Source organism: Pongo pygmaeus, chromosome 8, assembly GCF_028885625.2.
Source record: "Pongo pygmaeus isolate AG05252 chromosome 8, NHGRI_mPonPyg2-v2.0_pri, whole genome shotgun sequence".
Classification (NCBI taxonomy): domain Eukaryota; kingdom Metazoa; phylum Chordata; class Mammalia; order Primates; family Hominidae; genus Pongo; species Pongo pygmaeus.
Window position 1 is genome coordinate 54,676,202 of NC_072381.2, and position 576,716 is coordinate 55,252,917.

The 576,716-nt window shown below is 41.5% G+C and overlaps 7 protein-coding genes, 1 long non-coding RNA gene, 1 other non-coding gene and 4 pseudogenes across 22 annotated transcripts; 6 read left to right on the forward strand and 7 right to left on the reverse strand.

Moving 5' to 3' along the window:
• Positions 1-17,251: 17,251 nt before the first annotated feature.
• On the reverse strand, positions 17,252-139,640 carry PARG (poly(ADP-ribose) glycohydrolase). 7 transcript variants are annotated; one of them, XM_054502996.2, is made up of 18 exons: positions 139,564-139,640; positions 132,709-132,775; positions 130,805-131,791; positions 129,725-129,912; positions 120,248-120,366; positions 120,036-120,119; positions 113,826-113,900; positions 82,714-82,806; positions 77,225-77,409; positions 67,048-67,127; positions 62,890-62,950; positions 59,087-59,162; positions 54,750-54,897; positions 42,596-42,674; positions 41,000-41,108; positions 31,915-32,020; positions 19,133-19,261; positions 17,252-18,463 (listed from the first exon to the last, which is right to left on the reverse strand). In XM_054502996.2, the coding sequence occupies exons 2-18, from the start codon at positions 132,744-132,746 to the stop codon at positions 18,309-18,311; spliced, it is 2,712 nt and encodes a 903-aa protein (XP_054358971.1). In that variant the 5' UTR covers positions 132,747-132,775; positions 139,564-139,640; the 3' UTR covers positions 17,252-18,308. The 7 variants fall into 7 exon arrangements, with proteins under 7 accessions (XP_054358971.1, XP_054358972.1, XP_054358973.1 ...); XM_054502997.2 differs by having other exon boundaries at positions 139,568-139,639; XM_054502998.2 differs by having other exon boundaries at positions 77,225-77,382; positions 139,564-139,639.
• On the forward strand, positions 107,506-107,839 carry LOC129044877 (large ribosomal subunit protein eL33-like; annotated as a pseudogene).
• Positions 139,641-139,663: 23 nt separating the features above from the next.
• On the forward strand, positions 139,664-173,732 carry LOC129044875 (mitochondrial import inner membrane translocase subunit Tim23). 3 transcript variants are annotated; one of them, XM_054503007.2, is made up of 8 exons: positions 139,791-139,931; positions 142,711-142,769; positions 149,899-149,992; positions 150,229-150,313; positions 152,741-152,799; positions 156,068-156,178; positions 170,034-170,149; positions 173,191-173,301. In XM_054503007.2, the coding sequence occupies exons 1-7, from the start codon at positions 139,826-139,828 to the stop codon at positions 170,108-170,110; spliced, it is 591 nt and encodes a 196-aa protein (XP_054358982.1). In that variant the 5' UTR covers positions 139,791-139,825; the 3' UTR covers positions 170,111-170,149; positions 173,191-173,301. The 3 variants fall into 3 exon arrangements, 2 of the variants coding, with proteins under 2 accessions (XP_054358981.1, XP_054358982.1); XM_054503006.1 differs by lacking the exon at positions 170,034-170,149 and having other exon boundaries at positions 139,664-139,931; positions 173,191-173,732; XR_010127419.1 differs by lacking the exons at positions 170,034-170,149; positions 173,191-173,301 and adding an exon at positions 161,669-162,059 and having other exon boundaries at positions 156,068-157,496.
• Positions 151,990-152,190, forward strand: LOC129006995 (small nucleolar RNA SNORA74). The gene has a single exon (XR_008492178.1). It is a non-coding gene; the product is annotated as a small nucleolar RNA SNORA74 (small nucleolar RNA).
• Positions 173,733-175,377: 1,645 nt separating the features above from the next.
• On the reverse strand, positions 175,378-200,807 carry NCOA4 (nuclear receptor coactivator 4). Of its 3 annotated transcripts, none has more exons than XM_054503003.2 (10): positions 200,671-200,807; positions 186,711-186,865; positions 185,313-185,453; positions 185,041-185,129; positions 184,637-184,745; positions 183,742-183,831; positions 183,078-183,221; positions 180,428-181,411; positions 179,621-179,761; positions 175,378-176,893 (listed from the first exon to the last, which is right to left on the reverse strand). In XM_054503003.2, exons 2-10 carry the CDS (start codon positions 186,849-186,851, stop codon positions 176,888-176,890), a joined length of 1,845 nt encoding a protein of 614 aa, XP_054358978.1. In that variant the 5' UTR covers positions 186,852-186,865; positions 200,671-200,807; the 3' UTR covers positions 175,378-176,887. The 3 variants fall into 3 exon arrangements, with proteins under 3 accessions (XP_054358978.1, XP_054358979.1, XP_054358975.1); XM_054503004.2 differs by lacking the exon at positions 200,671-200,807 and adding an exon at positions 193,479-193,596; XM_054503000.2 differs by lacking the exon at positions 200,671-200,807 and adding an exon at positions 189,482-190,208.
• A 1-nt stretch (position 200,808) lies between these two features.
• Positions 200,809-205,944, forward strand: LOC129044878 (uncharacterized). The gene is made up of 3 exons (XR_008504842.1): positions 200,809-201,014; positions 202,705-202,901; positions 205,485-205,944. It is a non-coding gene; the product is annotated as an uncharacterized LOC129044878 (long non-coding RNA).
• On the reverse strand, positions 203,415-267,139 carry MSMB (microseminoprotein beta). 2 transcript variants are annotated; one of them, XM_054503009.2, is made up of 4 exons: positions 216,254-216,361; positions 210,036-210,141; positions 209,030-209,135; positions 203,415-203,653 (listed from the first exon to the last, which is right to left on the reverse strand). In XM_054503009.2, the coding sequence occupies exons 1-4, from the start codon at positions 216,254-216,256 to the stop codon at positions 203,524-203,526; spliced, it is 345 nt and encodes a 114-aa protein (XP_054358984.1). In that variant the 5' UTR covers positions 216,257-216,361; the 3' UTR covers positions 203,415-203,523. The 2 variants fall into 2 exon arrangements, with proteins under 2 accessions (XP_054358984.1, XP_054358983.1); XM_054503008.1 differs by lacking the exon at positions 216,254-216,361 and adding an exon at positions 267,074-267,139 and having other exon boundaries at positions 203,420-203,653.
• Positions 267,140-268,887: 1,748 nt separating this feature from the next.
• Positions 268,888-287,384, forward strand: LOC129006144 (anthrax toxin receptor-like). 2 transcript variants are annotated; one of them, XM_054435511.1, is made up of 11 exons: positions 268,907-268,956; positions 269,357-270,357; positions 270,613-270,835; positions 275,849-275,917; positions 277,334-277,405; positions 279,265-279,346; positions 279,459-279,492; positions 280,493-280,569; positions 280,647-280,715; positions 281,248-281,309; positions 287,164-287,384. In XM_054435511.1, the coding sequence occupies exons 4-11, from the start codon at positions 275,883-275,885 to the stop codon at positions 287,294-287,296; spliced, it is 564 nt and encodes a 187-aa protein (XP_054291486.1). In that variant the 5' UTR covers positions 268,907-268,956; positions 269,357-270,357; positions 270,613-270,835; positions 275,849-275,882; the 3' UTR covers positions 287,297-287,384. The 2 variants fall into 2 exon arrangements, with proteins under 2 accessions (XP_054291487.1, XP_054291486.1); XM_054435512.1 differs by lacking the exon at positions 277,334-277,405 and having other exon boundaries at positions 268,888-268,956; positions 269,357-270,835.
• A 5,100-nt stretch (positions 287,385-292,484) lies between these two features.
• LOC129045032 (adenosylhomocysteinase-like) lies at positions 292,485-293,540 on the reverse strand (annotated as a pseudogene).
• A 22,599-nt stretch (positions 293,541-316,139) lies between these two features.
• LOC129006145 (NUT family member 2D-like) lies at positions 316,140-325,303 on the forward strand. 2 transcript variants are annotated; one of them, XM_054435514.1, is made up of 8 exons: positions 316,383-316,524; positions 318,581-319,280; positions 321,238-321,366; positions 322,338-322,477; positions 322,920-323,044; positions 323,090-323,320; positions 323,803-323,919; positions 324,252-325,297. In XM_054435514.1, the coding sequence occupies exons 1-8, from the start codon at positions 316,509-316,511 to the stop codon at positions 325,035-325,037; spliced, it is 2,244 nt and encodes a 747-aa protein (XP_054291489.1). In that variant the 5' UTR covers positions 316,383-316,508; the 3' UTR covers positions 325,038-325,297. The 2 variants fall into 2 exon arrangements, with proteins under 2 accessions (XP_054291488.1, XP_054291489.1); XM_054435513.1 differs by having other exon boundaries at positions 316,140-316,524; positions 322,920-323,320; positions 324,252-325,303.
• Positions 325,304-369,133: 43,830 nt separating this feature from the next.
• On the reverse strand, positions 369,134-372,222 carry LOC129045033 (ATP-binding cassette sub-family B member 10, mitochondrial-like; annotated as a pseudogene).
• A 157,233-nt stretch (positions 372,223-529,455) lies between these two features.
• On the reverse strand, positions 529,456-538,595 carry LOC129044949 (NUT family member 2D-like). Its single transcript, XM_054503231.1, has 7 exons — positions 538,217-538,595; positions 535,461-536,160; positions 533,375-533,503; positions 532,263-532,402; positions 531,438-531,820; positions 530,840-530,956; positions 529,456-530,506 (listed from the first exon to the last, which is right to left on the reverse strand). The coding sequence occupies exons 1-7, from the start codon at positions 538,593-538,595 to the stop codon at positions 529,721-529,723; spliced, it is 2,634 nt and encodes an 877-aa protein (XP_054359206.1). The 3' UTR covers positions 529,456-529,720.
• Positions 538,596-557,958: 19,363 nt separating this feature from the next.
• On the reverse strand, positions 557,959-561,133 carry LOC129045034 (BEN domain-containing protein 3-like; annotated as a pseudogene).
• Positions 561,134-576,716: the final 15,583 nt, after the last annotated feature.

Below are 576,716 nucleotides of genomic sequence, written 5' to 3' on the forward strand. Positions count from 1 at the left end.
ATTTCATTTTTTGTGCTGATGTAAATTTTATGGTTTTTAATTTCAAATTCTAACTGTTCATTGCTAGCATACAGCAAGGCAATTAACTTTTTATTCTAAACTTGTAACCTGAAACCTTACCATAATAGTTTGTTTTCTTTGTCTTTTCTTTAGGATTTTCTAGATAAGCATGCCACTGGGAATAAAAGCTGTTTTATTTCTTCCTTCCTAGTCTGTAGACTTTTTAAAATTTTCTTTTATTGTTCTATTGCATTGGCTAGGATTTCTAGTAGAATGTGGGAAAGTAGTGGTGAGAAGAGAGAGCCTTGCCTTGTTCTTGATCTTAAATGTGAGAAATCTAACTTTTCAACATTGAGTATGATGTTAGCTATAGATTTTTATAGCTCCTTTTAAAAAAATCAAGCTGAGGAAGTTCCTCCTCATTCCTAGGTTGTTGAGAGTCTATTAACCTGAATGAATCTTGAATTTTGTTGGACGCTTTTTTCTACATCTATTGATTGATCATATGACTTTTCTTCTTTGGCTTCTTGATGTGATAGATTACGTTTTCAAATATTGAACCAGCTGGGCACAGTGGCTCATACCTGTAACCCAGCACTTTGGGAGGCTGAGGTGGGAGGATCACTTGAGCCTGGGAGTTCATGACCAGCCCTGGCAACATAGCAAGATCCTGTCTCTACAAAAATTAAAAAAAAAAAAAAAATAGCTAGGCATGGCAGCACATGCCTGTGGTCCCAGCTACTTGGGAGGCTGAGGTGAAAGGATCAGTGACTTGTGGTGGCAACATTTCACTCCAGCCTGAATGACAGGGTAAGACCCTGTCTGAAAACAATCCCAAAAAACCAAAAATATTGAATTAACCTTGCATATCTGGGATAAATCCCACTCTATTGCTCAATTCTATTTGCTATTTGCTAAGATATTTTTAGGCAGTTTTGCATCTATATTTCTACAGGATATTGGTCTGTAGTTTTGTTTATTTACTTTGTCTGGTTTTGGTATTAAAAGGAATTGGGAAGTTTTTTCTCCTCTTCTATTTTCTGAGAGAGATTGTATAGACATGGTATTAATTATTCCTTAAACATTTGCTAGAATTCTCCAGTGAAACAGACTGGGCCTGAAGTTTGCTTATTGTGAGTTGTAAAATTAGAAATTCAATTTCCTTAGTAGCTATATGGCTATTCAAATGATAAATTTACAAAATTAAACATACTCTTAACCATATGACCTAGCATTCACACTCCTTAATATTTATCCAAATGAATTGAAAACTTTATTCACATAAAAACCTGCATGTAGATGTTTATAGCAGCTTTATTAATCATTGCCAAAATTTGGAAGCAACCAAGATGTTCTTCAGTAGGTGAATGGATGAAGAAACTGTGTCACATCAAACAATGGAATATTATTCAGTACTAAAAAGAAGTGAGCTATCAAGCCATGAAAAGACATGGAGGAAATTTAAATGAATTTAACTATGTGAAAGAAGCCAGTCTGGACTGGGGGCGGTGAGTCATGCCTGTAATCCCAGCAATTTGGGAGACTGAGGTGAGCAGATCACTTGAGATCAGGAGTTCAAGACCAGCCTGGCCAACATGGTGAAACCCCATCCCTACTTAAAATACAAAAATTAGCTGGGCGTGGTGGCGTGTGCCTGTAGTCCCAGCTACTCAGGAGGCTGAGGCAGGAGAATCATTTGAACCTGGGAGGCAGATGTTGCAGTGAGCCAAGATGGCACCACTGCACTCCAGACTGGGTGACAGAGCGAAATTCAGTCTCAATTAAAAAAAAAAAAAAAGCCGCCAATCTGAAAAGGCTACACACTAACACACTATGTAATTCCAACTATATGACATTGTGGAAGAGACAAAATTATGAAGATAGTAAAATATCAGTGGTTGCCAGTGCTTGCGGGGAGGGAGGAATGAACAGATGGAGCACAGAGGATTTTTAGGGCAAATGTATTCAATCAGTTGTAGTAATTTGTAAAACTTTTGGAATTTTTGGTCCATTTCATCTAAGTTGTAAAAAATATGTGTAGAGTTGTTTGAGCATTCCTTTATTATCCCTTTTGAGATTTGGAAGGTCTATAATAATATCCCTTGTTTTATTCCTGATACTAGTAATTTGGGTCTTATTTTTTTCTTTCAGTCTTGTGAGAGGTTTGTTTTATATTTTGTTGATTATTTCAAAGAACTAGCTTTTTGTTTAATTGAGCCTCTCTTGATGTTTGTTTTTCATTTTCATTGATTTCTGCTCTTTATTTTGTTGAGTTATGCTCACTTTGGGCTTCTTTTACTCTTTTTACCAGTTTCTTGAGGTGGGAGCTTAGGTTACCGATTTGTGAGTTTTCCTCTTTGTGTATGCACTTACTACTATAACTTTCCCATTCAGCACTGCTTTAACTGCATCCCACACATTTTGATATGTTTTCATTTTCACTCAGTTCAACATATATTTCAGAATTTTCCCTTGAGACTTCCTCTTTGATGAATTTATTATTTTAAAGTGTGCTGTTTACTTTCCAAGTCTTTAGAGATTTTTCTTTTATTTTTCTGTTATTGATTTCTAGTTGATCCACTGTGCCAGAGAACACATTTATATGATTTCAACTTTTAAAAATCTGTTTCATGGCCCAGGATATAGTCTATCTTGGCATATGTTCCACGGGCACTTGAAAAGGATGTGCATTCTGCTGTTTTGGGATAGAGTGTTCCATAATCGCCATTTAGACCCTGTTGATTTATGGTGGTGTTGCGTTCCTCTGTATTTTTGCTGATTTTCTGTCAAGTTGTTCTGTCAATTATTAAGGGAGGGGTGTTAAAATCACCAACTATAATTGTAGATGAGTCTGTTTCATCTTTTATTTCTATTGGCTTTTGCTTCACATATTTTACAACCCTGTTATTTTGTGCATAAACATTTAGAATTGTTGTCTTCTCAGTGGCTTGACCCTTTAATCATGTAATATATCTCATTCCCTGACAACTTTTTTGCTCTATGGTCTGCTTTACTTCATATTATACAGCCACTGCTGTTTTCTTTTGATTAATGTTTGCAAGGTATACATTTTATTCCACTCATTCACTTTGAATCTACCCATATTACTATACTGGAAGTAAGTTTGTTACAGGCACCATATAGTTCATATAATTGCATTCGTTTTTATAAGCTCTACCAATCTGTCTTTTATATTTAATGTCCTTAGAGTTCATGTAACTACTAATATATTAGGGCTTACAGTCTGCCACTTTTTAAATTAATAAACTTCACATTTTATAGTTTTAGGTTTACAGCAAAAGTGAGCATAAATTACAGTTTCCATACATCTCGTTTCTGCACATACACAACCTGTCAATATCCTGTACTGCATTGGTACTTTTTTTTTTTAGAATCAATGAACCTACATTTACATGTCATCACCTGAAGTTCATAGTTTACATTAGAGTCCACTTTTGGTGTTGTACATTCTATGGGTTTTTATAAATATAATGACATGTATCCCCACCATTGTAGTATCATACAGGACAGCTTCATTGCCCTAAAAATCTTCTGTGCTCCACCTATTCATCTCTCCCTCCCCACAAGCACTGGCAACCACTGATATTTTACTATCTTCATAATTTTGTCTCTTCCACTCTGTCATATAGTTGAACTATACAGTATGTAACCTTTTCAGATTGGCTTCTATCACTATTTAAATTTCCTTCGTGTCTTTTCATGGCTTGATAGCTTGCTTCTTTTTAGTACTAAATAATATTCCATTGTTTGGATGTACCATAGCTTTTTGTTTGTTTGTTTGTTTTTGAGATGGAGTTTTGCTCGTTGCCCAGGCTGGAGTGCAGTGGCGCGATCTCAGCTCACCACAACCTCCGCCTCCTGGGCTCAAGTGATTCTCCTGCCTCAGCCTCCTGAGTAGCTGGGATTATGGGAATGTGCCACCACGCCCAGCTGATTTTGTATTTTTAGTAGAGATGGGGTTTCTCCATGTTGGTCAGGCTGGTCTTGAACTCCTGACCTCAGGTGATCTGCCCACCTCAGCCTTCCAAAGTGCTGGGATTATAGGCATGAGCCACTGTGTCCAGCCAGGATATACCATAGTTTCTTTATCCATTCATCTACTGAAGAACATGTTGGTTGCTTCCAAATTTTGGAAATGATTAATAAAGCTGCTATAAACATCTATGTATAGGTTTTTGTGTGAAGTTTTCAATTCATTTGGATAAATACTAAAGAGTATGAGTGCTGCATCATATGGTAAGATTATGTTTAGTTTTGTAAGAAAGTGTCGGGGAGGAGCCAAGATGGCCGAATAGGAACAGCTCTGGTCTACAGCTCCCAGCGTGAGCGACGCAGAAGATGGGTGATTTCTGCATTTCCATCTGAGGTACCGTGTTCATCTCACTAGGGAGTGCCAGACAGTGGGCGCAGGTCAGTGGGTGAGTGCACCGTGTGCCAGCTGAAGCAGGGGTGAGGCATTGCCTCACTTGGGAAGCGCAAGGGGTCAGGGAGTTCCCTTTCCAGGGGTGACAGACGGCACCTGGAAAATCGGGCCACTCCCACCCAAATACTGTGCTTTTCCGACGGGCTTAGGAAATGGTGCCGCAGGAGATTATAGCCCGCACCTGGCTCAGAGGGTCCTACGCCCACAGAGTCTCGCTGATTGCTAGCACAGCAGTCTGAGATCAAACAGCAAGTCGGCAGCGAGGCTGGGGGAGGGGCGCCCGCCATTGCCCAGGCTCACTTAGGTAAACAAAGCAGCCGGGAAGCTTGAACTGGGTGGAGCCCACCACAGCTCAAGGAGGCCTGCCTGCCTCTGTAGGCTCCACCTCTGGGGGCAGGGCACAGACAAACAAAAAGACAGCAGTAACCTCTGCAGACTTAAACGTCCCTGTCTGACAGCTTTGAGGAGAGCAGTGGTTCTCCCAGCACGCAGCTGGAGATCTGAGAACGGGCAGACTGCCTCCTCAAGTGGGTCCCTGACCCCTGACCCCCGAGCAGCCTAACTGGGAGGCACCCCCCAGCAGGGGCAGACTGACACCTCACACGGCCGGCCAGGTACTCCAACAGACCTGCAGCTGAGGGTCCTGTCTGTTAGAAGGAAAACTAACAGAAAGGACATCCACACCAAAAACCCATCTGTACATCACCATCATCAAAGACCAAAAGCAGATAAAACCACAAAGGTGGGGAAAAAACAGAGCAGAAAAACTGGAAAGTCTAAAAAGCAGAGTACCTCTCCTCCTCCAAAGGAACGCAGTTCCTCACCAGCAATGGAACAAAGCTGGACGGAGAATGACTTTGACGAGCTGAGAGAAGAAGGCTTCAGACGATCAAATTACTCCGAGCTACGGGAGGATATTCAAACCAAAGGCAAAGAAGTTGAAAACTTTGAAAAAAATTTAGAAGAATGTATAACTAGAATAACCAATACAGAGAAGTGCTTAAAGGAGCTGATGGAGCTGAAAACCAAGGCTCGAGAACTACGTGAAGAATGTAGAAGCCTCAGGAGCCGATGCGATCAAATGGAAGAAAGGGTATCAGCCCTGGAAGATGAAATGAATGAAATGAAGCGAGAAGGGAAGTTTAGAGAAAAAAGAATAAAAAGAAACGAGCAAAGCCTCCAAGAAACGTGGGACTATGTGAAAAGACCAAATCTACGTCTGATTGGTGTACCTGAAAGTGACGGGGAGAATGGAAACAAGTTGGAAAACACTCTGCAGGATATTATCCAGGAGAACTTCCCCAATCTAGCAAGGCAGGCCAACATTCAGATTCAGGAAATACAGAGAACGCCACAAAGATACTCCTCGAGAAGAGCAACTCCAAGACACATAATTGTCAGATTCACCAAAGTTGAAATGAAGGAAAAAATGTTAAGGCAGCCAGAGAGAAAGGTCGGGTTACCATCAAAGGGAAGCCCATCAAACTAACAGCGGATCTCTCGGCAGAAACCCTACAAGCCAGAAGAGAGTGGGGGCCAATATTCAACATTCTTAAAGAAAAGAATTTTCAACCCAGAATTTCATATCCAGCCAAACTAAGCTTCATAAGTGAAGGAGAAATAAAATACTCTCAGACAAGCAAATGCTGAGAGATTTTGTCACCACCAGGCCTGCCCTAAAAGAGCTCCTGAAGGAAGCACTAAACATGGAAAGGCACAACCGGTACCAGCCACTGCAAAATCATGCCAAAATGTAAAGACCATCGAGACTAGGAAGAGACTGCATCAACTAACGAGCAAAATATCCAGCTAACATCATAATGACAGGATCAAATTCACACATAACAATATTAACTTTAAATGTAAATGGACTAAATGCTCCAATTAAAAGACACAGACTGGCAAATTGGATAAAGACTCAAGACCCATCAGTGTGCTGTATTCAGGAAACCTATCTCACGTGCAGAGACACACATAAGCTCAAAATAAAAGGATGGAGGAAGATCTACCAAGCAAATGGAAAACAAAAAAAGGCAGGGGTTGCAATCCTAGTCTCTGATAAAACAGACTTTAAACCAACAAAGATCAAAAGAGACAAAGAAGGCCATTACATAATGGTAAAGGGATTAATTCAACAAGAAGAGCTAAATATCCTAAATATATGCACCCAATACAGGAGCACCCAGATTCATAAAGCAAGTCCTGAGTGACCTACAAAGAGACTTAGACTCCCACACATTAATAATGGGAGACTTTAACACCCCACTGTCAACAAAAGACAGATCAACGAGACAGAAAGTCAACAAGGATACCCAGGAATTGAACTCAGCTCTGCACCAAGCGGACCTAATAGACATCTACAGAACTCTCCACCCCAAATCAACAGAATATACATTTTTTTCAGCACCACACCACACCTATTCCAAAATTGACCACATACTTGGAAGTAAAGCTCTCCTCAATAAATGTAAAAGAACAGAAATTATAACAAACTATCTCTCAGATCACAGTGCAATCAAGCTAGAACTCAGGATTAAGAATCTCACTCAAAACTGCTCAACTACATGGAAACTGAACAACCTGCTCCTGAATGACTACTGGGTACATAACTAAATGAAGGCAGAAATAAAGATGTTCTTTGAAACCAATGAGAACCAAGACACAACATACCAGAATCTCTGGGATGCATTCAAAGCAGTGTGTAGAGGGAAATTTATAGCACTAAATGCCCACAAGAGAAAGCAGGAAAGATCCAAAATTGACACCCTAACATCACAATTAAAAGAACTAGAAAAGCAAAAGCAAACACATTCAAAAGCTAGCAGAAGGCAAGAAATAACTAAAATCAGAGCAGAACTGAAGGAAATAGAAACACAAAAAACCTTCAAAAAATTAATGAATCCAGGAGCTGGTTTTTTGAAAGGATCAACAAAATTGATAGACCGCTAGCAAGATTAATAAAGAAAAAAAGAGAGAAGAATCAAATAGATGCAATAAAAAATGATAAAGGGGATATCACCACCGATCCCACAGAAATACAAACTACCATCAGAGAATACTACAAACACCTCTACGCAAATAAACTAGAAAATCTAGAAGAAATGGATAAATTCCTCAACACATACACCCTCCCAAGACTAAACCAGGAAGAAGTTGAATCTCTGAATAGACCAATAACAGGAGCTGAAATTGTGGCAATAATCAATAGCTTACCAACCAAAAAAAGTCCAGGACCAGATGGGTTCACAGCTGAATTCTACCAGAGGTACAAGGAGGAACTGGTACCGTTCCTTCTGAAACTATTCCAATCAATAGAAAAAGAGGGAATCCTCCCTAACTCATTTTATGAGGCCAGCATCATCCTGATACCAAAGCCTGGCAGAGACACAACAAAAAAAGAGAATTTTAGACCAATATCCTTGATGAACATTGATGCAAAAATCCTCAATAAAATACTGGCAAACAGAATCCAGCAGCACATCAAAAAGCTTATCCACCATGATCAAGTGGGCTTCATCCCTGGGATGCAAGGCTGGTTCAATATACGCAAATCAATAAACGTAATCCAGCATATAAACAGAACCAAAGACAAAACCACATGATTATCTCAATAGATGCAGAAAAGGCCTTTGACAAAATTCAACAACGCTTCATGCTAAAAACTCTCAATAAATTAGGTATTGATGGGACATATCTCAAAATAATAAGAGCTATCTATGACAGACCCGCAGCCAATATCATACTGAATGGGCAAAAACTGGAAGCATTCCCTTTGAAAACTGGCACAAGACAGGGATGCCCTCTCTCACCACTTCTATTCAACATAGTGTTGGAAGTTCTGGCCAGGGCAATTAGGCAGGAGAAGGAAATTAAGGGTATTCAATTAGGAAAAGAGGAAGTCAAATTGTCCCTGTTTGCAGACGACATGATTGTACATCTAGAAAACCCCATTGTCTCAGCCCAAAATCTCCTTAAGCTGATAAGCAACTTCAGCAAAGTCTCAGGATACAAAATCAATGTACAAAAATCATAAGCATTCTTATACACCAATAACAGACAAACAGAGAGCCAAATCATGAGTGAACTCCCATTCACAATTGCTTCAAAGAGAATAAAATACCTAGGAATCCAACTTACAAGGGATGTGAAGGACCTCTTCAAGGAGAACTACAAACCACTGCTCAAGGAAATAAAAGAGGATACAAACAAATGGAAGAACATTCCATGCTCATGGGTAGGAAGAATCAATATCATGAAAATGGCCATCCTTCCCAAGGTAATTTACAGATTCAATGCCATCCCCATCAAGCTACCAATGACTTTCTTCACAGAATTGGAAAAAACTACTTTAAAGTTCATATGGAACCAATATGCATCACCAAGTCAATCTTAAGCCAAAAGAACAAAGCTGGAGGCATCACACTACCTGACTTCAAACTATACTACAAGGCTACAGTAACCAAAACAGCATGGTACTGGTACCAAAACAGAGATATAGATCAATGGAACAGAACAGAGCCGTCAGAAATAATGCCACATATCTACAACTATCTGATCTTTGACAAACCTGACAAAAACAAGAAATGGGGAAAGGATTCCCTATTTAATAAATGGTGCTGGGAAAACTGGCTAGCCATATGTAGAAAGCTGAAACTGGATCCCTTCCTTACACCTTATACAAAAATCAATTCAAGATGGATTAAAGACTTAAATGTTAGACCTAAAACCATAAAAACCCTAGAAGAAAACCTAGGCATTACCATTCAGGACATAGGCATGGGCAAGGACTTCATGTCTAAAACACCAAAAGCAAAGGCAACAAAAGCCAAAATTGACAAATGGGATCTAATTAAACTCAAGAGCTTCTGCACAGCAAAAGAAACTACCATCGGAGTGAACAGGCAACCTACAAAATGGGAGAAAATTTTTGCAACCTACTCATCTGACAAAGGGCTAATATCCAGAATCTACAATGAACTCCAACAAATTTACAAGAAAAAAACAAACAACCCCATCAAAAAGTGGGCAAAGGACATGAACAGAACAGACACTTCTCAAAAGAAGACATTTATGCAGCCAAAAAACACATGAAAAAATGCTCACCATCACTGGCCATCAGAGAAATTGCAAATCAAAACCACAATGAGATACCATCTCACACCAGTTAGAATGGCAATCATTAAAAAGTCAGGAAACAACAGGTGCTGGAGAGGATGTGGAGAAATAGGAACACTTTTACACTGTTGGTGGGACTGTAAACTAGTTCAACCCTTGTGGAAGTCAGTGTGGCGATTCCTCAGGGATCTAGAACTAGCAATTCCATTCGACCCAGCCATCCCATTACTGGGTATATACCCAAAGGACTATAAATCATGCTGCCATAAAGACACATGCACACGTATGTTTATTGCCGCATTATTCACAATAGCAAAGACTTGGAACCAACCCAAATGTCCAACAATGATAGACTGGATTAAGAAAATGTGGCACATATACACCATGGAATACTATGCAGCCATAAAAAATGATGAGTTCATGTCCTTTGTAGGGACATGGATGAAATTGGAAATCATCATTCTCAGTAAACTATCGCAAGAACAAAAAACCAAACACCGCATATTCTCACTCATAGGTGGGAATTGAACAATGAGAACACATGGACACAGGAAGGGGAACATCACACTTCGGGGACTGTTGTGGGGTGGGGGGAGGGGGGAGGGATAGCATTGGGAGATATAGCTAATGCTAGATGACGAGTTAGTGGGTGCAGCGCACCAGCATGGCACATGTATACATATGTAACTTACTTGCACATTGTGCACATGTACCATAAAACCTAAAGTATAATAATAATAATAATAATAATAAAGGGAAAAAAAAAAAGAAAGTGTCAAACTGTTTTCCAAAACGGCTATAAAATTTTGCACTCTTACCAGCAATAAATGAGAGTTCTTGTTACTCCACACCCTTGCCAGCATTTAGTGTTGTCAGTGCTTTTGATTTCGGCCATTCTAATAGGTATGTAGTGGCATCTCATTGTTTTAATTTGCAGTTTCCTAATAACACATTATTGTTGAGTATCTTTTCATATGTTTACTTGTGATTTGTGTATCATTTTTGGTGAGATGGCTGTTCGGTATTTTGTTCTTTTTTTTTTTTTGGAGATGGAGTCTCACTCTGTCGCCTAAGCTGGAGTGCAGTGGTGCGATCATGGCTCACTGCAAGCTCTGCCTCCTGGGTTCACGCCATTCTCCTGCCTCAGCCTCCTGAGTAGCTGGGACTACAGGCGCCTGCCACCATGCCCGGCTAATTTTTTGTATTTTTAGTAGAGACGGGGTTTCACCATGTTAGCCAGGATGGTCTCAATCTCCTGACTTCATGATCCACCTGCCTCGGCCTCCCAAAGTGCTGGGATTACAGGCGTGAGCCACTGTGCCCGGCCGTTTTGTTCATTTTTAATTAGGTGTTTTCTCTTATTGTTAAGCTTTGAGTCCTTTGTGTATATTTTGGAGAACGGTTCATTATTAGATCTGTCTTTTGCAAATATTTCCTCCCAGCCTATGACTTGCCTTTTCATTCCCTTAACTGTGTCTTTTGGAGAGCAGAAGTTTTGAATTTTAATGAAGTCCAGTTTATCAATTATTTCCTTTATGTAGTGTGCCTTTGGTGTTGTATCTAAAAAGTCAACCGGGTTTTCTCCTATGTTGTCTTCTAGGAGTTTATAGTTTTGCATTGTACATCTAGGTCTATGATCAATTTTCAGTGAATTTTTGTGATGAGTGTAAGGTCTATATCTACATTTATTTTTTAACATGAGATATCCAGTTGTTCCAGCATCATTTGTTGAAAAGACTGTCTTTGCTTCATTGTATGACATTTCCTCCTTTGTCAAAAAATGAGTTCACTGTATTCATATGGGTCTATTTCTGGGCCTCTATTCTATTCCATTGGTCTATTTATTTTTGCCAGTATGAATTACTGTAGCTTTATTTATCATCATTTTAGACCCAGTTGTTTAGTAAGTTTTGACGTCATGTCAAAGTCTTCCAACTTTGTTCTCCTTCAATATTGAGTTGGCTATTCTGGGTCTTTTGTCTCTCCATATAAAGTTTAGACTTAGTTCATCAATATCCATGAAATAATTTGCTGAGATTTTAATTGGGAATGTGTTGAATCTATAGATTAAGTAGGAGAAAACTGACATCTTCACAATATTGAGTCTTCTTATCCATGAACATGGTTTAGTTCTTTGATATCTTTCATTAGAGTTAAGTAGTTTTCTTCATATACATCTTATACATATTTTGTTAGATTTACACCTAAGTATTTCATTTTGGCAGGGGGTAATGTAAATGGTAATGTGTTTTGAATTTCAAATTCCACTTGTTAATTGCTGGTGTATAGAAAAGCAATAGACTTTTGCACATTATATTATATCCTGGGCAGGCGTGGTGGCTCACACCTGTAATCCCCGCACTTTGGGAGGCCAAGGCAGGTGGATCACTTGAGTCCAGGAGTCGACACCATCCTGGCCAACACGGCAAAACCCTGTCTCTACTAAGAACACAAAAAAAATTAACCGGGTGTGGTGGTGTATGCCTGTAGTCCCAGCTACCTGGCAGGCTGAGGTGGGAAGATCCCTTGAGCCCCTAAGGTGGAGGTTGCAATGAACTGAGATTGTGCCACTGCACTCCAGCCTGTGTGACAGAGTGGAACTCCATCTCAAACAAAACAAAACAAAACAAAACCAAAAACCATTGTATTCTGCAACCCTGCTGCAATTGTTTATCAGTTTCTTATTTGTCAATGCTATATGTCATCTATGAACAAAGTATTTCCTTTTATTGTTGTATTGCATTAGCTAGGATTTCCAGTATGATGTTAAAAAACAGTGGTGATATGGGATATCCTTGCCTCATTCCTGATCTTAGCAGGAAAGCTTCATGTTTCTCACCATTAAGTATGATGTTAGCTGTAGGCCTTTTCTAAATATTCGTGATCAAGTTTAGGAAGTTTTCTTTCTTTTTTCCCCCCAAAGATGTCTTCATAACATTCAGTTTTCTTTCTATTCCTAGTTTGCCAAAGTTTTTTTTTTTTAAATCATGAATGTGTGTTGGATTTTGTCAAATGCTTTTTCTGCATCTATTAATATGATCATGTTATTTTTCTTCTTTAGCCTGTTGATGTAATGGATTACATTAATTGACTTTTGAATGTTGAACCAGCCTTACATACCTAGGATAAATCCCACTTGGTTGTGTGTATAATTATCTTAATAGACTTCTGGATTCAATTTGTTAATATTCTGTATGGGATTTTTACATCTATGCTCGTAAGAAATATTAGCCTGTAGTTTCCTTTTCTTGTAATGTCTTTGTCTGGTTTTAGTATTAGGGTAATGCTGACCTCAGAGATTAAGTTAAGAAGGATTCTCTCTGCTTCTATCTTCTGAATGACATAGAAAATTGATATAAATTCTTTCTTAAATGTTTGGTAGGATTCACCAGAAATCTGGGTCAAATGCTTTCTGTCTCAAGGTCATTAGTTATTGATTCATTATCTTTAAAAATCATAGGTCTAGTCATACTGTAGTCATAAAATAGATTCTCTATTTCTTCTTATGTGATTTAAAGCAGATGTGTTTTTCAAGGAATTGGTCCATTTCTTCTAGCTTATTAAATTTGTGAACATAGTTGTTCATGATATTCCTTTATTATACTTTTAATGTCTTGGGATATGTAGTGATGCCCTCTCTTTCATTTATTATTATTTTTTTTGAGAAGAAGTCTCACTCTGTCACCAGGCTGGGGTGCAGTGGTGCAATCTTGGCTCTCTGCAACCCCCACCTCCCGGGTTCAAGTGATTCTCCTGCCTCAGCCTTCCAAGTAGCTGGGACTATAGGCACGTGCCACTATGCCCAGCTAATTTTTGTATTTTCAGTAGAGACTTGGTTTCACCACGTTGGCCACGATGGTCTCGATCTCCTGACCTCATGATCCGCCCGCCTCAGCCTCCTGAAGTGCTGGGATTACAGGCATGAGCCACTGTGACTGGCCATTTTTTATATTAATAATTTTGTATCTTTACTTTTTTTTTTAGTCTGGTTACAGACTTACTGATTTTATTGATCTTCCCAAAGAACCAGCTTTTGGTTTTTCTGACATTTTTTTTTCCCGGTTGTTCTCTCTTTTTTTCTTCCTGTGGGTTAATTGAACATTTTTTTTTTTTTTTTGAATTCCATTTTGGCTTATCTGTAGGGTTTTTGAGTATATCTCTTTTCATAGCCTTTCTAGTGGTTGCTCTAGCTACTACATTGTATTATGTATAGCTTTTCATAGTCTACTGGCATCAACATTTTACCTGTTTGTGTGAGCCGAAACCTAACCTCTATGCCCCTTTTCTTTCCCACATTTATAACAATTATTTTCTCTGCATACAGTGAAAACTCCGATAGACAGAATTATATTTTGCTTCAAAAAATGTAATTTAGAAACCCACAGAGGTGTATTGTATTTACCCATACTTTTACTGTTTCTACTCTTCCTCCCTGATCTTCCAAGATTCCTTCATTGATGGTTTCCTTTCTGTTTCAAGAACTTCTTTAGCATTTCAGCCAGAACCACAATTTTCTAATAATTCATCAAAATGACAAACACAAAAAGGAGGAGGAGAGGCACCTGATATATGTTCTCTGGACCTTTTATAACATGCAGTTGTTCCTTTGGCCACATACACACGAATCTAACAAGAAAAGTCATACTGTAGACATCAGTATGGGAACTGTTTGAAAAGGAATACCCCACAAATGTTCCCATGGCAAAACTGGGAGTCCACAATGTTACCTACCATGCTGTTGTCGTTGTAAACAAATTAAGGGAAATACTCTTGTCAAGAGATTAATGTGCATACCGAGTGTAGTAAGGACTCTAAAGGTTGAGATAGCGTCCTGAGAAGTGTGAAGGAAAATGACCAGAAAAAAAGGAAGCCAAAGAGAAAGGTACCTGGGTTTAACTGAGGCGCCAGCCTGTTCTTCTCAGAGAAGCACACTTTCTGAGAACCAATGGGAAGGAGCCTGAGCTGCCAGAATCTATTTTCTACTAATTCATGCCATAATAGGTGTGTAACAACAACAACAACAAAAGACCTTTGGACTGTTTAAAAAAAACAAAAAGAAAAACAAAAAAAACTTCCTTTAGCCATTTTATTAGGGCAGGTCTGCTGGCAACTAATTCTGTTAGTTTTCCTTTTTTGTGTTTGTCTTGTAGACAATGTGTCATTGCTTTTGGTTGCACTTTCCTGGTCCTTTAGCTACAGAGAATGGGCTCTTCTTGAGCCTCTGTCTGCATACAGCCATTCCAGGTTGTTGGGTTCTCCAGTAACTGGTAATAAGTATGGGATATACAAGGCAGTAAGAAAATCCAGGGAACTCACCACTGTTTTATTCCTTGATTCCCAAGGTCTCCAGCAATTCTGCCTTCTTTTTTCCAACTTTCAAAGTGTTCTTGTTTGTTTTATATATAATGTTCAGGGCTTTTTAAATGAGTTTAGAAGAAAGAATAGAGAAAAGTACGTTTATTCCATCTTTTGGAATCAGAAGTCCTTTCCTGATTATTTTGATGTGTGTGTGTGATGATGCTGTGGTCATCTTTTTAAGACATACTGATTTACAGATAAAATATAATGCCTGGGATGAACTTTGTAATAATTTGGCGTGGGTAAATGGGTAGGAATATAGGTGGAAGTGAGATTAGCCATGAACAGATAAATATTGAAGATGAGTGATGGGTATATTACCCTATTTTATTTTTGTATATGTCCGAAATGCTCCTTTAAAAAAAAATTTCCTGACTACCCCACTCTAATATTACAGAATATTACAATAATCATGATATATCTATAGCTATTGTCTATGATCCCTGGTAGCGTATAAACTCATTAACAGGGATTCAGTCTATCTTGGTCACAATTATAAGCTCCAAAGCTTTAAAGTGACTGGCATATAGTTGTTACTCAAATTACCATGTTTTGTCAAATACAAGATACCATAGATTGTAAAACGTGTCTTAATTTTATGTGCCAGTAGGAAAAATTTCTGCAAATTGTGACACATACTACCAGTTTTCTTTTTTTTTTGAGATGGAGTTTTGCTCTTGTCACCCAGGCTGGAATGCACGGGCATGATCTCGGCTCACTGCAAACTCCACCTCCTGGGTTCAAGCGACTCTCCTGCCTCAGCCTCCCAAGTAGCTGGGATTACAGATGCCTGCCACTATGCCCAGCTAATTTTTTATTTTTAGTAGAGACGGGGTTTCACCATGTTAGCCAGGCTAGTCTCGAACTCCTGGCCTCAGGTGATCCACCCACCTTGGCCTCCCAAAGTGCTGGGATTACAGGCGTGAGCCACTGCGCCCGGCCGACATACTACCAATTTTTATAAGTATTTTGATTTGGGAGATGCTACAATGTGAAAACATGTATATTGGTATCTGTGGAATAAATAAGCTGAAATAATGTGAGGTTTACATAATGGTGAATATGTGTTCAAGGACAGATCATGTATTAATTGATAACAGCTATATTTTTCAGTCTATTATCAATTCTTCAGTGAATGTTCCCTCCCAAATATTAAAAATTTATGTTCAAGTTTGTAGGACTATTACAAACCTTAATAGAAAATGCAAGATTCCACAATGATGGTCTCCACCTTTTACCACCAAGAACCTCCTGTATTAATTTATCCCCAAGGTCTCCATATTTTAAAATACTTTGATAACCAAGTAAAGTTCATTTGTTAAGCTAATTTTGTCTTTTATGGATGAAATTATACTGTTTGGATTGAGGTAATATAATTCCAGCTACAAGAAAAGAAACTTCACCTTTTGCCCTACTTGTATGGATTCACTACAGGGAAATGTAACATTTCCATTAGAATATAACTTTGTAACCTCTAGTGCTACTTTCCTAGAGTCTAGGCCCCACTGGAATGGGGATGGCAGTCACTGACTGGCTCTTAGCTCCTACATTAAGTCAACAAAGGGCATTTAGCTGGCCCATCTTACATTTATGTTAGGAGTTAGGCCATCTGTTTACACAGCTCTCCACAAGAGTCTTACTTTCTGTGTTCTGGAATACCCAGCTGGGTGACTTCTTACTTGGATTAATGATTTCTCTACCATAAGAACCAACCCACCCTGTTCATGAAACATTTTAAAGAATGGGTCACTTAGTCTTGGGCTGCACAGGAGGAGACGAGTGTGGGGCTAGAAAAAGTGAGGACATGAAACAACCATGAATCTGCAACCAAAGCAAAGAATGGGAAAGATTTTAGTATCAACAGAACTAAAGACAGATTCTTCCAAATTTGAGAGATGACTAAAAATCTTAGTTATTGCGGTAAAAAACTTCAGTGGCAAGTGGCTGCCTTCAGGTGCCAAATCTCACTATCCTCTCAATCTCTACATAAACAAAAAGTGCGATAGCCACCAGCCAAGGCCCTGTCTTTTTCCTGCGAGTAGCAGGAGGTCAGGCCATCCCCTGAAATGCTTTATGAATAGGATTTGACCGCCACTAGCGTTTCCTGACAGCTGATGGTAAACCAGAACATCAACAGGGTGGTTTAGGATTGTTTTGGAAATCTGAGTAGTAAGTGCTTCTGTGATGAAATTCTACTTTCGGTTAACACAGGATAGGCTTTGGCTTTCACTTTAACCTCTGAAAGACATTATTATTTATGTTTGTCGCCAGATTTAAAAATGCATAATTGTGATAAAGGACATTAAACAGAACCCAGATAATGCCTAAACCTAATTGTTTCCCACCAGTCCAATTTTATTTAGATTTTATGTGCTCACATATAGACACACTTAAAGAGCATGTTTATATATACATATATAAAATATAGATGATATGGGAGTTTCTGACAAAGTGATTTATTAATGAAAATTCATTCACTATATAACCTTTGAATACCAGAGAAACTTCAATATGTACAAATCAGCATGAAGTTCCCAGTTCTCAAACTTTGGTTATATGAATATGCCTCAAGCACCACAAAAGAAACATTAGTCCTAATTTAAAAAGAAAAAGTATCAAGAAACAAAAAAAATCTTCAATTCTCTTGAATCTGTTTTCTTTACACCACATCAGGAAAACCTCCTTTTATTCCACATTTCCTTTCATCTCAGCCAGTCTCCAAAACTGGTATAAAAAAAAACTGATCAGAGGAAAAAAGACAGACAAACCATTATAGATAAAAGTGATACCTCAAAAGGTCAATTTCTAGAAATTATTCTATCTTAAATAAAGAAACTATTTTAACCTAGGAGGTTTGCATTATGCAACATATATGAAAAAAACCCTAATTATTAATTTTCAGAATTTAAAAACTTAAACAATGCAAGCATATTAAGAGTTGAGTGGAAGGCTCACAGGGAGATTTTTAGCAAAATCAGTTAAAGAGATTCCTGGATTTCAACTTGTTTCCTGGCATCACTGGCATCTGCGGGCTGCAGAAGCAACTGGTATAATATATGGGCAGGAAGAAAAAGACCCGACAGGCTGAGCACAACCTTCCATGGGATTTCACAAGAGATCTGATGGACAAAAGAAATAAACATCAAAGAATGAAAACTGAAATAGAAGAAAATAGAAACAAAACATATCTAAGTCCACGTGAGTCAGGATGGAGGGAGTTTAGATGTACCAACTGACAACTGCATATGTGTGGAAGAGATTGCGTCCTTGACTACAAATGTGGATTATATACACATTTATATTAACTTAAGTCAATTCATATATTACACCTGACAGCTCAAACAGGACGTCTCTGGTGGGAGGTGGGAGGAGATGCTATTTGCTTGGATCCTCAGGTCCCTGTCCTTTGCCCTGAATGGTCAGCGGTCTCTGCACAGGACTCGACAGCATGGTATATGAATGGATAAAGCTTGATGTCTGGTCCAGGGGTGGAACAGTTTCTGCATTCTTCATTGTAATACTGTAGCAACAGCTTATACACATCTCCTGGAGAGCAAAAGGTCAGACCAGAGGCACATTAAAGTATGTAATTGAAAAAAACTTAGAAAGAACACTCCAGTTTTATCTTAACCTAAATGGCATATGCTCAGACTTGGCTTTTGAAAATACAGCATGAATTTCATATGCCTGAAAGGATTTCCCAACATAAATTAAAACAAAATTTTTAAAACTCTTTAAAGAAACAACTTCTTTGCTCATGATAACAACAGGCTATACATGGTACACTGTCCATGCACCCTCCTGGGAGTTCATGGCAGCCCTCGTTATACACTTAGCTCCTGAGGTAGCAAGCGCACTGGATGAGCGCTGGCAGGTCTGAGAAATAGGACAGTGGGGCTTCTCAGATCTGAACTTACCCTCATTCATCTTTCCCATTTTAGATTTTTATAGACACAAAAGTAAAAATGAACACTAACTCCAGCTTCTTGACCTTACTTTAGTAAGCTGATATACCCTATCAAGACTGTGGATGAAACTCTGCCAGAACAAAAAGACTCTGCAAATGCTGCCCCTCCGAGAGCTTTGTCCTTCCTGCTTAGAGCCATGCTTTTGTTTCTTCATACCCACTGTGATTCATCCAGATTTAGCAAGTGTTGCCACTGAATGGTGTACAATCCATCTAGATACCAAGTGTCAAGAGTATCTCCTACTTACCAACAGTGAGTTTCCTTTCAGTAAGGAAAATGTGCATGCTGTAAATGTCTCTCATCAATTCTGAGTCCCCAAAGGTGAAATAAACCACATCTCGCTCAGCTGCAGCAGCTGCCAGTATCTGTATTAAGGCTGAGGTGAAGAGAAAAGACACAGCTATATCATGACATTTTCCACCTAGATACCTTTAGCTCTTTACCAGCTGGTGTGCCACAGCTTCATCCTAGATTAAAGATTTATAAACCTAGTATACATGGCATTAGAAATGGGGAACACAAGGCTGGGCACGGTGCCTCACACCTGTAATCCCAGCACTTTGGGAGGCTGAGGCGGGCAGATCACCTGAGGTCAGGAGTTCGAGACCAGCCTGGCCAACATGGTGAAACCCTACTAAAAATACACACACACACAAAAATTAGCCAGATGTGGTGGCAGGCGCCTGTAATCCCAGCTACTCGGGAGGCTGAAGCAGAATTGCTTGAACCTGGGAGGTGGAGATGGCAGGTGAGCCGAGATCACACCACTGCACTCCAGCCTGGGCAACAGGGCAAGACTCCATCTCAAAAAAAAAAAAAAAAGAAATGGGGAACACAGGATGGACATAAATCATCTAGTTGTGTGGCTTTTCAGACATGCTGCCAAGAATATCGTCAAACTATAGAATTCCAACACAGGCACCTTTGCTGAACCACAAATAAAGGAAGCTGCAAACCATGGGACTAAGGTGGTATTTATATTCGCTTCTATTAATCTGGAACTAAAATTTTTTGTGTTTGCTTACTTGATATAATTGCTGTGTCTTATCACACAGCCACTGGTCTTTTGTATAGGCACATTTGGGAGGTTCTAATGTTCTCCTTAATCCCACAGCAGGAGTTCTCAAAATGGGCTGGGGAGCACACCTGCGTCCCTCCTGCACTCCCACCTCCACTGGCCACTGCAGAACAGGAGGCAGAGTTCCTGAAAACACTGGAGAGTTACTCTCTGGTGTGTTATAAGAATGAAAAAACAATCGAGATCTACTATCTCCAGGAATCAAAGTTACAAATCACTGAGCCTGAAGTATGTTTCCGAAAATTTAGTTACGTTACAATCTCAATAGACAGGATTTATTTTAAATAACCACAAAATTGAATACAGTTACAATAAATGCCCTTTTGCTAGTTATAGATCTCTTACTTCATAAAAGGGAAAATGGGAATCAAATTAAAACATTAAAGAGGGTATATATATTTTTTGAGATGGAGTCTTGCTCTGTCACCCAGGCTGGAATGTAGTGGTGTGATCTCAGCTCACTGCAACCTCTGCCTCCCGGGTTCAAGCGATTCTCCTGCCTCAGACTCCCAAGTAGCTGGGATTACAGGAGCCTGCCACCATACCCGGCTAATTTCTGTATTTTTAGTAAAGACACGGTTTCACCACGTTGGCCAGGCTGGTCTTGAACTCCTGACCTCAAGCGATCTGCCCGTCTCGGCCTCCCAAAGTGTGGGGATTACAGGCATGTGCCAATGTGCCTGGCCAAAGAGGGTATCTTTTTATAGTTTTGATTTTTGACAGCATGTTAATATTCTACATATTTACAAATTAAAATTAAAATACTAAGAATGGGAATGGGGCGAAACCTACAATTGAAGGTAAACTAAAACAAATGAGCGTAATTTTAGTTCAAATAAATAACATAACTACACTGAAGGGAAAGGAAGAAGAAAAGGAAGAAAGAACCAAGTAACTTACAAAGACAATATATGACTTATATAAGTCCATAAGACCATAATATATGGTCTTAGGCCAGGAGAGAACTGCAAACAAACTCCCAACTCTTTTTACAAGGTTTGCTTACCATAGTAGTAGAGGTGAAGCAACTCTGAAACTATTTGGAACTGTATTAGAGGAATGAGCAAATGAATAAATGTGTTGATGCTGCTGGGAACTGGTGTCTCACTATGGAAGGAGGGACACACAAAAATGGAATGGAGGAAGACAAAAAAGAACTGTGTGAGGATGGACTGAAATGGAAGGCATTGGTGTATACTCATGATGTCGAAAATATGTGTATCTGTGTGTGTGTGTGTGTATGTGTGTGTATGTACATATATATTTCCTAGCTCTGTCTGCTAAAAGGGCCAAAAGGGAGACACCACAGTAGCAATGAGCACACTCAGCACCCAAATCTTGGTCTCTACCATCATTCCCCCTAAATGGAACTAGATTCCTCAAGAAGTGCTTAATGCTATAGTTTGGACAAGAAAGGTACAAGATGACCTCAAAATATTTTGTTATACCAGAAGGTAAAGTAGTGCTCAAATGGATAAAACAAAACGAAACAAAAAACAGAAGGGCTAGCTCTTCCCCACAAGAGAAAGCCAAAGACTAACTGGTAAGTGTGGTTGGGGTGTTAGAATAGGAACATCCTTTCTTTGCAACCATTGTGGTAAAGGTCAGGCAAGAATCATTAACAGATGCTAAATCTAGGGAAAATTTTGCCTTTGTTTTCCTATAGATTGCTTATTAGTTACAAGGGAGGAAAAAAACCCTCAACTCTGCAGTGGGGAAACTGGGCAACAGCCTGACATGGTGATCAAAATTAAGATCACCAGTAGTGTCAGATGGCCATCAAGTGCCTCTTGACAGTGTCACTGACGCAGCATTCTGACAGAGAATGCATAACCTCAACCTCATCACAAGGAAACAGCAGACAAACTCAAAGAACGTTGTATTCTTTAAACACATCAATGTCATAAGAGACAAAAAAAAGGCTGTGGAAATATTCTCGATTCAAAAGGAGGCTAACAAACATGACAACTAAATGCAGTAGCTGACCCTGGACCCTGTGCTAGAGGGGAAAAAGGCTAGAAAGGGCTTTATTAGGTCATCTGACAAAATGAGAATATAGATGAAAGAGTAAATATCAGTGTACATTTATGAATTTAATAACTATGTATTTATATTTTATTCTTAGGAAATACACATTGAAGTATTTAGGAAAGAGGGCATAGTATATGTAAGTTAAGCTCAAATAATTCAGAAAAAGATTATGTGCATGTGTATACATATATATGCATACATAAAGTGTGTATTTTTATTTTTATAAATTTGAAATTATTTTTAAATAGAAAGTTATAAAAATTACATAGGAAGAAAAAATTTTAAGTTGAACCAGTAAAATTTGATATCGTTGAGTATTTCCCAGATTTGGGAAAGAATCTATGACATAATATATGTAAGATCCTAAAATACCATCAAAGTATGTCCTTATTTCCAAACTAATATTTATTGAGTACCCACAACATGGGAGGTGCCATGACTATGCCTCATTAATCTCAGAGTATTGAAAGTAATTAACTTCAAAATAGAGATAAGTTTTAATTAAAACTGCTCAACCAACTTACGCATACATTAAAGCTTCAATACACCCTATTTCAAAAGGTTCCTAATTAACCTAAACTACACATAAAAATGGGAACTAATGAATCATCATCTTTCTCGACCAAGAAGTACCATCTCTTACCTTTTACTGAAAATTAAAATTTAGCTTTAAGTATTTACTATTAAAAAAGACAGAGACCCAAAGAAGAGTCTTTTTCATCCTATTTCCTACTAGATCTCTATTCATTTGCCATTTGTGAAAATGAAGTATTAATGAAAAACATTTAAAATTTATCTTTTTATAGAATTTATTTTATATTAAGAGAAAATCAAAAAGTAAAACCAATTCACATTACATTCTTGATTTCACACCCATTTCTATTTGAGTACATATTGTACCATAAGCACGTGTTAGACTAGTTAGGACTGGGAGGCAGGAGATCTAAGTTCTATCTTCAGCCTTCTGCCAGCTATCTAGCTCTGTGACTTTAGCCAGTTACTCTCTGGGCCTCATTTTTCTCAACTACACCATGGAGTTAAATCAGATGCTCCCTGAAGATTCTGTCAGAGTTTAGAAATCCATAATCACTGTTATAATTGTTTTCCCTCCATTGAATGCTAGACTATACATACATAAATGAAATTTCCAGAAAGATAATCTCGATCCTAGATACATCAGTAAACACTGACAAAAGTTTATTTTAAAACATCACTATCTTCAGGCCTCCTTGTCTACAACACCCCCAAGATCTTTGCAAATCTACACAATTATGCTTCATGATTTAAGTGAACTCTCGCATCAAAAGTTAGATGAGAATAAATCACAAGTCTATTAGAGTATGTGGACTGATTCCAAGTATGATATAAAAACATCAAATTCTAACTTCAAGCACAACTATGTGCCAAAATAATCACTTAAATTAACCTGCAGGGAGCTTGGTTTTAATTTTCTTTTTGGCATCAATGTTAAGCTATGAAAAAATACAAATAAATATGAATAACATAAAAAGCAATTCATAGTGTCCTGTTGCAACAAATGGACCAAGCACAAAATGGGTAAGATGATTGATACTCATACCACAAGTGTGGTGTGAGGCCACCAGCATGTAATATTGGTAACAACTGCTAACACTGGGCTCTTATAGCACGCTGAACACTGTTCTAGGAGCTTTACAAACACTACCTCAGGATTCCTTACAAAAACTCAACAAGGGAATTATTATTTCCATATTGAAAATAAAGAAATTTAGGCATCAAAAGGTTACGTAATTTGTCTCAGGTCACACAGCCAGAAAGTGGTGGAGCTGACTGGGACACCAACTCAAGAACGCATGCCCTCGCCCACTGCTTCTGGGCTGCTGTGGCAATCCACTCTGGTCAACTCCAAGCAGACGTTACCACATGCCAGCCAGAGAAATGTCTTTACATTGTTTATTCAAACGATTTAAATGCATGCTGTCAAGTAGGCCAAAATAGTACAGATTTGAAAGTACTACGCAAGTCCTTCTACTGAGCTCACTTTGTGAGCTCTCACATTTTGGTACCCTGAGAGCTCAGCTTTGCTCACCAGTCACAAAAGCATTTCACTTCTTGTTTTTACCACAGAGCACTCTTCGAGGCCAACTCTTATTCTCCAACTGGTCTTGTCCTCTGGCTACTGTTTTAAATCTTGACACTCCCTCCTTTTCCACTATGGATGTTACTAATGGCTCAATCTTTGGTCCTCTCACCTGCTTTAAATACACTCTCTCTTCAAGAATGCAGCCACCATCTCTAGAATGGTAACTCCCAAATCTAGATCCAGATCCAGAGCTTGCAGCTAATACGGATTAAATAACAAAAGCACACAAGGGCTTCAATCCTGGTTTGAATCCTGGCACTACCACTTGCTATCTGTATGACTCTAGGCTAATTTACCTCTCGATGCCTCAGTTGTTGCCCCTATACAGACAAAAAAGAAAACTTACCTAAATAGGTTGTTGTGTGCTAATACAGGTAAAGAATATATTTAGTACAATTCCTAGAACATAGTATGCACTCAATATGTTCTCAACTAATAATAACAACAATAGTAATGAACATACATTGGTTTTTAAGAAGATGGGGCCAAGTTTGAATGTTGGTTCTGACACTTGCTAGCTGCTCCCTTGGGACAGGTTTATTAGCTGTCTATAAACCTTGGTTTCTCATTCTTAAAAGAGGGGCAATAAATGGAAGGGTAACTGTGCAAACCATAAGAGAAAATGCAGTGACTGTTAAACCTGGCTGATCCCAGCTCACAGATAGTTAAAAAAATTCCTAAAGCCATTTTCCAAGTCCACTAACTCAGCAGTATTTCTGAGGTGCTGACACAGGTTGAGTATCCCTCATCTGAAATGTTTGGGACCAGATTGGTTTTGGATTTCATTGTTTTTTTGGTAATATTTGCAATACCAGTTGAGCATCTCAAATCTGAAAATCTGAAATTGAAATGCTCCAAAGAGCATTACCTTTGAGCATCATGCACTCAAAAACTTTTGGTAAATTTTGGAGCATTTTGAATTTTGGATTTTCAGATTTGCGATACTCAACCTGTAAGAAATACATACTTGCTCCAGACACCTTTGAATGCACATTATCATGCAAGACCCCATTCTCAGCACTGGGGCCACAAAAAAGGATAATACAGAAATGTTAAGAAAGTAATCTTCCTGAGCAAGGCTGGGAGAGACCCAGAGAGTGTGATCTGTTCTGGCAGAAGAAAGCAAAGTGATGGGGAGCCTGTGGTAGACAAATGAGGTGACCTGATCCAATGCTCTACACTCCTACCTTCCATTTTTGGTTGGAAGTCACCCTTTCCCCAACTCCATAACCACACTTCCTATAAAACTCTCAAAGGGCTAGTCTAGGCCAATCACGGCATGGTAGAAAATGACATATCAGCACTGTCTAAATTCTTTTTCTAGAGAAATGGTCTTTCTGGAGTTTAACTATCTTGATTCCAAAATTACAAAATAACTAGTAAAGACATTATTTAAGTTTGATATAAATGGACATAAGGTCTGAAAGAAATTTATAAAAAGTTTCTATATCTCAGAAACGTTTCACTTAATATACATATGTCATGGAAATAAATTAGAAATCCTTTAAATCTCATTAGGGGATGTGTCTTGTGTTTCTTGATTCCCTCGCTATGACAATTTGGTCCAAGGGATGAGAAGTAATCCCAGTTGGTCAAATTAGAGTATTTTTGTGGCATTTTAAAACTAAGGAGTCCTCCTTTCTTCTTGGGTCACTCAGTTGCAAGGGTCAACCTTGCAACTGCAGGGTTGCAAGACTGGAACTATTTGGTCCTGGTTCCTGTCAGGCAGAGATAATCTGATGGAGACAGATGAAAATGAGGCCATTATATTGAAAGAAGCAGGCAGGAGAGGAACCAACACAAACAGAGGGAGAGCCTGATTCTAGGATCAACTCATACCTGAGGCCAACTCTATCCTGCTTTTCTCAGCCACGTCAAGCAACAGTCCCCTTTTAGGTGGAAGGCATAAGCTACATTAGTGTCTCTTTCAACCAAAAGAATCCTAATACAGAACTTTTCTGGTGGAAGGGAATGAGGTCTTTCTGGAGTAGTTACCACTGGAGTAGAATCTTACAAGGGACCGAAGTAATTGGCCAGGTACAGACAGACCGTTACAGAAAAATGTGCAAAGCCCAAGATTAATTAAAGGCACACAGAAGCTACTGAATACATTTGTTAAATAGAAATTCATTGAGCATATTTTATTTGCAAGTCACTTTTAGGTACTGAAGGTAGGGAATGGGGATAGAACAGAAAAATGTGCAAAGCCCAAGATTAATTAAAGGCACACAGAAGCTACTGAATAAATTTGTTAAATAGAAATTCATCGAGCATATTTTATTTGCAAGTCACTTTTAGGTACTGAAGGTAGGGAATGGGGATAGAAAAGAAAATGCAAAAAATGCAACAAGACACCTTTTAATGATAGTAAACTGGCAATGGCATACTTGTTTACAGGTCAGGTAACATATACGGGGAAGTCCAAGGGAGAGAATACAGTCATTGGTTCTTAGTTTCTGTTCCTGATTGGGCCAGTAAAGCCCTTTCCTCATCCCTCTTTTCTGCTTACCACTAGAGAGAGAAACTAAAAACCACAGCTTCAGGCTGCTAAGCACCTAAAACAAAACAAAACAGAACAAAAACAACAACAAAATAAGGCAAGTTGGACAAACTTGTAAGTAGACAGCAAAGGAAATGCTAGGAGAAATTTACAAAAGCACAACAGAAGAAGGAATGTTAAAGTAGTACTCAATTCCTTCACAAAATAAGCAAGTGAAGTCACAAGGACAGAGTCTGACCTAAAAGGTATAGAATCTTACAGCAAAAGAGTAAATCTTACAGCAAAAGAGTAAATCTTATACTTTTCAGAGACACCTTTTCAAGTGCCAACATGTCTGCAATAATTGACTATGTTAGGTTATGAAGAGAAGTTCAAGAAACACCAAAAAGTAGAAATAGTATTATCTACATTCTTTGATTACAATGTAATAAAATTAGACATGAGATAAAAGCAAAATTTTTAACAAACTAACCACTGAGATAATTTTAAGTTATCTCCTAAAATTCTCATGGATGCCTAGGGTCTGGTGGTACATTTGAGGCAGAAGCCCCCCACGGAAAAATCTTTGCTGAGACGAGATGTAGAAAGCTTAAAAAAAAAAAAAGCTGCTTCTACCCCAACCATGAGAAAAGGCCAAATGTTGTAATCTACAAAATTATGACTTTTTCTGAGTTTATAGGAGAGCTGAGTTTTCGAGGCAACCAAAGGGTGACAAACCCCTCTGAGAAGATAAAACACATGAACTGTTTTATGTTTGAAAGTAACAGGAGAAAGAGGTGGTCACCACACAAATGGGTAGGAATAAATCAGCTAAAACTTCAATGAAATGTTAAAAGCCAAGTATGAAAGAGGGGGTCACTTTGGAACAGTTAGGAACACCAGAAATAAGTAGAGCTTGCACTGGCTCAAAAGCTTTCACATGAGCTTCCACAAGGTGCTCAGAAAAATGCAGGTCAGGTAGGAGACCACAGGGAGCCCCTTTGGTATCACAGGCATGCAGGAGGCCACTGGCTGCTGCTGGAGCCAGGCCCAAAGCCCCTCCATCTCCCCCTAGTCCCTTCTCTCCTAGCCTGTGGCTCCTAGGGCCACTGGCTCCCTGAGGAAGAATGTTGTTAGTAAACTGTCTATTGAATGAACTAATATATTAAAAATGTTCTCTTAATAGTTGTCAAAGTAATGTACAATTAAAGCAGTTCAGAACTAATTGTGAGGCTGGGCATGGTAGCGCATGCCTGCAGTCCCAGCTACTTGGGAGGCTGAAACAGGAGGATCCCTTGAGCCCAGGAGGTCGAGGCTGCAGTGAGCTATGATCACGCCATTGCACTCTAGCCTGGGTGACACAATAAGACCCTGTATCTTACACAAACAAACAACTAATTGTGGTAAAACACAAAACTCATGTACAATTAAGTAACAAGCATGTTAAAAATATTTTCCCAGCCGGGCGCGGTGGCTCATGTCTGTAATCCCAGCACTTTGGAAGCTGAGGCAGGTGAATCACTAGGTCAGGAGTTCGAGACCAGCTTGGCTAGCATGGTGAAACCCTGTCTCTGCTAAAAATACAAAAAATTAGCTGGGTGTGGTGGCAGGCACCTGTAATCCCAGCCACTCGGGAGGCTGAGGCAGGAGAATTGCTTGAACCCAGGAGGTGGAGGCTGCAGTGAGTCGAGATAGTGCCACTGCATTCCAACCCAGGCAACAGTGCAAGACTCCGTCTCAAAATAAAATTAAAAAAAAAATTTGCCTTCTTTCTTTTCTAATTTTCTTTTTTTGTAAGAGATGTGGTCTTACTATGTTGCCCAGGCTGACCTTGAACTTCAGGGCTCAAACATTCCTCCCACCTCAGCCTCCCAAGTAGCTGGGACTATAGGTGCATACCATCATGCTCAGCTTAGCCTTATTTCTATTAATAATTAAAGAAATACAAGTTTAAGGATTTATACCTGCCCATGTTACCCACCATGAACATTTTTTATAAGATTTTTTTGTTACAAAAACAATATATGCTCAAAATAAAAAAGATGCAGATTAAAAATAAAGTATAAAACATCACTGACCAAGTGTGGTGGCTCACAAGTGTAATCACAACACCAGCCTGGGCAACATAGTGAAACCCCATCTCTATTACAATAAAAAATGAAAAAACCCCAACAAAACAAAACAAAACAAAAAGTGTATCACCCACTAGAGAACAACCACAGTTAATCTTGGCACATAAACAGATGAACATAGAGAACTTCAAATTTGTGTGTGATATTTTATATTCACAATTTAATTTTAAAATGGTTTATATGGCATACATTGGGTATTTCTCCCATTTGTCAATATTCCAAAACCATCTTTCCCTGTCAGCAGACACATTTCTATAATGGTTTTTAAAGGAAGGATAATATTTTATTGCATAAATGTACTATAATTTCTTTTCTTTTTTTAGCATCATAGTTTAGTAAACAATTCCCCATTATGACTCGTTCTAAATTTTTAATGAATATTTAGGCTAATGAAGGGGAGGGAAATGTCACAGTTACTCCAAAATTTAAATCTCAATAGTTGAGCAAATGAATTATATAATGGAAATCTTAGACTACTATGCTTGATAGTCACCAGAGCAAGCACAGCTGCAGTCTGAAAGGCTTTTAAGCCAGAAAAAAAGAAAAAAGGAAAAGAAGTGAACACATTTATAAAGCTTTCCAAACTGTCCATCACAAATGACCATGGCTTACAGCAGACCTAGCTTCTGGATTGATGACTTGAATCTAGTCATTCATTTTACTTAAGAGAAAGACAGGAAAAAAGTATCTGTAGTAAGATCAATAAGCCCAGAGTGAAAAACAGGTTTCCTCAAACACTGAAAATAGCACCAAGCAGTTTTTGTCTTTGAATTTGAAGAAAATGTAGGTGAAAGTCTTTAGCATAAAGAGACAGGAAAGATCTTTATAAGCACACCACAAAAATGTGAAGACATATAAGCTAACTCAGTAACTTCAGCCTGATCGGTTGAAATAAATGAAGAAGCAGAAAAATGTTTGTAATATGTAGCAGTTAAACAATTAATATTTTTTAATATATAAAGAGTTATTACTAGCCAGTGATAAAATCAAACTACTTCCAAAGAGATGAATGGGCAGAAGGCATGAAAAAGCAATTCACAAAACAAACAAATAGTCAATAAACATGAAAACTGTTGAACCTCAGAGAAATGAAAAAGAGTAACAAAGTCCTGTCTTGGTGATGCTGTTCATGTGAGGAAGACAATGTGAATTGATATCACCTTTCAGAGTGAAATCTACAAGGATCAAAATGAAGTATACGTATTCTTTGAGTCATTAATCTCACCTCTAGGAATTTACCTTAAGAAGATAATTACACATAATATATATAATTGTACTACACACTGTAGTACTGCTTATAATATAAGGAAAACAAACTGTGAATGGAGAATCTGTGAAATAAATTATGGTACATATGTGCATACAACAGAATACTGTGTAGCCACTAACAAATGCTGAGTACTCAGTAGATCTACATTTGTTAGATGGATAGTTGAAAACTATCCATGAGACTGCAGACTTTCTAAAAGGAGGAGGCTGGAGAATAGAATAGAGGGTGTCACTTCATCAACAGTTACATAGATTGCTACTGAGATGACCTGAAGGATGGCCACCAAATGCTGACAGTGAATTCTAGTGATTTTTATATACTTCATGGTATTTTTCTAGATTAAAAAAATAGTAATAAATGTGTCATTTTTATAAAAATATTAAGAAGCATTTTACTGATGAGGGGAAAAGCAGTTACATTATGACAGACTCAAGTATTCTCAAAGAGATGAATTTTATCTAAATATAGTTCGGCTATTAAGGCCAGCTGGCTGTTTTATGTCTGCTTTATTGCTTGCTACTTTGTAACTGTGGTATAAAAAAGAATTTTTCTGGCATGCCATCTTGGGTTCCTGGTAGAAGCTTCAAACACCCTTGGAATTTCCTGAGTGCTGGTGCCTTTGTTCTGCTAATGAGGCGATTCAGATTGCACACCCGGGAGTCAGGGGAGGGCAGAGACCGAGCTCAATCATGTGGCCAATGATTTAATCAATCATGCCTAGAGAATGAGACTTCAATGAAATCTTTGGTCACCAAAGGTCAGTGCAGCCTCCTGACTGGCGTACACACTGATGTATCAGGAGAGTGGGGTGCCCTGACACTAAGGGGAAGGGTTGTAGAAGCTCTGCTTTCCCTTCTAGGCTTCGCTTTATGTGTCTCCTTTATAATAAAACTGCAGTGGTAAGGAAAGGACTTTTTTCTGAGTTCTGTGAGTCATTCTAGTGAATTATGGAACCTGAGGTGGGGACATGGGAACCTCCTAGAATAGTAACCAGCTGGACAGAAATGTGAGTGGCCTGGGGATCCCCCTGAAACTTGTGGATGGAGTCTGAAGTGGGGGCAGTCTTGTGGACTCTGTCCTTAATAGGCGAGATCTGCAATTACTCCAGGTAGTCAGTGTCAGATTTGCAATGCAGTACACCCAGGTGGTGTCAGACCAGTTGGGATGAAATGGAAAAATAATCATCCTAAGTAATGATATAGTATTATTTTCTATAACTGATACTTTGAAAAAATGTCAATGTAGTAAATGGCCAATAGCTTTGTTGATCGGGTTTTGTGAATTTCCTACCACAAACAATAACACGTAAGAAATGTTTCTGCTTCTTGGACATCCAGATGCCTCCTATCTGTGCCATTCATGCAGCTCTCCCAGGCTGTGCTCCCACAGCCCCGTGGGCCTCCACTACAGCACTCATTCCCATGTACTGCATCAGTCTCATACTGCCTCTCTCTCATATGCTGGACTGTGAATTCCAAAGCAGGAATCACATCTTCTCCATCTTTGTATCTCAGAGCCTACCACTGTGCCTAGAAAGTGGCAGAGGTGCTATTAAATTTGGTGGATGAATGAGTCAGTGAAATAACTGTCCATAAAAATCACTCCAGTGGAGGAAAGTGCAAGCTCAGGTTTGAAACTTCACAGTCATTATATGCTCTTCTCCTCCTGCCAACCTTTCAATATTCAACAAAATACTGTGTCTGGGGGATCAAAGTGATAAGCAACCACTGAAGGAAAATGGTAAATGAAATAAGAATTCCTTCAAGCATAATAGGAAAAAAGAAAATAGTGTTAAATATTCCTTTTCCTTTTCTCTTAGATTTTTGTGGTCTCATGACAGGACATGAGAAATCTGGCTTGAAGGACTAACTTTTTTCTGTGGGCAGAATGCTTTTATCCTTCTCTACAACAACTTACCTTTTAACCTGGCATCACCCCCAAAGGCACCACAGCCCCAGTTTCCTGTGGCCACTGCAGAAAGATTCTCTGAAGAAACTCCAGGACGGAGAAATCCACAGTAAGCCTGCAGGATAAAAGAATTATCGAAGCCTGTGAGTGCCTAGACACTAACAGTGTTTCTGACTGATGTACTAGGATCAGTGTCCATTATCAAGCTTATGTTCAATTTCTCATTTTTTTTTTCCATAGGGGCCAAAATAGAGGGAAAAACAAAAAGGGAGGAAGGGAGAAAAAAACCCGGGATTATGCAAGGAAGAGACTAAGAAATGATAAATTCTAATATTTATTTGTTTGAATGCTAAGCAAATAAAATCCCTTAAACTAATATAGGTCCCAATTTACTTTTCCACTTCAAACAAACAGAAATGAAAATAGCAGAGATATTTCAAGAACTAATAGGATCCCAATTATAAACTACTAGGAAAAATCACCAGGAAAGGGACTTGTTAGAGCAGTTTTCTTTTTCTTTGAAGGCTTTAATCACTATTTTTTTCATCAGGCAAAGGGTCACTATTATGCCTCCTCAGCATTCTGTCTCTGAGTTATGGAGATTAGATTAATAAATGTGCTTCCTGCTAATGAAATACTTAACAAAGAGCAAGCAACTATCTATAGAAGGGATTCCTATACCTGTTTATGAAATAACCTTTAAGGTGCCTTTTGGCTCTAAGATTCTCTAGTTTCACAGCTCTGTTTTAAGCTAGAATATTTAAAAATTTGCCAGTAATCTGAGAAAAGTACAATATATTCTGAGGATGCTGGCTAAGTATTAATTAAATGAACAGCTCATTTTCTATATGAGAAGACCATTGTGTAAGATCCCAGAGTTCCTGATTTCCACCTCTTTCCTGTCAGCTAGTTGGTCTTTGTGCCTTCTTTCTAAATTCTTATTTTCTGAAGTGATCAGACTGTAACAGGTTTAATACAGCAGCAAAGCAAAACTCCCCTGGGTTCTCAAGTTCCAAACGAAGCCTAAAATATAGCTCACATATAATAGCAAATACAATTAAAAGAATGATCTTGACAAATGTTCCCAGAGAAAAACCAAGGATAAAGAAAGATGCTTCTATGAAACCCACACATAGAAATATATTAAATTGTTCTTTGAAGTTTCCACAAAGGTATAAAAATTTATTTTAGAGACTGTCTCGATGGATTAACAAGGCTATTCCTTCCATACCCTCCTAGACTGTAAATCCTGACAGATATTAATTATAAGTTGGTACCAGATCATTATTCAACACTGTGGTATAGAGCTTACACAAGCGCTCACAAATTACCTGCATAGTCAGATGCATGGAGCTTCTGAAAATCTCTTTCAGGTAAAAAAAAATCTAAGAACTCCATTTGTTTTGAATAGGCTCTTGAAAGATAGTCTGTGTCATTAACAAACAAGGGAAAAAACAAACCCTCTGGAAGAATAAACATAACTTTGCTGCTTTGTTTCATGTCAGAATTTTCTAACATGCCTAGAGAGAAGAAGGCTTCCTCAGATTCCTAGTTCATTTCTCTGTTTTATACTATCAGGATGGTTTTAGTTTCTTTCTTACTGCTGTCTCTAAATAACTGGGTTAACTTTACTTCAATGTCCAAAAATAGCTTAGTGAAACTAAGGCCTAATGATTGAGAATTTGAAACATTTAAATTATTAGAAGCAAAATCTAGTATAAAATATTATCCAATTTTCCTGGAAAATTATCTATCTTGAAAAATGGCCATAAAAACAAACCATGAAACTGAAAATAAACCTCATTCAGTGTTTAGATCAAATCTTTAAAAGCTCATGGCTGTAACCCCAGCACTTTGGGAGGCTGAAGTGGGAGGATCACTTGAGCTCTGGAGTTTGAGACCAGCCTGGGCAATATGGTGTCATCTACTTGGGAGGCTGAGGTGGGAGGACTGCTTGAGCCTGGGAGGTCTAGGCTGCAGTGAGCCATGATGGCGCCACTGCACTCCAGCCTGGGTGACAGTGAACTCTATCCCCCACCCCCGCCACCAAAAAATATTAATCAGATAAAAATTAAATGATAAAATTACATAGAAATTATAATAACTGGTTATAATGATTAAATACAAAATTACTTTATTCTGTTAAGAAGCAAGCATTTGTAAGGTCAGAAATAAGACAGCAGTAGTATGCTGCCCTGAGCCCTCTTTGGAAGGTCAGCCCAGGCTTCTCCCTTCTCTAGGAAGAAGGATGCCTTAAGTGCTGGAGACCAGGGCAGAGCCTTGAATCAGGGGACCCTTCCTTTTATGAGTAGGAATTGAACTCCTCTGGTAAAGAAACAAAGATGAGATAAGGATAGAGACCTTAAAAGAGTTGCCAAGTTCTCACTCCATAGAGAAAGGCACTAGGAGTTCTCAAAAGCTCTATATTGGCAAATGCGTTTGTTTTTCCCCCACCCAGAGCAAGAGTACTTGCGAAGACTGATCAGAAAGCTGCAAGAATAAAAGAAAGCCAGCTTGAACTCTAGCCATACCCTGCCCTGACAATCTGCAATGACAGAGCAATTTATTTTTACTAATAAACAACTCAGAAGGGGGAAAAGAAAAAGGAAGCACTGAGACCTCAGGATAGTAAGCAGAAGATACCAATGAACAACACTCTCTTGGAATGAGTTTTGATGGGAAGGGAAGAAGACAGCGAACATAAAGGTAATTTGGGAGTCCTGAAGGTTGCAAAGGGGCGTATTGAGAAGAAAGATGAAAATATTAGTACCTAGAATTAAAAACTAGAGACCAACCAGGAAATGGTAATGATAAAGATGTAGGAAAGAAGGAAAGAAAACGGAAAAGAGACCAAACAAAACTGGTATAAAAGTCTACAGGCCCAAAATGAGGCCCAGGAAAGAAATGGTATCCAGGGAAATAGTCTGGCACAAACTGATGTATAAGATTTTACACTTAAGTAAGATCTTTGGCTTCAATATCAATTTTAGAAGGCCCAAGCAGATAGACAGTTACATGCTGCATAGTGATGTTGCAGTCAACAACGAAGCACAAACATGACAATGGTCCCATAAGATTATAATACCATATTTTCATAGTACCTGCCCTATGTTTAAGACACAAATACTACCGTTGTGTCACAGCTGCCTATAGTATTCAGTACAGTAACATACTCGACTGGTTTGCAGTCTAGGAGCAACAGGCCATACCATCTAGCCTAGGTGAGTAGCAGGCTATACCACCTAGGTTGTGTAAAGTGACATGTGCACAGTGACTACTTCACAGAACATATCTCCATCTTTAAGTGATGCATGATTTTACTTAAAAGATGTCTTTCATTATCATGTAAATACATTATTCTATTTCCTAGAATAATTTAATAATTATTGTTCCTAAAGAGTTACTCATTTATATGAAATCAATGTACTATACTTCTTTAACTTAATACACAGTGGATATTGATACTGATTTTCTGAGGTTTTTAATATTCTGTGATTTCTTACGACTTTTATTTTTTTTAGCCCAGGCTGGGTGCAGTGGTGTGATCCCAGTTCACTGCAAACTCCACCTCCCAGGTTCAAGCGATTCTCCTGCCTCAGCCTCCCGAGTAGCTGAGATTAGACTTTATCCCTAAAATAATTATAACATTAATACATTGTTTTTGCTATTCTAAAATGCAATATATAAAATGAAAGAAGTATGCAGATCTTAGTTTCCTGATGTATAAAATCCAAGATTGGGTTATGTATTTAATTGTTATTCTGATTCTATATATTGGGAAACTTAAGGGAAAACCCACTACAAATGATACATTTTGAACATTCTTGAAAAGTAAAGTGACACATATTTTATGAAAAGACTGTAAGTGCTCAGAGGCTGAACTTCTTAGGAATATCAGCAGCAAATACTGACTGATTTTGTTTTCAGGCTTTGGTTTAATAACAGTCCTATTCCAAATATGGTGGTGAATAATAACAAAAACATCAATAAACAGATCAATTTTTAAAAAGGTAAATAGGGATGATTTCTATCTCTCCACCTTGTTCAATTTCAGATTCAGAAAGCTCCACAAAACATATTCATTACTTAATCCTACCTAAAATCCTACCTAACATGGCAAATACAACTTTTCACAAGTGATTTCTTTCTTCTCTTGCAGCGCTATTTGCCACTTTTACAAGCTGAAGTCATAAATCTTTCTAACCCTAAAATAATACTCCTTTAGAATGACACCCAGCTGATCTCTCACAGGATTAAACATTGCTTCACAGTATCAGTTAGATAAAAGGAGACTGGTTCCCTCCTTTAAAAACCAACTCTACTTGCAGGTCACGATGTGGGTCCAATAAGACCGGTGGAGCCTGGATGGAGCAGACCTTTTCCAGAGGCCTGGAAAGCACTTTGTAGGATTGGCTTTTCAATTATTAACTGGTGAGTAATGCTTAAAAGTAGCAAACAGGTCCCCAGAGTTCACAGATCCATACTGAATTCTGACGGTGAAAACTGGTCTTACTGCTTTTTTGCTTAGAAAAATGTGGTTTTTTTTTTCTTTTCCTCCTTTCTCTCTGGCATGCATACACACACACACACACACACACACACACACACAAGCAGAATTGTGCAAGTCATCTCTAAAGTGATTTAACACAGACTTCTGCTCTAAAAGTTTGTAAAACATGAGATATAAAATATTAAACATTGTCTCCAAGTTGTACTGTCAGTTTATGTGAGATTCCTGCTGCTCATAACCAAAATTCTTAAGTCAATTTTAATAGGTAAATGTAACTAGTAAGGGACAAATGCTTTAATTTAGAAGGCCTAAAGTTGTTTGGATTAGTTTCTGATTAAGTTGCCAATGACATTTAACAAAATCATTTACTGCTTTTTCCTTTTTCAGTGAAAGAATTAAAAAACTAATTCCTTGTTAAAATAACACATTTTTTGGAATATATCAGTGAATAAAAGAACACACATTTATCAGATGCCTTCCCATGTGCCAGGCCCTGAACTAGGTGCTTTCTCAAAGTTAGTCCATGTGTTGATAGGCTCTATTACACTTGAGGTATTTCCTTGTCTCACTGGTGGGGAACCCTCAAATTTCCTTGAAAAACTATATCAAACAGAAAAACATATTGAGAAAAGCATTTAACAGGTACCTTGCTCACAGCAGAAGTTTATGATCACAAAACAAGAGTGATTCAGGCATAAGTATGTAGGAGACTATTCCAAAAGCAGAAATATTCTCAATGATTTAAGTTTGAACCATAAAAAGTCTAGAATGTCAGACCTAGTTATAGTAGTCTCTATGTGGAGGATTTACATTTTTAAAAAATGATTTGGCTGGGCGCAGTGCCTCACGCCTGTAATTCCAGCACTTTGGGAGGCCGAAGCGTGCGGATCACCTGAGGTTGGGAGTTCGAGATAAGCCTGACCAACATGGAGAAACCTCGTCTCTATTAAAAATACAAAAATAGCCGGGAGTAGTGGTGCATGCCTGTAATCCCAGCTACTCGGGAGGCTGAGGCAGGAGAATCGCTTGAACCCGGGAGGTGGAGGTTGCAATGAGCCGAGATCATGCCATTGCACTCCAGCCTGGGCAACAAGAGTGAAACTCTGTCTCAAAAAAAAAAAAAAAGATTTGAAGTCAGGGGAGCCTGGATTTGAGCCCTGGTTTGGTCAGTGGCCAGCTATGTGACCTGGCTTGCGACAAATTACTCAACTTCCTAAGAAGTGAACTCACTGTCTCTAAATGAGAGAGAAGAAAAATAGTTATGACTCCCTGAGTGGTTAGGACTAAATTAGACACTGCATTTAAAGCACTAAGTAGAATGCCTCATAGAGAGTAAGCAATCATTTAATGGCAATAATTACTTTTACTATTGTTATCTGTATAATTTGAAAAAAAAATTCCACCTGCATTTGACTGAAAAGAATCTTTTATGAATTATAAATTAGACTTTATTGCATATTGACATGAATAACTGCAGGTTGAAAATGAATGTAGAACTGCATCACTATACATTAAAAATTAACCCATCTGCTTCATATGGCTTCATCTGTCCCAAACTTGATTTGACACTCAATTTACTAGGCTTTATTGAGCACTTGAAGAACATTTAGGAAATATATAACATTTTGTGACATATTGAGTGACTTAAGATAATGTACTTATGTAACTTCTAAAATATTTACCTCAAAAACCTAAATTAACATTGTCTAAGAAGTTATTTAGGCCAGGCGTGGTGGCTCACGCCTGTAATCCCAGCATTTTGGGAGGCCAAGATGGGCAGATCACCTGAGGTCAGGAGTTTGAGACAAACTGGCCAACATGATGAAACTCCATCTCCATTAAAAATACAAAAATTAGCCTAGTGTGGTGGTGCATGCCTCTGGTCCCAGCTACTTGGGGAGGCTGAGGCAGGAGAATCACTTGTACCCAGGAGGCGGAGGTTGCAGTGAACTGAGACCACGCCATTGCACTCCAGCCAGGGCAACGAGTGAAATTCTGTCTCAAAAAAAAAAAAAAAAAAAGTTATTTAATTATCAGTCAAGTCATTTAACAAAATATTTTTGAGACACTTCCATAAGGCAGTGTGACTGACTGCTGCCAACTCCTAATGAAATAAAACTCCTGTTGCCAGGTTACTTAAAGACTTATTCTTTGTATAAAATGCCCCTCATTAAGACTCTATATTCTATAAATAAATGTTCTTCCATGTTGCCAATATTTACAACTAACAACCTATTCACACATATCTTTTAAATTTCTGGTGTCTTTGAGGATGGGCAAACTGAAGGTTGGTGATACACAAGTAAGTGCAGAGAGAATCAACTGGACCTGGCAATTTTAAAAAAGACTTATGCCCAAAGTTACCTTCTTAAAAGATCATAGTTGAGGATAACTTCTAAAAGTGAATGATCCAGTTCTCATAGAAAAGTATATGTGGGAGTATAGAGTTCATTCATAAAATAGGGAAGCTTTCAGTTTGTATTAATGTATTAACTGTGGCTAAACACATTTTGGTTCTACTTTCCTTTTCCATATTTCTCTCCAACAACCTACTGCTTATATAAATGTCCTCTTGACCATGTGACAAATTCACATATACATGTTTAGGTAAGTAGCACCTCATGAAAATTTAAAGATAAATCTTATTCTACTCGATATGCTCTATCCTAAAAACATCATGGTACTGGGGACAACTGCTTTAAGGCAAGAGTTTGGAACATTGAAAATAGGCTTACATTTAAAATGTATCCAATTACTAGTAAAAGATACTTTTCAGGCAGGGCGTTGTGGCTCATGCCTATAATCCCAGCACTTTGGGAGGCCGACGGGGAGGAGATCGCTTGAGCCCAGGAGTTTGAAATTGGCCTGGGCAATATGGTGAAACCCAGTGTATCTAAAAAAGAAAAATTAGCCGGGTGTGATGGTGCACACCTGTACTCCTAGCTACTCAGGAGGCTGAGCCCAGAGAGGTTGAGAGTCTGCAGTGAGCTGTGATCGCGCATGCCACTGCACTCCAGCCTAGGCAACAAAGACCCTGCTTCAAAAAAAAAAAAACAAAAAAAATCTTCAGTACAGGCAAATCTCTGACTTTCAGAGTCAGGTAGGAGAGAACTTTAGAACTGTTGATACACTAAAGGCCAGTCTTTCTGGATAGCTTTTCTGAAGGATTACTTTTTATTTTCATTTTTAAATAAATGATATCTGTTATGTAAGTTCAACTTTAAAAAATAGTGCATTATTCTTCAAACATTTTATAAAATTTGAGAACTCTAAACATTAAAATAATTTTAAAAATTATACATACAAGAACATGTTCAACAATAAATTAGATTCTCCCAAATAGATCAGGATATAAGATACTTAATTATGTTCAAAATATCTACTAAGTTGTAAGTGTAGTAAAAGTCTGTCTAGATCACTGTTATTATTCTCAGAAGTCTGTATAGGAACTGGCACACCATGTATAGCCATGTAAAACCACAAGCCTCATTATCCTAATAATCTCATAACCAAATCCTACTCATGGCAGTGAAAGAATGATTTTCAGAATTGGGTCAGTCTTCTTGGCTGTGTGAATAATTTGTGGAACTAAAGAAAATCTCTAGGCTGGGCACAGTGGCTCACGCCTGTAATCCCAACACTTTGGGAGACTGTAGCGGGCAGGATCGCCTGAGGTCAGGAGTTCGAGACCAGCCTGGCCAACATGGTGAAACACCATCTCTACTAAAAATATAAAAATTAGCTGGGCGTGGTGGCAGGCACTTGTAATCTCAGTTACTTGGAAGGCTGAGGCAGGAGAATCGCTTGAACCTGGGAGGCGGAGGTTGCAGTGAGCCAAGATCATGCCATTGCACTCCAACCTGGGCCACAAAAGCAAAACTCCATCTCAAAAAAAAAAAGAAAAAGAAAAAAAAGAAAATCTCTGCTGAGTGAATAATTTGAGGAACTAAAGAAAATCTCTGCTGTTTTGGGAAGGCCCAAAATCCAGAGAACAGAATCAGCTCTCTACTGTGTAACAGAGTTTATTTATTATGGTTGCCAATACTGAAAATTTGAACAACAGGTATGGCTCATTTTTATACTTTTGTAATAAAAAAGAAAAAAAATGAATATAGTAGGCAGCACTAAGTATTACAGAAAATAATAGATACCATCATAAATCTTACCTAAAATAGAACAACATTTGATTTGGCTTTTTCAGTTTTTCTGTTTTAACCCTGATAGCATACTTTGTAGAGAAAATGTCATTACGCAGGTCTGAGAAAAAAATTTTCAGAGCTCATTTGTTTCTACAATGGTTTTACAATGATAATGTTCCATAGCAGCTAAGGTACTTGATGAGATAAATGCATGTGTGGGGTTTAAAACTAAGCAACAGCCTATCTGGCAACCTTAGCTTTGAATCAAACAATTACAAAATGGAAAGTACATCTTGTACAAGCTGACAGAGCCATTAAATCAGGAGAGCTGTGGGCAGACATACTGACACTGCAAGAATTACCAGAAAGCATTAATTTCAGCATTAATAAAATGAAAGTAAATAGATGACAGCTGCCAGATGAACTAAGAAATAAGGTTACTGGCCTTGTTCAGCTCGCGTCTCATTTTCTCAGGCACAAACTGATCGAGGTAGCGTCTGAAGTGAAGAGCATCGATGGCAACGATCTCAGTGCAGCGCCGCTGCCAGTCGTCCCTGGGACAGGATGGAAAGGGGAGAAAAGATAAGGAACAGGTAGTCGCTCAAATAAAATCCTCTCAGGGGTCAGGTTGCCAAGACTTTAGCTGTGTTAAAATATTAAAAACAAACCAGTGTCTGCAGGTCTGAGCAAAAGGAAAGGAAAGGAAACACCCTTTATTTTTAGATTGAGGCACATACAGTGTGCACTGTCAAGCATTAAAAAGTAAAATGAAAAATTACCCAGAGACAACATAATGACATAGTGTAAACAAGTAAATCATTTATAGTAAGTCTCAGAGGTTAAAGGATTTGGGGGCAAACAAAAGGAATCTAGTTCTTTGTTTTCCTCTAATACTAAGGACATGGCACTTGCATCCTGACAAAAGCTCATTCCTCCTTTGCTTTGAGACATCTGCTTTAAATCACTGGGGTTGTAACATCACTATATACTGTCCAGAAAAAAAAATCCTAAGAAGTATTACAAAAATGTGAAATAATTCAGTGCAGCATTCTACCTACTGTGCTCAATTGCTGACTGTGAGAAACTATTTTTAAAATAACAAAGACATCAAAGCAGACAATACCATGTTGCCTGTGGAAATAGAAAGGACTGGTTGAGATGATAATTTTGGAAACATGTAAAATCCCAAATATTTAATCTCTTTATAAACTTGCATATATTGCTGTGCCAAGCAACTTTTCAAACTGAAAACCAACAATAGAAATCTTCATGCTGGTTTGTAAATAATTATCAGGAATAAACATCTACATAGATGTTTGTTGCAACCATATATTTTAAACAAAATAGAAAGAAAGCAGAGGATGGACTTGAGACATTATGAGGAATAAATTTGCGGCACGTGGGCAAGAGCTGATTCTTTCTGCCACAATGGTTTTCTCATCAAATAACAAACAAAACAAAACAAAAAACCCCACAAGCTTTCAGGTAGCATTTCTGCAAAATTTTTTCTCTGGTTAACTAGAAGTAAGAATGTCAAAGTAGAAGACTATATTTCAAGAAGACACAGGAGACAGGAGCAGCAAAGCACACCGCAGGTTCTGCCATCAACTGGTTTGTGGCATTAGGTCAACTGTCGCAACATAGGTTTCCTCCACCTAATTTCACAGAAAAATTAAAGATAACTTAATAAGTTGGTCAAAGGCTTTAAGCTCTAATTAGAACCTATTCTACTCAGATTTAAACATGGAATTTAACCTCCACGGTTTCTGATTGTAGCTCAGAGGTAAAGAACTGTAGAGAATTCTGTCCCTCTTTGTCTTTGCTTTAGACTTTTGGTTTTATCTTCTCTGTTCTTCCCTTTGGTACAAGAAGATGGTAATAGTGTTTTCAATGCCAATGAACCTGTAATGCTGACTTCTTTTCTTTTTTCTTTTTAAGTTCACTTGCTGAAATACAAGTAGACGGAATGAGAGTGTGTGAGGGTCAGGCCCAAATTCCTTTGCTTTTAGCCATGAAATACTGAAGACAGAAACAGACTCACCTTTCACTCCCATCTTCGTGGCTCCGGGACCAACGATATGTCTCAGCATAGCCTGTGTATTCACTGTACTGCTCAGTACCTGAAACAAACAATCTGTCACTATTAACTTCACACTTAATGGCAAAAACATTCCACCTATCATAACATGGCAAGAATCACTTCTGTTTAGCACTGTACTGAAGGTCTCTCCAGCCAGTGCAGTAAGGCAAGAAAATAAACAAAAAGGCATACAGAATGTAAAAACATAAGTCAAACTGTCCCTATTTGTAGATATCATGATTGTTTACATAGCAAATCCTAAGGAATCACTGAACTAAAGAGAGAGGCCAGGCGCAGTGGCTCATGCCTGTAATCCCAGAGGCGGGTGGATTACCTAAATTCAGAAGTTCAAGACCAGCCTGGCCAACATGGTGAAACCCCACCTCTGCTAAAAATGTAAAAATTAGCCAGGCGTGGTGGTATGTGCCTTTAATCCCAGCTACTGGGGGGCTGAGGCAGGAGAACTGCTTGAACCTGGGAGGCAGAGGTTGCAGTGAACCGAGAGCGTGCCACTGCACTCCAGCGTGGGAGACAGAGCAAGATTCAGTCTCAAAAGAAATAAAAGAAAAGAAAAGAAAGCAGAAATTAAAATAAAGAAAGAGCACATAAGTAAACTTAGATCAGGGGTATGTCTGTATACTAGCAACAAACAATGGGAAAATAAACATTTTTTAAAAATCCATTACCCATAATGTCAAAAAACATAAAATACCTAGGAGTAAATATAACAACAAAGAAGACACTACTGGCCAGGCGCAGTGGCTCACGCCTATAATCCTAGCGCTTTCGGAGTCCGAGGCTGGTGGATCACCTGAGGTCAGAAGTTCGAGACCAGCCTGGCCAACACGGTGAAGCTCTGTCTCTAATAAAAATACAAAAATTAGCTGGGCATTGTGGCGTGTGCCTGTAATCCCAGCTACTCAGGAGCCTGAGGCAGGAGAATCGCTTGAACCCGGGAGGCACAGGTTGCAGTGAGCGGAGATTGTGTCACTTCACTCCAGCCTGGGCCACAGAGCAAGACTCCATCTCAAAAAAAAAAAAAAGACACTAGAAAAAAAAGAAAACTTAAATAGAGACCTGGGAGGCGGAGGTTGCATTGAACTGAGATCACGCCACTGCTCTCCAGCCTGGGTGACAGAGCAAGACTCCATCTCAAAAAAAAAAAACAAAAAAAACCAAAAAACAAAAAACGAACAAACAGTGAAAAAACACCTTCAGGAAAATGTTTAGACAAGACTGGAGAAAAAATATTTGCAAATCAAATATCTGACAAAGGACTTGTGTTCAGATACGTGACGAACTCCTACATGTCTATAGTAAAAACACAACCCAATTTAGAAAAATGGACAGAAGACCTGAATATAAACTTCACACAGGAAGATATACAACTGGCTAACAACCACATAAAATACTGCTCAACATTATTAGTCATCAGAGAAATGCAAATAAAAAAAATCACAGTCAGAAACCACCATACACTCAAAAGAAAGGCTAAAATACAAAAGAATAAAAAAGAATGACAACACTAAATGTTGACAAGGATGGAAAACAAGTGGAAATCTCATTATATATTGCTGGTAGAACATAAATTGGTGTAATAATTTTGGAAAAGAGTTTGGCAATCCCTTGTAAAATTAAACATACACATATCTTTTGACCTACAACTTCCATTCCTAGATATCTACTAAACAAATACTGAAAATGTGTGCTCACAAAAACTGCAAAGAACAATGTTCATAGCAGGTTTCCTTACAATAGATTTGTATCAGTCATTGCTCAACTGGAGAAATGGAACCAGGAGGACATATATATGAAGAGATTTATTGCCAAAAATTGGCCTACACAATTGTGGAGCTGACTAGTCAGGTCCAAAGGGTGCACTGGAACTCTCAGGCATGGGTGAAGTGGCAGTGCACAGAATGAATTTCTTCTTCAGAGAAGCCTCAGCTCTGCTCTTAAGGCCTTCCACCCAACTGAATCAGGCCCACCCAGATTATCGCTTATTTAATGCAAATTGTATTGAATATGGCTAAGCATAGTGGTTCATGCCTGTAATCCCAGCACTCTGGGAGGCCGAGGTGGGGAGATCACTTGAGGTCAGTAGTTTGAGACCAGCCTAGCCAACATGGTGAAACCCTGTCCCTACTAAAAATACAAAAATTAGCTGAACATGGTGGTAGGCACCTGTAATCCCAGCTACTTGGGAGGCAGAGGCAGGGGCATCACTTGAACCCAGGAGGCAGAGGTTGCAGTGAGCCAAGGTCACATCACTGCACTCCAGCCTGGGCAACAGAGTGAGACTTTGTCTCAAAGGAAAAAAAAATGCTTATTGAATGCAATGAGATTAACTCCTTTACTTGTAGACTTTGATCACATCCATAAAATACTTTCACAGCAATACCCGAATTAGTGTTTGACAGAATAACTGGGGGCTGTAGCCTAGCTAAGTAGACATTAAAAAAAAAGACTATCACAAAACTAAAGGTGGAAACAATCCAACTATTGATAAAAAATTAACAAAACATTGGCCACAATCACACAAAGGAATACTCCTTAGTAATAAAAGGGACAGAACCACTGACGCATTAAAAAACATAGATAGATCTCACATTATGCTAAGCAAAAGAAGCAAGATACAGAAGTGTGTATGACATATATTTACATGACATTCTAAAAAAAAGAAAAAAGTAATTTATAATGAAAAGAATAAAAATTACGGTTGTTTCTGGGGTTGGGGACTGACCAGAAAAGGGCTCAAGGGAATTTTCTGAGGTGATAGACGTGTTTTTTTTTTATGTCTTGATAGGGGTGTGGGATATAAAAGCATATCTATTTGCCAAAACTCACCACATTATCCACTTAACATTGTATACTTCAATGTGTGTAAATTTTACTTCAAAAATAAAAGAATGTAAACAAATAATGAACTCTATTTAACAGGTTTACTTTTTGCAGTGGCATGGTTCAGAAGTTCTGAAATCACCTTTTGTATATATTAGGCTTAAACAAATGAGAAAAATTGAAGATATTGGGAGCCACATTCTTCATTGTTGGGGAAGAGAGTCCCAATTATGGAAAGGGGGAAAGACTACAATATAGGCTGTGATGCTGGTTAAGAATGGGAGGTATCAATATAAATTCACAGTTGTGTGTGTGTGTGTGTGTGTGTGTGTGTGTGTGTGTGTAACATATATGTTCTAGTTCAAATCTTGGCTTCCAAAAACTAACTAAAATCCAGGACCACCTGCAGAAATGGCTGATTCCAGAGCTGGTACAGGGAATATACAAGATGAGCCTACAACATCTTTTTGTGCTAAAAAGATGGAGATGCTCAAAGAAGAAAGTGCATTAAAGAATGATGGGCACATGTCAAAGGCACACAACAGTTAACTTGAAGGCATTCCCACTGATGGAATATGGGACAATTTAGCACCAAACAGATAACAGCAATGGATCATAATCCACTGAATACAGTAAGAATGCAAGTGTCTATACTTGCATATATATTAATAAATAATAAATATTAATAAGTATACACAAATAAGGAAAAAATGAAAATCCTTACTTATAGTAGAATGCCAACTACTAAATGTAAAAAGAATGGGAGTTTGAAAAATTAGCAATGACTGCTAAAATTAGTAGGTGAAGGTTTGATAAGGACAAGATGTTTACAGTTTCAAAGTATATAAAATATATAGCGATACATTAATTACAGAATAAAAAAGAATAACCTGACAGTGGAGGAACCTGGTCGACCCAACTTGACCAAGTCATTACACTGGTGTCACAAATATTGGGACAAACTGCTATCACATGTCTCCTCAAAAGATATACTAAATAGAACACAGTATCACTTCAGTGGGATTCCTACCAAAATGAATAACCTGAACCTAATTAGGAAGAAGCAGTGGGCAAACACAAGAAGGACAATCTACAAAATAACTAGCCTATCCACTTTAGAAATACCAAAGTGAACAAACACAAGGAAAGGCTGAGAAATGGTTCCAGTTTAAAGAATACCAAGGTATGAGCCTGGACTAACTGAAGACTGGAAAGAAAGCTACAAAGGTCATAACTGGAATAACAAAATTATATTATAATGTAGATTAACTAACAGTACTGTATCAAATTAAATTTCCTGATTTTGATAACTAACTGTGCTGTGCTGATGTAAGACAGTGTCCTAGTTGTTAGGAAATATACAACAAAGTATTTAGGGATAAAAGGGCACAGTATCTCCAATATATTCCTAAACAATTCAAGAAAAGAAAATAGAGAAAATGATGAAGTAGATGGGACAAAAATGTAAACTGGTGAATCTGAGTAAAGAGTATATGGAAATTCCATGTATTATTCTTAAAACTTTTCTGTGAATCTGAGTAAAGACTATATGGAAATTCCATGTATTATACTTGCAACTATTCTGTAAGTCTGAAATTTCATATATATACACATAAAAACACGTAATATAAGGCCGGGCGGGGTGGCTCATGCCTGTAATCCCAGCACTTTGGGAGGTCGAGGTGGACGGATCACAAGGTCAAGAGATCGAGACCATCATGGCCAACGTGGTGAAACCCCATCTCTACTAAAAATACAAAAATTAGCTGGGCGTGGTGGCATGTACCTGTAGTCCCAGCTATTCAGGAGGCTGAGGCAGGAGACTCACTTGAACCTGGAGGGTGGAGGTTGCAGTAAGCCGAGATTGCGCCACTGCACTCCAGCCTGGTGACAGAGCGAGACTCCGTCTCAAAACAAACAAACAGAAAAACACACAATAAAAACCACGTAATATAAATAAAGCTATGAAAATACTCTATTTTCATATATGATTAAAAATTTCCAGAATCAAAAGTTCCAAGATTTAAACTCAATACTACAGTTTCCAGTCTATTATTTAATATACTGCTTCTAAAAATAATTTGTATTTTAATTATTAGACATTTATCTAGAATTTTGGACAAGATATTCATGCTAAAAATCAAGAAAATAACTAGAAAATTTATGTTATTTCTTTTATGAAGCATTCCTTGACACCATAAGTAGGGTTGATTGTTCTTCCTCCATGCTCCCAAGGTACTTTGCACATAACATTGGTAGAGCACTTAACATATTGAATTGTAATCTGAAAATCAATTGCATTTCCACATAGTAGCAATGAATAATTAAAAACAGAAATTTAAAAAACTTACAACAGCAACAAAATTATGAAATACTTATGGATAAATCTGACAAAACGGGGAAGAATTATACAGTGAAAACTATAAAATACTAATATAAAATACTAATGAGTAAAACTGACATGAATAAACAGAGACATATATCCTAGACGTGTCAAAGACAAAACATTGTTAAGATGTCAATTCCGAGGTGGGCGGATCACCTGAGGTCGGGAGTTTAAGAGCAGCCTGACCAACATGGAGAAACCCCATCTCTACTAAAAATACAAAATTAGCCGGGCATGGTGGCACATGCCTGTAATCCCAGCTACTAGGGAGGCTAAGGCAGGAGAATCGCTTGAACCCGGGAGGCAGAGGTTGCAGTAAGCTGAGATCGCGCCATTGCACTCCATCCTGGGCAACAAGAGTGAAACTCCGTCTCAAAAAAAAAGTCAATTCTCCCCAAACAGATCTACAGATAACCAAACCTCACTGGACATCATTTCATCATCTGAAATTCAGGGTTCTTAATAATTCTTATTTTGTTTACATCATAGAATTCCTTGGGAAACTAAATAAGACAAGTAAAAAATTCATTCAAACCCACAAAGCCATCAGTATTGGTGTCATTAGAAATACATTTTTTAAGGGGGTAGAGAAACCACAGATATGTGATTCTATTTACTCGGGGGTGAAAAGCAACCTGGTCTACTTGCCTGATAGGAACCAAGAGAGCAAGGACCACTCCTTCTTTTCTGTTTTCTGCCTAGCGGTAGACTAGCCTCGTTTTTCCTGTTCATAAAAAGACAAACTGCCTATTCTGATCTGTTAACTCGGAAAACAAATACTTGTTCTGTCTTTTTAAAAGAAAGTGGCTGAAAAATATAAAATATCAATTATCATGTCTCTACTTCATGTTAATATAGTTTCAGTGTTCTTCTCTGAGAGGAACAACTTCATGGGAAATAAAAAATACACATACAAACACTTTTGTACTAAACAAGTTAAACCCTGGGTTTTCTAAGTAGACACCTTTTAACATGCCAACTGTCTCCTTCGAAAAAACTGAATGCCTTTAACTTGTTTAAAATTTAAATTAATGAACTATGATGAAAATATAAAGGTAAACTGGTAACAGCTACTGAGACAGAAGACTGAATGACCTTTGTGATAGTTCTCACTAGGGATGGGCCTTTAAGACTTCATAGTCAAAGACCTTCACTTCAGGAAAAAACTAGAAGGAATCCATTAAAATCTTATGAAGAGTTCATGACCTCTTTATGATTTTTTAGATTTAGTAGTAAGAAACATGGTTATTTTCCCTTATTAGGAATAAGAGTTTGTAATGATCATGGGAAAAAACATTCGGAGATTAAAAAAAATTCTACTTACCAATGGACTGTTCCCTTGGAAAGCAGGTTTATATAAACACCATTTTACCCAAATTTTATTAGCATCATTCAAACAGTAGTGATTATGCAGTAAATAGAAAATTCTTGCTTTTAATTCTAATGATTATTAAAAACTTAGAAAAGACAAGCATAAAAATGTTTAATTTCCAAACATTTTTGGAAAACTCCAACTGAATTTGGACCTTTCCCAATGAGCTGGTGTCTTTGACAGGCACCTCTAGTACTGTAACTCTAGAAGACGTCACCAGTACTATAAGCAATGGTGTCTACTTGTTATCATATCTATCAGCTCTGCTGACATTCGGAAAAGATGTAAAGATTTGTGATGTCTGGGATAATCTGATTCACTAGAGGCAGGTTTTACGTTAAATACAGGAATACTCTGCCCAGTAGGTTTCATGTCTAGGCACCTGGTTTATGTGATCACCAAACAGAAGCAGAAAAACAACTCTCAGAAAACTTAACACCCTTTAGTATTGAAACTATTTTCTGGATGTTGTACAGAAACAAATAAGAGAAGACAAAAAAAAAAGAAAAAATGGGAAGATTGGAATTTTAACTCTTTCCCTCTATCTATACTTACTGAAAGGTTTTTAACTCATGGCTGCCCCAGGCAGGATCGCAACAAACAGAGGGATAACACTGTCTGTATAAAAGTATTTGCCTGTTTGCATGACCTGTTTCATATTCTTTTAAAATAATGATATCAACCAGATGTCCCACAATGATGATAAATTTAATTTATTTCCAATTTCTCAAACTCTTCTACAGATTCAGGCAGCACAGTCACAGCCATTAGCTCACTGAGCTGGATGCATCATTGAAGGAACGGAATTGATCAGGCAGATAGATTGCAGTGCATGGCTAAGAGTCTCCTAAGGAGGGAGATGGCAGAAATCCAGACATCAAATAGATGATGAAATGGCCATTTCCATTAAGGTAACATCACATCACAGATATTAATTAGGAGGCACTATAATAAAGTTAAGTGGATGTGGGGGAAAATGCTGAGTTAAAAGTCACCCAATATGTCCTTAGCCTGAGGTAATTACAGATCTGAAGGTGAGTCATGGATCTGCAATTTTCCATTCATTTTACAATAGCTGCAGGAACGTTTAGAGATTACATAAAAGGAGATTTAGAATCCTTTTTTAGACTGGGGACAAATTATCTTTAAAAAAGAAAATATTGTTATGTTTTCCTTTTAACATTCCTGTTTTATTCCCAAGGAAAATGACATCCTTTATTTACATTAACATTAATGGAGGATGACAACGTACTGACTACTTTCTTCTTCTTTTTTTTTGTTTCTTTTTTTTAAGACGGAGTCTCGCTCTGTCACTCAGGCTGGAGTGCAGTGGCGCAATCCCAGCTCACTGCAAGCTCCGCCTCCTGGGTTCACGCCATTCTCCTGCCTCAGCCTCCCAAGTAGCTGGGACTACAGGCGCCTACCACCAGGCCCAGCTAATTTTTTTTGTATTTTCAGTAGAGACGGGGTTTCACCACGTTAGCCAGGATGGTCTCAATCTCCTGAGCTCATGATCCATCTGCCTCAGCCTCCCAAAGTGCTGAGATTACAGGCGTGAGCCACTGCACCCAGCTAGAATAACAATCTTTTAAAGTATTATTTGATGTACGTAAACGATGAAGACAGTCATATTCCAAACCTGCAGAACTTCCCTACAATAGTATGAGACCAATAGCCAAAGTGCTGGTTACTCAACAATAGGTTTATGCAAGTTTTTTTGTTCTGTAATTCCTTGCAATCTTATCTCCCCTAGTACCTTGCCCAATTATATACTTCCCACGTGCATCCATGATAACTAACAAATGCAGACAGATGGCCAAAATGTGAGTTGAGGAAGTGTTGAGTACAAAAGGAGTTTATCTTTCCATTTCAGTATAATTTGGATCATAATCTCAGAATTCTGGATGCAATACTCCAAGTCACTAACTTCAAATGGCTGACTGAGGTTCTGTCCAGGAAAAAAATTCCTTTGCAGAAGTTCCAATCTTAATTTCCTACATAAACTCAGACAATTTACAATTTTTTATTTTTTGCCTTCACCAAAACAGCAGAATCACAGGGATAAAAATTTACATAGGATGTCTAAATGATATAGAATAACTCATTGAAAGCTCCTTTATCCACGGGTGCTTACAAAAGATAAAAAGATATCAGTAAAAAATGGTGCAGTAAAAACCTCTGAAAACTCTCTCCTCCATGAAAGCAATGGGAACACTGTGATGAGCACTGTGAGAGTCAACTGAAAAGTAGCCAAAGGCTTGCAGCAATCCAGGGAGTGCTTATTCAAGAAAAACCAGCTGAATCTTGGTAAAAACAATAAACTTTGCAGTGTTTTATATGCCTTATTCCCATCCCACTCTCCTAAGCTCCATCTCGGCCTTAAAACCTTCCTGAAACACAGTGAAAATCAGAAGCCATTAGAGGGGGCAAAAGAAAGCTGAAGCTCCTTCAAAGCCCAATTCTCAGAGAACTGTCATTATTTGACCTGTCTGGTGGTCCCCTGGAGGGCCCCGCTCAGAAGGCTGTCTTGACTTTACAGGACTTGGAGCTTGGCCAGTAGGAAAAGCATAATTCTTTTGAGGGTTTGATGAAAACAATTACAGGGATTGTTTAACACTGAGACTTCTTGAGGTGGTGGCAAACAGCTGGGGCAAACAATAGGCTAACCAAAAGCTTCAAAGGAAAAGTTGCAGAATGAGAATGTCCACAAAGGGCTTTGAAAAGTTCTAATATATTAAAACAAGAAGGAATCTAGAGGGCTCATGCGTGCCCATGGCCATACGAATGCTCAGGAAAAACTAGAGAAAGCCCTCAGCTCTCTCCTCTGCCTGACCTTGACAGGAAGTGAAGGCTAAGGCAGAGGCATCAACTGCTTAGTGCAGTGTTGAAGGTAGGCTGCACCTGCACATACAGCCCTTCAACAAAGACTATTAGACTTTGTTGAGACTTATTAGTTTCAGGCATCTAAGGAAATCTGTTCAAGCATTAGCTGACTACTAATCTAACGAGCAGGGACTTCACTGGCCACACACAGAAAGAACACAGACATCACAAAATTAGTTTAGAAAAGTCATTGAAAAAACAGCAAGAAGGATGAACTGTGATGAAAAGAGAAAATCTGATTTCCAGGGTCACATTACATTATTTTAAATGTCCAGTTTTAAATGAAAATTAGAAGACATGGAAAGAAATGAGAAAGTATGGCCCATACTCAAAAAAAAAGCAGTCAGTAGTAACTGCCCCTGAGGAGCCCAGATGTTGGACTTAGTAAACAAAGAATTTACATCAGCTATTTAAAATATACCGAAACAACTAAAGAAAACTATGTCTAGAAAACTAAAGTATAAGAATGATACCTCTCAAATAGAGAATATTAATAAAGGGATAGAAATTATAAAAAATAAACAGAAATTTGTAATTGAAAAGTACAATAACTGAAATAAAAAATTCACCAGTGAGATTGAAAGCAGTTTAGAGCAAGCAGAAAAAACAATCAGTGAACTTGAAGACAGGTCGATTGAGATTGAGCCTGAGGAACAAGAACAAAGAATGAAGAAAAATAAACAGCTTCTGAGACCCGTGGAACATCAAGTGAATCAACAAACACATAATTTGGGAGTCCCAGAAGACGAGGAAAGGGGAAGAACAAACCTTTGAAGAAAAAATGGCCCAACATTTACCAAATATAACAAACATTAGAGAGGTTCAAAAAACTTCAAGTAGGATAAAGTCAAAGAGATCTGCAAGTAGACACACCATATTCAAACCGTTGAAAGTGAAAGAGAATCTTAAAAGCAAAACGTAAGAAAATATACTCTTCTGAAGGTTGTCTGCAAATCTATCTGAGGCACAGTGTGGCTTCAAGATTAGACTTTGGAGTTAGTTTTGTCATGTATGTCTTTGGAGGTAATGCGGTTGGGTACACATTTTATATAACTCATGGGGATGGTTTTTCTCCTATTATAATTTTTGGGAATAACAATAAATGAAATTCTACAACCCAGGTGAGTGTTTAGACCCCTAAACTCATCTCCAAGCAGTAACAGATTCTAAGTGGAAATAAAAAATCCACTTTTGCAGAAAAAAAAAATAGTACCAGCAACTCATGGTGTGTTAACGGCACTTATGTGGGAATATTCTTTTACGTACTTGGATAAAAGACTCAACTTACATATGGTGCCTGATTAAGAGTTTCTTAAGAGATATGAGGTAATCATCATTTTTCTTGATAGCTTATTCACAAGAAAATACTGTTACATAGTGATCTCAGTCTGAAGAAACAAAAAAAATTAAATCTCTGTAACAGACCTAAAGCATACACGTGACTAAATTTCCCCCCTCCTTCTCCCATATTAGCGTAAAGAAATCAAGAACAAGAAGAAACACCAAGATAATCAGACTTTTTTTTTTTTGAGATGGAGTCTTGCTCCGTCGCGCAGGCTGCAGTACAGTGGTGTGATCTCAGCTCACTGCAACCTCTGCCTCCCGGGTTCAAGTGATTATCCTGCCTCAGCCTCCTGAGTAGCTGGGATTACAGGCACCCGCCACCATGCCTGGCTAATTTTTGTATTTTTAGTAGAGACGGGGTTTCATCATGTTGGCCAGGCTGGTCTTGAACTCCTGACCTCAGGTGATCCGTCTGCCTTGGCCTCCCAAAGCGCTAGGATTACAGGCATGAACCATTGCACCTGGCCATGCTAACTGAACTTTTTCTTTTAGGATTCAAAATAGGGTAAACAAAAGGTTACTGATTTCTCTAAATACTGTTCCTGTGCTTCTTATATTTAGACAACGTCTTCATACTAAAGTACAAGAAACCACTTGAAAATTATTTTTAATAGAAACAAATCACTCTCAAATGGAAGAATTACAATAGAATACATACTAGAGGCATATCACTATGTTCTTCTTAAGAGCATTATTATGTCACAAAATTTCAAACTGCCAGACGTGGTGGCTCACGCCTGTAATCCCAGCACTTTGGGAGGCCGAGGCGGGCAGATCACCTGAGGTCAGGAGTTTGAGACCAGCCTGACAATATGGAGAAACCCTGTCTCTACTAAAAACACAAAATTAGCCGGGTGTGGTGACGCATGCCTGTAATCCCAGCTACTCGGGAGGCTGAGGCAGGAGAATCGCTTGAACCTGGGAGGCGGAGGTTGCAGTGAGCCGAGATTGCACCATTGCACTCCAGCCTGGGCAACAACAGCAAAACTCTGTCTCAAAAAAAAAAAAAAAAAAAAAATTCAAACTGTGGGTTAACTGAATAGTTTTTAATACCTGTTCCTTAGATAAAGATGCCACAAAAGAAAGAAAAGGTAAAGATAAGATGTCTTACTTAAGATGAGGAAAATAAGGCTTTAATAATTTCAAAAACTAAGTAAAAATTAATGGATAAAAATATTGGGACTAATGCCCATGGAAGAGAAAAGCTATACTGGGTAGTCTCTAGTCTTCATGACAGATATTCACAGATGGGGAAGACTACCCCATTTTCCAGGCTTCCCAAAACTAACCTGTGATAATTAGACATTCATTGTGATCCAGCACCTCAGTGAAGAGCCGCGAAATAATCAACTCAGGATTGATTAAAAAGCGGATTTCTTCTTGCACAAGTCCTGCACTGGTTACACCACCTCCAACAAAACGATTTGCAAAATCCACCTGTTGGGGAAATGTGGCATATTAAATAATGGTCAAAAATACCTACATATATGATCAAGAAGCACACAGTCTCTAAGCTCTCATCTTTTCCTCTCCCATGAAAATCAACCCCCAAATAAGTAATCTTCCCAGGAAGGGCAGATTATGGTTGCTTAAACTCTTTCCATCTCACTGCAGTTAACATCTCTGCACATTTTCCTGGATCCCAGAACCAGAGAAGCAATCTGGAAAATGCAGCTTTTAGGCAAAATATTATGTATCATACAGACCCTTGTTTATAAACCTATTTGTGTCTCATGGGCCACAAATCAAGGGAGGTCTTTATCTGAGAAGGTTTCAAAGTCATTCTCCCCCATTCACTACTCAATTTCCCTTTATGTATTTCACGTGACTTTAATATAATTAAACTTTTCTTATGTAATATGGTAACCAAACACTTGCCCTAAAGAACTGAAAAGTTTAGTAATCAACTTTTTGGGTAACCTTTTCCAACCTTATTGTAAGAATAAAGAGATCGAATTTTTGTCCTTCTAAATTCAACCCCAAACCCCAAACTACATGAACATTACAAACTATTTTTTTAAAAATATAACTAAGGAAAAAAAGGAAGAAAGAAAACCCAGTATAGCAACAAAGATTCAATCAAAGTAATATTTCCAATTAAGTTGGAAACTCTTAAGCTTTATGTGGAGTAGTATGATGGGATCCCCAAACACCTACTAATAAAGAAGAGTTACACAATCCTCCAGAGAAAGCAAACTAAACTTGCTGGCATTATTTCCGTTTGTCCAGTGTGTCCAGCACTATGCCAGCCTCATGAAGCAGTATGTAAGAAATAGCAACCATCTTTTCCTAAGTGAGACTATCTGAGTTAGATCACACACACACACACACACACACACACACACACACACACACACCTTGTGTATACACAGTCATACACACAAGTAAAATAGAATTTACTAAATACCATGAGGCTTATATTCTTTCAAACTATTTTAAAATATACGATTTCTTAAAACTTCAGTGTTCTCTAAAGCAACTGATACTAAATGACAGTCTGAAGCCTATTTTACAAAATAGTAAAACAATAGTATGAATCGTTTGATATGTAAAAATATATGTCAAAAGACAGAAATTAATAGAAGGCGAAGCAGTCTTCTTTTACCACAGAAGAACTTAGAAAATACTAAAACATACCACTGAGGAGTTCTTCAATTGAGTTACCAGAGAGAATCACATATTTGGATTTGTGTTCTGGAGTACTAAAACCAATGCTAAAAAACCAGAGTAACTTTTTAGCTTATACAGGAAAATAATTTTGGTGAAACCAGTCTGTTGATTAGAATTAGTTACCTACTACATATGAGGTCTATGGGCACTGGGTGATTCGTGGCTTAAACTGTCCAGTTCAACAAATTATTTACTGAATTGTGCTGGGAATCACTGGATACAAAGATGAATAAGATATGTATGGTTCCTGGTCTCACAGCATTTGCAATTTAGATGGTAGTCAGAATGAGCATAAGCAGAATGAGAAGATGATTATTGAAGAGCTTGTTACTATGTATTTGACACTTTCTAATAATACAATTAACTAAAATTAGAGCATGGGAGGAAGATAGGAAAGCTTTACAAGAGGATGTGGCAGCTGACATGCAGGCTGAGGGCATAGCTGCACAAGGACACAGGGCCAAAAAAAACCAAATGTAAATCACTGTATGAGGGGAATGGTAAACAGATTCATTGTGCTTGCCTGCAGTGTAGAGTAGGTGGAGGCTTACAGTTGGTGATGAGGTGGTCTGAGGTCTAGGGAATTTTTACTCAATTTCCCTCTGAAGGTTCTGGGAAAGATTCAAGTAGCACCTGGACCTATGTTTTAGGAAGATAATTCAGGCTAGAGTTTAAAGAATAAATGGAAAACTGTAAAACTAAAAGTAATAAGGCTGGTTAGGTGAGTACTGAATAGTTTATAGAAGCACTACTAGGGCCTCAAACAGGAAAGTGGTAAAGTAAAGGAAAGAGAAGAAACTCAGTAAAGAAATAAAATGGACTGTACTTGAGAACGAAGAGACTGGCTGAGTGCCTAAAAGTATAATGATATTGTGACTACAAATGAGAAACAGACGAGGTTTAAGATTGGCCTAACTTAATTTTTACTGGAATAAGGTATATAACAAAAATAAAAAGATAAGCTCTATCCAACTTATGTACTACTTGATAATGATCATGAAATACATTCAATGTGTATGCTATTGTTTACTCTTTGAATAAAAGGCCCACATTTTTAACTTGAAAGGTGCGCACAGAAATAAAGACACTAAACTCAGTATGCCTCTAAATGCCAGTCTTTTAGAAAACCAAAGTTTTACTACTTAAAAAAGTTCTTAACAATAAAGACCCTCTACAACAGTTGAGAAACCTGTTCCAGCACATGAAAACAAGAATGTGAGTGCATCCTTATTTTTAGCCAGTTATTTTCCAAGTCATTTTAAAGCTACTCATTCAGATTACTCAGCTTCTGAATTATAACTTGATGAAAAGACAGGAATGATAACGCTCCTCAGAGAGGTTTTGTTGTTGTTGCCATTCAGCATAATGTAATTTATATGCTACACAAGGAGCTCTGTAGCATTGCAATTATTCCCCGATCTCCTGCGGAGACATGGCATGGGTAGGGAGAACAATTAATAGCAAGAAGCCCTTACGGTATTCTCTAATCTACCGAGGTCTCACATTTCATCTATAATATATTCCAAGGAAGTGGGGAGGATCTCAACCTTAACTGTTGTTAAATAATTCCTTGTTGAATTGTATTGTAATGAAAGGTCAGCATTCCTGTGGCGCTAACTAGCAGTAACTTTGTTTAGTTTATGTGTATTAAGAATCTCTCAGTTTATCCAAGACTTTAAAGATGGAAAGAACTTCATCAAGAGGGGAATGTGGGGGAAAAAGTGATATTAATTTGAACCAATATTTAAGCATATTTTAAGATTATTTTTTAAACAGAAAAAAGGTATAGGAGTAAATGCAAATTTAAATATGTTTTGTTTTTGTTTTGCTGAAGTTAAGCACAGGAAAAATATTAATTCAGCTATCCTAAGTACTTTTGTTTATAAGCCCAAATAACCACTGGGAGAAGGTGATTTAGAATAAAACATAGTTTGTCTCTCTGAAGATTTTAATTACAAATATGTCCAAATAAAAGGCCATTTAAAAAAGAATCTCAGTTTCATTTAAATAATAACTAGATGTAAATTTTATAGTAAGCATTAAGTTATTCAAACAAATCAGTCCATTTTCAGGCAACTGCTTTCTTTAGATTCTGAACCAACATAAGCATCAAATAAGAATCTAAGAAGAAAAATAAACTATTATCAGTATAAATGAGATGGTATACAAGCTTCTTTCAAAGAAAACTCAGTTTACAATGCTCTTATAAATGGGATAAGAACACAAAACACTAACATTATTAGTGAATTTTAAAGAAGCATTATAAATCAAAAGATTAGGTGAGACATTACTATATTTTAAACATGGGGTTTTTGTTAACCCCCTTCTCCAAAAATACTTTTTAAAGGTAAAGGCAGTAACAGATTATTAACAAAGATTGAGGGGTGGACCAGAATTACCTGCTTTTAACAGGGAAAAGACATAGCAAACAGCTAACAGCTAGCTCACGTGCGTGAAACTGTTACATATGAGAGACAGGCCCTTCTTATTAATCAGTTTTAGATGTCTGCCCCCTCAACCTAAACAAAGCTGTTGGTGGCAGAAAAACATCTCAATCTGGTTATCAACTGGGGCAGAGCAAGAAGAGCCTTTAAGGAAAATGAATAAAAATGCCTGGTGACAGTCTGTCAAGACTATACCCTGGGAACTTCCTCCACTGTCAACCTACTATCAATGTCTGAACCAAGAGGCTGATGCTGTCCAGATCTTGGGATTTTCTGTCAAAGGCTTTTTAGAGAAGCACATATAAGAAACAGAGAGTATACACTGGCAAATAACAACATTACCAAGGCTGTCAAAGTGATCTGTTTGGTGTTTTTCTTCATTCTGCTATCATGCTTCTTTGCATTAAATCAGTTTAGGAGACAAATAAACAGCTTTTCAAATTTCTTTTGCTGTCAGAAGCTTGACAAGAAAAAGTCCTAACCATACACAGACACTACTAAGATTCACCTACCTGTAGCATGCCTCGGCCATTTTCTTCTATGGTCCCTTCGTAAGTGACATGCAATCGTGTCAAGGGTTTTTCACATCTACAATGTAAAAAAACATTCCCTTACTTATTATTTTAATGACAAGTTGTTCACTGTGGACAAATGTGAAAATATAGGTAACTATTCAAAAACTGAAACCACCCCAAATCTCAAAAGTCAGAAACAGATGCCTACTGTTAACATTCTTGCTATTGATCCTCCTTTATTCAAACATGTAAATATACATATTTAAATTAAAATTGGATAACATATTGTTTGAAACCTGCTTTTCCTCTAAATAATATGAAAGTTTTTCTTCTTTAAAACAGTTGAAAAACATTGCAAAATATTAAAAAAATTAAGATCTGTGAAATTTTGTTATGGCTAGAGTTGGCAATCTGAGGAAAAATGTAGAAAAAACTTGGCAATAAATCATATATGATTCTCTTCTGGCTTCCATTTTCTATTTTCACTGTTTGATAACCGTGTGTGTGTGTGTGTGTGTGTGTGTGTGTGTGTGTGTGTGTGTGTGTGTGTGTGTGTGTGTGTGTGTGTGTGTGTGTGTGTCTTGACGAAAATACATGCCACAGAAATTCTGAACAATGGTATTTTTCTACTAATAAGGTTAACAGATAAACCTAGTACCTGTAATTTAGAAGGCATAATTATTTTCTTTCCCTTTCAACCATGGTCACTGAGGTATTTACTTGACTTATGTTATATTAACAACAAATTCCATTGTATTAATAGTATTTGTTAACATTATTTTCCTTATTAGATATTTTTCCCCTGATCACTTACTGAATAAAAAATATAAATGAATGAAACGGAGGAGATCCAAAGTTCTAACTCACATAAGAGTGCCAATAATCTTTTTTGGGAGGGAGGAGATGATTATATTTTTAGAAAATAGTCTAGGAGGTTAGCTGGAAAAGTACTGAGAATTGTTTGATTCCTTCCTGGTTTCAATGAGTTTAAATACATTTCTGGCAAAACTCCAGCCCAACAGGCTGATAGCTTTAACTCAGAAGGTAATTCTGCACAGGTTCTGTCTAAGAGCCTTATTTGTATTAACTCATTTAATCCTCTCAACAACCCTATTACTATCTCCTTTCATAGATGGGGAAACAAAGCACAGAACATCTAAGTAAGCTAACCAAGACTGTGAAATAAAGCAGCAGAGATGTGAAACTAGGTAGACTCACTCAATGGTCCAGGCTCTGAATCAGTATGCTACACTTTTAGAAAAATTACTTTCCTGGTCTCTTGTAGAAAACAGTATCGTAAGTTTGATATATTTTTTTTAACTTCCTTTTTTTGGTCCTACTTTCCTAGCCATTTTATTCAGAGGAAGACCCCTGTAAGCATACTACTAAAAAGATAAAGAAGCATAATCTAAAAATCTCTGGGCTGTCAGTCAGGACTTCAGAATGGGAATTCCATCTGTTGTCAACTATTCTCCATGACTGAAGCTAGAAACTTTATAGTATAGCTCTTAATAAAATTACGAAATTGCTAGAAACTTTTTCTTGGTTTTGTTTTGTTTTGAAGCATTTTCTAACTTCCCAATAGGTCATCCTCTACACCCCTGCCCCAGGAGTCAGAGACGTAGATGATTCTGGCTCTCTGTGATTAAGTCTGGCTAAAGTATTTGCTGATAATCAAAGGGTTAACTATAACATGCCAGAAACATGGAATTCAGGAAAGCCTCTAAGTTCCTGGACCCATTTAGCCCCTTACGCTTGGGAACACCAACAATCCTTATCTTTTCTTCATTCTCCCTCTTTAAGTGAATGCATGTTTCTGGTTCTGTGGAGTCTGGGAGACTGATTTTAATTATATTCTCCAACTCACTTATGAAGCAACTAAAACAAAAAAGAGATCAATGAAATAAAAATAAATCAAATTCTGCCTATCAAAATTAAGGGGACAATCTTCGTCTCACTTAGAGGCAAAGTTACTGTGTCTCATTGACACAGCAGCCTTGCCAGTCTCTGCATTTTGACCTGTCCCTTCTCTCCCACATGGTGGTATACAAATGGGTGTTCTTTCACATTAGTGCCAAATGAATATCAGATGCAAAGTAGAGATCCTGGATGACTTAAAAAGAAGCCCTCAGATTGATCTATAAAATCTATACCAAAGTAACAGGAACAAAACATCTGCATTCCTATTAGAGATTAATAGAAGAGTGAAGAAAAACAATCCTCTGCACCATAGAGATGACACAGCAGAATGGTACGTTTAATTCCAGGCACCATATTTTAAGAGGGCCCAATGAATGGGAGTATGTTAAGAGCAGTGATAAAGGGTTTAGAATCCATATGACATGTGAAATAGAAGAAACAAATCAGTTTACTAGGAACTTGTATGCACTGTTAGAGAGGGAAGTAGGTTAAGAAGCCATTAAGATACATGAAGGAGGGTCAAATGTTAAAGAAAACTAGAAATTCAGATTTATTTATGTAGCTCCAGAAGGAAGAACCAGGAATGGTGGAGAATGAATGTAGAAAACATTTTTAGTGAATGAAAGCATGAGATGATAACACAAGCAGCCACCAATGGAACAAACTGATGTGAAACAGCGGATTTGCCATCACTGAAGCTATCCAGTCTTCTGTCTGTTGCAGGTATTACAGAGCTGATCAAGAGTTTTAGTAGGCAGCTGGGGTTCCTTTCAGATCTAACATGCCATGATGCCAAAATGCTGTACATGTTCTCATCTTTTTCTGGCTCATTTTTTTTTCTCTCTTCAGGTTGCTTAACCTTTTATCTACTTCCCTCTATTAATAATCATCTAAACCATGCACTCAGTCTTCTGAAGTAAATTTCTTTATCTTTCACTTCACAAATAAACATCTTTGATGGATGAAAACACCACAGGAAAGCCACCTAAGCAGATATGACTTCTCAAATTAACTTTTTTTTAAGTGATTTCCATTCATCACTAATTCCAAACAAAACAATTACAAACTATCATAAAATTATTAGAAAGTGAAAATGGGAGGCATTGGTTAAATATGTGTTTAGTATGCTTCATCATGTCCTCAAACATATTTAAAAAGTTAATCCACACTTCTTTAAGTGTACTGGGGGACTTGCTTTAGATTAAGAAATATGTTAACTATTTCAGGACCCTTCTTTAAGTGTATTGGGAGACTTGCTTTAGATTAAGAAATATGTTAACTATTTCAGGACACTAAGGACTTTACAAATCTGAATTAGCTCATATTGGCTGCTATCTCCTCAATATTTTCTGATAAATAACAAACAAACAGTAAATAGCAACTTCCACAAAATCTACCAGTAGTACACAAGGACAGCCAAACTTCAAAATTCTTGCCACTCAACAAACTCTAGATGGTTACCGTTTACTAACATGTAAATAATAAAAAGACTTTTCTCAATCTTGTCCTCCAGAAAGAAAAGCCATAAAGTTCAAACACTAACCAAAAAAAAGGGTAAGGAGAAACATTTAAATATTGGTGTTCCTTTTATTAGTGTCTTCACATACAACACTCCTCAATTTAAAACAGGACTTTCTTTCAGAAGACAAAACCAAGACAAAACAGTAGAAATCAAAGGGTTATAGACTTTGATTTAAAAGGCATAACCTTTTCAAACATGAGAGCTATCAATGGATCATTTATGAGAAGAAATTCCCTGGCACTAGGATAAATAGGGGTTGGAAAACCATCTTTCTAGGTGCTATAAAATAGAATCCTTCATGGTGCAAGAGTCCTTCTAATTCTAGGGGGTCTAGGATTATTTTTATTATTATTGTTACCTTTCCCATTCTGGAAAATCTTCAAGACTCTGTCTTGTAAATGTCACCAACCCAGTAGGTTCTACAGAAGCAAGAAAAGAAAAACATACCCAAAATAAGTTTCAATTTTGAAAAGATTATACACACACACACACACACACACACTCGGTAAAAGAATAGGTCTAACATTGGCTATAAAACTAACCAGGAAATACAAAGCCTAGCATTGGAAAATAACAGAATATTGATTGAAAATAATATCCTTACAGTAGAAACTCCTTCTATAAAATAATAAGACTTCACTAAACGAAACTATACAAATAACAGCACAACAGTAGGATTTGAGTGCTGGTACTTTTTGGTAAAGTTTTTGAAGCTGAATACACTTTTTTTTTTTTTTTTTTAAAAAGCATTGAAAAAAAGGATGTATAACTGGTACAGCTAATGCAATAAAGACAAAATTGAATTCAAATTTGTAGACTCCTTTACAAAGAAAGGACTTAACCCTACATTCAGAGACTGGAGAATAAATACACATTTATGTACTATATGGTAAAGTGAAATGTCACAGATTTAAAAAGGAAATCATTTGCACATCCTCTGGAGTTAGTACAGCTAAGTCTCGGGCTTAAATAGTGGGCAATCACTCTACTTGTTAGTAGCAGTCGTAGCCAGAGGAGAAATTACTGGTTCTAAGAGTTTACAGAACAAAGATGACATATTTTTCAAGGAGCACTAAATTTGGGAGGATCTAAATGAAGCACTATTAATGTAGTCAATAATTTTAGAGGACGAGATCCTTTTCCAGTCAGATTTATTTATTTATTTTTTAAAGCTAGTAGCAAAAGAAACAAACAAATAAATCAGCTGGCCAGAAGTAATTTGTCTGATTCAAATCAAAGAACAAACTAAAAATGCCATGCCATTTCTGTTTTCTTGAATAGAAAAAAGCTCTTAAGGAAAGAGAGAGATGTCAGGAACTATTAGTGATGACAGTGTATAACCCAGTGAAAGCCTGGCCATCATTTCATTCCTGTGCACAATTCCACATTTCCTTGTTCTCAGTCAAAAGCAGGAACCACTCAAAAACCATATGGAGCAGTTGTAATAGAAAACAAATTTTTTTGTTAACATGGGTCTTATGTCCTTTAGATATCTAACTTTAAGATAAATGGATAACATATTTAAAACTCACAAGTAAGTGGTCAAACAACTCAAACACTAGCGAAGCAATTCCATGAATATAATAGAAAACATCTCTCTTGTCATTCGGTAACTTAGCAGAGAAGTAAGAATATCAAATGTCCTTAATATATACTAAGAGATGCTAAAAGAAATTCATAAACACTGCTGGCAAAGCAAGAAAAGGCAGAAGAACATGGTTTCTTAGATTAACAAAAATGCCTTGAGAGCATGTCTGTTAGCGTTTTTTCATAACAAGGCAACTTTCATCTCAGAATAGGACACTTTGATTAATCAAATACTTCCCATAATAAAATCACAATATATACTACACACAGGTCATAAATTTTCAAAAACCTGATCTATAAGACACTTTATCTAAAACTATATAGAAAGTAATTTAATTTGGAAGGCTTTTTAAAATACTTCAGTCTCAAGATCTTCATCAGATATAAAATACACATGTTTAACAACACTGAAAAGTTGGTCCTGATGGAATTCTAGTTTATCAATTCTAAAAGGCATGTTTTTTCACATATTACATTTCCAAAACTGGAATACATCTTTTATAATGGAGGTATCTTACCATAGGTCTAGACTAGAGGTGAATTTTCCCAGAGAAGATGTGCATCTGCTTCTGCTGTCGTCTGGGAACACTATCAGCCCGATACCATCTGAATTAATCCTTTGTGGCAGGCCTTTGTGGACCACACTGGTGGTAAGGCTGCACACCCAAAGCTTAGGGCTTGTGGTTCAAATTCTCAGAGAAATGTTTTTTTCCTTTCTCTATTTAGTGTCAAGGTTGAGACTTGCACGTTTCTTTATGGTCCCTTTTCTGGATGGTCAAGTTAATTTCTCATTTATCCTTAGGTGTACCAGCCTTGTGGGTCATGTCTCCTACTAAACTCCCTGTCCTGAGTGTTTTTTCCTTCTTAGAGGTATATAATATAATAGCATTTTTAAAAAATAATCTATGACATCTCAGATTTGATGAAATATGGTACCTTAAATAAGCTTCTGAAGTCTATTGAGTAGGCTCCAGAACTTCTACACAACCACTCATTATACTGCAACCTCTTTTATTCTCTTTAGTATTTCCCTTTAAACCGTTAGCTTTACATACTGAAGACCAAGAGCAATGTTGTACTGTATTTCTACAAAGAACTTAATTAACATGTACAGTGAAAAAGTCAGAAAATAAAATGTCTAGTTATAATTTATTTCTTCAAATTCCCAATATTTATAATGGCATATACATTTCCAGTTGAAAAAACAAACTTTAAGCTTTTTCCTCAAAGTATCTGAAATCCTAAAATTTAGAAAGCCAAGTTAGTTTTTAGAGAAGACATACATGATTTGACTCCCAGGACAAAAAAGTAAACTCTGTACTACTTAGTTATAATAATTCTACTTAAAACGGCAACTCAAAGTACTGTAAAAACAAAACAAAATAACCCAATAGTAATAATTCTAATTAGACCTAGAATAGCCAAAAAAAGCAGTCATTTATTTATTTTTTTAGACAGAGTCTTGCTCTGTTGCCCAGGCTAGAGTGCAGTGGCACAATCTCAGCTCACTGCAACCTCCACTTCCCGGGTTCAAGTGATTCTTGTGCCTCAACCTCCCCAGTAGCTGGGATTACAGTCTCCCGCCACCGCGCCTGGCTTATTTTTGTATTTTTTAAGTAGAAACAGGGTTTCACTATCTTGGCCAGGCTAGTCTGCAACTCCTGACCTCGTGATCCACCCACCTTGGCCTCCCAAAGTGCTGGGATTACAGGCGTGAGCCACCGTGCCTGGCCTTACGTAGTCATCTTTTTAACAAGTCATTACAAATTCTAATTTGATTTTGTGTCTCATAGGTCCAAATGATTCTGCATTTTAATATTGCATTCAGTACAAGGCACAAAACTGAAATTCAATAAGCTATGAGATAAATAATTCCATATCAGAGAAGCATGTAATTTTCTCTTAAATATCAAAATCCTGATAATTGATTTCATTCTAAAAATTTAACAATGTCCAATAGCAATACATTCAAGGGGGAAGATGCCAAGTACACTGTAATGCAAGAGTAAAAGAAGGATATGAGAAAAATGACCTTAAAATGATTCAAAGACATATTTTAAGACAATCCTATGACCCAGAACTGAAAAAAAGCCATTTCACTTGACCAGGTTGACCTTACCTACTTAGCACAAAGAAACTTTTGAGGTTTTCTGATTTACATCCACTTGTAGGAAAGGCTACCCATTGATAATAGCTTACATTTATTAAGCATGTATCTTCTTGTTTAATATTTATAACTACCCTATAAGGTAATGGCCTTTATTATATTATTTCATAGGTGATAAAACTGAAGCTTAGAGGTGTCAAGAAACTTGACCGTGGTCATTCAGCTTCTGAGATAAGAGTGGCAATACCAATCTATTATCAGCTGGTCATTACCAGTATTTGTTGGACATTTACTACTACTGTCTTAGCTTCTATCAGGTTTTGGGGAAGCAAGAATGTTAAGGTTCAACAGAGGAAGATGGAGATATAAAACTCAGTACAAAACAGTTTTATAAGAACTCCACAAAGGGCTTAGGGGGGCACAAAAGAGAGGAATGGGTAGAAAAGCAATGCGTTAGTTGACTTATGCAAATAAACTAGTGAATACTTCTTTAAATAAAGAGCATCCAAAATTTATTTCCTGGTCAATATACTTTCTCTGGTTTTTATTCATGAAAATCTTTTGATGTATATTACAGATTTCAGAGAATATGGGTCCGATTTCAGAGTATGTAAACCCCGCCCCCCTACATTTATAGCACACGTTTATGCTTATACACAACATAAGCATAAAATCTAGGTTATATTGTCGCGTCATTACTAGTGTTTCAATGTGGTTGGGACAGGAAGGTTTACTTTAAACATAAAATGTTCCTCACATGTCACTTGACTTGAACTGTTCCCATCAGCAAGAAAAATTACAGTAAGAATGAAAGGAATTTACTTTTCTCTGTGACTCTTCTAAAGTAGCAGAAGAGCGTTTTAAGTTTCTCCGGTTTCCTTGATGAACGTCCCTCAAACAATCTAAAAGAGATAAAAAATAAAAGAGAGTGGAAGATGAGTTAAAATGCCTTAACGATTCACAAAACTACATCCATATTGCTACCAAGTAATAAAAAGAAATAATTCTTCCAGAAGACAATTCTGTAATGATAAGAACTGGAAAATTGGTTTAGATTCAAATGGCAGCTGGAGAGAACTGAAACCAACTAGAACCAGACTTCTTCAAAGCTGCTCAAATCAGACATCATTTGCTACCAACCACATTTCTCCAACCTATCTTCCACCACAGAGAAGGCACCATCTAGCCCTCCCAGTCAATTGGGGTCAGTCAGTGCACAGCTACTTTCTCAATGGCTAATAACATTTATAATTCATAATGTTACTACGTAGTTTGATAAGTAACAAAAACGGTATCGAAAAAAATCCTTATCTGAGTGTTTGTGAGGAAATGAGAGTGGAGGGGAATGGGGGAAGGGACACAGGCAGGTATAACAAGGTATCAGGGCTCAACAATCCTTGTTAATTAAACAACTAGATTCTTTTATGGACTGAATGTTTGTGCCCTCTCAAAATTTATATGTTGAATCCTTAATCCCTAATATAGCTAAATTTGGAGATAGGGCCTGTGAGGAGGTAGTAACAGTTAAATGAGGTCATAGGGGTGGGACTCTAATCTGATAGAACTGGTGTCATTTTAAGAAGACAAGGTGAGACTACATTACTCTCCCTCTGCCATGTGAGGACAAGATGCCAGCCAACCTATAAGCCAGGAAGAAAGCCCTCATCAGGAACTGAAGCAGCAGCACCCTGATCTGCAGCTTCTAGCCTCCAGAACCATGAGAAAATAAATTTCTGTTGTTTAAGCCACCCAGTTCTATGGTATTTTATTATGGCAGCCCAAGCTGACTAATAGAGATCCTTTGCATGGTAACCACAACAGTGCCTACCCTGTGTCATCTAGTTTTCAGCAACCCGGACTTGGATTACTTAATTCAGTTTTCTTTGAAATGATGTGGCATTGTTATTGGTAACATATAATTCAGTTTATTCTGAGGAAAGAAAAGCAGGGCTTTAAAAGCATTATGACCTGAGTAAGTAGTTCACTAAAAGATTTCTAACACAAAAGCATGCTTTTGAGCATAAGATCTAGCTTTCCAAAGGCATTTAAAAATTATAGAGACTCAGTGGCTATGAATGATGAGGTACTCTTCATCTGCCTCTAGTCATGTGCTCTGACTTTAAAACCAGAGACCCTTCAAGTAAAGTCCATGTTAATAAGTGCTGAAATGGGTAATTATTTTTCATGATTACAACAGCAAGCTTATGTAACTACGCTGAGAGGGAAAAGTTAATTCCATGAGAAAATCCTATTGAGCGACTGAAATAAATTAGGACAAGGAAAGGAAATGGACATTTCAAATGGTTCCGTTTTCAATGATCTGAAATCTGTATTCAGGGTCAATTTCTGAAAAAACAATTTATATGAATATTTATTTCCTAAAAAGAATACTAATGTACGCTAGTATTTTAACCAAATCTAAAATCAGATCTCTTTTTAAAAATAGTTTAAGACAGCCTGTGTGATAATTTTTATTTAAAGAACGTATCTTTCTAAAATATTTAATACACATACTCTTATAATCCAGTTGCCAGCTGAAAGAAAGCCTCTTTGAGGGTGCACGTTTCAGCATGGCTTCTTCTAGAATAGAGTTTATTTAAGTCATAATGAAGAAGCCACATGGCAGTTTAATTAAACATCCTATATCAATAAATACGAGTTACTAAATGAATACCTAAGGCTCCACTGCAAAATCTCTTTCTAGGCTCACTATGTACTAGAGGAAAGCCATATGAATACAAAAGTAGCCACCACCTTTTCCTAGAGATGAATTGACGTACTATACAATTCAATTAAAGGATAAAAGTTCTTCTTCAACAGAACTATTGCATAGTGAGGAGAAAATGGCTGTTGCTCTTAAGAAATAATTCTCTAAAACATAGGAAAAGTGTCCCTAGCTTCCATATGTGGTCATCTGTGTATAAAATCACATAAAAGGTCACACACTTCACAACCATGATGACAAATTATTAACTTTAGGAGCCTCGTGAGACTGCAGATTTATTATCCTGGTGAGACAGACTTTCCTGGAAGATTTTATGGCTGTTATTACCACCCACTACAAATGAACACCAGTTTATTTTGCAGGTACAAATCTTAAAGGTACAAATCAAGCAGAATCTCAATGTACTCTGTTTATTCATTGCTCCAATCCTAACTTCAAATCACTGTGTAACCAAATACGCTTTCCCATCTTCCTGATAGAGCAGGGGGAAGTGGGGGAAGTGTCGTGGTGGGTGTGGGGGGTAAGAAGTGGAGATAAAGTCAGAGGAGATGAAGCAGGTTTAAAATCCTTGTGACAATTCTGAGACTTGGCTGTTGTGAAATTTTAAAGTTGTAGCACAGCCACTCAAATAAAATGAATTATCCTGATATGGAAGCAAGTAAAAATAACATAAATAGACAGGCAAACAGCATGAACGAAAAGTCATCCCAGGAGTGATATACAATCTGAGGGACAGCTTTTGGGAATGAGGAGGAAAACAAAAGGACTGAGGCTGGAGCCCAAGAAAGGGGTGAAGGGGGAGAAGAAAGATGGGGCAGGGAAGATAGAGAGAAGAGAAAGGCTGATAGAAATGGGGTTAGAGAAAGAGAGCACGAGAGACAGACACACAGAGAAAAAGACATACACAAACAGGCTCAGAGAAAGTGAGACCTTCTCATAATCATTAAGCATCATTCCCCCCCCCCTTTTTTTGTAAATTTCCCAACACCTCTCTTTTTTAATTTAGATTTTTCAAGTCCTGGGTATGTATATTTGAAGGCATATTTTAAGTTAGAAGTGTGCACACAAACCAGGCCACAATAACTCCTCTGCATGCAGGGAGGACATTTGGGCATTTAATTGAAAGATAATTACAGATTATTAAAGAAATCAAACAGAAAAAGCCAGTCAGGAAACCTTACTTTGTTCTAAACAAAACTGTTTGTATTTTCAAAGACAGACATCAGTCAAAGGTCAGACACTTATTAGCTGGTGTTTTTCTTTGCATACTTATAAGGAGAAACAGAGTTGAATAAAATCTTTCCCTGAATGGAATACTGATAACATTACTGGAATTTTATTCTAGGTATATCCATCCCCACCCCCACCATGACCCACTATGCCATTTCAAGTTAAGTAATAATCCCATTAGTATACAGTAAATCAAACCCAAAGCACTACAACCTCCATTTTAAAATACGAGCAAGTGATAATCCGGAACCCAGCCAGAAAGTCATTCCTGGCTCTTCTGTGAGGCACTCTGCCATATGGCCCCAGCAGCATTTTCAATCCAGGGAAGAGGCAGATGTAAAAACCTCCTGGGCTGACCACTGCTGAGACCCACAATTCATCTCTGACCATCTAGTTTCCATGCAAACTCAGAAGCATCAATGCTAATCACATTGGAAGCCTTTATATGAATGTTTAGGACCTAAATGGCAAGCAGGGAAAAAGGTCAGGTGTATTTACCATAACTAAGCAGGGCTGAAAGAACACAGCAATAAATAAAAAAGGGAAGACTTATTCAATTTATTGACGTCAGCCTCCCACCACATACTCTTACCATTTTTCTTATTCAACTAGCTAGCCATACCTCTCTTTTGAGATTATATACACTCTCACACACACAACTCCCCACTGCTAGAAACTATAATCATAAGTAGAAACTATGCATAAAAGGAAATAACACAATAAAATGCTACATAATCAGCTTAACAAATGGCTCATCAGATTAAGTACTGGATCTTTCAGAAGCCACATAAAAGTGGGGGGACTTTCAGTTGTTTGGCATTTCTGGAGCACTCAGAGCATTTTGCTCATGACAGGCTTTGAGATATAATAAAAGAACACTGAGTTTGAGTGGAAGACAGTGATCAAGTTCCAGTTGTGCTAACAATTTATTTACTCTCCCTGAACCTTATCTGTAGAGAGGCTTTCTTACCTAGAAAATTCCACAGACAGAATCAAAGCAAGCCATCAAAAGACAGTATCAGTGGTGATGTATAGTCATTGTTCCTATTATTTGCTAGCTTAGGCTCATTAAAACACACACCATCTCACAGTGAAAGGCAAGTGCAGACATTCTGGCTGCTTAGGATTCTCTACAACATTGTGGAGACTAACACTGGGTTACCTGCCTTAATTCATTTTTCATGTTCTGGTATCCAAAAGAATATCCATCACCTAGGAAGACAAGAATATGCCTGATTTCAAATCTTCAATGGAACTACTTAAACTCTTATTTGTGAGAATGCTATTTGCTGCAAGCTTAAATCTGTCATGGTCACTCTGGACTTACAAATGGCTTTAATTCATTTAATAGATCAATAATTATTTCTAAAAATAGTTCTAATTTTTGACTAGTCATGAGGTAAGAATTATTAATTCAGTTCATTCAAAGGGAGACTGTGTAGCAGAATGGTTAAGGGACACAGCTTCTCAAAGGAGACTACATCCTGCGTTTGAATCTCAAGTCTACTAGTTACTGTGTTAACTTGGTGAAGTAACCTCCCCTCTCTAAACTTCCATCTCATTTTAAAATGAGTGTAACAACAATTCCTAATCAATATTCTAATTCATATGGTTAATGTGACAAGTAAATGAATTTCAGATAATGCTGAGTAAGCTAAGGTACTTGCGCTAAAATAAGGCATTACATAATGCCCAGGCAAAAAAAATCAACATTCATTTACATAAAGCAGTTGCATTGTTCTAATTAATATTCCCTTCATTTAAAAAAATGGCCCAGCCTTGATCCCCCTTCAAGCCCAACATGCTGACTTTCAGTGCTAACCAGCTCAGTCTTCAGGATAAACGACCATGTACAATGAAAAAGATAAACCTGCCATCGCCAAGAAGCCCCAGACTTCCCCACTCAGAAGTTTGGCTGAAAAACAAAGGTCTTTTAAAATTAAAATATATATTAAAATTGGCCGGGTGCGGTGGCTGATGCCTGTAATCCCAGCACTTTGGGAGGCCAAGGCTGGTGGATCACGAGTTCAGGAGACTGAGGCCATCCTGACTAACACGGTGAAATCCTGTCTCTACTAAAAACACAAAAAATTAGCCGGGTGTGGTGGTGGGTGCCTGTAGTCCCAGCTACTCCGGAGGCTGAGGCAGGAGAATGGTGTGAACCCGGGAGGTGGAGCTTGCAGTGAGCCAAGATGGCGCCACTGCACTCCAGCCTGGGCGACAGAGCGAGACTCTGTCTCAAAAAAAAAAAAAAAGATGTATATACGAATGTAAATTCTGGTAATTGGTTACAGGAAATTGGAAGTCACCAAAGCCAAGCTTTCCCAAGACATCCTGACCTCTGCCTGTCAGCCATCCAGCAACGGTGGGTCTTTGCTCTCCACAAAACTCTGTGGATTCTATTTCTTCCATAAGAAATAAAATGCTATATGCTGAATAAGTAAAATAGGGTGAAGTAGACACAATGACAATGCATCTGTGGAGGAGTAATTGGAAAGAAGCTATCCACACTAGCTTTTTTGGAAAAGCCTCAAAAAATCTGTGAAATTCCACCCTCAAAATCAAATTACAAAAATTGTCCACTCTTATTAACTTTGTGTTCAGCTTGATTTCTGACAACTGACTTGTTCTTCCCTTAACTATTTTTTCTTCTGCACATAAAAGTAATATATGGGCTGGGCGCAGTGGCTCACGCCTGTGAAACAGGTTTTTTATATAACTGCAATTGCAGATTCCAATGCTCTGCGTTTTCTCTCAATTCTACCCCAATTACTAACGAAATCAGAAGTAAGAGCTATGTTTGATTATATGTGGCTTAAAAATAAAACATCTCGTAATTCCTAAGACTGAGACATAATATGAAAAGTAAAAGACAAGAGACTGAGAACAAAGGGTCTAAATTATAGTCTTAGCACTCTGCCACTAACGAGCTCCATTACTCAAAACAAGTACTTAATTCTCAAATATTTCATCTGTAAAATTTCTTTTCATTCATTCAAGAAGCATTTATTGAAAGCCTACAATGCATGAGACTGTGAAAATAACAAAGAAGACAGTTAAGATCCCTGTCCCACTGAAATGATTAAATAAGCAATTATGAAGTAGTCTAGGTAGTACAGTAGGAAAAGCAGGGGACAGTAAAGGCACACATCTGGTTGTACAAACCTAAGAAGTACCCCGGATGCCTCTCTCCGCCCATCTACCAATCCTGTCCATCACCATCACTCTGGCTACCCCTTCAAATGTCTCCACACCTCTGTCCCCTCCCCTACACTATCCCAGCTACCATCCTCTTTCCTGGTGCATTGCAGTAGCCTCTCCAATTGGGTAAACTCATGTACTCTGGCCCCTCTCTGCTTGATTCCCACATTACAGCCAAAATAAACTTTTGAAAATGTAAATCTGAACACATGTGCTAGTCTCCCTCTACCCACATATCTAATCCTCCAATGACTTCCTGTTGTTTTCAGATGGCCTAGTGAGGCAGAGCATGGTCCAGCCTCCAGCTACTTCTGTAGCCTCTCCCATCTCCATGCTCCTTCTCACTCTCTGTGCTGCAACCACACTGTCTTCTCTCAGTCTCTGGACATGTCAGGTCCTTCTTGCAACAGTGACTTTACACATACTCTTCCCCCTGCAATGCACCACCTCTCCTTCTCCTTGGCAAAACTTTTATTCACGCTTTTGTACTTAATTCAAAAGTTGCGCTGGGCATGGTGACATGTACCTGTAGTCCTAGTTACTTTGGAGACTGAGGTGGGAGGATCTCTTGAGCCCAGGAATTTGAGACCAGCCTGGGCAACATAATGAGATCCAGTCTCAAAACAACAACAGCAAGAAAAGTTATTTCCTTGAGGAAAGTTTCCTTTATTAAATTATATCTTTCTTTAATAAAACGTCATGGTGCTGTGTACCTCTCCAGAGGTACACACAGGCTAGCATAGGAACCTAGAGTAGCAAACCTATCCTAGCAGAATCTAAGACACCAGAAAAACTGATACGTGAACTGGGTATTGGAGGAGGAATAAAAGCCATGTGGAAAAGAGAAGGGCATCCGTGATGTGAGGTTTGAAAATGAGACAATACTACATAACAGTAAGAACTCAGAAATTGGCTTCTCCTTTCTCTGTAACCTCATGGCACTTAATACACTGTGGGGAATATTGCAGTTGCTCATTGTACGTTTGAACTAAACATTGACTAAATGCCAGTATCTAAAAACAAACTTAGCTACTGTACAAACTTGAAAAATAGATTAAAAATATGCCCCTTGCAACTAATATTTATGTAACCAAGGAGCATATTATATAAAAAAAATACTATCCTGTTTGCTAACACTAGGATTTTAAAGAAATTTTCTTAGATAACATTATTTTTCATTCTTTGCTGCCCCTTCCTTAGTGTTGATAGTAGAGAGTAATCATATATAATAACAAATTATCATCAATATTTTAATGTTTGAAGGTCATAAAAATATAACCCAAGAATTGACAGTCTAAGAGCAGCTTATATGCAAGTCATCTGCTATACTTTCATCTGCTAAACACACAATAAATGCACTGAAATGTCTAGTTTTTAAATTTTTTAATTAAAAATTTACATTAGGAACTAACCAGCTGAATTCTAGAATTCTTCTCATCTTAAGAGAATAAAACATTCTCCAATTTTAAAAGGCTAAAAATATGGTCTTTGGGGCTGACACTCTGATATTGGAGAGAATTGTGAATTCATTTCTCTGCTGCCATGTGGAGTTATAAGAAATGCTGCCCACATAAAGTAAGTTGCATTAGAAACAATGACACTCTAGCAGCAATGAGCACACCTATCACCCAGATGTTGGTCTCTAAATACTGTTGTACAATAAAAGAGACCAGGAATCCTTGAGAAAATGGTTGATTCCAGGATTGAGGCATGGAAAATGTAAGATGAACCTGGAACAATGTATGATTCCAGAAAGAAAGTTAATGCTCAAAAAAAGGATGGGGCTTATCAAAAGAACATAGGAGTCAACCTAAAGGAGCCCTAATGGCCAAAGCTAGAATAATTAAAGCAGTAAAATAAATAATACTATTTAATTTAAACTGACACAACAAAATAAATATCCATGAGTCCATTCTGATATTTTAAAAACGGGGGAAAAGGGATAGCTCTTCCTTACAATGGAATTTCAATTAGCAAATGTAGAAGAGGGAAGCAGAAAATTCACAACAGGCAAACACTATGGTAATAATCATTGCAGACAAGATGCACCAATGGATGCCAAAATTAGTAGGGATAAATGTGAGGCAAAACAACATTTGCATAGTGTTTATCTCTTGGGAAATATTTATTAATCACAAAAGGAAATATGGTAACTTTACAGTGGAAAAAGCCAGCAGACACTACCTTCGCCAACTGATCACCAGTAATAAGAAGTATCATGATCCCACTGATATGGTGCACTGAGAAGGACACAGGATCATTTCTGTGGTATTCTCTCAAAAATGCATGACCTCATTCCAATCCTGAAAAAACATCAGCCAAACCCAGACTGAGAATATTCTCCAAAATAACTGTGATGAGTACTCTTCAAAACTGTCAAGATCACGAAAGAAAAGAAAAAACAAGAAACATGTTGGAGGAGACTAGGTAATTAAATGTAACTGGGATGCTGGGTAGGATCCTGGAACAGAAAAAGGATACTAGAAAAACTGGTAGAATCAGACTGGGTGCAATGGCTCACACCTGTAATCCCAGCACTTTGGGAGATAGAAGCAGGCGGATCACCTGGGGTCAGGAGTTCGACACCAGCCTGGCCAACATGGTAAAACCCCGTCTCTACTAAAAATACAAAAATTAGCCGGGCGTGGTGGCACGCACCTGTAAGCCCAGCTACTCAGGAGGCTGAGAAAGGAGAATCGCTCGAACCCGGGAGGTGGAGGTTGCAGTTGGCCAAGATTGCGCCACTGCACTCCAGCCTGGGCAACAGAGCGAAGCTCTGTCTTAAAATTAAAAAAAAAAAAAAAAAAAAAGTGGTGTTACTGATCATTCTACTTTGGAGACAAAAGCAGTATGGCAAACAAAAGTGGGTTTTGTTTGTGTATCCGCTCTATGACTTTATCTCCTACTCTGCACACTGCCCCACCCTCAGAGGCAGGCTCTGGGTGACCAGAGGCAGTGAAGGGCATTACACACAGCCTGCTGGGAAAGGGGCACAGATTATAGCAATTTTCTCAAGTCTCACACTGAAATCAGGGAAGAAAACTCATATATTCTATTCATGGGTCCTATAAAGATAATTCTCAAGTGAAGAAAGAAACAGAGGTGGGGATATGGGAGTAGTGAGTAGGAGGGAAGAAAAAACATTAATTTGCCAAGAAGATTCTTTAAAATATTTTTGTTTGTGTAGAAGACAGAGAAAGTAGTCACCTGGGAAAATGGCTGGAATCTAAAACTTTATCAATACCTTCACACTGTATTAATTTAGTAGAGCAGTTTGAACATTCTTTTGTTTTTCTTTTAAAAATATTACACTGATAAATTAACCACGTCTATAAAGGGTCAAAATCACCTTTCACTTTTCATCAAAACAATTACATTTTTCAAGTCTCATAAGACAGCTCATGACTTTATACTCTCATTTTATAAGACCTTTGTAGAAAGGAGGACTTTTCCTCTACCTTTCACAGTATTTCAGCGTTAATGAATATAAGCACAACAAAAGTTCTCGTGAATAATCAAACTGAAGAGGCATGTGGAGTCCAGAGAACTGGGGAATCATCTGAGAGGACAGAAGGAACATGGGCCCTGGAGAAAGACAGGCCTGAAATAAAATCTCAGTTCTGTGACTTACTAGCTCCTGGATCCTAATCAAGTTCTTTTAACCTCAATGAACTTTAATCACCTTGCCTGCAAAATGGTGAAAATGTCACTTAAGTACTGTAAAAATTAAATAAGACAACTGCATATAAAATGCTTGGCCTATGGAATTTATTCAAAAAATATCATTAGTTCCTTCTACCTTTGTCTTTTTCATTGTTAAAGAGGTGTTTTCTGAAAACATACCGATTGAAGTTAATGTCTGGGTAACTAGAATACTCCGATTTCATCTTAGCATTTCGTCGTGGAAATGTGCAGAAGAAAGCATTAGCTAAAAGACTGGCAATCTGTTCCTGCGACATTGTGATGGAATGATTCATCTTCTGTTTCAGGAGTGGTATTGGCTGATAAAAGAAACAAAAAAATACAGACTAGAAGAGCAATAATTAGTTTAGCAATTTCAAAAGCAGAGGCACCAAATTGCATTTGCTAAATTAAGGCAGAAATAATTTCAGGCCATTCTTGAATCCTTAAATCAACAATATTGTTAAAGTCAAGGGCTGTTTATCAGGGATGATCCAGAAAATGTACTTATTTGACAAACTGCAGATTTCCAAACAATAATAATGACAGTGAAGAGAATACAAAACATTACTTGTTAGTGAAAAACAAGACTGCTTCAGCAAGTAAATAAAAACACATTGCCCATGTAATGAAAAATTAAAACAAAAGATGAAACAAAAATATATAACATTGTTTAAGCTAAATTTTGTTCTTATTTACGTTAAAAATTATTGGCCAGAATAATCTTTCTTAGTCCTCAATAAAATGATCTAAGATAATTCAACAAATAAGTCTTAACCCTCTTATTCCAAATTACACTTCATACTGACAATTTCTTTATAAGAATCAAATCTAACTTCATTAAAGGTATTAATAGAACATGTAAAAACCACCATACAGACATGTATAAGTTGTAAAAAGACAGACATTTCTTACATAACCAAACATTCCAAGTCAAGGAAGATGTAAGACACTTTTCCTTCAAATCTTTTGTCTAAAATGTCTTCTAGTTATACCACCAAATTCACTTACCTTTTATTGTCAGTATAATCCACACGAACTGAGTATTGCGTTCAGTGGGTTTTATTCTGTTTGTAAACCAAAAATAAAGTTCCAGGCCCCCCAACCAACTGAATGAACCCCTCCTCTAGACTAAGGGGATTCCAAAGTTAACCTGAAACACTAGTCCACACCATGATAGGAAGTGTGGGTCTGACATGCCTCATTATATGCTCCTCACTTTAGAATTCAGCACAAGTGACCAGCATTAACAAGAAAACAGAGACCTTAAAACTGATGAAACAAATTTTTTATAATAATAAGACTCAATTCCAGCCTGACTTGAGTATAGCATCACATGACAGATAGCAGACCTTGAAAGAATTGAAGTATTTTACCCCAAAATATATTTCTTTGACATATTTTGAAATAGCCCTGCAAAGCTGTCTGTTGGGAAAATCTACGTTCTGTAAAGAATCCCTATTCCTTTCCAGGTGAGAATTAAGAAAGGGTGTGGTACCTTTTTAGATTTGATAAAAGCACTGAAGCCTGCTACAAGGTTTCATCCACATGATAAAACCTTGGTCTCCACAAACCCTTATCTTAACCCAGATATTCCTTTCTATTGATTCCAGGTCTTTGGATAATAACTCTTCCAACCAATTGCCAATCAGAAAATCTTTGAATCTACCTAAGACCTGTAAGCCCCCCTTACATGTATTGATTGATGTCTTATGTCTCCCTAAAACATATAAAGCCAAGCCTGACCATCTTGGGCACATGTTCTCAGATCTCCTGGGGCTGTGTTACAGGCCACTGGTTACTCCCATTTGGCTCAAAATAAATCTCTTCAAATATTTTACAGAGTTTGACTGTTTTTGTCAACATATATTAAATGTTAAACTGTTTTTAAAGACATGCTGATAAAATCAAAGACCAACTACCAGTTTATCCTTCAGCTGTTAAGTTTCAAAATGCTCCCACAGAATATTTAGAGATGCATTTCATTCTCCCCTTCAGTAAGACCCAGAACTAAGAATTTCAGGTAACTGCACTCATCTCAAAATGGCACGCCTAGAGCAAACTGTCCTGATCATACCTCAGGAGTCGACACCCAGAATGAACCTGAGGAAAGGGCAGGCAAGACAAACCAAAACTGCAGTGCTGAATAATGAATGCTTTTCTAAGTACAGAAGTACACACCACTGCTAGAATAAGAGTTTGCCAGAAAAAAGAACAGATTAAACTTGCAATTCAACTATTTCTCTTGGAAAAATTCAAAGGTAAACAAATAAGCAAAAGGTAAAGAATCTATTTTCCCTATGTTATACAAAATTCTCTCCCCTTCAGGTCTTAGCAATCACCATTTCTGAGAAAAATAGAGAGCTCATATTGATCTCCATTTTCTATCCTGTGCATTTATTCACAACCAAGCAACGAGTTTAGAAAAGGTGACAGTGCATCGATGGCTTCAAGCAAAGTGCTGCTTGGTTTTAGGAAGAAATGAGTTTTTAACTACCATTTACCAAGTTATTCAGAAAAATGATTTTAAAAATTAATGGTAAATATTTCAGGCTTAATGGACTTCAAATACAAACACTTCTTGTCTCTCAAATAAACAAATAGTATAGTTTTAAATAGAGTTAATGATTTCTCCTCTCTTGGTGAGGAGAAATGCCTAAAAACTCATTATTTGGAGAAATCAGGAGATGTAAATCTTACTGTCAAGCACTTGGCTCAACAAAATAAGAGGCTAGTTACTGTGAACCAAGATATTTCAAAAAGTTCCTGACCACATTTGTTTCCTTTAATTTTATTTTGATAAATCTAAAATTTACCCTTTAGATTTGGCCTAGAGTACTTCAATGTGATAAATTATTAAACAATTTAACTTGCCACAAGACGTATTTTGATCTCAAATAAAAATCTTAACTTTCACAGCAGAGACTGACTTTTCAATAGGGGGCAAAGCACGGAATTTCCATGCTCTCCCCGTTGATATGCTAATGGAGAAGAAAGTCACTGGGAGAAGCCAGGACAAAAAGCTGAGGACCCAGGGGTCTGATTTTGGTTCCAAGGGACTTGTTATAGCTTACAAAGTTAGATACTTCTGAACAAAAATTTCTCATTAAATAAAATATGGAAACTCTCATATGCACAAGGGGAAGAGAAGAGGATTAAATGGCCACACCCAAAGGCTACCTACTACCTATTATTGATTATGAACTACATATTGAATTCAAAAAGCATATAATTAAGCACCATGTAAACCAGGGACACAAAGAGGATCTCCCTTTAAGGAGACTATAATCCAGTGGTAAGAGATACATAATGACAAGAATTACAAAACAATGATTTGAGTGCTTCAAGAGGGATGAACCTTGCCTGGGAGGCAGGGAAGGCTTCACAGGGGAAGTAACAGACAGGCATACCTAGGAGGTAGGGAGAGATTCTACTAAGTAAGGAGAGAAAGGAAAAAGAACAAACATGGAATATGATCAAGCAAATAACTTCCAACAGAAACAACAAGAAGATATGTTTTAAAATATATTTCCCTGCCCAGTAGTAAAACTTATTTCAGGCACAATGCATTACTGAGGTGAAATTAAAGTTACATAAAATTGAAAACATCACACTGGAAAACATTTCATGGGTCTCAACTGAAGGTGGCATAGTCCAAGAAGGCATTTGGACATGTATGGGTTGTTTTCTGGTTGCCCCAGTGACCCTATTTGTGGTTTTTGGGGTGTCCTAATGACATACTGCAATGCATGGGACGATCATACACATTCAGAAATTGTTCCACCCAAATGTCCATAGGGCCCCTGTGGAGTAAAATGCTAGCAGAACCCTGGCTAGCAGCCATACAGCAAGAGGCATTGGCCCTAGAAATAAAAGACAAAGGCAAATTCAAGCACGGTTGTGAGAAACACAGGAATAAAATTATGAACAAAACAAACCCTGCGGAGGTTTGAAAATACGTTCACAAATTCTTTGATGCTCCTCTCTTTAAGAGGTGGAGTCTTGGGCAAGGTGGCTCATGCCTGTAATTTCAGCACCATGGGAGGCAAAGGCGGGCGGATCACATGAGGTCAGGAGTTCGAGACCAGCCTGGCCAAAACGGTGAAACTCTATCTCTGCTAAAAATACAAAAAAATTAGCCGAGTGTAGTGGCACACGCCTGTAGTCCCGGCTACTCAGGAGGCTGAGGCAGGAAAATCACTTGAACCCAGGAGGCAAAGGTTGCAGTGAGCCAAGATCATGCCACTGCATTCCAGCCTGGGGGACAAGGGTGAAATTCAGTCTCAAAAAAAAAAGAGAGGTGGAGTCTAATACCCCTCCCCTTGGGTATCGGCTAGCTTCTAATGAACAGAAAAACAGCAGAAGTGATGCTAGGTACCTTGAGAAAAATAGGTCATAGAAGACACTGCAGCTTCCTTGCTCTCTCCCTTGGATTGCTTGCTCTGGGGAAGTTAGCTATTATGTCATAAGGACAATCAATCAGCCTATAGAGAGGCCCATGTTAGGGCATTCTGCCAACAGCTCTGTAAGTAAGCTAACTTAGAGGTATGTCCTTCAGCCCCAGGCAAGTCTTCAGATGACTGAAACCCTGGCTGACATCCTCGCTGCAACCACAAGAGAAATCCTGATCCACAACCACTCAGTCAGCTAATTTGCTCCCAAAGTCAACAGAAGCTGTGAGATAATACATGTTTATTGTTTTAAGCCATTAATTTTGACATAATTTGTTATGTAGCAATATACAATTAACGTACTCCAAACAAAATAAAATACAGGATTCTTTATTTTTAAAAGTTAAGGCTGGCACAGTGGCTCACACCTGTAATCCCAGAACTTTGGGAGGCCAAGGCATCATCTGAGGTCAGGAGTTTGAGACGAGCCTGGCAAACATGCTGAATCCCCATCTCTACTAAAAGTACAAAAAGTAGTAGCCAGGTGTGGTGGCGCATGCCTGTAATCCCAGCTACTTGCGAAGTTGAGGCACAAGAATTGCTTGAACCCAGGAGGCAGAGGTTGCAGGGAGCTGGGATTTGTGCCATTGCACTCCAAAAAAAGAAACTTAGCCGGGTATGGTGGCGCATGCCTATAATCCCAGCTACTTGGGTGGCTGAGGCAGAAGAATTGCTTGAATCCAGGAGGTGGAGGATGCAGTGAGCCAAGATTATGCCACTGCACTCCAGCCTGGGTGACAGAGCAAGACTCTGTCTCAAAAAAAGTTAAGAAAGTATCATTAACTCATTTGTTATAGAATTTGGGGGAGGGTGAGGAAGGAGTGGGTAGTATTAAGCCATTTTGAAAATACGCTATTCCAAATCCATTAGTATGTTTTGAAATAATGCATACTTTTTTAAGTTAGAGGTTATTTATACAAAGAGAGAAAAAGTCAAAGTAAACAAACTTCAACAATGTTAACAGAAGCTAAGGAATGGAATGCTGCATTTTTAATGTCCTTTTGTAGTAGTCTCTACCCTCTAACCTTTTCCTTAATACAGCAAAATTACTACACTCTTTGGCAAAAACTGTTTCCCATCTCTTCTCTTCTCTTCCTCTCTCTCTCTCTCTCTCTCTCTCTGTGACTTTGGCCATTCAAGTTTAAGGGAAATTCAATTGTCAGTCTCAGGTAAGCTACTGAGGAAGCTACATCCACTAACCTGGGTGCAAATATTTGGCAGACAGAGTGCAATTTTCACCATATCAGGCAAGATGGACTGATATAAATGTTGAGCTTCTGCTTCTTCAAGTATCTGAAAACCAGTAAAATAAGTTATGTGAATAACAATAACCAGTAAATATAATAACCAATGAATACATTTGTTATGAAATTAAATTACATATCTGCTTTTCATGGAACCCCATAAAGTGGCACACTATCAGCATCACCAAACACATGTAAAAATGCATCAACAGGTGTATACAAATAAACTTACAAATTCATTTCCAAATGCATATTTGGCATTAAGGCAATTCACCTTAATGCCCTCTGAAAAAAGTTTAAGTATCCCAAATATCAAATATCCCTCACACAACATTCACAATAAAGTAAAAACACTTGCAAATGGAAAACAGTACATTCTGCCCTTGGTTATATCAACTAGAACTGCTAGACACCAAGGACTTTCTTAGAAGCCCCCAAGGACCCATCTAGTTTCAATGGTCTACAATTGAAGAAATCTCCATAAAAGCCACATTAATTACTTCAGAGCATACTCTATGGGTCAAATCTAATCTGTTGGGTAATAAACAATGAGGTTTCTGATGGTCTTAGAATTTCTCTTTTCTAGACACCCTTGGAAAGTGAAAACCACAATTCCCATATCATAATTTGAAGCACAACAAAGATGCCATGCATGGTCCATTTTTGTCTTTTATAAAATTTCCCCTCTCTATAACACCTTTTAATCTAATTTCTTTCTAAACATCAGGGTATTTCTTTAAAAGTACTGGAAATGACAACACTCTTAATTTAGAGATACTACATATACAGTCAGGACTGAAGTAAATACTTTATCTACTTGAAATCACATTTTAACTAGAAGAGGCCTCAGTTATAATCTAGTCTGATCTTGTCACTATTACAGAGAAAACTGAGGCCAAGGAGGTTACCTGATCATCCTACATTGAGGTCAATTAAAACCAAATCAGAACAAGAACCTAAGTGTTCTGGTCTCTATGCCACAGCTCTTCCTACTTCCCTATGTGACCAATGTTTGGAATCGATGAAGAAACAGACTCTTGACAAAAATCAGGAACTAAGCTGAAATAAAGGTAAAATCATTTGTTTATCTGCAGCTGGACAGGGTATGTGTGTAAATAGAAAAAGTAACAAAGAATATTTGCCCTGATTTTGCCAGTAAATTCTAACACTAAGAATTTTCTTTACACCAAAATTCTAAAACCCAACCTATGTTTACTTCTTTTTTAAAATTAAGATAATGAGTAAACATATTCAGAATGAACAGAAGGATATTTGTAATTCAGAGAGTTTGAAATTCAATTAATCATAAGCATACAGAAAATTAAGTAAACAAAAGACAATTATTAATTCTGGAGAAAACAAAAAGTTGTTTAAGAGAGGAAAAGCAATCACAGCCCATATATGAATACTGTTTATACTATCCAACTGAAAAAACAGACTACTGATGTAATTGAAATGAATATGAAAACTATAGTGAGAAAATGGGGAGGTAGAAATGAGGTTTGCATTTATGGTAGTGGAGAAAGTGAGAATAAGAGCTAAATCCTAATCTTCTAAAGTGGGACTTGTTTTAAAAAGACTTTAGAGTAGTCAAATGACTGCCTCTTTATAATCTGCCTCTTTAACTCTGTTAAAAATAAAAAAACTGAATTTTTAAAAAATCACGCATTCATAGATGACATTCTACTATTTTAGAGGTATGCACTAAAGATACTGGCTTCTCTATACCTGAAAATGTATAAAATATATTAATGCATTTGTTGAAAATATTCAAACTCTTCCTGTTAATAATTTGTCTTTTTTTTTTTTTTTTTTTTTTTTAATAGAAACAAGGTCTTCCTCTGTTGCCCAGGCTGGAGTGCTGTGGCATGATCATAGCTCACTGTAACCTTGAACTCCTGGGCTCAAAAAATCTCTTCCTGCCTCAGCCTCCTGAGCAGCTAGGACTGCTTTTTAAAACTATTTATTCTGAAATAATTATAGATTCACAGGATGTTACAAAAATACTACAGAGGTACAGTATACCTCTCACCCAGTTTCTCTCAATGGTTACATTTTACATTACTATAACATACTAAAAACCAGGAATACTAGTACAATGTATATCATTCTATGCCATTTTATCACACGTACATTTCTGTAATCGCCACCAAAATCAAGATGCAGAACCATTCCACTACAATAAAGATCTTATGCTACCCATTTATAGTCCCCAGCTTCCTTCCTCTCGCTCTTCCTAACACCTAACACCCACTAATTTGTTTTTCAGCTGAAAAATTTTGCCATGTTACCTAAATGGAAACATACAAGTCTTTTGAAATTGACTTTTTTAACATCGCTTAATGCCCTTAAAAGGCATTCAAGTTATTCCAAGTATCAATAGTTCACTCCTCCTCATTACTAAGTAGAATTCCATGGTATGAATATAATATTATATAATATTCCATGGTTTGTTTAGCAATTTCACCTACTGAGAGGCACTTTGGTTGTTTTCAGTTTTGTACTATTATAAATAAAGCTATCTTTACTCTCAACCTACCTATATTGTTGTCTGAAATCACTTCCTGTAAACAGCACCATGTGTCATTTTTAAAATTCACTCTGCAAATCTGTCTTTTAATAGATGAATTTAGGTCATTTATGTTTAATGTAGTCTTTGATATGTTGAAACTTATATCTGTTATTTCATTTTATTTCTTTTATCTGTTTTCTTTTCCCTTCCTCCTTATGGGTTACTTGAACATAGTTTAAAATTCCATTTTTGTTTATCTAAAATGTTTCTGACTGCATCTCTTTGAATAGATGTTTTTTTAAAGTAGCTGCTGAAGGACTGCATTACATATAACTTACCAACATTTACTGGTGTCAACATTTCACCAGTTCCAGTAAAGTGTAGATTTTACCTTCCTTTAAATTCCTTTACCCTTCTCCATTTATAATGTAAATATCTTCAATATTTCCTCTACGTACATTGATAACTATACTATTTTACAATATTTGAAAACAGTGAAAAAAGTCAAACATAATTTACAACATTCAAAAAAGTTTTTAAAAAGTCTATTATATTTACTATATTTTTACTCTTTGTTGTTCTTTCTTCTTTCCTGATGTTCCATGATTCCTTTCTTTTATAATTTATTTTCTGCTTCAGGAAATTTCTTTAGACATTACTTTATGTTAGGTCCACTGATGTCAAGTTCTCTTTTCCTTCACCTGAGAACGTCGTGGTTTCCTCTTTCTTTCTGAAGAATATCTTAATTGGATATGGAATTCTGGGTTGACAATTCTTTCCTTAGTCCTCAAAATTTTGTGTCACTTCTTTCTGGTCTCCATGTTTGCTGCTGAGAGATCCATTGTCATTCAAACTGTTTCTGTATAGGCACTGTGTTTCAAGATTTTTTCTTTGCCTTTGGTTTTAAGAAATGTAATTATAGTATGTCTTGGTATGAATTTCTTTGGGTTTATCCTATTTAAGTTTCGGTCAGCTTCTTGAATCTGTAGATTTATGACTTTTGTCAAATTTTGGAAGTTTTCAGCCATTATTTCTTTGAATATTTTTTCAGTCCCACCCTCTTTCCCCTCCCTTTCTGTCCACACAAAGACACAAATGTTATATCTAAACTCTGGGTTTTGTTTTTTCATCTATTTTCTCACTGCTGTTCAGACTGAGTAATTTCTCTTAATTTCTTCCAAGTTCACTGATTCTTTCCTTTATCATCCCCATTCTCCATTAAACCTCTCTATTCCATTTTAAAAATTCAGTTACTATATTTTTCAGTTCTAAAATTTCCATTTGGTTTCTCTGGATAGTTTTTTTTTTTTTTTTTCTTTGCTGGGACTTTCTATTTTTTCATTTGTTTCAAGTATGTTTATAATTGCTCAGCCTTCTTGTGATGGCTACTTTAAAATAATCGTCACACAATTCACATCTGTATTCTCCTGGTGTCTATTGATGTTCATTTTTCATTTCAGTTGAGATTTTCCTGATTCTTTTCTGGTCATGAGGGACTTTTTACTGAAATTTGGATATTTGGGTATTATAAATCTTTGGATCTTCTTTAAATCTTCAGCCAGAGCAGGCCTTCTATGATACTGTGCCAGCAGGGGAATGGGATAGCTACTTCATTACTAGCAATTGAGGGTAAAAATTCATGTTCCCCAGTCATCCTTTAGTACCCAAAGTGGAAAGTGAGAGAGGTACCTTGATAGTGCTGGGTTGGGGTGAGAGTTCAAGCTCCCCACTAGGTCTTTACTGATACCACTTTGGTGCCATGTACTCTCCTAGGGTCCCATAGTCCCTGCTGGTTAGTGGTCTTCTACCTTTCAGAGTCTTATGTTTGTTTTACATACAAGGTCCCCTGTTTTTTGCTGTAATTAGTGGGAAGGACAGAGAGAAGTGCCTATTCAACCATGTTAAACCTAAAGATATTAAACCTTAAGTGTCTTAACAGGCTGACACGTCTTCTTTGGGTATCCATCTTTGTCTTTTAAAACTGACATGAGTGGCTGCTGCAGTGCTCTGCTGACAAGCTTTACAATATTGCTTATTTATCTGATGAAGCATTATTGCACTGTACTTCTTCACAACTGTCAACACGCCAGAACTATGTCTAATGCTGCTTTGGAAACACAAAAAGGGAACCTAAAAATGTCATTTAAGAACATAAGCGACTAAACTACTGTTTGAGATGGAATGCATAATCTAAAATATCACCATGACCTTATAACCTGTACAATGCAAACTGGGATGCAAGTAGGGAAAAGTTATTTAAGATGTACATCATTTCTTAACTTCAAGAAAAGCAAGAGCCATTGGTCAAATCTTCTATAACAATTAAAGAAAAATAAACATATATTACTTATTATGATGATAATGATGATTATAAGGGAGGTAAGCATTTACATGATGGTAAAAAAAGAAAGTTGTATTAAATTCTCCCACAAGTAAAACCCTGCCCTCTACTGGATAGTCTGCATAGATAATTACATACAGCGAGTGTTTTGATCTGTGCGTGTGCGCGTGTGTGTAGCAACTTTTTATTCTAGTCCCACAAATTGGCTGTATATGTATGTAATATATATTATACATATATTTCAGTCAGAATTGATACAACAAATTTCAAAATTATACTATTTTGCCTATCTCCTTTCCTTAGATTATAGATCTGTTCATTCATGTGATTGGCTGATAAACAAATACCTGAAGAACTATTATGTGTCAGGAATTGTGCCAGAAGATGACAGAAGAGTAAACAGTAACAGACGTGGTCACTGACCTCATGAATCTCATGGCACAAAGCCCTATCCTCTCCCTGTGACCCCCAATACATCAGCCCTAACCTAGGAGGGCAGTAACAACTGCAACCACATCATAGTGACTGTGGACAGGCTATTTTTTTTTCTTCTCTCCACAAATAGAAACAAGCTACTAAAATAAAGGAACTAAATCTGCCAAACATCAAAATATTAAAAATTATTTAAATATCTACAAACATACAAATAGAAAAGAGATATTTACTTATTTCTTCTTTCTTTGAGTATCTGATTAACTACATACATCTGTTAAATGTGCTCTAAAATTTATGAAAGACATATTTATACATGACTAAGTACCATACCTGACATATGGAAAGTATTAAATATTGACTACTGAACTTTGAACTAATAAGTGAAATCTGTAGCTCACAAAATGAGAAGACCAGTGTTATTTCAATAAAAGAAAATATTTCCATAGATCTTTTTCAAACAGTTCAGGGCAAACAGCTTTAAAAAAGTAATCAGGCCAGGCATGGTGGCTCATGCCTGTAATCCCAGCACTTTGGGAGGCCAAGGCAGGCAAATCACCAGGTCATGAGATCGAGACCATCCTGGCTAACATGGTGAAACCCTATCTTTACTAAAAATATAAAAAATTAGCCAGGCGTGGTGGCACATGCCTGTGGTCCCAGTTACTCGGGAGGCTGAAGCAGGAGAATCGCCTGAACCTGGGAGGCAGAGGTTGCAGTGAACCGAGATCGTGCCACTGCACTTCAGCCTGGGCGACAGAGTGAGACTTTGTCTCAAAAATAAATAAATAAAAAATAAAAAAATTTAAAAAAAAACACAAATCAATGAATATAAGAAATAGCACAAGCTGCTCCATTTTCTCTATTGGTCTAAACCTAGTTAGATCCTAATAAAATTGTGAAAAGTTACTAACAATCCTCTTTAATAAAAAAAATCAAAATTCATATGAAAAGTCTAGGATGTGAAATTTTAGACAATTTTTCAATAAGAAGTACACCACTCCAAAACCTAAATAGCAAAGAGGAAATATCCTCATAATCCTATGGTCCATATATATATATATATATATATATATATATATATATATATATATTTTTTTTTTTTTTTTTTTTTTTTTTTTGAGATAGAGTCTCACTCTGTCACCCAGGCTGGAGTGCAGTGGCATGATCTCAGCTCACTGCAACCTCCACCTCCCAGATTCAAGCGATTCTCCTGCCTCAGCCTCCTGAGTAGCTGAGACTACAGGCACACACCACCACACCTAGCTAATTTTTGTATTTTTAGAGATGGGGTTTTGCCATGTTGGCCAGGCTGGTCTCAAACTACTAACCTCAGGTGATCCACCTACCTCAGCCTCCCAAAGTGCTGGGATGACAGGCATGAGCCTGTAATACTGAAGATGGGTGATGGAAACTGGGAGGTTCGTTACCCTATTTTATTTTCGTATATGTCTGAAATGCTTCTTTAAAAAAAAATTTCCTGGCCAGGCGTGTTGGCTCACACCTGTAATCCCAGCACTTTGGGAGGCTGAGGTGGGTGGATCAACTATGTTCCTAATATTAACATAACCAATATTTATACCTAAGTTTCTTTTTCCTCTTACATGGATGCATTTATCAGTTGAAATTATGTTGCTCAATTCAGTATTTTTTCTCACCAAATATGACAAAAAAGGCATTTTTTACATCACTAAAGGCAAAATGTTTTTTAAAATGTCATGTATTTTCACTGAAGAAAATCAATGTAAACAAAAAGAAAAGAAATATTACCCATAAGCCCACTGCCAAGATATCCTCTTCTCAGATATAAACAGATGCATATTTCCTCCCCAAACTTCTTCTGAGAACTTAGGTGTGTGTGCATATAAACACACAGTTTTGTGTTACGTTAATTTTTTAAATATATTTTTCTACAACTTGTTTTTGCCTTAAGAGAAAGCCTAAAAAGTCTTTCCATATTATGCAATGACAAATGCTACACAGTATTCCAAAGTAGAGTATAATAATTTTTGTAATCATTCACCTTTGAGAACCATTTTTCCCAACATTTTAAAAAATTTCAAAAATACAGCGAAGTTAAAATAACTATACACTGAATACCCAAATACTATTTGGTTTCTATGATTAACATTTTATATTTGCTTTTGTCATGTTGTCATCTGTCCATTCTTCTGACCATATATCAAAATGTATTTTTTAATGCGTTCTGAGGTAAGTTGCAAGCATTCCACCCCATCACTTCCGTTTGCATATCAGCAACTAGAGTTCACGCCAGGCACGGTGGCTCACCCCTGTGATCCCAGCACTTTAGGAGGCCAAGGCAAGTGGATCACTTGAGGCCAGGAGTTCAAGACCAGCCTGGGCAAGATGGTGAAACCCTATCTCTACTAAAAATACAAAAATTATTTCACTGTATGAATACACCCACAATTTGTTTATTCATTCTCTTGTTGATAGATACCTGGGCTGTCCCCAGGTTTTGGCTATTATAAGTAAAACTGCTATAAACATTCTTCTACAAATCTTTTTGTGTGCATATATTTTCGTATCTCATAGGTAGGTATAGAAAGAAATGAAATTAATGGGTAATAGGGTAAGTATATGTTCAGTTTTCTAAAAAACAGCCAGACCTTTTTCCAACATTGTAGTACATTTTAAACTCCCAACAACAAAGTATGAGAGTTGCAACTGTGCCATATCGCTACCTACATTTGATCTTTTAGCCTTTCTAGCTCCTGCAGGCTAATATCTTATTCTAGTTATAACTGGCATTTCTCCAGTGACAAATAATATCAAGCATTTTTTAATGTGCTTATTGGCAATTTGTATACCTTCCTTTGTGAAATGCCTTTCAAACTCTTGCTCATTTTCTAGTGAGGCTGGCTGTCTTTTTATTTTTCAATTGTAGTTCTTTATATATTCTGGATACATGTCCCTTGTCAGATAAACATTTTGCAAATATTTCTCCCTGTCTTTTAAAATTTATTTATTTCTATTTATTTATGTGAGACAGGGTCTCACTGTGTCACCAAAGCTGGAGTGTAGTGATGCAATCACATCTCACTGCAGTCTTGACCTCCCAGGCATCAATCCTGTCACCCTCAGCCTCCCAAGTAGCTGGGACTACAGGTGTGTGCCACCATGCCTGGCTAATTTTTGACTTTTTTTTTTCCTTTTTTTTTTTGAGATGGAGTCTCCCTGTGTCACCCAGGCTGGGGTGCAGTGGCGCGATCTTGGCTAACTGCAAGCTCTGCCTCCCAGGTTCACGCCATTCTCCTGCCTCAGGCTCCCGAGTAGCTGGGACTACAGGCACCTGCCACCACGCCCAGCTAATTTTTTTTGTATTTTCAGTAGAGACGGGGTTTCACAGTGTTAGCCAGGTTGGTCTTGATCTCCTGACCTCGTGATCCACCCGCCTTGGCCTCCCAAAGTGCTAGGATTATAGGCGTGAGCCACCATGCCCGGCCTAATTTTTGGATTTTTAATAGAGACCACTGCCATGTTGTCCAGACTGGTATTGAACTCCTGGGCTCAAGCAATGCATCTACCTCAGCCTCCCAAGGTGCTGAGATTACAGGTGTGAGCCACCACACCTGGCCTCCAAGTGATCCTTCCACCTCAGCCTCCCAAGTAGCTGGGACCACAGGCATGTGCCACCATGCCCAGCTAATTAATTTTTTTTTTTTTTTTTGTAGAGACAAGGTCTCCCTATGCTGCCCAGGCTGGCCTTGAACTCCTGTACTCCAGTGATCCCTCTGCCTTGGCCTCCCAAAGTGCTGGGATAACAGGCATGATCCAATGCGCCTGGCATCCCTGTCTTTAGCTTGACTATTTTCCTAATGTCTTTTTGTCACAAGTATTTATGAGTTTTTTTCTTTTATAGCTAATGTTTCCCATTAGCTATAAAAGCTATATGTCCTAGGAAATCTTTGTCGACTCCTAAGCTACAAAGATGTTTTCCTCTGGAAGCTTTATAGTTTTTGCTTTTTCAGTTAGAATTTAGAATTATTTTCTAAGTATAGTATGTGGGAAGGGGCAATTTATTTTTTTAAGCCCACATGGAAATCCAGTTTCGCCAACACCATTTGTTGAAAAGACACTTCTTTGCCCTTGTTGTATTGCTTTGGCATTTTTGTTGAAAATCAAATGACCGTATAAACATGGGTCTGTTTCTGGGTTTACTACTTGGTTCCACTGATCAATTTGATTGTTATGTCAGTATCATATTGTATGCATTTCCTTGAGCTGCTGTGACAAAGAACCACAAAGCAGGCAGCTTAAAACAACAAAAATGTATTATCTCACAGTTCTGGAGTCTAGAAATCTGAAACCAGTTGTTGGTAGTATCACGCTCCCTATGAAGGCTCTAAGGCTCTTCCTGGCCTCTTCCTAGCTTCTGGTGGCTTCTAGCAATCCCTGGGGTTCCTTGGCATGCAGATATATCAGTCCAATCTCTACCTCCATCATCATATAAGCGTTTTCCCTAAGTGTCTTTGTCTCTGTGTCCTTTCCTTCTCTCATAAGGACACCAGTCATTGATTTAGGGTACACCATAATCCAGTGTGGCCTCATCTTAACTAGTTACATCTGCAAAGACTGTATTTCCAAATAAAGCCACATCCTGAGAGTCCAGGTGGACATTAATTTGGGGGGACACTATTCAACTCACCACATATACTGTCTTGTTTACTGTAGTCTTATTGTAAGTATCCAAAGCAATTCACGTAAGTCTGCAAACTCTGCCCTTCTTATTTACAATTTCTTTGTAAATAAGGGTCCTTTATGTTTCCATATAAATTTTAGGAATCAGCTTTGCATTTTCTACAAAATGCCTGCTTGGTATTATGATTGGAACTGCATATAGGGAGAACTGATATCTTTTTTTTTTTTGAGATGGAGTTTCACTCTTGTTGCCCAGGCTGGATTGCAATGGCATGATCTTGGCTCACTGCAACCTCTGCCTCCTGGGTTCGAGTAATTCTCCTGCCTCAGCCTCCTGACTAGCTGGGATTATAGGTGCCCGTCACCACGCCTGGCTCATTTTTTTGTACTTTTAGTACAGATGGGGTTTCACCATGTTAGCCAGGCTGGTCTTGAACTCCTGTCCTCAAGTGATCCACCCATCTCAGCCTCCCAAAGTGCTGGGATTATAAGCGTGAGCCACCGCACCCGGCCGAGAACTGATATCTTAACCACACTGCGTCATCTGGTCCATGAACATGGTAGATATTCTTTTATTCAGGTTTTCTTCAATTTCTCTCAGCAATGTTTTACGGTCTTCAAGATACTGGTCTTACACATTTTTTGTTAAATTTATTTCTACGTATTTTACAGTTTTTTAACGCTATTTTTAATGAAATTTTTAAAATTTCATTTATGGCAAGTATATAAAAATATAATGATTTTTGTATACTGACCTTATGTCTTGCTAAATAAATTAGTTCTAATAGTTATTTTTTAAGTTCCTTGAGTTTTTCTGCATAAACAAACACCGTCAACTACAAATAGAAACAGTTTTACTTCTTCCTTTCTGATTTTCAAACATTTTATTTCTTTTTCTTGCCTTACTGCATTGGCTAGGATTTCTAGTACAATGTTAATAAGAATGAAGAGTGTGTGTATTCTTGCTTTTCCCCCAATCTTTGGGAAGAGTATTTCATATTTCACCATGAAGCATGATTTTAGTAGTAGGTTTTTCACAGATACTCTTTATCAGATTGAGGACATAGTTGTTAATAGTTTTTTTGTTTGTTTTTTGTTTTTTTCTGGAGACAGTCTTGCTTTGTCACCTAGGCTGGAGTGCAGTGGTGCGATCTTGGCTCACTGCAACCTCTGCTTCCTGGGTTCAAGTAATTCTCCTGCCTCAGCCTCCCAAGTAGCTGGGACTACAGGTGCATGCTACCACGCCCAGCTAATTTTTGTAATTTTAGTAGAGATGGAGTTTTACTGTGTTGGCCAGGCTGGTCTCAAACTCCTAACCTCAGGTGATCCACCCACCTTGGCCTCCCAGAGTGTTAGGATTACAGGCATGAGCCATTACTCTCAGCCTGCTAACAGTTTTTTAGTCTGAATGGTTACTAAATTTTGTCAAGTGCTTATTCTGCATCTATCACAATAATCATACATTGTTTAAAATATAAATATATTTTAATTGTATAAAATATAAAATATAAATCCAATCCTGCATTTCTGAGATAAACTCTGCTTAGTAATCATGTATTATCCTTTTTACATATTTCTGGATTTCATTTGCTAATATTTTATAAAATCTTTGTCACATACTAGTATCGGAGGTGTGTGTATATATATATATATATATATATATGGCTTTATAAATGAGTTGGAAAGTGCTCCCTCCTCCTCTCTTCTTTGAGTTTCTGTGAACTTAGTATTATATCTTCCTTAAATGTTTCAGAGAACTGATCAGTGGAAACATCTTGGTCCACATAGTAACCAATGTTTAATTAGGTATATTTTACTAGGTATTAATCCTTTGTCTCATATATGTTAAAATAGTCTCCCCTCTCTGTCATGAAACCACTAGTTTTATTACTTTTATTTTTTAATATCTAGAATATAGCATACTTGAGCCCCTTTTTCAGTTTTATCTTTATCCTTTCTGTTGCTTGTTTGCTACTGCCCAGTGATACTTAACTATTTGCACCTCCCTAATGTACCATACTGACTTCATTAAATACTATGATCAAATCACAGCCTTTTGAACCTATTTTCTTACTTATAAAATGAAAATATCTTGCAGAGATGTGGTCAGAATTATAAGCTTTTCAACAAATAACAGCTAGTATTATGATGATGATGATGCATTATTTTACCCTCTGCCTTGTTTAACTTTTTACTACCATTAAACCATGAATTATGCTTCAGGACTCAGTTCCCATCTCCCTGGGAAGCCTTCACTAATTGCCTGACTGCCCATTACTCTATGACTCTAGAGCCAAATGTACATACTTGTATTAGAACACTTACTGCGGTTATTACAATTATTTATCTGCATTTCCTGTCCTCTGATCTGTGAAACACACAAAAAAAATTTTAACATCTTGTGGCCCCCCAGTACTAAGCATAGTATTTAGTGCTCATTATTTGCTGAATAAAGAGTTGACAAAACCAAAAACATTGCATTTTATCTTCAAAGTATCCTTGCAAGATAGAAAGGATAAGGGCATCTAGAGAGACTAAAGCTCCAAGAAATAAGCAATTTGCCCACATTCAAAAACTTAGTGGTGGTTGGGGGCAGTGGCTCACACCTACAATCCCAGTACTTTGGAGGCCAAAGCAGGTGGATCACTTGAGGTCAAGAGTTCAGGACCAGCCTGGCCATCTCTACTAAAAATACAAAAATTAGCTGAGCACTGTGGCCCACACCTGTAGTCCCAGCTATTCGAGTGGCTAAGGCATGAGAATCGCTTGAGCTTGGGAGGTGGAGGTTGCAGTGAGCCGAAATCATGCCACTGCACCTCCGGCCTGGGTGACAGAGCAAGACTCTGTCTCAAAAAACAAACAAACAAACAAACAAACAAACAAACAAAAAGACATTGGGACTAGATACCAGAGCTTTTCTTCCCAGGTTCACAAGGAAGGATATAAAAGAAATACTGGCCAAGAAACTGGAAGACTAGTTATAGGTCTAGATCTGCATTTACTCTCATATTAACCATAGAAAAATCCCTAAATTCTTTATTTCCTCATCCACAGTAAGGATAATTCTACTATAACTTTAACCTACAGAGTTACAAAAGCTTTCAGATATAATAGTGTTTTATGAATTCTAAAGCTCCATATAAAAAGTATTAATGTCTAATGGGCCAGTAACTCTCAAACTTTCTGGAGCCTCCTTCTTCTTTTATCACTCCCATATCAATTAACTGCCAAGTCCTATATTGACTGATCCAGCAGGATCTCACACATTTATTACCTCATCTTAATCACTACTAAAGTACCCTCAGCCCTCATCCAGTCTCATCAAGATTACTACAATAATCTAACTGCTGCATTGCTGACAGCCCACCTTCAGTTTCTGCCCAAGTAGGCTATGATGTGCTTCTGCTCCACTTCAAAGCTTTCAATGGCTTTCTGCTGCCTTTTCAATACAGAACAAATCCCTTGAACTAACAGTCAAGCTCCCTTACCCTAGATCTTATCTAGTCTCATTCAGCACATATATATAACATACACACACACACAAACTCTACCTTCTGTGCAGCCTACATACTAGAAACTCAGAAATTCATTTTTCTATAGCATCTGTTTGTGCTGCTACAGATACGATCCTGGAATATCTTTCCTTCTTAACTCCAAAACTTATCCAACCTTTTGATCTTGCTCAAATAATAGTTTGCTTCAAGTCTATCCAAATTTACTCTCCAGCTAGAAAATAATTCTCCCTCTTGTAATTTATTTGAACTTTTTTTCACAAGACACTTAAGACTTTCTGCTTTCTGTTGTTATTTATGAACGTGCCTTCTAGCCCTTACTAGAAGCTCCTTTAAGACAAGATTTATGATTGATTCACCATTCCTACAACAGTGGTGTTCATATGTAAAACTGTCAATAAAAATATGTTAAATTAACTGACACTTTCTATCTGGATTAGCTGATTTTACAAAGCTCATCCTCCTCCTCTCCATTGCCTTTCAGAATCTCTATTACTTAGCAAAAATATTATAGCTTTGTTTTGTGTAAGTTGATTAAACTGTCTATAGGCTAAGCTTTCTATACTGGAACTACCTCTAAGTTTTCCCAAGTCTAAAGCACAGGCTCACATTTCAAAAATTAAAAGTACAAAAACATTAAATGTTAGAGGAAAATCAATCATACTACTAAATTATGTAAGGGTAAAAAAATCAACTGGAGAAGGTGAAAGTTTCTAACATTTATCTGTGCATGACTCAGGCTGACACTTTGAAGAGAAGAATGTGACAGCTTACAAGAAAAGAAACTCACTCATTCCCCTTAATTTCTGAAGGCTCATGAAAGTCTGACAGGCCAGCCACAGGGTGATCTCTCACGTGTATCGCCCATGACAATTATGGCTTCAATAAAAATGGTCTCCATTTTTAATAAACTCCAACTGGTTTTCAGGAAATAGCCAGGCTAACATGCTCATATTTAAGAAGGCATATTTAACCAATTAGCAGCTAACTAGTTCATGGACCTAAATAAGACTGTGCGTGGAGAGGTAGCAGAGGGCAAGGTGGTGTGAAAGGCTGAGTCCGGGGGTCAGCTGTGGTGACACATACAAACGGCTGTGCTGAGGATCACCTCGCCCCTCTACTTTCTTTTGGTTTGATTTGGTTTTCCTCTTTAAACAGCTATTAAGAGTCTCCCTATGAATTTTCAAAGTGTTTATGACTCAAATGTGGGAAATGCTGATAAAAATCATAGCTCATTATAAGCATTTGAAATGATTTGCCCTAATGATAGATAAATGAAATATACCGAGTTTTTAAAGTACTCTGTAATTCACACTGGAAATAACCTGCAGTTGTCCTTATATTAATTTGACAGTTGCTTAATATGAAATAATCGGGCTGCTATACAGACAATTTGTTTCCTCCCCATCAAGGATTGCCAGCAGAAGGGGGAAAAGAGGAAAAGAAGTGCTAAGCAATGAAACCTCCTTTCATTTTTAGTCTCCACTCCTATGGCCCAGCTCTTATCAGCTAGTGCAGAACGAAGGAGGAGGAATGAAGGGAGAAAGAGTCCTCCTGCCAATTCTCACCACAACCCTACTTCCAATCTCTCCTAAGCACTGCTGTGTTTCTAGTGACAGAACTCTGCATTAGTTTTTCACTTCAGAAAACAAGCCATTAGAGGTTTAAAATTCACAGAATTTCTAGATGTGGTGGAAATTTCACCATCATGGCTCCTAATTCCAAATAATTAACAACTAGTCTGGGAACACAATCAGTTTAGGAAGAAGATCTTCATCCAATTCTTGAAACAAAATATGCCTCTAATCAAAAACAGTCACACTATCTTCCTACACAAACTTCATTAAACATGAAGAATAGAATTGTGTAGGTTTATAAAACATGAAGGAAGTTCTTCTTTAAACAGTATTTATTGCACAATCATATCTATTTTCATGCTAATAATAAACAGAAGAATTCTTACTTTAGAAAAGACAAAACATAATAATACACCCTCATTATCCTATGCCTCCAAAGAATTTACTTCTCAGTACTATTATGGTAAATGATTATTCCTTAGGAAATAAACCCACACTGGCACAAGACGCTCGGACAGGTCTTTCCTATTTCTCACTTCTATTACTGTATGACTACATGGCCATATCCATCAATCACTTTTGCAAACACCAACAAACCACATTGCTATTATGTCCAAGCCAATGGATACTTTCAATACCATATAGTCACATTATTATCCATCTTTATAGACAGGCAATCAAACTCAACATGACAAAATTTCAGAGAAACAGCTAATGGTGATATAAGTTTTCTAGTCCTAGAAGTAAAATGGATGTAATTTGTCCAAGAAATACAGGTGAGCAGTAACTTCAATATTTTATTATAGTTTATACTTTTAAATAATTAGCAGGTTTTTTCAACTCTAAGAAGTACTCTGAAAAATACTTATTTTTCAGTAATATATATTTTTAAGAGATGGGGGTCTCACTTTGTCACCCAGGCTGGAGTGCACTGGTGTGATCATAGCTCACTGCCGCCTCGAACTCTTAGGCTCAAGGGATCCTCCTGCCTCGGCCTCCCAAGTAGCTGGGACTACAGATGCATGCTACCACACCCAGCTAATTTTTTAAAAAATTTTTGTAGCAATGGGGTCTCACCATCTTGCCCAGGCTGGTCTTGAACTCCTGGGCTCAAGTGATCATCCCACCTCAGCCTCCCAAAGTGCTAGAATTACAAGCATGAACCACCACACCCAGACTTAAGTAATTTTTACGGTAGTTCAATGACAGCTTAGCACACTCACAGCGCTATTATAAAATGTGCCATGCAAATCAAGTAACGTGCATACATACATATTATAGTGCTTAATTCTTAATTTAATTATCGAATTATCCAGTATGAAATAATAATATTACAGTCTGAACTTCACTGTTGTTAAGGATGAAACAAAACTAATTTTCCTAAAAGGCTTGAGGACACTCTCTGGAAGTGCACTCTTTGGAGAAAGAATAAAAATGCAAATACATTAGTAGTTAAAACAAATGCTATTACAATGAAAAGATCTTTATTAAAAATGGACAAGTTCTACTCAACAACTGAATTATTTGAAGTAATATCCAATCTAAAAAAATTCAAAATGCAGTCAAACAATGTTGAGAAATCTCAGAAGTCCCTGTGAGCAGGTTTCCCAGTAGAAAGATGTCAGATGCAGAAGGATCCTTAGGGATGACCTAGTACATTGCTATTCAGTCTAACTTTCTGCAGTAATGAAAATGTTCTATATCTGTGCTGTCCAGGATGGCAGCCACCAGCCACATGTGGCATTTGAAATGTGGCTACTGTGACTGAAGAACTGAATTTTAAATTTTATTTCATTGTAATTAATTTCTATTTAAATAGCCTATGTGGAAAGTAGCTAGTGTTTGGACTCCACTGATGTAGTCTTTCTTGCTACCCCACTCCAATGAAATAGTCACCAGGGCAACTGAAAGAAGACTCAGGGGTTTTCAGACATATGTAGATACAACTACAGATGATTAAAACCTTTTTGTTTAGAGGTTTTAAAATACACCCAATTTTATTCAACTGCATCAGGCTACTTTTGGTAACTCCAATTCATTTTAAAAGAAGGATGAAAATGGTCAAATATTCCTCTTGAAGTAATTTTGGTTTTATAGCCTATATAAAAACAAAGGCATATGAGGACCGATGTGGCACGTAGCTATATCACATAAAACATCAAGAGGTCAGGTTCAATCTATCATCTAGGGCATTCATCCTCCTTTTGCATGCAGGGAATTAAAGAGGTAAATGGGTCCCTGAAGTGTGAACTTACAGAGCTCAGAAATCCAAGAAAGAGAACAGCCTCTCCCTTCTACTGAATTCTAGTCATGTATTGCTACTTAGTCCAAACACATATTGAACACCCACTTTGTCCAGGACATTAGACTGAGCACTGTGAAAAATAAACACCAAGACAAACAATACAAGGTATCTGTCCTCTAGAAACTTACTACTTTTTAGGGTAAAAATGCTACATAACAACTATAAAGCCTGGGCACAGTGGTTCATGCCTGTAATCTCAGCACTCTGGGAGGCCAAAGCATGAGGATCCCTGAAGGGCAAGAGTTTAAGACCAGCTTGGGCAACATAGTGAGACTCGGTCTCTACAAAAAAAAAATTTTTTTTTTTGAGACGGAGTCTCACTCTGTTGCCAGACTGGAGTGCAATGGCGCGATCTCGGCTCACTGCAACCTCCGCCTCCCGGGTTCAAGTGATTCTCCTGCCTCAGCCTCCAGAGAAGCTGCAACTTACACACCACCACACCCAGCTAATTTTTTATTTTTAGTAGAGACGGGGTTTCACCATGTTCGTCAGGATGGTCTCGATCTCTTGACCTCGTGATCTGCTTGCCTCAGCCTCCCGAAGTGCTGGGATTACAGGCGTGAGAGCCACCACGCCTGGCCAAAAAAAATTTTACTTAGGTAGGTGTGGTGGTATGGACCTGTAGTCCCAGCTACTCTGGAAGCTGAGGTAGGAGGATCTTGCTTAAGCCTAGGAATTTGAGGTTATGATGAGCCATGATTATGGCCCTGCACTCCAGCCTGGAGGACAGAGCAAAGCCCTGTCTCTGGAAAAAAAATAAACAAAAAAGACCATAGTAAAGGTTACGCATACTGGCCTTACCTTTTCTCTCTACCAATCACCAGTCGCAAATGGTCAACTATCACCTTACACAAAATAATTCCTAAATCTCTCAGTAAGTGATTGTGGTTCAAGGCCCACATTTTTGTGTGCTGGACTATTCTCCCTGAATATCCTGAACTCAGTTCAAGAAACATTAACTGTGCATTAGCCATGGGCTAGAAAATAGTAAGATGCCCTGGAAAAACTGGGCCTCACGAATATTCAGACATTTCGTGGCTATATGATGCCTAATGTAACAAGCACATGGAGTTGTGCACAGGTACTACTGTGAGCACACAGAGTTTTTAGTAGAGGCTGAGAGGACAAAAAAGGATACTCAGAGGAGATAAAAACTGAGCTGAGTCTTGAAGGCTGGATTAAGAAGCAAGCAAACACCATGACAGAGAACCACAAGTAATTTAGAGTCATTAGACCATCAGGTTTGGAGCAGGAAAAGTGGCATGAAATGATGCCAGAGAGGTGGGCAGAGGCAAGGTCATGGAATGCCATAAATATCACCAATAGAGTTGAAAAGAGATGAAATGCCATGGAAGGTTTTAAGATCTATGCTTCAGATAGCTCACTGTGTGTAAGCAGCATGAAGGATGGATTTGAAGGAATCAACTGCACACAGGGGTCGGCTAGGTGACTGTTAACAATATACTAGCTGAGTCATGATGATGGTATGGAGGAGACAAGTTTAACAGAAATAGAGGCGAAACTCAAGAAGTATTTAGGAAGTAAAATTATGACATCATACTGTAAGATGAGGAAATGGTAGATCAGCAGAAAAAGGTGGCTGAGGCAAAATAGGGCAGCTAAGATGATTAACAAGTTCTGGCTTGAGTGAATGAATAGATAAATGGTGGAACCATTCACTGACAGAATTTGGAAGAGTGGCGACAAGGCTAGTTTTAGGTACTTGTGGAATATCCAGGTGAATAAATCCAATAGTCAATTAGAAGATGGCAGAAAGAGTAAAAGAAAAAAGATTTGCATATAACCTGTATTAAGTGGTATTGAAAGTTCTCACTATGTTAAGTGCGAGGAACATAACAAAGAACAAATCACAGCCTCATACAAGGAAGCTTATAGAAGATGACTGTAAAACATCAATTACAGAACTTTGAGTGGTAATGATGCGTCAAGGTAGGTTCATCAATTGTAGCAAATGCACCACTCTGGTGCGGATGTTGATGATGGGGGAGGGCGTGCATGCCTGGGAGTGGTGAATATATGAGAAATCAGTGTATTTTGCTATGAATCTAAAACTGCTCTAAAAAAAGAAAGTCTAGGTCAGGCACGATAGCTCATGCCTGTAATCCCAGCACTTTGGGAGGCCCAACGTGGGCGGATCACCTGAGGTCAGGGATTTGAGACCAGCCTGGTCAACATGGTGAAACCCCATCTCTACTAAAAATATAAAAATTAGCCAGGCAAGGTGGTGCGTGCCTGTAATCCCAGCTACTCAGGAAGCTGAGGCAGGAGAATCACTTGAACCCAGGAGGCGGAGGTTGCAGTGAGCCAGATCATGCCACTGTACTCCAATCTGGGCAACAGACCAAGAGAACATCTCAAAAATAAATAAATAAATAAATAAAGTAAATTGCAGAAGTGATAGTCATGCTGAACACTAAAAGTCAAGCAAGCACTAACCAGGCAGCAGGGAAAGAGGGACAAGGCCAGAAAAGAAACAGTGACATATGTATCCTAAAGTATAATTGTTTTGGACATGCTGCCCTTGAGGAATGGAATAAGACTAGCTTTTCCTTTGAGATAACAAGAAAGAGAAGCATGAGGTATGTTGAAACTCTTAAAATGAAGAAACTGAAATAATTTACCTTTTAGATGTCCTCAAATCTCTCCAAGAGGTATTAAGTAGGAGCAGACTGATAGTGGAATGTCAGTAAATGTTAGAAAACAATGAAAAGGTTTGGAATCCTAGAGTAATGAGGAAATATATAAAAGATGGCAACAGGAAACAAAGGCCTAGTTAAGATTGAATAACAGGAACTCTTAGCAAGGCCTATCAGTAAGATTTGTTATTCCCTCTCTCTCTCCTTCCCTCTGTCCTCTCACCCTCCTTCCCTCTCTCCTCTCACCATTTATTTCTTCCTCCTTCCCTTTCTTCCTCATTGCAACTGTGCTCTGCAAAGTGTGCTCCATGGAATACTTGCTACAAAGGAAGTCAAAAGCTGTTACATGGAAGCTGTTTATAAATAAGTTTGAAAAAAAGAGGTTTAATTAAATAAAGCTAAGCATGTTTCTTTACTGTAAGACTCCTCAGAGCTATTCCCAGAAGGAGGATATAATATGCAGTACATTCCCCCACCTTAACCATTAACCCTTTACTTACGAAGTGTTAATATTTGTGTAATACAACCTGGGACACAGTGGACCAGAAGAAAAGGGATGAAAGCAGTGGAGTATCAAAAAACAGAAAGCACAGTAGGAATAAGGGAGTAGAAAACTAGGAGGCTGTGGTGGGAGAAGAATTCTGAGCTCATGGCTTTAGAGAAGGAGCTGGCCCAGGGGATAATCAGGTCCAAGCTCTGGTCATTTGTGGTGACATGGGTTAATAAAGTAGAAGGTCTCACACACAGACTTGGGTTTGACTAGCAAATGGTTCATCAACATGAATATCAACTGAACCAAAGTTGCCCAAGGCAATGCCAAGTAACAGCAGAGAGGAAAAGAAGTGTCAAAGATGGGCAGATAACAAGAATGGGAAGAGGGAATATAACCAGATGGCAAAGGATTCAAAGGAACGAAGACTGTTGGAAGCTGGTAGGTGCTTTCCCTGAGGCTGTGATGCTGCTGCTGCTTCTTTTTTTTTTTTTTTTTTTCCAGTAGAAACAGGGTTTCGCCACGTTGGTCAGGCTGGTCTCAAACTCCTGACCTCAAGTGATCTGTCCGCCTCAGCCTCCCAAAGTATTGGGATTACAGGTGTGAGCCACATGCCCAGCCATGTGGTTCTAAATGATGCCAGATCTAAGGCTATGGGCCATTAAGGCCACCTTTTGCTAGGGGGTTTCTTCTTCTTTCTACCTTGAATTCAAATCTTTGAACTTATTGGGCCTCCCTAGCTTTACTCAATTAGTTTTTACGATGAATCTTCCCCTTTCCCTAGCCATTTTCAATTGACCTAATGTTTGGGTAGTATGTTTAATCTGATTCAGCTTCTTTCCTAGGTGCTATGTCAAAGACCGACTCTGACAGCATGTGCCACAGTCCATAGATAAAAATGAGATGTCATTTAGTTACTTAAACTCCCTAAACCTTGGTTTTCCATTCTTCATTTGTAAAACAGAAATATTAATAGCATCTAACACATGAGGTGGTTGTTAGAATTAAATCAGACAAAGCATACTGCTGACACTATAGTTGGTACATAAAAAACTCTAAGTAATAAGCACTACCACCTCCATCGCCAAAGATAACCAAATAAGATGATCCGGCAAACACAAAGGAGATATTTACAGGGAGGATCTTGTAGAAGAGGTGAGTCTGGGATGAGACAGGCCTATGCCTGCAACAGACAGAAGTGTCCAAGAGAAGTGACACTGGAATAGTCTGCAACTTAAGCAGCAGGCATGGAAGAAGGAAAGGATTACAAAGGGAGATAGGAGCCAACTATCAGGAAAGAGGCTATGCATATGGTTACTTAAGGCAGTGAGCAGTTCCAACATTGCACTCCCAGTGGAAGATGTCCTTTGTTTATCTTAGAGCTAGGCTTCTCAGGACTGAGGCAGATTAGACCAAGAGCAAGACCTCAACACATATCACTTTGGAGTTCATTTGAAAATATTCCATATTTCATTACGCTGGAAATGGCCCTTGCTGCAGAAAATGTGTTTTTATAACACTTTTCATGTAATCAAAAAGCATTTGTGGTGACAAGGCACTATGTCACTCAGCTTACTAAAAACTTCGTTAACACATTATAAAGAAAAATTATTTAGCCAGCTTAGAATCTGACAGACTCTTGTAGTAAATCATTACCTGTCATTATCATCACAAGAAATCGAGGATGAGTATTTTTCTTTACTAGTACTAATAGTAAAATAAGGAGAAAGACCATTGGCTCAGTCTTCGGTAAACCATAGCACTAACAGCACCCCCTCATATAAAAGGACCAATGGATCTATTTAGTCTTTGATGAGCAAGTTTACCGCTTGTTTAAATAGGCTACACACTGAAACAATATATAAATTTGAAAAACAGATCTAACGTTCTGTTTTTATTTACTCATTATTTTTACCTTCAGATAAAAATACTACAATAGTCCTTCCAGGGTTAAGTATGAAATGTTACATGTAGATAAGTGTTCAAAGCATACTCAAAAGGACTACAGAATTTATTTTGATGAGTAGGAACATAAGAAGAATAAATGCAAATTAACAGGAATTATAAATCAAGGCATCATGTTTAAGTGTGTTAATAAAATACAAACAAAACAAAACAAAACCTAAAACACTTCAGAGCTAGCTGATAAAGAGAGATATAAATCATGGGCAAGATTGAAACACAGAATTATTTTCACTCCTTTAACAGTAGATTTTTGGATAATGAAATCAACACCACAGCAACATTTAAAAGGAATAACTTCTACTGCTATTTGACCCAAATGAAGGGTTAGAGTTATAGGACAAACTAAGTACTAGCTTAATTTCATTATTAGAATATAAGAGAAAGTCTACTGAATGAATTTTCACTTTTGAGTATCTATAACTTCTAACCTCTTTGTCCACCACATAAATAAATACAATCCAGATAGTGTTTTGCAAACACAAAATAACAACTTCATCAGTGATCTAGTGCATAGAGGGCTCAACTAAGACTGATATTCCATGGTAACTCATCAAGTTTATAAAAGCAAAGTGCCTAGTTCCAATTGGAGTAATCTGTCCTTTGGGATATGCACTATTTAGAAATCATAAATCATAAATATGAGACCCTCAACATATGTCCCAATTCAAAAGCACTCATTACCCAAACCAGGGAGAGAAATTCCACATATTCCATACAAATCTAAAAGTCACAGTTGATCTGTTTCAATATTTTAGTGACTCTGATTAGCTCCCTTTTGGCTCCTATAGTTCTCACGAATTAAATTGAGCTGTAAAGTAAAGCAGACCTTATGATTCCAGAGACTGTGAGTCACCAAGGGAAGAGGTCCAAAAAGGTTAAATTTCCACTGAACTCCAAATCAGAGGTTCGAAAGCTAGAGAGATAAAGACATTAGCTGTAGTCTTATGAAACATTCAAGGCTGCTTTCATTTGATTAGGAGTTTGGTATAGGCTCTTTGTGACAAATATAACAAAGACACTTTATATTTTTTAAGCTTTGAAGAAAATCCCAGAAAACAGATTATCTACGAAGAATGTTAAATCAAGCTAAGTAATAATGTGTTTATATACATTCAGAAACTTACTTCAGTGTTATCAAAAAACCAAACCAAAACAAAACAAAAAATGACCACCAAAAGGCTATCATGGAAGGAGGCCACATTCCTTCAGTTACTGAATAACGAAATCTGTTGTGATTTAAAACGGTAGTTATAACAATTTACTGCCTTAGGTCAGCTTTTCCCAAACTATTTTAAAAAGCACTAACCCTCCATGAAATGTTTATAGACAGTCTGGGGATAAAGGGGTGGGGATAGGAGGAATGAAGAGAGAAGAAAGAAAAATCCTCTAACGACATTTTTGTTCTAAAATTTTTAATACGGCCGGGCGTGGTGGCTCACGCTTGTAATCCCAGCACTTTGGGAGGCCGAGGCGGGCGGATCACAAGGTCAAGAGATCGAGACCATCCTGGCTAACATGGTGAAACCCCATCTCTACTAAAAATACAAAAATTAGCCAGGCATGGTGGTGGGCGCCTGTAGTCCCAGCTACCAGGGAGGCTGAGGCAGGAGAATCGCTTGAACCCGGGAGTCGGAGGTTGCAGTGAGCCGAGATCACGCCACTGTACTCCAGCCTGGGCAACAGAGCGAAACTCCATCTCAAAAAAATAAAAAAAAAATTTTTAATACACAAAAATACTGAGTATATTTGATACAGCTAAAATTACTATGAGATAAGCTACTCATAATAGCATGCCACACCTCAGAAAGCCAGGATGTCCACAGTATACCACATATGCATGAATGCATTGATGCTCAAGTGATGCATAAACATACAACTATTGTGTTTTACGTTATTGAATCATAGCTGATTTGTGCTATGATTTTTGCCTAATAATTTCAACATATATTTTAACTTTTTATTACATAATAAAGGCATAAATCAAAACTTAATTTCTTCCAGCCATTACTTTGTGTATGTGAAATAACTTTTTGTAATCTATTTTAATACAAGTTTATGTTCTTTTTTCTGAGTTTCTACTGATGCTCTGTCAATACATTATCATTTTTAAAGTTTTCCATAATCACAAGTTCAAAAACTGTTATTTTAGCTAAACACAGGTATAATAATACATGCCTCAATTTTGGAGACAATGAATTATGTTGTACCTGTTTTTAAAATTTTAAATGGCCTTTCTCCTTCTGCCAACTTGGAGCCTGTGGAGGCCTGCTGGGAACAGGAATACTAAAAGGAAGTATGTCTGGAAGGCTGTGGTCCAAGGCCATTTTTGCTGAGTTATAAGTGGGGTCTCCAGAACCAAAGACAGCACACAGCTCTTTTTAAAACTGAAGGTGTTTATGCCCAAAATGAAACAGAATTCTATTCGGGCATAAGATGTGCTTATATATACAAAACAAAGAACAACAAAGTGACTCCTGGTGGCAAACCAAACAAAACCAGAGTAATCTAGGGAAACAAAACTTGGTCCCAGGGAAACAGTGGCATGGTTCACGCCAAATTCTGAAGCAATCTTCCTGCTAAGGCCACTGGACACAGAATCTGTGTGATGCTGTACCCCTTAAGCATTTAAATTAATGAAAAGTAAATAAATAAAAGTGGATTTGTGCTCTTAGAAAAAAAAAAGTAAAAAAAAATTTAAATGACAGAAAGAGTTCTGAAGAAAAAGATACCTTAGATATAATAACATGATCAACTTAATTTGCATCATTCAAAACTCAATATGATGTCCCATTTACCTTTTAAATTAAGTAGCACATAAATAAAAATGCAAGTTCAATACTAATAGAATTACACACTCTTATTTACAGTGATAGAGGCTTTAAACAGTCTTTCTCTGACAAGTTATAGGACAAGAGCTGATAGGAGAATGGGTAGTCAATATTTTAATAACTACAGCGAAGACAAAAGATGCACAGTTTCTAAGTTGCAATAATCTATTTTGTATGTATGATTTGAAGTAAACACTTTATGCTATATATGTATATTTAAATTGTGGTTTACAAAGAGAAATATATTACTAGCCTCATCACAGCAACAAAATCATTCTAAAGTCTAGGTTTTTCATTTTTTACTTTTAAATGTCCTCTCATTCCTGTACTTCTATCTCTCACTCTCTACCTTTACCAGCCACAGATGCAAAAAACAAAAGCAAAACCAAAACCACTTCATTTTGTTATTTATGACAGCCTTCATGGAAAAACCAATGGAAGGATGAAATGAAAGGCGTATACATTTCTATCTTTTCAATTCCAGACATAAAACAACACGGAAAGGAAGATGAAATAGTCACTAAAATCCTTAGGCTTCCTTTCAACAATTAATCCATTTTCTTAAGAAGTTTGCTACATAAATCAATTGCAGATTTAAAGCTCTTTATAATAACATTTTATACTTATTGTGAATATTCAAAAAGTACATAAAAATATATATGTATAGTCTAATGAATAAATATAAAACAAACATCCAAGTCCAGAAATAGAAGCCAACATTGCAGAAACAGAAGAAACCCCCTTAAAAATACTTCCCCCATGCCCTTCTTCAGTTACTACAGCTTTAATGTAAATTTCACAAGTTAACACACTATAAGTGAAATGAAACAGTGCCACAGGTGTTGTAAAAGAGGAGTATTTGGCTGGGCACAGCGGCTCATACCTGTAATCCTAGCACTTTGGGAGGCCGAGGTGGGTGGATCACCTGAGGTCAGGAGTTTGAGACCAGCCTGACCAAGATGGTGAAACCCTGTCTCTACTAAAAATACAAAAATTAGCCTGGCGTGGTGGCGGGTGCCTGTAATTCCAGCTACTCAGGAGGCTGAGGCGGGAGAATCACTTGAACGTGGGAGGCAGAGGTTGCAGTGAGCCGAGATCGTGCCACTCCACTCCAGCCTGAGTGACAGAGAAAGACTGTCTCAAAAAAAAAAGAGAAGTATTTAAAAATTCCTCCAAGATGCATTGATAGAGGACTTTTATAACATATAGAACATTTTGTTCAACTTTCCAGTGAAAAATGCCAGGAGTAAGTATACTGATTCATTTAGAATATAAATTACAGAAGTGTTTGAATTTAATTTTGTGAAACACCACACAGGAGGGCCATAAAACACAGATTGTGTGTTTGTAGCACTTCCAGCAGCTGGCAGTGAGGAAGACCAATATTAGCCCTGAAGTTGCAGAAAACACTAAATAACAGCCATTTCGACTCAGTAGCACCTAAATATATAATTATAAATAACAAATTAACAGATTGGTCTCTGTGATCTTTGCTGGTTTCTGAAAAACTAATAAAAGCTTAGGTAATACTCCTTACTTCCATTCCAGTAGAGGTGCTCACACACCAGGGTGGGCTTCTGGGCACCTTACCTCTTGTGCTAGAGACCAGAATGTAGGTAATTACAGTACCATGGATTCACAGTGACTGTTGACATGAACTCCTCTTGTTGTAAGGTAGTTTGGGTTACAAAATCCTTTACTTACAGAATTAATCAAAGCAAGGTTTTAAGGAGATAAATATCAACAGCCTCAAAATAAACTAACTGCAAAATATTAATCTTAATACGATGTCAAATTTAATTCTTTTCCTTAATAAAACAAGCCACTCAGAGTTCAATGTGACATTTAAGTAAAGAATTTCCAAATTCTGGCTGGGAGCAGCCACTCACACCTGTAATCCCAACACTTTGGGAGGCCGAGGTGTGCAGATCACTTGAGATCAGGAGTTCGAGACCAGCCTGGTCAATATAGTGAAACCCTGTCTCTACCAAAAATCCAAAAATTAGCCGGGTGTGGTGGTGCATGCCTGTAGTCCCAGCTACTCAGGAGGCTGAGGCACGAGAATTGCTTGAACCTGGGAGGTAGAGGTTACAATGAGGCGAGATCATGCCACTGCACTCCAGCCTGGGCAACAGAGTGAGACACTGTCTCAAAACAACAAAAAATTAGAAAATAAAAATTGAAAATATTGCCAAACTCTGCTAATAAACAATGTTTAAGTACCCTTAGTTTAAGGCCGAGCGCAGTGGCTCATGCCTATAATCCCAGCACTTTGGGAGGCCGAGGCAGGCGGATCACGAGGTCAAGAGATCGAGACCATCATGGCCAACATGGTAAAACCCCGTCTCTAATAAAAATACAAAAATTAGCTGGGTGTGGTGGTGCACGTCTGTAGTCCCAGCTACTCGGGAAGCTGAGGCAGGCGAATGGCTTGAACCCAGGAGGTGAAGGTTGCAGTGAACCGAGATTATGCCACTGCATTCCAGTCTGGTGACAGAGCTAGAATCCATCTCGAAAAAAAGAACACTTTATAGGCCAGGCACAGTGGCTCATGCCTATAATCCCAGCACTTTGGGAGGCTGAGGAGCGAAGATTGCTTGAGCCCAAGAGTTCAAGACCAGCCTGGGTAACAATGGTGAAACCCTGTCTCTACAAAAAAATACAAAAAACTAGCCAGGTGCGGTAGCACATGCCTGTAGTCCCAGCTAAACGGGAGGCTAAAGTGGGAGGACGTATACAGCCCGGGAGGTTGAGGCTGCAGTGAGCTATGACAGCACCACTGCACTATAGCCTGGCTTTAAATTAAAAAAAAAAGAACCCTTTATAAACAAGCATTCCTAGTCCAGAACATAAGACACTGAAAATGCAAACCAAATATAATTTATTTTCAACTTAAAACCAAACCAAACAATTGTTTCCCTTGCACTAAAAATCTTTTCTTCCACCAATCCCATCTACATATATATGTCTGACACTTACTTCTCACTAACCACTGCAAGCGTGGGCAATGTTGTCCCTGCGGGTCATGACTTGCTAAAGTTCTAGAATAATATCTAGAGATTTGATGGATAGAAAAATAAACAAGTGTATTAAACTTCCAAGGTATTTTGTTAAGTACACTGATAATGACAGAATAGCAAACAATCACAGGGAGAACCACCTTCAAATCTCTAGATAGGCTTTACACAAATTTCCTCAAATCTCCAACAAACACAGGAATGGATGAGCAGACAATTTATCAATTTGATGGAATATTATTGCAACCATTAAGGCTAAACATTATAAAGTTATATAACACAGAAGATTTTATAATACAGCATAAATTTTAAACATACATTTATATCTAGCTATAAGACATCACACATATGGGCAAAGACTTAAAGAATACAACAAGAAATGAATACTTAGTGTAGTTGTGGGGACTTCTCCAACCCTCCATATGTTTACAAAGTAAATACAAATCAGAAGGTCTGGTTGAGGGTGGTGGCTCACACCTGTAATCCCAGCAGTTTGGGAGGCCGAGCTGGGTGGATCACTTAAGGTCAGGAATTTGGGACCAGCCTGGCCAACATGGCAAAACCCCATCTCTACTAAAAATACAAAAATTAGCCAGGCAACGTGGCGGGCACCTGTAATCCCAGCTACTTGGAAGGCTGAGGCAAGAGAATCGCTTGAACCCACGAGGCAGAAATTGCAGTGAGCTGAGATTGTGCCGCTGCACTCCAGCCTGGGTGACAGAGTGAGACTCCATTTCATAAATAAATAAATAAATAAATAAATAAATCTCAGAAGGTCGAAAACGCAAGGACTCAAGGACTCTTCTCTCTAAAGAACTGTAAAACTATCATCAGCACCTGAGTAATCATCTCATATTTATGATCTACACTAAACACACCAAAACTTGCTATATATTACCCGTTTCAGGCATGCTTCTGGGCAAGGTCACCAGATAAAGGGGAAACAAGGTCGTGTCTGAGTATTCTGATTAAGAAGAGAGAAAAAAATGACTACTTCATAGCAAGGTGACAGAGGTATTGTAACCAATGGCATGTTTTACTGCCATCTCAAGGTATCAAATTATACATTATTTCTTACCCCAATTAACCACCATATCCAATTTAAGCCCAGAAAGTTACAATACAAATGTTATGTCCTGATAACTTAAGTGACAAGGATAACGATTATATCAGTTTGATCTACTTTTCATCGCATCAGATATTACATTGCTGTTACAGTGAAAGACATTTAGATTCAAGGATATCTGAGATATCCAATTTCCAGACACAAGGATAAGGCTTCCATTATTTATGTCTGCCTTGTAAAAGCCATATGGGTCAAAAGCTCAATGAGATAATCCTGAAATTACTGGCACTACCTCAAAATGCAGAATTAGTTTGGATTCTATTAACATGATGTAAGAACTGCCCTTAGCACCTAGGTTTTTTGCAGAAAGTAACAAATTAATCCTAAAATTCAGAGTGAAATGCAAAGAATCCAAAAATAGCCAAAACAAATTTGAAAAAGACCAAAGTTACAGGACACACACCTCCTGATTTTAAAACTTACCACAAAGCTATGGAACCAAGACTGTGTGGTACTGGCACAAGGATAGACATATAGATCAGTGTCGTAGAACTAAGAGGCCAGAAACAATCCTTACATCAACTGGTTTTGAAAAGGTGCCAAGACAATTCAACAGGGGATAGAAGAGTCTTTTCAACAAATGGTGCTGGGACAACTTGTTATCCACATGCAAAATAACGAAGTTGAACTCCTACCTTACACCACATATGAAAATTAACTCAAAATGGATATTCACACGGAAAATAATAAAATTGGACCTCTAATTTACATCATATACAAAAATTAACACAAAATGGGTAATGGTCATAGTGTAAGAGCTAAAGCTATAAAATTCTTAGAAGAAACATAAATCTTCATGATCTTAGATTAGCTTCTTAAATATGATCCCAAAAACAGAAGAAAAAAAAATGATAAACTGACTTTGTCAAAATTAAAAATTTTTGAGCTTCAAAGTGTACCATCAAGAAAAAGAAAAAAAAAAACACAAAATGGGAGAAAATATTTGCAAGTCATATATCTGGTAAGGAACCTGCATCTAAAATATATAAAGAATGCCTAAAATTCAATAATAAAGACAAAAAATTTGAATAGATATTTCTCCAAAGAAGATATACAAATGGCCAATAGACAAATGAAAAGACTGTCTCTGCTAATGGTACTATGAAAGTGATATTCCTATCCACTACTGGCAGCATAGTAAATTGCTACAATTAATCTGTGGAAAAATGATTTTATGGCAAAAGTTTTTAAAAGATTTTTAAACAAATGTTTTGTGCCCTTTGACTTAGTCATCTAATTTCTGGAAATCACCTAAACAAACAATATCAAATATGGGAAAATATATATACATATATAATGATGTTGCCACAATGTAACTGAAGGTAAAACTGGATGCAACCTGTATGTTTGAGAATATAAGAACCATTATATTCTCAAAATCTAATCATGGACTATTATACATTCCTTGATAATGCTGATAATGGTATGAAAATATAACAGAAAATGTGTATTCTAAGAGACTAAAACAAAATTCAATATTAACTCCTAATTGTATTTACCTAAAACATACATATAAAATAACAGCAAATTTATAAAACTAAAAGATGATAATTATCTTAGTGTGGCAGAATTATGGGTATTCTTCTCAAACCTTCTTATTGAGTTGTCAATAATATTTTCATAAAGAAATAAGGATACTTTTACCTTATCCCAGAAATCGATCAAAGCTGTAAAGTCCCATTTCTTAGAATATGCCACATTGTATTTCAGAATAGCATCCTGTGGAAAATGCAGAAACAAAACGTCATGGTATGGCCAAGTGAATGACCTATGAAGAGCCTGTCTCTTATGAATTACCTCCAGTACATTTCATATTAGACAAGCTTCCTACTACCTCCCCCTGCTACTGATATGGACATCAGTAGCTACAGACAAACAGAATGAATACTAATTTATTATTCACTTAAAAAAATGAGATTAGAAAGGTCAAGTAATAGGCGAAAAAACACAATTACACCCTAAAGCATGCATTCTAAATAAGGTGATATACTCCAAATAGACAAAAACTGGATCTTGAGGGATAAAAAATAAACTTAGATATCACAATTGTTGGTGGTCCTTGAAAGCGTCACATTATATATACACAGAGATACATAGCAGATTTGTAGTATGAAAATTTCATGGGTCAGTTAATAGGGTGGAGGTATAAATTTTTTTGTAAAAAATAAGAAATAAAAATTTCATGGGGACGAGGAGATTAGGAAAAAAGTATTTAAAAACTGTCTTTTTTCCTTTACTATAAAGTATTTTTATACAATATATATAAATTATTATCTTCCTCCAGCAGTTCACATAAATTACACATTTACATAGAATGAAAAGTCAAAATATTATGCCATCTACTGGTGTAGCTTTTAACTGTTTGAATAGGCAATACTATACATCCAGTTTCCAGAGTCAGGTATGCATAAGACAATCCACTAGATGTGCAGAAACAACTATTTATTTATAATTACCTTTTATCTCATCCTTTTAAATATCCACTTTGGTTTTATTTTATACTGTACATATTACATTAATAAAGTAATAGATATGTAGAATTTATAAATGACTATTTATATTGGTAATAAACACTCAAAATTTTTTTTACTGAGGCACACAGGTCTGAAAACCACTGTTAGATTATTACTATAAATCTTCCAAATTTCATTATCATTGAATAAGTTTTTAAAAAATTAATACTCTGTCAAAGCTTCCTGAATAGTACTTCATGCCATACTAAGTATCTAGGTTAAAAGATGAGCCAACAAAATGAGTCTTATTCACTTGGAATCAGGGGACATCCAAGTTCCTTAAGAAAAGAGAAGAGAAGAGAAGATAAAAGAAAAAGAAAAATCATCCGTAAAATAAGATAGCAAGAAAGAGTCTTTATTTTTCGCTCACAAGCCACACATAACATTTTCTATTAAGAATTAAGAGATTTTAGGCTGGACGCAGTGGCTCGCGCCTGTAATCCCAGCACTTTGGGAGGCTGAGGCGGGCAGATCACAATGTCAGGAGATCGAGACCATCCTGGCCAACATGGTGAAACCATGGCTCTAATAAAAATACAAAAATTAGCTGGGTGTGGTGGCATATGCTTGTAATCCCAGCTACTCGGGAGGCTGAGGCAGGAGACTCACTTGAACCAGGGAGTCAGATGTTGCAGTGAGCCGAGGTCGTGCCACTGCACTCCAGCGTGGGTGACAGAGCGAGACTTCGTCTCAAAAAAAAAGAAAAAATAATTAAGAGATTTTGGCCTGCACGGTGGCTCACGCCTGTAATCATAGCACACTCTGGGAGGCCGAGGCAGGTGAATCGCTTGAGTCCAGGAGTTCGAGACTAGCCTGGGCAACATGACAAGACCCCTAGAAAAAAATACAAAAATTAACCAGGCATGGTGGTGCGTGCCTGTAGTCTCAGCTACATGGGGGTGCTGAGATGGGAGGATCGCTTGAGCAAAGGAGGTTGAGGCTGCAGTGAGCCGAGATTGCACCACTGCACTCCAGCCTGGGTGACAGAGCAAGATACTGTCTCAGAAAAAAAAAAAATAAAAAGATTTTAAGGATTTTTTTTTTCCAATCACTGGTATCTAATTTCAGAACTTCATAAAGTATTAAATAGAAATGTGTATCAATAGGTGAATGAATAAACAATGCATATACTGGAGCAAACCATCAATATATTGAACAACATGGATGAATCTCAAAATTATCTTCATTTTGAGTGAATGAAGCCAGACATACCCACTATGATTCAATTCATGCAGAATGTAAACTATAGTGAAAAAGAACAGATTAGTAGTTGTCTGGGGCCACAGCAGAAAGTGGAATGGACTGCAAAGTGGGGAGAGGAATCTTTGGGGATGATACAAACATTCTGTACCTTGATTACAATGGGAGCTTCATGGGTATGTGTAAATGTCAAAACTCATCAAATGACACACTTTAAAAGGATAAACTTTCTTATCCATATGTTATTATTCCTCAAAGTTGGTAAGGAAAAAAATTTTAAGTAGCAATTGCATTCTAATTCTTCACTGTAATTCTCTAATTATTTTAGTGTTTTATAATTAGCATTAAGCTCTAGCTCGTATTTATTTTTACTTCAGTCTTCAAGTCTCAGAAGTAGACCACCATAGGTTGCCTGTCATTAGAAAAACTGGATACTACTCTGTACTCTTGAGTTATCAACTACTGAGTAAGTTCTTTTTAGTTCATAATTCACAATAAGCACAAAAAATTCTTTCTGTACAAATTATCACACACATTATTTATATAAGTACTACTGTGTAAATCAACTTTTGAGGACACTATTACTTTTTAAAATTCTGAATGTCTCTAATCCCTCTAAATCCAACATCAAATGGTATATGAACAGCAAAAAGATCATTATATTCAATCAGAGGGATTTAATGTTTCCCTCTTCCTCTCTCAAAGCATTCTTTCAGCAAAGGAAACAATTACCATAAGCAGATAGAAAAATATCTCGATGGATTACTCTGTTCTATTGAATCTACCATAAGAGAAACGCAAAAAGGAAATTCAGATTAAAGCAATTACCCCTTCCTGAAATAATCATGGTGCACTAAGGAATTGCTAGAGAGGTAAGCAGACTGTGTAAGTTAAAACACTATAGTTATCCTTTTTTTTTTTTCAAAGATGGAGTTTCACTCTTTGTTGCCCAGGCTGGAGTGCAGTGGCATGATCTCGGCTCACTGCAACCTCTGCCTCCTGGGTTCAAGTGATTCTCCTGTCTCAGCCTCCTGAGTAGCAGGGATTACAGGCACCCGCCACCATGCCCGGCTAGTTTTTTTATTTTTAGTAGAGATGAGGTTTCACCATGTTGGCCAGGATGGTCTCAAACTCCTGACCTCTGGCGATCCGTCTGCCTTGGCCTCCCAAAGTGCTGGGATTACAGGCTCGCGCCACCACACCTGGCCTCACTATAATTATTCTATTTGCAGTTGAAGAAATATAAAAATTCTTAAAAACAGCCTCTGTTTAGAAGAATAAAAATAAAGAACCTAAGATAGTGTTCTTCAAATGGACTCCAGGTAGTATTCCTGGGCAGCCTGCTTCTATATGAGTTTATAATTTTGTTTTTAAAAAATAACGGCCAAATAGCAACACGCTGTACGAATGAAGGCTGGTACTATTAATAGACAAAAATAGTGAAAAGATTGAGCTGTCCTACTATACACCACAGTACAGGTATGTTACATTCTAACGAACCTTCATTCAGATGTGGTAATTACATGCCTGTAATCCCAGTATTTTGGGAGGCCAAGGCAGGTGGATCACTTGAGCTCAGGAGTTTGAGACCAGCATGGTAACATGGCAAGACCCAGTGTCTCAGCCAAAAAATATAAAAAATTAGCCCAGTGTGGTGGCATGCACCTGTGGCACATGCCTGTAACATTATACTAAAACTAAGTAAACTCTAGCAGAACTTGAGATTTTTTCCAGCTACTCAGGAGGCTAAGGCACAAGAATCGCTTGAGCCAAGGAGGTGTAGGTTGCAGTGAGCGGAGATCGCGCCACTGCGATCTGATGTTCTGTATAAGGATCCCATCTTTGTATCCACCAACATCCATCAACTGTTCATGATTAGTAGGAAAAGTAATAATTGCAAAATAATTTCTTCTTTATGTAGTATTTTAAAGAATTTCTCAGCATACTATTTTGGGGTTTGGATCAGCGGTTTGAAAATCTCTGTGCAAAAAAAGGAATAATGACTACAAATTGTTTTCACTGTGATAATAATACAAATCAAATGATGGTTCATTATACCTGAAATTAAAAAAAAAAAATCAAACTGATATAGCTGTATAAGCACTACAGGTATAAGGAGTTAGCTGGGAGCAGTGACTCATGCCTATAATCCCAGCCAGCACCTTGGGAAGCCAAGGCCAGGTGGATCACTTGAGCCCAGGAGTTGGACACCAGCCTAGGGAACACAGAGAAACCCTGTCTCTACAAAAAAATAAAATAAACAAAATTAGTCTGGGCATGGTGGCATACACCTGTAGTCCCCGCTACTCAGGAGGCTGAGATGAAGATCGCTTGAGTCTGGGAAACAGAGGTTGCAGTGAGCTGTGATCACGCCACTGCACTCCACCCTAGGTGATGGAGCAAGACCCAGCCTCGAATTAAAAAAAAAAATATATATATATATATATATATGGAGTTTATATTTAGTTTTATGTTTGCATACACATAATTAATATTATACTAAAACTAAGCAAACTCTAGCAGAACTTGAGATTGTTTCCATTTAAAGAGTTTGCTTTTTGTAGTTGTGAGCCTGAGTGGTTAGTGTATTGTTGGTATTGCTGAAGGCAGGGTTGATCCCTCACTTGATACTTGCATTCAAGATAATCTAAATTGTGTTAGGGAAGGGACTGACTGTACTCATGGCTAACCTGAAATATTAAAATAAGGCTGCCCCTAAAACCTTCTTAGTCACACAGGATCCCTGTAGCCAAAACAGTATATGTTCCAGCTGCAGAGAGCAGACTGCTTTCAGCTTGCACAGCACCTCAGGTGTGGGAAGAATATATGGATAGGGAATGGGGTGGAGAAAGAAGGACGGAAATGTTGTCACCCAGGTGGCTTTAGGGTCCTAAGGAGTGGAAAAGGATGGCACTGGGGAGGTCTTCATGTATCTGTGTAGGAGTTCCCCGTAGATAAATTATTGATCCCCCATCTACTATCCCCAGCATGTAATGGCTGAATTAATACATAATCGACTGCACTGTATCTAAAGCCTTAGAACTAGTCAGGTGCTCCCCCCACCTAATACCATTTCTTACCCCATAATCCTACCTGATTTTTAACAAACCATTAATAATTCTAATGATAATCTCTATTTTGTTGTGTTTTTTTGTAACTGTTTTAAATAAATCAATTTGTACTGTAAAAAAGAAAATAAAAATAAACAGTCCTCTTTTTTTTTCTTTTTTTTAAAAAACAGCCCATTAGAAGATTGAGAAACACTGTCCCCAAGGAATAAAGTCTTCAAAATACATTATGGTATAACATATCAATGTTTTCCATGTAACGAAAAAAAACAGGAGCTACAGAAAGGTATAGAAAGTTTAACAATAACTTGCAAGTATCAGTAGAAAATATTAAGAAAGCTGAGAAACTATGCACAACAAATTAAGTCTCTGAAAGAAAATAAAACTCATTTTCATAGAAGTATAAAAAATTATGTCACTGTTTATATTTATAAATACATTAAAAGTTTTCATGGCTATAGTGCCCCCCAAATATAAATATATATATATATACACACACACACTCACTCATATTTTAGATATTAGAAAAACAATCTACTAGTTACCCTTGCAGTCATAAATGAAATATAAATATATCAAAAATAAATTATTGCCAAAATATAAGATTAATAAATTATTAAACTGCTAGGAGCTATATTAATGGCAATAAAAACCAGAATGCTTAACGTATACTTTAATCATTGGGAAACTCAGCTTCCTTTTGGGCAAATATTGCTGAAGTCATAATTCTTTCCTGATTTGCCTTTAAAGATATTTCAGAAACATGATAATTTTAAAACAAAAAAATAAAAGAGACGCTTGAACTGAAGGAAATTGGATGGGGAATCAAGAAACAGAGGTATTATTCCTAGTTCTCCAAATTATTCTTTGTGGCTCCAGGCAAGGCATTTGCAACTCTCAGTTCTTCTCATTTCCTAGTAGAATGTCTCTAAGGAGCCTTCCTTAGTGCCAGGAAGCAAGCACTTTGCATCTAAAGAATGTTGCTACCTGAGTCTATTAAGACCAAAAAGTCTTTGAAAGAGGAGACACAGGGCCCATAAAGAGGCAAGAATGGTAAAAAAAAAACAACATACCTTCAAGTTTTGGGGTCGTGTAAATTTGTTGAGAAGTGCAGTCTGAATGAGCTCCCACCGGCTCCCCGCAGTTCGCTCACCATTCTTTTGGAAAAAAAGAAAAACATATGAGGAAGCTATTCTAAGTTCTTTTGCATCACAGAATCAAAGGTCAAACAAGCAAGTACCAAACCATTTTTCAGAGACTAAAAGAATCTCGGTTTTGTTCTTACCTCATCTTCTACTGGGTACAAATTTTGTTCTGAACAAGGCATTTTAACATGCTTGTTATCCCACAAATCTTTATAATGTGTTGGAAAAGGTTTAGGAACTTCTCCTGCTCGCAAAAGATCTACCTGAAATTGAGGGTAAACAAAATTGTCAGTGCATAAAAACAAAATGTATCTTCTATAAAATAAAACAAAGTAACCAAAGCAAATGCTATAAAATAGAGACCAGCTCCCAGGCAAGAAATCACCAAAGAACCCTTCAGTTCTTCCCATTCCTCACCTCCATTCAACCAGGTTCCAAGTCACCAGATACAGTATATATTCTAGCTCCATATCCCCTAGGAATCCTTCCTTGCCTCAGCTTTTACTAAGTGTTTCCTATCCTTCTCCCTAACTCCAGCTGTTGCTAGACACATCCAGCCCCCATAAAACCCTTTCTAAAGAACTCCCAGGCTTCTAATGCTAATTAGCCTATACTCTGATTCTAAATGTCATCCCGGTTTTCATATACTTTCTTATCAAAACACCATTCATTCCAAACAAGTCTTAAACAACACTTAAAATTCCTTAAACATAGCAAATTCATTTTCATATTTATATGCCTGTATACATACTACTGTGGCCTCTCTTTTTAATACCACTACTACCAATTGCCACCTCCCCCGCTGTATCTGGTTAAATCTCTATCGTCACCTTCATAGATCTGCCAAATTTTCATTATCTTTATGAAGTCTTTAGAAACTTCAAAGTAGGCAGCTATTTATCTTGTTTTGTTAGATTACTATCATGCTAGAGCACACTTGTTTTCCTCTCCCTCATTAGATCCCAAACTTCCTGAAAATAACCATATTAACTTTGTATTCTGAATATGTAAGATAGAACCTGGCATGTGTACATGTGTATGCATATACATGCAAATATATATATACACACATATGCTACTATAATAACTATTAAGTAAATGTTTGAGGAAGTGGTACAGTAGGTAGCCAGTCAGACATGAGCAGGGCAGGACAGGGCCCCTACCACTACCAGGAATGTCAGACAACCCTCAAGTGATGCACAGGCAGTTGTGAAACTGCCTCTCTAAAATAACTGGAAGCAGCCGGCGCCAGGGAAAGGAGTCACCTAACAGAAAAATCTGAAATTGGTGATCAGCAGCTTCCTGTTAAGATCTTAGGAGTTGGGCAAGTCAGCTCCAGCATGTGTATTAGGAAGCAAAATGGCAAAGTTTAACTGATATATGACCTTATAAGAACACTCCACTGGTAAGGGAAGAATACCTCAAGCAAGCATGTGTATAACTCCAGTAATCACACTGCGCATGCAGACAGCCCATCTCAAGGGAAGAATCATGGGAGAAGGGGACACAACCCCCTGGAAGCATGCCAACATATAAAACCTCAAGTCAAAGGTCAAACTATGTACTTGATCTCTCAAGTTGCCTGCTTGGCCCTCTTCCAAGTGTACTTTACTTCCTTCATTCCTGCTCTAAAGCTTTTTAATGAACTTTCACTCCTGCTCTAAAACTTGCCTTGGTCTCTCATTCTGCCTTATGCCCCACAGTCAAATCCTTTCTTCTAAGGAGGAGTATTAACATTGCTGCAGACCCATATAGATTTGCCACTGGTAAGAGAAAGAGATTATGATTTAAAGTTTAACATTATGCCTATTCTAGATATTTCATATAAAAGAAACCATATAATATGTGGCCTTTTGTGTCTGGCCTTTTTCACTTAGCATAATGTTTTCAAGATTAATCCATGTGGTAGTATGTATGAGTACTTCACTGCAGAGCATAATCACATAAATATATAATTTCACTTGTAATATGTTATGAATACGAGGAACACTGTGTTACGAGACCAGCTCAGATTTAGTTTATCTGGTAAACTTAGGTAAGGCTTCCTTGAGGAAGTGGCAACTGAGCTTAATTCTAAAGGCTAAAAAATTAACAAGGAAAAGGGTGAAACAAAAATAAAATTCTAAGCCCCCCCAACCAACTGAATGGGCCCCTCCCTCAGCCAAGGGCATTCTAAAGCAAACCCAAAACACTAGTTCAGGCCACGATGGGAACAGGTGGTTGGACATGCTTCATTATACCTTCCTCCCTTTGAAATTTAGACATGACTGACCAGCATTAACATTAAAACAGGTACCTTAAGACTGACAAGGCAGACTCTTTATAGCAATTAAGATACCAACATGACAGATACCAAGCTCTGAAAGAAATGGAAGTATTTTACTCCAAAATATATTTATCTGAAATATTTTGAAATGGCCCTGCTAAACTGTCTCTTATGGGTAAAATCTACATTCTGTAGAGCAAGGGTCCCCAACCTCTGGGAATGCAGACAGGCATGGACTAAGGGTCTATGGCCTGTTAGGAACCAGGCCGCATAGCAGGAGGTGAGCAAGGCTGAGCTCTGCCTCCTGTCAGGTCAGTGGCAACATCAGATTCTCATAAGAGCAAGAACCCTATTATGAACTGCGCATGTGAGGGATCTAAGTTGCACACTCCTTATGAGAATCTAACTAACGCCTGATGATCTGAGGTGGAACAGTTTCATTCTGAAACCATCCCCCAACCCATGGAAAAATGGTCTTCCATAAAACTGGTGCCCGGTGCCAAAAAGCTGGGGACTGCTGCTGTAGAGAACCCCCTTCCCTTTCCGGGTCTTCCCTGATCCAGTCCAGGAGAGAAGTAATGAAGCATCTGTTAAGAGCTCTGAAGCCTGTTACCTACAAGCATCATCTGCATGATAAAACCTTGGTCTTTAAAAACCCTTCTTAACCCAAACATTCCTTTCTATTGATTTCAGGTCTTTAGATAATAACTCTCTTAACCAATTGCCAAGCAGAGAATCTATGACCTGGAAGCCCCTTTCGAGTTGTCCTGCCTGCTGGACCAAATCAATATGCATCTTACATGTATTGATTGACATCTTATACCTCTCTAATACATATAAAACCAACCTGTAGCCTGACCACCTTGGGCACATGTACTCAGGATCTCCTGGGGCTGTGTCACAGGCCATTGGTCACTCATATTTAGCTCAGAATAAATTTCTTTAAATATTTTACAGAGTTTGACTCTATTCACCAACATTCCTTAAAAAGGGAACAACTATGGAAAGAAGACTGTCAAACAGGCAGCTTCATAAAAACATCTGCTGAGACAGAGCAGGGAGCCCTCTTAGGGGCCTGCCAGGAGTGCACTCAAGCAAGGAAAATCTCGAATCCCTTTGTTAGGAATAACGCTCAAAATCCTAAGGAAATTGAACACTCGAACAAAGGATTCTTAGCAAAGCAATTTTACTTCTGCACAGAGGAGTGCCTCCTTGGCCAGTCGCCATGAGAGCACACCTGAACAAAGGGGCACAAGAGCCTTTATTCCTGACGCAAGCCCTGCCCCTGTACCCTTTCCCCACTGGCTGGGGTCGGGTCGTACAATCTAAACTAATTCCGGTTAGCTAAACATTTGATTTTTTTAGATAAGATGGGCATGTGAAAGAAAGCGGAGAGGAAAGGGGAAGACATGTCTGTAATAAGCTAGAAAGTTAGTTCTCTTTCCAAATAAGGAAAGGAATGTGAGTTGGTATTGATAACGCTTGGTACTGTGACATGCCTGGGCATCTAACAAAGGCAAAAAGGAAAAAAGGAGAAAAAGGAAAAAAGGAAGGGGGCACTATGAATTAAAGAATAAAAGACTGATCAGGTTATTTGAAGAGAAACCTCATCATATCCGAAATCTTCAAGGGAAATTCCAGGCACCTAGCTAGGCTTGAGAAGTAAATGAGCCACCAGATAAGCAAGGAGGTAATAACAGCTTAAACCAATAGCCACTCATGGAAGTCAGAGCCACAAGATGTGTTGCTCCCTATAGAAAATAAAGATAACATCTTGACACAGGTCCCTGAGTTCTTTTTCAGAAACTCAGACCCCCGCCAAATGGAAAATGCCAACCACCATCATCACATAAGGGGGAACTGAAGACTGAACTCTGACTGACGTTCTTCGTTCTAAATTTCTTCCTGAGGGGCCTGGAGACAGTGACACCCACATGCCAAACCTTAACATTCCTTTCTGATGATCCCAAGTTTCTAGACAAAGCCTTGCTTCCTTAACCAATCGCAAATCAAAGAATCTCTGAATCCTGCAACCCCACTTCAAGATATCCTGCCTTTTGGAACCAAACCAATATATAACCCCCACATATTGATATACGATTTTGCCAATAACTTCTGCTTTCCTAGAATATATCTCTACCTTTAAAAAATCTTGCTTGTAAGCCATGGAGGAGGTCAGGTTTTAAGCAATAGCTATCCTATTCTACTTGCTTGGTGCCCTGCAAACAAACACCCCTACTTCTCTTGCTACAGACGTCAGTGTCGGTGTTTGGCTTTACTGCACTGGGTGAGTGTATTCAGGTTCAGTTTAGTAACACTGCAACTTAAGAAAAATAAACCTGGGCCAGGGGTGGTGGCTCAGGCCTGTAATCCCAGCACTTTGGGAGGTTGAGGAGGGCAGATCACAAGGTTAAGAGATCGAGACCATCCTGGCCAACATGGTGAAACCTCATCTCTACTAAAAATACAAAAATTAGTTAGGCATCGTGGCGCTTGTCGGTAGTCCCAGCTACTCAGGAGGCTGAGGCAGGCGAATTGCTTGAACCCGGGAGGCAGAGGTTGCAGTGAGCTGAGATCGATCGTGCCACTGCACTCCAGCCTGGCGACAGAACAAGACTCTGCCTCAAAATAAATAAATAAATAAATACATAAATAAATAAATAAAAATAAACCTGTGAGTCATCTATATAGGTGATCACTAAAACCACAAGGGTGGGTGAGACCAATCAGAGAGAGAGAGAAGAAAAAAGGACCTATGAAAAAGGCTTGAGGAACTCCAACAACACTTAACTTGTCACATACAGAAGAACAGCCTAAAAGGAAAATAAGAATTGGCTAAGGAGGAAGAAAGAAATTTAGGATTATATTGTGTCACGGAGCCAAAGGATGAGTATATTCCAAGGAGAAAAGAAATGTCTATAGAGTCAAATGTGGCCAGGCGCAGTTGCTCACGCCTGCAATCTCAACACTTTGGGAGGTTGAGGCTGGAGGATCACTTGAGGCCCGGAGTTCAAAATCAGCCTGGGCCAACATAGCTACAAATTTAGAAAATTAGCAGGTGTGGCGGCACATGCCTGTAACCCCAGCTACTCAGAAGGCTGAGGTGGGAGGATTGCTTGAACCCAAGAGTTGGAGGATGCAGTGAGCCAAGATCACACACCACTGCTACTGCAATCCAGCCTGGGTGACAGAGTGAGATCCTGTCTCTTTAAAAAAAAAAAAAAAGAAAAAAAAGAAGGCCAGGAACAGTGGCTCCCACCTGTAATCCCAGCACATTGGGAGGCCCAGGCGGGTGATCACCTGAGGTCAGGAGTTTAAGACCAGCCTACCCAACATGGCAAAACCCCGTCTCTATTAAAAATGCAAACATCAGCCAAGGTTGGTGGTATGCACCTGTAGTCCCAGCTACTTGGGAGGGTGAGGTAGGAGGATCGCTTGAACCCGGGAGGCAGAGGTTGCAGTGAGCTGAACCCGGGAGGCAGAGGTTGCAGTGAGCTGAGATCACACCACTGCACTCCAGTCTGGGTGACAAAGCAAGACTCCATCTCAAAAAAAAAAAAAAAAAAAAAAAAAAAAAGTCAAATGTGACAGAATCAGCAGTTATGCTGAAAGTATTTTCACCCTCATAAGAACGTCCCAAAGGTGATTTTATAAGGATGTTCCATATCATCTGATAAAACAACATAGGTACCAGTTGAGCTTCACAAAAGGGGAACATACATGTAATATGCTTTGTGTGTGGCTCTGTGTTTGCATGCACGCACGTATGCATGTGTTTGTTGGAAATCGACCACTAAATGCAATTTCAGATTGCCTTACATTTCTAAAGCTAAATGTTGGTTTTATTTTATTTTTAAGAAACAGGGTCTTACCCTGTCATCCAGGCTAAACTGCAGGGCTCAAGTAATCCTTCTGCCTTGGCCTCATGAGTAGCTAGGACTACAGGCATGTGCCACCATGCCTGGCTAATTTTTTAACTTCTTGTACAGATGGGCTCTCCCTATGTTGCCCAGGCTAGTCTTGAACTTCTGGCCTCAAGCAATCCTCCTGCCTTGGCGTCCTAAAGTGCTGGGATTACAGGTGTGAGCTATCGTGCCCAATTTTCATTTTACTATTTCAAATTCTATAACTATTAACATCTGGAATCTTAGTAATGTAACTAAACACCGCTATTAAGTAACTGTTAATTACATTTATATCTTATTATCATATTCAGGAATAAGAATCTAGAAGAAAACACAACAAATTGTTAAACTCTGGGAATAAGACTGAGAGATGGGTTTTCTGAGTTACATGCTTTCATATAATAGTTGCGTATTTTTTACAATAGTCTTGCATTGCTGTTGTAATAAAATAGAAGATTTTAAAAACTCAAGGGTCCTGGGTATCTAAGAAAGAAACGCTAACTATAGAGATTAAATAATGATGGTACAGGATGGTTTGGGTTTTCTTTGTGGGAGGGTGGGAGAGAGGAGGAGGAGAAAAAGCTAAAATATCACTTAACACCCTCTGTCCATCTTTTCTCCAGTTCCTCACCATTAACATCATCTCAGTAATCCAAACTAAGAACCTTAATTTTACATGCATTATCAACAACTCCTTTTTATTTGTCACCCATATTTAGGAATTCACCATATTCTAACAATTTTACCTCATAATAATGCAACCTTCTATTTTCTTTTTTATCCCCATGATTATTATCTCAGTGATTTTCAAGCTTTTTAAAATAGCAGAATCCCTTTTTTCCCCTAAGAAATTTGACATAAAGTCATTTAAAGTCACACCAAAGCTATTTTTAGAAATACAGTTTTTGGCCGGGCGCAGTGGCTCACGCCTGTAATCCCAGCACTTTGGGAGAACGAGGTGGGCAGATCACCTGAGGTCGGGAGTTTGAGATCAGCCTGACGAACATGGAGAAACCCCGTCTCTACTAAAAATACAAAATTAGCCAGGTGTGGTGGCGCATGCCTGTAATCCCAGCTACTTGGGAGGCTGAGGCAGGAGAATTGCTTGAACCCGGGAGGTGGAGGTTGCCATGAGCCGAGATCGTGCTATTGCACTCCAGCCTGGGCAGCAAGAGCAAAAAACTCCATCAAAAAAAAAAAAAAAAAAAGAAATACAGTTTTTATAGTAACTTTTACTTACTTACTCTAATATCAATAAGTGATGATGAGACAGTTTTAAATACAAAATTTGAAATTAGGAGTTAGGGATGAGAGTTAAAGCTTACATCAATCTACCATTTAGTTTACATTTATCTCTCTTACACATTATTAAGAAAATCCTGATTCACGCATCTATACAGTTGCAAATGGTAACATTTTACAAACTGTTTATTTTGATATTAAGCTAACTCTTCAGATAAATCGTAGCAAGGGAACCTTGGCTCTATGGTCTGCACAAAAATGGGTTATCTTGGCAAAAACAGCTAGTTCAAATATGGAATTAAGCATCTTCAAATTTGATTGTGCAGTTCTTTTTTAACAAGTTTTTCATTGTTAAAAATATAATTTAGAAATGAAATTTGCATCAAACTTCAAAAGAACCCCTGAAGCACCTCTATGTGGCACAATTCGGTACATACTGTTGCCTTACTTAACTCTTATCTGGGCTCTTACATTACCTCTCCCGGCTCCCAGTGTATCCTCACTTCTGTTTTCCTTACATGCAGCTGTCTGATTAATCTTGCTACAGCACAGATCCTGTCTGCACAGACATGACTTAAGTCTGGTTCCTGGTACTTGAAGCCCTCTGTGATATGAACCCAATCCAATTTTCAAGTCTCTTCCTCATTCCCCACCCAAATTCCACACTCCAGCAAAGGCATGTTTTCCATTTCTAAAACAGATAGTTTTCAACCACACAGCCTTTTCTTATAAATCTTATATATCTGTCTGGAAGTCTCCTATCTTACTAACTGCACCTCAGAAATTTATGCTTATCTTTTAGACTCAGCTCAAACCCCATAACTCTGCTCAATGTTACTCTCACCTCTAAATATGCTAAAGAATTCTGAATTTCAAAATAGTTAATCACGTCTACACTAAATTGTATGTTAAAAGGGATCATGTCAATTTTTTTTAGTACTGCGTGTGAAATCTATATAAAACCTGACTAATAAATGAGATTAATGTTTAAAACTACCCAGCAAGTGATGGAAATCTAAAACTGGATTATGGTGATGGTCACATAGCTCAATAAATGGACTCAATATCACCAAATCGAGCACTTAAAATGGGTGAATTTTTATATACCTCAATGAAGTTGTTTTTCAAAAGCAAGAACACACAAAAAGTACAAAAGAGGTTACTAAGAACTAGGGGAAGCAGGGAAGGAGGTTTAACTATTTAATATGTACTGTTTCTGTTAGTGTAGTGTTATGATATTCACATTGGTTTTTGTCCAGGTTCTTGGCCTGTAACTCCCATAGCCCTTGTTATAGTCTTTTGTTATAATGTCATAATGTTAGTCTTTGGTTATGTTTTGTTACAATGGTGTTATAATGTTATAATATAATGTTAAAACAAACATGGTAACAGCCCTTTCCCAAAAGAAACCCCCTTCTTGCCTGGGGACTAGACTGCCATTGTAGGACTAACAAAATAGCCACAAGATTAGAAATTATGGTTTAGGAGTCATGCAGCTGGAGGCTACAAGATTATGACCCTCCCTAAACTGCTAAGATCAGTGCTTGGGATATTTTGCAGACCCTGCACTTCATGGATCAGCTGGCACCACCCAGATGGATAAACTGGCTCATCTGATCTTGTCCCCACCCAGGAACTGACTCAGCACAAGAGGACAGCTTCAGCTTCCCATTATTTCTTCTTCTGACCCAACCAATCAGCACTCTCGACTCACCGGCCTTCCCCAACCCACCAAATTATCCTTAAAAACTCTGATTCCCGAATGCTCGAGGAGACTGATTTGAGTAATAAGAAAACTCTGGTCTCCTGCAAAAAAAAAAAAAAAAAGGCACAACTGGATAACGATTTCAGGACACAAAACCATACGTAACTTTGAAATTTAGGGACAAATGCAGGATTCTGCAGTCAGTACACAATACTATCAACTGAGTAAAAAGAAAAAAAAAGAATCCAATGAGGTTTCTTAAAAATACTGAAAAAAAAAATCTTCACCATCAGCTGATAATGATTGCTAATGATTGCTAATTTGTTAAGTTCTATATTAAGTAAGTTATCATTATATTGCTCCATTCTGTAGAATTCTCAGTATTTTATATATGCAGAAAACAGAAGAACTTTCTAAGCCTTGGTCTGTTTCTCACTTAATAAATATCACAATAAATGAGGACTTCCAATCTTCTCTCATCATAGATAGGAGGTGCTACCTACCCGAATAGTTACTGTGTGATTGGCAGATGGTCTCAAGAGAGGCAGCCGGATCCCACACCGAGGCATTCTTCTCATCTCCTCAATGGGAGTTCCAAGCCACTTCTTATCTGGAGAAAGGTGAGGCGGAACGTATTTAGGGATCTTCCTTTCTGTTCTTTGATGTTTGGTTTCCCATTGTTCTTTTCTAAGGTCAAGACAAATGTATTTAGTCACAAATTATTTACTATTTTAATTCCCTTAGATACACAAGCACAAAACTTACCCAGACGTTATTGTTTAAAGTACGCCATACTTGGTCACTCACTTCGTTATGTTTTATATTTACAATCAAAAGAAAAACCTATAAAGCTTATAAAACTCAAGAGCTTATTTTCAACAGTCTGTGGAAGAAAGTTCCAAACACATGTAAATCACCTTCTCAAAACAGAAATGAGTCATGGTTCACAGTATCATCTACACAGTAATTTTCAATGAAGTGAACTCACTATTGCATGCTGATTGCACTATCTCAGGAAACTCAAATCACAGAAATCATGGATGGGATTTAAGATTCCATATGGGGTAATGGCAAAATATAAGCTTTGTAATACGACACACCTGGATTTAAATCCCAGCATTACCACTCAGAAGGTACATGATTCCAGCGAATTCTCTTACCCAAATCTCAGTTATCTCATTTAGTGAGTATAATACCATCTGTCTGCCTGTCACCGCATTAAACAAAGTGTAAAAAAAAAAAAAAAGTGTAATATACAATGGTCTAGAAGAATGTCTGGCTGAAGAAACAGTAGCTACTCTCAACCTAGTATTTTCATGTTCTAGTAATTCCCATAAATACCAAAAGGAAACTCATGAAACTAAAAATCTGATTTCTAATATTTATTTTATTTCTTGTTTTCTGTTTCTAGCCTTTTTAGAGTTTAAACTTTGGAGTCTAGGTTTAAATTTAGCATAAGTAGTTAACAAGAAACAAAATCATTTCTTTGCTTTACTAGAAATCATAGCTTCGTTAAACTCCCTTACAAAACTATAAAGCATATTACGCTATTGGAGAGATACTCCTGACAGAAAATTACCTTCTGTCCTCTGCTTTGGGCAGTCTCATGAAATGATCTGTGATTTTAGAATCCTTTTTTCCATGTTGCTTAGAATTTCTGCATTCTACATTCAGGCTAGAAATATTTCCAGGTAGTTTAGCATTTAAATCATTCATTCCAGTGCGACTGTCTCCTCCTTCAAATTGGAAATGTAATCTAACTTCACCTCCCTTAGTAGAGTACCGTTTTCTAAATTCAATGTCAGCGTCTCTTGCTTGGAACCTTGAAGGTTTACTTGCTGTTTGGGAGGAACTACCATCTTCTTGTTCATCAAAACCTGGACTTGTCTCCTCATCTGCTTCTGAGTCTTGACAACTATTTTTAGAATTATCCACATCCATCGGTGACTCAGGTTCACTTTCCTTCTCAAATGGAGGAGAATTTCCTAGGCAACTTTCTTGTCTAGTCAATTTGTTGTCATTTTTTGGTCCAGTACCAACATCCTCAGAGCCAACATCTGACAATGGACTCTCTGGCACCGCGTCTATCTCATCTTGCTGACAACTTGCACAGTCTTCCCCAGGACGGCAAGACTTGCTGCACTTCTGGTGGCTTTTGGCTTCTCTGGCCTGTTCATCTTCTGTAGTCTGCTTTGCATTTGCAAGCTTTACAGTTGTGAGAAACTGTTGATTGTCTCTATTCTCTTCACTATCTGTGTCACTGTGATCATCATTTTGAGGTGACCGATCAATGTTAGCATTACTAAACTGCTCTGGTACCAGGGTTACTGTTTGAGGTTCACTTTCCAAAAGCTGCTCCGTGTGTTTCCCTTCATTTTGCCACTTACACATTGCTGCAGTCTGATGCTGGTTCAAATACTGTGTACTCTTTTCAGTGGGTGACTTATCAAGACTTAGCTGAGAAACATTTTCTAATTTTTCTACATTATGTTGGTAAAAGTTATCTTTCTGTACAGAACTCATCATGGATTCTATTCTTGTATTGTTGTTTTCTTTACTATCCAAACTACAAGAGAACAGAAAGAACTAAAAACAACTTATAATACAAAAGAGTCACTTATCCAATTATACCCCCAGTGTCACAGCAGTAATTAAACTCCCTGTGGTTACCTGAGCACACAGCATGTCTTCTGTGACTCCATGTCTTTGTATGTGACCCCTAATGCCCTCCCTGCAGCTGTGTATCTGGCAAACACCCGCCTTTCCTTCAAGTCATAAATGTCACTCACCTCTCTGTGCAGTCTTCCTTTAGGGACCAAAGGTAAAGTTGAACACTTGTTTCTTCTACACACTAACCACCACTGTGCCTTGCTCATACCTTTACTATTGCATCTATCACACTAGGCAGTAATTATGCGTTTTTGTGTCTGTGGCCACTGCTACACTGTAAGTATCTTAAAGACACGGACTGGCCGGGCACGGTGGCTCACACCTGTAATCCCAGCACTTTGGGAGGTCGAGGCAGGCAGGTTACGAGGTCAGGAGATCGAGACCATCCTGGCTAACCCGGTGAAACCCCATCTCTACTAAAAATACAAAAAATTAGCCAGGCGTGGTGGTGGGCGCCTGTAGTCCCAGCTACTTGGGAGGCTGAGGCAGGAGAACAGCGTGAACCCAGGAGGCAGAGCTTGCAGTTAGCCGAGATCACGCCACTGCACTCCAGCATGGGCAACAGAGTGAGACTCCATCTCAAAAAAAAAAAAAAAAAAGACACGGACTATTCGTCTCTCATCTCGGTATCTCAAGTATGCAGGACAGTCCCTGGCACACAGGACTCTCTAAAAAATTACTTATAAGTTGATTTTGAATTAACATAGATAAAGGAGAATAGAAAAGCATGAACAAAGAGAGAAAATATTAAAGCAACAAGATAAAATATCCATGTATTATTATTCATTTCTCTATATAGGAATGTTTCTATACCTTTCTGATTCCGCTGTCTTGATTCCTTTAGTGTCCATCCAACTGGTAATAGTCTTTTGTTTGAAAACTATAAAAAAAAAAGTATATTCATACATTCCTTCAAATAGAAAACATATACAGCATATTGTACATGCAAGGAACTATGCTAGGTTCTACAGGTTAAACAAAAGATTAATAACTCAAGTATTGCCCTCAAGTATATGGGTAAGACAGGAACATAAATGTTAATACATATGACACAGGGTAGAAAATGACTGGTGCCTAAAAGAGTTGGTATGGCCTAATGGATAAAAGCATAGGCTATAGAATCAAAACATCTGCATTCTAATCCTGATTCTCCCATTAGCTTCCTATGTTACTCTGTGAGGGGTCATTTCTCTGTATCTCAGATCCCTCATTTGTAAACATGCAAAATAACTATCTCTCATGAGATTAGGCTTAATTTAAGTAAAAATAGTTCATGTAAAGTGTTTAGGGCATTATCTGGTTTATGCTTAGTAAATGTTGATTCTTAATTATCATGATTATTAAAAGAGGTCCTGATAAAGGAAGTAAGGTTATTTCTGAGAAAGACATTACTTCGGTGAACAGGAGAACATGGGCATAATCGGTAAGATTTCTTTGGAAAAGGTAAGGGTTGACTTATGCCTTGAAAAGTAAATATGCAGTCATATAAAGAGAAAATTATAAGCAAAGGCACCAATATCAGGGAAATATAAAGAACTTAAAAAGAAAGCAAAAGAAAATATGGTTGAAAAGTCAGCCAGGATCATACCATACAATAGGATCTTGAATGACCCACAAAGAGAAGTACAAAAAACATGTTGAAAGACATGATTCCTCTCATCTAGGAGGCTCACAGTCATGCATGACAGCCTGGAGGATAAATCTGAGGGGCAAGAGGGAAGAGCTTTTTGCCAGAAACTAGGGAGGAAGCTACTAGTCCAGGTCAGTGGTTCCCAAACTATCTGGATCATCAGGAAGCCAGCCACACCCCAGTCCTACTGAATCAGAATCTATATGCGAGAAGGATGAAGGCATGAGGGGAGCTGGAATCTATTTTTTTTTTTTCCAAAAGTGATTTTGATGATCCACTAGATTGAACAGTTACTGGCCAAGAACATAAACTAGTCCTTGTGAGAGTAGTAAAAGTGAGGAGAGTCATTACAGACTTCACAATAATAGGGGAAGTTAAAAGTGACTTTAAGCTTTGAGCTTGAGAGACTTGAAAAAGGATGACAGCCTTAAGTAGAAATATGGAATACAAGAGAATTGTGTTTAGGGAAGAAATACGATTAGGTCGATTCTGCCTATACTAAATTTGAGATGCCAAAGAAGTAACTAGATAGAAAACCATATCACTACTTCTGGCTTCCTAAGGTTTCCTTCCCAACACACCAGCAGACAGTAGCAAAAGTAGAATTGATAGCTCAGGAGAGGGAGATGCAATATAAATAAATACAAGCCACATTTTATATAATCATTAGAAATAAGTATGCTGTCAAAATTTAATATACTGAATAGGGATTAAATGTACATCATATTTTAGTATCAGAAATAAAATCTTAAACATTTGCAAATGTTTAAGACTTGAGATACTCACTAAATTGCAATGTAAGAATCTTAGCATCCTAAGTCACAGGATCTTTCTTATTTACCTACTTCTCCTCAAACACCATATGGAGCAAAACAGATGCAGGCTCAAATATACGAAAATCAATGGTTTATTTTTCACTGAAATAATGGCATAATAGAAATACATTTCAGATGGGGAGAATTTTATACCAGAAAAATATTCAATTGCTATATAATCTTTACCTTCCACAAAATACTTATAATCCAGCTAGTAAAAATCTTTGATTAGTGTCTCAAAAATAGTTTCTATCACAAAAAAGTAATCACGCATAGTGATTTCTTATTGTTAAACACCATTACTTCCACGATTTTATTTAGCATTTCTGCAGCAGATCAGGCTTCAGAGAAAAAATGAGCTTCAGTCAGAGGGAGTAAGAGGATAAACCATTTGATTCTGAAACTTTTTCTATAGTTCTGTATTCTCTATTTATTTTCTTTATATCAAATACAGCAAGTATAGTTTAGAAAATCCTCAAATTGGGCCGGGTGCAGTGGCTTACGCCTGTAATCCCAACACTTTCGGAGGCCGAGGCAGGCAGATCACAAGGTCAGGAGATTGAGACCATCCTGGCTAACACGGTGAAACCCCGTCTCTACTAAAGATACAAAAAATTAGCCAGACGTGGTGGCGGGCACCTGTAGTCCCAGCTACTCGGGAGGCTGAGGCAGGAGAATGGCGTGAACCCGGGAGGCGGAGCTTGCAGTGAGCAGAGATCGCGCCACTGCACTCCAGCCCGGGCGACAGTGTGAGACTCCGTCTCAAAAAAAAAAAAAAATCCTCAAATTACAAACCAGTAATATGCCAAAACATTCATTTTTTGAGTTGGTTTAGAAGTTAAAACATGTTTTTTCCATAAATATAAGGATTAATGTTAAGATGCAATGACTAGGTTCCTATAACACACACGAAGCATGTACTCCCGTGATAAGTCTAAAGAACCTAAAGACTGCACACATCATTTCATGAAAAACCAGGAGTGTTCCAGTGATGGTAAAGAAGAAGAGAGCTCTCTCCTGTAGCCCTGACCCTGAGAATGTGTTCTCTCTCCAGTTTCAGGCTTCCTGAAGCCTGAGGAAGGGATGAAGGAGGAAAAGCAAGAGGTAAGGAACCAGTATCTTCTGCTAATAAAACATTGATCAGTCCTTCTTGGGGCCTCAGAGAAAGGACTGCTTACTGCTCTTTGCAATATCACTGCTTCTGGCTTCCTAAGGTTTCCTTCCCAGCACATCACAGGACTGTGTCAGAGCTTTATCCCTCTTACTCCTGAAGTAAGCATAAAATGATGCTTTCCAGGTTTCTTAGGAATTTTAACTAGAAATAGTCACAGCAAGGCAAAAAGAGTGGCAATAAGAAGTGACGAAAAGATACAAGATCTAGAGTCAGATAGTCTTGGATTGAGATCTTTGTTCAGTCACTTATTAGTACCACCTTGGTCAAGTTGCTTCACTTCATTAAGCCTTTATTTCCTCACCCAGAAAATGAAGCAAACAACACTTACTTCTAAGGGTTATGTGGATCAATTACAATGCAAAAATTAGAGAAAATATTGTGTTCAGCCTCACAAAGCACTCAATATGTTATCTCCCGACATTTCCACCCAGTCTTTTTTTTTTCCACTGAGATCAGTAATTCTCCAACTTTGACTTCATACCATTTACATTTACTCTCATCAGCAACATTATTCAGTAACCAGTATATTTTAATCAGCAAGTCATTCAATTAATAGCTATAGATACAGCCAAAAGGCACAAAATGCAATAAAATTCACCTGCATGTCAAAGGAACACTCCACTTTCACAAAAAGTCTATAGCAACACATCTGGATAAACCTGCGTCATCACAATGTGACTAACATGCTCAGTTCTGCCACTATGCAGGTTTGCAGATGTCTTTTTTTTTTTTTTTTTTTTTTCAGAAGTGGGGTCTCACTATGTTGCTCAGGCTGGACCGGAACTCCCGGGCTCAAGTGATCCTCTTGCCTTAGCATCCCAAGTAGCTGGGACTACAGGTGCATGTCTAGCAAAATTAGCGATTTCAGTCAATACAAGAAACATGCCCAGGAAGATAAATAATATAAAATTTAAAGATACTGAATAAATATCCATTTCACTACTCCGCCTACTTGTCCTAAGATAATTATATATAAAAATTTAAATACCAAGTTCCTAAAGGAATCCCAAAAATTCAAACAATGGGCTTTTGATACAAATATAGTCTTTGAACATTCTGTTAATTGGTGTCCTGTGCCAGGTATACAGAAAACATTTAAACATGCGAAATACAGCCCCAAGTATTCATTTGGTACCTCTTCTGCAGAAATCTTAATTAAGATCCAACCAGCGAGGACTGACGGCCCTCACCCCTATTTGCAACTAACTCCTCCTCCTTTATATGCAAATAAGGTTAATGAAACCACAAATTATCCAGTCACAGAAGCTGAAGTACACCTGAACATATACCTGAAGTTCACCTTCAGTTCCCTCTCCCCTATACCAAGTTCTCTGAAATCTACATCCTAAATTTTAAATCCATCCCTTCCTTATACCCTTTAAACACATCGCTTACTAGACAACTGCCATTTGTTTCTTGCAACTAGTCTCCCTGTCTACAGTCTTGACTATCCAGTGTTCCACAAACTACAAATGACCAGTCATTTTTCAATGAAATAACACAGACAATATAAGAATGCATCACACATAGTAAGGTTAAGTATTATTTCATGAAACATTTATTTCAGTTATAAATATGGCTTATTTGCCAGGTTACATATATTTCTTACTCTGTGTACTGGATAAAATTTATGCTGTGGGTTGCAGTTAGAAAAGTCCAAAAGCCGCTTTTCTAAAATATTAACCAAATGGTATTCCCACGCTTAAAAGCTTTTTAGAGGTTTCTCCATTAACCACAGAATAAGGTTGAAATTCCTTAAAATGGAATTTGAGTTTCTTCATAAGCTCCTGTCTGCCACCCAGCCTCATCAGACACTCCTCTGTCATCTTATGCTCCAGTCTTACCAACTTTTGCATGTCTTATTCCCTCTGCGTGTATAATTCTTTCTCCTCTTGATTTATACAGCAAATCTTCCTCATCCTTCAAGGCCTAGTGCAATTCTACTTGGTACTGCCCCTAAGTTTGAAGACATCTAAGTGTACACTCTTCACCAGAGAACTGCCCGAGCTCTGCCCAGCCTCTTAGACTGTTAACGAATGCATCCTTTTTGAAATGCTCTCCTTTGTCTGACACAACACGAGCCAGGCTTTCCTCCCACCTCTACAGCTGCTTCTCTTCAGTCTACTCTTAAACTTTGGTATTCCTAAGGCTTCTGCCCTAGGTCACCTTTACTTTGTCTACATGTTTATGTTATCTATGCCCATAGCATCCATTATAATGTTTATGCCACGAACTCCCCAATCTACTTCTCCAGCACAGAAATATTTCTTCTCAAGTATCTCATTCTTTCATGAATCCATCCCCTTCCCTATTGCCAGCATCCAGCCCTAAGCTACAATTATTTCCAACCTAGATTAACTCCTTAACTGAGTCTTGATGCTCCACTTGAGTTCCTTTTCAATCCATTCTTTATTTTCCACACACCAGCCACACAGACTTTTCAACGAATAAGTCTAATCAAGTCACTCCCCTACTAAAAACCCTTGAGTAGCTTATCAATGCCCTTAGAGTTCAAAATCCTTAGCAATGTCTACATATCCAATTTGATCTGACTTTTTTGTACCATCCTGCAGCCTCATCTCTCACTACTCTCTTGCGTTCACTCTATATATCAATTGCACTCCTGTTTTTGTTTTGTTTTGTTTTGTTTGAGGCGGAGTTTCGCTCTTGTTGCCCAGGCTGGAGTGCAATGGTGCCCTCTCCGCTCACTGCAACCTCCACCTCCCGGATGCCAGCGATTCTCCTGCCTCACCTGCCTCAGCTTCCCGAGTAGCTGGGATTACAGTTGCCCGCCACCACGCTCGGCTAATTTTTTGTATTTTTAGTAGAGACGGGGTTTCACCATATTGGTAAGGCTGGTCTTGAGCTCCTGACCTCAGGTGATCCACCCGCCCCGGCCTCCCAAAGCGCAGGGATTACAGGAATAAACCACCGCGCCCGGCCTCGACTGCACTGCTGAAACACTTCTTATTTCCTCTTCATCTAACTCCTACTCATTCTAAAGTCCTCAGAATAAAGTCTCATCTTCTGGAGGACTATTTTCGATTCCATAAATTCACTTACGTAGAACAATCTGTCCTTCATCTATCAGAACATCCATTACCTTTTATTATATTATCTTTTGGTATCGTCTATCTCTCCAGATAGATTTTAAGGTATGAAGGCAGAGGCCAAGTTTCTCTTGTTCAACACTGTATACCAGGGACGGGTACAATGCCAGCTTAGACTAATAGCTCTGCACCTTGGGAACCAGAATCTGAACAAGTGATGTTGTTTTCTTCCTATCTAGAGGCTGAAGCGCCCTACTGTTTCACATACACAATTAGATCTCCTTGACGACTAAGGCAATTTCTCAATCAAACCTGAAGAAGCAAACAGGTGGTGGAGTCTCCTGCCATTTTCCGCCCTGTGAGTGACTGCTCATCAGAGTTTCTCACATCAATCGCACTGGGAAAAATGCGGCCCCATTCACCCACTAGTGGCTTTGGTAGCTCAGCAAGTGGACCTCAGAGTGATGATGCACACAAGACCAGAAAGGAGTGACTGGAGCCCCTGGGTCCTCAGACTGAGACCAGAAGGTTCGGGCCGAGGCGAAGGACAAAGATTTTTATTTTCCCACGTACCAAGCGAGGTGGCGCTGCCTCTGTGCTGTCCCGCCCGCCCTGGGACGCAGGCTGGCGAGGACGGTGGGACCCTGAACTGCACGTGAGCGTCCTTGGGGTCGAGGACGCGCCTCTGCCTGCTGGGAAAGCTCCGGGCGTCCGAAGCAGCCGGCGAAGTTGTAGCGGCGCCCCAGCGGGGTCGCTTGGTGTAGGGTTCACAGCCGGGGCCCGCATTCATGCTGGGACCCGCAGCGCACTGTCCCCGGGCCGGCCCGGGCGGAGAGCCTCATTCACTAACCCTGAGAGGGATGGACTGCACCTCCTTCTCAGCGCCTGCCTGCACCATTCCCTCTCTGCCGCTGCCTGCTTCTGCAATTGCTGATCCGCCGGCCTCCCAAGTCAGGCCGTAAACAGTCGCCTGCCTTCCCTTTTCCACTGGCACCCCACCTGCCTCAGAATGCGCCGCTTTGATTCGGGATTCGTTCACTTTCCCACCACCGGAAAGCTGCCGTCAGGCGCTTCCGGCTTCCGGGGCGCACACCGCCGCAAAGCGGAAGTGTGGCGCTTGACGGGAACCGGCGCCCGGAAGGTCAGCGTGTGAAGTAGGCGCTGGCAACGCGGGGTTACCCGCTGTTATTGAGTAGTAACGGCCCAGCGGACCACCCAGGCTTGAGGCAGCGGCGGGAACCACTAGGTTTGCTGCGATACCATGGAAGGAGGCGGGGGAAGCGGCAACAAAACCACAGGGGGATTGGCCGGCTTTTTCGGAGCCGGCGGAGCAGGTTACTCGCACGCGGATTTGGCTGGCGTCCCGCGTAAGTATGGCGCCTAGCTTGCGGTTATTTGTGACTGGTTCTTGCGTCCACACTAAAGTTGCGCGTCCCATGTTTTATGTTGTTGTTGTTTTTTTCCTTGCTGGTATTTACAAGCTTAAGTACCAGTGGTGGGGTTAGTGTATCGGCATGGCTGCTCTTTCAAGATCGAAAGTCCTAAAAAAGGGCCACGGATCTCCCGGGGAAGCTGTCCGTGATTGACCTGGACTCGCGAGATGATGCATGTTTTCTTAGGTTTATATCCAAGCCTTGTACGTTCTGTGTGTGGTGGGCCGTGTGATTGGCCCTTGATTAAGAGTAGAGCCCAGCTTTGGGAGTAAATGTATTCCAAATAGCAAGCCCGTAGTTAACTTTTTAGTACACAGCGACATACTCTGAGCCTCCAAGTAGCTGTCAGGGCAGAATATTCAGTAATACTGCATGTAAGTGAGAAATAATTATGACTTGGGACAGGCTAGGAAACCATCTTTAGGAGCTAGGAAGTAAGCTGAACTTTAAAGGTGATATATAGACATGAAGAAAGAAGCCAGGTAAGAATTATAGGAAAGGAAATAGGCGACATCAAGGTATACAGAGGCATAAATATCTTACCTTTGCCTCTCCTCAGTCTTGCGAATATGTTTTCCAGAACTTTGGTGCTTTGTAACTGTGGTTATTCAACTAGATAAATAGAACTTGGACTTAAAAATAGGCAGTTGGTCGTGGATAAAGCCTTTACGAAAGTACTTTCTTTTTAGAGAATCCTTGTAATATTTCTCTAGGTGTTTTATACTAAAGAACAACAACAACGAAATATGTTCAGACTGACTGTAGTGCAAAAAAATAGAGAAGACCTTTCATATCCCAGGTGTCACCTTTGTCGAGAAACTGAATCTACAACACATGGTGTTTTGTTTTGTTTTTTTTTGTTTTTAGAGTCAGGGCCTCGTTCTGTCACCCATGTTGGGGTGCGGTGGCATGGTTATAGTTCACTGAAGTCTCGCACTCCTGAGCTCAAACAATCCTCCCCTCTAAGCCTCCTAAGTAGCTGGGAGTCTAGGCACGTACCACCACGCCTGGCTAATTTTTTAAATTTTTTTTTTTTTTTGACTTATTGTGGAGATGGGGTCTCCCTGTGTTGCCCAAGCTGGTCTCAAACTCTCGAATTCAGGCCATCCTCCTGTCTCGGCCTCCCAAAATGCTGGGATTCCTAGGCCTGAGCTACTATTTTACCTGTTTAGAACACAGTTTCGTATTAATCTTAGTATCTCTGAGTTTCAGAGCACAAAGGGCATACACTTCCTTAATGTGACAATATTGTTACATTAATTTGATGAAGATTTTAAGGTAAATTGGGGGACCAGGGAATGAACACCATTTACTGAGCTTTTACAGTGTGCTAGCTACTTTTCTGGGGGCAGGACTATAGTGGTTTTTGTGTGGTTTTGTTTTTTGTTTTTGTTTTTGTTTTTGTTTTTTGAAAAGAGGACTTTTGCGCTCACAGAGCTTACATAATACTGAGGTAAACCAACAAACATAAATTAAAACATTGCAGTTAGTGATAAGTGCTGTAAAGGGAATAAAGCAGAGTCATGAGATTGTGATGGAAGCAGGATGCCATTTTAGAGCGGGTTAGGGAAAACATCTCAAGGGAGTTGACATTTGAGCTGTGACCCAAATACAGTACAAATGCTTGGGAGGCAAGTTTCCAGGAAAATAGCTAGTGCAAATGTCCTGAAACAAAACAAATTTGGCATGTTTAAGGAACAGCTCTAAGGCCAGTCTGTCTTCGTAGTTACAAGGGAGTTGGATCAATTGAAGCTTGTGAAATCAGAGAGGTAGGGAATGACAGCTAATGTAGGATTTTGTAAGTTATGGTAAGGAGTTTGGATTTTCTTAAGAAAAATCACTGTAGTTGCTATGTAGACAGTGAATTGAAGGGGTAAGAGAAAGCAAGGAGTTAGGGAGGAAATTGTTGCTGTGAGATATGATGGTCGGACTAGGATGGTAGCAATAGAGAAGATAAGTAACACAATTCAAAATAGGTATTAAAAATAGAACAAGCAGGACTCCTAATTGATGAAAAGATCAGAGGCATGGGTGATGCATAGATTTGTGAATAACTGCTGAGATACAGAAGGATCCAAAGATGATAGGTTTTACTGTTTTCAATGTTAGTGAGTTCAGGTCTGGCCTTCTCAAAGTTTGTGTTTTCTTTTGCACAGACCCACATACCTGTGGTAATGACCCAAGGATTCTCAACCTTGCCACAGTAAATCAATTGTTAATAGTAATATGTGAAGGAACTGCCTTGAAATACTTAAGATACAACATGTACACAGTCAGAAAACCCAACCCAACCACTGTTTTTCCCATGGAATTGATTAGTCTTTTCTCAGTCTTATTTTGCAATTTACATAGTCACCAAGCATTCTTGTAGTAAAGTGAAAGAAATTAGCTTTATAAATAGCTTGGGCTACAGGCTATTTTGTAAGTTCAAAAATCGGATTTTGTAAGTTCAAAAATCGGATCTATGACACTGCGATTATCTTATTGGTGTAAAAGCCTGAGCCACCAGTGGAAGACCTGGTTTGGGATTGAGGGTCTCAGGATGAGTCAGCCCCCAAACTGGCAGATAGGGAGGATAAAATGGAAAAAAATTTTCCGCCCTCAGTGAGCCTATAAAAATTGCAAACACATGTAACAATCAGGAGCTGGATTAACTCTAACTGAATTAACTTAAAGAATTTTGTTGCAATGTGACATTTTGTTTTCTCTCTAGTAACTGGTATGAACCCTCTGTCTCCTTATTTAAATGTGGATCCACGATACCTCGTGCAGGTAAGATTAAGATTTTACTAGTTTGGTGCATTATTTTACCATTTTAAAAAAACGCCAAGTGCTATGCTGACTTGAACCATGACATACACTTCTGGAGGCAGTAAGTCTCTGGTCTCCATTCACCCTTTTTTCCTCACAAATACTAGGAGCTTGGCCTGCATCTCTCTGAAACCAGTTAACTCCCTTCAAAAGCTTATTTTTAAAAACCAGAGCAGAATTAATTTTTGAAAACCCCAATAAAAGTATTGGGATGCCTAGTTACAAAGTGTGTGGGGTTTGTTTGTTTGTTTGTTTGTTTTTGAGACAGAGTTTTGCTTTTGTCCTCCAGGCTCGAGTGCAGTAGCGCGATCTCTGCTCACTGCAACCTCAGCCTCCCAAATTCAGGCCATCCTCCTGCCTCAGCCTCCCGAGTAGCTGGGACTACAGGTGCCCACCACCACGCCTGGCTAATTTTTGTATTTTCAATAGAGACGGGGTTTCACCATGTTGGCCAGGCTCCCAAAGTGCTGGGATTACAGGCAAAGTGTGTTTTAAAGCTCAGTTTACAATATCAGGGTTTTTTTGACTAAGCATCAAAAGTTTCAAAGAGTATCTTTTTGAATCCAAAATATATTAGGAAATATATCTTGGGTATATTAGAAAAGCAAGGTCGATTTAACATCTGAAAATTAATGTGTTGTGCCATATCAATTTATAATAAAGCAATCAAGGAAAGAATGTAGTACAAAGACCACATGCTTATCTCAATAGATTCAGAAAAATCATTTGACAACATCCAACACCCCCTTTAATGATCATAAAAACAAACTAGGCTGGGCGCAGTGATTCACACCTGTAATCCCAGCACTCTGGGAAGCTGAGGTGGGCAGATCACTTGAGGCCAGGAGTTTGAGACCAGCCTGGCCAACATAGCGAAACCCTGTTTCTACTAAAAATACAAAAATTAGCCGGGCGTGGTGATGCCTACCTGTAATCCCAGCTGCTTGAGAGGCTGAGGCACAAGAATCACTTGAACCCTGGAGACAAAAGTTGCAGTGAGCTGAGAACACCCCACTACACTCCAGCCTGGGCAACAGAGTAAGACCCTATCTCTAAATAAATAAATAAAACTAGACATAAAAGGGACTTCAGCCTGTTAAATGCCATCTACAGAATATCCAAAGCTAACATAATGTAATGGTGAAAGACTGAATGCCTTCTCCCTAAGAACAGGAACAAAATAAGTATATTTACTCTCATTTATATTCAGTATTGTCTGGCCAGGGCAATTAGTCAAGTACATTAAATGGCATTCAAGTTGAAAAAGAAGTTAAACTATCTGTTTACAAATGACATTATCTTACTATAGAAAATCACAAGGGAAATCACAAAAGTCTGTTAAAACTAATGATCGAGTTCAGCAAGTTGCAGAATACAAGTTCAGTATACATAAATCAAATATATTTCTAGACAGTTGCAGTGAACACTACAAAAATGAAATTACAAAAAAACAGTTCATTACCAATAACATCAAAAAGCAAATACTTAGAAATAAATGGACCAGGTGCAAAACATATTCTGAAAACTATAAAACATTATTGAAATTAAGTGGAAAGACACATGCTATGATCCTGAAAATTTTAATATTAAAATGGCAGTGCTCACCAAATTAACCAACAGATTTAGTGCAGTGCCTGTCAAAATCCCAGCTGGCTTTTTTGCAGAAATTGACAAGATTTTATCCTAAAATTCATATGGAAATTCAGGGAACATAGAATGGCCAATGACCTTGAGAAAATAGGTTAGAGGACTTGAACTTGCCAATTTCAAAACTTTCTACAGAGCCACATCATGATAGTAACATAAGAATAAATCCATAGTTAATGAAATACAGAGTCCAGAAGAAAGACCTTACAGTATATGCAGTCACTTGCTTTTCAACAAGGATGACAAGATAGTTAAGTCAGGGGAGACGTTAGGACAACTGGAATCCGTATGCATAAGAATGAAGTTGAACCCTAACCCTGCACTGTATACAAAATGTTACCACCAAATGGATTAAAGACTTAAATGTAAACTAAAGCAGTCAAACTCTTAGAAGAAATCATGGGCACAAGTAGTTGTGACTTTGGATTAGACAGTGATTTCTTGGATGTGACACCAAAAGCACAAGTGGTAAAAAGAAAGTTGATAAATTGTATTTAATCAAAATTTTAAAATTTTGTGGTTTAGACAATACCAACAAGAATGGAGGCCAGGTGCAGTGGCTCCCACCTGTAATCCCAGCACTTTGGGAGGCCAAGGTAGGTGGATCACCTGAGGTCAGGTGTTCGAGACCAGCCTTGCCAATGTGGTGAAACCCCTTCTCTACTAAAAAATACAAAAATTAGCCAGGCATGGTGCTGGGCGCCTGTAATCCCAGCTACTTGGGAGGCTGAGGCAGGAGAATCACTTGAACCTGGGAGGCAGAGGTTGCGGTGAGCCGAGATCACGCCACCCGCACTTCAGCCTGGGCAACAGAGTAAGACTCCGTCTCAAAAAAAAAAAAAAAAACAAAACAAAGAATGGAAAAAGTCCTGGTGCAGTGGCTCGTGCCTATAATCCCAGCACTTTTAAGAGGCTGAGGCAGGAGGATCACTTGAGCCCAGGAGTTTGAGACCTGCCTGGGCAACATAAGAAGATCCCATCTCTGCAAAAAAAAATACAAAAATTAGCGGGGTGTGGTGGTGTGCACCTGTAGTCCCAGCTACTAGGGAGGCTGAGGTGGGAGGATCACTTGAATCCAGCAGCTCAAGTCTCAGTGAGCATAATCAAACCACTTAACTCCAGCCTGGGTGACAGAGAGAGACTTTGTCTCAAAAGGAAAAAAATTGGGAAAAGACAATCCACAGACTGAGAGAAAATATTTGCATATTATGTATCTGATAAGGAATTTATATCTAGAATATTTAATTTTTTTAACTCTTAAAACATTAATAAAAAATAATTACAAAATGGGCAAAGGATTTGAGTAGATGTTTCTCTATGAAGATATACAAATATCTAATAATGACATGAAAGCTGGTCAGTAACATTAATTAGAGAAATAAAACCACAATGAGATACCTCTTTATACCCACGGGGATCACTATAATCAAAAAGAAAATAATAAGTATTGTTGAGGATGTAGAGAAATTGGACCTCTGTACATTGCTGGTGGGAATGTAAAATGATACAGCTGCTTTTAGAAACAGTCTGGCAGTTTCTCAGAGTGTTAAAAATAGAGTTACCTTATGACTGGCAGTTTCACTTACGTATACTCCATACTCAAGAGAATTGAAAACCTCTGCACATAAGTTGTAAATGAATGTTGCTAGTAGCATTATTCATAATAACCAAAAAATGGAAACAAACCAAATGTTTATCCACTGATGAATGGATAAAAAAGTGTGGCATATCTATACAATGGAATATTATTTGGTAATAAAAAAAGAATTGTTAAATTATGCTATAATATAAGTGAACCTTTAAAACTTCCTAAATGAAAGAAACCAGTCACAAGAGACCACATATTGTGTGGTTCCATTTATATGGAATGTCCAGAATAGGCAAATATATGGACAAGAAAGTAGATTAGTAGCTGCCAAGGGTTAGGAGTAAATGGGCAGTGACTGCTAATGGGTATGTGATTTTTTTGGGGGGTGATGAAGACGCTTTAAAATTTATTGTAGTTTTGGTTGCACGACTCTGAATATACTAAAATCGACTGAATTGTACACTCTAAGTAAGTGAATTATATGGTACACGAGATATATATCAGTAATTCCGTTTTCTCTCTCTCTTTTTTTTCAAGAGACAAAGTCTCACTTTGTCTGCCAGACTGGAGTTGCAGTAGCAGCATCATAGCTCACTGTAACCTCAAGCATAGCTCACTGTAACCTCAAACTCCTAGGCTCAAGCGGTCCTTCTGCCTCATCCTCCCAGATAGCTAGGGCTGCAGATGAACACCACCATGCCTGGCTAATTCTTTTTTTTTACATTCTTTGTAGAGATGTGATCTGACTTGGTTGCCCAGGCTGGTCTCTTAACTCCTGGCCTCAAGTGGTCCTTCTGCCTTGGCCTCCCAAAGTGCTGGAATTACAGGCATGAGCCACCATGCCTGGCCCTTTTTTTTTTTTTTTTTTTTTTTAGGAGTTATGGTTGGAACCTTTTATTTCAGAGTTGAATCACTAACGGCGTCTGACAGCTGCTGCATATCTTGTTTGTGTTAAATGTTCAAATTGAAGCAAGTTGATGATTCGGACTTTGCCAATTTAAAGCTTCATTATTTTTTAAATGTTTTTCAAATGTTATATTTTAACATTGGGTGTTCATTGATTTTTTTACTTTAAAAGTACTCCTTTGTCAGTTTACTCAAAATTTCAAAACTAGTTACATGTATTTTGCTTTAATGTTGAATCTACACTTAGAGGTTGTACTCTAGATCTAGTTAAAATTCAATATCATTGTGGCCCTGCATTGCTAGGTGGGGCTTATTAAGGTTAGACATAAAATATTTCATATCCCCCCAAAAACTTGTGAATTCATTCTTCATCATGAACATTTAATCTTCCATTGGAATTCTAGAGGGACTTCAGACTTTAAAAAGTGTTTTATAAACCTCATCTGTTATTGGAAATAATTATGGAAACCTTAAATTTAAAAATAACTTAATAGAAATTACATTTTGTAAAACTTTTATTTATACTTTTGAAGGTTAGAGACATCTTAAATAAAATAGTACCTGTCAACTCACCATGTCGTGACTTTGGCAACTTTTTTTTTTTTCTTGTTTAATAGTAGACACAGGGTCTCACTGTGTTGTCCAGGCTGGTCTGGAACTCCTGGGTTCAAGCGGTCCTCCCACCTTGGCCTCCCAAAGTGCTGGGATTACAAGCATGAGCTACTGTGCCTAGCCAACTTTTATCTGATACAGTATTGTAGTTTCTCTTACTAATGCTTTTGTATCGTCACTACTCTTACATCCTCATTGAAATTTTTTTTTAAATTTTATCAAGTAATAAATTTTTTTGTTAGCCCAGGTGAACATCTGGTACAAAAATAAGGAAAATTTAAATATTTTTAACATCCATAGTGTTAAACACGCAAAATTATAAATTAAAAAAGTTTTTTCTTTTTTTTTTTTTTTTTTTTTTCCCCCAGCAAGTACATTGATGCCCATTCTTGGATTTATCTTCCATGATAAATCCAAAGCAAACTCTGGTACTTGGGATTTTAGTAATACTAGTGTCCTGGAGTGTCAGCAGGACAGGTTTAACAAGAGCTTTTTAGTAAATCTTCTATACATTCAACATATTAACATACTTTGATAACAACCTTGTTTGTGTGTGAATTGATGGATGTTTGCTTACAACCCTTGTTATGTTTTTATTTGTCAGTTGATACTAGCAGGAGAATGAGTTGGTGCTAACGTGCACTTTTGCTTGCTTGATAATGTGCATCACAGCCATTTTTTTTTTTTAAGTTTTCTTTTCTTTTTTTTTTTTTTTTGGAGATGGAGTCTCGCTCTGTCACCCAGGCTGGAGTGCAGTGGCATGATCTTGGCTCACTGCAACGTCCGCCCCCGGGTTCAAGCAATTCTCCTGCCTCAGCCTCCCAAGTAGCTGGGACTACAGGCACACAATGCCATGCCCAGCTAATTTTTTGTATTTTGGTAGAGACGGGGTTTCACCATGTTGCCCAGGGTGGCCTCGAACTCCTGAGCTCCGGCAGTCCACCCAACTCGGCTTCCCAAAGTGCTGAGATTACAGGCGGGAGGCACCGCGCCTGGCCAAGTTTTCTATTCCTAATTAGTGATCTGTTTCTGGATTGAAGGATAATTTTTTTTTTCTTCTCAGCAACCATGGCCTGAGACTGAAGAATAATTATTTACCTTACCACATGGAATCTAGCATTTCTAAAAACTCAAACAAAAAGCAGTTTAACACTAAGTCATTATTTAAAAGTTGAAGTACCCAAAATTTATAAAACTGTATACAATTATATTATGACATGGGATCTATTCAGATTTTATTATTGCCCAGCAGACCATTCTTATGAGAGTGGATGTGCTTGTTTACTTTTGCAGTTTTTGGTGAGGATGTGTGCACATGCCAGAAAGAAAAAACCAAGGCAGAACCACAGTTTTCTGATTAGGAATACGGTTTTCTGAATCAGCGTTCAGTATTTGCCACAAGGATGTAGGAGAATGTTAATTGTCAGTGGTCTTTACTATGTAGAATGTAACACACGATGTGTCTTTTTGCTAAGGGTGTGACCTAGCCATTAGAGGCTTATTTTAACCATCTTTGGATGGAAAGCTTGCCAAAAATGAGTGTGATTTTTTTTTTTTTTTAATCCAACATGGTGATAGAACTTTGTTTGTTTGTTTGTTTGAGTGTGTTTTTCATAAAGGTGCATTGACTCTTCAAAACTAGTAACCATATTTTGCTCTTAAGAGTGTCATTTCTCAATCTCAGTATTTTGGATGACCTTCCAGGGGTTCATGCCGCATTTTGTGTATGCAATTACTAGAAAGAGGGTCTATAGCTTTCTGAGAGTATCAAAGGAATATATACTCCTTAAACAGATAAGAATTATTAAAGGGGGTCATTTGCCCTTGCATAATTGATCCAGACTGTTGTACTTTATTAGTTTTTGCTCATTTTTGTGAACATTTGGTTTATACATAGAAAAATGTATAAACCAAATGTATATGTATAAACCAAATGTATAAACATTTGGTTTATACATAGAAAAATGCACAATAAATAGCTGCTACAGAATGAAAGTTATTTGTTTCTTCCAGACTGTCTATTCTTCTCATAGCTTTCAGTGTTCCTTTCTCTAGAGCTGTCCTTTCTAAACACTTTTGCACAAATCTATCAGATTTACGTTTTGAAAGAAACAAAGTCTTTAATGAGACTCCCTTCTAAGAACTGTGTTTCGTATTTCATTTCACTTTCATTTAGGTGTTACTGCTGCGGAAAGTTTTATTTTTGTTTAAGTACAGGTTTGAGTTAATTTAAGGTTTATTTTCTGTGAAAAACTACTTTGAAATGTTAAAAAGGCAACTTTACAAGATTTGTATCTTGAGGGACACTCAGCTTGGTTTTCATTATTATCCTTTTAGGATACAGATGAGTTTATTTTACCTACCGGAGCTAATAAAACCCGGGGCAGATTTGAGCTGGCCTTCTTTACGATTGGAGGATGTTGCATGACAGGTGAGTGTTACATACTTTTTTCTCAAGAGTGCTCAGTTCAAGTAGTTGAGGGTGTGTAAAATCAAGAGCAATTAGAATGTTGGTTTCGGGGGTTTTTTTTTAATATTTACATTTGTCTTTTTCTATTAAATAAAAATGAAAAAGAATCAGAAGTGTAGTTATGCAGTTTTGAGTTTTTTGTTTTTTTTTTTTAATATAAAGCTGTCTTATCTGGGTGAATTGTTATGATTTACCAGGGGCTGCGTTTGGGGCAATGAATGGTCTTCGGCTAGGATTGAAGGAAACCCAGAACATGGCCTGGTCCAAACCAAGAAATGTACAGTAAGTCTCTTGTAACCATCTGATGTAGTGATACTTGAATATTAAGCTCTGTTTTGTTGGTTTGATGAGTACAACCTTGAGATTACAGATGGTTAGCATAGTTATGTGCTTTTTTGTCTTTGTTTTTTAATCTTACTCAAAATAAAAGCAACTAAGGAATCAGATTACTGACTCTAAGCTTTTAAAAAGGAGTGATTTTTTGAATCAGTGTCCCTCAGTCAGCTAGTGCTATGCCAGCCTGACTTCTCAGCTGCACCTGTTACATTCTCCAACCCTATGCGACATGCTTTTCAAATTGTTGAGTTGCTAATGGGAATTTTGGATTGTTTGGGGGCATGCAGATCCATAGGAAATGGTAATGAAGAATAAGCAGCTCATGAGAGGGATGGCTCAAGCTGCCATCATTTAACTTGAACTTCTTACTGTCTTGACTTTATGTTTCCGAAATGATGAGCCAGATAAATTTTAAATAAAATTTTTAGAATTAGAGTTAATTCCAAAAGGATAAGACACAGTTTTCTGTTAGAACTTGAAGTTACAGAGAAGGGAAAGTACAGTTAAAAGGATCAGAAAGTATGTTTTCACCCAACTTAAGAAGTAAATATGGCCAGTCCCTCTTGATATTCCTTAAACAATAAGTTTAGTTTTGCCCATTTTTATGCTTCATGTAAGTGGTATCATGAGTGTGTATTCTTCAATGGCTACTGTTTTGTTTTAGGACACTTTAAACTCCATCTTCCTTTCATATTGTTCAGCCAGCAGATGGCACCAGATGTGCTAGAATTAGACCATGGGAAACTGGAAGGCCTGTTAAATTGTGGGGTGTTTTGAGAGACAGGGCCTTGCTGTGTTGCCCAGGCTGGAGTGCAATGGCGCCATCACAGCTCACTGTAGCCTTGACTTCCTGGGTTCAAATGATCCTCCCACCTCAGCCTCCTGAGTAGCTGGGACTACAGGCATATGCCACCGTGCCCAGTTAATTTAATTTTTTGTAGAGACGGGATCTCACTGTATTGCTCAGGCTGTTCTCAAACTCCTGAGCTCAGGTGATCCTCTTGCCTCAGCCTTCCAAAGTGTTGGGATTATAGACGTGAGCCACTGCGCCTAGCCCTGTTAAGTTTTTTATATTCCTGTTACTGTGTGGATCTCTGTCCATGCTTTACCAGCCTAGATCCTTCAATATTTTTATTACTTGTCCCTTGCTTCAATAATATTTTTAAGTTTTTGTATTATGGGGAATTTTGAATATATAAAAATAGACAAAATACATAGCATAGTGAACACATGAACCATAACCCGTCCTCAACAACCATCAACCATGGCCAGTTCTATCCCATCTCCTTCTCCTCTCCCATCTTATTTTGAGCAAAAACCCCAATATCATATTAATTACAAATTTGGAAGTAGATCTCCTAGAAAAGACAACTTGCTTCCTTTCTTAAAACAAGTTATTAAAATGCTTGTTAAAAATGAAAAAATGACGGCTGAAATTAAAATACATTAGTAAATATGTAACATAATTAGAAACAATATACTTGTTTGTAAACATTAACTGATTTTTTAAAACAATCTTTTAGAAGCAATACAAATTTTTGTTTCTGTAGAACATTAATTGAGTCGTTTAATAATTAAACTGAATGAGTTCCTTCACTCTTTGTTACTGTATTTCCATAATTTCCAGCAGTAGTCAGCTGTCTGGACAGAACCATTCCTGGGATGGTGTTACACTGCTGGGAGAGGAATGTCTTCTCTTCATCCGGTTGCCTCCATCACTCTTCTGGTGGTGTCTGGCAGTGGTGCAAGGCAGAACTGTGCTTCCTTGAGAGTGTGCTGAGCATTCACCTTGGCTGCTTGGTTCTAGTCTGGGAGCAGACACAGGGTGCTTTCCCCATGTGTTCTAGTTAGATGGCTGATTCCTTCTCTTTAATTCTACTTTATATTCTGTACTTTGATATTCTTTACTTTGATTATCTTTAACATTCTAAGCATATGTTCCCCTCCCAAAAAGAACCTTTTAGAAGCTAGCTCGCCATAGTTAACTGGCATTTTTTACATGGATTAGTTTCTGTAAACCTCTGTAAGATACATTCCAGGCTGTCATTCAAAGCCTTATATATATTTAATGTGTATTCATTATATTATACATTTAATAATAAGAGTTTTCCTTATTATTATTATTATTATTATTAAGGACTTATATAAAAGTCCTTAAGACTTTTGTCTAAAGTCTTGAAAGTTTTAACCTAATTTTCACTTATGTAGCGTAAAAACCATCCTTACTGAAATCGGAGATATTAAGATGTATTTTAGAATTTAAAAAACTTTGAGCCTTGGGTTTAGACGTGTTAAATAGCTATTATTGTTTTTAAAGGTTATTAGAGAAATAATGATTCTAAATACAGATTCTTTCTCTTTCTGCCCTGATAGGATTTTGAATATGGTGACTAGGCAAGGGGCACTTTGGGCTAATACTCTAGGTTCTCTGGGTAAGTAGAGATCTCGTTTGATAATAAATTGTTAACTTAAAGAAAGAATGCACAAATATCATGAACAATTTGATCAACCCATATTCTGGTCCTAGGATATGAGACAATTATGTTTAAATCCATTCCAGTGCATAATGTAGATACTACTTAGGGAAAGACCATGAACTAACTTATGAAATAATCTCAGGTGCTAATACCATTCTGAATACCATTTCTGAATTTTTAAAATCTTTTGAACACTGCACACTCTCCTTTCCAAGCACAACACCCAATAAAATCATGTTTAAATGAAATCCAGATAATTTAGGTCCAAAGTAAAGAGCTTTGATAGGCAAGGTTCAAGGTCCTGTAGTGATACATGATAAATTAATCCAGCCCTCTTGCTATGTTTTCTTAATAGCCTGTTCATTAGTCTGTTTACCTGAGTACATTTCAGGCACCTGATTGCCACAATTGGAATAGATTCCTTGTAGATAATGAAAACGTTTGCAGTTCTAGGCAAAAGGTAATTTAGTAGTGCTTAGAGCCTAATGCTTTCATACCATATTGTTTGTGAATGATTGATCACTTACAATAGATCTCTTATGGCTTATGTCCTGACATCCAAAATTTTCCTACTTTATGAACTTAGTTGAAAATCTCAATTTAAATTGTGGCAGATTAAGGAGGGGAAGACATAGAAAACTCATTGAAAACATAGAAAAAGTGTTTGTTATGGCAGAGTAAGGTCCTGCCTTGTCACAGAATTTGGAAGCAGTACATCTTCACACTGTAAAGCCAGTTTTCACATTTTGGATCCTAAGAGATGGCTGCTTTCATATGTTGCTGATGTCTGCATTCCTCCCACCCTCCTGCAGAGTCACCCTCCTCTGTTTCTTTTAATTGCTTGTATACCTAGAGTAGTCAGCTGTCCTTGTCTGCCTAGGACTTTTAGAGAAAAGTCCAAGAAACTATGTTCCAATAATCGCCACCCCCCGCCCACTCCGCCCCACAGTCCTGGACAAACTAGAATGGCTGGTCACCCTCTGTGTACCCATTGTGGTATGATCGAGAAGGGTGTTCTGCTCGTGATCAGTTTCAGTTAAATAAGTTGAAGAGGAAGATGAGCTTTCATAGAAGTATAAAAATACTGCAGTAGAGTTGTAAGGCTGAGCGTGGTGTATTGTTGCAAGGGTCAAGTGTAGCTATAATTTTGAGAAAGAGTTTAAAAGTTTAACATTCATTCTGGATAGGAATCTGCAAGAGCATAGAATGATGGCTTGGGGGAAGATACTTTAAAATGAAATGGTGCTAGTGTTATAATACGTGAGAATCAAACCTCACTTTTTTTTAATCTATTTTTTCTTATACTAGAAATACGTGTGTGTGTGTGTGTCTTTAATCCAAAGTACAGCAATTATAGGTAGCATATAAATGAAAATTTTAAATATTCTTCCTGAGACTTCCTAGCGGTACTTTCTAGAAATAGCTACTATTGATGTTTCTTCTGAATTCTTCCAGGCATTTCTCTGCATAGCCAGTCAGTCGTGTACCATGTGCACATGTCCCTGATTTACTTATTAGTGAAAATGATTCTTCTGGTTTTTAAGTGACTGTGTAGTATTCCATTATATGAAAAGTCCTTCTCTGGATCAATTCAGATGGTACAAATGCTCTTGATGGGCATTTTATTTGTTGCCAGGTGTTTGCTATTAGAAAGTGTTCTAGTGATCATTCCATGTATATCTTTGGATAAATTTTTCTAAATATAATTGCCATACTGACTTTTGTGTTGAAAAAAAAATAGTTTTTCCTCTGCTCTCACACTACAACAGTCAACATAGAATAGTTCTGTGACCAGTTATGTGGGAATATTTCCCCACATACCAAGTAATCTATTTTGCAGTGGACACCAGTTGGGTGTCCTCCTGTTTCAGTTCTGCCTGGAGATAGCATTAGATCAGCAGGTTGAGCACTCTATCCCACAAAACTGAGCCCCACTTTGGATACTTCTGATGCTGATCACAAGCTCAAGCTTATTTTACCTGTGCTTCTGACCAACCAGCTTTGTCAGGGTTTCCCACAACCCCCTCTTTGGGTTTGATTAATTTATTGGATTGGCTCACAGAACTCGAGGGAACACATACTTAACATTTGCGTATTTATTATAAAGATTTTTTTTTTTTTTTTTTTCCTTTGAGACAGGGTCTTACTCTGTCACCCATGCTAGAGTGCAGTGGAGCTCACTGCAACCTAGACTTCCTGGGCTTCAGCAAACCTCCCACCTCAGCCTTTCAAGGAGCTGGGACTACAGGCAACATGCACCACCATGCCAACTAATTTTTTAAAAAATTTTTTTAGAGAAAGGGGTATCCCTATGTTGTTGCCCAGACTGGTCTCAGACTCCTGGGCTCATGTGATCTTCCCACCTCGGTCTCCCAAAGTGCTGGGATTACAGAAACTTTGTGAGCCACTACACCTGGCTGGATATTTTTAAAGGATACAAATAGCCCAGTCAAGGAATACATAAGGTGAGGCCTGGATGGGCCGTGAGTGCAGGAGCTTTCATTTCACTGGAGTTGGAGTGCACTAGCCTCCTGACACATGGGTGAGTTCTTTTTCACTTTCCTGCAAGCCCCATGAATTCAGCTGTCCAGAAAGTCCTCCAACCCCATCCACTTGGGCCTCATATGGAAAATTGATTGGATAGGCATGACTGAAGCATGGACAACCTTGTAGAACTGTGATTGGACAAAAAGGGCATGCTCTACTACTAGTAGACTGGGCGCAGAAACCCAGCAAGGCCTGCCTGCCCAGATTCTCCTTGGCCTTTCTGTGCAGCATTTCTTCTGGGTATGGGGTACGATCTCTTCTGAAATGGGGGTCTTACAGCCTGCAATCAGACAAGGTAGGTCATAGAATTTCTTTATGGCCAGTTCCAAGACAGAAAGGTGGGGAAAAATTAGAGTCCTGCTGTGGGGAGAAAAGGGAGCAGGTGATAGGAGGGCAGGAGAAGGTCAGAGAGAGAGATTCTATTTTCTGAGGCTGTTTCTGAGGCCTGAAGTGCCCCAATAATACAACAAAAGACCTTCACCTTTGTCCCTCTGAAGCTGTTCCAAAGCTGCTTCCAGAACCAAGGACAAATACCTTAACAAGTGATTGTTTTAGTCACTTAGGAAGGGCTATGGGAGTTATGAGCTAGGAACCATGGATGAAAACCAATATATGTATATCATAATATCACACTTTATTGCTGTTTTGTCACTGAGCACTTCCATTTCCTCTTTAGCTTTGCTCTATAGCGCATTTGGTGTCATCATTGAGAAAACACGAGGTGCAGAAGATGACCTTAACACAGTAGCAGCTGGAACCATGACAGGCATGTTGTATAAATGTACAGGTGAGTACTGTTGAATGGAGAGCCATCTCTTAATACACTTGAAGTGCACTTTTTAAAATTCATGGTTTTCAAGGAAATTACACTTTGTTGCAGTGTAATCTGGTGTTCTAACTTTATGGTTATTTTGGTTTGGTTTGGTTTTTAATTGTGGTAAAATAAACATAAGATTTACCCATCTTAACCATTTTTAAGTGTACAGTACATTAGTAGTATAGTCACATGATTATATAACCAATCTCTGGAACTTTTTCATCTTGCAAAACTGATACTCTGTACCTATTAAGCCTCCTCCCAATTTACCACTCTCCTTAGCTCCTGATAATGTTACACTTTCTGTCTCTGAATTGGCTGTTTTAGGCATCTCATATAGGTAGAATCATACAATATTTGTCCTTTTTTGATTGGCTTATTTTACATAGCGTAATATCCTCAAGGTTCATCCATGTTGTTGCATGTGCCAGAATTCCCTTCCTTTTTAAAGCTAAATAATATTCATTCTGTGTATGTATACCACATTTTGCATGTGCATTCTTTTATCAAGGGATATTTGGGTTGCTTCTACCTTTTGGCTATTGTGAATAATGCTGCTACGAATATGGATGTACAAATATCTCTCCAAGATCCTTCTTTCTTTTTTCGGGTATATGCGCAGAAGTGGGATTCTTGGATCATATGGTTTATGGTGGTTTTTTGACATTAAGAATATAAGATTCTTTTCTGTATTTTTCATTCATTTTAGTTTAGTTTTTTTAATCTTGGACAGACTAAGCAATAGAATATTCAGAATTGTTGGTTTTGTTTTAAACAATAGTTTGACCTGTGACATCAGCATATGAAACTATCACAAGACACACACAAGGTCAAAGCCCAGGAATGACTTCCCTGTAAGTCAATTTAGAGCATCTTATTCCTATGATCAACTTACTCTACTGGGAGATCAACACGTTGCTGTCAAGGGTCAGATAATTCTCTTCTGTGATAAGTTTACTAGTTTAGAAGCATACATTCAAGTAATGCCTAATTTAGCTTTTTTATTGTGTTGATACATCTTTGGCTACTTAATTTTTATTTTTATCAAAATAATCCACATACATGATTTTTTAAGTCAAGGTTTTTATGTTAACATCTAAAAGATTTTAGTGATGTTTAGTCCACATACATGATTTTTTAAGTCAAGGTTTTTATCTTTTTAACATCTAAAATATTTTAATGATGTGCAACAGTGTTCTATACGTCTCACCTTAATTCCCTTTTCCCAAAGGCAACTTTTAATTTTTTTTTTTATTATTTTTTTTCTTTTTTGAGACGGAGTCTTGCTGTCACCCAGGCTGGAGTGCAGTGGCATGATCTCGGCTCACTGCAACCTTCACCTCCCGGGATCAAGCAGTTCTCCCATCTCAGCCTCCTGAGTAGCTGGGACTGCAGGCACACATCACCACATCTGGCTAATTCTTGTATTTTTAGTAGAGACGGGGTTTCACCATATTGGTCAGGCTGGCCTCAAACTCTTGACCTCAGGTGATCCACCCTCCTCAGCCTCCCAAGTGCTAGGATTACAGGCGTGAGCCACCACTCCCAGCTTATTTTAATTTTTTTTTTAAGACAGAGTCTCACTCTGTCATCCAGGCTGGAGTGTAGTGGCACAATCAAGGCTCACTGTAGCCTTGACCTCCTGGGCTCAGGTGATCCTCCCATCTCAGCCTCCTGAGTAGCTGGGACTACGGGCACACGCCTCCACACCTAGCTAATTTTTTTTTTTTTTTTTTCCCAGAGATGGGGTCTCACTATGTTGCCCAGGCTGGTCTTGAACTCCTGGGCTCAAGCAGTCATCCTGCCTCAGCCTCCCAAAGTGCTAGGATTGCAGGTGTGAGCTACCATGCCCAGGCTGCTTTAATTCATTATTTTTTATTTTCATGTTTTTAAATAATATTATTATCTTGATTTTTCTTGACTTTTCAGTCTTACATATTGTCTGTTGACTTCCAAGAGGAAAGCTGTATTAACTCCTGTAAGAATTGTACAAAATACGCTTAAAGTAGAAAGGAAGTCACATCCTTTATATAGGTCAGCTCATTTACCATTCTCTGAAGGTAGTAGACTGATATTCCCTTGTTTTATAGACAAAGAAACTAAAATTCAGACAAGTTAAATTACCTCCACATGCTCACACAGCTCTGTCATGGTCTAGTGCATCAAACTCTAGTCTGAGTCCAAAGCCCATTGTCTTTCTCACCAAACCAAATTACCTCCAGGATAGAGAAATCAGGAAAATTTCTAGAAAAGGGAAAGAAGTAATAAATAACAGTTAAGCCAGACCTTAAGGATGGACTGAATTTTCTGATGTATCTGTTTGATTATATGATACATATAAGGAAGGTGTGGGAGAAAAGTCTGGGCAGATAGTTTAGGCTTATGGCATGGAAAGCTAAGGTAAGAAGCTTAAAATTACATGGAAAGGCAGCATGTCATCAAAGGTTTTTGGACAGAGTATTAGAATTATCTCTGAGGAAGATTAAGCTAGAAGTAGTGGGTAGATAAAATAGGTTGGAGGTAGAAGCCTAAAGTCAAAATGGTCCAGGAAAAGTATTAGTTGAAGAGATGGTGAGGGAAAGGTTGAAATGAAAGATGATTGGGTCAGCTGGGCACGGTGGCTCACGCCTGTAATCCCAGCACTTTGGGAGGCTGAGGCGGGTGGATCCCCTGAGGTCAGGAGTTCGAGACCAGCCTGACCAACATAGAGAAATCTCGTCTCCACTAAAAATACAAAATTAGCCAGGTGTGGTGGCGCGTGCCTGAAATCCCAGCTACTCGGGAGGCTGAGGCAGGAGAATTGCTTGAACCTGGGAGGTGGAGGTTGCGGTGAGGCGAGATCGCACCACTGCAATCTAGCCTGGGCAATAAGAGTGAAACTGTCTCAAAAAAAAAAAAAGAAAAAGAAAAAAAGGAAAAAGAAAAAAAATGATGATTGTTTCACTAGAAGACTGTTTGCTGTTTGGTGGTTTCTTTCTCTGTTTTGTTATATTGTGGAAGCAATATATGTGACTTTGAATAGCATAGCAGCTAGCTGTCCTGGGCTCCCTCACCACTGCCCCCATCTATCCCTTACTTGTCTCTTCCAGGCAACACTAAACTCACTAAAATGTTTCCCTTGTTTTTTTTTTTTTTTGAGTTGGGGTCTTGCTCTGTCACCCAGGCTAAAGTGCAATGGTGCCATCATAGCTCACTACAGCCTTGAACTCCTGGGCTCAAGGGATCCTCTCACCTCAGCCTCCCCAGTGGTTCAGACTACAGGTGCATGCCACCACACCCAGCTAATTTTTTTCATTGTTTTTTTTTTGTTGTTTAGCAATAGGGTCTTGCTATGTTACCCAGGCTGGCCTCAAGCAGTCCTCCCACCTCAGCCTCGTGAGTTGCTGGATTACAGGCATGAGCCACTGTGCGCAGCTGTCTGAATTGTTTTTGACTCCCCATAGTACTGTGTCCTTTTAGGACAGTTTTTTTGCCACTGATTCTCAGTTGTTTGGGTGATTGCTTTTCTGTGGGTGGGAAGAATTGTCCTAGATCTCTTTGAGGGTCTTATGAAAGTTTTTGATAGTTTATAAACCCTGCATTAACATCTCAGTATGCGTAGACTTTCCTTAGGAGAATTGTGAAACTTAACTCTTTAGAAATTTTATAAACACTTTGAGGCTTATGATTAAATGAAAGTGCCGATATTTAGAAGGTAGCAATCAAAATGAAATTAAGCTTTTTTTTTTTTTTTTTTTGCTTTTTTTTTGGAAACGGAGTTTTGCTCTGTTGCCAGGCTGCAGTGCAGTGGCACAATCTTGGCTCACTACAACCTCCACCTCCTGGGTTCAAGCGATTCTCCTGCCTCAGCTTCCCAAGTAGCTGGGATTACAGATGCACGCCACCACGCCCAGCTAATTTTTGTATTTTTAGTAGAGTCGGGGTTTCACCATGTTGGCCAGGATGTTCTCGATCCCCTGACCTCATGATCCGCCCACCTCAGCCTCCCAAAGTGCTGGGATTACAGGCATGAACCACCACACTGGGCCAAGCCACATTCTTTAAAATGGCTCTGTCTTCTCTGTAATTTGCTCCCTTGCCACTTTGATGACTCCAGATTCTACTCCTGTTCCCATTGTCTTTTAACTCCCACTTCAGGGCCTTTGTTCTTGCTGTTACCATTTCCTAGAACAATCCTTCCAGACACCTACCTCAAATGCTGCATCATCTGTCCATCTTTGTTCAGATACCACCTTTTCTTTGAGGCCTTCTCTTAAACACTGTAGTACATAGAGTTTTGCACATACATTTTAGTTGTAGGATAAATTGCTAAAAATTAAGTTACTTGAGCAAATTATCTGCATGCTTAAAACGTGAATGACTACTGCCAAATGACCCTTCTAGTACTTGCTAATGTTTGCCAGTGTTAGCATCTACCATCACTTTTTTTTTTTTTTTTTGTGGAGACAGAGTTTCACTCTCGTTGCCCAGACTGGAGTGCAATGGCATGATCTCGGCTCACAGCAACCTCTGACTCCTGAGTTCAAGCGATTCCCCTGCTTCAGCCTCCCGAGTAGCTGGAATTACAGGCATGTACCACGATGCCCTGCTCATTTTTTGTATTTTTAGTAGAGACGGGGTTTCTCCATGTTGGTCAGGCTCATCTCGAACTCCTGACCTCAGGTTGCAGTGAGCAGAGATCACGCCACTGAATTCCAGCCTGGGCGATAGAGCGAGTCTCTGTCTCAGAATGAAATGACGTGACATGACATGACATGATGAAATGAAGTAATGAAATGAATAATGAAATGCCGGGTGTGGTGGCATACTCCAGCCTGGGCGATAGAGCAAGTCTCTGTCTCGAAATGAAATGGAATGAAATGATGAGAATAAATGAAATAATAAAATGAATAATGAAATGCCAGGTGAAAAAATGAAATGATGAAATGAATAATGAAATGCCGGGTGCAGTGGTGCACTCCAGCCTGGGCAATAGAGCAAGTCTCCGTCTCGAAATGAAGTGAAATGAGATGAAATGGGATGAAATGAAATGAAATAATGAAATGCCGGGTGAAATGAAATGAAGAAGTAAATGAAATAATGAAATGAATAATAAAATTCCAGGTATGGTGATGCACTCCAGCTTGGGTGATAGAGTGAGACTCCGTCTTGAAATGAAATGATGAAATAATGAAACAAAATTAAATATGAAATGAAATGAAATGTAATTCTGGGTGCGGTGGCTCACGCCTGTAATCCTAGCACTTTGGGAGGCCGAGGAGGGTGGATCACCTGAGGTCAGGAGTTCAAGACCAGCCTGGCCAACATGGTGAAACCCTGTCTCTACTAAAATACAAAAATTGGCCGGGCATGATAGCAGGTGCCTGTAATCCCAGCTACTTGGGAGGCTGAGAGAGGAGAATCGCTTGAATCCAGGAGGCAGAGGTTGCAGTGAGCAGGGATTGCGCCACTGCACTCCAGCCTGGGCGTTAGAACGAGCCTCCGGCTCAAAATGAAGTGACATGACATGACATGACATGATGAAATGAAATAATGAATAATGAAATGCGGGTGGTGCACTCCAGCCTGGGCGATGCAGCAAGTCTGTGTCATGAAATGGAATGGCATGGAATTGAATGGGAATGGGAATATCGGAATATGGGAATGGAATAAATGAAATGAAGAAATATGAAATGCCAGGTGTGGTGGCGCACTCCAGCCTGGGTGATAGAGCGAGTCTCTATCTTGAAGTGAAGTGAAATGAAATGAAATGAAATGAAATAAATGAATACTGAAATGAAATAATAAAATGAAATGCCAGGTGTGGTGGCACACTCCAGCCTGGGCAATAGAGCGAGTCTCTGTCTTGAAATGAAATGAAATAAATGAAATGAGAAATGATGAGATGAAATATGAAATGCCGGGTGAAATGAATAATGAAATGCCAGGTGTGGTGGTGCACTCCAGCCTGGGTGATAGAGCGAGTCTCCGTCTTGAAATGAAATGAAATGATCAAATGAAATGATGAAATGAAATAATGAAATGAATAATGAAATGCTGGGTGCAGTGGCGCACTCTAGCCTGGGCAATAGAGGGAGTCTCCGTCTCGAAATGAAATGAAATGAAATGAAATGATGAAATGAATAATGAAATGCCGGGTGAAATGAAATGATGAAATGAAATAATGAAATGAATAATGAAATGCCAGGTGCAGTGGCACACTCCAGCCTGGGTGATAGAGTGAGTCTCTGTCTCAAATGGGATGAAATGAAATGAAGAAATAATGAATAATGAAATGCCGGGTGAAATGAAATGAAGAAATAATGAAATGAAATGCTGGGTGTGGTGATGCACTCCAGCCTGGGTGATAGAGTGAGACTCCGTTTTGAAATGAAATGAAATGAAGGAGATGAAATGATGAAATAAATATGAAATGCTGGGTGCACTGCCTCACGCTTGTAATCCTAGCACTTTGGGAGGCCTAGGTGGGCAGATCACCTGAGGTCAGGAGTTCAAGATCAGCCTGGCCAACATGGTGAAACCCTGTCTCTACTAAAATATAAAAATTAGCTGGGCATGATGGCGGGTGCCTGTAATCCCAGCTACTCGGGAAGCTGAGAGAGGAGAATTGCTTGTACCCAGGAGGTGGAGGTTGCGGTGAGCAGAGATCACGCCACTGCACTCCAGCCTGGGCAATAGAACGAGTCTCCATCTCAGAATGAAATGACATGACATGATGAAATGAAATAATGAAATTAATAATGAATTGTGGGTGGCGCACTCCAGCCTGGGTGATAGAGCGAGTCTCTGTCATGAAATGAAATGGGAAATGAAATATAAAATGAATAATGAAATGCTGCGTGCACTCCAGCCTTGGTGATAGAGCGAGTCTGCGTCATGAAATTGAAAAATGAAATGAAGAAATGAAATAGATGAAATGAAAAAATGAAATAATAAAATGAATAATGAAATGCTGGGTGTGGTGATGCACTCCAGACTGGGCGATAGAGCGAGTCTCCGTCTCGAAATGAAACAAATGAAGTGAGAAATGAAATACGAAATGCCAGGTGAAATGCAATGAATAATGAAATGCTGGGTGTGGTGGCGCACTCCAGCCTGGGTAATAGATCGAGTCTCCATCTCGAAATGAAATGAAATGAGATGAAATATGAAATGAAATAAATGAAACTAAATGATGAAATAATGAAATGCCGGGTGCGGTGGCGTACTCCAGCCTGGGCAATAGAGCAAGTCTTCGTCTCGAAATGAAACAAAATGAAATGATGAAATGAATAATGAAATGCTGGGTGAAACGAAATGAAATAAATGAAATGAATAATGAAATGCCAGATGCAGTGGCGCACTCCAGCCTGGGTGATAGAGCGAGTCTCTGTCTCGAAATGAAATGACATGACATGACATGAAATGAAATAATGAAATGAATAATGAAATGCCAGGTGTGGTGGTGCCCTCCAGCTTGGGCGGTAGAGTGAGTCTTCATCTCTAAAAGAAATGAAATGAATGAAATGATGAAATGAATAATGAAATGCCAGGTGCAGTGGCGCACTCCAGCTTGGGCAATAGAGCAAGTCTCTGTCTCGAAATGAAATGAAATGAATAATGAAATGCCGGGTGTGGTGGTGCACTCCAGCCTGGGCGATTGAGCGAGTTTCCATCTGGAAATGAAATGAAATGAAGAAATGAAATAATGAAATGAATAATGAAATGCTGGGTGCAATGAAATGAAGAAATGAAATAATGAAATGAATAATGAAATGTCAGGTGCAGTGGCGTACTCCAGCCTGGGTGATAGAGTGAGTTTCCATCTTGAAATGGAATGAAAGAAATGAAATATGAAATGCTGGGTGTGGTGGCTCACACCTGTAATCCTAGCACTTTGGGAGGCCGAGGTGCGTGGATCACCTGAGGTCAGGAGTTCAAGACCAGCCTGGCCAACATGATGAAACCCCATCTCTACTAAAATACAAAAACTAGCCGGGCATGATAGTGGGTGCCTGTAATCCCAGCTACTTGGGAGGCTGAGAGAGGAGAATCACTTGAACCCAGGAGATGGTGGTTGCCATGAGGCAAGATCGCGCCACTGCACTCCAGCCTGGGCAGCTGAGCGAGACTCTGTCTCAAAAATAAATAAATAAATAAATAAATAAATAAATAAAATAAATAAATTACCCTGTTTGATCTGACAGCTGCTAGTTTTTCCCTCATGATCTTTCTATTAAAATAGCTCTGTACCTACTATGTTGAGCCCTTCCTTTTTTTTTGACAGGGTCTCAGACTAGAGTACAGTGGTGTGATCATGGCTCACTGCCATCTCTGCCTCCTGGGTTCAAGTGATAATCCCATCTCAGCCTTCCAAGATGCTAGGACTACGGGCACACGCCACCACGCCTGGCTAATTTTTTTGTGTTTTTTGTAGAGACGGGGTTTCACCATGGTGCCCAGGCTAGTCTCAAACTCTTGAGCTCAAGTGATCCACCCTGCCTTGGACTCCCAAGTATTGGGATTACAGGTGTGAACCACCGCACCCGGCCCCCTCTTTTTTTAAATTTCTGTATTTAAAGTGTACATTGGGGGTTGGAAATAGTTTAGATCAGCAGGGATTAGCCATTCCCTAAATGTAAACTTCTTCAGTGGTGCTATACTTAGAGTGCCTAAGGTCATTTCCAAATCCATGAATCTGGAAGTTGAAGTTATATTTGTATTCCCACCACACAAAATTTATGTCTGTGCCCTGTCTTCTTGGGTCTGTTTTTAACCAGAAATTAATAAGACATTGATTTGCCTTTGTTAGAGTGATTTCAGTGTTTTGAGTTATTAAGACAGGAAGTATGAGTCCATGTTGGAATTCTGGGTCAGCAGATTATTTACCTCTTCTACAATTGCAATGGAAATTGAAATCTATTTGTCCTGTGACATAGAATTAATGAGTATTCTTTTTTGCTTTTTCTCTTCTGAGCCAAGAGCTTTCTTTTCATAATTTATGTTGGAGGTGTTCCAGACTATGTTATGTTATTACTGCAAGAAGGTCCTTGCCACAGAAAGTTAGACTCTCATTTCTTTTGATAATATCAAATATTCAGCCTTTTCCTCTGTCTTAAGAATACATATAATATGCCTTAAATTAGATGCTATACCATAGTGGCTTCCCTTGTGTAAGAAAATGGAGTGGAGGGGGCTGAGCTGGAGCTTCCATGCCTATCTGTTGGGCTGGAAACACCTCCCACTCAACTCCAGCCATTTGCCACTCTGCATAATTAGTGTACCTCATTTATTCAGAAGAAGCTGGAATCCCAGATTTTTATGTGAAATCTCCTGTTTTTAAAATATTTGATCTTTTTCAACGTAATTTGGCCCAACAAAACTCTTGCTGGCTTGAGTGCTGCCCTTGTACTGCCAATTGAAGTTTAACATTTGTCTAACCCTAAAGACTTTCAAAGTGAAATTATTTTTAGGTTCTTAACGAGGTTTTTCTATGCCAAGGTAAAATTTTCAAGGGCATATGAGGTATTTACTGTCTCACTCTGAGTTCTGTTTAAGTGAACATGGGCATGCATGTTGGAGAAAGTGTTGTGAGCTCTTACGGATGAAGTTTAAATGCAACCTATTTTCAATAGAAAAAAGCCTCTTACTCTCAGATATCTCAGAAAAACTTAGATTTTACAATCCTTTTAAGACTTAAGACTCTTAGGTCTGTGGAGTCAAAATGCTCCTTGATATTTGTGGTGGATGAATTACTGAAAAACAGAATTCCTCAGCGAATCAGGTGTCTGATGCATAATAAACCAACCTAACAAAAAAAGCTGCCTTTCAGAGGCAAGAATATAGAACATGTGTAGTTAATTAAGCTATTTAAAACAGAAATGTTAGGCCTGGCATGGTGGCTCACGTCTGTAATCTCAGCACTTTGGAAGGCCAAGGCGGGAGGATCACAAGATCAGGAGATTGAGACCATCCTGGCTAACACGGTGAAACCCCGTCTCTACTGAAAATACAAAAACATTATCCGGGTGTGGTGGTGGGTGCCTGTAGTCCCAGCTACTAGGGAGGCTGAGACAGGAGAATGGCGTGAACCCAGGAGGCAAGGTTTGCAGTGAGCCGAGATTGCGCCACTATGCTCCAGCCTGGGCCACAGAGCAAGACTCCATCTCAAAAAAAGAAATGTTATGAAAAATTTGGAAATATTTGTCACTAGCTGTATGACCTTTTGAAAAAGGTCCGCCTAATACCGTGCTCATCTATAAAACTGGGGTATGATGATTATCAATTTACAGGATTGTGATGCATTTTAAATGAAACAAGTTCCATTAAGTGCTTATTGCTGAAGGTATAATTCAGTGAATGTTCGTTCCTTTTCTTAGAGCAGAATTTGGTATTTTATTTTCACCTAAGCCATTTTGGTTCAGTTCTTAAGGCTTTGATTATTTTTTTAAGTTGAGTGGTGTTTAGTGTTCCCATGTTCATAACAGCGTATTATTCACAGCAGCCATACAGGCTGGGTGTGGTAGCTCATGTCTATAATCCCAGCACTTTGGGAAGCCAGTGTGGGCAGATTGAGTCCAGGAGTGCAAGGGCAATATGGTGAAACCCTGTCTATACAAAAAATTAGCTGGGCTTGGTGGTGGGCACCTGTAGTCCCAATTACTGGGAAGGCTGAGATGGGAGAATCACCTGAGCCCAGGAGATCGAGGCTGCAGTGTGCCTTGATTGTGCCACTGCACTCTAGCCTGGGCGACAAAGTAAGACCCTGTGTCAAAAAAAAAAAAAAAAAAGGTAGATTCCAAGAGGCCAAGGCAGGCAAATGGGCAGATTGCTTGAGCCCAGGAGTTGGAGACTAGCCTGGACAACATAGCTACTAAAAATACAAAAAATGAGCTAAGCATGGTGGTACATGCTACTCCCGAGGCTGAGGTGGGAAGATCACTTGAGCTTGGGGAGGTCAAGGCTGCAGTGAGCCGTGATCACGCCACTGCACTCCAGCCTGGGTAACCCTGTCTCAAAAAAAGAAAAATGTGGTATATACATAAAATAGAATATTATTCTGCCTTTAAAAAGGAAATTCTGACAGATGGTAAGACATGGATGATCACTGAGTACATTATGCTAAATAGGCCATCTATAAAAAAATATCGTGTGATTCTACTAATGTGAGGTACTTAGAATAGTCAGATTCATACAGAAAAAAAGTAGAATGGAAGATGGCCGGGATGGGGTGTAGTTATTGTTAAATGGGCAGAGAGTTTCAGTTTTGCAAGATGAAAAGAGTCCTCTGAAGATAGATGTTGGTACACGGAGCACTGTGGCTCACGCCTGTAGTCTCAACTCTTTGGGAGGCTGAGGCAGGAGGATTGTTTGAGCCCAGGAGTTCAAGACCACCCTAGGTAACATAGGGAGACCTCATCTCTACAAAAAATAAAAAATTTAGCCCGGTGCGGTGGTGCATGATTGTAGTCCTACCTACTTAGGAGGTTGTTGTGGGAGGATCACTTGAGCTCAGAAGGTCGAGGCTGCAGTGAGCCTTTACCACACCACTACACTCCAGCCGGGGTGACAGAGCAAGACCCTGTCTCAGAAGAAAAAATAAAGGAAAAGTAGATGTTGGTAATAGCACAGCCGTGTGAATGTACTTAATGCCTCTGAAATGTACACTTAAAAATGGTTAAGGTGGTAAATTTTATGTTACATGTACCATAATTCTTAAAAGAATAAAGTTTTTTAAAAATTTTAAGACAGCTGCTAACAGTCCTCAACAATGGCATTTAGTAGTCATGTTAGTATGTAGGTAAGGCTGTTCCTATAGAACAGGAGCCACCAACTCCTGCTGGCCAGCTGCCTGTTTATTTGCTGTGTGAAGGCTAAGAATGTGATTTACATTTTTTAGTTACATTTTAAATGGTTATATAAGTACCTAGATAACAATAGCGTTTGACCCTCAAAGCCCAAAATGTTTACTATCTGGCCCTTTTAAAAAAGATATATGTTAATCTGTGCTTTAAAGTCATTGTCATTTGAATGCATTAGTTCTGCCTCTAATCAGCCCTATATCCCACAAACAAGGCACTTAAATATTCTGGGCCTCATTTTTTCATGTATAGAAGAGGTGGTGCTTGCCTATCACTTTCGAAGAACTACATAAGGATCCCAAAATACAGGAGGTAAAACTGAAACACAAGTCATATTTGCTTTGTTTTATAGAGATTGACCATTGGCCTTATTTGATTACTCTGTTCAAAGCAAGTACCTTTGCTTATCAACTTCCTGTGCTTAGTTGTGTAGAGTTGTTTGAGTAAAGAATCCCTAGAGACCCTTAAACTTGCAAACAGATCAACCAATTGGGAAACCCTGGAATTAATGGAAACAGTTACAATTAGAACATGGCTCGTATGTGGTAAAAGGCCACCCTTGAGTAAAGATTAGCTATGTGATAAGTACAAACACCAATGTTTAGTGTCTTGTTGGAGTTGATTTTTTTTCTCTCTGGCTTTTGAGAAGTAACTTCATTGATTTGAACTAAGTTTTTGATTCATTTGGCAAGAAAATAGAAAGCTTTTGGGGGAGTAAATTATTTAGTATGTTACTGGTGTCCCAAATATCTTTTTTTTTTTTTTTTTTTTTTTTGAGACAGTCTTGCTGTGTCGCCCAGGCTAGAGTGCAGTGATGCAATCTTTGCTCACTGCAACCTCCACCCACCAGGTTCAAGCATTTCTTTTGCTTCAGCCTCCCACATAGCTGGAATTACAGGTGCCTGCCACCACGCCTGGCTGATTTTTGTATATTTAGTAGAGATGGGGTTTCACCATGTTGGCCAGGCTGGTCTTGAACTCCTGACCTCAAGTGATTCGCCCACCTTGGCCTTCCAAAGTGCTGGGATTACAGGCCGTGAGCCACCATGCTAGGCCTTTTTAAAAATTTTTTTTTATTTTTTGAGACCAGGTCTGGCTTTGTTGCCCAGGCTGAAGTACAGTGGCACGATCTTGGCTCACTGCAACCTCCACCTCCTAGGCTCAAGCAATCCTCTCACCTCATCCTCCCAAGTATCTGGGACTACAGATGCATGCCACCATGCCTAGCTAATTCTTTACATTTTTTTGTAGAGATGGGTATCGGGGAACCTGCCCCGATAGTCACGTAGGTTCTTTTCTATTTTCCTTAAGCGTCGGCCGGCTTGAGAAATAAAGGGACAGGGTACAAAAGAGAGAAATTTTAAAGCTGGGCATCCGGGGGAGACATCACATGTCGGTAGGTTCCATGATGCCCCACAAGCTGCAAAAACCAGCAAGTTTTTATTAGGGATTTTCAAAAGGGGAGGGAGTGTGCGAATAGGTGTGGATCAGAGACATCAAGTACTTCACAAGGTAATAGAATATCACAAAGCAAATGGAGGCAGGGCGAGATCACAGCACCACAGGACCAGGGCGAAATTAAAATTGCTAATGAAGTTTCGGGCACCATTGTCATTGATAACATCTTATCAGGAGACAGGGTTTTGAGAGCAACCAGTCTGACCAAAATTTATTAGGCGGGAATTTCCTCTTCCTAATAAGCCTGGGAGCGCTATGGGAGACTGGAGTCTGTTTTACCCCTACAGTCTACAGACCATAAAAGATGGCCACACCCAGGGGGGCCGTCTATAGACCTGTACCCCCAGGCGCATATTCTCTTTCCCAGGGATATTCCTTGCTGAGAAAAAGAATTCAGCGATATTTCTCCCATTTGCTTTTGAAAGAAGAGCAATATGGCTCTGTTCACCCGGCTCACTGGCGGTCAGAGTTTAAGGTTCTCTCTCTTATTCCCTGAACAATTGCTGTTATCCTGTTCTTTTTTCAAGGTGCCCAGATTTCATATTTGTTCCAACACACATGCTCTACAATTTGTGCGGTTAACGCAATTATCACATGGTCCTGAGGCGACATCTTCCTCAGCTGACAGGATTAAGAGATTAAGGTAAAGACAGGCGTAGGAAATCACAAGGGTATTGATTGGGGAAGTGATAAGTGTCCATGAAATCTTCACAATTTATGTTTAGAGATTGCAGTAAAGACAGGCATAAGAAATTATAAAAGTATTTGGGGAACTAATAAATGTCCATGAAATCTTCACAATCCACATTCTTTTGCCATGGCTTCAGCTGGTCCCTCCGTTTGGGGTCCCTGACTTCTCGCAACAGATGGGGTTTCACCATGTTGCCCACGCTGGTCTTGAACTCCTGGGCTCAAGCAGTCCGCCCACCTTGGCCTTCCAAAGTGCTGGGATTACAAGTGTGAGCCACCACGTCCGGCCCCCAAGTATCTTAAAGCCTTATAGATTCCATTGTCACTATGTTACCCCTAGTGCATATGCCAAAGAGGATTCCCAGGGAAGCTTGTTATTTGATGGCTGAGAACTAATGTGAGAATCCTTCCACAAGGGCCAAGTAGATACCATGTTCTTAGAATGCGCAAAGCAAACAACCAGCTAGAAGCAGTGGTTTTGCAGCTCTTTCCAAAGCCCATGGACTGACTTCACAGTCCTGTGGATTATTGACTATAGGTTCAGGGGAGTTAATCTGAAGTTGAATGTGTGGTTATAGGAAATAGTGTCTGCAAAAGTATTGTGTTTTCAATTACCGGCCCACCAGCATTTTTCCACTGACAAACAGCAGTGAGGGCACCTTGGCTATTGCTTGGTCTTACATTCAGAATGGGGTTTTGAGTTACTACATTTTGGCTACCTGCTTGGAAGAATCCTTATTACACTCAAAATTAGATCTAATAGCTGAGCCATAGCAATGCTGTTGCAGATACCTTTAGCATTTATTCTCCTGTGCCTCATGGCTTATTTTTTCCACATTAGGAATTTGGTCTAGTTCACTTTCAGCTCTGCAGCTTTTTACTGATTTACTAGGCAGAGATATAAGGTTGATCCTTATTAAACTGAACAGATTATTTTGAGTATACACTATTTTCCAATTAGTACAATTTTTCAACCACATTGAATACAGTTGGAAGTTTTAACTGCTATGCCTACAGTCTGAATATGGCAAGTTCACAAAGATATGATGTGAACTTCAAGGAGATAACCTCATGTTATACTTTTAGTGGGGTTTTTTGAGTTTCTTAAAAATGTTTTTGGTCCGCCTACATGTTTGACAGCTGTTTATAGATAATGTCTGCAGTTTCTGTTTGAGAGAGATAATTATGACACTTAGCATTGGAAAACTAAGAAGAACGTAAGCAGGCCATCTATCAGAAGTCTTCAGACTGGAGAGATTCCTGGAGGGGGAGTGCCCTTTAATCCATCAGCTGAAGCCATCTGGTAGGACACTCATTGCAGAAATGGTTAGTTCTGAAATGTTCTAACTCAGCAACATCACTTAATGTCACAGAATTGACAGGCACAGAGCTAAAAGGGCCTCTAGCCACCCCCACAACTCCGCTCTACCTTTGTCTCCCTAACACATGACTTGGAACAAATACACTCTAGGTACAAAGATGGCTACCTGAAGTTTATGATCCCCACTCATAGAGCTGCATGAGGACTTCACATTTTTTAAAAAGCTGCTTTGGGCACCCCCATTCCTGAGGAGTTTTGTGGCTTGGTTTCTCTTTGCCGCATAACGTTTGTAAGGCTAACATTTTATAACCATAAGCAGTTGGGGCATTTTCTATTTTGAGAAATTTATTTGTAGCTTCCTTTTATTTACACTTGGGTACTATTTTTAAGTAACTGAAATATTTTTGTTTCTCCATTGCAAGTGAAATCCTTGTTGCTAATCTTTTGCCACATGTAAAATTGTTCACTTGTTTTCAAGCAGGTAGTTCAGTATCTGTAATTCTTGAATTCTTTTCAACTAGCATGATGCTAGGTGTCCCTCACTGTTTTTTAATTGTGGGAGATTGATGCATCAGTGCACGAAGTGGGGGGTGGTCACCAGCACCTAACTCAAAGTGTGATTATAGCTATCTTACCACATTTTTTTTTTCTTTCTCTGTCACCCAGGCTGGAGTGCAGTGGTGTAATCTCAGCTCACTGCAGCCTCGACCTCCTGGGCTCAAGCGATCCTCCTACCTCAGCCTCCCAAATAGCTGGGACCACAGGCGCATGCCACCCCACTGAGCTAATTTTTCTATTTTTTGCAGAGACAGGGTTTTGCCATGTTGCCTAGGTTGTTCTCAAACTCCTGAGCTCAAGCCTGCCTCAGCCTCCCAAAGTGCTGGGATTACAGGTGTGAGCCACCATGCCTGGCTATCACTAATCTTCAAGGTTAATATTTGGAGGACCCATCCAGAGTCCAAAGGTTGTTAATACTCTTTCCAAATAGGGTGTCACCTTATTTACATTACAGACTTAAATCCACTGACAGTGCTAGTGGAGTTCTAAATCATATTACTAGCAGGAAATGACTGTTCTAGTTGGAACTCCAGTAATAAACTGCCATAGGAACAAATTGGAAAGTAAGGGAAAAAAAATTATGAATATGAAAATGTCAAGTCATATGTATTACACAAGTGGTATTACTTTAAAAGCTTTGTCTCCTTTTTGAGATGGAATATTGATTTATTTATTTTAAAAACGGTCTCCATTTCATAGTTTTTTTTTTTTTTTTTTTTTTTTTTTTGTTTGTTTGTTTGTTTGTTTGACGGAGTCTCACTTGTCTCACCCTGTCGCCCAGGCTGGAATGTAGTGGTATGATCTCAGCTCACTGCAACCTCAGCCTCCTGGGTTCGAGCCATTATCCTGCCTCAGCCTCCAAGTAGCTGGGACTATAAGCACACATCAGCACACCCAGCCAATTTTTTTGAATTTTTAATAGGGTTTCACTATGTTGGCCAGGCTGGTTGAACTCCTGACCTCAAGCGATCCACCCACCTTGGCCTCCCGAAGTGCTGGGATTATCTGAGCCACCGTGCCCAGCCTATTTCACAGTACTTTTTATTTAACCCTATCATGCTAGGGCACTATGCAATATACGGCTATTTCATTTTCCTTTTGTCTCTGTTTCCCAGGTGGTCTTCGAGGGATAGCACGAGGTGGTCTGACAGGACTAACACTTACCAGCCTCTATGCACTATATAATAACTGGGAGCACATGAAAGGCTCCTTGCTCCAACAGTCACTCTGAAGATTTTGCCAACTCATGAATGGAGGACACTTCAGTAGTCATCTAGATCATTTTATAAGACAGTTTGGAGTTATTCTCTGTCTTCTACCTACAATTAATTTGAAAAATTGGAGATTTTGATTTGCTGTGATGAAAATCCTGGATGGTTGACCAAGACTGGCACTTGTTCCAGCCATTAGTGAGTTGAAGCCAAAGCCCTTTGGTGACTCACTGAGTACCATGGTTCTGTTCTCCTCTGGAGAAGATCTTGCACGCATCTGTTCTCCTCCCCCATGAACTAGAAAACCACTTACTCCCAGAATTCAGGTCGTGCTTGTCAGTACTATATCACCAAGTCCATTCATTTAATGATCCAAAACTGTAATGTTGCACTGTATTCCAAATAAAGGGTAAAACAGAACCAAAGTTATAACTCCAACACACAAACATAGTGGTTGTCTCAATTTAAAAGTATCTACCTGGGTATAAAGTGAAAGGTACCCTTGGCATTTTCTGTCCCAGTTGAGGCAAAACAACATCTTCGTGTTTGTGTTAAAATGAGCTACTTGGTGGCCGGGTGTGGTGGCTCACGCCTGTAATCCCTGTACTTTGGGAGGCCAAGGCAGGTGGATCACCTGAGATCGAGAGTTTGAAAATCAGCCTGGCCAATATGGTGAAACCTTGTCTCTACTAAAAATATAAAAATCAGCCGGGTGTGGTGGGTGTGCGCCTGTAACCCCAGCTACTCAGGAGGTTGGGGCTGGAGAATCGCTTGAACCCAGGAGGTGGAGGCTGCAGTGAGCCCAGATCATGCCACTGCACTCCACCCTAGGTGACAGAGTGAGACTCCATTTCAAAAAAAGAAATGAGCTACTGGTGGCATTCACCAATAGAGCTGGTACTAAACCACCTCAAGGTATTTCAGGTCAGCGTTAGACTAGCATGCTAGAACAATCTTTCCAACAATCCTGCTTCATTCCATACATATTAACTGACGCCTCACTAGGAATAATTAAGAGCTAGGTTTTTTTTTTTTTTTTTTGAGACAGGGTCTCACTCTGTTGCCCAGGCTGGAGTGCAGTGGTGCAATCTCAGTGCGCTGCAACCTCCAACTCCCGGGTTCAAGTAATTCTGCCTCAGTCTCCCAAGTAGCTGGGATTACAGGCACGAGTTAGGAAGGCTGTCATCATTGGGAACTTTAAAACACTACTCTCAATACAACAGAGATCAAGTGAACAAAATAAGGATTTAGAAGATCTAAACATCATAAAATCAATAAGGAAAATCTTAAGAATAAATAAAAACATTACACCCTTAGAGAATATACTTTTTTTTTTTTTGAGACACAGTCTCACTCTGTTGCCCATGGTGGAGTGCAGTGGCACGATCTCAGCTCACTGCAACCTCCACCTCCCAGGTTCAAGCAATTCTCCTGCCTCAGCCTCCCAAGTAGCTGGGACTACAGACATGTGCCACCACGCCTGGGTAATTTTTGTATTTTTAGTAGAGGCGAGGTTTACTATGTTGGTCAGGGTGGTCTCGAACTCCTGACCTCAGGTGATCCACCTGCCTTGGCCTCCTAGAGTGCTGGGATTACAGGCGTGAGTGACCCTGCCCAGCCAAGAGCTAGATGTTTTTCAAGGAAGCCTTGGGAAAACTAAAGGACATGAGGCCAAGTTGTTTAATTTCTGAGTTTGCTTTTTCATCCACCGTATGAAGTTAATCATGTATAATTGCACTACAGGTTATACACATATTACTGTATTAAATACCTGGTGGCTATATGATTGGAGAAAGTAAACTAGGGCCTTTTCGGATGCATCTAGTAAGAGGAATCCAGTAGAAAGGCACGGAATCTTAGCTGAAGTCCCATAGGTTTTTTTTTTTTTTAAATAGATGTGAATAGTTTTTATAAAAGACTGAAAGTGGAGGTTAATATACCTATTGTTTGCCAATTTTTCATAAAATACACTGATGTTATTTTTATGTTCAAGCTGTTTCTCAGCTGGATTCCTAACCAAAAGTTACCACATTATGTGGTACCACACCACACTTTGTGACAATTAGTTTTACAAATAACATGCAACAACTATGGCTGTTAATGCTTTTAATGGAAGCAGATACAAAATTCATCAATGCAAAAGAATGTTTTACATACTCATTAACATAGTGATTAATGTAAATTATATTTTGACTTGTAAAATACAGTATGTTTGGCCTCAAAAAAGAAACTACAGAGCTGCAACTCAAGACAACTGGAAAGTCTCCTTACATTGTTTTTGCCCACCACCTTTATATAATATTCCTAAATGATATCTGGGGAGGGAAATTAAAAAATAATACAAAGCTCTTTTCAGCTGTGGTTCAAACAACTCTAGTGAAGCTGTATGGCAATGACATTTTGGGACCATGAAGTTTCCCCAGAAGTATTTCCAGTAAGAGGCAGTTAAGAAGCTTAATAGTTTCAAAGTCTGGAAAGCAGCAAAGATATCTTAGAGAAAACATTATAAACCCCACTTCTCTCCTACACAGACATTTTAAAGCATGGACGTTAACTTTAAGGAGACTGAGAAAACATCAGTAGTTTTCACAAAGCTTCAATGAACACCCCAAGGCACAAGTGTTGAAAACAGCCTGTTCACTAAAACGTCACTTTTGGAGGTACAGGTATGCTGTGCTTGCAGTGAAAGGATGACTTTATCCCTACTTAAAAGCACCAGGTGTCAAGCTCAGCTTCCATTTACACAGGATGCACCAGTAATCCCTATGATAGTGAATGGTTCAAGTACTATAATACATTTCCAACATATCTTTTGCCTATTTGCTTAGTCAGTACTGGGGTTGTTTTAAGCCCCGTAGGTCTATAGAATATTTTAAAAGGCTAGAATTACCTCAAAAATAGTCTTGAAATAATACTGAGTCCTTCTAAAAGAGCTCACTGGATATTTTAATAACATTTACAGAAAGACAAAATTTGCAGTAGCTGAGTTTAAGTGAAGAATAATGTAGAACTAACGTGGGCTAAAATGTTTCGGAATTAATGTCAAAAATTGCCAACATCATTAATATATATTTTGGTAATCACTATTGACCAGGTTAATTTTTTTGTGCAAAATACACTATGTATTAATAGAACAGGAAAATCATTATTTCAGACCACTAACAAAAGAAAACCCACAGCAAGAGAAGCATCTGTAGGGCAATTAAACGTTAGGGAAGTTTACTAGCTTTAGAATACATCAATATACTTTGATAAACAAGAGTGTTTCAATGTACTTTTAGTAACGACCCAATCTAAGGAGCCTTGGAGGCTTGTGAAAAAGACGTCCACAAAGATGCTGCATTTCTAGTGTGGGGTGAATTAAAATACTTCTGTAAGAAGGAGAGAACTGAATCACCTCAGCATGAATAAACAGCATTTTTCTTTTAAACAGTAACTCATAATCTGATGACTCACTTTGCTTTACTAGTTCAAAATTAGGCAGGAGAAGAACTAAGCTAACTGGTCAGACCCAGAAACACAAAGATTTGGCAAGCCGCAGTCACTCAGCTCATGATGTGTGATAATCAGCAGAAAGGCTGCTCAACTCTTGTCCATTCCTTCACATCTGTAAAGAGACACCCACAGATGATAAGTTACTTCACTGAAGAATAAAAGCAAATTCTCCCTGCCTTAAAGCTCTGACTCATTTCCCAATACAGATATACCTTGTTATATTGTATTTTTTATAAATTAAGCATTTGTGTCATGAACTGTGCCCATTAAAGATGGTAAACTTTTCATCAATAAATGTCCTGAGTGCCCACCAAACAGCCTTTCCCCATTTCTCTTCTCTTTCCTCAGGCCTCCCTGTTCCCTGAGACAAAACAAGATTGAAATTAGGCCAATTATTAACCCTACAATTGCATCTAAGTGTTCAGCTAAAAGGAAGAGTCCCCATCTCTCACTCTTCTTTAAATCAAAAGCCAGAAATGACTAAACTTAGCGAGAAAGTCATGTTGAAGGCCAAGAGAGGCTGAAAGCTGGGTAGGCCTTTTGGACCAGCCAAGCTGTGAGCACAAAGGCAAAGTTTTTTGTTGTTGTTTTTTAGCTTCTCATTCTCTGGCTGAAAAGTTCCTGAAAAAAAACTAGAAGTGCTACTCCAGTGAACAGCTGAATGATTTAAAAAGCAAACAGCCTTATTTCTGATATGGAGAAAGTTTTAGTGGTCTCGATAGGAGATCAAACTAGCCACAACATTCCCTTAGGAACCCCAGAGTAAGGCCCTAATTCTCTTCAATTTTATGAAGGCTGAGAGGTCAGGAACCAGAAGTCATGTTTGAAGCTAGCAGTGGTTGGTTCATGAGGTTTAAGGAAAGAAGCCATCTCCATAGCAAAAATGCAAGATGAAGTAGCAAGTTATCCAGAATATCTAGCCAAGATCGTAAATGAAGTTGGCTACACTCAACATTTTCAGTGCAGACAAAACAACTTCCTATTGGAAGAAGTAGTCATCTAGAACTGATAGCTAGAAAGATAAGTCAATGCCTGGCTTCAAAGGACAGATTGACTCTCTTGTTAGGGACTAACACAGCCAGTGACTTTTTTTTTTTTTTTTTTTTTGAGACAGGGTCTCCCTCTGTCAACCAGGCAAGACTGCAGCAGAGCTATCATAGCACACTGCAGCCTTGACCTCCCAGACACAAGATTCTCCCACCTCAGCCTCCTGAGTAGCTGGGACTACAGGCATGCTCCACCATACCCAGCTAATTTTGTACAGACAGGGTCTCTGTATGTTGCCCAGGCTGGTCTTGAACTCCTTGGCTCAAGCAATCTTCCTACCTCCGCCTCCCAAAGTGCTGGAATTGCAGGCCTGAGCCACTGCACCTGGCCACTGGTAGCTAAGTTGAAGCCAGTGCTTCAATCCTAGGGCCCTTGAGAATTATGCTAAATCTACTCTGCCTGTGCTCGAGAAATGGAACAACAAAGCTTGGATGACAGCACACCTGTTCACAGCATGGTTTACTGAATATTTTAAGCCCTCTGTTGAGAACTACTGCTCAGAAAAAAACATTCCTTTCAAAATACTACACCCATTGACAGTGCACTTGGTCACCCAAAAGCTCTGATGGAGATGCAGAAGGAGATTAATGTTTTCATGTTTGCTAATAAAACATCCATTCTGCAGCCTATGGATCAAACAGTAATTTCAACTTTCAAGTATTATTTAAGAAATACATTTTTTAAGGCCCTAGCTGCCTAGGTTCCTCTGATAGATCTGGGCAAAGTAAACTGAAAACCTGGAAAGGATTCACCATTCTGGATGCCACTGAGATCATTCATGATTCATGAGAGGAAGTCAAAATATCAACATTAATAGGAGTTTGGAAGAAACGGATTCCAACCCTCATGGATGGCTTGGAGGAACTCAGGACTTCAGTGGAGGAAGTAACTGCAGATGTGGTGGAAACAGTAAGACAAGTAGAAGTGGAGCCTGAATATGTGACTGAATTGCTGCAATCTCATGATCAAACTTAAACGGATGAGCAGTTGCTTCTTATGGATGAGCAAAGAAAGTGATTTCTTGAGATAGAATCTACTCCTGGAGAAGATGCTGTGTATTGCTGAAGTGACAACAAAGGATTTAGAATATTAAATAAACTTAGTTGATAAAGATGCTATCACACAGCATCACATGTTAGAAATATTTCATGAAAGGAAAAGTCATTGATGCAGCAAACTTCATTATCTTATTTAAAGAAACTCACACAGCCATCCCAACCTTCAAGCAGCTACCATCCTAATCAGTCAGCAGTAATCAACATCAAGGCAAGAACCTCCAACAGTAAAAAGATTATGTAATGGCTCAGATGACCATCAGCATTTTGTAGTAATAAAATACTTTTTAATTGAGATATGTACATTGTTTTCTTAAGACATAATGTTATTGCAGACTTAACTATAGTGTATTATATACAACTTTTATATGCAATGGGAAACCAAAGTATTTGTGTAGCTCACGTTATTGGGATATTTGCTTTATTGCAGTGGCCTGGAACCAAACCCACCTTCGAGGTAGGTATATAAACTACTAGAATCCACATGGGATCTGAAAATTCCCAACAGTTACATCTTGAAAGTTCATTTTGAAGTATGCCTAGTTAGTTCATAAAGCACATTCAATTAAAATACATCAACTTTTTATGAGCTCCCCCGTCCCACCCTCACTTGCCTAATATACATACTATTAAAAGGGATATGGTTCAGTGAGCCAAGTATGACTTCATATGTAAGACAAAACATTTATTTTATAAATAGCTATAATCTAATTTTCATGCTGGTGGCATGTACCCACCTGTAGAGGAGTTCGATATAACCACTTCTCTTTATCAACTTTAAGCTGCATACAGGCAAAGAGATCACAAACTGCAGGGAGGCCATAATGGTCTGGGGGGAAGTTATGTTCCTCCTGTAGAGGTGAATTAAGTAATACTTCCTGCAATAAAAGAAAAGAGTAGGTTGCTTCATGAAAACTAGGAGGCATGAGACCAACTTATCTTCCAAATAGGGTCTACAGAGAATAAATGTTGGCCATTCTCTGTAACAACAAAAAACAAGGGTGACAATTGTTATTTCTACCCCAAATATTTTCCATAAATAGCAATAAAACAGGCTAGGTTCTTTTCTTTCCTGAAGGATGGGGCTTAGGCCTGGAAAGTGCACAAAAAATTCATAAATCCTCCATTTCAAATTTAGTATTTAACATATTTAAGGATCTGGCTGGCCGGTTTGCAAGGTTTGGGATTATGAAATATAAAACTCTAGGCCGGGTGTGGTGGATCACGCCTGTAATCCCAGCAGTTTAGAAGGCCAAGACGGGCAGATCGCTTGAGCTCAGGAGTTCAGAGACCAGCCCGGGCCGAAACCCCATCTCTACCAAAAATACAAAAAATTAGCCAGGCATGGTGGTGCACGCCTATGGTCCCAGCTACTCAGGAGGCTGCAGTGCGGGCAGGGGGATGGCTGGAGCCTCGGAAGGGAAGGTTGCAATGAGCTGAGATCGCACCACTGCACTCCAGCCTGAGTGACAGACACCCCATCTCAAAATAAATGAATACATAAATAAAACTCAAACCAGTGCTATTTTGATGTTTATGCTCACCTGGGCCTTCTTTCGAAGCAGCCACTTGTCTTCTCCAGAGGATAACTGGCTGAGGTTGCCCATCTTCTTTCCTGGCAGGACCCACTCAGCTGTGTTAAAGGAACACCAGGAAGTGTTCATGGGGCTTTTAAACTTCTGTTTGCCCGCTCTGTCTTCAGTACCAGGCACTTCCTTGGGAATTCCTTCTTTGTATGGGGGCCTGATAAGCCACTCCGACAAGGGGCTGTTCTTTATGACTTGGAAGGAATCAGCAATTCTAGAAGGAGTCATTGCCTTTGGTGCTTTAGTTTGTTCTATTACTTCTTTTCTAGGACAGAGCCACATATTCAGGGAATCTTTATGCTTCTCAGGCTCAGGTTTGGGTTCCACAGGCACCCCATTTTTATCCTTTCCTTCTTTCTTCAGAAGCCACTTATACAGAGCCTCCTTCTCACAATTCTCATCACACACACACTCTGCAAAGCTTGTGCAGGGCTCATTGGCTCTGCACACCTCCTCTACCTTACATGGGTCCTGATGGTTCTGGACAAGCCAATCCTCTGTAACCATGCTGGGGGTGGACAATGGTTTCTTGGCCTCCAAGTGGTCATTCAGGCACTTCAGATTGCCCAGGTTTTCAATCTCCACACCTTTGGGCTGGTTTCCCTGACAGTTGGTACAGGAGTCAGTCTTGACAAGCCAATCATTCACATTATAGGACTGGAACAAGAGCTTAAACTTCTCACTGGTTTCACGACTGCCATTCTCAGGCTTCCGCAGCTTATGGGATTCCTGGGGAGTCACTAGCCAATCTGATAGGTCCATCTCATCTCGATCAGGAAGCTCTTGATCTCCAACCTTTTCCATTTCAATGGAGAAAGAACTAGTAGTGGAATGGCTGTTACACTTTTGATAACTTGATTTTTCACTCTTGAGGAGCCAGTTTTCTAAGCCCTTTAGGTTTCCCCCGACATTATTGAAGAAATTGCAGGCTCTGGAAGAAGTCTACACAAAAAGTACACAGTATTAGTTTGCCAGAACAATTATGACTGCTTTGGAGATTCTGTCTGCACATTTTTTTTTTTTTTTTTTTGAGATGGAGTCTCGCTCTGTCCCCCAGGCTGGAGTGCGGTGGCACAATCTCAGCTCACTGCAAGCTCTGCCTCCCAGGTTCATGCCATTCTCCCGCCTCAGCCTCCCGAGTAGCTGGGACTACAGGCGCCCACCACCACGCCCGGCTAATTTTTTTTTTTTTTTTTTTGTATTTTTAGTAGAGACAGGGTTTCACCGTGTTAGCCAGGATGGTCTCCATCTCCTGACCTTGTGATCTGCCCACCTCAGCCTCCCAAAGTACTGGGATTACAGGCGTGAGCCACCGTGCCCGGCCCTGTCTGCATATTTACTCTCTTGCCCAGGGTTTTGAAATTTAAGTACACAAAGCCAAAACGCAAGGGATTTCTCTGTTTAGATACTCTTATCTGATAGAAAAGGGTGTGATATGCCTTTACAAATAAAGCACAAAAAATAAGCAAAGGATATGATCAGGCAAGTCATCAAAGAAGCCTAATAAACATGAAAATACTTGACCAGGCGCAGTGGCTCACACCTGTAATCCCAGCACTTTGGGAGGCCGAGGCAGGCGGATCACGAGGTCAGGAGATCGAGACCATCCTGGCTAACACAGTGAAAACCCGTCTCTACTAAAAAAAAAATACAAAAAATTAGCCGGGCGTGGTGGCGGGCGCCTGTAATCCCAGCTACTCAGGAGGCTGAGGCAGGAGAATGGCATGAACCTGCAGGACGGAGCTTGCAGTGAGCTGAGATCCCGCCACTGCACTCCAGCCTGGGAGACAGAGCAAGACTCGGTCTCAAAAAAAAAAAAAAAAAAAAAAACGGAAAAAGAAAATACTCAGCCTCCTTACTAACGGAAGAAAAAACAAAAGCAAAATTGCTATTTTGTGTCAGATTCAGAGCAAAAAACCTAAATGACTATTACTCTTAGGTTTCAGGGAAGCAGGTACCCTGAATATTCTGCTAGTGAGACTATAAACTGTTGGCAACTTCCTGGGAAGCCAAATTGGCAATATGTATCCAAAGTTTTAAAGGGTAAGCAGAATTATAATCTAGGAATGCAATTTCTAGAAATGTACTCCTAAGGAACTAATCAAGAATGCACACAAATAATTGGCTCCTGGATGTTTAGGGAATCCTTTTTTATATCCAGAAAAACTTGAATTTAAATTACAGCCAATCAATGATATACTATTAAATACTTTACAGAAGAAATTAAATGACAGAGAAATATGTTAATGTTATCCTGGTGAAAAAAAAATCTACTTACCAAAACAGGATTTACAGAATGGTTCTTTAAAAATATGTATGTATAGAAAACTAAAGTATATAAATACTTCACTTTTATTGTTACAGTGTTTTTCTCTTTGTGTTGAGATTATGGGTTTGTGGGCTTTTTTAATATAAAATTCTTTATTTTTAAAATTTTCTACAATAAAGAGTTCCTTATTTTCTAAACTTTCTATGATAAAGAGACTATTAATAAATATGTTTCCAGACTGCAACCAAAAAGTTAACAATGATACATACTACTACTGATTAGTAACTAACTCCACCTACTGCTGTGTCTACTGTAGAAACAATAAAAGCAACAACAGACCTGACTGTTCTCCAAGGTCTGCTTTTGGGTAAGCCAGTCCTGGGGGTCGGTGCTGGGTATGTAAGGAGCTTGATGACCACTGGCAGGTTTGCTTCCAAGGAGCCATTCGCTGAGAGGGACAGCTACAATACTGGATGCTGACTTCTGTTAATCACAAAACAAGGAATGTCAAATGCAGTAGAAAGTTCACCAGAAAAAGAGAAGAGCCACTCTCTAATCTTGGCTTGCCACTGACCCTGGGCAAATCATGTGCCTTCCCAGAGCCTCAATTTTCACAGTTATAAAACAAGAGACATAGCTGATCTCTAGGGCTCTTCTCAACTAAAACATCTAGAAACTTTTATTCACATTGCCATTCCTTTAGAAATAAATCATCTCTACAAATTATAAAGAGGATCCCTCACAGAGAACCAGTATCAGTAAGACAGCTAATGATATTTCCTATGAACTGATTGATAATTACTTTTTCTGTTAATCAGTCCCGACAAGACATCTAAATTTCTATTTGGCATTAGGTCTCAAGGGAAGCATTCAGTTTCATAAACTAACTCATTGCCACTGGTGCCTTTTTACAAACAGTAGCGTTTTTTTAATGCTATATAAAACCCAAAGGAAGTATAAGCCAAGTAGTGACTCAATTACCAAAAATAAAATGATATTTTACCTGCTGTGGCATTGAGATACAGCTTCTCTTCTCCAGGAAGGGCCCAATATTTGCTGAACTAGCATGGGCCATCAAGTGCTCAGGAATTTGCTACGAAATAGAGAGAATGTAATCATGTTATTTATGCTATGCTGCCAAAAAAGTGAAACTACAATTCCAAATTTCCAAAATGTTAAAGCATCACCATTTCATTAGAAGTACTGTTCACACTAAATTCCATGACTTACAAAGTAGTTATCGAATTGGAGAATACTCTACCACGTAACTATTATATAAAAAATCTTTACTAGAATTGGTTGTATTACCACTTTTAACAAGACCCAAACGTTTGGTTCTTTATTAAAAACTATTCAAGCCATAAATTTTACAAAAAATATATCAAAAGTATTTAGAGAGACACATGAGGCATTCCAAAGAATATCTCTGAGTCTGTACTACATTCCAAGAACTACCAACCTAGGCAACTTATTCAGAATATGAATTTTTTTTTTTTTTTAAGGCGGAGTCTCACTGTGTCGCCCAGGTTGGAATGCAGTGGCACGATCTCAGCTCACTGCAACCTCTGCCTCCTGGGTTGAAGCGATCCTCCTGCCTCAGCCTTCCAAGTAGCTGAGATTACAGGCACCCAGCTAATTTTTTTGTATTTTTAATAAAGATGGGTTTTCACCATGTTGGCCAGGCTGGTCTCGAACTTCTGACTTCAAGTGATCCACCCTCCTCGGCCTCCCAAAGTGCTAGGATTACAGGCATGAGCCACCACGCCCAGCTGAGAACATGAAATTTTTGAAGCTAATCAAATTCTCAAGAAAGTCACTATTCATAGCAATTTTTTTTAAGACCAACTGTGAGGCCACAGATATGAGAAGTGCCCAGTGAAGCATATGAGATTACTCACAATGGTTTTGAGAGACCCAAATGTGGTGATGGTCTGGCGCAGAGTAGTTGTGTCAGCTTCAAAGAGCAGGACAGTTGAATCTTCAGGCTTAAGGGTCAAACTGCCCAGTCTGGGGAAAAAAAACAAAATTGGCTATTTTTAAGGAATATCTGTTTCATCAACTTCATCTAAAACAAAAGCCAAATTGTGAGTTGTTTTAAATGATTACACTTCTCTAAGAAACTCAACCAAAGGTAGATGGCTTATTCATGTATCAGCAAGTATATTAAATACATGAAGCAGAATAATCTTATCCTAGCAACATAGAAGTTAAATATAACACATGCAACGAGTTACAAAATCGACTTTCTTTTAGTATACCAAAGTTAGAGTCAAAAGTTAAAATACGCAAAAAGGGTCGTTACCTCTCCAGGCACACAGAGACTTGATTGGCTAGATCTTTGTTTTGGGTACACTCCAGTTGATGAGTAAGACAATTGAACTGGCCCAATAACTAAAAGAAAAATGAAACCAACTAGCCACAATGACACCAAAAGCACCAGATATACTCAAGTTACCAAACAGCACTTGAGATTAAACTTTTATCTGATCTATATTAACACTGCATTACAAGGAAGATACTCTCTGGCAACCAGAAGCCATGCTCAAACCAATTCTAGCCATGCAGTCACCTTACCGAGTAGAGCTGCTGAGCCTGCTGTTGAAGTGTCTCCTCTTTAAGCTGATAAATAAGGTCCACCTGTTCATACAGCCACACCTCACGGCTTCTAAGACATTCCAGGTGACGACTTATGCAACTGTGAATCTGAGCTTTGACCTAGGAAACACATACATGTTAGCTTCCTAGTGTTATAATCCCAAAGAATGATGTTTCCCAAAGAATAGTGAGTTTCTTAAACTTTTCTGGGGGGGGTGGGGTTGGGGGTATCACAAATCCTTTTTATTATCCAATGACATCTATGAAGTATCTCCCCAGAAAAAATGTGTATTTTCAAGATTTTGCCTATAATTTCAGGGTTTAGTGTTCCAAAGCCCACCCAAGGACCCACTAAAGCCCTATGGACCCCAATTTAAGAATCCTAGCCATAAAGGCATACCTAAACTCTAAAATCCTCCTTAATACCCAGCCTTCTAAGAGGATTAGGTTTAATTTGGGTGTCCTAATCAAGAGAAAATACAAGAATGTACCAGGAAATACTGACTCCCTCAGTTTTCCACATAATTTAAAAACCTATGGTTTTACAAGTTTAACAGCAGAATAAAGACGAGTATTAACTTAATAGCTAGCCCCTTATCTCTTTTCTCACCCCACAGAATTAGCGGTCCATTTACAGCAGGCCAATTTAGTAAAGAGATGTGCCACCACATGTCAACAGCTAGAAGAAGACCATTAGGGTAGACAATTTAAGTAAAATTATAAACTAATGTTTCTGGAAGCATAAACAGTGATTCAAACAGGGCTAAATATAAAAATCTCAAGGGAAGAAGTCAAAACAGGCCATAAATTATCCGTGACAATATACATAAGAAACTGTATTTTAAAACACATTTTTTTTTTGTTTAATAAAGTTGTGTTTCACAGTCATGTAATACTTGGTCTAACACACACAACAACAAAATACTACTGGAACCAACAACAGATTTCACTCTAGCTTGCCCTAACAGATAGTCATTTACAGAACAATGCCATTAACCAGCTAAAAGATGATAGGGAGGATGCTCAAGTGCATCCTTCATGCAATCAAGAGGATGCAGCTGAGAGGATACTACTCACTCATTTCATATTTTTACTGGTTACAGTGCCTGAGGAATCACACAGAGGAGTAATCAAAAATGCATGCTGAATAGAATTTTCTAGAGTGGCACAGGGTTTTCCAGACTCTTCTAGCATCTGCCTTATTTCCCCTTGGGATGAAAGGCACCAGTATATCAGGCAACTGACTGGGACCAAGTAGACCACACAAGGCATGGGGTGAAATTTTTTGCTGGCACGGAGAGACCAAGTCCTTGGCCATGCTCTAACCAGCCCTGTGCCAAGAGTCCAGACAAGAGAAGAGAAAAGCACATGTCACACCTCTCGCAAGTTATCTTTAATTTGCTGTTCAGCCCGGAGAACTCCACCAATAGCAAGCTCCAAGTCCCTCCGTGCATCACTACACCTCAAAAGGGGTTCTCTATTACTGGAGCTGCCACTCTGGTCTTGGAAGGTATTCATTCTCCTCACTGCTCCTTTAAGAGAAAAAAATATATATAAATAGCACCATAATTACAACCAAAAATCACCTTTCAATCATCCCTCAAATCATCATTCCAGCCAACTCCCATTACTAACTATTTAGATTACTTTCCAACACAAAACCTAGCACGTAAGATACTTTTAATAAATATTGTCTCCTCCCTTCCCTGTACCACCGTTACTGCCATAAAACTCTATAATCTACTTTAGTGACACTTTACATGTGAATAGCTATTTCTGGAAAAATACACTAATTGTCCTGAATCAAAGAGCATACAGTGTCCTAAAAAGTTAAAAGAACATTAGAATATCATTTTCTATTTATAACACACATATAGTCATATGAGGCATGTGTTCCTCTTTGTAGATTTAGAGATGAAGACTAAAAGGTACAGAAGGATCTTTGATTACTTTCAGAATAAGCTGCAAACAATCAAGTTTAGAACACTGTTTAGAAGACGGAATTTTTAATTTCCCCCTTTTAGGTAGAACTTTTTTTTTATTTAGGAAGAACTTAAGAATGACTTCACAGCTAGGAAGCTCTCAAAAATATAACATAGGGCCAGGCACAGTGCTCACACCTGTAATTCTACTACTTTGGGAGGCCAAGGTGGGTGGATCACTTGATCCCAGGAGTTTGGGACCAGCCTGGGCAAAATAGCCAGACCCCGTCTCTACAAAATATAAAAATTAGCCACATGTGGTGGTGTGCACCTGTAGTCCCAGCTACTTGGCGGGCTGAGGTGGGAAGATCACCTGAGCCCAGGAGGTCGCAGCTGCAGTGAGCCGTGATTGCACCACTGCGCTCCAGCCTGGGTAAGAGGGTGAAACTCTGTCTCAAAACAACAACAAAAAAGAATATAACAGATATAGAGATACATGTTTTATATAGAGAGAATATATGTAATATATAATATATAAAAGAATGTGCATTATATATAACAGATTATATGTGACAAAATGATTTCATATGATTCTCATATAAAGGAGACACAGAAATTGGTGTGGGTAAATACAGAGTTCTCTAAGAAGCTTGGGTTTAGGAGCGAAAGGAAACAGAAATGGGAAGAACAGCATATAATGATAAAATGAGACTGTAACACAAGAGTGTCAGTAAAGCCACGAAGTAAAACTTGACAAAAGCTACTGGAAGAACAATGACATGATTTTTAAACACTGAGAAAATGACAGTGGTGATTACTAGAGCTCAGAATAGGTTCACTAAGCCTTGTGATACCAGTTGTTTCCTTTTGGATTGTTTTACTAAACTGGCAAGTCAAGGTAATGCTGTAGACACAAAGGGATGACAGAAGACTTGTGGCAAGACTGTATGTTATCACTGTGGACAAAGTGAATATCAGCTAAAGAGAAGCACAATTAAACTGAATAGTAAGATTATTTTTTACAAAATACTCAAAGGATGACAGACTAAGGCCAGTTTGTAAAGTTTTTAGAGGCACATCCCTGTTTTCCTAATTACCTGTATGAAAACATACAAGACAAACATTAAAGCTGGAGGTAACATGGGACTGTGACAGAAACAGATCCCAAAACAATCTCTACATAGCTGTTCAATCTTACAAAACAAAATGTAAGTTTTTTCACTTTAATTAGGGAGGGCAAGGAAGAGAATAATTCCTTTTTAAAGGGTGGAAATCTTTAACCGAAAGTATGAATTCGCAGTGTGCTGGGTCTGTGGGAAAAAATAACTTACATACTATTTGACTAAATTTACCAAAAGTATAGTGTTTGTCACAGGATTAGCCTGTTCCGTGTTTATTAGACTAAATTCAAAACTTATTTCTGAGTAACACGCTTTAGAAGACAACACTCAGAAAAGGGAAAGAGGCCTCAAAACCATGAAAAACTTCTCCAGGAAGGAAGGCTGTTTAGCCTAGATAAGAGACGTCTCCAGGAGGACATGATTACCATTCTCAAGTATGTGGAGACCTGTCAACTAGAAGAATTAAATTTGTTTGGAACAGACACAAGGGGGTAAAAAACATTAATAGGAGGCATGTTAGGCAATATATCAAATAACTTCCTAACAGTCCTGAAAGCAATGACTTTCTTGGAGAAGCCAGCTTTGGGGTGAAAAGTGGCCTACCCAGTGTAGAGTCCTCCAACTGGCTGACTGCTCATTTCAGACAAAGAACTTTGCCAGGCCTTGACTGCATCTATAAGACTAAGTTTAGGGCCAGGTGCCTAGCTGAAAGCTGGATAGAGACAAAAGTGGTGAGTTCCTCCCTCAGAAATAATGTATTCTGAGGGAAGTGGGAAGAGCAGCAAAACAAACTTTCTGTACACTATCTCAGCAAAAGACTCGGATTCAGGAACTAGAGTTTCCACAAGAAACTGAACAATTCAGGAAATTTTTTAACTTCCCCTTGCTGATTTTGTTTTCGTCAGTCTCTTTCTCCATAATCATCTATTAAAAAGAAAGGGCTGCCTTAATTGGATTTCACAGAAATCCCTGTGAAAATTTTTCCAACCCTGAAGACACCAACAGTGGTTACTTTGCAGCCTCCTTTTGCATGCCATAAGCTGCCTGTGTTAGGCAGAAGCGTTAGTGTGCACTTAGAACTCACTGCAGGGACTATGAAAAATACCTGCATCACATGGGTGAAATGCCGGCTCCGATTTGGAGAGCTGGAGCGTGATGGGCTGCTTCATTTTGCACTTAGGCCAGTCATGCAAGACATGTTTAGCAGTCTTTCAAATGTGTTACCCAGCCTTCTTCACCTGTGCCAAATTTCCCACTTTTAGATTCTCACCATTTGTGTGGAATGCCACAATGCCTGGCACAGTGTAAAATTGAATCAATAAAATTAAATTGTTGCTTCACAATGTCAAAACTCCAGAATTCCGGAACATACGGGAGACAAACTCAAATACATACAGTGCTGACTGTATTACCAGATTCCTAAGGCAAGTCCTCTCAATTCAATCACAAATATTAATATTACACAACAAGAGTAGAATACAGCAAGAGTTCACACATTGGACTTTGCCCTTATCAGCTATAGACAGAATGTAGGATGAGATTTAAAAGTTACAAAACTGATTTTTCCACACACAGTTATCACATTTTTTCAAATTAAAAGGAGTGTTATCCTTCAAAAGTCATCTTGAGAACTCATTTGTCAGCCACGAAGAAAATCTGTTTCATTTCTTTATGGTAAGTCCCAGGATGCTTGCCCCTTTGCTGCCTTTGGCTCTCTCTGTCCCTCCTCCTCCCTGTGGCGCAGTTAGAGCACAGTTAGCTTTCAGAGCCCAGATGCCAAGAAAGGAGCTGTGCTAAAAGGCTTGCCCTCTTGCACTGTGATGAAGAGGAAGCCTTCAGAGCTGAAATGAAGAGCCCCAACCATGGGTGAATTTAAATCATAATGAGCTGAAGCCTAAGCCAGCTGTACGAAATGTTGCATCCAAAGAGACTTGTATGAGGTAACTAGATCACATGGCCATTTTCAACAGTTATTCACCATTTGTTTCAAGGTTCAAGAGCCAGAGCAGCAAGCATGACCGTTAAGAGGTCACTCTGGAGTCTGACAAACCTGAGTTCTGGCTGTGTCTCCAAGCTTGAGACCCCTGAGCTAGTAACATAATCTCTCTGGGCCTCAACTTCCTCAGGAAAAAGGGAGACAAGGATGGTAGCTACAGAGGGGCTGCAGTAAGGTTAAAGTGAGATATTATATGTCTACCGGCACTTAGCCTAGCGCCTGCACACCGTAAGCCCTCCACATTGCAGTGGTTACTGTTATCAGGTTTAGCTGACAGGCTGTGAACAGGACCTGACAGAATCCTTTAGCTATTTATCAGGGCTATGACCTTGCACCATTTGCCCTTGTGGAACCTAACTTTCCAATTCATATGTGAGGAATATAGACTCACAGACTTAGGGGTAAGGAGGTCGTGCTTATTTAATAAATATTAGATTTCCATCTAGTCTTTCACTATACAGCACAGCAAAAGGCAATCTTTTATTTACTCCAAAAACTCAATAGTCTAAATCCTCTAATATATACCAAGTATTGATACTTTTGACTGTTTTCTTACCTGTAAAAAGATTGGACCAAATCAGCTGTGATCCTAATATTCAAATCAATAAAAGATTACTAAAAATGTCTTTTTCTCTTCACCATTATAATCCAAAATATTGCCTTACCATCTTCAAAAGAGGACTGCCTTGTTTATGTTTTGAGACATTAAAAGTTTAAGTGCTTTCTAAAACTTCCCTGCCTCTAGTATCCCTGTCCTAAATTTGGGAGTAGAGGAAGTAGAGGAGGAAGAAACACACATACCCTTCAAACGAATAACAAAACCTGGAGTTTCCTCAACGAGGAATTCTTTAAACTATATATGCCATGCTTACACACTGCTTTGCACAAATCTATTTGTGAAGTCTGAAGATTATGGCACCAGAATTGAGCAACGAACCACAAATGAAGTGGTTATGTAATGAAGCTAAGTCGTTACTGTGTGGCTTAACCATAAAATTTCCAAAGAGCTTTAACTCTTGTGACCCACACAAACTACAATTTAAAGCTGAAAAATAGCTCCTCACAAGCCTCTTTAAAAAAATAAAAAATAAAGCTGAAAAAAATCTTGGTCATCTAATATAACACTCTCATTCTACATATGAAGCCACAAAAGCCCAGATAATTTAAGTGACCCATCTGAAGGGCCACAGCCAGAAGGGGTAAGATTTGGGTTTAGAACTACAGTTCCCAAGGTCTAGTCGTGGGTTCTCTCTCCCAGATGAGCTTGTTCTTCCTTTAGTGTATTATCACCTGTAAAGTATTTTTACTTGCCAACACTAGTGATTAAAATTAACATTCCAATGGATTACTATTGAAATAACTTCCGTTAAGATTTTCAGTCTATTTTCACAGTCCTCATTAAATTATAACCACAATTGTTCAGAATCTTCTGTCTTGGATAATACTAACAAAAATAAACAGTACTGGCTGGGCGCGGTGGCTCACGCCTGTAATCCCAGCACTTTGGGAGGCCGAGGTGGGCGGATCACCTGAGGTCAGGAGTTCGAGACCAGCCTGACCAACATGCAGAAACCCTGTCCCTACTAAAAATACAAAATTAGCCGGGCGTGGTGGCGCATGCCTGTAATTCCAGCTAATCGGCAGGCTGAGGCAGGAGAATCGCTTGAACCTGGGAGGTGGAGGTTGTGGTGGGCCAAGGTCGCAGCCATTGCACTCCAGCCTGAGCAACAGGAGCGAAACTCCATCTCAAAATAAATAAATAAATAAATAAATAAACTGTACCCTTGTATGTCATGATAGGCTCAGAAAAACCAAAACACTGCCAAATACCCATGCAAATAGTTTTGATTCAACGTCTGTATCACAGCCACTCCAGGCTTCATTTGTCTGTAAGAATGAAAGTTCAGACTAGATCATCTGTAACCTCACCTTCCAACTCTCACATTCTCTGCCCCCCTTGCCACCTGCCCCTGCCCCTCCAAAGACCTCTACTTTTTACTCATTTGCCCGGCATCCTAGTCATTGCTAAAAGGCCAAGCGCAGCATCTATTCACAGGATACCTATGTGTTCTATGAGTACTACACTCGAAATACTAACTGAACAATTTGGTTATCTTTGAGGAGACAACCTGCATTAGACCGTCTGTAAAGCTTTTAGTTTAAAAAAATTACATTAAAAAATATTTTGCAATTTTACCTTGAGACTTTTTTCACTTCACACGTTCTTTCTTCCGTCTGTTTGTTAAAGGTTGGTTTTTTTTGGGTTTTTTGTTTGTTTGTTTTGAGACGGAGTCTAGCTCTGCCGCCCAGGCTGGAGTGCAGTGGCGAGATCTCACTGCCAGCTCCGCCTCCCGGCTTCACTCCATTCTTCAGTCTCAGCCTCCCCAGTAGTAGCTGGGACCACAGGCGCCCGCCGCCACGCCCGGCTAATTTTTTTGTATTTTTAGTAGAGACGGGGTTTCACCGTGTTAGCCAGGATGGTCTCGATCTCCTGACCTCGTGATCCGCCCGCCTCGGCCTCCCAAAGTGCTGGGATTACAGGCGTGAGCCACCGCGCCCGGCCTAAAGGTTGTTTTTTATACAACTCATTAACTCAAGGATTATATACATCTTACCCTAGCCCCAGCCCACTTTAAATTTCTTATCAAGACAAGCAGTTTCTGAAATCCAGAACCTGGTTCTCTGCAGTCTTTTTAAAACCACACAAACAAACGTCAATATCGCAACAGATTTAAAATAAGGTAATAATAAATTCACTATTGAACATTTTAAGATTTAACACTTCAGAGTTTACTAGGCTCAGATTTGTCCACCTTTCTACAAGTAACTGAGGGCAATAAATCCCAGCACATCAATTTTCTAAAGTAGTAACTGAAAACCGACCGCAAGGCGTTTCTAATTCGAAAGCAACAGTGACTCATGCGGCTTTCTAGACTTCCCAAAAGCCCTTTCCAAGCGGCCTCAGGAGCCCTCGCCCTCGCCCCGGTCGCCGCTTCGCACACAGGTGCGCAGTCAGCCGCTGGGACACCGCTCCTGCCGGGCGCCAGCCCTGCAAGGCTACCGGCCTCAAGGGCTCCCGCTACGGCCCCTGGGCTGCCAGACGTACCTCACAGGCCAGGTCACCGACGCGCCAGCTGCCCGGCAAGCAACAGGCTGCTTTACCCCTGACCCGAGTGCGAAAGGTCCCCGAGCCCGGGCCGCGCCCCGCCCGCACGTCACACAGTGGCTCCAGCTCGCCCGGGCCACCAGCGAGCTGGAGCGCTCAAGCCAAGGGCGGGGAGGAGCGGAAAACTCCGCCCACTGTTGCCCTGCTCCCAGCCAGTCCCCGCTGGCGCTCGCGGCCCCCCTGCAGCTCCCTCGCCGCTGGGCCTCCCCGCTAGACGCCTGCTGCCCCCCGCCTGGCCTCTCAGGGTAAGGCCAGCTAGAAGGATCTCGGATGGCACCTGGGGCTCCTCGCCAGCCTCTCCTCTCCCCACTTGCTCCACCCGATAATGGGCCCAACTCAATGAGAATTATATATGAACTACAATGAATTACATGAATTAAAATGTTTAGGCCAGTGCCTGGCAATATAGCCCTACCTACCTGTGACTATCATGCTTATGGTACTTCTAGCTTTCCCTTTTCTCCAAGATAATCCTCATAGCCTGCATATGCAATCAAGCCAAAAGATGAAATCTAGACAACGTTGTAATTCTATTACCTTTTAGTCGATTTTTTGAATGTAAAATACTTGCTGTTGTCTATGCATATAAAGCTGTTTTTGTTAATAGTAAGAGTAAAGCAAAATCACATGAGAAACACCAAAGGGGAACACTAAGGAGCCATTACCCTAAATTAAGTATCCCTTAGATTTCAGATGAACAGAGTGGAAGTGCCTGCTTTGTCTGTGATGCATACAATTTCTGGGACCCCAATCCAGGCATTCATTATCAAAGATAAGAAAATTTCTCCCTAATTCCAAAAGCCCTCCTTGGAAAATACATTTCGTAAAGACACAAAAAAAACAGACATACTTCTGAATGCCTAAAGTTACAATTTTATGGTCCTTTGTACTAATTTACATCAATGGCAACAAAGAAGGAATTCTTAAGTCTATTAAAATATAACTGATGTCAGGAACTTTCATCTATTTTATGTGCCTCTGAAAAACGGCTGATCACAATGTGAATACAAAGAAAGTTTGTTGGCCATCACCTACTTAACCAACGGTCTCTGTTCCCTCTCTAAAAGATCCTGACCAACGCCCCAGCACAGTAAAGTCTTCAGCTACTCCCCTGTGTATATTTTCACTGAGTTTCACAGTTATATTCATCTGTTTCTCCTCAAGCCAGCTGTAGCTGTTACTATAATGATGTGATTTATTAAATATTACATAAACATAAAAAGACTAAGGAGAAAGAAAATCATAAAAATCTAAAATTCTGCATTCAAGACCACTTTACATGTAGCTTTTTACTCCCTTATGCTTCAGTATTTGCCCTTGTGTCTTTATAAAATGTTTAGGTTCTAAAGGGGAAAAATGCATAAGGTTTTACCTCTCTTCTGCTTCAAGAATTTCTATGCTATCTCAAAACAACAACCATCCATCCCAAGTAGATCATTTCATCTAAAGCAGCGTAGCTCTCCTATGGTTCCCCATTTGCCTACAGGATAAAGTCCAAATTTCTTTTAAAGGCAATAAGGCTCTTGAGTTAGGGTTCTCCAGAGAGATGGAACATTATATAGATAGAGACATAAAGATATATACAGATATAGATATGAGAGGGGATTTATTAGGGGAACTGGCTCATGTGATTAGCAGGCTGAGACGTCCCATGACAAGCTGTCTGCAAGCTGGAGACCCTGGGATGCCAGTACCATGGCTCAGTCCAAGTGCAAAGGCCTCAGAACCAGGAAAGCAGATGGTGTAACTCTCAGTCTGAAGCCAAAGGCCTGAGAACCCAGGGGGCCACTGATACAAGTCCTGAAGCCCAAAGCTTGGGGAGCCTGGAGTTCTGTTGTCCAAAGACAGGAGAGGAAGAATGTATCCCAGCTCCAGCAAATAGATCTGCCTTTTCAATGTTTTTGTTCTCTCTGGGCCCCAGCAGATTGGATGGTGCCCACACACACTGAGGGTGGATTTTCCCCACCTAATCCACTCGGATTCACACCCTAATATCCTCTGGAAACAGATACACCCCAAAATAACATTTTACCAGGTTTCTAGATTTCCTTAATCCAGTCAAGTTGACACCTAAAATTAACCATCACAGCTCTCTATTTCCTGGCCTCACTCTGACTCTCCTGCTGTCTCCCAGAACAGCTCCCACACCCTAATCTACTGGACGGCTGTTCTATGCATAGGATAGTTTGGTTTATCTTGTGAAGCTTGGCTATGCCAGTTCTCTCTGTCAGCAATGCCAGTCTCTCCTCTTCTCCCTACCTGTCTGCTTTTCAAGTCACCATCACTAACTACAAAGCCTTTCCTGACTGACCACCTCACTCCTCAATACTTTTGGCCAGTAGAGTTGGCTGCTCCCTCCTGCATTACCACTGTAATCTGTATGGGTTTCCGGCAGGACGCCTGTAACACGTTACCCTATTGTTACATACCCGCCTCCTTAGCCTGAGGGCTCCATGAGAGAAGAAACCATGTCTTATTTATAAATTAATAGCTTTGTACATCCTAATACTAAGCAGACAACCTGGTATCAGTACCTTGGCATCATCAACCGTTCACATTCTATGTGTGCCACTGAATCGACATAAAGAGAAGAATGTCCCTGGGAATTGTACAATGCTTCGCCCTAAATTCAACAGAGGCCTAAGACATTTTGGACAAATGGATGAATATATGATAAATTAATGTTTATGTTCAGACTACCCACAGTAAGTATGGTATAGTTCTGCTTTAAACATAGATAATCAACTTGATGTCCCACTAAGGCCTGTATTAATGCAGGAAGGTTTTTTCAGAGAAAGAAAATGTTTCTATCACAACTATTACTTTTGGCTTTTTTCAAACAAGACAAAGCTGGCAAGGGTGTTGCCACTGAAAGTATGATCCCAGAATAACTGCTGAGATAGTGTCTTTCCTGCTGCCAGAACCACAAAGCTCAGCTTCATGGATTCACACAAATAGCAGCAAGATTGTGGGTTAAAGGGGACACATTTACTGTATTTTACAGCCAACTCTGGATTTTTTCTTCAGAGTTGGCAGTACCACAGAAATTCTAACTGAATTTCAAGTTGAATATTGGGGGGACTACATTCAACTTGAAACTTCTTGCCATAATATAGTCAAGGATAGGAAAACATGTTAACTTACCTACTGTCACAGTAATAATGCCATTTTATCCTGATTTTATATGGCAAACACTTTGTGGTTCTCCCCATAGAAGCCAACAAGTGATAAAATATTAGTATTTTCCCTCCTTTAAAGCCTGGAGGACTAACAATAATGCTAAAATAAAGCTCAAAACACACCTGAGATTATCTTCTTTTGAAAGCTGAAATTATCTCAGTATTAAAAGACTTAACTTCTCACCCATGACCAAATTGACAACAAAACCTTTTAACCTATTTTGTGAGCTACTCACTACTTCACTGAACCAAACTGCCATATTTGTACAGCACTTAGGTAATGCTGCATAACAGGAATATTAAGCCCCAAAGGTGCCCCCAAACACACTGTTAACCCCAAAGAGGAACACCTTGATTAATCAAGCCAAGCAAAATTAGGGATGACAACTTGGGATAAGAATGACTAAGAGTGGTCCGGGCGCGGTGGCTCACGCCTGTAATCCCAGCACTTTGGAAGGCCGAGGCGGGAGGATCATGAGGTCAGGTCAGGAGATCAACACCATCCTGGCTAACATGGTGAAACCCCATCTCTACTAAAAAATACAAAAAATTAGCTGGGCGTTGTGGCGGGTGCCTGTTGTCCCAGCTACTCGGGGGGCTGAGGCAGAAGAATGGCGTGAACCCGGCAGGCGGAGCTTGCAATGAGCGGAGATCACCCACTGCACTCCAGCCTCTGCGACAGAGCGAGACTCCATCGCAAAAAAAAAAAAAAAAAAAAAAAAAGAATGATTAAGAGTGTAGAGTCATTCATATCAGAAGTTAAGCACTGCAATGTTATGATTTAACAATCAAAGAAGATAAGCTAAGAAGGACAATATGGCAGCTCCTCTAACTGACATGCATGGAGATAGTATTAATGCCTACCAGCTAGAGCAACAGTGGTCAACTGGGCCCCCATTCCAGCCTAGACCCCCACATTGTTCATGTGCGTTCTATGTTGAAGCAATGTGTCCAGGCATAACTATATGAAAACAAAGTCAAGATGAAAACCTTGGATGAAAATTTTAAAAGGACTAAAAAATAGCAAGAAGAGTAATAAAAAATGCCATGGCCTTCTACAGTTCTTCCATGAAACTGAACTTAACCCAATGCATACATATTGGTTAGGTGGTCTGTTAGTGACACTTTAGGCTTGCCTTTGCAACCTAACCAGTATGTGAACAGAGGCAGTGAATTCACTGCTGATTTCAGTACTGCTTGAGAAAGTGCTCTCTGAACCAGCAGCACATTCCACTGTATATCCTAAAGAGTGACAAATCTTCATTTTCTGAGGCTAGGTATACTTTCTCGGAAAGACCTGATGACTAATATATGTAAAGCACTTAAAATAGTGCCTGATGCACATTAAGAGCTATAGAAGTATTGCCTATTTTTATTACTTTTAGTCAAAGAACAGGATATAAGAAAGAAAGACATAAAGTTCATCAATTTCATTACCATCATCTCTCTCCAGGACTCTTACAGAAACCTCATGACTGCTACCTACTCTTCCCCTCTATCCTTACTCTTCTCCTCCTGCTGCTCCTTTAGCTTAACAAGGATGCTTCTGCCTCAGGGCCCTTGAGCTTTCTTCCGGGTATCCTCAAGCCCAGGCCTTCACTTCCTTCAGGTGTCTGCTCAGAGGTTATCTCATTGAGGCCATTCCTCACCATCTTTTATTTTTAAAAGTCTTGCCTCCAATCCCCCTTAATATGCTTTATTACTCTCCATAGTATTAACCACAATCTGGCACGTAGCAACCATTTATTTTCTGATCTCCCTTCAGAAAATATACTAGAAGGTAAGTTCCACATGGCGGGGACTTTGTCTTTTTGTTCACTGTTGTATAGTAGGTGTTCAATAATTACTTACTGAGCAAATGAATTCAGTAAGTATTTACATCTAGTCTACTATGTGCTAAGCCTTTTTTAAAAAAACTCACTATCTCAATTAGCACTCACAAACCATTAAAGTGGCTATTATCATCACCATTAATTTAAAAAAAAAAAAGCAGACTTGACAAGGTTAAATATATTACCTACAATCACAAACTTCCAAGTAGAAGAGCCAAGATTTAATCCCAGATCTGAGTCCAAAGTCCCTAACCACACCTGGTATGTTGAAGGAATCATTAAGTATTAAGGTATTATGTATTCATCCAACAACTATTTATTGAGTACCTAAACTGACACTACTGTGATAGTCCCTGAGAACACAATGGTGAGCTTGCCACCTAGAGGAGAACTCGTGTCATAGATTCGCCAACCAAGCAGAAAATACTAATTCTTTGAAATAAGAGACTGAGTTCAAAGTCCATCAGCAGCAGCAATGACTGGCTCTGAATGCTAACACTATGTGAGGGAAAGTATTATAAAACACTAACTTAGGGACTCTCAACCGGGGGAGGGATATGTGTTAGGATATCCTATGGAGTTTTATGAAACCCCTACACCGGATCCTGAGATTCTGGCACAGCTATGCTGATTTAATTTAAAAAAAAAAAAGGGGGTGAGGGGTACTATGTAGTTCTAAAATATCTTCTCTCCCTTTGAGAAGGACATCTTCCTCCCCTTCCATAGCTCAACATGTTTTTCCATTTCCGAAATGCCTGTTTGCACAAAGGTAATAATGTAATTGTAGAGATTTATTTAGATAAAAACTACCACACAACTTTCAAAAAGTAGGATTTTCCTCAGAGACCCAAGGACAAAGGCTCCCTGGAAGGCAGGAGAGGAGAAAATGAAAGGAATGTTATTGTGCTGGACTTTACATATATAATCTCATTTACTTATCTGAACAAATCTGCAAGCTAGCAAATCTTCAAATGAGAAAACCAAGTAAATTGCCTAAGCCATTGCATCCTTAGGGTAAATCTTTCTCAAACGGTCTCATGTACTTTAAAGTTTGGAAATGTCACACTAGGATCTCGGTACAGAAATGGGCCAACTATGACTTCCTGTGCCATCCTAATTCCAATAAGTAACTCAAGAGTCTCTATAAACTTAGTTCCAAATTACCAAGTGCGTGGTGGAAAGCTAAGTCCATCCAAAAAGCAGTTACTATGGTGAACCCGACCGGGATTAGAAACTGACACAAAAAGGCACAGTTAAAAGGAAAAAAGCTCTGACCTTGGGGTCGGATAAATTCTAGCACTCTGACTTCTGTCATTCTACTTCTGCCATTCTTGATGGCATCATTCCATGTTAAATCCCGTGCCACGTAAGATTATGATTATTGTTTTCCCCACAACAAGAATTTAGTTCCATGAGAATTAGGTGTCCATTTTTTCCATTGCTATCCTCAACATCCTGAACATACAGGCACCAAATAAATGATTGTTGGTGGAATGAACCAATGAATGAGTAAGCCTTACTCTTCTCAGCTGTAAAACAGAGATAATCAAGATACTTTTCGGGATTATTGGGAGAATTAAATGTGACAGTATGTGTTTGACACACAGAGGGTCAAAAAAACCCAATAGCTTCTTTGCATTTCCACCTGACAAGCTAGAAATGGATTATGTTTTGTGCCCGTTCGGCAAAACAGACCTCGCCTCGCCCCACATCCAAGCAAGAGGCGAGAGAAACAGGAAACTTGGAGCTGTCACACCTAAAGAGAAGGGAAGGCCGAGGGGAGCAGGAGGTGTCCGAGCCGGGTGTGAGGGAGGGTCGGGGAGGAAAGGACAGGCCCACGGCCGGGCACGAGGAGGGTCGGGGAGGAAAAGACAGGCCCGGGCCCGGCGTGTGGCCGGAAGATGAGAACTTAGGCCCGGGCGTGTGGAGGGAAAGGGAGAAGGAAGGCCCGGGCCCCGCGGGCAGGCAGGAAGAGGTGCCCGGGCCTGGCGTGTGGAGGGGAGGGAAGGGAAGGAGAAGGCAGGCCCATCCCGGTGTCGGTCGGGTCGGGAAGGGGCGGACAAGCCCAGGCCCAGCGGGCCAGCGGTCATCGAGCCTCCACCCGGCCCACAGCGTTCTTACCACGTCCGAGTGCCTCTCCAGGCGATCCGAGGAGACCTTGGGTGAACTGAGACACGGCCCCACACTAACCTACGGCCCAAAGGCAGAGTTCTCGCGACAACACAATCTTCCTCCCACGCCTCTCGCCATACGTCTGACAGTCTCGCGAGATCTCCGCTCGGGTCAGCCAGAAGCCCTTGACCGCCCTCTAGGAGGCGCGGAGCGCAGGCGCACACTCCCTCCCCGTCCTTGCACAGTGTCCTTTAGCCCTTGGTGAATAAATCGAAATTAAATGAAGCAAATGCTTTTTTGAAGGCAGATTTGGTGCCGAGGACCACCCTAAGTGATTCAGATGGCCTCACAAGGTAGATATTATTTAGTTTGAACATGCAGATGCAAAAATGAATATCATAAGACACAAAAGGCCATATGTTGTATGATTCCACCTTTGCCACATTTGTTTTTCTAAAGATTGAGTAAATAGGCCGGGAGCAGTGGCTCACGCCTGTAATCCCAGCAGGTTGGGGGCCGAGGCGGGCGAATCACGAGGTCGGAAGATGGAGACCATCCTGGCTAACACGGTGAAACTCCTTCTCTACTAAAAATACAAAAAAATTAGCCAGGCGTGGTGGCTCGCGCGTGTAGCCTCAGCTACTTGGGAGGCTGAGGCAGAACTGCTTGAACCTGGGAGGCGGAGGTTGCAGTGAGCCGAGATCGCTCCACTGCACTCCAGCCTGGGCGACAGAGCAAGACTCTGGTCACAAAAAAAAAAAAAAAAAAAAATGAGTAAATAAATAAATGGCAGAACCCAGATTCTTTTTTTCTTTTCTTTTCTTTTTTCTTTGAGACAGGGTCTGACTCTGTCGCTCAGGCGCAGTGGCGCAATCTCGGCTTGCTGCAACCTCTGCCTCCTGGGTTCAAGGGATTCTCCTGCCTCAACCTGCTGAGTAGCTGGGATTATAGACATGCGCTATGATGCCCGGTTTTTAAATTTTTTTGTAGAGACAGGGTCTTGCTGTGTTGCCCAGACTGGTCTCAAAGTCCTGGGCACAAGCGATCCTCCCACCTGATCTAGGATTACAAGCATGAGCCACCAAGTCCAGCCTACAGCCCAGATTATAACCCACATTATTTACTTGTGACTAGATGTTAAATAGCACTTCTTTCTGTCTCAGTTTTGACAGAGCTCCTCCATACTCAGTTGCCAACTCCTTTCCCACATTCCGCAGCAAAGGAGGTGATCATAGCAGGGTTTTATGGATCTCATCCAAGAGTGACTCTGCTACAAGGGGCAAGGCAACCTCATTAGAAAACAACAGGAGACATAGATTATGATGCAGAAGCTAAAATAACAGTTATAGGCTGTGAGTGGAAGGGGAGCTGTGGAGAGAGAGGCCCACAAAAGTCCCATGAGGAAGTCAGCCTAGAACGTGACCTCAGGCAGAAGGAGCCCTTAACTCTCCTGTGCCCCATTCCCTCTCAATTCAGATGCAGCCCCTGGAATGAGACTTTGTGTAACTCAAAATGTAACTCAGACCACTTTTTAAAATTATCTGAAGGTGAACAAGAAAGCTAAGGGACCTGTCTAGATTGCTCAACTGACCCACATAGCATGTTTGAACAGATAGGGCACAGGGGAAAATAAAGCCCTTTATAAGTTGCCCACTGATTGTTCAACAGATGACTGTTTGCTCATTTCTGATCTGTCACGTACATACAGCTGAGTCCAAGCTCCAGGAGAACAGGGTTCTCGCCTGAGATCTCTCTGGTTCACTGCTGTATCCCCAGGTCCAGAGCACTGCCTGGCCCAGGTACTCAGTACAGACCTGTTGAGTGAACAGATGTTCTTTAACACAGAAACAGTTAAAAGAGAATCAATGTTGTCATTGTCTTAAGCCACTAAGTTTTGGGTGGTCTGTATGTAGCAAGAGATAGCTGATACTGGGGCCTTGCACCCAGGCCACTCTCTATCTGCAAGGCAGAGCCCCTGGCCTTTAATTCCCCTTGGGCTGCATGTGGTCTTGGGGGCACTTTCTTCAGGCTGTCTTGTTCTAGGCTGCTTTGACCTCAAGCAAACACAGAGGAATGTGGGAGACACATCATAGAAGACACTTCCTGATGAAGAGGAAAGAGGGATAAACAGGAACACCATAAAGAAAAGAAGGGATCTAATTCCAGCTTGAAGACACACGTGTTTTTCATCGTTCACCAGACAGCAGGACACAGGCAGCAGAGTGCCGACATCAGAAACAGTAAGAGTGGCAGTGGTCCCCTGAGTAAGGGATGCACAATGACCTATTATAGAGTTTAGGAAAAATATAACTTTTATTTATATGTATTTTGTTTTGTTTGGGTTTGTTTGTTTGTTTCCTTGTTTTTTGAGATGGAGTCTCACTCTGTCACCCAGGCTGGAGTGCACTGATGTGAGCTTGGCTCACTGCAACCTCTGCCTCCCAGGTTCAAGTGATTCTCCTGCCTCAGCCTCCCCAGTAAGCTGGGACTACAGGTGCCTGCCACCACGCTAATTTTGTATTTTAGTGGAGACGGGGTTTCACTGTGTTGGCCAGGCTGGTCTCGATCCCCTGACCTCAAATGATCCGCCTGCCTCAGCCTCCCAAAGTGCTGGGATTATAGGCATGAGCCACTGTGCCTGGCCATTCATATGTAGTTTTGGCTCCCTTTTTAAATGTTTTGTATTCTTTATAATGTGTATTAAATCAATGCATACACAAATTATAAATTAAAAGGACACACATATTCAAGTGTTTGCTCAAAAATCTTTTTACTGATAGGCATGGCTACACAATCATCAACTATTAGAGGCCAGAGGAGAATGAGGCCTGGCCTGGGAGCGCTGTGCCTACTAGAAGCACATTAGATTATCCATGCACTGACAGAACAGGTCTTTTCTGGGTCCTTCTTCTCCACCACGATATACTTGCAGTCCTCCTTCTTGAAGATTCTTTGGCAGTTGTCTTTGTCATAACCCACAGGTGTAGAAACACTGTCATTGAGACAAAACCCAGGCCTGTTAGAAGAGAAAGGACCCCCAGCACCCCCTCCCCAGTGCCAGCTCTGTTCAGGAAGTCACCCACACTCCAACTTAAGGGCACCCTTTGGCTGGCAGCCCCAGAGTGTGGCCTCCAGGAACCTGGACCAGTCTGTACCATAGAGTCACACAGCTCACCCCTACATTCCATCCTGCAGGCACAGAAGGTCATCAGTAGGTGCTGACAGGCCCAGGGGCAAGTCTGGCTACTCTGGAAAGTGGCAGCTTGTTCCATGCTGGCTCCTCCCACCCTCCCTGTTCAGGAAGTGGCCAGCATATTGTTGCTAGAATGTGGAAAGGTAACAAATCCCAGCCCTGACTTGGAGGCGTGTTGGCAAAGGAGCTCTCTCAACCAACCAGAGCAATGAGTCACTCCAGGCCAGCGTCATGGAGCCCAGGGAGAAGCTGATGAAAGTCAGAGACCACCTCTAATTGAGCTGCAGTACATACAAATATTTTGAAGAGTTCTGATGAGATGAGATGATACTAATGCTAGAATATTTATGTATTATTACTATTATTACTTTAATTTTTTGAGATGAGTTTCACTCTGTCACCCAGGACGGAGTGCAGTGGCACGATCTCAGCTCACTTCAGCCTCCGTCTCCCAGGTTTAAGCGATTCTCCTGCCTCAGCCTCTTGAGTAGCTGGGATTACAGGAGCACACCACTACACCCAGCTAATTTTTATATTTTTAGTAGAGATGGGTGAGGGGGGTCTCACCATGTTGGCCAGGCTGGTCTCGAACTCCTGACCTCAAATGATCCACCCGCCTTGTCCTCCCAAAGTGCTGGGATTACAGGTGTGAGACACCATGCCCAGCCCAATGCTAGAATATTAAGTGGAAAAATCAGCCCACAAAAGTGTGATATAAAATTTGATACCCACTATGTAAAAGAAAAAACATATAGAAAAGAGACATAAAGAAATGATGATAGGGCCGGGCGCGGTGGCTCATGCCTGTAATACCAGCACTTTGGGAGGCCGAGGCGGGCGGATCACGAGGTCAGGAGATCGAGACCATCCTGGCTAAACCAGTGAAACCCCGTCTCTACTAAAAATACAAAAAATTAGCCGGGTGTGGTTGCGGGCGCCTGTAGTCCCAGCTACTCAGGAGGCTGAGGCAGGAGAATGGCGTGAACCCGGGAGGCGGAGCTTGCAGTGAGCAGAAATCGCACCACTGCACTCCATCCTGGGCGACAGAGCAAGATTCCATCTCAAAAAAAAAGAAAAGAAAAGAAATGATGATAAAAGCCCAGGCATGATGGCACATGCCTGTAATCCCAGCTACTTGGGGCTGAGGTGAGACAACAGCTTGATCCCAGGAGTTTGAGACCAGCCTGGGCAACACAGTGAGACTCTGTCTCAATTTTTTAATACAAATAAATAAATTTTAAAAAATAGAATGTTAATAGTTATTACCTTTACGCAGTTGGGATTATGAGTAGGTATTTCTTCTTTTTTCTCTTATACTTCCCAATGATTCTATAATTCATATGTTTACTTAGAAAATTGGGAAATATCATTTAAAATCTTTCATGTTTTTCATGTTTAAAGGTGATTGCTGGCTGGTAGGAAGGTAAAATGGTGCAGCTGCTGTGGAAAACAGCTTGGCAGCTCCTCAATAAGTTAAACAAAAAATTACCATATGACCCAGAAAGCTACTCCTGGGTATATATCCCAAAAGAATTGAAAGCAGGGACTCAAACATTATATGCCAATGTTTGTATATTGACAAACAATGTATGCTAATGTTCACAACAATATTACTTACTTTATCCAACAGGCAGAAGCAACTCAAGTGTTCAACAAATAAATGGATAAGCAAAATGTGGTATGGCCATGCCATGGAATATTATTCTGGCAGAAACAAGAATGAAGTACTGATATATGCTACAATATGAATGAACCTTGACAACATGCTGAGTGAAATAAGCCAGACACGAAAAGACAAACACAGTGTGGTTGTATTTATGTGAAATATCTAGAGTAGGCAAATTCATAGAGACAGAAAGTAGATTTGAGATTACCACAGGTTTGGGGGACGGGGAATCTGAGTTATTGTTTAATGGATATAGAGTTTCAGATTGGAGTCATTAAAAAGATTTGGAAATAGTGTTTATGGTTGCATAGTACTGTGAATGTACTTAATGCCGCTGAATTGTATGTTTTAAAATGGTTACACTGGCACATTTTATGTAGTATACATTTTACTACAATAAAAAAAATGGTTAAAAATAAAGTGGTGTTTGTTGAAGAGATACAATTCTTTTAGCTCGTGGTAGGAAGTCAAATGGTGAATCTGTGCTGCCTGTGTGCAAGTACAAGTTGGTAAGGCAAAGGGCATATTACTGGATGCTTATTTCAGTGCAAACCAGACTTAGCTCTATAGATGAAACAGCAGAGAGAGAGAGGGAGGGAGAAACTGTCAACATCGGGTATTCAGCTATCCAGAGTCAGTGGCTGGATGACCTTGGCCTTTTGTCTCCCACTCCCAGGCAGCGTGGAGCCCAGGACATCTCCCATGCCCTGCCTGGGAGCCTCTGCCTGGGCCCCCAGCCTCAGGCTCCACTGCCACTGAGCACCTTGAGATCTGGGCAGCGTCCCATAGAGGGTGCAGTGGGTCCAAAAACTTCTTCCAGAAAAAGCTTGATCAAAGTCTGTATTTTTCCATGAAGGAGAAAAAAGTTCATGAGAAAAACAAACTTGGTAGGAAGTGAGGCAATTCCAGGGAAGAAGGTGTTGATTCATTTCCCCTGCGTGGAGCAGTGTGCCAGATGGAATAGGCAACATGGCAGGAGAAACCTTGAAACCTTGAAACCTGACCAGGTGTCAGTTACTGTCCCAGGCTCACAGGACACAGAATTGGCACAGAGAAGGCATTAAGTGTTTGTTGGGTTAAAGAATATATACACAGAATCTCATTTAATTGTCATAGCCACCTAATTATACTGTGAGGAAACAGAGGCTTAGAGACATTCAGAAACTTACTCAGGGTCACACAGCTAGTATACAAGGGAAAGGAGATTCAGACTCAAGTTACTCTGACTCCAACAGTGAGGTTCTTCCCTCTTCACTGCAAGGAGCAGCCTGGCTTGTTTCCACACCAGGACCATGAGAATCCCAGCCTACAGTGGAGAATCTTAGAAGAGGGCAGGGATGCCAAATCTGGGTGATATGGACATTTTAGCCACCAGGGAGCCACGCTCCTATGTGAGGGAGGGACCAGTCACCAGTCCTTCACCTGGCTGGGATACAATCATACTCCACCAGAGTGACATCAACACTTGATATAAAGACAATGTCAAATCTCTGGAGCCACAAAATCAAGGTTCAGCTGTAATACCCAGTGATCTGGCCAATGCGATGCCCAAGAGCCTGCTCTGAGCAGCCAGCCGTCTCCCAGTCCAATATTCCTCTGTTCCATTAGGCACCTAGCATGAGGCCTGCTCGATAAATGTGGCTGCAACTCTCCAGGCACTTCAAGTTCAGTAGGACTCAGGTGTTCTGATTTAAGTCAAGTGCTTGCTTCTCTACTCACAGTGTCCTCGTAAGACTCTCAAGGCACCTGTTAAAATTCAGATTCCTTGGCCCCTCCCCTACAGATTCTGATCAATCAGTTCTGGGATGGAGCCCAGGAATCTGTATTTCATCAAGCTTCCCAGGTGAGTCTGTGATCAGACAAGTTTGGGAAATGCCCCTTGACACCAATGCTTCTGCCATCAGATCCATTCCTGTTCCTGCAAAACACTACAAGCCAAGGCTCCATGAAGAGGTTAGATGGATTTGGGGGGTTGGGAATTAGGTAGCTGGTATGGACATAGCTGCTGAGGAAACAGGTAAATTAGGATGGCACTGCGGGTAATCTGTGTTCTGCCTGCTCAAGTTCTAGACTTCTGGTGTCCATAGCAACCCCCAGCAGAAAACATCTGCATAGCCTTTGGGCTGATGTGAGTTAAACTTGAGCAGTGAAGCAGCCTAAGTTTTATGCTGCAAGGCACACTACAGATCCTCCCTTACCCCTCACATCTGATCCCTCTGCCTATGCTCAGAGCCACTGCTGTTTTTGCAAATCTACAAGGCCCAGACTGAAGTGATGATCGGGCCAATCTCTAGAATAGTGTCAGACAATTAGATACTCTTTCCTGTCTTCAGGAGCCCATCTGGAATAAAGCTACTTATCAAGTTTCAAAAACAACAGAAAAGAAATGAGACTGAGGTGGAAAACAACCCAAGTGTTCATCAACAGATGAATGGAGATGCAAAATGTGGTCTCTCCATATTACAGAATATGATTCAGCCTTGCACAAGAAGGAAATGTTGATGCAAGCTTCAACACAGATGAACCATGAGGATATTATGCTAAGTGAAATGAGCCAGTCTCAAAAAAGCAATTACTGTATGATTCCACTTATATGAGGGACCTAGAGTAGTCAAAATCATAGAGACAGAAAGTAAAATGGTGGTTGCCAGGGGCTGGGGAGCAGGGGATGGAGCGTGACTGCTTAATGGGTATAGAGCTTCAGTTTTGCAGGATGAACAAGTTCTGGAGGTGGATGGTAGTGATGCCACAACAATGTGAATGGACTTAATGCCACTAAAGTATACCTTTAAAATTGTTAACATGGTACATTTTACGTTACATATATTTTACCGCAAATTTTTTTTTTTTAGGCAGAGTCTCGCTCTGTTGCCCAGGCTGGAGTGCAGTGATGCAATCTCGGCTCACTGCAAGCTCCGCCTCCCGGGTTCACGCCATTCTCCTGCCTCAGCCTCCCAAGTAGCTGGGACTACAGGCACCCGCCACCACGCCTGGCTAATTTTTTTGGTATTTTTAGTAGAGACAGGGTTTCACGTGTTAGCCAGGATGATCTCGATCTCCTGACCTCGTGATCCGCCCGCTTTGGCCTCCCAAAGTGCTGGGATTACAGGCGTGAGCCATTGTGACCAGCCCACAATTTTTTAAAAAGAAAGAAATAGGACTGAAAACTAACCCCCCAATACCACAACACCAAGAGTAAGCCCTAACATAAACTATGGACTCAGGTGATAATGATGTGCAATGTAGGTTCATCAGTCATAACAAATACACCACTGTGGTGGACGATGTTGATAACAGGGAGGTCGTGCATGTGGGAGGGCAGGAGTCACATGGGAAATTTCTGTACCTCTGCTCAGTTTTGCTGTGAATCTAAAACTACTCTATATAAAGTCTATAAAAAACTAAAACAAAAACTAAACCCCTGAAGATTGGAATTTTGCAAGAGGGAGTAGCTGTTCCTCAGAGAACAGCTATGTCCCCCTCTTGGCCAGCACTGGCTTCAGACTTACAGGCTGCAACATGAAATTTCTGTTTTGTAGCAAGTGCATGTCTCACAGTTGTCAGTCTGCCACTTCGAGTTTATTGGGTGTTTGTTTCCTTCGAGATCCATGCATTCTAAAACAATACACACAACATCATCAGTGCAAGTCATGCAATGAGAACAAGGCCTATCAGGACATTGAATCCTGCCCCTACTATCTACACCTCTCCCAGAGAGAGAGGAGCTCAATTATTTTAAAGGTATCTAAGAGTGGTGCTCCTGTATTCACCCATGGCTAATTCCAGTACTGTTCAGTTCATGCTACTGATAATGTTTTCTTACAGAAAGCTTATATCCTTCCAAGTTTTATTTCAGAACAGATATTTCAAGAAAAAATAAGGCCTTTTTGTTGAATTAGGTAGCCATGTGAGCCTATGGGTACTTGGGACCAAGTTTTTTCCTGCTGGATTATCTCTGGATGAGTATCTCACTTCTACACTTCCCTTTGCTTTGCATAGGTGGTTTTCATGTGCACATGTGAAACATCTTGGGTACTTGAAAACCACCCATGTCTCAGCCTTACCCCAGAACAACGAAATCAGTATCTCTGGGTGCAGGGCCCAGGCTACTGTGTTCTTAGAAGGCTCCCCAAGTGAGGCCAGGCACAGTGGCTCACACCTGTAATCCCAACACTTTGGGAGGCTTCGGTGGGCAGACGACCTGAGGTCAGGAGTTCGAGACCAGCCTGGCCAACGTGGCAAAGCTCCGTCTTTACCAAAAACACAAAAATTAGCCAGGCATGGTGGCACACACCTATAGTCCCAGCTACTTGGGAGGCTGAGGAGGTAGAATCACTGGAACCCGAGAGGAGGAGTTTGCAGTGAGCTGAAACGGCGCCACTGCACTCCAGCCTGGGAGACAGAGCATGACTATCTCAAAAAACAAACAAACAGAAACACAAAGGCTTTCATCTGCAAACAGGTCCATCTACCAGGCTGCAATAACATAATAAACATTGAAAAGCCAAGACTTACCCCTGGTTGAATCTCCTGGAACTCTCTCATTAGGTATGAAATAGCATGATGCATTGCATAAAGTCACGAAGATGGCAAAGATCACGAGGCTGCCCAGGAGAACATTCTGTAACGTGAAGAAAAGTCAGGGTGGAGAATGAATTAATTCAAAGGATAATCCTTGACTGAGTGCTGTGTACCAGGACCTCGGCTGGGCTCTGGTGAGAGGTTATGATGTGGAGCTCATAATTGAACAAACCAGTTAATCTAGGCTGAAATTGTAGAACAAGGAAAAGTATCTAGTTGACTTTGTCATCTTTTTGAGATGAGCTAAATAAACAAACAAACCTTAACATGGTAATTTCTGGGAACTTTTGAAAGGGAAGATGGTGTTAAATAAAATGTTTAGGAGGCCATTGGTTTGGACTGAGCTCCTGCACTGGGCCCAACAGACCAAACCAAAATGCAGTCGCCCATGCTGAAGTTCTCTGCCACTAAGCCAAAACTAAGTTGCTTATCCAACCTTCTAAGAAATTAGAAGAGAGTGAGAGGTAATAGCCAAATGCCCAACAGGCCAGTTTTAGCTGACCTGATGAGAAAGTCCCCTCTGCTTTAACTTATAAGCAAAGTCACTTCGAAAGGACCAATTTACTTTTTGTTGTCTGTTTCTGCTTTTTCTGGCTCTTTTCTGTCTATAAAGCCAAACTTCCCTGCCAGGCGCGGTGGCTCACGCCTGTAATCCCAGCACTCTGGGAGGCTAAGGCGGATGGATCATGAGGTCAGGAGATCGAGACCATCCTGGCTAACACGGTGAAACCCCGTCTCTACTAAAAATACAAAAAATTAGCCGGGCGTGGTGGCGGGCGCCTGTAGTCCCAGCTACTCAGGAGTCTGAGGCAGGAGAATGGCATGAACCCAGGAGGCGGACCTCGCAGTGAGCCAAGATCCGGCCACTGCACTCCAGCCTGGGTGACAGAGCGAGACTCCGTCTCAAAAAAAAAAAAAAAAGGCCAAACTTCTCTGGTCAGCTCTGCAGAACACTCGATCTATTTTATGGAATGAGGTATTCCCTGATTATAGACTCACAAGTAAAAGTTAATTGAGGGCCGGGCATGGTGGCTCATGCCTGTAATCCTAGCACTTTGGGAGGCGGAGGTGGGTGGATTGCCTGAACTCAGGCAATTGAAACCACCCTGGGCAACATGATGAAACCCATTCTCTACTGAAATACCAAAAAACTAGCTGGGCGTGGTGGCACACGCCTGTAATCCCAGGTACTCGGGAGGCTGAGGCGGGAGAATCGCTTGAGCCCGGGAGGCGGAGGTTGCAGTGAGCCAAGATTGTGCCACTGCACTCTAGCTTGGGCAAGAGAGTAAGACTCCGTCTCAAAAAAAAAAAAAAAGTCAATTAAGATCTTTAAACTAAATTTGTTGTAATTTTGTCTTTTGACAATGGGAATGAAGGCATTTATTCTGTAAGATTGCTAAAATTAATTATGAAGTGACGCTACTTGAAGTAGTATGTTACTCATATAAGAATAGAAAGATGGGGGGGCACAGTGTCTCACTCCTGTAATCCCAGCAATTTGGGAAGCTGAGGCAGGCACATCGCTTGAGCTCAGGAGTTCAAGACCAGCCTAGGCAACATGGTGAAACCCCATCTCTACAAAAAATACAAAAGTTAGGTGGGTGTGGTGGTGTGTCCCTGTAGTCTCTGCTACTTGGGAGGCTGAGGTGGAGAATCACTTGAGCCCAGGAAGGTTGAGGCTGCAGTGAGCCAAGATAGCACCACTGCACTCCAGCCTGGGCAACAGAATGAAACCCTGTCTTTAAAAAAAAGGCAAACACAGAGATCAAAATAGAAAACCCAGAAAGTTCCAAAGGTAGTTGGATAAGGTAAAAAGGAAAAAAACAAAACCCAGAAAGTATAAATATATGTAGAAGTTTATTATAAAATAAACATGTTCTTTGAGATCTGTGGAGAGCGATTATTCAATAAATGCTATTAGAACAAGTGGTGAACTATTTGGGGAAGAAACAAAGTTAATTTCCTATTTGAGTCCCCATTAGTGAAATAAATTCTAAAAGGATTCAAGGGTTAAGTTTTTACAATAAGATCATAAAATAATCACAGCATATATACATAAATACTTATTCTAAGCGTAAAAGAAAAATAGATTTGAGAATATAAACGTCATAAGAACATAACTGAAATTAGAAAGATATCAGATTTTCAGAACAATATCATTACATACCAATGGGAGAAGAAAAACATCTTAAACAGAAAAAGGGCAAGAGAAATAAAGTGGCATTTCACACACACACACACACACACACACACACACAGAAATGAATAAACACATGAAAAAGTTCAACTTACTGATACCAGAATAAATGTAAATATGTAGCATGAAATACAAACATAATGGGATGGTGAGAATAATCATTTAATTTATAATACCCAGAGGGAAATAGAGGCATCTATGGGAAGTGATATGCACAAGAATGACTTACTTTGAACAATCGTTATGGAGAACAATTTGCTATTATATATCCACATTCTTAAAACCATTTACAACATTTGATTTCACCTTTTCATCTCCAAGATGTGATCCTAAAAATGGCACAGAGACAGAGACAGAGACAGACTCCTCCACAACGATGCTCACTGCAGTGGAAAAATGGAAAGAAACAAAATGCCCAAGAACAGAGCTGGTGGAGAACAGTGACTCAGAAAAACACCTGGTGAGTCAGCAAGGTAGAAGGTGAAGTCACATGAGCAATTGATCACCACATGTCACGACATGAAATGAAGCAGGCTATGAAATACATGATTCCCGTGATGCGGAGAGAGATGCTCACAACACACTGAGGGTTTTGTACCAAATAACAAGTCATTTTTGGATGGGAAGATTATGACAATTTTCTTCTTTGGACTTTTCCTCTTATTTTCTAAATTTTCTACAATAAAATATATGAGTTTTATAGCCAGAAAGAAAGAAAGAAATTCTTTAAAAACAACACAACGCCTTGATACATTCAGCTCAAGCCAGGACTTGGAGTGGCACTTGTTCTGTTTCATTCTTCTTCTGAGTAGCCTTCAGCTCGAAATCATTGTGGAAACCTAAACTTTTTCCCCCCCCAAAAGCCAGCCTTGTTGACAGCATTTTTACTCCCTTCATGCAGAAAGAGGGCTCCTGGGGTACTGGGGATCACTGGAATCTTGGGGATCTTGTTTCACTGAGTCACAAAGCAGGAGAGTCAACAGGGACAAGCAGGGCTGCATCCCAGGACAAGTGACATGTGCAAAATCCCCAAGTCTCCTGCAGCTCTAGAGCAGAGGCAGGAGATTGAACCACTGGGGGAGAGTCCAAACATGGTGACAGCAGAGAGCAAATTATTTAATTTTGAGATTATCCACTTGACAGTATCTCAGAAATAGCCTAACGCTGACTCTCTCTCTCTCTCTCTCTCCCCCTCTAAAACTCAGTTTTCCTTCCCTGTAAAAAAAAAAGGGGTTCTCCCATTTGGTTGAGCATTAGAGTTACCCAGGGAGCTCACAGGAAACACAATCTCGGAGCCAGTGCCTCTACCTAGTCTCCCAGGTGAGAACCCAGGAACAATGACCAAGCCAGTGCTGCTTTAATGTGCATATAAATTCCTGGGAGTTTGTTTTGTTTTGTTTTGTTTGTTTGTTTGTTTTTGAGACGGAATCTCGTTCTGTCGCCCAGAGTAGAGTGCAGTGATGCAATCTTGGCTCACTGCAACCTCCGCCTTCCGGGTTCAAGTGATTCTCCTGCCTCAGTCTCCTGAGTAGCTGGGATTACAGGAGTGCACCACCACACCTGGCTAATTTTTGTATTTGTAGTAGAGACGGAGTTTCATCATGTTGGCCAGGCTGGTCTCAAATACCTGACCTCAAATGATCCGCCCGCCACGGCCTCCCAAAGGGCTGGGATTATGGGCGTGAGCCACCGCGCCCGACCAGACAGCCTGTTAATTAACCTGCAGATTCTGCTTCAGTAGGTCTTTAGACTTACACGGAAGCTCCCAGGTGATGCCCACGCTGCTGGTCTGAGGCCCACCCCTGAGTAGAGAGGCTCTAAAGCTTCTTTTCATTCCTGTCTTGTATTCTGCCACCAGCCCTCCCTCCCTTCGTGTCTTCCTTTCCTGCATTTAGTAACCCTGAGCTCCTGATGTGTGCAGGAGATTACACCACGACGCCAGAATGGGCTAGGATTTTCTAGATGGTACAGTTAGCCTTGAGGTGAAGCAGGCTGGCAGTACCCTTAGAAGTTGTGTCTCTTGGCTGGGCGCGCTGGCTCACGCCTGTAATCCCAGCACTTTGGGAGGCCGAGGCGGGCGGATCATGAGGTCAGGAGATCAAGACCATCTTGGCTAACATGGTGAAACCCCGTCTCTACTAAAAATACAAAAAATTAGCTGGGCGTGGTGGCGGGCGCCTGTAGTGCCAGCTACTACGGAGGCTGAGGCAGGAGAATGGCGTGAACCCGGGAGGCGGAGCTTGCAGTGAGCCGAGATCACACTGCACTCCAGCCTGGGCGACAGAGAGAGACTCCGTCTCAAAAAAAAAAAAAAAAAAAGAAGTTGTGTCTCTTTAGGTAAATTACTGCTCCTGGAAGGGTTATCCCACGATCAAGAGTTGGGGGTCTGGCCAGGCATAATGTCTCACACCTGTAATCCCAGCACTTTGGGAAGCCAAGGCGGGAGGATCACTTGGGCCCAAGAGTTAGAGACCAGCCTGGACAATATAGCAAAAACTCATCTCTACTAAAAATAACAATAATAAAATAAATAAATAAATTTAAATTAATAAATAAAGAGTTGGGGGTCCTCAGGATCTTAGGCAGGCAGGGGTATTGCCAGCTCCGCAGCTTGCTAAATTCACTGTGAGGCTGCATGGAGTATAGGCTGGAGGAGCCTGTCGAGTGGAGATGGGGAGGACCTCCCACCCCACTGTTGTTTTACCATCCCCAGTTCTGCCTCCGGACACTTTCTGAGAGCAAGTTTGTCTTGCCGAGTGGCCCAGAGGAAGCCAGGGGTCCCCTCCTGAGGACCCTCTCCCGCCTCCCTTGGCTCCTCCCACTTGGCTGGCTGTTTCTTGCCTCATCTCCCTTGCAGCCCCGAGAGCAGCCCAGTTCATTCCCCAGCGTTAGGAAAGAGTGTTTTAAGAAAGATCAAGTTTAAGACACAAGAAAAGCCTGCATGGGTTTTTATAAATTTTGAAGCAAAATTCTTTCTTGGCCAGGCACAGTGGTTCACACCAGTAATCCCACCACTTTGGGAGGCTGAGGTGGGCAGATTGCGTGAGCCCAGGAGTTCAAGACCAGCCTGGGCAGCATAGCAAAATCCTAACTCTAAAAAAAATACAAAAATTAGTCGGGCATGGTGGCGCTCGCCTGTGGTCCCAGCTACTTGGGAAGCTGAGATGGGAGGATCACCTGAGCCCAGGAAGGTCCAGGCTGCAGTGAATCATGACTGCACCACTGCACTCCAGCCTGGGCGACAGAGTGAGATCCTTCTCAAAAACAAACAAATAAATAAACAAACACAACCCCAAACCCAAGATTTTTCCTTAACACATGATACAGTGAAAAGGGCCTGAGGAAATGGTTCCCAAACTTGAGTATTAAAATCACCTGGGCAGCTTTTAAAATTGATGCCCTCTTCTCACTGCAGCCCAATTAAATCAGAGTGTCGGGGTGGAAGATGGGTGTCAGTGTTCTTCAAAATTCCCCCGGAGGTTCCACTGCACGGCCAAGTTTAGGAGCCCCTGGCAGGGAGAGAGGGATGCCTGGGTTCCTATCTCAGCTCATTCACAGGCTTGCGGTGAGACCCCAGTGGCAGCTTCTTCCCCTCCCCAGGCTCAGTTCCCTCAACTCAAAAACGATGCAGTCATGTAGCTCTGAAATTATTTTTAATTTAAAATTACTCACATAGGACCCAAGAATTAGAGACACCTATGAAATCTAATTGAACCCCAGAATTACTGGAACGAAAAACAGCTTAGAGAATAGAACTAGTGCTAAACTCATTACAATTTTTGCAAGCTCTCAGACTCTCATACTCTGCACATTGAATTGCAGGTGATAACATAAGATTCCTAACTAGGTCACATTTACCATTCAATGCTATGTGGTAGAAGCACATGCATATTAAAATAGGAATACATATTCTCTTTTGCTTTTCTAGCCTTTGTATATAAAACCAGTTACCTACCATTGTGACAAGCAGGACTCCTTATAGACAGGTACATCCAGGAAAAGCTGCATCAAACTTTTATACTGGAGAGGGCAACCACGCATTTGACATCATTGGGAATGATAACAAGGTGAGAACACATTGAGTGTTTACAGAGGGTTGACTATCAAAAGGAAAGTATGGTTTCAGATGATTTATGAGTTATTAATCAATCAGATCTCCACCCAAGTTATGTGTTTACCTTGTCCCCACCCCGATCTGCATTTTGCTGCTGACCTAAAAGAGCAGAGGAGGAGAGAACTTCTCTTGGCTGAGCCTTCGCCCTATGCTGGTGGATTGCTAGCACGTGATGTGTCCTTATTCGATTTTACACACAAAGAAACAGAGCCTCAGGGATGCCAGTCACAACAGCCAGGTGGTAAAAGTGGGTTTCCTGAAGGCATAAGAATAGCCCACAAGTCAGCCCACCAGGCCCACCGGGCCTGGGTCTGTGGCCCAGATGACTCTGCCCTTAGGGTCTGACATGAGAACAGAAATGGGTCAAGCCATCCTGCAGGGCACAGGAGAGCAAGAACTACATACAGCTCGGGGTTCCCTGACAAGCTGAATTGCTGGACCTTTCTAGAGCCCTTCTTGAATCTGTAGTCTACTCACTGCTGCATCAAGCAATCCTTGCTTCTCTTCGTTCCACAGTGATCTCCTCCCAAACAACCGCACCTGCCCTCGTCATGGCTAGGATAGCCTTTGGGGAATGGCAACAAGCAGAACCTCCTAGGGTGCTGGAGGGACTTACTACTTTATCTGTTTGCTCTGGCCACCACAACAAAACACTGCAACTGGGTGGCTTTGACTAAAGAAATTTATTTGCTCACAGTTCTGGAGACTAGAAATGTGAGGTCAAGCCACTGGGGAAGGCTTGTTTTCCTCTGAGCCCTCTCTCCTTGGTTTGCAGATAGCCATGCTCTTGCTGCCTCTTACATGGCATGCATCCCTGGCATCTCTCTCTGTGTCCAAATTTCCTCTTCTTATAAGGACACTAGCCGTATTGGATTAGGGTCCACTCTAACTATCTCATTTTACCTAAGCCACCTCTTTAAAGGCCGTGTCTCCATTACAGTCACATTCTGGGATATTGGGGGTTAGGGCTTAAACCAGTAAATTTTTAGGGGGTGCCATTGAGCTCGTAAGACAATTTTATCCCCAAAAGTCCCCTCACTCCTCGCCACAGCTTGCTACAGTTCCTAAAATTTAACCCTGAGATCCCTCTGCCCACAGGTGAGAGTTCATGCTTCTAACCAGGGGGTGCTTGAAGCTCGTCTGAGCTGGCCACAGTGGCCCTTTCCAGCACCATCCTCTACCCTCCCTAAAATCAGCCTCACCACCCCTAATACAGCTTGAGGTCACTCTCCTGCTCCTTAGAAGAGCTGTAGTGCTGTCTAGCTGCCTCCTCACTCACCGAGGGTGCCACACACTTCTGCCTTTACCTGCATAAATTAAGTGTTCATTGACTCTAAGTTCCAGGAAATTGGGGCACATTCATCATGCACTGTAGCGCCTTGGTTTCTTTTAAAACTCCAAGTTTGAAGAACTTCCCACAGTGTGAAGTGGGAAGTTCTGCCTTACATTGAGAGCAACTAGGATTTGCTGCCTTCACCTGCTTGTCTCCAGGGTACAGGCACAAACCTTGGCTCCACAAACACTCTCCTCTCAACAAGTCCTCTTCAGAGACGGTCCAAGGCATCATGCAGAATCTCCCTAGGAATGATGGTGTGGAGGGTTCTGGCTCTTAGGGCAAGGGTTTCTGGAGTCCAGTGTGCAGTGTCAGTGCATGGGGGCCGTGACTGTGACTGGTAGCAGGGTGGTCTTGCTGGAGCCAAGCAGCAGGGTGGTTTCAGTGCTCTACCTGACCTTATGCCAAGACAGCCTGTGTCTCTGGCCTTTAGTAGAGGCTTGAATTCTCTAACAAATCTCTTTCCACCTCAAATGACCTAGAGCAAATTCTATTGTTTGCAATTAAGAACTTTGTGACCCAGACAGTGACTGTGACCTATTCTTGTCAGTGTGCCTTCCAGTGACCAGCAGGGTGCCTGGCGCAAAGCAGCTGCCCAGAACAGGATTTCACCTGGGTTATCTCAGGTATTCCCAAGTAAAAAGTATCCTGGAAAGACCAACCCATACCACTGCTGAAATGAGCTCACCTACTGCTCCCCAGAGGTTGAGAAAGGGATCCTCGGAGCAGGTGTGGCCAGCTGCCCACAGGGAGGAAGGCAAATGAAATGAGCAGTGCTCTCCGGGTGTGTGACAGCCAGCTCTGTCCAAACCTGCCTGATCAGTTTTCAGTGTTGATCCTACCTCAACTGTCATCCTTATAGATGGAACCAACTTAATTTCCTTTATTTATTTTTCTTTTTATTTATTTTAATTTTTTTTAAAGACATAGTCTTGCTCTGCTGCCCAGGCTGGAGTGCAGTGGCACCATTATAGCTCACTGTTACCTCCAATTCCTAGATTCAATTGATCCTCCCACCTAAGCCTCCCAAGTAAGTGGGACTACAGGAGCATACCACCACACCCAGCTAATTTTAAGATTTTTTTGTAGAGACAAGGTCTTGCTCTGCTGCCCAGCCTGGTCTTGAACTCCTGGGCTCAAGTGATGCTCCTGCCTCCACCTCCCAAAGTGTTGGGATTACAGGCATAAGCCACCATGCCCAGGCTAATTATTATTTTAATGGCTACATTTTATTCCATGGAATGATATGGACCATCATTTATTTGGTCAGGTACCTCTTGTTGAACACTCAGGTTGTTTCTGACTTTTTTTTCTATAATTAGAAACACTGGGCTGGGCATGGTGGCTCACACCTGTAATCCCAGCACTTTGGGAGGCCGAGGCGGGCGGATCACGAGGTCAGGAGATCGAAACCATCCTGGCTAACATGGTGAAACCCCGTCTCTACTAAAAATACAAAAAAATTAGCCGGGCGTGGTGGCGGGCGCCTGTAGTCCCAGCTACTCGGGAGGCTGAAGCAGGAGAATGGCGTGAACCCGGAAGGCGGAGCTTGCAGTGAGCGGAGATTGCGCTACTGCACTCCAACCTGGGCGAGAGAGCGAGACTCTGTCTCAGAAAAAAAAAAAAAAAAGAAACACTGTTGAAATCCAGGTCCTTCAGATAAAAATTTCCCACACTTACACTAATTTCTTTAAGATAAATTCATAGAGGCCAGGTGAAGTGGCTCACACCTGTAATCCCAGTACTTTGGGAGGTTGAGGTGGGTGGATCACGTGAGGTCATGAGTTCCAGACCAGCCTGACCAACATGGAGAAACCCTGTCTCTACTAAAAATACAAATTAGCCGGGCGTGGTGGAGCATGCCTGTAATCCCAGCTACTCCAGAGGCTGAGGCACGAGAATCACTTGAAACTGGGACGAAGGCTGCTGTGAGCTGAGATCAAGCCATTGCACTCCAGCCTGGGCAACAAGAGCGAAACTCCATCTCAAAAAAAAAAAAATCACAAAGGTAGAATTTCTGGGTAAAAGAAAATTATAATTCTCTTAGATTATCACCTGTTACTATGATATGTGGGAAATGTTTTGTCTTTATTTTTCTTTGCTAATTGGCAAGATTAGATCTTTTTTTTTTTTTTTTTTTTTGAGACGGAGTCTCGCTCTGTTTCCCAGGCTGCAGTGCAGTGGTGCAATTTCGGCTCAGTGCAAGCTCCACCTTCCAGGTTCACGCCATTCTCCTGCCTCAGCCTCCCCAGTAGCTGGGACTACAGGCACCCTCCATCAGGCCCAGCTAACTTTTTGTATTTTTAACAGAGACGGGGATTCACCATATTATTAAGGATGGTCTTGATCTCCTGACCTCGTGATCTGCCCGCCTCGGGCTTCCAAAGTGCTGGGATTACAGGTGTGAGCCACCATGCCCAGCCTAGACCTTTTTTTGTATATGTATTGACTAATTATTTTTCTTCTTTTGTGAGTACCCTGTTCACTCATGTCCTTTAGCTATTTTTCTGTTTGGGGTATTTACATTTTTCTTCTGGATTAGTTAAGGCTTCTAATATTAAAGATATTAATCTTCAAGTGTCACACACGTTAAAATATTTCCCTGATTTTTTTCATGGTCAGCACACCCATTCTGGAGTTAGAACTAAGGAATGAGAAATTTTCCTCATTTATATTTTTACCTCTCAAATGATATGTTTTGACACGTAGAGATTTTAAACTTTAACTCTGACTTCAGCCACACTATCCCCACCTGTGGGTCAACACTACAAGCCCCAAAGAACACCTTAAGATCCATGGAGTCACACAGCCCTTGGGCTGATGCTGTGTGGCAGGAGCTGCCATTCATTTCCAGGGTTTTTTGTTTTGTTTTGTTTTTTGTTTTTTTCTGAGACAGAGTCTTGCTCTGTCGCCCAGGATGGAGTGCAGTGCTACAATCTCAGCTCACTGCAACCTCCACTTCCCAGGCACAAGTGATTCTTGTGCTTCAGCCTTCCCAGTAGCTGGGGCTACAGGCATGCACCACCATGCCTGGCTAATTTTTGTATTTTTAGTAGAGACGGGGTTTCACCATTGCCCAGGTTGGTCTTGAACTCCTGACCTCAAGTGATCTGCCTGTCTTGGTCTCCCAAAGTGCCGGGATTACAGGCATGGGTCACCGTGCCCTGCCATCATTCCCAGTGTTAAAAGAACGTTAGACAAATTAAATTTAACAGAGCTTGATTGAGCAAAGAACCATTTGTGTGAATCAGGCAGCCCCTAGGCAAAAATAAGTTCAGAGAGACTCCTGCGCTGCCTCATAGTCGAAGATTTATGGACAGAAAAAGGAAAGTGATGTACAGAAACTGGAAGTGAGGTACAGAAACAGACGGATTGGTGATAGCGTGGTGTTTGGCTTATTTGAGTCCAGTTTGAACAGCTGGCCGCCTGTGAGTGGTTGAAGTCTGGCTACTGTGATTAACCGAGACTCAGCTACTTGGTACGAGAGTAGGTGACAGCCTGTTTACACGTGCAGTAAGCTTACAGTTAGTTCACTATGTACAGTTCACTATGTACAGTTCACTATGTACAGAGAAACCATTAGGGTGAATTTAAAATATGTAAGGAGAAGGCTTTAGGCTAAACTTGATTTAACACCAGGATCGGTGGGGGCTCCCCTTACCAGTCTTCAAGCTGATGACTTATCTCCCATCTGCTTCCTCTCCCATCCTGCTCTAGAGCCTTTCCAAACCATGATCTCTTCTCTTAAACCTCTCACCCAACTGCCTACTTCATACGCAGAACACAATCTTACTTCGTATCTCACAGAGACCAGAGGTGAAAATTGCACCCCCACCCCCACCCTGCACATTGCCCTCCACCGGCTCCTTTTCTTTCCACTTTCCCTCTGGGTCCCTTCCTCACCCCAAATACACAATACGGATCCCATTCCCCTCCCCATCGGCCCCCATTCCTTCCCAGGGACCCCTCCATAAAAGCCAGCCTCCCCAAGACAAGCAGGCATGAAGGGACAGATGGAAAAGTGTTCAGTGTTCGAGGACTGCCCAATTCCCAGCCTGGCAAAAGCCAGCCTCCCTGAGGGTCCACTTATACCCTGGCAGTTTTACTTTGTAGAGCCCAATCTTTGTAATACCCTGTGGCAGGACCCGTTTCTGTATTCGTCAGGATTCTGTTCTGTTGGAAATTGAACTAAAATAAGCATGGGCAAAAAGAGACGTTTTCAGCTCAAGTGTTAAATCCAGAGGTGGACCAGCTTCTGGACTGCGGGGCTTAGTCTAGGACAGGCATTATGAAAGTTTTCACTCTGCAGAAACCAGAAAGACAGACTCTGCCCCCACCCATGGATTCATTTCTGCATAATCTCTTGCTTCAAAAATACAATAAGACAAATTCTCCATGCCAAAGGATGCAGTAGAGGGTCTTTTTACAGCAACAGAAATGCTGTAGGATGAACCCCCCACATGGAGTGAGGGTGATGGTGGGACAGAGATCCGGGATATCCAGGCAAAGAACTGGGTTGGAAAAGGAAGCCACTAATAGAATAGTGAGAAAGAACACTAAATGCTGTGAGCCATAGGTACTCTGGATAAGGCGTCACAAGAGCGCACTGGAATGCATTGAGGCTGACAAGCCAGGGACCAGGAAGACTGCTGGTGAATAATCTTTCTTGTTTTCTGTAAGGAACTTGGAAAGCTTATCCAGAGAGGTGTGAAAACAGCAGAAAAAACACTGGGACAAAGAAATGGGGCAAAAGCCAACATGTTCGGGATTAGCCGCTGAGAAACCTAAGAAACAAAACCAGGTTTTGTCTCAGAGAAAAGGGAGACTTGGGCATCCCCTTGGAGGCCTGGAATCTTCTTGTTTGTCAAGTGGATTAAATGGTATTTGGTCAAGGATCGTGTGTTTACAGCTTAGAGCAACTATGCACAGAACCCAGGAACTACCTGCCTCCCACGCTTTCAATGGATTGTCCCAGAGACTGCTCCCTTTTGTGAAGCTGATGTTTGTCTTGTGTTGAATGTAACACAGTCACAAGAAGGCTCTGGTGACAGGGAGCTTGTATTTTCTTTCTGGATGTGGTATTCAAAGTGTTGAACAACCAGTGTGGCTCAACCACCGACCCTTCAGTTCAGCTGCCAGAAGTCAGTCTGGGGGACCCTATGTGCGAGGTTCTACTCCTTCTGTTTCTGGATGATGTTGAAGTCTGGAGGGGCCAGGATCCAACATGCTGCGTGGGGGCACTCAGGAGTCTTGGGCAGCAGCCACGTACCCACCAGCACATCTGAACTGATCTATACCAGCATCACAGGCCCTTATTCTCCTCATAGAGCACAGGCAAAGTAAATACAGCCACTGAATCAGACAGAAGAACGCCAGCCAGCAACTTTCTGTCCTTACCATGAGCAGTGCCTTCCAGAACCACCCCAGGGTGGAGGGCCGAGAGGTGGGAAGGGAGCTGGAGCCTCTCATGTCCACACATGCATTACCTCAAGGATTTCCCAGCAACACAACAAAACAGGCCTTCTCACCCCCACTTTACCAGTGGGGCATTGAGGTTTCAGGATGGAAACAACTATTCAGGGTTTTCAGATGGTGAGAAAGAGCGAGAATTTAAACCCAGGCGTGAGATGAAGCAGGGACCTGTGCCACCACCCCCAACGCCACCACCAAGCATGGAAATAAAGGAAAATCTTGAGTGCCTTCAAGGGAAATTTCAGGCATCCAGCTAGCCCTGAGAAGTAAGTAAGTAACTTGTTAGGCAGGAAGGAAATAGTAGCCCAAAACAATAGCCAAGGAAGTTAGAGCCCGGAGATGTTTAGTTTTAGGAACTAAAGATAACATCTTAACACACTCCTTGAGTTTGTCATTCAGAAACCTGGACCTCCACGTGGACCCCCACCAAACGGATCTGCTGGCCTGCAGACCTCAGATAGAGGGAGCTGAGGACTGCATTCTGACCACCTTCTTTCATTGTAAATTTCTTCCGGAGGCTCCTGAAAGCCACACCCATGAGCTAAAGCTAATACTCTTTTCTGTTAACCCTGAATTTTCAGGCGAGGCATCGCCTCCTGAACCAACTACAAATCAAAGAATCTCTGAATCCACCTATGACCTATAAGCCCCTGCTTCAAGATATCTCACCTTTTTTAGGCCAAACCAATGTGTACCCTTCATGTACTGATTTACAGTTTTATCTAACTTCTGCTTTCCTGAAAATTTACCCCGCCTTTAAAAACCCTTACGTGTGTGAAAGGAAACTATGTTGGCCCTCTCAAATCACTAAGTTAAAGAGAAAATTCAAGCTGGGAACTGCTTAGGGCAAATCTGCCTCGCATTCTATTCAAAGTCATCCCTCTGCTCACTGAGATAAATGCATATCTGATTGCCTCCTTTGGAAAGGCTAATCAGAAACTCAAAGGAATGCAACCGTTTGTCTCTCACCTATCTCTGATCTGGAAACCCCCTGCCTGCTTCAAGTTGTCCTGCCTTTCCAGACTGAACCAATGTTCATTTTACATATGTTGATTGATGGCTCATGTCTCCCTAAAAGGTATAAAACCAAGCTGTGCTCTGACCACCTTAGGCACATGTCGTCAGAACCTACGGAGGGTGTGTCACGGGCGCATGTCCTCAACCTTGGCAAAATAAACTTTATAAATTAATTGACACTTGTCTCAAATTTTCAGGGTTCACATCTGCCAGCCATCACACCAGCAGCATGAGCTGCCTGGTCCCCCTTGCTCAGGGCTCTGTGAATAAACACCTTCCTTTCTAGTGCTGCAACCTCAGTGTGGATATCTGGACTTAACTGCACTGGGCAAGCCGACCCCAATTTGTCAAGCACATCCGTGTGAAGAAACCACCAAACAGGCTTTGTATGAGCAATAAAGGCTTTTAATTCACTTGGGTGCAGGTGGGCTGAGTCCGAAAAGAGTCAGCGAAGGGAGATGGGGAAGGGGTTGCTTTATAGGAGTTGGGTAGGTAATGGAAAGTTACAGTAAAAGGTGGTTATCTATTGTTAGCAGAGGAGGGGGTCATAAGGTACATAGTGAGGAGATCATAAGACTCATTGTCCAGAAGAAGAATGTCACAAAGTTGATTGATCAGCTAAGGTAGGGCAGGGACAAGTCACAATGGTAAAATGTTGTAATTTTGGTTACTCAGTTAAGGCAGGAACTGGCTGTTTTACTTTATGGTTTTTTGGCTGCTCCAGACTTCTTGGTTCCTGCAGGCCATCTGGACATATATGTGCAGGTCACAGGGGTTCTAATGGCTGAGCTTCAGCTCAGAGGCCTGACACAATTCAGTTATATAACAGGCCTAATGACCCAAAAGCCAGTACTCTCTCTCTCTCTTTTTTTTTTTTTTTTGAGATGGAGTCTCCCGCTGTCTCCCGGGCTGGAGTGCAGTGGTGTTATCTCAGCTCACTGCAACCTCCACCTCCTGGGTTCAAGTGATTCTCCTGCCTCAGCCTCCTGCATAGCTGGGATTACAGGTACATGCCACCATGCCCGGCTACTTTCTGTATTTTTTTTTTTAGTAGAGATGGGGTTTCACCATGTTGGCCAGGCTGGTCACAAACTACTGCCCTCAAATGATCTGCCCACCTCGGCCTCCCAAAGTGCTGGGATTACAGGCATGAGCCACCGCACCCAGCCAAGCCCGTGCTCTCTTTACAGCCAGGGCTGCCTCCCTCACACACCTGCCCAAAGGGCCAGCAGCATCTGCACTCAAGTGAAGAGATCTAAGCACCTTTGAGCCCTAGAGCAGCAGGCGGGGGCTGCCACCAGCATGGGGCCTTTCATGCGGGGGATCCCACAGCCCTTCTCCTTCCCCTTCCTCCTCCCTTGACGATGTGTTCAGGTCTCCCACAGCCTTTGGCACCAAGAAATTGCAATAGATGTTAACCAGCCTGGTAATTTAGTACAGTGTTAGCACCAAGTCGCCAAGGTTGAGGACATGCTCCCGTGACACACCCTCAGGAGGTTCTGACGACATGTGCCCAAGGTGGTCAGAGCACGGCTTGGTTTTATACCTTTTAGGGAGACACGACCCATCAATCAACATATGTAAAATGAACACTGGTTCGGTCTGGAAAGGCAGGACAATGTGAAGCAGGCATGGGGCTTCCAGATCACAGATACGTGAGAGACAAACGGTGCTATTTCCAAACTACTCTCTTTTCCAGCTGCTCACCAGGAGGAAAGTAAATGCCTGTCAGACATGGTTACTAATCTCTGCCTGTGGGTGGGATGAAAAGGAGCTTACTGATGATTGGCCAGGTGCGCACCCTCACCAGGTCTCAGATTCCTCTTTGGCAAATGAGGGAGTCAATTCTCTATCGGGGGTAGCAAGTTCAAATGCTCAGGGGGCAAGTCAGGTAACAAAACCCAGTGAAGCGGGTATGATGTTTGTATATGAGGTACTTACGAGCCTCACTTTCCTAAGTAAATAGGCTTTCTCCTATTTTCCTTGAAATGCATACCACTGCCAGTCTGTTTCTCTTTATCCAAATTTTGACAGAGACATATGTACAAAAAATACATTTTTAGGCCAGGTGTAGTGGCTTATACCTGTAATCCCAGAACTTTGGGAGGCCCAGGTAGGAGGATTGCTTGAGGCCAGAAATTTGAGAGCAGCCTGGGCAACATGGTGAGAACTCCATCTCTACAAAATAAAAAAATTAGCCACTACTAAAAATACAAAATTAGGCAAGGCGCGGTGGCTCACACCTGTAATCCCAGCACGCTGGGAGGCCGAGGCGGGTGGATCACAAGGTCAGGAGATCAAGATCATCCTGGCTAACATGGTGAAACCCTGTCTCTACTAAAAATACAAAAAAAGTTAGTCAGGTGTGGTCGTGGGCGCCTGTAGTCCCAGCTATTCGGGAGGCTGAAGTAGGAGAATGGTGTGAACCCGGGAGGCAGAGCTTGCAGTAAGCCGAGATCACGCCACTGCACTCCAGCCTGGGTGACGGAGCAAGACTTTGTCTCAAAAAAAAAAAAAAAAAATCAGCCAGGTCTGGTGGTGCATACCTGTAATCCCAGCTACTTGGGAGGCAGGAGCACCACCTGAACCTGGGAGGTGGAGGTTGCAATGAGCTGAGATCATGCCATTGCACTCCAGCCTGGGCAACAAGAGCAAAACTCCATTTCAAAAAGACAGGACAGGACACGACACGACACGACACGACACGACACGACATGACATGACACAACAAGATGAGAAGAAATAATATGTCTTTCACAAAAATCTTTCAGAAAATAAAAAAGGATAGATCATGCTCCAACTCCTTTAATGAGGCCAGTGATACCCCAATATCAAAGCTAGACGAACACACCAAAAGAAACAAAAATTATAGAACAATATCTCTCATGAATATAGATGCAAACATACTCAATAAGATATTAACAAACAAAATCCATCAACATATACAAATGATTATACACCATGACCAAGTATGATTTATCCCAGAAATGCAAGGTTGGTGTGACATCCAAAAATCAAGTAATGCTATCTCTAGTATATGGTGAGGTTTTTAAAATTAATTAATTAAAAACAACAAAACCCCAAAATCAGTGAATGTAATGCACTAGATTAATAGATTAAAAGACATCACATTGTCATTTCAATAGATACAGAAGCATTTGACAACAGCCAACATACATTCATGGTAAAAACTCTCAACAAACTAGGAATAAAAGTAAACTTCTTCAATCTGATAGAGGGCAACTACAGACAACCTACGGTTAATATACTTAATGATGAAAGACAGAATGTTTCCCACTCAAGATTAGGAAACAGGCAAGAATGTCTACTCTTACCACTACTATTCAACATTGTACTAGTGGTCATAGCCAGGGCAACTTAAAAAGGGGGTAGAGGGAGAAAGAGAGAGAAAGGTAAATTAAAGACATCTAGAATGAAAAGAAAAAAGTAAAACTGTGTTTATTTGTAGACCACATGATCTGTATGCAGAAAATCCCAAGTAATCTTACGAAAAAATTTTACTGGAATTAATAAATGAGTTTAGCAAACAAGGTTCAAGTATACAAGGCCGATATGTAAAAATCAATTGTATTTCTACATACTAGTAATAAACAATGTGAAAATGAAATTAAGGAAACAAAATTTCATTCACAGTAACACCTAAAAGAATAAAATACTTAGAAATGAGTTTAATGAAAGAAATGCAAGACTTACAATAAAAACTATAAAACTTTGCTCAGAGAAATTGAAGAAGTTCTAAATTAGAGGCAGCAAACTACAGTCCATGGCCCTGATCTGGCCCCCTGTTTGTTTTGTAAATAAAGTTTTATTGAAACACAATTTTTTTTTTTGAGACCGGAGTTTTGCTCTTGTTGCCCAAGCTGGAGTGCAATGGCGTGATCTCAGCTCACTGCAACATCCACTTCCCAGGTTCAAGCGATTCTCCTGCCTCAGCCTCCCAAATAGCTGGAATTACAGGAGTGCGCCACCATGCCCGGCTATTTTTTTGTATTTTTAGTAGAAACGGGGTTTCTCCATGTTAGCCAGCTGGTCTTGAACTCCTGGCCTTAGGTAATCCACCCGCCTCAGCCTCTCAAAGTGCTGGGATTACAGGCATGAGCCACCACGCCCGGTCAACAACTGCTTTTACACTACAAAGCAAAGTTGAATATAGCCCACAATACCACAAATATTTTTATTATCTGGTTCTTTGCAGAAAATTTGCTAATCCCTGATTTAAATAATCCCATGTTCATAGATTAAAAGACTATATTGTTAAGATGACAGTCCTCCCCCAATTTATTGATAAATTCCTGCCAATTTAAAAAAAATTAATGTCGTTCCTAAGAAAGTGAGTCCATTCCAAATACTGCGAAATCAAGGGAAAAAATTTAAAAGTCAGTCCTGGCTGGGTGCAGTGGCTCATGCCTGTAATCCCAGCACTTTGGGAGGCCAAGGCAGGTGGATCACCTGAGGTCAGGTGTTCAAGACCAGCCTAGTCAACATGGTGAAACACTGACTCTACTAAAAATACAAAAATTATCTGGGCGTGGTGTCATCTGCCTGTAATCCCAGCTACTAGGGAGGCTGAGGCAGGAGAATCACTTGAAGTGGGGAGGCAGAGGTTGCAGTGAGCCAACATTGTGCCACCACACTGCAGCCTGGGCGACAGAGTGAGACTTGGTCTCAAAAACAAAAACAAAAACAAAAAAAATAGTCCAGCAGGTTTTTGTGGAAATTGATAAGCTTTTGCTAAAATTTATATAGAAAAGCGAATGACCTAGGATAGCCTAAATATTTTGAAAAAGAACAAAGCTAAAAAAAAACTTACGCTATCCAATTTCAACACTTGCTATTGTTAAAGAAAAATTTTGCACCAGACACTTGTCAAAAATGTCAAGACAGATTTTATTCAGACTACTGTGGCAGGGAAGAGACACTTCAGCATTAACTGAGCTCAATGCTACCAAACCAGAAGGCAAGAGGCTTTTTAAATGCTAGGATGTGTTAAGGGAAAAGTACTGAAGGATGCTAGTTGAGGAGAGGGAGGTTTGGTCAATAAGTACACTGACCAGATTGTGAACTTGTTCTTATCAAATTGTGAACTGGTGCTTATCAGTATCAGGGTCCTACCCTACCACCAAGATTGGGAGACAGAGGCTCTGTCCTACCTAATTATTACATTTCGAAAGGATGGCTCCCAGGTCCTTGGGAAAGACATTCCTGTGTTATAGAAGATACATTTCCCAGAGACAGAGAAAGGATTTCTAACTGCCAGTTTTCTAAAGTAAATCCTTTAGGAAAAGGGGGTTCGGGGACCTATATTCAAGTTTTGCCTGGAACAAATCATAAATTCTTTGGGCAGCATTGAATTGTATTAGGCAGAAACTTAAGGGGGCTGAGGTCATCATCCTAAGGATGTGGCCATGAACTGTTAGAAATGACAGTGTTTGTTGAAGTCTCTTAGTGTCAGAGGTGGATGAAATCATTTGTGCTGAGAGTCTGCAGTTTGCTTTTTTATTTATATTTTATTTTTTATTATTTATCTTTTTTTTTTTTTTTTTTTTGAGACAGGGTTTTATTCTTGTTGCCCAGGCTGGACCCAGGCTGGAGTGCAGTGGTGTGATCTCGGCTCACTCCAACCTCCACCTCCTGGATTCAAGTGATTCTCCTGCCTCAGCCTCCTGAGTAGCTGGGATTACAGGTGTGTGCTGCCACACCTGGCTAATTTCTGTATTTTTTTAGTAAAGAAGGGGTTTCACCATGTTGGCCAGGCTGGTCATGAATTCCTGACCTCAGATGATCTGCCCACCTCAGCCTCCCAAAGTACTGGGATTACAGGTGTGAGCCACTGTGCTTGGCCCAGAGTCTGCAGTTCTTATGGGCCAAGATTGAGGCTTAATTGAAAAAGGGGCTTAGAGGAGCCTGATTAAAATTTGGTCAGGGAGAACCTTTATCACCACAAAGCCACAGCAAGCAAGACAGTTGATACTAGCATACGGGCAGATATGCATATCAAGGAAATAGAGAAATTGAGAGTCCAGAAAGTATAAGAATTAAAGAAAGAGAAAATAAACACAAAAGGTGGCTTGCTAGTTAAGACAGGTTTATTTTAGAGAAAACAAACCTGAGAAGAGCTTTTGGCCAAGTTAGGTTAGAGGCACACTTTTTTACAGACTAAAAATTTTTAAGGATTTAGGGTGGGAGAGCTGATTAGAGGCTTGGACTGCTTTTGTGTTTTTTTTGTTGTGCTTATTTGGGAGGGAGAGTTGTGTGTTTGTTTTTATACATTTTTTTTTTTTGCAGTTGCAGGCATACCACCCGAATGTGCTTTTAGCTTTTTTATTTTAGTTCACTTGAAGGGAAAGGAATGTGCTTTTTAAGGCCTACTGTTTTACTGGGGCCCATTGAATGAGGGTGAAGTTTGGCAGTTACCCAAGAGACTTTTTCCCCACCTTTTTTTGTGCCTGAGCTGTTTTATTTGTGTTTTACTATCTGCTTTTTCTAGCTGCTTGTAGAAGAGAGGTGATTTCCTTGAAATGCATGAGGCTAGAAAGGGAGCTGGAACTTTTAAAGTGACGGTGTTTGTCCGAGACGACGGTGATCCTGCTCTGTCAGAAAGAAACCCTACATTTGTGGTCAGTTGATTTTGACATTCAGCAAATATTTACTGAGCCCTTATTGCCAACCAAGCATTGTATTAAGTACTGGAATTATTGAGGTAGTTAATATATGGTTTCTGTCTGAAATAAATCTGTTTTGTGAGAGAATATTTTGTGTTAAGAGAAACATGGCAAAGCATCAAGCAGTCATCTATCTGCCTTCAGTTTTTCCACTTATAAAGTAAGAGAGTTTGACCAAATCATTATTCTCAAACTTTAGAATTTGTAAGAATCATCTGCCCTCAGCTTAAATCCTAGGTCCTGCCTAATCTTAGGGCCTAAACTTTTCCCCTTCATGACTCTGATCTGGCTACTTTGGCCTTCCTGATATTCTTGAACAAATCGAGGAAATTCTTCTTCTTTTTTTAAAATGTTTTTAATTTTTAAAATTTTAATAAATGTTTCATTTTATTCAAAGTTGGTATAGAATTGCTAACATTTCCATAAAATAATTACTATGCTTCCATTGCAGGAAAAAATACCACAGAAAGGAATATACTTTGCAAAAAATTGTAGTTCATCTTAAGTTTCCAAATACTTTTGAAGGCTAATGCAGCAGCTGGCAAAATAACACACAGTACACAAAGAACAGTGTATTTTACAGAGTCAGTAATGAAAATGGACAGCTCTTCAGCAGATGTGCTTCATTTTTTTCATTTTTTAAACAATAACACTTTGAAAGACACATAAAACCAAGATCATACATGTCCGAAGACATTCTGGCCCTGACTTTTGTGCTGGCTGCCCTCTCTCCCCCAGATAGTGATAGTCTCACTCCTTTACATCAGGTCAGAGCCCAGAACAGCACTCCCTCCCACCACTTTCTTCTTTCATGCTGCATTTCATTCACAGCTCACCACTGCCTCATTTTACTTTATGGATTTGTGTTTATTGTCTGCCTTGTCCACTAAAGTGCCAGTAACATGAGGCAGAGACTTGACATGTCTTGCTCACCACTGTATTCCCAGCAATCCAAACAGTGCCCAGCACATCACAGGTGCTCAGTAAGTACTTTTATATAAATGAACAAACGAATAATAACAGCAGTTGCTTTACAGATGAAGGGCTGGAATAGGGAGAGCTGGAGGCTTTTCCTTCCTTCCTTCCTTCCTTGACACTGAGTGTCACTCTGTCGCCCAGGCTGGAGTGCAGTGGTGCGATCTTGGCTCACTGCAACCTCCATTTCTCAGGTTCAAGTGATTCTCCTGCCTCAGCCTCCCGAGTAGCTGGGATTACAGGCATGCGCTACCATGCCCAGATAATTTTTGTATTTTTGTAGAGACAGGGTTTCACCATGTTGGCCAGGCTGGTCTTGAACTCCTGACCTCAGGTGATCTGCTCACCTCGGCCTCCCAAAGTGCTGGGATTACAGGTGTGAGCCACTGTGCCCAGCCGGCTTTATTTTCATTTTACACTTTCTGTATCATCTACATTTTCTTAATCTGAATGTATCATTTTTAAAGAATACCGATACGGCTGGGCATGGTGGCTCATACCTGTAATCCCAGCACTTTGGGAGACTGAGACAAGTGGATCACCTGAGGTCAGGAGTTCGAGACCAGCCTGGCCAACATGGTGAAACCCTGTCTCTACTAAAAATACAAAGTTAGCTGGGCGTGGTGGTGAGCGCCTGTAATCCCAGCTACTTGGGAGGCTAAGGCAGGAAAATCACTTGAACCCGGGAGGCAGAGGTTGCAGTGGGCCGAGATTGCACCACTGCACTCTAGCCTGGGTGACAGAGCAAGACTCCATCTCTTAAAAAAAAAAAATGGGCCAGGCGCGGTGGCTCACGCCTGTAATCCCAGCACTTTCGGAGGCTGAGGTGGGCGGATCATGAGGTCAGGAGATCGAGACTATCCTGGCTAACATGGTGAAACCCCGTCTCTACTAAAAATACAAAAAAAATTAGCCGGGCGTAGTAGCGGGCGCCTGTAGTCCCAGCTACTCGGGAGGCTGAGGCAGGAGAATGGCGTGAAACCAGGAGGCGGAGCTTGCAGTGAGCCGAGATCGCGCCACTGCACTCCAGCCTAGGCAACAGAGCGAGACTCTGTCTCAAAAAAAAAAAAAGGAATACTGATATGGGTTGTTGGGAAGTGAGAAGTGAGATTTGGGACTAAATTTATTTATTTGCATACTCCTATACTTTTGACAATATTAATAAACAGTATTTTTAAAAACAGGGTCAGAGAAGGCCTGCAGTTTAAATGTGTCTTCTCCCTTTCCCATAAAGTTCTGATATGCAGAACTTTTTGGAGAAGGATGATAAGACCTAGGTAAGTGTTGCGGTTGTTGGGGGGGGGGGGGAATAACAGGTTGAGGGATGCGCAAAGCTTCAGTCTATCACCCAGGCTAGAGTGCAGTGTTGCAATCTTGGCTCACTGCAACATCCAACTCCCAGATTTGAGCAATTCTCCTGCCTCAGCCTCCTGAGTAGCTGGGACTATAGACGCACACCACCACGCGTTTGTATGTTTAATAGAGACGGGGTTTCACCATGTCGGCCGGGATGGTCTCCATCTCCTGACCTCGTGATCCACCTGCCTCAGCCTCTCAAAGTGTTGGGACTATATGAGCCACCATGCCTGGCCCATTTTTTTTTTTTAAGTATAACATATCTCTATTAAGTTGAATAGAAACACTAACAAAGACTAATATGCATAGTGATTATAGATGTAGATAGATAAAAAAGAAAAAGGGATACAAGGGCGCATTGAATTCATGACAATATTGTCTCAGTACCATAGCAGGAGCCAACTCACCCCAGGGCTGGCTTCCCAAGACCAGCTCCAGGCAGCCTGATCTGCTCAGCCTTGAGGGTATTACTGGTTGACCGGGACTGGGGATCCAGCTGGCAGGACAGGCTGTAGCTCTCACCCTCACTGGGCTGCTCTCTGGCCCAGAACCAGGCCCCCAGTTCCTCCCCGGGGTGAAGGCTGTAATGATTTGCAGCCACCTGAGCAGCTGGGTCTCCTTTTCTGGGAGTCCATCATATTCCCATCCACATTACCGTTCATCGCAGTGTCCAGCATCACCAGTTCAGTGAGGAATGTGCCAAGGACGGGGACAATTCCCTTCTTCTGCTGCTGCCACCTTGCACGGGCTCTTTGGGGGCTCGCCTCCAGGGTGGCCGACTTGGAGGTCCCCACACTGATGAGCGGATCCCTGTTCAGTGGCTTGTTTTTGCTGCACAGCTTTGGACATTTTTCTGTTGCTTTATCTTGGCCATTCAGAACAGAGCAGCCACAGCCCCCCACCCCACAGTGCCTGGGCCAAAGTGGCCCAGGTTAGGGTCCCTGAAAGAAGAGACACCAGAGAGTTCCGTCTCCTTCTCTTTCCCTCTGTCCCCCGCACCCTCTTTCCAGGAGCACAAAGAGGTCATGTGAGCACGCAGTGGGAGGGTGGCCACATGTGAGCCAAGAGAGAAGCCTCAGAATGAAGCCTGCCCTGCCTGCACCTTGATCGTGGACTTCCAGCCCCCAGAACTGTGAGAAATGAATTTCTGTTACTTAAGCCTCCCAGTCTGTGGTATTTTGTTATGGCAGCCCCAGCCAACTAATACAACAGGAAAGAAAAATTCCAATCTCCGTAAGTTCATTTTTAAGTTCATTAATGTTTAAAGTGATTAACAATGGGTACACTTTGTAAACCATCAAGATCTCATACAGTCATGTTTTATGATTCCCCATAATTAGTTGGTCATGGTTTGTAACTCCTGACAAACATTAAGGTTTTAGTTTTAGAGAGTTTTTATCCTTTTACACTGAATAACAGAAAAATACAACAGAGGGAAAGTTGCCGCTTAATAGACCAGAGTCAGGGTCTGTCTAATTTGCCCCTTGCCTCGGGTTGATTGGTTAGTCTCATTTTTGCCTTGCCTTGGGTTGATTAGTACATAAACTTTCTGCTCAGTTTCCTGGGCTTAGATATTCTGTATCCTCAACACAGAGAGGTGATTCACAATATGTGGCATGAACAAAAATACTTTTAGGCCCAAGAGATTTGTTTTATACTGCATTCTTTCATTAAACTTTTCTTTTTATCTTTCCTTATGTATGTATTCATTTTATTTATTAAAAAAATTGAGATGAGGTCTCACTTGTTGCCCAGGCTGGTCTTGAACTTCTGGGCTAAAGTGATCCTCCTGCCTCAGCCTCCCAAAGTGCTGTATTATAGGCATGAGCTACCACACCCTGCCCATTAAACCTTTCTTAAAGAGTTTTATTTTCAAAGACAGGGCATTGATTGATTGATTGATTGAGAGATGGGGTCTTTCTATGTTGCCCAGGCTGGTCTTAAACTCCTGGGCTGAAGCAATCCTCCTGGCTTGGCCTTCCAACGTTGAGATTACAGGCCTGATCCACCATGCCCAGCTGGACAGGGCATTTTAAAATGCAAATGTGTACTGACCTCATTAGTAGGAGGATGCATTCTGGCACCCCGTTCTTCACCTGTCCTCCAATCCTTAAAAGGCCATACTGCATAAAGTCAACAACAGATAAATGTTTGCTGAATTAAAGGATGGATGAAAAAAGTTAATAATGAATTTTTGCATAATCCAATTTTCTCTTTTATATTTCTAGAAGAAGTTTCTTTGAGCCTATTAGATCTCAGGAATCTTTTAGGTGAGCATGATCAGAGAGATTGTAGGTTGCTTTTACATATATCTGGCATATTTGAGTCTCTTATCAAAACAATAGATTGGTATTGATAAGTAAATAGTCTTGGAGGGAAAATGCAATTGATCTAAGTTTAGATATCCTCAATGGTCAGCATTCAGAAGTTTAAAGAGCATAAGCTAAGTTCATCAGACATAACTGGGCTCAAATCTTGGCTCTGCCACATACGACCTTTGACAGGTAACAACCTTTTTGCACCTGTTTCCTCATTTGTAAACTGGGTACATTTGTGGTTAGTCCTCAGGCTTGTTGAAATTAAAACAATACAGGTAAAACTCCAACTCACTGCATGCTATACATATCACATTTCTTTCTTTTCGTTCCGACTGTAAGTCCAGTGTCTTTCCCAGAGTATCAAAGGGCCTATCTAAGGGATGCATCTGACAGGTTGCACCAAACAAACTTGTGTATGTCAACAGCTGGGAAACTTTGACTTTCACAAGAATGTCAGAGCAAATGGACACACACACACAAACAAGGATGTGCATCTTTGTGTAGGCAAGTGTACTCAAGAAGGCAGGCAGGGGAAGCAATATTCTGTTTCTCAAGTTTTAAGCAACCTAAGGCAGAGTTTCAAGTACAGGAAGAGAACTTGGGAGATGAATTCAAGTCTGTGAAGCCTTTGGCTAGCTTACATAACAATGAGTTAAACATGTACAGTGCTTTACAGCTTCCTCTCAATTGCCCTTTTGTTTTTGTTCTGTAGGGTGATTACACCCACTGTGCAGATGGGCATGCTGAATGACCTTTAAGGTGCTAGTTAATTACGAACTCAACTCCAGTTCTCCTTTTTTCAAAATCAGATTTCCTCTCAAATCCCATCCTGCTTCTCCATTCTATTAAAGTGCCTGGAGATCTCCTTCCCTCACACTGTTTAAAGTCATGCCTCAGATCTCATCACAGGGAAATGAAGACTTCACAATCCCTAAGATCCAGCCCACACTCCTGAAATCTGGGGTGGATACCAAGAAACGATCCACAAAATTCGGGAGAAGTGAAAATGGTATTAGAAAGGAAACTTTCTCTTTTCACAAGATGGCGCCGGAAGTGAAGAAGGAAGCTCCTGCTCCTCCTAAAGCCGAAGCCGAAGTGAAGGATTTAAAGGCCAAGAAGACAGTGTTGAAAGGTGTCCACAGCCACACAAAAAAAGAAGATCTGCACGTCACCCACCTTCTGGCGGCCCAAGACGCTGCGACTCCCGAGGCAGCCCAAATATCCTTGGAAGAGCGCTCCCAGGAGAAACAAGCTTGACCACTATGCTATCATCAAGTTTCCACTGACCACTGAGTCACCATGAAGAAGATAGAAGACAACAACACACTTGTGTTCATTGTGGATGTTAAAGCACAGATCAAACAGGCTGTGAAGAAGCTCTAAGACATTGATGTGGCCAAGGTCAACACCCTGATTTGGCCTGATGGAGAGAAGAAGGAATATGTTTGACTGGCTCCTAATTATGATGCTTTGGATGTTGCCAACAAAATTGGAATTATCTAAACTGAGTCCAGCTGGCTAATTCTAAATATGTGTATATCTTTTCACCATTAAAAAAAAAAAAAAGAAAAGGAAACTTTCTCCACCAGGTGCGGTGGCTCATGCCTGTAATCCCAGCACTTTGGGAGGCTGAGGTGGGTGGATCACCTGAGGTCAGGAGTTCAAGACCAGCCTGACCAATATAGTGAAACCCCGTCTCTACTAAATACAAAAAATTAGCCAGGTGTGGTGGCAGGCACCTGTAATCCCAGCTACTTGGGAGGCTGAGGCAAGAGAATCGCTTGAAACTGGGAGGCAGAGGTTGCCCTGAGCCAAGATTGTACCACTGCACTCCAGCCTGGGTGATAGAGCGAGACTCCGACTCAAAAAAAAAAAAAAAAGGAAACTTTCTCTGCCAGAAAAAGCTCCTGCTTGTTGTATTTGTTGTGCCATAAACATGCCTTCAGTGAAGACGCAGCCTCTGTTTCTCCGGGGTTAACCCCACACAGTTCCCTCAGCACAGGCACCCTTTTCTTTGATGCTCACAAAGTCCCATTCCTTCGTTGCCTGAGCACACAGCCCATCATAGGATCTAGCCCTCTTTTGCCTTCTCCAGTCATCTTTACCTTCCCACCTGCCACACTACCAGAAAAATAAAATAAAGTAAAATGTCAATAAAGACATTTCTTTATCTGGCTTGTCTTAAAGTCAAAAGGAGGAGGGACTAAGGCAGGATCAATATTTAGTTTGTCCTACAGTCAAAAGGAAGAAGAATTAAGGCAGATAAATATTTAATTTGTTCAACATTAAAAGTAGGAGTGATTAAGGTAGATAAATAAGGATAATATTTCAGGCAGATAAACATGAAATCCTGTGTTTATTTTCCCCAGACTAACTGCACAATAATGGGTTGGTGTCCACAGGATTAGTCAACAAGGTTTGCCCTGTCCTTCCACTCTACTCTCCCTCTTGGTGCCCCTGGGCTCAGGGAGAGTGTTTTCTGAAGTGATTCCGAAAGGAATGACCTAGGCTGGGCACTGTGACTCATGCCTGTAATCCTAGCACTTTGGGAGGCCGAGGCAGGAGGATTGCTTGAACTCAGGAGTTTGAGACCAGCCTGGGCAATATGGCGAAACCCTATCTCTATAAAAAATACAAAAATTAGCTGAGGATGGTGGCACATTAACCTTTAGTCCCAGATACTCGGGAGGCTGAGGTAGGAACATCACTTGAGCCTGGGAGGTTGAGGCTCCAATGGAGCCACGATTGTGTCACTGCACTCTGGCCTGGGCAATAGAGTGAAACCGTGTCTCAAAAATAAGTAAAATAAAATATTTTTAAATGCAGAATTTAATCTAATCACAAGGAAACTGCAGACAAACCTATTTTACAAAGCAACTGGCCTAAACTCTTCAAAAATATCAAGGCAACTGAAGATAGAGAAAGGTTGAGGAGCTGTTTCACATGAAAGGTAATTAAAGAAATCTGTTGAGTAAATGTAATCTGTGATCCTGGACTTGAACATAGAATATTGGGACAACTGGTGAAGTTTGAATATGGACTATGGATTGCATAATATTATTTTACCAAAGTTGAGTTTTCTAATTTTTGATAAATGTTCTGAGATCACATTAAAAAAAGTCCTTGTTCTCAGGAACTCCACATTGAAGTGTTCATAGATAAAGGGACATGATGAATGCAAATTACTCTCAAATTGTTTAAAAAAAAGTGTATAAGTGTGTATGCATGGGGGTGAGGGGAGAGAGAGAGACAGATGCTGGGCACAGTGGCTCAAGCCTGTAATTTCAGCACTTTGGGAGGCCAGGCAGGCAGATTGCCTGAGCTCAGGAATTCAAGACCAGCCTGGGCAACACGGCAAAACCCCATCTCTACAAAAAATACAAAAATTAGCCAGGTATAGTGGCGCATACCTGTAGTCCCAGCTACTTGGGGGGCTGAGGTGGGAGGATCGCTTGAGCCCAGGATGTCAAGGCTGCAGTGAGCAGAGGTTGCACCACTGCACTTCAGCCTTAGTAAAAAAAAAAAAAAAGAAAAGACAGAGAGAGAGGTCAGGCATGGTGGCTCAGGTGGGCGGATCACAAGGTCAGGAGATCAAGACCATCCTGGCTAACACGGTGAAACCCCATCTCTACTAAAAGAAATATAAAAAATTTGCCGGGCGTGGTGGCGGGCACCTGTAGTCCCAGCTACTCAGGAGAATAGTGTGAACTCAGGAGCCAAGATCGTGACACTGCACTCCAGCCTGGGCGACAGAGCAAGACTCCATCTCAAAAAAAGAAAAAAAAAAAGAGAGAAAGAGCAAGAGGGAGAGGAAATGATAGCTGAAATGGAGCAAAGTGTTAACAGCTGGGAAATCTGGGTGAAGGGTATATAGTTTTTTGTTTTAACTAGTCTATAACTTTTCTGTACATGTGAAACTAGGTCAAAATTAAAAGTTTTTTAAGGGTCCTCTACTGGCCAAGAAGCACATAAAAAGACATTCAATGGCCAGATGCAGTGGCTCACACCTGTAATCCCAGCACTTCGGGAGGCCGAGGCGGGTGGATCATGGGGCAGGAGATCGAGACCATGGTGAAACCTTGTCTCTACTAAAAATACAAAAAATTACCTGGGCTTGGTGGCGGGCGCCTGTAGTCCCAGCTACTCCGGAGGCTGAGGTAGAAGAATGGCGTGAACCCAGAAGGCGGAGCTTGCAGTGAGCTGAGATCACGCCACTGCACTCCAGCCTGGGCGACAGACCAAGATTCCGTCTCAAAAAAAAAAGAAAAAAAAAAAGGTTAAAGGTGCAGTTACATTTAACCCAGTAATTCTATTGCTAGGCATACACCCAAGAGAATTAAAAACAGATACAAAAACACATACTTGTACACAATTATTATCGCAGCATTATTCACAATAGCCAAAAGGTGGAAACCATCCACATGTCCACGAATGAACAGGAAAATGTGATCTATCTATACAATAGAACATTATTCAGCAATAAAAAGGAAAGAAGTACTGATACATGCTATCACATGGATGAACTTTGAAACTTTGAAAACATGATGCTAAGTGAAAGAAGGAAGCACAAAAGACCACACATCATAGGATTCCATTTATATGAAATGTCCAGAATAGGCCAAAATATAAAGACAGAAAGTAGATTAGTGGTTGCCTAGGGCTGGGGAGGATGGAGAATAGCAGGGTTATATTTAAAGGATACAGAATGTCCTTTTGGGAGAGATTAAATATTCTAAAATTGATTGTGGCAATAGTTGAACAATTGTGAATATATTAAAAATAACCGATGTGCAAGGTGAATTGTATGGTATGTGAATTCTATCTCAACAAAGCTATTACTCAAAAAGTGTTTTTAAAATTTTTTTCCTCTTGAATTCCCATAATTCCACCAAAAATTGTTCTTGTTTGTTCTCCAAAGCATTCCAGTTTGTATAATAAATTGTATGATCACTCTACTTAAGTTTTATATAGGACTCAAAAGCAAGCCTGATTTGATAATGGAGTTTTGCTCTTGCAATAGAAAAAGGATATGAAGTAGGGGAATTTTCTGTCAGAGAAGAAGTGGAAAGCCTGGTTCTTCTGGCCTGGGGGAGTCAAGAAAGGAGAAAACAGCAGCATTAACAATAACAATAATAGTATCAATAAAAAGAATAACAATAGCAAACTACTATTGGGTGCTTACTCTGTGCCAGCATAGTGCTAACTGCTTACATAAATAATCTCCTTCGATCCTTACAGTATCCCTATGAGGGATTCAGACCTTGCATCCTTTCCCATTGACCATGCTCCTCAGGGAAGCAGTGGTCAAACGGTGGTTCCCAATCTCCCCTTTCTATTCCAAAGTCCCAAAAGGGGAAGTGGGTGGAGGACATGAGGTGATTACTCACAAGGTACCCCCAATTTCCTTCTCCCCAGTAACCTCCTCCTGAAGAGGCTGGAAAACCAAATACTCTCTTTCCCAGCCTTCCTTGAGAATAGAATGTGACTTAGTTTTGACTGATTAGACATAAGTTTCTTCTAGAGCTTCTGGGGAAGACATTTTGTTTTCAAATGAAAGGGACCAGCACAAAAGAAACACTGCCTGTGCTCGTTGGTCTCACTTATACATTCCTTAAACACGAATGTGATGGGTGGAACTGAGGCAGCCATTTTATCATGATTAGCTGAAAAGGATAAGAAAAATAGGCCACGTATAACAGAGGGACAACACAGAGAGGCTCTTAATGACCTTACAGAGTTGCCAAACCATTGATACCACCTGCTCCAGGACCTTGTGAAAACGCTTATGGTTTATGTCACTGTTAGTTAGAGTTTCTGTTACTTGCAGCCAAAAACATTCCTAGTCAAAACAGCATGTTAGATTAAAGGAAAGCCAACAACAGAGGGGCTCTGTCCATCTGAAGCCGTGGCAGGGTTTTCTGCTGGGGGCCTGCAGCAAGCTGGAGATGAAAGCACAGCAATGGCAGAGAGCAGTGGCCGACACCAGAGCCCATATGTGATGTGCTGGTGATGTTGAGGTTCCAAGTCCCCTGAGAGGCAGGGAGCACAGAATGTAGCTAACTCTGGCTGGAGCACTTGGCAAAGCAGGCCTTCCTGGAGGGGTGAAGTGGACCTCTCTGAACAGGAATAACAACCAGAACTCTAGGCAGCAGCATCACAAGACCACAGTGGGGCCAATTCACAGGGAAGACTACCAGCCTGAATGAGTCAAGACCGGACCACTAATTCACACCAAATACACCAAGATAAGGGGCCCAGGAACCCCAGCAAACTTGGCTCTCTGTAAGACCATCAAAGACACTAGGGATCCCTGGCTTGTACTATTGGAATTGGACAAAAGAAGGAAGAGGCAAAGACATAGGAACAATTGTGGATTTCTCTGGAAGAGATTGAGTCCTCCTGAAGAGGCTGTTTAAATTGGAAAAAAATGAGACTGGCAAGAGTAAAGTCCACTTTTGGCTGGGTGCTGTGGCTCACGCCTGTAATCCCAACACTTTGGGAGGACGAGGCAGGCAGATCACGAAGTCAGGAGATCAAGACCATCCTGGCTAACACAGTGAAACCCCGTCTCTGCTAAAAATACAAAAAATTAGCTGGGAGTGGTGGCGGGTGCCTGTAGTCCCAGCTACTTGGGAGGCTGAGGCAGGAGAATGGCGTGAACCCGGGAGGCAGAGCTTGCAGTGAGCCGAGACTGGGCCACTGTAGTCCAGTCTGGGCAACAGAGCGAGACTCCATCTCAAAAAAAAAGAAAAAAAAGAGTGACATCCACTTTCACCTTATACTTGCCCTGCTCCCCCTCTGGATGGAGGCTCATAAGAAAGATTAAATCCACCACAGAGGAATAAAGAAGTGTTCTGGTGGGTGCAGAAGAGCATGTGTGAGCTATCATCTGGGTAATATTGGGCTCTGCTGCACAGTCTTCAGTCTTCGTAGACTTCTGTGAGGGCAGCCAGGCCAGAAGCAGGGGAGGGTTTCTCCCACTGGTCAAAATGAGTGTTTTCTGTTTGGGCTTTCCAATATAAGTGAGCTAGAGGCCCAGGTTAGAATAACAATAGCTTCACTTTTTAAAACTCTTGCACCCAGACATTGTGCTAGTTGCTTTGCACATACAGTCTCATTCTAATCATCACAACAATCCAGGAAAGAAGAAATAACTACCCCGTTTCACAAACGAGGAAACTGAAGTTCAGAGAAGTGAGTTGCATAGCTACTCTGTAGTGGAATTTAAACACTGATCTTCCAGATGCCACTACGTGACAGAAATCATGCTTTATGAAGAACGGTGAGGGAAGTCGGCATGTGGACCTGGAGGGAAGACGTGTTGGGCTCCCAGCATTCAGGTTTATCACATCATTTTCACATCACATCATTTATCATTCCATAGGAAGAGTTTGTTCTGGAGGTCTGCAAGGCAGAAGTATATGGGCAGCAACATTTTCAGTTATCAAAATTTTTTTCTTTTCTTTCCTCTCATTCAACCATGGAGTCAGATGCTCTAGTGCATTGGGGAGACAGGAAGCAAGGCAGAAAGCCTAGCTAGCTAGTAATGCTCCTTGGCTTTCATTTTGAAGGAGACTAAGAAAGTTTTCAGAAAAAGTCAAAGGGAGAAGAGTGCTCCAGGGAAGGAGCAGTGGTGCTGAAAGGAAGCAGGATTGTGAACCCTAAGGAGAGCAGAGAAAAAGCTGGAATTCTCAGCAAAAGGGGGTCTTTAGCCTCTCTTTCCAGAGGCCCCTTTGGATATGGAAGGATCCCAGAGAGGAATGAGTGAGGGATGCATCCAGGAGATGAGACCAAAAGCCCCAGGGCTCTCACTCTCCCAAAGGAATCCTATGTCCCAGGATCTCAAGGAAGCAGCAAAGAGTCACTGGATACAAAAGGGACTACATGGGCAGAGACAACAAATATCTCTCCAGAAACATGAGGAGACAGAAGACGACATAGCAGCTGGATGTGCTGACTCACACCTGTAATCCCAGTACTTTGGGATGCCAAGGTGGGAGGATTGCTTGAGCCCAGGAGTTCAAGGCCAGCCTGGACAACATGGCAAAAGATCATTTCTACAAAAAATAAAAAAGTTAGCTAGGCATAATGGCTCATGGCTACAGTCCCAGCTACTTGGGACGCTAAGGAATAAGAACCACTTGAAGCTGGAGATGGAGGTTGCAGTGAGCTGAGATAGCGCCGTTGCACTCCAGCCTGGGCTTACAGAGTGAGACTCCGTCTCAAAAAAACCCCAAAAAACCCACAAAGTGGTACTGATATAAAGATAGACATATAGACCAATGTAACAGAATAGAGAGCCCAGAAATAAACCCTTGTACATATGGTCAAATGATCTTTAGCAAGGGCATCAACACCTCACAATGGGAGAAGGATAGTCTCTTCAACAAATGGTGTTGGGAAAACTATATCCACATGCAAAAAGAATAAAGTTGATAGCGGGGAATGGTGGTTCATGCCTGTAACCTCATATACAAAAATTAACTCGAAATGGATTACAGGCTAAATGCTAAGATGTAAAACTATAAAACTCTTAGAGGAAAACCTAGGGGGAAACTTCATAAGATGAGATTTGACAATGATTTATTGAATGTGACACTAAAAGTACAGGCAACAAAATCAAAAATAGATAAATGGGACTACATCAAACTTAAAAACGTCTCTATGTCAAAGGAAACAATGAGCAGAGTGAGAAGGCAACCTATGGAATGGAAAAAAAATACTTGTGAATCACATATCTGAGGAAGGGTTAATGTCCAGAATACATAAGGAACTCTTACAACTCAACTACAACAAAAACAAATAACCCAATTGAAAAATGGGCAATTGATTGAATAAACATTTCTCCAGTGAAGATATACAAATAGCTAACAGGCCTATGAACAGATGTTCAACATCACTAATCATTCAAGAAATGCAAATCAAAACTACAATGAGACATCACTTCCCACCTGTTAGGATGTCTAGTATCAAAAAAACAGAATAACAAATGCTAGCAAGGATGTAGAGAAACTGGAACCCTTGTGCTTTGTTAATGGGAATGTAAAATGGTGCACCTGCTATGAAAAACGGTAGGGAGGTTCCTAAAAAAATTAAAAATAGAATTACCATATATTCCAGCAATCCCGCTTTTGGGTATATACCCAAAAGTATTGAAAGCAGGATCCCAAAGAGATATTTGCACACTCATGCTTGTTGCAGCATTATTCGCAATAGCCAAGAGGTGAAAGCAACCCAAATGTCTTAATGGATTTTAAAATGTACTTATACATATAATGCAATTGTATTGTTGTAAATATTATTCAGTTATTATAATGATATATAATTATTAAAATTGTAACATTATTCAGCCTTAAAAAATAAGAAAATACTGTCACATGCTACGACATTGATGAACCTTAAAGGCATTGTACTAAATGAAATAAGTCAGTCACAGAAAGACAAACACTGTATGATTTCACTTATTTGGTATCTAAAGTAGTCAAATCCATAGACGGAAAGTAGAAGGGTGGTTGCCAGGGGCTGGAATGAGAAGGAAATGGACAGCTGTCCAGTGAACACAGAGTTTCACTTTTGCAAGACGGAAAAGTTTTAGAGATCTGTTGCATATCAATGTGAATAAAGTTACCACTATTGAAATGAACACTTAAAAATAGTTAAGATGATAAATTTTGTATGTGATTTTACCACAACTTTTTCTTTTCTTTTTTTTTTTTTTTTTTTGAGACGGAGTCTTGCTCTTGTCACCTAGGCTGGAGTGCAGTGGCCCGATCTTGGCTCACTGCAACCTCCGCCACCTGGGTTCAAGTGGTTCTCCTACCTCAGCCTCCCAAGAAGCTGGGATTACAGGCATGCGCCATCGCACCCAGCTAATGTTTTTGCATTTTTAGTAGAGACGGGGTTTCACCATGTTGGCCAGGCTGGTCTTGAACTCCTGACATCAGGTGATCAGCCCACATCGGCCTCCCAAAGTGCTGGGATTACAGATATGACCACTGCACCCGGCCTACCACAACTTTTTTATAAAAAGGAAGGAAATACTGATATCTGTTACACTATGGCTGAACCTTGAAAACATTGTGCTAAGTAAAAGAAGCCAGTCATAAAAGGCCATGTATTATATGATTCCCTTTAGATAAGCTATCCAGAATAGACAAATTCATAGAGACACAAAGTAGATTAGTAGTTGCTCGGGGATGGGGGAATAGGGGACTGGGGTGATAGCTAAAGGTTATGGAGTTACTTTTTGAAATGATGAACAGTTCAAACATTGGTTGTGATGATGGTTAGACAACTCTGTGAATATGTTAAAAAGCAGTGACATATACAGTTTAAAATGGTATTTTTTGGCCAGGCATGGTGGCTCATACCTGTAATCCCAGCATTTTGGGAGGCCAAGGCAGGAGGATCACTTGAAACCAGGAATTCAAGACTAGCGGGGACAATATAGTGAGATCCCATCTCTACAGAAAACTACAAAATTAGTTGGGTGTGGTGGTGTGTGCCAGGACAATATAGTGAGATCCCATCTCTACAGAAAACTACAAAATTAGTTGGGTGTGGTGCAGTCCCAGCTACTTGGGAGGCTGAGGCAGTAGGGTCACTCGAGCTCAGGAGTTCGAGATTACAGTGAGCTGTGATGGAGCCACTGCTCTCCAGCCTGGACAACAGAGTGAGACTCTGTCTCTAAAAAAAAAAAAAATAAAGAAACAAAATAAATGACATATTTTATGGTATTTGAATTATATTTCAATAAGTATTTTATTAAAATTAATAAAGAACACAAAGATAACTTGATTAAATCAAAAGGCATATTCTGTTCTTGAATAGGAACATCCAAAATCATAAAGATGTCAATTGTTCCTAAGTTGATCCATAAATCTTTCTGGAAAAGACCAGCAAGGTACTTTTGGTACTAGACAAGCTGAACCTAACATTGAAAAATAAGCAATAGTGGACTGAATAATTCTGAAAAAGAACAAGAAGGGGTTTATCAGGCATCAAAAGAGAGTATAATAAAAATAATTAGTTGGGAAAGCAAAACGGAAATGGGTTGTACAAAACTGGGAGCTAGCCGAACCACAGTGCTGGCCAAGTGGGCTAGTGCCAGCTATGGGGTTGCTAGGTGTTGGAGTCGTTCAAGAGTAATTTTTTTTACACTGAAACTTATGAAATATTTGTTTTTGACCTACAAAACCAGTAGTTTAAAGTGATTCAATTTACTACTTGAGGTGACCAAATGAGGGAAAAATCAGAGTTGAATTCAAAGCTTTTTGTCAATGGTCAATGGCAAAGAAACCATGTATCCACGTTGGAGGGCCTTAAAAACTAGTCCTAGATTCAGAAATGCAATTCAGGATTGTTAGGGGATGCAATTGAAGGGGAGCTGAAGCTGGCTTGGACATAACTTGAGGAAAGCCCCAAGTAACAGCTGTGGCACACCCTGGGCCATCTGGGGCTTTCTTTGATTGGTAATGTGTTGGTAGGGGCTGGGCAAAGTACAGTGAAAGACACTGGTTTTGGCTTAACCATGCAGGATCAGAGTTGATCACAGAGACCCATGTGGAAAAAGGGAATTGTAGTGGATGTGAAATGCAGTTGCCATTAGGCAATTTATGTGGGTCAGTTCTCAGACTGGAAGCCAAGCATGTCATTATCAGGCATGGGCACATAAATTCAATGCAGCATCCTTGATTGAATCTAGGACTGCAGAAAAATCACTATAAAGAATGTCACTGGAACAACTGGGGAATTTTGAATACCTATGTTAAGAAATAGTGTTGTGTGCCTATTAAATTTTCTGAATGTGGTAATTATAGGTAATTATATTATGGTTATGTCAGAGAATATTTTTGTTCTTGGTAGATAGAAACTGAAGTAGTCTGAGATGAAGTGACATGATATCTGTATCAAATTGCTTCTGAAAAAAATTTAAACAGACAAAAAGTAAATGTGGCAAAATGTTAACAGTGGTTTATTCTAGATAATATATGTTTGGTATTTTTTGTTTTCTTTTTTTTTTTTATGAGGTTTCACTCTTGTCGCCCAGGCTGGAGGGCAATGGTAAAATCTCATGTCACTGCAACCTCTCTGCCTCCTGGGTTCAAGCAATTCTCCTGCCTCAGCCTCCTGAGTAGCTGGGATTACAGGCTCGTGCTGCCGCACCTGGCTAATTTTTGTATTTTTAGTAGACAAGGTTTCACCACATTGGCCAGGCTGGTCTCGAACTCCTGACCTCAGGTCATCTGCCCGTCTTGGCCTCCCAAAGTGCTGGGATTACAGGCATGAGCCACTGCACCCAGCCAGCATTTTTCAAAATTAAAAAAAAAAAAAAAAAACCCGAGAGAAGGCCTGGGTGTGATGGTTTATACCTGTAATCCCAGTGCTTTGGTGGGCCCAGGTACTTGGAAGGCTAAGACAGAAGGCTTGCTTGAGTCCAGCAGTTTGAGGCTGCAGTGAGCTATGATCACACCATTGCACTCCAGCCCAGGTGACAAAGTGAGACCCTGTCTCAAACAACAACAACAAGAGCAACAACAACAAACTTGAGAGAAAAGAATACTAGCATACATTTGGTCAGCTGGATTTCTGTTTCTCTGTCAGACTGCAGGGGACACTTACCAAAAACAGACAGGAAGAATTAGGTACATGATCACTGGTGAACATGCTTTAAAAGGTAGAAGCTAAAATGGAACGAACAGGGCAATACGGGGCCTAAGGGTCAGAAGTCTGCAGTTACCTGCTGGGGCCTTGTATTTGTCCTTGTTCTCCAGTTCTCTAAGGGCGGGGAGCATTGACCCTCGGTCTCTTTGTTCTCCCTAAACTTGTTCTCATAAAATTCCTTTACAATCTCACCTGTGGGCAACATCCTCCTGTCCTTGTCTCCATTCCCTTGTGCCTTGGGGCACTGAAGCCTGTTCTGTTTTGTTTTTCGAGATGGAGTTTTGCTCTTATTGCCCAGGCTGGAGTGCAACGGCTCGATCTCAGCTCACCACAACCTCCACCTCCCGGGTTCAAGTGATTCTCCTGCCTCAGCCTCCTGAGTAGCTGGGATTACAGGCACCCGCCACCACGCCCAGCTAATTTTTGTATTTTTATTAGAGACAGGGTCTTACCATGTTGGCCAGGCTGGTCTTGAACTCCTAACCTCGGGTGATCCATCCGCCTCGGCCTCCAAAAGTGCTGGGATTACAGGCACGAGCCACTGCATCTGGCCTGAAGCCTGTTCTTTGATTTAGAGTCTAAGTAAATAATTACAGCAAGGTGGGGGGAGGGGTGGCTCACACCTGTAATCCCAGCACTTTGGGAGGCTGAGATGGGAGGATCACTTGAGCCCGGGAGTTCAAGACCTGCCTAGGCAACATAGTGAGACCCTATCCCTACAGAAAATTTCAAAATTAACCGGGTGTGGTGGTGCATGCCTGTAGTCCCAGCTACTTGGGAGGCTGAGGCAGGAGGATCTCTTGAGCCCAGGAGGTTGAGGCTGTAGTGAGCCATGATGGTATCACTGCACTCCTGCCTGGGTGACAGAGTGAGACCTTGTCTCAAAAAACAAACCTGCTGGGCACAGTGGCTCACACCTGTAATCCCAGCACTTTGGGAGTCCGAGGCGGGCAGATCACGAGGTCAGGAGATCAAGACCATCCTGGCTAACACAGTGAAACCCTGTCTCTACTGAAAATACAAAAAAAATTAGCCAGGCATGGTAGTGGGCGCCTGTAGTCCCAGCTACTCGGGAGGCTGAGGCAGGAGAATGGCATGAACCCAGGAGGCAGAGCTTACAGTGAGCCAAGATTGCGCCACTGCACTCTAGCCTGGGGGACAAGAGAGACTCTGTCTCAAAACAAACAAACAAACAAACAAAACCTATAGCTGTGGTTCTTCACCTTGCCTATGCAGAATGTGTATAAAGTGAGTATTTGTCTTAGCTGTACTTAGGTCAGGGAAAAGGCATGTGGATTTAAGCAGCATTTTAAAAAGCTCGCTTAATATCTCAAACACCTGGAGCCACTGGGAAACTGAGAGCTGACAGTGCCGGAAACCACACAATGACAATTACCCACATGGTAAAGAGAAGAGCTGAGAAGAAAACATCAGCTACCCTGCTTTCCTGCCTCTTTCGTAATAGTCTCAACTGCTTATTTATGAGATGTGGTTTGCCAAGATAATGAAAGGAGCTGAGAAGATTGGGAAAGATGCTAAAACATGAACAGGCATGTTCTTATGTGAACCTTTGTGATTTCCTATGAGCTCTTCCTGCTTCACCATGAAGCTGGTGGGCATCATGAAGCCAGTGAAATTTCCTAAGAGTTTATGGACCCAATATTCTTTTTCATTTCTTAGTTACTGAAGACACTAATGAAGCAATGATTGCTAAGAGGGCGTTCTGGTAGCAGTCACTATCAGGGCTATAATAGCTACCCTTAGGGGAGTGCTTAGTGTCAGGATCTGTTTCAGGCATTGAAATACATTATGTCTTGTCATCCTCAGCACAGAACTGTAAGCCAAGCATCACTATCCCCATGATACAGATGGGGAAACACACTCTCAGTGAGATTAAGGAACTGGCTCACACATATAACTAGTGCAGGCAGAGTGGGGTCTTTACCACTCATGCAGTGTGGATATCTGTCCCTCCAAATCGCATGTTGAAATGTGACCCCCAGTGTTGGAGGTGGGGCCTAAAAGAGGTGTTTGGGTCATGGGGGTGGATCCCTCATGAATAGCTTAGTGCCTTCCCTGCAGTAATGAGTGAGTGCTCTCTCTACTAGTTCACAGAGATCTGGTTGCTAGTCTGGGGCCTCCTCCTACTCTCTTGCTCCCTCTGTGGCCATGTCACAGGTGTCTTCCCTTCCCCTTCAGCCACTACTGGAAACTCCCTGGAGCCCTCCCCAGAAGCAAATGTTGGCACTAAGGCTTCCTGCACAGCCTGCAGAACCGTAAGCCAAATAAACCTCTTTTCTTTGTAAGTTACTCAGCCTCAGGTATTCCTTTATAGCAATGCAAAATGGGCTAAGACACCCATTGAGTTCTGCTGCCCAGAATGGAGAGGTATGACTGGCACTGCTGCACATATTCATTCAATAAGAAAATATCTCGATTACACCGAGCATCTAGTTGTAGAAATGAGAAGAGGTGCCTGCTGAACATTCTGGAAAGTCGCTCCTTTTTTGTGCTGTGAGTTCAGACTGAACAGAATCAGCAAGCATAACTGTATCTGTGTTCCATGCCTTATCCTCCAGCAAATACCAGGAACATTTTGGAGTTGAAGCTGTTTCCACTAATAGCCAGAGAACAGTCCAGTTCTAATGGAGGTACCAGGGATGCTCTGTCCTGGAGAGCACTGAATTTCCTGGAGACAAAGTCTTCAGAGTATTTCTAGGAAGCATAACTTTTTTTTTTTTTTTTTTTTGAGACGGAGTCTCACTCTGTCACCCAGGCTGGAGTGCAGTGGCGCGATCTCGGCTCACTGCAACCTCCGCCTCCCGGGTTCAAGCGATTCTCCTGCCTCAGCCTTCCGAGTAGCTGGGACTACAGGCGCATGCCACCGTGCCTGGCTAATTTTTTTTTTTTTTTTTTTTGTATTTTTAGTACAGATGGGGTTTCACCATGTTAGCCAGGATGGTCTCAATCTCCTGACCTCGCGATCCGCCTGCCTTGGCCTCCCAAAGCACTGGGATTACAGGCGTGAGCCACTGCGCCCCGCCGGAAGCATAACTTTTCAACGTTTGTGCAGATAACGCCCTGAGGGGCCTGGCCCATGACTACAGAGGAACATCACCTATGATTGAAATAATTAAATGACTGGAGTTCCCTGCTAACTTTGAATATGATTTGGCCAAGCGCCTGGTCTTAGAGAAAACAAGAGCCCATCAGCAGGCAGGTCTTTATGGGGAAAAGGTGCCCCTCCTTGTGCTCTCTATAAAGACAGGGAGACTTAGCTGGTGCACTTGTCAAGGGATGAGTTCTCCAAAAGCAACGAGTGAGATGGAGTTTGAGGCGCATGATACTTATTAGAGATCCACACCTAGGAAGGGAAAGAGGAAAAACTGATGGGGCAGAGGAAAAAACTGAACTGTGTTGTGGGCCCAGCACAGCCTCAGTCTACCTGGAGGGCACCCTGGAGCAACAGTGTTCATCAAGAGTGTCCACATCAGGCTGGGCGCGGTGGCTCACGCCTGTAATCCCAGCACTTTGGGAGGCCAAGGTGGGCAGATCACGAGGTCAGGAGATCGAGACCATCCCGGCTAACACGGTGAAACACCATCTCTACTAAAAATACAAAAAATTAGCTGGGTGTGGTGGCGGGCGCCTGTAGTCCCAGCTACTCGGGAGGCTGAGGCAGGAGAATGGCGTGAACCCGGGAGGCGGAGCTTGCAGTGAGCCCAGGTCGTGCCACTGCACTCCAGCCTGGGGGACAGAGCAACACTCTGTCTCAGAATAAAAGAGTGTCCAGTTCAGACTGGAATGTTGGGGCCTGTGTATCCTGCTTCACCCAGTCACTGGATGAGGCTGCCCCAAGAGGGCAGCAACCTTGGGTGACCCAAGATCACCCCACAGACCGAGGACCCCCAAAGAGCCAAGAGCTAGAGGCCACCCATTGGCTGCAAGCCCTGCAGCTAGGCGTCACATCTTCCTTGGTGGGGAAGATGGAGGAAGGGGTGAGTCGGGCAATTCCATGTCTTCCACAGTCTTTTACCCAGGCTCTTCCAAGCTCCCCATAGAATCATCCTCTTAGGCAACATCTTTTACTAAATATTGCATTAGATGCTAATGGCATCTGTCCCATATCCCTTCAGCCCTCCCGGTTTTATCTGCAGCTGTGGTTGACAGTTTTTGTGCAAGCTAACAGCTTCTCCTTTTTGCTACTGGGGTCAGTTAACTTTCAGTTACAGACAAACCTGTTTAAAACACAAACAGGCATATACCTCTTAGAAGAGAAAACAATGTTGCCTTTTCAGATCTTAGACTTTAAGAAATTTTGGAACCAGGAATTGACAAACAGTGCTTGGAATTCAAGGAATGAACTGACCCTAGGCATTTCTGAAAGAAATTACAACTCAGTAGAAACAATAATTTGAACTTGCATTTCCCATGAGCAAACTTTCATGATCCTGTAGCTATAACACGACTGGATGGTGAGAACGTAACCACTGCTGGTATCATCCCAACCTGTCAGCCCACAGTGTTAGCCTTTGGGCTTCCTGGGATATCTGAGTGGCAAGTTACCCATGAAATACATTAGGCAAACAGGATTCGATGAAAGGAGGGGGAAATTATTTCTACATATTGGATGCTTATATTTTAGATCTAAATTGCAGCATGTACATATTGGTTCTTTCCTTAATCATTGGCTTATGTTGAAGTTCATGTTAATAATGGAATGTTTTCTTTGTAAAGAAACACAACCCTGCTGATTTCCTGCTGTAGGACAGGCTATCCTGGAACTCGTGTAGGCTGGGCAGTTGTCTACACCCAACCCTGATCCTCTTAGTGCCATCCTTCAGATGTTAGGCCGGCACCTTCAACTACAAATTAGGCAAAGCTAAGAGACATATATGATTAACTTCATATATTAATTTTATATATTCCTATATTAATTTCCCAAAAAGATTTTAAACAAAGGTTATACAATGAAGCGAATCAAATAGAAGTGGCAAATCAAGATAAGGAAAGAAAACCCGAGAATTCATGGGAGCAAAAGTGCTGTTGTAACCGCATCAGAATGTGGGCATGAGGTTCCTAGTTTCCAGAGCAGTAAAAACAAAACAAACAACAGCAACAAAAACAAACACACATAAAACCACCAAGTTACACAGTTCTCATCAGAAAGAGGAAAGCATTCCAAATTCTTAGCAGAGATGCATTTTCCCTCCCAAATTTCTAAAATTTAAACATAACAAATTTATTTTTATTTTTATTTTTTTACTTTAAGTTCTGAGATACATGTGCAGAACGTGCAGGTTCATTACATAGGTATACGTGTGCCATGGTGGCTTGGTGCATCTGTCAACCCGTCACCTAAGTTTTTAAGCCTCGCATGCATTAGCCATTTGTTCTGATGCTCTCCCTCTCCTCGCCCCTGCTTCGACAAGCCCCTGTGTGTGTCATTCCTCTCCTTGTGTCCATGTGTTCTCATTGTTCAGCTCTCATTTATGAATGAGAATATGCAGTGTTTGGTTTTCTGTTCCTGTGTTAGTTTGCTGGGAATGATGGCTTCCAGCTATATCCATGTCTCTGCAAAGGACATGATCTCATTTATTTTTGTGGCTGCATAATACTCCATGGTGTATATGTACCACATTTTCTTTATACAGCCTATCACTGATGGGCATTTGGGTTGGTTCCATGTCTTTGCTATTGTGAATCGTGCTGCAATAAACATGCATGTGCATGAACCTTTATAATAGAATGATTTATATTCCTTTGGGTATATACCCAGTAATGGGATTGCTGGGTGAAATGGTATTTCTGATTCCAGATCCTTGAGGAATCGCCACACTGTCTTTCACAATGGTTGAACTAATTTACATTCCCACCAACAGTGTAAAAGCATTCCTATTTCTCCACAGCCTTGCCAGTATCTGTTGTTTCTTGACTTTTTAATAATTGCCATTCTGACTTGCATGAGATGGTATCTCACTGTGGTTTTGATTTGCATTTCCCTAATGATCAGGAATGTTGAGCTTTTCTTCGTGTGCTTATTGGCTGCAAAAATGTCTTCTTTGGAGAAGTGTCTGTTCATATCCTTTGCCCACTTTTTGATAGGTTTGTTTTTCTTGTAAATTTGTTTAAGTTCCTTGTAAGTTCTGGATATTAGACTTTTGTCAGATGGGTAGATTGCAAAAATTTTCTCCCATTCTGTAGGTTGCCTGTTCTCTCTGATGATAATTTCTTTTGCTGTGCAGAAACTCTTCAGTTTAATTAGATCCCATTTATCAATTTTGGCTTTTGTTGCAATTGCCTTTGGCAATTTTATCATAAAATCTTTGCCTATGTCTTGAATGGTATTGCCTAGGTTTTCTTCTAGGGTTTTTATGTTTTTGGGTTTAACATCTAAGTCTTTAATCCATCTTGAGTTAATTTTTGTATAAGGTGTAAGGAAGGGGTCCAGTTTCAGTTTTCTGCATATGGCTAGCCAGTTTTCCCAGCATCATTTATTAAGTAGGGAATTCTTTCCCATTGCTCATTTTTGTCAGGTTTGTTGAAGATCAGATGGTTGTAGATGTGTGGTGTTATTTCCAAGGTCTCTATTCTGTTCCATTGGTCTATATGTCTGTTTTGGTACCAGTACCATGCTGTTTTGGTTAGTGTAGCCTTGTAATATAGTTTGAAGTCAGATAGTGTGATGCTTCCAGCTTTGTTCTTTTTGCATAGGATTGTCTTGGCAATGTAGGCTCTTTTTTGGTTCCATATGAATTTTAAAGTAGTTTTTTCTAATTCTGTGAAGAATGTCGATGGTAGTTTGATGGGAATAACATTGAATCTATTAATTACTTTGGGCAGTATGGCCATTTTCACAATACTGATTCTTCCTATCCATGAGGATGGAAGGTTTTTCCATTTGTTTGTGTCCTCTTTTATTTCCTTGAGCATTGGTTTGTAGTTCTCCTTGAAGAGGTCCTTCACGTCCCTTGTTAGCTATATTTCCAGATATTTCATTCTCTTTGTAGCAATTGTGAATGGGAGTTCATTCATGATTTGGCTGTCTGCTTGTTTATTGTTGGTGTATAGGAATGCTTGTGGTTTTTGCACATTGATTTTGTATCCTGAGACTTTGCTGAAGTTGCTTATCAGCTTAAGGAGTTTTTGGGCTGAGACGATGGGGTTTTCTAAATATAGGATCATGTCATCTGCAAACAAAGACAATTTGACTTCCTCTCTTCCTATTTGAATACCCTTTATTTCTTTCTCTTGCCTGATTGCCCTGGCCAGAACTTCCAATACTATGGAAGTGGTTTTTAAATTTTTAAATGCCTAATAAAAAAAATAAAATCTGGCCAGGTGCGGTGGCTTACTCCTGTAATCCAGCATTTTGGGATGCCAAGGCTGGTGGATCACCTGAGGTCAGGAGTTCGAGACCTGCTTGGCCAAGATGGTGAGAGCCCGTCTATACTAAAAAAAAATACAAAAATTAGATGGGGATGGTGGTGGGCACCTGTAATCCCAGCTACTTGAGAGACTGAGGCACAAGAATCGCTTGAAACTGGGAGGCAGAGGATGCAGTGAGCTGAGATCACGCCATTGCACTCCAGCCTGGGTGACAAGAGCGAAACTCTGTCTCAAAATAAATAAATAAATAAAATCTAAAATTTCGAAGGTAAATTTCGCACGTGGAACTTTACTTTTCAGATACTGATTGATGTAATGCATAACAATTTTCCAGCATAGATAGAAGTAAATTTTCCATAGCTTGGCTGGGCATGGTGGCTCACACCTTAATCTTAGCACTTTCGGAGGCCAAGGCAGGAGGATTGCTTGAGCCTAGGAGTTTTAGACCAGCCTGGGCAACAGGCTTTTTTAATATAAAAGAATAAATTTTTTTAAAACATATATATCTCCTTCAGCTCTTATAGGGGAAAGAACATGGGTTTTGTTTTCAGGAAGACCTGGGTTTAAATCCCAACTTCACTAGTCACTATTTGAAGGATTTGGAGAAATTGTTCACTCTCTTTGAAGTTCAGTTTCCCTCTCAGGACAGCAGAGATGGTAAAATCTTCATCACAAGGTTGTCACAAGGATTACATGCAATAACATACGTAAAACTCTAATCTGGCATTTAAGAGATGTGATTTCCTTTTCCCATACTGGCATGCCCTCTTTTTTTTTTTCTCTTGGTGTATCAGTCAGAGTCCTGCTAGAAAAAAGATTGCAGAGCTGTAACACGTAGAACAAGGACCATTTTCGAAGTTGTAGATGTTTATGGGATGGCGATGTTTCCAGAGGCTTGCAGCAACAGGGAACCATTCTCACCTGAGTAGTAGGGATGGGACCCATCATCAGAATCTGGGGAGAGAACTGTGGCCACGGCAGAGGGAGGGCCCCTGACAAAAGCTTTGGTAAAGACATACCATTATTGCTAAAACCATGGCCTGTCGGGGAAGGAGCCAGGGAAATCCAGGCCGCAGGCTCTCTCTCCTCCTACATCAACAGCTGCTGCTACCTCCATCAGCCTAACCCAGCTTGAGGCCAGGGGGAGAGGTGACCTAAGTGATGTGGTCTGTAGAAATCGTCCTCCCAGGGCACAGAGCAGGGTGGGGAGGAGTAGAGTGGATCTACAAAAACAGTCGAAGACTATCCAGCACACATGGATGAAAACCTTGATGCAAAAGGCAAAAGCAGGTCATGGAAGTACAGCTAACTGAAAGGGATTTTGTGAGGATTTGGAGTTTTCCTGTGATGACTCAGAGTAATACCAGGGAGTACATGTATAAATACACACATCTTGCACCAGTCTGGCTTTGGGATGCAGAGAGCACACAATGAAAACTGATGCTGTCTACAAGGGCCAGGCTTGCTGTAGCTTCACACTCCTCCACACTTTAGAAAACCTGCAGGTGACGGGCAGGGCGGATGAGTCTGATGTTTCCTTCTGCACCCCATGCCCACCAGAAGTGGCTCCTCCAGGATCTGCAGGCTGAGTCCATAGACTCCCGGAGAGTTGGTACATCGCTGTCTGAGGCCCCACGTCACAGGGGTGGGCCAAGGTCAGTGAAACCCTGCACACGTTCAAAGAAGCTATTTCTACTTATCACCACCATGGGGGAGAAACAGGAATGTTTCCCTGCTATGAAATGAGTAATGAATGGATGAATAAATATTTCCAAATAGCATACTCTTCATGTAAACCTACCTTGCTAAAATAGCTGAAAAAGTTAAAAACACATACACACATTTCTTTTTTAATGCTTTATTTTGGTCAAATATATATAACATAAAATTTATCATTTTAGGCCAGGGGCGGTGGCTCACGCCTGTAATCCCTGCTTGGGAAGCCGAGGCGGGTGGATCACCTGAGGTCAGCAGTTCGAGACCAGCCTGACCAAAATGGTCATAAGAGTTGAAGGAGATATAGAATTTTTAAAAAATTTTATTCTTTTGTTTTAAAAAGTTGAAATGGGGTCTTGCTATGTTGCCCAGGCTGGTCTCAAACTCCTAGGCTCCTATGGCCTTTTTTTTTTTTTTTGAGATGGAATCTCTCTCTGTTGTCCAGGCTGGAGTGCAGTGGCATTATCTGGCTTACTGCAACCTCTGCCCTCCAGGTTCAAGCAATTCTCCTGTCTCAGCCTCCTAAGTAGCTGGGATTACAGGCGCCCACCACCATGCCTGGCTAATTTTTGTATTTTTAGTAGAGATAGGGTTTCACCACATTGGCCAGGCTGGTCTCGAACTCCTTGACCTCAGGTGATCCACCCGCCTTGGCCTCCCAAAGTGCTGGGATTACAGGCATGAGCCACCACACCTAGACCCCTTCTTTCAATTTTTCTGGGTAGATACCTAGAAGCAAAATTGAGGGATCATATGATAATTCTATGTTTAATGTTTCGAGGAGCTACCATACTGTCTTCCACATCGGTGCACCATTTAACATTTCACCAATAGTGCACAAGGGTTCTAATTTCTCTACATCCTTATCAACACTAGTTACTTTCTGTTTAGTTATTTTTGATTTTTGATAATTGTCATCCTAATGGGTGTGAAGTGGTATCTCAACATGGTTTTGATTTGCATTTCCTTAATGATTAGTGATATGGAGCATCTTTTCATGTGCATGTTGTCCATCTGTATATCTTCTTTGGAGAAATGTCTATTCCAGTCTTCTGCCCATTTTTTTTTTTTGAGATGGAGTCTTGTTGTGTTGCCCAGGCTGGAGTGCAGTGGCATTATCTTGGCTCACTGCAACCTCCACCTCCCAGATTCAAGTAATTTTCTTGCCTCAGCCTCCCAAGTAGCTGGGATTTCAGGCATGCACCACCACACTCAGCTATTTTTTGTATTTTTTGTAGAAACGGAGTTTCACCATGTTGGCCAGGCTGGTCTCAATCTCCTGACCTCAGGTGATCCGCCTACCTTGGCCTCCCAAAGTGCTGGGGTTATAGGTATGAGCCACCATGCCCAGCCTTCTGCCCATTTTTTTTTTTTTTTGGGACGGAGTCTCGCTCTGTTACCCAGGCTGGAGTGCAGTGGCGCAATCTCAGCTCACTGCAACCTCTGCCTCCCGGGTTCATGCCATTCTCCTGCCTCAGCCTCCCGAGTAGCTGGGACTACAGGCGCCCACCACCACGCCTGGCTAATTTTTGTATTTTTAGTAGAGATGGGGTTTCACCTTGTTAGCCAAATGGTTTCAATCTCCTGACCTCGTGATTGGCCTGCCTTGGCCTCCCAAAGTGCTGGGATTACAGGTGTGAACCACTGTGCCCCGCCTCTGCCCATTTTTTAATTGGATTGTTTCTCTTATATAATTGAGTTGTAGGAGTTCTTAATATATTTTGGTTATTAATGCCTTATCAAATACACGATTTGTAAATATTCTCTCCCATTCTGTGGGATGCCTTTTCACTCTGTTGATAGTGTCCTTTGAGGCACAAAATTTTTCAATTTTGCGGAAGCCCAACGTAACTATTTTCTCTTTTGTTGCCTATCCTTTTGGTGTCATATTGAAGAAATAATTGCCAAATCCAATGTCATGAACCTTTTCCCCCATGTTTTCCTCTAAGATCATTACAGTGTTAGGTCTTACATTTAGGTATTTGATTCATTCTGAGTTAATTTCTGTATCTGGTGTAAAGTGAGGGTCCAACTTCATTCTTCTGCATATGGACATTTAGTTTCCACAGCATCATTTGTTGAAAAGACTGTTCTTTTCCCATTGAACGATTTTAACACCCTTGTCATTTGACTATGTATCAGAGGGTTCATTTCTAGGCCTTCTCTTCTATTCCATTGGTCTATATGGCTAGCACCACATGATTTTGATTACTGTAGCTTTGTAAAAAGTTTGTTTGTTTGTTTTTGAGACAGAGTCTCGCTCTGTCACCCAGGCTGGAATGCAGTGGTGCAATCTTGGCTCACTGCAATCCCTGCCTCCTAGGTTCAAGTGATTCTCCTGCCTCAGCCTCCTGAGTAGCTGGGATTACAGGCACACACCACCATGCCCAGCTAATTTTTCTATTTTTAGTAGAGATGGGGTTTCACCATGTTGATCAGGCTGGTCTCGAGCTCCTGACCTGGTGAGCTGCCCGCCTCGGCCTCCCAAAACTGTTGGGATTATAGGCATGAGCCACTGCGCCCAGCCAAAAGTTTTGAAATAAGGAAGTGTGAGTTCTTATTTTAAGATTTTGTTCTTATTTTAAGATTGTTCTTAAAACTTTGTTCTTATTTTAAGATTGTTTTCGCTATTTGAGGTCCCTTGAGATTCCATATAAATTTTAGGTTTGTTTGTATTTCTGCAAAAAAAGTTACTGAATTTTTTATAGGAATGGCACTGGATCTTACCAATATTAAATCTTCCAATTCATAACCATGGGTGTCTTTTCATTTATTTGTGTATTTAATTTCTTTCATAAGTGTTTTGTAGTTTTTAGTGTGCAAGTCTTCACACTAAAGTAAACCAAGGAAGTTAAGTTCACTCCTAAGTATTTTATTATTTTTGGTACTATTGTAAATATAATTTTGTTAATTTCCTTTTTAGATTGCTTATCATGAGTGTATGGAAACTCAACTGATTTTTGTGTGTTGATTTTGTATCCTATAACTTTGCTAAATTCAATTATTAGCTCTGACAGGTATTTTGTATAATTTAGGGTTTTCTACATGTAAGATCATGTCACCTGCAAACAGAGATAATTTACTTCTTCCTTCCTACTAGTCTGAATGCCTTTTATTTATTTTTCTTGCCTAGTCTGATTAAAACTTCTAATACTATATTGAATAGAAATGGTGAAAGTGGGCACCCTTGTCTTGTTCCTGATCTTAGGGGAGAAGCTTCCCATTTTTCTCCATTGAGAATAAAGTTCTCTGTGGATTTTTCCTACGTGGTCTTTATTATGCTGAGGACATGTACACTTCTTGAGTGCTTTCCATGTGCCAAGCATTTCTAAATGCTCTGTATATATTATTTCCTTAATTGCACATAACTGTGAAATAAGCTCTATTATCTCTCTTTTTTTTCAGATAAGAAAACTATTGCACAGAGAGGTATGTTCTCCCTATAAATGAGATGATTTCTGCGTGTGGATTTTATTTTTACATATGGCACGTTGGTTTTATTAAAATAATGATTTATTTAGGGATATTAAGCTTTAATTTTAAACAAACCAACTTTGTAGCATTATCAATCATCCCATGTTGTGAATTTAGATCACACAATCACTTATTAGATGATGGACTGCTGCAGTACAATGCTAAAGGTCATGATTACTACATATCCTACTTAGAACACAACTGTTTGGATTTTCTTTTTTTTTTTTTGAGACAGTGTCTCTCTGTCACCCAGGCTGGCGTGCAGTGGCATGCAACCTCAATTTCCTGGGCTCAAGTGATCTAAGATTCTTAATAAATACCTTTCCACTTAAAAATCTAATCTATAGGCTGGGCACTGTGGCTCATGCCTGTATTCCCAGCACTTTGGGAGGCTGAGGCAGGTGGATCACTTGAGGTCAGGAGTTTGAGACCAGCCTGGCCAACATGGTGAAACCCCATCTCTACTAAAAATACAACAATTAGCGAAATGTGGTGGCAGATGCCTGTAATCCCAGCTACTCAGAAGGTCAAGGCAAGAGAATCGCTTGAACCCTGAAAGAGCAAGATACTGTCTCAAAAAAACCCAAACAGTTTTTGTTGTTGGTTTTTTTTTTTTTTTTTTTTGAGACGGAGTCTTGCTCTGTCACGCAGGCTGGAGTGCAGTGGTGCGATGTTGGCTCACTGCAACCTCCATGCCTCCCGGGTTCAAGTGATTCTCCTTCCTCAGCCTCCTGAGTAGCTGGGACTACAGGCACACACCACCATGCCCAGCTAATTTTTATATTTTTAGTAGAGACGGGGTTTCATCATGTTGGCCAGGAAGGTCTCAATATCCTGACCTCGTGATCCGCCTGCCTCTGCCTCCCAAAGTGCTGTGATTACAGGCGTGAGCCACTGCAGCTGGCCTATATATATATTTTTAATCTAACATATTAATGTAATTTTTAATATTTGCAAAAATCATTAAAAACCTTTCCAGAGGCCCGGTGCAGTGGCTCACACCTGTAATCCTAGCACTTTGGGAGGCCGAGGCAGGCCGATCACGAGGTCAGGAGATCGAGACCATCCTGGCTAACATGATGAAACCTCATCTCTATTAAAAAATACAAAAATTAGCCGGGCGTGGTGGTGGGCGCCTGTAGTTCCAGCTACTCAGGAGGCTGAGGAAGGAGAATGGCGTGAACCCAGGAGGCGGAGCTTGCCGTGAGCAGAGATCGTGCCACTGCACTCCAGCCTGGGCGACACAGCGAGACTCCATCTCAAAAAAAAAAAACCTTTCCAGATAAGAACAGCTACTACCACTTTGTTACATACAATAACTCAGTTAAACAGCTTAAGGACTCACTGTAGTTTAGCGGTTAAGACGCAGCACTCCAGAGCTAGATGATCTCGATTCAAGTCTTGCCTCTATTATATATACGTGTGATTAGGCCACTGCACTCCAGCCTGGGCAACACAGCAAGACACTGTCTCACGAAAAAATATTTTAAAAAAGAATGATGAAAATGTAGTATGTCATTTGGGAACATGTCCTAATAACGTAATAACATATATATGTAGAATAAGTTCATTTTTATAAAGCAAGCATATAATTCCATAAAAGTACAAAAAAATGGCCAGGCATGGTGGCTCATGCTTGTAATCTCAGCATTTTAGGAGGCTGAGATGGACGGATCAACAGAGGTCAGGAGTTCGAGACCAGCTTTGTCAACTTAGTGAAACCTCGTCTCTACTGAAAATACAAAAAAATTAGCTGGGTGGCCATGGTGGCAGGCACCTGTAATTCCAGCTACTTGGGAGGCTGAGGTGGGAGAATTGCTTGAACCCGGTGGGGGAGAGGATGCAGTGAGTCGAGATCGTGCCACTGAACTTTAGACCGGGTGACAGAATGAGACTCTGTTTCAAAAAAAAAAAAAGCAGTAGCAGGAAAGGCCAGCTTGGTGCCCTGTGCTGAGCAACCAGACCTGGCCCCCCTCCAGGGCAAGCATCGGGTGCTCTCCCACCACTATGGCCAACAGCAGCTGCTTCCAAATCTGATGCTATCAGGCAGCACTCTCAACATCTTCCTCGCTCAGGTGTCCAAAGGGCCCTGGCCAGCCAGACACTGGGCTCAGTGTGCCCGGGAGGGAGCAACTGGGCCTGTGGCCTGCACCCCTTGGTCAGCCCAACTCGGCCACCCTGAGCAGGACTGAGGGCTGCCCCAAAGCTTCATAATCAGGGTGGTTGCAAATTACATTCTAGGCTGTATTAGGACTATATATTCTATGTATTGCAAACATTTTTTTTCCTTTTTTGCAAGGTGGATAGATGAAAAGAGAGAGAGAGAGATAAAGGAGCATGGGCAAACATTCATTGTAAAATCCCAGTGGTGGATATAGGTGTGTTTGTGTTCATTGCACAATCATTTCCACTCACCTATAGGTTTGAAAATTTCAACAATAAAGGGTGGAAGAGAACCAAATAACTAAAGAAGAAAATTATGCTTAGACATAGACAACCAGAAGTCATGATACATCCTGGGTGACAAGTGATTGATGAGAGGGACAGACCAAGCCCTTGCGCTGCAGGGAGTCAGGGGGGCTGGTCATCAGGGAAGGCTTCCAGGACGAGGTGCCCTTTGAACAGGGCTGTGAAGGACAGGTGGGCTCGGCCCTTCAAGGTGAGGCAGGGCTTGCAGGGTGCCTACGCCCCACCTGGTCCCACCTCTGCACAGGGCGCCCAGAACAGGGAGTGGCTCCTGGAGGGCCTGGGGGTCCTGCTAAGAGCCTCAGACATCTGCCAGGCTTAAGAAGGGAGGCGCCTGCCAAAACCCTCCAGCCATGTGTGGGGGATGGGCTCAGGACTGGCCTGGAGCAGTGAGCCCAGCAGAGGCCTCTGCCCGGCTGGATACGAGGCCCAGGACTGAACGGGGGAGTCTGGGCTGCATGCCTCCCTCCCTGGCCTCCTTCCTGGGCTCCCTGGAACCCTCCTGGCTTCTCAGTGGCAGCCTGCTGAGAGGGCTCATTCTGTTGCATTTGGGTTTCAGGCTCCTGCCTTGGCCTTTCCCTGCTGTGACTGTCACCCTCCATGTGGGGCAGCTTTGCCCAAGTCAGCCAACAGCTGACAGGTCAGGGTTGTGACTGCTGGGCCACGTGAGCAGAGGCAGAGGGGCTGAGCTGGTGGGCAGAGGGCACCTGTCACCTCAACTCAGCTGCCTCCAGGGAAGAGTGACGACTCCAATCCTCACCTGGAGTTGACAGGGCTGCTCAGACGCCACAGCCTGTGCATGTCCAGGGGACATCATCAGAGGAGCACAGCTGTCACACTGGCTGCATGGCTGAGCAGCTTTAAATCAGGAGCAGCAGAAAGAGACCCCAAGGGGGAGGGGAGCCCTTTCTACTCCACCCCCATCCTCAGCTCTGCATCGGGGAGAGGTGAGTGGAGGACAGAGCCCAGGACCAATCGTGGAAGTGTCAGCACAGCTCCTGTTTCTGGGACCTACCAGCTCCCAGCCCTGTGCCAGTCCCTGCACAGCTCAGTGCCTTGGGACTCACAACAGGCCTGACAGCATCCTTTCTGTTCATGGGAGGCACCTCTGGAGCTCGCTGACATTGGGCAATTTGCTCCTGGTTGTGTGCCCATGGAAAGCAGAGCTCAGACACGGACGGTGTGTCTGTCCTCACGGCCTACTGCCAGGGCACCCTGCAGTGAGGAACTGGGAGGCCAGAACCTAGCTGCTGGTCTGGGCCAGCGGCACCCAGCCTTGTGCTGTCCCCATGGAGGGAGGACACCCAGGGCTCTCTTCCTCTCCAGCAGCTGCATTTGCATAAATGCCAGCCATGCGGAGTGTCAGCGCGCACAGGCGGAGGTCAGGACAGACAGGGGTCATCACAGAGGACCACACAAGGCTGTCACCACCCATGCTGGGAACCCAGATGGCAAGAGGTCACTGTTAATTCCAGACAGTAGGGACAGATGCTGGGATTGATCTTGTGGCACTGAGGCGAGCCGAGGGTGTTTGTGTGGACGCCTTTGTTGGGCTATGGAGGTTTCCTTCTGCTCCCAGGGTGCTGTGGCATGTTGATGCCCCCACTTCTTGTTCTTCATCCTCTGAGATAACCGCTTGGTTCCTGTTTCCCGGTTTGTTGATGTGGTAATTTTCACAGCTATTTCACCTTCTGCATCTGCCTGGCCTTCCTGGAAGGAGCCCTGGCTGCTTCTGCCCTGTGGTCTGGGTTAGCTGATACTCCATGCCATTTGCTAGTGTTTCCCTGAGAGCTTCTCACACGTCTTTTCTTGCTTTAGAGTTAAACTTATTGTTGTGAGGTAACAACACACTAATTGTACACAGGTACTCACACCACCACCCCCGCATATTGCCCCCACACCAATAGACACTCACATTCACACCCATGTGGGCCACACATTCACACCCACCCACCCATGCACACTGGACCACAAACACACTCAACCCACCCCATACCACACACATCACACCACACACCACACACCCGAAGCACACACACCCACACACCACACACACAAATAGCAAACACACACACACCAAAAATACCAAAGACACACCACACATCCCATACACACCCCACACACATCACACACGCACCACACACTCCCCACTCCCCCAATACACACCCAGCACACCCCACACACACAACATAAACAGCAAACACATATACATACACCATACACACACAGCCATGGCACACACCCACCACCCACTGACTGCACACACAAAATATACATACATGCCATCACACCATTTCCTTCCCTACATGCCACACGCACAAGATATCCCCATGTAGACACCCACATATGACACACACGACACGTCCACTCTAGTCCCACTGTACACACACACACCACAGACACACATAAACAGTAAGCACACATATACCACAAACAGCAAACACACACCACACATCCCATACACACACACCACACACACAAGCAGTACACTCCCGACTCCTCCACACAACAAACTCACACACTAGACACCACCCACCAGGTACCCTTCCCACACACTTCCACAGTACCCCAGCTTATGCCATACACTCTGCACATACCCCACACACGCATGCATATATGCCCCCTACACACACTCACACCCCCACACACATACAACACATACCTCCTCAGCTCCCACACCACATACACCCACAACACAACACACACAGATGCATCACTCATGCACACCCCACACACACCACACTCACAGCACATATACACACCCCACACACAGATCACACACACATTTACACAACACACAGATCACATATTACCCTCCCCTGCAGACTTCACACACATCAAGCCTCCCACAGCACAATTTCCCACACATACTACACATACTGCACCCACACAAACTACATACACACACCACACACACCAAACACATACACACCACAAACACACACCACACTCACTCCCCACACACCTCTTTCCCCACACATACCAAACAAATGCACATGCTCCATACACACATGCACTCGTGCACACCACCCTTTGGCTAACCCAGGGCCTCTGCAGCTCTCACCTCCCTACACACGCAGAGGCAAACTCCACCGACATTACTTCAAGACATGTCTTTGACGTAAGCTGGAACACAGGAAGGGTGGGGCGGGGCAGGGAGAGTGAGCCAGGCCCCCAGCCCCTCATCTCCACCCACTCACGGCATCATTGGTGCTTCTTGGGGCCTTGAAGCCATCCTCCACTGCAAACACATGGTCCAGAATGCCTGCAATTGCTGTTATCTACAGAGAGCAGAGCTAGCTTGGACCCCCAGCCCAGGGGTGAGGATGCAGCAGACCCCCAGCCCAGGGGACAGCGTCCTGCCCCCATGCTTTGGGGGCAGCAGAATGCCAGACTCTGAGGGCCACAGCCTTCTCCAGCCAGCAGCCCACTCTCAGGGAGTGCCTTCCGCCCTCCCCTCTGGTGTGGTGGGATTTATACGACACGCTGTCATTTCCGCAATAGTCATGGGGTGGCCCAACTCACTTGGGGCAGATTAGACGACCCTTCCCAGGGTGGCCCTGGGAAAGCCACCTGGGATGCCTTTCCCTTCTCTAACCCTAACCTGATCACAAGGCTCCATATTGGTGTCTGGCTAACCTGTTTGGAATTACTGGGTCTTTCCTATAATCAGCCACACTCAGGGTATAAATGGTGGCCCCCAGGCTCCAAGTCCTTTCAGCATAAGGGAAAGAAGGCATTGAGTAGTAATTACCAAAATACATGAAGCAAAATGCTGATAAATACGAACTGAACTCACTTCTTTGAGAGTGTCCAAAAAGGGATGTTTCATCATTGTTCCACTGGTCATTGCAATAATCATGCTGGAAACCTTGTTGTCTGCAGGAGAAGCAAGGAGTGGCCTGCTTAGCAAAGGCCCCAGAAGTGACCTCCAAAAGCTCCTGTGTTGGGAGAAAAGCTGAGTGTTGGGAGAAAAAGCTGAGGCAGGGCTTGCATGTTTGCTAGACTTGCTGGCTCCTTGCTTCTAGCACACCCATTATCTCAAGCAGCTATATGTTTCTCGTTCACTTGATACACTGTTTCCTTTCAACCCCCATATCCTCACGGGTTCTTTGTTTGAGCACCAATAAATAGCATGGACTCACAGAGCTCGGGGCCTTTGCAGCCTCCACACTCCGGATGGCCCCTGGTCCCACTTTCTCTCTCAAACTGTCTTTTTTCTCATTCCTTTGACTCTGCCAGACTTTGTCACTCCCACGATCTGCTGTTGGGTCTGATCACCCCAACACTCCCGGACCCCTGTGGGATGCTGGGCCTATAGCACTGATCACTCCAGGGCGTGGCCAGGTGCCCCCACCTCATCCTCCAGGGGAGAGGCTGCCAAGACCCAAGCAACTGCTACCCAGAGACCCCTAGAGTGAGGGAGGTCTCAGCCCAGCACCCATTTTACAAAGGAGGAGCTGAGAGGGGGAGGCCCCTTCTCACTAGGCTGCCTGAACCCTCACCCACTAGCAGCCTGCACTACCTCTGCCTGAGGGCAGCTCCAGCCAGGACTCCACAAGCACAGGCCTGTCCCATGGGTAGGGGGAGGAGCAGCTGGGCTCTCCTGTGGGCAGAGCCTGCGGGCAGCCCTGCCGGAATCTCTGGGCCCAGGAGTACAGGATTCCAAGTAAGTGGCACCTGGGCAGGGGACCCCATGGCCACCTCAATGCCTTTCCCCACCAACCCTGCCATTTCCTGACAAGAGCTGCAGGCACACAGTGGGGAGGGCAGTCGCCGGCTGTGGACAGCCTTCTGCATCATCTGAGACACACTCAAGGGATGCAAGTCACTCAGAGGGGAAACGAGGAAGGGAGGAGGAAGACTAAGGTGTGTGCAAGGGGGCAAACCCCTTGGCTCTTCTCTTTTCCTTTTCACACAGCCTAGCTGGAGGACAAGCACCTCAGGGTTATGAGCACCAGAACTGCACACGCAGGATCCCACACAGTTCTCAGAACTCCATGTGGCGGGGGCTTACTATGCTCATTGCACCAGGGAGGGACCTGGAGCTCAGAGCAGGTGAGCAACTTGCTCCAAGAGGCAGGGCAGGTGTGGCCTTGCAGAATCTGCACACAGAGCTCTCTGAGGCTCACGCCCAGCTCTGTTCCACCTATGGGACCACCAGGGGGATGGCAGGTGGGATGGCAGATGGCAGGAAATTTTCCATCTGCTGAATCGTGTGCAAGAAAATGAAGAAATACTGAGCCTGGACAATGAAATGTTTCCACTGATGCGCTAAGACCTTGTCAACTAGAATCTATTCTTGGAGCTCAAGGGGTCTATACATTTCCAAATCTTGCCTGCATGGATGTGTGTCCTTCAGGCATCATTTTCTGAAGCTTGTTGAGACCCTCTTTTATTTTCTTCCTGAGAAAGCTCCAAAAAGGTGGTTGACGTGGAAAGACATGGACTGTTAAAAATTAGCTCCCAAGCTCTCTGGGTGCCACTGTTCACTGTGCAAGGCCTCCTGGATGGAGGAGGGGGCCAAGCAAGGGCACTGTCCTGCTCATTCCTCACTGTGACGTTGACCATAGACTTCAGGCCTTGTGATCTCATCCCAGCTCCAGGGAATGCAGGCCTGGGGAATCTCACCAGATTAGACCATCTCTGGTGACAGTGGGAGCTTCCGATGGATGAGCAACTGTGAGTCAGGAACTGCAATGGGGCCGACATTCCTAACCCTAACCCTAAGCCACAACCGGGAATGGGCAACTGAGAGTCAGCAACTGACAATGGGGTTGACATTCCTAACTCTAACTCTAACTCTAATCTTCACCCTAACCCTAACCCTAACCCTGAACCGGGGATGGGAAACAGAGTCTGCCACTGACAATGGGGTTGACATTCCTAACTCCATCTCTAACTCTAACCCAAACCGTAACCCTAACAAGGGCTCTCTTGTGTTGGACACTCGATCCTTTAACAGGTAGGGCTGCGTTTGGGAAAAGTCATCCTGCTAAACCCCCAACACTGCACCCAGCCCCCACGGCCCTAGACTCCTGAACCTGATTCAGTTTCCTCCTCTCTCTTTACCCTGCTACAGGAAATACCAAATCTGCTTAATTAGACTGCCTGGCCTCTTTGACTTCCTGTGCCCTGGAAACAAAAAAACCAAAAGCTGGAGAGGCATCCCCGACAGCTGTGCATGCAGGGGCTGAACACTGATCTGCAGACTGGCTGGGGGATGTAGCCTGTCAGCTGCTGTTAAAACAGACAAAATGGGCTGGGGCAGCCAGGACTGGCTCTGGTGGCAGGACTGGGACAGGCCAAGGACATAGGGTCAGGCTAATCCAATGTGACAGGCTGAGCCTGCACAGCAAAGCTGGGCAGAGCATGGCTCCTGAAGGATGGCTTCCCACTGCAGGCAGAGAGTCCCTGCCATGGCTGGAGCTCTGAGAGCCCTGCCCTGCCCAGCCCAGGAGGGGAGGAGGCCAGACCCATCCATACCCAGAAGAGGCCACAGCCTGGCCTTTCCCTGGCCATGCCCAAACCCCACTCCCCATCTGGGTCACCCGCCACAGTCCTCCCCCATAGACTTGCTTTTTACCACCTCACACCCACTCCAGTCTCTCTGCCAAACCCACAGTGCAGGGCACACAGATCCTAGCCTCCCTCCAGCTCAAGATGTGGCAGCCCACCCTGTATCCCCTTGAAGCTGCAAGTGGGGTACAGTCCCCCATCCAGTCCTCAGTGTCCTCACCTCTCTCCTGCACTTCACCTTCTGTGGGCCCAGTTCTGGGCATGTGCATTGGAAGCGCCCTCACCTCCGGCCAAACAGGAACTCTGCAGTGCACCCTGCTGGGCCTGGGCACCTCTCTAGGCCACCTCAAGCCACCTGAGCTTGCTCCTCCTACCTCCCTCCAGTTTCCCAGCCTGGCCTGGAGCTCAGAACCCCACCCAGGGACTCCCCTGTCTGGGCCTGCCAGCATCCCTGCACTAAAGTTGCACAACTCTCACCACCGGCTCTGACCCTGTCTCCGACCCTGTCTCCCTCCTGCACTGGTCAGGGCAGGGGGAACAGGCACAGAGCAGCAGCCAGCAAAGGTGTGTGTTCAAAGGACACACACCCCCGCCCCACCAGCCCCTGCACCCCAGGAATCCTCACAGCCACCTCCCAGGGAAGGAGGCAGGGCAGAGAGACGGCAGGGGAGGGTGCAGTGGGGGAGGCTGAGAACTTCTGGAGCACAGGGGCCTGCAGGTAACCTTGCAGCCATGGATAGGAGGATGCAGGAGAGCCAGGGCTAAGGTCAGGGTGGGTACTGTGAGTTGCCCTGACCGGCCTACCCTGTGTGCTGTCAGGCTCTCAACCAAGGTCTCCGGGAGCCCCTCAGCTCCCTGGAGCTCCCTCTGGCTCAGCTCATCAGGCCTCCCTTTGAGGCTCAAAGCAGCACTCACTTGTCTGAGGTGAGCGGCAAGATGGTGTCACTGTCCGTGGAGTAGGTGACGAAGGACATCCGCTTATTTGGGCTGAGACGGAATCAAGTGCTGATGAAAAGCTGGAGGCACCAGCTCTGAAGCCAGGGTGAGTGATGCCAATTCCCCACCTCCCACCCCAACTCTGTTGTGAATTCCCTGTTGTGATTGACAGGAAGGTTGACATGGTGACTTTGTGACCTGCAGCTCTTCCCAATGTCCTGCATGTTGACAACACCAAGGGGAGGCACAGGACCTTTGGAGGGGCTACAAGAGGAAGCCTCCATTTCCCTTACAACAGCCCTCACAGTGTCCCTTAAAACCACTAGACCCTGCCGTTTTTTCACTGGAAGAGTTAGCCCAGGTGACTTAGGTGAGGACATTGCTGTGGGTGAGGAGGTCAAGGACTGGGAGGCCAGAGTGTTGGCAATGGGAGGTTATTTGTGTGACACTGAAGTCCCCCAGGAGATGGCAGATCTGGAAGGAGATAGAAACTGCGGTGTTGCCAGAGTCTTTGTGAATGAGGGACATTCCGGTTCTCTACTGCTGTGCACCAGACCACCCACATTTAGGGACACAGAACAGGCCCATTTTATTACGCTCACAGGTTCTGAGGATCAGGCACTCAGGGCAGAGTTAGGAAGGCTCTTTTTCACTAGGGACAGGACGCCACTCAAGGAGATGCAAGCTTCCGTCACAGAAGCAGGGCCAAACTTTCGTCAGACCAGACCTAGGCCTCCTGTTTTTCTGAGGCAGAAAGAAAGCCCTGGCTGTCTTTTCCCTGGTGCTTCATCTCCTGGATGAGGAAAAAAGCCACCAAAGGGGTTCTGGATGATTCCCTACCCCTCCATCAGCTGGGTCAGCAACCTCATCCTCACGCTGCTGCAACAGATGATTGCTCGGACCTGCCTCTCAGCAGTTCTCAGAAGCTCATTGTGGATGTTTGGGGTTTTTGTGTTGTTTTGCTTGTTTGTTTTTTCACGCAAATAACTTCTATTTTACTGGTCCCCAGAGAGATTGCTTTGTTGCCTTTGTGGGGCATTCTAATGTCACTGCTTAGAGACGGCCTTTGGTTGGCTGCTTCCAAGTACTTCTTCTACAACTTGGAGAGCCAGTTCCTGCACTTTAGGAACAGTTTGGTCTGTTTCAGGGTGGCCCTGAGGAAGCTGGGCTACGTATTAGGCAACTTCTGGCTCACCAGGAAGGAAAGAGGCAAATGTTCAGCTTTGGAGAGATTGCCTTGGTTCCCTTTCCTGCTCCTCCTGCTGGGTGGGAATACTCTCTGTGCTTATTCAGTAGCAGCAGTGGTGCAATCTTCAGGAGAATGTTGCAGCACTTTCTGGCCTCCAAAGCCCTTCCCCTGCACTCCTGGCACCTCACCACAATCCTGGGCTGTGAGTAGTGTAGGTATTTTTCTATCTGGTTCCTGGACAAGGGTGGCTCCTGGAGGTTGGGGAAGCATCCAGAGACAGCTGGTATGACAAGACTCCGGCTTCTTGTGCTGCACTCTTTCCAGCATCACAGGTTGAAGTTCCTCTGATTTTTCTCATTCCCCCTGGATACTGATGCTCATGGGACGTGTACCCCAGCCCACCAATTCCTATGGTTTGTGGCTGCTCTGCTACTCTTGTGGAAGGAGCAACTCAGTTCTGGAGACAGGCAGACTCCACTCACTAGCCACATAGTCTTGGGCAAGTTGCTTCATCATTCTGTGCCTTCGTGTCCCCCATCTGTAAAAAGGGTATCTTCATTTTCACCTTGCCAAGTGTGATGAGGATGAAGGGAGAATTTGCAGGTCAGAGGCAGTGACAGAGGATGGGGATGAAGGGACCTGCCAGGCAAGGCAGAGCCACAGGCTAGAAACTCACAGGAACTGCAGAGGCCCTGATGCAATCCCAGACAGACCGGATGAGGAGGAATGCAGAGGGAGTGCCTAGAGTGGATGTAAAGGGAGCAGAAAAAAGCAACCTTAATGAGTCTTCCTAAGAAGGCTGGGGGTAAAGGGTATTGCTGCATTCTAAGGAGGAGGCAATGAGCCAGGTCATGGCCAGGGAATGACCCACCACAGCCTCCAGATAGACATCCATGGTGCTGAATTGAAACTCTGGATTTTGTGACTCCAAAGCCCATCCAGAGACCACGCAGCTGGGCGGGACCCTGAGAATCTTGCGGTAGTCCTCCAGGCAGAAACAACATCTACTGCCTGCAGGCAGGCTCTTTGGTCATTCGTGTCCAGCTTATTCATGAGACTCATTATTCATTAGTTCATTCATTCGATTGAGCTGGAAGAAAATGAATCAGCCTCCCATGTGCTCCTATTCTTGGCCAGGTGACATTTGAGGGCTCTAAGTGGGAATGACACCTTATATTTTTTGAGTAATTTTTTAATTGTGGGAAAACATACATAACAAAAATTTACCATTTTAAAGTGTACGATTCAGCGGCATTAAGTACATTCACAGTGTTGTGCAACCACCACCATCCATCTCCAGAAATGTTTCATCATTGTGTATTGAAACTCTATTCTCAGCAGGGAGCAGTAGCTCCCTCCTGTAATCCCAGCAATTTGGGAGCCAAGGCAAGAGGATTGCTTGAGTCTAGGAATGCAAGATCAGCCTGGGAAACATGCAAAATCCTGTCTATACAAAACATACAAAAATTAGCCGGGCATGGTGATGTGTGCCTCCACTCCCAGCTACTCAGCCTGAGCTGAGGCAGGAGGATCGCTTGAGCCTGGGAGGTCAAGACTGCAGTGTGTCAAGATTACACACTGCACTCCAGCCTGGGCGACAGAGTGAGACCCTGTCTCAAACCCCATCCCCACCAAAACCCAAAAATCCTCTCTTCCCGTTAAACAATAATTCCCCATTCCTCCCTTCCCCAAGCCCTAGTGACCTTTAGTGTATTTTCTCTATCTATGAGTTTGCCTATTGTAGGTACTTCATGGAAGGGGAGTCATACAATATAATCATACAAACATATAATATTTGGCCTTTTCTGTCTGACCTTTTTCACTTAGCATAATGTTTCAAGGTTATCCCATGTTGTAGCATCCATCAGAATTTCATCCCTTTTATGGCTGAATAATATTTCTCTGTATGTATATGTACCACATTTTGTTTATCTTTTTTTTTTTTTGAGTTGGAGTCTCATTCTGCCGCCAGGCTGGAGTTCAGCGGCGCGATCTCGGCTTACTGCAACCTCTGCCTCCCGGTTTCAAGCGATTCTCCCTGCCTCAGCCTCCTGAGTAGCTGGCACTACAGGGGCGTGCCACCATGCCAGGCGAATTTTTGTATTTTTTAGTACAGACAGGGTTTCACCATACTGGACAGGCTGGTCTTGAACTCCTGACCTCGTGATCCCCCCGCCTTGGCCTTCCAAAGCACTGGGATTCCAAGTGTGAGCCACCACGCCTGGCCTGTTTATCTTTTCATCTGTTGATGGACACTTGGGTTGCTTCTGCCATTTGGCTATTGTGAATAATGCTGCTATGAACACTGGTGTACACGTATCTCTTTGAGTCCCTGCTCTCACTTCTTTTTGGTATATACCTGGGAGTGGAATTGATGGATCTTATGGTGATCCTATGTTTAGCTTTCTGAGGAAATGCCAAGCTGTTTCCCACAGTGATTGCACCAGTTTGCATTCCCACCAACAAAAGCCCAGCATTTGTTATTTTCTGGTTTTTGATAATAGTCACCCCAATGGGTGTGAAGTTGTATCCTCTTGCGGCTTTCATTGGCATTTCCCTAGTGACTAGTGATGTGGAGCATCTTTTCATGTGCTTATTGGCCATTTGCATATCTTCTTTGAGGAAATGTCTATTCAAATCCTTTGCCCATTTTCTTATTGCATTTTTTTGTTGTTTCTTTTTCATTGTTGTTGTAGGAGTTCTTTATATATTCTGGATATTAATCCCTTATCAGGTATATGAGTTGTAAACATTTCCTCCCATTCTGCAGGTTGTCTTTTCACTCCCTTGGTAGTGTCCTTTGATGCACAAAAGTTTTTAATCTGGATACAGTCTCAACTTTTCTATTTTTATTTTTGTTGCCTATGTTTTTGGTGCCATATCCAAAAAATCCCCAAATAAAAGTTATGTTTTCTACTAACAGTTTAAAAGTTTTAGCCTTTACATTTAGGTCTTTGACTCATTTTGAGTTAATTTCTGTAGTGGTTTACAGAAGGGTCCAACTTCATTCTTTTGCACGTAGACATCCAATTTTCCCGGCATCATTTCTTGAAACTACTGTTCTTTCCCACATTGAGTGTTCTTAGCACACTGGTTGGAAATCGTTTGACCGCAGACATGACAGGTTATTTCTGAGCTCTCTATTCTGTTCATTGCTCTACATGTCAGTCCTTATGTCAGTGCCATAATAGTTTGATTACTGTAGCTTTGTAATAAATTCTGAAATCAGGAAATATGTATCCTCAATCTTGTTCTTCTTTTTCAGATTTTTTTTTTGTTATATGACTAATGTCCCTTGAAATTCCATAAGAAATTTAGTGCAAATTTTTTTATTTCTGCAAAAAAATGCTGTAGAGATTTTGATAGATTACATTGTTATCTTAACAATATTATTATTGTGCCTTCTGATTCGTAAGCATGCAATATCTTTCCATTTATTGTGTCTTTAAATTCTTTCAGCAATATTTTATAGTTTTCAGTATACGTTTCTTTTGCTTCCTTGTTTAAATTTATTCTTCAGTATTTTGTTCTGTTTGATGCTATCGTAAATGCAACTTTTTTGGTTGATTTTCCATATTTGGATTGTTCATTGGGGGCTTTTCCAACCAATACATTCTGTCCCATTTCCACTCTACACAGTGCCCCACCTAACCTGATCAGTCACCTGGATGGCCAACAAAAGCCCCACATCCCAGGAAGCTCCTCAGTCCCAGGCAGATGGGGCTGGGTGGTCACCTTATGCTGACCACTCAACTGGTGAAACTCACGACCTCGGATGATCCAGTGGCCACTGGGGGTGTACCCCAGCCTCAGCTGTGCTGGGGTCAGGAGAGCTTGTTAAGAGCCTGCTGGGAGGCTGGGGGCGGAGCAGACACTTGCCCATCAGAGAGATACACTCATCTCCCTGACCCACATCTCCTTTTGTTTTAGGTCTGGCAGCGTGAACAACTGGATTGACCTTTATATGTGGGTGGAGGAAACAGTGGCGAGGTTCCAAAGGTACAGATCTCCACACGGCAGCCTCCCCTGAGCTGCAGAGAGCTTTTCCTCTGGAAGGCAGGCAGAGGGCACATCCCATCAGATGGGGTGGCGTGGGAGTCCTTCAGTGGGGGACACAGAGCACAAGGTGGCATTCTGAAGCAGGAATGAGGCCAGCGCTCACTGGTTTCATGGGGTCTCAGCGGCCTTGGCTGGCTCCTGCCTGTGAGTCCGAACATATTGCAGGGGAGGCAGTTTGCCCTTGGGGACATCACACGCTGGGAAGGGACAATAGGCAGGGAAACCAGTGACTCAGTCCTGGAACTCTGGGTTGCTGCGGGTTCAAGTAGGGGACAAAGAACTCACATGGAAGGTTAAAGGAAAAAACAGGAACTCCTAAGGACAAAGTCAAGGGTGGCTTCCAAAGATGTGGGTCTTTGAACTGGGTCTTGCAGGATGGAAAAGACAGGGGACCTGTGGTGGTCTGACTTTGCTGGGAATGAGGTTAGCTCAGGCAGGGCTGGGAGAGGGCTGGGCAGGTCAGCTTGAGGCCAAAGCCACAGGGGCTCATTTTGCCAGGCCAAGGGGCTGGGATTTCCTGCTGTGAGCCGTAGAAAGCCAGAAAAGGCTCTTGAGCAGGGGAGTGGCATGATCAAGATGGCACTTAAGGAAGAAAAGTCTGATGACTGTGGGTAAAATGAATGGGCAACAAGGGCAGAAGCCAGGGGGAGCTCGGCTGGGGACGTATGGCAGCACTGTCGCTGAGGGCCACTGAGGGTCAGCCAGCAGGAAGGAGGGTCAGGGAGAGGAAAGGGAGGCTGTGTGCATGGCTGCCATAGGGAGAGTCACTTGTCTGAGATGAAGGAGGGATGATGGAGAGGAGGGGGAGGAGGGAATGGGGTGAAGAGGCAAAGAATTTTCCAGTAGAAGGGAGGCCAGCTGGGAGGGCTGTGTGTGCATCTCCCTGCCTGTTCATTATAAGATATGTGTGTTATGTGTGTCTGTGTGTGTGTGTGCATGTGCCTGTGTGTGGGTGCCGTGTGTGTGTGTTCATGTGAGTGTTTGCATGTGTGGGTGCATGTGTGTGGGTGCATGTGTGTGTGTGCGCATGTGTGAATGTGTATGCATGTGTGTGTGGTGTGTGTGCCTGTGTGTATGTGCATGTGTGTGCCTGTGTGTTTGCATGTGTGTGTGTGCAAGTGTCTTTGGGGTGTTGGGAGTGTGGGGATGCAGTGAGTTGCCATCCTGACTCTCTCTTCTATGGAGCCCTTGTCTCCACAGGCCTCAGAGTCCTTCACTACATTTATCTCACGTCCTTGTGTCCAGCGAGGGGCTTCAAAGCGGAAGAGTTGTGGCGGGAGGTGGGGAATTGGCCTTACCACCCTGGCTTCTGAGCCGGTGCCTCTGGCTTCTCACCAGCACATGATTCCTTCACAGCCCAAATATTCAGATGTGCTTCATCACCTACTCCACAGACGGCGAGACTGTCTTGCCACTCACCTCAGACAAGTGAGTGCTGCTTGGATCCCCCAAGGGAGGCCTGGTGAGCTTGGCCAGAGGGAGCTCCAGGGAGCTGAGGGGCTCCCGGAGACCTTGGTTGGGAGCCTAACAGCACACAGGGCAGGCCGGTCAGGGCAACTCACAGTACCCACCTGACCTTAGCCCCAGCTCCCCTGCATCCTCCTACACATGGCTGCGAGGTTACCTGCAGGCCCCTGTGCTCCAGAAGTTCTCAGCCTCCCCCACTGCACGCTCCCCTGCACTCTCTCTGCCCTGCCTCCTTCCCTGGGAGGTGGCTGTGAGGATTCCCGGGGTGCAGGGGCTGGCGGGGCGGGGGTGTCCTGTGAACACACACCTGTACTGGCTGCTGCTCTGTGCCTGTTCCCCCTGCCCTGACCAGTGCAGGAGGGAGACAGGGTCAAAGCTGGTGGTGGGAGTAGTGGGGCTTTAGTGGAGGGATGCTGGCAGGCCCAGACTGGGGAGCCTCTGGGTGGGGTTCTGAGCTCCAGGGCAGGCTGGGAAAGTGGAGGGAGGCAGGAGGAACAAGCTCAGGTGGCTGGAGCCCAGGCCCAGCAGGGAGCACAGCAGAGTTCCTGTTTGGCGGGAGGTGAGGGCACTTCCAATGCACATGCCCGGAACTGGGCCCAGAGGAGATGAAGCACAGAAGAGAGGTGAGGACACTGAGGACTGGATGGGGGACTGGGCCCCACTTGCAGCTTCGAGGGAATACAGGGTAGAGGAGCTTGAGTCTGTGTGCCCTGCGCTGTGGGTTTGTCAGAGACACTGGGTGGGTGTGAGGTGGTAAAAAAGCAAGTCTATGGGGGAGGACTGTGGCGAGTGACCCAGACGGGGAGCGGGGTTTGGGCATGGCCAGAGAAAGGCCAGGCCGTGGCCTCTTCTGGGTATGGATGGGTCTGGCCTCCTCCCCTCCTGGGCTGGGCAGGGCAGGGCTCTCAGAGCTCCAGCCATGGCAGAGACTCTGCCCACAGTGGGAAGCCATCCTTCAGGGTCCATGCTCTGCCCAGCTTTGCTGTGCAGGCTCAGCCTGTCACATTGGATTAGCCTGACCCTAAGTCCTTGGCCTGTCCCAGTCCTACCACCAGAGCCAGTCCTGTCTGCCCCAGCCCATTCTGTCTGCTTTAACAGCAGCTGACAGGCCACATGCCCCGGCTAGTCTGCAGATCAGTGTTCAGCCCCTGCATGCACAGCCGTCGGGGCTGCCTCTCCAGCCTTTGGTCTTTTTGTTTCAGGGGCACAGAAAGTCAAGGAGGCCAGACGCTCTAACTAAGCAGATTTCCTACTTCCTGTATCAGGGTAAAGATAGAGCAGGAAACTGAGTCAGGGTCAGGGGTCTGGGGCCGTCGGGCTGGGTGCAGGGCTGGGGCTTAGCAGGATGACCTTTCCCAAATGCAGCCCTACCTGTTAAAGGACGGAGTGCCCAACACAAGAGCTTTCTTGTTAGGGTTAGAATTTGGATTAGAGTTAGAGTTAGGAATGTCAACCCCATTGTCAGTGGCTGACTCTCAGTTGCCCATCCCTGGTTCAGGGCTAGGAATGTCAGCCCCATTGCAGTTCCTGACTCACAGTTGCTCATCCATGGGAAGCTCCCACTGTCACCAGAGATGGTCCAAGCAGGGCCCTGGGGAAGTTCCCCAGGCCTGCATTCTCTGTAACTGAGATGAGCTCAGAAGGGCTTGAAATCTCTGGTCAATATCACAATGAGGAATGAGCAGGACAAAGCCCTTGCCTGGCCCCCTCCTTCATCCAGGAGGCCTTGCACAAAGAACAGTGGCTCCTGGAGAGCTTGGGAGCTGATTTTTAACAGTCAGTGTCTTTCCAGGTCAACCATCTTTTTAAATTTTTTTCAGGAATAGAATAAAAAACGGTCTTGACCAGCTTCAGAAAATTGTGCCTGACGGACACACATTCATGCAGGCAGGATTTAGAAAGGTATAGACCCCTTGATCTCCTAACTCTAACCCTAACCCTAACCTACAAAATCTTAGAGCATCAGTGGGATCATCTCACTGTCCAGGCTCAATATTTCTTCATTTTCTTGCAGGCAATTCGACAGATCGAAAGTTTCAACTCCGGAAGTAAGCACCTGCGATCCCCATGGTGGTCCCATAGGCAGAACAGAGCTGAGCGTGAGCCTCAGAGAGCTCTGTGTGCAGATTCTGCAAGGCTACACCTGCCCTGCCTCTTGGAGCAAGTTGCTCACCTGCTCTGAGCTCCAGGTCCCTCCCTGGTGCAATGAGCATAGTAAGCCCCCGCCCCATGGAGTTCTGAGAACTGTGTGGGATCCTGCGTGTGCAGTTCTGGTGCTCATAACCCTGAGGTGCTTGCCCTCCAGCTGGGCTGTGTGAAAAGGAAAAGAGAAGAGCCAAGGGGTTTGCCCCCTTGCACACACCTTAGTCTTCCTCCTCCCTTCCATGTCTCCCCTCCGAGTGACTTGCATCCCCTGACCCTGTCTCATATGGTACAGAAGGCTGTCCAGGGCCCCCAGCTTCCCTCCCCACTGTGTCGCTGCAGCTCTTGTCAGGAAAAGGCAGGGCTGGAGAGGAAAGGCATTGAGGTGGCTGTGGAGTCCCCTGCCCAGGTGCCACTGACCTGGAGTCCTGAACTCCTGGGCCCAGAGATGCCGGCAGGGCTGCCTGCAGGCTCTGCTCACAGCAAGACCCGGCCCCCTGGGAGCCTCCCTGAGCCTGTCTGTTACAGGAGGGCCCAGCAGCTCCTCCCCCTGCCTGCGGGACAGGCCTGTGGTTGTGGAGTCCTGGCTGGAACTGCCCTCAGGCAGAGGTGGTGCAGGCTGCTAGTGGGTGAGGGTTCAGGCAGCCTGGTGGGAAAGACCCTGCCCCTCTCAGTCCCTCCTCTGTAAAATGGGTGCTGGGCTGAGACCTCCCTCACTCTAGGGGGTCTCTGGGTGGCAGGTGCTTGGGTCTTGGCAGCCTCTCCTCTGGAGGATGAGGTGGGGGCACCTGGCCATGCCCTGGAGTGGGCAGCGCTGTGGGCCCAGCCATCTGCAGGGGTTCTGGAGCTTCTGGAGGTCACTTCTGGTGCCTTTGCTGAGCAGGCCACTCTTTGCTTCTTCTACAGACAAGGTTCCCAGCATGATTATTGCTATGACCGACGGAGAACTGGTAGCACATGCATTTAAGGACACTCTCAGAGAAGTGAGTCCAGTTCATACTTACCAGCATTTTGCTCCATGTATTTTGATGACCAATATGCAATGCCTTCTTTCCCTTAGGCTCAAAAGGCTTGGAAACCGGGAGCCAACGTTTACACCCTGGGTGTGGCTGATTATAAGCTGGACCAGGTAATTCCAAACAGGTAACCAGGTGCCACTTTTGAGCCTAGTGGGGAAAGGCATCCCAGGTGGCTTTCCCAGGGCTGCCCCGAGGACGGTTGTCTAAGCTGCCCCAAGTGAGTTGAGCCAACCCATGGCCACTGCAGAAGTGATTGACGGAGTGTTGTATAAATCCCACCATGCCAGAGGGGAGGGTGGAAGAGCTCTCTGCTCCCTAAGAGTGGGCTGCTGGCTGCAGAAGTCTGCAACATTCAGAGCCTGACATTCTGCTGCCCCCAAAGCATGGGGGCAAGACACTGTCCCCCGGGCCGGGGGTCTGCTGCATCCTCACCTTCTGGCGGGGAGTCCAAGCCAGCTCTGCTCTCTGCAGATAACAGCAATTGCAGACAGCCCTGACCACATGTTTGCAGTGGAGAATGGTGTCAAGGCCCTGAGAAGGACCATTGATGCCATGAGTGGGCGGAGGTGAGGGGCTGGAGGCCTGGCTCCTGTGGCCGGAAGCTCACTCTCTCTGCCCCGCCCCACCCCTCCTGTGTTCCAGCTCACGTCAAAGACCTGTCTTGAAATGATGTCAGTGGAGTCTTCCTCTGCGTGTGTAGGGAGGTGAGAGCTACAGAGGCCCTGGGGTAGCCAAAGGGTGGTGTGCACGAGTGCATGCGTGTATGGAGTGTGTGCATTTGTTTGGTATGTGTGGGGGAGGATGTGTGTGGGGAGTGTGTGAGTGTGGTGTGTGTATGTGGTGTGTATGTGTTTGGTGTGTGTGGGTGCAGTATGTGTAGTATGTGTGGGAAGTTGTGCTGTGGGAGGCTTGATGTGTGTGAAGTCTGCGGGAGAGGGTAATATGTGGTCTGTGTGCTGTGGAAATGTGTGTGTGTGATTGTGCAGGATGTGTTATATGTGCTGTGAGTGTGGTGTGTGTGGGGTATGCATGAGTGATGCATCTGTGTATGTTGTATTGTGGGGTGTATGTTGTGTGGAAGCTGAGGTGCTGTGTAATATGTATGTGGGGGTGTGAGTGTATGTAGGGACATATATGTGTGTGTGTGTGGTATATGTGCAGTGTGTGTGTGTGGCATGAGTGGGGGTCTTGGGGGAGTGTGTGGGAAGGTTGCCTGGTGTGTGGAAGGCTGCTGGTGTCTGGAAAGGATGTCTGGTGTGCAGGTATGTGGTGTCCAGTGTGTGTTTGTGTCATATGGGGAGTTGGGAGTGTGTTGCTGATGTGTGTGATGTGTGTATGGGATGTGTGGTGTGTCTTTGGTATTTCTGGTGTATGTGTGTTTGCTATTTATGTGTGTGTGGTGTGTGGGTGTGTGTGCTTGGGGTGTGTGGTGTGTGGTGTGATGTGTGTGGTATGGGGTGGGTTGAGTGTGTTTGTGGTCCAGTGTGCGTGGGTGGGTGGGTGTGGATGTGTGGCCCACATGGGTGTGAATGTGAGTGTCTATTGGTGTGGGGGGAATATGCGGGGGTGGTGGTGTGAGTACCTGTGTACAATTAGTGTGTTGTTACCTCACAACGATCAGTTTAACTCTAAAGCAAGAAAAGACATGTGTGAGAAGCTCTCAGGGAAACACCAGCAAATGGCATGGAGCAGCAGCTAACCCACACCATGGGCCAGGAGCAGCCAGGGCTCCTCCCAGGAAAGCCAGGCAGGTACAGGAGCTGAAATATCTGTGTAATTTAGTAATTTACCACATCAACAAAACAGGAAACAGGAACCAAGCGGTTATCTCAGGGGATGAAGAACAAGAAGTGGGGGCGTGAACATCCCGCATCACCCTGTGAGCAGAAGGAAACCTCCATAGCCCGACAAAGACGTCCACACAAACACCCTCAGCTCACCTCAATCCCACAGGGTCAATCCCAGTGCCTGTCCATACTGTCTGGGACGTAGTGAGGATGCCCTCTTACCAGCCGGGGCCCCAGCATGCGTGGTGACAGCCCTGTGTGGGGCTCTGTGATGCCTCTGTCTGTCTGAGCTCCTCCTGAGCAGGCTGGGGGTCTGCATGGCCGACAGTTGCACAACTGCAGCTGCTGGAGGTGAAGGAAGCCCTGGGTGTTCTCCCTTCATGGGGACATCAAGAGGCCCTTAGCAAGACCACCAGGCCCTCCAGCAGCTGGGCTCTGGCCTCCCTGTTCCTCACTGCAGGGTGCCCTGACAATAGGCTGTGGGGACAGACACACCGTCCATGTCTGAGCTCTGCTCTCCATGGGCACACAACAAGGAGCAAATTGTCCAATTCCAGCGAGCTCCAGTGATGCCTCCCATGAACAAAAAGGATGCTGTCAGGCCTGTCGTGAGTCCCAGGGCACTGGGCTGTGCAGGGAATGGCACAGGGCTGAGAGCTGGTAGGTCCCAAAAACAGGAGCTGTGCTGACACTTCCATGGTTGGTCCTGGGCTCTGTCCCCAACCCCACCTCTCCCCTATGCAGAGCTGAGGGTAGGGGTGGAGTAGAGAGAGCTCCCCTCTGTGCAGCTCTGTGCTGCAAGGAGAGAGAGAGGCTGTCTGGAGAAAAAGAAAGAGATTCAGCTCTAGTGCTCTGGGGCTTTGAGACCAGGGTGCTCCCCTTCAAGGAAGGCAGCTTGTCAGAGGCAGCACCAGAGCTGAGGCTCAGGATGGCTGGGCTTGGGCGTGCAACATGGAGAGGTGAGGAGCAGAGCCCTCAAGGCACAGGAGCGAGGGAGGGTGCCAGGGCACAGCCAGCTCTTCTAGTAGCTGGGCTGTGATTGCCTGAAGGCAGGGTATGGAGACCCCAGGAGCCTGGCAGGGGACGGTCTGGCATGCAGGCTGGGTGGAGGGACTGGATCCTGCCAGTAGTGCAGAGCGTCTCTGGAGGGTGTGAGCTGGGAGGGAAGATAGTCCTGGGAGGACTAGATTTGGGGATGGGTGGAGCCAGGGAGAGCAGGCTAACACACTTGGGTTGTACTAAGAAGGAAGCCTGAATCCCTGAACAGGTGGCAGGAGCCCAATCGGGCATGGAGGAGGGTGGACAAGCAGCTGCAGACACAGGTGGCTCAGGACAGGGTCTGAGGGGGCACAAGGGGAAAGTGAGCATCATCCTGGATGGGGACTAGCAGGGCAGGGGCAGGAGAGGGCAGGTCACAGGACGGGGCCTAGATGGGAGAAAGGCCCCTCTCAGTAAGAGAGAGACCGTCTGTGTAGGGGAATCCAGCATTTGAGGCATGTGTCACTCACATGCCCAAGGGGAGGCTTTATGCATGAATGACAGTTTCAAGCAAGCTCAAAGTCTGCATGCTCTGGGGAACACCTGTGAGGAATGGAGCATTTCCTTGGGACCATCAGGCTGAGAGTGGCCTGGCAGGAGACTGATGGGATTCCAGGCAGCCTGGGAAGGGTGGCCTTGAGTAGAGAAGGAGCTGAACAGGTCCCACGCCAGGGAAACCACAAGCATTGATGGGCTGCTGCTCCTGCCGTGGTCTGTGGGCATCATCAGTGCCACATCACAGATGGGGAGGTTGAAGCAAAGAGGCATATGCCCACTGGCATCCTGGGATCCTGCTGCAGCCCTCCAGCCAAAGGTGCTGAAGGGGATGCAGTTACAGTCCTCATGCTTGCAGAGCAAGGACAGGCACATCTAGAAGGACAGGGCAATTCCCACAATGGGCTCAGCCTTCTGCCAGGACATGACCGGAAAGACCAAGCAGGGTGGTTACTTTAGCTGGGGGCAAGGATAAGGGGCATCCTGGAGGAGGCCACTCTGGAGCTGAGTCTGAAAAGTTGAGCAGCAGTTCACTGGGCAGACAACATTAGGAAGAACATTCCAGAAATAGAGGACAGCCTATACAAATTGAGAAATGGGAGAGCTGAGGGGCTCTGAGAAAGACTGTTATCTAATTCACTGCCTGCTAAGCCCCAAGAGAACAGCCTTGGGGAAACCTAACAATTCTTGAAAAGGCCAGGCTTTCAATTTGCTTCATGCTTACAAGATGGCTTCTGGAGCTCCATCCATCACACTCATACTCCAGGCAGGATGAAGAAGGAAAAAGGGAAAGCAGCCTTTTTTAAAGCAATGCCCAACAAATCCTATTTACACTCCATTGCCAGAATGCATTCACATGGCCATGCTGCTCAGCAAGGGAGACTGGGAAAAGGTCATTTTACAACTGAGCACATTGCCTCTCTCTTTTTTTTTTTTAATTTTAAGTTCCGGGATACATGTGCAGGATGTGCAGGCTTGTTACATAGGTAAATATGTGCCATGGTGGTTTGTTGCACCACATTACCTTTCTTAACAAAAGCAGGCCTCGTTAGGAAGGAAGGCAGGAAGAATGGACTTGGGGTGACCAATCCGTGTTTGATATTGCTGGGCCCATTTAAGAGATGGGAAAGCCATTCCCAAGAGGTTGAGTGACTTGCCTGAGGTCAGAGGCTAGATTGAACCCCAGTCCCTTTGACCTTACTTAGAGTGACCCTGAGGGCCTTTTTGAAAGGCCCTATCAAGTCTTCAGACAGGCTTGCCCCAATCATGAGCATAAGAAGCCAGCAGAGAAAAAGGCATCACAGACGAACACAAAGACAATCTCTGTGTGGCTTGCAGCTGTGTGGGTGGTGAGTTGGCTACACTGGTGTGTGCCCAAGATGAAAGCAAAGCAGCTGCTTCTGCAAGACAGAGTTTGCTCTTCCTACGGGTCTGGATCATCCTCTTCCCAAACCAAGGGAACTGTGGAGCTGCTGCCTTCTCAGCTCATCACCCACCCAAGGGTCCCTGGAGCCAGCCTTGAGGGCTGTGGTGAGCGCTCATCCCTTCCACATGCTCCCTAGAGCCTTCTGGACCATGCTGGGGCACAGAGGTAATTGGGGCCTCCTCCTATCTACCAGGAGGAAGCAAACCATTTCAATCCGAGGGCTGAGGGAGTCCAGAGTCAGAGACCCAGGGCTGCCTGGAGAGGCAGAGGGGACTTTAACGCTAAAGCTGAGTCTGGAAGGAGGAGTCCAGGCTGGAGGCAGCACCCAAGGGAGAGAGGAGGAGCACAGCAAGGCCCACCGTGTGGGTCCCGATGGGTCCTGGCCCCATCCCTTGAGCCAGGCAACCGCAGGCTTCTGAGCCCAATTCCAACGCCAACACGGTGACCTCCTCTCTCTTCTCTTCCCTACAGGGGAGGTACCTCAGCTTAGCCCTTACACAGTCCCAATTCTCACAGGCTCCCTGCTGCCCAAGGATCTGCTTTCCACACAGCCAGGAGTGCCTTTCCCTACCACAGGCTCCCTGCAGCCCAAGGATGTGCCTGAGACACAGCCAACACAGCAGGGAGTGCCTCGCCCGCAAACAGGCTCCCTGCAGCCCAAGGATCTGCCTGAGACACAGCCCAGAGTACTCTTCCCAAGCACAGACCCTGTGCAACCCAAAGAGCTGCCTTCAACCCAGCCGGGAGTGCCTCCCCCTCACCTGCTCCTCCAGGAGCCGCCTCCCCCCTGCTAGGTGCTTGAGGCCTCCCTCCAGGATGCTGCCGCTGCTGTCCCCACTGCTCAGGCACACTGCAGAACCCCCTTTGTCACTCCCCCCCCAAAGCCCAACTTCTAAGGCACCAAACACCAAAGATTAACAGGCTTTTGTTGCTGAACTGGACATATACATTGAGTCTTTTCTTATGGTCAAAGGAGTTGAATTCTTGCTGATCAACCAAAGTTGACTGTGTTTGTCATCAGGGAGCTTGTCCTTTGAGTGAGCTGGATTTATACTGCACCTGCCATGACACAGCACCCTAGTGCCATCGGGATGCCAGGCATGGATGCGTTCCACTCCCAACAGCCCCGACTTCATCTGTCATCAAGGGCTGGGACACATGAGGCCTTAGGCCAAATTCTCCATTCAAAAAGCCCAAAAAGTCTTTGAAATATGAATTCAATGCTGTGTCTCCCTGTCTAGCTTTTTGTTTGTTTGTTTTTTTCTTTGTGGTTGTTGTTTAAGACAGTCTTGCCCTATTGCCCAGGCTGAGTGCAATGGTGTGATCTCAGCTCACTGCAACCTCTGCCTCCTGGGTTCAAGTGATTCTCCTGCCTCAGCCTCCCGAGTAGTTGGGATTACAGGAACCTGCCACCATGCCTGGCTAATTTTTGTATTTTTAGTAGAAATGGGGTTTCACCATGTTGGTCAGGCTGGTCTCAAACTCCTGACCTCAGGTGATCCACCCACTTCGGTGTCCCAAAGTGTTGGGATTACAGGCATGAGCCACAGCACTCGACAGCTCCCTAGCTTTTTGAAAGGAAAAATACTTGCATATCTCACTTCCTGTACTTCTTATCTTCTTGTCCCTGGTTTCCATTTTTTGGCTACTCAAATTCTGAATGTGTCCCAGAAGGCAGTGAGGCCCTTTCTGGAAATGCTAATTATCTTCCCAGATACCCCACACCATCCCCAAGACCAGGCAAATTTCAGGGAATCCTCCTCATTTCACGAGAAAAGATAAACTTCCCTCCTTAATCATTTGTCCCCACAGAAGAAACCACAGTCCCAACAGAGAAGAGTGTCAACAGGCAGCGTCCCAGCGCCCACCGTGTGCACGTGGTGGCTGCATGACTGCCCAAGGTGCCACCCACACAGGCCATGGGCACCCCACATGGGGCTCGTGAGCACGTCAGGAGCGGGGAGCTATGGCTGAGGTTGTCCAGTCATCCCTAATCCATCTTTGAGAGTAAATAAACTGCTCTCCACCTCGCCCATCTACTGGAATGCAATATTGATGCTTTTCCATAGAAATTCTGAAAGACAAGTACAAGTTAAAAATATACCAGATTTGGATTTTAAACAGTATTGACTAATTTGACAGTGATAACCACGCTGTCCCCCCTCCCACGTTTGTTTGTTTGTTTGTTTTAAGGCTTCAACGCAATGGCTTGCCTATGTGTGTAGGGCTTTGGGGGCTTTCTCTAGGTCTCATGACTTTGACCTTCAATGCCGTTATCCCGAGGAGTTTCTCTTTCTTGTCCCCTTTCTCTGTCTTGCACCCTCCTGTCCTGCTGCAGCCTGGACTCCGCATCTGGGTCCTGCCAGCTGCCATGATGGGAAGCAGGCCTCTCCCACCCTTCCCCAGCCTCTCCCCTCTGTGTCTGCACATCCGTCTCCCAAGCTGGTTATGAGAGGCTTTTCCAGGCACACAACACCCTGCACAAGGCATCCAGAGAAATGAGCCAGGTCAATGTTGAGGAAATGGAAGAGGGCGCTAGAGCCCCTGGGGGTGGACAGGGCCCAGTCATTTGGTTTTTCCCCTTTTGTAGGCTCATTCCCTGAGCAACTGTGGGTACTATAGAACATGCTGCCCCTCCACACTTCACTTCTCAACATTCTTCCTGGAATAGGAAGCCTGGCTTCATCAATTTTTTGTCTTGCTTTATTTTTTAGAGTTTTTGTTTCACAAAACAAAACACCTCTGGTCCTGTAAATACAGAGACTTTCACAAAGAATTGAGCGTTCCCACCTCATTGCTAGACAGGTGGAGATATTTATGACAAGGGCGCCTGGTGCCTGGTGAGCAGGTGCATGGCCTGTGTGCAGCGCAATGAGACAGGGTCCAGAGAGGTAGGATGCATGCTCGCAGGTGTGGGAAGGGACAGCCAGCCAGCCAGTGCACCCTCTGGCTCTAGACTGCCTGGCCCAGCTGCCTAATGCCTACAGCCACATACAAATGTGCCCAGAGCAGCCAAGGCAACTTTACAAGTTGCCTGGGACTGTGTATCTCTCAAGACTAAGGGAGAAAATGTTCACTGTACTCACGACACCAGGAAAAGCGTGGGAAAGCTTTCATTAGGCAGAAAGGGAGTTGAAATAACATGAAAGTGCAGAAAGACTTTATTTCTTCTGTGTTACCCACGTGGAAACATGATGTTGCTTCCCATCCCTGCAACTCTGAGACCCCATAGGAAGAAATGTGCAATTTCATGAAGAGCTTTATGTGATGCTGGGGAAATCAACATACTTGTTTGTTAATGGGGATTAAGAGCCTTTGGAGTTTAGCCAATATGAACTCAAGCTAGGGCCTGTCATCCTTCCTCATCCCTCAAGGGAGGAAGTCATATATTAAGAAGGTGAGCTCAGAAGACATCAGAGGGGAGGACCCCACTGCCCTGGCCACCCACAAGGACCCTCCCAGGCTTTCTGTGTTGAACAGTGATAGCAGGGGCAGGCAGAGGGAACTTTGCCAGCCATGCTTCCATGGGCCACTCCTGCCCTGCCTCCTCCTCTCCAGCTGAGTTGATCCCTGAGGTTTGGCATCATCCTAGTGAAGGGAGAAAAGGGACACAGGCCTTGATCATGCAGGTGGCCTGAGTTGCAGGTGGGCTGCCTTTTTAAATTTTAGATTCAGGGGGTACATGTGCATGATCGTTACATGGGTATATTGTGTACTGGTAGAGATTGGGCTTCTAGTGTACCCATCACACAGATACCAAACATTGTTTCCAATAGGTAGTCTTTCAACCCTCATCCCCCTCCCACCCTCTCCCCTTTTGGAGTCCCCAGCATCTCTTATTTCCATCTGTATGTCCATGTGTACCCATTGTTTAGTTCCCACTCATAAGTGAGAACGTGCGGTATTTGATTTTCTGTTTCTGAGTTAGTTCACTCAGGATAATGGCCTCCACCTCCATCACGTTGCTGCAAAGAACATGATTTCATTTTTTATGGATGCATAGTATTTCATAGTGTATATATACTACATTTTATTTATCTGAGCAACCATTGGTTCCGTGACTTTGCTATTGTGAATATTGCTGAGATAAGCATACTAGTACAGATGTCTTCTTTATATAGGGATTTCTTTTCCTTTGGATAGACACCCAGTAGTTGGACTACTGAGTCATATGGTAGTTCTATTTTTAGTTCTTTGAGAAATCTCAATGCTGATTTTCATAGATGTTGAACCAATTTACATTTCCACCATCAGCGTATGAACGTTTCCTTTTGTCTACATCCACAACAACATCTAGTGTTCTTTGACTTTTTAAAAATAGCCATTCTGACTGGTGTAAAATGATATTTTAGGGTGGTGCTAATTTGCATTTATCTGATAATTAGCAATGTTGAGAATTTTTTCATGTGTTTGCTGCTTATATTTCTTCTTTTGAGAAACGTCTTCATATCCTTTGCTCAATTTTTAATAAGGTTGCTTGTTTTTTTCTTAGTTGTTTGATTTCCTTATATATTCTGGATATTAGTTCTTTGTTGGAAGCATAATATGCAAATATTTTCTCCCATTCTGTAAATTGTCTGTTTACTCTGTTGATCATTTATTTTGCTGTGCAGAAGCTTTCCAGTTTAATTAAGTTCCATTTGCCTATTTTTGTTTTTGTTGCATTTGCTTTTGGGGTCTTTGTCATAAATTATTTGCCTAGGCTGATATCCACATTTTTCCTAGGTTTTTTTTCTAGGATTTTTATAGTTTCGGTCTTGTTTGAGTCTTTAATCCATCTTGAATTAATTTTTGTTTATAATGAGATAGGATCCAGTTCCATTCTTCTGCATGTGGCTAGCCAATTTTGCCAGCACCACTTATTGAATAGGTGTCTGTCCTTTCCCCACTGTTTATTTTTGTTGACTTTGTCAAACATCTATTAATTGTAGGTATGTAGCTTTAATTTTGGGGCTCTCTATTCTGTTTCATTGATCTACATGTCCATTTTTTGTGCTAGTACCATGCTTCTACTACAACGTTGTAGTATAGTTTGAAGTCAGGCAATATGATGCCTCTGGATTTTTTTTTCTTACAATTACTTTGGCTAGTTAGGCTTTATTTTGTTTCATATAAACTTTAGAATTTTTTTCTAGTTCTGGGAATAATAATGTTTAAAATTTGACAGGAATTTTGTCATATCTGTAGATTGCTTTAGGGAATATGGTCATTTTAACAATATCGATTATTCCAATTCATGAGCATGAGATGTTTTTCCGTTTGCATCATCTATGGTTTCTTTCATCAGTATTTCATAGTTACCCTTATAGAGATCTTTCACCTCCTTGGTTAAATGTATTCCTAGCTAGTTTTTTTTTTTAGTGTGGCTATTGTAAATGAGATGAGTTCCTGATTTGGTTCTCAGCTTCCATGTTATTGGTGTATTCAAATGCTACTGATCTTTGTACATTGATTTTTATCTCATGAAACTTTACCAAAGTTGTTTATCAAGTCTAGGAGTCTATTGGAAGAGTCTTTAGGGTTTTCTAGGTATACAATCATGTCATCAGCAAACAGAGATAATTTGACTACCTCTTTTCCAGTCTGGATACCTTCTATTTCTTTCTCTTGCCTGATTGCTCCAGCTAGGACTTCCAGTACTATGTCAAATAGGAGTGGCGAGAGTGGGCACTCTTGTCTTGTTTCAGATCTTAAGGAGAATGCTTTTAACTTTTTCCCATTCAGTATGATGTTGGCTATGGGTTTGTCTTATATGGCTGTTATTGAGGTATGTTCTTTCGATGTCTAGTTTATTGAGGGTTTTCATCTACTGATCATATGATTTTTGTTTTAGTTCTGTTTATGTGGTGAATCATGTTTATTAATTTGCTGTCTTTAACCATCTTTGCATCCCTGGAATAAAGCCCACTTGATTGTGATGAATTACCTTTTTGATGCACTGCTGGATTTGTTTTACTAGTTTTTTTGATGATTTTTGCATGTACGTTCATAAAGGATATTGGCCTGTGTTTTTATTTTTTGTTGTGTCCTTGCCTGCTTTTGGTATCAGGATGATACTGGATCCTCATCAATATTTTGGAATAGTTTCAGTAAGATTGATACTAGCTCTTCTTTGTACATGTGGTAGATGTACAAAGCTGTGAATTTATCTGGTCCTGGGAAATTTTTGTGTGTGTTTTTTTTGGAAAGTTTCTTATTACTAATTCAATTTTCTTACCCATTATTGGTCTGTTCAGGATTTCTATTTCTTCCTGGTTCAATCTTGGGAGACTTTGTGTTTCCAGGAATTTATCAATTTCCTCTGGGTTTTCTGGTTTGTGTGCATAGAGGTGTTCATAGTAGTCTCTAATGATTTTTAGTATTTCTGTAGCAGCCCAGAGTTCAAGTACTGGCTGTGATAGGAAGGGGTGGGCTGGTCCCCTGGAGCCTGAGAACAGATCACAGGACTGAAGGGGCTGGGCTTTCCAAAGGGCTCCAGGCCACAGCTGTAGTGTCCAGGCATAGCAGGGTGGCTGTGCTGTGCACCTTTCACCCAGGAGGGCAGGAACCTTCAGCTGGGGCAATGAGCAATGGCAGTTGTTGGGCTCATGGCCCACTAGCACTTCTCTCCCAAAGCTGGATTTTGCTGTTAGGAGCTCAGGAAGGTTCCTGCTCCCTCCCTGGCCTGGGGCAGCAGAGACAAGCCTGTGGTGGAACAGGCTAATGGGCAGCCTCTGGGGGTTGGGCTCTCAGAGGAACACTGAGCTGTGGCTATCATGCTCAGGCAGGGGTGGGTGGTCGCAATGGCAGCCTGTCACCAAAGCAGGCAAGTCCCATTTGGCAGAGAGGAGAAGCAGAAGGAAGCCATGTAGAGCATTGTCTACCCACTTCTCCTTACCACAGCTGCGATATCTGTCTTTGGGGCACACGAAAGTGCCCAGTTCCCTTCCATGGGCAGGCAACAGTGGCTGCACCAGGCAGATCAGGGATGAAAAGCCTGTGGGATCCATGTAGGCTTGAGCAATGCCTCTGCACCATCTCCAGCAGGTTCCCTGTGTTCATCTGGAGGCCTGGGGGCGAAGAGGGGGCTCCCTGTGACTAGGATTGCAAAAGTCCATGGTGGAGTTGTGAAATTTCAGAGTTCTCTCACTTGCTCATCTCTTCCCTGAGTTAGGTTGGCCCATGGCACAACCCAGGCTGACCAGCCGACCCTCAGCCAGCAGGATGGTGCAGCGCCCATTCTTCAGCCAGTACCTGGCCACCTGGGCTTGATGGTCACCTTCTCCAAGTGTTCTCACTAAGCCACTTGACATTGATCTCCACATCAAAGTGTCCAGTATTACACATGATGGCATCATCCTTTACCTGTTCAAAGTGCTGGCCAAGGATGATATTGACACAGCCTGTGGTGGTGATAAAGATGTTGCCCTCCTGACAGGCTTCGTCCATGGTGGTCGGCTTATAGCCCTCCATGGCAGCCTGCAGTGCATTGATGGGGTCAATCTTGGTGATGATGACATGGGCCCTGAAACCCCACAGAGCCTGGGCACAGCCCTTGCCCATGTTGCCATAGCCTGCTACCACTGCTACCTTGCCAGCAATCATCACCTCTGTGGCCTGCTTGATGCATCTATGAGGGACTCCCAGCAGCCGGAGAGCTTGTCGAACTCGCTCTTGGTGATGGAGTCATTGACATTGATGGCAGGCACCTTCAGGATCCCATTGACCTTCATCCTTTGTGGGTTGTGGACCCCAGTCATGGTCTCCTCGGAGGTGCCTCAGATGGTCAGCAAGAGCTGTGAGTACTTGGTGTGGAAGAGGTTGGCGAGGTCACCCCCATCCTCCAGAATAATGTTGAGGGCCCATCCTTGAATTACAGTGACTGCTCGATGCACCACAGGTACTCCTTGTCCTTTCGCCCTTCCATGCGTATACTGGAATGCCAGCCTTGGCAATGGCAGCCAACACATGGTCCTGGGTGAGGAAGATGTTGCTGCTGGGGCACCCAGGGTGATGAGGGTCTCAATGTGGATGGCCGTCTCCATGGTCGTGTGCAGGCAGCTGGCGATTCGGGTGCCCTCTAGTAGCTTGAAGGCCAAGTACAGTTCCTGCATGTGCATCAGGCCTGGCATCTCATTCTCCACAATGTTCAGGGCCTTGTGTCCCCAGGCGGCCAGGCCAATGTCAATAACTTTGCAGGGCAGTTTGTCAGACAGGCTGGTGATGCTTATGGTGGAGACAGGTGAAGGGGACTGGGCCTTGGTCTGGGGACAGGCACTGGGTGGGTGGCTCTGGGCAGGGTCTCTCTCTCTCTCGCTCTCTGTGTGTGTGTGTGTGTGTGTGTGTGTGTGTGTGTGTGTGTGTTTGTTTTCTATTTTCAATTTCAAGCAGATGGCCAGGCCCTTGGTATTGCGCGGGTGCTTGCAGTGTGTATTAGCTAGGGTTATCCAGAGAAATAGAACCAACAGGCTATATACAGGTATATGTAAGAGCAGATTTATTATAGGAATTGGCTCATGTGGTTATGGAGACCGAGAAGTCCCATGGTTTGCTATCTGCAAGCTAGAGAAACAAGAATGTCTGTGGTGTGACTCAGTCTGAGTCCGAAGGCCCAAGAATTAGAGGGGCGGGGGTGAGGCAATGGTGAAAGTCCAAATGCTATGAAATGAAAGTTAGTGTCCCCTAAAGATTCACATGTTGAACTCCTAAACCCCAAGGGATGGTAATGAGGAAGTGGGAGTATGGGGAGGTGATTAGGTCACCAGGGCGGAGCCTCATGGATTGAATTAGTGCCTTTATAAAAGAGGCCCTAGAGGGCTGCCTCGCCCCTTCCACCATGGGAGGACACAGGAGACACTTGGCCAAAAGATGCTAACAATGAACCAGAGAGCTGACTCTCACCAGAAACCTAATCTGCCTTGATATGGACTTCCCAGCCTCCAGAACTGTTTAAAATAAATTCCTGTTGTTTAAAAATTATACAGTTCACGGTACTTTCTTTAGAGCAGCCCAAATGGACTAAGACACAGTGGGAACAGTGGCCTGAAGTGAAACTCTGTTCTGTCTTGTGTTAAGATGGAAACTCCTGAGCGGTGATGCTCAGTGTCTCTGAATGAGGGAGTGGGCAGGGAGGTAGATAAGGCAGAGGTCAGGGGGTTAGAGATGTAGCTTGCACATCACTGGACCCCCAAGGGGTGTCTAGATGGTGCCAGGCCCAGGGACTCAGCACCATGGCCCTGGGACTGAAGGACCCATGCAGGCTGGACACTGGGTGATCGGGGAAGCCGAGAACTGCTGACCAGGGGGCTTCTGGACACAGGACTTTGGCCCAACCCTGGAGAAGGAGGAGCCCTTTGGGGTATGTGAAAAATCTCCCTATCAAGAATTCCATTTTGAAATTATGAATCTTTTAGATGAACCACAAACCTTGCAAAAATTTCACAGACCGCTTGAGAATGTGGCCCCAGCTTGGGGTGTTCACCTCTTCTATCAGCTGGAGAATTTCCATGGAAAGTATAGGAAAGCCTGCCTCCATCCCAGCCTGAGCCTGGCTACAGGCTGTGCAGAGGCAGGACCCAAGAGGAGACCAGAAGGACAGGGCTGTAGCGACTGTAGGTTGCCAGCTCATGATCACAAGGGCAGCCAGGCCTCAGCAGGACCAGACATTGGAAAGCCCACAGGACTCCTGCTTGGGGTCTCCTTCAGGTTTCCCTGATCCCTGGGCTATGCGGCCTCAGTTCTGCCCCTTCCCTCCCTCTGCACCTGCTCCCTTCTCCCCATCTCTGCCTCTCTGTGTACTTGGCTGCTAGTAGCCCTGCAGTCTGCGGTTGCTTGTCCTCTGTTCAGATGACCCCATGGCCCCGTTGCTGGGGAGAGATTCTGATCCCATAGTCTGGGTCAAGCTGTCCATGCCTGATCTGACCACCAAGGTCATACCATACAATCAGGGCTGCTGCTGGATCCAGCATGGCGTATGGGGAAGTCTGAGGGTGTGGCAGTGGGTGGAGCAGGTGCCTCCAAAATTGTCTCCAGCATGTGGAGGAACCTGCCCATCTGTGTCTCCATGAGTGGCCCCTGTCACCTGCTTCCTTCACTCCTGCTCCTGATGATTCCACGAAGCTGAGCCACATGAGCCAGTGAGCATCCCTCTGCTGCCCTCACTGCCTCAGCACCACCCCTTCCATCAGGCCCCACTCCTGCCTGCTGCCTGCAGCCTACCCAGCTCGGAGACCAGGGCTGGGCCTGGGCAGAGGGGATGAGGGAGTCCCATGCCTTATGTGCAGGAAATGTGGGTCTGGGCTGTTAACAGCAAAGCCATTGTATTTGTCCACTAGGCTGTTAACAGCAAAGCCATTGTATTTGTCCACTAGGTGGCCAGAACAAAGTCCCATGCACTGAGTGACAGAAAAATAGACATTTTTTCCTCAGAATTCTGCAGGCTGCAAGTCCAAGGTCAAGGTGTGGGGAGGGTCGTTTCCTCTGAGTCTCATGGAGCCAGGTTTGCTGACGGCCGCCTCCCTCCTGTGTCCTCCCATGCTTTTCCCTCTGTGCATGTCTGTTTCCTACACTGTTCCTGTAAGGACAACAGTCGTAGTGGATTAGGGCCCACCCTAATGACCTTGTTTAATTTAACCTTTACAAATCCTCTCCAAACACAGTACGCTGCATTCTGAGGAACCAGGGGTTGGGATTTTAATATATAAATTTGGGGAGGACACAATTCAGTGCATGCCAGGCTTTATCAGCAGCACTGCCCTCTCTAAGTGGTAATTTCTAAAAGACAATGGGGCTGTGGGGAAAGACCCCAACATGTTTTGAAGCCAAAAGACCCCAGTTCCAGCTGGACTGCATCGTTATGGGTAGTTTGGGGGCCACAGCTGTCCAGAGTGAATGAGATTCCACACATCCCCCCTGCACAGCACACCCGGGGGCTCCTCGGTGGCTGCTACTGCCAGATGAGCTCCAGGCATTTGATGCCATGCTGGGTCAGAACCTTATGGCTCAGGCCAGCCTGCAATACTGGAGGGGACCTTAGAACCTCGTCATTTCCTCTGACGAGTGAGGAGCCAGGGTAGACCATGTGGGTGCCCTCATTGTTCTGGGGCAGTGACCCCCTGCTCATGATCCCTGTGGAGGTTCTGGGCTCCAGGGACATCCAGGCCAGAATGCCCAGCAGTTTAGCTCATGAGTCCAAAGGTAACCTGGGGGTCTCAAATTCACGGATACAATTATTGCAACCAGAAATCCTGGTCCTTCCTTCCCTATATCCCTGCTTCTGTGGGTGGGTGGGGGCATCCCAGGAGGAAGACTCTTGCTCAGAGAGCAGATGGCCCTGGAGGTGTTTGTTTGACAGCTGGGACTCCATGAAGGGGAGGGTGGCCTGAGCTCAGGCTGTCTCAGAAACGGGAAGGAACAAAGTCTGCAAAAGCTCTACCCTGGGGCCCAGGAGACAGCAGGCACAGGGGCTGAGAGGCATCTCCCATTTACCCTCCCCCCAGGGTCTTCCTGTCTTGGTGGCCTCAGACATCAGTGGTGCAGGGGCCTCCCTGAGGACTGGGATGAAGATGAGAAGGGGGTGGTGACAGTCCATTGTTCCAGGAGACACATGTGTTACTTTTGTTTACTAGGCCAATGTTACAAACTGATTTTACAACAATGTTTGCAAAGTCATGGAACAAATACCACGGAGCAGCACCTAGCACAGAGGAAGGCCCCCTGCCCTGGGCATCTGTGGGAAACCAGGGCCCCAAGTCTGCAGTGAGCTGGTGCAAAAACTCTGAGCTGAGGAGCTAACATCATACCCATCTGCAACTGAGAGAACCTGCCAGCCTCCAGCAAAACCAAACAGGAAACTCTCCCCAGGAGACACCATCCTCATCCAGGGGAACCAGGATTCTCATGGAAAATCATTGCCTATTGAAGAGGAGCTCAGAGGAAAAACTCCCAGGTATCCCAAAGAGAGGCAGCAGATACAAGAAACAAGGAGATTCAAGGCCCAGAAAGTAAAGAGAATAGAGTGATCCAAAAGGAACATTGAAATAAGGGTGTATAAAATGTTCAAAAAAGATAACGGAATAAAACTATATGACAAGAACAGGTAATTATGACAAATGCAGAGTTTTAAAAGGACCAAAGTTCTAAAATGCATTAATGAAAAATGAAACACAACCAGAAAGTTTAAGACAAAAAGTGGAATAACTCCAAAGACAGACCTGAGCAACATCGGACCTGCAGCACCACTGACCGAGACGGAAACCAGAAATGGGACATTGTGTGCTTGGAGCAGATAAGGAGTGTCTAGCAGGGCAGGTCACTCCAGAATCCTCAGCTCACTCCAGCATCCTCAGCTCACTCCAGCATCCTCAGCTCACCCCACCATCCTCAGCTCACTCCATGCTCAGCTCACCCCACCATCCTCAGCTCACCCCACCATCCTCAGCTCACCCCACCATCCTCAGCTCACTCCACCATCTGCAGCAGCCAAGGGTTGAAGGAAAGACGTCAGAGGTGACACATGCATGCTCAGACACACACATGCACACATACAAACACATGCAAACACAAACACACACACACACATCGGCAAACACACACACATACATAATACGCACACACATGCACATTGACACACAGGCAAACATACACCCCCAAGCACACGCACATACACACACACAAGCAAACACACACACGCACACATATACGGTTTAAATTGGCTGACTTGCCGGGCCAGAGCAAACACCAGTGGAGGAATCTGATAGCTGTCTGCTGTGGGGCACATTCAGGGGGCTGAGGCTCCAGGAGGGCTGGGGGACATTGTGGAGGCCTTCCCCTGTGGACAAGGCAGGACACGTTCCTGGGCCTGTACAAGGGGAGTCAGAACAAGTTCATGTCAGAGACCAGGGAAGCCTTCACTTTACCTGCTGTAGAGCACTGGGTTGCTCAAAGCCTCTGACTGATACGCTGGACAGCTTCTGTAGGTTAATTTCCCTTTTGCACCACAATGACTAATTCTAATCTCCCAGCCTCCACCCTCACCACCTCCCCCACACCCGACCTAGAATCTCACCTCCAGCTAAACAGACACCTTCCCCACAACAGTGGGAGGATGCCCACTCTTCTCCCACACGCCCTGGTTCCCTGAGCTTTCCTCTGAGTACCCTGACAGAGACGGCCTTCGCCTTTGTTTCCCTTCCTAACGGAAATTGGAAGTCGGAGTCGGAAGTCGGAAGTCGAGTCTCCAGTCAGGCCCTGGCTCCCACGCCCCTCCCTCTTCTTTCCTGCCTGATCTCCTTTCCCTCTTTCTCCTGTGTCTTCACACTCTCCTCTCCAGGACTCCCAGAGCACTCCCTCCTTGTCCCCTGGCCCTCACCCCTTCCAGTACAGCCACCACCCCTGCCCCCACCACACCCCTGTTGCCCGAGGGAGCTGTTTGCCTCCCTCCTACCCTCCAGGGCAACCCGCTGACCCCCAGCACCCACCACATCCTGCAGTGGCCTGAAGTGGCCCCTGTCTGTGAATCTCATCAGCCACTGGTTGGACGTAGCCTGCGCTCTGCTATCTCCTGCAAACCCCTGGCCCTGCCTTTCCCAGTGGGGTGCTCCCCTGGTTCTCTGAGTGTCTGCTCTCTGCCTTGGATGGCCTTGGCTTCTCTGGGCAGCTCTCAGGCACATCTGTGGCTTCACTATTACCCCTGGGATGGTGCCTGAGGCCATGGCTCCACCCCCATCCTCCTCTTGAGTTCCAGAAGTTTCTCTCCAATTGCCTACTCAACAGTTCCCTGAGATGTCTGAGGTCCAGTGGTCCAGATGCAGAGATGAGGATGCCTGCCGTCATCCCCTTGGGAAATGCTCTTAGGAGGCCAGGGAGGATCAAGGGAAGGAGGACAGGGAGCCAGTGGGGCCCAGGAAGCCACACAGTGAGGCCCTGGCATCTGCTCAGCTGAGGCAGGGGCAGTGAGCACCAGGCGGGCACTCTCCAGTCATTGAGCTGGGCAGTGGGGGATGTAGTCTCCAGGCACTGTCTGGGCTCCTGGATCTCCAGGGCATTCCTCAGAGAAAGGTCACAGAACCTGCCCTTTATGAGCAAAGCTCAGACACTGGGGAGGAAGGATGGGACCCTGGCAGAGTCCTGCCAGCAACCAGCACAGAGAAAAGACTCAGCATGCCAGCACTGGCCCGCTGTCCCTTTCTGAGGAGAGCATCCCTCCATCCATACCGTTGCTGAACGGAAGCCAAAAGCCCCAGATCCCTCCTGGCCCCTCCTACTCCACCCTGTCATCCCTCTTCCTTTTCCACCTCTCCTGTGCTAGGCTGGCCTCTCTGCATCCTTCCTGCTCCCTGCAGACCACGACAGTCTCATCCCCTCCTTATTCTTCCCCTGGTCTCCCACATCCATTCCAGCTGTGCACAGCTGTGGGCTTCTAGGATCTGCATTGGATCATGCCTTTCTCCGCACGCCTGTCGACACCTCCTCAACGTGCTGAGGCTGACCTCAGACCCTTTGGGCTCACTCACCGGAATGCAGCCTGGCTAGGTACCCAGCACCCCACCCACATGCCTCTTCCACCACCCTCCTTGTCTCCTGTGGAAACACGCTCACCGATGCACTATGCTTCTCCTGCTATGAGCCTGTAGGTACATCTCCTCTCTTTCTGGCTGACATTTATTCATTGAGGAATCAGCTGGTGCCCACTACTTAGAAGGAACAGGCTGGACACCATGCTCAGTCCCCAGGTACACACACCCCATGCACGTATGCCCTGACCCTGTGTGCACATGCTTCATCCTTCTGCACATACTCCATCCTCATGTACACACACAGCATCCCTGTGCACACACTCCACCCTCGTGCACACATGCTCCCTCCTGTGCACACATGCCTTGCCCCTTGCACCCACGCTCCATTCCAGTGCACACTCACCCTGTCCCATGCACTCACCCTGTCAGTGCAGAAGGGCCCTCAAGTTCTCCCTTACCTCACTTTCACTTCCCGCCATGCCCATCCCCATGCCTTCACCCCCAACCTCCACCTGGCTAACTCCTATGACGCTTGTGATTCTCCAGGGCCCAGCGGAAGGTTCCTTCTTCACAGCAGCCTCCTCCAACGCCCAGGTCCCAGACTAGACTACACCACACCCTTTGTGTTCCAAACAGCATCCTCCCGTACTCTTCTCTCTGTGTTCACAGGACTGTGTTGATAGTCTGTGCTCCCCCTAAAGCCGGGGTCTCCATGGTCAGCATCTGACACTCAGCTCAGGGTCCAGAACAGGGAGTGCCTGTCACTTTGTGAGGCAGGAGTGTGACATGTGGCTGGGGATCTTGGGAACCCACAGAAATGAACCCCAGCTAGGTGCCAAGCACCCAGGCACACGCCTCTTCTGCCACCCTCCTTGTGCCCTGTGTCCCCCCAGGGCCCTCAAGAGTGGGAGGAAGGGAAGGTTACAAAGATTTCTCCCTCAAGAGTGGGAGGAAGGGACCTAGCACTCAGTGCTCAGTCTCCCAGGCTCCCTCCAGTTCCAAAGCTGGTGCAGCTCAGTGGGGCTCGGGGGACTGCATGGCTTCAACACCCTCTTCTGGTCTGTCTCGGTGACACCATGGGGTCAAGCTTGACTGGGTAATCTGGAAGGGAGGATCCCTCTGGATGGGACAGAGGCTCACAGCCAGGTCTGCCAGCTGCCCCAGTGCCCACCTGGAGTGAGGAAATACCACTCAGGTGGGGAAACAGGCTCAAGGCAGGATGTGGGCACAGGTTGGTGGATGAGGGGTGCCAGTGTGGGCGTGGGGACAACAGAATATGCCAGAGGCCCTTGGTGACAGGGGACGTGATGAATGATGATAAAGTGGTTGGCTGATCCAAGGGGTCCCACAGGAGCAGGCAGGGGTGACTTGGGCCTCAGGGCTCTGGGCTGGAAGGATTTAAAGTACACCCAGCTGATCCCAAAGGCATCCGGGGTTTGGAACCACTGATGTGGAGGGCCAGGAAGGGTCGGCCCAGGAGAGTGTCCTGGGGAACAGTTCCAGGAGGCAGAGGAGAGACCAGAAGGGATGGTGAGGGGCACTGGGGATCCCAGTAGCCAGGAGAGGAAGGAGATTCAGAAGGATTATGGGTCATGGGCTGCAAGAGCTGGTGAGACAGGCCTGAGGAGGGGATGTGAACGCAGGCGGGGAAATGGCCAGAGGGGCCACCCTCTCCCACAGCCTCAGTGTGCCCTGTGGGTCTCAGCGGCTGTGTCTACCGCTCTTGGCAGCACTCCCTGGATCGTGTCTTGGTCTGGAGGCTGGCATTTGTCTCTGGGCTCTGCCCGGGGCTCCCCACACTATGGCTCCTTTGAGGGAGCCCATCTCAGTTCACCTTCATAACTGGACTTTAGCCAGACCCTTCTGGAAGGGACCCACCCCCTCCCCCAGACTCATTGTCCCCAGACACCCACACGTGGCTTGGTGTGGGCACGCCCCTATGTGCATGTGTGGGGAGTGGCTGAGCTTCTGAGAATGCCACCAGTGAGGGCACCTTTGTCCTGGCCCACAGGACAGGGCTCCCAGAAGGGTAGCGAGCCCAGGTGCCCAAAGGCCTGGAATGGGCCCTTCATCAGTCCCGGGGCACGGAGACAGCTTCCATCTTCCTCTCTGGAGGGCATCTCACAGCACCATGTGCAGGATGGCTCCCAGCTCTGGGGGCAGCTCTGGGCAGTGGCTATGTGCCCCGGGCATGGCTGTCTCCCCTGGCCCAGCTGGCCCAGCTAGTCCCTACCAACCCCAGCCCACACCTCCAGGAACAGCCTGGGGATGCTATGTGCTTAGAGCGAAGGGCACTGGACTGGGGGTCAGGACAATGAGTGCTTCACATCACAGGACATTTTTGTCTGTTACCTCCAAGGTTGCACTGGGTGAGAAAACAAATCACTCCCCACCCAGGGTGTTATTCCCTCAGGGCTCCAGGGGCCATGGGGGTTCTGGGAGTCACATGGCAGCCTTCCTGAGATGAAGGGGCTGGTCCTGGAGGTAGGATGTGTTTGATGAATGGTGGAAAGGAGACAACCGGTTAGGAGGTGGTGCTGGGGAAACATTCCTGGCAGGGACCCCAGGGTGGGCAAATCCTGGAGTGGCAAAAGCTAACTTCTGCCCAGGAGGATTCCTCCTTCTCTTGGCAGCCAACATCTCCTGGGGGCCCAAAGGAGAGCAGGAACCTGCAAGCCCAAGAGACCTGGGGGATTGCAACTGTGCTTCCCACAAGAGGCGTGTTTTGGGCAAATTTTCTCAACCCTGGAGGCTCCGTTTCTTATTCTCATACACCGAACCCATCCCTACTTCTTGGGAGTGATTAAGAGGTGTCTAGACATGGCCATTCCAGTGAAGGGAAGCTGCTGTCACTCTGCATCCTTTGCTGAGCTCCCCATTGTGTCAATTGTGTACAAGCTGCACAATAAATGGAAGACACACAATCTTTTTGATGTGATCAGGGTCTAGTAAAAACAGTGGAGAAACCCTGTGTCCTCTAAAAATACAAAATTAGGTGGGCGTGGTGGCTCATGCCTGTAATCCCAGCTACTCAGGAGGCTGAGGCAGGACAGTCACTTGAACCTGGGAGGCGGATGTTGCAGTGAGCCGGGATCATGACATTGCACTCCAGCCTGGGCAACAAGAGCAAAACTCTGTCTCAAAAAAAAAAAGGATTATGAAAATATCTGGGCATGGTGGCTCATCCCTGTAATCCCAACGCTTTGGGAACCCAGATGGGAGGATTGCTTGAGTCCAGGAGTTCAAAACCAGCCTGGGCAACATAGTGAGACTTATCTCTCCAAAAATATATATATATAAAATTAAATATATATATATATTTAATTAATTATTTATTTATTTCTGAGACAGGGTCTTGCTCTGTCACCCAGGCTGGAGTGCAGTGGCGTGATCTCGACTCACTGCACCCTCTGCCTCCTGGGCTCAAGGGATTCTCCTGCCTCAGCCTCTCGAGTAACTGGGATTACAGGCATCTGCCACCACGCCCAGCTAATTTCAGTATTTTTAGTAGAGATGGTGTTTCACCATGTTGGCCAGGATGGCCTCAAACTCCTGACCCCAAGTGATCTGCCCACCTCAGCCTTCCAAAGTGCTGAGATTACAGGCATCAGCCACCGTGCCAGGCCAAAAAAATTTTTTTTAAACTTAGCTGGGCTACTCAGGAGGCTGAGATGGGAGGATCCCTTCAACCCAGGAGTTCGAGGCTGCAGTGATCTGTGATTAGGCCACTGCACTCCAGCCTGGGCAACAGAGCAAGACACTGTCTCACGAAAAAATATTTTAAAAAAGAATGATGAAAATGTAATATGTCATTTGGGAACATGTCCTAATAATGTAATAACATATATATGTAGAATAAGTTCATTTCTATAAAGCAAGCATATAATTGTATAAGAGTACAAAAAAATGGCCAGGCATGGTGGCTCAAGCTTGTAATCCCAGCATTTTGGGAGGCCAAGGTGGGTGCATCACCAGAGGTCAGGAGTTCGAGACCAACTTGGTCAACTTAGTGTAACCTCGTCTCTACTAAAAATATAAAAAAATTAGCTGGGTGGGCATGGTGGCAGGTGTCTGTAATTCCGGCCACTTGGGAGGCTGAGGTGAGAGAATTGCTTGAACCTGGGAGGCAGAGGATGCAGTGAGCCGAGATCGTAGCACTGGACTTTAGCCTGGGCAACAGAGTGAGACTCTGTCTCAAAAAAAAAAAAAAAAAAAAAAGAGTAGAATAAACCTGGTATCATATATGTAGCACGCATATTACCAGTGATCATCTTTGTGATTCTATGGGAATATGGGAAATCCTCATTTTCCACATTACATATTTACATGATGCTTGAATTGAAGAGAAAACCAATACAGATATATTTTTAACTGTGGTGTGGAGGGCAGTACTAGCTTATTCAAAATTATTCCTAGTAAAGGGCTACTCAAAATTTACTGGTTTGAAAACTTTGTTATCATATGATAATTGAGAGCATTTGGGAACTCTTACAGCAAGTTGACATTGCCCAGACTTCCAGAAGTGTCATCAGTAGATGGTTCTTGTTGAACAGGGTATAGACCACCTTGGGTTACAGAACTTGCATGGCTAGTTGCATGTAAACTAGTCACATGCAGTAAAACCATGTACTATGCCAGGCGCAGTACTCAGACCTGTAATCCCAGCACTTTAGGAGGTCGAGGCGGGCAGATCATCTGAGGTCAGGAGTTAGAGACCAGCCTGGCCAACATGATGAAAACTGTTTCTACTAAAAATACAAAAATTAGCCAGGTGTGGTGGCACATGCCTGTAATTCCAGCTACTTGGGAGGCTGAGGTGGGAGAATCGCTTGAACCTCGGAGGCAGAGGTTTCAGTGAGCCGAGATTGTGTCACTGCACTCCAGGCTGAGTGACAGAGAGAGCCTCCATCTCAAACAAAACAAAACAAAACAAAAGAGGGATGCCAAATCAAACATAAAATTACAGGTATCTATCATAGGATAGCCAGGCACGGTGGCTCAGGCCTGTAATCCCAGCACTTTCGGAGGCCAAGGCAGGCGGATCATGGGGTCAGGAGATCAAGACCATCCTGCCCAACATGGTGAAACCCTGTCTCTACTAAAAATACAAAAAATTAGCTGGGCGTGGTGGCGGGCGTCTGTAGTCCCAGCTACTTGGGAGGCTGAGGCAGGAGAATGGCGTGAACCCGGGAGGCGGAGCTTGCAGTGAGCCGAGATCGCACCACTGCAGTCCGGCCTGGGCAAAAGAGCGAGACTCCATCTCAAAAAAAAAAAAAAAAAAAAGAAAGAAATTTAAAAAGAAAAAGTAAAACTTTAAAGATAACTTTTAGAAGAAAAATGAAATTCAGAAATAATACATCTCATTTACACTTACTTAAAAATAATATGAATTGTCACTATTTCCTATGAAAACATCTCATGCCAAGTTCTTTTATTAAGCTTGGATTTAAAATGTTATATTTTAGTTGAACTGGTAGAATCTTAGTAAAATTATAACAATAAGAAATTTTTATATTATATATAATATAGAATAATCACATTTAATTTCACTTGTTAGTCTATTCTGATTCTTTAGCAGGTTCATTCATAATTTACTAAATTGGGTCAGAAATATTTTCTATTCTTAGCTTTTGCTGTCAGCAGAGATAATAATAATACAGAGCCTGAACAACAAAGGATTGTGTATTGTTTCAATTTAATTAAAGTTGATTCACTGCTTTAAGAGAGACTCACATTTTATATTTTATATTTTTTAATTAAAAAGAGAATGTAGATATTTGCTTTTCCAAATTTCCCATAAGATAAGAAAAACATATTTTTTCTTAATTACACCCTTGCTAAGTCACGCTAGCTGCCTGACCTTGGACAACATTCTTAACCTCTTTGTGTCTCATTTTCAATAACTGTGAATTAAAGATAATAATTGTATATTTCTCAAGGGATTATTGTGGGAATTAAATAAAATAATCCTCTAAAATGCTTAGTACAGACTCTGGAACATAATAAGCAGAAAAAATTAATAACTATTATTATTTTTATTTACTATATTATATGACATACTTTTTCTTTATGATCTTCAGGAGAATTTCTACTCATCTTAAAAACATATATAGATATTGATCTGCGGAGAAATATATCTCTGTTATTTCAAGGTCTGTGGATTACATAATGGTCAACTCTGATTGATTTACTGATTAAACAAAATTTTAAAACAAAAATAAAAATATTGCAGCTATGTTGGTTTTAACCATTCTAAACTCTGATGAAATTTGCTTTCTGTTTGGTTTGTGACTAGGAAGCTAAACATTATTTATTAGAAATAAAAATTTCTGGTGTCTAAAAAATTTCAAGAGGAAAACTGTTAGATTCTACTACAATTAAATCTGTAAAGATTTAATTGCAAATATGTAGATAATGCAAATATATCTTAGGGTACAATTTTTGTTCTCATTAAGTTACCCATTTTACATTTTGAGAACACTAGTAGATGAAATACTTATCAAAGAGAAGATCTAAGATGGTTTAAAGAAAATATTAAATGAAATAAAACTTACATGTCAAGCTCCATAGCACAACTTACAAGTCATAAATCACACTCTGTATGACAGCTACAGGAGGCATCTGGGTAGTAAAACAAAATGATGGATTTTATCTTTCCTGTTTTTGAGTTATTAAGAACTAGTAGAACTACAGAATGATGTGAAAGACTCACATCAGGGATGGGAGGTTATTTGCAGAAACTCTTGTTTTCTTTATCACATTAATGTCAACATTTGACATTTCCATATGACTAATTGTTGAACTAATTTTTGATTTCTTATGCCAACTATTAATAATCCTCTTTTCATCTAGAAAGCAATCACTTTTTGTCTATCTGTAAATTGACGTTTGTTATGTTAATTTATTTTTGCTTATTACAAGGATTACCTTTTATTTACAACAAAGCATTCACAGATTGCTGTGATAGATTTGTCTTCAATCAAATATCATAAACATTAATTGAATTATTGAAAGGAATCTGTAAATTATTGTGTTTTTTCTAAAATAGTAACATCAGCGTGTATATTATGTTAATTTTGTTTACAGTTTTTTGCTTCATATTAACTATATTTAACTGATTTTAACAGTCTTAGATAATTCCAAAACATCAATTACTTTACTTGGATTTATTAATTCATTCAAAATATATATATATAATGAGAAATATATATATAATGAGAATCTATTATTTGCCAGGCACTGGGCTAGGCAAAGGTAAGAGTGAATGGCAAAATCATGTTCTCCCTGTTTTCCTGTAATATATTGTCTGGCTAAAGGCTGTGAAGGAAGAGTAATGTGAAGGAAGAGTATTCAAAGGATATAAGAAAAGGGCTCACACAATTAACTGTATGTAGGCTGTTCTTAGGGAAGAGTTCTTCTAGAGGTGGTACTTGGCCTTCAGTCAGAAGCATGATTTGATATTTGATGTTAACCAGGTAATTGAGGGGATAAGTTGCTTTCTCAGCAGAAAGGACATAGTAGGCAAAGTCTTTAAGATAAAAGCATAGTGAAAGCTCAAAACTAAAAGGAGGCTTGCGTGTCTGGGCTCCAGACACAGGAAAAGAGTTTAGAGAGTCTAGCAGAGATAGCAGAGAAGACTTTATCTTTTTTTTTCTTTTTTTTTTTTTTCAGTAGCAACCATCTTTCCTGTGAAAAATTCCCTCTCGTAGTACTTTAGTTCTGTGGATCCAAAAATTATAGCATTCTTCTCCCACCATGGGGGTGAGTATATAATAAAAAGTGTCAGTTATTCGAGCATGTAAGAAACTTGGAAGTCATCACTCCCATCCTTACAACAAGAAAAATGCTGTACAAACTGACTATCAACAACTCACTTTAGATCCATTGGAGGACTGAGGTCACAGAAAAACTGCTGCCTCCACCCTAAATCCCCACTAAATTAGAGAGATGAGAAAATGCAAAGAATTGTAGCTTAGTGGAGCAAAAGCCCAGGAGCCCCCATAGGAGTTAGTAACGGGGGGCTTCCCTGTCTCTCCAGACCCAAGCTCCCAGCACCCCTCAGGACAGAGCCTGCCCAGCTCTGCCCATGTCACTTCACTGACCCCTGCCCCTGCCAGGCTTCTCCCACACCCACAGGGCCAGCACCCAATGTGCTGAGAGAGTGGGGACCCAGAACCAGATGAACACATCAGGGGAAACCGAACCCATTCTCTCTTGGAGTGCTGAGCCTCCCAGTGACAGAAGATCCAGGAGATGCAAGTGGGAGGTCTCCCTAACAGGATCTAACATCATGCTCCAGATTGCTGAAGGGACACAGATCGGTGCCTCCTCTCCTTGACTCTACCCTCCTCATTCCTTAGCACCAGGCCTGGCTGTACATCCTCGCTGAGGTGCAACTAAGACCTTCGCCTGTAGCTCAGGAGTGCCCCAGACAGGAGCACAAGAGGAGGTTCATCCCCACCCACAACCCAGGCCAGAGCGAATCTGGCTGCCCAGGCTCTGTGTCTGGCTTCTGCCCCAGGACCTGAGCCCATGTAAACTCAGGCTTCCTTGACCTGCCCTCCCCAGGCCCAGGTTCTAAAGGTGTGCTTCCCACCACTTCCTTGTTGCTCCTCCACTTTGTCCCTAGAATTACAGCCCAGCTCTAGGTGGGACTGTGAAGCTCTGCCCAATGCTTTCCATGAGAAATCAGATTCAGGACCTTGTGCCTGAAGACTCCTTGTGAAGACTAGATGACACCTTCTCCAAGAGCAGCTAAGGAGTCACCTTGGGCTCCTCAGGCTGAGTATACATTTTCTGTACAGAACTTCAGAAAGAAATGGTCAACATTCATTCCTCACTTCACCAGAGAAAGAAGAAAATGTCATATGCCTTTGATTCCCTCTTTTTACCAAGACTCCACTGAGATAAAACTCCTAACACAGAGAGCAACACATATTCCCAACACTGGGTACCTGCTGGAGGTCCTGTCTTAGCCCCGAAGCCTCAGGTTTCCATGGGGACAGGTTGGTTGAGAACTGGTGGCCCAGCTCTCAGCCTGACACCCAACAGTATCCCCACCCAGGGGACAGATGGTAGTGCAGGCACAGGTTCTGCAGGCTTTCATCTCGTGGAACGTATGTTAGAGGGTGTCCTCATCACTCGCCATGCCCCAGAGGAATCAGCAGGGACATCAGGACTGAGAGAAGACATGGCACATCTGACCTCCTGTCCTGGAAACCCCACATCTTTCTGACTGTGCTGATCACACGGACAATATCTAGGAAAGTTCTGCTCTGCACAGTGTTCTGTCTAACAGGCCCACCCGTCTGAGGACCCAGATGCTAGGAACACACAGATACTGAAGGAGCAACCACCTGCCTAAGGTGCAGGTATCCCTGCATCCATCTGTGGGAGGAAGAGCCAGAAACCACCATTTGTAAGGATTCTTTGGCCCTAAGAATGAACCAACTATTTAGGAGTAACACAGTGATGCAGAATGACCAGGGAGGGTCATTCTCAACCACGCTCCCCGGTCATTCTGCATCACTACAATACACATAGAATCCCCAGTATACACACCCATTAAAGCCTCAATATTCTTGCTTCATACAAACATCTGCTTACAGATCCTGAACACACACACACACCCCAGTGGTTTGTTGCTAACTGCTTAATAAAATGCTCTCCAGGGGGAAATAGGAAAGCCTAGAATTGTGATGCTTATGTGGTATAAATATCTCAGCATGACTAATTTTAAACTACCAACCTAACGCCACTGAACACAGAGCTGAGAAGAGATGTGCCATGCCCAGTGGCTACCCCAAGCTAGCACAACCCAGCTCCAGCACAGCCACATCCTTTCATAGGAATACGTGTACACAATCTACCTGCACCCTGAGTAGGACCCTCAACTCTCACCCCAAATATAAAAACAAAACCAAACTACGTACCTCCAGAACACAACCTCCTCATGTATCCTGAACAGATACACACAACTGAGATAGGATAGGGTGGTCATAGCCTCCATTAAAGGAGAACAAACTTGCTAAACAGATGAAGAGAACAAACCATCCGACAGTGCACAAGGAGGTCCTGCAGTAAGGAGGTGGAAAAGAAGAAGGGAAAATCCCCAAATTCGCACAAGTGCGAAAACCCATGATTAGTGTCCCTGGGTTGACCAGTGCTCATTATAACAGTGAAAAACACACCCTTGGGTAGAGATTTAAGATGTTAACCAGGTATTCACGTGATATAGGCACTAGCATGTGCAGCAATAGCGCATGCGTGTCCAGAGAACAGCCCAGAGAGTGCTTAACGGTGACACCCCTTCCCACCCCCTCATGAATAGTCATGTAAGGCTTCCATAAAGGAGGTTTCCCCAGTGTCAGTCAATGCTGTCTCATCTTTGAGCAGCCCACTCTGATCGGCTGTTAGAGTGTACATTCGCTTTGCAATAACCTCTCTTGCTTACTTTTATGTTGGACTCACTCTCAAAGTAAGACTTCTTTTGTGCTGCAAAGAACCTGAACCAGCCCACCAGCAACACAACTGCTACCTGTACCCTAAATACACAGATGGCCTGCCCAATTACTACTTAAATTTGCAGACAAAACTCTACCCACCCCAAATGCTCACATCACTGCTAAAACCATATATGTACATATATATGTGCCCAAATACAAACATGTACAATGAACACAGTACCCATATATACCCATATATACTGTGAACCCTGAAAGGGCTAATCCTTCCAGATGGATCATGAGTGGCTGACTGGACCTAAACTCAAAATGGAGCCAAGCGGCCATTTACTGACTGCAGGTCTCACACATGTACCCTGCTTCCTGCAAAAACCATGTACTTGTGTCACTTTGAAACTTTCACAGCTGTCTGTTCCTGTTTATGCCACCTGAATCAAGGGGTACCATTTTGTCATATGGACTTAAGAAATAGATTGTGACTTGCATCAGCCAATCAGAAATAAACAAGCTTGTATCCCTCATTTGCAGAGTGAACCAGATTGGGAATCTGAGGATGAACTTTCTCTATAAAAGATAATATCTCTCTTTGTTCTTTCAGAGTGTACCTTTGTTTTTGCACTGAAGGCTGGGACTCCTTGATTTGCAAACAGCTCAGTGGAATCAAATTTCTATTTTTTTCTTTTGTTGTTTTTTTAAGAAAATCCTTTTCAGTAGATTTGTTAACAGTACATAATGAAAATCCCATAGGCATAGGCTCAAAAAAAAAAATCACAAGGTATACAACACTTGTGTCATGCATCACCCAGAAAAAGAATCACATACAATCCCACAGCTCTAAAATACAGGAATCCATGATTCTTGAATGCAAACACAACCTACACAGCCTCTCTGTTTCCAAATACATTCACTGAACCTCCCACATCTCCCAGAATACAAAATACAGAAGCCACATAAACTCAAATACACACAGAACCACAAACTATTTTTATCAAATACATGTAACTCCACCTCAAAAACTCTGAGAACACACATGTGAGTGGCAACACCAAATTCTATGAGTATTACATTTCACAACAGACACAGAGGACCACTAAGTCTTAATATACCCAAAACCCCTCATATACACACTCACAAACTACCCATGAATATGCACCCCACCCTCCCAGATAAAACTCATATAATAAAAAAAAAAAAAACACACACAGAAACACCAATAATGCTGTAATATACGTACACAACTTCCATATACCCATGGGCACATACACACTCACGCAAATAGCCCCAATCCCTGAGTGTATAAATCCCCTGAAACACTATCTAATCAATATGCTGCATCTCCGGAATACAACCTCTTCACCTCATCCCCTAAACATGCCCAAACACATGTACGAACATCCTAGCATTCTCCAAAGAAATACACTTTAAATACTAACAATCCCATATTCTATAAATAGACTTAGATAATTCATCTATCTGCTGATAAATATACACACAAACCAGTATACACACCCAAGATGCACGGAAATATCTCCAGCATATCATTTATAAATACCCATAAAAACACTTCCCAATCCCAAATTATCGCAATCTAGTATGAACCAGATCCCACATTGCCAAGTACTAACCAATAACCATATCACATACCTCTAATACATATAAATTCAACTCTCTCACTCTCCTGTATAGAAAGAGAACCCCATCTCTCTATCAGACACACACATACTAAATTCCCAGAATATATAAGCCTAACAACCACTTACTGAAAAATACAAGCACATAGCTCCACAAAACATTCATCTAAACTGCCACGCCCTTGAACACACACACAAACTCAATACTCATGTAGTTCTCTACATGCCCTAAATATACCCCCGATTAACTAACATGCCACAAATATGCAAACATGCCACCTCATATCCCCAAATACACAGAGTTCCACAATACTGCCCGGCCCAGTTATGACCTTCTTTAATCTGCAATCTCCACACAGACACCACCAACTCACACATGCGAATACATATTAGATTCTCACCAATTAAATAGATATCAAATTCCAAACTAAGAATTCATATAAACACATTTTCACACACACAAAACCACCCCCACAAATCTCACACCCTCCAAAATCCAAAATAAATCTTCCTGACATTCTCAAGTACACACTAACCCGACCACCCAAGATACACACGTGTGTGTGGCAAATTTTAGATACATGTGTAGCCTACAATTTACAAATAATATACCACTACTTTTTATTTGTAAATTCCACATAAGTAAGCGATTCTCCTAGAAGATTTTCTTGACTTTGGCCACTCTTGCATCCACAACCAACTTGTGCTAACAAGTGAACAAATTATGACTAAAGGCCTGTTCTTCCACTTTGCAGCTGCTCATATCAGTGACAAATGAGCGTATTAGAACATGCATGCTGGCTGATCATTCTGATAAAGTCAACAAGCTTCACAGCTTACTCAGTGAGGTCGTCCGTGAGAACTTCACTGTTTTAGGAGGACAGGAGCTACTTCTTTGCTGAACTGCATCGCGGTTTCAACTGCTGAGGTTTTCCTCAAGCTTTTGCATTGTTTGGAATGTTCTGAAAGTCACAGCCAAGACACATTTTGGGGTTCCCACTGCATTGCTACACCTCCCCCCTCACTTCAGGGCCAGGTGAGCAAGGGAAAGGAGTGAGGCCTGGGCGTCCTGCAGGGCCCTGCTAGGAAAGCTATGAACGCTCTTGCCTTGAGCGCAGCCACAGGCCTGCTCTGGCCACAATGTGGGGTCGCCTCACGGACACTGGTGACCAGTGGGAGCATGACCAGGAGGCGATTACCTTCTAAACACACTTGGCTTTATTTTTAGGTAACACCAAGAAGGACGCCATGAGAGCGAAGGCCATTGGGTAACCGCCCTTTGCTCTCGTGCTGCGGGTCTCCCTGCCATGAACCACCGCAACCGGTGCTGGGAGCAGTTGAGGGCCACCGGCCCCACGCTGGAACCTCACCGGCCTCAAGGCTCGTGCGCAGGCGCATGGGGCTGGCCTGGAGCCCGCCCTGGGAGAGCCCCGCTGGAGATGGGGAAATGGAGGGAGGCAACACCTGGGCACTTCCTGGGGCCAGACAACGCCCCCTCATTGGAACCTCCATGACCGTGCCTCTGAGAAACCATCACGTCCACAATGACCACTCCTAATTTTTGGTAATACAAATCTGCAGTCCATGCACTTAGGTAACACCCTTGCTGAAAGGTTTACCCTTGGAGGGTTTATCCTAAAGCAAAGTATCCTCGAATTGAATGTCCTGCATTCGCTTTGGACGGCATTTATTTCATTCCTGCTCATGCTTTTCAAAAAATAGTATGCCCTATTTTCCTACTCAGTCTGGAGGTTCCATTAAAGAACATTTCTGGCAAAGAATTTTAGTCCTGAAAACACACTCCAAAATATACTTTCTTCTGACTGCATTCCCAGAGTTTTTCCTACCGCATTCAAATAATTTCTAGAAATGTTTTGGTTATAGCCTTGATCAATTTCAGTCGATAAAGCAGCAGATAGTAAGGGAACAATTCCAGGCTCCCCTACCCCTGACTCTGCAACACAGTGCAGCATTCCAGTTGGCAATAAAAAGCTAGCAGAGAAGCAGCTCACTGACTTGAGTTTGTAATAGCTTCAGAAGAAACTTTAATGGTCACATCCTTTCTGCTTATTTGCAGGATTCCTATTGTCTGTCTCCACGTGATAGCACTGAAGAGCCTTCAACTCTATGCAGGCCCAGGGCTTCAAGTGCAGAGACTGAGAGCTCTGCAGGACACAGAATGGAGCTGCCATTCCTCTACTGTTCCATGATTGGGTGGAAGAGCATGTGTCCTCTGAACAGGGGATCCAAGCCCTGAGATGTTCTTTCTCAGCAGTCAGTGCGGCCCAGGACTTTCTGTGGGGATGCTCAGAGAGCAGGGGCCGGAGGACTTTTAGCCACTACCTCCCATGGCCAGTCTTCACAAATTACCTTTGGCTAATTTGATTGTCTCTCCTCCTGGGATCTAGGACTTCAAACATGTACAGAAGCAATAGCAGAATTAAGACAAGACACTGTTCCACAGTATAGTTTTTGTATCACTGGCTCAGAAAAAGACTCATTCAAATCCTATATCAAAGCCATGTATGAGAATCTTGAGAAAGCATCTGTTGACTGACTTGACAAGGGAGGAAGCAACCAAGAATTCTGCCCTTCTTCAGTATCTGAGTATGATATTTTGCTTCAACATCCCTCTTAGATGAAGTTATTGATTGAAAATCATTTAAGTTTGCCCCATGATAAAAGATCAAGTCCTCAGAAAGATCTCCAAAGCGTTTACGGTTTGTTTGGTTTTGTTTTGTTTTGGTAAGTTTACCATGATTTTGCTTGAATTGCTCTCCGTTGATCTTCTCAGCTAAGATCGAGGTAGAGTTGCACAGTGGAAGAGGGCTGCATGTAAGAAGGCAGTTCTGTCTCAGAGGACAAAAGGCCTGGGAGCACCCAGACAGGCAGTCACTGCATGGAGGTCACTCCCCTCCCAGTGGCCACTGTGGAGGCATTTCACAGATATGCTTGCTGGACCATTCAGGTTTAGAGTTGGGACAAAACCGAGAACTCATGGGGATATTAGACAGGAGTTAGGAAATGACCTTCTCACACAACTGGGGCAAGGCGGGGAGAACCCTGGGCTTGAGACTTGCAATCCACCACCTGCCCCTGCAGTGTGGCCCCTGTTACATTTTCCTGCAACTCTGCCTTCTTGAGTCCAAATGTCTTTGAAAGGGGCAAATGCTTCATAAGTTCCAACAGAGTGTGTTTCAGTGAATGTTTGCAGTGTGCACCAGTCTGGCTGAAGGCCTCTTCCCTTCCCCAACACCCTCCCATCATGCAAAATTACCCTGCCCAGCAGGGAGTGACGTGTGTGTCTCAGAAGATTTTGTTGCTGTGCTCCGAGTTCTCACTCCTCATCTCCTTTGACCAGTTTCCTCTAACACTCCCCTTGTTCACAACACAGAACATGGGTGCTCTTTCCTGTCATTTTGACACTAATAAACGGACAGTGATTCTCACTGTGGAAATGAGAATGAAGTTTTTTTTAAGACAGGCTACAATAATTCCCATGCAGAGAACCACATGCGATGACACTGGATTCCAAACAGCAAGAATGTATGGTGAAGATGAGGCCAACAGTGAGCTGAGAGAGGCCAGCCAGGATGTGTTTCAGTGAAGATGAGAAACAATCAGATAACACTTGTTTCCTCCAGGAAAGAAAATGTGGTGGCCAGGGAAAAGAGATGGGAAGAAGGCTGGTCATTGCCTATTCCACTGTGCACAGTTTGAATTTGAAGCCATGAAAAGTATTGCTTGGTTAAATTAAAATCATTCAAAAGATAAAAAATAAACATTTAACACCAGCACAATATACTGGGAAACAAAATGAAAGGATTTCTGGTCTCGGTGCTGTAGGTCGCATAGCCACTCTTTCCTGGATTGAGGCTTTCCAGCAAAGGGGATGGGAAGTAAGGCTGGCCTGCTGGTGTGGACAGAGATTCCAGCAACATACATGACCTGGGGGCACAAGGATTGCTTCCTAAACAATGATGAACACACAGCCACCTAATAGCCTGGATCGGCTGAGACCATTCTGATTTCAAACACACAGTCCCCTTGCCTTCCTAAGAACCCCTGTGTTTCTCAGACTGAAAACGTGTTCTGAATTTTGTTCACAAAGTGCAGCCCCCGTTGAAATTCATCAAGAGTGGGAAAGAGCCAAAGTGGGAAGGAGCATGGGTTGATTGGCACAAAAGTAGGTCTGTTGATAAAGAATGGAAGTAAAGAGGACATCAGGTAGAAGCTTTTGCTGTGAGTCAAAAGGACAATTTAAAAGTTGCCTAAAGAGGCACATGCCATCTCTGTTGCTGCCGTCCAGTTGGAAAGGAAACTCAGGTTCTTGCCTAATGGCCGAAGTCCCTCACAGAATGTCCCCCACCCCTACCAACTGCCCACTGCCCCTCCCCCTCTGCAGAATGTCTGGGGTCCTATGTTCTAAACCTATTTACATTCAAATTTTACCTGCTCCACTGGACTCAGGAGCATCTGCTGAGCCAGATCACTCTCTGGGTCTTACCCTTGACTTTTCTCATTGCGGAAACTGCCAGATAGCGGTTGTCAGTGCCCAGCCTGAGGGGATGGCTTCAAATGGAGGTGAGCCTGTAGGGATGGGGGCATTATCGAGTCTGCCATGCCTCAACTCCTTGGGAATTCAAATTTGACACTGCCCCTGGGGACAGTTGATAGGGCTGCTGTTGAGGAGGGAGGGAGGACTGGATGTCCCCAAGGACATCACACTTGGGGATGGCCATGGCACCCTGAGTCTGTGGTTAGGGAGGATGGCTCCTTAGAGGTGGACCAAGATGCCTGGGGGAATACACCGTGTAGGGGAAAGGATGGAGTGGATGGATTGATCCTTTCTAGAAGGAGACAGGTCACATCATTGTGTGTTTGTAGGGAGTGGTGGGATCATGTTGTGTTGGTGGCCCCTGGAGGACGACAGGCAAGCCCAAACCCTGTGCCGTGTCTTCAGGCACCTGGAAGGTGCCCTTCCATAGTGTTCAGAGAGATTTGGACTGGAATTTTCTAGATCTTAGGGAGGAGTGGGGAGAAGTGGTCTCAGCCAGAAAACTGTTGGGTGGGTTGGCTGTGACAGAGCATGTAGTGACAGACTCTGGGTGGGTGAGGCTGGGGGCTACTGTAACTGCCACAGCCCAGAGCCTCTCAGATCCCTCCCCAGACATGGCTTCTCCATCAGTTCAGGTAGCTGTTGGTTTTGATTTAACAGGGGTGGGGGCAGATGGGGAAGTTCAGGCAACACAGGGCCTGGGTTTCCTGAGTTGTTCTGAATTGTTTGCCCTTTTGTGGAAGCTCAGGTCTTCAGACCCATTTCCTCTTGTCTGCTAGCTCATGGCCCGTCCTCTGCACTTTGTGTTACTGTGGAGATGAAGAATTTGCTCTTATTCCATTTATACTACCTCATGAACAGGGGACAGGTGTGGATTCTTGCTGGTTCTCATTGGAAGGGTCTGGAAAGGCTGGTTTCCTTTTCAGTAGAGGAAAGAGAGTAGCACACAAATAGGAAGATGCTTCTCTTATTATTATTATTCAAGTTAGGATATGTGTCCTGAATGCTGAGGTGCATGTGCTATATCCCTTATTCCTCTTGACTAGAGACTGCATAAGGTTCTAATGAACAGGGATGAGTTCCGGACAACTTTGCCTCACCTGGCCCGTGGCCCAAGAACGCCTGGTTCTTGGTTGGTCACTATGTTCAGTTATTGGGAGCTCAAAGGAGAAGAAGGACCAGAGATGGGCTCCTTGTCCCACTACCTATTGTAACATGACCAGCAGCTGTGAAAATCCCTAGACACCTCCCCTGATATCCCTGCTGCTTGCCATTTGCTGGCTGTGTCCTAATCGTGTGTGGCTGTTGCTGGCTATGCAATGATACTGTCTCAGGGGACTCCACCACTGCCTCACAGACCTGCTTCCTGGGAACAGAGCTTCCTGAGTGGCAGCTGGGACCATCTAGTACTGAGGAAAGGGTGGCCTGAATCTGACCCCTATTTAGCACTTGCTGTGGGTGGTGCCAGGACAATCACTTCCATGCTGGGTGTGACGAGTTATGGATTATCTTCAGGGTTCCTAGGGCGCTGGCTTGGGAAAGATTTCCATCCAGTGGTTTTCTTTTGTTGTGTTTGAGCTAGAAAAGAAAGGGATTTACAAGAGCTTCAGGAAAAGGAAGATTGAAGAGGAGATGGGGCCTTAATATTCCGAAGCTTCTGGCTTCCTGTCGGCCTTCTGAGTGCTGAGCCATTGCCCTGGGGTAGGCCCCTCACCTGTTGCTGAGCATGCTGAGGACCACCAAGCCGCTGAGAGACTGATCCCTGACCCATGGCTTGGGAGATGCCTGTGAGGCTGACAGAGTCTGCCAGGGACACCCGAGGCAGACCCTCGGGCAACAAAGGCTTGGCTGTTGCTTCTTGGGAGACAGGGTTTAGGGAGTCTTGGTGAGCAGGGCCAGGCTCTCTAGTGGAGTAACTCTCCTTGGAGGAACAGAGCATCCGATGCACACTCAGGGACACTTGCAAGCTGCAGAGTTTCCCTGTCATAAGCCCTTAGCTGTTGGGACTCCCCTCTGATTCCCCAGTGACTAGTGTGGACCTGGAGACCCCAGCTCATTCACCTCTTTCCTTTGTCTCCACAGCATACCCAGTGCTGGGACCAGGCATGACTGTGAACCCTGGCACCTCCCTGTCTGTGTTCACAGCTCTGCCCTTCACCACACCCGCTCCCAGCCCAGCACACGGGCTGCCCCTTGTGACTGCAGGGGTTCCTCCAGGCGGCCCTCTGGTGCTGTCTGCCTTCCCCAGCACCCCTCTGGTGGCAGGACAGGATGGCCGTGGCCCGAGTGGGGCCGGGGCTTCCAACGTCTTTGTCCAGATGGGGACAGAGATGGGGCCTGCGAAAGCCCCTCAGGTGCAGACCTTGGTCCTAACTCAGGCCCCCCTCATCTGGCAGGCTCCAGGCACCGTCTGCGGAGGTGTCGTGTGTCCACCTCCCCTACTCCTGGCAGCTGCTCCTGTGGTGCCTGTTATGGCTCCCCAGGTGGTTGGGGGCACCCAGGCCGGTGAGGGAGGCTGGTCCCAGGGCCTTCCTCTTCCACCACCACCACCACCGGCTGCCCAGTTGCCCCCCATCGTGTCCCAAGGGAATGCTGGGCCATGGCCACAAGGGGCTCATGGAGAGGGCAGCCTGGCTTCCTCCCAGGCCAAGGCCCCGCCAGATGACTCCTGTAACCCCAAGAGTGTCTATGAGAACTTCCGACTCTGGCAGCACTACAAGCCCCTGGCCCGGAGGCACCTTCCTCAGAGTCCTGACACCGAAGCGCTTTCATGCTTCCTCATGTGAGTGTCCTCGGGGCATTGGAGCTGATCTTGCAGCTCACACGTAAAGAGGCTGCTGGATGGACAGGAGGTCACGCTGTTCAGGGGAGCTTGCAGGGCGGTTGTGAGGGTGATGGGTTGCATTATGGGAAGATACATTTTCAACAAGATTAATCTGGCTGTGGCTCAGGAGAGACGGTCAGGGGCCTCATCTCAACTGCCCATCACTGTCCCATGAGTCCAGCCAATCCTTACTTTCAATAATTTTCACAACAATGTTTACAGAAGACCCAGGTCAGAGAGGGTTCCTGGTGTGACGTGAGCTACGGTTTGGGTTTAGGTCTTTGAGTACACACCCCAGTGCCTCCCCTTTAACCCAGTATTGATGGTCAGGAGCACCTCACATGGAGCTGGGGGGAGGAGCTGCAGGGCCCAGCAGGAACCTGGCACATGCCCGCAGTTCTGCCGAGGTCCAGTTAGCACAGTGGTGGTGGAGCCTGCACAGGGGGATGGTCTTGGGCCCTGCACTGGGGTCGATGCCGGGCAGGTATTTGCATCTTCACCCTCAATCCCTCCTAGAAAAAGGGACAATGATGCTTCATTCAGATGATGGCAAAGAGATGACTTGAGCTCACATATGACATGCATAGCACAGTGCCTGGCACATGCTATGACACATTACATGATAGCAATTATGATTGCTGTCCCCATTACTATCATTATCAGGACTAGGCCATCTAGGAGAGCACTCCCCAAAGCCACGGGCTCCAGTGACAGCTCTGAGTGCACCTCAAGCCCAGCAGCCCAGGGCCATGGACTGTGGTGGCTGTGAGGCAGCAACGTCAGCATCTGGGAGAGTTTGTGGTTTCATTCCCAGTCCCTGCCTCTCTCCACCCTGCGGCGCCTCTGTCACCCTGTGTTTCCCACTGATGAGCAAACGGGAGCTTGAGCACATCCACCGTGCAACACACTGGCCGTTCCCCTAGAGAAGTCCCCTGCCTGGGGTGTAGGTGGAAGGTGGCCCCATCTTCATCCCCCAAAATCTCGCTGTTCCCGCACCCTGGAACTGGTTGCATTCCCCCTTGGAGCAGAGTCTGGGTGCACTGGGGACCCTGATTCTTGGAGTGGAGCTGCCCCAGGCTCACAGGCCTTTGCCATGGCTCTTGTGGGAATGTGGGATCTGGACCTGCTGCTTGCAGTGGCGTGGACACCACTCTGCTTTGGTTCTGGACGTGTGCTCCTGCTCCTCATGCTCCAGGGCCCTGAGGCTACATCCCCAGGGTCTGCCTTGCTCCAGAGTCCCCAGGAAGCCAGTTGAATGCTCAGTCCTGGGGCCCTGGAACCTGCACTTTAACCCTCGTCCCCAGGTCATCCTGTGTGCACACTGTCTGAGTCAGCTCAGGCTCTGCCGTAACAAATCCCGTAGACTGGGTGCTTTATCAAGACACATTCATGTCTCCCAGTTCCAGAGGCCAGAAGTCCCAGATCAAGGCGACAGCAGATTGGGTGTCTGGTCAGGGCCCTCCTCCTGGCTGGAGAGAGCTGTCTCTGGCTGTGTCTCCTCGTGGCTGAGAGCAAGAGCCCTGGCGTCTCCTCCTGCCCTTATCAGGGCTTGGATTCCATGACTGGGACCCACGCTCATGACCTGCTCTAACCCAGATTGCCTCCAAATACTGACACACTGGTGCTGAGGGCTTCAGTACAGGAATGTTGGGGACACACATGTTCCACCCATAGTACTGAGTCCACTTCTCAACACTGAGGACTCGAGGGGCAGTCGGAGAGGCCACTTGGTAGCTTGTGTTGATGTTTGATCTTGGGGGTGTGTCCTGGGGCCTGGGGAGCCCACATGGGGGAGAACACAACAGGGACAGATGGCAGGACAGGTGTGGGGAGGACAGGGGCCAGGTGTTGGGACCAGGTGGGCTTGGGATGAAGGGTGGGCTTATAGGCTGAGACTGACTGCACTGGTTTACAGCCCAGTTCTCCGATCCCTGGCCCGGCGGAAGCCCACCATGACCCTGGAGGAGGGACTGTGGCGGGCCATGCGGGAATGGCAGCACACGAGCAACTTTGACCGGATGGTATTCTACGAGATAGCAGAAAAGTGAGTCTGGGATCCTGGGAGCAGGGCCCGCGTGGCAGGGTGAGAGTGAATGAAAGAGGTCCGGTAGCCATGGTGGCTTCTCAACGTGGAGTATGAGGAGGGTGTGGACAAACCCAGGACACTCTGGGCCCCTGGCTCCCTCAGGAAGCTGCTCTTGCCACCTAGATTGTTCTGGGGTCTCTGTCCTGCCCTATTGGGAAGCACCCCCTGCCTGGCCTGGGGCCATCCCTGCCTTGACACTGGAGGTCATGGCAGGAGCAGCCAGCATCACAGCCCAAAGTGGGTCACCTCCAGCTGTGGGGATGGGGAGAAGTGGCGCTAGTGACTATAGACAAGAGTGGGGTACAGGCTCCTCACAGCAGTGGCCAGAAGTCAGTTTTCTCCCATCCCAGCCTGGCCAGGGAGTTGGGTTGGGGAGACCTGTGCCTGGGACACCACGAGACCCACCTCTGGCCTGACTGCCTTTGCTCCTGGGCAGTCTCCTCCATGAAGAAGACAGACAGACAGCAGCCTCAGGGGAAAGAGGCCCTGTCCTCTGGGCTCAGCTTTTGCTTCCTCCTGACCCGGGGTCTCCCAGGCCTCGTGCCCCTGGGTTATCTTTCGGGGCCCCACAGTCCTAGCCTCAGGACTCCTGCATCTGGGCATCATCCCTGATGCCTTCTGCCATACACCCCACCCCTGGCCAGCTGAAACCTGGAGGAGGGGTCCCCCGGGACCCTCCTGGACCTCGTGGCCTTGACTTGAGTCAGGAAGCCCCATTGATGTCATGGGCTCTGCAGGGGCCGAGTGAGGGAGGGTGAGCCCAGAACTCTGGGAACAGCTTCCTCCTGGGACTGGGGAATGGGACACAGTGAGGGCCTGGACAGCCCACCCGAGACACTCCCTCCCATCCTTCCCCTCGGTCGCTGCCTGGTACTGGGGGGAGGGGGCCTGGACCCTCTCAGCACAGCCTGGGCCTCCTTCACCGCCAGGTTCCTGGAGTTTGAGGCTGAGGAGGAGATGCAGATTCAGAAATCGCAATGGATGAAGGGGCCCCAGTGCCTGCCTCCTCCAGCCACACCGAGGCTTGAACCTCGAGGACCCCCGGCCCCTGAGGTGGTCAAGCAGCCAGGTATGGCTTCCCACATTCCCACAGGAGCCACGGCAAAGACCAAAGGGGCCGAGGGAGGCCACTGTCCCCACACCCCATGCTTCCCTTCAAGAGGGGGATTTGCTCCCTCCAACAGGACAGCTTCTGGGAGCATATGTTGGGTATTGACCTGGTCGAGTTTCCTAGCTACTCTCTCCCCTCTCCTGTCCAAAACTCCACATATGCTCTGCCCAGGAAGCAGGGATGAGTGGGGAGAGTACAGGGCGTATTGGTGGCTCCAAACTTCCTCCCAAGCGATGCTGTCTCAGATGTGCCCCTCCTGCCTCCTCCGGGGGCGCTGTGGTTAAGGTGGACCTGACCCAGCTGGGATCCACTTCACATCCCCAAGCCCTGCCCTCCCCTGTGTGGTACAAGCATGAGGAGCAGCCCTCACCACGCCCATACTCCTCCCTCTCTGCCTCAGTGTACCTTCCCAGCAAGGCCGGCCCCAAGGCCCTGACTGCCTGCCTGCCACCACCCAGGCCCCAGAGGCCAGTGACCAAGGCCTGCCTGCCACCACCCCAGCCCCACCGACGAGCAGAGACCAAGGCCCGCCTGCCACCACCCAGGCCCCAGAGGCCAGCAGAGACCAAGGCCCGCCTGCCACCACCCAGGCCCCAGAGGCCAGCAGAGACTAAGGTCCCTGAGGAGATCCCCCCAGAAGTGGTGCAGGAGTACATGGACATCATGGAGGAGCTGCTGGGGCCTTCCCTCGGGGCCCCAGGGGAGCCCGAGAAACAACGGGAAGAGGACTGGACGCCCCCAGACCCGGGCCTCCTGAGCTACATTGACAAGCTGTGTTCCCAGAAAGACTTCGTCACCAAGGTGGGCTGGAGTGCTGGGGTCTGCCGGATTCCAGGGGGTGGCACTCCCAGGTCCTTGGAATTAAGCTCTGTTCCTTCGCTACTCAGCAGTGTGTGTATTTCCATGGATTAGAGTGTCTGTGTATGTGATTGTGTGTGTCTGTGTGTTGCTGTGTGTTTGTGTCTGTGGTTTGTTACTGTGTGTCTTTGTGTGTCTGTGTGGGTGTGAGTGTGGAGTGTGTACCTCACCTGTGTCTGTGTCTTTTCCTGTGTCATATGTGGGTCTGTTTTGTGTTTCTGTGTGTGGTTTGTGTGTCTCTGTCTGTGTGTGTGTATGGTACCAGGTCTGTGGTCTGTGTCTGTAGCTGGTGGTCACCATGATATGAGACAGCCCCAGGAGGGTGGGGACGGGGCGCTCGCTGCTTTCTGCATCTCCTCCAGGTGTCCTTGGCTCCAGGTTACTCCCTGCCCAGGAAGCTCATGCCTTCTTCCTTCTGTTTCCAGGTGGAGGCCGTCATTCACCCCCGATTCCTGGAAGAATTGCTTTCCCCAGATCCACAGATGGATTTCTTGGCCCTAAGCCAGGAGCTGGAGCAGGAGGAAGGACTCACCCTTGCCCAGGTACCCCAGGGGCAGGAGGGACCCGGCACACAAGGCCCACCTGATTGTCTAATCTCCCCGCTGGGGATGCCTGGCTTCTTGGGGAACCACTCTGGAGTGGGAAGATGCAGGTTCAGAGGGAGTAGGATGGACAGGAGCCAGGGAGGGGAGTCAGCATGCAAGCTGCGGTGAGGCCCAATGGGATGCCCGGCAGAGCCACACCCTCTCTCTTTGACATAAAGCCCAGCTGCCTCAGGCTTCCCTGCCTGCCGCCCAAGTGCCCTGGTCTCCACCACCCTGGGCCCTGCTCACACGTGGGGCAGTGCCAGTAAGTGCCCCCTTTCCTCCCGCAGCTAGTGGAGAAGCGCCTCCTAACTTTGAAGGAGAAACAGCATACGAGGGCAGCCACTGGTCATGGCATGGCCCGGTTGGACTCAAGTTCTTCTAAGTTTGCAGCTGGCCAACGAGCAGAGAGAGACATCCCTGAGCCCCAACAAGGGGTTGGCATGGAAACCTGCCCACCGCAGATGGCTACCCGGGACCCTCAGGGACGAGGCAGAGCACACACTGGCATGGCCAGGTCCAAAGACTCTGTTGTGCTTTTGGGATGTCAGGATTCCCCTGGGCTGAGGGCTGCCCAGCCAACCTCTCCTCCCCAGGACCACAGACCCACCAGCCCTGGCCTGGGGACCAAGGATGCCTTGGATCTCCCTGGAGGGTCTCCTGTCCAGGAGTCACATGGGCTGGCTCAGGGATCAAGTGAGGAGGAGGAGCTCCCCAGCCTGGCCTTCCTCTTGGGTTCCCAGCACAAGCTTCTGCCCTGGTGGTTACCCCAGAGCCCTGTCCCTGCCTCGGGCCTTCTCAGCCCAGAAAAGTGGGGACCCCAGGGAACTCATCAGTCCCCATCTGCTCAGAGAAGAGGCCTCAGCCTAGCACCTTCTCCTGCCACGAAGTCCAAGAAGCGACCTCTCTTTGGAAGCCCGTCCCCTGCTGAAAAGACACCCCACCCAGGGCCTGGGCTCAGGGTCTCTGGGGAGCAATCCCTGACTTGGGGGCTGGGTGGCCCCTCACAGTCTCGAAAGAGAAAGGGTGACCCCTTGGTCTCCAGGAAAGAGAAGAAGCAGCATTGTAGCCAGTAGGGGCTTCTGGGCAGGCTCTCTGGGGCCAATCCCCAAGGTTGGGGCTCTGGCATCCGATGCCCCAAAGCCGTCAAAAGCTTCTTCTCCCCCAGTGCTGATCTTGCTGGGCCTTAGCTTTGGAGGGTAGGGGAGGGAGGGGAGGGAGAGGGTGGCTGAACGGGGAGGGCAGGAAGGGAGGGTCTGTGGGGAAGGGGCTGGGGAGTGGGGGTGGGAAGCAGTGCGTTGGGGGCCTCGTGTGTAAATGTGAATAAATGTAGTTGTGTTGGAAAATGCTCTCGGGGCTGCTGCCTCTGTCCTCGGTGCTGTGCTGCTCCGTGGAGGGTGTCTGTGAGGGAGGGCAGAGGAACTGGCAGATGCCAGGCTCTGGGAACCCTCAGGGGCCGGCCCCACTCTTTCCTCCTGGTGTAGGGAGCCCCTTCAGATGCTCCAGGGACTGACAGATGCTGAGGAAGCCCTGATCCCTCCCACCACCCACTCACAAGGCCCTGCCTGCTTTAGGGAGGCTTCTTGGGGCCTCCCATCATTATCAGCATCCCTGGAAAGTCCTGGGATTGGAGGGAGCTGGCTGACTCTTGTTCTGCTTGGTGGGAGCTGAGGAGAAGGCAGCCGCCTGCAACGTGAACATGGGGAAAGGAGGCTGCTCCTGCTTAACCCTCATCAGGAAGAGCACAGGCACTGGGCTGAGAGGAGACATTGAGGTGACTGTCCACACGGGTGTGTTTGGGATACGACGATGGGTGGGGAGCAGGGGAAGTCCCTCTGCCTGTTTCTGGGCAGGAGAGAGTCTTGTCCAACTAGCTGAAGCAGATGCTCCTTGCTGTGGCCACAGGGACTGGCCTCGGGGACCTCAAGGTCCTGCATGGAGCCCCCCACAGCTATGATTCCCTTCCCATATGAGGACTGAACTCATGTGGAATTGATGTAGACACAGATTTACACTGGTATCTAAAACAGTTCCCTCCCAACACACCATCACCAATGGGAACAAGCATGACCAGTCACCAGGCGCAGGGTGGGTGTGTCTGCTGGTTCCAGGGCCAGGAGGAGCTGGGGCCCAGGCTGAGAGGGGCCGAGGGTCAGCTGTCCTTCTGCCAGGCACAGACCCCAAGGGCAGAGCAGGGGCTCCCTGGGATGTGGCATCGGCTGTCTGGGAAGTGCCCTGGGAGTCGGGGGCTAGGTGTTCACCAAAGGGAGACTTCCAGAGTCTATGAGTGAGATGAGGACTGCATCAGGAGAGGAACCGAGGCTGGGGAGGACACTCTGCTCTTCCCCAGGTTGTCCTGTCCTCCCAATCTCTGATGAACTCCTCTCACCCCATGGGCCAACTTCTGCCCCTTTTACCCCTAACCCACCTCTTAGAATCTCAGATCCCAGCGTGGACAGGACCCAGCACCCACCCTGGTTCCCTCCTGGCCAACACCTTCTTCTCCACAGTCTGAGTTCTGATTCCTCCCCCAGGGCCCTTATTGGCTCAGGACCCCTGTGACTGCCAGGGCACCTGTCCCAGCACTGCCTGCATGCAGAGCTGTCGTCATGGCACTGGGGGCTGGCCCAGCAGCAGAGGCTGTTGGGGCAAAGCTGTCCGGTACACGGTGGCCTGGCCCCTTGGCCAAGTGACAAAGGGAGCCATGTTTGGGTCCTCTCTGGCCCCATCTGCCCACAGAACACAGCAGTCAGCCGGACAGATGCCCCTCTGCCCCGTCCCTTCTGCTCGATGTGGGCAGTGTCGGAGGCCTGCCATCTTCTGTGGCCTTTGGGAAGGAGAGTTTATCTTGGCAGGGCTTCCCCAGCTCAGTGCACACCAGGCCCTCGGGGAAAATGTGGGGAGTGAAGAGTCACTGGTGGGTGATGTGGGCAGCTCCCGTGACTCCTCTACATTCAGGGCCATCCTCAGGAGATAAGGTAGCACTGCCCCTTTGCAGGGTTTAGGAATGTTAAGTGAGCCGTGTTTGAAGGGAACGTCGTCCATACTCTGGCGTGTGTGGATGCCCAGCCGACTTCCTCACCTAAGGGTGAAAGTGACACCTTGGGGCTCCTGCTGGTTACCCCACTGGCTGTTGTCTATCGCACTGTCCCTGTCCTTGTTTTGGCTGAGCCATTCCCAGGAGGCAGAACTTGTGCTTCCTCCACCTCTGTGTCCCACCTGAGCCCTACAATCTGCCCCTAAATGGGCACAGTGGGGCTGACTGGGGGGCTCTGGTAGACTGAACACACATCCCCCGCCCAGTTCCTGTGCTGAAGCCCTAACCCCCAACGTGATGGTAGTTGGAGATGGGGCCTTTGGGAGTTATTCAGGGTTAGAAGAGACCATGAGGGTGGGGCCCTAATGATGGGATTAGGGCCCTGGTAAGAAGCAGAGACCCCAGAGCTCTCTCCCTGACACGAGGACACAGTGAGAAGGCAGCCATCTGCAAGCCAGAAAGAGAGCCCTCACCAGAACCTCGCCCACTGGGATGCTAACCTTGGACTTCCAGCCTCCAGACTGTGACAAATACATTTTTTTTTTAATATGAGCCACCACCCCCAAGTCTATGGCACTTTGTCCTAGCAGCCCTATGTGACTAGGACAAGGTGCATAATCTCAAGAACTTCCTTCATGACCGGAATCTGGAAACCGTGCATCAGAGCCACGGGAAAGAAAGGCTTGGCCCTTTGCAACTGTCAGCACACCTCCACCCCAAGTGCAGTGTATCACACATGAACCAGGAGAGCCTGGGACGCAGTGAAATGGAATCTGTAAATACCCATGATGTCGTCACATCCACGCTTGGGGAAGCCATGCAGCTTGCTCACAGCATGTGCTGGGGGTGTACTGAGGCTGTTGGTCAGCTTGGCCTCCCTGCTTACGCAGCCAGGTCACTCTCTGGGAGCCAGTGCAGCTGGGGTGGCCACCGGCAGGTTTGCCTCCAGAGACCCCTCCCTTCACCACTGGATGACAGATCCCTGAAGAAGCCACGGCCTCCTGGGAAACTCCATCTGACAATGTGAGCAAAGCTGGCCCCCGTTAGTGAACATGCTGTGCTTTCTGACAGCTACCAGGATGGACTTGATCCAGGTGGCTGCGCTTTTGTAGCTCACTTTGATTCTAACTTCAGCGTCGCATGATGCCCTATGAGTGGAATATACAATGTGTGTCTTTCACATCTGTCTTCTTTCACTTAGAATAATATTTCCAAGGTCATCTACATTTTTAGTATGTATCATTACATCAAACCTTTTTGTTGCTGAATAATATTCCATTAATGGATATACTAAAATTTATCCAGTTATCAGTTAAGAACATTTGGGTTTTTTTCACTTTTTGGCTATTGTGAATAATACTTCTAAGAACATTTGTGTACAAGGTTTACTGGGGATGTATGTTTCCATTTCTCATGGCTACATACCTAAGAGTGAAATTGATGGGCCATATGGAAACTCTATGTTTAACCATTTCAGAAGGTGCCAGACTGTTTCCAGTGTACATGAACCATTTTATATACCCACTAGCTGTGTGAGGGTCCCAGCATCTCTCCATATTCTAGCCAACATTTATTATCAACTCTCTTTTTGATAAAGTCATCCTAGTGGTTCTGAAGTTGCATCTCATCGTAGTTTGCATTTGTGTTTCCCTGATGTTGAACCTCTTTCATGTACCTATGCGCCACTTGTATACCTTCTTTGGAGCAATGTGTACTCAACATTTAGTAATTTTTAACTGGTTTGTGTTTTGTCATTGAGTTATAAGAATTCTTTATATATTCCAGATAAAAATGCTTTACAAGATATAATTTGCAGAAATATTCTCCCATTCTATGGGTTGTCCTTTACTTTCTTGATGGTACTCTTTGAAGCACAAAAGTTTTTACTTCGGATGAAGTCCAATTTATCTATTTTTTCTTTTGTTACTTGTGGTTTTGATGTCATGTTTAAGAAACCATTAACTAGTCTTAGGTCATGAAATTTATTCCTATGCTTTTTCCTTTTTTAAAAACCATCTTAAACATTTTAAATTGTACAATTTAGTAATGTTATGTATATTCACATCATTGTGAAATTTAGATCTTTAGAAATTTTTTGTCTTTCACAACTGAAATTTTGTACACATTAAATACTAACTTCCCCCCTACTCCCACCCCCAGCCCTTGGCAACCACTACTTTATGTTTCTGTGATTTTGACTACCTTAAATACTTCATATGAAGGAAAGTATTTGTCCTTTTGTGATGGGCTTATTTCACTTAGCATAATGTTCTTGAGACTGATCCATGTTCTAGCATGTGACATGATTTCCTTCTTTCTGTAGGCTGCTTAGTCTTCCATTGTGTGTATATACCATATTTTATCCTTTGATCCACCAATGGATATTTGGATTGGATCTCTTGGCTACTGTGAATAATGCTGTAATAGGGATTGTATGGAATTTGTAAATTGTTTTAGGTAATATGGACATTTTAACAATATTAAGTCTTCAAATCCACGTGCATGGAGATGTCTTTTCATTTATTTATATACTCTTTGGTTTCTTGTAGCATTGTTGTTTTGTAATTTTTAGTGTCCAAGTTGTTTGCCTCCTTAGTTAAGTTTATTTCTAAGTATTTTGTTCTTTTTCATGCTATTATAAGTAAAATTGTGGGTTTTTTGTTTTTGTTTGTTTGTTTGTTTATTTGTTTGTTTTTGTAGTAGAGACAGGATTTCACTATGTTGGCCAGGCTGGTCTCAAACTCCTGGCCTCAAGTGATCTGCCTGCCTCAGCCTCCCAACATGTTGGGATTAAAAGTGTAAGCTGCCGCACCTGGTCTGAAATTTTTTTCTTAATTTCCTTTCCATATTGGTCATTGCTAATGTATGGAACTGCAATGGATTTTTGTGTGTTAATTTTGCATTTTGTAACTTTGTGGAAATCATTTATTAGTTCTTACAGGTTTTTTGGTGGAATTTTTAGGGTTTTCTACATATAAAACCATATAATCTGTAAATAGAAATAATTTTACTTCTTCCTTTCCAGTTGGAATGCCTTTTATATATCTTTTCCTTGTCTAATTGCTCTGGCCCAGTACTACATTGAATGGAAGTGGCAAGAGTGGGCATCCTTGACTTTCTCCTGTACTTTGAGGAATAGCTTTGTCTTCCACTAGTAAATATAATGTTAGTTGTGGGCATTTCATGTAAGGTCTTTATTATGTGGTAGTATTTTCCTTTTATTCCTAGTTTGTTGAGTGTTTTAAATCATGAAATGGTGTTGAATTTTGTTGAATGCTTTGTCTGAATCTTGTGGTTTCTGTCTTTCATTATATTAATGTGGTGTATGACTTGATTGATTTTTGTATCTTGACTCATCCTTGCATTCCAAGCATAAATCCAACTTGGTCATGATATATGATCTTTTTTTTCTTTGAGACGGAGTCTCACTGTGTCACCCAGGCTGCAGTGCAGTGGTGCAATCTCAGCTCACTGCAACCTCTGCCTCCCAGGTTCAAGTGATTCTCCTGCCTCAACCTCCTGAGTAACTGGGATTACAGGCACCTGCCACCACGCCTGGCTAATTTTTGTATTTTTAGTAGAGATGGGGTTTCACCATCTTGGCCAGGCTGGTCTTGAATTCCTGACCTCATGATCCACCTGCCTTGGCCTCCCAAAGTGCTGGGATTACAGGCGTGAGCCACCGTGCCCAGCCTACAATCCTTTTAATGTGCTGTTTAATTCTGTTCACTAAAATTTTTTTAGGATTTTTGCATCAATATTCACCTGATACATCGGTCTTTAGTTTTCTTTTCTTGTGGCTTTGGTTGTGGAATCAAGGTGATTTTGGTCTCATATAAGTTTGAGAGCGTTTCCTTTCTTTAATTCTTTGGAAGAATTGAATTGATTCTTTGGTAGAATTTCCCAGGGCTGGGTTTTTCTTTTTGGGAGGTTTTTGATTATTGCTTCAATCTACTTACTAGTTATAGGTCTGTTCCAATTTGTAAAATTTATTTGTGATTCAGTCTTGGTAGGTTGTACGTTTCTACAAATTTATCCATTTCTTCTAGGTTATTCAATATGTTGGCATTTAAATATTAGTAGTATTCTCTCATAATTCTTTTTGTTTCTGTGGCATCAGTTGTAATGTCCCTTCTTTCGTTTTTAATTTGAGTTATCTTAGTTTTCTTTCTTTTTTTGTAGGTAGTCCAGTTAAGGGTTTGTAATTTTGTTGATATTTTAAAACATCTAATTCTTGATTTTGTTGATTTTTTCTATTGCTTTTCTATTCTCTATTTTGTTTATCTATCTGATCTTTATTATTTCCTTCCTTCTGCTAATTTTTGGTTTAGTTTGTTCTTTTTCTAGTTCCTTGAGGTGTTGTTAGGTTATTGATTTGAGCTCTTTCTTCAAGCTTATGGTGCTATAATAAAATACTATAGACTGAGTGGTTTAAGCAACAGATGTTTACTTCTTTCGGTTCTGGAGCTGGAGGGTAGGAAGTCCAAGATTCAGGTGCTAGTAGACTCTGTGTTCATAAACTCCTCTTTCATATTTTCTGTGCTACATTCTAACTGACTTTTTACATTTATCAATCATCCATGTCATCGATTTCCTCTTTAGACACAGTAGACACAGCAGATTATCTGTGTCTAATCTACTCTTTTGCCCACTCACTTTGATATGCATAAGTGTGATGCCTGCATGTTCAATTTATCACACATTATTAAGAATGTTCATTTTTAATGATTGAAATTTCATAACTTTAATAATTTTTACTACTTCATCAAGAACATTTGTTTTTAATGAAGTGCGTTTATTAGGAACAACACTCTGAATACTCACAAGCATCTTGTACAGTTAACCCTAGGCCAGGGGACACTTGGCAACCACACAGTATAAGGATACCAGGACAGAGTCCATGGAGGCCAAGGCGGGCCGATCACCCGAGGTCAGGCGTTCAAGACCAGCCTGGCCAGCATGGCAAAACCCCATCTCTACTAAAAATACAAAAATTATCCAGGCGTGGTGGCATGCGCCTGTGATCCCAGCTACTTGGGAGGCTGAGGCGGGGAGAATTGCTTGAACCCAGGAGGCAGAGGTTGTAGTGAGCTGAGATTTCTCCACTGCACTCCAGGCTGGGAGACAGAGTGAGACTCTGTCTCAAAAAAAAAAAAAAAGAAAGAGAGAGAGAGAGAGAAAGAAGAAGGAAAGAAAGAAAGAAAGAAAGAAAGAAAGAAAGAAAGAAAGAAAGAAAGAAAGAAAAAGAAAGAAAGAAATGATTGGACTCAAAAGTTATGCTGCAAATTAACTGGCACTGTAATCCCTATTCAAAATCATTCTGTGGCATAAGCTACAATGAGGCAGACTGTTGATACCTATCAAGACTCAGGGGGCCCTCTGAGTCCCACCTCAGGGGAGAACCTTGCTAGGGTGTATCCGATGGCCTATGTGGTATCTGTGCTCCTGGAAACAGGTGGAGGCTTTGGGATGAGTGTAGTGCCGGGAGGGTCGTCTTGAGTACTCGTAGCCTCAGCTGGAGGAGAAAGCACAGAGTGAATTTTATTTTTCCACATTTGCCTCCTTTGATGCTGTATATCTGTGATGGTTAATAGTAGATGTCAATTTGACTGGATTGAGGGATGCCTGGATGGCTAGTGAAGCATTGTTCCTGTTTGTGTCTGTGAAGGTGTTTCCAGAGGAGACTGACATGTGAGTCAGTGAATGGAGAGAGGAAGATCCCTGCTCAATGTGGGTGGCACCATACAATCAGCTGGGGGTGTGGCTAGGACAAAGCAGGTAGAACAAAGGGGCTATTCAGTGCTCCCTCTCTCTTTCTCTTTCTCTCCCTCTCTCTTTCTCTCCCCTTCCCACCCCACTCCCACACCCCACCCTGTCTCTTCATTCCAGAACAGGATGCCTTTTTCTCCTTCTGCCCTTGGACATCAGACTCTAGGTTCTTTGGCTTTTGGACACTAGGACTTGTACCAGCAGCCTCCTGGGGGCTCTCAGGCCTTTGGCCTCAGACTGGGGGCCGCCCTGTGGCTTCCCTGGTTCTGAGGCTTTCAAACTATTGAGCCATGCTACTGGCTCCCCTGGGTGCCACGCTGTCATTCTCCAGCTCATGGGACTTTGCCTTTGTGATCATGTGAGCTAATTCCCCTTATATATCCTATTGGTTCTGTCCCTCTGGTGAACCCTAATACAGTGTCTCCCAGTTCCATTTAGCATGATTACAGGGATGGGAAAATATGTTAGGGGCTGGAAGATGGTTCTCTGGAAGGAGGTATCAGGCAGGGTCCTGAAGGCAAGACCCTCCAGGCTCTGTCATGGCAACTTTGCTGACCAGTACAGGGTGTTCTTGTCCAGGAGTCCATGGACCCTCAGGCAATCTAGCAAAATTTGGAGTCCGTGATGGGCTTGGAAATTTCAGTGAAGATTTGGGGGTGTCCTAACCCCAGCTATTTAAGAGCCTCTGCTTTAGGTGGTGTGAGGGACCCAACAACCACATTCTATATAGCTGTCCTGGGCATGCTTGGTCTTCCCAGCCATGAGTTTTTTGTGGTGTGGTCTCAGAGCTCACCTCACTCTACCCTGAGACTCTTGTACAGTGAAGTGCAAGGATGTGGCCAGGCCAATTGTCAGCAGTCAGCTCCTGGCCTGCCTAACTCAATATAGAGCATGCATCCACCGTGTGCTACTGTGCTGCCCAGAGTCATCATGCTCATGAGCCAGATATAAACGCTGAGTCTGGGACCTGTGTGCCCGAGAGGCCCTGTCCTGTCATTTGGCCCAGGGAGCATCACACAGGGCATTCCTCTCCTCAGTCTCTGTCGCATCTCTCTGGCAGACAGGTGGTCATGATCGTCAGCGCTGTGGGGCCCTATTATTCCAGAGCAAATGCTGGAGCCAGACTGACCCTGTGGAAATGCACAAGGATGTGGGCTGTGGTGATGGGCGCCATCAGTCAGGCACCAGCTGTCCCACGTTCCTGGCTTCCACCTCTGGGGCAGCTCCCTGACATTCTCTGAAGTCTGTCCACTTCCTTTTCTGTTACAGTTGCCCTTGTCAGGGGAAGCAGTGGGCTTTGGCCTGTTTACCTAAGCCCTCATGTGTGTGCTGCAGCCTGGCTTGGGACACATTTGGTCTCCATGTGAAGACCGAGATTGCGGCTTTCTGCGCTTGGAGCCCAAAAGGACAGGTGGGGCCTGAGAGACGGATGCTCCTGTCCCAGGACAAGGAAATTCCCCCAGGAGAGCTGCTCATGGCCCCCTTTAACTCCCAACTCCCATGGAGGGGCTGACAGGGGCTCCCTGCAGGCTGAGGCTCTGAGCACAGGGACACCTGGGGCCCCACATACCAGACCCATGAGAAATAGGGCCAAAGAGCCTCATTCCCCCTGTGAGTGGCTGGTCACCCACACTTCAGGGCCTCATCCCGTGCTGATCTGCAGCTGACATGCTGAGTCTTCCTTGTGCTTCATCCCCTGGAGTCGTCCCCTACTCCTGGCTCCCGTGCTGGTGGCCCTGCCTTCTCCCCCAGACACGCAAGGACTCTCCAGGCCATACCTCAGTGACAGCGACAGCAGCTTTGCCATCCCACTGGCCTCAATCCCAGAAAAACTTCAAGAGAGCAAGGCCCAGGATTTTAAAAGAGCTAAGACTGATGTTACAGAAAATGGACTGTGAGATGAGGAATTTTCACAAGTGTTCTCCAATTTATCCAGAGAATGAAACAGAAATTGTGGAATTGAAAGTTGCAAAAAACAACACTAAGAAATAGTGGTTTAAGTGGATGATGCTTTCATGGATTCAGGGAAATGACTGCTATCCACAGAGTGTGCAGAGGCAGTGCCTGGTCCTGGTGGGTAGCATGGCTGTGGCTCATCCAAGAGAATGAGACAGGGCTGGGCAAGCCTTATATGTGGAATTCACCAGAGTGAAGCTTGGCCAGTGATGCCAGGGAAGGACCATGATGGTGAGGTGTTGACTACCCATCTCTGCCACCATCAACCCTGATTCAACGCATTTTCTGAAGAACCAGAGCAGACTGACAGTGAGATTTTGGGCCCCAGGGCCAGTCATCCCTACAAAATGAAATATTTCTCCAAGAACAGGACAAGGAATCACCATTTTCCCAAACCACAGACCATATCTTAATAGAACAACTTTTTAAAAGGTTTTTATTTTATTTTAAAGTTCCAGGATACATGTGCAGAATGTACAGTTTCATTACATAGGTATACATGGGCCATGGTGGTTTGTTGCACCTATCAACCCATCATCTAGGTTTTAAGCCCTGCATGCATTAGGTATTTGTCCTAATGCTCTCCCTCCCCTTGCCCCTGACCCCCCGACAGGCCCCGGTGTGTGATGTTCCCCTCCCTGTATCTATGTCTTCTCACTGAATAGAACAACTTTTAAAAATGTGTGGCTGGAGCAGCCTGGAAGGGAATTGGTAAGCAGTGAGTGGAGAGTGATGTGTTTCAGGGAGGATTTGGACTGTCTGGCTTGCAGGTGACCCTCTTTTCCCACAGAGGCAGTCTGTCAGTAACTCATCAGGAAGCCCAGGTAGTCTTCCTCAGGCACTTCCATCATTCCTGGGATGGCAGGGATAAAAAGGGACTGGAAGAGATGGGGGCAGAGAACAGCCCTCACTGACAGCACAGAGCCTCATCTCTCCACACAGTCTCTGTCTCCTCTCCTCCTCTTCCCACACGGTGACTCCCAGCCTCTAAGATTCCTGCTTTCAGCAATGCCCCTGACAGCACACCAATTATCTGAGGAGTTCTCAAACACCAACTCTTCACTGCCCATTAGCACAATGAAGAAACTGAGGGAAATGTGTATGTCCCTGAATGTTGCTAATGGTCTTAGGGCAAACTGCTGCTTATTCTGCATTATGTACTTCTTAGTTAATTGGGGTTAGGATGTCATTTCTAATGAAATGATGTTAATAGGGTTTGTAAAATGAATGATGTGCAACCCCATGAAAACCTCTATGCTTTTTGAAGGAGAAAAGGAAGCAAGGAGGAGTGATAAAAATTTTGATTGTTGAAGTGGCATGGGGGCAGGTTGAACTTGTCCAAGACTGCTTCCCTGCAGGCCAGCCTCCCTCAATGCTTCATGAATGCTCTCCATGTCTGGGCGTAAGGTCATCAAGGCTGAGTTCTAGTAGAAGAGACATTCTAGAGGTCTAGAATGTCTTATACAAACACACTTAGAGACACCTGTTCTAGTAGTCCACCATTATGCTTTCACTCCTTAGGTCTTGAAGCGAAATCATATTCATTCATTCTACAAGTATCTACTCAAGACGTGATATTTGTTAGGTGAGTGATGAGCACAATGGTTGATAGGCAGAGAAAAATGATAATAAAAAAATGAATAATGAAGGGTAATGAAGGCTGGGCATGGTGGCTCATGCTTGTAATCCCAGCACTTTGGGAGGCGGAGGCAGGTGGATCACCTGAGGTCAGGAGTTCGGGACCAGTCTGGCCAACATGGTGAAACCCTGTCTTTACTAAACATACAAAAATTAGCCACGCATGGTAGCCTCTGCTGAGCTCTCTTTTGTGTTTTAATGTAAGATTAAGGAGCTCTTGGGCCTTTGGGGATTCTCAGCCAAACCATGTCCCATCATCATGGCTTTCTCCCCTCACTGCACAGGTGGACAGATAATCTGCTGCTGCACACAGGACACAGAGAGCTCACCCCTGCTCACTCAGGCTCACCTCCTAGGATGCCTCCTAGGCAGGCAGAAGTCGAGGCTGGCTTGCCACACTCACATTCTGGGAACAGGGACCTGCACCTGCCCTTGCTACGCTCAACTGTCTCTCGGGCTGTCACCACTGCCCTCAGAAGAGCTCACACTGCTGGGGTGCCCAATTGTTTCTCAGGCTCTTGCCAAGGGGTGGCAAGAGAGTTTCCCCTACTTACCTGCCCACTGGGAACAAAACTTTATTTCCTTTTTATTGAGGTAAAACAGATTTAACATAAACTACCATTTTAATCATTTGTGAGTACAGGGTTTATCGGCGTTAAGTTTATTCACATTGTTTTGTCACCATCACCACCAATCCATCTCAAGAACTTTCTCATCATCCCAATATCAGACTCTGAACCCATTAAACACCCAGCTCCCTGCTCCCCTTTTTCCAAGTCCCTTAATTTGAAGTGCAATGAGGAGACTATTTTTGAAATTAGAATGTTCACTTTTTGTTGACTTTCTCCATGAAAACCTTCCCTTGATTTAGTCAGAAGTCCCCACACCCTGGTTTCTGGGACAGATTCCTTCCAGGCCTCAGGAGACTGTGCCCCATCTGCTGATGATGCCATAATGGGACCCCAACAGGAAAACCAGGATGTCTAATGTGCAAGGGCAGGGTTTTCAGGGGAGAGGAGGGGGTTTCCCGAGAATTCTGGAAGCATTTCTGGAACTAGAGCCTTGTGTGGGAAGTGCGGCAGTTTCCTATCAGCGAAGCACTGAGAAAAAATGCGGAGACACTTTCTGAGGGGGCATCACAGGCAGGGGAGAGGAGAGGCAGACAAGCACTGGCTGCACTTATACTCAGGCCACTGAGCAGCGGAAACAGTCCAGACTGTGTGGTGCCACTTTCCCATTGGGATGTTGTGCCTTTTCTTACCAATTTTCGAGAACTTTTGGAATATTATGGATAATATTAAGGATAATAATCCCTGCCCCAGTTCCGGGCTGCTCCCTGTGGCCAGAGAAGGCAGCCTTGAAGGTGTTGGGTAAAGACCACTTGCCCAGCTCTCCAGGCTTGCTAATGTGGTGGGAGGAGATGCAGCCCAAGGATCCCGAAGCTCTTGCATCAAGTAGCTATTCTCCACCCAGAGCTGCCGGCCATGGGTCCAGCGAAAGAAAACTGTCAGGACCACCACTGCTGTTGCCACCAACCCCTCCCCGGCAATAGAGGTGGAATAGGGACGACCTGCTGCTACCTGCTAAGCTTCCCTGCCTATCTCCTGAGGGATTCCTGGGCAACATGGATAAGAACATAAGTAGAACATCAGAATCCAGGAGACTAAAACAGCTGCTTAGGAAGATAAAGAAGACATGGCAGGGCAGGCACAGTGGCTCACACCCATAATCCCAGCACTTTGGGAAGCTGATGTGGGCAGATCACGAGGTCGAGAGATCGAGACCATCCTGGCCAACACAGTGAAACCCCGTCTCTACTGAAAATACAAAAATTAGCCAGGCATGGTGGCTTATGCCTGTAGTCCCAGCTACTCGGGAGGCTGAGGCAGGAGAATGGTTTGAATTCTGGAGGCGGAGGTTGCAGTGAATGGAGATCGCACCACTGCTTTCCAGCCTGGCGACAAAGTGAGATTCCTTCTCGAAAAAGAAGAAGACATGGCAAACTGTGGTGCCACCCAGCCTGCCCCTGCTGTCTCCACACCTGCTGAGACTCCCTACCCCAGCCACCTACACTTCAGAGATCCCACCATTGACTTGGCCCATGTGGCTGCTGGGCCCCTCACCCTGCCTGTCCCTCCACCTTCACCCACACCAAGAATTGAGTAAAAATTGATATCCATAATTCCTAACTCTCCCCTGGGTCTTCCTGCTGACCTTGCCCCCATTTTGGGGGTTCCACCTAATGAGAAAGGAGGCTGCCCTCATTCAGTTGCAGCTTCAGCACCTCTGACCTCTCACCCCTGCCCCATACCTCCTAGCCCCGCATCTTTCTCCTTCCAGCTTCCCTTCAGAAGGGAGCCTCCTACACCCGTATGTGTGTTTTCCTCTCCTCCTCTTTCCTCCCCAACTCCTCTTCCAGCACCTTCCACTGGGATCCCTGCCATCACCCATCAGCAGATGAATTCCACAGCAGCCATTTATTTCCACCATCACAGCAAGGGCATCTGCCCACCTGACCTTGCAGCCTCCTTGAGCCCTCAGCTCTTTGTTACGGACACGACTCCCACTACTAATGCTGTGGTTTTCAAATCTTCACCAAGCTCCAGAGTGAGCACCCTCTTAATTGCCCAAATTCAGCGCAGAGTAGAGGCACCCTGGAAAGACATCGGCCTACGTCTGCCTGGCTGCATTCATATTCTCCAGGCCCACCCCTCAGCCCACACTTGGGGCCCCCTGATGGGCAGCAATGAAAAGCCTCTGTGCCCAGTGCCCCTGTTTTTCGGAGCCTTCCCATCAGGGCTCCTCCAGGCACCTCCAGTTTAGGGAGCAGCACCTCTGCAACATCCTCCTCCAGAACAGATAGTGTGATGGGGGATGGCACCACAACTGCTGCAACTGAACACAATTAGGGTCCCCATTCAGAAAGAGCACCCAAGGCCCACCTGGCACACGCAGGTGGTATGATGGGGAACAAATAAGAAGCAAGTCTCCCTCCACATATGGTCCCCATGAATGGACATTGCTCCTGGAGGAAGGGGCTCAGTCCGTTGAAGTTAAATTTAAGCTGCTCTCTCCTTATACAAGCCAGAGGCCCCAAACCTCAAAGTGTGTGTGTGTGTTTGTGTGTGTGTGTGTGTTGGAGGATGTGGGGCTGATGAGCCCAATCAGAACCGCAGTGTATTTGAGGCACTCCCCTGTGGACAGAAGCAGCAGCCAGCATGTGTCATCATCAGCTGTGCCCTCCCTGGCTTGGCTGTTCATCTGGCTGACCAAAGCCCCCAGCCAGGTCTCTATTCTTTGAACTGGCAGGATGCCTGCTGCTATTTCCAGGTGCCCCTCTTCCCCTTGCCTGTTTACTTTGATGGGCTCTTCTCTCTCCTGACTGTGCATTAAAATCTTATTCTTGTTGCTCTGCCTCTGCTCATGTGTCTATATATTTTATAATATAAATCTTACATATTTTAATTTTTAATTAAATATTATATATATTAATTATATGTAACCTTAAAACTAGATATAAAGAATGTAGGCATATAGATATCTTGCAACCATAAAACCTAAAGAAACTTGCAGATCAACAAATGTAGGGACCTCATAAAATTCAAATGACAATTTTAATATAATGGAACAAAGGCAGAACAGTCACTCCCCTCTGGCATGTGGAAGTGGCGCCCCCTGCCCCCATACAGACTCTCCTGAGATCCGCCTGTTGGTGGCATGCTTTGCAGCTTTGCAGTAACTGGATGCTTCCAACACCTGTCCCTATGTAAGTTACACAGAGGCTTCCTTTGCACATCCTGTAATGAAGTCTTTTGGCCTTCACTTGGTGAGAATACAATATTTCATATTAACTCCCTGTGCATTCTTTTTTTTTTAATATTTCTCTACAACAAAGAAAATGTCATTCCCTGGCACCAAAGAAATGTTAAATAGATAAAAATATGGAAGCTCTCTGTTAAGTCGATCATCCAAATGAACCAAAATATGTTGATCTTGATTGGTCACTCCACATCTCCAGCAATATGACCGTGTAGGCACCTGATCTCCTACATTAACATTTTATTTACAAAATCGGGCTTCAGGCCAAAGCTGGCTATGGTTTGCTGACCCCTGTTCTGTAGAAGAGACATTTAACAACTAATTATACAAATAACAACCACTCAAGTTCACACAGAAGCTAAAAAAGAAAGGCAGGATGACTTCCCTCTGCCACCTTGAAAAGGCTTTGAAACCTACAAAACAAGAAACGGGGAGGTGGGGGTTGCTGAATGAGTAATAAATATACGAACCCTCCTCCTAAGGGTTTTTATAGTCCTTCCTATCGTGGGTATCTGTGTTCCTCTGTGAGTGTGTTTTCTTATAACTGCACTTCTTACGGAACAGCTCCATCCTTATTATCTGTAACAGGGTTTCTGTTCTGCTGTCATCTTGTATAGTGGAGTAATCTCGGCTCACTGCAAGCTCCGCCTCCCGGGTTCACGCCATTCTCCTGCCTCAGCCTCCCGAGTAACTGGGACTACAGGTGTCCGCCACCACGCCCGGCTAATTTTTGTATTTTCGGCAGAGATGGGGTTTCACCGTGTTAGCCAGGAGAGCCTCGATCTGCTGACCTCGTGATCTGCCCAACTCAGCCTCCCAAAGTGCTGGGATTACAGGCTTGAGCCACCACGCCCGGCCAAGACATTTAAAACATTAAAACAAAACACTATCATCTGAGTAATTTGTTTGCTTACATTAAATATCATAATACTTTTCAGCAAAAAATATTATCATTTTAATGTAACTTTCGTTCCCTATATTTGAGCAGAGTACTGCACTATCCATCAACACCCTCTGAATTTTATACAGTAATGGAAAAAATCTTTGAAAAAAAATAAAAGAAGGTTCTATGTTTGAGAATATGGCTATATGAAAGGGGTTTCAAGAAATATTCAGTTCTTCCCAAGACGATGTACTTCCAGTGACCACTTTTAAGAAGTGGAACAGGCCGGGCGCAGTGACTCACGCCCATAATCCCAGTACTTTGGGAGGCCGAGGCGGGCAGATCACGAGGTCAGGAGATCCAGACTATCCTGGCTAACACGGAGAAGCTCCGTCTTTACTAAAAAATACAAAAAATTAGCCGGGCGTGGTGGCGGGCGCCTGTAGTCCCAGCTACTGGGGAGGCTGAGGCAGAATGGCATGAACCCGGGAAGTGGAGCTTGCAGTGAGCTGAGATCGCGTCACTGCACTCCAGCCTGGGCGACAGAGTGAGACTCTGTCTCAAAAAAAAAAAAAAAAGTGGATGGAACATTTCCTAACTAGGTCCTTCAAGTAATATATATGTGTATATATATATAGCATATATATACACACACATATATATGTATATATGTATATGTATGTATATATGTGTATGTGTATATATATATAGAGAGAGAGAGAGAGAGAGAGAGAGAGAGAGAGAGAAACCATCTCTTAAATGATCTGTAGCGGCCAGGCACCGTGGCTCACGCCTGTAATCCCAGCACTTTGGGAGGCTGAGGCAGGTGGATCACGAGGTCAGGAGATTAAGACCATCCTGGCTAACATGGTGAAACCCCGTCTCCACTAAAAATACAAAAAATTAGCCAGGCGTGGTGGCAGGCGCCTGTAGTCCCAGCTACTCGGGAGGCTGAGGCAGGAGAATGGCGTGAACCTGGGAGGCGGAGCTTGCAGTGAGCCGAGATCATGCCGCTGCCCTGCAGCCTGGGCGACATAGCAAGACTCCGTCTCAAAAAAAAAAAAAAATTATCTGTAGCACTGCTATGTTATTCTTTACTCTCCGAATATCCCAAGTAGATTACACGTGTGGCTCTTTTATTAATGTGTTGAATATTCATAATGGTAATGAATAATACGAATAAATAAATTGATAAGTGCGTAACTATGATTTAGGCATTGCTTTACTCTATCTAGAGATTTCAATTCATGATAAACATCTTTTAGTGACCATGATTAAGGAACTCATAGACCATCATTAGAGAAATGCAAATCTAAACCACAATGAGATACCATCTCACTCCAGTTAGAATGGCAATCCTTAAAAAGTCAGGGAACAACAGATGCTGGAGAGGTTGTGGAAAATTAGGAATGCATTTACACTGTTGGTGGGAGTGTGAATTAGTTCAACCATTGTGAAAGACAGTGTGGCAATTCCTCAAGGATCTAGAACTAGAAATACCATTTGACCCAGCAATTCCATTACTGGGCATATACCCAAGGGATTATAAATCATTCTACACATGCACACATATGTTTATTGTGGCACTATTCACAATAGCAAAGACTTGAAACCAACCCAAATGTTCATCAATGATAGACTGGATTAAGAAAATGTGGCACATATACACCATGCAATACTATGCAGCCATAAAAAAGGATGAGTTCATGTCCTTTGCAGGGACATGGATGAAGCTGGAAACCATCATTCTCAGCAAACTATCACAAGATCAGAAAACCAAAGACTGCGTGTTCTCACTCATAAGTGGGAGTTGAACAATGAGAACACATGGACACAGGGAGGGGATCATCACACACTGGGGCCTGTGGGGGGTGGGGGGGTAGGGGAGGGATAACATTAGGAGAAATACCTAATGTAAGTGACAGGTTGATGGGTGCAGCAAACCACCATGACACGTGTATACCTATGTAACAAAACTGCAAGTTCTGCACATGTAACCCGGAGCTTAAAGTATAATTTAAATAAATAAATAAATAATAAAGAAAGAAAGAAACTCATAGACCTCAAAGTACGGGAAGCCTAACTGCCTATGGCCACTTGCTGCTTCACTCTAAAATCTGTTTCTGCATCTGCCCCTCAGTCAATGACTGAGGGCCGCGGGGTAGCTAATGCAGATCCCTCTTTAGGAGACACAGGGCTTCTCTGAGGACCAGTCTTGGCTCAGGATTCCCTCCCTGAAGCCTTTTCTTACCCTTCCTTAGACTGTACATTACACTCCAATGCTTCCACTCAACCTTCCTTTCCTCTTTCCTTCATTCTAGGTCAGACTTGCCTCATAGCTGAGAGCTCTTCCAGGCTTACTCAGCTTCCTCTCCATTTTCTCTCATAGGGATTTCCCTTAATAAAATCCTCTTGTGTTTAACTTGTTTTCGACATCTACCTCTTGGAGGACCTGGACTAACCCACCACATAATATTTGTATCATAATTACTTCCATTCTACAGGTTGAGAATCTGGGATCTGGAGAAGTTAAGTAACTTAAGTTACTCAAGTAAGGCCACACAATGTATATAAAGTGTGCTGCAAGGAGTTAAACTCAGGGAATGCCCACTCCAAAATAGAACCATCAATAAGTATCAATCCTGAAACCAACTAATAAAAGGTAAAGATACAATTAGCTTGGTGCAAAATGTTATTTTTTTCTCTAATTACATTTTCTAAGGTTTCACTGTTTGTATATAAGAAGGGATGAATGATTTTCATCAAAATTCTCCTCAACAAGCCGGGTGTGGTGGCATGCAGCTGTAGTCCCAGCTACTCAGGAAGCAGAGGCAGGGGGATCACGTGAGCCCAGGAGATTAAGGCTGCAGTGAGCTGTGATTACATCTCATTGACCATGTGACCATGAGTATAAAACTCATAGACCTCAAGCCTGGACAACAGAGCAAGACTCTGCCTTAAAAAGTAAAACTAAGCAAAACAAAACAATCCTCCTCAGCAAATGGTTGCATATAACCAGCTAAACAGTAATATAACAGTTGCTGGCAGGGTGAGAAGAAACTAGCAGCCTGTAGGTTTGTCATAGTGTTTTTCTGTTCCTCCAGAAACACAGATATAATATAGGCAATGAAAACTGAGACTCATCTCTCAATTTCAGTTAAGCTATTAATTGATTTACATCATTTACTTACAAGCCAGAAAAGTTTCTTTCAAAAGGCAGGAATGTTGTTTCATGTTAATCTAAGGAATTGCTTACCTTTTGTTTTTGTTCTTAATGATCACAGTTACTAATACAGTAAAATAATATTTAGATAAAATACATTAGAATTATAGCTGATCATAAATCTCATTCCAGGCTGTTATATTGTTGACCATCTCACGATCACTCTTCTTATGAATCATGTAAATAAGGAAAAATACTGCAAAGTAGACACACATTACTTCAAATGAAATATGATTTAATAAAATCAGTTATTCTTTGCCAATTTTGTAATGTTCAAAATAACCACAGTTGAAATAGTGACACATACACATCAGAACAGTTCAAATGAAAAAGAGAAATGATACCAAGTGTTGGCAAAGATGTGGAGCAACTGGAACTCTCTCCCATTGTGGATGGAAATGTAAACTGATGGACACCACCATTTCCCATGTATGCTAAATCTAACCATATTCTATGACCCTGAGCATATACCCAGCAATATTTACCAAAAGACAAATACATGAATGCTCACAGAGGCACCATTCAAAATAACCACAAATTGAACTTATATTTGTATAATGATATAGTATATAGCAATGAGAACCTAACAAATTACAACTATATGCAAAAAGATTGACAAATCTTATAAACTAAATATTGAATGAAAGAAGCAAGATACAGAACATATTCTATGATCTAATTCACTAAAAATTGTACAACTAATCAGTTATGTTCCAAATCACCATAAGAGCTACCCTATGAAATAGCGTCTAGAAGAAGTAATAATATAAAATTTCCTGATTTGAGTACTGGATACACAGAAGGGCTAAGTTTGTTTAAAAACAAAAAAAGTATTGAGCTGTACAGTTAAGATTTGGGTATTTTACTGTTTGTATGTATTTTCAGCCTTAGAAAATTATGTTAAAAATTCTTTATGCTCTTTTTCTTAATATATTTACAATAGACAAATTTTCATTAAGCCACGGTATAAATAAAAAAGACCCACACAGGTATTTTTAACATGGATGAAGTGGTTCTGTCATCATTAAACGAGTACTTTCGGATCCAAGTCTGATATAAAAACTTACTTCCCTGAAGACTTTAATTTTGCATGCAAAATACACGGTTTCTAAATTAAATTTTTTTGTAACAAAGACTTTTTGAGTTCCCCTCATGAAATTTTAATAAATCATTAATTTCTTCTTTTTCTCTTTCATGCACAAGCAATGGATAAAACATTTCAAAGATCCCTAACAGAAGTTTCTTCACTTGAAATATTGTTTACATTACAATGAGAAGGATGGAATAAAACACAAAAAAGACAGGCAATTTTTTTTTTTTTTTTTTTTTTTGAGATGGAGTCTTGCTCCGTCGCCCAGGCTGGAGTGCAGTGGCACGATCTCGGCTCAGTGCAAGCTCCGCCTCCCGGGTTCACGCTATTCTCCTGCCTCAGCCTTCAAAGTAGCTGGGACTACAGGCGTCCGCCACCACGCCCAGCTAATTTTTCATATTTTTGGTGGAGACGGGGTTTCACCGTGTTAGCCAGGATGGTCTTAATCTCCTGATCTTGTGATCTGCCCGCCTCGGTCTCCCAAAGTGCTGGGATTACAGGCTTGAGCCACCGCGCCCAGCCAACAGACAAATTTTTCATTGGGGAAGTAGGAGACCAACCATCTGTGCTTATTTCTTCTAAACAGAGCTGGGAATGAGTGACAGCAGTTGAACAGGAATACTTGCCCCCCAAGCACTACTTGTTTTTCATGAACAAGGAAAAAAGGCAAAAGCCCTGCTACATTTACATTCGCAAAATTGTTTTCAAATGTTGATTAACAAGATCTTAGTTCCCTCTCTGGTTGAACACATAAAATATTAAAAGGCAGTGCTAATAAATCTATATACAGCACATCAGGAGGAGATCATTTCTCCTGACTTTACCAACTTGTCTTATTTGAAACTGATACCATGCCCTATTGGCTGATAGGAATTTCACTTTATTTAGAATACAATAGAATTTGGCTCAGATTCACACCAAAAGTATAGTATTTTGATGTGCACTTACACGATTTCAGGGGAAAACAATATCTGGAATCTGACCCTGGAATTCATTACAAGTCAGTTAAAGGGATCTGTCTTAGAATTTTTTGATAATTGGACTGGGACAGGATGTAAGAATAAATCATTAACAGTAGATGAGGAAAACACTTGACGAGAGCTTTCATGTCTTACTATTACTGCTCTTTCTATCAGAGGTTAAAGACAGAATGGGGACCATGTTGTGGTTGTTATTCTTGTTGTTGTTTGATTGGTTTGTTTATTATGTTCTTGCATGACTTGGTTATGTGGCTGGATATTAAAATTCTTTCCATTTCCAGAGTCATAAATCTTCTAATTTCTGGGAGATTAAATACTGGTTTTATCTTTGGCTCCGGTAAAAATCTTGCTATCTTGGATTAAAAGGAGGTTGGAAAATACGTTGTGTCTATTCACCAGAGAATGTGGACCCCTTCTACAACAACAAATTTTCCATTCAAACCATTTCTAGGCCTCCCTTCCTGGTTCTGATAGCAAATGTGAAAGCAAGTACTAGAGATTTGGTTTTTGTAAGTTTCCTCAAATACTTGGGAAATACTGGATTCCATTGCCGAGTGTTGCCTTTTGTACATTCAGCTTCTACACAGCACATTTTCTCTATGTTGAAAGTCCTAATCCTTGAAATCTCAGAATGGAAAAGAGTTATATGACTAATTTTATGTGCTAGGTTTATGGGAATAACCTTTCACGGAAGATAGGAAGCTTACAGGGCATTTAGAGAAAGGAGACTTCTGTAGAATCAATTCAAAATGATTAAGCCTCTTGTGATGTCACTATCTCACTTCAATTGTTGAGCCACAAAACTCTTTTTAAGTTAATCTCTAACATTTATTTGGCTTTATAATTACATATAAATAATGTCTAAATTTGACACCTATGTTTCTAAACTTAATAATGAAGTCAAAATAAACAGAATTAAGGAGAGCTTATTATGATCTTTATTGTTATATATATGTAACAAATTTCCTATTAAGAATATAATATTTTATGATATCTTATGGATGTCATTAACATTACTTTAATAAAGGTATTATCATGCTTTATACAGCAACCAACACGAAAATGTTACTACACCACTGCAATAAACAGAATAAAAACATGTTCAGAAAGACTTAGAAACTCATTACAGAATGGATATTAATCACTTTTCACCCTGACTCCTCATTTGGCAAGGCATGAATCTATGCATTCCAGTTTAGTCAGGTGGCAAGTAAGTAGTCCCATTGCATTTCATAAAATAAGCAGCTGTGTGAATTTGAAAAATACTATTTCCACATGAAAAACTAATGACTGCACATGTAAAATCAGTAGTGCTTAGGAAGCTGTCATTTAAAAAAAAACAAACTACCTAAATAAAAAGTAGCACAAATGAACTTTTGTCTATGTAAAAAAATAACATTACTTACTTAGCCTTTTCTTAAACCCCTCCCCAATTCTTACCAAGAAAGGATAAATACCTTTATTATGGTCAAAGCTCTGTTTTTATGGTTTTAAATTTTTTAATCTAAAATTCAAAGCAAATAATAAATCTTTAATTTATAATTATCCCAATTTGATTCAAAGTGACGGTCCAAATGTAAAATGATCAATTATAATTATAATCAATCACAAATAATGCTATATGAGTTTGAAATGTTAATCTAACTTGCCTTTTCCAGGTATGCATTTTAAAATTAAACTCTTCTCAGTAAGATCAAGGCTATCCTTCATGGATTTATGATGTTTGATAATCACCACGTTGTACTGATTTGCTGTCTCACTTCACTGATATCAACATATGAAAGTAAAAATTCTATTTAGGGGATAACTGTTATCTGAGCACTAATAAATTAAATGCTATTTTAAGCCAACAACAAAATTGTTTAGGGTACAATTTTTATTTAGCCAACTTTCCATTATAAACATTATAAAATTCTGAAAGATCCTAGAATCTTATATAGCTTTTTTGTATTTTTTTCAAATGTAATTGACACCAGCATGAATTAAATTTCATATTTAAAAAGCTTCTGACTACATTACAACATACTTTAAAATTACTTGCAAGATATGATAATCCTAAGATTACCAACATATCATGCAAATGAAACACCCAGGTACTTCCTACCAACACATGATATAATAAAATCCAGAAGAACTTCTGAATTAGAGTGTAGTAGTTGCCTAGCGCCATCATACCTAATTATCACACACTTGGTGGGTTAAGAGGACAGAAATATATTCTCTCATAGTTCTGAAGCCTGGACCTCTGAAATCAAGATTTTGGCAGGGCCATACTCCCTCTGAAGACCATAGGGAGGAATTCTCCCTCGCGCTTCCTGGCTTCCAGTGGCTCCTGGCAATCCTTGGCCTTCTTTGATTTATGACTGCATAACTCCAATTTCTGTCTGCATCGTCTCATGACCTTCTCTGTGTGTGTCTTTTCCTGTATGTTATAAGGACATTTACACTGGAATTAGGGCCCACCTTCATCCAGGATGACCTCATCTCAATCATTGGGTTAATTATATCTGCAAAGACCCTACTTCCAAATAAAATCACATTCTAAAGTTCCTAGTGGACACAAATTTTGGAGGTATGGTATTTAAATCACTACACAGAACATGTAAAGACAAAAATCTGGAAGCTACCTGAATGAAAATGGATATTGCCTTGAACTTCAACAAAACCATATTCTATTTTTTCCATGAGAAAGATTTTATTACTCTAAAACAATATTCATATTTCACAAGTACACCTCTTAAATTATAGCTTGGACTTAAGAAAAATAATTAGCTTTGGAAATTATCAGTACATGATATCTAGTATTTCCTATATTTTTAATAACTTCTACCTCCTAGCAAAAATAAACAATGCAATGGACAATTTCTGTGTTCTAAATTCACACACACAAACAGGAAAGGCACTTTAAAAATGATTTGTTCTCTTTCAAAGCAGAAGCCCAACCACCTGCTCTGAATCTAAAAGTTTCCTGAAAGCAATGAAGGGCTAATTTATTATGAAGGTGTTGATAGCTGATTCTGTGGAGACTCACACAGAAACAAAGAATAAATTTTAATCACACTTAGTGCTAATGTGATAGGTTGTGACAATATTCAAATATGACTAATTTCATTGAATTAACTACACTCAGGCTTAGCTTAGTTGTCCACATTTATTACAAATAGCTCAAAATAAATAATTCAACTCTTCTGTTTTCTATTTATTTTTTGTTGATGCTTAAGAGTAAAAAGATATTTCAACTGATTTTTTTTTTTTTTTTTTTAAGCAATCAGTTCTCTTATTTTATCACCATAAGACTGTAAATGGCCATAACAGGTCACTGAATCTAGCACTGCCTTCAACAAGAAGTACACTTAGAGCAGGAATATAGTACTTGGCACTCATCTCTAGGCCTATAACCTAATAGATTTTTTTTTGTCTGTCTCTGGTGACAGTAACGTAAATTTAGAGCTGGAAAGGACCTTAGAGGTCATCTAGTCCCACCCAAGCATCTTTTAAAACAAAATAAAGAAGTATGTTGACCTGGTGCGGTGGCTCAAGCCTGTAATTGCAGCACTTTGGGAGGCCAAGGCGGGCAGATCACAAGGTCAGGAGATCGAGACCATCCTAGCTAACATGGTGAAACCCCGTCTCTACTAAAAATACAAAAAATTAGCCGGACATGGTGGCAGGTGCCTGTAGTCCCAGCTACTCAGGAGGCTGAGGCAGGAGAATGGAGTGAACCCGGGAGGCAGAGCTTGCAGTGAGCCGAGATCGTGCCACTGCACTCCAGTCTGGGCAACAGAGCGAGACTCCGTCTTAAAAAAAAAAAAGAAGCAGGTTTATTTCATCGTTTTGTACTTATACATTGTGTATTTCCAGAAAAGCCCCTGAGACAGCTTAGAATGAAAGGCACAGACACTATAAAACAAGGGCAAAATGACAGAATAATGAAGAGAAGGAGGTGACAATTACATGGGACAACCTAGGGAAGGAAACACTACTCTTCAGCCTAAAATTTAGTCCTAAGCCTCTTGTTCTTAAAGGCCAAAAGGAAAACCAGAATTCAAATAGGTATCGTTAGTTAATAAAATAGTATCTGCATATGTCAGCAGCTATTTTTTGGTAACTCTAAACTCTTAAGCAAAATATATAAGTCTTTAAGCAGCAGACAATGGACAATATGATAAAAATAATCTTCCATAGCAATTTCAAAACTTTTAAAGATGTAAGTACAAATGAACTTTTCTTACAGGATGCTTTGTGAAAGCTGCCCGTATGATGGTATTTTAAATTACATTATGTTAAATTGCCTGCATGATGTTATTTTATTGGGACCTGGTTATATGACTTGGTGAAGAATGTAACCTTTGAGAACTTAGAAGAGTGAATGGTTAATATTTCTCTGATTTTTTTTTTGTTTTTAATTGATATTTTATTTTATCCTTCATAGACAATATATGTTCTGGGAAATATACTGAAGTATAGTAAAAAAGAATCTCAGAGTTAAAGTGCTGCGGTAAATGAGAAAGCAGAGGTTGTGTCTGAAGAACCGTGTGGTCGCACTGCACCACACAGCAAGCAGAAATATGGATGAGCACAGGCCGGGCGCGGTGGCTCACGCGTGTAATCCCAGCACTTTGGGAGGACGAGGAGGGCGGATCACGAGGTCAGGAGATCCAGACCATCCTAGCTAACACGGTGAAACTCCGTCTCTACTAAAAATACAAAAAATTAGCCAGGCCTGGTGGTGGGCGCCTGTAGTCCCAGTTACTTGGGAGGCTGAGGCAGGAGAATGGCGTGAACCCGGGAGGCGGAGCTTGCAGTGAGCCGAGATCGCGCCACTGCACTCCAGCCTGGGCGACAGAGGGAGACTCCGTCTCAAAAAAAAAAAAAAAAAAAAAGTTTACCCTGTGCAGGCACTATAACTAAGAGTCCCTCCCATCTGAGCCTTGCCTTCCAGACAACCCCACCAATTTATAAGACAGAAAAAAAAGCACCTTGCACCTTCCAGACTGACTTGTTTACCAGCTGACTAGCACTGAGTCACCCTAGTCAATGATGTGAGAGAGGAAGAATCACTCAGATGAATCCTGCTGGAATTTCTCACCTATAGGATCCGTGAGATATAGTGAAGTGGTCGTTGTTTTACCTTACTAAATTTGGGGTAGTTTCTTTTTTCTTTTTTGAGACGGAGTCTCCCTATGTCGCCCAGGCTGGAGTGCAGTGGCGCGATCTAGGCTCGCTGCAAGCTCCGCCTCCCGGGTTCACGCCATTCTCCTGCCTCAGGCTCCTGAGTAGCTGGGACTACAGGCGCCCACCACCAGGCCAGGCTAACTTCTGTATTTTTAGTAGAGACGGGGTTTCACCGTGTTAGGCAGGATGGTCTGGATCTCCTGAACTCATGATCCGCCCGTCTCAGCCTCCCAAAGTGCTGGGATTACAGGCGTGAGCCACCGCGCCCGGGCCATCAGGGGTAGTTTCTTAAGCAGCAATAGTAACTGTAACACTGACTCACTTCTACTGCCACCAATCACTATCCTCCTTTCCTGATTTATTTCCTCGTATGTACCATCTTTTAAAAAACAAATAATTAGGCCGGGCGTGGTGGCTCACGCCTGTAATCCTAGCACTTTGGGAGGCTGAGGCGGGCGGATCACGAGGTCAGGAGATCAAGACCATCCTGGCTAACACGGTGAAACCTCGTCTCTACTGAAAATACAAAAAATTATCCAGGTGTGGTGGCGGGCACCTGCAGTCCCAGCTACTCGGGAGGCTGAGGCAGGAGAATGGCGTGAACCCGGGAGGCGGAGCTTGCAGTGAGCCGAGATCGCGCCACTGCACTCCAGCCTGGGCGACATAGGGAGACTCCGTCTCAAAGTAATAATAATAATAATAATAATAATAATAATAATAATAAGTGAAAACCTCAATAACTTTTCACCGGCCTCATATTTGTAAAGAAACTATAAGCAAGTTTACAAAAGTTAAAACAAAAAATCAGCTAAGAAAAACAAATATGAATTATACCACTAACTACTTGAAAGACTCTAAGACTGAAATTACCAAAAAAAAAAAAACCTCAGCTGAAAACAAAACAAATAATCAAACTCTATTACTCTATTCTATTTCCATGAAGTGTACAAACTGTTCCTCTAAGTTTAACAATATTAAAATGTACAAAGATTAATAAATTAAAAATCAAAGACTATTTCTAACATCATCGATTTCACATAAAGTAGAATTTAAAGGAAAAGGTATCACATGGAAAACAATAAAATATTTAATATTACAAAACACTAAATGAATGTCACATTTAATTGTGAAATCATTAGCATGTCTCTCCATTATGACTTATTAAAGGACAAAATTTGAGCATTATAATGTATAAGATTTTTTGGCCGGGCGCAGTGGCTCACACCTGTAATCCCAGCACTTTGAGAGGCCGAGGCTTGCGGGTCACGAGGTCAGGAAATCGAGACCATCCTGGCTAAACGGTGAAACCCCGTCTCTACCAAAAAAATACAAAAAAATTAGCCAAGCGTGGTGGCAGGCGCCTGTAGTCCCAGCTACATGGGAGGCTGAGGCAGGAGAATGGCGTGAACCTGGGAGGCGGAGCTTGCAGTGAGGCCAGATCGCGCCACTGCACTCCAGCCTGGGCAACAGAGTGAGACTCCGTCTCCAAAAAAAAAAAGAAAAACCGACTTTCATTAAAGCCTCCTGCAGAAATTTGCATAAGTAACAAGGAGCCAAATGTTAATCACCAAGACAATGGGGAAAATGTCTCCAGGACATGAAAGACCTTCACACCTTCACAGCAGCTCTTTCCATCACAGGCTCAAAAGCCTAGTATGGAAAAATGATTTCCTGGAGCAGGTCCAGGTCTCCCTGCTATGTGCAGCCTAGAGACTTGGTGCCCTGCATTCCAGCCACTCCAGCCATGGCTGGGGTGGGAGACACCAGGGTACAGCTCAGGCCATGTCTTCAGAGGTTGCAAGCCCCAAGCCTTGGCAGCTTCCATAAGATGTTGAGCCTGCAGGTGCACAAAAGTCAAGAATTGAGGTTTGGGACCCTCCACCTAGATTTCAGAGAATGTATGGAAACACCTGGATGTCCAGGCAGAAGTTTGCTCTGGGGGGGTGCAGGGGCTCATGAAGAACCTCTTTTGGGGTAGTAGAGGAGCAAAATGTGGGCTCTGTCCCCCATACAGAGTCCTTACTGGGGCACTGCCTGGTGGAGCTGTGAGAAGAGGGCCACCATCCTTCAGACCCCCAAGAGTTTACACTGTATACCTGGAAAAGCCACAGACAATGCCAACCAGTGAAAGCAGCCAGGGGGGAGGCTGTACCCTGCAAAGCCACAGAGGCAGAGCTGCCTAAGGCCATGGGAGACCACCACTTGCATCAGTGTGACCTGCATGTCACATGCATGGAGTCAAAGGAGATCATTTTGGAACTTTAACGTTTAATGACTGCCCTATTGGATTTCAGACTTGCATGGAGCCTGTAACCCCTTTGTTTTGACCAATGTCTCCCATTTGGAACAGGTGTAAATACATTGGGGGTACCCAATGCCTGTACCCCCATTGTATGTAGGAAGTAACTAACTTGCTTTTAGTTTTACAGGCTCATAGGTGGAAGGGACTTGTCTCAGATGAGACTTTGGACTGTGGACTTTTCAGTTAATGCTGAAATGAGTTAAAACTTTGGGGGACTGTTGGGAAGGCATGATTGATTTTGAAATGTGAGAACATGAGATTCAGGAGGTGCCAGGGGAAGAATGATATGGTTTGGCTATGTCCCTACCCAAATCTCATCTTGAATTGTAGCTCCCATAATCCCCAAATGTCATGGAAGGGACCCAGTGGGAGGTAATTGAATCATGGGGATGGGTTTCTCCCTGTGCTGTTCTTGTGAAACAGAATAAGTCTTATAAGATCTGATGGTTTTATAAAGGGGAGCTCCCCTGCACATGCTCTCTCTCTTGCCTGCCACCATATAAGACATGTCTTTGCTCCTCCTTTGCCTTCTGCCATGATTGTGAGGCCTCCCCAGCCATGTGGAACTATGAGTCCATTAAACCTTTTTTCTTTATAAATTACCCAGTCTCAGGTATTTCTTCATAGCAGTATAAAAATGGACTAACGCAATATCAAACCCTGGTTTGGGGTAATAATCACTACCTTCTAGGTAACCAGAATGCAAAAAATATAACAGAAAAAAAACCTAAAAATCATCTTGCATACAAGAAAAATGAAACTGTATGCTGAATTCTCAGGGGGAGAAATCATATTTAAAAATATATGACTTTCAAACCACATGAAACTATAGAACATTGCTTTAAACTATTTGTCTATGAACAGTATGTAGAAACACATGGAATTTAGGAAATAGGAGATGAAGGCTACAATGACAAAAGAGGCTCATATCACAAAATGGGAGATAGCCCAGATGAGGCTTCTATGAAAACTAAAGTGCAAGGGCAGATTTTCCATCCACAGGGAAATCCGTGGAGAAGGAAACTGACACACTGAAAAGATCAAGCAGCAATTGAATCAGAGCTCTAGAGGGCAAAGAAAGAGATGAACTGATGACAGAGAAGAAGGCGGATGGGTATGCCAGAGACCACAGGTTCCACCTCGAGAATAGTTTGTGTACTGGGGAAAGACACAAGGGCAATGAGATCTGAAACAATAATCAAAGCTATCACTGAAGTACGAATAATAAAAGCACCAACCAGCTTCTAGTCAGGGAGGGGGAAGAAACAAGGAAGAGTTCTCCATATTTAAATAACAACTAGCCAAACTCCTGAATTTTACAAATAAAGAAAAAAACTTCCTTAAAAATAAAAAGTCAGGCTTAGATAAGACTTTTCTTCTTCTCTGTTAACATTATTAGAAGACATAAAGATTTTAAGAGAATAAAAATATGATCAAGAAGATCATAAATATCAGGTTGTCTTTACCTGAATACAAAGCAATGGCATCTGTATATCCAGCATTGATTTGTCCTTCCAATAAAAATTTACTCAAAGACACACGGGTACATATTAGAAAAATAATCAAAATTAATATTTCAAGGATTAGGAAGCTGTGAAGCCAAAATCCTGCAAGGGGACAATTGATTCAGTTAATTGAAAGACTTATTTTTCATATTTTATGATTATTTACCAAAATAATATTTTTAAAGTTTAATTATAAAGTAAAAATAAAATATTTAATAATACTGTAATTATAATCATGTTCCAAGTTATAAAACAAGATAGTAAGAATTGTCAGTAAGATAGTAAGAATTTTAATACTATCTCAAAGTAAAGGATACAGAAGGTTTCAGGGCAAGAGAAAGGAAAAACCTTCTATATCCTTTATTTTGAGATAGTATTAAAGCTTTCTGTAGGCTTACTCAAAATGTCCGGATTCTGACCACATTTGAATATGAACACTTCCAACCTGACGATTCCTAGTCTAAGCCAAACTTATTTCCTCTTATGATTATCGCAAAAGCTCCTTAACTGGTCTTCCAGCTTCTGCCATTGATTCCTTTCAGCTATTTTTTACACAAGTGCCAGAGAAATCTCAGAAATGCAATTCAGATTATATCACTTCTTTGCTTATATCTTTCAATGTTGTTCCCCTCTATGTGTTCATGTATTCTCCCCGTTGACTCTCACTTATAAGTGAGAACACGCAGTATTTGGTTTTCTGTTCCTGCATTAGTTTGCTAAGGATAATGGCTTCCAGCTCCATCCGTGTTCCTACAAAGGGCATGATCTCATCTTTATGGTGGCATAATATGCCATGGTGTATATATACCACATTTTCTTTATCCAGTCTACCACTGATGGGCTTTTTTTTTTTTTTTTTTTTTTTGAGACGGAGTCTCGCTCTGTCACCCAGCCAAGAGTGCAGTGGCGTGATCTCTTCTCACTGCAAGCTCTGCCTCCCGGGTTCACGCCATTCTCCTGCCTCAGCCTCCAGAGTAGCTGGGACTACATGCACCCGCCACCACGCCAGGCTAATTTTTTTGTACTTTTAGTAGAGACGGAGTTTCACCGTGTTAGCCAGGATGGTCTCAATCTCCTGACCTCGTGATCCACCCGCCTCGGCCTCCCAAAGTGCTGGGATTACACACGTGAGCCACTGCGCCCGGCCTTGATGGGCATTTATGTTGATCCCATGCCTTTGCTACTGTGAATAGTGCTGCAATAAACATATGCATGCATGTGTCTTTATGACAGAACAATTTATATTCCTTTGGGTATATATACCCAGTAATAGGATTGCTGGGTCGAATGGTAGTTCTTTTAGGTCTTTGAGGAATCACCACACTGTCTTCCACAACGGTTGAACTAATTTACACTCCCACCAATAGTGTAGAAATGTTCCTTATTCTCCACAATATTGCCAGCATCTGTTATTTTTTGACTTTTTAATAACCATTCTGAATGGTGTGAGATAGTATCTCATTGTACTTTTGATGTGCATTTCTTTAATGATCAGTGATGCTGAGCTTTTTTTCTATGTTTATTGGCTGCATGTATGTCTTATTTTGAAAAGGAGGGTGAAAGCTGGGAGGAGGGAGAGGATCAGGAAAAACAACTAGTGGGTATCAGGTTTACCATGTGGGTAACGGAATAATCTGTACAACAAACCCTCATGACACAAGTTTACCTACATAACAAACCTGCACATGTACCACTGAACTTAAAAGTTAAATTTAGAAAATAAAAAATAAAAAAATCTTTCAATGGTCCCATGTCAGTTTGAGGAACAGCCAAGTCCTTAAAATGACTTATAAGGCCCTCGTTCCATCATCCATCTTCTCATGTTTATTTCTCTGCCATCATCTACTAATGCTCTTCCCCTTCCTCATTCTACCCATCTGTAATGGCTTCCTCGATGCTGTTCTCAGAATAAATCCACATGATTCTGACTCAGGGCTTTTGCCCAAGCTGTATTCTCTCTTTGGAATGCTCTTTTTTCAGCAGAGCATGATTCCTTCTCATTTCCTTCAAGTCTTTCCCCAAATGCCTTCTACCTGGTGTGTAATTGTCATGTGTGGCAGTTTTAAACATAGTCCAAAAACAGGTTGATATTCTTCTCATCAAAAAATAGGTCTATGTTTCCTTTCCCTGAATCTGGACATGCTTGTGACTGCTCCAATCAATAGAGTATGACAAGTAATTCTACCTGACCTTTAAGGTGAGATAAAAAGAGACCAGGCATTTTCCACCTGGTTCCCTTGGAGTGTTTGATCTGCGGAAAGCCAGCAGCCATATAAGAAGTTTACCCTGTAGAGGCCGGGTGCAGTGGCTCACGCCTGTAATCCCAGCACTTTGGGAGGCCGAGGCGGGCAGATCACCTGAGGTCAGGAGTTCCAGACCAGCCTGGCCACCATGGCAAAACCCCATCTCTACTAAAAACACAAAAATTAGCCCAGTGTGGTGGCGGGCACCTGGAATCCCAGCTACTGGAGAGAATGAGGCAGGAGAATTGCTTGAACCCAGGAGGCAGAGGTTGCAGTGAGCTGAGATCATGCCACTACACTCCAGCCTGGGCAACAAGATCCAACCTCCATCTCAAACAAACAAACAAAAACAACCCAAACAAACACAAAAAGTTACTATAATTGTATCTCTTTTGACAATAGCCTGGAAGAAATCACTTTTTCCCCAACTTAAGGAAGTGGAGATTTACCTCTATCCAAGCTTTGAGTATAAACATATAAAAAGTAATTTTCATTTTCTTGAAACGGACTGGATGAAAAGGCATATGGTGTTCCCAAAAAATGTCTGATGAGTGAGAATATTAAAATGACTAAACTGATGGGATATATTTAATTTAATATTTAAACTTTATAAATAAAAAATAGTTAAGCATTGAACTCAAGAATTTCAAAATGGTACAGCAAAGCATACAAGCAAAATTAAAAGGAATACTAATTACATATAAAGTTAAAAGGCAATCAATTATAAACAAAAACAGTAACAATTTATAAACATATATGAGTTCATTCTTTAACAAATAACCCATAGTACAGAAAAATATAGCAAATGTGATGAAACAAAAACTGAGAAAATGTAAAATTTAAAGTGAAAAAAACAAAAACATGCAGCAATTGTTTTAAAGACAAAAAATACTATCTTAGAAAATTAAATACATGTTTCACTAAAATAAACATGTGCTGCTTAAATGAATCTTAATTTAATTTTAAAAATAGTAAATAGGTTGCATGTACGAATTTTTGCAAGAAATGTAAAACATTATTTTTAAAATTTGTATTAAAGTCCCTATAACCAGTGTTTTTAATAAGCATCTATTTTAAAAAATCTTGTAAAATGGACCCCAAACTATGAAATACGGATAAAGTTATAAAAAGTGGCTTCCTTTCAGTTCATTTTACAAAGCAAATATAACTATTACCAACTCTTGATGAAGTGAATATAAAAAAATAAAATTACTAAACAGTATCTCTTATAAATGTAGTTAAAATATCCTTAACTAAAAGAAAAAGGAACTGAATTCTACACTTACTAAGAAATCACCCACCCCAGTGATTTGGCATACAAAGATTTAATACTAGAAAATATATATTAATATAATGCAACACAACAATAAAGCTATTTACTTTATATTGTACATTTACTGCTACAGACTAAATGTTTATATCCCTCTCAAATTCATATGTTGAAATGCTAACCGCCAATGTGAGGGTTTTTGAAGGTGGACTTTTGGGAAGTAATTCAGTCATGAGAGAGGAGCCCTCATTAATGGGTTTGGCACCCTTCTAAAGCAGCCCCCTGGAACTCCCTTGCTCCTTCCCCAACTGAGGTTATAGAGAAAGGGCAGCCTTCTTTGAACCAGAACAAAGGTTTTTCCCAGACACCAGATTGACTAGTACCTTGGTCTTAGATTTCCCAGACCCCAGAACTGTGAGAAATTCGTTTCTGTTGTTTATAAGCCACCAAGTCTGTGGTATTCTGGTACAGCAGCCCAATTTCAGATATTTATTTAATGATATTTAACATGCATGACTGATAAAATTTAACAAAGTAGTTACAGATATGTCCTTACCATGACTAAAAATAACTATCTTAAACTGATGCATACTTTTATTATCTAGTTCTAGCCAAAGCCGTAAGATGAAAACACAAATAAGAAACCACCATGGCACATGTATATCTATATAACAAACCTGCACGTTCCATGCGTGTATCCCAGAACTGAAAATCATATTTAAAAAAAGAATTATTTATATAGAAAAAAAGAGAGCAAATGATAATACTTTTTCAAAAACTGATAATTTAATTATGGTAAGTTCTGTGTGATATGTGCCTGATATGTGTGATATGTGTCTGATGTGATATGTGTGATGTGAAAAACACTAAGGGGGTATGTGCATTTGAGGATTCACGTGCCCATAAATCTTTGTTAGAATTAAAATATCACATTAAACCTCTCTTTCTTTTAATGTCCATGATTTCTTTTATATGTTTTAGTAAGTGACACAGAAGAAAATACTGAGCGGACACCATTTCTAAATTGGTAAACTGCCCTAAACTGCCACTTTTATGCTCTTTTCTACAGCAGGTGTGGAAGATTAGAGTTCAGGCAAACATGTCATATAAGTTGTGAAGATTCCCTTTTTCCACTGGGACAGCAGTAGAACTGAAGGGAAATCAGAAAACAGCTACCTCAGCAGCAGAGCCTCAGTGATGATACTTTTACCTCAACAGTGGAAGCTGGTAGTTTCCAAAAATAGAGCTAAAAAGTGAATCAATTTTTAAAGCACATTGAAAGTCACATGTAAAATTCATTATTACGGAAAAGCTATAAACCAATCACAGTAAATGAGTGAATATAGAAATTAAATTTTAATATGAAAGGTTCATGTTGTCAAAACTGACTGTATTAGTCCCTCTCAATGCTATAAAGGAATACCTGAGACTGGGTAATTTATAAAGAAAAGAAGAGTATTTGGCTGATGGTTTGCAGGCTGTACAAACATGGCACCAGTATCTGCTCAGCTTCTGCTGAGGCCCAGGAAGCTGACAAGCATGGCTTAAGGCGAAGGGGGAGCTGGCATATTACATGGGGAGAGAGGGAGCAAGGGAGATGCCAGGCTCTTTTAAACAACAAGATCTCTCGTGAATTCATAGAGCAAGAACTCACTCATTACCAGGAGGACAGCACAAAACCATTCATGGGGATCCACCCTTGGGAAACAAACACCTATTACTAGGCACACCTCCAACACCGGAGGTGGCATTTCAACATGAGATTTGGAGGGGACAAGATATCCAAACCATATCACTAACAGAAAGTTATTGTTTAAATTTCTGTATTCAGTCCCTTGGCCTTTTTGAGAAATGCCATTCATTTCAGCCATCAAGCAAATTATTATTTGAGACATTTATACCTCTTCATCCTTTAAAAGTTTCAGAAGCATGAATTTAAAAAGTATTCATTGTAAATTTGAGGCTAGTCAAATTGATGTGGCATCTAAGTAGCACGAGGATGGGATGAGGAGACAAAGTCACGAGGGGAGGTAGGGAGAAACAGAGGGAAAAAGAGAAATAGGAAGAGAGAAAAAGAAATGATGAGAGAGTATAAGAAAAATAAAGAAGAAAGAGGAAAAGAAAAATGGTTTAAATCAGGCGCAAATGTCATCTGATGTTTTACCATAGGGCCATAGGGTATTTGAAGTTTCAGAAAATTCATAAGTTATTAAAAAATGTGACTTTAGTGTAGTGAGGTTATAACTTGTAAAGAAAACAAGAAGTGATTCCTTTTAAGAGAAACTTCTTGGCCAGGCGCTGTGGCTCACGCCTGTAATCCCAGCACTTTGGGAGGCCGAGGCGGGTGGATCACGAGGTAAGGTGATCGAGACCATCCTGGCTAACATGGTGAAACCCCGTCTCTACTAAAGATACAAAAAATTTGCTGGGTGCGGTGGCGGGCACCTGTAGTCCCGGCTACACGGGAGGCTGAGGCAGGAGAATGGTGTGAACCCTGGAGGCGGAGTTTGCAGGGAGCAGAAATCGCGCCACTGCACTCCAGCCTGGGGAACAAAGCAAGACTCTGTCTCAAAAAAAAAAAAAGAGGAACTTCTTAAAGATGCGGTTGTCTTTCTTATTCTTCCTTTAGCTCTTTTTCACCTCTCCACTGGTAGAGACTTTTATACCAAATAGCTGGCATTAGCTAAACCAATGTCTAGGAGATCTGATCCTCACGAAAGAAAGTCATAATTTATTATTTTTTTAATTCGTGGTATTTATTTGTACAAGAAATATATTTCTATTTAAGAGAACTAGAAAACAAAGGAGAACAGAAACAACTTTTTGTTTTGTTTTGTTTTTGTTTTTGTTTTTGAGACAGAGTCTCGCTCTGTCGCCCAGGCTGGAGTGCAGTGGAGCGATCTCAGCTCACTGCAAGCTCTGCCTCCCGGGTTCACACCGTTCTCCTGCCTCGGCCTCCAGAGTAGCTGGGACTACAGGCGCCCGCCACCACGTCCGGCTAATTTTTTTGTATTTTTAGTAGAGACGGGGTTTCACTGTGTTAGCCAGGATGGTCTCGATCTCCTGAGCTCGTGATCCGCCCGCCTCAGCCTCCCAAAGTGCTGGGATTACAGGCGTGAGCCACCGCGCCCGGCTGAGAAAACTTTTTAAAATTTGTTTGGGGATCTCCCATATTTGCCAAAGTAATCCCACAAAAACAATTAACATTTGACTTTGAAAATTAAGACAAAAAATGCAATGATGAATATTTTCTTGTAAAAGCAAAGACAGTAAAAATATTCAGATTTAAAATAAGCCTGAGAAAAAGCATGATTTCCTTGAGCTTACCTAAGTAAACCTTATTTACATGTGAATGTATCAATAATTAGCAAAAGTAAAAGTCATTATGAAATCCTCCAAATCTTTCAAAGTGAAGTAGTATCTTACATTTAAGCATTGAGTTTGCCCATAAAATTATTTAAGCTCAACCTTTTCCTCAATCTCCAAAACTCTGGCGTGTAACTACACAAACACTTCAATAGGGGACAGAATCTCCTTCTATCATTCATTCTACCAAACATCAACTTCATAAGAATTAGAATCAAGTGTAAGAAGAATGAACTAAATATAATCATTGATATAAATTTATAGGTGTTCAGACATAACCTTTAGACATATTTGTCAGTGTACATGTAAACAATATTCAATAACTTCTTTAATAGAGTTCTCCAGAGAAACAGAACCAATTGGATGTGGGTATATAACTCAATTATATATTTCATCAGCTTCCTTTTTATGTGATAGAAACTAACTACATCTAATGATTAATTTTTTTCATTCATTAATCATTAAAAGGGGAGAGAGAAATCCAGGCTGGGTTTGTGCCATTTTTATTCCTTCACAGTTATCTTCTTGCTGCATGATTCTTCCTCTCAGATATTAATCAGAAGGAATGGTTAGCCTGACTATAGCTCTAGATGACCAACACAGGCTCTGGATAATGAGGATGCACGGGCTTTAATCAGTCCTAGCAGGAGGTCTTGGCTTAGACAACTATGTAGTTGATGGTATCCCTATAGGAAAAAATATATATATATGATTTTGTGGTAGCAGGACAGATTCAGTTTCAGACATTTGTTCAACAAATGTTGGTGTTCAACATATATTAGTGTTTTGCACTAAGTACTATGTACTAAAAGTATAGTAAGGAATAAAAATAGGGAAATAAACAAAAGCAAAATAAAGAAACAGAGAAAATTCCTATTACCCTTTAGGAAAAGCAACATAAAGTAACAGAATCTAGAAACAGAGAATAACAAGATAGAAGCCTAGTATATACCACCATTATCAACCTGTCAAAATAAACATTGTCAGTAATGAGACAAACTGAAATCATGTACCACCTGATAGGATGCAATGAAAAAAACGCAGCGTCAATTCTGTGATATTCTTGCCAAAATGCATTGCCTGACTCTAGTCACAAGGAAACCTCAGAAAACCTAAAGGGAGGCATTCAAAAAAGAAGGAAGGGAAAAGGAAAAAGTAAGGGAAAGGGGAAAGGAGAAGGAAGGGGAGGGGGAAGGGAAGGGGAGAGGGAAGAGAAAAAGGAAGGGGAAAGCGAAGGAGAAAGGAAAGGAGAAAAGGAAGGAGAAGCAAAGCAAAGGAAAAAAAGACAAGAAAATATGGGCCAGAAATCTTGCTCAAGTTAGGTCTAAAGATCTATTCTTGATACAAGGACATTAAAAAGACATGACAATGAAAGGCAGTCCATGATTCTGAACTTGATCCTTTTGCTATGAAACATTATTGGGACTATTGGTGAATTTTTTTTTTTTTTTTTTTTTTTTTGAGACAGGGTCTCGGTCTGTCGCCCAGGCTGGAGTGCAGTGGCGCAGTCTGGGCTCACTGCAAGCTCCGCCTCCTGGGTTCATGCCATTCTCCTGCCTCAGCCTCCCGAGTAGCTGGGACTACAGGCACCTACCACCACGCCCAGCTAATTTTTTTTTTTTTTTTTTAGTAGAGACGGAGTTTCACCGTGTTAGCCAGGATGGTCTTGATCGCCTGACCTCGTGATCCATCCGCCTCAGCCTTCCAAAGTGCTGGGATTACAGGCGTGAGCCACCGCGCCCGGCTGACTATTGGTGAAATTTTAATGCGGACTTGAGAATTAGATGTAGCAATATATTAATATTAATTTTCTGGTTTTGTTCATTGTACTGTGCATGTATTGCGTGTGTTGGGGGGGAGGGCACATTTATTACTGTAACAGATTTGTAATATATAGAATTATATATATGTATATACATATATAGACACAATTGTGTTTGTAGAAAATATATATGAAAGCAAGGTTTTTCAACTTTGGCACTATCGCTTTTGACATTTGGGCCACATAATTCTTTGTTGGGGGCATTTCCTGTGAATTGTAGGATGTTTAGCGACTTGCTTTGCCTTTAATAACTAAATAACAGTAGCATCCTCCTCACACCTTTCCCCAGGCTAACAACTAAAAATATCTTGAGATATTATCAGATGTTTCCTGGAGGGCAAAACTCCCCCTGGTTGAGAATCACTCTACTAAAGTATTTAGAGATGACAGAGCATCAGGTTCGTTTCTATATATTGTTAAAATATCTTTCAAAGTTGAAGGTAAAATTAAGACATTTTCGGAAAAATTAAATGGGCCAATTTGTCACCAGCAAATCTGTACTACAAAACATGCTAACAGAAGTTTTTTGGCCTGAAGGGAAATAACATCGAATCTAAACTCCAGATTAGAGGAAATGAAAAGCATAGGAATGATAAGTATATGAGTAACAGGAAATAATTTTTTTAATCTGTCGATTTTGTTGAAGGGAAACTGACTATTTAAATTTAAAAAGGTATCATTTTATTGTGGGGTTTATGATGTGCATAGAAAAACTTATACTAAAAAAAAAATCACAAAAGACAGAAGGGGAATAAAGGAAATGTTACTGTCATCAGTTTTTGTTGTCGCTGTTGTTTTGGGTTTTTTAATAGACTTTATTTTTAGGGCAGTTGTAAGTTCACAGCAAAATTGAAAGAAAGATACAAAGATTTCTCGTACATCATTGTGTCCACACAGGCACAGCCTGACCCCTTGCTGTCATTCTCCTCTGGAGTGGCACATTACTTACCGCTGATGAACCTGCATTGGCACATCCTTATCACCAAGGTCCATAGTTTATATTAGGGTCCACGCTTGCTGTCATACATTCTATGAGTTTGGGCAAATTCATATACCAGTATAGTATCATGCAGAATAGTTTTCTGCCCTAAAAGTCCTCAGTGCAAATGAATAGGATGGGTGGAGCACAGATCACTTTTTAGGAAAATGTTGCCTTGTTTTGATTTGACAAAGTAGGCAACACTATCAATCACTGGAGAGAATGTAAAAATAGAAAAAGGATGTCATCAGTTTTTTACATTACATATGAAGTTGTAAAAAATTACCTCTAAGTAAAATTTAGATTACTTAAGTATAAATTGATGATTATTGTAATACAAATAACTCAATACAAAAGTAATGCAACTAACTCATCTGTGCAATTTAAAATGAATACTAAAAATACAATTAAACAAAAATAAGAGAAGAGAAACAAGAAACAGATTTGACAATTTTTAAAAGGGGCAACATGTTTCATTTAACATATTTATGAACTAAATTATCCAATTACAATGTAGAGATTGTCGTATTAGACAAAAGAACAAGACCCAACTAATGTTGTCTACCAGAAACATATATTAAACATAAAGACACAGATAGGTGAAAAGTAAACCTATAGGAAAAGATAAACCATATACACAGCAAGTATTAGGAAGCTTGTGTGGCTATATTAGCAAAACGCAATGTAGACTGGAAAAGAGGGTGCATTATAAGAGAAAATGGGGGCATTTCATAATTATGAAATAAACAATTCATCAGAGGACAATAATATTCCAAAAGGGACACCCACTTAATAACAAAGCCTCGTAATTCATGAAGGAAAGTAAGCAGAACTGAAAGGAGAAATGGATAAATTACAATAATAATTAAAGATTTTAACATCCCTCTGTTCATCACTGATAGAACAGTAAGACAAACCATTCATATGGCTATAGAACATTTCAACTTCTTATGATCTTACTGACATTTATAAAAACTACACTTCAAATGCTGAATATACATTGTTTTCTTGTGTATTGAAAGCATCACCAACATAGGCCAAATGCTGAATCAAAGAGTAAGTTTAAATGAATTTAAGTTTTAGATTTTATAGAATATATTCTCTGATCACAATAAAATTTAATTTGAAATCGATGACATAAGAGATTCCTAGGAAACCCCCAAATAGTTGTAAATAACATGAAACACTATTTAACTCATAGTTCATAAAAGGAATCAAAAGATAATGTAGAAAAAATATAAAATAATCAAGGAAAACAGTATGTTGAATAAACATCTGCACCCAGATGTTTATTGCAGCACTATTCACAATAGCCAAGATATGGAATCAACCTAAGGGTCCAACAATAGATGAATGGTTAAAGAAAATGTGGTATACAGGCCAGGCACGGTGGCTCACGCCTGCAATCCCAGCACTTTGGAAGACCGAGATGGGCAGACCACTGGAGGTCAGGAGTTCAAGACTAGCCTGGCTAACATGGTGAAACCCCATGTCTACTACAAATATAAAAATTAGCTGGGCATGGTGGCACGTCCCCAGCTACTTGGAAGACTGAGGTGGAAGAATCACTTGAATCCGGGTGGCAGAGGTTACAGCGAGCCAAGATCACACCATTGCACTCCAGAGCAAGACTCCATCTCAAGAAGGGAAAGGAAGGGGAGGGGAGGGGAGAAGAGGGGAGGAGAGAGAAAAAGGAATATATACACAATGAAGTACTATTTGGCCATAAAAAGAGAAGGAAATCCTGTCCTTCACAGCAACATGCATAGAAATGGAGGGTATTATGTGAATTAAATGAGCCAAGAAAAGAAAGTTAAACATTACAGCTTCTCACTCATAAGTGGAAGCTAAAATATTTTGATCTTATAGAAGTTAAAACAGAGGATGCTAGAGGCTGGAAAGCATAAGAGGGAGGGAGGGATAGGAAGAGATTTGTTAAAAGATTCAAAATTAAAACTAGATAGGAGGAGTAAGTTCTAATGCTCTATACCACTATGGTATATGACAACAGTTAACAATAATATATAGTTTCAAATAGTTAGCAAAGGATATTGAACGTTCCCAAAACAAAGAAATGATAAATGTTTGCAATGATGGATATGCTAATTACCATCACCTCATCAGGGTAATTAAATATATACACTATGTGTATTGAAACATCACTATGTACCCATAAATATGCACAATTATTATGTGCCAATTAAAAAAATAAAACAAAATTATGATAACAGCTATATATTCGTGGTGTAGAGTTTAATTGAGAGGGTAATTTATTACTTTAAATTCTTGTATTGGAAAAATACATAGGTTTAAAAGTCAATGAAAAAATAAGAAACAAATTAAAACATAATTTAAAAAAATAAAACAGAGGTAATGAAAGAAATAAATGAAATTGAAAGTAAATAGTAAATTCACAAAGTGAAAAGTTGCTTTGAAAAGATCAATAAAGTTGTTACATACTAGTAAGACTAAGAAAAAAGGACTGATAAAGGAAGAAATATCATTACAGAACCTCTATATTTAAATGATAATAACCATTATGAACAATTCCATACTCACGAATTTGGCAGCTTAAAGTTCTTTAAAGAGACAAATTACCAAAGCTTATTTAAGAACAAATTCATAATGTGAATTTTTCTGTATCTATATGTATCCATATATTCTAGATTTTCTAATTTATTGGTCTATGGTTGCTCATAGTAGCCTCTAATGATCCTACAATTTCAACAAAGAAATTAAGGAGAAATTGAAAAATTTATTGAAGCAAATGAAAATGGCAACACAACATACCAAAACCTATGGGTACAGCAAAAAGCAGTAGTAAGAGGGAAATTTATACCTATAATTTCCAAGATCAAAAAAGTGTAAAACCTCAAATAAATAACCTGATGATACATCTTTTTTTAAGGTCACTATAAATTTTAATCTATGATATAAAATATTACCTAAAGATATAATTGAACTTCATGTATCAGAAAATGTAACAATGAAATGCAATTTTTTAAATACTTCTATGGCACAAGGATTATTTTCCTCAGATTCAACCTTGTAATTGTGTTTTGTTTGCTTTCTGAAAATCACACTTTATAAAGAACACAAGTAGAGCTTGTTAAAATGATTGTCACAGATGTACTATTAACTAATTCAAAAAATACTACATTCATTCATTCATATCAATTTTATTCATTAATTATGAAGAATAAAATATAATATTCCATGCTTGTCATGAAATAGCAGTTTCTTCTTCCAGTCTAATCAGGGAACTAATAAATGCTTAGTTCATGGCAAAACTTCCATTTGATTTACATTGACTTAATTACTTCTTAGGGTCCAGCCTCATCAATGGAGAAAAAGCAGTTTTTCCTGAGGCAACAGCACATTAACAGCACTGAATGCAAAATATGGCAAATTCAATGGTTGTCAGCATGGCTTTAGGAATTTTAAGACTACAAATAAAACTATAACCATAAATAAAAGGGCTTATTAATATCTTTTCAGGAGAGTGATACATTCTGAAGGTTTCTTGTTATTCTGTTGAATAGCAAGGACTTCCAAACTTAAATGTCTTAAGGCTGAAAATTAGTTATATTCCTCAGATTTTAGCCTTATTAATGAAATTCCAAAAGTATCATAAGATTCAATTTGTCTTGAAATTATAAATTTGTAACAGATATTTTTTCAAAATACATGCCTTCAAACAACTTATATGCAAAAATCATTCATTGTTAATAATACCTAGCAGTTCATCCCTTGCTTCCCAGAAGTACTCATGCAAACATGTGAATTTAAAAAATAGGTTTTCCTGTTCAAAAAATAAGCTTCTGCCCTTTTAAAAACTTGTCAGGCTTTCATGTGCCAAAATGTTGAAAACTGCACATATTCAAACACAGTTCCCATAGGAACACAGATTCTTCAACTCTCACTCCTTTGAAGACACAGGAGACGGGCAATATAAATGTTCTCTTCTTTCCAGCTGATGTTAAATAGTTAGGTTTGCTTCATGAGATTATTGGAATAAAGGGTTAAGTTTTCATTTTCCATTACTCTATCTAGTAAAATTAGACTTAAAGTAGGTAGAATATTACCAGAAGAATTACACAGTGATTGGTAAACTGGCCTAAAATAATCAGGCTTTTTATTTATACTTCCCTTTTTTAAGCTGTCATTTGACAATAGCTTCCATCTTTAACAGCAGGCAAAAGAAAATGAGGTGCCATGCTATATTAATTAAAATATTCCACAATAAAAGAAAACACAAAACCTGAAAATAACTTCAGTGCTATAGACATTTAAAAAGTTACAATTATTAAAACTCTGAATAAAAAGATCTTGAGAACAGGTACATTTCAAAGCAATATTTTACACACTTCAGAAAAAAACAGGTATTTTTCAAATAACTTGATATATGATTTACATATTTCATACAGTCTCTGAGGTTTTTTTTTTCTGCGACACTGTTTTGCATTAAAGTCTCTCATGTTGTTTACCAGATGGGTTCCTGACTCACTGTCCCAATCTTGGATCTCAGCCACACTGGGTTTAGCTGACCAATGTCATGGCCATCAAGACTGATAGTTCCATCAAGACTGATAGTTCCAGAAGCAGGGTTGTACAACCTCAGCAGGAGCGAAAGCACTGTTGATTTGCCAGAACCACTTGGGCCAACCAGTGCCATGATAGATCCTGACGGAATGGAAAGGCTGAAATCCTGAAATATGGGTGCCTCTGGGCGAGGGGGATCGCCAAAATGCACGTTCTTAAACTTCAAAGCACCCTGGAAGCTCTTCTCATTTAAGATAACCCTCCCCCCTCGTTAAAAGGCAGGTTGGGCTCTTTCTGCAGGGGCTCCCAGAGGCGCCCCCTGGCACCCAGTCCTTTCATCACCTCCGAGCAGAAAGACCTCGGAACTCCAATGCTTATTCCAACCCAGAAAGCATACATTAGGAAGGAAGAGAGTTCACCCATGGTCGTGTGGGCACTGCCCATCAAGCAGCCCCCCTTTTTACAGGACAGAAAGCACAATCAGGTTTCCGGACAGTCTAGTTGCTCCAAAGAAGCCAGCCCGAGCGAATGCCTCTTTCTTTGCTAACTGCATCACATGGTCCACTTTGCTGGCATATTTCTCTATTTCAGTCATTTCTTTCCCAAAAGCTCGAACAGTTCTTACATTTCCAATACGTTCCTCAGCTAGCTGAGTGGCTTGTGCCAGAGTATCCTGGGTGACTTTCGTCAGTTTCAGCAGATATCGTCCATAAATTACATCAATGATTGACACTGGAGGCACCAAGCTCAAAACAAAGGGGGCCTGATTAGGTGAGACAAAAAACATCATATTGATGCCTACAGAAGCCCGGGCCCCGGCCCTGAGCCCATCTGAGAGGTTTTCAGTCACTGAGAGCCCCAGGAGTGCAGTGTCTGATGAGAGGTGGTTAATCAATTCCCCTGCGCCAGCCTTGTCAAAGAAAGCAACTTCCTGCCCCAGAATGGAGGCGAATAATGAAGTTCTCAGCCTCTCCACAACGCGCTGACCTGAAGTTTGCATGACGTAGACACGAATGGCATTGACGGCAGCACCACACAGAAACACGCCTCTGAGGTCAAGGCAGAGGCGGGTCAGGTTATCGCTGTAGTCCACAGTGGGGTTGGTAAAGATGGCATCGATGATCTTCCCTAGGAAGAAAGGGGCAGACATGGAGGGAACAGTGGACATCGCGAGAAATCCAACCGCAGCTGCCAGCCTCCGGCACTCGGGTACGCCAGCCCCAGGAGTTTCCGGGCTTCCGAGAGTCGGGGCGCCGCGGGTCGTAGCCGCCCGTCGTTCCCCGAGGCGCCGCCGGCCCGCGCCGCCAGGCCTCGTCCCCCGCCCAGGCAGTGGCGGTGGGAGCGCCCTGGGAACCCGGTGCGCGGGAGCCGAAGAGCGCCCGGCCAGGCAAGAGCCCCCGCACCTGCAGCAGCCAGGGGCCCGAGCCCACAGCCCCAGGAGCCGCGCGAGGCCCGCGCTCCCCCGCGAGCCGCCCAGACCCCCGCCCCGGCAGCAGCTCCTCCAGCGGCGCGCGGCTCCAACGCCCCAGAGCAGCGCCGGCCCCAGGCCCCGTGGCCGCGCCGGCCTCAGGGCAGTGAACGGCTAGATGGATGTGGGGCGCGGTTGGCCGGGCCCGCATGCAGGCTACCGGCCGGATCCGCCCTGGCTCTGCGGGGCCCGAGGCGCCGATACATCTTAAAGAACTAGAAAAGCAAGAGTAAACCAGACCCAAAATAAGTATAGAAGAAAGGAAAGAATAAAGATAAGAGCAGAAATTAATGAAATTGAAATGAAAAAATACCAAATATGAACAAAATGAAAAGTTCGTTTTTTAAAAAAGATAAACCAAACCACTAACGTTTAGCCACACACACACACCAAACAAAACAAAACAACAACAAAAAAAAACTAAATCAGAGATGAAAATGGGGACATTATCATTGATACTGTAGAAGTTCTAAGGATCATTAGAGGCTAGTATGAGCAACTATAGACCAATAAATTAGAAAATCGAATAAATGGATACTTTCCTAGACACATACAACCTAGCAAGAATGAACCATGAAGAAATCCAAAACCTGAAAAGACCAGTAAGTAGTGAGATGGAAACAAAAAGTTTCCCAGGAAAGGCCGGGCGCGGTGGCTCACGCCTGTAATCCCAGCACTTTGGGAGGCTGAGGCAGGCAGATCACAAGGTCAGGAGATGGAGACCATCCTGGCTAACATGGTCAAACCCCGTCTCTACTGAAAAATACAAAACAAAACAAAACAAAACAAGTTAGCCGGGCGTGATGGCGGGCGCCTCTAGTCCCAGCTACTCAGGAGGCTGAGGCAGGAGAATGGCCTGAACCTGGGAGGCGGAGCTTGCAGTGAGCCCAGAGATCGCACCACTGCACTCCAGCCTGGGCGACAGAGCGAGACTGCGTCTCAAAAAATACAAAAAAAGTTTCCCGGGAAAGAAAAGCCCAAGACCCGACGGCTTTACTCCTGAATTTTACCAAATATTTTTAAAAGAACTAATACCAATCCTACTCAAACTACTGTGAAAAATAAAGAAGGGAATATTTCCAAACTCATTCTACAAGGACAGTATTACTCTGATACCAAAACCAAAGACACATAAATAAAAAACAACAGGCCAATATCCCTGGTGAACACTGACGCAAAAATGTTCAGCAACATGCTAGCAAACTGCATTCAACAACACATTAAAAAAATCATTCATCATGACCAAGTGGGATTTATCCCAGGGATGCAAGGATAGTTAAACATATGCAAATTATTATCATCATCTCACATCAAATCACATCATATCAATGGAATGAAGGACAAAAACTGTATGATAATTTCAATTGATGCTAAAAAATCATTTGATAAAATTCAACACCCCTACATGATCAAAGCCTTCAGAAAACTGTATAGAAGGAACATACCTCAACATAATGAAAGCATATAGAACACACCCTCAGTTAGTTTCATACTAAATGGGGGGAAACTGAAAGCTTTTCCTCTAAGACCTGGAACAAGAAAAGGATGCCCACTTTCATCACTGCTATTCAACATAGTACTAGAAGTCCTAAGCAAGTCCTAGTAAGAGCAGTCAAAAGAAAGAAATAAGGGGACAGGCAAATTGGAAATAAAGTAATCAAATTATCCTTGTTTGCAAAAATAAGCAAAGACATTACCAAAAACCATAATAAGCCACCATAACCTATGAACACATACAAAATTTAAAAATATATATTAGCAAATCAATTCTAGTAATATATAATATATAATGATTAACTGTGGTTTACTGTGACAATAACAAGTTATTTTAACATCCAAAAAATAAGCAATGTATTTGAACTGATTAATAGCATTAAAAAGACAGTTCCATATAGTGATCTGAATGGATGTAGAAAATTCTACTGACAAAATTATGTAAGTATTCTTGATAAAACCTCAGAGTAGACAAAGAATAGAGGCAAACCTTTTTTTATATTAGAGAGGAACATCTACATAATCATACATCAAATGTCATACTTAATGACTATATATTGAATGTGTTCTTCCTAACATTGGGAACAAGGCAAGTATGTATGCCCCTGTAACTTTTATTTAACGTTGTACTGAGGTTTGAGCCAGTAATAAAAAGCAACAAAAAAGAATGAAATACAAAATTTGGAAAAAAAAAAGCCATAGAAATCTTTATGCACAGGCAACACAATCACTTATGTATAAAATCATAAGAAATTTATAAAACAAGACATAAGACCAATATGTGAAAATAAATTATATTTCTTTTAAAATTGTACTTGCTAACATTAAAACATAATAAAATGTATACAATAATACTACCCTGAAAACTAATAAGCATTTCTGAAAAAAATTATATACGACCTAAACCCATGTTCATAAATTAGAAGACTCAATCATGTTAAGATGCCAATTTTCAATTTGGTTATTAGATTAAATTTCAATCAAAATCCCATCTGCTATTTGGAAAAAGCTGATAGGTTGTTTTTAAAAATTTATATAGAAATGCACAAGACTTATAATAGAAAGATAAAAATCATAATGAAGCATGAATTTGAAGAAATTATTATTCCTGGTTGAATACTTATCAAAAGCTATCCTGAACAAGACAAAGCAACATTGGTGTAATGGAAAATGAATACACTAATAGAGAAGAATAGAAATGTACAAATACATATTTGATCATTCAGTTTAAACAAAAGCACCAAGGCAATTCAAATTGGAAAGAAAAATCTTTCTAATAAATGATGGAACCACTTCCTAAGTCAAAAAAAAAAAAAAAAACCTTAAGCCCTACATCATAACGCATACATTAATTTCAGGTATATAATAGATTTAGGTGTATAGTCTAAAGCTATAAAGATTCTGATATAAAGCATAGGAGAAAATCTGCCGCATCTTCAAGAAAAGAATATTTCTTAGGACATAGAGAACAAAAATTTACATTCACAAGGTTTCTTTACAAATGAAAAAGAAATAATTATAAATATTAAGAAAATAAAAGAGCAAGCTACAGACTAGAATAAGATATTCAAAAATATATACCTGAAAAAGAGCTTGACTACATAAAGAAATCCTACACAGCAATAAGAAAAAGATATCCTAATGTCTAACTTGAAAAGATGCTTCAAAAAAAAGATACACAAATGGCCAAGATGCACATGAAAATACACCTAACATCTTTAATTGTGTGTAAATACAAATTGAAACCATACAGAGTTACTAATTGTGGAATGCAAAAAAATGACAACACTAAATGTGGGTGAACGTATGGTGAACAACTCAACCTCTCATAATTTGCTGACGGAAGACTACAATAAAATACACACTTTTGAAAACTAACCCAGTTTCTTACAAAGTTAAACATAAAAATATTTCATCATTTATCAATTACACTCCTAGGCCTTTACACAAGATCAATTGAATGGCCACAAAAAGACTTTTACATACCTGTTTATAGCAATATTACTGAAAGTAGTAGAAACTTTGAAAAAAATCAAATATTCATCCAAAAAAACCCAGACTTTTTTAAAAAGTGTATATCTACACAATGAAATACTACTTAGCAATGAAAACAGTGAACTACACAATAGAACTTTATAATGAAAATAAAGAGATACCAATACACACAACATGAAAGGATCTCAAGAATATATATTAAACAACAATAGTGAGACACAAAATATACGAAGTCCAAGAACAGACAAAAGTAATAAATGGATATAGACTTCAGAAAGTGCGTTGCCTGTTGGAGCTGGGAAATGACTGAAAGTAGACAAAGGGAACTTTCCAGCAAGTAGAAATATTGTATATCCTCATTTAGGTTTTGGCTACATGAATTTATATATATATTTGTCATTGAATTATATATCTAAAATCTATGCATTTATATACAATTTCCCTCAATACATAATACATAAAAAAACTAAAATTGAAAACTCAGTACTAGATTGAATGATCAAGAAAATCATAACATTTAAGGTATAGGTCATGCCGGCATCAGAGATCTAGAAGTAGCGGAATTGATGTCATCAGAGTTAAGGCATTTTGAAATACCATGAAACTTGACAACCATATCATGAAAAACCATCCTGCTTTCTATTTCTTATGTCCTGACAGTAACTTCTTTGGTTGTATTAATCAAGGATTTGATTCTACATGTTAATTTCATATTATTAGAGAATATTGCCAATTTTGCTTCTCATTCACATTCCCATTTAGAACTTCACTATTTTTTCACAGTAGTAAAGTACAATGCTTCGTATAAAATAGGCATTATGACTAATTTTCCATAACTCCATAATGTCAGGAAAAGACTAATTTAAATGCATGTTTGAATGTAGATTGCCATGGTTGTAATGGCTAGTGGGAAAGTAGACATTTTACAGATATTTTAAGGTAGACTAAACAAAATTTCTTTGCTTAGATATGACTATTCTCTTAGGAGCTGAAAAGCCAATGAAATTTGAAGTTGTACCTGTTCTTTGGTTTCATTCCATGGTTACTAGGAGCTACTTAGAAAAGCATGTTAAAACTCACCTGTACAGAAGATAAAGTCTGTCAACATCTATTAGCTATTGTCTTTATCAAATTTCACCGTAGCATTTTCCAAAATTTAGACTATAAACTTTCAAAACAGTATTAAAAAATTTAAATAAGGCACGGCGCGGTGTCTCACGCCTGTAATCCCCGCATTTTGGGAGGCCGAGGTGGGCAGATCATGAGGTCAAGAGATCGAGACCATCCTGGCTAACACGGTGAAACCCCGTCTCTACTAAAAATACAAAAAAATTAGACGTGGTGGCGGGTTCCTGTAGTGTCAGCTACTCGGGAGGCTGAGGTGGGAGAATGACGTGAACCCCGGAGGCGGAGCTTGTAGTGAGCCGAGATTTTGCCACTGCACTCCAGCCTGGGTGACAGAGCGAGATTCCGTCTCAAAATAAATAAATAAATAAAAAACTAGAAAGAATGAATCAGACAGACCAGGCGCGGTGGCTCATGCCTGTAATCCCAGCACTTTTGGGAGGCCGAGGAGGGCGGATCACGAGGTCAGGAGACGGTCACCATCCTGGCTAACACGGTGAAACATTGTCTCTACTAAATATACCAAAAAAATTAACCTGGGACTTGTAGTCCCAGCTACTGGGGAGGCTGAGGCAGAAGAATGGCATGAACCCGGGAGGCGGAGCTGGCAGTGAGCCAAGATCGCGCCACTGCACTCCAGCCTGGGCGACAGAGTGAGACTCCTCAGGAAAAAAAAAAAAAATTCAAATGAGTATGTTTGAAAAATAGTAACAGAGATGCTTCAATTTAATTACCATCAATTGGTATATGCAATGAGATTGCTATTTAATACATTCATTCCCATTTCCAGGTAAAATAAAATAGTTAACATCTTAGAGAATAGAAAAAAATCAAATGCGACTTAAAAGTGCAGAATTTTCATTTTAACCATCATATGTTAAGTCTAGAGACTAAACTCCTATTTTTTAAACAAACGTTGAAAACATGTCTATTAACAGTATAAATTTGAGGGTTAGATTTCACATATATTTTAAAAGTGAAAATAAGTAATTGAAATATTTCAGTTTATTAAAAATGAATTTAATTTCTAGTGTGATTGGATGAGGGAGTACTTGCTTATTTTTGCCTCTCTTGGTTGAAACGTTCAGTATCTTTTAAAAATCAAAACAATGGAACTCATGGAAATAGAGAATGGAAAGTTAGTTACTAGAGGCCAGGAAGGGTAGTTTGGGGAGGGGGAAGAGGAGAGGAAGTGGAAATGGTTAATGGGTACCAAAAAAAAAAAAAAAAAAAAACTAGAAAGAATGAATAAGACAGGCCAGTCGCAGCGGCTCACTGCTGTAATCCCAGCACTTTGGGAGGCCCAGGCGGGTGGATCACGAGGTCAGGAGATTGAGACCATCCTGGCTAACAGTGAAACTCCGTCTCTACTAAAAATACAAAAATAAATTAGCTGGGTGTGGTGGCGGGCCCCTGTAGTCCCAGCTACTGGGGAGATCGAGGCAGGAGAATGGTGTGAACCCAGGAGGCGGAGCTTGCAATGAGCCGAGATGGCGCCACTGCACTCCAGCCTGGGTGACAGAGTAAGACTCCGTCTCAAAAAAAACAAAAACAAAAAGAATGAATAAGACCTATTATAGTATTTGATAGCTCAGCAGGGGGACTGGAGTTCAGTTGTATATTTTAAAATAACTAAGAGTTTAATTGGATTGTTTGTAACACAAAGGGTAAATGCTTGAGGGGATGTAGACCCAATTTTCCACGATGTGATTATTACCTATTCCATGCTTGTGCCAAAATATCTCATATATCCCATAAATATATATACCTATTATGTACCCACGGAAAATAAAAATACAAAATGAAGAAATTTTCAGTATCTTTATTTGTTCTGAAAAAGCTAAAATGTATTGTTCTGATTACAGAACTATTCATACCATAACTGTTTATAGAATAATTTAATTGGCTATAGCACCTCTTTTTTTCCCACTTGCTCATAGAACATTGGTGCCAGTTCTCCGCTCAAACCATGAAGGGTTGGAAAGCCACAGAGTTAAGTGCATGAATAAACCTTCTAGGCCATACGCGGTGCTTCACACCTGCAATCCCAGCACCTTGGGAGGCCGAGGCAGGCGGATCACAAAGTCAGGAGATGGAGACCATCCTGGCTAACACAGGGAAACCCAGTCTCTACTAAAAATACAAAAATTAGCCGGGCTTGGTGGCGGGCGCCTGTAGTCCCAGCAACTCGGGAGGCTGAGGCAGGAGAATGGCGTGGACCGGGGAGGAGGTGCCTGCAGTGAGCTGAGGTCGCGCCACTGCACTTCATCCTGGGCGACAGAGTGAGACTTCGTCTCAAAAAATAATAAATAAATAAATAAATAAATAAATAAATGAATAAACTTTCCAACAGCAGAGATTTCAGGAAAAAAAAATAACCATAATAAAACTGGAAGACTTAAGGAAAGCTATTTATGTTACTCTGAGGAATACAAATCAATAAAAGTTCATGGCTGAAAGGTTCTCATTGGCTGGAACATACTGGTAGCACAGTAATTTCAAAACCCAATGTAGGGTTTGCCAACCACACCACATTTTCTGATTGTATCCAATAAAACGTTATGACCTAAAAACGGTTATCTCTAGTGTAAATTTCTTGAATGACTTTATTTTTTATTCTAACAGGACTAAGCTGATATCAGGACATTTTAAATAAGGTTTCAAAGAACTGTAAAATGCTTTTAAGTTAAATATTTCAAAGTCAACTTCATAAATGTTGTTGTTGGAAAGCACATTCATCATTCAGAGGTGTGAAGAATAATACAGACAATAATTTGATTACCTTTCTAGAAGTTTGTTAAATTTTCCATTTTGAGAACGCCAACCAATCCTCTGTTAATTCTTTAGCCGTATCTAAACCAATGAAAGCTGTTGTAAATCTCTCCATGCTGCAATGCCAGTGTAAAGTCTTCTTGTGTCTTGGTATAAGGGCAGGGTAATCACCTTTCTAAGATGTACCTTAATTTTCCATGCTGATTTAAAAAATTACCTTTCTCTAAGTGCTGCTGATCAATTTATCTGCCACCTCAACTATGATATTTTAAATGAAAAAAGAAATAAAATTCTTCCAGTATAAAGTCTCATCCACATCAAGCATTATACCCCCAGATGAGAAAGAGAAACTCCAAAAGAATAACTTGAAAAGTTAGAGACTGAGTATCAAAGTTCTTAAAGACACCTTTTAGTTTAATATCAACTTATTATTTCTATAATTTTAAAAAAATCCATTAATTTACCATTCGATACATTGCTCAGTCCATGAAAACACTTGTACTTACCATTCTGATGGTATACAAGGGTGAAAACTGTTAATGAAAAGTTGCATACATAGATGAATAATACTAATAAACTACCACTCTAGAATGTAAACTACACAACGGCAGAGGCTTCAGTTGTTTGGTTCAGTGCTGTTGTTCTGAAGCCTAGAATGGTGCTTGTCCTAGAGTAGGCACTCAGCAAATGTTTCACAATGAAAAGATCTGAAGTGAAGCTCTCCAAGTTCTACATTATCTCATAAAAGTATAGGCACGGCCCACATAACAATGTTTGGCTAACGACGGTTCACATATACCACAGTGGGTCCCTTAAAGTTATAATGGAGCTGAAAAATTCCTATTGCTTGTTGAGGTCCTAGCTGCAGTATCATTACAGCTCAAACATTATTCACATGTTTATGGTGAGGCTGATGTAAATAAACCTAAAAAGAGAAGACGAACTCCCAAGAAAATACACAGTGATGGGTGCAGCTTTTGCAGATCTCAACAAGCTCCTTAAAAAGTTTTAAAACATGGACACCAACACCAAAAGATTTTCCTTAATAGAGAGAAATGTTCATGATGCATTATTTGCTTATGAGCAAATCTATAAGAAGAGAAAAAAATAAGTAAACCACCATGGACATATTTCTAAAAAAGTGACACCTGGGATCTTCAGGAAGTATTTTTAAAGAAGGTCCTGTTATCATAGGAGATGAAAGCTCCGTACATGTCATTGGCCCTGATGACGTTTCAATGGAATAAGATGTGGAAATGAAAGACGGTGATATTGATGATCCTGACCGTGTGTACGCCTAGGCTAATGTGTGTGTTTGAGTCCTAGTTTTTAACAAAATAATATAAAAATATAAACAAAAAATAATTTTTTATAATTAGAAAAAAGCTTTTAAAGTAAGAATATAAAGAAAGGAAAATTAAAACAATCAATGTTTGTAAAGTAAAAATATCACAGTGAGCCAAAGTTAATTTTTTACATAAGAAAGAAAACATTTTCTAAATTTAGTGTAGCCTAAGTGTACAGTGTTTATAAAGTCTACAGTAGTGTACAGTAATGTCTTTGGTCTTCACATTCACTCACTACTTACTGACTCACCTAGAGCAACTTCCAGTCCTGAAAGCTCCGCTTATGGTAAGTTCCCTATGTGGGTGTATTTTTTCTTTACCTTTTGGATTTTATTTTTACTGTATTTTTCCATGTTTAGGTCTGTTTACATACACAAATACCTATCATTGTGCTACAATTGCCTACAGTATTCAGTACCTCTGGGGCACTGGCTGTATCTCATCTCTAAATGAGATGTGTTTAAAACATTTTTTCTGCCAGAAACAATATTTACCTCCATGTACTTGTCAGGTGTCAGCTCAGACCTCACCTGATTGCTCAAGCCTTGATTATAGGTCCTTTTATGTCCATTTGTAATGCCTTCCATATTCTTTATCCTCATATCACATCTTGTTTGTAAATTCACTTATGAATATCCTGCAGAAGGCTCAACTCCAAAAGGGCAGTTATGTGTCTAGCTTCTATTTCCTGGACTCAATATTTCTTCAATGTATAAAAAATTACTATTCATCATCCCATGAAATTGTTAATAGTTAATAAGGATAGAGCCCCAAACACAAATAAATACCAGGAAATGAAAAAAAAAAAAAACAATTTTTTTCTTGTATAGATCAATGGTGGAATCTAAAATACAACAATCACATTTTTTTCTATATATCTACAGACATATCTAACAAATGAAGGTTGAAAAGTCACAAAGGAAAAGCACTGGCATTCGTGTGAGGTTAGACTTTTTAAAATAGACCTTTGAACAAAAAGGAAGAGGATCAAATTCTATAAAATACAGATGAGAATCTTTGAAGCACTTCATGAAAATATGACATACTGTAATCTAGAGACAACCCTAAAACTTTGAAATACAGTAGAATAGGGAAGATCAGACTTCTTTTCAACTAGTATAGGAAACATGTCTTTTATTACATATAGGTGTTGCAGAGGGCAGCATTAAATCCCTTTAGTGGATTTATCAACCTTGATATTATTAACAGTTTGAACCAGAAAACTCTTTGTTGTGACAACCAGAAATGACTCCAGACATTAGCAAATGTCACCTGAGTCACCTGAGGGGTAAAATAGCCCCAGGTTTTTCTATAGGCTTCAAGCGGATTTGGCAAAAAGCATGGATGTCAGAGATATAGTGATGGTTTTATTGTAAATTTAATGATACTAATTATCATCAATTAATGATATTATCATTAGTTATCAAAGGTTAAGCATCACTAACCTTTGAAGGTGAGAGAGTCATCGTATCTCAATCAAACACTAGTGTTGTAACTTTCTTTTTTTTTTTTTTAAGACACATTCTTGCTCTGTCACCAGGTTGGAGTGCAGTGGCATGATCTTGGCTCACTGCAACCTCCACCTCCCAGGTTCAAGCCATTCTCCTGCCTCAGCCTCCCAAGTAGCTGGGATTACAGGCGTCTACCACCAGGTCCAACTAATTTTTGTATTTTTAGTAGAGACGGGGTTTCACCATGTTGACCAGGATGGTCTCAATCTCCTGACCTCGTGATCCACCCGCCTTGGCCTCCCAAAGTGCTGGGATTACAGGCATGAGCCACCACTCCCGGCCTGTAGTGTTGTAACTTTCAAACAATTATTGATCCAAAAAACCTCCATTGAAAGATACAAGTAATTAGCATTTAAAAGATTATAATTAAGTGCCAGTTTCATATACTGGAAGGGAGAATAAAGAAATCTCAATGCCTGACTCATCTTTGCCTCTACTCTGTGAGACAGCAAGCAACATCCTTTACAATTTTTTCCCTCACTTTTCTCATCTTCACACTGATGGTATGAATTATTTCTTAGTCCCATAACAGCTCTAATATTCCATGATCATATGACATCATTTTGTGTATATCAGAGTTAGTAAAATAAAAATAACCACTCTCTTCTGATACAGGCATCATAATGTACCACAGCTGATACTAAGCATAAAAAGATTTGTATAGATTATGTAGTTTTGGGAGGTTTCCCTCGATCAAAATCTCAATAGCCATTTGAAGGTACCTGAAGTTCTATTAGAAACTCATATTTCTTTGAGTTAAAGCAACTCTTTTCAATCTGTGTTCTATGGATACTCAGGAGTATACATTAAAGGGCAATAAGCCGGCAAGGCTCTAAACCTCCAATAATTCAAACAGAATACACAAGCTTTAATGATGTTATTTACTGAGGTGTGGCCAAAAATCCTCTGAATATAGAATTTGGCTAGATATAAAAAAACACTGCAAGGTGTAAAATGTATTTTTAAATGTTCACAGAGCTGTTAAACCATGTGTGGCTTATAGGCAATGGATGCAAATTCACTCATTTGTCTTTCCAAGGCAGCCTTCTGAGGAAGGACAGTGCCTCTATAGAGCAGTATCTGGGATAAACAAGCCTGGAAAGTCAGACACCAAGCCCTGGTAATTCTGAGTGTAGAAATATATGTCATGTCATCATACTAAAACGGCAGGTAGCAGTGTACGAAAATTGCATGGTTTTGAAACAGCCATGTATGTATGTATGTGGAAACCCAGCAGAAGCAAATGCATTCTTTACTACATCAAAAAAAGAGCCATAGGTTTGCAGCACACAGGTAGAAGGAAGGAGTTGCAGAGCTACTAGGATAAGCTAAAGGGGCTGACCACCTCCTTTCAATAAGCCAAAACTAATTTTTCCATGGCAGTTGTAGATCTGCCCTCTCACCTCTAAAAATAGTTCACATTTAAGCATTCTGGGATTCAAGATAATAAATAAAATGCCAGCAATCTATATTATTAAGTTGTAGAATTAACCATACTGCATGCAATATATTTTCAGGAATATCTGATTTTTTTAAAGTTACTCATTATACAAAGCTAAAGTTGTCCTAACTTGTAAATTATTGCATAACAATTGACTTTCAAGTCCATAGAACTCCTAATGAATCGATCATCAGAATGTCCCTGGTTCAGAAGCAAGATGATGCTATTCAGAATCTATTGGAAAGCTTTGCTACTATGGTTTAAGAGATTAATTCAAATACTGTATTTCCCAAATATAGTTAACAACAGATATACCTCACGAAAGAAGCTGAATCACTTTAAAACATCATCTTTTCTACCCTCTTCTTTCTTCCCTTCTACGTTCTCTTTCTCCTCCATTTCCACTTTCTGGTCTTCTAACTCTTATAGGCCCACCTCCCCCCAGAAAACCATCCTTTAGTCTGGAGCCCATCCCAGGCCTATTCCCATAGGTATGTCTCTCCCACTGCATTTACTACAACTCTCCCTCACTACTATAGGTTTCTGTGGACAGGATTAAGCCCACTTACATTTTAAATTCCTAGTTTCTACTACTAGTTTTTGGTATGCAAGAGCATCCAAGAAATATTATTTCAATCAATAATTAAATAAATAAACTGTTGGCCAGGTTTATCCAATATAGGAACTGAGAAACACACTACAGCCTTGTGCTTTCTTCCTAATAAAATAGAGCAAGTTATATTTTTAAGGTGAGAATAAGGGACAAACTTGACATTCAAATGAAAACTGGCATTCAAATGAAAACTGGCATTCAAATACGTGGTCTGGAATTAGTTCCAATTAATAATTATGATTTGTATATGAAAAGTTTGGGACTGAAAAGAAGCAGCCCATTCCATCACTGTGAACTGATTTCATCACTTTCCAAAGAACAGAAAATTACATGACATGATTACATAATAACAGCCAAGGGCCACATCAATACCTCACTATTAAAAGTATTTTGCTCGACTAGAATGATGTTTTCCAAAGTGATGGAGAGTACAGCATTCGAGGCTGTATTTTCTACTATAAGACTATAAAGAATATTCATCAAAAATTAGATTTATGGTCACTATAAGATATGTATTTTGAAAATAAAATGAGTTAAAATTTCCTGTCAAAATAAGTCTTACTTTAGAAACTAATCTCAGAGATCATTTAACCAGGAGATGTAATTTCTGATTATACAACGAAGAAGGATAAGGAAAGTTTTGTTTTATTATTCTATTTCTAAATAATCCTGTATCTCTTTCCTGTAATATTTACTAAATATATATTTTAACCAGGGATGAGGTTTCTCATTATTCTTTTGATATTAATTACTTCTTATTCTTAGGTTAGAAATTTGGAACCAAAGTAGTAATATTACATCAAATCTTATGGAAAAAGAACATTTCTCCCCTCTAAATCAGAAATGTAACACTCAGCAGCTGAGAGGAAGCAAACCATGCCTAATTCTATGTCGTTGCTCTTTGACAGTATTTGTTTTTCAATCAAATTCTATGATGTACTTACAGTAAAGGCCATAATTTTTCTAATCTGTGTGTATATAAATATATATACACATATGCATAATTATAATAAAGGTACATATACAAACCTATTTAATGGCCATCCTTAAAGGAGTCTTTCAAAACTCACTACATCTAGTAATTATTACTAATCATCAATGATATTTTCACACCCATTTCAGTTGCACAAAATTATAATAAAGCATACATTCTCTCTTTGAACTTAATCTTCACTCCAACAATTTTTTCTCATTAACATTATCCATTTTCCCAAAACCTCTTCAATTCCCATAAACATTGAGAACTGTTATCTCACCCTAGAGTAACTTCAACATTTTCTATAGAGGATTTGAGATGAGATTGGCCGATCTGATGAAAGGAAATGGGAGAATGCTTGAAGGAGAAATAACCATTGACAATACTTGCAGAGGTATCCAAGTAGGTAGAAATTATGCTGAGTTCCTCCTTCCTTTTGTCTTCAGTAAAGAGCCATTCAAAGGCCAATGATGGAGAAGCCTACTCATACTACTACTTACTTCTCTCGGTGAACTTGCACTTCACAAAAGATCTAGGTGCCTAAAGCTGCTTAGCTTATTATAAAGGTATACTTGATCATCAACTTCAGTTTACATGCTTACATCAATTCTAAGGAAATACTAAGTTACTAAGCCATGACAAATAAAAGAACGAAAATTTCAGTAAAACTCTTATGTACAACTCAAAATTGTTACACTGGGAGAATCAGGTTAAACTAGCATTTAATATGTTACTATGATGGTATATTAGTTGCTGTTTTTTTCTTCAACATAAAGCATGCAATTTAGGATTATATGTTAATTGAAAAGTTGTAAAATGAATTTGACTGTATATTAGAACCTGGTGTGTTTGTCTGATTTAGTAGGTCATATGGGCATGCCAGAGGATAAACTAGGTGACATGTCAAGTGTCTTACAGCCACATAGGTACTTTTCAGGTCATGTAGAGGGAGCCCCACAACACCCTCTGCAAAAAAGAGTTTCCCACATGGTCATTTAATTTGGGTAGATTTCACTATATGCCTTTCTGCCAAAAGGAAAGATAATGGGATAGGGATGATGTAAATGATGATGGTTAAAGCCCCAGTTAAAATATTAACTATGATCCAATTTTAAGCGTGATCTAATAATCCCCTATGAGGTACCTGCTATTATCTCCATAAACAAAATAAATCTAGGTGCCTAAACAAATAAACAAACTCAAGTCACAAAACATATTTTTCCTTAAATAGTAAAAAGAATATAATGCATGTTTCAATTAAATAACTATCTTTGTTTCTAGCTTCTATAATATGCTTCTCCTTGCTCAGATCTCCCCCCTTGCTGCAGATAATGCTTGAAAGGTAACTCTTGGTTCAGTACTCAATCCTCTAAATGTTAATCCGACTGGGCCGGTGCACCTAAATAATTAATAAATGTCCTCTTAAACCCCGTGAGTCTGTCTAATTCCTTAAAAATCTCGCTACAGGATTGCAGGTGTGAGCCAGTGCGCCTGGCCCAATTTATTAATCAGAGAGGAATAGATTGGCCTGGCATGGTGGCTCATGCTTGTGATCCAGGGACTTTGGATGGCAGAGCACTGGGGATCATTTGAGCCTAGGAGATCCAGACAGGCCTGGGCAACATGGTGAAACTCGGTCTCTTTTTTTTTTTTTTTTTTGAGGCGGAGTTTCACTCTGTTGCCCAGGCTGGAGTGCAGTGGCGCGGTCTCGCTCGGCTCCCTGTCCGCCTCTTGGGTTTGGGTGGTTCCCCTGCCTCAGCCTCCCAAGTGTCTGAGATTGCAGGTGGCAGGTGTGAGCTGCCATGCCCGGCTAATTTTCTTTTCTCTCTCTCTCTTTTTTTTTTTTTTTTGGTACACACAGGGTTTTCTCCCTGTTGGTCAGGCTGGTCTCAAACTCAGGATTTGAGTTTATCTGCCCGCCTCAGCTTCCAGGGGTGCTGGGATTGCAGGCATGAGCCAGTGCACAAGACACAGTTGATTAATCAGAAAGGAATAGATCAGCCTGGCACGGTGGTTCATGCTTGTGATCCCAGGACGTTGGACGGCCAAGCGCGGTGGATCACTTGAGCCTAGGAGTTCCACAGGCAACATGGTGAAACACGGTCACTTTTTGTTTGTTTTGACACGGAGGTTCCCTCTTGTTGCCCAGGCTGGAGTGCAGTGGTGAGGTCTTGGCTCAACGGGCCTCCATCTCCCGGGTTTGGGTGGTTTTCCTGCCACAGCCTCCTGAGTGGCTGGGATTGCACGCGTGAGCCACCATGCCCAGCTCATTTTGTTTTTTGTTTTTGTTGTTGGAGATGGGGTTTCTCCATGTTCATAAGGCTGGTCTCAAACTCCCGAGCTGAGGTTATCCGCCCGCCTCGGCGTCTGGAGGTGCTGGGATTGCAGGTGTGAGCCAGCGCGAAAGGCCCAATTTATTAATCACAAAGGAATAGCATGGGGGATCGCTTGAGCCTAGGAGTTCCAGACAGGCCGGGGCAACATGGTGAAACCTGGTCTCTCTTTTTTTGTGTGTTTTTTGTTTTGAGACAGTTTCGCTCTTGTTGCCCGGCTGGAGTGCAATGGCGTGGTGTCCGCTCCCGGTGGCCTCCGCCTCTTGGTCTTGGGTTTGGGTAGTTCTCCTGCCTCAGCCTCCTGAGCGGCTGGGATTGCAGGCCTGAGCCACCATGCCCGGCTCATTTTTTTTTGGTACAGACGGGGTTTCTCCATGTCAGGCTGGTCTCAAACTCCTGACCTCAGGTTATCCACCCGCCTCAGACTCCCGGGGTGCTAGGATTGCAGGCGTGAGCCACCAGGGTGCTGGGATTGCAGATGTGAGCCACTGCGCCCAGCCCAATTGTTTAATCAGAAAGGAATAGATGGGCCTGGCATGGCGGCTCACACTCGTGATCCCAGGACTTTGGATGGGGGAGCGCTGGGGATCGCTTGAGCCTAGGAGTTCCAGACGGGCCTGGGCAACATGGTGAAACCCGGGTCTTGCTTTTTTGTTTTGTTTTTGTTTGTTTGTTTGTTTTTTTGAGGTGGAGTTTCACTCTTGTTGCCCAGACTGGAGTGCAGTGGTGTGGTCTCAGCTCCCCGCGGCCTCCGCCTCCCGGGTTTGGGTGGCTCTCCTGCCTCAGCCTACCAAGTGGCTCAGATTGCAGGCATGAGCCACCATACCTGGCTAATTTTGTACTTTTTTTTTTTTTTTTTTTTGGTACAGACGGGGTTTCTCCCTTTGACAGGGTAGTCTCAAACTCCCAACCTCAGGTTACCCGCCCGCCTCGGCCTCCCAGGGTGCTGGGATTGCAGGCATGAGCCACCGTGCCCAGTTTTTTTTTTCTTTTTTGGTAGAGACAGTTTTCTCCATGTTGGTCAGGCTGGTCTCAAACTCCCAACCTCAGGTTATCCACCCGCCTCCGCCTCCCAGGGTGCTGGGATTGCAGGAGTGAGTCACCACACCAGGCCCAGTTTATTAATCACAAAGTAACAGATCGGCCTGGCGTGGCGGCTCATGCTTGTGATCCCAGGACTTCGGATGGCCGAGCGCGGCGGATCGCTTGAGCCTAGGAGTTCCAGGCCGGCCTGGGCAACATGGTGAAACCCAGTCTCCCTACCTCTTTTTTTTTTTTTTTTTTTTTTTCTGAGAGGGAGTTTCGCTCTTGTTGCCCAGGCTGGAGTGCAGTGGCAGGATCTCGGCCCCCCGCAGCCTCGACCACCGGGTTTGGGTGGTTCTCCTGCCTCAGCCTCCCAAGTGGCTGGGATTGCAGGCCTGAGCCACCAGGCCCGGCTACTTTTGTATTTTGTTTGCTTTTTTTTGTTTTTTTTGGTAGAGATGGGATTTCTCCACGTTGGTCAGGCTGGCCTCAATCTGACCTCAGGTTCTCAGGTTATCTGCCTGCCTCGGCCTCCCGGGGTGCTAGGATCGCAGGTGTGAGCCACTGTGCCTGGCCAAATTTTTAATCAGACAGGAATAGATCGGCCTGCGTCATGGCTCACGCTTGTGATCCCAGGACTTTGGACGGCTGAGCGCTGTGAATCGCTTGAGCCTAGGCGATCCAGACCAGCCTGGGCAACATGGTGAAACCTGTTTTTTGTTTTTTGTTTTTTTTTTTGAGGCAGAGTTTCCCTCTTGTTGCCCAGGCTGGAGTGCAGTGGTGCAGTCTCAGCTTGCCCGGCCTCCGCCTCCCGGGTTTGGGTGGTTCTGCTTCAGCCTCCTGAGTGGCTGGGATTGCAGGCGTGAGCCACCATGCCCCGCTATTTTTTATTTATTTATTTAGGTAGAGACGGGGTTTCTCCATGTTGGCCGGGCTAGTCTCCAGCTCCTCACCTCGGGTGATCCACGGCCTCGGCCTCCCGGTGTTTTGGGATTGCAGGTGTGAGTCACTGCGCCTGGCAGGAAACCCAGTCTCTTAACAGAAAAACAAAACCCACAAAGATTAGCTGGGCCTGGTGGGCCCTGTGGGTAATCCCGGCTACTCTGAAGGCTGATACAGGAGGATTGCTTGAGCCCAGGGTGGAGGTGGCAGTGAGCCATGATGGCGCTGCTGCAGTCCAGACTGAGCCACAAAGCGGGACTCTTGTCTCAGGAAAAGGGAAAGGAAAAAAGAAAGAAAAAGGAAGTATATAAAATTGCTGAAACAAAGAACAGCTTGACAGCATATTATTGAGAGAAATAGAGGCAAAGGTTAGCAGACGCCAATGTTCACTTAGTGGAACTGCAGGTGTCCCCAGACAGGAGGCTGCTACTTTTCCAACAGAAATCTATTATTGACCAAAAAAAAAAAAAAAAGTTGGTTTGTTACAATATACAAATAGCTAAACTTTATATAGCCAGGACCCTCTTGTAGCACTGCTCTAAGCCTTTTCCTACTCTGAAATAGCTACTATTGTTACCTCCATTGCAGAGAAAACAGATGCCAGAGGTTGTTGTGGAAGGACCAGGGAAATTGACTATGAAATTGACTTGTTGTAAGTTTCGGACTTAAAGGTTCTTCCTGCTCTGCTCCTTACATTGCAACATTTTAGTTAACATACCTCTTAAAATACTGGTCCTTTCTGTATTTGGAGGGACTCCTCTTGCAGTGTGAAGTTTTTTTTTACACTAAGCATTTGGTCAGAAGATCATCTGCATTTTACGTCAGTTTAAATTTAGACATTGTTCAATTAGGAATGTAAATATGAGCAAACAGTTATCTGATTGAAATAGATAACCTAGAAAAAAAATCACTTATGAGAAAGTCAAGAAAATGTGAACTCTGGATTTGTGGCTATTTTCAGAATATTAATTTTTTTGGTATTTAATGGCATTGTGAATATATTTGTTTTTAAAAAATTCCTTGTCTTCTACAGATACATACAAGGTAATTAAAAAATGATATGATGTATAGGTTTTACTTCAAAATAATTAAGAAAAAGAAGGAATGTATATAAATGAAGTAGGAATATAAATGAAACAAAACTGGCTGTGGCCAGGTATGGTGGCTCACGCCTGTAATCCCAGCACTTTGGGAGACCGAGGCAGGCGGATCACCTGAGGTCAGGAGTTCAAGACCAGCCTGACCAACGTGGTGAAACACCATCTCTACTAAAAATACAACAGTTAGCTGGATGTGGTGCCGGGTGCCTGTAATCCCAGCTACTTGGGAGGCTGAGGCAGGAGACTCTCTTGAACCTGGGAGGCAGAACAAAACAAAAAAAGAGGAGCAGGCTGTTGCCTTCTCAGATTTTGCACAGGGTTGCAACATCTGCTCCTCTGATGAAAGAAATATTTAAAGATGCTGTGGAAACTAGGTTAGGCGAAACTTGAAGTTTTACCTTTCCTCGCTGTTAAATTTGTAAATATATTCCCTGTGCTTTTTTGTAAATGCAAAATGTCAGCATAAATGTGGAATAAAAATGGGCTGGTTAGCCTGTTGCTTCAGGTTCTCTAAAATGAAGGAAATAAAATAGAAACATAAAATGGTGTGTTCAGGGATGAAGTTTTTTTTGTTTTTTGTTTTTTGTTTTTTGCCTTCAAGCAAAAGCTAAAAAAGAACTGCCTTGCTTTTTGTTATTTTTTTAAAAATCAAGTTGCCTTTTGTTAATGATTGTTAGAATCAGTAGCTTATAGGTTTTTCCTGGCATTCTTTGCTGGAGTATTCTGCAAACCTTTTACAAAACAATGTCAATGTTGCTCAGAAGCACTTGGAATTTGGGATTTCTCTATGATGAGAGAAAAGAAAGCTGAAAGGGGCTTTCTCCTTTGCTCTAGCTTGGACTTCATCTGTTACCTTTCCAGCTCCTCAGGGTATTTCACAGCTTGAGGCATTAACTTAGAATTGGGTGAGTGGCTCCTTTTTGATGAGAGGGCAATTGTGGAGGAAGTTAGAGGCTGGGGAGCTAAGCTTAGGTTTTGCTGTCAGTCTAGTTAAGTTAGAACCTCAGTTCCATCATTTACTTGCTGTGACACCTGGAGTGTTATTGAACCTCTTTGAACCTTAGCTTCCTGTTTTGTATGATGCAGATGGCACAGGGTCAGCTTTGTGAGGAATGTAGGTGGTAAACATAAAATGAGTGGCACATAATAAACACTCACAAATGTTAGTTTGGGTCTCTAAGACCACCATTTTTTTCTACTTAATTAAAATTGATTTTATTTTATTTAATTAATTTTTTTATTATACTTTAAGTTCTGGGATACATGTGCGGAACGTGCGGGTCTGTTACCTAGGTATACACACGCCATGGTGATTTGCTGCACCCATCAACCCGTCATCTACATTAGGTATTTCTCCTAATGCTATCCCTCCTGTAGCCCCCAACCCTCTGACAGGCGCCAGTGTGTGATGTTCCTCTCCCTGTGTCCATGTGTTCTCATTGTTCAGCTCTCACTTATGAGTGAGAACATGCGGTGTTTGGTTTTCTGTTCCTGTGTTAGTTTGCTGAGAATGATGGTTTCCAGCTTCATCCATGTCTCTGCAAAGGACATGAACTCATCCTTTTTTATGGTTCCATAGTATTCCATGGTGTATATGTGCTGGATTTTCTTTATGCAGTCTATTATTGATGGGCATTTGGATTGGTTCCAAGTCTTTGCTGTTGTGAACAGTGCTGCAATAAACATACGTGTGCATGTGTCTTTATAGTAGAATGATTTATAATCCTTTGGGTACATACCCAGTAATGGGATTGCTGGGTCAAACGGTATTTCTGGTTCTAGATCCTTGAGGAATCACCACACTGTCTACCACAATGGTTGAACTAATTTACACTCCTACCAACAGTGTAAAAGCATTCCTATTTCTCCACATCCTCTCCAGCATCTGTTGTTTCCTGACTCTTTTTTTTTTTTTTTTTTTTTTTGAGATGGAGTCTTGCTCTGTTGCCCAGGCTAGAATGCAATGGCATGATCTGGGCTAACTGCAGCCTCCGCTTCCCAGATTAAAGTGATTCTCCTGCCTCAGCCTCCCAAATAGCTGGGATTACAAGTGCCCACCACCGCACCTGGCTAATTTTTGTATTTTTAGTAGAGACAGGGTTTCACCTTCTTGGCCAGACTTGTCTCGAACTCCTGACCTCGTGATCCACACAGGTCGGCCTCCCAAAGTGCTGGGATTACAGGCGTGAGCCACCGTGTCTGGCCAAGACCACCATTTTGAATGTCACATGTAATGAGCCAGAGAAAATGATGTTCACTGGAACTCTCCTGAGAAAATGAAAGGTGTCTCTGAAGGACAGGATTTTTATGAGTGTAGAGTGGTACTATGCTCTCCCTTTTCCTTTGCCCCAAGGAATTAGGGTATATTCTATATCGATTTCATTTGGGTGATACAAGAGATTCTGTTGGTTGTTCAGAGATGTTGAGAGATCAACCGGGAGACTGTGGGTGTATGTGAGCTCTCTGAGGTAACCCCTCTCCGTGTGTCACCCCTGGTCTTCAGGAAGCCTCTCCAATTCATGAAATGTGCTATTTTAGTGGTGTCTTTCTTTTGGAAACTGGTGAAGGGACTGAGGGTGCTGCAGAATTAAAGACAACCAAGGGCCAGGCATAGCGGCTCATGCCTGTAATCTGAGCACTTTGGGAGGCCAAGGTGGGAGGATTATTTGAGGCCTGGAGTTCAAGACCAGCCTGAGCAACATAGCAAGACTTTGTTTCTAAAAAATTAAAGTAAAAATAAAAAAAGCTGAATGTAGATACATGCATCTGTGGTCCCAGCTACTTAGGAAGCTGAGGTGGGAGGACTGCTTGATCCCAGGAGTTTGAGTTCATAGTGAGCTGTGATCACCTCACTGCACCCCAGCCTGGGCAACAGAGTGTGACCTTGCTGGTCAATAAAAACAAATAAAGAAGACAGAGATTCAGTGGCAATAGAAGCAGGAGGAAATGAATCTTTAAGCTTGCAGATGTTGTGGGAAGACTGTTAACGTCAATGGAATTGGGAGTCAGGAGAAGTTTAACCAAATCTCTGAGTGGCAAGAGTCAGGAGAGGTTTAACTGAATATAGGTTAGTTTTTCTCTTTTAAGGTTGTGCATACTTGAGATTAATGTTTCTATTTACATCTTTTTTCAGATACTGGTGCAAAACTGACTTAGCCAAATCACTCCAAATCTTTGAGTCTGACTCTTTTGCCTCCCAGATAGGTTAACTAATCCTTTGGCCTGTCAGCATTTTTATTACCCTGTAAAATGTTTACTAGCTTTCTCCACAAATCCTGGCACCTTACTCAGAAGTAACAGAGCTGGTAGCAAGGATGGGACACGGTTTGATGAAATCTACAGTTAATGCATGAAATGTTCTTGTTTGCCCAGAATATAATTTTTTTCCATTCTAACCCATTTTCCCCCTGGATCTTGGGCTTGTGCTTATCTACATGTCTGCATTATTCTGCATTTTACACTATAAAGTTTTTTCTCTTTAAAGACACAGGCTGTAAGTCAAAAGCTAGAATTGGAATACAAAGCTTGAACATAGACTATCCAGGATCAGAGCTAGAGAACAGATTTCAGGTGGAACCAACCAGTAAAGGAAATATCATAATAAATATACATAGATTGCCAAATTCTTTCTTTCCTCTTCGGCTTAACTATATGCAGCCTGCATTGCTTAATGACGGGAGTATGTTCAGAGAAATGCCTCGTTAGGCAATTTCATCATTGTCTGGGCATGATAGAATGTGCTTACACAAACCTAGATGATGTAGCCTACTACACACCCAGGCTACATGTTAGAGCCTATTATTGCTCCTAGGCTGCAAGCCTGTATAGCATATTACTGTCCTGAATGCTGTAGGCAAGCAATTAAAACATGATGGTAAGTATTTGTGTATCTAAACATAGAAAAGGTGCAGTAAAAGTATGGTATCATAATCCTATGTGATCACTGTCATGTATGTGGTCCATCTTTGACCAAAATGTTGTCGTGTGATATATGACTGTATATTCAACAACCTGTAAATTTTGTTGATATTAGCAACTTTATTATGGTAATTATTAGAAAGAGAATTAGCTTTGTGCTAAGCCATGCATTAGATGTCCAAACACAGACTACGCATGTAACAAGTCAAAGCGTCCCTTAAAAGATTGTAGAAAAATAGTTTTATTATAAATAACAATATAACTCATGCATTTGTAGTTACAGCTGGTAATAAGGATATAACTAATACTGGGCACAGGATGATAAACTATGCCTTGGCAATTTCAGAAAAAAGTGGCTGGAATGTTAATTGGAATGATCCCTTTCACTAAGATACCATGAGTCCTGCAAATGCTACCGAATGCCAAAGCTATTAGCCAGAGAAGATTATATTGAGGAAAAGAAAATGAATACTTTTGAATATCCATGAAGTTCCAGATACTTAAATATATATAGACTCCTTAAATACTCCTAATCTTGTGATATAAGTATTACTATTTTCACAGATGAAGACTTTGAGGGTAAGAGAGGTTAAGGATTTGTCTCATCTCAAATGGCAAGTGAATGCAAATGATGGATCTAAAATTCAAACCACATCGTTTAGCTCCTAAATGTATTCTCTTTCCATTAGTCAGACCTCTGTAGGGTTAATGAATTTGATTCAGAAGATGTTTTGCTTCAACACCAATATAAGGGGTAAAACAAAGGAGTTATCTACAAGTCAAGAAACGAGAAGTTTCAGCTTCGTATATTTTGGCAGTTGGCAAATGCCCATCTTCCATTGCTTCTCTGGCTCTTAGAGAGAAAAGAATACATGCACAAATGTAGTGAAAAGAATGGGACTTGTCAAGGTGTTTTCAGACATAGAATGTTGAGAATAAAGATAATGAGTTGGAGATATTAAAAAGAGACAGCCTGACTTCTTAGGGAGGGTTTGCAATGTCAATGGGCAACCCAAGGGTCTTTCCTTTCTGAATCCACAAACTAAACTTGTCAGTGCCCCAGATCTGATGAGCCTCAGGGAACTGATTAATGTTTAGAATAGAGTATCTATTTATTACTTTACAAGCAAAGCTTTTATTTCCTGTGAACATAATAATGGTGCCCACCACCAAAGAACGTTTTTCTTAGTACTAAGGTAATGGTGCTACAGACTTTGTAACCTAAGGTTTATTAGTGAATAGACTCGGAAGAAATGCAATTAGGTGACCATGTGGGTACTTTCTCCAGTTCACAGATGAGAGTAGGCCACTTTAGTGACCAGAACATTCTCGTGATAGACAACTGCTACAACATTGTTGTTCTTTCGTGCCACTTTCCTAAACTCCATATAGTTCTTACTCCCTGTTTAGATTCATTAATTTAATTGTTTAAACTACTGTTATAAAAATATACACTCTATTCACCTTAATTGGATCCCCATAAGTCCTCTTTAGTGTCTAGAATGTGGAAAACTCAAGACCATTAGATACTTATGTCCATTGCCAATCTCCTCCATTAGTATAAATCTCAGGTGTTAAACATATTCCCAGGTTTGATGCTATCTTCTCGTAGTCCTCGTGTATACCAACTATAGGCACATCAAGCCTCTCTGAACAGTCTGACCTGACAGTCAGCTTTGAAATAAAATTAGGAAACTCATTAGCTAGAGATTGTTTATAGGGAAAGAAAGTTAATATAAGACAAAATTGTGAAACTATTTCTGTAGATAAGAATTAAAGAAGAAATGAAGTATAGAGGGAGAGACTGACATGGCATTTTATTTTGGTCAAGAGAAAACACAGGAAGAAATATTTCCTGGGAGAGAAGCTGTGTTTCTGATGTGTCATTTTCATTAAGGATGGCAATAATTTGAAGGACCCATGTAAATTAAGCCTTATTATTTTAAAACATATCTTAACAATTTCTTTTAAATCATCCAAGGATAATATGGCGTGGTTGGAATTCTGCTTATCCCAATTATGGTTGTTCTTTATGTTATTAACATATATCTAATGAGCACTCACTATATACAAGACAGGTGTTAGACACTGTGAATAAGCAGAGTAAGATGGTCTCTTTTTTATGGGACATTTGCTCTGAACCCCATAATAAAATATTCACACAGCAAAGGGTGATTTACCACCAAACGCCATAAATGGGTAACACACTCCACTTTTGGGAAGGGTTGTGAAAATATTTTGGAGGTCAGAAGCTGCATAAAGTAACATTAAGTCTGGTTAGGGCGGGTAATCAGTGCTATTTACCTCCTAGAAGAGATGGGGTATGCTCTTCAGGCACAAGTCCTTGCTAGGGTCCTTAAGTTTCCCAATAGGTTCCTTTTTTGAATTTCACTATCTGTGCAGGGCCACATACTCTTCACTCACATGGTCACATAGATGCCTGTGTTCAAGTACTTCCCAGGAGTGCACTCTGGAATTTATCACTGTCCAATAGTTATTAAAATCATAACTGAGAAAAGCAATATTCAGCATATATTTCATAAAGGCTATGCAATTAATTTTTTCTTTTGAAATATAAATATTTTCTTCCAGACCCAAGAGAGCTATAATCTGGATTGAATAATAATGGTGTCCTCAAAGATTTGTACTATAAGGTGAATCGTGAGCCTATGTTGACAAATATTATGAGAAACAGCATTAGAAATACCTTGTGGGGCTGCGCAGAGAATAAGCCTGAGGATGTCTTGTATTATATGCTGCAAAACATGGAGGAAAAATCTGTTGAGCATGTTGCTTCACCAGTAGTCTAGCCTTGCTCATTGGACACTATGTCTTTAACTATTTCAGTGTTATTTGTCCCTCCATGATGATATGAGCGGGAGAAGAGAGAGTAATGGAAAGCGAGATCTACTACTATTGTGAATTGGTCACTATCTGAAGGGACATAATCATTAATGACAAAGGACTTGTTTAAGATGAAGAAAATGAATCTAAATGAAATTATTTCTACTTACCAGATGATATGACTTAATTAGTCCAGATCTGCACTATCCAAAATGATAGCCACTAGCCCCATGTGGCTATTTATATTAACATTTCAACAAAGCAAAATTAAGTAAAGTTAAAATTTCCATGCCTCGGTTATACTAATAATATCTCTGGGGCTCAATAACCACATGTGACTATTTGGCTCCCACATTGGACAGAACATTTCCTTTATTGCATAATGTTTTATTGCATAGCACTGGTTGAGATAGTAACAAGGAATGAATGACCCAAGCAATTAAATCAGTGGTCCATTTTGTAGAACAATTCATCAGGATGTTTTATACCCTCTTCCTACTTTGTTCATTTCATTACATTATTAGTGCTTTGACTGGAGCTAGTACAAATAGGTCAGATTTACTTAATTATTTTAGAATAATATTTCCTCATTAACCAAATACATGAACTCACATTTATTCTTCCTTCCTTCCTTTCTTTCCTTCCTTCCTTTCTTTCCTTCCTTCTTCCTTCCTTTCTCCTTCCTTCCTTCCTTCTTCCTTCCTTCCTTCTCTCCTTTTCCTTCCTCTCTCTTTTTGCTTGCTTTGCTTCTTTCTTTTATTGGCTTTGTAGAATATCCAAAGTTAGTACATCAGCATCGACTCTGCAATAAACTGTAGAAAAATACTAGCTAGAAAAGTTGATTGAAATTAATAGTTGAGGGAGTCTTTTGAATACTTTGCAGACTTAAACTCTTCCTATTCATTTGTTTTCTATTAGCACAAATAACCAAGAATTAGATGTAGTTTTTATTAAAGAGAAAAATTAAGTAAGACACTGACAGATGGAGAGGACAAAGACAGGGGCAAACAGATAAACAGATGTATGAAAGGAGAGACACTTATTGAGTACATTCTTTGGTCTATTATTAGACTAGGTTATTCCTTTAATACTTAAAAACCCATTGAAATAAATTTTGTCCTGATTTTATAGATGAGAAAACAGGCTCAGAGAGGGATTTCACTTGCTCAGTGTTCAGGTAACTGTAGATGATAGTGCTAAGATTTGAACTCAAACTTTCTTACTTCAAGGATCATAAATACTCTATCAGTCTCTAAACCATTATCTTTTTCCCCCTTATCACTGACAGCAGACTCTTCATGTCTTTTTGTTGTCTTATATTTTCTTTTACCTCTTATTTCTTCCTTGAATTGTTTTTATTCAAGGAGTTTTTGTCCTCTTTCTGTGAAAATAAATAGTAATGTGTCAGGAAGATTTTTCACCTGTTTTCTAGAGTAAATCTTTTTCTGAGTTGTATTTTACCTACTTTTTGCTCTTATAGCACTTCCAATTTTTATTGGAACATTTATGCAATGGCCCATGCTGTTTTATTTCTAATTATTACTTATCCTTTTTAGTGGGAGTGACTTTGTCTTTGATTTGCTCACTTAACATGTGGGAGTGGAATGACAGGAGGGAACTAAGGCAGCAAGTTACTTCCGTTTGGTCTCCTTGTCTCCAAACTCCTTCTCATTAAATCTGCTGCATTTTCAGTTCTCATGGACACATGTTCTTTCAAATTTTGACATTCTGGTCTTAAAAGCGAGAAGTTTAGTGTAATTTTCAGTGAAGCTGAAATTAAGTCTTGTGATTTAATATGAACAACATATACATGTATACTTAATAATGTAATGAAAACAATTGCCCATTACTCAGTTTAAGAAACAATTATTTGCAGAACCTTAAAAGCTCCTAATGATGCTTTTTAAAAAATCCCATTTCTTCCTTCCCTCAGAGAACCCAATCCCTTGGATTTTGTGGTTATCATTTCCTTTTCTTTATACTTTTATAATGCATAAATATTTCCCTAAGTAATATATCTATATTTATATATAGGTATATTCCCTAAGTAGCATACCTATATCCCTAAGTAATATTTGGTATTGCCTGCTTTGAACTCTATGTAAGTAGACCCATATTAAATATATGCTTCCATGATTTGCTTCTTTCACTCAACATCATCATTTTGCATTTCCCACATGTTGAGACATAAAACTGTAGTTTTACATTGCACATATGAATACATTGCATGAATAAATCACTTATTTATTCATTCCAATGTTTTTGATTGTTTGTTTGTTTTTGTTTTGAGACGGAGTCTTGGTTTGTCACCCAGGCTGGAGTACAGTGGCGCGATCTCGGCTCACTGTAAGCTCTGCCTCCAGGGTTCAGGCCATTCTCCTGCCTCAGCCTTCCGGAGTAGCTGGGACTACAGGCACCCGCCAACAGGCCGGCTAATTTTTTGTATTTTTAGTGGAGACGGGTTTTCACCGTGTTAGCCAGAATGGTCTTGATCTCCTGACCTCGTGATCTGTCTGCCTCGGCCTCCCAAAGTACTGGGATTACAGGCGTGAGCCACCGCGCCAGGCCTCTTTCCACAGTCAGTGGACATTTGAAGTGCTTCCAGTGTTTCTCTTTAAACTGTGGACTATGCTCTTTTGAGCATGTTTCCAGGTCTCTATTTGCAAAAATGATCTCTTGCTAGAGATTTTTTTGAAATATACTTAAGAGGAGAATCACTGGGTTGTAGAATGTGCTGTCTTCAACTTTATTAGATAATGCTAAACAGTCTTCCAACATAATTGTACCAAACTATAATCTCCGCAGTAGGTGAGAAAGCCTGTTGCTCCACATCTTTGTCAACATTTTGCATTGATAGGCTCGTTGAAAATTGATTCACTGAGGGAACTTAAAGTACAGGTCAATAGGTGCAGCAAACCACCCTGGCACACGTATATCTATGTAACAAACCTGCACATTCTGCACATGTATCCCAGAACTTAAAGTAAAAAAATAAAAATAAATCTGGCAGGGCGCGGTGGCTCCCCCCTGTAATCCCAGCACTTTGGGAGGCCGAGGCAGGTGGATCACGAGGTCAGCAGATTGAGACCATCCTGGCTAACACAGTGAAACCCCGTCTCTACTAAAAAAATACAAAAAACTTAGCCGGGCATGGTGGTGGGCGCCTGTAGTCCCAGCTGCTGGGGAGGCTGAGGCAGGAGAATGGCGTGAACCCTGGAGGTGGAGCTTGCAGTGAACCGAGATCGCGCTACTGCACTCCAGCCTGGGCGACAGAGTGAGACTCCATCTCAAAAATAAATAAATAAATAAATAAATAAATAAATAATCCTTTTCTCCCTAAAATATATATAAAAAGAAAATCAATTGACTATTATCCAAAGCGTTTATGTCTAGACTCTAAATTCTATCTGATTGAACTATATGACATCTTCTTGGCAGTACCAGGCTATATTTATGACTATAGCTTTTTAGAAACTATTGGTCAGGCGTGGTGGCTCACGCCTGTAATCCCAGCACTTTGGGAGGCCGAGGCCGGCGGATCACGAGGTCAGGAGATCGAGACCATCCTGGCTAGCATGGTGAAGCACTGTCTCTACAAAAAAATTAGCTGGGCGTGGTGGTGGGCGCCTGTAATCCCAGCTACTCAGGAGGCTGAGGCAGGAGAATGGAGTGAACCTGGGAGGTGGAGCTTGCAGTGAGCCAAAATCGTGCCACTGCACTCCAGCCTGGGTGACAGAGCAAGACTCCGACTCAAAAAAAAAAAAAAGAAACTGTTGAAATTGGCTCCACCTACTTTGTTCTTCTTTTTAAAGGTTGTTTTGGCTACTCTAAGTTCCTTGACTTTTAGGATCAGTTAGTCAATTTCTGCAAAGAAGTCATCTGGGACTTTAATGAAGATTACATTGAATATTTTAGATCAATTTTGGGAATATTTATTGCCATCTTCGACAAATAGTCTTCTAAACTATGAACATGGCATGTCTTTCCATTTATTTATGACTTTTTCAGTTTCTTTCAACAGTACTTTTTAGTTTTCAGAGTATAAGTTGTACACTTTTTGTTAAATGTATTACGTATTTTTCTTTTTGATGCTATTGTAAATGAAATTGCTTCTTTATTTCATTTTTGATTGCTCATTGTAAGTGTATAGAGATAGAATTGACTATTGTGTATTGATTTTTTGTCCTGCCTACTTATCAAACACTTTTGTTAGTTCTAGTAGTTTTTTAGTGAATTATTTAGGATGTTTTTATACATAAATCATGCCATCTGCAAGTAGAGACAATTTCAATTCTCCCTTCCCAATATGGATGTCTTTTATTTAATTTTTCATCTAATTACACTGGCGCTGACCTTCAGTACAATGTTAGATAGACGTTTAGACGTTGTGCAGAATGTTTTTGTTTTTTTTTTTTTTGAGATGGAGTCTCGCTCTGTTGCTGAGGCTGGAGTGCAGTGGCACAATCTCGGCTCACTGCAAGCTCCGCCTCCCAGGTTCACGCCATTCTCCTGTCTCAACTTCCCGAGTAGCTGGGACTGCAGGGGCCTGCTATCACGCCCAGCTAATTTTTTTTGTACTTTTAGTAGAGACAGGGTTTCACCGTGTTAGACAGGATGGTCTCGATCTCCTGACCTTGTGATCCGCCGGCCTTGGCCTCCCCAAGTGCTGGGATTACAGGCGTGAGTCACCGCGCTCGGCCAACTAGCAGTCCCAGTGTTGGCTACCGCCCCTCCTGCAAGAAGCTCAGATGGCTTAGACAGCAGGCAGCCACAGCTGTGGTGATGGCTGCCCCTCTGCCCGGGAATGCAACAGGCTTAGATAGATTCTAGCTGAGTGGCTGTTGAGAATTTGTGCGGCTCCGTGGCTGGGATTCTAGGCCCTGGCAGTATGGGGTCACAAGTGGGATCATCTGATCTGTGGGTTGCACAGTTCCATGGAAAAAGCATGGTTTCCCAGGTTGGGTAGCACGCTCACTCACCGCCTCTCTTGGCTGGGGGCTCCCCTCCCCCATGTGGCTTTCAGGTGGGCCACCTCACCACACTGCTCTTCCTTCCTCTCCGTGGGTCACACCAGCCACCTGGTCAATCCTGATGATAGAACCTGGATACCTCAGTTGCCAGAGTAATTGTATCACAGGTGAAATTTCCTGTGTTGTTCTGTGTCAATAACTTGTGGGATAGGGGTTGATAAAATTCTCTTGTATTTTAATGTCTACATCCTTGCGGATGATTGGATCGCTGAGACATCAGCTATTTGAATATATTTGAAGTGACACTATGTGTGGAAAGCAGGGGTTGGAGCATAGAGGACGGGAGGTGAGGATGGAAAATTTGGAGGTGAAAACAAAGAATATGAGATAGAAAATAAAAGATCAAGACTATTTCGGATATTTGCATCATATTAATGATTTTGGATTTTAAATCTGAGAACAATGAAGAGTCATGATTACAAGTTTTATTACTTAATTCACATTTTAAATATTGTTCCTTATGCTTTCACCAGTTGGTTTTTATGGCTTTCTTCTTCTTTCATTTCTCTCCATTTGTCCTTGCCCCCATCACTGCTTCATTTCCTAATTTAGTCATCACTTAATTGTCTTCTCTAATTTTAGCTCCTTTTCTTTTGCTTGTCATGTTGTTAGTGCTGTTATGCGTTATCTCCTTTGTCAATTCTTAGAGAGAAACAAATCATAAATTATTTGAGAAACACTTGAGTATTTTCTAGGCTTCTTGATTTATGTATTTTGACATTTAGATATTACATTTTACTTGGTTCAATATCTTTTCCTCAGAAATTTATTTATATCTGTTCTCTGTAGTATATATTTTTAATAATTGTCATGAGTTTTACATCATTTAATTAGTCCTCTCTACATTATATCAATTTATACTTTAGTATCTGTGTATTGAATGAATTGGATAAGATGAAATAAAAAGTTTAGGGAATAGGTGTTATTACTTTATCAATTTGTGCTCAGACCTTGCAAAACTAGTATATAAACCTGATTTTTATGAACAATTAATGTTGTTCCCAGATCAAAACTCATTTTAATGTTTAATAAAATTCTTTTTTGGTAATATTCTCTAAAGAGCAGAATACATTCAAGGATAAATAATTCATTATTATAGTAGATTTTTAGAAAGAGTGTTTTCCTAGGACTTATTGTTTTAATAACCAAAGGCTATACTTGTATCAAATATAGTCTGATTATGCTCAGCATATGAAATCTAATTTTTTTTAGCTACTGAGTGTGGAAAAAAACAAAAACATATGATTATATAATTTTGTCTACTGGTATCAGAAAGTTGGCCAGTGCTAATATATTGGTTTGACTATATGGATAAGAATGCAATTGAGTATTTTTTAAATATCAGAAACATTTATTCAGCTAAGACATGATTCTCTGGATGCAGTGTTAGCACACCATATTAAGAATATTATTTTTATCTCTGATTATTTCACCCTTATCTACTCATTAAATCTTCAGCCTTGCTGTCTGATTGGTCACTGGCATTCACAGAAGCAAAGCACATGCTGTAGAAGAGGAGCTGAAAAGCCCCACATTGCTCTATAAGTGATGAGGTTTTTGACCTCAGTGTCTATTTATATTCTATTCTCTGACACACTGGGACCCAGGAAAGAGTTGACAATAGCTAGGGTAGTTAACCAATGGTGAAGCCCTTCATATTCCTTTAAAGAACTCAGTAGTAAGTCAATGGTTAGGCTCAAACTCATCAACATGAGAAAAATGCTCAATAACCAGCCTGGACTATGATTGTTAATTTAGCAATGACATTTTGAATAGGAATTTTAATCGCTTTAGTTTTAAGTAGTAGATGAGATGCTTGCCCTTATTAAGCCAGGATTTAAAGATTTGAGAAGCGGTAATGATTGGTTAAAACCTGGCTACTGGTGCAGAATACGAAGGAAATAAGCTCCAAATGTGAGGGACTAAGAAAATAGAGAAAAACTGAGGATGCCATAAAACTATAACAAAGGCAGTATGCAAGGTTAAATAAAGCAAAAAAGCAGAATTGCTTTGGGAAATGAACAAATTTTCTTGGATTTTAAGGAAAAAGTACCACAGATGTTTAAATATTTTAATAAACAGAAAGATAGAAAATAGTCAGTACTGATGACTGTATTTTATCCGTCTCAGTGATTGAAATGAAATGCCCACACCATTTGAAGGAGCATTTTTTTGTGCAATGGTATAATTATAGCTCATTGTAACTCTGAACTCCTGGACTCAAGTGATCCTCCTGCCTCAGCCTCTTGGTTAGTTGGGACTACAGGTCTGAGCAAGTACATCCCACCTAAGTGAGTTTTTTTAAAAGAACCAGTATTATTAGCAGCAGCCTTTGAAAATGTCAAAGTCTTCTTTGTAAATTTGGTTTGATTTTTTAATTTTTAGTTTCTGTGGGTGCATAGTAGGTATACATATTTATGGGGTACATGAGATATTTTGATACAGGCATACAATGCATAATAATCACATCAGGGTAAATAGGAGATTCACAACTTCAAGCACTTATTCTTTCTTTGTGTTACAAACAATCCAATTATACTTTTTTAGTTATTTTAAAATAGACAATAAATTACTGTTTACCGTAGTCACCCTTCTGTGCTATCAAATACTGGATCTTATCCATTCTATCTAGCTTTGTTTCAAGTTTCAAAAACCATATACTTTATTTTTTTCATTTTCTATTTAAAATTTTTTAAACTTCAGTTTCAAAGAAAATGAAAACTATATTTAATTTTATTTTCACTTTATTTAATTACTAACACTGAAATATTTAAGCAAAGTACTTTTTACCCTTAAAATTTATCGTATTAGGTTTTGACCAATTGTTGTCACAATATAAACTATTAACCATTTCTGCTGCTTCATTATTTTGTTGAAAGTAAACATTTGAATAACCTCATTATGGTTACATGTTTTCATATGAAACTACAAAGCCATTTTCAAAACTTTATCATGTTTATGTTCTCACTCATATGTGAGAGAGTTAAAAGTTTATCTCATAGAGGTAGAGATTAGAATGCTGGATACCAGAGGCCAAGAAGAGAGGGGGTAGAAGGTGAAGAGAGGTTCATTAAGGGGTACAAACATATAGTTAGATAGAAGGAATAAATTCTAGTGTTTTATTGCCCACTAGGTTGACTCTACTTATCAATAATTTGCTGTATATTTCAAAGTAGCTAGAAAAGAAGATTTGAAATATTCTCAACACAAATAAATGATTAACATTTGAAGTGATGGATATCTCAATTGCTCTGATTTGCTCATTACACATCAAAATCGCCTGTAACCTATAAATATGTACAATTATTACCATAAATAAAATAAAAATAAACAAAAAGATGATCAAATGTTAATGTGAAAATATTTTGCAGTCTTAGGAAATGACTTGCAAATAAGAGCATAATCTTCCATAAGCTGAATTTTCTTTGCAATGCAGTGGCAAGTAGATTGTCAGTACCAAGATATTTTGGCATTTAGAAATACAAAAAGTGACTTGAGGGCAAATTGACTAATTTTATCATATATTTGCTTTTTATTTTTGAATTAAAAGATTTAAAATATATCTTAAAAATGCAAATCTGAAAAAATTGGTAAAAAGCTAATTTTATAACGATGAAAAATTTAATATAAAAGTAGCTTATAACATATATTAGGGTGTCCATTTATTTTAGAATTAGCATAGGATAGGATAGCTTGCTATTTGTTTGAATATGAGACATTTATTATAAATACTACTTCATAGAAACTATATTTGATAATATTTATTTATTTATTTATTTATTTTGAGATGGAGTCTCGCTCTGTCACCCAGGCTGAAGTGCGCTAGTGTGATCTCGGCTCACTGTAACCTCTGCCTCCCGGGTTCAAGCGATTCTTCTGCCTCAGCCTCCCGAGTAGCTGGGATTATAGGCTCATGTCACCACGCCCAGCTAATTTTTTTTTTTGTATTTTTAGTAGAGACGGGGTTTCACCGTATTGGCCAGGCTGGTCTCAAACTCCTGACCTCTTGATCTGCCTGCCTCAGCCTCCCAAAGCACTGGGATTATAGGCGTAAGCCATTGTTCCCAGTCGATAATTTCTATTTAGACATAAAAATGATTAATAAAATGATAAAACAATAGTCTTTGTGAGATAAATTCAAAATTTTTTTTTGTAAAGTAGTAATATTTTACTTAATATCTACTTAGGACTCTAAATATGAATCAGGGGAAAACTAAACACTGTTTGTTAGTGAGTCCTTAAATATAAAAGATGTATTAGTGGGTAAGTTTAAATTAAGACCCATGTTGAAAAATAAAATAAGGTTAAAACCAAAGAAACTTTCAAACAACACTAATTTTCAGAAGTCATGATATTTGAATAACAATAATTTATTTATATACCAAGAAATCACATAATCACAAGGAAAATGTAAATATACAATTTTCAATACAAAAGAAGTAATGATAGGACAGAATTGCAAAACTAATATGAGAACTGTAGGAAAAACATTAATTTTGAAATTGTTTGCAGAGGAGTAAGAATTTGTTCTATGGCAAGGGACTAAGAGTTAACCAGGCAGAAGGGAGTGTGATGAGGATATTCATTTTAAATATTTATACATTGTGAGCAAAAATGCAGAGGAAGAAGTAAACATGTTCCACTGATTAAGGAAATATTTATACTATCAAAGTGTTCATTGTCTAGTGGGTTAGAATATATAACAATTATGTCTGAATAATTAGTATATTGCATGTGTGTAATAAGAAAACAAATCCAACAGAAGCAGATTCACCTATTCAATGCACATTTATTTATGCACTAGTTACTGTATTAGACCCTGTGGACACATCTGTCAGCCAAAAAGGCAGGGCTGTAGTCCTTGAAAATGTATATCTATTCTTCAGTGTTTGCTTTTACCAATTTTATGACCAAAAATATGGAGTCTGTGACATGTCAAGCTGCTCTGTTGGAATCAGGCAATAGCAGTTGAGAACAGTAATTAAGATTTGGTGAACATCTGAAAAATGCAAAGCAACATCACAATGAGATATTACTTCACACTTGTTAGGATGGCTGTTGTCAAAAACAAAACACGTGTTGGAAAGGTTGGAGAAAAATTGGAACCCTTTACACTTTTGGTAGAAATAATTGTAAAATGGCACATGTAATATGGAAAACATGGAGGTTCTTCAAAAAATGAAAAATAGAACCACCGTGTGATTCAGCAACCCTACTCCTGGTCATATATTAAAAAGATCTGAAGTCAGGATCTCAGAGAGATATCTACACTCCCATGTTTATTGCAGCATTATTAACAATAGTCAAGATATGGAAATAACCCAAATGTCCATTGACAGATGAATGGGTAAAGAAAAGTGAAAATGTGAAATACACGTGCAATGGGATAAAATTCAGCCTGAAAAAAAGAAATCCTAACATTTGCGACAACATACATGAGTCTGGATGACATTTTGTTAAGTGAAATGTCAGTGACAGGAAGACAATACTGAATGACTTCCCTTATATGGGATATCTAAAATGGCCAAGGTATAGAAAGGAAAAGTAGAATGGTGACTACCAGGAGGTAGGAGGAGGACGCAATGGTTATTGTTGTTCAGTGCGTACAAAGTCACAGTTATACAAAATAAGTAAGTTCTAGATATGTGGTATACAGCATAACGCCTGTAATTCAAAGTACAGTTTGTGCACTTAAAAATTTGTTAAGAGGATAGAGCTCATGTTAAGTGTTCTTACAAAAAAAAAAAGGACATGGGAAAACCTTTGGAAGTGATGGATACGTTTACTACCCTAACTGACGTGATGGTATCATGGGTGTACACTTATATCCAAACTCATCACATTTTATACATTAAATATGTGTGGTTTTTAAGATATATCAATTTTACATTCATAAATCTGTAAAAAAAAATGCTGTAATTTTTTTCTCTGCTCTTTAATTCTGAAGAATATGTTACTATATGTAAAGGAATTCACAGAGAAGAATGAAAGGTTATATTTCTCACATGATGATTGCAGCTTAAATAAATAATACGCCAATAATGACTCTCCCACTCAGCAGTTCTAAAACTTTCTATAAATTATTTGGCCGCTTTGTGTTTCTTCATATGAAAACAAAAATAATACAGTTGTAAAGGTTGTAAAGTAAACCTATGCAACACTTTTACAGCTACGCTTGGCACATAGATGTGTTGGTTATTATGGTAAAAATAATTTGATGATAATAATTTCATTGTGGCTTAGTTTGCATTTTCCTGGTAAACAATGAGATTGAACCTCTCTTCATATGTTTATTAGTCATTTGTTTATCTTGTTTATTTGAAATGCCTATTTGTTTCTAGTTCATTTTGTTATTACATTTATCACTTTTATATACTGAAATTTTTAATACATTTGATGTGTGACTCCATTGATCAGTATAAGTATTTCCATGATATTCTTCATGTCTGTGGTTTGCCTTTTCAGTTTTTTAAAGTTTTTGATTAATAGAAGTTCACAATTATACTGTTTTCCAACTTTCAAATTTTTTTTTGTTTTTTTTTGTTTTTTTGTTTTTTTTTTGTTTATTATTATTATTATTATTATTATTATACTTTAGGTTTTATGGTACATGTGCTCAATGTGCAGGTAAGTTACATATGTATACATGTGCCATGCTGGTGCGCTGCACCCACCAACTTGTCATCTAGCATTAGGTATATCTCCCAATGCTATCCCTCCCCCCTCCCCCCACCCCACAACAGTCCCCGAAGTGTGATGTTCCCCTTCCAGTGTCCATGTGTTCTCATTGTTTAATTCCCACCTATGAGTGAGAATATGCGGTGTTTGGTTTTTTGTTCTTGCGATAGTTTACTGAGAATGATGATTTCCAATTTCATCCATGTCCCTACAAAGGACATGAACTCATCATTTTTTATGGCTGCATAGTATTCCATGGTGTATATGTGCCACATTTTCTTAATCCAGTCTATCATTGTTGGACATTTGGGTTGGTTCCAAGTCTTTGCTATTGTGAATAATGCCGCAATAAACATACGTGTGCATGTGTCTTTATAGCAGCATGATTTATAGTCCTTTGGGTATATACCCAGTAATGGGATGGCTGGGTCAAATGGAATTTCTAGTTCTAGATCCCTGAGGAATCGCCACACTGACTTCCACAAGGGTTGAACTAGTTTACAGTCCCACCAACAGTGTAAAAGTGTTCCTATTTCTCCACATCCTCTCCAGCACCTGTTGTTTCCTGACTTTTTAATGATTGCCATTCTAACTGGCGTGAGATGGTATCTCATTGTGGTTTTGATTTGCATTTCTCTGATGGCCAGTGATGGTGAGCATTTTTTCATGTGTTTTTTGGCTGCATAAATGTCTTCTTTTGAGAAGTGTCTGTTCATGTCCTTCGCCCACTTTTTGATGGGGTTGTTTGTTTTTTTCTTGTAAATTTGTTGGAGTTCATTGTAGATCCTGGATATTAGCCCTTTGTCAGATGAGTAGGTTGCGAAAATTTTCTCCCATTTTGTAGGTTGCCTGTTCACTCTGATGGTAGTTTCTTTTGCTGTGCAGAAGCTCTTGAGTTTAATTAGATCCCATTTGTCAATTTTGGCTTTTGTTGCCATTGCTTTTGGTGTTTTAGACATGAAGTCCTTGCCCATGCCTATGTCCTGAATGGTAATGCCTAGGTTTTCTTCCAGAGTTTTTATGGTTTTAGGTCTAACATTTAAGTCTTTAATCCATCTTGAATTGATTTTTGTATAAGGTGTAAGGAAGGGATCCAGTTTCAGCTTTCTACATATGGCTAGCCAGTTTTCCCAGCACCATTTATTAAATAGGGAATCCTTTCCCCATTTCTTGTTTTTGTCAGGTTTGTCAAAGATCAGATACTTGTAGATATGTGGCATTATTTCTGAGGGCTCTGTTCTGTTCCATTGATCTATATCTCTGTTTTGGTACCAGTACCATGCTGTTTTGGTTACTGTAGCCTTGTAGTATAGTTTGAAGTCAGGTAGTGTGATGCCTCCAGCTTTGTTCTTTTGGCTTAGGATTGACTTGGCGATGCGGGCTCTTTTTTGGTTCCATATGAACTTTAAAGTAGTTTTTTCCAATTCTGTGAAGAAAGTCATTGGTAGCTTGATGGGGATGGCATTGAATCTGTAAATTACCTTGGGAAGGATGGCCATTTTCATGATATTGATTCTTCCTACCCATGAGCATGGAATGTTCTTCCATTTGTTTGTATCCTCTTTTATTTCCTTGAGCAGTGGTTTGTAGTTCTCCTTGAAGAGGTCTTTCACATCCCTTGTAAGTTGGATTCCTAGGTATTTTATTCTCTTTGAAGCAATTGTGAATGGGAGTTCCCTCATGATTTGGCTCTCTGTTTGTCTGTTATTGATGTATAAGAATGCTTGTGATTTTTGCACATTGATTTTGTATCCTGAGACTTTGCTGAAGTTGCTTATCAGCTTAAGGAGATTTTGGGCTGAGACAATGGGGTTTTCTAGATATACTATCATGTCATCTGCAAACAGGGACAATTTGACTTCCTCTTTTCCTAATTGAATACCCTTGATTTCCTTCTCCTGCCTAATTGCCCTGGCCAGAACTTCCAACACTATGTTGAATAGAAGTGGTGAGAGAGGGCATCCCTGTCTTGTGCCAGTTTTCAAAGGGAATGCTTCCAGTTTTTGTCCATTCAGTATGATATTGGCTGTGGGTTTGTCATAAATAGCTCTTATTATTTTGAGATACGTCCCATCAATTCCTAATTTATTGAGAGTTTTTAGCATGAACGGTTGTTGAATTTTGTCAAAGGCCTTTTCTGCATCTATTGAGATAATCATGTGGTTTTTGTCTTTGGTTCTGTTTATATGCTGGATTACATTTATTGATTTGCGTATATTGAACCAGCCTTGCATCCCAGGGATGAAGCCCACTTGATCATGGTGGATAAGCTTTTTGATGTGCTGCTGGATTCTGTTTGCCAGTATTTTATTGAGGATTTTTGCATCAATGTTCATCAAGGATATTGGTCTAAAATTCTCTTTTTTTGTTGTGTCTCTGCCAGGCTTTGGTATCAGGATGATGCTGGCCTCATAAAATGAGTTAGGAAGGATTCCCTCTTTTTCTATTGATTGGAATAGTTTCAGAAGGAATGGTACCAGCTCCTCCTTGTACCTCTGGTAGAATTCGGCTGTGAACCCATCTGGTCCTGGACTTTTTTTGGTTGGTAAGCTATTGATTATTGCCACAATTTCAGCTCCTGTTATTGGTCTATTCAGAGATTCAACTTCTTCCTGGTTTAGTCTTGGGAGGGTGTATGTGTTGAGGAATTTATCCATTTCTTCTAGATTTTCTAGTTTACTTGCATAGAGGTGTTTGTAATATTCTCTGATGGTAGTTTGTATTTCTGTGGGATCGGTGGTGATATCCCCTTTATCATTTTTTATTGCATCTATTTGATTCTTCTCTCTTTTTTTCTTTATTAATCTTGCTAGCGGTCTATCAATTTTGTTGATCCTTTCAAAAAACCAGCTCCTGGATTCATTGATTTTTTGAAGGGTTTTTTGTGTCTCTATTTCCTTCAGTTCTGCTCTGATTTTAGTTATTTCTTGCCTTCTGCTAGCTTTCGAATGTGTTTGCTCTTGCTTTTCTAGTTCTTTTAATTGTGATGTTAGGGTGTCAATTTTGGATCTTTCCTGCTTTCTCTTGTGGGCATTTAGTGCTATAAATTTCCCTCTACACACTGCTTTGAATGCATCCCAGAGATTCTGGTATGTTGTGTCTTGGTTCTCATTGGTTTCAAAGAACATCTTTATTTCTGCCTTCATTTCGTTATGTACCCAGTAGTCATTCAGGAGCAGGTTGTTCAGTTTCCACGTAGTTGAGCGGTTTTGAGTGAGATTCTTAATCCTGAGTTCTAGCTTGATTGCACTGTGATCTGAGAGACAGTTTGTTACAATTTCTGTTCTTTTACATTTATTGAGGAGAGCTTTACTTCCAAGTATATGGTCAATTTTGGAATAGGTGTGGTGTGGTGCTGAAAAAAATGTATATTCTGTTGATTTGGGGTGGAGAGTTCTGTAGATGTCTATTAGGTCTGCTTGGTGCAGAGCTGAGTTCAATTCCTGGGTATCCTTGTTGACTTTCTGTCTCGTTGATCTGTCTAATGTTGACAGTGGGGTGTTAAAATCTCCCATTATTAATGTGTGGGAGTCTAAGTCTCTTTGTAGGTCACTCAGGACTTGCTTTATGAATCTGGGTGCTCCTGTATTGGGTGCATATATATTTAGGATAGTTAGCTCTTCTTGTTGAATTAATCCCTTTACCATTATGTAATGGCCTTCTTTGTCTCTTTTGATCTTTGTTGGTTTAAAGTCTGTTTTATCAGAGACTAGGATTGCAACCCCTGCCTTTTTTTGTTTTCCATTTGCTTGGTAGATCTTCCTCCATCCTTTTATTTTGAGCCTATGTGTGTCTCTGCACGTGAGATGGGTTTCCTGAATACAGCACACTGATGGGTCTTGAGTCTTTATCCAATTTGCCAGTCTGTGTCTTTTAATTGGAGCATTTAGTCCATTTACATTTAAAGTTAATATTGTTATGTGTGAATCTGATCCTGTCATTATGATGTTAGCTGGATATTTTGCTCGTTAGTTGATGCAGTCTCTTCCTAGTCTCAATGGTCTTTACATTTCGGTATGATTTTGCAGTGGCTGGTACCGGTTGTGCCTTTCCATGTTTAGCGCTTCCTTCAGGAGCTCTTTTAGGGCAGGCCTGGTGGTGACAAAATCTCTCAGCATTTGCTTGTCTGTAAAGTATTTTATTTCTCCTTCACTTATGAAGCTTAGTTTGGCAGGATATGAAATTCTGGGTTGAAAATTCTTTTCTTTAAGAATGTTGAATATTGGCCCCCACTCTCTTCTGGCTTGTAGGGTTTCTGCCGAGAGATCCGCTGTTAGTCTGATGGGCTTCCCTTTGATGGTAACCCGACCTTTCTCTCTGGCTGCCCTTAACATTTTTTCCTTCATTTCAACTTTGGTGAATCTGACAATTATGTGTCTTGGAGTTGCTCTTCTCGAGGAGTATCTTTGTGGCGTTCTCTGTATTTCCTGAATCTGAATGTTGGCCTGCCTTGCTAGATTGGGGAAGTTCTCCTGGATAATATCCTGCAGAGTGTTTTCCAACTTGTTTCCATTCTCCCCGTCACTTTCAGGTACACCAATCAGACGTAGATTTGGTCTTTTCACATAGTCCCACATTTCTTGGAGGCTTTGCTCATTTCTTTTTATTCTTTTTTCTCTAAACTTCCCTTCTCGCTTCATTTCATTCATTTCATCTTCCAGGGCTGATACCCTTTCTTCCATTTGATCGCATCGGCTCCTGAGGCTTCTGCATTCTTCACGTAGTTCTTGAGCCTTGGTTTTCAGCTCCATCAGCTCCTTTAAGCACTTCTCTGTATTGGTTATTCTAGTTATACATTCTTCTAAATTTTTTTCAAAGTTTTCAACTTCTTTGCCTTTGGTTTGAATATCCTCCCGTAGCTCAGGGTAGTTTGATTGTCTGAAGCCTTCTTCTCTCAGCTCGTCAAAGTCATTCTCTGTCCAGCTTTGTTCCATTGCTGGTGAGGAACTGCGTTCCTTTGGAGGAGGAGAGGTACTCTGGTTTTTAGAGTTTCCAGTTTTTCTGCTCTGTTTTTTCCCCATCTTTGTGGTTTTATCTACTTTTGGTCTTTGATGATGGTGATGTGCAGATGGGTTTTTGGTGTGGATGTCCTTTCTGTTAGTTTTCCTTCTAACAGACAGAACCCTCAGCTGCAGGTCTGTTGGAGTACCTGGCCGGCCGTGTGTGGTGTCAGTCTGCCCCTGCTGGGGTGTGCCTCCCAGTTAGGCTGCTCGGGGGTCAGGGGTCAGGGACCCACTTGAGGAGGCAGTCAGCCCGTTCTCAGATCTCCAGCTGCGTGCTGGGAGAACCACTGCTCTCCTCACAGCTGTAAGACAGGGACATTTAAGTCTGCAGAGGTTACTGCTGTCTTTTTGTTTGTCTGTGCCCTGCCCCCAGAGGTGGAGCCTACAGAGGCAGGCAGGCCTCCTTGAGCTGTGGTGGGCTCCACCCAGTTGAAGCTTCCAGGCTGCTTTGTTTACCTAAGTGAGCCTGGGCAATGGCGGGCGCCCCTCCCCCAGCCTCGCTGCCGACTTGCTGTTTGATCTCAGACTGCTGTGCTAGCAATCAGCGAGACTCCGTGGGCATAGGACCCTCTGAGCCAGGTGCGGGCTATACTCTCCTGGGGCACCGTTTCCTAAGCCCGTCGGAAAAGCACAGTATACGGGTGGGAGTGGCCCGATTTTCCAGGTGCCGTCTGTCACCCCTGGAAAGGGAACTCCCTGACCCCTTGCGCTTCCCGAGTGAGGCAGTGCCTCACCCCTGCTTCGGCTGGCGCATGGTGCACTCACCCACTGACCTGCGCCCACTGTCTGGCACTCCCTAGTGAGATGAACACGGTACCTCAGATGGAAATGCAGAAATCCCCAGTCTTCTGCGTCGCTCACGCTGGGAGCTGTAGACCGGAGCTGTTCCTATTCGGCCATCTTGGCTCCTCCCTTTCTTTTCTCCCCAGCTTTCAAATTTTACGGTTAGTTGTTATTGCTTTTGTTTTCTTGTATTCATTTTAGAAAATCTTCGCATGCCTTCAGTTCATGATTACATTAATTGGCTTGTCTATCTTTGAGCCTGTAGCATACCGTCTTAATTCCTGTGGGCCTAAAAGTCTTGGTATCAAGTAGGGTACTTCTCAATTTCATTCTTCAGATGTTTTAGTTCCTGTTGGCCCCTTACTTACTTGTCCATATAAAATTAGAATTATTTTGTCAGTACACACACACATACACACACACATTCTCTCTCTCTCTCTTCTAATATTTTGTTTGGGATTCCCTTGAATGTGTAAACTAATTTGCAGAAAACTGATGTTTTTACACTATTGAGTCTTCCAAACCACAAACATCAAATGCAATTTAAACCTCTATTTATTTAGGCCTGTTATGATTTTGCTCAGTTAAATTTAGTATTGCGTTATTCTTGCATAACTCTTCCTAGATTTATTCTAGATGCTTGCCTGTCTATAATAATAATCTTTTAAATGATATATTCTATTTGTTGGATGCTTTTATATAAAAATTGATATTTGACATGAGTGTGTCTGATAACCTTGCTAAAAGTTCTTATAGATTTCTATAATTTATAGTTTTTCTTGGATTATTCATATAGACCATAATGTTGTATATGGATCAAGACAGACTTATTTCTTTCTTTCCAACTTCCTTTAATTTTTCTTGTTTACTTTATTACTAAGAGCTCCAGGCCAGTTATAAACAGAAATTATAATTCATGGTCTCAGGGAAAGCATTCGGTAAGATCTTTTTTTTTTTTTCTTGAGACGGAATCTCGCTGTCGCCCAGGCTGGAGTGCAGTGGCACGATCTCGGCTCACTGCAAGCTCTGCCTCCTGGGTTCATGCCATTCTCCCGCCTCAGCCTCCCGAGTAGCTGGGACTATAGGCGCCCGCCACCATGCCTGGCTAAGTTTTTTTTTTTTTGTATTTTTTAGTAGAGACGGGGTTTCACCGTGTTAGCCAGGATGGTCTCGATCTCCTGACGTCGTGATCTGCCCCCCTCAGCCTCCCAAAGTGCTGAGATTACAGGCGTGAGTAAGATCTATTGTTGATGACTACAGCACATGTAGTGATGCCCCTTTTTCACCTCTGATATTGGTGTATCTTTCTGTTTAATTTTGGTGGAAATTTTTTACAATTATACATTTTCAAATAACAAACGTAAGAGTTTAGAAAGATTTTGTACAATTTTAAATTTGATTTCAATATTTCAATATCTTCTCTGTCTCATTTATGCTCTTGTTTTTTATGCCTTTTTCTATTTTTAACACCTTGAGCTGGATACTTAGACTGTGTCAACTGTTCAATCGTTCAATTATAAGAACTACAATTACATATTTTCCTCTACGTAAGTTTTAGCTGCATAGCATAATTTACAAGATGTTGTATTTTTATCATCTTTAAGTAAGAACACTGACTAAATTTCAAACAGTTTGAGAATTTTCTAAGTTAATTATTGGTATTTAGCTGAATCTCCCTATGACATGGTAACACCTTCTGAAGGTTTATTCTTGAGGTTTGTTGAGACTTGTTTCTCATATTTTAAAATACATTTTATGGCATGTTTTAAGACTCTATTTAACAAGTCATAAGCTTATAGAGCATCTTTTTAAGTCTCATATTGTCTGGCAGTTATTGATTCATTTTATATAATTTTGCTAGTCTCAAACCAGCCATGGTTTAGTGTAGAATTTCTTTCTTTTGTCTTGTACATTCTGTCTTCCAATATAAACTTTCTTCAACATCTGCCACTGACTGTATAATAAGAAATAACAATTTCTGGTAAGATAATTTTAAGATTAGTAGGTTACAAATATCTTATTCATGACCATTTCCTTTTCACAACATATCCCTTTACTTAGAAATGCAGCATTTTAGATCTAGACAAAGTATTTGACAAACTATAATTTATCTGTTTAAATGTAAAAGCATTTAAAAGTTTTAAATAAAAGTTACATAGAATCTTAGTACTTGATATGGAAAAACATAAGTGCAGCCATCGTATGTGAAGTGAAGAGAGAGGGTCCAATATTCTGGATGCTGAACCTTCATATTGACCATCCTGAGGTGCCTTTAGAAGCACCTTCCAATAATCTCACTGGAAATCTAAGAAGCACAGCTGAAAGCGCCCTCATACAGTTCATCTTCCTTTAGCAGAGGATGCAGCCCAGAGAAACTGTTTCCATTGTCTTCTACAGAGTTGGTTTGTGGACCACTTTCATCTAAATTTTATTCTCCTAAATACATTTATCAAATGTTCCACCATTGTCTGTTTGCAAAGAAATAAGAACATATCATTGAAAAAGCAAAATAAGTAAATAAATATTGTAATCTTTTTGTTAGAATGGCTTGCTGATCTGGATATAAAATTATTATCTCTGTTCTACCCCAAATTTCCTTTCCTGAAAAAGGTGACATTAGAGAAAAACATACCTTTTGGAATAAGAAGGTTAAGATATTTCTAATAATACTTATGCGTTATAGCAAGGTAAATTGAAATTTTCTTAATTACACCATGTTTTTCAACTCTCTCTTTCTTTACCCAAATCTATTTTGTATTTCAAAGCAGCCAAGTGATGAGTAAAGACAAAGTCAGGCCAACTTCTAAGGCTGTACTACAATTAATCTAATATTAACTGAATACACAATGCAAATCTTATGCTTCCTGAAAATAAGTAATATAATTTCATATATAGAAAATTACAATCAATATAGTGATGCTAAATTATTAGCCAAAGCTTAATTAATTGAGTTCACTTATAAACTCTTGTAGTTCATAATGGATTTTTAAAGTTTTGAAAGTAGTTGAAATGAAACACTGTGCATAGTTGTCACTTTGAATGTAATCTATTTATACTTCTTCCATTTATTTACCATTATTGAATGTCAAAAAGAAAAGTGATAGCACTTTGCTCAGCCAAACAATTTTTGTGACAAATGTAAGTGATTTGTCAGTAAGTTGTACTAAATTGTCAAATTAATTATGCTTGTGTTGACTCTGTTTTCCTGGGAGGGGAACAGAAGTGAAAAATGGTTTGAAGTGTTCAATAGCCAAATCTGTTGGTATTTGGAAAATATTGAAGCTTTTTTTTTTCATATAAAGAGGCAGAAAAGGTAAGATAAAGTAAAAGTAAAGAAAAAAAGAAAAAGAATGAAGAGGATGAAAATAAAAGAGAAAGGAACAGATATTTTACTTAAAAATTAAATGATATCTAAGGGTATTTTTTATTTGTAGTAAAGCACAGAAGATAAATGTATGAATTATGCTACATTTATATACTAATTTACCTATGATTTATTGAATAATTACTATGTTCCCAGCACTCTGCAGGTTGATAAGAATGAAAACAGTGCCAACGAAGAGTGCACCATCTTTTGAGACACTGGCAAGTCAATTGGCAAACATGATATTGTGTAGTGAGGGTTTTAATAAAGGTAAAAGAGAATACATAAGAGAGATATTCTTAGAGTTCTATAGGTTAGAAGTACTGTATGGGTCATAAAGGGATCTGCAGGGCTCTGTTTCTTTCTGGAAGCTCCTAGAAGAAAATCCATGTCTTTCCTCAACTGTATTATTGCCAGAATTCAATTCCTTGCAGCTGTTGAACTAAGGTCTCTATATTTCTCTGGTTGTAAATTGTGCACTATTCCCAACTTTTAGAGGCTGCCACATTCCTTGGCTCCTAGCCTACTTCCTTTCCCCCAAAACAGCAAAGGTGGGTGCAGCCCTTCTCACACCAAATCTCTCTGACTCACTTTTCCGGCTTCCTCTTTTGCTTTTAAAGGCTCACATGATGCGATTGGCCCCACACAGGTAATATAAAATAATATTCCTAAATCAATGTCCTTTGCTTTAATTATATTTTCAATTCTTCTTGCAATTTCACATTACATATTTTCAGAGCTGGAGATTGGGAAATCGGCATCTTTGAGTATGAGGGCGTTATTCTGCCTATCACAGATACTTAACAAAAAGTAGTGAGAGATGGGCAGACAAGGAAGCAGTGGATAGGTACCTATACATTAAAGAATAAATTGGTCCTGAGGAAAGAAAAAAATGAGTTTAGCAAGAACATTTTTAAAAAGTGGTTTGTAATTCAGAGAAAAAGAAACGACTATTTGGAGAAGTGTCTTTCCAAGTGATGTCGATGTCATGAAAAGCTGAAGAGATTATCAGCTGGAATGAAGTGTCTCCTATGCCATGGTTGAGTATTTCAGTTTTATTTTAAATGTAGCAGAAAACCATGGAAACATGTTAAGAGATAAAATGCCATTATATACTCATTGTATAAAAATCACTGACAGCAGCATGGGAAGGAATGGCAGGGGAGGGTCAAAGCTGGAGAAATAAAGAAAAGTTAAGAGGATAATACTATAAATGAGAGGAGAAACAGCCAATCATGGGCAGTGACAGTAATGACCTTGCAGAGGGGAAGGATTCTAACAATATTCAGGAAATATAAGTGAGAGAACCTGGCAGAAAATTGGATGTGGAGGAGAAAGTTAACAGGGAAGAACAATAATTTCAAGAAGTCTAGCTTTGAAAGCTGCAGATGCGAAATCAAAGTGCCAACTCATGTGCTTTTTAATGTGTGGCTGAAGAATTGTCATAATTAACCCTGAAAAGACTGATGTATTCTGTGATGAACTGGGATTGGTAGTTCCTCAAGGAAACTTCCATTGAAACTGAGAGTTCACAGGCAGTAAAAAGATGTGGCTCAGTCCTTATAAAATCTGAACCATTGTTGTTCCCAATTAATATCATAACATCTCTAAATCTAACTGACGTAGACCTTCACTGTGCTAAGAGTCGAAAATCTTGAAGTTTAAAAGGTACAGAGGAGGTACTATCAATAAATGAGAACATCTTTGGTATCCATAACCCCTCCCATTGAAAGAAAGCTATAACTAGTGTAATAATGAAAAAATTAATTGGAAATCATGACTTACACAATAAATATTTTTCTAACTCTATTATTCCTAATCATAACTTTATGCTATAACTGCACTTTTTTCCATGAAAAATTCTCATGAAGACCCACAAAACAATCTAGATATTATTTTGTTTCTATTACTAATGTCTATTAAAAGTAACTAGGGCTCCTTGAAGCACATTTGATTATGTGCCATGGGACAAGAAAAATAAAGGCTTGGGTCTGGAAACTCTTATAACAGTTCAAATTTTAGGATAGTTTTGAGGTTTCATAGGTATTAAAGCCATCTTAAACGGGCTATTACTGGGCAAGTGGTAATAATTAAGTAGATAATGCAATATTAAAATTATTAATATTTGGCCAAATATTAATGGCCATTTGAATCAGCTTACAATGATTAAAATCTACATGTTCAAGAGCATAAAGTGCAAGACAATCTATGTACTTATAAAAGGAGAAGAAAGATGACAATGTTAGAATAATTATATTTTTGGATTATCTTCATACAAAGTGACATTCTATACATATGCACTTGATTATGGAACATGTAAATATATGTATATATATGTGTATACATATGCATACATATACAAAGGAAACTGTAAAAACATATAAGTACAAACACTACAATTGACAAAAAAAAAGTCATCAAAAGCTGAAGAAATGCTGCAAGAAAAAGGTTTACAGTGAGTGCAACTGTTGACTTTCATTGATGGTCACACCAAAAGATCAGTTAATAAAATGGCCAAAAAGTCACTATTCCAAAAACAAATGTCAAATGTGTCAAAGAATAGACTTGTGACTTGTGTCACACATCCCCTTACTCTAGAATTGAGAAAACTTCAAAATCACTTTATAAGTTTTTTTAAAAAACTGATGTTCCATAATAAATTTCAAATAATACTGAGAAACCATGTTAATATATCATTAAAACATGGCCTTATGCTAGTTCCTGGCCATGGAAAATGTAATTAATACATCATTTTAAGAAAAGATATCAAATTTCAAAATCTACCGTTTATATCAAAGACAGAGACATAAAACCCATGATATAAAAACTAAAGCTTCATTGCATGAAGAAAAAAGCTCAGGCTCATATTGAATGCTATAACTTGCAACAATCTCATTGGACTAAACATCTCTATCTTGGCTTCTACTTAAGGATCTTCCCTCTAGAAATCAAAATTTTATTATTTTGGTATGGTATTATTTTATTGTGTCTTGAAAGACAACTAAGGGTAAATGTAAACATAAGATACAGTAGAATAAATGAAACCCTAGGAATATGTAGAAATGGCAAATAAAAGAAGCTGTAAATATATGATACAATCAAGTTTATGTCATAAGCACTTCATAACTTTGAGCTCCATCTCTGCCTCCTCAGTTCAATAAGAGCATGATCTGCTCAGAATCCACTTCTCTGCACTGCCATTTGGAAAGTGCCTTCAGGCACTGCCTGCATTTCAATATCCAAACTGTACCAGCTGGCTAAGTCTAGTCTTAGTTATTTTATCACATCCAATAGCAGGTGTTTTCTCCAAAACAATTTTGACAAATTATCTAACAGTTCTAGTGCATAAGCTATACTCTCTAAAAGTGGGCCTTTCACCTGTCTGTCTGGATGACACTCTATTCTAGTTTTATTACAAAGTTTGTAGCAAGTAGGTCTTAAGGAGAATTTCTTCCGTGTGTGAGGCAAGGGCACAGAAAATATTATTCATTTTTAAAAAATACATTGCAAAACTCCTTTTTTGTTATCTACACACCGAGGGTGCAGGTTTTCTTTTTGTCTGCATTTACATACTGAGAGATAATTCTCCATGTGTACCCTCCGTTTCTTTTTTTTTTCTTTTGAGATGGAGTCTCGCTCTGTCGCCCAGGCTGGAGTGCAGTGGTGCAACCTCCGCTCGCTGCAAGCTCTGCCTCCTGGGTTCATGCCATTCTCCTGCCTCAGCCTTCCCAGTTGCTGGGACTACAGGTGCCCGCCACCGTGCCTGGCTAATTTTTTTGTATTTTTAGTACAGACGGGGTTTCACTGTGTTAGCCAGGATGGTCTCGATCTCCTGACCTCGTGATCTGCCTGCCTTGGCCTCCCAAAATCCTGGGATGTGTACCCTCCCTTTCTACACATCTGCTAACCAGAGACACTGGTTGCTTTTGTTTCAGACTACTTTGCTGTTTGTATAGTAAACAATCTTGGAAGATAGAGATAGTGTTTCCCTCCAGAGCAAGCAACAGGCATGATTCCCTGATTCCCATCCTGTAGAAGATGTGCATTTCCTAAGAAAAGAGTTTCTCCTTTGTAATTGAACCCATTGTGTGTAATTCTCTCTCTGCATCACACTGTAGAAATTTGAGCTTATGGAACAGAAGGCAAGAAGAACCTGCTCTTCTGACTACTGCTATCAGAGTGAGCAACTAATTTACTTGCTTTCATCCAAGAGGGTCATGTCTTCTGACAGCATTCATGAAATTGTGAGGCTAATATTTCAGCTTGAAAATAGGGTAACATCTCAAACTCTTCACAGTTCTTGACAGTTTTGTCTATGAGATGGGGACACTGGCAGAAATATAGCTTTCTAGGAAAGGAAGAATGAGACCTTGTAGGCCAATTAAGAGAGTTTGAGAAAAGTCCCTGTGAATCTGTATTGTGAAGATAGAATAAATCTTGTGGTTATCCACATAATAAATGGTCCTTCACTTTGATGCCTGTTAATGAGGGGGAATTAAAAAGAGTAACGACGGGCTGAGTACTGGAAAGTAGATTCAAAGGCAGCTCCTTGAATGGTACCCTGATTGTTGCTAAGCTTCCTCTAAGTAACAGGGCTTTGTCACAAATGTAGCAGTCAGCCCTATGGCTGCCTGGGTGGGCAGAAGTTTCTGATCCATTTTAGACAACAATTACAGAGAATACACCTACACTAAGAATCAAAAGAGGAAATTTGCAACCATTATGTGTAAACTCAAGTCACTCAACAACTCCAAGGTCCAATAGGCACGGAGAAAGGAATGATACATACAGATATTGAAATAGAGAGATACATAGATATCATATTTATGCTATTAAAATATATTTTCAAGGTCTTCCCTTAAAGTCTTTCTCACAAAGAAAAAAACTATAGTGTGGCTCCTCAAACTGTTGCAAGCTCCCAAATTTTAACTGACCACTCTTTTATTAACTGCCATTCCCTTTTATATGGATTTAGCCATAATTTAATCACCATTTCCCTTAATGTGAAACAGAAGTCTACCAGAAATCTCAGCAAATGTTCCCAGGTTCTGCTCCTCTCAGACAAATCAACCATCTGCACCTCCATATGTATGTCCAATTCTCTTTCATTTTCCATGGCTCATGGCTCCTGAATGGCATAGATCTTACTTGGGGTGCCCCATCAATTGTGAAGAAAATGTTTTATTCAGGGAGGTCATATTGGCTATACTCTTCTTGTATCCCTGACTGATGTAGGTTTCCTTTGAGACCCTGACAGTTGTAATATTTCAGTTGGAAAATCCAAAAATTTAGGAGTCATCAATGTCTCCTCTTTTACCTCACCAAAATAATCCAAGTTCTAGTAATTTAACCTTATTTATGACCTTAGCTCCTCATTTTATCAAACCTGATGTAGTGTAGCAGCCACCATAGAATTGCCCTTCATGCTTCCAGACTTGTTGCCTAAAGTCTGTCCTCCATCGTATTAGTCTTTTCTCACAATGTTATAAAGAACTGCCCAAGAATGGGCAATCTATAAAGAAAGGAGGTTGAATTGACTTACAGTTCCACATGGCTGGGGAAGCCTCAGGAAACTTACAATCATAGTGGAAGGGCAAGCAGCCACGTCGTAGATTGGGGCAGGTGAGAGAGACAGTGTGTAAAGGAGAAACTGTCAAACACTTTTAATACTATCAGATTTCATGAGAACTCACTCACTATCACAAGAATAGCAAGGGAGAAACTGCCCCTGTGGTCCAATCACCTCCCACCAGGTCCCTGTCTTGACACGTGGGGTTATGGGGATTATAATTTGAGATGAGATTTGGGTGGGGACAGAGAGCCAAACCATATCATCCATTCTCTACAAACAAAGCAAAATAAAACAAAAAATCCAAAATATAATGAAGCAGAAAAACAGATTTTCCTAACATAAAAATTATTTATCAGCCTGATGTTTATTAAGAGCCCCAAACATCACTGGGTATAAAGATCAAAATCTCTAGTGTGGTCAACAGCATCTTCCATGACCTGGCATTGATCTTCTTATCCAAAATTCCATTTGTTACTCCCAACACCTTTTTTATAAATTCAAGCGCAGGTATATCATGCACTTTGCACTCACCCTTGTGGTTCCCTTGCTTTCTGTCTAGTTGTTCTCTCTGCCTAAAATTTTGTTTATTGAATAATCCATAATCTATCTCGCTTTATAGTGTTTATATTCTCTATGTCTCATTTGGGGTATCACTTCTGATTGAATTCCTTCCTAGGAATTTGAGTGGTTGCTCACTGATGTGTATCCATGATACACTCTAAGTGCTTTTAGCATGGTTACTATCACTCTATATGGCATTATTCTACTTATTTGTTATACCTCTTAATACGTGACAAGATCCATGCAGTCTGAATTTACTTTTGAAAAGCACCAACCAACAAATTTCAAACTCAATGTAAATACTCAAAAAATGCTTAATGAATTAATTAACAAACTATTGTATCTCACATTACTATTTCAATTATGTAGAATTATATGTTTATATGGTCAATTAAAAATAAATATAGTAAATAAATTGTCAGTTTTTGGTGAAGATCATTGAGTTTTGTATTTTATTTTATACTGCTCTTGCTTCAACATTACTTATGCAAAAATTACCTGTAAAAGCATTTAGCTAACCTTTTATGAGCATACAAATAATGAATACTTCTTTTACACACAGTTAGCAATTACATTTTTAGATTAGTTGGCTGTCACGTTGAAAAGAGCACAGATCTCAGATGATGGGATGCTAAACAGATAAGAAGAAAGGTTGGGCAGATCTTCACAAAACATTACAGATCCAGTGAGTTGTACTGGAAACCTAACAGGAAGCAAAGAGTGAAAGAGAAAGGAAAAAAATAGGAGATTAAAAAATGGGTGATGGGAAACATTGTTTACTCTTCTATATCATCTAATTTTGCTCTGTGCTGTGGTGCTTCGGAGAAGACAATTGAAAAGTAATGGGGTGTGGAAGAGTTGCAGCACCCACTAACTGAGGGAGAAAGTCATAGCCTAATGAAATAAATGGGTTGGCAAAGAGCTTGTTAGAAGAGGGTGAAAATGCAACAATTTTAAAAGCATTTTTAATTAGAAACTAAAGTTACGACATGTATGGATAAAGAGAAAATTGTGAAAATAAATTTAAAAATGTAAATCCATGCAACATTTGCTTTTAATGACTTAATTTTGAGTAATGAATTCACATGCCATTAAAATACAACAGAGTAGTACTTTTAATGGATGATCCTAGGAAAAAAATAAAAGTGAGTATATCTCTCTGCAAGCAAATGTTAAAATTTCCCCTGAAAATGACAAAGAGAATAGAAAATATTCCCATTTGACCATTTTACATGTTTCTGATTCGTTCCTTTGTTATGCTCTATTTTTACATTTACCCAATATGTTTTATCTTTCCTTTACACTCTCTGTAACAATAAGATTAATGTTAAGGCTTTAGTTTATGCTGCAGTAGATTTTATACAAGTAACAATGGACACAACATATTTGAAGGATTTTCCAAACATTGTTTTCCATAATAATTTTCATCTAAGAACTATAATGTTAAAATTATGCTAAGAAATATAATCACTTTTAAAATCATTGTAAACTCACTCTTATTCTTTATTCACTGCTTTAGGCTGTTACTATGAATGTCTATAAATTATAAAATTTACCTTTTTAATTTTAAATTATAAGATTATTACATTAATAATCTCCCTTTTTCACATGTATCCTGATCATTATCTACTAGAACAGCAAGAGAAAGTTTATCTATTTTTACTGTACTGCTTTTATTTTTAGTCATTGTATAATGTCAACCATTCTGAAATAGCTAATCTCCCTTCTAAATTTAAATATATTTTCTCTCTTATTTACTGATAGCAGAATATGCATCTATGTCCTTCTCTCAATGTTATCTAGATTTTTCAGTCTATCTCGCTCAAAATCTTCCACTTGGGCATTTTGTTATGAGGAACAGATTTAACTCAAGGACATTGACTAATACATGAGAGATGTGGATTTATTTAGTCGATATCCACTGACACCCCACACCCAAACTAAAACAACAACAAAAACAAAAATCAATAGATTGGGAGCACACAACAATGTGAGTTTATTGTGTAATATAGATAAATTAATAATTGTCATTTATTGATGTCATTTATTGATTCGTTCAACAAATATTTATCCAAAGTTTAGAATGGCTTTAAGTAGAATAGCATTACATAGAATAAATAAAATGGCATTATTCAATTTATTAGTTATACCTCCAAATACATAAGTTCCATGCAGTCTGAAGTTACCTTTGCAAAGCATCAGCCAATACATTTCAAACTCAATGTAAATACTCAGAAAAATGCTTAATGAATCAACTAACAAATTGTTGGATCTCACATTACTATTCAAATTATATATATTTGTATCTTCATATGGTCAATTATAAATAAATTAAAAATAAAAATAGTAAAAAAAAAGTTGATTGTACTTTTGTGTGACATCCTCATGGGGCCATCACTGTTGCTAGGTACAGAGCTAGCAACTGTGTTGTGCCTATGAGGATGTCAGTCAAAAATGCAATGAACATTAGGATAGAGGAGGTGGATAATACAAGGACCCTCCATAGAAGGGCCAGTATGCCTATTGTTGGATTGGAAACAATTGAAAAGTCCTAGATTATGAGCAGTTGATGGATAGGTAAAATAGGGCAAGAAGAAAGAGAAATATTTTAATCAGAAAGAACATAATTGAAAGTGTAAAAATCAGAAAAAAGTAGTAACCCAGACCATATTTGTATAGTTGGCTTAGAAACAGTATGAGAGTGGTGAGTCTAGGTAGGCCAGTATTACATAATAACAATTTATAGGACTCATTAAACATTAAAGCTTCATCCTAAATTTCACAAGAGGCCAGTGAAGGAGGGCTGACAATTTATGTTTTGAAAAAATTCACCCAGGATGCTCTCAGGTAAATGATTGAAGACTGTCAGTCATCCGAATGAGACATAACAGTTGCCTGCACTATACCTGTGGGAACAAGGATGGTAGGAAGAAGTGGAGGATCTGAGAATCTTTAAATGGTGGAGTCAAACTGACTCTAGTGATTTATTGTTTCAGAATGAGAGATGAATAGCTATGCCTTGATTTTGACATTAGCAATTAGATTTATGGTGTTGCCAATTACTGTGAAAGGAAAGAAGTGAGGAGTTAAATTTGCTAAGTAAAGCACTGCATTGAATTTAAACAAGAAGGTAGTTTATTGGTATAGCCCTCCAGGCCATGCTTGGCTTGTGCTCTGCATGGAAACCATGACCACCATGATGGAGCACTCAGCCCCCGGTGGAGGGTGTGTCTGGATGAGTGAGTGCCAGGTCCGGCTGACCACTCTGAGTGCTAGCACAGGTGCACACTCCATGCAGGGCTTGTGACTGAACCAGGTGTGTCACAAGTTACTCCTCCAGGGGACTGTGACATCCATATGAGGGGAAGATGATGGCAGCCAAATGGGGAAGTTTGTGACCTTGAAGCCCCAGAGGAGGTGTTACAGCATGCTAACAGCTCTTTTAGTGCCACCACAGCCTGCAGAATGGGGACGTGTTAACAGCTCTTTCAGTCCTGTTGCCACACTGTGCCCCACAGCTCCAGAGCTGGCCCAACCAATCCCATCACTGCTTCCTATTGCATGGGGTGGCCACCAGGTGCCAACAGGGGTCAGAGGGCTAAATAAAGTGTTACTACCTTTTTTGTACCTGCATTTGGCAGCATCCCAAGTTCTTGTCCCACATCCAAGAAGAATGAGCTTATACTGACAATTGAAGGTTAAGAGGTGCAGAAAAGAGTTTTATTAAGCAATGGAACAGCTCTCAGGAGAGAGATGTGAGGGTGGTCTCTCTCTCATCATGGCTGGGTCTGGGAGTTTTATGGCCTCAGAATGGGGGAGTGCATGCTGATTACTTTGTGAGTATGCAAAAAAAAAAAAAGGCTAAATCAAAGTCACCACTCAAAGGTATGCATGGCAGTTTAAAAAAAAACAATTAGGAAAGGGTAGGTATATGTAAAATAGGTGAAGTGTGGGGACCAATCAGAGGAAAGCATGTCAAACAGGAGGAGAGGTTCTCAATCTTGTTTATAGATTTTTTTTGAGACTTGTAGCTTGGGTTTTAAACTGTCTTTGACTTGAAAGTGGGGTTTTACTGGGGACCCTCCCCTATTTGCCTAGGAATGTTGTTGCCTCCTGTGGCTATCATTCTAACAGTGTTATACATTCTGTTGAAAGAATGTTAACGGGTTATATAATAGAATTGTTTTCACTGGGAATGATACACTCATATTATTAATGTTTGTTCTGTATATACTAAACATGCTTCTGAACCACAAACATGTATAGAATTGTTTTCATTGGGAACAATACACTCATATAATTAATGTTTGTTCTGTATATACTAAACATGCTTCTGAACCACAAACATGTTTGATTACTCAGTATGATTTTAAGAAGAAGTAACTACAGTGTCCTTTATTATCAGCAGAAAGTATTGGAAAATCTCCTATATACTTCAATATAGACAAATGCCATTATCTCAAGAGTACAAAATTAGAAATTAACTTGTGACAAGTATAAACATATTTCCAAAGAGTTCCAGTGCAAAACACATTGGCACTATTTAAGTTTACCCTGGACCTACTTCAAGGAGATTAAATATTTTATATTTAGATTCTAACTATTTAGTGAAAAGCTCCTAAATTTTGTATATAAATCAGCATATACACAAATGTTAGTGTTTACTGAAGCATACCTGTTGCTTAATCCTCATAACAGTTAAAATATCTTATGAGTTTATGCCAAGACTTCCTTGAAAATACCTATTGCTTATTAAACTCTGGGGTCATTTATTTCAAGAACCAAAGTATGACACACATTTTAAATTTAGACAGACAAACTTCTAACAGACTGTATTTCATAAGAACAACCTCTCTCTCTCTCTCTAGATCTCTAGTCTATCCATCAGTGGTAAACTGAATAAAGAAAATTTGGTACACATAAACGTGGAATACTATGCAGCTATAAAAAAAATAAGATCATGTCCTTTGCAGGGTTATGGATGGAGTTGGAGGCCATTATTCTTAGCAAATTTTGTTCATAAGTGAGAACAAATTGCAGTATTTTGGGAGCTAAATGATGAGAACACATGGTCACAGCAAGGGGAACAACACACACTGGGGCCTATTGAAGGATGAAGGGCTGGGGGAGGGAGAGCATCAGGGAAAATAATTAATGAGTACTAGGCTTGATACCTGGGTGATGAAATAATCTGTACAACAAACCGCCATGACACACATTTACCTACGTAACAAACCTGCACCATACCCCTAAACCTAAAATAAAAGTATTAAAAAACGATAAAAGAAGTCTTAATGTACAGATTCATTAAAAAATAAGTGCTGTTATAGATAGTGAGTCCTGTTTCTGGCTCTTTGATTAGAATACTTAACTGAAAATTTTCAAAAAACCTACATTTATTACAGTAGTATTTCCATGTAAATTTAAGTGTCAAGGAAATTTCCTCAGTTTCAAAAAGATACATTTTTTAAAAAGTAAGTCTTATTTAAAAAGACTTAAATAAGTCAGAAATGAAAGTGGAAACATTACAAGAGATACCTCAAAATAAAAAAGGATTATAGGGAATAATAATGAGCAAATATCTGCCAATAAATTAGATAACTTAGAGGAAATAAATTCCTAGAAAACTTTAAACCCACTAAGATTTAATCAGGAAGAAAGACGAAGCCTGAAAAGGCCAATAACAAATAAAGAGATTGAAGTAGTAATTAAAAGCCTCTAAACAAAGAAAACTTCTGATAACTTCATTGCTGAAGTACACCAAATGTTCAAGGAAGAATTAACATAAATCCTTCTTTTTTCTTTTTTTTTTTTTTCTGAGGCCGAGTTTTGCTCTTGTCACCCAGGCTGCAGTGCAATGGAGTGATCTTGCCTCACTGCAACTTCTGCCTCCCGGGTTTAAGCTATTCTCCTGCCTCAGCCTCCTGAGTAGCCTGGATTACAGGTGCCCATCACCATGCCCAGCTAATTTTTGTATCTTTAGTAGAGATGAGGTTTCACCATGTTGGCCAGGCTGGTCTTGAACTCCTGACCTCGGATGATCCACCCACCTCAGCCTCTCAAAGTACCAGGACAACACACGTAAGGCACTGAGCCAGGCCAGCACCAATCCTTCTTAAGCTCTTTCAAAAATAGAGGTAGAGGGAATACTTCCAAACCCATTTTATGAGGCCAATGTCACCCTGATACCAAAGCCAGACAAAGACACCACAAGAAAGGAAAATTACAGGCTGATATCTCTGATGAACATAGATGCAAAAATGTTTAATAAATTATTAACAATACAAATTGAACAGCACATCAACAAGATTATATATCATGACCAAGTGGGATTTATCCCTGACATGCAAGTCTGAACTAACATACAAAAATCAATCAAAGCAATACACCATAATAACAGAATGAAGAATAAACCACAAATGATTATGGCAATTGATGCAGAAAAGCCATTTGACAAAATTTAACATTCTTTTATGATAGTACTCAACAAATTAGATAAAGAAGGACATTTTCTCAATGTAATAAAGGTCATTTATGAAAATCCCACAGCTAACATCATAATCAAGGGAGAAGAACTAAAAACTTTTCCTCTAAATTCCAATACTAGGCAAGGATATTCACCCTGCCTACATTTAGTCAATATAGTATTGGAAGTACTAGCAACAGCAATCAGACAAGAAAAAGAAATAAAAGGCATACAAAAGGAAAAAGAACAAGTAAAATTATCCTTATTTGCAGAAGATTACACAATCCTATATGTAGAAAAAACTAAAGAATAGACAAAAAATCTGTTAGTATTAAGAAATGAATTCAACAAAGTTGCAGATATAAAATCAATATACAAAAATTAGTTTTATTTCTGTACAGCAATAACTGTCTATATGACACAGCAGTCCCTTTTCTGAGTATATACCTAAAGGAAATGAAATTACCACATTGTAGAGATATCTGCACTTTCCATTTCTTTCTTTTTTTTAATTCTACTTTAAGTTCTAGGGTACATGTGGACTTTTTATGGCTGTATAATATCCATTATTTTTTCATCCATTCATCCACTGATAATCACTTAGGTTGTTTCCATATCTGGGCTATTGTGAATAACTTATTTGTGGTATCTATAAAGTTTACACTCTAGAAGCAGAGTGGAAAGGTGGTTGCCAGGGGCTGGAAAGGGGTAAGGAAAATGAAAATACTGGTTAAAGGATACACATTTTCTGTTATAAAATTAGTAAGTTCTGGAGCTCTAATATAAATTGTGAATACAGTTAATAATACTGTATTGTGTACTTGAAGTTTGCTCTTTGACAATTTTATATATATGTGTAATGTAATGTTACCAAAATCAAATTAATAGACCCTTCACTACACAGTTAGTCTGTGTGTGTGTGTGTGTGTGTGTGTGTGTGTGTGTGTGGTGAGGACATTTACGAGTTGCCCATTGTACTCCTTATATATGTACACTTTTGTATAAAAGACAGGGTCTCACTCTGTTGCCCAGGTTGGAGTGCAGTGACATGAGCATAGCTCACTTCAGCCTTGAACTCCTGGGCTCAAGTGATCCCTGCACCTCAGGGTCCAGAGTAGCTGGGATTACAGGAATGAGCTACTATGCTCAGCTAATTTTTAAAAAATAGAGATGGGGATCTCACTATGTTGCCCAGGCTGTTCTCAATCTCCTGGCTGCATGTAATCCTCTCACCTCAACCTCTCAAGTGGTTAAGATTACAGGTGTGAACTACCAATTACAACTACATACAATTTTTATTTCTCAATTATACTTCAATAAAGCTGGGAAAAAATAAAGGCAAAAAAAGTAAATGGGAATATATAATATGTCCATAATACGTAAGCCACAGCTAGAGAAACAGACCACAAAATGTAGCAGTAAAAATGGCAACTATTCTTTCTTCGGCACACTAAAAGTTTCCACACTCAGTATTGGCAGTTTCAGAGATGGGGTAGCAAATGACAGAGATACCAAGTTGATTATTTAAAGGGATTTTTATAGCTTTTGAAATTAGTGCCCTACTTTTATGTGACAAGTAAAATTTTAGCCCAATGAAAGCAAAGATGAAATTCAAGTGTCCCCAAGAGGGGGATGAGAAACTATTTGAAAGAAAACCAGGTTGGCATCAGACTGCTCATTACTACCACTTGATTTTAGGACAAAAAAATTGATAAAAACTTCAAATTGTTGTGGGAAAATATCATTAATCTAGAATTATTATTTCCAATAAAACTCTGTTAGGTGTGAGAGGAAGATTACAGATTTTTTTTTAAATTCAGACTCCAAAATTCTTTGAATTCATTGATTGAATATATTACCCTCCACTCCCTATAAAAACAGAAAATGTGTATATGTATATACATACACACACATACACATGGGTCTATTAATTTGATTTTGGTAACATTACATTACATATGTATACATAGATGTGTGTGTATGTATATATATGGTTTAGAAAAAAATGAAGCTACAATGCACTGAGAGAAACATACTTAATAAGATAATTAATTCCCTAAAATAGTGTGATTATGAAATTGGTTTATTAATGCAAATGATAATATTTATTATATTTTATTTTTTCCTGGCCTAAACAGTATTATTCACTAAAATAAATTTTAGAACATGGTAATTCTAATGACAGGGCCCAGTAACAGTTGTCTTATGGCCTTTATTTGCTATCAAATATAATACCCAAACAATGTTTAAATATCACCTCACTGCCTTAGATTTTCTGCTTGAGACTAGACCCATTAGTAATATGAATTGTTTGAGTCCTGATGAGCATGATCTGTTCTTGAGAGCTAAGCCAGGCTCTGCTGACTCAACCAAATATTACCTATTCACAAAGAAAGATACATCTTGACTCTTAAAATTTAAGAAGTCTGAAAATGTGTCAAATGGGATATCCACTTAAACAACTTGTCCACCTATAATTCAAAGGGATCTGTTTCTTCAGTTCATTAATGGAGACCTAGACATGGAGACATATAAAGAACACAGGATTCCCAAAAAATGCAAGTGTCATTTCAAATTAAGAGATGTTTGCCAATTTCCCTCGGTTTATTTATTTTTTTACCTTTAAAATAATTTTTGATACCTTATATTTGCACATATTTATGGGGTAAGTGTGAAATTTTGTTACATGCACAGAATGTGTAACGATCCAGTCAGGATATTTAGGATTTCCATAATCTGAGTATGTATCACTTGTATGTGATGGGTACATTTCAAGTCCTTTTTTCTGACTATTTTAAAAAATATGTATGTTTATTGCGGCACTATTCACAATAGCAAAGACTTGGAACCAACCCAAATGTCCATCCATGATAGACTGGATTAAGAAAATGTGGCACATATACACCATGGAATACTATGCAGCCATAAAAAATGATGAGATCATGCCCTTTGTAGGGACATAGATGAAGCTGGAAACCATTCTCAGCAAACTATCGCAAGGACAAAAAGCCAAACACCGCATGTTCTCACTCACAGGTGGGAATTGAACAATGAGAACACTTGGACACAGGAAGGGGAACATCACACACCAGGGCCTGTTGTGGGGTGGGGGGAGGGGGGAGGGATAGCATTAGGAGATATACCTAACGTAAATGACGAGTTAATGGGTGCAGCACACCAACATGGCACATGTATACATATGTAACAAACCTGCATGTTGTGCACATGTACCCTAGAACTTAAAGTATAATAAAAAATATATATTTATAAAAAAATACAATATGTTGTTAACTATAGTTACCCTACTCTGTCATCAAACATTAGAACTTATTCCTTCTATCTATCTGTATGGTTGTACCCATTAACCAACCTCTTTTAATTCCTCCCACCCTCACCCACAGACACTCTTGCCAGTCTCTGGTGTCTGTCATTACACTGTCTACTTCCATGTGATAAGTTTTTTTAGGCTTCACATATGAGTAAGAAAATGTGGTATTTGTCTTTCTGTATCTGGCTTCTTTTACTTAAATGATAACCTCCAGTTTCATCCATGTTGCTGCAAATGACATGATTTCATTCTTTTTTATAGGCAAATCATATTTCATTGTGTATATATGCCATATTTTCTTCATTCATTAATGGACACTTAGGTTGATTTCATATCTTTGCTATTGTGAACAACAGTGCAACAAACATGGGGGTGCAGATATCTCTTGGATACAGTGACTTCTTTTCCTTTGCATAAATACACAGAAGTAGGACTGCTGGACTGTTTGGTAGTTTTATTTTAGGTTTTTAAAAAAATCTCCATACTGTTTTCCATACTGACTGTATTAATTTGCATTCTTACCAACAGTGTATAACATTTCTCTTTTTTCAACATCCTTGTCAACATTTGTTGTTTTGTCTTTTTTTAAACAAGCCATTTTAACTGGCGTAAGATGATATCTTACTGTGGTTTTGAGCTACATTTCTTTTGTGATTAGTGATGTTGAACACTTTTTCATATACTTGGCTATTATGCCTCCTTTTGAAAAATGTCTATTCATGCCCTGTGCCCTTTTTTTTTTTTTTTGAGACGGAGTCTCAGTCTGTCGCCCAGGCTGCAGTGCAGTGGTGCGGTCTCCGCTCACTGCAAGCTCCGCCTCCCGGGTTCACGCCATTCTCCTGCCTCAGCCTCCTGAGTAGCTGGGACTACAGGTGCCCGCCACCACGCCCGGCTAATTTTTCGTATTTTTAGTAGAGAGGGGTTTCACTGTGTTAGCCAGGATGGCCTACATCTCCTGACCTCGTGATCCGCCCGCCTCGGCCTCCCAAAGTGCTGGGATTACAGGAGTGAGCCACGGCGCCCGGCCGCCCTTTGCCCATTTATTAATGGGATTATTGGTTTGTTTTTGTTTTTGTTTTTGTTTTTTACCACTGATTTGTTTGAGTTCCTTGTATTTTCTGGATATTAATCCCCTGCCAAATGAGTAGTTTACAAATGTTTTCTCCTATTCAAAAGGGTGCCTCGTCACTCTGTTGATTATTTCATTTGCTTTGTAGAAGCATTTGATTTTAATATAGTACTGTTTGCCTATTTTTGTAGCCTGTGATTTTGAGGCCTTAGTCATAAAACTTTTGCCTAGACTAATGTCATGAAGAAATTTCCTTACGTTTTCTTCTAATATTTTTAGTAGTTTTGGGCCTATATTCATCTTGAACTGATTTTTCTATATGGCGAGAGATAGAGGTCCAGTTTCATTCTTCTTCTGGTTATCCAGTTTTCCCAGCACCATTTATTGAAGAAGGTATCCTTTCCCCAGTGTTTATTCTTGACAGCTTTGCCAAAGATCAGTTGGCTGTAAATATATGGATTTATTTCTAGATTCTCTATTGTGTTCCATTGGTGTATGTGTCTGTTTTTATACCAATACCATGTTTTTTTTATTCCCTGTGGCTTTGTAATATATTTTGAAGTCAGGCAGTGCAATGCCTCCAGCTTTGCTGTTTTTGCTCAGTATTCCTTTGGTTAGCCAGGCTCTTTCTTGGTTACATGCAAATTTTAGAATTTTTTTTCTATTTCTGTAAAAAAAAAATTGGTGTTTTGATAGGGATTGCATTGAATCTGTAGATTGCTTTTTGCAGTATGTCCATTTTAATGATATTAAATTGAAGAGGACACAAGCAAGTAGAAAGGCATACCATGCTCCTGGATCAAAAGAATTAATTATTCTTAGTTTAGACATGCAGCTACCTTATGCTAAGGACACAATAAACTTAACTGCCATTACAACAAACCGCAAATCTAGGATACCAGGGTCTTTAAGACCAAAATAATGCTATTCCTTATTATACTCAAAGCAGTGTGAGAGGGAAAACGTGTTGTGTTCTTTATCTCTCACAGTGACTATGGGAAGTCAGTGGGAGTTGTTTCATGTGGATAATTCAAGAAATAAAGGTCCAGTGGCTATGTACTTAGAAATGGGATTCTGTGATAACACCTAATATTCTACGTAGTTAAAACCATTTTTTTTCTTGGAGAATGGATATTAAAAGTGGAAGAAGGGGTGACTTTTTACTGTTTGTCTTATACTTGCTTGCAGTATGGATTTGATGCCATAAGCTTGTGTTATTTTTTATGTTTATTAATATTGGTATAATAATTTCTCATTTCCAGTATTTTCAACAATTCTGAATATCTTATATAACATGTTTTTATATTGGATCATAAGGCTCTTCACTAACTATATGCACTTTTGTTTATCAATCATTAGCACTTAATTTAAGTACTTGTGTATACAAAAATAACAGAAAAATAAAATTGGAAAAAGGAAGGAGGGGAGAGAGAAAGGAAGGGAGGGCTTCTAACCAAATGGCTTTGGAAAGAATAAATCAGTCAGTCCCAAAGTAGTTTCATATAAATATGTACTTTTCAAACACCATGCTTAAAGCACAATGATTGAGATTACATTAATAAAATGTTGATTTAAAAGTCCTAACAGTTATTTGCATGAAGAAAAGCATTCAAGATGATATATAGTATTTTATGAATTCTGTTGTTGTTTGTTAATGTCTACAATCCTCAAAACATATGATTTCTGATTCACTGGTTATAGTTCTTAATTTACCACACCAGCATTACATATTACACATTGCAGAGATTAGCAGTGTATTCATTTATAAGAAAATGTTTTCTCGAATGAGAAAAATAGTTATTTTAGCATATTCTAGAAAGTTTAGGGAAACATGTAAACATTCATCTACCTCTTAATCATAAGCTGCTACAATTTTGGGGAAAAAATAAATTACTTGTTATTACCATCATAATGTAGTTGATAATATTTTATCCATATAGCATACATCTTCTACATTAAAATTATATTATGCCAACATAAACTATACAAATAATATAATATAAAACTTCAGTGTAATATATATGATATTGTTATAAAATTCTTAAAATCGAGTGTGTTCATTTTTTAATGCAGACATAAAGAATGGCCACAAATATCGTGTCTTAGCACAACACAAATTTATTACCTTAGAGTTCTGTGGATCAAAAGCCCAACATAGATTTAAGGTGTCAGTAGGGTGCATTTCATTCTGAAGATTCTTGGAAAGGATAATTTGGTCCCTGTCTCTTCCAGCTTCTAGAGTCCACATATTTTCCTTGGCTCTTGGCCCCTTCCTCCATTTCAAAAGTCTGTCACTTTGAGCCAAGTCCTTCTCATACTGCCATATCTCTGGTCCTCTCTTCCACCTTTATGTGCTCTTGTGATTACATTGGACTGAATATACTAAATTTTATATTCTACTCTACAGAAATTATAAGCATAAAGGGAAAATATTTATGTAGTGAGTCAAATATTTTTACCAAAGCAAAAGGTATTCATGAAACACTAGGTAATGAAGAAAATAAATTATGCTTTTTGGCTTCCATAATAATGCTAGGATGTTAGGAATTCAGTATAATTACACAGATAAATGGAGAGTCAGTATTAGAATTAAAATGTAAGGGAAATATATTAGTGACTGACAGCACAACACAACTAATTTAAGGGAAAAAATGCAAGAATACATTTATAAACATTTCAGATTTTCATGAGTTTCAGAAAATAACATGGTACATAGTCATTTGTACTAATATAAAGTAAATATAAAAACTAATAGAATGTGAATAAAACATGCAAAAGCTTACAATAATGTACCTTTTACAAATAAGTAGCATATATTTGCTATTCAATTTGTGCCTCGTGTTTATGTACAAAAACAAAAACAAAAACAAAAACTCATATTTTAAATTATTAAATTTTATTTTTATCTGGATTGAAATACATACATTATAAATGACTAATTATTCCCTAATTTGCAAATGTCATGCAATTACCCAAACTTTGGTTAATAGGTGGTTGTGGTAATGAAGAATGAGAAACAAAAGATCTCCTTCCTTTTATGAAAGTAAATGTAATTTATTTAATGTATCAGTCTTAAGAACTTATGTATTAATAAGTCTTCCAATTGTTTTTTGCATTCCAAAACAAAACTACTATCTAACATATTTTTAGCTAATTTGAGTGATTTTCCTTATTCATAATCATTTTGTTCTATTGTGGCGAATGGGTACATTTATAAGGTGAAGAGCTGATTGTAAGGTGCCATCTGTTATGCTACATAATAGTCTTTTTGTTTGATGTGCTGTATAAGGATCAGACCCTCAAACTTGACCTCATCAGCATCATGATATAGATAATGGATGTAGTTAGTAACAATATAACTCATTCATATTCTATTGTGAAACACATTGGAGTCTCAACTCATATTTGATTAAATTTCCATTAATCATTATTAAAGATTCCTCTGTGCAAATGAAATGGCATTTAGTTCATTTAACATATAATTGAGTTCTAATCGAGCAGCAACTGTTTCATAGAATTGTTAAGTACTTTTTGAATGTAAAATAACACAGGTACCAATTTGTTGGTAGTTTTCTGTACCAATGTTTTCCCATTAACTTCAATTTCCATATACTGGACCAATAGTTATTGGTTCATCTTGCCCATCACTGTCCTCATTCCTCACTCAGTTATGTGGTATCATACTCTTAATGAAGTAAGTTACACCTTTGGATATCTTTCTAAATGAAATATTTTTAGTTTTATATGGAGAGATAAATGTCCTCATTGTGAAAAGAAAGTGTAAGCATGCACTCTTCTGTTAGGGAAAACCTCATATTTAAGAGGATGCTATCTGCAGTTTATGAGTAATCCCTTCAAACAGAATTAAAAGTATCTTATTTACCCTAATCAAAATTATAAATCGGGGTCGGGCATGGTGGCTCAGACCTGTAATCCCACCACTTTTGGAAGCCGAGGTGGGTGGATCACTTGAGGCCAGGAGTTCGAGACTAGCCTGGACAAAATGGCAAAACCCCGTCTCTACTAAAAATACAAAAATTAGCCTGTCTCAGCTGCTTGGGAAGCTGAGGCATGAGAATTTCTTGAACCCATGAGGCAGAGGCTGCAGTGAGCCAAGGTCACACCATGGCACTCCAGCCTGGTCAACAGAGCAAGACCCTGTCTCAAAAAAAAGAAAAAATCTTAATCAAATGTTTTCTTCTTAATTTTTTGCAATTTATTCCCAATTTGAGAATTCAGTCCTCTATACAAACCATTTTTGTTCATTTTTACATTCATACTCTGTAAGTTTAAGACCTAGTTTTATTTTTTCTTAATTTTTAACATCATTTGATCCTCATTAATCATGGATCCCATGGAAATTTGTCTACTTCATAAAATTTATTTGTAACCTCAAAATTAATACTAGCAGCACTTTTGTGGTCATTTGTGGACAAGTGGTGTGTGGCAAAAACCTTGATTCACATTGTGCACAGGTTCCCAGCTAAAATTAAATGAGCCAAAGCTGTTTGTTTCAACTCTATACTGTAAAGAAATGGCCCTTTCATGGTCTAATTGGTGCCATATTTTTCACAACTTTGTCCTTTTTGTTGGTGATTTCACTATTTAAATATCTCCCAAAGATAATGCTGAAGTGCTGTTTGGTTTTTCTAAGGGAAAAACAGCTGATATGTCTTAGGAAGAAAATCTATGAGTTAGCCAAGCTTTGTTCAGACATAACTTATATAGTGCTGTTGGCTGAGTTCATGTAAATAAATCTGTATTTTAACATAGATTAAATAACATGTCTTTAAATAGAAATACACATAAAACTAGGATATGTGTTGATTGGTTGCTAAAAATGTTGTGACCAGAGACTCACAGGAATCTAAGCCTGTGTTTCTTCCAGGAGTAAGCCTTCAGCATTTGGTAATTCAGTGTTATCTGTGAATTTATAGAACATAGCAACTGCATGTAAGGAAAAATGCCTGCATGTGAGAGAGTAAGCTGGAAGAATTTGGAAAATAATATTTTTATCAATCTTAATATTTCTAATTCTCAAAAAGCTTATAATTTCACTTGTGAGACCTAATGTAATCAAACTCATAGAAGCAGAGGGTATATTGGTGGTTTCCAGGAGCTGAGAGAAAGAAATGCAGAGCTGTTGTTCAATGGGTATGAAGTTTCAGTTACGCAAGATGAATAAGTACTAGCCATCTTCCATACAACATAGTATCCAAAGTTAACAACGCTGTATTGTGCGCTTAAAGAATTTTTGAGAGGGTAGATCTCATACTGTGTTCTTAACACACATACACACACACAAACACACACACACACCAAATCCAAAACAACAACAGCAATCAAGAAAACAAAGGAACCTGAGGAAGCTTTTGGAGGTGATGGATATGTTTATATCCCTGACTGTGGTGGTGATTTCATGGGTGTATGCAAGTGTCCAAACTCATCACATTGTACACATTAAATATGTGCAGCTTTTTGGTATATCTACTATGCCTCAATGAAGCTGTTACAATCACTAATCGAGACAGAGAATATTTTAAAATTTTTTAAAAATCCAAATCAATCCAACAAAGCTATGTTGACCAACATGTAAAAATTTAAAACATGAAATTTAACTGCAAAAAAAGAAAGAAAATACAACTATTTTCAAACTAATTTCAGTGTTTCCCGTATGACTCTCAATTTCTCTACCACTCACTACACAAAATAAAAATTTGTGTATATATTTGACCCTTTGTATCTATGACCTTCTGCATCCATGAATTCAACCAACCATAGAGCAAAAATATTTTTTAAAAACACAAAAAATAACAATACAGTAAAAAATACAGATAAAAATACAGTATGCTATTTACATGCATTTATGCTGAAGTAGGTATCATAAGTAATCTAAAGATGATGTAATGCATATGGGAGAATGTACATGGGTTATATGCAAATACTATGTCATTTTATGTAAGGAACTTGAGCATCCATGGATCTTAGTATCCAAAGGAGTCCTGAAACCAATTCCCTATAGATACCAAGGGAGGACTATACATTGTTCTAACATTTGCCTTCATTTTCTTCTTAACTATTCTGAGCTGTACCATATCTATTATAAACATATGAATGTGTATTAATTTATTGTAAGCATTTTTTCTGTAAATTGATGCAAAATATTTTTAGTGATCTTGATTTTGTAAATACATAAATAGGAAGCCAATTAGCATTTTAGGTTCACATTTGCTTTTGAAATGCCAAATCATCATTTTTGAGTTATTCATAGTGTCATGTACAATTGGGGTTGTTTTTATTTTCACTTCAATTGTTAATAATGTTTTAATTTACTTTGTATTTTGTTCATGACTCTACCACAACATTCTGTTGCATCTTTGTCTTATGTTTTCTAGTTACGATCTTTCTTGTTGCAGTACATGTAGCTGTTTCACTATAGACCTTTGTGTTTTTTATTTTTTCTGTATTTTACATACCTGTTCATATTTTTATATTTTTAGAGAATTTCCTTTAGTACTACTCTCATTTCACATTTTAAAAAGTCACAAAAAATTTCTCATTTCACATTTAAAAAATCATAGTTTTAATTTCTCAGAGATGTATAGTTTCTATTTTTTTATGGCATTTCTATCTTTTTATATAGAGTACCTTCTCCAATATCACTGAGAAAATAAATTAGTGATTTCTTAAATATTATCCATCGTGTCCTGATTTACTTCTGTTTTATCCTTAACTTTCTAAATACATTCACCTCCCTCTCTTTTTCCTAGTTGCTGGTTTTCTTCATATAACTGTTGATCTGTGGCTATTTGTTCATAGTTTAAGAAATAACTGGGTAGCTCCTTCTTCTATGAAAGATTGACTTTTATGAGATTTGCCCTCCTGCTAACTACAACTAGAACCTTCCCCCAAAAAATGTAAAACAATTTAACACAAGGAACATTAGGTAACACAGGACTGTGATACCTGAGGGAAGGAAAACAGAGTAAGTTCAAAATCATTGTCAGGCCTCAGAACAAGTAGGGAGAACCTAGGAGGAGCAGTGTTCTCCTGCTTAAATGTGGAGATGAGGGCATTAAGTTCAGGAAGGCATAGATGGCTAGACTTCTGGGTAGGGTACTAAGAGGAAAAAGCTGATACAGAGAGAGTGACAGCTCAAGGGATGTGCTGAGGCATTCCCCTGAATCAGACCAAGGAGTGATGTACACATGTGTGAGGAATCTCCCCAGGATAATGGAAAGACACACCTTGAAGCACACAGCAAACCAACTGGAACTTCCAGAGGGCTAGGAAACATTTTGTGTTTCCACCAGCTAGGATGGAGAAACCTTGTAATAGTTCACAGGGCATAAGGAATAGTTATGAGGAAGGTCATGTTGTAGAAGGGGGCTGCATTTGTACCAAGTAAAGAAAGGCTGTGATGGATATGTTAATTAGAAGGTTGGAAAATGATATACCATGGAAAAACAAAGTCTGCAATAGACTTCAGATAAAATACTATTTCTAGAGATAAGGAGAAATATTCCAAACTGTAAATGATGTAAATTCATTAAGAAAACATAACAATCTTAAATGTATATGTTCCTAACAACAGAGCATCAACAAATATGAAATAAATACAAATATGAAGTAAAAACTGAAAAGAAAAATCCTGATTTTTATCAAGTAACTTAAATTCACATTATATATTTATTTATATTATAAATTTATTTATTATATATTTCTCCAGTCTCAACTCTGACTGCAAGTTTTTATCTGCTTTTTCTCAAAACGTATCTGTGGAAAAAGAAATAAAACGGTATTTTGAAGGAAATTTTGCCCCCAAGATTTGCCATTTTATGTTTGTCCCATCCTTACTTGCTTGAAACCTTCTTATTGCGTTGTATGTCTTTAGCACCATTCTAAATTGTTGTTACATTTTCAAGGTTGGTTTTAAATTCCTAAAATTTACCTTTTCTCAAATATTTATCTCAGAATTTTGAGACCTGGGAATTTTGGGCGTCTAAAGCACAGAAAGGCTTTTACCTCACGTGTTGAGATACCATAAGAAACTTAGGCTGTGGTGCTTTTCTCTGAATTATCAGTTACAACCTTTCCATCTGCCTTCTATCTTCCAGAAATGTATTGTTATCTCCCTGCTACTAATCGTCCTAGTTTTATAAACGTGCTTGGTTTAAATTGCCAATGTTCTTTTGAAATAAATTTAATGTGGTCTCTTAAAAAGGAGGAGATTAATACATATAGTGAGGTAGCTATGATGATTCCAAACATTGCCATGTTTAATATATTTTTATGTGATTTAGTCTTTTTCTTAGTTACTTATAAACACCTATTTTTTAATTGACAAAATTATATATATCGTGTACAATATGTTTTGTAGTATGTTTACATTATAAAATTGCTACATATAGCCAAGTAACATATACATTACCTCATATAATTTTGGTGGCGAGAACACTTAACATCTCTTTTCTTAGCAATTTTCAAGAATTCAAGGCTTTGTTATTAACTATAGATCTATGTTGTACAAAACATCTCTTGAACTTATTCCTTCTAGCTAACCGAAATTTTGTATCCTTTGATTAACATCACACCAACACTCATCCGCGCCCCCATCTGCAGCCCCTGGGCACCATCATTCTATTATGTAATTCTATGAGTTCAACTTTTTTAGATTCCAAATATAAATGAGATAATGTGGTCTTTGTCTTTCTGTGCCTGGTTTATTTAACTTAACATAATGTCTTTCAGGTTCACTATGTGTCACAAATGATGAGGTTTCCTTTTTTAAAAAAAGGTTGAATCATATTCCATTGATTAAATATACCACATTTTATTTATTCATTTATTAACGAACACTTATGTTGATTCTATATCATAGCTAATGTGAATAATGTTGCAATTAACATGGGAGTGTAAATATCTTTTGGCATACTGATACCATTTTCTTTGGGTATATACCCAGTAGTTGGGTGGTATGATATGATAGTCCTATTTTAAAACTAAATTAAAAACTTCCATTCTGTTTTCCATCATGTCTATAATAATTTGCATTCAGTATACAAATGGTCCCTTTTCCCCATACCTGTGCCAATGTTTGTTATCTCTTGATATTTTGATCCTAAAGAGGATGAGGTGATATCACATAGTTGTTTTGAATGCATCTCCCTGATGATTAATGATATCGATCAGCTTATTATATACTTGTTGGCCATTTTTATATCTTCTCTGGAGAAATGTCTCTTTAGGCTCCTTGCCCATTTGTTAATTGGGTATTTGTCTTTCTGAGCTGTATGAATTCTTTATAAATTTTAGGTATTAACCCTTTTTCAGATATGTGATTTACAAATATTTTCCAAATCCCTAGCTTCCATTTTACTTTGTTGTTTCCTTTGCTTTGAAGAAACTTCTTTAGTTTGAAGTTTTATTTTTATAGCATTGCTTATTGGTATGGTTTGGCTGTGTCCCCACCCAAATCCCATCTTGAATTGTAGTTCCCATAATCCCCACATGTCATGGGAGGGACCCGGTGGGAGGTAATTGAATCATGGGGTGGTAATCCCCATGCTGTTTTTCTGATAGTGAATGAGTTCTCATGAGATCTGACAGTTTTATGAGGGGCTTCTCCCCTCTGCTCAGCACTTCTTTCTCCTGCTGCAACGTGAAGGAGGATATGTCTGCTTCCCCTTCCACCATGATTGTAAATTTCCCGAGGTCTCCCCAGCCCGGCAGAACTTTGAGTCAATTAAAACTCTTTCCATTGTAAATTACCCAGTCTCGGGGTATTCCTTCACAGCAGTGTGAGAACGGACTAATACGCTTATGTAGCCTGAGCTTTTGATATGATAACCGAAAAAAAAAAACAAAAAAAATCATTGCCAAGGCTGCTGACAAGGAACTTTTTCTCTGTGTTCTCATCTAAATGTTTTATGGTTTCTGGTGTTACATTTAGATCTTTTGTCCATTTTAACTTTTTTTGTGTTTTGTATAATAAATGGGTCCAATTTTACTTGTTTCCATGTGGAAATCCAGTTTTCCCAGAACCGTGTATTGAAGAGACTATTTTTTACCTATTGTAACCTCTTATTGCCCTTGTCAAAAGTCACTTGACCATATAAGTTTGGGTTTATTTCTGGGGTCTCTATTATATTCTACTGGTCCATGCGTTTGTGAGGGAAATAGATGATTGGAAATCAAATTTCAGCGACCATTAAATGTGTTTTCTTCTTCCTTGTGTTTCTTTTAGTATTGAAGCTTTTCATTTTTAAGTAATTATACGTGCATAAGAAGTTGCAAAAAAGAACACAGAGGCCCCATGTCCCCTTCATTCACTGAAGAGGATGAAAGTCCCACCTTTCCGCTAACCTTCCTACACCACCACCACAGAGGGCAGCAGAAGTTTCTCATTACCTCCCGGTGGTGGTAGAAGTCCAGGTACCTAGTGCCTCTGAAGACACTACAAGGTTGGGGAGTGGGGTAGGAGATGTTATTTTTTGGTGTTGGTGAAATTTCTGGTTTTCCAATAACCCCCTTCTCACACTACCCGAGAAAGGAGTGGGACAGGCACCTCTTATAGTCATGCAAAGATGGAAGTACTCGCTTTCCACTCAGGCTTTGCTGATGTGTGCATAGATGGAGACACAGGTTTAGGTTTTTCTCATGGCTAGGGTAGGAGTAGAGAAGTATCATTATTGAAAATTTTTACCTCTTGCTAGGATCTTCCTTTCCTGGCTCTTTGTCTAGAGAGGACAAGCTTTTCTTTTTTCTTGGTGTGACCCTTTGCTGTTTCTAGGTTGTAAGTTTCTCCAGTATCCAGTCCAGTTAAAATGAAGTGAAAAGAAACCCCAGTGGAACTCACCTTCATGTAATTCTTCTGGTGCAAGGCCTTTAGCTTGTCTGCCTTCTTCTCTCCACATTTTTATGTTGTTTTACAATTTTAGCTTTACATAGCATGAAGAATACTGAGAAGTATTTCTATTACATCTTTCCTAAAACTTGGAATCTCTTTCCCTTTTTGAAGCATGTTCTGTATATAAAAATTAACTTTAAAAATGTTAACTAAGCTCAAGTGAATATTTACTTTAAAATAAAATTCTTCATTTTGCACAGTAATTCACTTTGGAATTTCAATAATCTCTCTCTTAAATATAATACATGGTACAATTCCTTTGAATGTAAAAATTTACAGGACTTTTCAGGTACACATCATTCTATAAAAGCATGCATATTTGTATTGAAAATTCTAAGACTGGCCCTGGGAAGATGATTTTAGATACTGTCTTTATTTATTTTTCTTTGAATTTGTATTAATAGTAGAAATTCACAAGTGCCTCACATTCATACAGTGTTCTTTGTGCTTTGATCTATAGTTGTAACCTTCCCAGGCACTGGAGGCAATGTTGTTTACTCAATATAAAAAAGTAAGGGTCACAGCTTTGCTTGCATTTTCAGCCTGAATATGCTGAGAATATTCTTATAAGATTATTGGATCATTATTACATCCATTATGCACATAGCTATTACACTAAATTTAATTTGAACTTTGTTTTCAATGATGCAAAAATCCCTGAGTCTGTAGTTAAGCCAGCATAGTCTGAATGAGTATAGAGATAAACCCATTATTGGAAAAAATACATTCTTACTACTAAAAGGTCACAATGTTCCCAGACTCCAGAAAAGGGTGAAGAAAATACTCGTCTTTTCCCATGAAATGCTATTTGTCCAGCTTTGATGGTGATGCCAGGCCAGAGCCCCTTCTTCCATTATCTTCTTCTGTCTTCTTTGCTTTAGTCTTTTATCTTCTCTGTCCTGACCCAGACTCCTAACTTCAATACTTTGAGGTCCTTGTAATCATCATCACCATTTTGACTTCAAGTTGGAAGACTGACAGCAGTTATTATTCTGCTTTATTTTGGAGGACTTCACCATTTTGGTTTCATCTTGGAGCACTGACAGCAATTTTCTACTAAGTCCTATTCTGTGCTATTTCAACTTTGAGGTTCTTTAAGGTAGAGCTTTTAAAAATAAATAAATGTTTATCATGTATACAATATAATGTCTTTGCTATATATAAAAACATATATAATATTTAAAATGTTGAACACATTGATAGCAAAACTCGACGAATCATGCTCATGAAGTCTTTGTCTTTACTCCCCTCAAAGTCAAGCAGAAACAGAAAAACAGATGAGGTGGAATGAAAATCTTGTTTTGCCATATGAGGTTTAGAATATTTAGTCTTAAATTTATTTATCTTACAAGTAGCTGGAAAGATTAGAAATAGGATTTTCAATGTCAGTAAAAATTAAGCATGCTGATGTCATATTTATATTTCTGATTGTTTTATGTATGTAAACACATATATTGGAAATACATAATATATATAAATACAGTTGACCCTTGAACAACATGGGTTTGAGCTGCAGTTTCACTTATACATACATATTTTTTCAATAAATATATTGGACAATGTTTTGAAAATTTGCAACACTTTGAAAAAATTGCAGACAAACTGCACAAAATATAATTTATCAATACAACTTAGGAAAAGTTAGGTAGGTCATGAATGCATAAAATATATGTAGATACTAGTCAATTTTATTATTTACTCTCATGAAATATACACAAATTTTTTATAAAAAGTCAAAATGTATACAAAACTTACAGACCATACATGGCACCATTCACAATGAAGAGAAATGAAAACAAACATAAAGATCCAGTATTAAAACATAATTCATAAAATTGTAGTACATTTTGTACTACTGTAATGATTTTGTAGCCACCTCCTGTTGCTATTTTGGTGAGTTTGTTTTGCAAGCATCCACTAAAAACATGGTGTGGCTCTAGTCATCTTCGAGTGAACAGTTCATCTCTTCAGTAAATTGTGTATTCAAGTAAAAAGCATTCTCTCACAGTTCTCATGTTATTTTTCACTGTGTTTAGTGCAATATCATAGACCTTGAATAACACAGGGGACCTATATGCAGTGCCACCATTGATGCTGGAAGTGCTCCAGAGAAGCATGGAAAAGCTATGGCATTACAAGAAGAAGTCGAATTGCTTGGTACATACCAAAGATTGAGGTCTGCAGCTGCAGTTGCCCATCATTTCAAATAAATGAAACTAGTGTAAGCACCATTGTCAATGTAAGAAAAAAAATTGCTGCAGCTATGCTAGCAGGTACAGAAATTTTGCACTTTTCATGAAATACACTTTTTATCTCATACCCTTATGCTAGTATAGAAAAATGCAGCTCTATGTTAGCATAGGATGGTTATAAGGAAAACATACCAATAGATTCTAATATAATTCAAGAAAAAACTAAACCATTATTTGGAACTTAAATCAAAAGGAAGATGAAGTATCAAAGCTGGATAATTTATTGCCAGCAAAGGATGGTTTGATAATTTTAGAAAAAAAAAGCTTGGCCTAAAAATGTCTAGGTAACAGGAGAAGCAGCTTGTATCAACCAAAAGGCAGCAGATGAGTACCCAGATGCCATAAAAAATAATTGAAAAGAAAAGGTATCTGCCTGAACAGGTTTTTAATGCAGATGAAAGTGCGCTATCAGAGGGTCATAAGGACCTGTAAGGCTCATTATGCATGGTCCTCTATGGAAATAATGTTCAGCTCCATGGAAGAGAACCCTGATACAACATCTGGAAGAATTACACTGTTAAATTGCCAGCATTGTCACAGAGCAGCAATGAAAACCATCAAGCTTGAAATAACAAATTGCTGCTGGAGAAAACTGCATCCAGAAAACTGTGCTTGACTTCACAGGATTTCTGACAGAGCCAATCTAGGACATAATAAAAGAGATTGTGGATATAGCAAAAAAGGTGAAGTATGAAGGGTTTCAAGATATGAGTCTTGGAGAAATTCAAGAGTTAACAGACACCACACAAGAGGAATTAACAGAAGATTACTTGATAGAGATGAGTGTTTCCAAACTAGTGCCAGATGCTGATGATGGGGAAGATGTAAAATAAGCAATGCCAGAAAACAAGTTGACTTTTGACAATTGGTCAAAAGGTTTCCAACTATTCAAGATTGCTTTTGACTTCTCTTACTACAAGGAACCTTCTTTGATATGGCACTGAAACATGGTGGAAGAAAGATTTTTACTATATAGGAACATTTTTAGAGAAATTAAAAAGCAAAAAAGGCAGAAATTATTATGTGTTTTCATAAAGTTGGGCCAACTATGCCTGCTTCTCCTGACCTCCCTTCTATAACCTCCACAAATCTGCCTCTGCTACCCATGAGATAGCAAGGCCAGCCACTCCCCTTCCTCCACCTCAGCCTACTCAATGAGAAGATAAGAATTAATAAATTATGATGACTGACTTCCATTTAATAAATAGTAAATATATTTTATCTTCCTTATAATTTTCTTAATAATTTTATATTCTTGAGCTTAATTTACTGTTAGAATACAGTACATAATGCATATAACATTTAAAAGACATGTTAATCAAAGGTTTATGTTACTGGTAATGCTTCTGGTAAACAGTAGGCTATTAGTTAAGTTTTTCGGGAGTCAAGAATTATACACAGATTTTTGCCTTTGTGGGAAGTCAGCACCTCTAATCCCCACATTGTTCAAGGGTCAACTCTAATACATAACACATATAAATATATATATATATCATAATCCAATATTCAAAAATAATAACCAGGAAAACATGCTTTTTCTGAGAAATTACTTTTATTAAATTGAAAATATATTGTGTTTTCATTAGTTTTCATTAGTGACTCCTTTTTGTGAGGTCATAATAAAATCCAAAATAAGGTCCACGTGGAAGTGGAACCAGCAATAAAAAATACTTGAATAGCTAGATGAGCACTGAAATATGACACCCAGAAAATATGGTGAGAGACAATAGCTGGATGTGGAGCGTAGAAAGCAGTCAAGGAGGCAACAGATGACATAGTAGAATTTGGGTAGATTTGGGTGGATGACCAGAAGACTGGAAGATACAAAATAGGGAAGTTAAGGCAGACAGTTGCGACAGAAAAACGATAGCTGAAGGTGTCATTCCTACCATGATTATTTAAATTGTAGCAGTGGGTTTAAAACAGGTGTGGTGATTCATGTGGCCACATGAATAATAAAATCCCCTGGGTAACCACATCAAACATACTCCTACACTCTAGGGAACATACAGGGAAGGAAGCTGATGGACAGTAGATCCCTAGAGAGGTTATAGAGTAGGCTTGTGGAAAGAACAGAGGATTACACTTTTGCTTTTCTGCACAAGAACATTATTTAGCTACTATGTATAAGTAGTTAAATTTGATTTCTTTGGTTTATAATAACATTAAGCATGGTGTGTTTTCATAATCCTAACCCAGTATTTTAAAGATTATTAAAATTATTATCACAGTTGTGATTGTGCATCCCATTTCATTTTTTTATCCTGATACCTACATTCTGACCTCAAGTTTCAATTTTTTTATAAAACTAGGTTTCTTCTTTGCTCTGGTTCTCTACGTTTCTATTTGGATAATGTGTCGCTTGCATGATTTTGCCTTCTAACTAGAACCTTAAACGGATCTTGGCACAGAAACATTGGATAGTTTCTCACTGTTATCAGAGAGTACATCCTCATAATTCTGTGTTTCTACAATTCAAAGAGTCATCAGCCTCACTAAGTCTCCATTATTTTTTTCTATATAACTCCAGCAATTTCCTGCCCTTGATATTGAATCACCGATGTCTTGCTGGAATATAACCTGCTTGATACCACCACGTAAATACCATGAGCTTACTGATTAACTCAAATTTCCCATAAGTCCCCATGCATGTCATATCTCAATGATTAGGTCAGGTTCAAAAAGAGTACGTATTTTTTTCTGCCAAATTCTCCTTAATTAGTACAGGCTTGGTTATAGCTTCTGGCTTTAGCAGGCAGTTACAGCTGCTGGAATGCAGATTTTAAAATATCCTCTCTGGGATATGTTATGTTTGGATTAATTCCTTTCTCAGATGCCATTCTTGAAATCTATAAAAAGCTAACCTAGACATGACTGATTTTATCTATTATGCTATTCCAGTATTTGTCATGCAGAGGAATTGTGACCATGTGCTTGCTCACATCTTGAATTTCACTGTGTTATTTTATTTGTGGGTTTTTTTGTTTTTTGTTTTTGTTTTTTGTAATTGAGTAACTGGATGAGGGTTGAGGACTTCTATGAAGATCTAGAAATGGCTATCTTCTTTTTTTCAGATAAAACTGGATGTGCGAGTTCAAAGGTCTGCATTTTCCACTAGGAGGTAGGATATTGGTGTTAACTTTGTTGCCAAGGCATATTTTACTTTTGCGTTTTTGAGATAGGGTCTTACTCCATTGCCCAGGCTGGAGTGCAGTGGTGGATTACGGCTCACTGAAGCCTCAATCTTCTGGGCTCAAGTGATCCTCTCACCTCAGCCTCCCAAGTAGCTGGGACCACAAGCATGTGTCACCATGCCTGATTATTTTTTGTATTTTTTGTAGAGATGGGGTTGCACCATTTGCCCAGGCTAGTTTCGAACTCCTAGGTTCAAGCAATCTGCCCACTCCACCTTCCAAAATGGTGGGATTACAGGTGTAAATTACCCTGAGGCATGTTTTTCAATCAAGCTTTTACTTCAGCTTTGCTCTTGGTCTAAAATTTTTGTTCTTTATCTGGATATGCTCTTGTTTGAGAACGCTTGTAGGAAATGAATCCTATTTGGCACATAAACCCCAAAACAAAGTAATCTTTAGTAAGACTGCTATATACAGAACACAGCTCTGTGATTGATAGTAATGACACTCAGCAAGTACAAAGTCAAAATGCAGATATACAAGTAGCAGTTACTAGTATTGAGGTTGATATTTTTGATAGAAGAATGTATCAGAGGCCAAGATTCTAACCAATTTTTTTCTGAATTAAATTTCAGAGAACAGTTGAATTGAACTAGGGAGACATAAATTTGTTGTGAATAAATCTTGCAGCAGGAATGTATTCAAACTATGGAGATATGATATACAGTGAATATATTTGTGGTTAGCAAAATGATGTTACAGTTTTATGATAATAAATTTCTTAAAAAAAGAAACAGGTCTAACTCATTGTATTATCTTTAGTAACTTGCACAGTGCTGGCATGAATTAGATATTAAAACTTCCTACTCCCAAATTAAGCAATACATTATTAGAAAATGTTAGTCAATATTTATCAGTATGTATGCCCCAAACATTTTGCAAAGTATGGGAAATGCAAATTTTAAAAGTCATTGTCTTTGCCTAAGGTCTTTCCATTTTATGAGGGAATAAAATCAAGAATGGAGAAAGAAGAGCGGACTGTATTGAATAAAAGTGACATAGAAGAGGAAGAAAAGTATGAGGAATAGAAAATGTACATGAAGCAAGAAATAACAATATAGCGATGAGGAGAAAAAGGAAAGAAGCATAGTAGTGAATACTGAAGAGGCGAGAGGATGATGCAAAAGAAGGATAAATAGATGCAAGTGGAGGAGATGCAAGGCAGAAAGGAAAAACAGAGAAAACATTAAGGGCAAATTAGACCAGAAAGGAGGACCAAAGGGAACAGGACTACAGCCAAATGTTTCTATGTCTGCTATAATTAATAACTGCAATAGATGATACATGCTTTTACTCTAATAGGTTTAGTAGTAACTGATTTGAAATTATTAAGATATATAATTTTGAGATTTCTTTTAGAAATATTAAATTGGTGGCAGCAAATTAATAAATGACTACTACGTAGAAAAATAATTGTTGAAATTTAAAAGGGTAAATTCTTGACAGAAACCTGCTGCCATAACAATTGCTGTCTTATGTAACAAACACAGACCTTCCATTAGCTCCAATTTAAATCAAACTGACAGGTTTCACTAAGAATTTGTTATGAACACTAAATCTTCTTTATGAAATAGCAGTCGTATTCCTGAAATAAAACATAGATACCAGGTTGTTTTACCCACTCCACCCCATTGGAGATTGACAATTAATTATAAAATATGCATACATGTGCAATAATGCAATTAGCACATATAAGCATATTACTCTTTATCTCTCACACAGGAGCACATGCACACACACACACAACCATTCATGCACACACACAGAGTTATTGCATATGGATAATTTTAATTGTTGCTACTCTTTTCAGCTGTCATTACCACCCTTGTATCTTTTTCTTTGTGACTAATTGCTCCCCACTGTTAGAATTGAATGAAATCTGATAATAAAAAGAGAAACTTCTTGAGGTTTCTCTCCCACTTTCCCCATATCCCTCAGCAAATTTCATCTTTAGTTTTTTAAGCTAAGAAAAAAATGATTAGAGAGCATCTCTGTCTCCTGACTGAAACAACATGCATTCATCATTGTTGGCACAGTAAACCTGTCACATTGGTCCGGCCCTAAGCATTGCTTATTGTATAGCCTTGGCCTCTAGCAGTGGGTACAAACTACGCCCAGGTATGGTTTTGTCCCGTGGATCTAAGTACTTCTGCTGCATTTTCAGAAATTCCAAAATCTAAAATTGTCTAGTGAAAAGGAAACACATGCAGTCTAAGTCATTATCTTCAGTACATTGTTATTTCAGAATATGCTAAAGCATGTGCTTGTTAATATCAGGCATTGACAAAGTCTGGAAATGTGACTAGAAATCAAAATCTATCATAACTCCACTATCAAATAAAGGATCGGGAAGTAATTGCTACTACAATGAGAAAAATAAATGTTGTTTATGATTGTTTGCTAAATCTATTTCTGAAATATTTTATGATTATAAAATGATTGACATGCAAATAATTCTCATGATTTTAGGGTAAAAGCTAAAAATTAAATTATATTTATATGACCTGAATCAAGACAGTGGAATAAAACAGTAAATATTCATGAATGCACACATAGAGAGAAATGTATTTTTTTGTTTCCTAAGATTTGACTGTGTTCCCTGAAAACCCAGTGGGTTGTTTTAAACTGGCAAGGAGGAATAATCCAGCTTGTTTACGATGTGGCAGCCCATATCAGTATCCTATTCCACACAGTCCTTGAAAATCTTGAAAATGAACACATCAGCATTATCATTACCTAAATACACATCCTATGTGAATTTATACAGCTAGAATGTAAGATTAATATGAACAATTCAAAAGCATTCTTCCCTGCCTAGAAATTAATTTATCTTACCCTCTTATATTCATATCTTCCATAGTATAGTAAAGGTGACTTCTCACACTTTTCCCCCTATCTTGAGCTTCTGTCTTCCTATGTTTTTAAACTAAGTTACTCTCTATTTCCTGAAAATGCCTCCACTTCTAACACTGAGTCTTTACCCACGGAGACCCAAAACCCTTCATATATATTAACTCATCAGTTTTCCTAACATCTGGATACTTCTTACTTCTCTAATCTCCTCAGTCTTCATTCCTTCTCAAGAATCCCACATGGTTAAAATCTTGCTAGACTGAGTCATGCATTCTCAAAAGGCTGTTGTTGTCCACAATGTGGTTACCATTGGCTCTTGACGGGGAAAATATTCTTCAGAATTACAACAGTTTGGGCCGGGCGCGGTGGCTCACACCTGTAATCCTAGCGCTTTGGGAGGCCGAGGCGGGTGGATCACGAGGTCAGGAGATCGAGACCATCCTGACTAACACGGTGAAACCCCGTCTCTACTAAAAATGCAAAAAATTAGCCGGGCGTGGTGGCGGGTGCCTGTAGTCCCAGCTACTCGGGAGGCTGAGGCAGGAGAATGGCATGAACCTGGGAGGCGGAGCTTGCCGTGAGCCGCGATTGCACCACTGCACTCCAGCCTGGGCGACAGAGCGAGATTCTGTCTCAAAAAAAAAAAAAAAAATTACAACACTTTGGGTCTCCACAGTTTAACACTGTAGGACAAGATCTTCATCGTTAAAATTTAATTTCATGAGAGAATGGTGGTGATTTTGTAAAAGCATCTAAAAGGGATCCTGGTAGGGAGACGAGTGATCATGAAAAGAAGATTGGGAAACACTGGGCACAATCATCGTCCCAGTTGCCCTCAATATATTTGGAAAACTCTGTACCAATACACATGTTGTTTTTTTTTCTGTCCAAGATAACTTTGTTCAACACTTGATGACTTATCTTCAGAAAATCCTCCATTCTTCTAGATACAGCTCAAATGTAAACTCTTGTAGCTTTTGTGGATACAATCATTCCACCTGCACCAGGCAGAAAACTTCTTTTCACATGTGTTCCCATATTTTCCAGGTACTTGGCATGCTATGGACCAAATGTTTCTGGCTCCCCCTGCAATTTACACATCGAAACCCTAATTTCAGTATGAAAAGTTTTGGAGGTGAAGCCCTTGAGAGGTAATTAGGTCAGGAGGATGAAAGCCCTCATAAATGGGATTGGTGCCCATATGAGAAGACGAGAGAGAGCTAACAAGTACTCTCTCCGCCATGTGAGGGCGCAGTGAGGAGCTGTCTCTCTGCAACCCAGAAGGGAGTCCTCACCAGAACCTGATCATGCTGGCAACCTGGCTACCAGAACTATAAGAAATATAATTCTGGGGCGAGGACAGTGGCTCACTCCTGTAATCCCGGCACTTTGGGAGGCTGAGGTGGGCGGCTCACTTGATGTCAGGAGTTCGAGACCAGCCTGGCTAACATGGCGAAACCCCATCTCTACTAAAAATACAAAAATTAGCCAGGCATAGTGGCGGGCCCCTGTAACCCCAGCTACTTGTGAGAGAGCCTGAGGCAGGAGAATCGCTTGAATCTGGGCGGAGGAAGTTACAGAGATCGCACCATTGTGCTCCAGCCTGGGTGACAGAATGAAAAAAAAAATCTGGTTTTCACTGTCTCCTAGGCTGCAGCCTCAAACTCCTGGGCTCAAGTGATCCTCCTGCCTCAGCCTCCCGAGTAGCTAGGACTACAGGCACGTGCCACCACACCTGGCTAATGTTTTTATTTTTATTTTTATTTTTGTAGAGATGGGGTCTTTCCCAGAGTGGTCTCAAACTTCTGGCCTCAAGCAATCCTTCCATCTTGGCCTCCCAAAGTGCTAATATTACAGACATGAGAATTTCTGTTGTTTATAAACCACACAGGCTATAATATTTTGTTATAGCAGCACCAACTAATATATGTCATCACTGTATATCCATTTATTTATGTATTGTTCTTCCCTGTGATAATGTGTCTTCATATTTAAGTCCAAACTATCTACATCTTTATAATCCTCAGTAATACAGAGTTGTTACCAGATTAAGCAAGATGATTTAAAGATTAGGAAAATAAAAGCCTTTGGATAAAAAAGTAACTGAAATATTATTGTTTTGATGTAGAGAAAGAATAGGCAAAGATATAATCCTGCTTAATTTCAGATCAACTATAGGCTATTGTGCTTACCTAGTATGAAACAGGATTATCAAGGCCAAAATTAGGTTTTTAAAATAGAGCCATAAAGTGAGTACGTGCTCTACACATTATGTTAGCATCATAGTGGTCCCCATAATGAGTATAAATATAAGACCATGTAGATGACAACAAAAAGTCCTAGATGAAAGAAATATATGTAACCTATACCTATTTGTCTGTATTTATTTATATCTCTAATCTTTAGAGCAATTTATATTTACTTATATAGTATAGTAATATAATTATGTAATATACTATGTAAATTTACAGTAAATATAAATTTACTGTACATCTGTGGTTAATATATTATATTTATTAAATATATTTATATATTATATATACATAATTTTATCTTAATTAGAGACAGAGTCTTGCTGTATAGCTCAATAGCCCAGGCTAGAATATTGTTACTTTTCATAAGTGCAATCATTGCACACTACAGCCTCAAATTCCTGGACTCAAGCAAGCCTCCCATCTCAGCCTCCGCAAGTAGCCAGGACTATAGGTATCCACTGCTGTGCCTGGCTCTATATTATATACTCATGTATAAATATTTTATAATCAATATAAATAAGAAATTATGGTATGTTACATAATATAATAATATAATGTATTGGGGCTGGGTGCAGTGGCTCACGCCTGTAATCCCAGCACTTTGGGAGGCCGAGGCAGGTGGATCATGAGGTCAGGAGATGGGGACCATCCTGGCTAACACGGTGAAACCCCGTCTCTACTAAAAAATACAAAAAATTATCCGGGTGTGGTGGCGGGTGCCTGCAGTCCCAGCTACGCGGGAGGCTGAGGCAGGAGAATGGCATGAACCCAGGAGGCAGAGCTTGCAGTGAGCTGAGATCGCACCACTGCACTCCAGCCTGGGAGACAGAGCGAGACTCCATCTCAAAAAAAAAAAAATAATAATAATAATAATAATGTATTTTATTAGTCATAAAATAAATCTTCTAGTTTTAGAAGAAATTTAACTTAGAAGAGCTACTTTTTTATCTCCCAAGTGTTAAAGAAAATATAAAGTGAGCACATTTGTTAGGAAGGTCAAATTATAAATCAGGCCTGCTTCAGTCTTTTTTCCAAGTTAATTTATAAATGGCTTTTTAAAAAAATTAAATGCATTAAGTAGAATTTTAAAAGTAGTCAAAGAGGAAGTTTAAGATACCAACAAAAGGAAACATTGTATATTTACTTAAATCACAAAGGCAGACAGATGTAATTTTAAAAGTCAGTGAAGAAATTTAACATAAAAACGAAATAATAAAAATGTTAAAATTAATCAAAATGTTTACTGAATGCTAGAGAGTTGAAGGTCCTTTATTAACACTCTTCATGTTGGCCTATTTTACAGAAGGGATGAGATTATAAAACTACAAGAAACCAATATGTGTAAAAAACAATAAAAGGAAAAGATTGTCATATATATATAATATATAGAGTATATATATAATCTCGGCTCACTGCAACTTCTGCCTCCTCGGTTAAAACGATTCTCCCGCTTCATCCGCCCAAGTAGCTGGGACAACAGGCACATGCCACTATGCCCAGCTAATTTTTTTTTTGTATTTTTAGTAGAGATGGGGTTTCACCATGTTGGCCAGGCTGTGTTATTAATATTTATATCTGATACCATGGTATTGGACATTTCTTGTCTTGATAGTATAGGTTTCTGGGACTCAGAACACAATAACCCGAAGCACCTAGTCTTGCCATGCTGAGTACTTTGAACAGGAGGACACTGGAAGGCATCAGAAACAAGATCGCACCTTCTCTTGTCCTCCTGTTTCCTGCCCCTACTTCTTCCCTGAAGTGAGTCATGGAAACCAGAATTCTTCATAAAATTGGTCATAGAAACTAGAACCCGTCTCCCGCAAACTAAGCCATAAAACTTAGAAAGTTCACTCCTTCCCTTCTCCCTTAAAGATCCTCATTCCAGAGGGTCCTACCCCGTACCTAAGAGTAAGGAATGCCACCCAGAGAGGCCTGGAAAATCTCAACAGACAGGCTTCACTGGGCTTCCCCACTTAGTCTATCACTATTAGTCCTACCCTTTGTCCAGTCATGTTTCTACACAATTGTCCATTCTTCATCAAACCTAATCATACAACAGACAGTTTTCTCTGGATCTTTGGGTCTTCATTTTCTGAAGGCCCCTGTGTCACATAAATCTTTGATTAAACAAACTTGCTATGCTTTTCTCCTGTTGTAGGAGTGTCGATTGTGATCCTTATGATGAGGAAAACCCATAACATTCCATCCTTACAAGATTCTCATATTTCAAAACATTCTTCAATTTCTAGCATAAGTATAAATTTTAATGAAATTAAAGAATGTATCTGTGTCTAGTTGAAAATAATATAAATGCCCTTTTTTGGCTGAAAAGGAAAAGGCCCAACATACAGTGGCACAGTGGAATTCTAGATAAATCAGGGTTAGAGATCAAATAAATATACTTAGAACAGCTAGTTCAATAAGCATTTTTATTCAGTAAGCATTTTCATTCTTATTGAATAAAAATTCCAAAGATACCTCAAATCTTTGCATTTGTTAAGAATTGCAGTTACCACATATACAAAGTGTTCTTCTATTTTGATCATTAACATATTTCTTGGTAGCAGCTCAATAAGAAAAACAGTTTCTTCCTTTATTGTGCCGGGGACTTAATCTCAACAGGGTGTCTCTCCCTGCGCACCCTAATTAAGAAAACTGGCATATAAATCCTCTGCAGATGGATCAACAGCAGGAGCTGACAGATTTTCTTCATGAGCTTAATAGTTCTATCAGCAGCCCACATCACTTGAAAATCAGTAGTGCTGTCTATACTCCATAGGCCTTCAGAGCATCCAAGCTCCCTGCCAATGCTTCCTCTATGATTACTACTAGATTCCTTTCAAGGATCTCCAGAACAGTCTTCTACATGTTAGTTTTTTTCTGAAACTATTTTCTCTTTTTTTTTTTCCTGACTCTCACACTGTGTAACCCTTGCCAAGAGATTATTCCTGCCATCTTAATAGTCACACATCAGAATTCGAGAAAGAGAGGCCACAAGACTGAAGAAGATAATGAGCAAAAGGAAGTAGCTTCTAGCTTAAAAAATTCACCTGGTTCACTGTATTTTTCAGCCTTTTTATATATTATATCATATCATTTTGGCAAGTTTAACCCACAGGAGTAGTCCTGGCTTAGTTACACCTAAATTTATACTTGTCTTTTAGGAGAAATAGCAAGACAAAACCAAGTATCTCAATTTTATCCCAGCTGCTGTAAACACAGCCCTAGGGGACTGGTTTGGCCCCTGCATTAGGGAGAGCTCTTTTCCACCCAACATAAAACTTACTCTTGCCAGCCCAGACTCCCAAAGTCCTGCCATAGTCCAGAAAGCCCTCAGTGATCCTCTCCTTCTTGGCCATGTGTTATTCATTCATTCACTCATTCATTCATTCATTCATTCATGTACACAACAGATACTTATCAAGCTTCTGTGCTCCACACCCTACATAAAGGCTCTGAATATGCAGGAGTGAATGAAAATGGTTGTGACCCTACCCTTGTGGAGATTATTATAGTCATTGGGGAGAGGTAGACATTAATCAGATGATCACACAAATAAATATAAAATTACCCTTGGGATTAGTGCTAGGAAGAATTCCATGATTCTCTGAGGACAGATACTATGTGGGACTCCCCTAGCCTGGAACGTCAGGGAAGGTTTCCTTGAGGAGGTGATGACTCAGCCACCTGCTGAAGGATGGGTAGGTTGTATTAGTTAGGGTTCTCTAAAGGGACAGCGCTAATAGGATAGATGTATAGATGAAGGGGAGTTTATTACGGAGTATTGACTCACATGATCACAAGGTGAGGTCCCACAATAGGCCATCTGCAAGCTGAAGAGCAAGGAAGCCAGTCCGAATCCCAAAACCTCAAAAGTAGGGAAGCCAATAGTGCAGCCTTCAGTCTGTGGTCGAAGGTCCAAGAGTCCCAAAGCTGAAGAACTTGGAGTCTGATGTTCACGGGCAGGAAGCATCCAGCATGGGAGAAAGATGTAGGCTGGAAGACTAAACCAGTCTAGAATTTCCACGTTCCTCTGCCTGCTTTTATTCTGGCCACGCTGGCAGCTGATTAGATTGTGCCCACCCAGATTGGGGGTGGGTCTGCCTTTCCCAGTCCACTGACTCAAATGTTAATCTCCTTTGGCAACACCCTCACAGACACACCCAGGAACAATACTTTGCATCCTTCAATCCAGACAAGTTGACACTCAATAGTAACCATCACAGGGGGTACCCAGGTGAAGTAGGGGAGGCAAAGAAAGAGATCTCGGTCCCAGATCTCTGCACCTGGATGCACTCCCTCTTGAAACTGCTTCTCACTGCTTCCAGGCCTGTGTCCTGTGGCCCCCACGCCTCATCAGGAAACTGGGCTCAGAGAGGTTAGCATGTGGGGGGTCACGATGAGATGGTCCCTGATGGAAAGTAAAATTTCTCTAATGGCAAAGATCATGGAAACAGAGACCCAGCAGCAGAAAACTGAAGGTAATACAGCCTCTTCCCAGAAAAAGGGCCCCCAAGGGACCCTGAGTTACCCACACAAGGGTCGTTTCCACACGGGGAGACTTCTCCAACATGAGTAGCTCCTTCTGCTACTCTTACAACAGTGGTCCCATCTCTCTCTCTCACTCTGGTTGCTCCAGATGGTTCCAAAGGCTTTCCCCGTGGGCCTGACTACTTCGCTGGTGCTAGTGATCTCCCACACTTTCCTGAGGGCTGTTTTCTAGGAGCGCCCTTCAGGAAGCTCGGCCTGTGTCCTCCTGTTGAGGAAGCAGGAGCTGTGATTTGCCCCCAAGCCCAGCTGGCTGCGGAGCCTATGGTGCTCCCTTCCAGGTCCCTGCCGCATGCTGTGTGGACAGGCAGCATCTGGGGCCTGGCCATCCCCTGGTCCTGCCTCTGCCACTGTCTTGCTCTGTGACCTGGAGCCAGACCTGCCCCTTTCATGGCCCCATGAGGAGAAAGCCAGTCCTGTTTCTCACTGTTGCCAGGTCTGCGTGTATTTGGGTCTGAAAGACAGACAAGACGAGGGGGACCATGTATCAGGAGTAGGGTAGTTCTCGGCCGGGCAGGCTCCTGCTCTGCAGGCAGCAAGGTGGCCGTCCTGTGTCCCCAGCCAGGGAACCCACCTTGGGGAGGGCAGCCTTGCCCCTTCCCCAGCAGCCCCAGATGGAGCACCTGTCACAGCCAGACCAGTGTTCATCCACCTCTCAAAAGTCCAGGCTGTCCCCACCCAACCTGGAAAGGGTCCAGATGAGAGACCTGAGAAGAAAGGAGAGGTTTCTCTTTGTGCTCACTCTCCCTAAGGAGAAAAGCTTAAAGCTGGGAGGCAGATGGCCCCTCCTCTCTCCTCTGTGAGCCGAGAGCCCAGATCCTGTGCCCACTGGCTCTGCCTCTACTCACCCATTGGTCATAGCTGCCCTCTCCCAAGCCCATCCCTGTGTGGCCCCTACGTTTGGCCAGGCCCAGGAGATCCTAGGGTCCCAGGTGGAGGCTGACTGGCATCCCCACAGCTCTGCCTTTGTGTGCACCTTCATGCCCATCCTGGGCCCGTGGCTGTGGCTGGGGCCTTACCCTCTTGACAGCCCTGTGCTCTCTTGGGCTGTGTCAGCAAGGAGCTGGTGACAGGAAGAATGAGGGAAGCTGATGCTCCCTTAGGGAACCCTCTTGTGTAAATGGGGAAACTGAGGCCCCAAGAGGGGCAGGCGATATGGCAGCAGAGATCAGATGAGGAAATGGCACTGGCCTGGAAGTCCACAGACCTGGGTGTGTACCCAGCCCCATCTCACGCTGACTTCCGCCTTCTGGGCCTCAGTTTTCCTTGTCTCTAGAATGGAGATCACAGTCCCAGACCTGCCTAAAACGCAGTATGGGTCTGGTTCTGATGAGATCCTGTTTGCATGATCTCTGCCAGCCGTCAAGTGCTGTGCTGACTGAAGCCAGGCACAGGGCCTGAAATCTGGGACTCTGGGCTCCCAGAACAGTGCTCCTTCCTCAGCTCTTCAAGCCCTGGCTGAGTTTGAGAGCCTCAGAGATGAGGAATGGGGTGACGAAGAAGGAAAAAGTTCATGGGGATGAGCCCTGGATGCTTGGCCTCTGTAGGGAAGTTCCCCATATAGTTCCCAGAGTGACAGAGGCCCCAGCAGGCCTAGCCCAGGGCAGAGCCAGGGTGTGTGAGGCTGGAGCAGGCCTCTCCTATGTCCTTGGTGACACTAAAGCGTATCATGGGCTAAAACTCGAGCCAAGCGCCAGAGTGGGACAGATGCACAGGTCTGTCCTCAGCCTCCCAAGCTCCCGCTCACTAAGTGAACACCTGTGCGTGGGCTCGTCGCTCACCTCCCTAATGAGCTCATCGCTCAGCCGGCTCTCCATCGCTCTCCACCGTCGTCACCTTGCTGCCGTGGCTCCACCGTGCAGCTCTTTTTGCACTTCCCGGTAAGCGCTCCACTGGGCGGGGGAGCCGGTGCAGCCAGGCCAGAGCTGAGTTAGGGCTGGGCTTGATTGCCGCCACCTGGAAGTCCATGGCCTGCCTATGGGCACTTCTGGCCACTGTTCCCCACCCCAATAGCAGTACTATGTTGCAAAGGACATTTGATTTAGCTCAGTGAGCTCCAGTGCCCTCCCTCCGCCACTCAGTAGCTGTGGGACCTTGGGCAAGCCATTTCTCCCCTCTGGTTCTCAGTCCATGAAACAAAGGCACAAGTGCTACGTGGGCTGCAGGCAAGCCCTGACTCCCTGGCCTGAGTTCCTGGGCCTCAGTCATCTGTGCTGGACCTGAGGGCTGGACTTAGGCTCTGAGTAAGCCGATGGGGCCAGGGCTGTGGGTGGAGAGAAGAGGAGATTTGGGGCATGCATGTGCATGGGACGGGCAGCCCCCTCCCTGACCCTACTCCCTGCTCTCTAAAGAAAGACCCCCAGGCAACAAGGGGCCTGGTGACCCTGAGCATGCAGATCCCAGCCCTTTGCATGCCCACTGGCTCTGCCTCTACTCACCCGTTGGTCTTAGCTGCCTCCAGACACAGCAGAGCACCTCACCTGAGCTCAGGTGGGAAACGCCTGTGAGGGTTGCTTCATTGTCACCCCATCTCCCACTGGCAGAAACAGAGGCTCAGAGAGGCTCACACATATGCCTGAGGTCACACAGCTTGGGCAGGGCCACAGCTGGGACACGACCCTAATGCACCTGACTTCAGAATCTCCCCACCCTGCCTCCTGAGCCTGGCATAGGGCAGAAGGTTGAGCAGGCTGGAGAACTGCAGCCCCTCCTGAAGGAGATACTCAGTAACCCTCCCTCTCCTGTGGCCATTGTTCTCTTGAAAATGAAGTCATCCCACTGGGCCCCTTAAGCCTTTTTGGAGCTGTCTGTTCCCAAGGCCTCAGCCAGACCGCAGCTGGACGTCTGTTAATATTCATTGAATCTCTCCAGGGTGGCTGGGAGCCCGCCTTTTAATTGTCTCATCTCTGTCTATCCCTTTATCGAGAAAGAGACTAAGAGGCAAGAACAATCAGTTATCTCATTATAGATCAAGGCCTAGAAAGGGGAACTCCTCAACTAGGGTCCTCCACCCCATGGAGGGAGGGGCTTGGTAGGGGGAGGAAGGGGCTCAGTCCTTCAGCCTCACGCCAAACTCATTCCCACCAGAGTGAAGAAGAGGTTTATCCATAGCATTTGTGGTCCAAATGGTACAGAGCTGGGGAGTGACATAGTTTGGGATAACTGGGGGGACAAAAGGGAGGTCAGAAGACACTAATGTTTGGGCCCCAATTCTCAGTGCTTTTCACTGCTCCAGAAAGTGCAGAGAACATAGAACTGGAATTCAGAGATTATCTTGTTATCTAACAATCCATCCATCCCTCTGTCCAACTACCCATTCATCCATCATCCATCTACCCACCCAACCGTCCCTCCATCCACACATCCATCCATCTACACATCCATCCATCTGACCAACCATTCATCCACCCATTTATCCAGTGGGCCAGGAAGAAACTGACATTTGTCACGCATATCTTACTTTTCAAAGCAACTTTCTTTCTCTTATCTCATTGGATCTTCCCAGCTGTTTGGCCCCATTTGACAAATGGGAAAAATGGGGCCCAGGGAGAAGTGGGGACTTGCTCAAGGACAGACAGAGCAGAGCGGTTTCCAGGATGGAGGCTCAGTATGAAATCTGCAGGTGGGATTGTGCACAAGGCCTAGACTGAAGGGCAAGTGGGGGCTGAAACCCAGTCCTTGCTGTGCCCACCAAGTGGTGGAGAGCTGTGCCTGCTCAGAGAAGAGGAGCCTTTTCATTGGCATGCTATCTTGGCAAGGTAGGACCCCAGCCCAGGGCCTGTGTTTCAGGATTCTCAGGGAGAAGCTGTGCAGGCTATTGGCAGCCCTGAGCTGATCTTCAGCTCAAAGAGAGCCCCTGGAGAGGAGTAGGCAGGAGACTGGGCCAGGAGGGAGGGACCCCAGGCTCTATGGCACCACGGCTCAGCCAGCCCAGGGATGGCAAACTGTCTCCCTCCCTCCAGGCCAGCCACCAACTGCATGCCAAATGGGTTGTCTGCACCGGGGCTTCCAGTTGTTGACTCTTTAGAGTCATATGCTCTCGGGGGAGTACCAGCTGTTTGGATTACTCTCTGGTTGGTAATTTTCTTTTTGGTGCTTGTGTTTTGTTTTGACCTGCTGTTAAATCAACTTTATTGAAGTAAAATTTAAATACAACAAAATGCACCCATAAAAATGTACAGTTCTGTGGGGTTTGACAAATGTGTACACTCATGTAACCAGCACCACAGTCAGGATATAGAACATTTCTACTACAGACAGCCCTTTGCAGTCATGCCTCAACCCGATGTGAACCCAGAGAGCAACCTCTGGTCTCCATCCTGTTACTAGTGACTCTCTAGATTTCTAGGATTTCACAGAAATGAAAGCATACGGTATGTACTCTTTTGTGTCTGGGTTCTTTTGCTTCACATCATATTTTTGAGATTGATCCATGTCGTTTCCTGTGTCAGCAGTTTCGTAGCATTCCACTGCATACTGCAATCTATTTCTCCCTTCACCTGCTGGTGGACATTTGGGTTGTTTCTAGGGTTAGGCGATTTGTGTACAAGTCTTTGTGTAGACATGTTTTCATTTCTCTTGGCTAATATCTAGGAGTGGAATTGCTGGGTAAAGGACAGTCATATGTTTAGACTTATAAGAAGCTGTTGTGCCTTTTCCCAAGTGGTTGGGTCATCTTACGCTGTCACCAGCAATGAGCGAGAGTTCCAGCTGACCCACATCCTCATCAACCTAGTGTATGGGCCATTCTAATGTATGTATATTGAGATTTCATTGTCATTTTCATTTAGGAGCCTATTTTGGGGACCCACCCCTTGCCTTGGCTGCCCTGACCTCATGACTGTGAGATCTTCTGGGACACGGATTGACTCACCAGTGTCACCTGAGGGCCCACCAATGTTGGGTAAAAGTGGCCGGGGCAGAGCTAGGGTGTTTTTGGAAAGAGAGAAGGATCTTTCTGAGCCTCAGTTTCCTCATCTGGCAAAAGGGCACCATCCTTGACCTGCCTGGTCCGTAGGGCAGGTTTGCATTAAAAATTGAGTGAGCTGACAAGTAATGGAATTGCTTTCAGGACATTCAGCACTGGGACTAGTGGGGGCCCATGACAACCCACACTGGCTCCTATTTGCTCTATCTTCAGCCCCAAGAAATGCTTATTGTCATGTCTAGTGTGCAAATGTGGGGACTGGGTCTCAGCCAGGCCAAATGGCACCATGTCCGTGTGGCTCCAAAGCCTGCGCTCATCACTTCAGTATGAATCACACTGCTGCAAAGTCACCCAGGCTGGGACAGGGCCTGATTGTCATCACGGTCACAGACAAACATCAGCCACGATCTGCACACGCCCAGGCTCCTGCCGCTATTCCGGCAGCTCTTCCGGATGCTCCGGTCCCTGGGGCTTGAACACCGCGTCTGTTGCTCCATTATCCTAAGCGGCCTCACCGGATCCCATTACTTCACTGCTGTTATTATTTATTCATCGATGGAGCCCTCAGCTTGTGGATGGGCACTTACCTTGATGGCCCTGACAAGGGGTCAGGGGCCCCACTCAGAGCCTATTAATCACTAGCCGCACCGGCAGGCAGTTTGTGTCCTCTGAGAGAGGGGAGATCATGTTGCAGACACAGAAGCCCTGTTGGCTTGTCCATTTTCTCATGGAGGAATCCACTGCCTAGTGTTTTAGAGCTAGATGAGCTGCACGGACAGGTTAAGAGAGGGTAGGGCCTTCCCCAACGCCCCACATCTCATCCATGTGCTATCTGGAATTCTCTCCATACATAAATACACAATGATAACTCCATTTATAGGGGCATCACTTTACAATTTGTGTCTATTTTCCTATTTGATGGTCATAACAACCCCTTGAGACTTTTAATAAGGGCTTTTAATCAGCTAGCTAGCTAGCTAGAGCTAGACGATATGGAAACTGAAACTCAGAAATTAAGTGACCTGCTGAATGCCAGGGTGTTGATAAATCACAAAGCTGGGAGTAGGACCCAGGTGTCCCTGCCCCAGTCCAGTGCTCTGGCTTCGGCCAGGAAATGTGGGATATGGACCCGTGTCCTTCTCGTTCCTGCTGATTCTCTATGAACAAAAGGAGTCTCTGGTTGGTTGGGATAGAAACTGAGGATGCAACCCAGCTGGAAGGGGGCAGAAAAGGGAAAGTGACTGGGGGGTCCCTGGGTACCAGTTACCTTGCTTTAAAGGCAGCTCACGATCATGAGAAGAAAACTACCTGCAGCAGCCAGCACCCACTGTCCCCTTCCCATATGCCACAGGCCACTTTACAAGCTCCTGAAAACAACCCCAAGAAGTGGTCGCCATTATTATCAGTCCCATTTTGCAGATGAGGTAACTGAGGTTATGACTGGCCCAAATCAGTTCCTAAGAAGTGGAGTTAGGATCCAACACCAGGCAGTTGGAGTCCAGATCCTGAACCCTTAGCCACCACCCTAGCCTACCAGAGTGAGTTTAGGGGGTCGGCAGGAGAAAGAAGCAGAGGTGCAGTTGCTTGAGCAGACCAAGCCCCTATGGGGCCAGGGATCACCATCTCTTGGAAGAAGTGGGCCTGAGCAGGACTTCCAGGACCTTCAGAGACACAGTGCAGGCCATGAAACCAGCTCCCACTCTGGAGCCAGAACCAGCATTGTCCTTGCTGTTTCCTTGCTGTGTGAGCTTGGGTGAATCACTTTACCTCTTGGAGCCTCAGGTTCCTTCCCAGACAATTGGGGCCAATAATGGCCACTTCCTGATACTGTGAAGATGAAATGAGACTAAATGCTAGCTTGACAGCCATGGGAGAGAAAGGGAAGGGGGGCTTCCATCTCAGGCCATGGTCTTCACCCAGGGGGTCTTGTCCTCTTTGCCCTCTCAGCTCCTTCAGGGTTGAGGGCCTGGGCCCAGGCTGGGCTCAGTGGCTTCCTGAGGGATAGAACAGGGAGCTGGTGGTGCGTTTGGGTTATTTTTCCTAGAGGGAGTTATTTTCTGCTGATTTAGGTCAGCCCAGCCAGAGGGCAGTGTGAGTTGCTGTATTAGTCCATTTTCACACAGCTATAAAGAATACCTGAGACTGGGTAATTTATAAAGGAAAAAGGTTTAATTAACTCATAGTCCGCATGACTGGGGAGGCCTCAGGAAACTTGCAATCATGGCAGAAGGCAAAGGGGAAGCAAGGCACGTCTTCTCATGGCCCCAGGAGAGAGAACAGTGAGGGAAAACGCCAAAAACTTTTAAAACATCAGATCTCATGAGCACTCACTCACTATCACAAGAACAGCAAGGGGGAAACCGTCCCCATTATCCAATCACCTCCCACAAGGTCCTTCCCTCAACACTTTGGGATTACAGTTCCAGATGAGATTTGGCTGGAGACAAAGCATATCAATTGCCTTTCAGTCTAGCTGCAAAAAAGCAGGTGGCCTAACTTGTTGCAGGGTGAGAACCCAAGAAACCAGCCTGGGTTTGCGGCTGGAGAGGGGCTAGCTTAAAACTTTGTATCCTGGCTCCTGGTTGCCCAGAGTGGGGAGGTCTTGATAAGGACCTTGAGATAATGGTCTGGAAGTTGAGAACAGAGCCACTGGGGCTCCTGGCTCCTTGCAGATCCAATCTAAGGGCTGTGGCACCAGGCTGCGTGCTCTGGATGAGTCTCTTCCCCTCTCTGGGCCTTAGACATGATTGTTGTCATGGTGAGAACTGGGGAGGGTGTGGGAGGATGGAGATGTGCACATAGCAGGTCCTCAGGAACTCAGCTGATGATGAAGCTGCCCCAGCTTGGGGTGAAGGCTGTGGTGCCCTGTTTCCTTGGCCTTAGCCATGGGCAGGTGGGCCAGTACCTCAGGTCACTGTCAGGGACTCTGGGAGATCCTGGCCCTGCCTCATCCTGGCACTGAGGCCTGCAGTGATTTCCTCACTCATTCTTACAAAAGATCCCGGGAGGTCTCAGGGCCACACTAGGTCATGGTGACTTTGTTTTTATCTGTCATTGTCTTCTGAGTGATTCCTTTGTCACATCCTATGTTCCCCCAATTAGAGTGTGAGCTCCGTGGGTCAAGAGGGGAAACAGAGGCTGGGTGTCCTGTCCCCCAAGTCCCAGTCCCAACCTCTCCCCTCGGCAGCTGTATGATATTGAGTAAGTTGATTAACCTCTCTGAGTCTCAGTTCTATCCACAAGATGGGGATAAGGCCTGCTTTGCCTTCTTCTCTGGGCTCAAGTACACTAAAGAGAACTGAGACCAATCTTACCTGGAGCCCCTCACCTGGACCCAGTTCGGAAAACAGGTGAGCTGGGCGCAGCTCCTAGCCTCAAGGGACTTGCACTTTCAGGGGAAGATGGAGCCACACTCTCGATGGGGGCTGTGGCGAGCCCTGAGGTTGAGGGAGAGTTTTCTAAGTGGGGGTATCAGGGAAGGTTTCCTGGAAGAACCATGGGCAGGACAGGTGGGCAAGGCCATGGTCAGGTGTGTGCAGGGCTAACAGGGATGCAAACCGGAACCGCAGCATACAGAGTGTGCCAGCACTGGGCCTACACAATGTCACCTCAGACCAGCAAGCAGCCCACAATGCAGCCTTGGCTCCACCTTTCTGGAGTGCACAGTGTGGTGGCAGAGACTGACTCTAATCACAAACTCACCAAGCAATGATAAGCTTTACTGGGGATGGGGGTGGCGTGGGGAGAAGGAAAGTGCTGTTTTTAAGGGAACGGCAATTATCTCCTGAATGTTTCCTATGTGCCAGTCACTTTGTGCACATTACCTTGGTTCATCCTGACTCAGGTGGACATTGTCAGTGTCCCACAGGAAACCGAGGACCAGAGAGGTAAAGTAACTTGCCCAAGTTTGCACAGCAGGCAGGCAGCAGAGCTGGCCTTGAACCCAGGCCATCTGGCTCCAGAATATCACCTTACTGTAACCACGGAACGACCGTGCCTCTCATGTGCCCATCACAGGCTGCTCTCTCTGGTATGTCTGGTTCTCTCCCTGCCCCCTCTTCTTACCGCCAGGATGCTGCAGCAGATCAGAGTTTGTTCTTGAGCAGTGTGGGGCAGAAGCAGCATGTTTGCAGGTGTTGCTGCAGACCTTTGCTAGACGGCACCCCTCCCTCTCCCCAGACTCCAGGAAGAGCCTCAGCGCCTGGCAGGGAGGGGGAGAGGAGAGTGAAAGGACCAGAAAAAGCACTGAGGATTGGTAGCCCCCCAAGGAGGTACGCTGTCACTGCTTCCCTTCCTCCCCCACCCCCACCCACTTGGGGACTTTCAGGACAGAGAGAATCTGCATCCACCCCTCCCCTGTTCACCCTACCTGGTGGGGTCCCCCAAGTTTCCCTGTGCCCAGCATCACGTGGGAGCAGAATAAATGAGAGCAGCATGGGGAGTAGCAGGGGACTTAGGTCAGGCTGGTAATGATGCAGTAGGGGCTGTGGGTGCAGAGATGGGACAGGAACAAGGATGTACACCTGTGCTAGAAGAGCTGGTTCAAGGATGCCAGGGAGCAGCCAACACTGAGGCATGGGAGGCTCAGCATATGAAATGCCAGGGAAAGCAGGAGGACCCTGAATGGCCTTCGATTACATTCCTGCCTCCTGGCAGAATGGGCACTTATAGTAGAACTTAAGTTCAGTGACACAAAAATACAGTCACTTTTTTCATGCCCTGATTTCAGCAACTCAGAATCACCGTGAAGGAGACTTAGGGGGCACCACGAATCTGACCTCAGCGGGGAAGTCAGGGAAGGCTTCCTGTAAGAAATGATGATTGGCCTGAGTTCTGAAGGAAGAGTAAGAAATAAGAGGGATGGAAAGAATATTATAGTCAGGAGGAACAGCATGTGCAAAGGCCCTATGGCAGGCAGAGCTTGATGGGAGAAACAATGAGGTACTTCCTCCTGTTGTGTGCAAACTGCCTGCTTAATCCAGTTGGGAGACAGGACTGCAGCCAGTACAGCTGCTGGTAATTAACATGGGGACCCAGGAGAGTGGGGCTCTCAGAACACCCTATCCTTGGTTTTCATCTGCTCAGACTGTGTTTTGCCAACTCTGGGACTCCTGACACCTGCACAGACTCTGAATATGAGGAGCAGAGGAGGAGCCCTGGGCAACACCCTTATTGTCGGGCTGGAGAAACCAAGAACAGAGAAGACAAGCATTTGCCAAAGCCCACCAAGTCCACATGGGAACAACCACTGCAGAGCTGAGGCCCTGCCCTGCAGCGACAAGCCTCCTTCCTTCAGAGAAGAAAGCAAGTTCTAGCTGTCCCCCAGCCCTACTCAGGCCTGAGAGGTTTCTAGTAGTCACAGTCAGGAGGATACGATGCTGGCTGCCCTGGGTGGAGATGGGCCAGTCAGGACTCACAGCCACACACTTGTGCTGGTTATAAGCCCACCAGTACTGTGGTGACCCCTTCAATAGCCAGGAGGGCTGAAAGGAACAGGCAGCCAAGCCGTGTCTGATACTGGCTGCTCCGTCTGAACCCCCACCTATACCTGGACCCCACGGTCCCTCTGAGGTTATGGAGGGACAGTGAGATGCTCAAGGTCACCAGCAGGCTAGTAGTGAGAAAATGGCCGATGTCTTTACTTCCGTCAATCAGGCCTTTGCTGCCTGGCCCCAGCCTGTAGCTCCAGCTTCGCCATTTACCCCACACTGCCTGGCTACTCCTGATGGAGCCCTGCACATGCAGCTCCTTTCCATCGGGATGCTCTCCTCATCCCTCACCCGCCTGCTCTTGCCTGGCTAATCCCCAGGTGGTGGGCAGAATGCTGGGCTCCATACCTAATCCCTAGAACCTATGAATGGGGGAGAAAAAGCCTTTGGAGGTGTAATTAAAATAAGATCTTCAGATAAAGACATCGATCTGGATTATCCAGGTGGGCCCTAAATCCAATAACAAGTATCCTTGTAAGATGAGGCAGAGGGAGATTTGACAGAGATGGGGAGGAGGCAATATGACTTCAGAGGCAAGGGCTGGAGTGACATGGCCACAACTGCCAGCCACCACTGGAAGAGTGGAGAAAGCTGGAAGAGTCAAGGAAGAATTCTGCCCCTGAGCCTCCAAAGGAGCACTGCCTTGCTGACACCTCGATTTCAGACCTCTGGCCTCCAAAACCACAAGATAATAAATAGCCATTGTTTGAAGCCACTGAGTTTGTGAACTAGTTACAGCAGCTACAGAAAACTACCATACTCAGGGTTGACCTTCTCTGTGACACGCTCCCAGGCCTCTTGGGGAGAGTCGCTCCTTCCTCTGTGGTTTCACTTGTCCCACTGGAAGGGGTGTCAGGAAGGGCTGAAGGCTGCGGCTTCTAAACCAGGCTGTCACCAACAGGGAGAGGTGGAGCAAATGTTCTCTGTGTGTGTGTTGTGGGGGGAGTAGTTTGCCCTTCCTGAACAAGCCAGGGGTTTGCATATCCTGCTGGATATGTCTTCCCACTAGCCATGTGGGCACCAAGAGAGATGTATAGGAATGTATGTAGCAGCAAGCAAACCATCCAATAGCTCCTAATAACAACCATCAGAAACAACCCTTGTGCATTTTGAGGGTGGGTAAATAATGGTGGTATAGCCACACACTGGAATACCATATGGAAGTGAAAGATGGAGTCATAACTGCATACAAGATGGAAAAAGTCTACAAAATACAATGTGGGCAGGAAAGGTACTGTAGAAGAATACATGCAGTGATCTTGTTGATGTAAAGAATCCGCGTGGGTGAGTGCAACATGATCTTTTAGGGGTTTGGAAAGAAAGGCAAGGGAATGACAGGCCAAACTGGAGACCGTGGCCACCTCTGCAGGGCAGCTGGGCAGAAGCAGAAAGGGACTGTCTAAGCAGTGCTTCTCAAACGTTAATGGGCACACATCACACAGGGGTTGGTTAACATGCGATTCTATTCTCATTCGGTGAGTCTCAGGTAGGGCCTGAGAGTCTGTGTCTTCTACAGGCTTCCAGGTGAGGTTGACCCTGTGGATCCAGACCACATTTTGGGTAGTAAGGATGAGCCAAGAGGCGGCGATGGCCCAGCCTGGGGATGCTTGACCCTCACCACACATCAGAATCACTCCAGGAGCTTCTCAAAAGCACTGATGCCAGGTCCCCTGGAGACCAGTAATATGAGCAGCCCTGGGCGCGGAGCCCAGGCGTGGCTATGTGAACAGCTCCCAGGGGCTGCACGGTGCAGCAGGTGGAGGCCCCTACTCCAGTCTGGACTGGGGGATATACAGGTGTTCATTTTCTCTTCGTCTTTTAGGCTTTTCATGTATGCTATCTGTGTTCCTTTGTATGTATAAGGCACACACAAAATATAAAATGTTTTTAAAAAGAGTGCAAATTAAAAAAAAATAATCCAGATCTATGGGGTCAGGGAGGAAAAAGAACAAGCAACTAAAAAGGATTCTTAGGCCAGGCACAGTGGCTCATTCCTATAATCCCAACACTTCGGGAGGCTGAGGCGGGCGGATCACTTGAGCCCAGGAGTTCAAGACCAGTCTGGGCAACATGCCGAAACCTCATCTCTACAAAAAAATTAAAAATTAGCCGGGTGTGGTGGCATGCACCTGCAGTCCCAGCTACTTGGGAGGCTGAAGCAGGAGGATCACCTAAATCTGGGGAGTTTGAGGCTGCTGTGAGCTGTGATGGCGCCACTGCACTCCAGCCTGGGCAACAGAGCGAGATCCCATCTCAAATAATAAAAAATTAACAAGATTCTTAAAAACCACTTTAGTCCACAGCAAAGAATCCTGTCGGCTGTTAGGCCTATTGGTCGGCACAGCCGGCAGCCATTGTGTTGTTGGCCAGTCAGCTCCCTATCTGTGATAGTCAGGGTCAGCCAGGCAACAGCACAGTAAGTTAAGCTGTGGGTCAGTCCAGCAGCCAGCAAGTCAGTTTGAGTCCCTGAGCAGTTAGTTCTTCCTGTTCCCAGTCAGCCAGGGCATCCACTTGTTAGGACGGTGCTTGTTGCTCTGTCCGTCAACGTGTAGTCATTGTTGTCAGGTATTGGGGAGTTACCACTACCCAACCCCACTGTTAACTGTGGTTGCAAGGGTTGGTGGGAAAGGCTCATGGGTCCATGGAGGGCTCAGTCGTCGGCATGTCAGATGGTCAGCCAGTCAGTAGGTCAGTCAGAATGGCAGTTGGTGAGTCAGTCAGCAATGAAGCAACCAGCCAGCAGCCTGCCAGCAGCCTGCCAGACAGAATTTCTCTACTTCAGCCAGCCTGTTGGTGAGACTGTCTTTAGTCAGGAAACCCCTGAGTCTGTCAGTCAGACCCTAGTCAGACAGATAACTTGGCAGGCCTGAGTCGTATGAGACAGCCAGGTCTCACACGTGGGTCGAGCAGCCCCAGGCTGGCAGTTAGCTGCACTATCCAACAGTCAGTCAATGAATGGGCCAGTCACCATGCCAGTGCCTCAGCCAGTTGGGGAGACAGCCTTAGTTGATGCCCAGGGCTTCACTCAGACATGCTCTGCCCACAGTCCCTGCGCGGTAGGTCTGGCTGTCTGTCTGTATGTCTGTCATGCAGGTAGCTGTGAGTCAGGCCGCACCCCAGCCAGCAAGCCAGGCAGCTGCAGGGCCAGCTCACCCTCTCCACGCTGAGCCAGTTCATTAAGAACCCTGCAGACTGGGGAGAACTCCAAGGCCCTGTTCAACAGCAGTGAGGCTCTGTTACTATTATTAGCGAAGAGTGCTCCGGAGGCTCCGGAAAGTGGAAAAGGCCATCAATAGACCTGCCCTGCTTCCCCCTCCACACCTCTCTCTCCATTAATGAGGTTCCTGCCACAGAGAAGGGGCGCTTCCCGGAGGCCAGAATTGGAGGAGGAGGCAGGGGGTGGGGGAGTGGTTCCAGTCAGCCCTGCTGCCATCCCCATGGAGGGGTGGGTGGGAGTGGGGACTGAACAGGAGCCGCTTCTCCCTGGCCTGGACCTGCCTGCCTTCAGGGTCTGTGTCCCCCTCTGAGCTGCTGTCTCTGAACAAGCCAGGTGGTGGGCGTGCAGCTAAGGTCCACACAGGGCACAGGGATTTGATGTCAGCTCTTGTGTTTATCTGCTGTGACTCAAAAAGAAAGGAGAAAACACAGTTGCAGAGTCTACTTTTCGGTTCACGGAAGTTCCCGTCTGCGATTTTATTTCAGATCACAGCCTCCTGAAAGGTAGCAGCATCCCCCTGTATGCACTGAGGTTCGGAAAGAGAAGCATTTGCCCCAGGTGTATTCCATCCAGGTGCGCGTGACCCCAGCGTGCACAACTTCTCCTTACTGGGCTGCCTCTCCGGTGCTGGCAGAGGGCTTTCCATGCCTAGCTGCACTCTCCCCTTCTTTTCCATGGGGCTGGAGAGGACATTTCTGAGGTCTCTCATGCTCTAATATTTTCTGCAGGACGTATGTTCTCTTATGAACTTGCTGTTGGGACATGCTATGCCTGGGGCCAGACCAGAAGCAGAGGTAGGGGCTGGAGAGCAGCGTTCCTCGGCCTTGGGTCTGGGGTAATGAGCCCACTCTTTTATAAGCTTCTGGACTTATGGAGCTGAAGGGAGCTTGACGCTTACTTGGTCTGCATCCAGTCTCATCAGAAGCAAAATCTTTCCTGCAACCATGTAGTTAGCACCTATCTGTGCTTATACATTCCCAGTGACAGGTAGCTCCCTACCTCTCCAAGGAGCCTTTTCTATTATGGGGCAGCCCTGGCCCTTGTAAAATCACTCCACATCCTAGGCCCACACCTTTAGGTCTCAGTCCTGCATTTTGGTGCCACCAAGATTAAGCCTCATGCTTCTTAAGAGGGCTGCCCTGCTATTCAGACTTGGGGAAAGACAACAGGATTTCCTATTTGTCAGTTGTTTCAGTTGCGTGTAAGGGAAAATACAGAATGCTGGAGAAGAGTGGAAAGAAAGAGCAAGGCTCTTGGGTCAGTGTGGTAGACTGCTGGCACTAGTGGCTTAGTTTAGAATGCCTTGCTCTATCTATGGGTCTAAGTAGCACCCTCCAACATTGACTTACTTTGGGCAGTGGGATAGCAGCAAACTTGATGTAAGCAGAAGCTTGTAAAGATGCCTGATGTTTTCCACGTTCTCTCCTGGACCCCGACCACCTCCTGAGAACAAGCCCTGGACAGCCTGCTCGAGGGATGCGAGAGACACACAGAGAAGAGCTCATCTGTCCCAGCCAAAGTCATCCTACAGCAGCCAGTGCCGGCTCATCCTCCAGCTCACCACAGACACCTGAGTGAGCCCAATCCATATCAACTGAGGCTGGTTCAGGTTAGCCAAACTGCCCAGCTGACCCAGAGACTCATGAGAAATAACAGTTGTTATTTTCAGCGACCAAATTTAGAGGCAGTTCGTTACACAGCAATAGCTCACTAAGAAAGACACTCAAAACTCTCCAAGGTTCAGCCTTGCTTCCCCCTTTCCTAGCAGTGTGACTTCAAATAAACCATAGAATCTCTGGAAGTCTCCATGTTCTCATCTGTTAAGTGGGGCTACTAAATCCTGCTCTTCCTCCTTCAAAGGAGGCAGTCAAAAGTAATAGATAAGGAAGTACATTACTAACTAGAAGGAGCATAAAAAGGGGCTGGGCTTAGGAGGGTCCAGGGATTGGCCCGAGGGCGGATGTCCCTGCAGCTGCATGTCAGGGCTCTGCTAAGCAGAGGGCAGTGCAGTATATTAACCCAGCTCACCTCCCTGTCCAGAAGCAAGCATGGCAGGCTGAGTGATGGGGCCAACTGCAGACTTATTTACAAACATAGCCCTTTTGCCTTCTCTTCCTCTGTAAGCCCTACTGGCAGCATATAAATGAGAATCAATAGGCCAGTTATTAAACTGTAAATATCCCTCCCCTCAGGCTCTTGGGCCAAGAGCTCTGAGCCTCTCAGCTGAGAGGGGTGCCGAGGGTGCCTCATATGCAGTCTGCCTTACACCGCAGCCCAGCCCACCACCCCAGAACAGAGGAGAGACTGCCACTACCTTTCTGGGTAGAGAGGAGACCCGATCCATGCAGAACCAAATTAAAGGAGCCCTCAAACCACCATGCAGCATCTATTATTTAGGAAAGGAGGAGAGCCACGTGAGTATGGCACAAACCCTTTACCTACCTAGGCTGAAACAGAATGCTTCAGTCAGAAAGGGGCTGAGAAATCCATCCATGCACCTACATATTCTGTGGTTGCAGAGACAACTCAGGGGCCCAAAGTGGGGGCAACTCGTCCGAGAAGATATGCCCAGAAAGCAACAGAATCCAGACTCAAACCCAGATGTATGGCCTATGAACTGTGCCATCATCTAAGACAGAAGAGGAATTATGGTGCACAGGTAGGGAAGGGACATAGAGGGTGAGGCAGTTAATAGGGTCCAGGGAGACAGGACTGGGATATAGCAATGAACCCAGGGAAAGAAAGCTGCTTAAAGGAGCTGGGAGGAGATGAGGGGAAGGAAAGACAGTGTTAGGTGATCAGGGGTTGGTGAACTGGGAAGTTTGGTAGTTTGATACAAGACAGAAGAATATAAAGACACACACGCACGCACACGCACGCACACACACACAGCAGACGGGGGAACTAGTAGGCTTCCTGCATTCCTTCACTGTGGACATCATGGAGGCTGCATTTAAGCTGGGCCATGGGGATGAGTAATTTGAGCTGGGCCATGGAGAATGAGTAGGATCTATGCTCACTTAACCCTCTCTATACATGGAGCAGAAAGGAATGAAGGGCAATCCAGGAGGAAGGGCCAGAATAAGCAAAGGCATCAATCGTGGTAGTGATGATGATGGTGATGGCAATGATGGTGGTGGTGATGAAGATGATAATGATGATGGTGGTGGTGATAATGATGATAATGGTGATAAAGATGATGATAATGATGGTGATGATAGTATGGCGGTGGTGATGGTGGTGGTGGTGGTGGTGATGAGAGTGGGGATGATGGTGCTGACGAAGATGATAATAATGATGAACATGGTGGTGATGATGATGATAATGATGGTGACGATGATGGTGATGGTGATTATGGTGATGATAATAATGGTGATGATGATGATGATGATGATGGTAGCTCTCACTTTTTTGTTTTTTTTGAGACAGAGTCTTGCTCTGTCACCCAGGCTGGTGTGCAATGGCCATGATCTTGGTTCACTGCAACCTCTGCCTCCCAAGTTCAAGCAATTCTCACGCCTCAGCCTCCTGAGTAGCTGGGATTACAGGCACCTGCCTGAGTAGCTGGGATTACAGGCACTTGCCATCAGGCCCAGCTAATTTTTGTATTTTTGTAGAGACGGGGTTTCACCATGTTGGTCAGGCTGGTCTTGAACTCCTGACCTCAGGTGATCTGCCCACCTCCGCCTCCCAAAATGCTGGGATTGTAGGTGTTAGCCACTGCACCTCGCTGGTAGCTGTCACTTTCTAAAGGACTTTCTGTGCACCATGAGCTGTGCCAGGCATTTTACATCCTCCACATTATTAAGTTCACATAACAACTCTATTGGGCACCAGGGTCAGTGTAGGCCCAGAGCTGCCAGGCTCTTTCCATCTATGTAAAGGAGAGTGGCAGGTGACTGATAGGAGGTGGCCAACTCTTAGGGGAGCCTTGACCACCTGGTTAAGGCACTGGGACTCTATCTTGAGGGCAAGGAGGAGCTACAGAAGTTTTTTGAGCAGGACATTGTCTAATCGGAGCTGTTGCCCAACTGTTATGTTACCAGACTCTCAGTCAGGGCTCGGGGAGCTCAGTGGGGAAGCCCGTAAACCAGGGCTTCCTAGGGGAGGTGGCCTTTTATGGGTTCAGAGTTTCCCCACCTGAGTGTGGCTCCTTTTGTCAGCTCTGGCCCTGCCAAGAGCCCTTAGCCTTTCCTCCAGGCTGCTTTGTAGCACCAAGTGCCTTGGATTCATTTCTGGTGAGAGAGGGTTGTTTCCCAGACTCCTGTTCTAAGTTCACATGAAGGCATCTAGCCAACTACCTGGGAGCTTCCACCCACTCCTGGGACACAGCAGTGGGTGGAGCATGACAAGAAATCCCTTCCCCGTCTCCCCAGGCCTGGGGGAGGCTCAGATTCCCAGGGGCAGGAGGGCCTCCCCCTGGCTCCACATTAGAGTCACGTGGGGGCCTTTCAAATAACACATGCCAAAGACCTACCTTGGCCTGTTGAACTAAATTCTGACCCCTGTGAACGGGGCCCAGACACAGATATATAGATATACACTTGATGTCCTGCTGACTCACTCATAGAGCTGGAGTTAGAAACCACTGGAAATTGCACCCCAGGCCGACCCTGGATCCCATTTGCTCACAGGTGATCTCAGAAGTGCTTCTCTGTCTAAAGGACAGCTGGCATGGGCTGCACAGGGCTGGTTCAGCTTTGCCTATGGTGGCCCTGTAGGAAGGCATCCCTTACTTCCCAGTGTTGACAGCTCCTGCTACCCTGAGCATCCTTGTTGTGAACCAGTCTCTGAGATTGGGCTAAGCTCTGAGCTGGGAAAGCCCATGAGCAGGATGGGCAGAAGGACCCCTTCCCAGCCAGCTCCCTGCCCCCTGCCCACAGAAACTCCCGAGTATCCCAGGGGCAATGGCTGATACCCCTTTGCACCCACATCCTTGGCTGCTCAGTGGTTCTGGTCCCTGGCACCATTTGGCTCATATTCCAGGAGTTTGTGCTGCTTCTGCTCCCTGAAGATGGCAGCTGGGTCTTCTGTGTGTGAGACAGACAGGGAAGAGCAGAGAGTGTCAGGACCGCAAGCCCAGGGACTGGACAGCCAGGTTCAAGCCAGGTTCTGCTTTCTACTAGCTGCGTGACTGTGAGCAGCCTCTCTGGGCCTCAGTTTTCTTGTTGGTAAAAGAGAGATGATTATAATGATAAAACTCCTCCCCCATGAGGGTGCTGAGAGGCATGGAGGGGGTGATCCTCAACAATTGCTCAGAAGAGTGGCTGACACAGGGCAAGCGCTCAAGGCGAGCTAGTATTTTTCTCTGCATCTTGCCCGTGACCTTTCTGCACGTGGATGCTTGCCAAAGGTGGGCTGCAGTGAATAGGAGTGACCACTAGGATGTTTTTCCTGCCCCAGATCTGAGCCCTCCTTCTGTATTTGGAGGCTATTCCATGCCTATCTGCTGCTATAGAAAATTCCTGCTCCTCGGTTTCCCAGCCTCCCTTATAGCACAGGTGCAGACCCGTTCTCTGAGGTCTGCCTGTTGAGTGGGCCAGGATGCACACCAGCGGGCCCCTGGAAAAGCCGTTCTGGTGGTAGGCAGCAGAGCAGCTCCCTGAGCCTCCAGGGCAGCATGGCAGTGGGCAGCACGTGCAGCTCCCATGGCCCTGGAGGCAGAGCAGGGGGTAGCTTCCCCTGGAGGCTGGCAATGTCCTTAGACTGGTTTAGTGGCATGGCTGTTTGGCCTTCGGTCTGGCCACAGTGCTTTCCAGTCCTTCCCAGTGATTCTGTGAGTCCCTGGATTCCGTCCAGTACATCCTATTTCTGCTCAATCGGAGTTGATTTCTTCTGGCTGCATCTAGGACTCTACATTATTCAGAGGAAGGTGCAGTCTCTATCATACCCATTGCTGGACTCAGACACTGGTGAGATCCTGGACCAGGCCCCACAGGCTCAGCTGCGGCTGAGGGAAGCCAGAGCCAGGACATGCACTGCTGATGGTGTGAGCACCACATCTGTGGCCACCCTGCACGTCCATCAGAGGAACCCAGTGGAGGCCACTCCAGAGCACTGGCCATGGCCCCCAGAAGGGTCAGGCACAAACTCCAACATAAGGGGGTCACTTACAATTAAAAATGCCCTGAATCCAGGAAGGGGCTGTAGCTCACGACCACCTGCAGACAGAGAGACCTTGGGAAAGGCAGCTGGCCTAGGAGTAGAATTCCTGCCTAACTCCAGCCTGAGCAAGGGCCGTGTTAGCACAGAACGGTGATGGGAGCCTCTGGTGTTTACACTCAGCTGTACCTTTTCCCCTCCTTTTCTCATTTCTGCCCATCCTACAGAGGGGAAGTGGGAGCTCAGAGGCTCACACTGGCTTTCCCAAGGTCCCATAGCAATGAGAAGTAGAGACCAGTCCCAATCCAGGTGTTTAATATCAAGTCTGAAAGGAATGTTTGAGGACACTGAGGCCCAGGACAGGGGTGGCCAAGGGAGCCTATTACAGGGAATCAGATTTTGAACTTTCATTAAAAATGAACAAAAGACCCCCCGAAATACTCTCTTATGACTTTGGAATGGGGCACCCTGCCACGGGAGAAAGTGAGCTCCCTGTTAGTGGAGGTATGTAAGGAAAGGTGGAAGAGGTGGGAACCACTGGGTGAGGATGCACGGAGGGGCAAGGATTTCTACTGACTATAGGGGCTGCCGTCTCCTGGGGGCCAGTGGGTCTCTATAAATGGAGCTGAAGGCTTCCTGAAAAATGCCTGTCTTGTGATATCTGTTGTCCCTCTGCTTTGAGCTTTTGGCCAAGAGGACAGAGATCCACAGAAAGTGGCCTGATTTTAAATGGGGTGCCTTGAGCTGCCTCGAAAGGTAGAGAAGAGCCCCAGGGTCATAAAGAATCCTGCCCCCAACACAGTCCTGTGCCTCTACACACGTGCGCACTCTAGCTTACCAATGGAGAAACTGAGGTGCAGAGAGGGGAAGCAAGGGTCCCCAAGGTAGCTGGAAGTGGAATGGGATGAGAACCCAAGTCTTTGACACTTAGTCTAGGGCAGTGGTTCTCGGAGTGGGGTCCCCCACCAGCAGCCTCAGCAAGCCCTGGAAACTTGTTGGAAATGTACCTTCTCAGGCCCCACTGACTCTGAAACTCTGGGGACAGGGCCCATAGTCTGGGTTCCATTCAGTCCTCTGGGGGATTCTGATGTGCGCTAAAGCTGAGAACCACCAACCAGAGGGCTTTTGTGTTTCAGCATTCACTGACTAGAGGCCCATGAATGAGGCCCTTCCTGAGATGTGTCTGGCAATACCCTGTTTTCTAAGCCGTAAGAGGAAACATGACCCCTCCTGGCTTATAGGCTACATGTGTTTTATCTCAACGAGGTTGACAACCCCAAGCTCAGATATGTGGAATGACCTGGCATGGTCACACAGCAGTGTGGTAGTTTCTCTGGAATTAGAACTCACATCTTCCCAGTTTTCAGCCTGCAGTCAAGTGGATCTTTTGGACCTGATTCCCCTTACCCTAGCCCACCTGACATCATAGGGCCCTCACCCCGCCTCTAACCATGCAGAAAACCCTGGGCCACAGCACTCCCTGCCCTAGCCAGCAACAGGCTTTTCTCCAGGAGCCCTGGCTGCTCCGGGTAGTGGGGGCTGGATTGGTTTATTTATTGCTATCATTAATTAGTTTTGTTGGGGATGAAAGACAGGTCCCTGGAGAAGCCCAGTGCATTAGAGCCCATTATTCCATCATTGCTCTGGACTTGCTGGCAAGAAGGGTAGCCCCTCTTTGCTGTCAGCCCTGCACAATTAATTAGCCCGCAGCCCGAAAGGCAGCTCTCACACACCCCCTGGGTGGAGAGGGTTCTGTTCCAGCATCTAGTGTCCTCCAGAGCTTTTCTGTCTCAATTCTAACTGGGGGGAGGTGTTGGGAAGACCCTCCTGAGGACGGGCACTGCAATTGCTGGGTGTAGAAGGGAGGAGGGTATTCCTGGCCAGGTGGAACCCTTACCCTAATGATACTATTATTGAGTGCATTATATGATGTGCCAGACATTGGGCTAAGTGCTTAGAGCACATATTTAATTCTCACAAATGTCCCATGGGGTGCGTTTTTATTTGCCAGATGAAGAAATTGAGGCTCTGCTAGGGGGAGTGGCTTTTCCAAGAACCATAGTGCAAAATGGTAGAGTAGAATTTCAACCTGGGTCTGTCTGACTCCCAAGTCTGGGCTAAGTTTTAGTAAAGGGGCTGTTTAGCGTGGCTCGGGAAGCTGGGGGCCTGGCCCCACAAGAAAGGAAGGATGGTAAGTTGGGCAGGAGGCCTGGAGTCAAGCAGAGAGGATGGGTATGTGATGAGGTCAAAGGGGCCTTTGCTGAACATGGAATCAGAAGCCATGAGTTTGTGGCCACTTATGAACTCAGTGACTTTGGGCAAGTCCTCAGTTTCCCTTTCAGTGGGAAGATTGGGTCCGATGATGTGGGTTCTTCTCAAGAGAGGCTGTATAGCCTAGTGGTCCTGGAAAGGTGACCTCTAGGGAGTTAATCTTTCTGAGCCTCAGTTTCCTCATCTGAAAAACAGGGATAGTAATAATACCCTATGGCGTTCATGTGAGGATTAAATGAAATTATACACGAAAGGGCTGAGCACAGTGTCTGACACTTACGAAGGGCTTGATAAATGTTGATGATGATGAGGAGGAGGATTTGAAAGGAGTTAGTGTCAGGCCAGCTTTGCCGTGAGTCTTGATCAAGTTACTCCATTATAGTTGTGCGCCACATAATGACGTTTCAGTCAACGACAAACCGCATATTTGATGGTGGTACTGTAAGATGATAACGGAACTGAAAACTTCCTATTGCCTATTGATGTTGTAACATCACAGCAAAATGTATTACCTTTTCTATGTTTAGATATACAAATTCTTTTTTTTTTTTGAGACGGAGTCTCATTCTGTCATCCAGGCTGGCATGCAGTGGCGTGATCTTGGCTCACTGCAAGCTCTGTCTCCCAGGTTCACGCCATTCTCCTGCCTCAGCCTCCCGAGTAGCTGGGACTACAGGCGCCCACCACTAAAAAAATGCCTGGCTAATTTTTTTTTTTTGTATTTTTAGTGGAGACAGAGTTTCACCATGTTAGCCAGGATGGTCTCGATCTCCTGACCTCATGATCCACCCATCTTGGCCTCCCAAAGTGCTGGGATTACAGGCGTGAGCCACTGCACCCAGCCTAGATATACAAATTCTTACCATTGTGTTGCCGTTGCTTGCAGTATTCCATACAGTGACTTGCTGTACAGGTTTGTAGCCTGGGAGCAATATGGTATAGCCTAGGTGTGTAGGAGGGTGTACCATCTAGGTTTGTGCAAGTCCACTTTATGATGTTCACACAATGATGAAATCGCCTAATGATGCATTTCTTAGAATGTATTTCCATCATTAAGTGACATCTGACTGTCATTACAGAATCATGTGCTGTGGATTCATCACACCTGATGACCTTGGCAGGGAAAGCATGGCTAAGGTTCCAGAATGGTCCCTCTGTTTGTCAAGGCTTGGATTCCAGGCCTGGTTAAACCTCCCTTTTGCTGTGTAACCTCAGGCAAGTTGGTCAGTTAAAAACTTCTAAAAACTGTTTTAGACTGACTATGTTTTCTGACCCAAATGCAAGAAAGAACCCAATAAAAAGAGGCAGCCAGATAATGCTGTTGTTTGTAAACTTAAACAGAAGCTTGCATGTAATTTATGACTCAAAGAAAAATAAAAATAGAAGTTATACTTTATTGAGAACTTAATGACAGTGAAAAATTACACACGAAAAGGAAGACTGTTGAATACAGCAAAAGCTGGAATTATATAGGAAATATAAATATAAACACAAAATAAGTGTAAATTATAATGAAGTAAAAATATATCAAAGAGAAAAAAGGAAGTAGTACCATAAAAAATAAAGTTGATTCTTTAAAAGCCATAGTTAAATAGACAAATTTCCAGCCAGATTGTTTACCAAGTAAAGAGAAAAGAAGGAGATAGATCAAAAGACACAAGATGATGATGAAAAGAGGGTCAGCACTTATAAACATAGTAGCAATTTAAGTCATAATGAGCACAAGAAAACATTATCAACTTACTTTTGAATATATAAAATAAAGACCCTTAAAAAAACTGAACAAAAATGACTTACTAGTTTTAAAAGAAAAAAAAAAACATCAAACATCTGTCCTTCCGAAAGTAAAGACTTCAAAAGTATAGTCCCGTATGGGTGAACATAAACCACACTTTAAGCAAGAACTCTCAATTGTGACTGCTTGCAATTTTAGAGGATGCCAGCCACACTCCTGAACCAGAGCTTGGCACTGGCTATTCCCTCTGGAATACCCTTTTATTTCCTTCTCTAAGCAAAGACATGGAATCAACCTAAATGCCCATCAGTGGTCTGCTGGATAAAGAAAATGTGGTATATAAACACCATGGGATACTATGCAGCCATAAAAAAGAACAAGATCTTGTTCTTTGCAGGGATGTGGATGTAGTTGGAGACCATTATCCTTAGCAAACTAACACAGGAACAGAAGATCAAACACTGCATGTTCTCACTCATAGGTGGGAGCTAAATGACGAGAACACATGGACACATAGAGTGGGGGACAACACACACTGGGGCTTTTTGGAGGGTGGAGAATTGGAAGAGGGAGAAGATAAAAAAGAATAACTAGTGGTTACTAGGCTTAATACTGGGATGATGAAATAATCTGTACAACAAACCACCATGATACAAGTTTACCTATGTAAGGAACCTGCACTTGTACCCCTGAACTTAAAAGTTAAAAATGAATGAAGCCTGTCAGAACCACCCATTTAGTAGTCTAACATTTTCCCTAGTATTCCCAAACTCCTTTGCCTAGCCAACATTTTCCACGGCACTTTTTGTCTTCAAACTACTGGCCTGAAGCAATCTGGCTTAGCTTTCTGAGTAGCTGGAATTGCAGGTGTACCAGTGTGCCCGGCAACAATCAGTTTTTTCAAGAACTGTTTAAGATAACAGGTTAGAGAAAATCAAGATAATATTTTGAGGGGGAAGAAGGTAAAATAAATTAAGACAGGGTACACAGAGTACTTGAATGGTAGAGATAATGCTTATCCTTTGTACTAAATGGTGTGTATGTGGGCATTGGTTATATTATTTTGACTGTAGTCATATGATATACATATGTGTATAAATAAAAATAAAAGAAAAAAGTAATATAAGCTAAACGTATAGATATTCATATTAATTTTATTTAAATATAACAAAGATTTGCCAGTATTCAAATGCCCGCAATTATTCTTAAAATGCACAGAACATGTGTTTAGGTACAGTATCACTGTTCATCCAGCCTTCATTCACTCGAATCTACTCTTATCTAAAATTTGTAGTGTAAGTAAAATTACATTTTGTATGACAGAAAGCAAATTACAATATTAGAACAACATTATGGAAAATTGGCATAACATTGTACAATCATCCATTACTTTATTATTTATCATTTTGCAACTTTTTTATTATATTAGTCAAAAAAGTCTAACTGTACTTAATATCGAATACACACATTATTTAATATTTTTAAAGACCATTATTAAAATAATAATAATTTGGGGGTGAGAAGGCCTATTGAAAAATGACCAACATGGAAATCATAAATAAGTTTGATGCAACAAATATTTGTGAGTCTTATGGTTAAAAATGTAAAAATTCATTATAAATAAAGCTAAAAGACAATAATATGCATTGGGAAATATTTGCAACACTTACTTCATGGGTTGATGTCCTTAGAGAATTTTTACAAATTAATAAACGTTTAAAAAGGTGAGGAGTGGCAATAGCTATGAGAGACAATTTACAAACACATAAAAACAAATATTAAAACTGTTTAATCTGTAAGTACATCAATAAAATTTGATTATAGTAGTTTTTTATCTATTAAATTAGGAAAGGTCAATACAATTGGTAATCTTCCAAGCAAATATATAGGAGAAGGGCTTTCTCATACACTTATAAGAATATTATTTTGTTAGAATGCAATTAAATAAACACTTGGTAAAAATCTATATTCTTTGTCCAAACAATTTAAATTCTAGACCTCTAGAATCCACATATACATATACATATATATATACATATACATATATACATACATATACACACACACATTCATACCTATATATTAACAACTCCAATCCAATTCCAATTCTTTTGTAAGTAGTGTTTTGTCCAACAATTAAATTTATCTCAAATTCTTCTTGACTTTTCTCCATTATAGAGCCAGCAATTCTATGTGTAACTCTACCTCCAGTTCCTTTATTTGCATTTATTTCTGCTTTCAAACCCTTATATGAGGCAAGTGGGATTAATTTATTTCATTATCTTAACTAGATTCATTGCTTTACTTTGTCAAACTCTGATTGATTTGCTCAACTGAATCTTTTGTGTTCAAGAACTTAATATGGATTCCTGTTCCACCTTATGAAAGTCTTTTCCAAAAACTTGCTAAATTCTTGACTCAAGACATTCCAGTCAGTAATGCATTTCTCTCCTTAAATACAATGAAACTGTGTTCTAATAAATACTCTTCAACAATGTGCAGTTATTTCTCCACAACTATCAATTCCCCTTAAAGCAGAATTTTACTAAAAATGGCTTTATCCTTCTGGGGATGATCAGTAAAATGGCAATTGGTGGGTGAATTAAAAATATACTAAAAGCAGATGGCAGAACATGAGTGCAGATTTTTACTACAAAGCTTAGGAAAAGCAAAAGGAACTTGAATAGAGAAAATGCAGAAAAGCCCTCCTTTGGCTATTAGGACAGAGAGAGCAGAAGTATGTTTAGGAGCTTCAAAGAGTCTGACTCTGCAACTGTTTATCTTAGGACTTTAAGGAGTAAAAGGTGCAAGTGAAGCACTCTGGATTATAAAATAGAATCTGACACAGAGAATTCAACCCAGTTAATATGCATGTTGCTTACATGGAAATGTTGAGAAATTTTTAGCAAATAGATAGAAAATGACAGATGGCAGGTATATAGAAAATAATTGTAGGAAAAAATGTGAAATGAAGATGTATGGTATTCCTTTTATATTTTATTTTGTTAATATGTTGCCCATAATGCTTTATTTCAAAGAATGCAAAACCAAAAAAGTAGTTCCTTCCTAACTTCCCCTGCAGCCTTGTCTTGTGGAGCTTGTATTTTACTTCATGAGAAATGCCAAGGAGATGTCATTTAAAATGAAACCTCCAGCACAATTAGCCAGAATATTTGGGAAAAAGATGTTTCCAGAAAAAGAACGAGCTAGTATAAATGTCCTTAGGCAAGAAGGAGCTCACGATGATTGAGGAACAACAGCAAAAAAGATTATTTCACTCAAGAAAAGTGAATTGGGAGTACAGATATAAATGATGAGGTCTGAATGTGATTCATGGGGCAGGTCACACTAGGGTGTTTGGGTATGGTCTAAATGAATGGGCGGCATGAGTTGTTTTAAGGAGAGGAGTGACATGATTTGACAAGTTCTTAAGAGATCCCTTTGATTACTCTGGGGAGAATAGAACATAAAGTAGCAGAAATGAAAGCAAAGGGAGATAGTAGGAAATAATTGAACATTTATAAGCAAGAAATGATGTTGGCTTGGACTCTGGTTATAGCAACAAATAAAGAAAAAAGGAAATACTGAGAAGAGTTGATTGGATTTGCTGACATTCTCAACATAAATGGAAATCAGTATTTTTTTCTAATAAATATAATATGCCTAAATATTTTTAAATATTTAATTCTTTTACCACCAGTGGGGCACGAGTAGACTTCAGGGAACATGCCAGTACAGAACCATATAAATGTGATCATTGGTAGAGACAGGAATTAATAGGCATTTGAATGTCTCCCTCAACCTGGAATACCACAAAAAAAGCTCTTTGCTTTTCATGTTGCATTGTTATCATACCCTATAGTTTTCTGCCATTTTCAGTTACTTAATACTATGTTTTGCCTCAATAGATTATAGTGCTTTCTCTTGTTGTATTATATTTGCAGCAATTATTAGTAAGTTTTAAACTTCAATATCACATCTAAAACAAAACAAAATTGTTGCATACTATTTTCCATTAAAACATGAGATCACTATGACAAAAAAAGCTAAACATGTTATGAAATGACTTAAATTGGATGAAAGTATATGCAATATATTAAGAAATAATCTCTGACTTTATAGTTTTTTATTTGTAGTTTTTACTAGAACAGGAAGTCAATACGTGAACCCTGGCTGGAGTTTGCATCTAAAGGTAATAAAATAAAAGAAAGTTTAATATTATCATTGAAGCATTAGTGTACATTAGCGAGCTGGACTATATAAAATAAACTTTATTATATTTAGCATTTGATTTTTATTTATGTATATTATAAAATGAATATAGTTTATATTATAATAAAAATAAAAGAAGTAGTATGTTAACTAATTAGTATAAGATGCCTACAAACTACATATCTGCCTAAATTTTTGACCCATGAAACTTCAATGATTTGTGTTAATGTTAAGGCCTACATTTTTATATATATATATATATATACACACACATATATATATGTATATGTATACACATATATATGTGTATATATGTATATATGTGTATATATGTGTATATGTGTATATATGTATATATATGTGTATATGTGTATATATAGTGTATACACATATATATGTGTATATATGTATATATATGTATACACATATATATGTGTATATACGTATACACATATATACGTATATATATATACACATATATATGTGTATATACGTATACACATATATACGTATATATATATACACATATATACGTATATATATACACACACATATATGTATATATGTATATATATACACATATACGTATATATATACACACACATATACGTATATGTGTATATATATATACACATATACGTATATATATACATACGCATATACATATATAAAATTAGGGGAGGAATTGTTAATTCTTTCATTTTAAAAATTTTAACTTCGCAAAGTTAATTATACCTGTGGCAGAACACTGCAACAGCTATAAATAAATAAATAAATAAATAAATAAATAACTTTTATTTTCTGTGGAGCTCCCAGAATTATGAATTATTCTGTAGATTGAGATTTGCCAAGGTTCTTTTCTTAGAGTTGCAAGAGCATAGGAGAAAGTCAAGGGAAATAATAAGCAGCACTTGATTTCCTTTACCACAGTGGATGGGCTTCTAAAACCAAATTACCTGACTATAAATCCAGATCTATCTTTTGCAGGCCACGTGATTGTGGATGTTACCTCTTCTATGCTTCAATCTCCTCATCTGTGAAATGGAATTATAGCCTACCCTATTTTGTAGTATAGTGAGGATAAATTGAATGAATATATGTAGCTCTTAGAATAGACCATGGCACATGATAAGTGGTCAATAAAATATTGTTTACTACTAGTTATGTAACAGTCACTTCACACATAATAATGATTTAATAAAGGAATAAGAAGAATGTATAGCACAGCTTCTCAACATTGGCACTATGAAATTTTGGGTCAGACAATTATTTAATGCAGAGGGGTCTATAGGATATTTAGCAGTGTCTCTGGCCAGTAGTGTACCTCCTCCTCTCCAAGTTTTGACAATCACAAAGGCTTCCAGACATTGACAACTATCCCCTGAAAAGTAAAATTGTCCCTGCTTGAGAACCACAAATATAAAGTAACCACTCAAAGATTACATTACTAATTTTAATTGAATTTGACCAGCATTATGAAATAAGCATAAGCTTAAGTTTATACCCTTGATTTTGTCATTGTCAGTTAGGGCAGCAGAGAACTCCAATTCTGAAAATTCTGAACATGTGCTAATACCCTATAATATAATCAAAACTTTCATTTTTGAATTGTATTTCTTAAAAATTAGAAAATTTATTAAGCAGCAACATGGAATAATTAACCACAAAAATGTTGAACATAAATCTCATTTGCCTAAGTTCTCTTTTGAAGTCCTGTTTCACTATATAAGTATTATGTGTTTTGTTTCACAGCTAGATAACAGCCAGTTTTTTCTCTAAGCCTAAGGTTGCTTCTCAAATTTATGGTGGCTTATAGCTCTTCTAAGTTTCTATAAAACTTCAGCAACCTGCAGCAGGTTGAAATTTATTGATATTGAATTATTCACCAGGTCATATTACAAAGTCAGGGATTCACTCACCCAAACCAGATGCTCCCCCTGCCACCAGATCACTAGGAGATATTGCAATCATTTCCCCTGGTTACTAAATTAGCAAAAATTCTCAGGGAGAGAGAAGGGCAAGATGGCACAGTTTAATACTTACTATTATTCTTTTATTCTTTACCATCATTCCCTTTGAATGGATTAAGAATCTGACATAAATATAACTTGCTAAAGAAAGGGTATTAGGTGAGAGGGAAGTCATATTGGTTTAAGAAAAGTCTTAGAGAAATATTTTGAAAAGAGGTAGAGAGAAGGGTTGGATTGGAGTGGGTGGGTAGGGAATCACACTAAGGAGATGGATCATTCATAATTTCTTTAGACATGGTGAGGCAGCCACAGGGGTCTGAACTTGTTGAAACCCTAGTCTGAAGCCAATAAAAGTGCTCAATAAGGTCATACTTTGATCTTCTCTGCCTAATAAAGCAGTTATTCACCCTATCTTTTGGAGAGGAAATATCTACAAACCTTTTGTTCTCTTTGTTAGCAGAGGGATGACATGAATTTGGGAAAAACGTTTGAAAGACAAAATAAGGTTTAGCTCGAGCAAGTGATCGACTTGTGCTGGGTTGCAAATGGACTTTTTCAACAGGCAAGTTGAAACTGTGCTTCAGCATTTAGGATACCAGATATAAACATCCATGCACAGAATGAGAAAGGTTCAGCTTTCATGGTTGCTATGGTTTGAATGTTCCCTCCAAAACTCATGTTGAAACTTAATCCAAAATATGACAATATAGAGAATGAGCTTTTTAAAGAGGGGATTGGATCATGAAAGTTCTTTCCTCATGAGTGGATTAATCCATTGATAAGTCAGTGGATTAATAGGTTATCTTGGGAGGGAAACCGTTGGATTTATAAGAAGGGGAAGATAGACCTGAGCTAGCATGTTAGCATACTCAGCCCTCTTGCCACATGATACCCTGTGCTACCTTGGGACGCTTCTGAGAGTCCCCACAAGCAAGAAGCCTCTCAAAAGATATGCCCCATTGACCCTGGATTTCCAAGCCTCCTTAGCTGTAGAAAATAAATTCAGTTCTTTGTAAATTACTCAGTTTTAGGTATACTGCTATAAGCAACAGAAAATGGACTAAGACAATGGTCTTATCCAGAACTTTGTAAACTAGAATTGGCTGTTTAGCTTCAGTATGTATTTTTTTCTAAAGATTCAAAATAATTTTGTTTTGAACTGTACAATGAAGGAGTGCCATAAGCTTTTCCACATGTAGAGGCTCTAAATATCAGTCTGGCATTGTGATAAAGCAGAGAGTTTAAACCCAATCCTATTTGTGCCGCATGACCATTCTTTCTGGTTACAGTTCAGAAAAATAGGAATGGATGCGTAACTCAAGGAGAAGCATATAATACATGAGGCTTTTTCTCAAAATTTTGATTTAGAAAATGAAGTATTCTAGTATGTTAATTATAGGCATTTCAACTGAGAAGTCTAATAGCGTTGGGCCAGAATTGTCACAGCAGTCCAAAGCCATGGATAAACTTAAGTTAAAGGGAACAAATACTAAGAGCCTTCCAAATTAATCTGTACTGGAGAAGATGATAAACAGATGAATGGGAACTAGAAACGATGCAGACTTGGAACTAGATATAAAACAAACAGCTATCTAATGATTCCTTATTTACTCTGAGCCCAGGATATTCCTGTATCCTTTCAGTTAAACCTCTGTTTTACTAAGGAAATTTAAATAAGATTCTGTCTCTTGCAAGAAAATAACATCTAAGACATCTTCGTATTTAATACTGCCTTAATTTTGTTTACATCAGTGGTCCCCAACCTCTTTGGTACCAGGGATTCGTTTTGTGGAAGACAATATTTCCATGGAAAGGGTTGGGGGGAAGGTTTCGGGATAAAACTGTTCCACTACTCAGATCATCAAGCACTAGATTCTCATAAGGATCAACCTAGATCACTCGCATGTGCGGTTCACAGTAGAGCTGGTGCTTCTGTGAGAATCAAATGCTGCCAATGATCTGATAGGAGGCAGAGCTCAGGAGTAATGCTCACTCATCCATCTCTCCCATTCTGCTGTGTGGCCCAGTTCCTAACAGGCCCGGTACCAGTTTGTGGCCTGGGGGTTGGGACCCCTGTTTTACATTATAACATTTCCACACGTCTCTCATGGCCTTTCAGATCCACTGCTTGTCTCAACTCAAGTCCGGCTACCTGAAAATTCGATTACTTTTTAAAAGTGAATTTGAATATCTTTATGTTGAATACATAGTCTCCACTTCTACGCAGCCCCTACTGTCTTATATCATACCTCTCTAGCCCTGTAAGATATCAACTTTACATTCACTTTTCCTGTTTTAGGGCTATTATTTTACCTTCAATTATCAAAATCTATCTACATTTAGATACTTTAACTTGAAAATACACAGTAAACAATTATAGATTATTTAAAATAGCAGTTTTCCCATAAGTATATAAAAAAAAGAACAATAAAAGCAATATTTGTTGAGTATTTTAAAGTGTCAGGCACTGCGCAGTGTGCTTTGCTTAAGTAAATGTTTGACAGAATAAAAGGTCTTTTAAAAGTTCCATGCTTTAACATTAATAACCATATAAATATAAGGTTAGACTTTCTATCAAATTAGCAGTTTTGTGAAGATAGGCCTTTTGCGCTATATAGAATCTCCTCAAACCTGAGTGTTCATATTATGGATTATCTAGTATACTCCATAGCTATCAAGTTTGTGTGTGTGTGTTTCTTTCTCAAGCAAGCTATCTTATTTCTCCTTATTTCTTCAGACTTATCCTCTCATTTCTTTTCTTCTTTTTTTTTTTCTTTTTTTTTGAGACGGAGTTGCACTCTTGTTGCCCAGGCTGGAGTGCAATGGCATGATCTCAGCTCATCACAACCTCTGCCTCCCGGGTTCAAGTGATTCTCCTGCCTCAGCCTCCCGAGTAGCTGGGATTACGGGTATGCGCCACCACGTCCAGCTAATTTTGTATTTTTAGTAGAGACGGGGTTTCTCCATGTTGGTCAGGCTGGTCTCGAACTCCTGACCTCAGGTGATCCACCTGCCTCAGCCTCCCAAAGTGCTGGGATTACAGGCATGAGCCACCGAGCCTGGCCCCTAACCTCTCATTTCTAAGGAAATAACAAATTAAGTCTTTTATGCAAATACAGTGTAGGGTCATTTAAAAATATTTTTTGTAATAGGTGTCTCTGTACATAAATCTATTTGATTTTTTCTCTTTTACAGTAAAAAGGCAATACTGTGTTTTAGTTTCACCAAAAATTTCAGTAGACCAATTGTGTAAAGGGATACATTTATATGAATTTTTTTGACATAGTAGAAACTAAGAGGGGAAGTTATTAAAATACTTCAGCATAAATTCCCTTTTCTTGAAATTGCAATCATCATGTGTAGCTACAATTCCTCAGTATTCCTCTGCAGTATAAGTATCTACAATTCCTCAGTATAAGAAACACTAAGGTGGAAAATTAATTGTTAGGAGAACAAAGTCAAAACAAAACAACAAAACAAAAAAGTAGGATATAGAAACATTAACTAAATATCACTCTTGAAGCTGGCATAAGAGAAATTATTGTACTAGACACTGTGTTTCATCATCCAGACCCCATCTTCATGGGAACACATCAATCCCACACTCATAGGGAATATCAGCAGCTGACCATTCACACCTGTACCTTTCACTACATATTGCCCTAAGACAAACTAAAATGAACTAACCCGCCCAAAGTGGTGCCTGCTTTCAGAGAGCAGCCATTGACCCATGGCTGGCTAATGTAGTGATACAAACATGCAACTGCTTTGCATCAATTTGGGACAACTCTGAAAGAGGCCCAGTAGGATTGGCTGAAGACTCAGTTCAAAGTTGTCAAATAAAGCACACCATGCCCAGCTGAATTTACATTGTTTACTATGAGTATGCCCCATTAAATATTTAGGAATTACATATACTAAACATTATTCATGATTTATCTGAAATTTAAGTTCAACTGGGCAACTTGTACTTTTACTTGGTAAATCTGGGAGCTTTTCCTTAGTTGCATCTGCATGGTAGGTAAGCATGTCAGTATGCCCAGACCGCCCTTCTTTGTTTCCTTATCAGTACATCCCAGAAAACAAGTATTCATCTCAGAGCCAATAGGCATTGAGGCATTTGATAATCAAACTCCCAAACGTCAAGGAAAAAGACAGTATCCAAAAACACCAAGAGAACAAACAAACAAACACATAACATACAATGGAGCTTCAGTATATCTGGCAGCAGACTTCCAGTGGAAACCTTACAGCCAGGAGAGGGTGACAAGACACATTTGAAGTGCTGTCTATGGGTCCCTTCGGACTGTAATGGGGAAAACAAGAATTGTAGCAGGAAGAATTAAAAGAAAAGAGAAGGCTGGGCGCGGTGGCTCATGCCTGTAATCCCAGCACTTTGGGAGGCCGAGTCGGGCGGATCACGAGGTCAGGAGATTGAGACCATCCTGGCTAACACCGTGAAACCCAGTCTCTAGTAAAAATACAAAAAATTAGCCGGGTGAGGTGGCGGGTGTCTGTAGTCCCAGCTATGCGGGAGGCTGAGGCAGGAGAATGGCGTTAACTCTGGGGGGCGGAGCCTGCAGTGAGCCGAGATCGCGCCACTGCGCTCCAGCCTGGGTGAAAGAGCGAGACTCCGTCTCAAAAAAAAAAAAAAAAAAAAGAAAAGAGAAAAGCTTTTTTTTTTTTTTAAAAATAATCTGATCTTTATTTCTATTGAGAGGCAGGCACCCAAATGCTGCTTCTGTCGGGGAGTGAATCTGTAAATTCTTTGTAACTCTGTGCTACCTATTTGTTAACCTGTGTAATTTGTTCTCCTGCTGACTTCTTGCAAACACTTGCCAGTGGGTACCTGAAGCCTCTTACATCTTCTGTGGCATGGACTTGGCCTATATTTAGCATATTCACTCATCTAAAGTGGGAAGAAGAATCTGGCATCTTTTCTCTTTCCCCATCTTGCCATCAAAAGCTGCCTCAATGAGCATGTAAGCTTCAGAATTTTGAAAGCAAGAAGCAGGTAACAACTGGCCATGTTTAGCTTCATCTTGAAACTCTTGAGGGCACCTATCAAACTTTCCCAAAACTGCCTCATCATGTATGGTTTCATTGCAGGACGGGTGCAATGCTGAGTGCCAGCAGGAGAGGGATATCCCATTTTTTCCTTCTTGAAATTGCTCCCAGTCTTTTTGAGCTCTCTTCCTATTTGGAAGGAGAACTAAAGCAAGTTTAGTTCTCCTTACAAAAGAGAAAATAATTAAAAGCACTCTCACTTAGGTAACTAATTCACTTTCTATATGATAATTCTTAGAATGTCTAGTCCTCTCTTTACATAAAAGTACAGGTAATTGAGGTCAGTGAAGGTTTTAGTTACAGAACTGGTCTGGCTACTTTTTATTAAAACCTACAAAGACTTAACTGTTCTCCTATAATTTAGGGATACTCATCATTTAATAGGGAATAAACAAAAATTTGAGACATAAGGAAATTCTGTATCCATTTTATATATATATATATAAATTACATATAGAAAAAATGGTTTGGAAGAGGAGTTAATCAATTTAAAAATGGGAATTTTAAAGCTGGGAATAAATAATACATAGCATAAATATGTATAAGGAGTCAGCAAAATGTTAGTTGAAACAGGGGGCTAAATAAACTTGAAGTTTAAGAAAGATAAGAAATGAACCCAAATATGCATAAATCTGAGGACAAAATTTGATATTGCTGCTAACAAAAAAGGGAGGGGCATCATATTGGGAGGCTTCATTAATAAAAGTAACAAATTATGAGAACAGATAGTCTTATTATAGTTTATCTGGTGAAGCATTTTAATGAGGCATAGCTGTCTGTTCCATTACCGAACGAGTTTTCTTATGTGTGCTCTGGTAGACTTTCATATGGCTACACCGAAAGATATTCCCAAATGTCTGACTAATAACTCTATTCATAGGCAACGGTTCTGAAGGTTTAAAGTAAGGAGGATGGGGTTCATTTGGAAGCAGTGGGAAAAAATGCTAATGCTGGGCTTTGAATTTTATGGATGCTGTAGCTGTTATTTTTCAATTAAATAAATGTTTTATATGCCATGTTTTGTAGCTATTGCAGTTAAACTGCCCTGATCTTTTTGCCCAGCAAAAAACCCATTAAGATCTTCACTGAGCTTGATTCTAGGTTTTTTATAAAATTAATAACTTTGCTACTGGTTTCTCAGAAATGAGTAGAAATGACTCTTCAATGCAAATGCCAGTTTTTGCTACAGTGGAATTGTTCTGTCTGTAGTGACTGTTTGAACTTTTATCGGCAATTGGACGCTGAGAGATTCAGTATATGAACAGATGTATCCTTAGATTATCTAATACATGCTTTGCACCCTGCACCATAAAACCTGATCTATTTTTAAAGCCTTGGTTGTTCTGAAAAATGAAATGAAATTGTATTAAATGGCATTTTGACTGGGGAGAAAAAAAAAAAACTTCGCGTGGTTAAAGAGAATGGATGCCGGCAATTGACTGTCTACTGTTCATTCAAAGCTTATAGATTAGCAGCCAGATGTGGCAGAAAGTTGGCTGATTTTTCATTCACAACAAAAACGATGCTGTGCTTAATGAATGGAGGTTTGTTATCCCAGTAATAAGTAAAAGGAACATGAAAGCCCTTGTGTTTAATGCTCATGCAAATAAGCTATTTGCAGGTGGCTTTTGGGCAGGAGGTAAAATATTTTCAAAACTGGGTCAATTTTTTTAATTATCGAAAATTACCAGCTAGAGGAAAACCGCCTAAAAACTTTATTATACTACTTCTCAAGTAAATGAAATGACAAGTCACTTATCATTTAATAAATTACATATGAAAATTATTTTCCTTATGATTTCATCAATAAATACATTCTAGAGGAGTCTAGATATATTTATTTGGCATCTATTTTTTAATGTGGAATCAAATTTTGTGGATATTCTTTAATTTAGAGAATCAAATTCTTAAAATGGCATTGAACATTTAATTTAAAATGCCCTTCTTGAACCATACATGTTTATTAAAAAATTATTTTATATAGGTTATCCATTAAAAAACAATTTTCTATATATGTAAACATTTATGATAACTGCTCATTATTTTGGTCCATATTTATTTATCTACCTATTTATTAAACAATACAAATCATATGCTTTGTAAAAATAAAGGCCTAGTCTAATATTACTCTCTGTCAGAAATAAAATAATTCAGAGAAGTCTATATTACAAGACAAAATAAAACAAAATACAAAATGATGAGAATCACAAAACCATTGCCAAATTTCCAGCTATGACATTTACTCTCCATGTGGCCCTAGGTATCTTACTCTCTTATTTTAACCTTTCTTTGATTACTGTAAAAATAATTTGTTACTAAGAAGCCCTCTTGCTTTAGTAGCTGTGAGTATAAAATTAAGAACATAATTCACAAAAAGTGTTTTAGTCTTCCTGGAAACATTTTAAAATATCAATTAATCATTGAACAATACACAATCGCCTGATCATTTGCTAAGAGAGGGTTGCATTCTCATCTCTGTTCACTTCTGTCCTTTCTGAGACTCATACAGGTATGAGAGCTAGAAAAAATATTAACGTGTAGTAATTCAAAATTTCTTGTTCATGAATCACTTCAGCAGTGCAAAGAATACTTTGTAATTTTAAAAAGGCATTTTTATTAATATACTTCTACTATTCTACCCCAATCAACAGCAAATTTACCTAAATCGTGAGACTACTGGTACTGCTAATTTTTAGAAAAGAAAGACATAAGAACTACTATTAAATCCAATGAATCCTTTATCTACAATGAGAATGTCCATGAGTCAGCTCTTCTGACCCTCTGGCCAGTGTTCTGGAGTTACTGATCCGCAACTTTCTAATTGAACTCTAGCTTGGTATGTGAGAGGAGCCGTGGGTGAACCAGTGGAGCAAGATTTAAGCCTTGACATTGCCATTAATGATTCACCACCTGTTGCAAGTTCAATAAGTTATTCACACACCAAATTGTGGCCACAGAATTCAGTGAGACAAACTAACTTAGAAAGATTGGGGGTGAATAAATGTTTGCTAAATCAGAATTGTTAATGATAGAAATCTGTATCTTAACAAAGTTGAGAAATCTTGTCTTCTTAACGTGTATTTATTGACTTCCCAGGATATGTCTTAGTGAGGAAACATAGCTTCTGGCATTTATTATTAGAGTGATAAGGAATAATAAACCACAGTGATTGAGAGACAGGGAAAGGCAGGGGGACCTAGAAACACAGTAACAGAAGCAGATTAATTGACTGATGAAATAAACTTGAGATAAGAGAGCACAGAGGAGGTTCAGGAGATGGAACCATATATTCCTCTCTATCTGCTCCCACCATCAAGGGAATTAATAGCATATTTTATAATGAATCCCTGATAAATATTAGTCTATAATTGAAAATCTATTAAAATGACTATTTCTTAGGGTACAGAAAAATATTAAAACAAAACAAGTAAAGAAAAGTTGCCATGGGATGGAATATTATATTTTCCTGCATGTCTGCTTCAAGGCTGAATCCTAATGGTCATGTATGTAGGTAAATTATTCTTTTTACAGCAACTTCTGGGAGGTGGTATTTGGTGGAATATAAAAGGCAAGGGGTGTAGCGAGGGTAAAGTGTAAGTACTTTGATCTTGAGCCTTGACTATATTGGACTTGGGATCTCAGAAATCTTGGGGATAAACAGTGGATTAAATCCATAAATTAGTAAAGTGTTGATTATACAACAGGTAGAACTACATGCCACTTTTGGAGGGATAGACTTCTTTTTTAAAAAAAACAAAAGGCCTTAAAGGATATATATATATATATATTTATATATATATATATATAGCCTTTTTAAATTATAATAAATACATGTTTTTTTTAAATGAAACAATCTGCACATATACAATTCCACTCTCAAGAAAGGCAATTATTGACATAATTATGCAGAAATTCCTACAATTATGAAAATAATTGCCTTTCTTCAGAGTGGAGTTGTATATGTTCAGATTGTTTCATTTTAAGAAAAGAAATATTTATTAATTTGATTAACTGAAGTTCTGGACACTTAAAAAATGATTAAAACACATAGATCTACTATCTGTCCTCATGAAGTTTAAATGTCTTGTAAGAAATTCAAGTAATAAAGACTACAACATTTATTATTTAACTGCAACACGTATTATTTATTATCCTAACTGTGGTTAGGAAGCGCCATTATTTATTATATCCAAATCAATCAAGTTGCATCCTGTAACAGGTTTCCTGTTATCCACTCATGTCTTCTAACTTCTGAAGTATTGTTTAAATTACAAGGGAGAAACGTAGACACTTCATTTTTTAGGATCTCAGGACAATAGAGCTCCAGGTGAAATTATGCTAAATAAGGGCATAAGTGTAAGATGTGGATGTCACAGTGAAGAGGTTTAGAGCATTTTTCTGGTGACCTCCTGTTTAGGTTTGACAAGCATCTAAAATCATTGTTAGCAACTTTCCCATAATTATTGCATTTTCAGCCTTTATGAAAATAGCAGCATTTTTTTTCCTTTCTTTGCCCATGCACACCATCTAATCATGAGATAAGTCTCCTTCTTAGTCCCTATATTAAACACATGACATACATAGATTGGGATCTTTTCCTGACCTGTTCCTGTCTGATACATTCTTCAACTCTAAGATGAGTTCATACTCATCTTCTGAAGCCCCTGGGAAATGGAAATATTTTTTCATATTAGATGTTGGTAGAGACCCATCATTTAATGAACATCTATGTGCCAGGAAATGTACAAGGCACTTAGATACATTATTCATGTAACTCACACACATGTATCAACAACACAACAAAATGTCTGTATGAAATAATAATTATTATATCCCTTATACGGAAACAGATCCAGAGAGGAAGATACACTAGCATGTGTAAATAGAGGATTCAAGAATTAAACATCCATCTGTCCAGCTGACTACAAGCTCTTTCATAAAATGCTAATTTCTCTCCTGCTTGTAATTTTCTTATCACAAATTGTCATCTATTGTTATTGGGTCTATGGGTGGGTAGTGACTCCTTGGTTTCTATTTTGTTCTAGTGGATTACTGTCTTCTTTATTTTTGTTCTAGTGTTTATTGAGAGTCCTAATTAATTAACCTGGCTGCTCTGACTTCCATCAGCTCACCATTGTCTCTTCTCCCAGCTCGTAATTTCTGTAACAGAGCTCTAAGCTATGCTAAAGTTCTGCCATATACTGCCAGTCTCTCTAGATGCTAGTGCCTCTTGTTGGCCGAGTTTACATGCACATGTTTAAAATCTTCTTATTGACTCTATATACAAAGTCTTCACATGCCTTCCTCCTTAAAATAATAGCATTGTGAGAAGAAAAAAAAAGTCATCATTCTTTTTAAAACTAATGCAGGATGTCTAGGTAATACAACAACAAGAAGTGGTGGAATATTTACCTGGTAGTTCTGTCCCTCATTATCATTCTCACTCATTATAAAATTGGTATGTGAAAAAAATCTTGCTGTAAAAACAAAAAAATATATATAGGGTATAAAGAAAAAGTTTGCTTCACATCATAACCATTACCCATCCCATTGCCGAAGGGAAGATTGTACACTACATGATTCCGGGGAGCAGCATTCACATAGACTATAGTGTCATAGTACTACCCGCTTTATCCTCTTTGTAGACATGCTCACGGATGATCCATGCTCCCTGACCTGGAGTAGTCAAATAAAAGAGTAGCATTAATTTATTATCATTCTTTCCAGACCATTTTCTAGGTATTCCCATTATATATTCCTTCAAATAGAAGGATTTTATTCTGTACATCACATCTCACTGTACACATTTTTTTCTGAAATCTGAAATCTGAGTATTTTAATTTTATACAGTTTCAATTGTGAGAAGTACCTGACAGACTGACCTGACCTAACTCTCTCTGAGCTAAAACACTCATAACCTAGCACAGAAGCTTTACACATTTATCCATTTCTCTAATTTACTTATCTATTGTTTCCTGAAACATCTATTAATCTTGCAGTTATTTGAGATGACTGTGAGCTTACCATTTGCCAGTGATGGCATGAGCACCTTGGTTTAGTCTAGTGCCTGGCACTTATTTTTCCGAAACTCTGGCTGGAAGCATATTTTTGATCAGAACAATCATCCATCTTTAACTACATGTGAGGAAAGTACTTTCTCATATTGCATTACACACTTTTGTATGGCTGCAGAAATCCTTACTTAATCTGACAAAATTAAGGTAGATGTCTTTCTCGTAAGGTCAAGGAAAGAATCATTCTGTACTGTTTCCATGGAGATGTTTCTCCTTTTCTCAACTGCCAACTGTCTACTCTGTGTCCTGGATTCCTTCTTTTCATATGTCATGAGGATTCTCACCCCAGCATTCTGCTCCTCTGAGTCAAAGCCCTGACTTTTCACTTCTCAATTGTTTTGTTTGTAGTTTTTTTGCTTTTCTTTATTTTTCTCACTCTATAAATGCTATGAAAGTGTATGTAAAAATTTACCCATCTTTTAGTTTATATTTGTTATCACACTTTATTCATATACCAAACCATGCAGGCAATGAATATAAGCATATCTTTGTTAGTAGGAGGTAGAAGTAAAATTCTGTTTAGAATAAAAACAGAAAAAAAGAGAATCAAATTCCATATCACCAGTTTGCTTCTGAATGCCCAATAAGTTTCCACTTATGAGCTTGCTACTGTACACAACACAAGGGCTTGTAAAAAATTGTCTAAATGATAGTGGTTAAGGACGTACTTTAGGCTAGGTTACTTTAAAAAATATATCATCACTTCTGCCATCGAAAGTGAATTTGATGTATCATAATTGTTAAAGTTGTGTAGGGTTAAGGATTCTTCTCATTCTATGGTTTCCTTATAAATACACTTTCTAATAAATGCCTAATTTTTTTCTGTGAAATTAAACCATTAGATATTGCTGAATGTCTGTATGTTTCTTACTTTTCTAGAATCTCATTCTTAATTATAGTTTTATATTTTTCCTTCAGCAAAGTCTTAAAACCCATGCAGCTGGTGTCTATTATTTACATTCTGTGATGTATTTTATTTGACTTTGTGTTTTTAGTCTTTTCACAGAAATCCTTTTATTATGATCTTCTTTTCCAAAAGCACTTATTTCATATCTCTTTTCCATACCTATCTTCATTAGCAGGTTGCATTTCAGTTTCTTCAGTCCTTTTTTAGATAATATATTTTACTACATCTGCCTTCACAACACTGTATATGCTGATGATCAGGTCTCCCTTTTTTTTTTTTTTTTTTTTTTTTAATTCTCGTCCCCTTTGGGACCCACGACAAAGTAAAAGGCAGATTTTTTCTCACCTGGCTTAAAAGTAAAATGGTGGCCGGGCGCGGTGGCTCACGCCTGTGATCCCAGCACTTTGGGAGGCCGAGAAGGGCAGATCGCGAGGTCAGGAGATTGAGACCATCCTGGCTAACATGGTGAAACCCCGTCTCTACCAAAAATACAAAAAAAAAATTAGCCGGGCGTGGTGGCAGGCACCTGTAGTCACAGCTACTCAGGAGGCTGAGGCAGGAGAATGGCGTGAACCCGGGAGGCGGAGCTTGCAGTGAGCTGAGATCGCGCCACTGCACTCCAGCCTGGGCGACAGAGCGAGACTCCATCTCAAAAAACAAAACAAAACAAAACAAAACGAAAGTAAAAAGGCTTCATATGTTTCTCCTCTGATTCTCCTTAGGCCCAGCATTTCCAAAAACAAAATAGTACACAAAACATTAGTTGTAATGATACTTCAAAAGGTTAAAATACTAGTTTTTGGCTGCTTTCTGTCTATATTTTTCTTCTAGAGAAATTTTCTGTTACGAAGTGTTGAACTATTCAGTATATGTTAATATTTTCCAAATAAAGTTTCCAAACTGATATTTAACAACATTCTTTTACATTCAAACATATTCTGAACTATTTTCTGCTGTGTCTCTAGATCAATATTTATAAATCTAGATTGTTCATGTATTTTTTTTCCTTTGCTAACTTTCAAGATCATATCATAAAGTACCACTGTTGATTCCATTTTTTATGTTTCATTATTTGAAACTATATTGACATTTTTCCTCTTCTTTCTTTATCATTCCCTGTTATCTCATCTTTGTGAGTCTTCCCATTAATGTTTTTTCTTTTGAATTATTTATTTTTTAATTGAAAATAAATTGCATATATTTAAGGTGTACCACATGATGTCTTAAAGTATACATACATTGTGGAATGGCTAAATCAAGCTAAACATACGCATTATATGCATTACCTTGTAATCGGACCCCTTGAGATGTCATTGTCAGTACCTCAGCATTTTTAGTGACTGAGATAACAAAAATTCGAATAGGCCCTTGCTTGCTTGCACAAAAGCCAACATCCCTTGTTCTCACAATACAATTGCAAACTGCTGATTTACTATTTCTTTGTCAACCAGGAGAAGATAACTTTAAGGTAACAAAAAACATTTGCAGAAGGAAAGAATGCCTATAAGGATATTGCAACTAACTGCTGAGGCCCAGAAGACTGGTTGCTCAGGATATTATCAGAGATTAAAGAAACACAGACTTTCCCCTTGGTTCCCTAAAACTCCCCCCTTACTGTCTAGCTGCAAAAATATCCTCTCTGCATTTTTTTTTTTTTTTTTTTGAGACAGAGTCTTGCTCTGTGGCCCAGGCTGGAATGGAGTGGCATGATCTCAGCTCACTGCAACCTCCGCCTCCCAGGTTCATGCCATTCTCCTGCCTCAGCCTCCCGAGTAGCTGGGACTACAGGTGCCCACCACCACGCCTGGCTGATTTTTTGTATTTAGTACAGACAGGGTTTCACCGTGTTAGCCGGGATGGTCTCGATCTCCTGACCTCAAAATCCGCCCATCTCGGTCTCCCAAAGTGCTGGGATTACAGGCGTGAGCCACCACACCTGGCCCCCTCTGCTTTGTCTTATTGTTAAGACATATCTGAGAGATCTTGCCCCGTTCTCACTTTGGCCAAATGGAATAAACTTTTGTCTATCCCCAAGCATTGGGGTGTCAGTGTTTGGTTTCAACCGAGCATCAGGTACATGAGCCCGAATTTGGCCCTCTACAACATCTTCACCTACTTACTATTTTTTTGTGTGAGTGGTGAGAATACTTAAAATCTACTCTATTGGCAATTTTCAAATATACATGTATTGTTATTCACTATAGTCACCATGATGTGCAATCAATTTTTTGAACTTACTCCTCCTGGCTAACTGGAATTGTGTGTCTTTTGACCAACATCTCTGCAATTTCCCCATGCCCTAGCTTCTGATGACTACCAATTAACTCTCTGTTTCTATGAGTTTTACTTATCTAAACTCTATATATAAGTGAGATTATGTCATATTTGTTTTTAAGTGCCTGGCTTATTTCACTTGACATAAAGTCTCCCAGGTTCATCTGTGTTGTTGCACATGACAAGATTTCTTCCTTTTTTAAAGCCCATTAACCTTTTATAGATCTGTTACTGAGGCAATCCAAACTTATTGAACAATTATATGTTATTTGAATAAATTGAAACATAACAGCTTATAAAGGGTCAAATGGCAGTAATAGCCTAAGAAATAGGTTTGGAATATTATTTCTTAGCATAAAGGATAATATTGGTCAGAGTCTTCTAGGCTTGAATTCTTGGCTACTTAGATTTTATCAAGTAAATTGTAAAAGGATAGTCAATCACTTTTCACATGAATTTCTGTATGAATTTTGATTTGACAAGAAAGACTGTGAAAACAAAACCACTATTATCTGTGAACTACCTAACGTGGAAAGAAATATCCTTAAATAAAACCTTGAGAAAGTAGATTACTCAATTTTTTTCCTACAGATACCCCATATATTGTAACTAATTATAACATTTAATTGAATACAAAATCTTTCTTCTTAAGGAAAGATTTTATTCAGTTTCAGAACGTTAAAGTTTCTCCATTCTAATATATACAGAACTCCTTTAACCTTTAAAAACACTGCTTCACTTATTACTCATGATAATTGGGCCACATACATAATTAAAGCACACCATTTATTATTTCCCCTTGTAAAAGTGGCATCTGGTTCCCCAACTTAACTTCAAACTGTAATTTTAAACAAATAATAAAGTGTTTTGAAACATTAATGTGGTTGTCTTATCTATTGTCTATGTTCATCAGGAGCTGTGACATGCCGAAAGGAAGGTAATCAGAAGGAAGGAAGAGAAGAAGCTAAGTTCTAGAGAATCTATTAATCATGGTTTAGATGACTGATCATTTTATTATTTTCCCAAGTAAGCTGAGGCTGACAATATCATGAATCATTTACATGCCAGTATTCAAACATTCCATTTTTAAATTGGAAGGGGGTATGTTTTAGAATAGAATAATGAAATTCCCTCCATCTCCTCCTAGTGTACATGATTAAGAAGAACCCAAAAGAAACATAAGGTTCTAAGGTTCTTGCTGGAAATAATAATCAGAACTTTAGGAATTCTCTTATAGAAAACATTTAAAAAAGGAAATTCTAGCAATAGAATTCATTGTTAAAACTGTAAGTTACAACAATATTGTCTCTGCATGCTGACTGTAATCCTCTGTAATCTTCAAAGGCAAACAGGAACAGTAATAATCTTTTCACGTACTCTTAACTTCCTTCTCTGAAAGGCTAGAAAATGTCTTATATGTAGCACTCATACTGTCATTTAATCAAACCCAGTTTCTATTTTTCTTCAATTTCTAGATGAATGGATACTTAGTCTTTCTGGCACAATGTGAATTTCTTAAGTATCTGTAGACTACATCTCCTATTTTTACTTCTTGAAGTTTCTCTCAAACTATGATAAAGAGTGTCACTCTATTGGTACTGTTAGCAATGTAAATTTTGTTTCTCTCTTTGTTACTGCCAAGATTCCACTGACTGTTGAAATATAAAAGAAAAACAGCATTAAATCAGGTGTGATAAAATCACCTTTTTCTGTTTATCTCCACCACTGGCATTTATTGGCACTTGGAAACTATTTATAAACTCATACTCTTGTAACGGTCTTGTAACTGAAACCCACTGGATTCAAAATCTATTCCTAGCACTTAACTTTCTTCTGAAAATTCCCTCATCTATAAATTTGAGGATGATGATAATTGCAATGATGCCGGGGAAATTTATAATCATTACTGAACTAATCCTTCTGAAAATATAAAGCAGCATTAAATGTTACTATTACTAATCTTTTTAATTAAAGTGGCAAATGTGTCCAAAAAGTCTGTAACTAAGTTCATTACTCTCATTTATGCAGCTAAACTTAAGTTCTACCAAATGTATGTTTAAGTTGATTAGAAATATGGTTGGCAGCATTTATAAATACCCATTATTAACATGCTATACTGGTAAATATATTTCTGCTCTTCTGACTAGAGAGTGTTGTACTTTAGTAAAAAAAATTATACCTCAATAATTATCTGCTCTCCTATTTTTATTTTATTTCCAATAGACATGTATTTATTCATGCATTTGTATTCTTATTGAATGAAGGATGTTATGTCACTTGAATTGAGTACATAGGCATCCCTTTTGACAAATAAAATCAGAATCAAAACTACAGAACCAGGTTAAAGTGGGGACAGAAGTACAATTTTAATAAAGGCCAAAGTTTTGCTAGTGTTTCACTTAAAATTTATTTTTAGGCTTTCTGAATGTTCTCTTAAAGAAGAAGACTTAATCATGTACATACCTTTTTTGTATTGTTAACAAGGAAGAAACATACTAATATGAATGGTACTACATACATTATACATCTTATACAAGAGAAGAAAATTATATATTCAAGATAAACATTTTTATAATCACAATACTTCAATATAAATGTGTTCAATATAGTAAAGATGCAGGTTGTATAATTTGTCAAGCAAATTCTTCTCAATTATGTTTGAATTCTATTTAAAATCAACACTAGTGTTGACAATATTCATATTTAAGGCTTTTTAATTATTTAAATAGGTTCAAATTTGCTGTGTTCAGCATTATTAGTTGTAAAAGTAGGCTCTGGTACTGAAAATATATTTTTTTATCTCCCTTCTGTCAGTCTTTCCATTAAATGCTATAGACTCACAGTTTTACATGCCTCTCAGCACCTCACTGCTCTTGTTGCCTATAATATTTTATTAGTTTTATCCTTCTGAAATAATCCTGGTCATTCAAAATCAATACATCAAAATCTTCTAGAGTGAACAAAAGAAAAAACATTTGTGAAGATTAAAAGAAAAAGGAGACTTCTCAGATATAATAACTTTAAAGAATATCTCTCACAATTATGTAATATATTTGTTGCTTTATCTAATTAGATTTGCATTTCTTATATATGCCATGCATATAAAAATATATTTGATACAAATTATAATACAAGGCATACAAAAATAGACCATTATAATAACAGAACAGTTTCTAAAGAGATTTTAAAAGTGTAAGTCAAATGCCTCAATGTAATACTACTTCTAAAATGTATTCTAAAGAAATAATCTTGCATGTGTGGTTACATTTAACCACAGAAATATTCATTGTAACCTTTCTTTAGAAGTGAATATTGAAAACTGAAATAAATCTAAATGTCCAACTTTATAATTGCTAGTTATGGAATACTAACAAATGAAATCCATGCTTTTAAAATAGCATTTAGTGAAGAAAATATATGTTCAAAATACATATAAAGGAAAAACTGGTATGTTATTAAAGAAGATAGAATAAAATTTATTTTGAAAGTGTATGCTAATAAGACAGTTTTGATATTTAGGAAAATTAAAATGTTAGGTAATATTTTCAATAAAATAAAATAAATTTTCTGTTTGCTGAGATTATAGGTATTTTAAACAATTTTTAATGTATGCTATAGACACTGAACATGTATAATTTATGTATCAAGAAAAAAATCAATAAGTTCAATTTTTAAAATCAAAATTAAAAGTCACATAATCAGAGAAGATAAAGATGAATTACACTTTTTTCTTTATCTGACAAGAGTGCATGATTTATGGAGACAGACAATTTTTTCTCTGGTTTTAGCTCTAAGATATAAAAGGAATTTATTGTATACTTCTGGAAATAAGAGGTATTTAATACCTAATGTATATTAAGATTACTGTTTTAGCTTTTTTTTACAGTATAGAAGTACTGTGTGATGGCTTACCTTATCAACCATTGAAAGAGCCATTTTCAAAGATTGATTAAAATCAAAGAGTTCCATAAACAATTTTCACTAAAGCATTGAAAACTATTATCTAAGATTAAGAATATACTTTTCTAGGGATCCCTCATATCTAGGGATCTAATGACCATTAGATCCACCTCATATAATGGAATTAGGACAACCCAAAGATCTGGATGATTGAATTGTCATTTAGGGATTATTACCATCATACAGCTCAGTTTATGGCAATTTCTATACATGTGTTTAGTATTAATTGAAGGAAACTCATAGGAATTAGATGCCAGACATGAGGACTATATACATATCTTCAGAGTGCTTGTGTCCTAAACTGAAAAGTGTGTTTTAAGAGTCTGGGATATGAAACCACCTTTTCTCTATTCTTGTCGAATCCATGTCATTCTAGCTACTGACATAATTTACACAATATGAATACAAATAATAATAAGCAAAGTTATATGAAAATATGTTTCCAGTGTATAGGTAGTTTTAACCATTCTTTTTAGAAGAAATGTGTGTGTGTGTAAATGTCTTAATTGTTAAAATGATCAAGTCATTCACAGGTTTGTTAATGTTTTTCCATGTAGCTAGAGTGATAATAATTTGTATTACATTTTAGAGTGGTTTGATGCAAATAAATAAGAACCAACTCAAAATGTTATTGAGGTTAAACTCCAAGAAGATAAAAGGAAAACTAAAATCACAAAGTAAGCTATAATTAAAACATTTCAACTAAGAAAAAAGGAAAAAGTTAAGCTATCTCAGACAATGTTCGAGATTGAAGCTTGTTACTTGCAATGGAAAAACTGCTAATTACCACAAATAGTAATTTAGAGACATAAATATTACACAGGTGTGGCTGCAGGAAGTTGATATTAATCAAACACATTTGGCATTTTCAATGTTGCAAAAATTACAATTGTAAACACCTTCCAATACAATCAAATGTTATGTGAATTTTAAATGAGTCTCAATAAATTATACTGCATAAAAACAGGATTTTTACTATGGATCATAATTGTTAATGTGTTCCATACTCAAGGTTGAAATATAAATCAATTCACTCTATTATTTGGCTTGGAAGTTTAAGAGGACAATTCACATTTCCTTTGATACACTCTACCAGTGTCACTGGACTGGTGATGTGACAAGAAAGGTCTTCTGTAGAACTGAATTGCAATAATATGGAGATTATAACAAAATTATATATGTACCTAAGAATATTGACTTTAAAAGCCTTCTTCAGATTGCAACATTGATTTCCAGATCTGTTGGGAACTAGCTGCCTTACTTAATGTAACAGTCTTGGCAATGGAATAATCATATATATCACCCATGGATAATTAATTTTTAATCATTGAAATTCACTGAAATATGTTGAACATGAAAATTATACAAATATAATTTTGTATGCTGTTTCAGATTCTTTGGAATTTTATTCTAACCATCAATCAAGATGGTATAGTGTGAGAAAGGTAGAACATGTAATTATAAATGCAACATTCAGGAAGTTTATTTTTCTCTTCTTTTTAATTATCTCAAAATGATCTTGATTCCTGCAAAGTGTTAGTATATCTGGTAAATGAGAGTCTATTTCTTTTAAACTTCATCTGTATTAACCAGCTTTATAAGACCAAAATGTCCCCCAAATTTAAAGCTTTGCACAGTAAGGCCTTATATGTACACCTGGCCTCATTTCAAAAGACTAAAGCAGTAGTTCTCAAATTCAGCTGTACACTAATATAAACTGAAAAACTGTTTAAGCTCCTGATGACAAAGCCACATGTCAGACTAATTTATGCTGAATCACTGGGCCAAGGACCCAGGTATCAGTAATTTTTAAAACTACAGAGGAATAACCAGGGTTGAGAACCACTGCACAAAATGGTAAATGCAACTTTTATTTAAGTTAATTTTTTAAAATAAATAATGGTTGAATTGATACTGATCTTAGTACCAAGTCATGGCAATTTTTTCAGACTTAGAGAATTCATCCTGGCATTGAGATTATTAAAAAACCTAGAAATCCAAGTGTTTTTGTTTACATTTTTCCTGTAAATATTAGAGTATGCTAGTGCTCATCCTTATTTGATAATTTTGGAAAATATATTAAACATTTGAGATTGAATATCAAAAATCTCTAAAATAATTTTAGAAATACCATTCTTCTATGAAATAAGCAAGCTCAATCAAGATACATATTATAGTGCCCATTTAAGAAAGCCTAATAATAATGCTTGCACTGCTTAAAGATTAGGTTGATAAATTAATTATTGTTCATTCTACTTGCATAATCAACGGACATCTAGAGATGGAGTCGTAAGTATAGACACAGAAGTTGAATACTTTTAAGAACTTTTAAATTTATGTCCTGGTTAAATCTTACTTTAAAATTATGTTGAATGGTTGTGAGTAGCACATGTGTGATTAGAACTGTCTTTCTCAGGTTGTTACATCACCATATAGACACAGCAAAAATAATAGAATTAAAAATAAAGCAAGAAAAATAATGTAACACTTTATTGGCTTCAGATAATTATTTTGAGATCCTAATCCTACCAAAACATTCTGCTTTTCTTAACTTGATCCTACTTTTTTTTGTTTGTTTTAATAAAGGATGAACCAATATCCTGAGAAATTTTCAAACAGGGTTGGGTATAACACTAAGTCTCTAGATCTCACTATGTTTTAGAACAATTGTAAAGTATTTCAAATAATCAGTAAAGTTTCAGCTCTGCACCATTGTGTCTTTGCAATATGGGGAAAGTCACTTCACTTCTCTCCCTCTCTCGTTTTTCGCACACGTAAGGCAGAGAAAATAATATCTACTCCAGCTATCCCATAGGTTATTATAAAATATAATGAGATATATAAAATCACTTTATAATGTTCAAAGTATTATAAAAGTAAGCCATGATTATATGTGGGATTAAGAGCAGTTTGTTATTTACCATTTAATGTATTTCTAATGTACATTTTTGCCATATTTAAAAATTTTTACATTTTGATTTTTAAGTGAAAGAGTAATAGTATGACATTATGCCATGTTATATCTGATGCCATTATGTCAAACAAACAAACAAAAGCATTTTAAACTATTTGGAATATTATCAAAATAAATCTTATAACTATGATAATACAGGTTTTTGAGGATTTAGTTTGTACAGCAAAAACAGAGGGAATAAAGGCAAAAATAGATAAACAGGATTACTTAGAATTGCAAAGCTTGTGCAGAGCAAAGGAAACAGGAGGGTGGAGGGTGGAGAGGCAACCTACAAACTGGGAGAAAATATTTGCAAACCTTATATCTCAATGTACTAGTGACTATCACCCTAATAACTAGTCATGGGAGCACTGTCATGCATTTGGTATGTTTTAATTTTCGGGATGCTGCCACTTACCATGGCTGGAGCCTGATCCCTGCGGAATTGACTGTAGCTGGACTTATCTTGAATATTCTGAGCCAACATACCCAACCATAAGGTGCTAATTCATTCATGCTTGAAGGCCATAAAAATCAATACACATTCACGCACACACGTATGTTCACGCACATGTACGTTCACGCACTATTTAAAGGACTGCTTCCGATTAAATCTGCAGATCTGCCCTCCCCCCATCTCTGAGTTTATTGTTAAATTAGGTAAGCCAGCCCCCAAAAACAAGATACTTAAATTGAACCTAGTCAGAGCCCTAAAAATCATAACTTAACCATGAATACTCCAACCCTAGCCCCTCGATTAATGTAATTTTCTAAAAAAATCCTAATATTCTCCAACCAAATAAAATCTCCTATTTATATGTTAACTAAATCTCTGTCCTACTACTTATATAATACTTCAGGTATCCCGCTCTGAAAAGCGTGTATCCCAGATATTATAGTCTTAAATCAAATATAACTTCAACTACAAATGGCCCCTCAGCGAAAACCTCTGCTAGCTCAACTTTTTTAAAGGCCCTAAATTTCCAGGACTATAAAGGACCACTTTAGATTTATACCTAACAAGATCCTACCCTGACATCCCCCTAGTATTTCAAAATACCACTCAAATGTTTTTCATCCAGTTAATGTAGCTTAATTATTTAAAGCAAGGCACTGAAAATGCCTAGATGGGTCCGCACAACCCGCTAAACATAGAAGTTTGGTCCTGGCCTTTTTTTTGAATTCTTAGTTAAAAATTACACATGGAAGCATCCCCACCCCAGTGAGAATACCCTCCAGATCACCTGGATCAAAGGGAGCAGGTATCAAGCACGCATAAACGCAGCTCAAAACACTTTGCTCAACCACACCCCCATGGGAAAAAGCGGTGATAAATTTTAAGTAATAAGTGAAAATATGACTAAACTATACTAATATTTATGGTTGGTAAATTTTGTGCCAGCCACTGCGGCCATATGATAAACCCAAGCTAATAAAACTCGGCATAAAGAGTGTTTAAGGTCTGCATTCAGTGAAGTTAATCTCCATCTAAGTCATAAAAAACTCCAGCTGAAATAAAACGATTACGCTCCTTGAGGATAAGATTCATGTTGTAACAATTTTCTATATCCTCCACAATGCTTTGCAGATTCAATAACTATTTAATGAATTGAGTTAAATTTGCCTATACTCTTACAAATACTCTCATAAATAACCTTCTAATTCTCAATTCCTCTAAAACAGAAAAAATTGCCAATATAAAAAAGCAAGACAGAAATATTAACCATTTTGTCATTCAAAATATGACTCATTCTTATTCAACTACCTTTGTCAGCATTCTTGCCATTGGACTGTCTAGCCTTTGATGCTGTTATATCATGGCTTGTTAGAGAAGGTAAAGCTTGGAAAACAGAAGCAGTTATGTAAAGCAATCTTAGAAAATCCTTGAGTTTCCCTTAGAATTTTGTGTCTTCTACATGTTTTCTGTTCCACATAGATTAAGTTTGCAGAGTTATGTCATAATTTCATGAGTGTATCTGTCAGAGAGCCCTTTGAAGGCCTATTTAATCCAACTAAGACAATTTTTTATTGTTTTAATACCATTGAACTTGTTCTGATAATTGAGGAAAAAGAGAAAGACATTCCATATAATACACCAGATGCCTAAGTGCTTTGGATAGTCATAAGCCTTTTCTCCTATAGCTTCCTAATTAGAAATGCCTGCTCTTCAGAGTTTTCTTAAGCTTTCCAACCTGCTCCTTCCATTTTATAAGAATAATAGTCTATTTAGGAAGACTATTATCAAATAAAAATCAGAATGATCAGTGGACACCTATTTTGGCCTTGGGATTTATATCACAATTCCCTAAGACTTTATATTTCCAGAAAAGAAATTCAAACTAAAGGTCACAATTACTATTATTATGGTAATCCTGATAAGATGTGCATTTTAACTAAAAGAAGTTCCCACTATTTTTTTTTCTTTCTACTTTTCAATAATCCTTGGGACCTTAGTAGGAGTGTGCAATAGTCTTGTGGTGTATTTTTAGTTCAAAAGTCTGAGCATACCTAATTATCACTTGGTAGATATTGTCCAAACTCACTTTTGAATCCAAGTGTTTTTACCCTCATAGAATTTTTTTGAAAAGGAGTATTTGCTTGTTTCTATTATACTGTAACTATTGGAGCTACTAGGAGGCCTTTTAAATTTCACCAACAAGTAGGCAGAACGGAGACTAACTGAAGGGTTGATGGGCTTAAAGAAAATAAATAACCTAATAAAACCACCAGGCTAATGGCAAAACCAACATTAGGAACCAAGTCACTTTACTTGGGATTAGTGGATACCAAAATGTGCTTTCTAGGAAGCAGCACTTTACAAGGAAATATGGAAATCCACCTTTGTTGTCCTTCAGCTAAAGGGAATAAAATTGTGTACTTTCTATAATTTTAACCCTGTTATAACAGATGCTACATGAACTCAAGTGGAACTCTGACTGCCTTGAGAGCTGAATAAAATGCATCCCACCATCCATTGTTGCTGCATCAAGGTATTAAAAAGAGAGACAGAAGGAAGAGGCGAGAGAGGAACAAGTTAAACAGTGTGAGGGACTCAGACACAATGGGAGGGAGAAAGAAATAAATGTCTGAATGTCATTGAAAGAAGAGACAACGAAGGCGTATGTAAGAGGCCTGCTAAAGCTATGGAACCTCAGAAGCCTATTTGTAAGAACTACAATTTAGAATAGGGAACTTGTAATACAATGCCTGACCTTTATTTCCTTTCCTGCCTCGAACTTGTGAAAACCTTTGATTGACTTTTCTATTAACATGAATTACTGCTACAATATTTAGTTGAACTATATGAATTTCTCAAAGCAGTAATACAGTGCTACAGCATAGCTTAACATTGTTTAAGTAATATGGTTTGCTTATATTTAAGTCATTTCTAAGGGACCCATGCAAACACAGTCAGGAGATCTATTTCTGATGTATTTCCAAGGCTAAAAACAAAAAAAATGCTGTTAATGCATAAACAGTCAAAAAACCATGCATTGTGGTTTTACAGGGACTTCTATTTCTAAAGATGATTGTTGCATGAGGGCCTCTGCCTTTATGAAGGGAAATGTGTAGACTTTAACTAGCTCTGTATTATAATGTTTGTGTTTTGAAAAAGAAAATCATGTTTCTGCACTAAAAAATAAATTCCTAATCAAACTTTTAAAATTAACATTTAGAACAGGGACAGAAACTTCTGTTGTTTCCTAAGTGTTTTGCTGTTGTTCCTGTTAGCTCTCAGTGAGATATTCAAGTTATGATCATATCTTCAAGAGGCTTGTAAACTGACTGTGGGTTTCCAGTTTGGTTATCCACAGATAGGCCTTCATTTGCTCCTTCACCTATTCATTCATATAGCCACTCATTCATTCTCAAGAAGAGGTATTTGTCCATATCTCACCATGTGGATGAGCAGATGGTCAGTTCTCACTTCTTTTGCCATTAAGTGTACTCAGCCTTGAGCTCCAGGATGATATTTTCCCTCACTTTGTGTCATTACCAAAGTGGCTATCAAGATTGCCTCCCCTACCTTCTTTTTCTTTTTTCAATATTTAAGAGCTGGAGTTAATTTCTGGACTCCTTTAGTAGCACATGCAGATATATACCACTCAAGGCCTTTGGATTAAACTGTTAAATTTGTCATCTAGCTAATGTTTTCTCAGAACCAGACAAATTAAACAGGTTCAATTGTTGAAATTATTTCAAAAGATAGACAACCATAGAATGGAAATAAACTACAGAAAGTAGGAACAGGAGTAACTAAGTCTCCTAGAAAACATTTGCAGCAGATGGTAAAGTATCCAGTCTCATTGTTATAAATGAATTTCAAAGAATCTCAGAGCAGCTTTACAAAATTTTACTGCACTAACAAATGGCAGCCAACCTGTGTAGTGAACACAAAATACTCTACCATCCTTTGTATCTCCTTAAATTAAGCCAATTTCTGCTTACACAGAAAATCTGTCTGTGGAAAACACTGCTTAGAATATGAAAGCACATTAATCTGGAAGCCACAAGAGAAGTGTGCTTCAGAAAACTTCTTTTTTTTTTTTTTTTTTTTTTTTTTTTTTTTTTTTCAATACAAGATTTTTGCATTTATTTGTAGACATTATGCCCCAATTGAAAAGTGATAATAAATTGGAACAAAAAACACAACCCATTGAACTTACAATACTAAATCCAAGCTGGGCATGGCGGTGCACACATGTAGTCCCAGCTACTCAGAAGCCTGAGACAGGAGCATCGCTTGAGTCCAGGAGTTTGAGGTTGCAGTGATGCAGTGACCTACAATCATACCGCTGCACTCTAGCATGGGTGACAGTGACACCTCATGTCTAAACGAAAAAGAAGAAGGAGAAGGAGAGGAAGAAGAAGAAAGAAGAAGAAGAAGAAAGAAGAAGGAGAAGGAGACGAAGAAGAAAGAAGAAAGAAAGAGGAAAGAAGAAAGGAAGAAGAAGAAAAGTCCGAAAACTTTATGGTAGTTCACATGGCCCTGCAAGATCTGACCATACCCCCTCCTATAGCCCCATCATGTTCTCTCTCGCCGACATTCCAGTCTCATTCATCTTCACGTGATAGCATGGGCTAAGAGAATTTGGTAACTTACCCAAGATCACGTGTTGACAAGTGGTAGAGGTGGGCCCAGTCTGAACCTCACTACCCTGCCTCTAAAAATTGGTGGGGTGTAGATGTATACTGTAGTGGGTTTTTTTGTTTGTTTGTTTGTTTGTTTGTTTGAGACGGAGTCTCGCTCTGTCGCCCAGGCTGGAGTGCAGTGGCGCGATCTCGGCTCACTGCAAGCTCCGCCTCTCGGGTTCACGCCATTCTCCTGCCTTAGCCTCCTGAGTAGCTGGGACTACAGGCTACTTTTTTGTATTTTTTTTAGTAGAGACGAGGTTTCACTGTGTTAGCCAGGATGGTCTCGGTCTCCTGACCTCATGATCTGCCCGCGTCAACCTCCCAAAGTGCTGGGATTACAGTCATGAGCCACCGCGCCCGGCCTTGTAGTGTGTTTTAACCAAAATAACAATTTAGGTACTTACAAAAGATCCTTGGGGTAAATGACAGAGGCACTTGGAAATGTATGGTGCCTTAATTTGCTGATTTCACAAGTATAGTGATCTCTCAGTGACACTGGCTGCAGTGATGCTAAATGTGGCCTTCCCTGCATATATGTTTTTATTTTTAGGTGTGCTTCTATAGGATTTGAGGTACTTGAGGACAGGAGCAAATGCTACTTCAGCTCTTTTTTTTTTTTTTTTTTTTTACAGGGCATTTCTTTTTTTTTTTTTTTTCTTTTTTTTTTTTTTTTTTATTGATCATTCTTGGGTGTTTCTCGGAGAGGGGGATGTGGCAGGGTCATAGGATAATAGTGGAGAGAAGGTCAGGAGATAAACACATGAACAAAGGTCTCTGGTTTTCCTAGGCAGAGGTCCCTGCGGCCTTCTGCAGTGTTTGTGCCCCTGGGTACTTGAGATTAGGGAGTGGTGATGACTCTTAAAGAGCATGCTGCCTTCAAGCATCTGTTTAACAAAGCACATCTTGCACCGCCCTTAATCCATTTAACCCTGAGTTGACACAGCACATGTTTCAGAGAGCAGGGGGCTGGGGGAAAGGCCATAGATCAACAGCATCCCAAGGCAGAAGAATTTCTCCTAGTCAGAACAAAATGGAGTCTCCTATGCCCACCTCTTTCTACACAGACACAGCAACAATCTGATCTCTCCTTCCTTTCCCCACACTTCCCCCCCTTCTTTTCAACAAAACCGCCATCGTCCTCATGGCCCGCTCCCGATGGTCGCTGTCTCTTCGGAGCTGTTGGGTACACCTCCCAGACAGGGCGGCCGGGCAGAGGCGCTCCTCACCTCCCAGACGGGGCGGCCGGGCAGAGGCGCTCCTCGCCTCCCCGACGGGGCCGCCCGGGCAGAGGCGCTCCTCGCCTCCCCGACGGGGCCGCCCGGGCAGAGGCGCTCCTCGCCTCCCCGACGGGGCCGCCCGGGCAGAGGCGCTCCTCGCCTCCCCGACGGGGCCGCCCGGGCAGAGGCGCTCCTCGCCTCCCCGACGGGGCCGCCCGGGCAGAGGCGCTCCTCGCCTCCCCGACGGGGCCGCCCGGGCAGAGGCGCTCCTCGCCTCCCCGACGGGGCCGCCCGGGCAGAGGCGCTCCTCGCCTCCCCGACGGGGCCGCCCGGGCAGAGGCGCTCCTCGCCTCCCCGACGGGGCCGCCCGGGCAGAGGCGCTCCTCGCCTCCCCGACGGGGCCGCCCGGGCAGAGGCGCTCCTCGCCTCCCCGACGGGGCCGCCCGGGCAGAGGCGCTCCTCGCTTCCCCGACGGGGCCGCCCGGGCAGAGGCGCTCCTCGCTTCCCAGACGGGGCCGCCCGGGCAGAGGCGCTCCTCGCTTCCCAGACGGGGCCGCCCGGGCAGAGGCGCTCCTCAGTTCCTCCCAGACCGGGTGGCAGCCGGGCAGAGGCGCTCCTCACCTCCCAGACGGGGCGGCCGGGCAGAGGCGCTCCTCACCTCCCAGACGGGGCGGCCCGGCAGAGGCGCTCCTCACTTCCCAGACGGGGCGGCTGGGCAGAGACGCTCCTCACTTCCTCCCAGACGGGGTGGCGGCCAGGCAGAGGCGCTCCTCACCTCCCAGACAGGGCGGCCGGGCAGAGGCGCTCCTCACTTCCCAGAGGGGGCGGCCGGGCAGAGGTGCTCCTCACTTCCTCCCAGACGGGGTGGCAGCCGGGCAGAGGCACTCCTCACCTCCCAGACGGGGCGGCCGGGCAGAGGTGCTCCTCACCTCCCAGACGGAGTGGCCAGGCAGAGGCGCTCCTCACTTCCCATATGGGGTGGCGGCCGGGCAGAGGCGCTCCTCACTTCCCAGACGGGGCGGCTGGGTAGAGACGCTCCTCACTTCCTCCCAGACGGGGTGGCGGCCAGGCAGAGGCGCTCCTCACCTCCCAGACGGGGCGGCCGGGCAGAGGTGCTCCTCATCTCCCAGACGGGGCGGCCGGGCAGAGGTGCTCCTCATCTCCCAGACGGGGCGGCCGGGCAGAGGTGCTCCTCACTTCCTCCCAGACGGGGTGATGGCCGGGCAGAGGCACTCCTCACCTCCCAGACGGGGCGGCCGGGCAGAGGCGCTCCTCACCTCCCAGACGGAGTGGTCAGGCTGAGGCGCTCCTCACTTCCCATGTGGGGTGGCGGCCGGGCAGAGGCGCTCCTCACTTCCCAGATGGGGCAGCTGGGCAGAGGTGCTCCTCACTTCCCAGATGGGGCAGCTGGGCAGAGGTCCTCCTCACTTCCTCCCAGACGGGGTGGCGGCCAGGCAGAGGCGCTCCTCACTTCCCAGACGGGGCGGCCGGGCAGAGGTGCTCCTCACTTCCTCCCAGACGGGGTGGCGGCCGGGCAGAGGCGCTCCTCACCTCCCAGACGGGGCGGCCGGGCAGAGGCGCTCCTCCCTTCCCAGACGGAGTGGCCAGGCAGAGGCGCTCCCCACCTCACAGAGTGGGCGGCCGGGCAGAGGCGCTCCTCACTTCCCAGAGTGGGCAGCCGGGCAGAGGCGCTCCTCACTTCCCATAGGGGGTGGCAGCCGGGCAGAGGCGCTCCTCACTTCCCAGATGGGGCAGCTGGGCAGAGGTCCTCCTCACTTCCTCCCAGACGGGGTGGCGGCCAGGCAGAGGCGCTCCTCACCTCCCAGACAGGGCGGCCGGGCAGAGGCACTCCTCACCTCCCAGAGTGAGCGGCCGGGCAGAGGCGCTCCTCACTTCCCAGAGTGGGCGGCCAGGCAGAGGCGCTCCTCACTTCCCAGAGTGGGCGGCTGGGGAGAGGCGCTCCTCACTTCCCATAGGGGGTGGCAGCCGGGCAGAGGCGCTCCTCACTTCCCAGATGGGGCAGCTGGGCAGAGGTGCTCCTCACTTCCTCCCAGACGGGGTGGCGGCCAGGCAGAGGCACTCCTCACCTCCCAGACGGGGCGGCCGGGCAGAGGCGCTCCTCACCTCCCAGACGGGGCAGCTGGGCAGAGGCGCTCCTCACCTCCCAGAAGGGGCGGCTGGGCAGAGGCGCTCCTCACTTCACATATGGGGTGGCAGCCGGGCAGAGGCGCTCCTCACTTCCCATATGGGGTGGCAGCCGGGCAGAGGCGCTCCTCACTTCCCAGTTGGGGTGGCGGCCAGGCAGAGGCGCTCCTCACTTCCCAGATGGGGCAACCGGGCAGAGGCGCTCCTCACTTCCTCCCAGATGGGGTGGCGGCCAGGCAGAGGCGCTCCTCACCTCCCAGACGGGGCAGCCGGGCAGAGGCGCTCCTCACTTCCTCCCAGACGGGGTGGCAGCCGGGCAGAGGCGCTCCTCACATCCCAGACGATGGGCGGCCGGGCAGAGGCGCTCCTCACTTCCCAGATAGGGCGGCCGGGCAGAGGGGCTCCTCACATCCCAGACGACGGGCAGCCAGGCAGAGATGCTCCTCACTTCCTAGACGGGGTGGCGGCGGGGCAGAGGCTGTAATCTTAGCACTTTAAGAGGCCAAGGCAGGAGGCTGGTAGGTGGAGGTTGCAGCGAGCCAAGATCACACCACTGCACTCCAGCCTGAGCACCATTGAGCATTGAGTTAGCGAGACTCCGTCTGCAATCCCAGCATCTCAGGAGGCCGAGGCAGGCAGATCACTCGAGGCCAGGAGCTGGAGACCAGCCCGGTCAACACGGCGAAACCCCGTCTCCACCAAAAACACAAAAACCATTCAGGCGTGGCGGCGCGCGCCTGCAATCCCAGGCACTCGGCAGGCCGAGGCAGGAGAGTCACAGGAGCCCGAGGCAGGGAGGTTGCAGCGAGCCGAGATCATGGCAGTACAGTCCAGCTTCGATAACAGTGGGAGACCGAAAAAAGGAGAGGCAGACCGAAGAAAGGGGAGAGGGAGAGGGAGAGGGAGAGGGAGAGGGAGAGGGAGAGGGAGAGGGAGAGGGAGAGGGAGAGGGAGAGGGAGAGGGAGAGGGAGAGGGAGAGGGAGAGGGAGAGGGAGAGGGAGAGGGAGAGGGAGAGGGAGAGCAGAAAACTTCTTAATATTTTTCTTGTGAGTTATTCTCTTTATGCTTTTCACATTACAATATTACCAAGTTATCATAAAGTATTTTCTGCACTCCCAGAGCAAGATAAGATGCTAGTAGTTGCTGGGAGCTATGCATTGTCTAAATATGGGTTCACATTCTCTCACAGTGATTCTGGAATCATACACACAAATGAGATCACTGCTGTCAGATCACTGGGATTAAGACTCAACCTCTCTACTCACTGGCCATGTAAATATAGATACAGTACTCAGATCCTCTGAGGCTTAGCTAATTATTGGTTGATTTGGTCTACACTTACCACATTAATTATTTGAAAGGATTCATTGCTATAACATGTACTGAGAACAGTTCCTGACTCATAATCATTATTAAGGCAATATTTACCAATATGTGACTTTAAAACAGATACTACTATTAGATAATAATTCATACTATACATTCAACATTTAAACAACAGAATTATAATTTTGTGAAGTAAATTTTGTACTCAAACAGAAAATCGAATTCTATAATTATTTTCTGCAATATTGGGTCATAGAACCAACAAAGAATATATGACTGGCTTAGATGTATGTATTTACTTATGCAATTAGTAATAAAACTCTTCACTCATTCCTAGATTTGAATCCCAGGTGCTCTGTGTAGCAGCTGTATAGTCTTGGACAAGTTGCTTAATCTGTCTGTACCTCGATTTCCTCATTTGTACTCCAATTTTCTTATGTGGTAAATATAAAATTACTTAACTCAGAGCTATGAGGTCAGTTTTATTTGAGAGAATCCAGAATAAAATACTTAGCGCACATTTCCTACCATTCAACATGCATAATACGTACTCAAGGAAATTTTAGTTCTCTGTACACGATTAATATATTAAATCCTCAAACCGACTATAATGTCTGAAAATGCATGTCTTTATGTCACTGTACCTCTCACTGCACTTGGCACAGTGTTGTGAATATATTTGTCTTTTCTATGTTCATTCTACCATACAATTCTGCCACTCCAATTAGCGTATTGTGTTGGAAAACAATTGAGTGCTTGCCTTATGTTTTACTAAATTTATACGGAACTACATTGACACTTCATTGCCCTTCAGATGCTGGGACTCACTGGTTGCTTTCTAGTTCTCAGGAGTCTCTATGTGACTCTGTCCTTTACACTTGCCCTACATCATCACCCTCAGCCCTAGACAAAGCCAACATCAGTTTTAAAAACCTGCAAATATGTCTGCAATCCACTGTATGAATATTCTCATTCTATCAAAACCCTTACCTCAGTAACTCAATGAAGAAATACAGGATGATAAAGTAGTTTTTATGAAAGTCATAGAAAGTTTGCTTTGTTTATTCATCCAAATGTATGTTTTTAAAGGATGAGGCTTTTATCTGAAACAAATAAAATTATAATTTGAAATTTCAAATAATGTGACTAATAGATTATGAATTCATTTTCAAATATAGAAATAATTAAAACACTTGGGGGTATAGAAAAAGTGAGTGCTGTATCTATTGTTTTCATATATTAATTTTACCCCATCTGCCAGAATTTAGGTTTTTTTATTTTTTTTTCTTTTTCTTTTTTTGAGATGGAATCTCACTCTGTCACCCAGGCTGGAGTGCAGTGTCGCTATCTCTCCACTCACTGCAAGCTCTGCCTCCTGGGTTCACACCATTCTCCTGCCTCAGTCTCCTGAGAAGCTGGGACCACAGGCGCCTGCCACCATGCCCAGCTGATTTTTTTGTATTTTTAGTAGAGACAGGGTTTCATCGTGAGCCAGGATGGTCTCCATCTCCTGACCTCATGATCTGTCCGCCTCAGCCTTCCAAAGTACTGGGATTACAGGTGTGAGCCACCGTGCCTGGCACAAAGATATATTTTACTAATACCACAGAGGCATAATCTGCTGCTATTTCTTGATCAGGAGTAAACAAGTTGACTTCACAGCAGTTGATCTAATTTTCTTCCCCATTCATTCAAAGGTATTTTTTGATTATACAGTATATTGAATTAGATAATGATAAGTCCTTTTCTTTTTCTTTTTTTTTTTCTTCCAGAAATGGTTTCTCTCTGTTACTGAGGCTGGATTGCAGTGGCGCTGTCTTGACTCACTGCAGCCTCTGCCTGCTGGGCTCAAGAAATCCTTCTACCTCAGCCTCCTGAGTAGCTGGGACTACAGGTGAGCACCACCATGTCCACCTATATAATTTTTGTATTTTTTCTTTTTGTAGAGACAGGGTTTCACTGTGTGGCCTAGGTTGGTCTCAAACTCCTGGGCTCACACCATCTTCCCCGCTCAGCATCCCAAAATGCTGGGATTACAGGTGTAAGCCACTGCACCCCACTGAGAAGCCTTTTTATTATAGGTTGTTCTTATTGTTTTATTTATTTGGTTTACTTGTTGGTTTTCAAGGTAAGTTTGACATATAAGGTGGTATGTTTACAGGTCAAGTTATAGAGATAGCTAGATTGAAGTTCAAATCCAGAGCCAAGTTACTTAGACTCTCTAAGGACTTGTTTTTTCCCTTATAAAATTAAAATAAAGTGGATAGCCACTTCATAGGTTTGTAATAAGAATTAATATGATCATGATGTCACACAGTTGGAAAGAGATACTGAAACTTGGCTCTGCCAAAAAATATTAGCTATTGCCATTATGATTGTTCTCCTTAATACCTAAGGCATTTGCTGACAATCAGGTTACTCATCATGTCCTTCCAGGAAAAAAATTTTTAAAAGTTTAAAACTTAGGAACTACTTTTAAAATTTAATTTTCAGACCTGACATAACACAGCTGAGGAAGAGAGGTGGTGGCTGATTGGGGATAGATGTAGAGATCATTAATGGTATAAGAGTGTGAGAATGTGAAGCAGGATAGGATATGATATTACTCATACAGATCATAAATACATGTCAAAATTATATTTATCATTCATTTATGTAAAATTCAACATTGTTTTCTTCAAAGAAGAAATCTTTTACTCTACCTAGTTAATTCTGGAAAATTTTACAAATTGAGCATACCATTTTTTAGTATGAATTCCTTTCTTTCAGCTACCCTGCTAACTTTGGCATGATGAGCAGGAAAAAAAATAAACAGAATGATTAGTTCTGAAATATGAAAAAGTGTCCAAGAAAAGGAGTAGTCTTGAGAAGTAGGGAACAGGATGAAGTCACTAGGGGACAGAAGGGTAGGAGGGAGTGGGACCAGACAAACACCGAGCTCTGCGTGCACACGTAACAGTCTAAAATAGTCATCCAGCATGCAGACTGTAGGTCAAGATAACCAAGATGAATTGCCAACTTCTCCACAAGAAACATGACTTTGGGTAAGGTATTTAAGTTTTCTGTGTCTTAGTTTCTTCAACTGATAAATAAAAATGATGGTCATATCTACTTCATAAAATTGTGATAATTGATTAATACATGTAATGAATAGTGTTTGGCATTTAGCTTATTAATAAGACATTTGATTAAAATATTAGCTACTTTTGTTAGCTAGCAACTCTCAATTTTGCCTAAAGCTGACCCCATATCTAGGGTTAGGTTTTGAAAGAAACTCATCACCATCAGAAGTAGGTCTGGAAATTATAAAGGAAAGCTTAAAGAAACAGAAATATGTGCAACACCTATTTACAAAGAATCCATTGGGAAACCCCCACTGAGCCCAGGTAGATGGCACATGTCCCCTTTGGTTATGTAATTCAGTTCCCTGAGGGTCAGTACACTGTTTTTGTTACCAAGGCAAACTTTTTAATAATTGTGATCCCACTCAATAGTCACGTTCACTTACTTTATGGGTACATTTGTGGCATATTTTAAAATGTGAAGATGAGTGCTTTCACTTGAAAACCAAAGGCCTGTAATGACAACATGCTATAGAGGAAAAATTATTGATTTGTGTAAATAGGCAGATCTTGTTTGTATTCTAGCTCCATCACTTACTAATTTTGTGATATGGGCAATTTATATCCTGTCTGAGCCTGTGTTTCCTCTACAATATGAGATAATTTCTACTTTGATGTATTGTTATGAGGGTTAAATATAAATTACTTTCTGGTTTATGATGTTGGTATATACTACTTCTATGCACGATAGTTATTTTTATGAATAAGATTTTTAACAGTAAGCCATAGAAAATATAATGTAAGACTGATTCTTAGAATCTGTCAAAACAGGTTATAAAAATGACTTAAACATCTAGCATGGTAGTAACTAACATTTTGAAAAGCTTAATTTTTCCATTGAGAACTATAGCCCAACACAGTGTCTGTGCTTCAGTGTTCCTCTTGTCAGGAAGGATAATATCTGTGATGCATGGACTAACTCTTATGAAAATTTTTATTCTTAAGACACAAAATATTTCCCAGCACAGTACCTAAGGTCTTTGTGCTCATGTCAGCATTGGAGATAAATTTCTGGGAAAGTAGAGAAACTGCTCATTTCTATAGACATCAAAACACCAAAGTAGCTGGGCACTGTGGCTCACGCCTGTAATCCCAGCACTTTGGGAGGCTGAGGGGGGTGGATCACCTGAGGTCAGGAGTTCAAGACCAGCCTCAACATGGAGAAACCCCATCTCTACTAAAAGTACAAAAAATTAGCTGGGCGTGGTGGTGCATGCCTGTAATCCCAGCTACTCGGGAGGCTGAGGCAGGAGAATTGCTTGAACCTGGGAGGCGGAGGTTGCGGTGAGCCAAGATCGTGCCATTGCACTGCAGCCTGGGCAACAAGAGCGAAACTCTGTCTCAAAAAATGAAACAAAACAAAAAACACCAAAATAAAAGTGAAAATAAAGCTACACAGCAGACTTTTTCTTTTTAAATACCTAAACTGAAAGGTATACCTATCAAGAAACATCCAACTCATGAATTACTTTAAATATGTTTTTAAAACAGTGTGCTTGTTTTATAACAACAGATTCATGCTATTTACCTGATATTCCCCAGTGGTTGCTTTGTGGAGCTCTGTGTCATCCTTGGAGACCATGGGCAATAAAAAGCATTTCTTCTGCACCAGTAAGACAAAAACAAACTGACTGCTTCTCACATAAACCTTGGAGGGCTTCCCTCAGTGGGGTTAGTGATCAGCAAATCATGTCAAATAACCCTTTTTGTTATTTTTGACATAATAATATTCCTAGCAGACAGTACTCAAGAATTCCCAGATTCTTAGTTTTAACATAAATTCAATATACTCTCTTTTATTAAAAGTCAAGCTGTTTATTCACAGTAGCTCTTAGGTCTATGTTTCATTTTACACACATATGTGGATGTAATAGCTTTTTCCTTAGAACTTTTAAAAAATAGAATTCAGTAAAAGTCCTATATTTGTATTTTCTATGTGTCAAGAAGAGATAACCATCATTAATGTGAACCGAATTTCAGTTGAGGAGCTGAAATTAGGAAGAATTGAAAAACACCTGAAATAAATCTTCAAGTAATAAAGGGGAAAGTTTACTTTAGAATTAGTGTATCAAAAATGGGAAAATTGGCTGGGCTCAGTGGCTCACGCCTGTAATCCCAGGACTTTGGGAGGCTGAAGCATGCAGATCACCTGAGGTCAGGAGTTCAAGACCTGCCTGGCCAACATGGTGAAACCCTGTCTCCACTAAAAATACAAAAATTAGCCGGGCATGGTGGTACATGCCTGTCGTCCCAGCTACTTGGGAGGCTGAGGCAGGAGAATTGCTTGAACCCCGGAGGCAGAAGTTGCAGTGAGCCAAGATCACACCACTGCACTCGAACCTCGGTGACAGAGCGAGACTCCATAAAAATAAATAAATAAATAAATAAATAAATAAAACTTTTTAAAAAGTCATTGCTTTATTTTTAAAAATTAATAGTTTCAAAATGTATACATGTAAAATCTAACTGGGAATACTTTGTATCTACTTGTAGCACAAGATTAAATTTATTCTCAATTACTAGATTTGCACAATAGATTATATATTTACTTTAATCTGTATGACTAAAAGCCTCATTGTCAATGTGACTATGTCATCATTATCACATTCGTGAATCTCCTGATTATAACTTGCACAGATGGTCTACCTACAGGGCTCTGGGATAAGAAACTTGCTGTCTGTCTACAGAGGAAGCCATTTTCACTTCCAGATAGTTCTGAATATTTGCAAGTACTTGCTGATTTAGAGTCAAATTATGTCTTGCTGTAACATCCATAATTACTGAACTTACATTTCAGATAAACCAAGATTAGACTAAACCGTGCCTTCAAATGACACTCTCAAAAATGTGATGCAATTTATGTGCCAAAACTATCCTATCTTGCCATTTTCCTCCATTTTTTAGGAAAAGCATGGCCCTAGTTTTGTTAGGCACAGTTGACAATATTATTTTCAATCACTATGTCATTTGGATATCCTATATTTGAACACTCTTTAGTGTCTTCTGGTTAAAATATATCTCCAAATACTATCACATTGGGGGTTAGGACTTCAGCACAGGAACTAGGGGGGGACGGGTGTTCAGTCTACCAGAGCCCCCCAGTCAGCCCCACTGTGCCCATTTAGGGGCAGATTGTAGGGCTCAGGTGGGACACAGAGGTGGAGGAAGCACAAGTTCTGCCTCCTGGGAATGGCTCAGCCAAAACAAGGACAGGGACAGTGAGATAGACAACAGCCAGTGGGGTAACCAGCAGGAGCCCCAAGGTGTCACTTTCACCCTTAGGTGAGGAAGTTGGCTGGGCACCCACACACACCAGAGTATGGACCACGTTCCCTTCAAACACGGCTCACTTAACATTCCTAAACCCTGCAAAGGGGCAGTGCTACCTTATTTCCTGAGGATGGCCCTGAATGTAGAGGAGTCACGGGAGCTGCCCACATCACCCACCAGTGACTCTTCACTCCCCACATTTTCCCCGAGGGCCTGATGTGCACTGAGCTGGGGAAGCCCTGCCAAGATAAACTCTCCTTCCCAAAGGCCACAGAAGACGGCAGGCCTCCAACACTGCCCACATCAAGCAGAAGGGACGGAGCAGAGGGGCATCTGTCCGGCTGACTGCTGTGTTCTGTGGGCAGATGGGGCCAGAAAGGACCCAAACATGCCTCCCTTTGTCACTTGGCCGAGGGGCCAGGCCACCGTGTACCGGACAGCTTTGCCCCAACAGCCTCTGCTGCTGGGCCAGCTCCCAGCGCCATGACCACAGCTCTGCATGCAGGCAGTGCTGGGACAGGTGCCCTGGCAGTCACAGGAGTCCTGAGCCAATAAGGGCCCTGGGGGAGAATCAGAACTCAGACTGTGGAGAAGAAGGTGTTGGCCAGGAGGGAACCAGGGTGGGTGCTGGGTCCTGTCCATGCTGGGATCTGAGATTCTAAGAGGTGGGTTGGGGTAAAAGGGGCAGAAGTTGGCCCATGGGGTGAGAGGAGTTCAGCAGAGATTGGGAGGACAGGAAAACCTGGGGAAGAGCAGAGTGTCCTCCCCAGCCTCGGTCCCTCTCCTAATGCAGGCCTCATCTCACTCATAAACTCTGGAAGTCTCCCTTTGGCGAACACCTAGCCCCCGACTCCCAGGGCACTTCCCAGGCAGCCGATGCCACATCCCAGGCAGCCCCTGCTCTGCCCTTGGGGTCTGTGCCTGGCAGAAGGGCGGCTGACCCTCGGCCCCTGTCAGCCTGAGCCCCAGCTCCTCCTGGCCCTGGAACCAGCAGACACACCCACCCTGCGCCTGGTGACTGGTCATGCTTGTTCCCATTGGTGATGGTGTGTTGGGAGGGAACTGTTTTAGATACCAGTGTAAATCTGTGTCTACATCAATTCCACATGAGTTCAGTCCTCTTATGGGAAGGGAATCATAGCTGTAGGGGGCTCCATGCAGGACCTTGAGGGCCCCGAGGCCAGTCCCTGTGGCCACAGCAAGGAGCATCTGCTTCAGCTAGTTGGACAAGACTCTCTCCTGCCCAGAAACAGGCAGAGGGACTTCCCCTGCTCCCCACCCATCGTTCTATCCCAAACACAACCGTGTGGACGGTCACCTCAACATCTCCTCTCAGCCCAGTGCCCGCACTCTTCCTGATGAGGGTTAAGCAGGAGCAGCCTCCTTTCCCCATGTTCATGTTGCAGGTGGCTGCCTTCTCCTCACCTCCCACTGAGCAGAACAAGAGCCAACCAGCTCTCTCCAATCCCAGGACTTTCCAGGGATGCTGATAATGATGGGAGGCCCTAAGAAGCCTCCCTAAAGCAGGCAGGGCCTTGTGAGTGGGTGGTGGGAGGGATCAGGGCTTCCTCAGCATCTGTCAGTCCCTGGAGCATCTGAAGGGGTTCCCTACACCAGGAGGAAAGAGTGGGGCCGGCCCCTGAGGGTTCCCAGAGCCTGGCATCTGCCAGTTCCTCTGCCCTCCCTCACAGACACCCTCCACGGAGCAGCACAGCACTAAGGACAGAGGCAGCAGCCCCGAGAGCATTTTCCAACACAACTACATTTATTCACATTTACACACGAGGCCCCCAACGCACTGCTCCCCACCCCCACTCCCCAGCCCCTTCCCCCCAGACCCTCCCTTCCTGCCCTCCCCGTTCAGCCACCCTCTCCCTCCCCTCCCTCCCCTACCCTCCAAAGCTAAGGCCCAGCAAGATCAGCACTGGGGGAGAAGAAGCTTTTGACTGCTTTGGGGCATCGGATGCCAGAGCCCCATCCTTGGGGATTGGCCCCAGAGGGCCTGTCCAGAAGCCCCTACTGGCTACAACGCTGCTTCTTCTCCTTCCTGGAGACCAAGGGGTCACCCTTTCTCTTTTGAGACTGTGAGGGGCCACCCAGCCCGCAAGTCAGGGATTGCTCCCCAGAGACCCTGAGCCCAGGCCCTGGGTGGGGTGTCTTTTCAGCAGGGGACGGGCTTCCAAAGAGAGGTCGCTTCTTGGACTTCGTGGCAGGAGACGGTGCTAGGCTGAGGCCTCTTTTCTGAGCAGATGGGGACCGATGACTTCCCTGGGGTCCCCACTTTTCTGGGCTGAGAAGGCCCGAGGCAGGGACAGGGCTCTGGGGTAACCACCAGGGCAGAAGCTTGTGCTGGGAACCCAAGAGGAAGGCCAGGCTGGGGAGCTCCTCCTCCTCACTTGAACCCTGAGCCAGCCCATGTGACTCCCGGACAGGAGACCCTCCAGGGAGATCCAAGGCATCCTTGCTCCCCAGGCCAGGGCTGGTGGGTCTGTGGTCCTGGGGAGGGGAGGTTGGCCAGGCAGCCCTCAGCCCAGGGGAATCCTGACATCCCAAAAGCACAACAGAGTCTTTGGACCTGGCCATGCCAGTGTGTGCTCTGCCTCGTCCCTGAGGGTCCCGGGTAGCCGTCTGCGGTGGGCAGGTTTCCATGCCAACCCCTTGTTGGGGCTCAGGGATGTCTCTCTCTGCTCCTTGGCCAGCTGCAAGCTTAGAAGAACTTGAGTCCAACTGGGCCATGCCATGACTAGGGGCTGCCCTTGTATGCTGTTTCTCCTTCAAAGGTAGGAGGCGCTTCTCCACTAGCTGCAGGAGGAAAGGGGGCACTTGCTGGCACTGCCCCAGGTGTGAGCAGGGCCCAGGGTGGTGGAGACCAGGGCACTTGGGCGGCAGGCAGGGAAGCCTGAGGCAGCTGGGCTTTATGTCAAAGAGAGAGGGTGTGGCTCTGCCGGGCATCCCGTTGGGCCTCACCGCAGCTTGCATGCTGACTCCCCTCCCTGGCTCCTGTCCATCCTACTCCCTCTGAACCTGCATCTTCCCACTCCAGAGTGGTTCCCCAAGAAGCCAGGCATCCCCAGCGGGGGGGATTAGACAATCAGGTGGGCCTTGTGTGCCAGGTCCCTCCTGCCCCTGGGGTACCTGGGCAAGGGTGAGTCCTTCCTCCTGCTCCAGCTCCTGGCTTAGGGCCAAGAAATCCATCTGTGGATCTGGGGAAAGCAATTCTTCCAGGAATCGGGGGTGAATGACGGCCTCCACCTGGAAACAGAAGGAAGAAGGCATGAGCTTCCTGGGCAGGGAGTAACCTGGAGCCAAGGACACCTGGAGGAGATGCAGAAAGCAGCGAGCGCCCCATCCCCACCCTCCTGGGGCTGTCTCATATCATGGTGACCACCAGCTACAGACACAGACCACAGACCTGGTAGCATACACACACACAGACAGAGACACACAAACCACACACAGACACACAAACAGACCCACATATGACACAGGAAAAGACACAGACACAGGTAAGGTACACACTCCACACTCACACCCGCACAGACACACAAAGACACACAGTAACAAACCACAGACACAAACACACAGCAACACACAGACACACACAATCACATACACAGACACTCTAATCCATGGAAATACACACACTGCTGAGTAGCTAAGGAACAGAGCTTAATTCCAAGGACCTGGGAGTGCCACCCCCTGGAATCCGGCAGACCCCAGCACTCCAGCCCACCTTGGTGACAAAGTCTTTCTGGGAACACAGCTTGTCAATGTAGCTCAGGAGGCCCGGGTCTGGGGGCGTCCAGTCCTCTTCCTGTAGCTGCTTCACCTCGCCCTCTTCTCGTTGTTTCTCGGGCTCCCCTGTGGCCCCAAGGGAAGGCCCCAGCAGCTCCTCCATGATGTCCACGTACTCCTGCACCACTTCTGGGGGGATCTCCTCAGGGACCTTGGTCTCTGCTGGCCTCTGGGGCCTGGGTGGTGGCAGGGGGGCCTTGGTCTCTGCTCGTCGGTGGGGCCGGGGTGGTGGCAGGCGGGCCTTGGTCACTGGCCTCTGGGGCCTGGGTGGTGGCAGGCAGGCAGTCGGGGCCTTGGGGCCGGCCTTGCTGGGAAGGTACACTGAGGCAGAGAGGGAGGAGTATGGGCGTGGTGAGGGCCGCTCCTCCTGCTTGCACCACACAGGGGAGGGCAGGGCTTGGGGATGTGAAGTGGGTCCCAGCTGGGTCAGGTCTACCATAACCACAGCGCCCCCGGAGGAGGCAGGAGGGGCACATCTGAGACAGCATCACTTGGGAGGAAGTTTGGAGGCACCAATATGCTGTGTACTCTCCCCACTCATCCCTGCTTCCTGGGCAAAGCATATGTGGAGTTTTGGACAGGAGAGGGGAGAGAGTAGCTAGGAAACTCGACCAGGTCAATACCCAACATATGCTCCCAGAAGCTGTCCTGTTGGAGGGAGCAAATCCCCTTCTTGAAGGGAAGCATGGGGTGTGGGGACAGTGGCCTCCCTTGGCCCCTTTGGTCTTTGCCGTGGCTCCTGTGGGAATGTGGGAAGCCATACCTGGCTGCTTGACCACCTCAGGGGCCAAGGGTCCTCGAGGTTCAAGCCTCAATGTGGCTGGAGGAGGCAGGCAGTGGGGCCCCTTCATCCATTGCGATTTCTGAATCTGCATCTCCTCCTCAGCCTCAAACTCCAGGAACCTGGCAGTGAAGGAAGCCCAGGCTGTGCTGAGAGGGTCCAGTCCCCCTCTCCCCAGGACCAGGCAGCGACCGAGGGCAGGGATGGGAGGGAATGCCTCGGGTGGGCTGTCCAGGGCCTCACTGTGTCCCATTCCCCAGTCCCAGGAGGAAGCTGCTCCCAGAGTTCTGGGCTCACCGTCCCTCACTCGGCCCCTGCAGAGCCCATGGCATCAATGGGGCTTCCTGACTCAAGTCAGGGCCATGAGGTCCAGGAGGGTCCCAGGGGACCCCTCCTCCAGGTTTCAGCTGGCCAGGGGTGGGGTGTATGGCAGAAGGCATCAGGGATGATGCCCAGATGCAGGAGTCCTGAGGCTAGGACTGTGGGCCCCCGAAAGATAACCCAGGGGCACGAGGCCTGGGAGACTCCGGGTCAGGAGGAAGCAAAAGCTGAGCCCAGAGGACAGGGCCCCTTTCCCCTGAGGCTGCTCTCTGTCTGTCTGTCTTCATGGAGGGGACTGCCCAGGAGCAAAAGCAGTCAGGCCAGAGATGGGTCTCATGGTGTCCCGGGCACAGGTCTCCCCAACCCAACTCCCTGGCCAGGCTGGGATGGGAGAAAACTGACTTCTGGCCACTGCTGTGAGGAGCCTGCACCCCACTCTTGTCTATAGTCACTAGCGCCCCTTCTCCCCATCCCCACAGCTGGAGGTGACCCACTTTGGGCTGTGATGCTGGCTGCTTCCGCCATGAACTCCAGTGTCAAGGCAGGGATGGCCCCAGGCCAGGCAGGGGGTGCTTCCCAATAGGGCAGGACAGAGACCCCAGAACAATCTAGGTGGCAGGAGCAGCTTCCTGAGGGAGCCAGGGGCCGAGAGTGTCCTGGGTTTGTCCACACCCTCCTCATACTCCACGTTGAGAAGCCACCATGGCCACCGGACCTCTGTCATTCACTCTCACCCTCCCATGCGGGCCCTGCTCCCAGGACCCCAGACTCACTTTTCTGCTATCTCGTAGAATACCATCCGGTCAAAGTTGCTCGTGTGCTGCCATTCCCGCATGGCCCGCCACAGTCCCTCCTCCAGGGTCATGGTGGGCTTCCGCCGGGCCAGGGATCGGAGAACTGGGCTGTAAACCAGTGCAGTCAGTCTCAGCCTATAAGCCCACCCTTCATCCCAAGCCCACCTGGTCCCAACACCTGGCCCCTGTCCTCCCCACACCTGTCCTGCCATCTGTCCCTATCCTGTTCTCCCCGATGTGGGCTCCTCAGGCCCCGGGACACACCCCCAAGATCAAACATCAACACAAGCTACCAAGTGGCCTCTCCGACTGCCCCTCGAGCCCTCAGTGTTGAGAAGTGGACTCAGTACTATGGGTGGAACATGTGTGTCCCCAACATTCCTGTGCTGAAGCCCTCAGCACCAGTGTGTCAGTATTTGGAGGCAATCAGGGTTAGAGCAGGTCATGAGCGTGGGTCCCAGTCATGGAATCCAAGCCCTGATAAGGTCAGGAGGAGACGCCAAGGCTCTTGCTCTCAGCCACGAGGAGACACAGCCAGAGACAGCTCTCTCCAGCCAGGATGAGGGCCCTGACCAGACACCCAATCTGCTGTCACCTTGATCTGGGACTTCTGGCCTCTGGAACTGGGAGACATGAATATGTCTTGATAAAGCACCCAGTCTACGGGATTTGTTACGGCAGAGCCTGAGCTGACTCAGACAGTGTGCACACAGGATGACCTGGGGGTGAGGGTTAAAGTGCAGGTTCCAGGGCCCCAGGACTGAGCATTCAACTGGCTTCCTGGGGACTCTGGAGCAAGGCAGCCCCTGGGGATGTAGCCTCAGGGCCCTGGAGCATGAGGAGCAGGAGCACACGTCCAGAACCAAAGCGGAGTGGTGTCCATGCCACTGCAAGCAGCAGGTCCAGATCCCACATTCCCACAAGAGCCATGGCAAAGGCCTGTGAGCCTGGGGCAGCTCCACTCCAAGAATCAGGGTCCCCAGTGCACCCAGACTCTGCTCCAAGGGGGAATGCAACCAGTTCCAGGGAGCAGGAACAGCGAGATTTTTGGGGATGAAGCTGGGGCCACCTTCAACCTACACCCCAGGCAGGGGACTTCCCTAGGGGAACGGCCAGTGTGTCACACGGTGGATGTGATCAAGCTCCTGTTTGCTCATCAGTGGGAAACACAGTGTCACAGAGGCACCACTGGGTGGAGAGAGGCAGGGACTGGGAATGAAACTACAAACTCTCCCAGATGCTGACGTTGCTGCCTCACAGTCACCACAGTCCATGGCCCTGGGCTGCTGGTCTTGAGGTGCACTCAGAGCTATCACTGGAGCCCGTGGCTTTGGGGAGTGCTCTCCTAGATGGCCTAGTCATGATAATGATAGTAATGGGGACAGCAATCATAATTGCTATCATGTAATGTGTCATAGCATGTGCCAGGCACTGTGCTATGCATGTCATATGTGAGCTCAAGACATCTCTTCACCATCATCTCAATGAAACATCATTGTCTCTTTTTCTAGGAGGGATTGAGGGTGAAGATGCAAATACCTGCCCGGCATCAACCCCAGTGCAGGGCCCAAGACCATCCCCCTGTGCAGGCTCCACCACCACTGTGCTAACTGGACCTCGGCAGAACTGCGGGCATGTGCCAGGTTCCTGCTGGGCCCTGCACCTCCTCCCCCCAGCCCCATGTGAGGTGCTCCTGACCATCAATACTGGGTTAAAGGGGAGGCACTGGGGTGTGTACTCAAAGACCTAAACCCAAACCGTAGCTCACGTCACACCAGGAACCCTCTCTGACCTGGGTCTTCTGTAAACATTGTTGTGAAAATTATTGAAAGTAAGGATTGGCTGGACTCATGGGACAGTGATGGGCAGTTGAGATGAGGCCCCTGACAGTCTGTCCTGAGCCACAGCCAGATTAATATTGTTGAAAATGTATCTTCCCATAGTGCAACCCATCACCCTCACAACCGGCCTGCAAACTCCCCTGAACAGCGTGACCTCCCGTCCATCCAGCAGCCTCATTACGTGTGAGCTGCAAGACCAGCTCCAATGCCCCAAGGACACTCACATGAGGAAGCACGAAAGCGCTTCGGTGTCAGGACTCTGGGGAAGGTGCCTCCGGGCCAGGGACTTGTAGTGCTGCCAGAGTCGGAAGTTCTCATAGACACTCTTGGGGTTACAGGAGTCATCTTGTGGGGCCTTGGCCTGGGAGGAAGCCAGGCTGCCCTCTCCATGAGCCCCTTGTGGCCATGGCCCAGCATTCCCTTGGGACACGATGGGGGGCAACTGGGCAGCCGGTGGTGGTGGTGGTGGAAGAGGAAGGCCCTGGGACCAGCCTCCCTCACCGGCCTGGGTGCCCCCAACCACCTGGGGAGCCATAACAGGCACCACAGGAGCAGCTGCCAGGAGTAGGGGAGGTGGACACACGACACCTCCGCAGAGGGTGCCTGGAGCCTGCCAGATGAGGGGGGCCTGAGTTAGGACCAAGGTCTGCACCTGAGGGGCTTTCACAGGCCCCACCTCTGTCCCCATCTGGACAAAGACGTTGGAAGCCCCGGCCCCACTCGGGCCACGGCCATCCTGTCCTGCCACCAGAGGTGTGCTGGGGAAGGCAGACAGCACCAGAGGGCCACCTGGAGGAACCCCTGCAGTCACAAGGGGCAGCCCGTGTGCTGGGCCAGGAGCGGGTGTGGTGAAGGGCAGAGCCGTGAACACAGACAGGGAGGTGCCAGGGTTCACGGTCATGCCCGGTCCCAGCACTGGGTATGCTGTGGAGACAAAGGAAAGAGGTGAATGAGCTGGGGTCTCCAGGTCCACACTAGTCACTGGGGAATCAGACGGGAGTCCCAACAGCTAAGGGCTTATGACAGGGAAACTCTGCAGCTTGCAAGTGTCCCTGAGTGTGCATCGAATGCTCTGTTCCTCCACGGAGAGTCGCTCCACTAGAGAGCCTGGCCCTGCTCACCAAGACTTCCTGACCCCTGTCTCCCAAGAAGCAACAGCCAAGCCTTTGCTGCCCGAGGGTCTGCCTCGGGTGTCCCTGGCAGACTCTGTCAGCCTCACAGGCATCTCCCAAGCCATGGGTCAGGGATCAGTCTCTCAGCGGCTTGGTGGTCCTCAGCGTGCTCAGCAACAGGTGACGGGCCTACCCCAGGGCAATGGCTCGGCACTCAGAAGGCCGACAGGAAGCCAGAAGCTTCCAAATATTATGGCCCCATCTCCTCTTCAATCTTCCTTTTCCTGAAGCTCTTGTAAACCCCTTTCTTTCCCAGCTCAAACATAACAAAAGAAAACCACTGGATGGAAATCTTTCCCAAGCCAGCGCCCTAGGAACCCTGAAGATAATCCATAACTCGTCACACCCAGCATGGAAGTGATTGTCCTGGCACCACCCACAGCAAGTGCTAAATAGGGGTCAGATTCGAGCCACCCTTTCCTCAGTACTAGATGGTCCCGGCTGCCACTCAGGAAGCTCTGTTCCCAAGGAGCAGGTCTGAGAGACAGTGGTGGAGTCCCCTGAGATAGTGTCACTGCATAGCCAGCAACAGCCACACACGATTAGGACACAGCCAGCAAATGGCAAGCAGCAGGGCTATCAGGGGAGGTGTCTAGGGATTTTCACAGCTGCTGGTCATGTTACAATAGGTAGTGGGACAAGGAGCCCATCTCTGGTCCTTCTTCTCCTTTGAGCTCCCAATAACTGAACATAGTGACCAACCAAGAACCAGGCGTTCTTGGGCCACGGGCCAGGTGAGGCAAAGTTGTCCGGAACTCATCCCTGTTCATTAGGACCTCATGCAGTCTCTAGTCAAGGGGAATAAGGGATACAGCACATGCACCTCAGCATTCAGGACACATATCCTAACTTAAATAATAATAATAAGAGAATCATCTTCCTATTTGTGCGCTACTCTCCTTCCTCTACTGAAAAGGAAACCAGGCTTTCCAGACCCTTCCACTGAGGACCAGCAAGAATCCACACCTGACCCCCGTTCATGAGGTGGTATAAATGGAATAAGAGCAAATTCTTCATCTTCACAGTAACACAAAGTGCAGAGGATGGGCCATGAGCTAGCAGACAAGAGGAAATGGGTCTGAAGACCTGAGCTTCCACAAAAGGGCAAACAATTCAGAACAACTCAGGAAACCCAGGCCCTGTGTTGCCTGAACTTCCTCATCTGCCCCCACCCCTGTTAAATCAAAGCCAACAGCTACCTGAACTGATGGAGAAGCCATGTCTGGGGAGGGAGCTGAGAGGCTCTGGGCTGTGGCAATTACAGTAGCCCCCAGCCTCGCCCACCCAGAGGCTGTCACTACATGCTCTGTCACAGCCAACCCACCCAACAGTTTTCTGGCTGAGACCACTTCTCCCCACTCCTCCCTAAGATCTAGAAAACTCCAGTCCAAATCTCTCTGAACACTATGGAAGGGCACCTTCCAGGTGCCTGAAGACATGGCACAGGGTTTGGGCTTGCCTGTCATCCTGCCAGGGCCACCAGCACAACACGATCCCACCACTCCCTACAAACACACAATGACGTGACCTGTCTCCTTCTAGAAAGAATCAATCCATCCACTCCATCCTTTCCCCTACACGGTGTATTCCCCCAGGCATCTTGGTCCACCTCTAAGGAGCCGTCCTCCCTAACCACAGACTCAGGGTGCCATGGCCATCCCCAGGTGTGATGTCCTTGGGGACATCCAGTCCTCCCTCCCTCCTCAACAGCAGCCCTATCAACTGTCCCCAGGGCAGTGTCAAATTTGAATTCCCAAGGAGTTGAGGCATGGCAGACTCAGCTAATGCCCCCATCCCTACAGGCTCACCTCCATTTGAAGCCATCCCCTCAGGCTGGGCACTGACAACCGCTGTCTGGCAGTTTCCACAATGAGAAAAGTCAAGGGTAAGACCCAGAGAGTGACCTGGCTCAGCAGTTGCTCCTGAGTCCAGTGGAGCAGGTAAAATTTGAATGTAAATAGGTTTAGAACATAGGACCCCAGACATTCTGCAGAGGGGGAGGGGCAGTGGGTAGCGGTTAGGGGTGGGGGACATTCTGTGAAGGGCTTCGGCCGTTAAGGAAGAACCTGAGTTTCCCTTCCAACTGGACGGCAGCAACAGAGATGGCGTGCACCTCTTTAGGCAACTTTTAAATTGTCCTTCTGACTCACAGCAAAAGCTTCTACCTGATGTCCTCTTTACTTCCATTCTTTATCAACAGACCTACTTTTGTGCCAATCAACCCATGCTCCTTCCCACTTTGGCTCTTTCCCAGTCTTGTTGAATTTCAACAGGGGCCGCACTTCATGAACAAAGTTCAAAACACGTTTTCAGTCTGAGAAACACAGGGGTTCTTAGGAAGGCAAGGGGACTGGGTGTTTGAAATCAGGATGGTCTCAGCCGATCCAGGCTATTAGGTGGCTGTGTGCTCATCATTGTTTAGGAAGCAATCCTTGTGCCCCCAGGTCATGTATGTTGCTGGAATCTCTGTCCACACCAGCAGGCCAGCCTTATGTCCCAGTCCCTTTACTGGAAAGCCTCAATCCAGGAAAGAGTGGCTATGCGACCTATAGCACCGAGACCAGAAATCCTTTCATTTTGTTTCCCAGCATATTCTGCTGGTGTTAAATGTTTATGTTTTATGGTTTGAATGATTTTAATTTAACCAAGCAATAATTTTCATGGCTCCAAATTCAAACTGTGCACAGTGGAATAGGCAATGACCAGCCTTCTTCCCATCTCTTTTCCCTGGCCACCACATTTTCTTTCCTGGAGGAAACAAGTGTTATCTGATTGTTTCTCATCTTCACTGAAACACATCCTGGCTGGCCTCTCTCAGCTCACTGTTGGCCTCATCTTCACCATACATTCTTGCTGTCTGGAATCCAGTGTCATCATGTGGTTCTCTGCATGGGAATTATTGTAGCCTGTCTTTAAAAAAAACTTCATTCTCATTTCCACACTGAGAATCACTGTCCATTTATTAGTGTCAAAAAGATAGGAAAGAGCAGTCATGTTCTGTGTTGTGAACAAGGGGAGTGTTAGAGGAAACTGGTCAAAGGAGATGAGGTGTGAGAACTGGGAGCACAGCAACAAAATCTTGAGACACACATGTCACTCCCTGCTGGGCAGGGTAATTTCGCATGATGGGAGGGTGTTAGGGAAGGGAAGAGGCCTTCAGCCAGACCGGTGCATACTGTAAACATTCACCGAAACACACCCTGTTGGCACTTACGAAGCATTTGCCCCTTTCAAAGACATTTGGACTCAAGAAGGCAGAGTTGCAGGAAAATGTAACAGGGGCCACACTGCAGGGGCAGGTGGTGGATTGCAAGTCTCAAGCCTAGGGTTCTCCCCCACTTGCCCCAGTTGTGTGAGAAGGTCATTTCCTAACTCCTGTCCAATATCCCCATGAGTTCTCGGTTTTGTCCCAACTCTAAACCTGAATGGTCCAGCAAGCATTTCTGTGAAATGCCTCCACAGTGGCCACTGGGAGGGGAGTGACCTCCACACAGTGACTGCCTGTCTGGGTGCTCCCAGGCCTTTTGTCCTCTGAGACAGAACTGCCTTCTTTCATGCAGCCCTCTTCCACTGTGCAACTCTACCTCGATCTTAGTTGAGAAGATCAACGGAGAGCAATTCAAGCAAAATCATGGTAAACTTACCAAAACAAAACAAAACCAAACAAACCATAAATGCTTTGGAGATCTTTCTGAGGATTTGATCTTTTATCACAGGGCAAACTTAAATGATTTTCAATCAATAACTTCATCTAAGAGGGATGTTGAAGCAAAATATCATACTCAGATACTGAAGAAGGGCAGAATTCTTGGTTGCTTCCTCCCTTGTCAAGTCAGTCAATGGATGCTTTCTCAAGATTCTCACACATGGCTTTGATACAGGAGTTGAATGAGTCTTTTTCTGAGCCAATGATACAAAAAATATACTGTGGAACAGTGTCTTGTCTTAATTCTGCAATCGCTTCTGTATATGTTTGAAGTCCTAGACCCCAGGAGGAGAGACAATCAAATTAACCAAAGGTAATTTGTGAAGACTGGCCATGGGAGGTGGTGGCTAAAAGTCCTCTGGCCCCTGCTGTCTGAGCATCCCCACAGAAAGTCGTGGGCCGCACTGACTGCTGAGAAAGAACATCTCAGGGCTTGGATCCCCTGTTCAGAGGACACATGCTCTTCCACCCAGTAGAGGAATGGCAGCTCCATGCTGTGTCCTGCAGAGCTCTCAGTCTCTGCACTTGAGGCCCTGGGCCTGCATAGACGTGAAGGCTCTTCAGTGTTATCACGTGGAGACAGACGATAGGAATCCTGCAAATGAGCAGAAAGGATGTGACGATGAAAGTTTTTTCTGAAGCTATTACAAACTCAAGTCAGTGAGTTGCTTCTCTAGTAGTTTTCTATTGCCAACTGGAATTCTGCACTGTGTTGCAGAGTCAGGGGTAGGGGAGCGTGGAACTGTTCCCTTACTATCTGCTGCTTTACTGACTGAAATTGATCAAGGCTACAACAAAAACATTTCTAGAAATCATTTGAATGCGATAGGAAAAACTCCGGGAATGGAGTCAGAAGAAAGTATATTTTGCAGTGTGTTTTCAGGTCTAAAATTCTTTGCCAGAAATATTCTTTCATGGAACCTCCAGACTGAGTAGGAAAACAGGGCATACTATTTTTTGAAAGGCATGAGCAGGAATGAAATAAATGCCGTCCAAAGGGAATGCAAGACATGCAATTCGAGGATACTTTGCTTTAGGATAAACCCTCCAAGGGTAAACCTTTCAGCAAGGGTGTTACCTAAGTGCATGGACTGCAGGTTTGTATTACCGAAAATTAGGAGTGGTCGTTGCGGACGCGATGGTTTCTCAGAGGCACGGTCATGGAGTTTCCGATGAGGAGGCATTGTCTGGCCCCAGGAAGCGCCCAGGTGCCATGTCCCTCCATTTCCCCATCTCTGGCGGGACCCTCCCAGGGCGGGCTCCTGGCCTGCCCCGTGCGCCTGCACATGAGCCTTGAGGCAGGCGAGGTTCCAGCGTGAGGCCGGCTGCCCTCAACCACTCCCAGCACCGGTTGCGGCGGTTCATGGCAGGGAGACGCGCAGCGTGAGAGCAAAGGGCGGTTACCCAACAGCCTTCACTCACATGGCATCCTTCTTGGTGTTACCTAAAAATAAAGCCAAGGGTGATTAGAAGGTCACCTCCTGGTCATGCTCCCACTGGTCACCAGTGTCCACGGGGTGACCCCACGCTGTGGCCAGAGCAGGCCTGTGGCTGTGCTCAAGGCGGGAGCATTCATAGCTTTCCTAGTGGGGCCCTGCGGGACGCCCAGTCCGCGCTCCTTTCCCTTGCTCACCTGGCCCTGAAGTGACGGGGGAGGTGTAGCAATGCAGTGGGAACCCCAAAATGTGTCTCGGCCGTGCCTCTCACATTCCAAACAATGCAAAAGCTTGAGGAAAACCTCAGCAGTTGAAACCGCGATGCAGTTCAGCAAAGAAGTAGCTGCTGTCCTCCTAAAACAGTGAAGTTCTCATGGACGACCTCATTGAGTAAGTTGTGAAGCTTGTTGACTTGATCAGAATGATCAGCCAGCATGCATGTTCTAATACGCTCATTTGTCACTGATATGAGGAGCTGCAAAGTGGAAGAAGAGGCCTTTAGTCATAATTTGTTCACTTGGTAGCACAAGTTGGTTGTGGATGCAAGAGTGTGGCCAAAGTCAAGAAAACTTCCATGAGAATCACTTACTTATGTGGAATTTACAAATAAAAAGTAGTGGTATATTATTTGTAAATTGTAGGCTACACATGTATCTAAAATTTACTGCACACACGTGTGTATCTTGGCTGGTTGGGTTAGTGTGTACTTGAGAATGTCAGGAAGATTCATTTTGGATTTTGGAGGGTGTGAGATTTGTGGGGGTGGTTTTGTGTATGTGAAAATGTGTTTATATGAATTCTTAGTTTGGAATTTGATATGTATTTAATTGGTGAGAATCTAATTTGTATTCACATGTGTGGATTGGTGGTGTCTGTGTGGAGATTGCAGATTAAAGAAGGTCATAACTGGGCCAGGCATGGTGGCTCACACCTATAATCCCAGCACTTTGGGAGGCTGAGGTGTGCGGATCACCTGAGATCAGGAGTTTGAGACCAGCCTGACCAACATTGTGAAACCCCATCTCTACTAAAAATACAAAAATTAGCTGGGTGTGGTGGTGCATGCCTGTAGTCCCAGCTACTCAGGAGGCTGAGGCAGAAGAATCACTTGAACCCAAGAGGCAGAGGTTGCAATGAGCCTAGATGATGCCACTGAACTCCAGCTTGGGTGACAGAGTGAGACTCCATTCCCCATCCCCTAAAAAAGAAGGTCATAACTCTTTTTGTGAGAGTGTGTAGGAGTGAGAGTTTATATTTGGAGGATATGAGATGTAAGATATGTATACCAGAAGAATTGGGGTTATATATTTGTGATTTGGGTTGTGAAGATGTATTTTCCGTGTGTTTTCTCAGGTGAATGTTGGGGATTTGTATTTGTCTAATGTTTGGCAGATTTGGAAGAATTATCTTGTGCACATGAGCAGTAACAGAGAAAGTGCTTGTGTCTATTTTTGTGGACGTACACTCTGTTTGGTTTACGTATTTGGGAAACGTAGGAAGACCATTTGTGTACTCAGGGCATGTTGCATGGTGATGCATGTTTCTTTTCATGATTTTCAGGGGTTGTGTATGGCTATTTCAATGTGTGAGGGCAGATCCATGTCTATTGGGGGACTGGTAGGATGAATGTGTGCAGTTGTGAGGTGGAGTTTGTATGATTCTGTGTCTTGGAAGATGGAGGAGTTATTTCTGTGTGAGCATTTGGAAGTGTGATTACATATGTGCAGGTATTGTGGAACTGTATGTGTATTTGGGGATATGAGGTGGCATGTTTGCATACTTGTGGCATGTTAGTTAATCGTGGGTATATTTAGGGCATGTAGAGAACTACATGAGTATTGAGTTTGTGTGTGTGTTCAAGGGCATGGCAGTTTAGATGATGTTTTGTGGAGCTATGTGCTTGTATTTTTCAGTAAGTTGTTATTAGGGTTATATATTCTGGGAATTTAGTATGTGTGTGTCTGATAGAGAGATGGGGTTCTCTTTTTATACAGGAGAGTGAGAGAGTTGAATTTATATGTACTAGAGGTATGTGATATGGTTATTGGTTAGTACTTAGCAATGTGGGAGCTGGTTCATACTAGATTGGGATAATTTGGGATTGGGAAGTGTTTTTATGGGTATTTATAAATGATATGCTGGAGATATTTCCGTGCATCTTGGGTGCGTATACTGGTTTGTGTGTATATTTATCAGCAGATAGATGAATTATCCAAGTCTATTTATAGAATATGGGATTGTTAGTATTTAAAGTGTATTTCTTTGGAGAATGCTAGGATGTTCGTACATGTGTTTGGACATGTTTCGGGGATGAGGTGAGGAGGTTGTATTCCGGAGATGTAGCATATTGATTGGATAGTGTTTCAGGGGATTTATACACTCAGGGATTGGGGATATCTGCAGGAGTTTGTATGTGTCCATCGGTATATGAAAGTTGCGTGCATATATTAGAGTATTATTGGTGTTTTTGTGTGGTTTTTTTTTTTGTGTATGGCATGGGTTTTATCTGGGAGGGTGGGGTGTGTATTCATGGGTAGTTTGTGAGTGTGTATATGAGTGGTTTTGGGTATATTAAGATTTAGTGGTCCTCTGTGTCTGCTGTGAAATGTAATACTCACAGAATTTGGTGTTGCCACTTGTATGTGTGTTCTCAGAGTTTGTGAGGTGGACTTATATGTATTTGATAAAAATAGTTTGTGGTTCTGTGTGTATTTGAGTTGTTGTGGCTTCTGTATTTTGTATTCTGGGAGATGTGGGAGGTTCGGTGAATGTATTTAGAAACAGAGAGGCTGTGTAGGTTGTGTTTGCATTCAAGAATCATGGATTCCTGTATTTTAGAGCTGTGGGATTGTATGTGATTCTTTTTCTGGGTGATGCATGACACAAGTGTTGTATACCTTGTGATTTTTTTTTTTTTTTGAGCCTATGCCTATAGGATTTTCATTATGTACTGTCAACAAATCTACTGAAAAGGATTTTCTTAAAAAAAAACAAAAGAAAAAAATAGAAATTTGATTCCAGTGAGCTGTTTGCAAATCAAGGAGTCCCAGCCTTCAGTGCAAAACAAAGGTACACTCTGAAAGAACAAAGAGAGGTATTATCTTTTATAGAGAAAGTTTGTTCTCAGATTCCCAATCTGGTTCACTCTGCAAATGAGGGATACAAGCTTGTTTATTTCTGATTGGCTGATGCAAGTCAGTCTATTTCTTAAGTCCATATGACAAAATGGTACCCCTTGATTCAGGCGACATAAACAGGAACAGACAGCTGTGAAAGTCCCAAAGTGACATAAGTACGTGGTTTTTGCAGGAAGCAGGATACATGTGTGAGACTTGCAGTCAGCAAATGGCCGCTTGGCTCCATTTTGAGTTTAGGCCCAGTCAGCCACTCATGATCAGCCCTTTCAGGGTTCACAGTATATATGGGTACTGTGTTCATTGTACATGTTTGTATTTGGGCACATATATATGTACATATATGGTTTTAGCAGTGATGTGAGCATTTGGAGTGGGTAGAGTTTTGTCTGCAAATTTAAGTAATAATTGGGCAGGCCATCTGTGTATTTAGGGTACAGGTAGCAGTTGTGTTGCTGGCGGGCTGGTTCAGGTTCTTGACTTTGCTGCACAAAAGAAGTCTTACTTTGAGAGTGAGTCCAACATAAAAGTAAGCAAGAGAGGTTGTTGCAAAACAAATGTACACTCTGACAGCCGATCAGAGTGAGCTGCTCAAAGGTGAGACAGCATTGACTGATACTGGGGAAACCTCCTTTATGGAAGCCTTACATGACTATTCATGAAGGGGTGGGAAGGCGTGTCACTGTTAAGCACTCTCTGGGCTGTTCTCTGGATGTGCATGCGCTATTGCTGCACATGCTAGTGCCTATATCAGGTGAATCATTAACATCTTAAATCTCTACCCAAGGGTGTGTTTTTCACTGTTATAATGAGCACTGGTCAACCCAGGGACACCAATCATGGGTTTTCGCACTTGTGCGAATTTGGGGATTTCCCCTGCTTCTTTTCCACCTCCTTACTGCAGGATCTCCCTGTGCAGTCGGATGGTTTCTTTTCTTCATCTGTTTAGCAAGTTTGTTCTCCTTTAATGGAGGCTATGACCACCCTATACTATCTCAGTTGTGTGTATCTGTTCAGGATACATGAGGAGGTTGTGTTCTGGAGGTATGTAGTTTGGTTTTGTTTTTATATTTGGGGTGAGAGTTGAGGGTCCTACTCAGGGTGCAGGTAGATTGTGTACACATATTCCTATGAAAGGATGTGGCTGTGCTGGAGCTGGCTTGTGCTAGCTTGGGGTAGCCACTGGGCATGGCACATCTCTTCTCAGCTCTGTGTTCAGTGGCGTTAGGTTGGTAGTTTAAAATTAGTCATGCTGAGATATTTACACCACATAAGCATCACAATTTTAGGCTTTCCTATTTCCCCCTGGAGAGCATTTTATTAAGCAGTTAGCAACACACCACTGGGGGGGTGGGGTGTTCAGGATCTGTAAGCAGATGTTTGTATGAAGCAAGAATATTGAGGCTTTAATAGGTGTGTATACTGGGGATTCTATGTGTATTGTAGTGATGCAGAATGACCAGGGAGCGTGGTTGAGAATGACCCTCCCTGGTCATTCTGCATCACTGTGTTACTCCTAAATAGTTGGTTCATTCTTAGGGCCAAAGAATCCATAAGAAAGGTAGTTTCTGGCTCTTCCTCCCACAGATGGATGCAGGGGTACCTGCACCTTAGGCAGGTGGTTGCTTCTTCAGTATCTGTGTGTTCCTAGCATCTGGGTCCTCAGATGGGTGGACCTGGTAGACAGAACACTGTGCAGAGCAGAACTTTCCTAGATATTGTCCATGTGATGAGCACAGTCAGAAAGATGTGGGGTTTCTAGGACAGGAGGTCAGATGTGCCATGTCTTCTCTCAGTCCTGATGTCCCTGCTGATTCCTCTGGGGCATGGCGAGTGATGAGGACACCCTGTAATATACGTTCCACAAGATGAAAGCCTGCAGAACCTGTGCCTGCACTACCATCTGCCCCTGGGTGGGGGTACTGTTGGGTGTCAGGCTGAGAGCTGGGCCACCAGTTCTCAACCAACCTGTCCCCATGGAAATCTGAGGCTTCAGGGTTAAGGCAGGACCTCCAGCAGGTACCCAGTGCTGAGAATACATGTTGGTTTCTGTGTTAGGAGTTTTATCTCAGTGGAGTCTTGGTAAAAAGAGGGAATCAAAGGCACGTGACATTTTCTTCTTTCTCTGGTGAAGTGAGGAATGAATGTTGACCATTTCTTTCTGAAATTCCATACAGAAAATGTATACTCAGCCTGAGGAGCCCAAGGTGACTCCTTAGCTGCTCTTGGAGAAGGTGTCATCTAGTCTTCCCAAGGAGTCTTCAGGCACAAGGGCCTGAATCTGATTTCTCGTGGAAGGCATTGGGCAGAGCTTCACAGTCCCACCTAGAGCTGGGCTGTAATTCTAGGGACAAAGTGGAGGAGCAACAAGGAAGTGGTAGGGAGCACACCTTTAGAACCTGGGCCTGGGGAGGGCAGGTCAAGGAAGCCTGAGTTTACACAGGCTCAGGTCCTGGGGCAGAAGCCAGACACAGAGCCTGGGCAGCCAGATTCGCTCTGGCCTCGGTTGTTGGTGGGGTGAGCCTCCTCTTGTGCTCCTGTCTGGGGCACCCCTGAGCTGCAGGCGAAGGTCTTAGTTGCACCTCAGCAAGGATGTACAGCCAGGCCTGGTGCTAAGGAGTGAGGAGGGTAGAGTCAAGGAGAGGAGGCACCGATCTGTGTCCCTTCAGCAATCTGGAGCATGATGTTAGATCCTGTTAGGGTGACCTCCCACTAGCATCTCCCGGATCTTCTGTCACTGGGAGGCTCAGGACCCCAAGAGAGAATGGATTCGGTTTCCCCTGATGTGTCCATCTGGTTCTGGGTCCCCATTCTCTCAGCACATTGGGTGCTGGCCCTGAGGGTGTGGGAGAAGCCTGGCAGGGGCAGGGGTCAGTGAAGTGACATGGGCAGAGCTGGGCAGGCTCTGTCCTGAGGGGTGCTGGGAGCTGGGGTCTGGAGAGACAGGGAAGCCCCCCTGAGAAAATGTGGCTCTGATGTTTCTGAGAACCCTGTCGACAGGTTCTTTCCAAAGGCTCAGGATGCCCCTGGAGTGGCAAGCACGTCTCAGCTTCATGTTTCTTTTTTTTTTTCTTTTCTTTTCTTTCTTTCTTTCTTTTTTTTTTTTTTTTGAGACAGAGTCTCCCTCTGTTGCCCAGGCTGGAGTGCAGTGGCACGATCTTGGCTCACTGCAACCTCCGCCTCCTGGGTTCTAAGCAATTCTCCTGCATCAGCCTCCGGAGTAGCTGGGATTACAGGCATGCACCATCATGCCCAGCTAATTTTGTATTTTTAGTAAAGACGGGGTTTTGCCATGTTGGCCAGGCTGGTCTCAAACTCCTAACCTCAGGTGATCCACCTGCCTCGGCCTCCCAAAGTGCTGGGATTACAGGCGTGAGCCATTATGCCTGGCCAGCTTCATGTTTCTGATTGGGTGACCCAACCTTCCATATTTTCTCTATTGCACATGGGGCCACAAGCCCAGCAGAGGGAGCCACGTGATGGAGGTGTCCACCTGCTGACCCCACAGCCACCACCTCCTCCCTCAGACTCACCCGAGGATTTGTGGGCCTTGCTCCTTACCGGGAGTCACCTTCTGGCCTTTTCTTCCCCGTGGTGAATCCTCCCGCCAATAAAATGTGCCAACATCACTTCCTTTAATGTTCTAATAGCCACTTCCCTGTGGTACAAATGGATTCCTGGTGGTTCTTGCTGCCCCCTCATGTCCTGCCCTAACATAATGAGGGTATATTGCACTAGTTGTATTGTGTTTTGTTGGCAGAATGGAACTCTGTCTGCTTTTATAATATATTTCTTAAATAAAAATGCACTGTAATGTGTACCAGGTAGATCTTCTTGGATTTCTTTGTTTTGAAATGAGTAGTCATGGATCCTGAGTTTTAGGGGAGAAGTGCATGTGTCTCTTGGTCTTGAATCAGCACAGAAAATCTCCCATGCAGGTTGCATGAATGGAAATTGTTAGAATTGCTGAGGTCAGCCTGAGCCATTTGTTCTGGGCTCAACATTTTTGAGGAGCGTATGTCATGAAACGTATCCTGCACCACCCCCTTCTCTCTATGAACAGAGGATATCCTCAACTTTGTGCTGAGTGGCCCCTCCGTCCAGCCCCTTAGAAGCCCCTGACTGTTCTGTTTCCCAGGAGCTGATAGGAAAAAGGATCTGTTCCCATCTCAGTCCTCACTGGGCCCTGGTGCCCTATAGTGACACAGTAGTGGGTCTGAGGACACCCAGAAGGAAACAGTGAGGCCACTGAGGAACTGCCCCTTCAAAGGAGGCTGTTCTGATGCCCACTGCAGGAACCTGGGGTCAAAGGAAGGAGACTCAGTGGGCAAGACCAGGAAAGGCAGAATGGGCTGACCAGGGAAGGCAGAATGGGCCAGCCAGGCAGACATTAGGAACAGAGCAGGGAGAGTTGGGGGTCGGGAATGGAGTGGGAGGCAGGCTTTGACTGCACAAAGAGGTGGAGGGGGCATGTCAGGGAACATGAAGTCCCCCTACACACAACACAAGAGTCCCCAGCCTCTCCTTCCTTGCCTAGACCCATTTCCTGGGGCTGTAAGTAGGGAACACTGGGGGAATGTCAGCTTGGGGCTCAATGGTCTAGGTCCTTCTTGCAGATCAAGACTTTATTTAGCCATCCTTTGAGTAATAAGTATGTCCATGGTGTCTGCAGGTTAGAATTGGGATATTGAAGGAGACCAGGGCGTTCTCTTGGGAGTCACCCCAGGTTCCTAATGAGAGGTGGAGGCAAATGTAGCGGATGTATCCCAGGAGGGACAAGCCCAGGCCCAGCATCGGAAGCAGGTGGTGGGAGATGGGGTGTTCTACCAGCAAGGAGACAGCTGCTATGCTGACAGTGGGCACTGGAAAGGGCTGTGGTTGGGTGATCCTCCCCCATGAGGACCCTTATTGTAGGGGGAGCTTCATTGCCAGAAGATGTAACTGAAATGTCACTTCATGTATGAAATGTCTTCTCTGCACTCAGCACTCCCCCAGTGGCAGGGAAGTTTCTTAAGGGGCAGCTATGGTCGGGTCAAGGGTACAGTCTCTGGAGCCAGACAGCTGGCTCAAATCCCAGAAGCCCCAGTGTATACCTGACCTTTGTGACCTTGGGCAAGTATTTTAACCTCTCTGAGCCTCAGCTTACTTATCTGTAAAATGAGGATAATAGTGCTAACTCCACAGGGTTATAAAGATTGGCATTCATACATGTAAAGTTCTTGGAGCAGTGAAGGCTGTACTGTAGGTGCATATGGCATAACTGTTAGCTAATGTGATTACTAGTCCATATGGAACATAACTGCCCATTTCCCTAGTATAGGCCCCTTCCCATCCACACTCAGAGCCCCCTCTTCTGATGGCCCCAGGGGAGCATGAGCTCCCTGCTCTTGCCCCTAAATGCCCAACTTCAACCTCTGTCTCACAGCAAAATTAATGCTGGAAACCTCTGCTCCTATAGGATTTAAACCTCAGACACAGGGAGCTGACCTATTCACCTTAGAATCCTCTGGGGCACCCATTACAGTGTCTGTACCAAGGAGGCAATAAAGAACAACGGAACAGACTGGAGCAGAAGGACCACCCAGCAGAGCCAAGCCAAATCACTGACCCTCAGAGGCCTGATGTGAATGCTTATGGCTTCAGTCCATTGGATTCTGCAGTAATCTGCCGATCTACAGTATTACCACAGTAAATTAACGGATAGACCTGAAAATGAACGTGTGCCTCGTGCCAAAATTGTAGGAAACCTCACCAGTAGAAACAATTTTATATGAGGGAATGTACTCTCTCCTTTGCATTTTTCCTCAAATCTGTATTTTTAGCCCCTCACTTGTCTCTACAGAGCCTCAGTCACTTAATCTAATTGCTGACTGAATATCTCCAGGAAACTGTGTGTATGTGTTTGTATTCATAGTATATTTATTTATTATCTGTTTACTTCCATGCGATATAGTCTCCATAAGAGAGTAGTCATCATTGTATTTGTTGATGCTTAATAAATAATCATTGAGTGGGCCAGGTGTGGTGGCTCATGCCTGTGATCCCAGCACTTTGGGAGGCCGAGGCGGGCGGATCACAAGGTGAGGAGATTGAGACCATCCTGGCTAACATGGTGAAACCCTGTCTCTACTAAAAATACAAAAAATTAGCTGGGGGTGGTGGTGGGTGCCTGTAGTCCCAGCTATTCAGGAGGCTGAGGCCGGGGAATGGCGTGAACCCAGGAGGCAGAGCTTGCAGTGAGCCGAGATTGCACCACTGCACTCCAGCCTGGGTGACAGAGCGAGACTCCATCTCAATAAAAATAAAAAAATAAAAATAAAAATAAAAAAATAAAATAATCATTGAATGAAGGAATCAAAGAATGTGGTCCCAGGTTGGGCACCCTTAGTTCAGTCCCTAAGAGTTTATGAGTATAATGTTTTGCTTTTTAAAAGAAGTGAAAAAAGGGAGCATAGTTGCATTGAAGGAGAAGTTAAACTATGACTTGGGCCCCCAAACAGTCTCACCTGACCCATATGCTGCTGTGGGACTAAAATGTCTCAATAGAACTGTCCTTAGTCAGCCGCTTTACACCTGCTTGGATTAGCCACTGGATATGAATCTTCCCCAGAAAGAGGAGAGAACTCAGCACAGGTGCTCTCCATAGCTGAAGCAACCCTAAGAGGGCCTGAGAGCCAAGTGTATCTTCCAACAGTATTCCCAGCAAATGGTGAAACAAGTCATTCATCAAGGAGGGATCTAGGTGGCTGATGCCCACATCCACCACAGTCTGCCTCTGTTCAGCTTGAATCCATTTCTTCATTTGTAGTCTGAGGGTGGAAGACAAATGCATGTGTCTGTGTGTTCAGGATTGTAGGAGGTGGAGGTCTGTATGTTTAGGGTAGTGTGTCTTTGTGCATACAAAGTTGGAGTTTGTATGTATGAATTTAGGGAGTTTGAGAGGCTGTGTATGTTTTAGGGAGGAAAGCCACCACGTATGTTTGTGGTAGAGTTGGAGTTTTGTGTATAATGTGAGGATTCTTTTGGATTATATGTGTTCTAGACTGTGGGTAGTTTATGTGGATATTCAGAGTATGTGTAGGGAGCGTGTATACGTATTTGAAGGAGAGTAAGGTTATATGGAGTATGTGTTGAATTCTGGTGGGATGAGGCATATGTGAATTCATAGCTTCTGCAGGTTTTATGCAGCTGGCCTGAGAAGATTGGAGTGTCTAATATATGCATTTGGAGATTGGGAGTTGGTGTGTTTGTGCATTTATTTGGATCATGGAAGGTTGTAGATGTGTATTTCTAACTGTAGATGATTGAGGATGCATATTTGGGGAGTTTTGAGATGGTGTGTGTGTGTGTGTGTGTGTGTGTGTGTGTGTGTGCAGTGTGGTATTTCTCTATGTTTTGGTGGGTGTGGTATGCATCCATCAGAATATCTCAGATTATCTGATGTAAGAAAATAATTCTGCATCTCAGTGACTTCCAACAAGGTAGGTTTCTCATGTATGTTATGTGTCCTCCATTGGTTGGCTTTGATCAGTTACTGGTCCTGTGCCTTGGATCCAGATGGATGGAGCAGCCTCATTTGGGACAGGACTAGAAGGACTTCTTCTGCTCAGAGTCATACATGGCATTTCTGCTCACATTTCATTTGCCATAACAAGTCATGTGGCCATACTCGAGTTAAACAGACTAGGGATGTATAATCTCTCAGACACAGACACCACAGAGAAGGACCATGAATACTCTTCATAGTGATACATCTGCCCCATTGTGTATACATTCAGAACATGTTCCATTGCTGTGTTTACATTTCACTGAGGAGTATGGGGAGTTGATGAGGGAGTGTGTTTAGGTGTGTGAAGGCTGCTGTGTGACAAGGGAGGCACTGGCAGGTGTGGGATATTTTTATACTAACACATTTTGGGGATTTGTATCTATTTCGGGTATTTGTATTCTGTGTCATGTATATGTGTTATATATTTAAGATATATATTTATGTAGGTAGGTTAAGTAGTCAGTGGTGTCAGAAATGTGTTTTTAGGGGAATATGGGTGAGTTTTTAGTATATTACAGAAGCATAGTGGGTTTTGGGTTTATTCTGAGGATACTGGATAGTTATGTGTTCCTATTTGAATGGTGTGTGTGTATTTGCGTGCTGGGGGTGGTTTTGTGTATTTTGACGATACTGTGAGATATTGTGAATATGTGTGCATACATTTGAAAAGGCAGGTAACGTTCTATGTTTTAATGCTTTTGTGTGTTGGATTTGTGTGTATTCAGAGTAGAGGACTTTATGCTCACGGTGTCTAGATGAGAATTTAGGCGTATATTTTTGGTGTGAAGAATTTGGAGGCAGAGAGATGGCTGGGTGTATTTGGGTGTTACAACTATATGTATGTAACCTGAGGATATGGACAGAATATTTATAGTTTTCAAGATGGAGGCTTGTGTATGTTTGTATTTGGGAGTATACGGCCATGTGTGTATTTGGATCTGTGAGTATATTGTGGGTGTGTTATTCAGGCATCTGCATGTTTGAGTTTGTGTAATCTGAAGAGTGTGAATTTATTCAGGAAATGTGGTGGCTGTGTGTCCATTCTACAGCTGTGAGTGTGTGGTCTGTGCTTCCACCAGGGGAGTATAGGATAATTTCCTCTTTTTTCTATTTTTATAACATTTTATGTAACTCATAAAACAGTGTTTGTATAAAAATTCACACCAAGTTGCTAGAGAGCATACGATTTCCAAAAATGTCCTGGGTTTTTCATTACATTAAGTTTTTCTAAGGATGCACTCAAATCAATAGTAAAATGCAGACATTATGTGATATTTCATTATCTTTAGCAAAACTATTCTCACTACTTTGTCTCCTCACAGTATTAACTCTGATACCCACTTTGTGCAGGGTTTGCTAGTACTAGGATGTCACAAAACCCTTAAGGCTGGATCTACAAGAGGCAAATATTTCCAAACAGCAGTAATAGCCCCTTGGCCCCCACCCCCACTTCATATATCCATACAGTCTATCTACACAGTCAGGCAGGGTGCAAGCTCATGACCTCCACTTGGGAGTCTCAAGATCCCCTCTCTATTGGGCGAGACACAAACATTTGGGGGGAATGTTGGAAACTGAGGCCATCTCTACAGGAACCCACGTGGCCATGCTGTAGTGTGGTTGGGCCAGCGACTCTTACCAATTCAACGGCCACTCAGTACATTCATGACTATCTTCATTCTTTAAAAAGTTACTAACAGAGAAACCAATGAACCCTACCACCTACTGTGACTTACTAGTTCACTCAACATCAAAACGTGTCTGCTAATTTTTTAGTCCTTGGGATACAAGACAAAAACAAAACAAAAAAACAAACAAGTAAAAACCAAAGAATTTAGACAGGGGGAAGGAAAGGGATTGCCAGTAGATTTCATGGAACACATTAAATTTTTTAAAAAATCAGTATTTTCTACTTCTATTGCTTCATGTAAAAAGTTTAAAATAAAAAAATGCCCACTGGAGCCACCTGTATGGATGGAGAAGTGAGGACATGATATAGACAGGGCACAGGACCTGCAGTCGTTTCCTGACGACAGTCCCGAGGGACAGGAATAGTTCCCAGGATGTGTCCATTTCTCTTCACAGAAAGGGACTGTAAGATTTTGGGGGAAGAAGCCCTACACGTGAAAGGTGTTAAGAAAATCATCACTGACGTGCAGGTAAGTTACATATGTATACATGTGCCATGCTGGTGCGCTGCACCCACCAACTCGTCATCTAGCATTAGGTATATCTCCCAATGCTATCCCTCCCCCCTCCCCCCACCCCACAACAGTCCCCAAAGTGTGATGTTCCCCTTCCTGTGTCCATGTGTTCTCATTGTTCAATTCCCACCTATGAGTGAGAATATGCGGTGTTTGGTTTTTTGTTCTTGCGATAGTTTACTGAGAATGATGATTTCCAATTTCATCCATGTCCCTATAAAGGACGTGAACTCATCATTTTTTATGGCTGCATAGTATTCCATGGTGTATATGTGCCACATTTTCTTAATCCAGTCTATCATTGTTGGACATTTGGGTTGGTTCCAAGTCTTTGCTATTGTGAATAATGCCGCAATAAACATACGTGTGCATGTGTCTTTATAGCAGCATGATTTATAGTCCTTTGGGTATATACCCAGTAATGAGATGGCTGGGTCAAATGGAATTTCTAGTTCTAGATCCCTGAGGAATCGCCACACTGACTTCCACAAGGGTTGAACTAGTTTACAATCCCACCAACAGTGTAAAAGTGTTCCTATTTCTCCACATCCTCTCCAGCACCTGTTGTTTCCTGACTTTTTAATGATTGCCATTCTAACTGGTGTGAGATGGTATCTCATTGCGGTTTTGATTTGCATTTCTCTGATGGCCAGTGATGGTGAGCATTTTTTCATGTGTTTTTTGGCTGCATAAATGTCTTCTTTTGAGAAGTGTCTGTTCATGTCCTTCGCCCACTTTTTGATGGGGTTGTTTGTTTTTTTCTTGTAAATTTGTTGGAGTTCATTGTAGATTCTGGATATTAGCCCTTTGTCAGATGAGTAGGTTGCGAAAATTTTCTCCCATTTTGTAGGTTGCCTGTTCACTCTGATGGTAGTTTCCTTTGCTGTGCAGAAGCTCTTTAGTTTAATTAGATCCCATTTGTCAATTTTGGCTTTTGTTGCCATTGCTTTTGGAGTTTTAGACATGAAGTCCTTGCCCATGCCTATGTCCTGAATGGTATTGCCTAGGTTTTCTTCTAGGGTTTTTATGGTTTTAGGTCTAACATTTAAGTCTTTAATCCATCTTGAATTAATTTTTGTATAAGGTGTAAGGAAGGAAATATGGTTTCCAAAAATTGAGCATGCTCTAGGTTACAAAGAGACATATTTAATTCCTAGAACTTGTTGAACTTCTCTGACATGGGTAGATGGGAATTTCAAAAAAGTTATTAATAAGTGATTGTGCTTCTAAAGTTGCAGGGTCAACATTTCACCCTCTAGAAAGCAGGGCAATTCACGGCTTAGAGTCTTCTTGTTGACATCGTAGAAACCAGAACCAATTTCATGGGACCCGTCACCCCCAACAACCAGCGGCCAGGTGGAGAGAGGGTCACAGCTGTCTTTGGGTAGGGCGCCTGTGTGTGCACGCTGTGTGCATGTGCTGGAGAGACCAAGGGATAGAGAAGGGCCCAAGCGATGAGGTAAAGTGAGTCTCCTGGCTGCGCTAGTCTCTTCTTTCCAGGCACAAAGAAGTTGAACTTGTTTTTCATGTAGGCCCCCTTCCTCTCACTTCAGCTTTTAGTAAGCAGTGTGTGTGTGCATGAGTAGCTGTGTGTGACAGAGTAAGTCCCTGTGCCTTTCTAGTTTTCAGTAATTCAGGTTTGCAGTTTCAACAGAAATAATCTGTAAATGGCACGAGCAAATTTACAAGTTAGATTAGCAACTTTACGTTGCTTAAAATCTGATGTTATATTTTTAAAAATGCCTCTGGGTACAGGCAAAATTATGTCATATGGCCACTGGAACTGAAGTCCTTACCAGCTATATGAAGAATATTCAGATTGTTTCTGTTATCTCTGCATTTGAAAGTAGCAAAATACTAAGCCATTAGGTTATTGAACCTGTAATATTCCCTCAGGGGTTTTATGTCTACCCTATGTGATCCAATTAATTTTCCTGGACTCTGGTTAGACTGTTTCCTTTCCCTCTTAGGCATTTGGCCCCCAAAGTCAGGTAGGTAAAAGTGTCATTTTTAAAGATTTTACCTGTCGGGGAATTTCCTGGTTGGTCCTCCTGGAAAGCATGCAGCTGGCTGGCAGGAGTCTGACATTCCCAGTCAGTGGGGAGAGAAGACGTGTGTCTCCCAAAGCCAAGAGGTAGCCAGGTGGAGGACAGCAGGACTTTCTAGGGGGTCCAAGGGGAAAGTTCTGAGTGGACCCTGGGAAGGGACATGGGTGCCCCATCTGAGATGACCTGTGTCCTTCCAATGCCTGGTATCCCCAAGAGGGGCCCAGACATGGACCCGCCCTGGGGAACGAGGATGTGGTGCTGCCTGGAGGAGCTAACACTGAGGTTTGGAGAAGTCACCACACAGCTCCCAGAACCCAGAATCTCCAACAAGCAACCATGTGTGGAGAGGGAATGGGGACAGTGGAAGGACACAGCTCAAATGAAGACACTGAGGACATGTTTCCATGGCTTTCTACATTCATCATCATCATCGAGTGCTCTCCTACACAGTGAGCACAACATTTTACCCACATGCCTGATGGACAGGCCAAGCTGAATGGAAGCCTTCTGAGGCACTGGAGCGGAAGGGAAAACTTGCACATGGTCGCAAAGGACTTCACACTATTCCATCCCCTCTACTGCCATCCAAGAGGCCTCTTGACTCTTCCAGAATCAGATGTAAAAGACAAGGTCAGTAAAATCAGTATCCATGCCACCTGAAGCTATGATTAGGCATTGTACACGAACATGGCACTTTTATTTACTTATTTATTTATTTATTATTTATTTTGAGGTGGAGTTTTGCTCTTGTCGCTCAGGCTGCAGCGCAGTGGCGCTATGTTGGCTCACTGCAACCTCTGCCTTCTGAGTTCAAGTGATTCTCCTGTCAGCCTCCCAAGTAGCTGGGATTACAGGCACCCACCACCACGCCCGGCTAATTTTTGTTTTTTTTTTTTAAGTAGAGATGGGGTTTCACCGTTGGCCGGGCTGGTCCTGAACTCCTGACCTCAGGTAATCCACCTGCCTTGGACTCCCAAAGTGCTGGGATTACAGGCATGAGCCACTGCACCTGGCCTGAAGATGGCACTTTTAAAAAGATTTTTTTCTATGTAAAATGGCCCCCAAAGAGCCCAATGATTTTTTTAATGGTCTATTTTTAATTTTTTAAAAAATGGATAAAAATGAAAGCTGTAAAATATGGGAAGAGGAGCAAGAGAGCTGCCGAGTTTGCATTTGAAATTGTGAGGGGCTGGGGAGGACACGACCAGGTAGAGAGGACCCCTACCCACTAGTCCCTGCTCTCACAGCTTGCGCTCCCCACACTCAGGCTGCACTGCCAGGGAACACAGGACAGAAGTCTAGAGGACAAGTGACCAAACTCAAGTCTTCTTTCTTGTGGTCAGTTGGGTGTTTACATGTGCAAGTGTAGTAAGCCACACCCCACGGACATAAGGTGCCTGTCTGTGGATGCCATAGGCATGCTCCTAAGCTCAGTCTCTGGTGACCCCTAGTCTCTGGGCAGGCCACGGGCCTTCACTTCTCCACTTTCTTGGCTTTCTTGAGGATGTCGCATATTTTCCTGTTAGGGCAGTGGCACTGCTCCTCGTTGCTGGGGTTACCTTCGCAGTGCCACACCTCCTCCACCTTCTCCACGGGGTAGACGGCTTCCACCTAGTGGCAGATGAGATGCAGCTGTGTAGGGTCCAGCTGCTTCTTGTTGCAAGCCCGGAAATGGTTGTACTGCAGCCGGAGGTTCTGGGCGGTGGAGGAGCCCCGCCGCAAAGTTGCCCACGGAGAGGCTCCGCTGCACGATTTCGCGCACCTCCTTGTCGGACAGCAGGTAGGGAGAGGGCACCGGGAAGCTGGGTGAGGGATCACCACCTCGTCCAAGGGGATCTTGCAGAAGTCCTTGCTGCTCCTCTCGGGGGCAGCGGGGGACCCTCAAACTCCTCCCTGAACCTCTCGGGACTGATTGCATAGCTCCTCATGTCTGTACACTCGGGGCCAGCACGTGGACCTTGCACTGCTGCTGGTAGGAGCGCCTCTGTTCATGTCCCAGTGCAGGTTGCCCATGAACTCCGGGGTCCAGATGCGATTGTTTTTGGTGCGGAGGTAGAGCAGGTGCACTTAGTGGCGAATGAGCTTGATGCAGGACAGGTCCAGCTGCTTCTTGCCCAGGGAGCCACTGCAGCTGTACTGCTTATGCAGGTTGTCATGGGTGAAGAGCTTGGGAAACAGGGGTACCAGCAGGCGCGTGGTGAAGTTGCCGATGGACAGGCTGCTCTCCTAGATATGCGAAGATGCTCGTTGCTGAGCAGGCAGTCGGCGCCGGGCACCTCCATGTTGGGCTGGGGGATCTCCAATTTGTCCAAGTCGATAGGTACCAGCCAGATCTTCTTGGAGCGGCGCCGCTCGCCCTTGAAGCTATCCTCCACCCTGATTACTGAGATGTCATCGGGCAGGCTGGAGGAGTTGTAGCAGTTGTCGTGTGGGGGGCTCGCCTTTGCTGCTCGCGTCCAGCCCCAGGCCCTGGAGCTTGTCGTTGATGCACTGGGCGCACCGCTGCAGCCAGGCCTCCTCCTCCTGCATGTGGGGGAAGTAGACCCCCTTGTAGTTGCGGATGATCTGCAGCCTCTGCAGGTCCAGCTCCTGCTTGCCGCCGTCCCTGTAGCAGCTGTCCTGCTCGCCCAGCTTGCGGTAGTCGAAGAGCTCAGGGAAGAGCCAGTGGAGGAGGAAGACGGCAAACTCGCCAGGCAAAGAGGCTTCATCCAGGAACTAGGTGAGGGACTACATGTCCACCACGTGGTCCGAGGCGATGGTGCTGCTCCAGTCCAGAGACAGGCCCTCCTCCTCGTCTTTGTGGTCCAGGAGGTGGCCGGGGTCCACTGCTCAGCCTCAAGCTGGCAGCCTGGCCACCGGGCTGGCTGTTCTCCATCTCCCGCTGGGCCCAGAAGCGGCTGAAGAACTTACTCAGCTGGGGCAAGCACTCAGCCTGTCACACAGCCATCTCCTTCACTGAGGGGTAGTAGACCTCCATGTAGTTGTGGATGAGCTGCAGGTGCAGTGACTCCAGCTTAAGCTTGGCCTCAAAGCTGCAGGCACTGCAGCCTCGGGAGAAGTCGACTGTGGCTGAAGACCTTGGGGAAGAGCTGCACCAGCGGGCAGCAGGCCAGGACCCCGCCCGACAGGCTCTGGTCCAAGATCTGCTTGAGCTCCATGCCCGTGAGCTGCTATGGGGTGGTGGGGGTCGGCTGGAATTTGGCCACCATCTCAGTGGGGTTCACATTCAGGGAGAGCAGGTCCACTTTGCTGTGCAGCTGGGACCTGTTGGATGTGAGGGTGTTGAGCATGTAGAACATCTTCTGGATAAGGAAGTAGATGTTAGGGACACTGTTGGTGGCTGCCCCAGTGCTGCCACAGTGCCACTTCTATGGCTCGTTCAGGAGCCTAAGCGGCGAGGGGCTGTTGCTGGCATTTACCTTCTGGAAGAGCTCATGCGTGTTTAGCAGGTCCCCTGAGGGAGGGTTCTTCTTCTCCATGACCTTGTGCGAGATGCCATACAGAGGCTTCTTGTAGTAAGGGGTGGTGGCATGGTTGCAGGGCTCCTCCTTGCCTGGCCACACAGAGCCCGAGCTCCTGCCTTGCCGGCCTGCTCTCCAATGCCTTGGCAAGGTGAGCTGTTCTCGGGTTCCACATGCCTGCTAGGAGCACCTCTGGGATCAGCTGCCTCCTCTCCACGCTGGGGATGGAGTCTGGCTGGCCATTGCTGACCAGCTGAGTCCTGGAGGGTGGTAAAGACGCTGTCCAGAGGGTGCTTCTCAGAAGTCCTGGAATTCACGGAGCAGCCTAGAGCAGCATCTTTGGCCTGTCTCCACTCTCACTTCTTAGAAGTTCTTCTACATCAATTTTTTTTGGAGATGGTTCTGACTCTGGCACCCAGGCTGGAGTGCAGTGGTTGATCAGAGCTCACCGCATCCTTGACCTCCCAGACTCAAAAGAGCCTAGCTACTCAGGAGTAGCTAGGACTACAGGCCACACCCACCATGCCTGGCTAATTTTTAAAATTTTTTGTAGAGGCAGAGGTCTCTCACTGTGTTGCCCAGACAAGTCTCAAATTCTCAGGCTCAAGTGGTCCTCCCAAAGTGCTGGGATTAATGGCGTGAGCCACCGTACCTGGCCATATTTTTTTTTTTCCAAAAATTCATTTGTAGAGTTTAAAAAGTATCTTTTGATCAAGAGTTCTTATTGTATTTATGTTTGCAAATTTCATTTCCCATTCTGTTGCTTGCCTTTTCACTCTCAGTGAGTTATTTTATGATTACAAATCCTTATTTTTTATGTTATTTTATTACTATTTATTCACCTATTTATCTTATTTATTAGCCTTCAATGGTTAGTTTTTGAGTCTTTTTTTAAATCTTAAGATCATAGAAGTGTCCTCTGTATTACGTTTTAAAAACTGTACTGTTTTATGTTACACATTGGCTTCTATATGAAATAATTTTTGTGTATGTTGTGAGGTTGGATGTTAATATTCATTTTTCTCTGTACGGATGTATGCAAGACAGCACAATTTATTGAAAATGAATCTTTTCCTCATTGTACTGAAGCAGTATTTTTTCACAAATCAGCTGAATATATTGTGTGGTTCTCTTTATGAGCTCTCTATTCTGTTTCATTGAAATACCTATACTTGAACCTTTTCCATAATGTCATAATTAATATACATTTATAAAAACTTCATATCTAATAGTGTAAGTCTTCACATTATATTTTTTCCTCAAAGTTGTCTAAACACTGCCTTTCTGTTGGCATTTTATAGTCAGTTTTTCAGTTGCCACCAAATATAATGCAGACAAATTACACTATTACTAATCACAGTATTGTGATTTTCAGTGTATTACAAATACAGATTTATTTAAAATACTGAATCTTTCTTCTAATACCAGGAATGACATAGGAACATGGTACACCTTTATTTCTGTTGAATGTCTTTAATTTCTCTCAGTAAAATTTCACAGTTTTCAGTAAAGGGATTCCATATGATATGTTATATTTTATATTAGGAATTCAATGTTCCTTCCTGGAAACATTTCAGATTTTTAATATTTTATTTGATTTAGACTCACTACATTTGGAAAGCTTTAATTATAATTTTATTTTTAATAGATATAGAGCTATTCAGATTTGCTATTTATTCTTGTGTCACTATTAATGATTTTCTAGAAATGTATCTATTTCATCAAATTATTTCAAAATTTTTGACTTGAAGTTACTTATTACATTCTCTTTTTCTCTCCCATGACTATAGAATCCATAATGATTTCCTTGTTGTTATTCATGATATTTAGAATTTGTGGATACTCTTTTTTTTAATTTCATGCGTAATCATGGTATATTTTTATCAGTCTTTTCAAAGTAACTTTGGCTTTTGCTGACTTCATTTATTTTATGATTGTTTCCTTTTCTCATGCTTCCTATGTATCTTCTCTTTTCTGATTCTTTGGATTTAATTTGACATCACATTGTAAATTTTTGAGATTGACAATTAGATTATTAATTTTCAAGCTTTAATTTTTTAAACATATTTATGTAAGCATATGCATTTATCTCCAAGCTGAGGTTTGCCTAAGCCTCCCAACTGTTAACAAGCAGTATTTTTACTTTTGTTTTTATTAAATTCAAAATATATTTTAATATTCACTGTAATTATTTTTTCGATCCATGAATAACTTAGAAATGTGATGCTTAATTTCTAAACATTTGGTCACTTTCAAAGTCTTGCTATAGATTTGCAGCTTAATAACGTTGTACAAAAAACACTGTCAAGGATTTCAAATTTTTGGTATTTATTGATTCTTGTTTTGGGCCTAACCTCAGCCTATATCTGTCTATCTAATGTATCTATCTATCTATCTATCTATCTATCTATCTGTCTATCTATCTATCTATCGTCTATCTACCTAGATAGACAGAGATATCTATAGATAGCTATGGTAAATTTTGAAACACGTTCCAAATACATTATAAAAAATTGTGTGTTTTGCTATTTTTGGGTGCAGTTTTTATGTCAAAGTATTTAATCCTACTGCTTTAAATTTTTGTATTATTATTGATATTTTGGATCCTTTTTGCTATCAGTTATTGAAAAAGGTATATTAAAGTCTTTATGATTGAAGACGTGGCTATTGCTCCTTTTAGTTCTATAAAAATTGTAAATGTGTGTTAACTGTGTGTGAGTGAATATACATACACAAGTTTGACAACTTCCTCAATAGTTGATTCTTTTATATGGGTGATGGATACATCTTACTTTCAGGTAATAATTTCTGCCTTAAAATCTCTTTTGTCTGATATTAACATAGCTAAACAAATTTTCATTTGGCTTGTGTTTGATTACCTTTAATATGCATATATGAAAGGTTTTTAAATTAAGATGGTTCTATAGATAGAAGATAGAAGATATATAGATAGAAGATAGTAGATATCTTCTACAGATATAGATATGTATATGTATCTATATATATATATAGATCTCTATATCTGTCTATATCTATATACAAATGTATATATGCAGATATCTATATATGTATATCTACATAAATATCTACATGCAGATATATATATCTATGTGTGTATATGATATCTATATACATGTAGATAAAGATAGATAGGCACGTATATGCATATATGCAGATACCTATGTATATATCTATCTATATACTATGTACATGTAGATATATACATACCTATATACGTGTAGAAATATAGATGTAGATATAAATATATATGTGTATAGAGATATGTGTAGACATATATAGATGTATACATATATAGATAGATAGATAGGTCTATATAGAAAACCATCTATCTATATCTAGATAGAGAGATGTATTGATAGATATCTCTCCCTATCTATCTCTAGATAGATTATCTAATCTATCTGTAAAACTATCTTAAAACCATACTAATTTAAAAATCAAGATTCATCTTACTTTAAAAATCTTAATTTAAAAGTTAAGAACCATCTTTATTTTGTGGTTCATATACACCATGGAATGTTAGGCAGCCATAAAAGAGAGGGAGATCAAGTCCTTTGCAGGAACATGGATGGAGCTGGATGGAAGTCTTTATCCTTAGCAAACTAATGCAGGAACAGAAAACCAAATACTGCATGTTCTCCCATTTACAAATGGGAGCTAAATTATGAGAACACATGAACACATAGAGGGAAACAACAGACACTGGGGCCTCTGGGAGGGTGGATGGTGGGAGGAAGCAGAAGATCAGGAAAAACAATTAATGGGTACTAGGCTTAATAGCTGGATGGTGAAATAATCTGCACAACAAATCCCTGTGACACTAGTTTACCTACATAACAAACCTACGCATGTGCCATTGACCTGAAAATAAAAGTTAAAAAAATTATAAAAAATACATCAATGAAAGTCTTTAACCAACACAAGATGGTTCATCCCAAGAATCATCTTAATTTAAAAATCTTCACATCTTAAGAAGCTACACGGGAGGCTGCGGCAGGAGAATCGCTTGAACCCAGCAGGCGGGGGTTGCAGTGAAGTGAGATCGCAACATTGCACTCCAGCCCGGGCGACAGTGTGAGACTCTGTCTCAAAAAAAAGAAGCAACTTTGCTGCTTAAATTGAGTAGAATACCCATTTACATTTAATGTGGTGAATGAAAAATTTGGTTTTCATTTACCACCCTACAATTGAATTTTTAATTCCTCCACATATTCTATTTGCCTTTCTCGACTATTATTTTATAGATAAAGGACTTACAGAAAGCAAATATATGACTCAATATTCCACTAAAAGTGCTTGAAATAATTTATATTGAACACTTTCTCCTTCTTTCTTAAAAATCTTAAGCTACACACATTACATAGCTAGGCACTGATAAGAATCTAGTACTAGATAACCATTTCAAAGGCATGGATAGAATGCTTTCCAGGTATGGATTGTTTCCATAACTCCCCTTCCATACATTTTAAAGCCATTGCATAAAAAATATGGAATTTTGTAGAGAGGAGTGAGTTTATATCCTTTAATATTTTCTCACTTTAGAAATGCAGTCTTGGAATGATATAAACTCTGTAAACAGACTATCATGCTACATTTACAGAGAATTATATCAAGGTGTCTATTTTTAAGACAAGAATAAAAATTATATTTTTTTCTAATAATAGAAATGGATAAGCAGAATTCTGGCCTCTAATAATGAGAACATACTGTCTCCTAGTTTGAAATAAGTTAGATAATTTAACTTTCTCATGTTATCTTGAAGTTAATACATCGTTTGTATTGAATGTATCAGTGCAGTACATGAAGTCGTACATTTGGTACCATCCCTTTTATCCTCCACATAAAGTAATTCAGTGTTTTAATACACTTCTTTCCATATCCTGCAGTTTTGCATAGCAAAAGAAGCATGCACTTTGAGGAAAATGTACCTTTTAATTTTCTGTATTTTAAATATTATGGTACAAAATATTTGTATATAATTATGGAGTACATGTGATGTTTCAATACTTCCTTTTTGATCCCAGATCTTTCCTGAATTTTTTGTCCAATTTGTATTGCGTTATTTATGTTTGAAAAGGAGGAATGATGTTTAGTATATACTGTTAGAAAATAACTGATTCAAAGGATGTAAAGTATCTGATACTATGTCCAAATATGATTTTTAAGCAAATGTTCCTAACAATACATAAATAATAATATGGAATAAAATAAATTCATATAGCTTTATGATAATAATTTTACCTAAATTAAAAAGTGTTATGTGCAAACAGATGGTATAGGACACTTGGCATGTAATAATGCAATTAAGTCCAATTGAATATATTGTTGGATTTATTTCCACAATCTTTGATACATGTATTGTAGATCCAAACATCAAAAACCATAAATAGCCTGTATAATGCCTTTTTTATTATCTGGAAAGTTTTTAATATAAATATATAAAAGAGCATCTTAAATTATTTAAATAAGTCAATTATTTTATATGTGGATTTAGTATTAGAACATATATCTTCCTTTGCACAATAAACTTTAAGTGTCAGAAATTGTATAATTATATAGTGACTTTTATTCACAAGGTAGTTAGTTGTACGTACCTACAAGATACTTGAAAAATATTTTTGTCGACATTGGATGCATTTTTCTCTTATAGACTCTTAAAAATGTTAACAAGCCAACATGTGAATGTACTGAAGTATTTTTTAATCATCTTTTCTAGTGTCGATAATGAGTTGGTTGATATAAAGTCATTAGAGTGGCAATTCAACAAATATTTTCCATGGCATAACAAATGTCATTAACTTGCTAGTCTGTCATGCTGTTGCAAAGCTAAAGTCACGTTCATTAGTGTTTTTTGTTGTTGTTGCTGTAGTGGTGGTTTGTTTTGTTACATGAAGTGGCCCACTTCTTGTATTAAATTATTTATTCTTTCTGAGAATGTTGAATCAGAATGTAATAACACCTTTAAAAATGATTGAAAAATTTATTCCCATAGGTGGGAATTGAGCAATGAGAACACTTGGACACAGGATGGGGATCATCACACCCCAGGGCCTGTTGCGGGGTGGGGGACGGGAGGAGGGATAGCATTAGGAGAAATACCTAATGTAAATGATGAGTTAATGGGTGCAGCAAACCAACATGGCACATGTAAACCAATATAACAAACCTGCATGTTGTGCACATGTATCCTAGAACTTAAAGTATAATAAAATATATATATATTTATTTCTACTGAACACAATGTCTATATATTAGATGACCTAGAACTGGTAGGGGGTTCTAATCCAGGGGATTGTTGATAAACTCAGACAACTTCTATAATTTTTACATTGTTACTCTTAAAGTCTTGTCGTTGATTGTCTCAATATTGGAAAACAACATGTCAATATTCAGTGTAATAAACTGGAAGAAAAAATGGGCCAATATCCCATTCAGTTAAAGACATTGAAAAGAATGTGTGTGTATTACTTCTGCTCACATCTTAGTGTTCATCATGTTGTCACCAAGCCAGATAGAACCATGTACTGGGGAATGTAATGTTTATCTGAAAAACCAAATGCCTAAATACAAATTTTAATAGTATGAAGTAAGAGGAAATAAATATGGGGGATTTTCTAGTCTTCTCTATTACATATAAATTGCAAGATTTGGCTACTTTAAAAAATATTAACATTTACTACTTTTTCATCAATTCAAATATCATATTGTAGAGAGCAATTTAATCAAATTAGATAACAGTCCCAAATATAACATTTAAGTGTACATCTTCCGGAAGCCAAAAAGTGAGAAATTATTTGTGGCTTTTGGCTAGACAAAGATTTCTTAGATGTGGCCCAAAAGAACAACCTAGAGAACAAACAAAAAAACCAATTACAACAACAATAAATATGACTTCATAAAAACAAAAAATTCTATATTTCTACCCTATATGCCTCAAACTAGGAATAGACATTTCCAAATTATATCCGATAAAGAATGTGTACCCAAAATATGTAAACTCAATTATAAGGAAAATTACAGACCAATAATAAACAATAAGGAAAAGAATATACTTGAACACATACTTTGCCAGAGGAAATTCAGAGACAGCAAATAATCACATCAAAAGATGTTCAATATCTTTAGCCATTGGAGAAATACAAATTAAATGAGATGCCATTCCACACCTACTAGAATAAATACAATTAAAAATACTCATTGTCTTGTGTGTTGGTGATGATTTAGAACAACTGTAATTCTCAAATACTGATGGTAGGAAAGTAAAATGATACAGCCACTCCGGGGAAAAAAAATGGACTGTTTCTTACAAAGTTAAATAGACTCCCATCATTTTACCTACTTATTCTACTGTTGCTCTTTAAGCAGAAAACCGTATAGCATATATACATACAAGAATGTGTTTACAAGTGGCCAATAACACTAAACTGCAAACAACCCAAAGTTCATCAATGGGTGAATAAATAAACCAAGCACAGTATACTCATAACTTGAGATATAACTTCACACACACACACACACACACACACAAAACCATATTTTCAACAAACGGTGCTGGAACAATTGGACATCCACATCCAAAAAAAGAATCTAGACACTGTGTTTACACAATGTACAAGAATGGATGATAGATTTAAATATAAAAATGTGAGACTATAGAAGAATGTTATAAGTTGAATTTAATAAAAATTAAAACTTCTGCTCCAAGAAAGTCATAGTTAATATTTAAAAAACAAGCCAAGACTGGGAGACAGTATTTACAAAACATGTATCCAATAAAGAACTGGTATGAGCCCTCCACAGAACTCTTAAAACTCAAAAAGAAAAAAAAAAAGATAAATAATCCAGTTAAAAAATGGGCAGGAGATCTGAACAGACATTTCACCGAGGAAAATATATTGATGGCAAATAAGCAAATGAAATATGCTCAACATCATATATTATTAGAGAATTGCTCATTTGAATGAGATACCACCACATGCCTACTAAAATGGCTAAAATCCAAAACACTGAAAACACTAAATTGTGTTGAAGATAAAGAACAAGAGAAACTCCCATTTATTGCTTGTGGGAATGCAAAATGGCACAGCCACGTTAGAAGATAGCTTTGCAGTTTCTTACAAAGTTAAATGTAGTCTTACCACATGGACCAGTAACTTCACTCCTATCCAAATGAGTCAAAAATATTTCACTCCTATCCAAATGAGTCAAAAAAACTTCATTCCTATCCAAATGAGTCACATGACTCCTTAAAACAGCTTTTCTCATAACAAAACTTGGTAGCTACCAGATGCCCCCAACAGGTGAGTAATGGTTCAATAAATTGGCATATCTATAAAATGGGATATTCAGTGATTAAAAAATAAGCCATCAAACCATACAAAACATGCAAGAACCTAAAATGCATATAACTTAGTGAAAGAAGCTAATCTGAAAAGGCTGTATACTGTATAATTCCAATGATACAACATTCTTAAAAAGGGAAAAACTGTAAAAAGATCAGAATTTCCAGTAGTCTCCAAGGGAAGGGATGAATAAATCAAGCACAGAAATGTTTAAGAAAGTAAAACTATTCTTATAATATTGTAGTAGTGGATACATGACATATGCATTTGTCCAAACGCATGAAATGTATAATGTCAAGAGTGAACCCTAATATAAAATTAATGTATGGACTTTCATTTATAATAATATGTCAATATTGATGCATCAATTATAACAAATGTACCACACTAATGCAAGATATTAATCATAAAGAATATGGAGAGTAGAAGAAAGTGTACGGAAATTCTCTCTGCTTTGTTAGTTTCTACTATAAACCTAAAATTGTTCTAAAAATAAAATCTATTAATTAAAAAAAGAATGCACTATTTTTACCAGTATCAACATAGGTGAAAGTCGGAGTAGTTATGTTGAGTGCAAAAGACAGACAAAAAAGAATAGATTTTGTGTGACTCCATTTACATAAAATTCTACCAAGTGTAAACCATTCTGTAGTATCAGAAATAGATTAGTAGTTGCATGGAGATTGAGTAGGGAAGAGGGGAAGAAGCGATTGCTAAAGACAAAAAATAACTTTGGGGAAGTGAATATGTTCATGATCTTGATTGCCATGGTGTTTTCTCGTGTACCAATATGCCAAAACTTTAAAAATACACTGGATATGTTCAGTTTATGTCAATTACGCTTCAATGGAAAACATTTTAAAATATTATGTATCTTGATTTTATGTTTATGCAGAGATATTATTTCTCTATATCTGCCATATATACCTTTTGGCATAGTGTAAAGGTATATAAACATAGTATATAAATATGGTATTTGTAACATTCTTATTCATATGCAAAATATAGTTTACTTTTAATTTTTTAACTTTTCTTCTTTTTATTCTGTATCCTCCAGACATTAACATTGAGAACTTCATATACAATTATATATTTAAAAATGAGTCATGTCTAGTATAACACAAAATTTCAGCAATGTAACATGACAGGAACAAAATATAAATGAAGTTGCTTTGTATAGATTCATTTTTCTCATTAAAACATTTCATAGCATAATGCACTTATTCAGAAGTATTAACATATATATTTAAGTGCACTATGAAAAACAGAATCAAGAAATGGATACCATATTGATACTAAATCCTGTGTTAAAATATATTGAATAATTTGTAGTTTTTCAAAAGTCACTCAGTCATGTCATATTAATAATGTATATATTTATTTTTAGGAACTCCTTTTAGATAACTATTAGGTATATAGTTTTATGCTGAGTTTTATGAGAAACACAATAAGCATATCATTTTATGTCAGGAATAGAGAGGATATTTGTCCCTAGGTCATTTTCTATAGCTGTCAGAATGTTTCAACATCTTTTAAAACTCCAGAAAATGAGGAAGAAATATAGAAATGTTCCTAGGTTGTTTTTGTATCTTTATCTAGTTTTTTCTGTTCTTAATTATATTAATTCTTCCCAATGGCTTATTTAAAAATGGGTCTTCAATTGTCTTTCCTTAAAATTCTATAGGGTCTCATTACGTGTAAGAAGGTTTTATTTCACACCAAGTATTTTTCTGTTATGTAAAAGGAAAATAAAGCTCTGGACTAAAGAAATAACTTTTTTAAAAAATTTTCCCTATGGGGAAGTAGTTGAATATATACTTTGCTGTGTTTAGCTAAGACATATTAGAATGTGATTCTATTTACAATAAAAATGAAATAAGGCTGTGTTACATTGGCAAGCTGTAATGGGAAATGTATTTGTCACCCTAGGCAAACTGAAAGGGTAGATATATTGAATTCAGTAATGCTTAATAATTAAGCCTTCACTTATAACCCTTATATTAGAGAATTCAACTTAATAACAAGTCATTTTCCAAGTGTTTGTTAATGTATCAAAAGGATTTATACATTTCACAAAGGGGGACTCAAGCTAAGCTAAAGATTTATAAACACAACCAATTCACTAGAGAAATAATTTTAACCGTGTTTTTCTTGCTTTTCCAAACCTAACTGTTTCATGGAAAAAAATAAAGGCAATATTATAAAACAGATGAAAGTGCAGGGTAATTACCTTGCATTGAGAAGCCTAGAGCTCACCTGATCCACAATATTTGATAATCCGTGTCACCCCTGGTTTACTTCCACAGTTCCCTTAAAGATTGAAGAGCTGTCTGAATACCACAATCTTAGTATACTATGTTTTGTAAGGAAACCTGCCCACTCAAGAACATCTTCCATGAGAGCCAACCCATTCAGCATGTTAGGAAGTTTGCTTCCATGTATGATTCAAGCCCACCTGGTCCAGTGGATTGGACAACGAATGAACGCTTGATTTAGGTGGAAGTTATCCATTTATTGGTTGGAAATCAATAAGCCTCTTTCACTTGAGAATTCTAATTGAGATGAAGAATATAATAATGATGCATACTGGATGTGCAAAGCCATATAGCCTCCATAATGTTATAAAGAATAATATTATTGATCCACAGGCAAGCAATGGAGATACAAAGAGTACAAGAGTAAGAAAATAAATGTTGCCCTGGAGTGAGAGAAATTGATAAAAAGCCACTGCCTTGATGTTGGACAGGTTCTTAGTTCTATGTTCAGCCTTTATTTTCTGCCCTTGGATTCTACACTGTACATTTCAAGTTTTTTTACAAAATGGTTTTGACTGCAGAAAAAGCAAGTGTGCCATTATGCCATTTTTGACATATTTTGGGAGAAATAAAGTAAAAACTGTTTGTTTTATTTTTATTTATTTATTTATTTATTTATTATTTTTGAGATGGAGTTTCGCTCTTGTTGCCCAGGCTGGAGTGCAATAGCACAATTTTGGCTCACTGCAACCTCTGTCTCCCGGGTTCAAGCGATTCTCCTGCCTCAACCTCTCAAGTAGCTGGGATTTACAGGCATGTGCCACCACGCCCAGCTAATTTTTGTATTTTTAATAGAGGTGGGGTTTCACCTTGTTGGCCAGGCTGGTCTGGAACTCCAGATCTCAGGTGATCCACCCACCTCGGCCTTCCAAAGTGCTTGGATTACAGGCGCCAGCCACCGCACCCGGCCGTAAAAAGTATTAAGAGAGTTTTTCAGAGTAGTTTCTGAGTTACATGTAAAAACAAGATAAAAAAATTTACTAACAGCTCTGCAGCTTTCAAAATTAAGCAGTCAGATTTCTATGTAGCTGAGAATTTCTAGCAGTCTCCTCCATTAGAATTTGCCATTCCCAAAATGTCCCATGCTATACAGTTAAATGATTAATGTTTGAGTAATATTCAGTTTGAAATTTAAATTTTTCCTCTTGAGGGGAAAACATGCTTAACATTTCATTACAAAATTATCCAACCTTTCCTCTCATTTCTTTGTTCAAATTCAATGCATGAGTTAAAGCACCTTAAGGCTGGCTTCCTTCTAAACAATTTATATATTTGCCCTACGATTTCAACTAGTCCTAATCTCAGAGGATCACTTCACTGGAAAAGTTGTGCAAAAGTAAAACGAAATGGAGATTAACTATACTAAATTGTCATGTTGAGCTTCGTGATAAATTTAGTTACAAAGATATTATTCAGATTGGAATTAACTGCAAATTTGCCCCCCAATGAAAGTGGAGTGAAATCGGCCGGGCGCGGTGGCTCAGGCCTGTAATCCCAGCACTTTGGGAGGCCGAGGCGGGCGGATCACAAGATCAGGAGATAGAGATCATACTGGCTAACACGGTGAAACCCCATCTCTACCAAAAAGACAAAAAATTAGCCGGGCGCGGTGGCGGGCGCCTGTAGTCCCAGGTACTCGGGAGGCTGAGGCAGGAGAATGGCGTGAACCCAGGAGGCAGAGCTTGCAGTGAGCCGAGATCGCGCCACTGCACTCCAGCCTGGGCGACAGAGCGAGACTCCGTCTCAAAAAAAAAAAAAAGAAAGTGGAGTGAAATTACTATATAAACCTAGAGTTATGACCATCAAAAAGCATGATATAGCAATAAAATAGTTTAATGTTGACTTAGGGAGTCATAAATCAGATATTTTATTCAACGAACTGTGATTTTTAATTATAACATAAGAATTATAAATTAGTATCTAAAAGTAATTGTCTCTTAATAAATAATGAGTTGACAAAACTAATAGTTGAAAAATAAAATTATATAGGATGGTTATATTGTGAAAATTTCCATTAAAAATTAAAATAATAAAAAAATCACCTTTGGAAACTACTTTTATTTAAAATATCAGGAGTCCAGAAAATTGCAACTTTTCTTGATCTGCATAATCATTTTTACATGAAATTTTAATTCCATAACCATTGCAAAGATTTTTCTTAATAAACATAGTATTAAGTACCAAACAGCTTCTGTGAATGTACAATAGAATACAAACATATACTAGAGGTATTGTTTTCTGCATTTATGCGTGAACGATAAGATTTAAAAAATTTTTGACTTATCTGTGGAAATATGATAGAGACAATTGTATGGTGTGGTTTAAGGATTATTCATTTCTGCACTTAAATGAGGTAATTTTTTCTTTTCTAGATAAATTCTAATTCCACTTTTTCCATACAGTACACACATATACATGCATATATATGTTTCTGTTAAACAATAGTAGTGAGATTTTAACAAATGACTTACCTGTCTTTCTGAAAAGTGTCTTGTCTGTTAATGTCGTATGAGCCTATAAGGGAAGAAAGGGACTATATTACAAAGGAACAGAAATGATCCAGGAGAGTATGAATACAACTGGATTCTAAGAATACTGGGCTATTGGGTATTGGGATATAGATTAGGATAAGAGTATACCCCTATCAGAGCACTGTCAGTTTCACTACTGATATGGTACAAATACATGACAGGATAGTTCGTAGCATCAAGGAAAAAGTGATGGCCTCAGGTGAGGTTGCAATGTCAAATTTCCCATGGAAGATGACAGAAGATACACATGGCACAAAGAAAATAATATGTAGAATAGTTAAAATCTACTCTCAATAATTTTTAAGTTATTTTAAATTATATACTATTGTTATTAACTATAGTCACTATTTCCATAGTCACTATAACTACAATCACTATAGATCTATTACATAATGTACAATAGATCTCTGAAACTTATTTCTCCTGTCAACTGAAATTTTGTTTCCTTTGACCAACATTGAGATAGCAACTTTTGTCACATTTTAAAAATTATAATAACATAAAACAATATAATTTTATAACAAGGAAAAGGCATTTCTTGAAAGTTAGTTCACAAAATTGAATGAATGAATTGCTAAACAAAACAATGTCAAGAACCAAAACAACTCTAGATATCTCAGGCAGAATGAATTCAAAGAAAATGACTGCACATATTTCTTCTCAACATTAGAATTCCATTCACAATGGAATTACCTGGGGCAATTTTTTTTAAAGAAATGAATGCCTACATATCATGTCCAGACTCTGATTTATTTGTTATTAAATATGGCCTGGACATCACTCTACTCCTGACGCCCCTGCTCAAGAATTAACTTCCAGGAAGAGAGACTGGGACTCACTGATTTTGGTGCTATTCAGTTGAACTATGCCCTTACTGATTTTCCACCTGCTGGTTCTATTCATTATTGATAGAGAGGTGTTAACATCTCCAATTATCATAGTGGATTTATCTGTCTGTTCTTGCAGTTCTATCTGTTTTCACCTCATGTGTTTTGACAGCCTGTTACATGCAAACACATTGAGGATTGTTAGGTTTTCTTGGAAAATTAAATCCTTTGTTACTGTGTAATACCCCTTTGTATCCCCCTATAATTGCTCTTTCTCTGAAGTCTTTTTGTTGGAAATTAATATATTAATCCAGCTTTCTTTTAATTAGTATTATCATGTTATATATTTTTCAAAGTTAACTCTCAGGCTTGTCCACAATGCGCTTCCAGAAATTAATCAACTGCATATTAAAGTTTTCTACCCCATTACTAACTCCTATGAGGGCTCCTGGGCTTTTGCTCCACTAGGCTACAATTCTTTGCATTTTCCCATCTCTCTAATTCAGTGGGGATTTAGGGTGGGGGCAGCAGTTTTTCTGTGACCTCAATCCTCTAAAGGATCTAAAATGAGTTGTTGATAGTCTGTTTGTACAGCATTCTTCTTGTTGTAAGGATGGGAGTGATGACTTCCAAGTTTCTTACATGCTTGAATAACTGACATTTTTTAATATATACTCACCCCCGTGGTGGGAGAAGAATGCTATAATTTTTGGATCCACAGAACTAAAGTACTAGGAGAGGGGATTTTTCACAGGAAAGATGGTTGCTACTGAAAAAAAAAGAAGAAAAAAAAGATAAAGTCTTCTCTGCTATCTCTGCTAGACTCTCTAAACTCTCTTCCTGTCTCTGGAGGCCAGACATACAAGCCTCCTTTTAGTTTTGAACTTTCACTATGCTTTTATCTTAAAGACTTTGCCTACTATGTCCTTTCTGCTGAGAAAGCACCTTATCCCCTCAATTACCTGGTTAACATCAAATATCAAATCATGCTTCTGACTGAAGGCCAAGTACCACCTCTAGAAGAACTCTTCCCTAAGAACAGCCTACATACAGTTAATTGTGTGAGCCCTTTTCTTATATCCTTCGAATACTCTTCCTTCACATTACTCTTCCTTCACAGCCTTTAGCCAGACAATATATTACAGGAAAACAGGGAGAACATGATTTTGCCATTCACTTTTACCTTTGCCTAGCACAGTGCCTGGCAAATAATAGATTCTCATTATATATATATTTTTTTGAATGAATTAATAAATCCAAGTAAAGTAATTGATGTTTTGGAGTTATCTAAGGCTGTTAAAATCAGTTAAATATAGTTAATATGAAGCAAAAAATTGTAAACAAAATTAACGTAATATACACGCTGATGTTACTATTTTAGAAAAAACAATAATTTACAAATTCCTTTCAATAATTCAATTAATGTTTATGAGATTTGATTGAAGACAAATCTGTCACAGCAATCTGTGAATGCTTTGTTGTAAATAAAAGGTAATCCTTGTAGTAAGCAAAAATAAATTAACATAACAAATGTCAATTTACAGATAGACAAAAAGTGATTGTTTTCTGGATGAAAAGAGGGTTATTAATAGTTTTTGGCATAAGAAATCAAAAATTAGTTCAACAATTAGTCATATGGAAATGTCAAATGTTGACATTAATGTGATAAAGAAAACAAGAGTTTCTGCAAATAACCTCCCATCCCTGATGTGAGTCTTTCACATCATTCTATAGTTCAACTAGTTCTTAATAACTCAAAAACAGGAAAGATAAAATCCATCATTTTGTTTTACAACCCAGATCCCTCCCGTAACTGTCATACAGAGTGTGATTTATGACTTCTAAGTTGTGCTATGGAGCTTGACAAGTAAGTTTGATTTCATTTAATATTTTCTTTAAACCGTCTTAGATCTTCTCTTTGACAAGTATTTCATCTATTAGTGTTCTCAAAATGTAAAATGGGTAACTTAATGAGAACAAAAATTGTACCCTAAGATATATTTGCATTATCTACATATTTGCAATTAAATCTTAACAGATTTAATTGTAATAGAATCTAATGGTTTTCCTCTTGAATATTTTTAGACACCAGAAATTTTTATTACAATAAATAATGTTTAGCTTCCTAGTCACAAACCAAACAGAAAGCAAATTTCATCAGAGTTTAGGATGGTTAAAACCAACATAGCTGCAATATATTATACCTGTATATATATATACACACACACACACACCCTGTGTGTATATATATATATACACACACACACCCTGACATAATATATATATATATACACACACCCTGACATAATGTGTATATATAGTATATATTATATATTATAGTATATATAGTATATATAATATATAATATCATATATTATATATTATAGTATATATAACTATATATTATATATTATATATTATAGTATATATAATTATATATTATATATTATAGTATATATATACTATAATATATAATATATAATTATATATTGATAATGAAGGAGGCCATGCATGTGGAGGCAGGCATATATATATATAATATAATATATAATATAATTATATACTATATTTTACACATATAATATATTATATTACATATATTTTATATAATATACATTTTATATAATATTATTTATATATTATATATTATATATATTTTATATTTTATTTATGTACATTTGTATATATTTTTATATACTATAATATATTATATAATATTATATATATACTAAAT

Coding starts and splice junctions, on each gene's coding strand:
- PARG (XM_054502994.2), bottom strand. CDS start 139,354: ATGAATGCGGGCCCCGGCTGTGAACCCTACACCAAGCGACCCCGCTGG. Junction 59,163..62,889: donor GATTTTCCAGAATGGGAAAG/GTAACAATAATA, acceptor TTTACATTGTAG/ATGTGAAAAACCCTTGACAC. Junction 32,021..40,999: donor TGAGACGCGAGCTGAACAAG/GCCAGTAACCTT, acceptor TTTATCCTGCAG/GCTTACTGTGGATTTCTCCG.
- LOC129044875 (XM_054503006.1), top strand. CDS start 139,826: ATGGAAGGAGGCGGGGGAAGCGGCAACAAAACCACAGGGGGATTGGCC. Junction 152,800..156,067: donor TAATACTCTAGGTTCTCTGG/GTAAGTAGAGAT, acceptor TTTCCTCTTTAG/CTTTGCTCTATAGCGCATTT. Junction 156,179..173,190: donor CATGTTGTATAAATGTACAG/GTGAGTACTGTT, acceptor TCTGTTTCCCAG/GTGGTCTTCGAGGGATAGCA.
- LOC129044949 (XM_054503231.1), bottom strand. CDS start 538,595: ATGGAAGTAAAGAGGACATCAGGTAGAAGCTTTTGCTGTGAGTCAGAA. Junction 536,161..538,216: donor GGGGATGGCTTCAAATGGAG/GTGAGCCTGTAG, acceptor TTGTCTCCACAG/CATACCCAGTGCTGGGACCG. Junction 533,504..535,460: donor GCGCTTTCGTGCTTCCTCAT/GTGAGTGTCCTT, acceptor ACTGGTTTACAG/CCCAGTTCTCCGATCCCTGG.
- LOC129006145 (XM_054435513.1), top strand. CDS start 316,146: ATGGAAGTAAAGAGGACATCAGGTAGAAGCTTTTGCTGTGAGTCAAAA. Junction 319,281..321,237: donor GCGCTTTCATGCTTCCTCAT/GTGAGTGTCCTC, acceptor ACTGGTTTACAG/CCCAGTTCTCCGATCCCTGG. Junction 321,367..322,337: donor TTCTACGAGATAGCAGAAAA/GTGAGTCTGGGA, acceptor CTTCACCGCCAG/GTTCCTGGAGTTTGAGGCTG.
- MSMB (XM_054503008.1), bottom strand. CDS start 267,136: ATGATTATTGCAATGACCAGTGGAACAATGATGAAACATCCCTTTTTG. Junction 210,142..267,073: donor TTTTGGACACTCTCAAAGAA/GTGAGTTCAGTT, acceptor TTCACGTTACAG/AATGTTCTCCTGGGCAGCCT. Junction 203,654..209,029: donor GAAATTTCATGTTGCAGCCT/GTAAGTCTGAAG, acceptor TCTCAATGACAG/TGTTTCTACACCTGTGGGTT.
- LOC129006144 (XM_054435511.1), top strand. CDS start 275,883: ATGTGGGTGGAGGAAACAGTGGCGAGGTTCCAAAG. Junction 277,406..279,264: donor TTGCCACTCACCTCAGACAA/GTGAGTGCTGCT, acceptor AATTTTTTTCAG/GAATAGAATAAAAAACGGTC. Junction 279,493..280,492: donor CGAAAGTTTCAACTCCGGAA/GTAAGCACCTGC, acceptor CTTCTTCTACAG/ACAAGGTTCCCAGCATGATT.
- NCOA4 (XM_054503000.2), bottom strand. CDS start 189,545: ATGAAGCAGCCCATCACGCTCCAGCTCTCCAAATCGGAGCCGGCATTT. Junction 186,866..189,481: donor ATTTCACCCATGTGATGCAG/GTATTTTTCATA, acceptor TTTCTCTTAAAG/GAGCAGTGAGGAGAATGAAT. Junction 185,130..185,312: donor AGGCTCAGCAGCTCTACTCG/GTAAGGTGACTG, acceptor TTTTTCTTTTAG/TTATTGGGCCAGTTCAATTG.